The 449,173-nt window shown below is 38.9% G+C and overlaps 26 protein-coding genes, 1 long non-coding RNA gene and 1 other non-coding gene across 35 annotated transcripts; 12 read left to right on the top strand and 16 right to left on the bottom strand.

Moving 5' to 3' along the window:
• The first annotated feature begins 340 nt into the window (after positions 1-340).
• Positions 341-1,537, top strand: LOC134746534 (elongation factor 1-beta'). The gene is made up of 3 exons (XM_063680946.1): positions 341-500; positions 700-940; positions 1,131-1,537. The coding sequence occupies exons 1-3, from the start codon at positions 421-423 to the stop codon at positions 1,473-1,475; spliced, it is 666 nt and encodes a 221-aa protein (XP_063537016.1). The 5' UTR covers positions 341-420; the 3' UTR covers positions 1,476-1,537.
• Positions 1,538-1,609: 72 nt separating this feature from the next.
• Positions 1,610-9,980, bottom strand: LOC134746532 (erlin-2-like). Its single transcript, XM_063680945.1, has 6 exons — positions 9,522-9,980; positions 8,902-8,982; positions 3,684-3,792; positions 3,333-3,484; positions 2,847-2,999; positions 1,610-2,216 (listed from the first exon to the last, which is right to left on the bottom strand). The coding sequence occupies exons 1-6, from the start codon at positions 9,627-9,629 to the stop codon at positions 1,842-1,844; spliced, it is 978 nt and encodes a 325-aa protein (XP_063537015.1). The 5' UTR covers positions 9,630-9,980; the 3' UTR covers positions 1,610-1,841.
• A 648-nt stretch (positions 9,981-10,628) lies between these two features.
• On the bottom strand, positions 10,629-15,716 carry LOC134746362 (SET domain-containing protein SmydA-8-like). The gene is made up of 8 exons (XM_063680731.1): positions 15,594-15,716; positions 14,826-15,016; positions 14,140-14,363; positions 13,144-13,434; positions 12,570-12,807; positions 11,807-12,037; positions 11,515-11,603; positions 10,629-10,924 (listed from the first exon to the last, which is right to left on the bottom strand). The coding sequence occupies exons 1-8, from the start codon at positions 15,635-15,637 to the stop codon at positions 10,697-10,699; spliced, it is 1,536 nt and encodes a 511-aa protein (XP_063536801.1). The 5' UTR covers positions 15,638-15,716; the 3' UTR covers positions 10,629-10,696.
• A 1,075-nt stretch (positions 15,717-16,791) lies between these two features.
• Positions 16,792-20,404, bottom strand: LOC134746361 (uncharacterized). Its single transcript, XR_010128230.1, has 2 exons — positions 20,306-20,404; positions 16,792-17,664 (listed from the first exon to the last, which is right to left on the bottom strand). It is a non-coding gene; the product is annotated as an uncharacterized LOC134746361 (long non-coding RNA).
• Positions 20,405-21,432: 1,028 nt separating this feature from the next.
• On the bottom strand, positions 21,433-36,953 carry LOC134746891 (protein lin-54 homolog; the record flags this gene model as incomplete). The annotated part of the gene is made up of 21 exons (XM_063681463.1): positions 36,473-36,953; positions 36,046-36,193; positions 35,744-35,826; positions 34,117-34,242; positions 32,795-32,999; positions 32,358-32,473; positions 32,167-32,233; positions 31,901-32,019; positions 31,568-31,676; positions 31,310-31,392; positions 31,121-31,195; positions 30,572-30,695; positions 30,179-30,274; positions 28,109-28,176; positions 26,919-27,197; positions 26,682-26,801; positions 25,862-25,949; positions 24,913-25,120; positions 23,691-23,802; positions 23,200-23,321; positions 21,433-22,048 (listed from the first exon to the last, which is right to left on the bottom strand). Coding segments are annotated over exons 1-21 (3,012 nt in total), but the record flags the coding sequence as incomplete, so codon positions are not given.
• A 382-nt stretch (positions 36,954-37,335) lies between these two features.
• On the top strand, positions 37,336-44,539 carry LOC134746458 (COP9 signalosome complex subunit 4). The gene is made up of 9 exons (XM_063680846.1): positions 37,336-37,536; positions 37,609-37,688; positions 37,977-38,128; positions 38,718-38,821; positions 40,062-40,247; positions 40,460-40,578; positions 42,816-42,970; positions 43,761-43,977; positions 44,398-44,539. Exons 1-9 carry the CDS (start codon positions 37,454-37,456, stop codon positions 44,529-44,531), a joined length of 1,230 nt encoding a protein of 409 aa, XP_063536916.1. The 5' UTR covers positions 37,336-37,453; the 3' UTR covers positions 44,532-44,539.
• Positions 44,540-46,940: 2,401 nt separating this feature from the next.
• On the bottom strand, positions 46,941-58,862 carry LOC134746456 (voltage-dependent anion-selective channel-like). Of its 2 annotated transcripts, XM_063680844.1 has the most exons (7): positions 58,703-58,862; positions 55,809-55,955; positions 52,939-53,103; positions 52,067-52,230; positions 50,503-50,730; positions 48,743-48,951; positions 46,941-47,337 (listed from the first exon to the last, which is right to left on the bottom strand). In XM_063680844.1, exons 1-7 carry the CDS (start codon positions 58,811-58,813, stop codon positions 47,246-47,248), a joined length of 1,116 nt encoding a protein of 371 aa, XP_063536914.1. In that variant the 5' UTR covers positions 58,814-58,862; the 3' UTR covers positions 46,941-47,245. The 2 variants fall into 2 exon arrangements, with proteins under 2 accessions (XP_063536914.1, XP_063536915.1); XM_063680845.1 differs by lacking the exons at positions 55,809-55,955; positions 58,703-58,862 and adding an exon at positions 53,753-53,913.
• A 1,660-nt stretch (positions 58,863-60,522) lies between these two features.
• Positions 60,523-67,391, top strand: LOC134746482 (SET domain-containing protein SmydA-8). Its single transcript, XM_063680885.1, has 8 exons — positions 60,523-60,730; positions 61,204-61,411; positions 63,731-63,929; positions 64,233-64,357; positions 65,308-65,534; positions 66,139-66,299; positions 66,805-66,997; positions 67,159-67,391. The coding sequence occupies exons 1-8, from the start codon at positions 60,598-60,600 to the stop codon at positions 67,389-67,391; spliced, it is 1,479 nt and encodes a 492-aa protein (XP_063536955.1). The 5' UTR covers positions 60,523-60,597.
• A 504-nt stretch (positions 67,392-67,895) lies between these two features.
• Positions 67,896-70,596, bottom strand: LOC134746455 (uncharacterized). Its single transcript, XM_063680843.1, has 4 exons — positions 70,353-70,596; positions 68,907-70,019; positions 68,498-68,605; positions 67,896-68,078 (listed from the first exon to the last, which is right to left on the bottom strand). The coding sequence occupies exons 1-4, from the start codon at positions 70,488-70,490 to the stop codon at positions 67,938-67,940; spliced, it is 1,500 nt and encodes a 499-aa protein (XP_063536913.1). The 5' UTR covers positions 70,491-70,596; the 3' UTR covers positions 67,896-67,937.
• Positions 70,597-73,370: 2,774 nt separating this feature from the next.
• Positions 73,371-74,529, bottom strand: LOC134746360 (uncharacterized). Its single transcript, XM_063680730.1, has one exon. It carries the CDS (start codon positions 74,459-74,461, stop codon positions 73,775-73,777), a length of 687 nt encoding a protein of 228 aa, XP_063536800.1. The 5' UTR covers positions 74,462-74,529; the 3' UTR covers positions 73,371-73,774.
• Positions 74,530-77,977: 3,448 nt separating this feature from the next.
• Positions 77,978-81,126, top strand: LOC134746454 (sedoheptulokinase-like). The gene is made up of 2 exons (XM_063680842.1): positions 77,978-78,402; positions 80,008-81,126. Exons 1-2 carry the CDS (start codon positions 78,113-78,115, stop codon positions 81,113-81,115), a joined length of 1,398 nt encoding a protein of 465 aa, XP_063536912.1. The 5' UTR covers positions 77,978-78,112; the 3' UTR covers positions 81,116-81,126.
• Positions 81,127-83,634: 2,508 nt separating this feature from the next.
• LOC134746495 (ubiA prenyltransferase domain-containing protein 1 homolog) lies at positions 83,635-84,924 on the top strand. The gene is made up of 2 exons (XM_063680902.1): positions 83,635-84,461; positions 84,835-84,924. Exons 1-2 carry the CDS (start codon positions 84,036-84,038, stop codon positions 84,877-84,879), a joined length of 471 nt encoding a protein of 156 aa, XP_063536972.1. The 5' UTR covers positions 83,635-84,035; the 3' UTR covers positions 84,880-84,924.
• Positions 84,925-85,053: 129 nt separating this feature from the next.
• Positions 85,054-168,760, bottom strand: LOC134746518 (serine/threonine-protein kinase mTOR-like). The gene is made up of 14 exons (XM_063680932.1): positions 168,380-168,760; positions 166,905-167,702; positions 164,194-166,781; positions 163,821-163,993; positions 163,356-163,507; positions 161,861-161,994; positions 159,889-161,775; positions 159,379-159,594; positions 156,996-157,181; positions 156,364-156,543; positions 150,087-150,224; positions 149,582-149,758; positions 146,194-148,878; positions 85,054-85,069 (listed from the first exon to the last, which is right to left on the bottom strand). Exons 1-13 carry the CDS (start codon positions 168,597-168,599, stop codon positions 148,405-148,407), a joined length of 7,323 nt encoding a protein of 2,440 aa, XP_063537002.1. The 5' UTR covers positions 168,600-168,760; the 3' UTR covers positions 85,054-85,069; positions 146,194-148,404.
• Positions 88,482-124,018, bottom strand: LOC134746520 (ubiquitin conjugation factor E4 B). Its single transcript, XM_063680934.1, has 19 exons — positions 123,835-124,018; positions 123,102-123,692; positions 116,150-116,291; positions 115,330-115,895; positions 114,426-114,650; positions 110,828-111,074; positions 107,368-107,541; positions 105,243-105,363; positions 98,155-98,286; positions 97,411-97,620; positions 96,403-96,745; positions 95,964-96,059; positions 94,964-95,082; positions 94,405-94,543; positions 93,447-93,560; positions 91,319-91,439; positions 90,954-91,060; positions 90,284-90,377; positions 88,482-89,872 (listed from the first exon to the last, which is right to left on the bottom strand). The coding sequence occupies exons 1-19, from the start codon at positions 123,856-123,858 to the stop codon at positions 89,802-89,804; spliced, it is 3,636 nt and encodes a 1,211-aa protein (XP_063537004.1). The 5' UTR covers positions 123,859-124,018; the 3' UTR covers positions 88,482-89,801.
• On the top strand, positions 124,741-142,386 carry LOC134746459 (serine/threonine-protein kinase mTor-like). Its single transcript, XM_063680847.1, has 13 exons — positions 124,741-125,185; positions 125,805-126,572; positions 126,861-129,436; positions 129,521-129,687; positions 130,354-130,639; positions 130,721-132,462; positions 132,758-132,917; positions 135,683-135,898; positions 136,607-136,792; positions 137,179-137,364; positions 137,718-137,855; positions 138,759-138,935; positions 139,681-142,386. Exons 1-13 carry the CDS (start codon positions 124,963-124,965, stop codon positions 140,113-140,115), a joined length of 7,260 nt encoding a protein of 2,419 aa, XP_063536917.1. The 5' UTR covers positions 124,741-124,962; the 3' UTR covers positions 140,116-142,386.
• On the bottom strand, positions 142,419-144,947 carry LOC134746515 (cytidine deaminase-like). The gene is made up of 2 exons (XM_063680928.1): positions 144,835-144,947; positions 142,419-143,184 (listed from the first exon to the last, which is right to left on the bottom strand). The coding sequence occupies exons 1-2, from the start codon at positions 144,869-144,871 to the stop codon at positions 142,763-142,765; spliced, it is 459 nt and encodes a 152-aa protein (XP_063536998.1). The 5' UTR covers positions 144,872-144,947; the 3' UTR covers positions 142,419-142,762.
• Positions 168,761-169,124: 364 nt separating the features above from the next.
• On the top strand, positions 169,125-178,239 carry LOC134746451 (probable actin-related protein 2/3 complex subunit 2). Its single transcript, XM_063680838.1, has 8 exons — positions 169,125-169,359; positions 169,862-169,955; positions 170,325-170,424; positions 172,237-172,423; positions 173,145-173,280; positions 174,027-174,111; positions 174,669-174,870; positions 176,328-178,239. Exons 1-8 carry the CDS (start codon positions 169,286-169,288, stop codon positions 176,353-176,355), a joined length of 906 nt encoding a protein of 301 aa, XP_063536908.1. The 5' UTR covers positions 169,125-169,285; the 3' UTR covers positions 176,356-178,239.
• LOC134746452 (transmembrane inner ear expressed protein) lies at positions 177,709-185,006 on the bottom strand. Of its 2 annotated transcripts, none has more exons than XM_063680840.1 (4): positions 184,134-185,006; positions 182,888-183,057; positions 182,196-182,285; positions 177,709-181,991 (listed from the first exon to the last, which is right to left on the bottom strand). In XM_063680840.1, the coding sequence occupies exons 1-4, from the start codon at positions 184,255-184,257 to the stop codon at positions 181,917-181,919; spliced, it is 459 nt and encodes a 152-aa protein (XP_063536910.1). In that variant the 5' UTR covers positions 184,258-185,006; the 3' UTR covers positions 177,709-181,916. The 2 variants fall into 2 exon arrangements, with proteins under 2 accessions (XP_063536910.1, XP_063536909.1); XM_063680839.1 differs by having other exon boundaries at positions 182,905-183,057.
• Trnat-agu (transfer RNA threonine (anticodon AGU)) lies at positions 181,174-181,246 on the top strand. The gene has a single exon. It is a non-coding gene; the product is annotated as a tRNA-Thr (tRNA).
• A 24-nt stretch (positions 185,007-185,030) lies between the features above and the next one.
• Positions 185,031-191,087, top strand: LOC134746453 (UPF0047 protein YjbQ). Its single transcript, XM_063680841.1, has 4 exons — positions 185,031-185,358; positions 185,598-185,734; positions 186,452-186,580; positions 187,567-191,087. Exons 1-4 carry the CDS (start codon positions 185,202-185,204, stop codon positions 187,639-187,641), a joined length of 498 nt encoding a protein of 165 aa, XP_063536911.1. The 5' UTR covers positions 185,031-185,201; the 3' UTR covers positions 187,642-191,087.
• On the bottom strand, positions 190,870-228,827 carry LOC134746890 (uncharacterized). Its single transcript, XM_063681462.1, has 29 exons — positions 228,703-228,827; positions 228,553-228,634; positions 228,241-228,328; positions 227,618-227,720; positions 226,792-226,873; positions 226,094-226,190; positions 225,072-225,282; positions 224,412-224,493; positions 224,197-224,287; positions 223,720-223,825; positions 223,510-223,606; positions 222,535-222,631; positions 221,818-222,059; positions 221,418-221,553; positions 220,610-220,923; positions 219,532-219,966; positions 215,773-215,811; positions 214,639-214,741; positions 207,339-207,403; positions 199,413-199,632; positions 198,803-199,027; positions 198,157-198,358; positions 197,577-197,744; positions 197,095-197,246; positions 196,533-196,693; positions 195,751-195,907; positions 192,889-192,948; positions 192,041-192,212; positions 190,870-191,611 (listed from the first exon to the last, which is right to left on the bottom strand). The coding sequence occupies exons 1-29, from the start codon at positions 228,722-228,724 to the stop codon at positions 191,562-191,564; spliced, it is 4,059 nt and encodes a 1,352-aa protein (XP_063537532.1). The 5' UTR covers positions 228,725-228,827; the 3' UTR covers positions 190,870-191,561.
• Positions 228,828-229,335: 508 nt separating this feature from the next.
• LOC134746460 (DNA-directed RNA polymerase, mitochondrial) lies at positions 229,336-254,123 on the top strand. Its single transcript, XM_063680848.1, has 26 exons — positions 229,336-229,589; positions 229,725-229,835; positions 230,010-230,412; positions 231,037-231,216; positions 232,534-232,674; positions 233,154-233,328; positions 235,676-235,786; positions 236,384-236,545; positions 236,833-237,162; positions 237,349-237,489; positions 237,824-237,942; positions 238,694-238,865; positions 239,391-239,509; positions 240,373-240,588; positions 240,857-241,006; positions 241,179-241,364; positions 244,387-244,596; positions 244,984-245,138; positions 245,540-245,691; positions 247,549-247,708; positions 248,132-248,261; positions 248,676-248,801; positions 249,880-250,051; positions 251,295-251,386; positions 251,877-252,455; positions 252,991-254,123. The coding sequence occupies exons 1-25, from the start codon at positions 229,448-229,450 to the stop codon at positions 251,998-252,000; spliced, it is 4,179 nt and encodes a 1,392-aa protein (XP_063536918.1). The 5' UTR covers positions 229,336-229,447; the 3' UTR covers positions 252,001-252,455; positions 252,991-254,123.
• Positions 254,124-255,144: 1,021 nt separating this feature from the next.
• Positions 255,145-267,999, bottom strand: LOC134746468 (katanin-interacting protein-like). The gene is made up of 15 exons (XM_063680866.1): positions 267,760-267,999; positions 265,210-265,302; positions 264,530-264,630; positions 263,994-264,155; positions 263,217-263,536; positions 262,718-262,897; positions 261,894-262,031; positions 261,273-261,531; positions 260,683-260,913; positions 259,868-260,042; positions 258,939-259,126; positions 257,527-257,671; positions 257,049-257,142; positions 256,815-256,930; positions 255,145-256,359 (listed from the first exon to the last, which is right to left on the bottom strand). Exons 1-15 carry the CDS (start codon positions 267,843-267,845, stop codon positions 256,269-256,271), a joined length of 2,379 nt encoding a protein of 792 aa, XP_063536936.1. The 5' UTR covers positions 267,846-267,999; the 3' UTR covers positions 255,145-256,268.
• A 6,758-nt stretch (positions 268,000-274,757) lies between these two features.
• LOC134746470 (arginine--tRNA ligase, cytoplasmic) lies at positions 274,758-277,050 on the top strand. The gene has a single exon (XM_063680868.1). It carries the CDS (start codon positions 274,857-274,859, stop codon positions 276,909-276,911), a length of 2,055 nt encoding a protein of 684 aa, XP_063536938.1. The 5' UTR covers positions 274,758-274,856; the 3' UTR covers positions 276,912-277,050.
• Positions 277,051-278,234: 1,184 nt separating this feature from the next.
• Positions 278,235-316,378, bottom strand: LOC134746501 (monocyte to macrophage differentiation factor). Of its 2 annotated transcripts, XR_010128238.1 has the most exons (5): positions 316,024-316,378; positions 299,164-299,354; positions 293,478-293,730; positions 278,833-285,013; positions 278,235-278,628 (listed from the first exon to the last, which is right to left on the bottom strand). XR_010128238.1 is itself a non-coding variant. In XM_063680910.1 (4 exons), exons 1-4 carry the CDS (start codon positions 316,186-316,188, stop codon positions 284,828-284,830), a joined length of 795 nt encoding a protein of 264 aa, XP_063536980.1. In that variant the 5' UTR covers positions 316,189-316,378; the 3' UTR covers positions 278,638-284,827. The 2 variants fall into 2 exon arrangements, 1 of the variants encoding a protein (XP_063536980.1); XM_063680910.1 differs by lacking the exon at positions 278,235-278,628 and having other exon boundaries at positions 278,638-285,013.
• Positions 316,379-318,036: 1,658 nt separating this feature from the next.
• Positions 318,037-319,329, bottom strand: LOC134746359 (BLOC-1-related complex subunit 6). The gene has a single exon (XM_063680729.1). The coding sequence runs from the start codon at positions 319,218-319,220 to the stop codon at positions 318,498-318,500; it is 723 nt and encodes a 240-aa protein (XP_063536799.1). The 5' UTR covers positions 319,221-319,329; the 3' UTR covers positions 318,037-318,497.
• Positions 319,330-322,824: 3,495 nt separating this feature from the next.
• LOC134746462 (ATPase family AAA domain-containing protein 2-like) lies at positions 322,825-350,349 on the top strand. Of its 4 annotated transcripts, XM_063680856.1 has the most exons (28): positions 322,825-323,078; positions 323,222-323,415; positions 323,737-323,818; positions 324,110-324,191; positions 324,349-324,476; positions 325,331-325,521; positions 325,895-325,987; positions 326,542-326,699; positions 327,392-327,468; positions 328,489-328,614; positions 330,921-331,001; positions 331,593-331,680; positions 332,202-332,295; positions 332,411-332,689; positions 332,939-333,075; positions 333,477-333,688; positions 333,789-333,895; positions 334,016-334,188; positions 335,199-335,370; positions 335,779-335,967; positions 337,032-337,188; positions 337,913-338,079; positions 339,137-339,285; positions 341,473-341,660; positions 342,620-342,762; positions 343,771-343,955; positions 344,430-344,503; positions 344,979-350,349. In XM_063680856.1, exons 2-28 carry the CDS (start codon positions 323,323-323,325, stop codon positions 345,191-345,193), a joined length of 3,840 nt encoding a protein of 1,279 aa, XP_063536926.1. In that variant the 5' UTR covers positions 322,825-323,078; positions 323,222-323,322; the 3' UTR covers positions 345,194-350,349. The 4 variants fall into 4 exon arrangements, with proteins under 4 accessions (XP_063536926.1, XP_063536930.1, XP_063536928.1 ...); XM_063680860.1 differs by lacking the exon at positions 323,222-323,415 and having other exon boundaries at positions 322,826-323,078; XM_063680858.1 differs by lacking the exons at positions 322,825-323,078; positions 328,489-328,614 and having other exon boundaries at positions 323,085-323,415.
• A 479-nt stretch (positions 350,350-350,828) lies between these two features.
• On the bottom strand, positions 350,829-385,918 carry LOC134746479 (protein jim lovell). 2 transcript variants are annotated; one of them, XM_063680881.1, is made up of 4 exons: positions 384,541-385,918; positions 366,186-366,236; positions 355,781-355,906; positions 350,829-354,480 (listed from the first exon to the last, which is right to left on the bottom strand). In XM_063680881.1, exons 1-4 carry the CDS (start codon positions 385,250-385,252, stop codon positions 353,825-353,827), a joined length of 1,545 nt encoding a protein of 514 aa, XP_063536951.1. In that variant the 5' UTR covers positions 385,253-385,918; the 3' UTR covers positions 350,829-353,824. The 2 variants fall into 2 exon arrangements, with proteins under 2 accessions (XP_063536951.1, XP_063536952.1); XM_063680882.1 differs by lacking the exon at positions 366,186-366,236 and having other exon boundaries at positions 384,541-385,915.
• Positions 385,919-449,173: the final 63,255 nt, after the last annotated feature.

Here is a 449,173-nt window from a genome sequence, read left to right as displayed (position 1 = left end):
TTCCGATTAGTTAGATTGAAATGACAGCTCAGTCAGAAAACTGTCAAGGGGTAAGGGTGAGTTGGTTTCAGACATTAATTAGACGGAATACTTTTTTATTTATATTTTTAATAAATTAAATATTAGCAAATGAAAAAGAAACGAAGAATTGTAATAACTTGATTTTACATTATTTTTTATCTAGTTGGTTAAAATAAAACATAAATAAAATTGACTTAAACAGCTTTTAACAATAATTTAAAGCGATTATCGATTCCGTCTATTAAGCATATGTAATCGATTCAAAAATTACGGTAAAAAATGATTAGATACAACTCTAATCGAACTAATGCGTCTCTTTCTAAAAATGTTTCTCTTTCTTTCTCTTTGCCGGGCCGTGTGGTTGTGGTAGCTCGAACAAATCAGCCTAATCTATAAAAAATGGCTTTCGGAGACGTTAAAACCGCCCAGGGTCTCAATGACCTGAACAAATATTTAGCTGAGAGGAGTTACGTATCCGGGTATGTGTTTACAATATTAAGCTATCTTCCTAACCTATAAAAGTCTACCACGTCAACTCCTGCCCCTTGATTATTTCCATATTACTATCAAATGATCAGCTGTTATGTACCATCCACGTATCACATTGTACAACTGCCGAAAAAATGCTTCCAAAAGAATATTGTCGCCAAGTATTGATTGAGTGTTCACATTCCATAGGTGGGTGCCTTCTCAAGCTGATGTTCAGGTGTTCGAGCAGGTCGGCAAGGCGCCGGCCGGCAGCGTGCCGCACGCGCTGCGCTGGTACAACCACATCGCGTCGTACACACCCGCCGAGCGCAAGGCCTGGGCGGCCGCCGCCAGCCCGCTGACCGCCGGCGGCAAGCCCACCGCCGCGCCCGCCAAGGTCGAGGATGATGATGATGACGTCGATCTGTTCGGATCTGGTGATGAGGAGGAGGTAACTAAATTTATCCAATTGGATACTATAGATAGATAATTACTTTAAGAGAAAGTGAGTCTTCTATGAATCCATTTTGAATTTTGATGCAAAAAAATATAAATTATCATTTTTATGTTTTATTGTATTTAGTATTTATGTTTATAAATATATTCAAAATAATATTTTACTATTATAATGTTTGTTTTAGGATGCGGAAGCTGCCCGCATCAGGGAAGAGCGTCTTAAGGCGTATTCAGAGAAGAAATCCAAGAAACCAGCCCTCATCGCCAAGTCATCTATCCTCCTTGATGTCAAACCCTGGGATGACGAGACGGACATGAAGGAATTAGAGAAGCAAGTCCGCACTATAGAGATGGACGGTCTCCTGTGGGGTGCCTCCAAACTTGTCCCAGTTGGCTATGGTATCCACAAGCTACAGATCATGTGTGTCATTGAAGATGACAAAGTCTCCGTTGACCTTCTCACTGAGAAAATCCAAGAATTTGAAGATTTCGTCCAGTCCGTTGACATTGCTGCCTTCAACAAGATCTAAATGTCTAAGCCAGTAAATTATTTCTAAGTTATGTTTTGAATTAAAATCACATTTTTCTAACATTTATAGTTTTATTTTAAACAGATGTTAAGTAACTACATACAAAAGCTATGTACTTAAGTTGGAACCATGTAATTAGTCAGTCAAAAAACAATATGTAAAGCCTGTTACACATCTACATCTTATTCCTATAAAACACAGAAATGGGCCTATGTAAAAGTATTCCTAATGATACAAAATTATCACATGATCTCCGAAAACATGTGGTGCTGGAAATTCCTTAGGACCTTTTTAATTCCTTGTCAAAACATTTGCTCCCTGTATGACTTACTGTCTGACTAGTTGTTTTGACAGAGTGACTATTACTCATTGCACTTGAACACTTTGTGGGGTTGGAATTGGAACATTGTCACCAACATTAGCCTGTAAGAACATGCTGGGAATATCATTGCCAAAGTATATTTTATTGTTAATAGCAAGTGCTTCATATCTCTTCAATTCCAAGTACTCTTTGGTCAGTAATTGTTTATTGGCCTCCGCCTGTTTCTTGAGATTGTAGAATTCGGCCTCCGCTTTGGTCTGCTGCTTGGCTTTGTGGATGCTGTCCTCAATGAGTTCTATCTTCTGTAGAGATTCCTTTTCCATGATTTTCTGTTCATACTGGATCTTGGCTACCTGTGCCTCTTTCTCAGCCTCGATCACCGCCTTGCGCCGCGCCGTCTCTGCTTCTTTTTCTACAACCTATAACAAGAGAAAGAAGAAGAATATTGGTTTAGAAGTGTTATAAAATGTTTACTTGCTTAATTTGATGTGTGTACGTTTGAAGTTTCAATCTATCTCTGTTAAGTCGCGCGCAGGCCAATTAGTGACAATAATGCAAATAACACTTCTCGCGCTTTTTTTTAGACAATTTGTCATCGTTTTGTACCCTATTCATTGCGGCGTAAACACTTGGCTTTGCAATAATGTAACTTGTTCAGCAGCAATGTAATGCAATATGTGGAATATTGTTGAAGTGAATGAAGCGACAGTTTATATGAATGATAGTCAGAATATTAGGTTAACCTGATAACCTCATTGTTTTAAAAAAAATGTTTTTTTTCTTCGTGTTGTTTTTTTCCATTGGAGTGGAAATGAATCAAGTCACTACGATGTTTGCAGGTAAGTTCCTAATTGCACAACTCGGCATTTGGGATAAAAACGGAATATTCTCTGCCTCTTAGCATTCGTGCACACTCCGTAACAAATGATGGTGAACTAGTGGCAGTGTATGCTCATTGAACTAACAACTGCGACATGGCCACCGGCGGCTTGCCCTCTCGTGACGTATAACGTGCTGGTTCAAATCTTGTAAACCAATGACAATAATACCTTCTGATGTTGGGCTGCAATGAGGAGCTTCGACTTCTCGGCCTCCATGAGCTCGTAGTTCTTGCGGATGGCCTCAGGGATCTTTGGTTTGGTGACGCGCACTGCCTGCACGCGTAGCCCTGGGGCCATTTCGTTCAGGTCTTTTTGGAGAGCCTGCATAAAAAAGCACAGTTTAAGCCCAAATAGTTTCTTTCGTCCTTAAAGTAGACCCCAGATGCGTTGGGACGACGACATCAAGAGGACTGCGCGGAAGAATTGGCTCCACGTCGCACAGAACCGTGACGAATGGCGCAAAATGAAGGAGGCCTACACCCAAAGGTTAGAAAAGGGCTAAAGATAAAGAGAGATTCTTATAATCTTCTATGATCGAGCAACATTACCTACTTAGGTTTACCGCTTCCAATATTTCAAAATGTCCAAATCCCACAGGAATTTTTTTTATAATCAAAATCATGATGCTGATGATGCCCTATTTGATGTACTCACCGTCCTGAGGTTCTCGTCGATCTGGTCAAAAAGGTCGATGTAGACCTCGTGCAGGCTGTGTGCGCTGCAGAACTGGTTCAGTTCGTGGTGCACCTTGTTGAAGATGAGCGTTTTGTCGTAGTCGGCGGTGAAGTTGCGCACTACGTCCAGAACTGTGACAATAAAACAAAATTCATTCAACCCATCCAGTTTGGTCTCATTAAAAAGGTTTTGTTTTGATGAGCGAGGAAGTATTATTGGACATATGAAGGTACAGTCAGCAATGACAATGTGCATGAGAACAAAAATGGATAATAAATTGCCAATAAACATTTTCATTCCATAAATACTTATGAGAATACGTTCCTATACCTGTGTTTGGTTCTAGCATGTTGACAACCTCAATCCTTTCGAAGTAGATCATCACACCCCCACTGGTTCCACAGGGTACATTTTTCACCTCATCAGTCTGCAGCGTAGTCTGAAACAAACATTTTCTCTGCTTTTAAACTTAGGAATTTACAATGAGCACTTACACTAATGGTTGTCTGGTGGATAGTGCTAAAATGTACTAAATATAAGTATTTTTGTATCCTGCAACAAAAATTAAAAAAAGAATAGGGATGCTCAATAGTTTTACCAATGAAAAGAAAATGACAAACTCTTAAGAGCCAACAGGAGTGGTCATTTCTCCATACAAACGTACTCGACTGTTTCCTCCCTGGTTTTTGAAGCTAGAGGAATGATTTTTTCAACACAGATTAATATTGTCAATATCTGTGTCGGTGTGTTTTGCTTTTTTTGATATTTTTGTTTTTTAAGGCGCTAGAGCCCTTCAAACATGGCCAAAAATGGCCTCACTGACTATGCCGCAATGAGAGGCGTGGTATTCAAAACTGGTATCAATTAGCCAAAAAATCAAAACAGTCCGACACAGACAATTTCATAATCATTTAGATTTCCAAATTTGGTTACGATTGCTTAAGTTTTGGAGGAGGAAACAGTCGAGTACGAAACCTCGATTTTTGAGATTTTTACGCAGGATTTTTCGCCTAAGCTGCAGTTGTCCTTATCGCACTAATTTTAGGGGCGGGGTCAAGTTTCTAAATACGTACACGGACAGAAAAGTGATGGGCAATAGTCGACATTGAAAGTCGATAATCTAGTGATGTGATAAGTTATCGATAAACCATAACAAAGTCGCGATTTGCCTCTTAGTAGGCGAAGTAAGTAAACTGAGTATGCACTTTGGCCTCAGGGGATATCGTTTAACACTATTTATTATTCCTTGGTTCATACAAAGCTGAGCTGACGCACTAGCTACGAGATTAAGTCCTGACTACCCCCCAAAAAGGGAGGGGAAAAGTCGGCTTCTGCGGTCCAGTTTGCCTCTATTTCTACCTATCTCTTGATATGAGATCAAATTTGGTATAAATTTTGTGTAAATTAGGGACGAATAATTTATTTTAGAAATAATAGTTTCACATTTTCATACACAAATCTGAATATATACGAACGAAAAATTAAAACTATATATAATTTTTGGTCACAGATTTGCTCTTTAGAAGCAAATTGTGGTGATTTGCACTAAAAATTAATTACACAATTTAGTTTATTCATTCTTTATTTAGAAAAGTATCAGTTCTAAGTACGTATTATTATATTGCTTTATATTTTACAATTTTCACTATTATTCAAAAATTTATTTTAAACAAAGTATTAATTTTATTAAAACTTTTGTGACGTGATCTCATGAAAGCCACGAGGCGAAATACTTTTTACGCCAATTATTTTCTTTTTTTTTTAATTTACAACAAAGACGAAAGTTCGAAAAAAATGTGGTTACTTAATAATTGCCTAACTTGTTGAAAAAATTACTTTACATAATATCAATTTATAACCGTAGTATATTCCATGATATGTTTTAAATACACCATATTATTTCCTAATTTTTAAAAGAATATTTAATACCTTTAAAATAATATCTGTCTGTCTGTCTGTCAATCTGCCTGTCCGTCTGTCACCAGGCTGTATCTCGTGAACCGTGATAGCTAAAAAGTTGCAATATTTATTTACGGATGATGTATTTCTGTTGCCGCTATAACAACAAATACTAAAAACAGAATAAAATATTTTTTTAAGTGGGGCTCCCAAACAACAAACGGGATTTTTTGCCGTTTTTTGCGTAATGGTACGGAACCGACTCGCACTTGGCCGTTTTTTGTTAATAGCTTTGAACTTTTTTTATGTGGGAATAAACGCTTCGAATACATTTTTCTAGACATCATTCTGAATCCAATGAGGTATCATACGTATTTTTAGGAGTTAGTATCTCTATTAGTGGCAGCCGTACAAGCCCAATTTCAAAGAAAAACCGCAAATCGATGTACAGGTTAGCCGTTTGGCACACGCATACTAAGAGGTCAAAACAAAATTTTTGACCCGCAGTTTCTAAAAAAAATCCCTTAGGAGGGGTATGCTGAAACTTTTTTTTTGTATGAAAAAAAAAAATATTTTTTTCCAAAAACCTATCGTGTGTGGTATCATACGAAAGGGCTTTTTGAGGCGATTCTAAAATTATACCACATTATTACATTTTAGCCATTTTTTTGTAAATTAAAACAAATAGAATTTTCAAAACACACCAAGTTTGGGGTCAAGTTAAAGGGTTAAGTAGAACTGTGTCATTTTGTATTGAAAAAAAACACTAAATAAATTTTTTATTGCTTTTTTGGGGTTACATATGAGGATATCACGTATCATTTGTACAAAAAAAATCAGCCATATCGTATCTGGAGGAGCCCAAACTTGGTATGTTTTGAAAATTCTTTTTCTTTCAATTTAAGAAAAAACCGGCCAAGTGCGAATCGGAATCGGGCGCCGAGGGTTCCGTACATTACACAATTTAAACAATGTATTTTTATGTGAAACGTGAGTGAAAGGTAAATAGCGGTTTACGATTTATAACGTATTAAAAAAAAACTACTAACTAGATCTCGTTCAAACCAGTTCTCGGTAAAAGTTGGCAAGGTAATGTACATCATATATTTTTTCAGTTTTATCATTCTCTTATTTTAGAAGTTAGAGGGGGGGGTTACACATTTTACCACTTTGGAAGTGTCTCTCGGTCTCGCGCAAACTATTCAGTTTAGAAAAAAAATATATGAGAAACCTCAATATCATTTTTGAAGACCTATCCATAGATACCACACACGTATGGGTTTGATGAAAAAAAAAATTTTTTGGGTTTCAGTTCTAAGTATGGGGAACCCCTAAAATTTTTTTTTTTCCTATTTTTGAGTGAAAATCTTAATGCGGTTCACAGAATACATCTACTTACCAAGTTTCAACAGTTCTTATAGTTTCGGAAAGAAGTGGCTGTGACATACGGACGGACGACAGACAGACAGACATGACGAATCCATAAGGGTTCCGTTTTTTGCCATTTGGCTACGGAACCCTAAAAATGGCTAAAATGCAATGATGTGGTATATTTTCAGAATCGCTTCAAAAAGCCCTTTCGTATGATAGATGAGAAGTATACGATAGGTTTAAAAAAAAGTTTTTTTTTATACAAAAAAAGGTTTCAGCACTCCCCTCCTAAGGGATTTTTTTTTAGGAACTGCGGGTCAAATTTTTTGTTTTGACTAGTATATACGTGTACCAAACGGCTAACCTGTACATCGATTTGCGGTTTTTTTATGCGAACAGCTTACACTATTTTTTCACCACCTTGAACCTTTTGTAGACTAGACTATTGTCCCAAAATATTGGGCGACGACCGGTCGTCTGGCCTAGGAGGTAGTGACCCTGCCTGTGAAGCCGATGGTCCTGGGTTCGATGATATGATATGATGAGCACAGATATTTGTTCCTGAGTCATGGGTGTTTTCTATTTGTATTTAAGTATTTATATATTATGTATATCGTTGTCTGAGTACCCATAACACAAGCCTCCTTGGGCTTACCGTGGGACTTAGTCAATCTGTGTAAGAATGTCCTATAATATTGATTTAATATTTATTATTATTTATTTATTTATTGGGTTTCATATTTATTCCGATCAGAATTAGGAGCTCTTCAATTTATACCTATTTTTATCAAAATCTGACACATAAATAAAAAAACGGACCATCAATAAAACTGTATAATTACATCAAAGTAAGAAATATCACATGTCACATGTTTCTTTATTATGATAATTTTATCTAACCTGAGGCTTTCTTTTTTTCTATTCAACGGAGCCGGAGAGCGGCAAATTTGTTATTCAAGACGCTTGCTCGAAAAGATCTTATTTCATGCAGGTGTACTGAAGGGAAAAGGCCTATATTGTTCCCGCGGGAGTTATAGCTTTCTTTTTTAATTAGGTATGTCACTAATTCATACGAACCAAGTAAGTTATAAGTAAAATACTTTGTTTAAAATCAAGGTATAAGGGAGTTTTACTTTTAAAATACTCACGACTATAATTTAATATTTTTGTTTATCCTATTTAAAAATATTTAATTGGATTAATTTAACAGCCGTTATCTTGTATGTTTTTATACAACAATGTTTTCTTGTATGTCCATGTTATGTTATGTTTTTTTACTATTCTGTAACTCGAAATGTTAATTAGATTGCAGGTTGTAGAAGGATATTGAATTTAGTTACTAAAAACGCGAGCGGCGTGAGGCCGGCGAGGAGCGCAAATAACGTGCGCGTCGGTGTGCGTGCACCACACACACTGGGATAGTCCCTCGGTACGCGGTACCGCCCCCGTCAGCGCGACGACGATATTCTCTTTCAAATCTCAAAATTGAGTTTGGTCTCGGCTCCTGTTGGCTCTTAATATAAAGCGTAGTTGAGTCACCTTTGAAAGAAATAAAATTTAAACTGGTTGGTATGAGCTTCAAACCAACAAATAGATGTATCTAGTTCATGAACTTTGTTGAATGACAGGCTTAAAAAAACCGGCCAAGTGCGAGTCGGACTCGCGCACGAAGGTTTCCGTACCATTACGAAAAACGGCAAAAAAAATCACATTTGTTGTATGGGAGCCCCACTTAAATAATTATTTTATTCTGTTTTTAGTGTTTGTTGTTATAGCGGCAACATAAATACATCATCTGTGAAAATTTCAACTGTCTAGCTACCACGGTTTATGACATACAGCCTGGTGACAGACAGTGGATTCTTAGTAATAGGGTCCCGTTTTTACACTTTTGGTACGGAACCCTAAACAGCTGCCTTTGAATTATCAAGTAGTTATATTCCGTTTTCTCGTAGGGTATTGTATCTTTGTATTTTTATTTGTTTTGTAGTTCGCAGTGCCTTGGTAGTAATACTGTAATGCTGTGTAACTAATTTGAATAATAATAAATAATTAGAATTATAGTTTTGTAACTCATTACATGTTGGAATTTATTTTAAGTGCAACTAAATTCAAATTTTGTTTATGAATTCATATGTTGTTTGTCTTCAATTAAACTAATTGACAATATTATTTAAGTACACAAGTTGCAATGATAAGATAACATGATCAACATTTTATTGTTTACCTCTGTCTACATATTATTTACACAACTACATAAATAAATGAATACAGTTACCTGTATGGCTTTGTATGATGTGAGAAGGGGGATCATCATGTGGAACCCCGGCTGACTCGTCACTGGCAACAGAGCGCCCCCCTGGAAAATACATTGTTTTGTCCTAATTTAGGAACTTACAATAAATTAAAAAATATCATGAAGGTTAGTATTATATTTTATTTGAGTGATATTAATTTAGGGCCTGCCACCATCAGACTCTTGTCTGATTACTGTTATGAGATAGAATAGATAAATTACTAATAACATTTTTTTTGTATCATTTCTGCGAGTCAATCGCTCCTCGCTAGAAATACAGGTGGCTGGTTGCTCTTTGTCAGATAGAAGCAATAACGGACTACCAAAAGAAAGAATTAAGTAATACCCGGTTTTCTTATTTTACAATACAAGGTCAATATCAGCTGACTGAGTTAAACAAACTGTTATTAGATTAATAAATCTATTAAAATAATTTGAAAGTACAGTTCTTACTGACCGCTAGCTTAAACTGATTAACATTGTAAAGGCGGAATTCCACAAGTGGGCGGCACAAGCATTTTTGTATTGAATTTGCTTGTGCCGCACACTGGTCGAATCCCGCCTTTAGGTTTCAGCTTCAGCAAAATGGTATAGGTACTTACCCGGTAGTAGACTCCAACGTGGCCCTCCTCGACCTTGTGCAGCGAGAAATGCACAGTGACTCCGACCGCCAGGATCACGAGCGCCAACACCGACGTCTGATCAGCCATCCTCTCACCAAAATCTACTCCACTACTATAGTGTCAAAGCTCAGTGTCAAAGCTTCTCACGACCTACTATTCTGATGCTTAATTATATTATTGGCGGATAATATAACATTATATGGAGCGACTGACGAGGAAAACCCGAGCGCTTAATTACAATAGGTAATTAATTAACTAAATAGCTAGCGCACGTTCGAATGTGTATATATTCGGCGGAACTAAATTGAGTTTTTTATTTTATGAGACTCGCAGGTTACAAAGGGTACTGATTAAATCATATTACTGAGGACGCCAATTATTTTATTTTTATACGCCGGGAAAAGCAGGCGAAAATTTGACAGTTCCTTCACTTCCTTCATTTGAGAAGACACAGATAAAGGAAAGGAAACTAAGATTGCGTTTAGTTATACTTAAAGTAAGTTTACATAAAGTAGGTTTACTTTACCCCCTTTTGCATTAAATTCTTTTAGGTAATTCCCCTAAATTTCATTTTCCATTCTTGTAAGAGCTGAATTCTGATTGAGCGAGCAACTTGCTCAAAGATACATAGAAGCTAATATTTGGGGTTTTCATGAATTCTTCAATATATTTTGAATCACAGTGCACCGAATCCTTTTCGAATTCTGACTTGGTTCTGACGATCTATAATATCTATACGATATACGATGTTGATGATAGATCTTTCAATGTCTTTTTAGCAACACGAGGATAACAAATAAAACAATATTTTGAAAAGGTCTTAAAAAAGTATAAATGTATTTGTATAAATTTGCACTATAATGAATATAATGATACTACTAAAGTATAATATTAACTACAGGAAATGTATAGTTTCTTCAAAAATTCTGGAATAAGTTTGACTAATAGTTCTTGCACTCGGTGGATGGTAGGTGGAGCAAGAACACTTCTATACCATTATTTACACGAATTGTATAACCTGCGCAAGTTATTAACATGCGTAAGTTATTTGGCTATGTGCGCCGTAGCAACCCTTGTACAACCGAATGACTCTTTTCCGGTTACATCGTTAGGGCGTTGATGGAAACAGAAACTTCTACAGAACATTCTTTACTTCACTGAACAGTCGGACATGTCTGTATTGCTTGTCCGTTCTGCGCCGCAGCGACGTAAGTCTTGCCATCAGCATGGATGCCGTCCAATACGGTGCCCATGGTAGTCTTCAGAGCCCTGTATTCTTCTAACGCCTTCGCACACAGCTCACCCTCCGGCGAGTTGCCTGGCTCTATGAATAGCATTTGTAGTGATCTCTTTAGGTGTTTTTCCGCGCTGACTAGTTCATCCTGAAAATTAAAACACAGTTAAATTCTGAGTGCTTTCTAGAAACCTACTTCTTTCAGACTTATAACCTTGGCAGAGGTACCTAGGTACCTATCTAACTTTCTGCCGATGTGGTATCGAGACGGGATGGGAGATGAGCAGTTAAAAAAATTAATAAATACTATTCTACAGCCAAGTATTTAAGTCAATTAATAAGTTTTTATAAACTGTAATATATTACATCTATTATAATAGTTTATAATTTATATACAGGCTGGCTAAAAAAAAGGTGCATTCCCGTTGCCAGGTAGGTTTTGGGATTATACTAAGCAACTTTTACTATGGAACCAACCACGTATTCGCGAAAAAAATTTTTACCCTCCCATAGAAAATGGACCAGGCAAAATGTATGAAACAACCAAATTTCGTGGTTGGTCCCATAGTAAAAGTTGCTCAGTATAACCCCAAAACCTCCCTGGCAACGGGAATGCACTTATTTCTTAGCCACCCTGTATAGTAGTGACTACTTAAAAAAAAAACAAATCAAAATATTTCATATAAATAATTTGATTTGTTCCCAAAGTTGTTAATAAGATTTTGATTAGTTAGGTACCAAATATGCGGATCCTGTTATTTCACGAGAGTCGAACTCCTTTTTCGCCAGTTGCACCATCGCGGAGTGAATCTCGTATAGGGCGATAGCTGAAAAGTATTAAAATAACATTAGTATTTACATATAAGACACATTTAGGTGTAAAAGTAGTGTAGAAAGAAATACTGAAAAACCTCAACATTTGTGTAACTTTGTATAGTAACATGTAGTTGACATCATGATAATCCCACGAAGCTTCAAATGGGTAAAACGGGCGACAATACCATGAGCCCAATACTTTCATAGAACTAACCTTTGGCCCTGCAGATCCCCGGACTAAGAACTTCCAGGACAGCTAATATCTCCTTGCACAACTGTAACTGCCTCCTTAGTAACCGTTTGGTAGGTCTCGGTTCGCGCGTGATGACGTCACGGAGCACCCCGGCTAGCCTCTGCTTCGCGTCCAGGAGGAGGTAGTGGTTTGGGGCCAGGACTAGGGAAACGTTTTTAATATATTCTTCTAAGTCTTTCTCGTCCTTTTTGTCTGTAAAATAAAACATCAAATTTATGAAGCTATTATTTACATAGTAACACCGGCGGCACCTATGTCGATAGTTCAGAAAGTTTAATTAAATAAATAAACATTTCATCCTCATCTTACTCGTATCCCTCACCAAGCGGCTCGGAATCTGGTAAATTGCCTCGGATATAATGGGTTGTCCAATAATTTCGATCTACGATCGACTATTTTTCTGAATCATATTATATTGCCATTGTAAACCTTATCGGAATGTATGAAGGTTTGGTTTGACAACTGTACTTCTTCTAGTTTCTGATATTTTAAGGATACTTATATACTAATAACATCTAGTTTATTCGAGCAACATTCAACCTTATTTGCCATGACCGAAGTTTCAAATTTCTTGTCACACCCGTTACACTCCAAGTGTCTCCCGAACTGGACACGTAGCCGCGACATTTGGGACAAACCCATAGCTGAGCTCATGAAGGTGCCGAGCTCGGTGGCATCGCTTTTGATGTATTCCCCGTTTAGAAAGTGATTTAAGGATACTCACTAATAACATCTAGTTTGTCTGAGCAACATTGAACCTTGTGCGCCATAGCCGAAGATTCATATTTCTTGTCACACCCGTTACAACTCCAAGTGTCCCCTGAACTGGACACGTATCCGCGACACTCGGGACATATAGCTGAGCTCATGAAGGTGCCGAGCTCGGTGGCGTCGCCGCAGCGCGCGCAGGAGCATTTGAAGTATTTCCCGTTTAGTAAGTGCTCTTGGCGCAAGGCTGTGCCCTGGATGACAAAGACACGATTATTACAAGGAAACTTTTTTCAAATTAAATCGGGCGAGATTCCCGATCTGTGCTGCCCGACCAGAGGACTCTGCTGAGTACAAAATGAATAGAGTACTAAGAAATAGTGATGATGTCTCTCCTGAGTGACTTGGAACCTCGGTTCTCTTAAGAAGTGCAATGTAGCATTCTTACGGTAACTATAATAGGTAAGTGTCACTAGCGTGTATAGTGTTGACAATTTCTAACTCAGACCTTTCACAGTGGTTAGCATAACAAATTGTCATTAGACGTGTAAGAGCTAAATAACAACAAAATGTTTCCAGCAGCGGCTCACCTTCATAGGATCTGTGTAGTTGTAAAATATCGGCTCCCCCTTCTTGATATCGACGCTCGCATGGCACACCAACAAATTATTATAATTTATAGACATATGCGTATTCCCCACGCAATCATGCGCCAACAGAGCTGTCTTGAGATAGACTCCCCGCAGTGGGTCGCAGCCGAGCGGCTGCGCGGGCGCGGGCGGGCCGCGCACGTCGAAGCTGTTGATGTCGATGGCGGCGCAGACTTGCTGCGTGAGCTCGGGGTCGTCGTCGGCTGCCACCAGGCCGAGGGATTCGATGAACTGTAAGGATATTCAAAAGTTACAGTGTAGTTATTTATGGATCCATATCCCTATTCGTTATTGTTGTATCTACGGTTGCGTTTGTGGCCCACAAATGGTCTCGCCGGAAGACCAGCGCTGACTTCAAGATTAGCATTATGCTGAAACGGGACCATTTCGTGGTAAACTAGGTATATACTTTTTTGTTTTAAATATACTTTTTCTTTGTAATACGTTTGTATGAAATGTAGTTTACCATGAATAAATGAATTCTATTATATTCTATTCGTTTATTCTCGTTTCATTTCCATACATGAAACGAGAATAAATTAACGCGTTAAGCGATCGACATCTTTTTTTAGGCGGCGATTAGTTAACTAAATCATTAAAAGGCTCATTCTCCAAATTTCTCCCTGCGTCTAAATTCCGTCACATTTAAATGTGTGAAAAGTTTGACGGAGTTGAGGTTGACCGCAGTTCATATCATTTGAGATTAGAACGACCCAATAAGTGTGTGGATTGATGGGGTCATTACTTGGGTCATTCATTATTTCAAGAAAAATCTGGGTATGGCGATTCAGGACTACGAGGAAGAGCGACATCTAGCGTAAAATTTGGTAACACCTATGTAATGAAACTTGAGATATTTACGGCACGTATTTACGTTCTTTTTAAATAACTTAAAATCCGTAGAACAGGACCAACTGCAATCTGTTCATATCTGACCTTGACAGTATGCTGATTGTAGTTATAAACGTCGGTCCCCCGACGCAGGTCGATATGTGTCTCAAGTCTCGCAAATTCCTCCCAAGCCTGAGGGTTGTTCCGCCGCTGCAGTAGAGCCCTTATTACCGCCAGGGCTCCAACGTAAGGGACGACGCTCATTGCGTTGAGGCCGCGGGACTCGCGCTGCGATTTAAACAAATCGCATTCGGGCTTGTTGTGAAATTCTGAAAACGAAAAGTTGGTTGAATTTAGAGATATCTACACTGAACGCGTTACAGAAGCCCGAGGACTAAATAATTTTCTCTACTACCCCATAAATAATATCCAGTACATATTTGAAAATAATATTCAGACATATTCGCACCTCAAATCCACATCTATTCAAAAGATGTACTTATAATAATGTACTTATCTTTCCCAATAAGCGATGTTGATGAGAGAGAGTTTTTTCACAGTCCACCGCTTCGAAGCTCCATCAAATCATAGTTTAGTAAAAGTTGACTATGGGGAAACAGTTGTAGACAAAAGTGTAAAACTAACTAGTGAGATGTTCAGGGCACTCAGGGCAGACCGGCGCGACGTCGCAGCCCTTGCACGGGACGAAGCGGCTTACCAGCGGCAGGTGGCAGGCGAAGCAACGATGTTATCACTAAATACCCAGTACATTAAGAGCGTAATAAACTCACTAGCGAGATGTTCAGGACACTCGGGGCAGACCGGCGCGACGCCGCAACCCTTGCACGGGACGAAGCGGCTGACCAGCGGCAGATGGCAGGCGAAGCAGACGAGCGGCGAGTCGCTGTGCGGCGCCAGGAGGAACGGCTCCTCGGAGAGCACTGTGTCGCCGGCGCGTAGGTCTATCGCTGCCACCGCGTACCTACGCTTATGCAGTTACAAAGAACTCTGGAATACTCTAGTCTCTAGACTGTAGAGATTGATTCGAAGTCTGATATTAATAACGCACAACTTTATCCCCCGTGTACGACGACTTAAGTAAGAACTGCGTTGAAAATGCAGTTTGTAAAACTCATGATGTTAAAGTCGTATACATAACTGCACCTTTACCCATTGCAAAACGTAAAAATATATGTAATACCTAATTACCCACATATACACATCGAGAACGAAGAAAGAGGTTGACCCATTTGTATATGTTTAATTCCAAAACATTTGACTTCGCGAACCTTCTGGAATAAGTGCACCGCAACGTCCGCAACCAGCGAACATATGCGTAAAATTAGGTATTTTTGTAGTTTCTACCATCTTGTAATTCCTAAAAAGTAACAACAACAAGGTATCTGAGTAATATCAATTTGATAATATTAATTTCTGTTATTTTTAATTAAACGGATTAATTTAAATACATATTCAGCTTAGGTCCCGGTTGCAAAGCCCGAACATTAAATTGTATATAGATTCCGTAACTTAAACTAAGTGTGGAACAAGTGACCCACCTGCCAAGTTTCTCACATTGGCGCACTTCGAACCGCGGACTCATGCTGGCAGTCGCAATAAGCGATAAACAACGGCGCAGCACACGGAACTGCGGCCCGAAACTAACACACGCCGTATTTATAGGAAACCCTAACGGGGCTAAATATAGCGGCATGACAATATCCCATACCTGTGATGTTCATCCCAACGCCAAACTGGGTTGACAACTTACCAGTATAAGCTGAACCTCCAACTACGCAGTTTTTAAGAATCGGTGGGTCAAGTTAGACTAGAAATTCAACAAGTGCAAACGCTTCTTTATATGACTAAATCGTCAGGTCATAACCAAAACTCACTAATTACTAAAAATAATTAAACAAAAATCAACATTATTTTAGTACCATAATTGTTCACTATGGCTATGAACTTGTGGTGGTAAGTAGTTAGTTTTGGTTGTCACCTGACGAAATGCAGATGATGTATTCGTGTAATTGTCATGTTTACTTAAATACAGAAGACATCGCCTTAGGGAAGAGCAGTTTGAGCATTCGCTTATACTGGTTTGATTTAGCCGGACTAGTGATTTTTTAAACACGCCGTAATTGCAATGTCTTAATGTTCATTTTAAATTGTAACCGTGCGTATCTTCGGCGGTGAAAGGTTTAATAATTGGGCGTAATCGTAGGTCAGGCTTACACTAAGTCGCGTGGCGGAGGTGTACTCGTATAAATAGTATGTACTAGTAGTAGTTTTGTAAATGAATAACAAAAAGTTTACACCAAGTACAAACATTAAAATCTAAATCCGTGGTACAAACATCTTGGAGAACGCTAAAAATTTCTAAGTGTCGAAGGTGAAGTAAAGTTTGGGTGAATTTGTCATTTTAGCTCTGGGATAAATAAATGAACGTCACAGCATTATTTGTTCTGTAATGAGGTCGTAAACTTATTTTTAGAAGGTTGAATGCACCCAAATTGCATGCAGGTAAACTGCCGCTAGCTGGCCGCTAGTTATACGATATTTTTACATTTTCATTTTATTCGTATCTTTACAATCATGTCATAGCTGATGGTGCCAGCTTTGGCAATCGAACAGCGGGTCTAACTCTGACCATGCGACATGAAATGCAGTCTCGCACGAGACCAAATACTCACATTTTTCTCTCGCTTGGCTTGGTGGGCGGGTGTGCATGTCGGCTGTATCAGTAAAAAGACGAGGTATATAAACATTGCATTTATTATATTATATCTATAAACATTTATTACCTTAGTCTAAAGGTACAAAATAGTTCTTATCGCTAGTAGGTATTTACAAAAGGCCTATACAAAACATTCATTTAAATTCCATAATATCCAAGATGAGGTTTATAGTCATTAAAATGCAAAATAAAAATCTGATATTTGCCTATAGCTTTATTCTACTAATATTTACAAAGTTACAAGTAATTCCATTGCATCTATACTACAAAATTCCATAGCAGTCTTCAAGTGACAATCAATAATAAAACCCAATCGCTAAGCAATCGGCAGAAGTTTTAAACTTGTGTAGATATTTTGATTCAAAATTATGCGATTTAATCCAGTCGTACTTTATTCATGATTGATTCGTTTATTGGCTGATCACAATCTCACAACAGCCGCGTTTAAACGCTTTGTTGGTTATCAGTTAAAAAGTTAAGCAAAGTACAATACGTTGCATTTAGGTACATTACACCCCTACAGGAAAGGGTTTTTCGACAAGACCATAGTCATGTTCATTTTATTCAGTAATGATTAGTCGGGACAAATGTGCCCACGGCAAAGAAAAGGGTACTAACCCCAGTACGTCCAAACTATTGGTTTTTGTAACCGGTATTTTCAATTCAATTCTGCTAGTTTAGAACTGCAACTAGTGGCCAACGGCCTGGGCCTAGCTCGCCTAAATTAGTAGCCTAAACTAGTATAGTTATGTTTAATGCACTCACACCACGATCCTTACAGTTTGACTCGCGTCCACTCCACTCACACTTATCCTAATAACAAACAGTATCACGTTTTAAAATGGCCGCTAGCTCCGACTACGCCTCGCCAGCCTCGAATATCACGCTCGACTCTGAAACAAAATTGCTATTTCAAATACGTATTATATTAATTTGCCGGTGCTTAAGGAGTTAAAACGAGACTTGAGCTTGTATTCCAAGTTAAAAAAACGGTTAAGTGTGAGTCGGACTCGCCCACCGAGAATTCCTTACTTTTTAGTATTTGTTGTTATAGCGGCAACAGAAATACATCATCTGTGAAAATTTCAACTGTGTAGCTGTTCGCCTGGTGATAGACGGACAGAGGAGTCTTAGTAATAGGGTCCCGTTTTTCCCTTTGGGTACGGAACCCTAAATAATAGAAAACAGACAAGTGCGAGTCGGACTCGCCCACCGAGGGTTCCGTACAAATTTAATTTTTATTATTTGTTGTTATAGCGGCAACAGAAAACAGAATTACATCATCTGTGAAAATTTCAGCTGTCTAGCTATCACGGTTTATGAGATACAGCCTGGTAACAGACAGACAGACGGACAGAGGAGTCTTAGTAATATGGTCCCCTTTGGGTACGGAACTTTCGCCGTCGGCAAGCGTTCATTCAGTGTGAACTACGAAGTCTGAAGCACGCTGTATGATGGTAACGCGCATATGCCACCTATGGCGCTGCAGATATCCATAAGCTACGGTAACTGGTTGCCACCAGGTTTTTCATATGCTTGTTAGGCACCGACGTTGTATAAAAAAAACCGGACAAGTGCGAGTCGGACTCGCCCACAGAGGGCTCCGTACAAATTTAACTTTTTTTTACATATTTGTAGTTTTTAGATATTTTCCCGTACTTGTAAGACGATATTACTTGCCAAATTTCATAGTTCAACGGGACAACTAGGTCAACGGGAAGTACCCTATAAATTTTGATTCCCTTGAGAGTGTCGAAATACCTATAAGTTTTTTGCGGCATAAACGGCCGTATCTTTTTTTGACGTTAACTTGAAGTTTAATTCTTTACAGCTTCAAGGTGCTATAGACCTGAGTATATACCTCCAAGCTTTCCCGAGATAAAGGGTCTTGACAGACAGACGGACGGACGGACGGACAAGAAAGTGATCCTATAAGGGTTTCGTTTTTTCCTTTTGAGGTACGGAACCCTAAAAACGGGCCCAGCAATGGATTAAATCACAGAGTGAGACATTACTACACGCCGTTCAGTTTGGACTATCTAAATGCTAAAAGTGTCTTGACGTTTAATTACGCACGGAGTAAGTACCACTATAACTCTACGCTTAATTTAACTATACGGCATTTTGATTGCGACGCAATTACTAAACTGTGCCGGTTACAAGCGAAACAAACTAAAAGGGACCTTAAGGATATAAACATAGAGTATGTTTGTAATTCTTTTAAAATACATACTAGAGAGAAACAAATAGAGAAATGAATGAACTTAGTATTATTTTATCGAAGTCGTGTTTAATCTACATGTTCGTGAAACTTATATGCTTATGTACTTAGTCAGGTAAAGGGGCCCACTGACTATCAGTCCGCCGGACGATACCGGTCTGTCAGTTAGAACAAAAATTTGATAGTTCCGAACAACTGCCAGGCCGATATCGTCCGGCGGACTGAATTAGTGGGCCCCTTAAGTTCTGTCACAAAGATTTTTACTGATTAAAAGGTTATAGGTACGGTTACTTTATTAATTATATATATGGGTTGAAAGCTTATTTAATGCTGGATTACTTACAATATAATTTTACGTAATTTGCTGTGTTAGTTTTGCATAATTCTATGTAATATTTACTTGCTTTAGATTTAGACATATGTATTTGTATGCGACGCCAGATATGGTGACGGCCGCGCGACGCGGCGTGACACAGCTTTCAAATCATCAAACTTTTTTTAATTAAAAGATTTGTATTCCATTTTATCCTTAGAGGATATAACCAAACGGAGTAGCCATTGACAGGCGTTCCCCTCTGTCGAAAATAGTCGGCCAATGCTCATACACAATGTATGGGCTTATCTGACATGTCTATTTTGACGTTACGTATACATTTAACGTTCCCCTCCGCAAAAATTGGCAGACATTTTTGTACAGCAAATTACAGACGTGGCGTCTCCGTTGGCTATATCCTCCAAGATTTTATCAGTCAAAACCTTTGTGACAGAACTTATGACCTGACTAAGTAGGTACAGTCGCCATCAGATATACAGACTATTGTCGAGGCGTTAGAGTGCGTGTTCAAATATTGTGACCACCTTGGCCGCTCCGATATATCTGATGGCGACTGTACAACCCTTATTTAGTCGCGTTAAAATAAATATATTTTGTTCATAATTTTTTAACTTATTCCAGTGAAAGCGCCACTTACATTTTTAAGATCACAGTGTACAGTGCACTTTTTAAAAAGTGCAGTCTAAAGATGACATCCAAAGACACAAATTAACGAGGACAATTCTGACAGAACTACATAGAACAGAATTTATGTTCAACAAATGTTACGGTCACGCTACTGCAGAGTGTTCGATGAGCTGGCATGATTCCACGGGAATACTTCTTGGTGCTCATAAACGCCATTGCAATTTTTAGAGTGATGTAAAAATGATATTTTATTGCAAGTATTTTATTGTTGGATTGAAAAACTGGATTGTGACTTAAAATGTTAGCTATTAATAACGATGTTCGTTATGTATGGTGTTCTGCCGGATCGTACCTCGTCCAGCATGGGCGCGGAGTGGTGCGCCGCGTTGATGATGTCCTGCAGGCAGCGGCTGAACTCGTCGATGACGTGTCCGGACGGGTCGGTGATGACTGACGGATCGTACCTCGTCCAGCATGGCCGCGGAGTGGTGCGCCGCGTTGATGATGTCCTGCAGGCAGCGGCTGAACTCGTCGATGACGTGTCCGGACGGGTCGGTGATGACTGACGGATCGTACCTCGTCCAGCATAGGCGCGGAGTGGTGCGCCGCGTTGATGATGTCCTGCAGGCAGCGGCTGAACTCGTCGATGACGTGTCGGACGGGTCGGTGATGACTGACGGATCGTACCTCGTCCAGCATGGGCGCGGAGTGGTGCGCCGCGTTGATGATGTCCTGCAGGCAGCGGCTGAACTCGTCGATGACGTGTCGGACGGGTCGGTGATGACTGACGGATCGTACCTCGTCCAGCATGGGCGCGGAGTGGTGCGCCGCGTTGATGATGTCCTGCAGGCAGCGGCTGAACTCGTCGATGACGTGTCCGGACGGGTCGGTGATGACTGACGGATCGTACCTCGTCCAGCATAGGCGCGGAGTGGTGCGCCGCGTTGATGATGTCCTGCAGGCAGCGGCTGAACTCGTCGATGACGTGTCGGACGGGTCGGTGATGACTGACGGATCGTACCTCGTCCAGCATGGGCGCGGAGTGGTGCGCCGCGTTGATGATGTCTTGCAGGCAGCGGCTGAACTCGTCGATGACGTGTCCGGACGGGTCGGTGATGACTGACGGATCGTACCTCGTCCAGCATAGGCGCGGAGTGGTGCGCCGCGTTGATGATGTCCTGCAGGCAGCGGCTGAACTCGTCGATGACATGTCGGACGGGTCGGTGATGACTGACGGATCGTACCTCGTCCAGCATAGGCGCGGAGTGGTGCGCCGCGTTGATGATGTCCTGCAGGCAGCGGCTGAACTCGTCGATGACGTGTCGGACGGGTCGGTGATGACTGACGGATCGTACCTCGTCCAGCATGGGCGCGGAGTGGTGCGCCGCGTTGATGATGTCCTGCAGGCAGCGGCTGAACTCGTCGATGACGTGTCCGGACGGGTCGGTGATGACTGACGGATCGTACCTCGTCCAGCATAGGCGCGGAGTGGTGCGCCGCGTTGATGATGTCCTGCAGGCAGCGGCTGAACTCGTCGATGACGTGTCGGACGGGTCGGTGATGACTGACGGATCGTACCTCGTCCAGCATGGGCGCGGAGTGGTGCGCCGCGTTGATGATGTCCTGCAGGCAGCGGCTGAACTCGTCGATGACGTGTCGGACGGGTCGGTGATGACTGACGGATCGTACCTCGTCCAGCATGGGCGCGGAGTGGTGCGCCGCGTTGATGATGTCCTGCAGGCAGCGGCTGAACTCGTCGATGACGTGTCGGACGGGTCGGTGATGACTGACGGATCGTACCTCGTCCAGCATGGGCGCGGAGTGGTGCGCCGCGTTGATGATGTCCTGCAGGCAGCGGCTGAACTCGTCGATGACGTGTCGGACGGGTCGGTGATGACTGACGGATCGTACCTCGTCCAGCATGGGCGCGGAGTGGTGCGCCGCGTTGATGATGTCCTGCAGGCAGCGGCTGAACTCGTCGATGACGTCACGCACGGGGTCGGGGTCGACGACCGCGATGTCCGTGTTGTTGGGCTCGGCCGCGGCCGCGATCAGGCACTGCGTCACCGCCTCGATCACCTCCGTCGTCATAAAACTGGAAATATTATGGATTTCATTATATTGTCACAAAACTGTTTTGAAGAGACTGTCGATTCGAGGGCGAGCAAAGCCCGCATTTACAACAGTAAGAAAAAATATATTTAGGTATGCAAAGTTAGTCGAGCTGGGTGTATCGGGGATGGGGTGTGAGGAGGTTACCCAAGCTGCCCAGGACCGGAGTCAGTGGAAGAATATGATTCGAGCCCTACACCAGTGGCGTGCCTAGGGTTTTGGAGTAGAGCAAGCCGACAGATATGTAAAAATGTCGTAATAACTGACCAATCTTCACTCTTCGGACTCAAATGCATCTGGTAGTGTGTCGAAGCGAGCTAATCATAGCGCACTAAGGGCATACTATTACTAGATAGAATTTTATAATATAAGCAATGTCTGAGAAATACACAAGTCGGGTGTTGGTTTTGGCGTCGAAATGATATCCCGTTTTTCCACGAAGTTTAATGACTTTACCTTGCCTTCGTTGAGTAATACGTGGACGCATCTCATACCGGCACAAGGAACAACATAACCCATTGTTAACGAATTAGACACTTATACACACGCCACAACAAACGAACAAATCCACATTCATTAATTTACTTAAACAAATTGAACTCTCGTTACTTTCGACTCAACTAAATAATAATATGCTTGAAGTTTGAAGTAAACGCGCTCTCGTGCGAACTTAAATGCAGCTAACTTCACACCAAAATCCTGGCTTAAATAGCCTTATTAAATTGCTATACATACCAACAAATAGTTACATCGTTCTATGGCAGTTTGTAGGCTTAGAGCGCCTAGAGCGGGATGAAAAAGCAAGCCCGGTTGCAAGCCGACGAGAGCGAGCAGGATAGCTACGACTTCGACTACGACTTCTTGAAGTGGCGCCACGGCAAAAATTGCAACACGCGCCGCGGTCTGAGCGATGTGGCTTGAATTTAATGATACGGGGTCATGTGGCGCGCGGTTTAAAAATAATCTATATTTTGATTTTATCACTACGTAATTTCGGTAAGGCATCTAAGGAAGGCAAGCCCGGCTTTTGGGCTTGTAAGTTGTATGGAAGTACCGCCACCCCAGCAGAGGGTAACTAACAGGATGGAAAGAAGAAGAGAAAGTAAGTCGCAGCATATAAAGTGTAATAGGTACTTGATGTGCGGCAGCGCCTGCGGGCGGAACACGGCGTCGCGGCGGTCGCGGCGGCGCGCCAGCGACTCCTCCACGTTGCGGCAGCCCACGCACTTGCACATGGCCGTGCATGCGATCTTCGCCTGACAGGGAAACGTTACATTCGTATACTTTAAGGGACGCATCTTACCCTCAACTGAATCTAAAATTTACGTCCCATTATATATTGCTTGGGTAATATAATAAGGGTATTCCGCTTGGTGCCCATAGAACCAAATGAAGTACATAGAAATACTTATCTAATTTCTATGTACTTCATTTCGTTTTTGGATCAGGCTCCATACAAAGTTGCCCATGGTCCTTTACATCCGACGTTTCGAGGACGTCGTTGTCCCCGTGGTCTCGGAGAAAAAAAGTTAAAACTTAATCGATCGTTGGGTATACCGTTATAGTTCTTAATCCTGTCCGAATCTTCAAATCTAAAACTGTAGATTATAAAATGAATAATATACCTCATAACACTCGCAGTAGTTCTTGAGGCAGCCGCTGCGCTTGCAGTTGCAGCCCTTGTTGTGGCGCCGCACGATCTCCGGACCGCCGCTCTTCGCTTTGCCTATCTTTGGCCTGAGAATATAACGCTATATTAGTACACATGACATAAGGTACATGAGATAATTGCGCATGTCAACTGAGTGACGACTTATATCGATATCCGAATAAATGGACATGAAGAAATGTGTAATTGTGTAACTCCGGCCGGATAATGAGTAACTGTGGTGTTGCAAAATAGATAATAAGTATTTAGGTACAATTTACAATTTTTTTACAATTTATTTATGCTTGGAATCTCCTTGTAAGTATTGTAAATACTTGTGACAGAAGACCCCGCTACTAACTATTAAGGGTTTATAAATAGTAACCGAACATATCATATTAATTAGTACTTATGAACTTTAGCTAAAGTAAAGTTTAACATATAATTTATAAGACCGAAGGTACCTAACGTACAAAATTCCCACTGTCTAACCAAAACGATTTTTGACATGGGAAAGGACCAAACCATGTCCCTAACGTATGACTTTTCTCGCCTTATAGAGTATGGGCACATTTATACGATGTGAAAACTGACATGCGAGTTTCATCACATCAAAGAGAATCATCATCATCATATCAGCCCTTTATCGCCCACTGCTGAGCATAGGCCTCTCTTCCAGTACGCCACTTGTCCCGGTCCTGAGCTAATCTCATCCAGAAGTGACCCGCAACCTTCCGGATGTCGTCCACCCAACGAGCCGATGGACGCCAGGGGCTTCAAAGAGAATATATAGGATAAAGGGGTACTGTCGTAGTTAATTTTGTAGTCACGGTATCGACACACGATTAAAACTAAAAAAAAAAATGTATATGAAAAAATTAAAAATGAAAAAATATTTATTGAAAAATTTGATTTGATTTTGACCCATGTTCTTTCACTGATATGTGTTAAAATTGTTAAATAACATACGAAACCGTCAACGCCATCTAGCCGAAAATAGGCCAAAGGTTGGTATTAGTGGTATCGCCATCTGTGCGAGAATCAAATTTTCTTGATTTCCGATTTCCGAGGCACGTTTTTTCCTTAGACTGTATTCATCTTATACGGAGTTACATAGGTCTTTGATCACATTGTGACATAGCGGTATTTAATCGGCATATGGTCGTTTTACGCTAACTATAGTCTGCTTTCACAGTTACCTGAAGGCGTTAGGGTTCCTGTCGAGACAGCCGCGGATGGCCTTCTGGCGCAGCTCTTCGTTCTCGAGGTTGTTATGGCAGTTGTTGCAGTTGCAGCGGTGGCAGAACTCGCCGTTGGCGAAGCAGTCGCAGTACAGCTTGAGGCACTGAGATTTGGTGCAGTTGCAGGCTTTGCGCGGTCGTAGGCCTAGCTCTGATGACATTATGTCTGCAAGGAAAAAGATAATTTAGAAAAATGTCAATAGGTTGTGTTAATAATCAGTGTATTTTTCAAATTACGTCAGGTGACAACCAAAACACTAATTACTAAAAAAAATCTAACAAAAATCAACCTTATTTAGGTGTTAATATGGTTCACTATAGCTATTAACTTGTGGTAACAAATAGTGAGTTTTGGTTGTCACTTGACGATATAATGGTGCTAAAACCTGTAAAATGTTCGCTTCCGAGTGCGCCTCAGGTCCAGAGGCAATTGATGCTCGTTTTTAACGGATTTAAATAAACGGATTTAACTTTATTTAATGTTCCTCAATTTCTCAAAGTGACCTTATTTGGAAAATTATTTTTTTGTTTGAATGGATATTCTTCCTAAATGGTTCAGTTGCCGTCAAGTGAAATCCTAATGCTGGAAGAAGAAAACCTTCGAATATTATACGCACACCTACAATGATTTCGATACTTTGAATGTACCCACAGGTTTAAATATTAGCGCAGGTTTAAATCACTACATAGTACATGTAAAACAAAGTCGCTTCCTGCTGTCTGTCTGCCCCTAATAGTCCCTATTTATGCTTAGATCTTTAAAACTACGCAACGGATTTTGATGCGTTTTTTTTAAATAGATAAGAGTTATTCAAGAGGAAGGTTTATATTATATGTATAATAGATCAGCATTGCACCCGTGCAAAGGCGGGACGGGTCGCTAGTAGGTTTATAAAATGAAGTTTACCGCTCTCCGAGACAGGTTGCGGCGTGGGCGGTGCCTGGTACGAGTTGAAGTTCTGCATGTCGAAGTTGTGAAAACTGTTCCTTTCGTCCTGAAACAATAAAATTCATTTTCTCAAACATGCTATGTAATATTGATATTACGTTCTTTATATTAGGCTGGGAAGTATCACGTTTCAAGCGCAGCTAGGCGAGAGGTCTGTAATGAAATTTCATACAAAGTTGCAGGCCTAGGCTGGGAAGTGTTTTTTTTTTAATTTCTATTTCACATATAATTGTGGCACAGCATCATGGCATTCAGCCATTTAAAAAAAACTAAGCAATATTTGCTTTTTGGTTCGTTTATGACATTCTGCCAATACGCCTATTAAAAAAACATATTTTTTTTAACCTGACAGGCTCTATGGCACTAGGGCCATTAGAGCGGTAGGACTGTGGGGGGTGGTAGCCTGGGGAAAATCCAGGACCCTATATTAATCGTTTGAGAAAAGCACTATACATACATCGGCGTGAAAACGGGTTGTCGGCCTCATCGGCCTCACTACGTTCGGCCGTATGTTCTATTCGGCCGGCAACCCCTTCCTTCCCGGCCTCTGTAGTAATGTACTATATTAACAATAACAATGAAATCTAAATTTTATAATAGTTCCTAGAACTTCTATTTCGTTGATGGGACATGCTGAGATAAAGGAGTTCAAACAATTTTTTCAAAAAGGGATGTTTCGCGATTAGAAGCTGCGAAAGGGACGTTTAGCAAATGCGCCTTGATTTTACAAAGGGAAATTGAATGCTAATCGTAATATTTAGATTTATCTTTCACATACCCTGACGGTGAAGTCATCTGGTAGTATCTCCTGTTGTTTAAGATAATTGGGAATGACGATGAGCGGTTCCAAGGACTCTGGGGTCGGCTCGGGGCTGTTGGACCGGGATTCTCCTTCACTCTGGAAAATTGGGGAATGTCTATATTTTTAGTAGTGGTTTGAATTTCATTCCTTGGCGGATTTTATAACCGGGCGCGGAAAGATAGAAATTGTAAAAAAAAACAAGAGTCAACTCACTTGTTGTCTCTCAAACTCGACCTCGACTCCAGTGTTCCTTGGCGAGTGTAGGTCGTGGTCGTGGTGGGCGGCGCGCAGCAGGTCTTGTAGCGCCGCCTTGCTGTCCTCCGCGTCCTCGTCCTGTGGGGCGGGGGCGTGGGCGGGGGCGGGGGCGGGGGCGGGGGCGGGGGTGGGGGGAGTAGGCGGAGGCGCGGGAGCGAGGGCGGGGGCGGGGGCGGGGGCGGGGGACAGCGGCGCCAGCAGGCTCTGCATGGGCCGAGGGGTGGTGCTCGACTGTTGCTGGGGAAAACGTTCCTTATTTTATTTCTTGTATGTTTTAAACACAAAAAGTACCATTTTTTTTAATAACTATGTTACTCAAATGTACACAACGAAATCGAATTTTACATCGAACATTAAAACGATACTGCACAACCGCTTCGCCATACAAACGTAATCCCCACGGCACAGATTATATAATAGTTCTTACGAACAGATACTTATTTCTCAAAGAAAACGCAAATATCTACCTACTAAAACATACAATGGAGTGACCTTCAACGCGCCACTCCCCGCACAGCGACACAACGCTAGGGTTGTCTTCGCTTAGAAATTATTTTACAAATAAGTACCGACTTAAAAAGCGGAGTAAAATAAAATGAAATCAATATCTTAAATTATGTATTTTAATCATTCATTTACAATTGTTTTACGTTTATGTAATGCTATATGAATATTTTTCCTTCTCTAAGTGATCTCTGTTAATTAAACTTGAAGAAGCGAAGGCAAGGATTCTAAACCTAATGAATATTTTTTTATTGTTTTGGTGTATTGGTTTAAGTTGTACTATTTTTTCGTGTTGAAGAAATTTCTTTGGTATCAGCATTGGCATATAAGTGCGCAGTGAGCTTTTCTACCGCCGGCGGGACAAGATTCGTAGGCATAAATCTGGACATTGACATTGTGCAATATATTTTTAAACATTTTTTTGTATATTACCACTAATACCATAGTACGCAATATAAATGTAGCAAAATATTTTCAATACTAATGAAAATATCCAAATAGAAAAATGGAGATTACGTTAATATGAAAAGACGGTTAACCACTTTCGTCTTAATTTTTCTCATTCACATAATTACTGATTGCATATAACTTTTGTTTGACACATGTGTGCAGGGAAGGGACACAGAGATAAAGTAATGACTTACGGCAGCGGCCAGCGCCGGCGCCGAGCCCACGGGCGCGATGCGCACCAGCTTCTGCGGCCGCGCCGACACTGACGAACATAACATACTATATTACAACCACACATTATAAAACAAAGTCGCTTTCCGCTATCTGTATGTATGTCTGTCCCTATGTATGCTTAGATCTTTAAAACTACGCAACGGATTTTGATGCGGTTTTTTTTAATAGATAAAGTGATTCAAGAGGAAAAGGTTTACATGTATAATTTGTAAAGGTTTTGTGTAAATTAGTTGAACCCGTGCGAAGCCGGGGCGGGTCGCTAGTGTAGAATATAAAATATAGAAAAGCATTTTCAAAGATTGAAACGTATGTGTTGTTGTTGTAGTACAAACATCAACACTCCTAACTGTACATTGGTGGACGTTATTAGTTATTACAAGCGGCATAACGTCCACCGATGTACAGTTAACAGTGTGGGCGATGGTACCTACCTACTGACCAGAGGTCGGCGGGGGTGAGCTATTTGCCTTATAATATGACGTACGGCATGTCAAATTATAATGTAAATAATTAGCCCACCCCCGCCGACCTCTGCTACTGACATAATAAAAATTAAGACCATTTTAAATAAAGAATTGTTGAAATAAAACTATGAAAACGGATTATATCGCGTATATTGAATTTATAATACATCCCGACGTTTCGAACTCTTTACAGCGTTCGTGGTCAACGGGTGACTGAGGAAAAATTACAAAATGCAAAAATACCCACATACTAAAATAATGAACAATCATAGACTACAAACTTTAAGGCTGGTTGTACATGCAAAATCGGTTCATAAGGCTAGTTATACACTATAATTATTTTTCAAGTAAAGATATATATATATACGCGATAAAAATAAACTATGCCGGCTCCAACCCTACACCACGGACCCGAGAAGATTTAATTCCCTCCTAAATTGTAGGAGGGTATCCCAATATGGGACCGGCAACAAACTCGGCGGGACACATCTTTTCAAAACATCAGAATGTCCAGCATCATCCAACACTACGGTCTCACAGTCTATGTCTCGCTTGCTCCTTTATCAGGTGGACTACAGGATCCCAAGCTGGTGGTAGAGAAAAGCCATCTTCCCTATTAAAGTTTGGATATTTCTTAATCTCAATGGCCTCGCGCAGCATTCTGGGTATGTAACGCTTCTCCTTGGCAAGAACCAGAGGCTCTAAGCCTCTAAGGCTCTAAGGCTCTAAGCCTCTGGTTCTTGCCAAGGAGAAGCGTTACATACCCAGAATGCTGCGCGAGGCCATTGAGATTAAGAAATATCCAAACTTTAATAGGGAAGATGGCTTTTCTCTACCACCAGCTTGGGATCCTGTAGTCCACCTGATAAAGGAGCAAGCGAGACATAGACTGTGAGACCGTAGTGTTGGATGATGCTGGACATTCTGATGTTTTGAAAAGATGTGTCCCGCCGAGTTTGTTGCCGGTCCCATATTGGGATACCCTCCTACAATTTAGGAGGGAATTAAATCTTCTCGGGTCCGTGGTGTAGGGTTGGAGCCGGCATAGTTTATTTTTATCGCGTATATATATATATCTTTACTTGAAAAATAATTATAGTGTATAACTAGCCTTATGAACCGATTTTGCATGTACAACCAGCCTTAAAGTTTGTAGTCTATGATTGTTCATTATTTTAGTATGTGGGTATTTTTGCATTTTGTAATTTTTCCTCAGTCACCCGTTGACCACGAACGCTGTAAAGAGTTCGAAACGTCGGGATGTATTATAAATTCAATATACGCGATATAATCCGTTTTCATAGTTTTATTTCATGAGTAACTATCGCGGTAACCGAAGACAATATTAAAGAATTGTTTTCAAAAAGGAGTTTTTTTCATTTCATAAATTATTTTGAACGTTTAATTCTCTTAAGGGGCCCACTGATTATCGGTCCACCGGACGATATCGGCCTGTCAGTTAGAACAAAATTTTTACAGTTCCGAACTACTGACACGCCGATATCGTCCGGCGGACTGATAGTCGGTGGGCCCCTTTAAGTATTCCATAGAGAAAAAAGCCCTTACATTTATTAATATTAATGGAGGAAGTGGACCCGGAGATGACCAGCGGGGGAGGTTGTCCACTTTGCACCTTTTCGGCGGCCATTTGAAGCACATTTCCTACACACAATTACATTATTATATCACTAAAATACATCTTTAACCCGTTGCACAATTTCATATAAAATTTACTCACTTGAACACTTTCGAAAACGACATATAATATAAGCTTCATAGTTGTACGATAGCACGCCGATAGGGTGAGAATTAGTCGAAACATTACATCTATAGCAATCGAACTTGGGACTTTAGAATTATTTAGAATTCCGTACGTAATCAACTAGTAACCCTAGGGACCGTAGCCAACAGGTCACCGTCGGTGGCAATCTGGCCCCGGTGTAACAGGTAAAGCCTTACCTTTGGCGTCGGTGAGCATGACGGCCTTGGGCATGGGCGTGGGCGTGGGCTTGAGCCGCACTGCTCCCGTGCCCGTCCCCGTGCCCGGGTGCGCGCCGCTCGTCACCAGCCGGATGTACTGGATCTACACCACACACACCAGACATTATCACTTGAAGGAAACTATTTGGAATTTTTAGGCCCAGTTGCAACAGCCGCATTTGACAGACTGATCAACATCACTCAGCAGAGAACTATGAAAATCCTCGTACAATAAAATTAAGCGAACTCTTTTATGGTGACAGACAGTTTGGTGCAACCGACCCTTAGTGAAGGGATCTTGATCGGTTATTAACTTGATATAATATGAAAATACTAAGACACAAGACGTCCTCTCACACATTACCACACACTTAGAACAGTACTATTCTTTTAATGGTCATTACAGAGGCTAGGCTGCTTTAACAGACTCCGAAATAAATCACCGCATTTGATACCCGGTTTCCTACAATTTACACATTAATAAAAAAAAATTGGTACTCGTAGAAAACGATGTTTGTTTCCACTTACGCCTTTCCCTGGAACATTTATCTGATGCAGTTGCGTTCTCTGGCCTTGTACAGTTATGTTCCCATCCTTATTGACCTAAAAACAGAACACGCCATTACAATTGTTTGTTTGATAATCACACTTTATGAGTATAAAGTTGGTATAAAGCTGTTTAAAACAAAAAATAAAAACAAACTTATTAATATTGACCTGTGGAGTTTTAGGCGGAGCAGTAGTTTTGAGAATAACATTTTGTGTGGGAGTCGCAGTGATGACCACTTTCTTTGTACCCCCTACAAAAAAAGGAAATGTTATTAAGTACAATTCGTATAATAAATAATATAAATATTATTACCATCTAAACCATGTATGACCAATTCGTAAACCTTATATTATTCGTCACAATAAGTTTTATGAATGGTCAATGAACAATGTCGATTATGATATAAACGAACGTACCTATATTACCTGTTTGTGACGTCGGTATAAGTTTGGCGGTGTTGGGCGATTTGATCTCGACGATGTGTTGCTTTTTCGTTATCCGCACCGTCTGTTTTGTCGGTGATGCGACGAAAACCTATAAAAAAAAAATCGTGACATTTACAAAATTTATTCATTTTGATTTCACTTCCAAATATTAATTAATTATTATTATTTCGGCTACTTTTTGACGTTTTTTTCCTGAGACACCCCCTTACTTTGTTCTGTTCTGTTCAAATTGGTGCAAAGTTTGCTTAGATGGACTTTATTCCTAAGGGCCAGATTGTTATGTCCTTCAGTACAGTGATTTAGTTGTTGTACCTTGTTGGGCATGGAGATGGGCACGGTCTTCTGCGTCATGGTGACGAAGCGAGCCTGCGGCGCCGCCGACACCAGCTTCGTGATCACCGCCGGCTGGTTCGAGGGGTCGCCACTCTGCCCTGTAATGTAAAACGTAACACACAAACTTATAATACATGCTCCGATATAAATCGCGACGCTGTGCGGCGTAAGCGCCATCGACAATAAGGTCCCTTTTCATAAAAAATGCCTCAATTTACCAATTCAATAACATAATAGATACAAACCTTGTATGATGAATTTCGTTAACATTGGCTTTGCTCCAGATATATTTTTGGTAGTAATTAGTTGGGCCTGCAAAAAAAATCGTAAAGTTATGTGAATAACTTTTTTTTTTGTTATTAAAATTGTTATTAAAACTTTTCTCAACTTAAAAAAAAATGTTTAATACGAGAATCACTATTTTATGAAATATTACGTGATCATTTGGGTTGGCTCGTATGTACTGTATGTTGGAAACTCCACTCGGGGCTGCCACCAACTTGATCTTCTGGTTGGTGCCGGGGACCATCACCAACTGCTTGCCTATTTGAGCTGAAAATTATATTTCAAAATTTAACAATTCCACTTCAAGTGCACTGTGTAATTGACAGAAATTATCAAATAACAAAAACGCAAAAGACTTCACACGAAATAACCAAACGAAGAATCGAAAAGCTCTCGATTGGACAAGCAACAGTTTACAATAAATATGTTACTTACACAAGAAAATACTTCAAAAAAAAACTATGGAATTGAAAATGACAAAAGTAGAGGCAAATTAGCTAAGCGCTTCTTGCTTGAATAATAATAATAGATATAGACATAATCTATAATGAAATATTACACACCTACCCAACAAAATAAGCAACTAACCCAAAACACTCTTCCCTTGCGTAGTTCCCGTGACGCTGGCGATCGAGACCTTCTTGACGAGCTGCGGGGACCTCGCTGAGGCCAGAGTCAGTGGCTTGAGCCCCAGCGTCTTCGGCACGGGCTTCGGCGCGATGGCCACCTGCCGCGGCATGGCGTGCACCACTACGGGCTCCTTCTTCGCTGCGATGCGCTGCGGTAGACCAGCCTGAAACCAAGCCATTTGGAATGTAATACACTGGGTTTGTTACTACATTATGTACAGATTGGAGTGAACTAATTTATTTTAAGCACAATCTAATGCTTAAGTTAAATGATCAATAAAACCAGTACTAATATGAAAAGTTAAAACTGCGTTATGAAATGATTTTTTCAACTAGAATTCCCTTTCACCTAGAGTTGTGCCGTTCCCGGTAACATTACCCATTTTGTATGGAAAATGTTACCGAAGAAGAAGAGAAATTTCCCCATACAAAATGGGGAATGTTACCGGGATTGGCACAACTCTACTTTCACCTAAAGTTCTTGAAATGAAGACATTTGGTTAGTAGCATTAATATTTCCCAAATAAAAGGTCAGCTAAAAATTGTGCTGATTTTAGTCTACGCGCGCACTGCGGTGCAGCGAGTTGCGGTGCGTTTTTAAAAACGCAGAGAAAAAAAAAATCGTGCGTGTCCAGTACGCGCACAGCGGTGACATATCCACACGTTTTGCCATTCTAGTCCCAACTCAAGTTAAGAACGGACGTTGAAAACGGACTACTACGCTTGGCGAAGACATGACCGCGCAGCACCGTGTCGCGAGAACAAATGCGTCACTGGATGGCTGCCGGCCGGTGTCCGCACGGATTTTTTTCCGCAGTGCGCGGATGTATTCAATAGTCCATAGGATGCAAAAAATTCGTGCGGCGCCGCACCGCAACCAATCTGCAGCAAACCATAGATTTTAATCCGCATACAGATTATTTTCCGCAATGCGCGCACTTCAAGGAGGTTGCATACTTCACAGATTTTGCGGGAAAAAAAACGCACGGTAGAAATCCGCAGTGCGCGCGTAGCCTTACTTTATTTGGCAATTATTGCCATCATCACATTAATAAAGTGTTGGTGCAGCATTTTTTTTTTCTTTCATACCTCTGTCACCTTTTACAGTTTATCTACCTTTTCCTTGGTTTTCCTTACACTGCAATAAGACACTAAACACAGAGACAGACATAAGACAACTAGATATAAAAATTACCTAATTAAGTAAGACAATAGAAATAATGCAGACATTAATTAATATATTCCACAAAATTGGTCCTGTGAGATGTGAGCCTCAATTACCTTGACTGAAATAATTTTTGGCTGCTGCACATGCTGCGGTTTAATTTCAACTGGTGCAGTGGAAGTAAATACTTGCTGATCAAACTGCATATCCAGTAATGTATTAGCTTGCGACATAGGCTGTTCCTGCAAATACATACTCATTTATAGAACTGAGCCAATTACTCCTTAGTAATATTATAAATACAAAAGCAACTCTGTCTGTCAATCTGTTACTACTTCACATTTAAATTGCTGAATCAATTTAGATGAAAACTGGTAAAGAAAGAATTTGAGTACCAAGGATAGTATTTATAATGAAACCATCATCATACACAGACAAAGTTGCGGGCACAAGCTTGTACTTGTATGTATTACATGAACTTTTGTAAGTCTCCTGTTTTTGCACAGAGATCCTGTGGCAGCATTTGCTTAACTATTACCTTTTTAGGGTTCCATACCCAAAGGGTAAAAACGGGACCCTATTACTAAGACTTCACTGTCCGTCTGTCTGTCACCAGGCTGTATCTCATAAACCGTGATAGCTAGACAGTTGAAATTTTCACAGATGATGTATTTCTGTTGCCCCTATAACAACAAATACTAAAAATATATTAAAATAAATATTTAAGTGGGGCTCCCATACAACAAACGTGATTTTTTTGCCGTTTTTTGCGTAATGGTACGGAACCCTTCGTGCGCGAGTCTGACTCGCACTTGGCCGGTTTTTGTAAATGTGCTAGCTTCTATTATTAATAATGTTTGCTTAAATGGTTCAATGCTGTACAATTAATAGGCCAAGGACAAGTTGTTATAGTTTAGTTATTAAGGCAACAAAAGGGATGATGGAAGACAAAAAACGAGATGGGAAGACGAGTTCAGGCAGGTGGCTGGAGCCTTCTGGAGAAGACAGGCTCTGGACAGGGACTCATGGAGGAATATGGGAGAGGCCTATGCCAAGGGCAACCAGACAAAACGTCTGCGGAGAAAGGCTAGCAGTAAGTAAGTATTAAGTATTGTATTTTTATAATAATAATAATTTCGCCTATATACGTCCCACTGCTGGGCACAGGGCTCCTCTCATGCGCGAGAGGGCTTGGGCTATAGTCCCCACGCTAGCCCAATGCGGATTGGGGACTTCATATACACCTTTGAATTTCTTCACGGGTGTATGCAGGTTTCCTCACAATGTTTTCCTTCACCGAAAAGCTAGTGGTAATATCAAATGATATTTCGTACATAAGTTCCGAAAAACTAATTGGTACGAGCCAGGATTTGAACCCGCGACCTCCGGATTTAAAGTCGGGAGCTCATATCCACTCGGCCACCACCACTTCTACCATTACCATTTAAAATTTTAATGTAAGTTTTAATTTGGTATTACATGACAGTAATTTCAACAAATTTGCTTAACACTGCCAAATTTCGCACCCAACTTACTACCGAAAGTGTATAAAAAAAAACTTTCCAATATTTGACTTCATACAGATTTCTAATTATTTTTTCTATAACAAGCATGTACTATGTATGTAATATTGATATTGGTAGTAGTAGGCTTCTTGACCTTGAAGGCTATCGTGGCCTTGGCAGGCCTTTTAAATTAATAAAATTAGTGTGCAATCTGAATAATATTATTGTTAATACATACACTGGAGACTACAGTTGTGTTGGCACCCGTGTGATCATCATGGTGCTGAAAATCCTGAAGATTGAACTGGTCATCGGAATAACCTGAAATATCACATATAAATATTATGTGACAGAATTTGTTACCAGGTTTTATTTATTACAATTAAAGTACAATTTTTGGAACAATACCAAATGTATATAGTTATTTAAAAATAATAAACTTTCTTACTGACAGTAAAAACAAATAATAATTTAGTTAGTACACATTTATTCAAAATAATAACTGCAGCATGCTACAAGAGATGTATTAGTTAACTTTACCAATAATTTGTTCACTCTCAGCATCCATAAGCATTGGTTGCTCCTCAATGGATTCAAACTCCATTGACATGTTGGCTTCATGCGAGTGTGCATCAAGCGAGATGTCGGCTTGGCTGACCACAACATCTCCGGGAGGCTCAAAGTCCACCTTAAATTATATTAATCATTAACTTTATAAATTTTTACATGTACATATTAATAACAATACAAAGAAAACATTGTAAGCTTGAAATGTAGATGTCAAAACAAATGTATTTCTGTAGCTGAGGTCTAAATGTGCCTAACTATAACCCTTAGTTACTCACAAACTCTCTTGTTTAATTCACATTCATTAAAGCAAACACCACCAGAATCCGTCCATACCGGCAGCACCTCAACAATAATGAGGAAAAGTGGTAAACACAACCAAAACAACTTCAGTACTCACTCCCATAGCGCTGTCCAAATTCAGTGAGTCATCCAAATTATGATCCATCTTGAAGCAAATATATTTCTCACTTTACACTGCAACTTTAACTACACTTTCCGGGTCAACACCACGCAAAATATATCAAAAACCCTCTTACAATTTTGAGTTCAAACGAGGCCGCCATTTTAAATTGTCAAATATTCTGAAATCCCTCGCAAAGTCGCCACGGTTGAAAACAAATTGTCACAAACCTAAACAATTATTTACGGCTCTATAATGGAAAATAATGTATTGTTTTCACACACGCACTTGAATGCTATTATAAACTTGTATTTGATAATGATTTTCCACGTCTAATCAATACACGAAAGAAATTATCAACATAAAACTGCACAAATCCCGATGGCGCTTCTTTCAATTTTATACGGATGTCAAACTTATGAGTAGCCAACATAAGAAATGTAACAATGGACGCGTTGGGTGCGTTCGTAATAAACCAAATAAAATAAAATTATATAAATAGAAATACAAATGCTGTTGAAATAAAACAAACCGATACTTCATTCCATAGCTGTAATGTAATTAGAGAATATTATTCTACACTGATTATTCTACAAATATAATATCCAAAATTTAATCAGCGTAGCCTAGTTCAAGCATGCCAACATAATGGAAGCATACGCATGCTTTCAAAAAAAAAATTTCATAGGGATGAGCAGAGTTATGATGTGTTCCGGTTTTTAGTTTGATTATAAACCATCGATTATAATTTGTATCCTATTTCAAATCGATTTACAGATTTTTGGACACCGCTCGTTTCATCTGACCATCATCTGACAGAGCGATAAAAAAAAAAAAAAAAAAAAGAGAAGTCAAAACGAAACTCACTGCAATAGTGTAATATTTTATTTTTATTGTACTTGAAGAATACAATTGTAGAATGTCGGCAAATTAAAGGACATTTATCCCTTTAATTATATAGAAATAAGTGTTTCCAAGATGCCCCTAAACTTACAATCAGTCCGGCAGTATTTAAATGAACTGAGAAATTCTGGTGGTTTACACAAAGATCAAGCAGAAAAGTAAGTTGAGGCTAGATTTTTTTATTTTTATTAAAATTAAACATCAGTTTATATCGTTTGTTTTTCTTAAAGGTATCGCAATGTTCTTATGGAGATACTCAAAAATCCTGAGGGTGATTTAGCAGACTCACTCAAAGCATTTGTGGAAGCAAGTAAGTGTACATTATTTTAGTGTAAGTAATTCAGTAGGGTAAGTAGCTGTGTAAAGCAAGGGTCTCCAGACCAACCTGCCAGCTCTTCTAATCCAGCCTATGAAAGGAAGCGGGAAAGCCAAAAGTGATACTATCTGGGCCACAAACAGGGAGCTAGAGAGCCGAAGGCTTGGCAGTGACCTTTGGGTTAAATGTTTGAAGACCTTTAATTTTTTATTAGTTTATCAATGTACTGACTAACCTCTTTTAGAGTGGGTATATTTACCTTACAATAAAAATGTTTTTCAGTTGTGAATGAAAATGTGAGCCTGGTGATCTCCCGACAGCTGCTCACGGATGTCAGTACACATTTGGCCCTGTTGCCAGACCCTGTGTCACAGGACGTCTCACACTATGCATTAGATGTCATACAACCAAGGGTCATTTCATTTGAAGAACAGGTAATAAAATAAAATAGCTTTATCTTGAAGTATTCAGAGGTCCTTGTACAACTTTGTAGGTTATCAAACTTAATTATTTCAAATTACATCTTTAATGTCTGTATGCTAATTATTGACAGCCATCAGGATGTATCTTTTTCCTGAAATTACTGCCCTTTACATTTAATGCAAGTTTTTAAAAATTCTGTTTTTTTGCAAGTTTAACAAAAATTAATAATAGATATTTGTTGATGAGATATGGATGTGTTCTATGTGTTAAGTTAAGGTATTTATTTGTTGTATATTGTCATCTAGAACCCACAAGTCCCACACACAAGCCTTTTTAGTTTACTATGTGAATGTGACTGTCTTGATTTGTGTAATATTGTCTGATTGTACTAATTAATTTATTATTATTTTGAAACCTTTAATACAGCCTAACTAAAGTATTCAGGTCACTTTACAGTCTTTACACATGTACCTCAAATTTGAAAAATAAATTAATAAGTATTACCTATAGGACATTCTAACACAAATTGACTAAGCCCTACAGAAACTTCAATTATACTTTAAACAAAATCTCTCACAACCTTTTATCATTTGTGTGCAGGTCGCAAGCATCAGACAACACTTGGCTGACATTTATGAACGCAACCAAAACTGGAAGGAAGCTGCTAATGTATTAGTTGGAATTCCTTTAGAAACTGGACAAAAGTATGCTCATCAATTATTATTATGGACATTTTCACTTAAAAGTGAAGTAATATAAAGGGAGAAACTATAAGGGGGTTTGCAGAAAAAATGGTACCATTTACTTTTTTTCGAAAGTCTATCAACTTTTGGGTAATTTCTACTCAGAATCACGAGGACTATCAATTTAAAAATAAAAAAAATTTGTCCCCTAAAAACTGACAGTTTTGAAACGCATTTTCACATACATTTTGTATGGACCGTTACAAAACTGACACCCAAAATTTGTATGAAAAACTGGGGACACTTTTTTTCTTTGTCTCATTCAATAGTACTCGTGATTCTGAGTGTAACTAACCTAAAAGTTTTCGAAAAAAAGTAAATGGCACCATTTTTTCTGAATACCCCCTTATAGTTTCTTCCTTTATATCACTGCAACCATATCAGATTTATTGTGAAAAAAAACCGGCCAAGTGCGAGTCGGACTCGCGTTCCAAGGGTTTCGTACATTACACAATTTAAACAATGTATCTTTTATGTGAAATGTCTCGTAGGGGTCGGATCAAAAACTAAGTAATTAAGTCCGACTCACGCTTGACTGCACATTTCTAATAGGTTTTCCGGTGATCTATAGGTAAAGTTCTATTTTGTGTATTTTTTTCAAAATTTTTGACCCAGTAGTTTCGGAGATAAAGGGGGGTGGGGGGGAATGGTCATTTTTTGCCTATTTTCTTGAATAACTTCTAAACTATTTACTTTAAAATTATAAAGAAATATATATTTGAGATTCTCACAAAGAGCTCTTTCATTTGATATGTAACACGATATAGTTTGACAAACTTTATTTTTTAATTTTCTCATTTACCCCCCAAAAGTGGCCCCCGTGTTTAAAATTAATATGTTTACGTTACATGTCCATCTTTGGGTCACAAACTTACATATGTGTACCAAATTTCAACTTAATTGGTCCAGTAGTTTCGGAGAAAATAGGCTGTGACAGACGCACGAGTGATCCTATAAGGGTTCCGTTTTTTCCTTTTGAGATACGGAACCCTAAAAATCATAAAAATGGGTCAATTTTTAAGATACACAACAAACATACAGAAAGAAATGCCAAGAGTATGAAAATATATCTTACAGTTTGAATTCAGTTTACAAAATTTAGCTAAACAAGTTAGACCAAAGAAATGTAGCCACTTCCCCGAATGCAGAAGACACTCGCTCGATCCCAGCCCTTGGACACCTTTTCTTAATTTTATTTCAGGCAGTACTCAGTAGATTACAAACTAGAGACCTACCTGAAAATCGCGCGCCTTTACCTGGAGGTGGATGACCCCGTGCAAGCGGAGGCCTACGTCAACAGGGCTTCGCTGCTGCAGGCGGAGACAACCAATGAACAGCTGCAGATTTATTACAAAGTGTGCTACGCACGAGTCTTGGATTACAGGAGGTTAGTAAATACTTTATTTTTAAATGCAGACCCCAGGAAATTTTACGACTAAACAAATTAATAGGTTTTGTTTCCTGTAGATAATTGCTACACAGTGATCATGAAATTAAGTTTACGGAAATACACGATCAAACAAATTTTTGTGCTTTCTAGCATATATCATTCTTTCTGTAAGTAATTCGTAAAAATTACTTCAATGCTTCGTTCCACAGAAAATTCATAGAAGCGGCGCAGAGATACAACGAGCTCTCGTACCGCAATATCATCCACGAGGACGAGCGCATGACGTGCCTCCGCAACGCTCTCATCTGCACCGTGTTGGCCTCCGCAGGTAACCATTTCTATGAAAATGTTGTCACATTCTATGAAAATGTTGCCCTCTTCGTATACTATGTGATTCCCAAACATTAGTGTCAATAATGTTTTCTGACAAACACTGGTTTTGCAATCTGCTTTGTTACAACATTTGTAGTACAAACAGCAACACACAAGACCGGGTATTCATTAGGCAACATTTGTTAATAAACTGTTTATGAATTGGATCATCATGTTTCGCAACAAGTTTACCGTAAGCACTGTTTCTGAAACTTGGCAGTCCACACTGAATGTTTCGTCTTGTTCTCCACCTAAAGTGGGGAACACAGCAACATGTTTATGCAACAATGTTTCATCATCCTAGTTTATAAACAGACTTAAAATTTATAAAACACCAAATAGGTGGTGTCCTAGCCAAGTTCGTGAATATGTGTATTTTGTCAGGTGAGTATCCACCTCAGCTAAAAACTGCCATAATAAGGCCGATTTACAAACAAGGTAGCCACCTCGATTATACTAACTACCGGCCTATAGCCATTCTGTCCATAATCAATAAAATTGTCGAGAAAGTTTTAGTTGAACAGATCAGTACTTTTTTAGAAACAAACGGCATTATTGCAGATGCACAGCATGGGTTTAGGCCAGGCCGAAGTACAATAACGGCATTGTCCCGATTTGCAGACACTGTTAATGGATATCTTAATGAGAGAATGCATGTTGGTATGTTATTTATTGACTTCAAAAAGGCATTCGACACTTTGGACCATAATCTCTTATTACAGTCGATGTCGGAATGCGGAATTCAAGGTCCAGTAAATACTTTCTTTAAAAATTACCTAAGTGACAGAATGCTGCAGACTTGTAAATGGAGTGTCCGGTGAGCTTGCGCGCGTGACGTCTGGTGTGCCGACTGGGTCAGCTTATGGTCCGGTTGGATACATCATGCACGTCAACAGCCTAAGTAATGTCATACAGTACTGCCAAACATACATGTATGCTGATGATACATGTCTGATATACGCACACAAGGATCTACGTGAAGTCCAAAGAAAAATGCAAATCGATTTTGATAATATTCTAATGTGGTCACATGACAACGGAATTATCTTAAACATAAACAAAACGAAAATAATGCACGTATGCTCACCGTACATCCAAAAAAAAGGTTTACAAATATCAATTATTGGTCATACCTACAGTTGCCTCCATAATGAACAAACTGCATGTACTTGTACGCAACTAGAATCCGTAAATGAGTATAAATATCTTGGGCTAACTGTGGATATCAACTTTAGCTGGAAAAACCATATTTACTACCTATGTAATAAACTTAGAATACTGATAGGGAAGTTTTACCACCTTCAAAACGTAGTCAGCAAAAAAACACTGTTTGTTGTTTACCATGCGCTAGTCGAATCATTAATAACCTACGGTCTAAGTGTGTATGGGAGGACTTTTCCTACCTATCTTAGCAAGATTAAATCGTTACAAATAAGATTTTAAAAAATGCTTGTATGTAAAAAAGAAAAGAATGAGTGTAAAGGCGACTACGATCAGCTATATGGGAAGTGTGGGGTCCTCCCTGTTCAAGAAAAGTTTAGGTATCTTATGGCCGTGGACCAATATGGGTGCAACGACCATAAAATACCAAGACAGCTAAACAATAGGTCATTAAGAGAGGACAGAAGACCACAATATCTCGAACCACAAAGTTGTAATTACTATGGGGAAAGAACACTACATTATATAACTCCTAGAATCTATAACAACATACGATTTCTGTCTGTAAATGAAAATATTACCAAAGCAGCGTTTAAAAGAAAATTAAAAATCGAGATGTTGGAAACATACTTACCTAAAAATGTATAAGATCAGTGTACAAACCTAACATGTGCGTATTAAAATATATTAACAACAAACGTACATAAAATGTAAAATTATTCTAACATAAATAAATGCATGCTTTCTTTTCCTTCTCTTCTACTAACAATAGAATAAGTCACAAATGTAAACATTTAATTAAGTAAGAATTGAGCGCGGCGCGCCAACAAACTGGTTACTCCAGTTTGGCGCATTTATAGTATATGTGTAACTGTGTAACTGTATTATATGAATAAATTCATAAAAAAAAAAAAAAAAAAAACATGTTTACAGAGATTGGTACATCGGTGGACCTTTTTGTAATAAGGTTTACCGATGGACAGTGAACAGTGTGGGCGATGGTACAATGTGTAAAGCTGGATTGTTTTCCAGGTCAGCAAAGATCCAGAATGTTAGCCACCCTATTCAAGGATGAGCGCTGCCAGCAACTACCCGCGTATTCCATCCTGGAGAAGATGTACCTGGACCGCATCATCCGCCGCTCCGAGCTGCAAGAATTTGAAGCTCTAATGCAGACGCATCAAAAGGTTGATTGTTTTATCTATTTAGAACCTTAAGTTAAAGCAACATAGTGTTGAAAGCAGTCTGAATACATTCGGCTCAAGCGTTTAGGTTTAGATTAAAATGTATAGACTCGAATGATATGCCGCTTTGGACGACAGCAGCAGATGTAGATGTAGTGTAGGGACGCCCGGCCGGAAGCAGGCGGTCGATCACGTGTCGCGTTCATTCAGCCCAGTTCTCTGAAGTTGAAGCTGCAGGTTACTGTCCCGGCGGCATTCCCTCACTGTTCTCCTCAAATCTCATTGTTTACGACAGCAGCAACGATCGTTCATTCCTGGACGCCGGAGTCCCCGGCGCTGCTCGCTGGCGTCGAGACCGCCGCTTAACCTTTTGGACGCCAATGACCGATATATCGGCACCGCAGTCCAACGCCAAAGACCGATTAATCCGTCACAGATCACAGAGCAACATAGACCTACGTGCATGTGCATAAAGTTCAATTTCAGTGTTGACATTTCGGTGACGTGGCGTCCGAGTGACAGCTTTTGTGTTTGACACGACGTCAAAAAGGTTAAATCCGCACACTAAGAGCGTTTTCACATTGCCCGATCCGAAATCGGGTGAAAGTAAAATGTGAGACATAACTATGTGTTTTTCTGTATTTATCGGTTCATTTAATAAATAGTTATTACTAAAAAACGATAGATAACGCAAAAAGGCGGACTTGATGCCATAATATGGCACTCTCCTGCAGCTGTTTTTCTCATAGGTGCCTTCCGATATCATGTGTCGTGTGTGTGTGTGTGTGTATAGGCGACGACGCCGGACGGGTCGTCGATCCTGGACCGCGCCGTGTTCGAGCACAACCTGCTGTCGGCCAGCAAGCTGTACAACAACATCACGTTCGAGGAGCTGGGCGCGCTGCTGGAGACGCCGCCGCCGCGCGCCGAGCGCATCGCCGCGCACATGATCTCCGAGCAGCGCATGAACGGACACATCGACCAGATCAGTGCGAGAGTGCACTTTGAAAGTTAGTTTTGCAAGCAATCTGGGGCAAGCGACGGGTTATTCCCACCAAGTTGTTACCACTGGTTAACTACTGGGAAAAAAAAATCCTAACTAGTAAGAATAACCTGTCGCGACTAGAGATGACACGAATATTCGGCAACTATTCGGTATTCGGCATATTCGGCCACTTTGCCGAATATTCGGTATTCGGCCGAATGTTGCGTACTATTCGGCCGATCACCGAGTATATGTTGCACTTAGCTAAAAAGAAAAATTACACAATAAAAATAACCAAAAATTATAATCATATTTAAAATGTATTCTTGGAAAGTTGGTAAAATACGGAGACTCTTTTTTGAGCTTTTGTTGATTACAAAATATTTTATTTCTATCGTGAGTCTGATTTGATTGACTCTAACTAAATAATTCGTACTTCACACAGCCCGCGAGATCCTCCCGCAGTGGGACAAGCAAATCCAGAGCCTGTGCTACCAGGTGAACAGCCTCATCGAGAAGATCGGCGCCGCCGAGCCCGAGTGGATGGCCAAGATCGTCGAGGAGGAGATGATACAGTAATCGTGAAGGCAGGAATTTTATTCACAGGAAAATTGATGTAAGAAAGGTTGTGTACCCCTGCAGCAACTTGTCTAGCCTAGACGAACCAGTGATGTAATCCTTGCTTAAATATAAAATACACATACGTAATAGAGTTGAACCAAGAGAAGTCTGCACCGATTTAATAGCACACGCAGTGCAAGTGTTATTTTAAACGTCAAACTTCTATGAAATTATGACGTATAAATGTCGCACTGCGTGTGCTATCAAAATCGTTGCAGACTTCTCTTGGTCTAACTCTAGTTTTCTTTTTAACCATCTAACAAAAAAATACCTTTATTCAATTTGACATCCTTCCTCTCCTTTTCCTAAATTATATCCCTGTCAGAACCACTTAAAACGATCTGAACTAGTCTGGCTAATGAAAGTTGAACCTAAAAAAACGCGGCTATTTCAAAATAATCTGTACCAGGCGGCTCTTTGATTACAAGGATTGCATAATTTTTATACTTTTTATGATTTATAGAATATGAAAATTATTTAAAATGCCGCGTTTTATCAGGTTCAACTTTCATTAGCCAGACTCTAAAGATCGATACAGACGGACTGCAACCAGACAGCAATTTGTATGGGAACTGCAACGTCATATTAGCTATGTGCAAGACTAGCGCCATGCTAGCGCCCATAGGGCTGTTGTCAGTATTATTACGTTATTGGAATAGCAATTTATTATACCATGCATTTTAAATTATGGCGCTTGCACACGGAGCATGTAACAAGCGCATATTCTGCTTGCGCGATTTTTATGCTCCAGGAGTCTTGCACCAAGTTTGTGCAGAAGTACAACCTGGCAAAAAAGAGTAGAATTGAAAAAGCGGCAACATTGTAGTGTCGTCCCTTTTTTCTTAGATTGATTTGAAAGGGAGGACATTACAGTGTTGTCACTTTTTAATTTCTACTCTTTTTTGCGAGATGTATTCTCATCGTGTGAATAAACAACGCTATAAAGAAGCATGCGGTTCCACCGGCATAGGTATGTGCCAACGCACAATAACAACTTCATTGGAAGTAGTCCACGCCAGTTACACGCGAGTAACTAACTAGTGTGCTGTTCGCCCATGTATCCCGCGCTCCCGCGCTTAATATCAACAAGCTACAAACTTACTTTATTGTAATCAGATAATCGAGAGATGGGAATACCGCACCCGCTGTATAAAGTTAGCAACACCAAATTTCTATCCACTGCCACAGAATAAATAATGTTTGACAACGGTTCAGGGTCTAATCATGCTATCCCTTTCTAATATATGGCACTATCCCTCTCGGCTATTTAGGGTTGTTAAAATTCTAGTCATTATCTTATCTGTGGTCGTGAACGCAAAGGGACGTCAAGTTGTGCCAACCCTAATAATTGCTCGGAGCGATGCTGAGCCGGGTTTGCCGTTTGCCCAAAGCGAGGAATTTCGCACCCCTGCCACAGCTTGGTTGGTAACTACAGCTATGGTATAAAGCTGCAGTTATTTAAACAAAACAATGATAATCAGTAAATTACATTGTAAATATTTAAACCTTTTCTATTACGATATATCGACTACATACCCTCATAGAACGGTTGTTTCCGATATGTCGCAACCAAATGCTGGAATGATATCCCTCCACCTATAAGGCGGCACTAGTAAGCAAACTTTCAAACAAAACTTTAAAAAGTTATTACTTGCAAAACAAAAATCGGGGATACCATACGGCTATTTGGTTGCGGATTTCAGAATATAATAGGTACTTCGGAGGATTTCTAGGAGACATTACACCGAACCTACACACTTAGATATTTTCTCTTTTTGGTCACTTTTATTTCCCGTTACGTACTATTTCATTTTTATATTATTTAGAAAATTATATCTCTCAACATCTGCATTATATATATATATATATATATATATATTACCACTTCATACACACTTTTACATCACACTCATCACGTGATCTGGGTTCCGGCAGAATATCAGTGCCTTGCTCGAAAGAGTGAAAGCATATAGCTGAGTCGGCACCCTTTTGCTGTTGCTGCAATGCAGACAGTGCAAGTCTTTCCGCTATTCCTGTTGGTGTTATGTCTCTTAATATTTATAAGATTTTGTATTTTGTTTTAATTAATTGTGTATTTTTCTGTTTGTCGATATTTCTAAATTGTGTGTATTTGCAGCAAACAAACAAATAAACGCTTTATCTATCTATCTATCAATAGAATTTCAAACTTGGCAGTCCGATTTTGAGACTGTTCAAATGAATCATCAAAGCTGGATTAATTTGTATATTATATTTGGATTTTTTGGGAAAACCTTGTAAATTGGTGCGGCCTGGAAAAGGGTTGGGCCTGCATGCATACAATTTTAAAAGGACGAGCGGCGCACGAAGCACCAAAAAAACAACGGATGGTGATTCCAACAGACTATTCATTTAATTCACAATCAATAGGGCAGCACCATAGGTGCTTATTTACATAACAGACTTACGGATCACGTAATTTGCACAATAAAATTATTTAGCAATACTATTAGGGATGCAATAATGTCGCGTGCTTACATAATACCTAAGAAGGAACGGTCTTCCGAACGGCGGAATCTTCGCGTTCAACGCTTACACAGACAGACAACACTCGAGAATACTATGATTGAAATTGATCTTTCTATACTCTTTCTATTATTATATAACAGTTGATGTGTGTTATCTACAAGTGTTTAGGGCTCGAGCTCGAGGGCGACGCCGACCTTGTGGCCGCCGGCGTTGAAGTTCTGGCCGTCGATGGCGGCCGAGAGGGTCAGGGTCACGCCTGCAACAAATACAAACACAAACACATCACTAATTGTTTAACAGTGACCGCCAAAGATGTCGTGTTACGCGACTACAGCACAATTTCAACACCCACGATAGGCGTAGCATTCAAAGGGTTAACTCTTCCACAGCGTAGCGACGATACAAAGTTTTTCAGACTGTTTATAAGTCCCCGATAAAAGCCATGTCGTTGTCATAGATTTTCAAATTTCGTCCGATAACATATAACGAAATCGACATTTCAAAATGACAATAAGACTATAGGAAATGAATTTAAGTATGTGTTATAGTAGCCATATCTAATACCAAAGATATATATAACTCCGTATAAGATAAATAAAGTCTAAGAAAAAAACGTGCCTCCGAAAGTCAAGAGAATATTATCAAAAGTCTAATGGAGTTCTTAACTTTTAATCCTGTGTTGGCAGTAAATTTATTGTAACTACAAAATTTACTTTGACAATACGCCTCTATACTAAATTCTCTTTGCTAATACATGTTGGTTCGGGTTCGGTTCTACTACACAATTGTTATATTATCTATACGAGCAGACGTAACGTAAATAAGTTCTATATTTGTGCCAATTTTTAAATTGTTTAGCTGTCTGAACGAAAACAGGTGTGACGTTAACGTCGGCATTCCATAATAAGAACTTCCGTATGCGTAATACACAAAGACAATACCCATACTTCCAACAGTACTTTATAAATTAATATTCTAAATAAATAATGAAACTACTAATCCCATAATACCTATTCTTCTATAGTTTAAAATAAATAAAAGTTCAACGCCTCCTTCGGCGTTCGGGCTTACTAAATCATCTCCCACAGCCGCTGTTACACGACTATCTGCACTTATATTTACTCGATAAACAATAGATAAGCGAAACGACACGTGACAATAGTACGATCTCTCGATAGTGCGTAAGGGAGGTATGGAAGGGTTAGAACTGTCTAATGTTAGACATTATGATGGATGGTTCTGGCAAAGTAATGTCTCGTTTATTTTATGGCAATAGGTATTTATTGTTCTAGATAAAACAGAGCCGCCAAACTGATATTTTATTGGACTGTGTCATAACCAGGGCATATGTACTCGCAATAAACAACAGACATACAAAGAAAGGGCGTGTCTTGCCAGGTTAGGAATGAAAATGTGAAATAATAATCAGAATAATCTTGTACACATCATCCCAGCCCAAAATTAAGAGAAATAATAAGTAACTACCGAACATTACAGCTAATTGTGTCAGTAATAGATTCAATGACAAGTGATTAGTGACTCCGGCACACTCACTACTATCACGCGATACTCGCATATTAAAGAACTAAATAAAATAAAAAAATCTCGATAATAGTGAAAGTGTAATATGGGTCAGTGGCACATGCACGTGTGATACTGACCAGGGCGCAACTTCTGCTGGTATCCAAGTCCGATGAGCGACTTGTTGTTGATCTTGGCGTGCAGCGAGGCGTCGGCGTCGAGCGCGAACTTGGCGCCCACGCCGAACAGCGTGTCGGCCGAGCCCGCCGACCACTTCATGCTGACGCCGCAGTCCAGCTTGTCCGACACCTTCTGGTAGATGGACCCGCCGAAGTCCTTGCCGTTGTCGCTGCATACACAATACCATATAATAGCGATTTTAAAATAGCAGCAGTTTATTAAAGGTTTCTTTTGTAGAAACAGCAACACTAACTGTCCATCAGTGGACCTTATGCCTTTTGTAATAAGATTTACGAACTGTCAGTTAACAGTGTGGGCGATGATACTTTAGTCCCACTTTAGTTCAATCTATAATAATGAATGAACGAAAAATATACAGTAAAACTTACATCAAGTCTAAAGGAGTTAACTATTATAATTTATGTGCTTATGTGAATTGCTAATCTTCATCTAATGGTTATTTAACTAGGGTTCAAGAAATTACAAATCACCATGAGGTAATATATATCCAGGCCGATAAAATTTTTCTCCATTCAAACTCTATTTTATTGTGATATTTTAACATAATATAAATAAAAAGTAGATATTTTTTTATTTATATTATGTTAAAATATCTATTCTTAAGATATACTATGTATTCTTAAGATTGATCCGTAAAGTATTATTAATATTTTCCGGTAATATACTAGTAGGAGTCGTAAGACGCTTTCTTTAAATACTTGTCATCGCACTCGCATCACAATTGATCTAGATTACGTAATCACAAGAGGCATATTTACATAGAGAGCAGTCCACGTCACGATTTCCAAGTACTATTTTACAAGCATACTCAGAGAACAATAGTCAGTTATATTATCCGAAATCATCTGGCGCTCGCTGGTTTAACTAGTACGAGTTATATGGAGCATCGTCTTTTTCTAGCTTATGTAATGTTGAAAAATCGATGTTCATTGACCCTGGCTCTACAGAAGTCCTGTATTGTAACATTATATAAGAGGTCTAGTTTAAGAAACTGACTTAAGATTTTACATCAGAAGATGTAATTTCGTCTATATTCTAGCTAATAAGTGCCTGTCAGGCTGATTTAATATTTTCACTTGTGTGTCTTCCTTTACCATTGTTTGACCTAAAAAAAAACTAGCTTGTGTTGTGTTGTGTATTGACAATCAACATAGCCTGATCAATAACTTGATGTAATAAGTTTCATATTGAGATATTTAACTTTTCCTCTATGATGTGTATGTATGTATGTATGAATGTAAACATAAACACATAAACATAAATTGTACATAAGACAGATTACAAACACAATAAAAACAAAATATATACAATGTACAAAGGCGAACTTATCCCTATAAGGAATCTCCTCCAGTCAACCTTTGAGCAATTGAGAGTGAAACAATAAACAAATCAAGATAGACATGTGATCTGATTTTGTATTATATTTTTCTTGAAATGAAATATTCTGTTAGGTTAAGTTTCTCGGCGCATTGGTATTTGCTGCAATGCTTTTTAACCATAATTGTATTAAATAAAAAATAAATTAAAAAAATCACTGAAAACAAAAACTGTGTGAATAACTGATTATCTTGTAATTATACAATCCACAGTGATTTTTTGTTGGACGCCACATTTACTGGCATTATCTTTTATTAATGCACAACAACGTGTAAGTGGTCATTTAAAACATCTAGAAAAATTGTATAGCTATAATACTTACACATTGGTGTGTAGGTTGAAGTCTCCAGTCTGGTAACCAAAGGCGAAGTTGTTCTTGGCGAACTTTGCCTTCTGCGAGTCGAACTGCGTGTGCGCGCCGGCGAGCCAGCCCTGGTACTTGAGGACGGCGGCCACGTCCACGATGGGTCCAGCCAGGTCCAGGTCTACGTTGGTGTTGATGGCCACAGTTTCGTTCGCGAACGACGACTTTAGCTTACCGGTCTTGCTCCTGCAATTGTTACTTGTTTAATGACTTGCTCGGCAAATTGAATAGAAAGCGTACATAAAGCCTCATTTAGACGGTTCAAGAACCTGCATGCGATTTTTGTTACATTACGGTATTTGGATGATCAAATGAATTCATTTTTTTATGAAATAAAACTATGAAAACGGATTATATCGCGTATATTGAATTTATAATACATCCCGACGTTTCGAACTCTTTACAGCGTTCGTGGTCAACGGGTGACTGAGGAAAAATTACAAAATGCAAAAATACCCACATACTAAAATAATGAACAATCATAGACTACAAACTTTAAGGCTGGTTGTACATGCAAAATCGGTTCATAAGGCTAGTTATACACTATAATTATTTTTCAAGTAAAGATATATATATATACGCGATAAAAATAAACTATGCCGGCTCCAACCCTACACCAAGGACCCGAGAAGATTTAATTCCCTCCTAAATTGTAGGAGGGTATCCCAATATGGGACCGGCAACAAACTCGGCGGGACACATCTTTTCAAAACATCAGAATGTCCAGCATCATCCAACACTACGGTCTCACAGTCTATGTCTCGCTTTTGTCATTTTTTTATATCAATTTTTTTTAGAATGGGGTTTCGTGACCCCCGTACTGAGATCTATAGTAATAATGTGGTACTCCAGTATTACCTACACCACTACATTATTTTTAAGTATAGCTTGCACATCATTCTGGCCCCGTCTGACAGAATAAATTTATTGTACTCTGTAGTTAGCAATGTATCGAAAATTGCATGCAAGTTCTATCAATAATTATGACAAAATATGGTGGTTTCTATTACAAATTAAAATACTTCATAACTAGAAATGTTTAAACATCTGAAAAATGTACATATTATATGCAGGAAGTAAAGGAAACAGGAGTCTTAATTTTTTCCTACAAAAATTTGTTTGCAGTTTAGCTTGTACCAAAATGTAGACATTGAATACTCGTGCGTTCTTAAATATCAGCAACAGGAAACACCAATTGGTACTTAAATAGATCTATGTCTGGCCCATATAGTTCTCCTTGATTGTCTAATAACCATGACTAACTGATTCTGACTTATTGTAAAAGGCTTTTACAATAAACTACCTCCTTCCTTCCTTTCTTTCTTTGTTTTATAGCTTTAAGCCGTAAAATAGATATAGATTATATGAGAATAAAAGAGATAGAAGTGCCAAATATTGATTGCGAAGTGTTCACAATGCTGCCAATTATAACTTTCTAAGCCTGTTCTTTGATTTCAGGCTCTTTTCACTAAAAGTTGGCAGTGAAACAACTTTCCCAAGTGTGAGCAGTTTTATGGCTTACCCGGTCTGTGGGGCAAAGGTTCCCTCCAGAGTAACCTTGAGACCAGCGGCGATCTTGTCCTGAATTGTGATGTCAGTGGCGAGTGTGTTGTCGGTGTTCCACTTCTCTGTGAATGTCAGGCCATAGTCCTTCACGGCGAATTTGGACGAAAGGCTGCCAAACACCTGTGGAAATAATTGATGAATGTAATCAAGTATGATTGTATGATGTACTATGACTTGAGGTGTTTAAATGCTCTTTAATTTGGATATAGTACTTTATTTATTAATATTTATAAGAAAACAATATGATAATTTATATAAATACCTAAAATACATCATTAAAATTTTCAAAGAAAATCATCAATGAAAATAACTGATTATTGTGAATGCATATTATCTGGCAGTCATTAACTTTAAAATACATATTATCTTAATTAAATAAGTAAAAAAATAATAGCCAATATCTTAAAATAGCTATTATGTGAATGAAATGTGTATTTGTGTTCTTACACTGTTTGGCTTTTTGAAATCTGCATGAAATGATAACAATAAATAATTTAAAAAATGTGATCCCTTGCGTATTCTTATAATGACTTTCCACTGTAAAATAAATGAAGCCTTTTAAACAATCCAATCATTATTTCACTAATGAGAAAAAAAATACATGATCTAAAAATTTGTTTTTTTTTTCTCTATGAAAGCAACCTAAGGATTATTCAAATCAGATTTCAATGTTCAATACAACAAAAAAGTGTAGCAAATTGAATCATGAATGTACAATTCATTCACAAGAGCAGGCTCATAACTGATATAACAATAACTTACAAAAGAACATGAATGATATGATGTAGTCAATAGATATGTACAGGTAGTAACAGCTGCATAAATTACCTTTCCACTCTCCTGGTTGGAGGTAATGCCACTGGTGAACTCAACACCAGACTCACTCTTAGTCTTCAGGTCAAGTTTGAACACTCCGAAGTGGTAACCCTTGCCGAAGACATCATTGGCCTTCTTGCCAAGATCGGCATAGTAGGGAGGAGGGCTGGAACCCATCTGTAAAGATTCATACTTGAGCAACCTACTCATATATGGACCCTAAATCTTGTTGTAATAAAAGTAGGCAATACATAATATATGTCACATGACCTGATTATTAGCTGTTAATATCTAGTTCAAGGGGTAAGTCGCAAAAATTAAACTATCAGTGCCAGCTTTGTCAGGGTCGACTCGTCTTCGCGAACTATTTACAATCCGCATTCAGTACTATTACATAACACTCAGGTAATAAGGGATTTGAGCTTCAATATTCCAGAAGTGTCCAACCGTGACATTTTTCTTCGAGACACACCTACTGGCCTTAAACTTGACCTAAATAGGAGCTCAAATTCGTATCAAAGGTGGAAATCCCATGCGTCGTCAACCTCCACTGACGTTTCCGACCTCCTCACCCAATCAATTACATTTTAATGACATACATTTTCTAAGATCTTTAATGATTTGAAACAAACTTAAAGTAGTTATTGGTTATAAAAATAGGGAGATACGCAAATAATATGGATTTTGCAAAGGGTGACGTCGATACTTCTCATTGAAACCGGCTGAAGCGAAGCATTTTAACCTCAATTTAAATTCTATCTTTACACCATAGGTAGTCTTTCCCTTTATATACAAAGCAATTATGAAATAAAGCTATATTACTCACTGTGGTTTGTAAGGTATAATTTGAAATAGAGAACGTGGAATAAGGCAAATAAATTGCCGATAAGTGGAACTGGAACCTCCTTCACCGCACCACAAGACAAATTCTAGTTTCTGAAGTAGTCGACAGATAGCGCGACAGTGCGAATAGTGCGATGTGCGATGGCGTTTTTCACACCGGAAATAGTGTAAAGACCGAGGTATTTTTAATTATAATATTTTATCATATTGTGAAAAACTATATGTCTAAATAACAGCAATACTTTATTTATATTAGATATAGTAAAGAGTCAACGATCGTAGTGGTTGAAATGCAATTTCATTGTAACATAATAAGTTCTAAAACGACATTGCTACAGTTTGACGTCAATGTCACAAGTAGTAATCAACACAACTGCTAATAAAGCAATAAAATAATTATTAGTTATTTTAACCAGAATTCCATAGAAAAACATTAAAACAATAAGTTATACCTATAGTTATTAGCTTATAAAATCGAGTAACTATTAATAACGCATATATCTGAAAATTTTGCGCACATTTTCAAACTATGTAAGATCTAGCTAGTATAGTTGGTCAAGCAAATCTTGTCAGAAGAAAAAGGCGGCAAATTTAAAAAATGTAGGCGCGAAGGGATATCGTCCCATAGAAAATTTGAATTTCGCGCGTTTTTATACTGACAATATTTGCTTGACCAACTATATGAACATAACCAGCCACCATGGTAATGCCACAGAAAACCGCCTGAAAAGGGGGTGGTCTGTGGTGTGTACTCCATTCTCTTCGACGTAACGTAGTTTTTTTTATGATATAGGTAGGAGGTAAAAAAGCAGACAAATCTCCTGATGGTAAGCGATTACCGTCGCCCATAGACACCCGCACACACCCGCAACACCAGAGGGGTTGTAAGTGCTTGGTAAGTGCGTTGCCGGCCTTTAAGATGGGAGTACGCTCTCTACGCTTGTTACATTTGTTTAGGTACACTGCTAACTTGTGGCATCAAATTAATCATCAATCGGTTCATGTGGCGCAGCGAATGAAAAATTAAATAAGTTGTTTCACTTCAGTGTACATTTGTAGTTGTTTTTGTACATTTATAGAGGATTTGTATATTTAGAGATGTTCTCACTCATTGCTCATATACGATTTGTTTTATTTATTTCTTATTTTGTATATTGTAATTTTGATATATCCCATAAGTACTGTAATATATTGTATCACATACTGTGCAATAGTATCATAGCGTGTACTGCATAACATATTATTATATTCAGTTTCTATTTGCGAGTTCCTATAATTGGCTCTGTATTGTTATTTAAAAAGTTAAACTAATATTTCATAGTCATAGCTGTTGGAATTCCTTGTATAAATAAATAAATAATACTGCGGCAGTTATTAGGTACAGGTACCTAGTACCTACTATAACTACCAGACCCTGCAGACCCATCGTATTCATTGTCTCCTAGCACTTTCATTTAAGCAACATTACTTCTCAAAGTGTCATGATAAGGCCACATCTACTGTTGCACGAAAAATGTAGAAGGAACTTCTATTGTCACTATTATATGGTTATAACTGGCACGATTGACACGAAGCGATAAAATATAGATTCGACTGTCTTATATTATATGCAACTGTGCTGATCATCAGTCAGTCCCTTAATTGTTCCTTATCAAGCAATGGCAATAAACTTACAGGCTGCACTTCATCAAGTATATCCAAGCCAAACCTGTATATTGCCACCCATAATTCCACAGTTAAACTAATAAGATCGCATTTGTGGGGTGCTGTTTCATTTTAATCATTTTGTGAACGAGGATCCTTATTTGTTTTTCTTTCTATATGTAGATTACTATTTAATACCAGAAAGGATATGGTGCTTAATTTCTGATTGTAACTTTCATCACCCGAAACCAACTCCATGTAGTTTTCGGGAGTAGGTATCAAAATTGTGGGCATTTATTTCACCTATTATATATTTTCTTATTTTATTATTTATTTTCTTAACAATTTTAACTTTCCGTTTAATGTGTGAATGACAAGTTTGCGTAAACTCAAACCTTAGAATCTGAAAAGCTCCAGAAGGCAATCCCAAAGCCGCCGCCATGGCTACCACTGCCGCCATCGTTATCGTCATCGTATCCGTCGGGACAATCCACCTCCCGGCCCTTGTCGAAGCAGATCACTTGCTCGCCCATCGATCCATCCTAGATTCATTTAATCAGAAATTCGTCTGTATCAAATAAAGAATAAAGTATTGCCGCATTGGCATTACAATAAAGAAAGGAACGAATTTTTCGTTAATATACCTAGGTAGAAGTGTATTAAGATACAGTTACAAAAGTATCCTACGTATTTTACGGTCCTATTCCACAGATTAATAAATAGTGCCTATACCAACTGTGGGTACCAAGTTTTGTTACGTGAGTTACGTCACTGTGACAGTCCTAAATTGTTCAGCACTTTCTAGGTTGCAGATTTGCACATGAAGTAGGGTAAGTATAGGTAGTTAGTTGACTCATAATCCGATAACATACCTAAACCTACTCAAAAAAACTGTCCATATGATACACCTAAAGTGTAATAATTTTCATACGAGATCAGCGTTTGCCGAGCTCTACTTTCTTTTATTTAGAGACGATAATCCACCAAAAAATGAAATAAATAATCAGCAAGACACACTCGGGATTCGGGAAGAGTTGATATTTTATTTTTATCCGCGGCAATGGCATCTTGATATATTAACTAATATGTATGTATGTTGTCATGTCGTGTCCGCGACAGTGCGTTAAAGGTGGTTAACGGTGAAAAAGATAAAAGTAGTTTTGGCACGCAACACATACAGGTCATGCGTCGTCCTTTGGTCGACGGGAATGTTGAATTTACTGGATAATCGTCGAATTTTCTAGCAATTAAATTCCTGGATTTTTTAAATTTAACTGTACTTACTTACCTAAAACTTTCAACGCAACGAAATAGAAGTTAAAGAAGATGAATGGGCAGTAAGTTAATGCAGAGTAGAGCGTATTCGAGATAGGGATTTAATAACTAGGTGACTTCTTAAATAGATATCCTTTTAACTAAGCTAAGCTGGGGAGCCGGCGATGCTAAAAGTGTAGTTACTCGAGCGTCGTAGAGACCTATTGGAATCGAAAGATTAGATGATAAGAAGAAAAAAAGGTTATATGTATAGTTTTCTTTACCAGCGAGCAGGAAAGCGTCTACAGATTTTTTTAAATTTCGGGGGGTTGGTGGAGGGTTAAAAAAATCGTTGAGTAGATTGTGGATTTGGTCATTTTTGTCCTAGTTAATGCTATAATTATTTTATAACTGAATATGACACTTATTTGTACGCATTTCTGACGACCACACAAGTTCGACGCCCGATTTTTCAATGCGTACAAATAATTGACAGATTTAGTAATAGCACAATTATAGCATTAATTTGAACTAAATGGTGAAATCCTCAATCTGCTTAACTATTTGTTGAACCAACCATCAGCTGCTCAACATAGACGGCTAAAATTTGGTAAAGGTAGACTCCACGGGGTAGCAAGATAATCATCATCTTCCTTGCGTTATCTCGGCATTTTGCCACGGCTCATGGGAGCCTGGGGTCCGCTTGACAACTAATCCTAAGAATTGACGTAGGCACTAGTTTTAACGAAAGCGATTGCTATCTGACCTTCCAACCCAGAGGGGGAAACTAGGCCTTGTTAGGATTAGTCCGGTTTCCTCACGATGTTTTCCTTCACCGAAAAGCGACTGGTATAAATATCAAATGATATTTCATACATAAGTTCCGAAAAACTCATTGGTACGAGCCGGGGGTTTGAACCCGCGACCTCCGGATTGAAAGTCGCACGCTCTTACCGCTAGGCCACCAGCGCTTCTTTCTTCGCGGGGTAGCAAGATAATATAATTAAAAAATACGGAATATTACCACTGCCGTGCCAGTACATTTTAACTTTAGCCCTCTATGTATGGAAAAACAGACATTTATTTAAAGAGACTCGTAGTGCCAGAAAACAATATCAATTTGTTATCCCTCCCTCAAAAATAAAAATGTTATCAAACAGTCCTCAATATACAGCTATAAGGATATATAATAAGTTACCAAATAACATAGTCACAAGAAAAATTTCAATTGTTCTACAAAAGCATTAAGTCACTATTACAACAAAAGTGCTATTACTCCCTAAACAAATTCTATACTGACATTTTTGAATAAATAATAAAATTGTGCAAATTAAAATAATGAATATAAAAATGAAAATTTGAAATAAGTAATGTAATCAGAATCAGAAACGCATGTTAAAATAATGACAAAATTTGCATGTTTCACTATTAGGTAAACCATAGAGTAACTTATACTAGAGCGGTACTGTAATAGTAAATTTTGTAACCCCAGTAAATCCACTGCCATCTGTCGACACACTTTCAAACTAAAAATGAAGATTTATAAAAATACGATAAAATGTATTTAAATATGGATAAATGTTTTTTTTTATTTGCATTAATTATTTTTATGATTTTGACCCATGTTCTTTCACTGATATGCGTTAAAATTGTTAAATAACAAAAGAAACCGTCAACGCCATCTATACGACAGTAGGCCAAAGCTGTAGCGCCCTCTGAACAAGAATCAAATTTTCTTGATTTTCGAGGCACGTTTTTTCCTTAGACTGTATCCATATATTACGGAGTTGTATCTATCTTTGGGTAGGTATACCTATGTTAAGTATAGGATTAAGTAGTATGTAAGTACCTATGTTGCTATGCCCTGACGGGTGCATGTTGTAACCTAAACTACAAAAAAGACCTATTGTAACACATGTATGCAATAAACGATATGATATCACTCATAATCTGACGCGCTCGAGTAACTACTAAAATCCCCTTTTGGGCTCCCCAACCACTACTTATTCCATATTATGCTTATTAAAGTACTTACTTCCCGTACACATGGTTCTCTTTCATAAGATACCGCAGAAACTTTCGGCCACCTCCATTCAAATACACTATCACTGTTTAGAAAACTATATAAACTCTCAAAAATAGACATATTAATTAAAGATAAAACATTAAATAAATATGTTGGTTATAATTTTTTTGTGACAATTAGGTATACATAGATTTTGAAATTTTTGTTATAATGAATCTATTTGGCTCTGATGGTAATAAATTCACATTTCACATCTCTCTCAAAATGACCCATCATGAAGACCATTTTACTAGGTATTTATCATCTTTTGAAGTAAAACTAAACGTTTAATCATGTATATAACGTTTGATGTCTTGTCCTGAAAGCGAAGTAGGGAGACAAGACGATATTCATGTAACATGTCATGTTTCACAATGTCTCCCATAAATAATTCGTATTAGCTACGAAAACCCGGGATCTTAAACACAATAAGCGATGGGCGACCTAGTTCCAACAGTTTCGAGTCTCGTTTATAATTCAAACCAGTTAAATGCCAATTCTGCAAAGTCTAGAAGCAGTAGGTAGTCTAGCTTATTAAAACGAAACTTTGTAGGGGAATTACAAATGTAGGTGAGCATTTATATGTTATTTGAATGAAATGACCTCACATTTTTATTTTTGCTCGGCGCAGCGTAACGAATTTGGCGAATTAGACATCCACTATAAGTATTCATTGTATTTTATGGGTTCTATGACAAAGCATAGGTACCTAACTATGGGGTCTATTGAAAACATAGGTTGATAGACTCATAGTTTTGAATTACTTAGTTGGTGAATCGGAATAGAAACGCAACTGGTCATACGCGGAAATGCCGGGAGTTCCTCAATAGTAGATTATGTCCAGGGCCGGATTTAGAGGTCTGGAGGCCTCGGGGCAACAAAGGAGTGGAGGCCCCGGGCCCCAAATTATTTTTCCTAAGTCTCTATTGTGGGGGCCCCTCTTTTGTGGAGGCCCCGGGGCTGTAGCCCCGATTGCCCTCTCCTAAATCCGGCCCTGATTGTGTCATAAGGGAGCAAAATGACATATTTACGGCGCCGGCGTGGGCGTACATTGAATCCTGAGGGTAGGTAGCTAAGGATCCAAGTGTTAACGTCCAAGGTGGAAATAATTTTACTAACATATGACTCATACTGCTTTCCACATCACCATCACCATTTTAATATATCATTATTTAAGCTTAAAAAATAGTATGCACTTAATCGATTATAAAGAAATTGTAATTGATTATGTGCAATAGGTACTATTTTCATATTTCACTGTGTTAATATTTTATACTGGCAATAAAACGTCCTAGAACAGAAGTGCCACTTTGATCCCTCCTAGCAGGGAAGAAAAAGCCCTCTTCCGAATAGGTGATATGTGAAAAAATAATTCAAGCTCCTCTGGTTAAAGGAGCCAGGGACGGGACGGGACGACACAGACGAACTCTGCATCCTAGCTGTAATTTGTATGGCTAGTTGAGTTTCATATAAATTTGCAGCTAGGACGCAGATCCCTTGTGTTTAGGGGTCAGACTTGGAACTGTGTACTAGCAAGCAGATAATATATAGTATCTATCTGCTGATTTTATTATGCGCTGCTGCTCTATTAGTTGCATCTCTGTCCACAAGATAGTTTTCTATTCCTAGAGTACCGTATCAAAAACAATAGCATAATAATGAACATAAACATAAATAAACGCAATCCAGACCAGAGCGGCCGACATCTCGGATCTCGAACGCTCTGGATTCGACGTCTTATTATTAGCCGCCGATCGTGACATGTGTATTTCTCATCGGACAGAGATTTCAGTCAGTTCTCTCATCGCTTGCGGTGTTGTCGTGAAATATTATTGGTATTACGGTACCTATTACATAGCAAAGTTATGGCTCAGGACGTGAGCTCGTACGATATCGCTCGGAATGAGAAATTTGGACGATATCTGATCGCAAATAAAGATATGGAGGCCGGGGAGTTAATTTTCACGGATAAGCCTTTCGCTTTTGGGCCGAAACCAGGTAATTTAAATTTTAAGCAGAAACAAACAGGTCGGGGTATTAAAGAAAGGTTTATCTTAAAAACTAAAAATATGCACCTCTAGCTGCCTCGCGGCTAACTGAGATAGTATTCCTGTGATAGCTAAGTATTATGCATATTACAATTTTTTTTAAAACAGTTGTAATAAAATGACTGGCTAGACTAACGAAATGTATTGTTTTATTCGTTAAACATAACGAGAAAAAAGTTTAATTTTGAGCGTAGCGATTGAATTCGACCGCCGGTTACGATTTTCGTATAAAACCCCCAACCCGCATTGATGGGCTAGCGCGGGAACTATAGCCAATCCCTCTTGCGCATGAGAGGAGGTCTGTGCCCAGCAGTGGGACGCACATAGGCCGAAATATTATTATTATGTCTAATGTTTCGTAAGGTACAATGTAACAGTGTCTAGAAATGCTGATTGTGATTATTTTTAATGCTTGTCTAACAGACAGCCCACCGCTGTGCCTGGGTTGTTACTGCCCTGTGCAGGGCACGCTTTGTTCTCGCTGTGGATGGCCGATCTGTGGCGCGGAATGCGAAGCCGCACCGGCTCACGCGGCGGAATGCTCAGTATTCGCGGCTGCTAAAGTGCGCTTCCAACCACCAGATGACTGGACCACCTGTTCACCACAGCTGGATTGCATCACACCCTTAAGGTAGGTTGTTTCACAAAAGTTAGCACAGACTATGCTCAGTTGTTGTGTAAACTTCATGCTCGAATGACATTCACATCGTACGTACGCTCGTCTAACAAAAATTGATAATTAAATTTAAAATGCCGTATTGTGCAGTATTAAGCTGCAGAAATCACAGCGGTTTAAAAAAACTTTCACGTGGAGGTATTTCCTATCACCGGTGGTTATTTATTTAAATATAATCCGATAAATACGAAAAATCTGTTTACTTTGCATTATTTACGAATGTTCATTAAGTAAATCTATATTTTATCAGTTAGAACTTAGAGTTCACAATCCTTTGTCACTATTCTTTACGTTTATCTGGAATATTCGCTATCCTAAATGTCAAATAACTTCGCTACTCAGATGCTGCGCAATGTCGATATTTATATCGATAAAGTTAAAGTTACGATATTTCAAGTTTGATGTTTGGTTCGGTAATAAATTATTATTTTAGACACGTTTCTAATTATTATTTGGGATAATATGGCAGCTCTGGTCATCAAGCACTAAGTTAAGTCAGGGTCATTTCATGGCAACCTTTCCAACCTTCGTATTCCTTTACATACGTTTTTGTTTTTTACACCCATCATATTTTCATCGTTAATATAATTAGACTAGGTACTTAATGCACTTATGCGTACAATGCATGCAATGTGCCATGAATAAACGTTTTATATTTTCTATTTCTTTATTATTAATTATTGTAGGTTACCACAAGATGCCGATATTAAAAATAAATGGATCAATGCTACTGGGCAAGAAAATTAGTTTCCGCAAAAATATAGCACCATTTGCTAGGAGCATTTCTTAGAGAAAGATTTCTGGGGATAAAATTGCCATACATCTCATCTAGCGTCCACACGCCTAAAACTTAGTTACTAATTTAGTAATTATTAGTGACATTCGGGCTCACTAAATTAATAAAAAGTGTTCCGTACCACGCAAACTAGCGTCAAATATTGGAATTTTGCCGCCCCTTCCTGATTTGATAGGTCACAATCTTACAATCAAATCAAGTGGGATCGATGAGCCAGTTTCATGTATGCTTTCACACCATACAATTAATTTGACAATTTAATCAGGTTGTCCCGTCTAGATTGGCCTTAAATGCTGCTACAAGTAAATATATTGTTAAAGACGAATACTTACCTATGTACGTAATTGCAGATTTGTGATTACAAAATAACAGCAATACCGAGTTAATAGACCTTTAAAGAACTATGATTTTATCTGTTTGACTTTAAGATATATTTAATATTCACATTAACAACCTAGTTGGTCAATTAATAAGAAACAAATTTCTAGTTAGATATTTGTTGTACTTTACTACATATTATTTTTCATACAATCACGATTATCACTACCTATATTATAATCATAAATAAAGTATCATCTAAATGTGTTAAAACATACGGTAATGAAATATCAATACCTAACTGAACACACAAATATCGATAAAACACTCCGATTACACTGTCCCCTCCCTATATCGTCGAATGGAAAGAAGTTCCAACGGTTAGCTACTCGCAGGCGTGTAGAGATCTCGAAAACACCAGTGTAACGTGACCGTGAGATCCGTAACAAACCATGCGTAATTAGACCTTACTTATACTGGTTTTTTAGCCCTTTTCTCGCCTGTAAAATAAGTAAGTGATTTTAAAATTATATAAAATAACGCCATCTGGTGTTGAGTAGTTGTATTAGGTGAACGTTGAGCGAGCTTTTGTGAGATGAATGAGATAATGAAAGAGTCGTATGCCATATAGCTTTGACATTATATTTTAAACCGTCACTCATGTAGCCTACAGTTGATATTCGTTCGAGAAATGTCCACCGGTAATAACCTTTTGGTATGGAAAGTTGCTGCGAATCAGAGCAATTTTGTAAGTGTGTGACGTATTTTAACGTGGCTATGAATGTGTGAGTTTAGCGACACTGGTTTTCATACTAAATAGGAGTCATTTCACATCCACTTGTTTATTAATTCGTGTGTGGCAGAATGCTCAGTAGGTATATTAGCGGCTGCGACTAGACTGCTAATTCACCACAGCTGGACTGCATCACTGCTGATCACTATATAGGTAATTAAGACATCTCCTTAACGTTATCCAACATCCCCGAGTTATGATCAATAAATTTTAAGAATACCAAAGAATTTAAGTCATCGCACTCCTCCTCTCCTCATTAGAACTGTGAAGCGCGCGTTACAACTCCTGGCAACCCTCTAGGCCAGACTTGTGTCTATTTTCAATCGATTTGAAGCTCTATTTCTTATAATTTTATTCTCTGTTTCAGAATGCTGCTAGCAAAAGAAAGGGACCCCGAGCGTTGGAAACGTGAGCTGGAGCCAATGGAAACACACACAGCGGCGCGACAGGAGCGGCCAGCGTGGGCCGCCGACGAGGTCAACGTGGTGACCTTCCTCACCGACCACTGCCGGCTCGGCGCGCGTTTCGACAAGGAGCTGGTGCAGCGCGTCTGCGGCATCCTCGAGGTAAACAAATAGAAAGTGTAGTGTAAGTGAGGCATCTATTAATCAACCTTGTGTAATGAATCTTTTGTCAACAGGTGCTAATAAGAAAAAAAATGTGAACCCTATAGGTGCGTCCAGATCTGGCAAGGTGTGCTAGTAGTTACCTACTGTAACTACGATTAACAGCGCAATTAGCGCAAGCAGTTCACGAGCTGTTATCGCTGGCGGCGTATTAGCTGAAAAAAAAAATGCAATTATACAGTGTATATTAGTGATGCTGAGTTGCTGGAGCGTTTTTACTAAATTTCTTTTCATGATTGTCAGGTGAACGCAGTGGAGATTCCATCTCGCGGTGGATTCAGCATCCGTGCCGTGTACCCACAGCTCGCCATCGCGGCACACAGCTGTGTGCCCAACATAGTGCACACTATACTCCAGAATGATTATGAGTGAGTACCTCACTTCAGCTCACCTCACCTACAACTCATGAACTCATCTACCTCAGAAAAAAATATGGACAAAACAATTAGTTTCTTCACGGATTTTCATGACTTACTACCATTTGCTAATGAGCGCGAGTGTCTCGAGTAAATGACGAGTGGTGCTAGACCGCGGACCAGGAACCAGATTTCCATGACCAATCACCTCCCGGGCGAAAACTCGTATAGTGGTATTAGTGGTCAACGGCTATGTATGATGAACCCTCGTGAACGTCAGCTGCCGCTCCTTTGGTGGGTTGAGGAATGGCAGCAAATAGTCTATAAAAATTTTTTGTCATCGCCTCCCGTTTGATACTTTGTCAGATGATAGTTTAGATGCTATTGAGAATAAACAAAATCGCCAGCCGATTGTAACGCTGTGGAAAGACCGTCAGCTGGTCACATGAACATGTAAGAAAGAAAATTCTTTTCAGTCATCGGCGTCATCGCCTCCCGTTTGATACTTTGTCAGATGATAGTTTAGATGCTATTGTTAATAAAACAAATCGTCAGCCGGTTGTATCGCTTACGCGTGTCGGTGGCTGCCATTCCTCAACCCACCAACGGAGCGGCAGCTGACGTTCACGAGGCTTCATCTAACATAGCCGTTAACCGCTATACGAGTTTTCGCCCGGGAGGCGATGACTGACGAAATTTGCGCCTGGCTTGCGGTCTATGCGGTTCATTTGAAATGTGCGAGTTGGTTGGCGGTAGGCGCTTGCGATGAGCGCATCAAGTAAATAAGTATAATGAAGTAGGCCTGTTGTGGTGGGACAATCTAACAAAATGAGTGGTACAAATGAGGTGACACACTAACGTAATAATAGTCGTACCGTGACTTGTCATGATGGGCAAATTGAATAATTTTATTAAGTAGATAGGTACCTATTATTCGCGTTACTTATATATCTCTGCCGCAGGGTCCAGGTGCGAGCCGCAGTGGGCATCCCATCGGGCGCTGCACTACACCTATGCTACACGCACGTGTTGTCCCCGACGCCCACGCGCCGCGACTACCTGCTGGAGTCCAAATTCTTCGCCTGCGACTGTCCCCGCTGCGCTGACCCTACGGAGCTTGGCTCGCATCTCAGCACTCTCAAGTGCAGCAAGTGTGATAATGGCGTCATACTGTGCAATAACCCCTTAGGTATGTTTGCTTCATCGTCAGTTGTCAGGCATTCGTTAATCTCTCCCTCATCTAAAGCGAGGTTTAGACTAGCAAGAACTTGCATGCAATTTACGTTACATTGTCGACTACTGAGGTAATATGCATTCAAAGGTTTGATCAGATACCGCAATGTAATGAGAAATGCATGCAAGTTCTTGCTAGTCTAAACCTAGCTTTAGCATTTATCCCGGTTGCGACTACTTGCTGGAATCCTGCGCTGAGCCTATATACGGAGCTCGGCTCGCACCTCAGCACGCTAATTGCAGCAAACGCGACAATGGGGCACCATACTTGACAATTCTGTGCAATTAGGTCTGCTTACCACGACTTCGTCATCATTATTTTATTAAAATCTCACTCTCATATTACCTGTATCCTGTTCTCTGCTATGTCAGGCATGTGAGGAAGCTAACCTGATCAGCAGGTTTTCATAATAAATTCCCCTGGACAAAATTTGTATCTCTTTGTGCAGAATACGTAATGAAGGACTGTTATAAAGCAGTGTTTCTGGTTTCTGTTCATCACCCATGGCAAACGTTCGGAAGGAAGAGAGTGCCTTCAAAGTCCTTTATTTCGTTTTTAGATAATGAATCACCTTGGCAGTGTACCGGCAAGAACTGCGGCTTCCAGACCTCGAGCGCGGCGATGAAGAAGATGCTGGCCGTGGTGCAGGCCGAGGTCGACCAGCTGGACGCGTTGGAGGGCACGCAGGCTATCGAGATGCGAGAGGCTACGCTTAAGAAGGTAGGTTAAAGTACGTAAGATGGTCAGAAGTGAGACTCTTTTAGCAAAGAATTTGAAAGATATCGACGTCAATACAAGACATTGATTAATGTCGCTAAGCTTCATTGAATATGTTGTCACGATGAGTAATAATCACAAGAATACCTCTAAACTTGTTTTGTATGCTTTTATAATCCTACCGCCCTACCGGCAAATTGTAACTTTTATGGTTTTTCGATTGCAATAATGTTTACGCTCACTAGCTTAGATTAAGTATCATAGCTAAGAGCATAGTAATGTTTTCTTTTCTCAAGTAAGTGAATTATTGTTATTCTTTTGAAAAATTAAGATCTTTAAACCGAAGAAGATAAGGAGAAAAGCTTGGGTTTCCCTGTTACCAATCTATTACATTCCGAAGATGTACCGGCGTTATAGGGTGCTCCATTTCCAAAAACCGCGAGAAATAGACAACAATCTGAGTTTACGACTCAGACTTTACGTCATTCGTTATCCCTTTAATTTTCAGTACAAGTCAGTATTCCACCCACGACACGGCGTCCTGTTATCCCTGAAGCACGCTCTGGCCACGCTGTACGGGCGCGTGGAGGGCTACGCCATCGACGAGCTGCCGGACCTGCTGCTCGAGCGCAAGGCGGAGCTGTGCCGGCTCGTGCTCGACACGTTGCAGATAGTAGCGCCCGGGGAGACCAGGATGCGCGGTGAGTGTGACATGTGGCGGTGTTCCGTCACGTTCTGTCGCTGAAGCACGGTCTACGCCATCGACCAGCAGCCAGACTTGCTGCTCGAGCGTATTAGTATTTTTTTATCTATAATTTACACTTACCTAAACAACACTGTCTAAACAAACACTTCTTCGCAGGTATGATGCTATACGAGCTCCACGCCCCAGTGATGTTCCTCGCGCGTAGCGAGTTCAGCGCCGGCCTCATCCACCAGGAAAAGCTCAAGGAGCGGCTGCAGGAGCCCATCCGGCTACTCGCAGAGGCGTCCAAGATCCTCAGAAGGGAGGACCCGCAGAGCCCCGAGGGCATCACGGGCGAGATCGCGAGGCAATCCATGGAACAACTCCAAGCTAGCATTGAGGCGTTGTAACTAATACTGAACGGATCCGGTGACTCATTGTTGAGGCCTCTTAGAACCGTAGCATAGCCGAGAAGATGACTGAGATAAACCATCCGAAAATTTTATCCAGGGTAACTTTTAAAGAAAAAAATACTTAAAGTACTTCTATTCACCATTCTTTGTTCATTTATGAATCAAATCTTGAAGTTATGCAAAACCTGGATAAACTTTTTGGTTTACCTACAATAATTTAATTTCGAAATTTCTTTTTGTGTGTTATACTGTAGTAAATTTTAAATTATTCTAAAAAGACAAATATTTACTTTATGATCTCCTGGAAAACATTTAGCAAAGGTATTTTGAATGTTATACAAATTTTACTAGAAGTTCAAAAGTTTTGCTAACTTACAAATATTTCTCTCGAAATATTAACAAAATATATGCTGTTACAAAAGACTATTAGATTAGAGTTGAATATTGTATAGTGTATGTCATTGTATTATGTTGGGTATGAATTAAATGTTTAAAAATATTATTAGTATTTTTTTATTTTACATTAAGTGACCAACAATAACATTAAAATGTAATCTTCTTGGGTTGCTTTTTCGCTGATTCAGTAGAATTCATAACTTTTACCTGTTGGCCTATGTCTTCTATGTTGTCTGCACTCTCCAGAGTGCCTAGTTTCAGGGATGTATCTTCCCTTTGGCCTTGCGTCTGTAATTAATAAGGAGAATATTGTTATACAGACACAAATACGATTAGTATAAAACTCTCTTATATATATAAGATCCTAGGCTAAATGTATCAAATTTGATAAAACTGGATTTGGCCAAGATAAATTAGTAATTTAGTAGTAATGTTATGATAGAGACATAAAATGTTATATACATCAAACATTTGCAAATTCAAGAAGGTAATTTAAGGCTCATGACTAAATTTTAGCTTTTAAAAAGTAAAAAATAATATTGCTAGTTAATGTCATTAGTTTAATTCAAATTCAGTAGTCTTGGAACTAAACATTCCTGAATACTGTCTCTTTTTGTAAACACCAGGAATCACACATAATATCTAAGCCCACAGTGTCCACACATACCTACTATATTAACAGAGATTAAGCAAAAGTGTATACTTACTGTAGGACAATCCTTCCTCAAGTGAGTGACGTCTCCACACAGTTTGCAGGATCCACCATTTGGGTATAAACCTTTGGGGTTGTCTGGGCACTGCCTGGCTAAGTGACCCTGAAATACAAGCAAATGTTGATGAATTGTGCCTAATATTATGTGCATACCAATAAGATAGGTTTTGGCTGATAAGATTATAAGCTACTTGAACTGCAGAATAACTACATACACAAAATATTTGATTTCAATAAAAAAGATTCGATTTTTCTTTACGAAAATAATTATTTCAATGAGCAGTGAGAGTGAGTTTCAGTTCTGTTCATAATAGGGTAAATTTAGTTCAAAATATTAATTTAATTTTAGGTTATGAAAATCTTATAATAATGAAACATAAAACTAGGTTGTTGAATAGACTCACCTGTTCCCTACAAATGAAACAAGTAGCAAATCTAAACTCATTGTCCCTCTGAACCTTGCACTCAAACTGCCTGTGCTCTGTTGACCCACATTTAAAGCAAATTCCTTCAGCCGCATCTACTCCTGGTATTTTTGACTTTAGTTCAGGGCAGTCTGAGAGATTGTGTCCTCCTTTCCTGCAGTTGTAACATACGTCTCTCTTCAACCTTGCTAGAGCCTTCTCAGCTCTCCTTCTTTCCAATTTCATGGTCCGCTGTACCTCGCTCTTTGGAATACCTTTCTGAATCATACTTTTCCTCAGTTCTGTAAGACGTTCAGCATCTTTTTTCATTATTGGAAAACCATCAAACCTAACCAGCTCAACTTCTTTAGTGTTTATTATCAGTTGAAAACTCTTGTCATTGATTTCCTTTCGTCTGACAGGTTTGCCATTAACCAGTTTAGTCTTCTTTTTCATGTTATTGTCAGTTTCATTAGGCTTTGGATTGCCCTTATTTGGAGAGGATTTATGCTCAGAAGTGTCAGGAGCCTGCATTTGTAGGACATTCCCATTGCTATTACCCTTTTGCTTCTTTTTATTTTTTTTCTTCTGTTTCTTTTCAGTTTGTGATGCTGCCGTTTCAGGAGGTGTAACATCACTCTGATTTGCCTCTGTTGGTGAGGTCTCTGTTAATTTATTTTTCTTCTTCTTTTTACTCTTTTCTTGCAGTATGGTAGCTTCAGCAGACCCATTTACTTCATTAATATGAGAAGATCCTGGTTTCTCGGAAGTGTTTTTATTTTTGTTCTTCATCTTTTTACTTTTTTCTTGTGGTATGGTAGCTTCAGCAGACCCATTTACTCCATTAATATGAGAAGGTTCTGGTTTTTCTGTGGTCATTTTATTCTTGTTCTTCTTCTTCTTTTTAGTCTTTTCTTGAGCTGTAACCTCAACAGACCCATTGTCTTGACCCTTAATGTTTTTTTCTTGCTGGTTATTTTCTGCAGGCTTCTTTAGAGGTAAAAGCCGTTTTTTGGGAACTTCTTCAGGAAAATCACACCAAGTGGCTTTTCGCTTGGACACTTTCTGTTCCTTCAGGAAGTTTTCATAATTTGTGATACGTTGATTTTCTGCCTGAAAATATTCACAAACATTATATATTTGGTCAAGTTAAAGAAGTTGTTTTATATGATAATACACAGCAATTATTATAGGTTTCCCCTGTGGAGGTATCCAAAGTAATAAAAATCCTTAATTTACTGATTGAACCCTTATCCGTATAAAGGGGTACTCCTTGTCTTTTGACCTGTGTGATACTGGTAAATTCATTTCTTATATTATATGCACAGTATGCACCACATACTATATATAAATTATTGTCCACAGAAATGACAAATTTTGTTTTAAAATCTGTGATAATAACGCAATGATAGAAAATTAAATTAAATTTTATTACGACATGAATACCTCTTGTCTTTTGCTTGCTTCCTCTTTTTCTTTTTTGGACTGCATGAGTTGTTCTTTCATTACTTCCCATGGTGTACTGTCTTCAGGGGCCCTTTCGTTTGAGGCTTTAGAACCTTTAGCTCGAGCAAATCGAGTCATACTGATAAACGAGTAAATTTATTTCTAATTATATTCTATATTTCTTTTTTTATAGAATTCCACGTGCGTAAGTAAACCTCGCGTAAACTATTTCGATAAGAAACCGAAGAAACGTCATCGTCACTTACAATGACAGTAGCGATGTTACGATTCGACTTCAAAAGTCGGTTCAAACCGATTTAGGCCTGAAGTCGACTAAATCGACGTGAGTATTCTGTTAATCGACTTAAGATACGTTTACCTCACCCGCTCTAAACGTAACCTTTTCGATTTGTTGCTGCGTCACTTTCGTTAGCTTAGTTTGACATATTGAGGAATAATATGTACGCGAATCGACTTCAAACCACGAAAACTGTTGCCATGCACATTGCCGCCATTATTGAGTCGTCGAAACTTCGTATCTACTAGTAAAGTAAAATGAAACTTATTATTTGAGTAGTAAGGTTCAATTTCGAATGAGCTCGAGAGATCGATTTGGCGGTAAACTTGGATCGGTTTGGCAGTTTTGGGCCGCGTCGATTTGCGAACTGTACAAATTCGCGGCAATGACTCACGGAATCGCACGAGACTGCACGCTCTTTCCTGCTTGCTAGGATACTGCTTTCCCGTTTTAGCTTTAGCAATGAATGAAATTGTGATCTACGGCGCAGCGGAAAGTAAAAAAATATTACAAAAGTTTTTACGTCATAGTTTTCGCTGTCGTGTGTCTAGATCCTGTCCTAGCTAAGGATTCTAAGGGTCAAACATATAAAACGTAAAATTGACAAATCGATTTCCTCGACTCAAAACCAAGTGACTACGGAGCGGTTTGTACTGATACTTAAAAACAATAGACGTTTAATCGACTTGGCCAAATCGGTTTGCAAACCGATTTGGGTTTAAATCGGAGTCGACTTATTCGGTTTGAATTTTTTTCGATTTGACACATCACTAAATGACAGTAGTAACATTTAAAGCAATATTTTACCATCCAATTTAGCTTCCAAGTTGCAAGAAGTCTAACTTTGTGGTGAATGATTCAAATACCTGTCTTATCACTTTTATTTTATAAACAACTGACTTGATGTTATATTTTTATGTACATAATCAATTTAATAAAATAGATTAAATTAATAGTTTTACAAATTCATTAGAAAAATGCACTTAAAGTACGTTCAGAAACCAAACGATAATAATATTTTTTTATTACCAAATATTCTGGAAATCTGAGATATAATAACTTCATTAACTTATTTATGCATCTAATTTATTATCCTAAAAAAAATTCTATTTTTAGACCGTTTGCAAACTTTGAAGCATTAAAGTTTAAGTTCAAACTTCCGTGTTAAGTTCTTTGTTTAACTCTCAGAATGCACCTTTCGACCTTTCAGTTTTCAAAACAAAATGTTTAATTCAAAAAGGGGACGAAAGGACAAATTAAAAACAATTTGTGGATTTTAGTATTTGTTCAACGATAAAATCGCATAAATTGTATTTTTTGGTGAGTAGAAAATAACAATTAGCTATACTTATTTATTTATTTCAATTGCTTACATGTGAAATGTTTTAAGATGGTTTGAACTTGACATTGGACGTTTTCTTGTAACTACCTTTTTGAATTGAAGTTGTATATCATTACGTGTTGGAGTAGGAGGTGGTAGGAGTAGAGTTGAGTAGACCCACAATGGCTACAAAGTTAGACAAACCTTCATCTAAGTAAGTTATCCACATAGAGAAAGAACTAAGGATAGAGTGCTAACTCCATACATCAGTTTTCTTACCAAAACGCGGGTTATTTGATTCGTGGTCGACATCTAGAGTCAAGTAGTGGATTTATTAATACTGCTACTTGACAATAGATGTCGCGACAAATGAAAAGTCTAATGCTCAACAATGGGGTTGGCCGGTCGAAGTGTTTAGTAGATGGCGCCAGCATAGCTTGCCGTGTCAATCCATAGAATTGTGTAAAATTTTTGTTTTTTTAATGCCCTGGATGCCAGCCCTTTAAGCCAAATCTCATAGAAAAAGGGGTAAGCTATGATGGCACCATCTTTGCAAACCTTTGACAGTTGCCAACCCCATTTTCAGCTAATATTATAACCGGAACTCTATTTTCAACTCCTGCTTGTAATATTACTTGTGAATTGTTTAAGCAGTACCTTTTACGTCAGTTGCGACACTCTTGACATGGTGTCATGTTAGCGGTACTTGATGCTAGATGTTGACTATGAAATAACCTGCGTGTTGGTAAGAAAACAACTGATGTATGGAGTTAGCACTATCCTTACTTATTTCTCTATGGTTATCCCAGTGCTCTAAAATTAAGTTTTTTTTTTATAAATACATTTGTTGCAAGAAAATGGATATCTACAGTATTTATTCTTGTTCTTGCAAGCCTATTGACTTGATCTTGATTGCCCGTGTTAACCTTGATACCTATAGAAGTGTCCTACGTGGGCGATCTAGTTGCGAACGCGAACGCCGTGGGCCGGTCGCGCCGCGCCGCGACGCATAGCTTCGCGTTCGCGAGTTGTTCGCTTATGTAATTATACACACTGTCTTTTTATTGCCCCTTCCACACTACCATCCCTTTTGGGAATGTTATTATTATGTGTGAATGCACAGGCAGCTTAAAGCTGATACGTGAACATGGACTTGACCTGGAGATGAGGTTCTCTGCAAACACTTGTTTGTTTCTGTCCCATTATGTCCAAAACATTCTGCTATTAACAATAAAATTATAGAAATGAAATATATTGTGAAGCAATATTATTTTTAATGACTTCCTAATTGCTTTCAATTTGGCATAAGAACATGTCAGGTGTTTATAAGAAGATTTAACATGAGGCATTAGGGCAATTAAGTCATTTGTATCCAGAAATAGAAATAACATGACATAACAACATTCTAAATATAAAAAATATTTTTATTGGGTAAATAAAGTTGGGTATGACTCCAGAATCATACCTTACAAGCTTAAATAAAAATCATTATAGTAAATATTCAGCACACACTCCTAAATCAGCAGTGTCAACTGGACAGAGTAGCATGGCGGTCTTTGGTGTCATGAGGCCAAGATCCACTTGGGGCATTGCACCACAGCAGTAAGTAAATATCCAACAGCATAAGTAGGTAGTAGTAGGAGTGTACAGACTATGTGCCGTCATTGTGAATAATAATGAGTAAAAATCATGAGTTTAAATCAGTGTTGTATGTGCTCAAAGTTATCCACACAATATATACATGCAGTCACAACTTTACCCACATAGTTGCTTTTACGCTAGTGTACAGTACCAAAGAGATTACTACTCCGCTTTAGTTTTCTTGCTAAGCCTGGCATCTAGTAACTTGACCCATTCTTCATATTGCTTGTTGTCTTCTTCATCCAACTCATCAACAAACTTGTCAATGTCTTCTTCTGTCACTTGTGCTTCTTCATCATTTAACGATGGAGCCCCTCTCTTTGCTTTATTTTTCTTCTTTGTTTTTATATTTTCTATTTTGGGTATTATGTCTCCTTCATTTTTAACCTCATTTACTGAAATATTCTTGTTTTTCTTTTTCTTTGAATCTTGTGGTTTATGACTTTCCATTTCAGGGACTTCATCTAATTCCAGTTTAACATCTTTTAATACCTTATTTTTCTTTGGGATATGTACTTCATCTGCATTTAAGTTATTATCAGTGTCATTTTGAACTTCTTCATGTAGTACTTTATTATTCAAACCTCTCTTTTTCTTTTTTTTCTTTTTGATTTCACCATCTGCTGGGGTGTTGCTTTCATCTATTTCTTCACTTTTTATTTGCGCAGGTGTATCTTCTACTACACTACCATTTAAGTCTAGTTTTCGTTTCTTTTTCGATTTTTTCACTGAATGTGTACTGTTATTGTTTTCTGAAGGAAAATCACCTTTTTCTGACTGTAGTTTTCCTTTGTCGGATATTGTAAGGTGAGTCTCGTGTGTTTTATTAATTTTTTTACCCATTTTCATAACAGTTTTAGGTTATTGTAGTAATAAAATGCGTGAGACTTGCACGACCAAATAAACGTCAAAAGTCAAAATAAATGTCAATGTCGCACTGGTCGCTCAGGATTCCACAGATTACAACAAAAGTCAAAATTGTACATATAATCCAAAGAATATATAATCGGTCAAACCACAAACCAAATTGTCAGTAAATAAGAACAAAATAAAACTATATTCATCCTTTTCTTTTGGGTGCTAGTAAGACAAAGATAGTATGATTCTCTCTATCTATGTTTGAAATGAGACAGTTCTTTGACGAACTATACTTAGTGACATTGTCTGAAACATTTTTATAATAAGATTGGTATAGTCTGACAAGAAATTGTAGAAATTAAAAAGTGGCAATACCATATACTGTAGTGTTGGAGGTGTTGTCCCTTTCAAATCAATCTAAAGGGCCCTCCACACTCGTGCGCGAATTGCGGCGCGCAGCCGCGAACGTGAGTGTGTAGTCTAGTTCGCTAAACAGCGAAATCGACTCCACACTCGCGTTCGCGGCTTCGCGCCGCATAGTCTGGAGCGCGCCTTAGAATAAAAAATCAGCCAAGTGCGAGTCGGACTCGCGTTCCAAGGGTTCCGTATACAATTTTACACAATTTTTAACAATGTATCTTTTTATGTGAACCCCGTAGGGTCGGATCAAAAACTAAGTAATTAAGTCCGACTCACGTTTGACTACACATTTCTAATAGGTTTTCCTGTCATCTATAGGTAAAGAACTATTTTGTGTATTTTTTCAAAATTTTAGACCCAGTAGTTTCGGAGATAAAGGAAAGGGAATGGTAATTTTTTTGCAATTTTCTTAAATAACTTCTAAACTAATTATTTTAAAATTACAAAAAAACTATATTTGAGATTCTCAAATTGAACTTTTTTATTTGATATGTAACGCGATATAGTTTGAGAAACTTAATTTTTTAATTTTCCCATTTACCCCCCAAAACTGGCCCCCATGTTGAAAATTCATTTGTTTACGTTACATGTCCGACTTTGGGTTACAAACTAACATATGTGTACCAAATTTCCCCTTAATTGGTCCAGTAGTTTTAGAGAAAATGGGCTGTGACAGACGGACAGACAGACAGACGCACGAGTGATCCTATAAGGGTTCCGTTTTTTCGTTTTGAGGTACGGAACCCTAAAAACTGACAGACTATAACATGGTTTCTATTTCATAAAATCGAAAAATAATTATTTATTTTTTGATTTCGTGCAACAAGGCTCACTTCTGCCGCGTACTCACCAATGACCACAGACTCCAATGACCAAGCCAATGAACGCCAACGAAAGGGCTTCCGCGGCCGTCGTTGGTTTGTTTTGTTTTTTGAATAGTTTAGCGAATGCCGCGTACTACATCACAATACATTTCCGGAGAACTTAAATTAGCCGCTGGCAGTCGCGGCTCTGCTAGGCCAATCATTTAGATTTTTTCCAACAATCAATTCCCAGCAAGCTGGAAATAATTAATGATTGATTGACTGATTGATTGATTGATTGATTAAAACGATTTCCAGCTTGCTGGATATTTATTCCTCAAAACGCTTTTTTTTGGATCCGATTTGATTGACCTATGTAGGTATATTATAGTTAGTCTGCAGACCAGTTTGCTAATCCGCCACAAAAAATATAACAAAATTCTAAATTAGATAATTTTTTTTTAAGATAAGATAAATTGTATGAAGAGTTATTATACCGCGCTAACAATTTTTGATTTCTCTCCTTTTTCTTGTGACAGGTTTTTTTATCCTACTGGACAGTAATGGGATCGATTAGCATCAAGAAAGATATTTTCGCTGACTGAACATTTTTTCCAAAATCTGTAAATGTCAAATAGTCGTTAGTTACAATAAATACACACTCAATTTTTTTTACATGGGATAAATTCAATATCAAATTGAATACCCGTCTGCGAACTACCAACTTGATATCAGTTCCCGTTTTTGAGAAATGTTTTTTTTTTATCTTACTTAAACAGTAATTCGCACGTAAGTTATTCAAGAAAATAGGCAAAAAATGGCCATTCCCCCCTTTATCTCCGAAACTACTGGGTTTAAAATTTTGAAAAAAATACACAAAATAGTTTTTTGTCCAATACATTATTGTAGGCATAAAATAAAACAACCAATTTTTTTTGACAAACGAGACACCAAACACTATTTTGACGTTGTGCTTTTCACGTATTACGTTCAAAATGCTTAGCGGCACCTATTTTCTTTACTTTCTCTACTTTTCATTTCGAATACGAGTAAAGTAAAATGTGTTTTTTTTTAAACATGACTAAGTATAATTTTTATATCATTTATTGAGGGCACTTTCAATTAACCATTTAGGTAAAATATCGTTATTTATGGAATGGGGAGTTAAATATCAGAATGGAAATTGTATAACAAATCCATTTAATACTAAATTTCATTTGCTTATCGTAAGAAAATCGTACTTGGAAAGTAAAATGCTCTTGTGTAGAAACGTGTCACTTCCTGCATACCTTTTAGAACAACAATTGACCCTCTTTCAGAACTTACAAAAAAAATTGTTTACTTTATGCCTTACGCCTATTGTATTGGACAAAAACGAGGAATGCATTGTTTTCTACCGTATTTATAACACTATTATTTATACACGGTACGTTTTCGGGACTTTAGTAATTGGTACATAAGTTATTAAATAATTTATTTATTCACATTGTAATAGTAGATTGTTAACCAAGGGACGAAAGGCACTCATTTCTGCCGAGGTATTTTGGCGCTCGAATGCAGTGAGAGCGCCAATAGTCCGAGGCAGAAATGATGCCTTTCACCCGAGTTAAACACTCTACTTTTCATTTCGAATACGAGGAAAGTAAAATGCATGTATTTTTTTTAAAACATGACTAAGTATACATTTTTATAGTATTTCTTGAGGGTACTTTCAATTAACAATTCAGACAAAAGTATCGTTATTTATGGAATGGAGAGTCAAATATCAAAATGAAAAATTTATTACAAATCCATTTAAACTCAAATTTCAATTGCGTATCGTAAAAAAATTAAAAAAGTCGTACTTCGAACGTAAAATGCTCTAGTGCAGACACGTATCATTTTCTGCGCACCTTTTAGAACAACAATGACCCTCTTTAAGAGCATGAGAAATGAAAACACATTTACGTTACATTAGCATAAGTCTATCCAATGCAGAAAATTTTTTGATAGTAATTAAATAAATAAATAAATTACAATCTAACGAAATCTTCCTTTGTTTCATGTGGTTTCAATTTACCTATATCTGGCAGCTGGATTATTATTTATAGGGTGTTGTCAGTTAATCGCTGAAGTGTAAGATAACCAAACTGCCACTTGTGATAAACGTTGTTTACGTAACAAGCGCGAGGCCGCTATCTCGCCTAGCTATAAATGCTATAATGCCTAGAATGAAATAAGTAGCGCTCTCCGGTACGGCGACGGCGGCGCGCGCACCTCCCGCCGCGCGTCGCTCACGACAGTCACGACCGGCTGGCCTGACCTGACTGCCGCAATCTAGCAATAGCAGTCAAATTCACTTGTCGTCGTTGTTTGATCTTTACCTCGCGGTCTAATTAAGTGTAATATTAAAACAAAACTATTATTCGAAACTGTGCCCATGGCCGACAAGGAGTATATTCTCGGAATGGACATAGGGACCACTTCAGTTAAAGTGTGTGTTTACGATCCCGATACGAAAGAAATAATTGCTAAACAAAACAAGGATACTGCAGCCAACATTCCCAGTGACCAGGGCATCGAGGGGAACAAGCAGGATGTACCAAAAATAGTTTCAGATGTGCACTACTGCGTGTCCCGACTGCCGAAGGATGTTCTGCGGCATGTTAAGAAAATCGGTGTTTGTGGCCAGATGCATGGAGTGGTGCTGTGGAAGAACACTGAGAACAAGTAAGTTATACCTTAAACTATTCTAAAATTAACCCAACTCAGAAAATACAAAAGTAAAATTATATCTTCAAACCACATACCTACACACTTTATAGTTTTCAACACTTCTCGCATTCTAGAGGCGATGCGAGTAAGTAAATAAAAAAACTAGAACAATGCTGACAGTTATTAATTAGACAATTTTCTACTACAATTATTAATAGAACTCTCTATGTTACTCAATGTTGTGTTTGTATTATACTTCTACTTACTTATTTAATTATACAGTAGGTCGATCGACTTTAGTTACTATGAAAGTTATTTTAAGACGGCTCTAATCTACTAAAATCGACTATGAACTTAAAACCTCGTTAATATGCATTCCACGTCGCAGATACACGATTAATTTTCTGAATGATAATTAGTTACATGTCGTATTACACGCAAAGGAAAAAAAACCGGCCAAGTGCGAGTCGGACTCGCGTTCCAAGGGTTCCGTACATTACACAATTTTTAACAATGTATTTTTTTATGTGAAACGTGATTTTTTTTTAACCCGTAGGGTCGGATCAAAAACTAAGTAATTAAGTCCGACTCACGCTTGACTACACATTTCTAATAGGTTTTCCTGTCATCTATAGGTAAAGATAGTAAAGGTAGTAGTTTCGGAGATAAAGGGAAGGGAATGGTAATTTTTTAGCTATTTTCTTAAACAACTTCTAAACTATTTATTTTAAAATTACAAAAAAAAACATTTGAGATTCTCAAAATGAGCTCGTTTATTTGATATGTAACACGATATAGTTTGAAAAACTTTATTTTTTAATTTTCCCATTTACCCCTCAAAACTTTCATTTGTTTACCAAACAAATGAAAAAAATGAAATGAATGAATGACGAATGTTAGTGTTTGTTTTGTTGTGTAGGTATGTGTACCAAATTTCAACTTAATTGGTCCATGAAATAAAACTATGAAAACGGATTAAATCGCGTATATTGAATTTATAATACATCCCGACGTTTCGAACCCTTTACAGCGTTCGTGGTCAACGGGTGACTGAGGAAAAATTACAAAGTGCAATAATACCCACATACTAAAATAATGAACAATCATAGACTATAAACTTTAAGGCTAAGTACATGCAAAATCGGTTCATAAGGCTAGTTATACACTACAATTATTTTCAAGTAAAGATACACACATATATATACGCGATAAAAACTACGCCGGCTCCAACCCTACACCACGGACCCGAGAAGATTTAATTCCCTCCTAAATTGTAGGAGGGTATCCCAATATGGGACCGGCAACAAAAAATTAATTAATTAATTGGTCCAGTAGTTTTGGAGAAAATGGGCTGTGACATACGGGCAGACATGACAGACAGACGCACGAGTGATCCTATAACGGTTCCGTTTTTTGCTTTTGAGGTACGGAACCCTAAAAAAGAAAAATTTGCTAGCTCAAGGAAACATTCTGTTCGGGCTGTCGGAAGTACGGTCGGGGTAGATCGTTTTGCGCGTATCCCTTTCCCTTTTGGTAACCTACACCACGCAAGCGACTTAATCTCAAATGACCGTAATAAAAGCTAGCCTTGAGAATAAATGAGTTTTCGTTTCATTTCAGGGCTTGGGACAAAGTGGAAAAGGACGGAAACGTGATTAGATTTGAAGCCGTTAGGGAGAACATGTCGGCGTTGTACACGTGGCAGGACACGAGATGTAAGCCGGAGTTTTTAGACACCCTGCCCAAGCCTGATTCCCACCTAAAGTGTTATTCAGGATACGCGTGCGCCACGTTCTTGTGGATGCTTAAACATAAACCTGAAATATTGAAGAACTTCAACTGCTCAGGCACCGTGGAGGACTTTGTAGTGTCAATGCTTTGCGACTTGGACGTCCCCGTTATGTCCAACCAAAACGCTGCCAGCTGGGGTTACTTCAATACTGAAAAGAACGAATGGAATGTTGACATATTACAGTCGATCGGCTTTCCGGTCAACCTCCTTCCGAAAGTTGTGAAAAGCGGAGAATTCGTCGGTAAATTGAATTCTTCCTGGAACGGCATCCCTGAAGGCACACCAGTAAGCGCGGCACTAGGAGACTTGCAATGTTCGATATTGGCGACTCTAGAAAATAACCAGGACGCTGTCTTAAATATTTCAACGTCAGCTCAGCTTGCTATTATCGCCAATAGCATAACCGACCTCGGTTGCAGCACCGTTGAGCATTTACCTTACTTCGGGAACACATATTTGGTCGTAGCCGCCTCACTGAATGGAGGAAACGTTCTCGCAACATTTGTAAAAATGCTGCAGCAATGGATGCTGGAATTCGGTTTCCCTATTCCCCAGTCGAAGCTTTGGGAGAAGCTGATTACGATCAGTTCGGCCGCCCCGCCGCCGACGTCGGAAATGAAAATAATCCCTCATTTATTAGGCGAGAGACATGCGCCGACAGCCAAAGTCTCGGTGGCCGACATTGACCTGTCCAACATTCATCTGGCTTCGGTATTTCGGTCGCTGTGTGACAGTTTGATTCAGAACTTGCACTCCATGATGCCTAAAGAAATATTGCGTAACGCGAATATTAAAAGAATAGTTGGGAACGGGTCGGGATTGTCGCGGAACGTAGTTTTGCAGCGAGCCGTGGAGCATTACTACAGCCTGCCGCTGGAGTTTACGTCGGGGGGAGATGCGGCCAAAGGTGCAGCTGTGGCTGTGGCGGGGAAATAAACTATTATAGTGACAGTACTTGCCTACACTGCTGTCACTAAATCCTCCGTAAAACCCCATTGTGATGTAAGCGCTAATAAGCGCAGAACATTAAAGCTCTGTAACCTTTGTGGTAAAAAAGGTACCTAGTTTTTAGTACCTATACCGTCATACCACGACCGTCATGGTCACAGATATAAATATGAATACAATTTTTTACAATCGGAAAACAATGTATTTTAGTTTTAAGCTGTGGCCAAGCATATTATTAGACCAAGCACGGTTGTTATATTTTATTAGTAGTTGTAGGTGTATAATATATACCGCTAGAAAGTAGACAATAATTAGGTAATTTAATTTCCTGTTTATATCAATTCAAGTTGAATGTGATGTATGTTGTATTAGTGTTAGGCTAATGTGTATTTCTATAGTCTGTCAAGCCATTTCCGTCAATAGAGAAAAGCGAATTAAAGAAAATAAAAAAAAATTGGCGCGAAGGGTTATCGTCCCATAGAAAATTTGAATTTCGCGCCTTTTTTTAGTGACAAAATGGTTTGACCGACTATATCTTAATGATATTGAGCCATTATGTGCCTATCTTTACACGTGCAGGCTAACGACATATTTTATAAATGTCTACATGGTCTACATTATTTTATTGGCACCGGAGTATGATGATGATTAGGGTTAGTTTAGCTTGTTCGCGTTGTATCTTGTAAATGTGTTGTAATGTAACAAACTGCTATTTTCAATTCTAATGAAAATGACCAAAATCTTTCTCTATCTATATGGATACGTTAAGCTAGCAGTTCATCTCTATTCTTTCTTATTATATTTATGTACAGTCAGCATAGTTATTAGCTTGGCACCCCTGCATACATAGGTAATTATACATATAAAGGGGTGCTTTTGCTGACCGTACCTACCTACATTTAATAGGATATGTTGTGACAAATGTAATGTAAGTATTTGATGGGTATTTGTATCATGTTTAAAGTTGTGTTTAAAAAAAGTTGTATAAGACTATGGTAAACCTGTAGGATGCAATACAATCACGCGGTAGAAAATTTACATCAGCTGGGCTGATATTGGCGTATCGTAAATTTTGTAGATATCATATCATATTTGCACTGAGTATAGAGGTATACTTGCACAAGTTGTACGTCGAAAACAAGACAATTCCATACATAAGATACATTCTTCGCTTTATTACATACAAGGCGATAATGTGCAAAAGTGTAACCATATTTTTGCTGTCAAAGGCACTTTGAAAGACTTATCCCGAGATAATGTTAGTTCTTATCTTTAGAAAAGTATTAGGTACCTACCTACTCATTAAAACGTACCAAAGTTATAAATTGGCTTTTATTCTAATCCATTTACGTACAATGCCATAATATTTAGGTAGACAGTAATAAATGTCTGTTTAAACTGAATACAAGGTGACTAAGTGAATTTGTATAACGCCAATAGCATAATAGAGGTCAAGCCGTGACTAAATACACACTATGGTGACTATTTACTTCTTGGCTTGTGAAGATATTTTTTTTACATTGAAAATTATAACAATATGTACATGTTTGTTTTACGTTTGCTTTGACTAAAAGGTGTATTAAAAATTTGAAGATACAAGATACTTGGAAAGAACCATTTTATTTTAAACTGAACTGTCGCCTGGTGACTATGGACTATATTATTTATTTTAAACGAAGTACAAGAACAGACAAATGATGGACTCTATGGATGGAGTTTAGTGATATCTCAGAATAATGACTAGTGATATATTATAGTTATATTACTGGATTGTTTAGTGAAATAATTGTAGGTAGGAGGCGGAGGTCCGGCGGGGATCATGTTTGAAAGGGTCGTCTCTTTCAGATCAATCTAAAGGGCTCTCCACACTCGTGCGCGAATCACGGCGCGAAGCCGCGAACGCGAGTGTGGAGTCTAGTTAGCTAATCAGCGAAATCGACTCCACACTCGCGTTTTCGGCTTCGCGCCGCGTAGTCTGGAATGAGCTTAAGACACCATCGCACCGCACCAAGTTCATTGTGCGATGCACCCATAAGTAAGAGCGACAAAAAGAGATATCGCTTTCTCGCTCTTACTTATGGATGCGTCCATAGATATAGTATAGTAGTTATAGACAAGAAACCGAGCGACCGGGTAAGAGAAAGACATATTCATGAATTGACAGGTTAATGTATGGCAGCATAATCCTTTTTCTCTTTCACTCTGATAAATTTCGGTATTTCGCCATCGCCTCCTACCTATGTTGCCATAACCCGACCATGAAAAAAAAACCGGGCGGCGATAAGGACAAAGCATGGCACTATTTTCTCTTTCCTCTTATAGGAATCGCAATAAGACTATCTTTCTCTATCAAAGAGTGTCAGGCCCTTGGATGCGTCGGACAATGACCTTGGTGCGGTGCGATGGTGTGTTACGCCCTTAAGACGTTTTTCTTAACGGCTACACTACAGTGTTGCCACTTTTTAATTTCTACTCTTTTTTGCCAGACTGTACATCACAGATTATTAACTAGTTACTTCGCTGTACATGCGCCTCGTGCAATGTGATCGTCTAGTAATGTGTGAACCAAAGCTGTAGAACGCATTAGTTGATATTTAAGCTTTGAACGCTCCCAGCAGGGAAATGTCACTGTCGTTCATAGACATCTGTCGTTGGCATGTTGGTCAACTCAACTGCCATCTGTCTCTCTGTCTGTCAAATGGTTTAGTCGTGTACTGTTTTGAAAGGGGTACCGTAACGTAAAGTTTTGTATTAATTTACATTATTTGCATTAGCACAAAAAATTTAAATACAAACCTTACTGTCCCACTTAATGATCACAGTCTTCTCACAGCACTGACGATGTATAACCAGGTCACATACTTGTCGCGTTAAATTTCATGCCACAGTGAATAACTCGAACATTACAATGGAGAGCGACAAGAAAGTTGAGGACATGGATATTCCGACTGCGGAAGGGAATCTCTTGGAGCAGCCCGTGGAGGCGCGGGTAGCGGCGCGAAATCCGCTCATGAAAGTGCACACTTATGTGGTGGCGCTGCGGCCGTGGTCGCTGAGTGCAAGCTTACTGCCTACACTGTTAGGTGCTGCCCTGGCCTGGCGTCTGCCCGGCGAGCAAGCCTTCAGCTGGCCCGCGCTGCTGCTCACGCTCTGCACAGTGCTCCCGGTGCATGGCGCAGGGAACGTCGTCAACACATACTTCGATTTTGTTAAAGGAATCGACAATCGCAAGTCAGATGACCGAACGCTCGTTGACCACCTCCTAAGCATTGATGAGGTTGTCTCCCTTGGTGCTATATTGTACCTGGCTGGCTGTGCCTGCTTTGTCCCCCTGGTAATGGTGTCTCCAGCTCGCATGGAGCATTTAGCTCTTGTGTATTTTGGTGGCTTATCATCCTCCTTCTTGTATACAGGAGGCATTGGTCTGAAGTATATAGCATTAGGTGATATTTTAGTTCTAGTCATATTTGGGCCTGTATCAGTGGTGTTTGCTTTCCTGGCACAGACAGGGAGGGTTGATTGGCCTATAATTTACTATGCAGTCCCTCTTGCTCTCAACACTGAGGCTATTCTGCATAGCAACAACACAAGAGATTTGGAAACTGATAACAAAGCTGAAATTGTCACATTAGCCATATTGATTGGAAAGACAACATCTTATTTACTGTATGCATTTCTACTATTTATCCCTTACATAATGTTTGTAGTGGCATCGGTGCGGTGCTCTCTGTGGTTCTTGCTACCCATGCTGACTCTGCCCAGAGCATTTAAAATAGAAAGGATGTTCCGACACCCAGACACAATGAGATATGTACCTCGTCAGACAGCTAGGCTTAATTTCTACTTCGGTATGCTCTATATGATTTCATGTTTGTTTGCTTGTAGATTACCTTTCCTCTTGCCTCGATAGTCTGAGGTAAGAAAAATTCCCAATTTACATATCTTTCTCTTGTACTTACTGAGCTTATGAAGTTGGCACACTTATGTGCATTGAATGCCTTTACTAAGATTATAAAGTACCCTTGTAAATGAAGATGTGCTGGAAATTTACTCGTTGAATAAACAACTTTGCTGAGAAATTCAGTAAAGCTGCATAATATATTGTACAACTAGGGAACAAACCAACTTAATTTTATTAAATATATTGATTTGTGTTTGTAAGTAACTTACATAGTAATGTAAATTATAAACTGAAATGAAACATGTCACATACAAAAGAAGAAGTGACCAAGCCCTCCGGTCCTGGGCCTCAAGGACCGGGACAATGTTTCTACATTTTGTAGTTGGCCTATATTGTCATTGAACATTATTCCATTATAAATAAAGTGAATATTAGAATTTATTTGTTTATATTTTTATTTATATAAGCTTTTAATTGTAGATCTGACTATGTTATGTTGCATTATATTCTGGTAGGATGTACTAGAAATACTTGAAATCAGTGATGTGTATAAATATGATATTCAGTAGTGAGTTTATTTGAACAAGTAATAACTTTAACCCTTAATTTGACACAAAACAAGGAAGGTTGTGTTCAAACCTCACTCGAAAATGCAAAAAATGGGTCAAAGGTAACGTTTAGTATTTTGAATGTTATTGAATTAAGGGTTGAAAGATGAATAAAAACTACCTCATCATATTCATGAGTGTGTGCATCTCACAATTTTGATTACTGTTAAGGGTGCTCGAAGAGACTTCATGCCAAATCATATCAGGCATCTTTAGTCAAAATGTAAGAGATGCCTTTAAGCCTTAACTCTGTTAAAGCAATTGCCTATTATTGTAATGCACAATGTGGTCAATGTGACAATAACTAATTTATTTTTAGTATATAAGATATCGTCGGCCTAAATCGCATACCTCGTAACTCCATTTTTTTTGAAAATCATGTTTTGACACTTTTAGATAGTACTATTCTGAACGCATCTAACGGCAAAACTCTTAAATACCAAAAATAAACCGTTTACGTTTAAAAAGCAAAATAGAAAACCTTGCAACTCCCGACCGCCATTTTTGTAAAAGAAATACCTCGTATCTCCCCCCGCCGCCACTCCCATCAGTACAGTTTGCGATGGCGTTGTGACTGCTCGTCAGTTTTGCGTAAATATTTAGGAGGAAAACGGGTGCTGAATAACAGGTATGTGTATAAGGTTCTACGATTTTACTGATTGTTTATTCTTGATAGATATTTATCATATTTAAACACATTAGACTATTGAAAATGTCCTTTGGTTGCGTGCCATGGACATACGAGGTTTGCTTCGCCTGGATCTTTACTCATGAAGATTAGTTACGTGGTTTTCTGCCGGTAACTAGATTCAAGAGCTTGCCTCTGGAGGCACCTTGTGGACACAAAAAAATCGCTTTTCAAGCCACGAAATCGGCTCATCGTGATGAGAACCGCTCGTCATAAACCAGAAGCTTTGCCGCATAAAATGTGTGTGGATCAATGTGGCTCTAGAATCCTCATTTCGGGATCTGACTGAGATGCGTGCGAAGCGTAGGCTATAGAAGGATTTGATTTCAGAGAGAATCCCCAACCGGGAGGATACAACAGCCCCATCAGTTGTGGTCAGCTTCGTCAGGTGGCTTCTTCCAAGGGACTGGACAAAAACTTTTGACCCCCGATTGCTTGCTCAATGAAGCGTGTATTGGAGCACCGGAAGTCACGTCGTACTAGTTTGCCGATCTTCTTGTTTAGAGCCCGTCGCTGTGAAGACTTCTTCCACCTTCCCTCCCTTCCTTCTTCTTCTGCAACTTGGCAGGTGGGTCTTTCCCATCGTTTCATTATGAGCCTGAGGGTTTCCTCTGAAAGCTTCGACCTCCCGGCTTTACGCTGTACTTCGCAAGATCTCATACCTTCTTTCCTGAGCATTCCAACCACATTTTTGAGGGTCTGGTTTATGTCAACGGCATTTGTGCTTTCCACGGCAGCGAATCGGTTCTCCAGGTTCGACTGAAATGCTTTAGATCCTACCATGGTTTGGAGCAGCCTAGGTCGGATGTCGGAGCCTGGACTTATCAAACGGACACGTTCGAGCTTATGGTTGTATTCAGAGAGCCTCTAACAAGTCGGTGATCACTACCGGTGTTGAACCTGTTGATCACTGAGACGTCTCTGAATATATAATAATATGCTTTTTGTGATCTCATTTTTTGTCATAGTCTCTGGGCTCCATCACGTCCACTTCCATGTTCCTTTGGGGCTATTTCTTGAATAAATAAATAAATATTATAGGACAATCTTACACAGATTGACAAAGTCCCACGGTAAGCCCAAGGAGGCTTGTGTTATGGGTACTCAGACAACGATATATATAATATATAAATACTTAAATACATAGAAAACACCCATGACTTAGGAACAAATTTAGTATCTATTCTGTGCTCATCACACAAATAAATGCCCTAGAATGGTTGAAGAACGAATTCATCAAGAAAAGCCCCTCTCTCGAGGAAGTTGACAAGCATTTGGCCCCTATGATTCTGGCTACCCAAACCATGGGATCCTACTACCGACTCGCTGCAATTCTGTACTCCCACTTTAACGTGGGAAGCCAGAGGAGGCTTTCTGTTTTTAAGTTTAATAAATATTTTTTAATTTGCAAGTTATTTTTTTTAATCCACAATTACCTTGTTGAGATCAAAAGATTATCCTCTATTTTTACGGATTTTAATAGCAAAACTCTTAACTCCCGATTAGCTTTCTAGAAATTTTGAAGAAAAACTAGTAACTCCAAATTTTCCAGGTTCAGGTGATTTAAAAAAAATAGGTTTTAACAATCTGATGGCTAAATTTAATTTAACATTATCTAAAAAAAATACTAAGTAAGTCTTCATGCAAAATTTTTGGTAATGAAGTTTTTTGTGCCTCCTGTAAAATTTGGTCAAATTGAGTTACGAGGTTTGCGATTTAGGCCGACGATATTTAATAGTTTTTCGTGAAATATAATGTATAAATGAAATATACTTCAAGTTTTTTTATTCTAGTTTTTCTGTTACCATGAGAGTATCATTAATGTGCTGATAACTGTAGTATTTTTTAAACAGCTTGGGTACAGTGACAGTTGTCATGGATATGGCATCTGTCACCATACCCAAGCTGTTTGAAAAATACTATAAATTAGAGGGTATTGAAAATAGGGATGTCTACTGATTTGAATTGAAGTTGAACAGTGATAGCAAATAGTTTATTTGCACAAGTATGAGATTGCTTTGGTTTTCTTCCAAGCATCTAATGACTTTTATCTTGACGTTCTTGACACACCAATCTGTTATTTAAGTCAAAGATGTAGATGCGTTTAATAAAAGCCTTGCTGACTTCAAAACATGAAAAGAAAGAAAACGCAACATAATACATTTATCATTTTTATTGATATATCAACATAAAGAGACCTTTATCATAAAATCTTTATAATAAAATAAAGATAAATACAAATCAAATTATAATACAGGTGAGACCATTATGTTCAGAAAATGGGTTTCACTTAGGTATGTTTGACCAGAATTAAATGATAAATTAATTTAGTGGCAGTGAGCAGGAATTTTTTGCTAATTTGAACTATTATCAATATTATAACTATTGCCTATTATTATGCAGATCAATGCGAAATATCTACGTAACTGTAACATTCTTAAATGAAAACCATTTCGAGTGATGATAATGATAACTAAGGGATAAAGGAACAAAATTACACCATTGTAATATTAATTGAGATATAAATTCATGCTAACAAAGACTAAACATAATATCACTATATGCAAATAGTAATAAAATTTTGCACAAAATAAGTCATGAACATTCCATACATTATTACATAAATACATATTTCATCACACTTGCCCGTAAAAGGTGCATTTTCATTCAGGCGCGCAGGGAGTTAAGGGAGTAATACATTGAATTACTTCCAAGAGATTAATGTTCTTTTAACGATGTCACCCTATCATGCGAATCAAAAATAAGTTTATAAGTGAAAACACTTTCCTGTTTCTATTCATTAATTTGTGGTTGGAAAATTGTATATCTGTGCGCCGAATGGCTCTATACTCTTGTCAAAAATTAACAAAAAAGGCGGACCAATATTTATGATTTCCTAGCAAGTGTGATGAAAAACGTTGCGTAACACGGGCGCTATTCAAATTACAAACTCGAGTCGTAAGAACCCTCCAGCCTGCATCGTCTAGTTTCTATTTGACTCTCGTTAACAATTTTGGCCATATTGCCCTTATTGCACTATGAAAGTAAGTCATTATTTACACTAATTTAGGGTTTTTAATCGAGCTAATTGATGTTAATAGGCTTGCGTGAGGGTTTTTTTAAAACTTACAGAACGTGACGCCTACCATTCATATTGCTACTCAACGAGGCCTTACATTACTCGAAATATTGGGGTCAGAATATAAGTAAGTAGGTATCTGAGAATTTAGGCCTTTGATAAATGTGATGTCAAATAAAGCTACATGCGAGCGGATACCTAACTGCGATCAGATGTTTGAACAGCTTGTCAACTAACTAAACGATGGGGGTTTAGTCGGAACAGCATGACACAGGATACACCATACTTAGAATAATCTCACATTCATGCCACGGACAATAGTCCTCCTGGAAATATCCAGTCAATAGTCTTTATATATGCGATAGGGTAGATATATACATCAGACTTTGTTTGTTGGCTTAAGGATCTTGCGATGTCGAACCTTTCTTTACGCGCTGCCATTGGATGATTCTCTCTTTTAGATCGGCCGCTGAAATAGAAAGCAACATATGGTCAGCATGAATTTTAATATAAAAAGTCTATTAACATTTATATAAAGCCTGACCAGGAATATATGATCACGCGCCATGTTGCGGAATTTAACTGGAACTATTTTTTTCATACTATACTGAACTGTCACCCTATACATGCACAGCAATAACAGCGCCCTCTTGACAATGATCATATATTACTGGTCAGGCTTTAGTAGTTTAGCAGTGAGATGGTAACTGCAGAGTTCGTTACCTACACAAATATAGTATTCCAATGAGACAAAGATCCAGACAAAAAAGAACTACAAGAATCCATCGAATTGGAAACTAATTTGACGGTTCTGATAATACGGTAAGATCTAAATCTGTGTTCAAGAGCAGAAACAAGCATGAAGGAAACGAATTGGCACCTGGACGCAGCTGGTCTTCGGTGAGCGGTTGCCGGTTGAAGGGGTCAGTGGAGCTGTTGAGCAGGTGCCGCAGGATCACCGATCGGTCCATTACCTATTCATAAAACAAAATCCAATTAGAAAAATCTTATTTAGGTATCGTTCCCATTCAACGTCAAAGTGCGACGTCAACATTTTTCGATACTTTTTAATTTCGTCAGCTTGTCAGCGAGTTTTTTCTTTGGAGAGTGTTTTCTCTTAGAAAATGTACAGTCAAGTGTAAAAATATGGGTGCACACATCATACTCAAAAATATGTCCCGTAGCTCTTATTAAACTTAGAATAAATCTTAAAAGCGGAAAAATTACTGCCTCGGATGAGACTTGAACTCACGGCCTCTGGATCATAGCTCTTATGTCAGCGAATTAAGAACTATGGGACATATTTTTGAGTAAGTTATATGCACCTATATTTTTACACTTGACTGTACTCGCAGCCAAAGGCTAGAGAAATGTATACCTTTTATTCAAACGAGATTTAGAAGAAATAAGAATTTAGCAAGAAATGGCTACTCGACACTCTTTGCTATAGAACATTTTTTATAATAATGGGTATTTTTAAACGTGTATATTGGTATTAACAGGAATTGTGTTCAACGGTAATATTTTGTAAAATGGGATAATTAACGTACCTTCCCGGAAGGCAAAAGCACGGGGTCAGTCATGAGGGTATCCATGAGTGGATCTCTGAACTCTTCTGGCGCGTCTGCGAACTCGTCGTTCTTTTGTTGATTCGACACTGAAATAATACATAATTATGTCCATTATAATGTACATGTATATAATAATGTATATCTAGGATATATATCCTGGGCCATTGAATTCAATTGGGACCCCAAATCCGTTTTTAATCTAGTAGTAACAGTTGACGAGAAAAGACTGGATAAATGTATGAATATTAAGCGTTAATCTAACATAATTCGACTAAGTTCCACAATAAGCTCCATTAAACACAGAAAGGTAGATGAACATAGAAAGTAGCATTAGTGTTACTCACCTACGATCTGGTAGGCGTTGTCAGCGAGTGCTAGGAAGCGCTCGATCTCAGAGCGCGTCTTGATGTTGTACTTGCCGAGCCGCACGGCCGCCTCCTCGAACAGCTCCTTGCGGAACGATCGCTGGGGATAAATAGATTACGTCACATCTCATTCTTAGTCTACATATACATCTTATATCCAATTCCACCAATCCAATCTAAAACTCTAATCTCCAATTCTTCCAATCCAATCTAAAACTTAATTTTATACGATTAAGTCCCGTCGTTGTGAATAATAATGATATTCTATATTATATGTATCGTGGTCCGATATCAATCAGGGACAGTTTTTAGATACCAAAAATCAGGTGAAAATGTAAAAAAACGGTGTAAGAAATTATGTAATTTATTATTAAATAATTCTGATTCATTTTTTAATTTATAATAAGGAGGTATCTCAATTCTATGTCAAAGGTGTGTTTTTATTTTAATTTGAATTGCTAAAGTGGGCACACCGAGCACGCAATTTTGCGGCTGGGTGTATGTCATAGTTGGTCAAATCAAACTGACAGTAAACAAGAAGGGTGCTAGTGTAAGACAAAGATAGCATGATTATCTCGGTGTATGTTTGAAATAAGTAAAGTATATATAGTGGCAGTAATACCTCGTCAGCGGCGAGCGCGGCGAGGAAGGGGGGGGAGTCGAGGTGCAGGTAGATGTCCACGAGCTGGTATATATAGTGGCAGTAATACCTCGTCAGCGGCGAGCGCGGCGAGGAAGGGGGGGGGAGTCGAGGTGCAGGTAGATGTCCACGAGCTGGTATATATAGTGGCAGTAATACCTCGTCAGCGGCGAGCGCGGCGAGGAAGGGGGGGGAGTCGAGGTGCAGGTAGATGTCCACGAGCTGGTATATATAGTGGCAGTAATACCTCGTCAGCGGCGAGCGCGGCGAGGAAGGGGGGGGAGTCGAGGTGCAGGTAGATGTCCACGAGCTGGTATATATAGTGGCAGTAATACCTCGTCAGCGGCGAGGAAGGGGGGGGAGTCGAGGTGCAGGTAGATGTCCACGAGCTGGTATATATAGTGGCAGTAATACCTCGTCAGCGGCGAGCGCGGCGAGGAAGGGGGGGGAGTCGAGGTGCAGGTAGATGTCCACGAGCTGGTATATATAGTGGAAGTACCTCGTCAGCGGCGAGCGCGGCGAGGAAGGGGGGGGAGTCGAGGTGCAGGTAGATGTCCACGAGCTGGTATATATAGTGGCAGTAATACCTCGTCAGCGGCGAGCGCGGCGAGGAAGGGGGGGGAGTCGAGGTGCAGGTAGATGTCCACGAGCTGGTATATATAGTGGCAGTAATACCTCGTCAGCGGCGAGCGCGGCGAGGAAGGGGGGGGAGTCGAGGTGCAGGTAGATGTCCACGAGCTGGTATATATAGTGGCAGTAATACCTCGTCAGCGGCGAGCGCGGCGAGGAAGGGGGGGGAGTCGAGGTGCAGGTAGATGTCCACGAGCTGGTATATATAGTGGCAGTAATACCTCGTCAGCGGCGAGCGCGGCGAGGAAGGGGGGGGAGTCGAGGTGCAGGTAGATGTCCACGAGCTGGTATATATAGTGGCAGTAATACCTCGTCAGCGGCGAGCGCGGCGAGGAAGGGGGGGGAGTCGAGGTGCAGGTAGATGTCCACGAGCTGGTATATATAGTGGCAGTAATACCTCGTCAGCGGCGAGCGCGGCGAGGAAGGGGGGGGAGTCGAGGTGCAGGTAGATGTCCACGAGCTGGTATATATAGTGGCAGTAATACCTCGTCAGCGGCGAGCGCGGCGAGGAAGGGGGGGGAGTCGAGGTGCAGGTAGATGTCCACGAGCTGGTATATATAGTGGCAGTAATACCTCGTCAGCGGCGAGCGCGGCGAGGAAGGGGGGGGAGTCGAGGTGCAGGTAGATGTCCACGAGCTGGTATATATAGTGGCAGTAATACCTCGTCAGCGGCGAGCGCGGCGAGGAAGGGGGGGGAGTCGAGGTGCAGGTAGATGTCCACGAGCTGGTATATATAGTGGCAGTAATACCTCGTCAGCGGCGAGCGCGGCGAGGAAGGGGGGGGAGTCGAGGTGCAGGTAGATGTCCACGAGCTGGTATATATAGTGGCAGTAATACCTCGTCAGCGGCGAGCGCGGCGAGGAAGGGGGGGGAGTCGAGGTGCAGGTAGATGTCCACGAGCTGCGACAGCAGCCGCCGCGGCTCCCACCCGTACTTCTCGGGCCGGCGGACCTACACATTACATAACTGTCATGTATCATCTAATAGAAATACACTCGAAACCGTTCTAGACCGCGGGCCAGGAACAGTTTTCCATGACCAATCGCCTCCCGGGCGAAAACTCGTATACTGGTTAACGGCTATGTATGATAAACCCTCGTGACGTCAGCTGCCGCTCCGTTGGTGGGTTGAGGAATGGCAGCAAATAGTCTATAATTATTTTTTTTGTCAGATGAAATTATTGTTAATAAAACAAATCGTCAGCCGGTTGTATCGCGGTGGAAAGACCGTGTCACGCGTTTCGGTTGCTGCCATTCCTGAACCCACCAACGGAGCGGCAGCTGACGTTCACGAGGGTTAACCGCTATACGAGTTTTCACCCGGGAAGCGATGACTGATAAAATTTGCGCCTAGTTCGCGGTCTATTAATTTAGCCGCATTAGTTAATATGCAGTGAACGGGCTCCCGATAGCACCCGTGTGCTTCGCTTACAAAATTGAAAATGCCCGGCGGCAAAATAATCATGTCAATACACGTCTATGACCGTTTCACACAGAAGTCTGATTTTTTTATACCACGTCGGTGGCAAACAAGCATACGGCCCGCCTGATGGTAAGCGGTCACCGTGCCTATGGACGCCTACATCACCAGGAATATTACATGCGCGTAATGTTAGAAATAATAAATGTGCGGCATTTGTCGTTTACCATAAGAACGAAATTTGCCTGTGACACAAATAACCTGTCAGATCAGAGCGTCCTTATGGCAAGCGACAATGGTACCTTTAGTTTGAAAACGCCACATGTGTTCTTTGAGGCTGTTTTTTAAAGGTATAAGATAAGAAGTTATAATGTACCTTGAGGTTCTTGCACTTGGGTCCGCAGAGCTGCTGCAGGTTGAAGTTGAGCATGGAGGCGAGCCGCTCGGCCAGCTCGGCGCGCAGGAACGGCTCCTTGATCTCCACCGTCAGGTACTCCAGCATGTCCACTGTTTCTCTGCACATTTCAACATATTTAAAAGGTGTGTTACAAGTTGGCATCGCAATGAAAACAAGTAGAAAAATATTTTCCTATTTGTTCCCGACGGGGACGACCGGGAATCAAGTTACTTTCGTTAAAACTGATAAACGAGACTAGATTTCAGTTATCTGCCGAGGGTCCGTTTCAAAGGGTCGGTGATGAACTTTTTAGTTTGGTAATTTTATAATGTATGTTAGGGTGGTGTTCCACTTGTCTAATATTCGATCAAATGTGCATTGCGGCTCACTCTCTCATTAAGCAAAATGTGAGACGCAAATACAAAATTTGATCAAATATTGGACCATCCTGAAATGGGTTAATGGTGATTTTGGTGAGTAAACACTTCAGGACACAGCAACGGGTCGCGTAATATAGAACACAGTTGTGCCGTTATACCTGGCGAGCGTGAGGTAGGAGCGGCACTGGCGCTCGTCCTGCGCGAGCGCACGAGCGCGCGCGTCCGCCGCCGCGCCGAGAGCAGCGCTCTCCTGCGCCTCGTGAATGCGTTTCAGGTACTAAACAACAATTCAAATATACTTATTTTTTATTCCGTTTTCTCAAAAAAAAATCACATGCTCAAAAATTAAAAAAAAAAAAAACAACAAATCAGCATGCATAAATGAATCCTCATGTCATCCAGAAAAAAAACTATAAGACGATTTTTGTCTAAGTCCATCATTCGGACTTTTTTGTTGATTTTTGAGCAAATTTTTATAAGAATTTCCGAGAGATAGTAAAAACAGCCGATTTTTATGATATTTTTTTATACTTACAATATTATTTAAGTAAAGGTTACAAGTAATTTTGAAACATTGTCAAGTAATGCAGAAGAATTATAAAAAAAGATTCAATATAATTGATCTAAAGTTATAGTTTTCCCCTAATTTTCAGTTTCCTATTGACTGCTGTTTTATTGCACAGAGCTGTATGTATGGGAATTCCCAATCGAATATAGGACAACTTTTCTTATTTTTCTGAGTTGATCAACTCATCCGACATAAACAATGTACACATGATTCGATTATCGGGTACAGGATTCCTTTACCAAATCCCAATTTAAAACTTAAATGGGACCAACAAACTATGACATATATGTATATACCCTTCCAACAAAAAATTTCATTTCCAAATCGATTTAACCATCTTAGAGAAATCAAGGCACATTTAAAATGTATACCAGATCTCAATTTTTTTTGACGACGAATTTAGAAGCTTTCTTTTTAAAATTGGTTAAAAAATACCAATCCCAGTAACAACCTTACTGCAATAGAACTCAAAACCATACTCAAAAATGTAAAAACCATTGCAACGATTTGTAAAAACTATTGAATATGACGTCCTTACTTACAAAAGTATATATTCCCTCTAGTTTCTAGTAGTATTAAACAGTCGTTACCGTAAGACACTCGTCGAGAAGAAAAGTGGTGTCGTTCATCAGCATGTTGATGAACTTGACGAACTGCCGACCTGACCGGGACTCCTTCACTATGGCCTGAAATATACAACGACATTTAGATTTTTTTTCAAGTCCAAAACAACTATTGCAAGGAATTGATTCACCCGGGATTTTTGAGAATAGAACGCGTTGAGAAAAACTGGTATTTTTGGAACCATTTTTTAGACTAGGGGGGCTCATTTAGGCAGCGCACGAACTTGCATGCATGTTTAGTTACATTGCGGACTAATCGGACTATTGAGGTTACATCCAATTCAGTCAACTGATCAAATCCCGCAATGTAATGAAACTCGCATGCGAGTTCCACACCGTCTAAATGAGCCCTAAAGCATTATATTATAGTTTCCAGTCTCAGATATAAATAGAAAAGCTGACTTACTTGTTTGTGAATCGGCCGCTCCCACATTCCCTTCAATATAATGCTAATATGGAATCTGATAGTAAATTTATCATAAAACTCCGTGCTCTGTCCCGTCGTCTCAATATCCGTGTAGAATTTCATCAGGGCGCTGGGCAGGGCCGTCTGCGACATCGGGTGGTCCATGAACTTCTCGTACACGTTCTTCAGCTTCAATGGCACGGAGAGGTTGATCACGAAGAGTACTTCGACGATCTTTGCGACTAAATATGGGTTCTTGATGAGATGGGAGTTGCAGATGGCGCTTAGGAGCCAGGTGATGATGGGGTCCTCGATGTGGTCAGCCACTACTTGGGGTACATATCTGAAAGGCGGGTTATTACAGTTAGGTAAGCTTTACAATTTGGTGCCGTGATCAGGATATATCGATTAATATTTGTTTATTCTATAAATATAATTCGTTGTCTGTAAAACGGGTGAAAGGTGAATTAATATTAGGTCTGTACAATTTGGTGCCGTGATGAGGAATTATTCCATAGATAGAAATCAGTACATAAAAATGAAAAAATATAGGTATGTATATCCAATCTATGGAATAATTCGCATTTATTTGTGTGATGAGCACAGATATTTGTTCCCGAGTCATGGGTGTTTTCTATGTATTTAAGTATTTATTTATTATATATATCGTTGTCTGAGTACCCATAACACAAGCCTCCTTGGGCTTACCGTGGGACTTGGTCAATCTGTGTAAGAATGTCCTATAATATTTATTTATTTATTTATTTATTTTTATTCCAGTACGGTGTATGGTGGCAAATTAGTTCCGTCAATTCTTTACATTTTAGTGCCGTCACCAGAATATATTGGATAGACAATATTTGTAATTTGATGAACATGTCTATTTGACGAGTAAAACGAAGTAACTCGGACGGTTCAACTAATAGGAAAGTAATTACACATTTAAAAGCAAAGCAAGTTCAGACGCTTTTGGCCATAGTTATCGCAGATAAAAAGTGTTAGACTCACTGCACGGCGAACAGCATGAACTCGGCGACGTCCTCGACGTACCACTCGGGCAGCGCCTGGAAGGCCTGCGCGGCGCCACCGCCGCCGCCGCCGCCGCTCCGGGCCGCGTCCAGCCGCGCCGTCAGCAGCGCGCACACGCTGGAGTAGAACTGCACGCTGCGGCGCATCAGCTCGCCGTCCAGCAGCGCCGTCTCCGCGCATTGCTTTGATCTGTTCGATAGACAAATCGATTCTAATTTTTACACACAAAACTAAACTCTGTAGGCTCCATCATTCGTCGGCCTAATGATTTGACGTTTATTAAAATCGTGCAAAAAATAATAGTATCGACGGTACAAGAATGGCCTGGATATAAACTGCCATAAATGATAAATATTCATCATCATCATCAGACCAATGTGGATGTATCCTGCTGGATGCCTGCCCTAAAAATCTCTAAAAACGAATCGCAAAACCTACGAGACGAGAGCCCTCTGCTGCGCCTTTTACTTCGCAATTGCCACTCAAAAACCTTTCTGCACCAGTGGCCATCAGTTCCATGCATTGTCTACTGCAATCGATCAACTGTAATCAATAACCGATGGGGCCGACCGGCGCACACGTGGCAGGCTGGCGACGCCGAGCTGCGGGCGGCAGCAGCCGGACCGAGTTGGAGACGCGGAGCGCGAGGCACAGGACAACAGCGGGTGGCGACGTCTGACGGAGGCCCTCTGTACCGACGACAACAACAAACAATAACCGCACCTGTGTAGTCTCTTGATCTGCCGCCTCCACCGCCGCAGCAGCTCGCGGTTGCGCAGCGCGGAGAAGCTGTTCCGCCACTGCGGCTCGGCGGCCATCAGCTCCTCGATCACCTTCTGTAGATCGCGGAATGCTCTGTGGAAAAAGAAAGTAGTACATAAAAACTGGATTTCAATAGTTTTCAAGTCGCTCGATACAATAACATTTTTTGTTTGAACGAAATTCCTTATCGGACGGTTGGCGGATTTGATTTTGATTTAATTTAACCGTCAGACCATACTATTGAGAAATATGTAATGAGACTAATGAGAATGAAAATGAGGATGAGGATGACGGATACGGACACGGACATGTCCAACCTCTGTATGTATTTCTTAGTTTTATTTGCAAGAAGTTAATTTATTTGTCAAATTTCCCGCTAGATGTCGTTGTACCATGTGTTGAAAATCCTAGTTCGCGGTGTTAAGATTTTTCCGAGAAACATGACGTCTGGCCGGTACTAAATATTGTCAAGCTTTTAAACCAGTGGAATAAAATACATTATTGTAAAACCACAAGTGCTTCATTTTTGGGCCCTTTTTACATGGTCCTTCGAACCGGATGAGTTCGGCTAGTGGATTCGGTAAACTTCGGGCCAACGGACGCCAGCTACGGTAGTGGATTGCTGCCAGCGGTGTTAAGGCGAGAAGAGCCTATGTTCCGGAGCAACGTGTAACGTAAGCATTGCATCGTGACGTCAGCGGTGAGAAGCAGCAGTATGAAGTAAGCGGATTATATGTGTGACCGTAGTGAAGTGTCAAGACAACCGTGAGTACATTAAAATTATTACGTAGTGCAACTGTCAAAGACTTAGTGAAATTTCAACAAATTTGAACTTTTCATCAAGTTTCGACTTAGAAAATTCGTAGCAAGTTTGGACTTAGAATAGTTTCGAAGAAAGTGGAACGACGGGGAATCCACGCCCAATTTTGCCTAGATTTTGCTAAGTTCCAAACACTTAGAAAGTTTCATCATGGAGGCTCTTATAAAAGTGCAACAGGACTTGTATTTGAGAATTGATAAGGCTCAAACTAACTTTAAAAAATCGCCTAAGGAACGACTTAACTCTGCAGATTATCTTAGCACAAGATTAGAAACCTTAGAATCTTTGTGGAATCAGTTTGTGACAACTCATACTCAAATCATTCAAGATTCTACTACACATGAGTTCAACGAGTATGTAACTGAAGACATATATTCGAATGCGGAAGAGTTATTCATGGATTACAAGTCAGATCTTAAAGTTGCCTTAAACAAACTTAACGTTTCAGTTCCTGGAAAGAGCACTCAGTCTACCACTATTGAGAATAGGTCAGATGTTGGTCAAGGCAAGTCGGTGATGGTAAAGTTACCAAAGATTACGATTCCTACGTTTTCAGGGAATTATTCTGAATGGACTAGCTTCAGAGATCTATTCACGTCGCTCATCCACAAGAATAGAGATTTAGACGACGTCCAAAAATTGCACTACCTGAAAGGTTATTTAGTCGGTGAAGCTGAACAGCTTCTGCGTCACGTACAGATCACACAAGATAATTACAGCGCATGTTGGGAGAAATTGGAAAAGCGCTATAATAATAAGAAGTATCTTTCCAACTGCATTCTCAAACGTTTCATGAGTCAGAAGAATATTACGACCGAGTCCGCGAATGCACTCAAAGAATTGCTGGACACTACGAATGAGTGTTTAAATGGATTGAACAACTTAGGCATCGACACAAATACATGGGATATAATTGTGATTCATATCATTTGTCTTAAATTAGACAACGAGTCTAGGAAACAGTGGGAACTTAAGATTAGCGAGTCTTCTGATGATTTGCCCACACTAAGCCAACTTCAAGAATTTTTAGAAACCCGATTTAGGGCATTAGAATTTTTGGATGGGAAATCATCGAAGACAAGTTTTGTTCCTAAGAAACCCAATGCACAATGTAGTAGCAACTTAAAAGTGCATCATGTAACTGAGGTTTCTTGTGGCTATTGTTCAGAAAATCACAAATTATGTAATTGTAAAGGTTTTGCAAAAATCGATGTTGATGCTCGACGTGATTTCATCCAGTCCGGTAATTATTGCTTCAATTGCTTAGGTTCAGGTCACAACGTATATTTCTGTCGCCAATCTACTAGATGCCGAATTTGCAAGCGCAAACATCATTCTTTACTACACCCAAAAACTAGCACTCAAGCAACCGATTCACAAGTCAAACCTACTCAATCGGTTGAAGGTGATATTGTTGCACATGCAACAACAGCTCCATCATCATCGTGTGATGGGCCCAATAATGTAACAACGTGTTTTTCGACCAGTCGTGGACAAGTTTTCTTGCCAACGGCTTTGGTTCAAGCTCAGTCGAAAACAGGTTCTGGTATAACCCTCAGATGTTTAATCGACCAATGCTCTGAAGCCTCTTTTATTACGGAGTCTGCAGCACAACTGCTGGGACTGAACAAGGTTTCTTACAAGAGCACAGTCACGGGACTAGGCGGTGAAGAGAGTTCACCTGTGAACTCTAAGTCGGTGGTAAATGTTACAATTTTATCACTCCTAGAACCTGACTTAGAAGTGAACGTGCATGCTCATGTTTTGGGCAAGGTAACATCGAATCGTCCGAGAAAACGTATTGTCATTGATTCGTGGTCAGAACTGTCTGAATTAGATTTAGCAGATTCCACATTCAACATTCCCGGCAAAATCGACTTGCTCCTAGGGGGAGAGGTGTACGGTCAAATACTTTTAAACGAAATGATCAAAGCTCCACAGGGAGCACTCATCGCTCAGCGAACGTCTTTAGGCTGGATCGTTTCAGGGCCAACTCACTTAGGTGAGTCGGAAATTCGTAAAAGTGTTAGCGTTAACCACATTCATTTAGATGAAAATGAGCTGCTCAAGAAATTTTGGGAGCTCGAGGCTGACCACAATACGACAGATCCCAAGCAACATTATACTGAAGACGAGAAGAAATGTGAAGAATTTTTTGCAGCTACCACTGAACGTGATAGCACCGGTAGATACATCGTGAAACTACCATTTCGTGATCAAGATCCCACTTGCAAACATGGCAACTTTGTGCCTATTGCGACTAAGCGTCTCAACCAATTAGAGAAGAGGTTCGCAAAAGATGCTGAAATGAAGAAACGCTACTCAGATGTCATCAATGAATATCTTGAGCTAGAACACATGGAAGAAGTTCCTCCAGAACAGGAGAACAACCCAGATGCAGTTTACTTGCCACATCATGCTGTCATCCGAGATGACAGATCCACGTCAAAGCTTCGGGTTGTGTATGACGCGTCTTGTCCTGGCTCTAATGGCGTTTCCTTAAATCAAGACCTGTTGGTAGGTCCAACTCTGCAACCTGTTTTACGACATACTATTCTTCGTTGGCGTTGCCATCCCATATGCCTGGTAGCAGACATTGTAAAAATGTACAGGCAGGTGAAAGTTCATCAAGACGATGTAGATTTTCAACGCATTCTATGGCGTGAAAACTCGGGAGAGAAGATAAAGCACTTGAGACTGCTCCGAGTCACCTTTGGTACGGCCTCAGCACCTCATCTTGCAGTGCGTGCGCTTCAGCAAGTAGCCCACGATGAAGGAGCAAATTATCCAAACGCTGCTGATAGGGTCCTCAACCATTTTTATGTGGATGATTTGTTAACAGGCTGTGAAACTGTAGAAGAAGGTAAAGTAGTATACAAAGAGATGAATGAACTTTTGAAAAAAGGTGGATTCGAATTACAGAAATGGAGCAGTAACAATGAAGAATTAATAAGTTACATGAAAGAAACTGATGTCAAAGAGGAAGGAAGTCTCCAGCTGAAGATAGACGCTGTTATGAAAATTCTAGGACTCGTCTGGAATCGCCGAAATGACGAATTTGAATATTCGGTACAACTTCCTCCACTCAAAGTTCCTATAACAAAGAGAAGTGTCATATCTGACATATCAAAGCTGTTTGATCCACTCGGTTGGTTGGCCCCAGTGATCATAGTAGCCAAGATTTTCATCCAGAAATTGTGGCTTTCCGGAATCGATTGGGATGATGAAGTTCCGCCACAATTACTGAAGAATTGGTTAAACTACAGAGAAAGTCTAAATCAACTTACCGAATTCAAGCTGCCCAGATGGAACCACGCAAGTTCCAATGTGACTGCTGAACTTCACGGATTCTGCGACGCTTCTAATGAAGCGTTTGCTGCTGTTGTATACTTACGGACTATAGATGAAGAAGAAAATGTGCACGTGTCACTGATCACGTCCAAAACGAAAGTGGCACCAATTAAACAAATCTCAATTCCACGCCTGGAATTGTGTGGGGCTGTGTTACTCACCAAATTGCTGGTTGAAGTAGCCGACGTTATGAGTATCAGCAGAGCGAACATTCATGCTTGGACTGACTCCACAGTGGTCATTTCTTGGCTAAATAGTCGTCCAAATCGATGGAAAACTTTCGTCGCCAACCGTGTATCTGAAATAATAACGTCAGTAGAGCCACACCAATGGTCCCATGTCTCGTCGAAAGATAATCCTGCAGACTGCGCGTCTAGAGGCACACAGCACCTGAATAAAGAAGAGCTCTGGATAGAAGGTCCGTCATGGCTGAAAAATAAAGAAATCAGCTATAAAAAACCAAACATAAAGGATACTAACTTAGAAGAAAGAAGCACTAAAGCATGCTTCGTGAATACTTACGATGATAATGATGTCACAGCAGAAGCTGAAGAAACACTTATTTCAAGGTTTTCTAAATTGTGGAAACTGCTACGCGTTCTAGCTTTCTGTAAACGGTTTTTGAAATGTGCTAGAAAAGAAAAAGTGAGTTTGTGGTTAACTAGCAGCGAAATCCAAGAGACCTTGAAAATGTGTATAAAAATTGTTCAGGCAAATCATTTCAAAGAGGAGTTGAAGAACCTGAAAGAAAATAAAACGATTAATAAGAAGAGTCAACTTACCTCACTAAACCCGATTGTAGATGGAGATGGTATCCTGAAAGTTGGTGGAAGATTAGAGCACGCTGGAATTAGTGAACAGATGAAGCATCCAGTGATACTTCCACATAAGTCGCACTTAACAACTTTAATCTTAGACAATGCACACGAAAAGACTCTGCATGGTAACTCGCAACTGATGCTCCATTACTTGAGATCTAAATATTTTGTAATCGGAGCAACCAATTCCGTTAAGTTGTTCGTTCGCAAATGTGTGACATGTGCTCGCTATGCCGCTGCATTACGACATCCACTGATGGGACAGTTGCCGTCAGTTCGAGGAACTGTCAATCGCCCTTTTTTCCAGAGTGGTGTGGACTATGCTGGTCCAATAAACATGCGCACCTCAAAGGGAAGAGGTCACCGCTCTTACAAAGGCTACATCTGCCTTTTCATTTGTATGGCTACACGAGCAATACATCTTGAAGCAGTCAGTGACTTGACAGCTCAAGGATTTATTGCGGCCTTTAAGCGCTTTACAGCACGTCGTGGTCATTGCGCTGATTTGTGGAGCGACAATGGAACGAACTTCGTAGGAGCTGCTCGTGAGCTAAAGCAGTTATACGCCGAAGAACGATCAAGCGTGGCTGTGGAAATTGCCGATCAGCTTGCTACAAACTCCACTAATTGGCATTGGATTCCTCCCCATTCTCCAAACTTTGGAGGCCTCTGGGAGGCGGGAGTCAAATCCACGAAACATCACCTTAGACGAGTGATTGGAAATTCCACCTTGACATTTGAGGAAATGGCAACGGTTTTAGCTCAAATTGAAGCTTGCCTGAACTCAAGGCCTATGTCAAGAATTAATAGTAGCAACAGTGATGATCCTATACCACTCACTCCTGGACATTTTTTAGTTGGAGAGCCCCTAGTACTTTTGCCGGACTTTAACTATGAAAGTACCAATGTAAGTAGTTTAAGAAGATGGCAGCTAACACAGAAAATGGTTCAAGATTTCTGGCGCCGATGGTCGCGTGAATATCTGACACAGTTTTACCACCGTTATAAGTGGGCCCATCAAACACCCGAGCCAGTGGTAGGTAGTGTGGTGTTAGTAAAGGAAGATAATTTGCCTCCAGCAAGATGGTTATATGGTGTAGTCACTGATAAACACCCAGGTCTGGATGGAATCACTCGAGTAGTTAGTTTACGTTGCAAAGGAAATATTATCAAACGACCTGTTGGCAAACTATGTTTTCTGCCAATAGAAACTTAGATCGTTAAATTTGTTTTGTTTTCTGTTTCTTACCAAATATAAGTTGAGGTTTTTAATTTGGTATCATTAGTTCAATTTAAATGCAATGTTATTGCAGTATGCTGAGTTTGTTTGTTCACGTTTTGAATATCACATGTTACAATTTCCCTTACACCGTGCCATGATATGAATTGTATTTTGTCACAGTTAGTTGTCTTATGGTGGGCGGAAATAAGGACACTTGTGTTATTATTGTCCTTGGTGGGCGGAATGTCCAACCTCTGTATGTATTTCTTAGTTTTATTTGCAAGAAGTTAATTTATTTGTCAAATTTCCCGCTAGATGTCGTTGTACCATGTGTTGAAAATCCTAGTTCGCGGTGTTAAGATTTTTCCGAGAAACATGACGTCTGGCCGGTACTAAATATTGTCAAGCTTTTAAACCAGTGGAATAAAATACATTATTGTAAAACCACAAGTGCTTCATTTTTGGGCCCTTTTTACAGACAAGAACATTAAAAAAAGTACCTACGAAGTTTGTACAATAAGCAATTCACGAACTACCCTTATCTATACCCTACGTTATTTCTTCTGGGCGTACTCGGGTACGAATCTCTGAAAGCAAGGCGATATCTAGCTGTGGTTAAGTTTGCATTAGGTATCATACACAACAAAATAGAGTGCACGGGTCTGGTCGAAGATGTGGTTAGGCTATACGCTCCCAACGCGCGGTCCCGCCTGCGCTCAACGCCTCTCCTGGCCCTCTTTTACTCTAAAGCTTAAGTAGAGTGAATAAGAAAGATGCTCGCAATTTGCGACCTTTGGTGTTCGCGGTAGGCCCTCAGAAGTGATATGTGATATGTTACCGGATGCGGCGCTGGTGCGTGTGCAGCGCGGGGATGAGCGCCACGTGGTGCATGTGCAGCGTCAGGAACCAGCACACCGTCTGGAACTTGGCCTCCGGCCACTTGTGCGCCGGGTTTTTGTCTGCAAGTCATTAACCTTATGTTACTTAATCTTTAATCTCATTGCACTTTAACTTCTAGCAGCTCGCCATACAAGAATAATTTGCAGTCAAAGTTGAATCAATGGTATTAGAAAATAAATTTGAATTTGTATTGTTTTAAAAACGAATGAATTAAAGCAAAAGCAACTCTGTTCCATTTAATAACTATTTAAATTTTACTGTAGGAAATCAGTACTAGTATTAGGATGGTGAGACGCTAGAAGTAAAATTCATCTGAATTGGATCAACAACACTCAATATACGAGTGGGGGCGAGGTATATATGTACGCGGACGACGTTGCTGCTATTGTGACCGCTCCTAACATTGACCAACTGGAGGTAAAGTTAAACACGGTCGCCGGGCAATTATCGGATTGGTTTGAACAAAACGGTCTCATTTTAAACTTAACCAAAACCCAATTCATCCAGTTCGATCTGTCCGGACGCAGGCGCCGCCCGCTGCATGTGGGACTCGCCAGCGGCGTCATCGGTCAAGTCAATAGTACCTCTTTCTTGGGCTTTCATATTGACCAAAGCCTGACGTGGAAGAGCCACATCGAAACCTGTGCGGAAAACTAGGGAGTGCTTGTTTCGCCTTAGGTAGGCTGATGACTGTTCTCCCACGACAGGCAGTCCGCAGTTGCTACTATGCCAGCATACAGTCTATTGTACAATATGGGCTTGAGCTTTGGGGACGCGCAGCTGATTGGCAGCGTGTTTTCCGGCTCCAAAAACGCGCCGTAAGATCCTTGGCTCGAGTACCATGGCATGAGTCGGCAAAGCCACACTTCACCGCCTTAGGTATCGTCACATTGCCGGGTCTCTTAATACTGCAGACAGCAGTGTACACACGGGAGAATCTAGATAAATATCCCAGACGGGGTGAAAAAAGCGACCGTGTAACTCGCTACGGTCACAAATTAGCGGCAGTGCCACGTAGCTTAGCCAAAACGGCTAAATCTATACAAGTCATGGGCCACACCCATAACCAGCATCCATAACTGATGCGCCTAGTCTGGTGAGTTTCAAGGCAAAACTCAAAAATTGGCTTATTGAGCAGCCGTTTTATAGTGTCGAAGAATATCTGACCTCAAAATATGTATAAATAAGTTAATTATGTAACAAAACTAAATGACGTTAATAATAATAATTAAGTAATAATGCTGTAATAATGATATAATAATAATAATTGATTTCATCCATTTATATTTCCGAAATGTACATATGTAAATCTTGACATGTAATTTATATTACCAATAAAGTATGAGTATGAGTATATTGTCTTACAAATATCTGGAACATAGACACATGAAAATCCAACTCTAGTTGTTATTAACTTCACTATGCTCGCCTGCTCGGTCAAAGAATTTATAAAGAACACATTTTATTGCAAATACCACATACTGTGTTATGTGTTTCAATAGAAATAAGTACAGCCAATCAATAAGGCTGAAGTGAATTTATGACCCAATCAAGAAGCACTTTTAGTTCATCGAGGCAGTTAAGAAACTTTCTGTACCCCTCACGCAGTACAGTTGCGTTTTGTCTCTTAAGCTAGGTTTAGACAAAGCTAGTGCTGGCTTGTTATTGCCGGTGGTCTATTCCCGCCAGTGCTGACAGCCAGCTGTTTATACGAGGCCAATAACGAGCCAGCGCTGGCTTCGTCTAAACCTAGCTTTACGTTAGCCGGGTGATTCAACTATTTCTTGTTGTTATTGTGTCCCGTCAGCCAGGGGACAATATTAGCACAGTTTGTTATGGTTATTTTAATTATCATAAATGCATGTTTGGTTACTTTAATTATCATAAAATCGGGGTTTTAAGAGTGACTCAGGAGAACGTAACAATGGCAACGAGTGACAAGAAAAAGTTGATTCACCCAGCCCATGAGTCATCTGAAGGCGTAACCCGGATAGATAGCGTTCCAGTTTAATACGGACTGAGAATAAGTAGTTCTACAGAACAACCAAGAAGAACCCGCTTACTTAGTTCATCGAGCCAGTCCTGCGCCTCTTGCGCCGTGAAGTAGAGTCGCGTCTCGTCTCGCACGTTGGCCCACGAGTCGGGCTGGAAGGCGTACAGGGGGTACACGCGCTCCAGCTTAATGCGGACTGAGAGCAGCTGTAGTACTGAGCACACGTTCAGCATGAAACCATCACCTGAAAAGGAGATTTTTGATAAGATAGTTCAAACAGCTGTTCTCATAGTTTTCTGGCAGAATCACTGGCAGACAACTATTATGTGAAGAGGTCACAATTCATTGTAGCAACTACAGTTTTATACTAAGTCAGAACTCTACTTGAAATAACAACCATTTTGTAAGATAGTATGTTAATGTTATACATATATATATATATATATATACCATGCAATGTATAATGTAATAGCTAAATAAATGACAACGGAATTTTACGTGTTTTTCCCAAAAACCTATACGTTGATGACGTTTAAATGTACGATTACTTTTAGATATAGTATATATATTTAGATATAATAATACAGTATTAAGTTTCGTCAAAACATATATGTAATTCGCACAAGCATCGACACAAATATATTCTACATTAATACTAAAACAAACCATAATATCTGAAACAAACTTCGTCTAAAACGTATAAACTAACGCCCATCCCCACTCTGCACCAAGCCCGGCCCGAAAGTTCCCATTATGCTGGCAGCATTCCCACGCTGTATGGCGGTAAAAACTTGTTGGACCAGCCAAGACCCAGAGCGGGAATCATTACCCTTCTCCGTAAACGCCTGCCCAACTACCTAAAAAGCTCCAGAGCCTCGGATCATTACCCCAGGGCCCAGCAGTCTCCATAGCGACCGGTACGACACAGTACAGTAAGTTGGTTACCTAAGATGAATAAAAATTAAATCTTCTGCGAGTTCACCCATTATATTAGTGTTTGGAAAATGATTTGTCATGTTGAAAGTCATGATGGACAGGATGGAGAGTTATGAATGAAACATTAGTGATTCAATCGTTAACAAATGATCGCATTCGCAGATTCATTACGTTACGAAATCAATTACTTACGAAAAGAGAATAAAACACTATTCATGATATACGCTTTATCTAAATAATATGGATCATTTATTCTGATAACTTAGATAATAAAATTGGGCCACCATTGAATACTGTGAAATATATTAAGCTATGTCCCAGAAAATTAACATTTGATGAAATAGAATATTATAACGAAAACTTTTGTGCGAAACCGTGGAGCATGTTATTTCGAGTAACCCGTCTGCGGCACAAATGTTAAATTATCTTATTTGGGGCAAGTTTATTTACACTTATTGCCTGTATTGCTGTATACATAGTTACATACGTGACGGCGCATTTATAACAAAGGAATGGATGAATCACGTAGTTCGACAAAGCGTTATGTTCAGGAGATCGCAAATTAAAGAGGGTGTCAAGGCGATCGGAGCTATAAAGCGCAAGGTAAAAAGCTTGCACGAATTTCATCGACGCGCCAAACTTTATGGCATGCCTCCTTGTACACTGCGCAAAATGAAACCAAGGGTCACTATTGAATCGACATGGTGCCACATTGATAGAAGGTAAGGAGTTGCTTCTGTCGTGTTTCATGGTAGTCCATTATAAGGACTGAACATGCCCGAAATAGCAGTAAAGCAAATAATAATATGGCCAAATAAATGTCGAGTAACGTATACTTGTATTTCATCAAGCAGATTCTCATAAAAACGTTAAAGCCAGCATGCAACTGAACCAATACTTCCACGAAATTTTAATTTGTATTATGACACAATGATAATTATATGTATATCTTTCAATCTCCTTAAGTTACGGATTGTCATCGAGATAAGGTTGAAACGCGCTTAGTTTTCAAAAACGTATGTAAATGGAAATGGAAACGTAGCATTAGACGCGTCTGTTAGCTATAAAACAATTGACGAACTTCCTCAAAGAACAAGTACCTAAACGTAAATATTTTCACAAAATCTAATGAGTCAATCTGGACGTTGGGAAGTAAATATATTGGAGCGGTTCCAATACAAAATTGTCTAATAGCAACGGAGGTGAGCGACATTTCGGAGGAACATGCGCGCTATTTTCGCCAGTCATTAAACAGTCTTGTTTTTATTATCCAAACAAGCTCAGGGAGTACTACTACCGTCGTATATTTAGTTCCTTAATGCACGGGTAAAGCATATGCGCACATAGACGTATAAGGGAACTCCACTCCACCTCGTAGTTCATATCTTTTATTCGAACTGACCCGTGTGGGTATTTTTATATTGGACGTCCTTGCTCTTGGCCTCAAAGGTCAGTTTTGTTGAATATAAAATTATGAAACGTGCAGTAGAATATGTGTTCAGGAAATAATAGTTTATTCTGAATTTTCCGCATTATCAACGTGTTGTACGCTATATATTTTATTACAGATACTGCATGAACACGATTAATCGGCAATAAAAATTCGTAGGATATGTAGACATTACCTACATATAAGCGTTTTAATTTAGTAATTCCTCTGCTAGCTATGAAAATGGACAGATAGCGATAACGAATTTTCAGTACCTATTTACGTCACGTCATAGTTGCGTGGACAAAAGAAAACTTTTCCTTCGCAATCACACACCTAACCTAATTAATGAACGATAAACGCTCAGACGTCATTTCATTAGCACCTGCTCCCGAAAAACGTTACTCAAAAGTCAATGTCGTTCGAGTACATAGACGTTCTCTTCTGCTCCACTGCCAAGAGTGAAAACACCACTTGCGTATGATTGAAAATAAATGTTTTGAGATGAAAAACACAAACGTCTCCCTCCTATTATAATTACTGCTGCTTACATATTAAAGTCGATTTCAGAATGGATACATTTGTTACAAATGTTCATCTCGAATAATTTCAACGTTAGTATTTTTGAACAGTGAATAATGACACTTCGTAGTAACTGCCGTAAGCTGTGGAGTCAATGCCAGGTGGATAAACTCTTCTGTAAATTGCCTTTTTACGATTTTTACACATCACATGTTTCCGAGAACATGCCAATTTGTTCCTGAATAATGATACTGTTTTTTATTCAAAGTGGTAACTGAAATAGAAACGTACCTAGATAGAAACGCACATGCCAAAGTCAGTGATTCAAAATTCAATCTCCGAAAAGCCATTTATGAAATCATGACAACATGCAAATTGGAGTGAATTCATTGTCAACTTTCAAGTTACAATTTTATTTAAAAAAAAACTGAGAAGAGTTTACGAAGGGCGAGGGCCAATGCGAGAAATATTATTTATATCAATGAATTCAATGATACACAAAGATGACAAAGAGAAAGTAGAGTTACATTGCTAGCCAGTGGCGCACAATACAAACGAAGAGCCTTCTGTCTGTAAGTGAACCTTATACCATTGCAATAAGGTTCAAAGCTGGTTGTATTCTAATTGGTATTAAATCACTCACCGGCCAGCGATCTCTCGTCGGTCTGCAACTGCGCTCTGCGCTCATTCCTCTGCAGTAGCGCGGCGAAGTAGTTAAGGAAAGACTCCCTCGCATCAGGGCACAGCAGGATGTTATGGCAGATGTTGTGAAGCGTATTCCTGCTAGCTTCCACTTCGAGTTGCAACGCGAAGGCCAAGCTGCGGTCGCCTGACCCCGTTGCGAAGAGACGTTCTGCAAGACGGGGGTTTTCTTCCGCGAATAACGATATCTGAAATAAATGACGTGGGTTAACATGGTAGACACATGCTATCATTTGTAGGATGATTTTTAAAACAATATTAAATATCATGAGATTTCACGATAGCATATAAATATCGTAGCGATAACACTCTTGACGTAGGTAAACATGCACCCGATCCAACAAAAGTCTGCACTAGTATGTTTTTTTTTATATAGTGTAGGTAGGTACAGTCGCCATCAGATATATCGGAGCGGCCAAGGTGGGGACAAATATCTGAAACACGCCTCTATTGTCAAGGCGCTAGAGTGCGTGTTCAGATATTTTTGAGCACCTCGGCCGCTCCGATATCTCCGATGGCGACCGTATATACAATAGTCATAACATCGGAACTGGAAATTCATCCGGATATATTTTGTAGAGACAGCAAATTCAGGAATTTTCGAGGATAAACAAGATAGATACACCTAAGTGGCGAAGCTCTATAGAAACCAAATCCCACTGTCTTGCCTATTTTAGGTCAATTAAGCTACACAGCACCTACACCCTTCAAAGAAATAATAAGCCGAATTACCTTCGGCTTGCTTTATGCATGTATTTACATATGCCTAGATCCAGTCCAAACCACTTAACACTGCCGTCGCTGTGCCCCGCCGCCGTGGTTCTGTGAGCTGTAGATCTCGCTAACGCCCATGACTCCGTCATTTTTAAAGATTCCAAAAACGGAATGGACAACAATAAATCTAAAAGGTAATTTTAAACCCTCTGAAAATTTGACGAAGATCGGTTCAGTAATGCTACCGGTAGAGAAGAACAAACGGACAGTCGTAAATATAATTGCATTTTTCCCCAAGCTGAAATGGAAACCTTCGATCTCGCTTGCTCAATTAAGCGTCCATCTTCATCGCTCTAATCATATAAATTTACTGAACGTCGGGGAACATCCCGGTGACTAAGTGATAATATTTCTACGAAGATATAAAAAAATATCAAAATATAGGTTGGTTTAGTATGCCCCTGACATTGGGCCCGCTTGGTCGTGGCCCAGAAAGTTGTATGCTACCCGTAACCTAGTTTTGAAAGGCGCATATTGATTGACGACTGGATTTGTTTGTAAGCGGACGGCTGACCCCGAGATTAGTTCTTTCTCATGCTCTATTTTTTTAGTATTAGGCGCTAACTTTCCGTAGGTAGTGAATTTTTTTCCTGTATTATGCTTTTTTGTTAAATTACGGATTCTTCATTCATCTTCTTCTTTTCATTTGGAGTTACATAATACGGGTGGAATAATTACTCGTGGAAAGGAAGAAATCTAGTTACTGCACACCAAAGTAGGGACAAAAACTGTGTCTGTCTGTCGGACGATCACATCTCATCACCGGGGCGAATGTTTTAAAGATATTGGTAACTCTAATGTCACTATGGATTGTAATTATAACTAGATTTAAACGACATACTGTTCTAGACCTTGAGACGGATGGATAAATTTCAAGTTTAAATATATATTTCCTACTCAGGATCCATATATTATAAACATGAACCTTAATATTGATGCCTGACCTGAAGCACCTGCAAATGTCAATGAGATTATCACTTCACTAAACAGAGAAGACCGCAAACCACCGAGTAACTGTACCGGAACGAGCTAGACCTTGGAATCCGCGGCTGCTATTGAAAGCGATCGCAACCAGACTAACTGAAGACCAAGGCTAGGGCCTTGGAAAAACGCAATTGTACTCACAGAGAAGAAGGGCCCGAGGAAGCTGACTCGCGCGATCTCGCGGCCGGGCGCGGTGGTGACGGCGGCGGGGCACAGCGACGGCAGGCGCGCCACCAGCTCGCACACGGGCCGCTGCGCGTGCCGCGGCCCCGCGCGCAGCTCGCACAGCGAGCGGGTGTACTCACTGAGAAGAAGGGCCCGAGGAAGCTGACTCGCGCGATCTCGCGGCCGGGCGCGGTGGTGACGGCGGCGGGGCACAGCGACGGCAGGCGCGCCACCAGCTCGCACACGGGCCGCTGCGCGTGCCGCGGCCCCGCGCGCAGCTCGCACAGCGAGCGGGTGTACTCACTGAGAAGAAGGGCCCGAGGAAGCTGACTCGCGCGATCTCGCGGCCGGGCGCGGTGGTGACGGCGGCGGGGCACAGCGACGGCAGGCACGCCACCAGCTCGCACACGGGCCGCTGCGCGTGCCGCGGCCCCGCGCGCAGCTCGCACAGCGAGCGGGTGTACTCACTGAGAAGAAGGGCCCGAGGAAGCTGACTCGCGCGATCTCGCGGCCGGGCGCGGTGGTGACGGCGGCGGGGCACAGCGACGGCAGGCGCGCCACCAGCTCGCACACGGGCCGCTGCGCGTGCCGCGGCCCCGCGCGCAGCTCGCACAGCGAGCGGGTGTACTCACTGAGAAGAAGGGCCCGAGGAAGCTGACTCGCGCGATCTCGCGGCCGGGCGCGGTGGTGACGGCGGCGGGGCACAGCGACGGCAGGCGCGCCACCAGCTCGCACACGGGCCGCTGCGCGTGCCGCGGCCCCGCGCGCAGCTCGCACAGCGAGCGGGTGTACTCACTGAGAAGAAGGGCCCGAGGAAGCTGACTCGCGCGATCTCGCGGCCGGGCGCGGTGGTGACGGCGGCGGGGCACAGCGACGGCAGGCGCGCCACCAGCTCGCACACGGGCCGCTGCGCGTGCCGCGGCCCCGCGCGCAGCTCGCACAGCGAGCGGGTGTACTCACTGAGAAGAAGGGCCCGAGGAAGCTGACTCGCGCGATCTCGCGGCCGGGCGCGGTGGTGACGGCGGCGGGGCACAGCGACGGCAGGCGCGCCACCAGCTCGCACACGGGCCGCTGCGCGTGCCGCGGCCCCGCGCGCAGCTCGCACAGCGAGCGGGTGTACTCACTGAGAAGAAGGGCCCGAGGAAGCTGACTCGCGCGATCTCGCGGCCGGGCGCGGTGGTGACGGCGGCGGGGCACAGCGACGGCAGGCGCGCCACCAGCTCGCACACGGGCCGCTGCGCGTGCCGCGGCCCCGCGCGCAGCTCGCACAGCGAGCGGGTGTACTCACTGAGAAGAAGGGCCCGAGGAAGCTGACTCGCGCGATCTCGCGGCCGGGCGCGGTGGTGACGGCGGCGGGGCACAGCGACGGCAGGCGCGCCACCAGCTCGCACACGGGCCGCTGCGCGTGCCGCGGCCCCGCGCGCAGCTCGCACAGCGAGCGGGTGTACTCACTGAGAAGAAGGGCCCGAGGAAGCTGACTCGCGCGATCTCGCGGCCGGGCGCGGTGGTGACGGCGGCGGGGCACAGCGACGGCAGGCGCGCCACCAGCTCGCACACGGGCCGCTGCGCGTGCCGCGGCCCCGCGCGCAGCTCGCACAGCGAGCGGGTGTACTCACTGAGAAGAAGGGCCCGAGGAAGCTGACTCGCGCGATCTCGCGGCCGGGCGCGGTGGTGACGGCGGCGGGGCACAGCGACGGCAGGCGCGCCACCAGCTCGCACACGGGCCGCTGCGCGTGCCGCGGCCCCGCGCGCAGCTCGCACAGCGAGCGCAGCGCACGCAGGGCGGGCGACACGCAGCCGCGCATCTCGGAGCGGATGCCCATCAGGAGGGGCACGAAAACCTGCGGAAAGCTTCGTTGTTCATCCGTCCCTTAAAGTTACTTGCAGCTGTACTTGAACATAATACATATATAAATTCAAACCTGTTTTTGGTCGTTGCGCTTGTAAAGTCAGTAGAATTCGATTTTATATAAAACTAAAATAGTAACATTATTTCAACATCTCAATATCAATGAATTTAAAAAAAACAACGGATGCGTGACATGCGTGAAAAAAGTTTTCATTAACCGCCGTACGTATTTGACGTACAATTTATCTTTTAATTAGTTTTAAGTATAAAATTAATTTTTTTTGTTGTAATTAAACAAACTTTAGCAAAAGTTTCGTGTAAAATGAGCGATAAAGATATTTTGGAGCTATACAGCGACTGCAGCTTCAGCGCTGTGCAACGATGCCCCATGTCGGCTGAAATATGAGGTTTGTGAATATATCATAGAAAGTTTATGGGTATATAGATAAAGTAGTGTATGTAACTGTACACAATTAGGCATTAAACACTCGTGTGATCCGTTTAAGAAACTCTTGCCTTTCATTATGTAGCAGTCACATAAACTAAGCTTTCGCTGTAAGTGAGAATAATTATGTGGTACTAAGTGGATATCCTATATTAGTCTTTAATATTCATCATAATAATATTTTAATATAATAATAGTTACCTATCATTAAACGAATTTGACTTACGTCTTCAAAAACTTCTTTGTCCAAATAGGTAGCGACCAATAATTCTGGCACAAGTCCGGTAGGCGCGTTGCCGATAAGTAAATATGGCAACAACGGCGACTTCCGGCACTTTTCCAGGTCCATTTTGTCTCGCAGCACTAGCACTATATGACTCACAAGCAAAGTTCTCAAGTTCTGTAACAAATCACTCAAAGGCGGCTCCGAACTCTTCTTTGGATGCTCTCTTTCATATATGTTTATATTGTTGTAGAATCTCAATATGTAACTAACGGCTAACCCCTGCGTGGGGATCGTTTTAGGGATGGGTAAAGAGGGCGCCGGGCAACCCGACTTGTCCGGATCATTGTCTGAAGACAACGGGCCACCTCCAGTTAAAGTGTCGTCGCCACAATCTTCGTTCAGTCTTTTGGTTGTTTCGGAAACGGCGATGAGTTTTTGGTTTAGGGGGTCAGCGCCGTTGGATATCTGGAGGATGACGTCCATGAGAGCCTCTGACGCCATATCTTCTAAACTAAGCTTAGGGTTGTCGAGCAGCGACGCCGCGACTGAAGGTACGTAAATACCGCCTGCAAGAAAACATTGCATTCAAAACCCCCTTTTGCCCAAATCACCTAAAAAAAAAGGAGAAGCGAGATATCTAATTGATAATTATACATTTCATTTTTTATGCCGTTAGATACCTTAATAATACAGGGGGAGCAATCCAAAATCACGACGACGCCGACGTATTGGTTTATTCCAACCTCACACTAAGATACTGACCCATCTGCAATGGCAAAGACGGGAAACCATTGCACATGTGTTTTCCTGTCCTACTTACCAGCACTGTCTTCTGACCAGGACACCTGCAGGATCTTGCCCACGATAGTCCGCAGCTGCTCCTCCGTCAGTTCTGTGCAACTAACAGTCCGGGAGCGGGAAATCTTTCGTGCCGGTGACGCGGTCGAGTCATTATCTTCCACCTGATAGCAATGTTATTAAGGACATGCACAGTTGTTAAGGAAAGATCAACAAAAACTTATCCTAGAACTAAAACTGGCTAACAGTTTTGAATGAATCACGGTTAGTTTCACTAGACTTATATTGACCGGGATATGGATCGCGATTACCTTTTGTCACAGATTAATAAATAGTTACTTTTGTATGGTTGTTGAGCTCCCGATAATTTCAAAAACAATACAAAAGGTAATCACGGTCAATATAAGTCTACTGAAACTGGCTACCTATACAAAAACAATACGGTTCCTCTGCTTTTTGCTCGACTTGATTTGCACGTGACGCGAATTAAATTCCTTTCTTTATGGAACCAGAATTTAGATATGTCGCTCGTTGTTCTCTGCTCAGTTACGTTAATAAGTCCATCAATTGCGAATTTGCGATTGAGTCGTCAGGAAGAAAAAAGTCTAAAAGTCTATCTGTTAAATGAGGCCACTAATTCTATACCAAAAGATCTTTTTATTTTATTATTCGTACCTATAGCGATAAACAGAACCGCCATACTAGTAAATAATTCAGTACGATCGCGATCTGGTAACCGTTGAGCGATAGTGCCTTTTGCGATTAAGGCGCAAGTAGGTAAATAAATCAGTTTCATCTGAGTTATATGGTTTTAATATCATTGTTCGGTATGCTTTTACTTAATGTCCAGTCAAAAAAATTAGGGTTCCTTAGTATCCTTAGTAATATAGCAATATGTTACTGTGATGTATATGCACGATCTATTTTGCGTCTGATGCGTCTCCTAAGTACTCCAACGAGCCTACGCAATACCTGAGTGTACCTAAGTGATGTTGACCTAATAAAAGCCAGCGCATTGAGTCCTACGACTCCTACAAACCGCCCACCCGCTCCCTTGACCGCCATTTTGCTAAGGCAACGTTCTACTAACTTTGATGCGGATTATTGTGTTTCGCTTTCGAATAAATTGTATAGTATTCTTTATCCATATCAATAAAATGGAGGTAATTCAAGTGATAGAGAGATGTCATAAATATAACACCGAAACTGAAGGACACTTAGGCTGACACTAAGGCTTTTAATTATATTCGACCCTGAAGCATTGTTGGTCTGCAACAATGAATGCTCCCCAAATCCTAAGATAGTAGGTAACAGAAAATCAATTCTGAACCTAACTTTGTTTATTAACCTCATTGGGGCATTTTCTATGAAACGCACAACGTCGCGCGGCATTGTATTTATATCGGAGCATCGTTAATAATGGCTTAAGCGCCATCGACAATAAGGTCCCTTTTTATAGAACGGTACAGACTGACTGCAACTTGAATGGGAACAGAGGGCCTACCGCGAACCACGTTTGAGGTGTTGCCTCTCTGTCGCACTTGTAAATTCGTACGTAAGTGTGACAGGGAGGCAACACGTCGCACGTGGTTCGCGGTAGGCCTTCTGCACGACGACGTTGCAGTTGCCGTGCAGTCTGCTTGCAGATCCAATGCAAATTGCAGTCGGGTTGCAGTCCGTCTGTATCGGCCCTAATACTTTTTAAGTGCTACACGCGTACAAAACAATGATGAGGAAACTCACACAAACATATACGTGAACATTGAATGTGAGGATCGCCGTCGGCCTGTGGTTTCCTACTCCAGCCGGGCCTGCACATGATTGGCGCGAGAGTATCTCGCCGCGACATACACTACCCGTCCCCCTTTAATTCATATAGTTAGTAAAAGAAGGGTAGTCTATCTCGCGGCGAGATACTGTCGCGTCAATCATGTGCTCGGCCTACAGTGCCAGAGATACGAGATACCTATACACGGCACTTTGTATCGATCGATATCTATACTGTTAATTACAGCGACTCGACGACCGTGACTCTTTCTCTGTACATTAGTTATTAGTTACGAGGCTATATAGCTTAAAACAATTTTCCTTGTTACTAGGTTATTACAATGTATCACTGGAAAGGTACTCTGAAAAGGTATCTATCTATATTTCCTACAGCAGTTCTATTTAAAATGATTAATCTTCGCTGTACCTAGTAACTGTACTACCAGAAGATTCTAAAAGGACCACGCCAAAACCATGGGTATCCATTAATATTAGGGGTCATCCATTAATTACATCACACAAAAATTCGATTTTTCAGAACGCTTGTTGTTTGTTTTTAAAGGTTGACAAAGTGCATGTGACATTCTGAAGTAGCAAACGTTCACATGAATAATAAAATAAAATCACTTCAATCAATGCATTATGCTTATTGTGTATACAAATGCGTCACCAATGTTTCTGCCATATCCCGTAAATGTTTCGCAATTCATATTTTATCGGAACACTTTCCGAGATCTTATTGTAGTTCGGGTAATCTAGAAAGCGAACAATGAATAAATGATGTAATAGGTGTGCGCCTACGAAACGCGGACATTATATTGTGACGTCACGGCCCTCGAGCGAGTGTCACGTAACAGAAGCTCTGCGGTTAGGTTTGGTCAGTGCGCAGTGCATGGCTATGGCTGGCATTGCGTGCTAGTGTGAATGTGATCTCCGATTATAAGTAGTTGTTAAGAGTCTCGGGGTCATGTTATAAGTTTGGTCCTAGCTCAAAGTCAAGATCAACTGCTTTTGTCAACTGTTATTGTAACTTTGTTGATACAAAGTCAGTGGCGAAGCGTTGATCAAACCAGAGCTAATTTGACTTTCTTTTTCCTTTGAGACATCTAAGAAATAGGCGCTCAATTGTATAATATTAGGCAAGTCGATATTTATTTATTATTTTATTTATTTAATAAAATACAGAGTATTCTTACAATAATCATAGCCCCGCAAAACTCAATAAAGAGTTTGACTGTGGGGTCATCAGTCTCTAGTTGCATATGTACTTAACTTAATTTTATAGTAGTGCAATTACTACAAAAAGATAGCTAGCTAGCGCGGATACCTACTGCATAGCTATACCTATACCTATAGCTAAACTCAAACCCTCTCGTGAGAATAGGCCTGTGCAGCACAGGCCTGTGCTGTGCCCACAGCAGTATGACGTAAAAAGTCGAATAATCACGTCACGTCAGCCACGTTTCAAATATTCACGCACGTTTCGTGTCTAATATTTGCGGACTCGCTGATTCCCCAAATTCAGGGAACTTTCAAAATAAACGACGGGAGTTCGGAGGTAATAACAAAAAAATACCTCATTTCCTTGGCGGTAAAGCCACCTAGGTTTCAGCGTGTAACTGATGCATCATTCCGTTTAGCTCCGGTCAAGATTAGGTCTACGATCTCCCCTGGTTAAGGCGAATAAAAAGAGGTCATTGGGGTCACGAGTGTAGGTACTTATATTAAATTTTGCGGTAGGGGCCATAACTCGACTAACGACCCCTGATAAGAGTGTCAGGACAAACCTATCGTTGACAAGATGCTAGTGATTTTAATAAAAGCCTAAAAATACTCATAGCCCAGGGGCTGGAAAACTTTTAATACCTTTAATGCCAAACGCATTAGAAATCATCAGTTTCAGGCATCTTCAGACATTTCCAAAGAAGCCGGACGCGATCTCCAAAGCGTGAACCGGAAAACTGATCATTTTAAGCCATATGGAAAGGAGGTGCGGTGTGTTCAGAGTTACGTTACGAGATGGTTTGACATTAAGAAATTGGCTGGCGGTAGCGCGCACCGCGCGTTAAGTTGATAACATGGGGTCTTCAGTCGCAAAAATGTAAAATTGATAGATTTAGTCGGTGAAATTGTACACCTTTTGTTACCCAATTGAAATAACAAGTAATAGTTTCTATTAGCACGTCTTCTTATCTTGCCTTTTATCAGATAATTTTTTTGAAAACAGACTCACTAAATTAGTAATGATTTTTTTTCTGATGGACGTTTAGGTAAATGCGCGTAAAGCACTGATTTTGTCGCTCTTATTTGTAAATTTCGTAAAATTTGGACTGCTAAAAATGGTAAATTTGTATTACACATATTCTGTACTTGACCTTTATCAGGTTACATTTTTGTTATATGACTTAGATTTCGAGGAAATGAAAGTTAAACGAATTCAATTTTCTCCGAAAATTACTTCAAAACAAATGACAATTTCTCTGAAAATCGACTTAATTTCAACGTAATTTTGATACTTAAACAATCTACAACATTTGCTGAAACTATACTTATACATTAATTTGTATAATTTACCACCATAATTTTTTGATGAATTTTTAAAAACTGCCCCTTCTCTTCATATATTACCGGTGACGCACGCTCGCGATCTCATTATTAAAAGGCAAGATGAGAAGACGTGCTAATAGGAACCAATACTTGTTATTTAGATATTACGTAACAAAACGTGTATAATTTCAACGACTAAATCTATCAATTTTACATTATTGCTCCAAAATCGACTACGGCCTCTTAACAAGGAATAAGAACAAACGCTGAACCAGGTCTGTGTAAAGTTATCTTTGTAGCTACGATTGACTGTTCAAGTGTACACTTCTGATTTAACCGTGTTATCTTGAGCGTGTCATGACACGGTATAAAAACGTTTTTGAAAAGCATTAAACATGGAAAACAATGTTCATAATTAAAGCAATTAAATGTAAATGCGATGTAGGAATTTACATTTTAGCATTGTAATACTTTAACTGACACCCATTATCAAAACGTGCGTAGCCTAGCGTCTTATATAATGTAGTAATTAACAGTGTCAAGTTATGAACTTGATTAATTGCCATTATTTAAAAGCCTTACACTAGCAGAGATGCTAAGACAAGACAGAATGTCCAACATCATCAAACACAAAAAAGATGTGTCCCGCCGAGTTTGTTGCCGGTCCCATATTGGGTTACCCTCCTACAATTAAGGAGGGAATTAAATCTTCTCGGGTCCGAGGTGTAGGGTTGGAGCCGGCGTAACTTTATCGCGTATATCTTTACTTGAAAATATGTAGTTGTATTGTATACCTAACTAGCCTTATGAACCGATTTTGCATGTAACTACAACCAGCGTTAAAGTTTATAGTTTACGGTTCATTCTTTTTTGTATGTGGGTATTTTTGCCCTTTGTAGTTTTTCCTAAGTCACCCGTTGACCACGAACGGTGTAAAGGGTTCGAAACGTCGGGATGTAGTAAAAATTCATTATACGCGATATAATCCGTTTTCATAGTTTTATTTAATGGACATCTTCAAAGGGTAGCTTAGGGTAGTAGAGTTATAGGGGTTAAGAACAAGGGGGTGTGTGCAACACCCTGAACTTCTTCAAAGAGTTTAAAGTATCAAAGATAGATATAACTCCGTAATAGGTGGATACAGTCTAAGGAAAAAACGTGCCTCGAATATCAAGAAAATTTTATTCTCGTTCAGAGGGCGCTACTAGTTTTGGCCTACAGTCGTATAGATGGCGTTGACGGTTTCGTTTGTTATTTAACAATTTTAACACATATCAGTGAAAGAACATGGGTCAAAATCATAAAAATAATTAATGCAAATAAAAAAAATCATTTATCTATATTTAAATACATTCTATCGTATTTTTATAAATCTTCATTTTTAGTTTTAAAGTGTATCGACAGATGACAGTGAATTTACTGGGGTTACAAAATTTACTATGACAGTACCGCTCTAGTATAAGTTACTCTATGAAAGTATTGACAAAGCACAAGTAGCATTCTTGGACTTTCAAGTAACCAAAGTGGTAATTATCAGGCAAGCAAAGCGTGTTGTTTGCCACCAATAGGTATAAAAAAGTTTGTACACCAAAATTAAAAAAAACAGCTTATTTTGAAACTTAACAAGATGCATGCTCAAAAGCGAGGCATTTTGGAGATTTGGCTTAAAGTATGCACACATGTAAGCACACATGCATGGTTCAAATGGAAAAATTGATTTCCCGTTGTCTTAATGAATCTGTTAATTTTACAGGATATGGACTCTTGGAGACCCTATACATCTCTAAGGATAATTTGATAAACTATATAATCTTATAGTTCTGACATGTAGAAACATTTACACCTGTGTGTTTCTTTTAATGTAATTCGGCATTAAGAGACCTTATACATCTCTAAGTAATTGTAATATGTTAGTTTGAATTGGTAGTTGCAGTTATAATTGCAGTTATAGTTGTATATTATAATTATAAAAATTATAATTGTTGATGCATTTTTTTTTTGCTTGTATATAAATTCAATGTTGACATGTAAAAGTGTGTTGTGGCCTATTTGTTGAATAAATGTTGAAGTTTGAAGTTCCATCTACACAAGTCAATACTTTTATTACTAAACCAAATTATAGAAACAACTTGCATTGTACAAAATTATTTAAAAAAATCCTAATTCGAATATTTAACAGTGAGGTTAAATAAAGGTGCCTTATTTTGTTAAAAGCAATTATTTCAAATAATTTCAACCATACAAAGACAACTATTTATTTTGTAAAGCCTTTATTTATGATGGAAGATTGAGTGACATGTTCATTCAGCCTTGGATACCTTAAGAATGACATTATATGTATAATAAAAATATTAGACAGGCAAGTCATGTTCATTTTACCGTACACTTGTTAATCTCATACATGTTTACTAATTTTACATGTTTTATACACTTGTTTAAGACTAGTAAGATTTGTATAACAATCTTATTTGAATGAATCTTATTAACATTGTTATCTTATTTTGAAAAGGTGTAAAACACAGCTGTACTGTAACTGTAGCTTTAACAAATCTTATTTGTTTTTGTGTAAAGTGAATCTAATGCCTGCTTTGTTTAATTGTTCTGAATTCCATGCAAGTCATGTTGTAGAGATATAAAACAAAAACAAATGGAACACATACCTCCATGGGCTCCTGTTGTTGCTCAGACTGGGAATTCCTTTCTGACACATCATCCACTTCCATAGAGAGGGAACGTCTGGAGCAACTGGGTGAGGCATTGCTAGGCCGCGCCCGCACTGGTGACGGCTCAACAAACTGTGCCGGAGATATCGACCGAGAGGTGCTGACTTCCCTTGGCGTGCCTTGCTCCACTCCAGTAGGTCGCGGAGAGCTTCCCACCCGCACTGAACCACAACTAACCAGTGTATCATCACCCATAGAATCAAAACTATACTGCCTCGTCTGAGACAGATCTGTCATTTTTGTGTCTGGCATCTCATCTAGTAAATTATTGTCTGTCTTTTCTGTAACAATTAAACCATCAGCGGGTATCTCTGTCTGATCACTCTTCTTAACTTCATCTGAATAGAATGGCTGTTTGTTGGCGTTGGCGATGTCCTCCGGTGTGCTGGGCTCCGTGGAGGGCGCAGGCGGGCTGGCGTGCAGCGCGGGCAGGGGCGCGGATGCACCAGGAGTGGAGGGCGGGCTCGCGGGCGCAGCACTGCCTGGCCCGCTCAGCGTCGCCAGCCGGGCCAGTCTCCGTCTCCGTATCTGCAACAAACACGAGGCTGCAGCACGTGCGACCAAACAAACTCGCGCGACCACCGAACGCCAACGCTTTGTTTTGTTACGAAATTACACTTCCCATACGCACTATGCTGGAGCTCATCTACGGATCAAAATTTGGACTCACCTCCTCCTGACTTAGTTCACTCATTGTGGCGGACGTTTATCTTGACTGTGAACTAAAACTATTGTATGCACTGTTTCTCTGAATTTCTTAAAATGTTAAACAGGAACGAATACGGAGCAAGCTACACAACGTCAAGCAGTCAGTCACCTCTCAGCTGACGGTGCTGCCAGGTACTGACCGAAAGTTTACCCTATACTACTGATTACGTGAAGGCCAAAAAACAACGTACTTTAGATGAGATAATTCCATTTTTACGAAATTATATTTGTTACTTCACTTCAGTTTTACATAAATGCGTCAACGTAGAGAAGGGAAATGAAATTATTGTTGTCTGGAAGAAACCAAAGATTTTACAGTTTAAGATAATGAAAAAAAATCTATATTTATCTGATTAATACAATATACAATTCCTGAGGTGTGGTTCTGATATTGGGGTGCATATTAAGGGTAAAAGAAGAAATTCAATATTCATTTTCTGCAGTCTTGAACTTTTGAAATTGTCAGATTTACCCTGATTTTCTGGACTATCTTAAGTATGGTATCACTCAAATCCAATTCGTTGTTTGTGGTTGGTGGATGGATGACAAGTAGAAAGTATTGAAAATACACGCGTCATTCTTGCTTTGTTTGATTGCACTTCTACAAATATTTCAATAGATGGCACTGTAAACAAATACCGATTTCTAGAATTACTTTTTCCATATTTTTATTTGTGCAGATTGATTATTGTCATTAAATCATTTCTTCGTTCTATCTTAATATTATAATCTCTTAAACGTTTTTCTTTTTTCGTTATTGACAGGGTTGCATAAGTGTCAGTCAACGCAAGTGTTATCTTTATCTGTGCCAACTTGCCAAGTGTCAATAGTGTCATAATATCATTATGTTTATGTCAGGGAGGCCGCATGTTTTGCTGTATATTTTTGTTTACATTTAAACAAATTTACCTTATAAGGAAAGGAGTACTAGTATTATAGATATACGTTTTAGTAGTGTTTTATATTGCCATATAAATAATGGCTAAGCGATAGAGCTTTGGTAAACCTATCTTCTAATTAGTCCATTTGTTAATATGTGAATACTCAGTGTTTGGATGTAATTAGGAGGATAGCCCGTTAATTAAAAGAAATGACGGGATTCAGTGTGTCTGAACTCGTGGCGGGGCTGAAGTCCCGGCACTCGGAGACGAGACATAAAGCTATTCGCGAGCTGTTACACTTCGCGAAGACAGACTTGCGGGAGCTGTCCCCGGAGACGTTGGGGCAGGTGCTGGACGACTTCAACCAGCAGATTCATACGCTCACGTCCAGCTACGATAACAATGAGAAGAAAGCTGGAATACTCACCATTGGTATGTGTAGTTGTATAGGTTATATTTTAATTGGATCAATCAAAGAGCCCTATTTGTACAAACTAAAAGTGTTTTGTGTTCATTTAAGTCCGTACGGTAAAAAATGCACCGAATTTTGTACAATTTTTCGATCTGGCATACTATGTAATAGCTTTTTAACTGAAGTTTAGTAGGTCAATATATAATGAGAGGTCAATATGTATTAATGTATGCATGTATAATATAAATTCAAGCTAAATTAAAGCTAAAACCTTTAATAACTAACTGTATTGGATAGTTCTTTAGTTCCTCCTCCAAACATTTAAAATTAAATATAATAATGAAATAAAACTATGAAAACGGATTATATCGCGTATATTGAATTTATAATACATCCCGACGTTTCGAACTCTTTACAGCGTTCGTGGTCAACGGGTGACAGCCACGGGCAGGGTTAAATATAATAAATTTAACACCAAATTTAAGGCCGTGACGCCCGCCAGTCGTGACCGCTACTCACTTATGCTTATGGTAGTGCTTGAAAATCGAGACCTAGGCTCTCCGAAACATGTCGCGCGAGTGGCTAAAAATATGTGAGTAAACCATAAAATTAGCTTAAAATTAATAATGTTGTTTGCAGTATGTTTAATTGGAGGGGATACGGAAACAACAAAAACCAGGACCATTCGCTACACCCAATATTTAAGAAATGTCTTCCCTTCCACCGACATTGGCATTGTTGAGCTTGCAGCCAAAGCAATGGGGCGATTAGCTGCCACATTGGGTGTAAAGAGAGGAGAGTATGTTGAGCAGGAGATGAAGAGATGCTATGAATGGCTTTCAGAAGAAAGGAATGAGGGGAAAAGGCTATCTGCAGTCCTTATTCTAAAGGAACTGGCTATTGCTATGCCATCATGGTTCTACCAGCAAATTACTAAATTCTACAACCATATCATGATAGCCTTTAGAGATCCAAAAGATCAGATACGCGAAGCAGCAGCCAAAGCACTGAGAGCAGCTTTGGTGGTCACCGCTCAAAGGGAACTGCCAGAGCAGATAAATAAAGTTCAATGGTATTCTGAATGTTATGAAGAAGCTATGACATCTTTTACTGACCAGCCAATAAGAGAGAAAGGTCTAAACAGGGATGACCATGTGCATGGTGCATTATTAATTCTGAATGAACTCCTGAGATGTTCCAACTCTGCCTGGGAAAAGCAGTACACAGCCCTGATGCAGAAACTGGATGCCGAGCAGGACACATCTGATGAGATAATGTCTCTGAGCACTAAGATACAGACTTCATGGAATCCGCAACATTTTTCAGAGGAGAAACATCAAACTGTTATCTATGAGTCCAATATTTGTAAACAACTTATTACTGAAAAATATGAAAAGATTTGCTCAGGTAACTATTTATGTAATTTTATTCGTGTTATTTTGTCATCACCTGATTAATTTTTTTTACCTTTCTAAAGTGCCTTGCTTGCCTTCATTGAATATTTTATTAGGACATTATACATCACCAAAACTGCCAAAAGTTAAGTGATTACCACTTTTTCAAAATGATCATGATTTAAAATTCTTAGGCAGGGGGTGATGCAGATGTTACAAATTCCTGTTACTCAACTTCATAGATTTACCATTTGTTATATTTATTTTATCAGTATTTAATGTTGTTCTTTTTCTCTTACAGATGTTATGGCACAGCAAATATCTAGAGCTCACAATGTCCATCAAATGCTGTTGCTAATGATACCTCGATTGGCTGCATTTACCAGAGAAGTGTTTTCCAAAAGACATCTTAAATCCACCATCAACCACCTCATTACGTTTTTAAGAGGAAGAGAAAAAGAAAGGGCTATGGCGTTTACTACTTTAGGCCTCATTTGTGTAGCAGTTGAGACAGATATCCAGACATACTTAGGTAGGATTATTGAGATTATTAAACTAACTTTACCGCTGAAAGAGACTCCTAAGAAGCGAGTAGGGTCTGACACACCCTTGTTTAACTGTGTGACTCTATTAGGCTTTGCTATGAAGGAAAATGTGGCCAATGAAGTAAGAGAGCTGTTAGATCCCATGTGTGCCACAGGATTGAGTGCTCAGCTGACAACTTGCTTTAAAGAGCTAAGTCAAAATGTACCCTCATTAAAGAAAGATATTACTGAAAAACTTTTGAACATGCTGTCTTTAATTTTGAGAAAAAAACCTTACGCTCCAAATAGTTCAGAGCAGCAGATCGTACATTTATTATCTTCAGCATTGCTGGTTGAGCCCCATGACGCTAACAAACTAGTCTTAGCGTTACGCACCTTAGGCGCATTTGATTTCGAATGGCACAATACATTGATGAGTTTCATAAGAAGATGCACGGATCATTATCTACTAAGTGAGCAACACGACATCAGGATGGAAGCTGTAAAGACGGCCGCGAAACTTCTTATCAAAGCCATCGAGCGATGTTCAGTCACAAACTCGAGAACTCTCCATATGCTTATTGATGAGTCTTTAGGAAAACTTCTGGCTCTAGGTCGCTCAGATTTTGACCATGAAGTCCGATACAGGGTACTGGAAATATTCACAAATCCCGCGTTTGATACATATTTGGCTGTAGAAGAACACCTAAGTTGTCTCTTTGTGGCTATCAATGACTCCAATGTCGAGGTGAGCGAACTCGCGCTGTGCGTGGTTGGGAGACTCAGCAACATTAATCCGAGCTACACAACGCCCACGCTCCGTCAACTGTTTGTTCAGATATTGATGGAACTACAGTATTCAGAATCAGCAAGAAACAAGGAACAGTCATTGAGAATGGTCAACAATATAATTTCGCATGCACCACGAATTACGAGACAGTTCGTTGACACCATATTGAAAGTGCTCGTACCTAAACTTAGAGAAAAAGAGAGCAATCCTACAATGATTTCGTCTATTCTTAAAGCCATCGGAGATTTAGCGGAAGTGTACGGCGGTGGGCACGCCTTACACCAGTGGCTGCCAGAACTCATCTCCATTCAGCTTGAATTGCTATCAGATCCCAATCAACCAGAGAAGAGGAGTATCGCTCTGTGGTCATTTGGCCAAGTCATCAGTGCTACCGGCCACGTGGTCACACCTTACATGGAATACCCTCAACTGATGGACATGCTCTTAAGCTTTTTGAAATCGGAACAGCAGAGCAGGGACAGGCGCGAAACTATTCGAGTCCTAGGTCTTCTGGGCGCCTTAGATCCATATAAGCATAAGGTTCATCAGGGTTTGATAGATTTTCAAACAGTTTCGACTTTGATACCCGCCATCGATGAGTCAGTGACTGCTGATAACTTTGACTTGAACACAAATGAGATGTTGGTAAATATGTCGCCGATAGTGCTAGATGAGTTCTATCCAGCCGTTGTGTTGACATCCCTAATGCGAATCCTGAGAGACCCTTTACTGGCCCAGCACCACACAAGCGCTGTACACTCAGTAACCTTCATATTCCAGTCGCTTGGCATTAAATGTGTTCCATACATATCCCGCGTCACGCCGAGCCTCTTATACGTCATACGCACAACAGAGAGCGCTAACTTCCGTGAATTCCTCTTTACCCAGTTGGCGCAACTGATAACGGTCGTTAAAATACACATTCGGAACTACTTGGAAGAAATTTTCAATATTATCAGGGAGTATTGGACTCCAGACACTCCTCTGCAACCGACGCTGATAATGCTCGTCGAACACATAACAGTCGCCATCGGAACAGAGTTCAAAGTCTACTTGCGGAAAATATTGCCAAATATTCTGCGTATCCTCAGATACGACAGGAGCAAAGACAAGTTCCTGACTGAAAAACTGCTTTTAACTATTCAAAAGTTCGAGAATAATCTGGATGATGTGCTTTTGTCGATAGTACCAGCAATTACTGCTTTGTTTGATGGCAGGAACATTCCGCAATCTGTTTCGAAGCTAGCAATGGAGACAATTGAGCATCTATCCATGTACTTGTACTTCAAGCCTTATTCTGCGACAATAATTCAAGCATTAGCTCGCGTTTTGGACACCAACCCGCCGTTGAGACAAACGGCTATGAACACACTGTGCGCTCTCATCATTCAGCTCGGGCGGGAGTATGTCGACTACATACCTTCGATGGAAAGGCTCATGATGAAGCACAGAATTCAATGTCCACAGTACATCGTGTTGATTACGCGATTGCAAGAGGTTTCTACTCTGGCCTGCGATGATGATTACATGGATGAGACTCGTATGCGCCTTAGGAAGAAAGATGTAAGATTAACCTTTTTTTTTTCGAAAATTGTTTTAATGCACAAACGTTTTTACTGTTTAACATGACGTAGCTACATTCTGCAGGTGGTAGCTACGAACGAGATGCAGACGATGCAGAAGCTGTCAGTTAACCTGTACGAGCTGCGGAAGAGTTGGGCAGTCAGCAGCCTCATCACTAAGGAGGACTGGTTGGAGTGGCTGCGGGATCTGAGCGTCACCTTCCTTAACGAGTCCAACAGCCCCGCCATCAGGTAAGAGCAACTATACAGTACTAGCTTTTGCCCGCGACTTTGTCTGCGTGAAATTAGTAATTTGGGTACCTTAATTTTTAAACAAATCTGTTATTAAATTCATCCTTTATTTCACCCCCAAATTGTTTCACTCCATAAATTTCCACCCCATTTTTTACACCCTAAGGGGTGATTTAAGGGATAAAAAATATTCTTTATCCTTCCCACAGCTCAAACTATCCCAATACCAAGTTTCATCTAAATCCGTTCAGCGGTTATTGATTCCCCATACAAATTTCCACCCCCTTGAGGGGTGAGTTCTGGGATAAAAAGTACGTATCCTATGTCCTTCCCCAGGAATATATGTATACTAACTATCTGTATACCAAATTTCAAATAAATCGGTTCAGCGGTTTAAGCGTGAAGAAGTAACAGACAGACAGACACACTTTCGCATTTATAATATTAGTATGGATTTGGGCTCACTAATCTTGTTCCGTCGTAATTATGTGCTTTTTCCTCCCACTCGTTTTAAAGTGTTACAGGGGTTTGGATAACTGAACCTGCTTATAATATTTCTTACTAAAGAGCACTTCATAATTATTTCAATCTACTTCTTAAAGGGAATCATCTTTCGTAATTATATAATTTTATGTCCATAATGTCTACTAATGTATGTCATTTCAGGGCATGCTCCATCCTCGCCCAAAACTACCCTCAACTCGCGTACGACCTGTTCAACGCGGCGTTCGTGTCGTGCTGGACGGAGCTGGGCGAGCAGTCCCGGCGCTCGCTGTCCAACGCGTTGGAGAGCGCGCTGGCCGTGCCGGACGCGCCGGATGTGGCGCTCGCTGTGCTCACGTTGGCGGAGTTTATGGAGCATTGCAAGAAGGGAGAACTGCCGATATCGATTAGATTGTTAGGAGATACGGCGATCAATTGCAAAGCTTACGCGAAAGCGTTATATTACAAGGTAAGTTAGATAGCCTGTAGAAATAATGTGAATAGAAATGATACAGAAATTTTAGTGACAATACCAAACATAACATTGCAGGAAGAAGAGTATCGCAACAATCCGTCTACTCAAGTGGTTGAAGCCCTCATACACATCAACAACAAGTTACAACAGAAAGAAGCGGCCAACGGTTTGCTAGAAAAAGTTATCATGCAAAAGAAGGATGGCGACTGCTCTCTAAACGTACATGTCCGCTGGTACGAGAAGCTTCACAACTGGGACCAGGCTTTGGATCTCTATAATAAGAAGTTAGAAGTCGAACCACAGGATGACGAGTCGAAACTAGGCCTTATGAGGTGTTTGGAAGCGATGGGAGAGTGGCGCAAACTGTACAACATCACATCCGATCAATGGGACACCTTATCTGATGAAGTCCGAAAGAAATCAGCTAAAATCGCAGCGGCAGCTTCCTGGGGCCTTCAAGAATGGGATGTCATGAAGAAAAATGTTGATTGTATACCGGAGGACACTCAAGAAGGCGCTTTCTACAGAGCTATATTAGCCATCCATGAGAGCCAATGGCCCGAGTCTAGGCATTACATCGACTTGGCCAGGAGTCTGCTTGATACGGAGCTAACGGCAGTAGTTACCGAAAGTTATCAGAGAGCTTATGGAGCGCTAGTCAACGCGCAGCTGCTGACAGAACTCGAAGAAGTCGTCACCTACAAACTGGTAGAAGAACGGAGAAGCACTATCCGTAAAACATGGTGGTCGCGCCTGCAAGGCGGTCAGAGACTGGTTGAAGACTGGAGGAAATTGCTGCAGATAAGGAGTCTTGTCCTAAGTCCACGCGAAGATTTCCAAACTTGGCTGAAGTTTGCATCTCTTTGCCGGAAAACAGGGGCCCTAAGTCAGGCTCATAAAATTGTTTTATCTATAATTGGAAGCGACCCCATTAACAACCCAGATGTTCTATTGCACATGCAGGATCCTAGGATAGTTCTCGCTTACAGTAAGAATCTCTGGGAAGCCGGCAATAAGAGATACGCCTACGATATTCTACAGAGGTTTTTGGATAATTCTGAACCCGATAATGAAGAGCAATGTCGTCTGCTCGCGCGCTGCCATCTCAAACTTGGGTCTTGGTGCGAATCCCTTCAAGAGATCAACGAGCTATCCATCCCAGAGATTCTCAGGAACTATTCCGCTGCTACTATTCTAGCCCCCGAATGGTATAAAGGCTGCCACGCCTGGGCATGTATGAACTTTGAGACTGTCTTGTTTTACAAACAACAGGATAATATCTCCGAAAGCAGCGTAGCTGGAGGTTCCAGTGAGAAGAAAGTATCTAGAGCAGACTTCATAAACACACACACGATACCTGCTATCGAAGGGTTCTTCAAGTCCATCAGCATATCCAACGGGAGCTCTCTTCAAGACACTCTAAGACTGCTAACCCTATGGTTCGATCACGGGCACAACCCTACAGTTTACGACGCTTTATTCGAAGGCATACGGCAGATCGACATAAACATATGGCTGCAAGTTATACCACAGTTGATCGCCAGGATAGACTCGCCAAGAAGTTTGGTGGCAAAGCTAGTCCATATACTGCTGATAGATATAAGTAAACTGCATCCTCAAGCTTTGGTGTATCCGTTGACAGTAGCGACAAAGTCTTCGTTCGTGACGCGTAAGAACGCGGCACATTACATCCTGAAGACGATGTGCGTGCACTCGCAGAACCTGGTAAATGAAGCCGCAATCATATCCGAGGAGCTGATCAAGGTGGCCATATTGTGGCACGATCAAGTGTTTATTGCGTTGGATGAAGCGTCAAGGTGGGTGTCTTTTATCCATTTTATTAGTTCACTATGATTTGGTATAAAGGAAAGCGGGCCTCTTAGGCTGGATTCAGATTCACGTCAAAAAAAAGTTAAAACTGCACAGCTGTTGTGTATAAAACACCTCTCGTTGCTCCGCGGATAAATTTGTACCAGTCTCCAAGCCACTTATTATTTCTGTAAACTGAGCCTTATTTTACATATTTCACATCATATTTCATATTTTTTTGTCATATTTCACATTTAAAAAAGCGCTGTTTTTTGAAGGACATAAGCCTATTTTTGTCTGCAGGCTATATTTCAGCGAGAAGGACTACAAAGGCATGGCGCGCACACTAGAGCGTATGCACGCCATGCTAGCACGACCCCCGCAATCCCTGAAGGAGGTTTCGTTCCTACAGATGTACGGGCGCGACCTGGACGCGGCGCAGCGGTGGGGCGAGATGTACAAGGTACTGTGTTGTAGGCTGTATACTCGGGGCTATGCCAAGCTAGCGTGGCCGTGGTCACTGAAGGAGGTGGCGCTCCTGCAGATGTACGGACGCGGGCTGTACAGTCAGAAGTTATTTTCGGCATGGTGTTCAAAATGACAGTACATACCTCTTTCGTGCCCTCGTACCTACTTCTGCTGCTGATTGTACTGTAAATTTTCTGTAAAAATGTTAACTGTTTATAACATATTTCCTTTTCCTGTCGATGTCATTGTCCTGATAGACGGGCGAATGAGGCTTAGTAGACTTGGTCTCTTGAATAGATAGGTAGCGCCTGTCGTAAATTAACACCCTCGTTTCCAATATTTCACTTACCCCCCTCGTTGTACAATGTACTATGGTTTGTAATACTATGAGCAATAAATATGTTTGAGTTTTGAGTTTGATTTATGTTGCTTCAGTATTGGAGTAATGACACGGTTTTGATTTGCACTATTGACAATGTAATTATTGGAATGACAGAAAGAATGACGCTTATAATGAAGTTATTAAACAAGACTTGTCATTTGTTACTAATCATGTAAGCAGTTGCGCAGCCAAATAACACTAGACTAGACCCTACTCATAGTGTTGTGTTCCTGCCGGTGAGTAAGGTTGCCAGAGCTCAACGAGGGTGTGGGTGAGGGTCGGCAATGCGCATGTAACACCTCTGGAGTTGCAGGCGTCCATAGGCTACGGTGACCGCTTACCATCAGGCGGGCCGTATGCTTGTTTGCCACCGACGTAGTATAAAAAAAGTATTGTAAAGCTCTGTTTTCCTAGGCCGTCATATAGCGGGCCTTTCCATACAAAATAATACGGCTAAATATGGATGTAGGTAGTGGTTATTTTGTATGGAGACGGCCGCTATATGACGGCACCGCTATTCTAGGAAACCAGAGCGCTATACAGTAGGAATAGTAGGTATTAGCAGCAAAGTAAATGTAAAGGCAAAGGCATAGTTACTTCATTTATTAGGAAATTACATATTATTATTAGATGAGATAATTTTCTGTGTTAAGAGGTATTGAAAATTAAGATTTTTTATTATGACATTACCAACAAATACACAAAAAGCGCCTACAAAAAATGAGTAATTACATGAAGTATTGTTTTTTTTAAATAAGGAAACCTTAAGACTGAAAAGCAATGCATGATGCCAAGTACTTATGTAACTAAAATTGCTTTTCAGTCTTAAGGTTTCCTTATTTAAAAAAAACAATACTTCATGTAATTACTCATTTTTTGTCGGTGTTGCCTGTAAATTTACTAATCCACAAGCTATTATTAGTATTTGATCCATATACCCTATATACTTGGAGTTGACTTCGGACAACATTCCAAACTGTCTCAAACGCTTTGTCATCCTCTCAAGATGTACTCTTAAAATGTTTATAGCTTTTGCTTGAGCAACTTGTTCTTGTGCAGGTTCGGTGCTAGAGTTAATACCAGGATGGTTTGGGCGAAGGAGCCTCACACCTTTTGTCATCAAATGACTTTCAACACCTACAAAACTCTTTTTCTGCCATCATGTCTGTTAAATTGCTCCTCTCTAAAATATCTTTGTCAGAAATCCCACCACCATAACCTTGGGAGACAAAAGCTACAAACCCATTAGGTGTACATCCAATCAAATATTTTAATGTGTTACCATATTTGTCTTCTGACCAGGTTTGTGCTTGGCACAGTGGGTCTTTAGATGTTTTAATTTCTATCTCAAGGCTATGTAATATGCACTGCACATTGGGATATCTTACTTTAAACTCATGTGGCAGTTGTGCTTCTATTTGATCCGGTGCAGGTAGATAGATTAGGTTTTGGAAGAAGTTTGCAAGACATTCTATCCCTTTTACAAACATGTTGGTTATTTCACATGAAGGTATCTCAAACTGGTCACTGATTTCTCTCAAGGATCCATTTTGCTTTATCTTAGAAAGTCTTATTATGAGAGTGAATTCTGATAGTTTATTGCGGTTTTGCTCACATATATGTGTAAGCACCCACCAGAATTTCTTTGGAATGCCTAAATATTCTTTTGGATTCTTACAAATCAGGTTCACAAAGTATTGCCGTTGCTGTAAACTGTTCTCAGTGAGACTATTTGCAGATTCCAACTGTGTTGTTGCATCACATAAAGATGGTATTTCAGATGTATCAGTTTCCGTTGATTGTGATGTCATTAGCATATAGCTATTGTAGTTTGTACTTTTATCTGCAGTTGTGTATTGAACAGTTTGAACACCCACAGAATAAGATTCAACTTTTGGAGTTGTGGAATAACATTTCCTCTTGGATGCTGATGCAACATTTTCCTTGCTTACAAGTAGTTTCTCGAACTCTGAAGGCTCCTCAGTGTCCTGCAAAATAATTGTGATAAAAAGAATATGAAACTGCGCAGCTGCGTTTTAATCTGTTTATTGCATTATTCTGAATGCAATATCTATCAAACAATTCAAATTTGAACCATTCAGTGGATAGGTCTAGATTTATTTATTTAAGGTGGGTGTATTTAAGTATATCTGGAGCAGTCTGTTTGTAATGCTCAAGCACGTAGTATTATATTATTTTTGGCTCAAGCTATTTTAAAATAATAAAAACATCGATACACAATAAATAGCGCATCGCTGAAGTACTTCTACTAGTAGTACTATCCATTACTGATAGTACTATTATCTTTTTATACCACGTCGATGGCAAACGGTGTTACATGCGCGTTGCCGACCCTAATCGCCGATCTTTTCTTGCAGGAATCCAACGACGACCGCCACCTCAATGAGGCATGGGACCTGTACTACCATGTGTTCCGCCGCATCACAGCGCAGTTCCGCTCCCTCGCCTCGCTCGAGTTGCAATACGTCAGTCGGAAACTGCACTCGTGTCGGGACTTCGAGCTGGCTGTACCCGGCTCGTACGTGCCCAATGAGAAGATTATCAGGATCTCGCATATACATAGTCATTTGCAAGTAAGTTATGTGTGATATTGGCTTAAATTGTTTGTATTTAATTGCCGGTACTAAAACAAAAGAATTCGTGTTTCAGGATTTTTAACGTACTATGGGTAGAGGTACCACTTTCAGACTGTAGTTGATACACTAGCGCCGTCTAGCAAAAACAGATATAACTCCGTAATAGATGGATACAGTCTGAGGAAAAAACGTGCCTCAAAAATCAAGAAAATTTTATTCTCGATCAAGCGCCACTACCTTTGGCCTACTCTCGTATAGATGGGGTTGACGGTTTCTTTTGTTATTTAACAATTTTAACGCATATCAGTGAAAGAACATGTGTCAAAATAATATAAAAATAATTAATGCAAATATTGCAATTTTTTTTTTATCCATATATAAATACACTTTTTGTTATTTTTATTTTTAGGGTTAATGTGAATTACTGTGAAATAGGGTGAATTACTGTGGCTACAAAATTTACTATGACAGTACCGCTCTATCCTATTATATCTTCTTTGCGTCTAGTTATTAAGGCATGGTAATCTGGATAAATCTGGGAAAAGAGCGTATTCCCATCTTAAAGGCCGGCAACGCACTTACAACCCCTCTGGTGTTGCGGGTGTCCATGGGCGGCGGTAATCGCTTACCATCAGGTGATCCGTATGCTCGTTTGCCTCCTATTTAATAAAAAAAAAATAAAAAAAATTGAACCTTGTTACCCAGGTAATAAAGTCGAAGCAGCGCCCCCGCCGCCTCACCATCGAAGGATCCGACGGCAAGCAATACATGTTCCTACTGAAGGGCCACGAGGACTTACGGCAAGACGAGCGCGTCATGCAACTGTTCGGGCTCGTCAATGCTTTACTACAAGCAGATACCAACACGTATCGACACGACCTCGCCATACAGGTACCATTTCGTCGCTATACTTACTCAACCTCATATCTGCAACAATCATTTGATGGAAATGTCGCTTTTCTTTCATTCGGAATACGGATGTTTTTGTAATTAAATGAGTGTTGCAGATACGAGGTTGAGTAAGTATAGCGGTGATTTGCAACAAAGTAATGTCACCTCGGTTTAAAGATAAACCCTGTCACCGTGTGACATAGCTGTTTTCTAAGCCGTACTTTATGTGTATCCTGATTTGTAAGGGACATCAACTATACCAAGGTCAATTTAAATGACTGGAAATCAAGAGTTGTTTTAGCTGCGATTAGCTTGCACTGTGGTCGAAATAGGAACGTAGACGATTTGGGACAAATTTCATCAGTATTTTAATGTTTTTTGTGCAGAGATACGCCGTGGTACCGTTGTCACCCAACTCCGGGCTGATCGGTTGGGTACCACAATGCGATACCCTGTACAACCTCATCATCGACTACAGGGATAAGAAAAACGTCAAGATGGGCCTGAACACCGAGCAGCAGATTATGCTTAGGATGGCGTCGGACTTCCCCAAGCTCATGTTGATGCAAAAGGTGATTTGTTATAGCACCTACCATAAACCCGCATAAGTCCCGTCGTTGTGAATAATAACGAGTAAAAATCCTATAACGAGTAAAAGGCCTTAGCCAAAGATTACAATGAATCGTTTGTCGACAAAACACCAATCTATTCCGAATTGGATTACAGCTTCAGCTGACAGGACATTTTTATGATGGGATTGATAGTTTTCATAAGTCCGTTTTATGAAAACGAAGGAATTTACAATTTTGTAGTTCAGGATTAGATTTTGTCTTTGAACCCTTGTTTCTCTTTATTCTAAACCTACTTTACCGTATAAAGCTGTAATTATTTTCTACGAAAAATCCTAACTTGAAACTTGTTCCAGGTGGAAGTGTTTGAGCACACTCTCTCCCAAACGCCAGGCAACGACCTGGCGCGCCTGCCGTGGCTGAAGAGCCCCTCCGCCGAGGCGTGGTTCGAGCGCCGCACCAGCTACACGCGCTCGCTCGCCGTCATGAGCATGGTTAGCATATATTACCATCCTCAACAAACTTCACTAATCATTCGTAAGCCTTCCGACTTCTATGTCTCAGCCAGGGACCGGCCGGTATCCCTTATCGGGGTTTTATAAGGGTATTGCATAAGGCTTAACTCACCATACACTTTGCCAGACGAAACCCTTTGTTTTGGTTTTAAAAACCCTTATATAAAGCTACCACATTTGAGTAATCGGTAGCCCAAATACCCTTACAAAACCCTTATCATCCGCTCATCAACACCTTGCATATTGCTTATAAGGGTTAGCCTTATAAAGGGCTTCCCTTTTAGCATATAAGCGTGCTAATTTAAGTCATCTACCTTGTTCATAAAGCACACATTACTTCGAATTCGAGCGATCGTCGGCGGCGACGGCGGCGTTCTTTGACTAGGCACGTATTTTCTTTCCTTTTCATACACTACCGTAGATATATACTAATCCTGTCTCTTTCACGCAAAGGGAAACCTTTATAAAAAGCGCTTAAAGATAAGGGTAACCCTTATTAAGAGCTAGCCTTATTTTTGGTTAGCTTTTCGGTAAGGGTTAGTCAAAGGTAAGGGTATGAATGGGCTTGCAGTTCAAAAGGGAAAGTCTTTCAATGTGTTAGCCGTGTTTAAGTGGCGCCCATTGAAAGGGTTTTATCGCGGAAAGGGTTGTCCGGTCCCTGGTCTCAGCCCTGAGAAACTTTTTAAAGCAAAATCGCACGACGCTGACAGCATTGACCGCTGAATTGAGCTGATCGATGGCTTGAAGGAGATAAGGGATTTGCGACTGCAGCCGACAATACCTAAAGCTGCAATGCAAATAGTTAAACTCCGTTTGAAGAATACGAAAGGTTTGCGATTTTAGCCAATGATTTGTTTGTTACTATTATTATTTTGTTCTCAGGTGGGCTACATCCTCGGGCTCGGAGATCGACATCCGTCCAACATCATGCTGCACCGAGTCACAGGCAAAGTTTTGCACATAGACTTTGGCGACTGCTTCGAGGTCACGCAGACGAGAGACAAGTTCCCGGAGAAGATCCCCTTTCGGCTCACGAGGATGCTTATCAATGCGATGGAGGTAAGGAAGTACTCATATGGACATTGATGGAGTAAACTAATTTATTCAATGCCCAGATAAAAATCTACAACGCAGGTTTCGTCCAAAATGCACAAAGAGCATAACTATTTTGCAATTTTTTTGTGTAATTTACGTGCAGAAAGACAATAAAATTGACTGACAGGTTGACCCCTTCTGAGATTTGCGAATTTTAGGTAAATATCTCCGTCGCGCTGACGGGAACGTCTCCTAAAATTAGTGCGATAAAGACAACTGCAGCTTAGGCGAAAAATCCTGCGTAAACATCGTAAATATCTCAGAAATCGAGGTTTCGTTCTCGACATTTTCCTCCTCCAAAACTTAACCAATCGTAACGAAATTTTGGGAACGGAATGAGAAAGAAATTATCTGTGTCTGACCGTATTGATTTTTGCGTTTATTGTTGTCGATTTTGTATGCTAGGCGTCTGTTTACGCTATTTGAAGTAACCTAGTTCTTATACAAACAAGAATAAATAAAAAAAAAAGTACAGATATATGTATATATACTGGTAATATTGAACTCATATAAAAAAAATACTTAGGGCTTTGGCCAGAGAGGAAAATGTCGAGAACGTTTCTATGGAAAAATGACCACTAATGTATCCTCTTGAATATAACGCGTAAACGTGCGCGTCAGTTGACGTCTGTGGCAGTCAAAGGGTTAAAATTCATTTATTAAATTTAATAGAAATCGTGTTTGTAATACAAACATTTGGTTTTCCCAGGTAACCGGCATCGAAGGCACCTACCGCTTCACCTGCGAGGCCGTGATGCACGTGCTGCACAAGCACCGCGACAGCGTGATGGCCGTGCTCGAGGCCTTCGTCTACGACCCGCTGCTCAACTGGCGCCTCGTCGACAACGACCGACACTCCCTCACCGAGTCTACCTTCTCATCCGACATAGACTCCTCTCTTTCACTCCCGAGCAGATCTAGAAACCATCTACACTACGAATCTGTTGAAATACCGCCAGAAGCTAACCTCAACAAGCGTGCGCTATCTATACTGAACAGGATCAGAGACAAATTGACAGGTCGGGACTTCCCACAGATAGAGGCGGTGGTGAGCGTTCCGAAACAGGTAGATCTACTCATTAAATTAGCCACGAATAATGAGAATCTATGCCAGTGTTATTTGGGCTGGTGTCCATTCTGGTAGTTTTTAAAATTTGTTAATAACAGTTGTCTTGTGTCAAGTGTAATTGTTATAGGAGTGAACAAGCCAGTTTGTAGCATAAAATGCAATATGGCGGCTTGTGGATAACTACCGATAATTCTTCACCGAATGCTCCTTCTAATCCGATATAGACTTTTCTCTTTCCCTCCCGAGCGGATCTAGAAATCATCTCCACTTATGAATCCGTAGAAATATTACCAGAAACTAACCTAAACAATCGCGCGCTATAATCTATACTCAATAATGAGAATCTATGCCAGTTCTATTTTGATCTGGTGTCCCTCTACTGGTAGTTTTTGAAATTTGTAAATAATGGTTATCTTGAAAGCATGCTATTTTGTATAAATATAGTAAAGCATCGATGAGGTAACAAAAAAATCTGGTAACCAAATTTTCACATTATGGAAGTTATTTAATAGAGAAGGATTCACTGTAAGTAACTGGTTGTTTGTTTAGATCACTAAATATGAGATGAACAGCATTTGTCAGATTTAAATATTAAGATTACTAATTCAATGTTCTTTTCTGTATTGTAAATTGCTTTAATTTCGTCATAAATATTATACCTGTTTTATTATATATGAGACACCTGTTACTGCCGTGTTAAGTAAGACTGATAACATATTATTTTATTTAAATTAGTAATTATCAAAATCCATAATTGATTAATTGCATATACAATGGTACGAATAGTTTTATTGAATTTACTATCGTTATAATTGGCGAAACAGGTAATTCTTCAAGAGATATGTTATGTTAATAAGCCAGCTATAGCTTTCCTATACAACTTCTTCTTTGCCATGGTCGTTATTTGGGGTCGGCCCAGCTTTCCTATACAACTAAAGTATTGTATTGAAATATGCTGATTCCACGTGGGGGGCTAACAAGGATTCATTATTAATATTATTATTTATTTATTTATTATCATTATGACGACCGGTCTGGCCTAGTGGGTAGTGACCCTGCCTGTGAAGCCGATGGTCCTGTGTTCGAATCCCGGTAAGGGCATTTATTTGTGTGATGAGCACAGATATTTGTTCCTGAGTCATGGGTGTTTTCTATGTATTTAAGTATTTATATATTATACATATATATCGTTGTCTGAGTACCCATAACATAAGCCTCCTTGGGCTTACCGTGGGACTTAGTCAATCTGTGTAAGAATGTCCTATAATAATTATTTATTTTATTATACTATCGAGGCACATCTATCGACACCCCATACCTTAAAATGTTTTTCTATTTGAAAAACATTACACACTTTTACTTTTACACCAGTCCAGTAAATATGATTACGGAAATAGGACCGTGCCGGTATTGTTATGATTGCAGTATTTTATGATCACTTTTCCTTCCATTGTATACTGGTAATGGCTTATTGTGAGACTTGATGTATCGATCTTTTATTTCAACTACAGTGTTATGTTTTCGTTGAGTCATCGCTGGGGATTCCCCCAGGTTAGGGAAAAGCGTTTTTTTAAATTTTAATTTATTACTGGCCACATTGATGAGCTCTGTAGTTTTGTTTAAGTTAAGCAATTATCACACTGATGCGGTATTATAATGCGGTGCCACTGTGATAACCGCCGTATACACGGTGTATCACGACCCACTGAAAACCTAAAAACAGTTTGTTCAGAATCGATAGGAGAATCGATTGCGCTATATTTTAATGGGTGGTATTATTTTTTTTACATGCTTAGTCTACAAGTTTGTAATGCAAATGCAACAATATCAATAACTAGCATTTGATACGTTATTTGTCAATAAGCCTGGCCATTGGTAAACCTTATCTCGTTGCAGTAAGGTATGAAAATGGTCAGTTAACAGTGTTTGCGATGGTAACTAGCAATTGTTTGACGTCACTAAAACGACGAAGTATCTTGTGTAGAATCACCAGTCGAATAGAATTGTTAAGAAAACTTAACAACGAATATTTTTTTAAATATTTATCGGATTAAAGAATAAATACTCAAGATGAGTTAAAAAAAAAACTGTTGGGGTGTCTCAGGTTTTCAGTGGCTCGAGTAACACAGTGTATAGTTGTAATTTTATCAACAATGTGCTAACGCCTTGATGAGATGATAACGGTTGGAATCAAAGAATTATTGGATATTACCTAGTCGAAAAGAAAGGAAATGCATTGTTGTTTATACTTTTATTATTAGATATGTATAAGATTTATTTAATGTACAAAATTGTAATACGAAATATGACAAAGTCTTTTATCTTTGTTTTAATATTTAAAGTTTTTATTGAAGACAATCAGCTGCACAGAGATCTGACCGTAATCCGTATGTACATAGAAGTTTGTTTGCAGGTTTGGCCTGATATCTTTAATTGAATGTACTCAAAGTCCCACTCTTTTAAGCCGCCCATAGACCCATGGACTGTAATAAAGTTGATTGTCTATGGAGGCCTAAATCCGGATGCCCACTGTTGCTCAATTGCACACGGGCAGTTAGCGATCCCGATCCTTTAATAAAAGTTAGCGTTAGCTGCGCATTCATCTTATTTGGACGCTCCTTATAGTCACGTCCGCGCGTAGCGTGTGCGCCGCAGTGGGCCTCCAGCTTTAACTAATCGACGACATCGTCACTCACACCCTACCACTACCACTAACACTAGTCTACGTGATTACATTGTCTTTTTGGAAGTTGACAAACGAAAGCGGTAGTAGTTTTGACAACTTGGTGGATAAAACTTTATCCATGGTCGGCTTGCTAAGATAAACGTCAGTATCACCGTCCGTCGAGACGAACTCGCTGAGCGACTGCCTGCAGAAGCCGCAAGGGGCCGTGAAGTTCTGTTGGTGAGCAACCACAGCCACCATCTTGAAATTCGTGTAGCCATCTGCAACTGCTTTGGGTAGGGCTGCCCGCTCCGCGCATATCGTCGGAGCTAGGGCTGCGTTCTCGACGTTGCATCCCGTGTAGACCTTGGAGTCTTTCTCGGTGAGAATGGCGGCGCCCACGGCGAAGTTGGAGTATGGACAGTAGGCCTTTTTTCGGATTTCTACGGCATCCTTTATTAAACTCTGTACGGTTTCACCTGAAACAGAATATTTTTCATTATGATTCAAGCTCGACAATATAGGTACAAGCGACCATAGACTATGCATATGCAAAAACTCCGAAGGTAGGTATTTTTATTGCAGCGTATTTAGGTTTTATACTAAGTCGTTCTTGACCTTGTGGGCTCGTCAGCACCCTAAACGAAAATTAGTGGTTTTACCTAAAGGTCCTAAAGATACATTTAAAAAACGAATGTAGGATTTTTTAGGTAAAGATGCTGGATTTATCTAAGATATTGGGCTCTGGGTCACTTATCAAAACATTCATTCATAAATCGATTACCATGATTATAAAAATTATTTGGCGGTTTTAAAACAATAAAAAAAATAAGTATAGCTACATCCACCCGGAAAAATAAAAATCTAATTCTCAATATGGAACTAAGTGCGTCAAAACTCATACAGCGTGCAACCAATGTTAAGGGGCCCACTGACTATCAGCCCGCCGCGCCGGACGATATTGGCCTGTCAGTTGTTCGGAACTGTCAAATTTTTGTTCTGAGGCCTATATCGTCCGGCGTATTGATAGTTAGTGGGCCCCTTTACGGTTCCATTTTGCTTAGGACAACAGCAGCAACTCAGTACCCTGTAGGCCTTGTTGAAACGAGGTAAGATCTACCCATATATCAATAGGTATATACGTTACGCAAAGCAGGTAGCCGATAATTGTCCTGCTATTATCTCTATTAGGTTTGTTGCGTCAACGTTTCTCGATTGTTATGCATAATAATTAACTTTCGCAAGGTCACTAATACCGTTCGTAGTTCGTAATCAATAATCCGACTGATAATGGTGTGTTGTCATTATTTCCTGCTGTTACTCGGCCCGTGCTCATTGAAACAACACAGTCGATGGACAGAAGGGTCGCCCGTGGATCGTAAAGATTTTCTGATAAACAATCGTATGTGTTGTAGTTTGGTTATGGTGTTAAATTATACGAAGGGGAACTTTGGGTGTTAATAAACCGTCTACATAAAAAAACAAAGTTTTACAATAGAACATCCTTAGACCGGGCCCGGCCCGGGCCGAGGCGTCCGACATGTCATTTTCTATAATATATGACGGCTGACCGGTGATCGGCGGTGCTTTCCATAGAAAACGAAGCGCCGGAAGTTCCGGCCCGGTCTAACGTGAGTTATTCTTAAGTTTGCAATTTGAAATGAGTAAAATAGAAAACTCGTGGCAAAATTTACGGTTTTTCAGAATAGGTATATCTTAACTTGAAAGTCTTGAGGCTGTACTTATATTGTACGTCCCAAGAGGATATGACAGTGCGGCAAAATATGTGTAACAAAAACAAGTGAAAAACGAAAATTGTAATTTCCTTTGTTAATGATTTACGATTTATACTGTTTAATAATCGAAACGAATTCAATCACAGATTTTGTTATTGATGTTACAAACTGATCGTTTGTTTATTTGCGAAACTAGCAGCTGTTCTGTTTTGCTAACAAATTATTTATAGTGTCATACAGAAATTGGGCCACTAGGGATGAGCGAAAATAGCTCATCTGTGCCAGTTTATAAAATTGTAGCAATTAAATGAAATTATTAAATTGCCATTTACTAACAGTCTTATCGATATGTAAGGGAAATAAACTCGGTTTATGTAAAAAGTGACTACTTACTCAAAGAGTTGAATTCTACGATTTCAAAGTTGTCCATGTGAGCGAGTTTCGGATGCTATAGGAGAGGAGATCGCGTGCGGAGCGCTCGGCGGTCGACGACCAACTGACTGAACCATCTGAACTAATCTAACTTGACGCTATTCTAGTTTTATCAAGCGTTAGCGTAGGTAAGTCACACTGGGTGAGCCATTATAAGGACGCTTTCTGGTCGCGTATATTATGGTTCTAGAGACTCACAAAATATTAAACTGGTTCGCTAACAGTTCGACTCCCCTGATCTTGGTAGGCAATGGGAGTCGACGGGAGATTGAGCGACCGGCGGCTGCCACTGATTAGACCTAATGATCGCTGATCGGCGATTGTGTTATTATATGATCAGATACAAGTAAATAATACAGACTCAACATAGTGGTAGGCCCGTTTCTTAAAAAAGTTGTAAATTCTAGATGAAGTTATAAGTACTAGACTTATATTGACCGGGATATAGACCGTGATTACCTTTTGTTGTTGAAGTTATAAGTACCTATTAGATACAACGTCGTCTAATTTATTTATAAAATAGTTCTAACTAAATTCATTAGATGACGGATGACGGTATGCACGCACACTATTTTCGCATAAGAAGCTCAAAATATACTTACCTAACACAATTTATGAAATAGTGCTGGTTAAAAAACACCACCTACAATAATATGTGAGGAAAAAGAGTTTAATATGTATACATTAAGAGTCTTTATTATTTACATGTCACTGGTTGTGATTCAACGCCTTAAGGATGTTATCCCCAGCGGTCACACATTGCTGTACCACGGCCGAAATAGTGTTTCTATATTATAGACATTATAGTATTTTTCAAACAGGAAGGGTACGCTGACAGATGTCATCTCAATTTTAGGTTATAAATTTTATGGAGATGACACTGACTTAAACCTAACCTGATCCAATAACTCGACTAACTCGTGCAACCAATCAGTATCAGTACTCAGCCGTGATCGGGAGTGCATCGGGTTAATACATTCACTCATTGAGACAGCATTGAAGATTGAAGAAATCTTTGTTCCTTTAATATTATCGAACTTGATAGCACAATTATATTTATTTATAAGTAAGAATCGTCGGTCAGAATAATTAATTGTTCAGCTCTATAGAGTTTAAGCTAATTTGGTTTTTCAATACTTACGCTATGATTGGATGAATGGCTTCTTAATTGAAAACTGTGACTGCAAAAATAATTAAAAATTAGGCACTCTCGTTTACTAGGTTTCTACTTAATGACGTTTCCCTATTAAAATAAAATAGATGAAAATGTTTCATAAAATTTATTAAACATATATCATATTTAATCATATCCCAATTTACATATTAACTATGTAATATCACAACAAATGCATACGATTTATACACACGAATTAACGTCTGACAACACAGTCACTAAAATATGGCACCGTGCGGCGCCATCATCTTCAGCTGACAAGATCACTTAAGCCGCCTTCACATTTGTCTGTCATGCGGCTTTAACTAGATAATGTTCGTTTATATGGATACGTTCATAATGACAAAGAAAGTATTATTATCTAACGATATTTACACGACACGATGCTGCACTTAATTCTAAGATAACGACTAACTTTATGGCTATTAGAAAAATGCATAGACATTTGTAAAAAAAAGGTACTTACTAAATATTGTGTTTTACAGCAGCGATGGAGACAGTGCCTGCCTACCCCAACGCATGTGACGCATTGTCCATACAGATACATACAATCGCCATCAGATATATCAGAGCGGCCAAGGCGCTAAAAATATCTAAACTCGACTCTATTGTCATGGCGTTAGAGTACATGCTCAGACAGATTTGAGAACCTTCATTGTTCTAGTATATCTATCCTAGTGACTCAACAGCGGTCCACATTAAGATGTCATCATCGCCATCTAAAATAATTATAATGATTATTCGTCGATAACCATTTGGCCGCCACTGATTGATTTTATTAAAACAATGTAAAAAACGCGTGATATTGTCGTTCGGTCGATAAGGTACTATTGATTACACAAACATCTTTACAAGCCAATGTTCCAAAAATATTTTTACACGACCCTATTGTCAATGGCTTAGAGGCATGTATAGTATTTTATACAATCGTGATATAATAGAGAGCTTTTCAGTCGAGTACCGTGTTTAAGCAACGAAGCTTGCTGAGTTGCTTAAGTTAAGGTACGAGATTGAAAAGCTTGATTATATCACTATTGTATACAATACTTTTTCTACGAGACAAAAAAATAATACTTTCAACTAGTAGAATCATATAGGTAAACAAACCAAAAGTATACAGCTATACGCGAGCTGCCGCAGCCCGCGATACCTTCATACTCGTACGCGCCCGGCCGCCGGGCCTAGCGCCCCCGGCGGGTTGGTCAACGACACCTCCTCGTAACTCATGAGGCCCTGGTACCTGCTCCTTGCTAAATTCAATTTTAAGACAGTTTTTTTCTCGATTTTGGCCACCGTAGCCTATGGAGACTAACAAGCAACGCTAAGCGGTTTTCGTAGGGTATGAATGTTGCTATATGAAGGGTGTCACATGCGCGTTTCTGACTTATGAAGCAATTGTTTCTACTCCAACATAAAATAAAATGTTTTTGTTGGCCAACCAATCACAAAGCAGATGCGACGCAGCGTGTTTAAGTAGGCTAATTTGCATTGAATCGAGTCTCCTTAAACAAGAAATATTTTATCGAAATGTATGAAGTTATATTTTCAAAATTTTTATACTTGACTAAACCGTATCGATAAAATCCTTATGCTTGAGTCGGAAGTGCCATAGACTATCCAACGTTGAAAAGAGTAAGGTTGTAGTGTTGCATGTGAAGTTGTAATACACAGATTATACTCGACGAGTAGAAAAAATATATTTTGGAACAGTGGCTTGTATAGATGTTTGTAAACTCGACTGTACATTTTGTATCTATGGAATTATGTCAGTGGCCGAATGACTTGAGTCACGTATTCTTTTTTTTACATTCTGTTATTAACGTTAATTGTTCAAGGGACCGACATTTGTGAGATTATATGAGAATTAAAACGCTTCGGCTTAAATAGTTCAACCTTAACCTCGGCATGAAATGGCAACCATTGGTATAGAGGCACATCTATTTCGTATAAGCTGTTAAAGTTACATCATTAATAAATGACGTCAAGATCGAAATAAACGAACATAATATAACAATATGATATAGTTGGCCAAACATCTGTGAATACAAAGCAGAGCTGAGTGAATCATGTTACCCCTTTCTTTGCCCAGTTAAGGGAGGAATATTCAGTCGCTCCGCTAGTAACGCAAAGGGTTACATCGAATCCCAATCTCACTTTAAATGCTTAAAAAGTATAAATAGTAAAAAAGCGAGAGGGATTTAACTCGAAATTGTTTTTAACACTTTCCCACTTAATATCTAGCTCGCTCAGCGGGTTCTCGGCCGCGAACGTGATAGGAAAACGGAAGCGGGTCGATTCTATAACTTCTTAAAGCTTAGCTAATAAAAGAGATTAATAATTTCCAGGCACAATGGGCATTACCAAAACGGACACCATCCAATATAACACTGACACAGATTCTCATTGCTCGTCGCCTGCTGAATCAGCAGCTCGACCTGCTTCTGCACCGAGACCGTTTCATCGATGTGCGGGAAGTCGCGGCCGGTGAGCTTGTCACGGACGCGGTTGACTATGCCGAGCGCTCGTTTGTTCAGGTTAGTCTCGGCCGGGGGGTCTAGCGCCTCGCTCAGGTTCAGGTTCAGGTTCAGGTTCAGGTTCAGGTTCAGGGCGGCCGGGACGCGGCTGCGGCTGCGGCTGCGGCCGAGCAGCGGCGAGCCGGACTCCTGCGAGTCGTCGGCGCGCGAGCGGCGCCCGGCGTCGATGAGCCGCCAGTTCAGCAGCGGGTCGTACACGAAGGCCTCCAGCACGGCCATCACGCTGTCCTTGTGCCGGTGCAGCACCTCCATCACGGACTCGCAGGTGCGCCGGTAGGTGCCTTCGATGCCCGTTACCTAAAGACGATAGCGCTATTGTAAAACTTTCCCAATATGTCCGAAAGCGGTCGATCAGAGTATAATACGATGCGATTGATTATAGATGGATTACGGCTGAACAAATAAGGCCATTGTGTCGTCATGTATTTGTATTATGGGCTGAGCTTGAAATAAACGATATTTTATTTTATTTATTTAAATAACAGGGATACAGTTACATTTTTGCTAATGAAAATTGGAAAATATCACCGAGTAACAAAGATGATCGTAGAAAACTCTAGAAAGGGTTCAAACACAAAAACTTTTGTTTCACTTACACAATTTGAGCCAGTTTTTAATTGTGTCGTTTTCAAGCAAAAGGTACCACATTGTCGCTTGCCATAAGGACGCTCTGACAGGTTTTTCGTATAAAGATACAAGCAATTTTAGTCCTTATGTTAAGCGACAATGTGGTACCTTTTGATTAAACACGTCACAATTTATTTTAATTTACAAAACCACACACAACGTTTACCATATTGACACGTCGACATATTGTCAAATAACTTTGTTAATCCCGTAATCCAACGAGATGCAATTCTGTAGTTTAGTTACTCTTTCAGTCACACTGTATACGTTTTGCTTGTATGTATGTCAACAGTACATAGCTTAGCCTTAGCAGTCCTTAGCTTTATGATCAAATTGCCCTGTCTAAGGCAGTCTAATGGTCCAATTCCCTTACCTCCATGGCGTTGATGAGCATCCTCGTGAGCCGGAAGGGGATCTTCTCAGGAAACTTGTCGCGAGTGACGGCCACCTCGAAGCAGTCGCCGAAGTCTATGTGCAGGAACTTGCCCGTGACGCGGTCCAGCATGATGTTGGACGGGTGCCGGTCGCCCAGCCCGAGGATGTAGCCCACCTGAGAACAAAATAATATTGGTAACATATAAATCATTGGCTAAAGTCGCAAACCTCTCGTCGGAATTAAGCGGTTTGCAGCTTTTGATATTGTCTGCTGCAGTAGCAAATCCCTTATCTCCTTTAAATCATGGATCGGCTCAAGGTCAATTCAAGCGTCAAGCTATTTGCTCTAAGCGGTTTCTCGTGGCTGAGACATAGAATTATTCGGAATTTGGTACAAATAGAGCCACCACTGACCATTGTTGAATTTGAACTTTATGTCTTTTCAATAAGGCTTACGTATGATCAGTAAACTTTGCCAACGATGGTATGATAATTATACTAACCATGCTCATGACGGCGAGCGAGCGCGTGTAGTTGGTGCGACGCTCGAACCACACTTCAGACGAGGGGCTCTTCAGCCACAGCAGCTTGGCGAGGTCATCGCCCGCCGTGTGCTCTAGTGCGTGCTCGAACACTTCCACCTGTGGGACACAATTACATTTAAACGCTTGAAGAACACATCTGCTCCGAGCATTACCTAGTCGGCTCATAAGTTCTGTCACTGGCCTTTAAAATTTAAATTTGGAACTCCTAAAACAAAAACCGTTCTGCATTTGAATTTCGAATCTTTATTAAATATTTGAGTAGTATAATTTTGCAATTTTCTGTTTTCTTCAACATGGAGTGGACGCTTAAAGATAGCCGTACCGCAATAATTGCACTATATCGTTGTGGTCACTCGCCGACTAAAATTTTTAAGCTACTTGAAAATTTAAAATTCTCTCTAAGATTTGTGTATCGTACCATAGAAAGATACAGTGAGGTCTCTAGTTTAAATGACAAGAAAAGAAGCGGTCGTCCGCGTACAGCTAGGACTCCAGCGGTTGTACAAGCAATTAGGGCACGCATTGCCAGAAATCCCGCTAGGAAACAAAAAGTTATGGCCCTCCAGATGGGTTTGAGCAAAAACACGGTGAAAAGAGTGCTTAATCAAGACCTGAGACTTCGTGCTTATAAACGAAAAACTGGCCATCTTCTCAATGGTCGGCTTAAAGCTTTAAGGCTTAAAAGATCTAAAGCTTTATTGAAGAAGTACGCTAAAAATAAGCACCGTTGTATACTGTTTTCGGACGAGAAAATTTTTGACATAGAAGAAAACTGTAATAAACAAAATGATAGAGTGTACGCTCGCAATAGTAAAGAAGCGTCTAATAGCATTCCCCGTATTCAAAGAGGTCATCACCCTTCATCTGTGATGGTTTGGCTGGGAGTTTCTTATGCGGGCGTCACTAGTATGCATTTTTGTGAGAAAGGAGTAAAAACTAGTGCCAAAGTGTACCAAGACACGGTGTTGACTAATATTGTGAAACCACTATCCCATACGATGTTTCTAAACCAGCATTGGGTTTTCCAGCAGGACTCTGCTCCAGCCCATAAGGCAAAGTCTACACAAGCCTGGCTCGCCTCCAATAAAATCGACTTTATACGGCATGAAGATTGGCCCTCCTCTAGCCCAGATCTTAATCCTTTAGACTATAAAATATGGCAGTATTTAGAGGAAAAGGTATGCTCAAAACCTCATGCAAATCTAGACTCGCTGAAAAAATCTCTTGCTACGGCAGTGGCCAATATCGACATGAAAGTGGTGCGTGAATCCATTGACGACTGGCCACGAAGACTTCAAGCCTGTGTAGATAATTATGGCGGTCATTTTGAATAAATGTTATACATTTAGATTCTCTAGTTTATAAGCTTTCAAACGCTGTACAAATTATACGGAATAAACTTAAACTTTTGATTTTATTTGATACTATGTATATGACAGAACTTATGAGCCGACTAGGTAATTAACGCACAGTCTACAGAATGAAAATGAGAACGTGTAATGCATTAGGAAGGGACAAAATTATATGTGCCCCGTGCCCTTCCGCTGTCAAACATCGGTTCTGTTAGATAGTGTGAACTCTTATTCTGAGGTGTGGTATGGCAAAAAGAGATAACTTACACTTAAAAAGAGACAACTTACACAAGAAAAGAGACAACTTACACTTAAAAAGAGACATTTAATATTTAAAATTCTTATCTACACAGTTTTTTCATAAAATTTAACGACGCGATTTTTTTGCAGTCACAGAACAGATTAGGGCGTACCTATATATGCATAGAAATACTGCATACTTATGTAAATATGTACCTATTTGTATTAATGGACCCTGAAAGTCCTGAAACTTAAAGTACCAAAAAGTACAGGTATTTGATGGAGAGAAGAGAAAATAATGTCACAAAAATCATGTCACTTCCCTTAGAAACCCATACGATTTAACAATTTTAACAGTTAATATTGCCGTCTGTGACATGGGCCCCTGAAAGGCTTTGATAAGAATTTAGAAGGCTATAAGAAAATAATGGCCAGAGTGAATAATATAAATAGGAAAGAAATAGAGTCCACAATTTCAAACACATACAGTCTGGCAAAAAAGAGTAGAAATTAAAAAGTGGCAACACTGTAGTGTCGTCCCTTTCAAATCAATTTAAGAAAAACGGGACGACACTATAGTGTTGCCACTTTTTAATTTCTACTCTTTTTTGCCAGATTTTAATTGACTAACATAAGTATAATTTGAATAAAAACAAATAAATAATAGGTAGTAAATATTTAATGTTTATCAAACACGTAGTACTCGTATATATGGATACACAAATATTCAAACTAATAAACAATTACATAAACCACTGTAAATGACGCAGAAACAGCAAACCACAACCCTGAGTTTTTCCTTGAATGAAGCTGCAGAAGACAGAAGCTCCCAAGAACGCACTGCATCGCCGGCGAATTACGTGCATTTATCTTAGCTGTCAACGTAACGAATCCTGACATTTACAGTTTCGCCACCTCGGTTACTGCAACATGCAAGCTGCTCGCTTGTTTGTTTGTATAGGTATAAATAGGTATCAGATTCCTAGCGTCATTATACTCGCAATAATGTAGACAACTAGACATGAGTCAAAAATCGGTGGTAAAAAAATAATTACCAAATTTCTTACCTGAAATTTCGATTCTTAGCAAGATTGAATTTAAACTGTTGTGAGACATACTAATATTAAATCATTTTACGGTTTAGACTCACTTGTTTTAGTCACTCGCGCGACATGTTTCGGAGAGCCTAGGTCTCCTTTCTCAAGCACTAATAGTGCGAGCAGCGTTCACGACGACCGTGTGTTGCGTACCCATGCATGCATGTCGCGCGAGTGACTAAAACAAGTGTCTAAACCGTAAAATGATTTCATCTTAGCAAGATTTTAAGCATTTTGTTACATTGTAGGTTTATTAAAGAAAAGAATCAGTAGATTTTTCTAAATTTTCTGTGGTTAGTCTATTTCTTTTTACGTCAAAAATATATTGACACTGATTAAAAACCGGACAAGTGCGAGTCGGACTCGCCCACCTAGGGGTTCCGTATTTTTGGTATTTCTTATTGTAGCGGCAACGGAAATACATCATCTGTGGAAATTTCAACTGTCTAGCTTTCACAGTTCATGAGATACAGCCTGGTGACAGACAGACAGACAGCGGAGTCTTAGTTATAGGGTCCCGTTTTTACCCTTTGGGTACGGAACCCTAAAAATGAGAACGTTTAATTCCTTAGGGAGGGACGCAATGATACGTGTAATTTTCGTGATACGTGTATCTTTGGAGTCACGTCTACATTACTGCGAATAATGTCGTCAATAATTCGATCTCTGGTCATAAAAAATCACCTTATTCATGGGCATGAGTTTCTCGTAGTCCGGCGCCATCGATAGCATGATTCTGTGCTCCATATTGTAGATGACTTTCTTCCTCTCTTCCTCTGTGGTCTGAAACCGACCCCCCATAGACAACCACTATCAGTTAACTTACATTCACCTCACCAGCTCGGAATATGTACCTATTATCGTTTGAAATCCACGTGTAAAACGCTTTTTCTCTAGCGTGAACAAACACATAAAGTCTGGCTAGCCTATTCAGACTAGTCTAGACGACCATTTAAAATCACGACTCTCAAAACAATGATAATAACAGGGTGTATTTCAACATTTTTGCGAGACGAGTGTGAGGTCAAACTGAGCAGCTTTTATTGTGGGACCAACCCCGAAATCGTGACAAATAATTTGTCTACCCCATAGAAAACATCGACGACATCCGATCAGCCAAAATATATGAAACAGACAATTTTTTTCGCGATTTCGGTTTTGGTTCCATAGTAAAAGTTGCTCAGTATGACCTTTAAATCCTCCCAAAATATGACTTAAAAACATCCTGGATATTGGGCAGATTTTAAATGATAAATATTCAAACCCGTTTTGGAATCGGTATATAGGAAATTATCTTCGTTGCGGCGTTGAGCTGAAGAATTGTGGATTTCGCTAGGCAGCAAAGTTATGTTGTAATAGTAGCTCTAAATTACAATTTTTAAAATTTAGAATCCTGTTTCGGGTCCGGTGTTCCGGTTTTGTATGCACTTGACGGAAAATAACAACTGCAGCTTTGCATATGCATATCAAACACTGTTTTGGCTTGAAATGCCTTTCACTCGGTATCATATTGAATAGAAATTAAAATGAGTACAACACTTTTTGCGAACATTTGTATGGAGTAGATACACATGGCCATTTCTCTGAAAGTTTGAGAGAGGCATACAGTATCAACATCGATTCATTATAATCACCTAATATCAAGTTTTTAACATGTTACTAAAAAAAGAATGTGCATTTGATAAGCTAAATCAAAGATATGTAGGCAGGATTTTTTTTCACATAGGGACAGTACGCTGTATTATTACGCTATTTCTATTTTATTTGATTCTTGCTTGAAATAGAAAGGGTAGCAAAAATAAAAATATAGATTTTGGCATAACAACTGATGGGTTATCATCACTACATAGTATAAAACAAAGTCGCTTTCTGCTGTCTGTATGTATGTCTGTCCCCATGTATGCTTAGATCTTTAAAACTACGCAACGGATTTTGATGCTTTTTTTTAAATAGATAGTGATTCAAGAGGAAGGTTTATATGTATAATTTGTAAAGGATTTGTGTAAATTTGTTGAACTACCCGTGCGAAGCCGGGGCGGGTAGCTAGTTTTTATACAAATATATGTGGAGGATATAATACGAATATAATCAGGTATGTACAGGCAGGCATGTAGGAAATACGAATTTGAAGATGTTCAAGACGGAGATATATACGAGCACCAGACTGAATTTTTCACAAGTTATATTAAATTAATTATACCTATATATATTTTAATTCCATATAACCTTTAAACCATTTTGTGGTGGTTTTAAACTTGAGAAACAAAATACAAATAAAAATATAGGTACCTGAATAAAAAAGTATGATGAAACTGTTAATAAATAAATCATGTACTTAACGCAAAAAGAACTAATGGACAAGCATACAATATTCATACTTATACAATATATATATATATACGATTTTTCTCAATAAAATAAATTATAACTCATCAGGTTCAGGCCCAAAATTACTCAGGATCATTTTCCTATGAAAAAACAATGTGTACCTAAGGTGCAAGCCATTTCATTCTAGTACCTTTACTGATTGCAGTGCGCCTACGGAGAGTCCAGGACGAGGTAATAATGGATTTGCGTATTTCCATAGCCATTACCTTACACATCACCGTGAAGATAAAACAGGCAGCCCATGGCATTCGAAATTGCTTTGAAGTAGCTGAATTCCTGGCACAACTCAATGGACTCATGGAATCTTCCTGCTCCTGCTCACATCCCGTCAAAAAAGGGCCGCTAGACATTTTAGACGAATTGAGTAAGTGCCATCGTAGATGCATGGTAGACTTCGAGTTGCGAAAAGTAGCGCTTATAAAATTTATAAGTATAACCTACCTTTTGGTCTTCCTTTTATTTAGTTTGTAAAGGAAGAATTCACTTCTGTGATCATCAGAGACAACCTGTATGTTAACATCCGTTCAACTCCTTGCTCAGTGTTGAAGTATTATTTTGTCTTAGATATACCAATGTGAGTAAATATTATTTAATACACCAATCATTATACATTTTACATACATGTAAAACTACAAAGCAATTTTAAAGGAAAATAGAACCAGGTAACAACAGGCGATCTTATCGCTAATAAGAGATCTCTTCCAGACAACCTTTGGGTAGCAGGAAATTCAAAACTCATACAAAAGTCAACAGATAGTGCAAGGAGCTAAATATGGAGACTATAAAACACAAATACACATACTACTTATACCATAAGTATTAAAACAAAACCTAATACACAAATAAATATACAATATATTGTACACATATAAAATGGCAACATAAGGCAGAGATAGAAAGTATAGTTTTCTCAACGAATTTTCCCAAAATCACTAAAGCACCCGCTCATTAGCCCACCACAAATTATAATATTCATTACCTTCTGCATGAGCATCAGTTTCTCCAGGTCCGAGGCCATACGCTGCATGATCCGGTGCTCGATGTTAAGCAAGCATTTCCTTTTCTCGCGATAGTCGCGGATGAGGGAGTGTAGAGTATCGCAGTATGAGGCCGGAGTTATAGTCGACAGACAGGTCACATATATCTACACAACATTACCTTCTGCATGAGCATGAGTTTCTCCAGATCCGAGGCCATACGCTGCATGATCCTGTGCTCGATGTTGAGAAGGCACTTTCTCTTCTCGCGGTAGTCGCGGATGAGAGAGTGTAGAGTGTCGCAGTGAGGCACCCAGCCTATGAGGCCGGAGTTAGTCGACAGTGGGATCACGGCGTATCTCTGTTGAAAAAATGAAACGGTCAATTCATGTGATCTATCGACCAAATCTGTGGTCCTAGTGAAAAAGGGTACAAGTTTCGCGAAACTTAGATCTAAAAGGGCATAAGTGTTAGGTGCAACTTACGCCCTTTTACAACTGCGCTGTCCGAGACCTGTACCCTTTTTCACTAGGGCCACAGAAATATAATTGCGTCCACCACGAAATGCTGATTGGAAAGTTTAGCTATTTTTACTATGGAAAAACAAACTATATAATGATAACCATAAATTCACATACATCGACCTAAAAAAACGGCAATGTCCCAAACATGCTAGATTCCATTTGACGAGTATAGATTTATTGAATCCCACAATGCAACATGACAGTACAAGAAACCAATACTCTCTGACATTCAATAATCAATTGTTCCATCCCTGTCGTAAATATTTCACAGCGTGGTGCAAGTATGTACCTGTATGTTGAGGTCGCGCCGGAAGGTGTGCGGGTCGGCCTGCAGCAAGGTGTTGACGAGCCCGAACAGCTGCATGACGCGCTCGTCTTGCCGCAGGTCCTCGTGGCCCTTCAGTAGGAACATGTAGTCTTTGCCGTTAGAACCGCGCACGCAGAGGCGGCGCGGACGCTGCTTTGAGGTTATGACCTGAGGAAACACATTAGTTAAGTTTAAGTATTTAAGAAGCGTAAAAAGCACCCCTTAAAACTGGTGATATGGGATTGGTGTGCAAAGCCCCGGCCACGTCAGCTGTACCCACCTGCAGGCTGCTCTGTATGTGCGCGATGCGGATGAGCGGCAGGTCGGGCACGTACGAGCCCGGCACGGCCAGCTCCAGGTCGCGGCAGTTGAGCAGGTGCGGGCTGTACTGAAGCCCCGGCCACGTCAGCTGTACCCACCTGCAGGCTGCTCTGTATGTGCGCGATGCGGATGAGCGGCAGGTCGGGCACGTACGAGCCCGGCACGGCCAGCTCCAGGTCGCGGCAGTTGAGCAGGTGCGGGCTGTACTGAAGCCCCGGCCACGTCAGCTGTACCCACCTGCAGGCTGCTCTGTATGTGCGCGATGCGGATGAGCGGCAGGTCGGGCACGTACGAGCCCGGCACGGCCAGCTCCAGGTCGCGGCAGTTGAGCAGGTGCGGGCTGTACTGAAGCCCCGGCCACGTCAGCTGTACCCACCTGCAGGCTGCTCTGTATGTGCGCGATGCGGATGAGCGGCAGGTCGGGCACGTACGAGCCCGGCACGGCCAGCTCCAGGCCGCGGCAGTTGAGCAGGTGCGGGCTGTACTGAAGCCCCGGCCACGTCAGCTGTACCCACCTGCAGGCTGCTCTGTATGTGCGCGATGCGGATGAGCGGCAGGTCGGGCACGTACGAGCCCGGCACGGCCAGCTCCAGGTCGCGGCAGTTGAGCAGGTGCGGGCTGTACTGAAGCCCCGGCCACGTCAGCTGTACCCACCTGCAGGCTGCTCTGTATGTGCGCGATGCGGATGAGCGGCAGGTCGGGCACGTACGAGCCCGGCACGGCCAGCTCCAGGTCGCGGCAGTTGAGCAGGTGCGGGCTGTACTGAAGCCCCGGCCACGTCAGCTGTACCCACCTGCAGGCTGCTCTGTATGTGCGCGATGCGGATGAGCGGCAGGTCGGGCACGTACGAGCCCGGCACGGCCAGCTCCAGGTCGCGGCAGTTGAGCAGGTGCGGGCTGTACTGAAGCCCCGGCCACGTCAGCTGTACCCACCTGCAGGCTGCTCTGTATGTGCGCGATGCGGATGAGCGGCAGGTCGGGCACGTACGAGCCCGGCACGGCCAGCTCCAGGTCGCGGCAGTTGAGCAGGTGCGGGCTGTACTGAAGCCCCGGCCACGTCAGCTGTACCCACCTGCAGGCTGCTCTGTATGTGCGCGATGCGGATGAGCGGCAGGTCGGGCACGTACGAGCCCGGCACGGCCAGCTCCAGGTCGCGGCAGTTGAGCAGGTGCGGGCTGTACTGAAGCCCCGGCCACGTCAGCTGTACCCACCTGCAGGCTGCTCTGTATGTGCGCGATGCGGATGAGCGGCAGGTCGGGCACGTACGAGCCCGGCACGGCCAGCTCCAGGTCGCGGCAGTTGAGCAGGTGCGGGCTGTACTGAAGCCCCGGCCACGTCAGCTGTACCCACCTGCAGGCTGCTCTGTATGTGCGCGATGCGGATGAGCGGCAGGTCGGGCACGTACGAGCCCGGCACGGCCAGCTCCAGGTCGCGGCAGTTGAGCAGGTGCGGGCTGTACTGAAGCCCCGGCCACGTCAGCTGTACCCACCTGCAGGCTGCTCTGTATGTGCGCGATGCGGATGAGCGGCAGGTCGGGCACGTACGAGCCCGGCACGGCCAGCTCCAGGTCGCGGCAGTTGAGCAGGTGCGGGCTGTACTGAAGCCCCGGCCACGTCAGCTGTACCCACCTGCAGGCTGCTCTGTATGTGCGCGATGCGGATGAGCGGCAGGTCGGGCACGTACGAGCCCGGCACGGCCAGCTCCAGGTCGCGGCAGTTGAGCAGGTGCGGGCTGTACTGAAGCCCCGGCCACGTCAGCTGTACCCACCTGCAGGCTGCTCTGTATGTGCGCGATGCGGATGAGCGGCAGGTCGGGCACGTACGAGCCCGGCACGGCCAGCTCCAGGTCGCGGCAGTTGAGCAGGTGCGGGCTGTACTGAAGCCCCGGCCACGTCAGCTGTACCCACCTGCAGGCTGCTCTGTATGTGCGCGATGCGGATGAGCGGCAGGTCGGGCACGTACGAGCCCGGCACGGCCAGCTCCAGGTCGCGGCAGTTGAGCAGGTGCGGGCTGTACTGAAGCCCCGGCCACGTCAGCTGTACCCACCTGCAGGCTGCTCTGTATGTGCGCGATGCGGATGAGCGGCAGGTCGGGCACGTACGAGCCCGGCACGGCCAGCTCCAGGTCGCGGCAGTTGAGCAGGCGCGGGCTGACGTACTGCAGCTCCAGCGACGTCAGCTGCGGCAGCTGCCGGCTGATGCGCCGGAACACGTGGTAGTACAGGTCCCACGCTTGGTTTAAGTCGCGGACCGCGTTTGTTTCCTGCACAGATAACAGTATTAACTCCCTGAGTCCCACGGCTACGATATCGAGTCAGCAATGATAATCAAAATATAATTTTCAATTTAAAATACCAAGGTCGTTTTATGACTGGCATATTTTGATCCCTGATGGGACAAAAGGGATTAAGATCTAGGACTATTTCTTAAAATTTGTTAGTGAAACTTTTTTTTTATTCAAACCGTAGGTCTGTCTTTAATTAATTTAATGAGTGTTTAATTAGTTTAAGATTCTTCATGTAGAAAAAAGGAAAAATTGATAAATGAAACGACATACCTTGAACCTATTGCACCATTCCTGCGCCTCGTTCAAATCTCTTCCATAAGCCTGGGTGAAGGACACCTCCTTAGTGGTCTGCGGCCCTCTCTCCAACATAGCGTGCAAAGGTTCCATAGTCTTAAACATGGCTTTAACGTCGTGCTCGCTAAAGTACAATCTAGAAGCCTCTTCCAATGCTTCATGCCATTGCTCGTGCCACAGAATAGCCACCCTAATCAACTCTTCAGATATCATAGCTGCCTGGTTCACCAAGTTACTGGAATGAGTACACATTGATTTTAATATCTGGTTGGCGGCGTTCTTCCGAGCTATGAAGGAAGATTTAGATGCCACCGTCAAAGGATAGACTAACGCTTGCGGATGCGATTTTCCAATATCGATTAGCAAAGAATGAATCAGCTTGCCGACTAAAGCGCGAGGGGTATCGATTCTGGCGATCAACTGGGGTATCACTTGCAGCCACACGTTTATTTCGATGGTTCGAATACCATCGACGAGGGCCTCATGGACGGCCGGGTGATGACCGTAGTCAAACCATAGAGTTAGCAATCTGAGCGTGTCCTGTAGAGAGCTTCCGTGAGAAAGATTGATAGATTTAAAGAAACCATCCACGGCTGGTACTGTGTACTGTTCGACGAATTCTGGGTCTTTCTTGTCGACGCTTTGAGCGTTTTCAGGGTTAGGATCTTGGTGTTTGTGGAAGAGAACGCTTTCGAAATTCATGTAAGCCCAGGCGTGCCAAGCTTTGTACCAGTCGGGAGACAACTGTGTCGCTGAGGAGTAATTCCCAAGGATTTCTGGAATGGATGTCTCATTGATGCCTAGTAAAGATTCACACCAGGCTCCTAGTTTCAAATGGCAACGGGCTAGAAGCCGACTGTTGTCGGGGTCTCCGGATTCAGCAGATTCCACATAGCGTTGTAACTGGTTGTAGGCTAGTTGCTTGTCACCGGCTACCCAGAGATGCTTAGCGTAAGCGAGCGTGAGGCGGGGTTCGTGAGTAGGGAGCGGCATTTCTGTGTTTTTACTTGGATCTGTTCCTAATAACATGACTAGAGTCCTATGCGCTTGTCTAGGAGCACCACTCTTACGGCATAGTGAGGCGAATTTCAGCCAAGTAGCCATGTCTTCATGGGGAGTCAATACCAAGCCACGCACTTGCAGGATCTTCCTCCAGTCTTCGACTAGCCTCTGTCCGCCCTGCAATCTCGTCCACCACGCTTGGCGAATCGTGTCTCTTCTCTCATTTATCAGCTTGTAAGTAATAACTTCTTCTAATTCAGCTAGGAGTTGCGCGTTGACCAGCGCTCCATAGGCTCTCTGGTAGCTTTCCCCTGCAACGGCCGTCAATTCTGAATCAAGTAAAGTTCTGGCTTGATCTATGAACTGTTTAGAAATATCAAATTCGCCGTCATGTATGGCGAGCACTGCTCTGTAGAAAGCTCCATCTTGAGTATTTTCCGGAAGGAAACTGACATATTTCGCCATCGAGTCCCACTCGTTAAGTCCCCAGGCGGCAGCGGCGGCCAGTCTCGCAGCTTTGAATTTCTCATCATTGCTCATTTGAGGCCACCTCTTAGAGACAGTGTTGAATAGTTTGACCCATTCTCCTAGAGCCTCGAAGCAGCGGAGTTCACCGAGGTACGCCTCCATATCGTTTGCGTCGTGGGAGAGCTTCTCTCCGTAGAGGTTTAAGGCCTTCTCCCAGTTGTGCAGCTTCTCGTACCAGCGCACCTGCACCTGCAGCCGCGTGTCGCCGTCCTCGCGCTTCGCCATCACTCGCTCGAGGAGGCCCTCCGCCGCCTCTTTCTGTTGTAGTTTATTGTTGATATGGATCAGCGCTTCTACCACAAGAGATGTTGCGCCGCTGCGGAATTCTTCTTCCTGAGAGAAAAGTAAATTGAGAATGGTTATCGATGTTTTTGTCAAGCAGAAAATTAAGTGAAGACTTAATTAATTGTTTGCTTACCTTATAGTGCAAGGCTTTTGCGTAGGCGCGGCAATGCATGGCCCTCTCCCCCAGCAAGTGCGTGGATATGGGTAATGCACCTGCGTCGCAGTGCTCCATAAATTCAGCCAGATTCAATACGGTGTGCGCCAATTCTGTTTACAAAATTATGGCTATTACTTATAGTATATCTAGAGTAGTACTTAATTATCGATATACAATCACCCTGTCCACTCCAACAAACCCATTCAAAAAGTCCATCTGAAAGTGTACCATGAAGTGTGTGAGTGTGTGTGTGTGTGAACACTACGACCTTAAAGATTTCCATAAGATGCTAGAACGCAATAGTAACAACCGTCTGAGAGGTCATCAGTATAAGCTGGTGTCTCACAGGTCCTACAATAATCCTCATAGACACTTCTTTAGCAACAGAGTGGTCAACGCTTGGAACAAACTCCCAGGGGATGTAGTAGCGGCCCAAAGTGTCAATGAGTTTAAGAATAAATTAGATAAGCACAAAGCAAATTCTACTCAACACTGAGAACTTGCTTTATGACTCTGGATACAGGCATTATCAGTTGTTTAAACTGCCTGCCTGCATTACAAATAATAATAATAATAAGCCCCCAGGGCAGCTTGTGGCGAGCTGAATGGGAAGTGACGTCCCTTGGGTCCCATACCCCCGAGAGTCGGTCAGGCCCCTCCCTCCGGCTTGCCTTCATTGGCCGGCTGGAGTGAACACTGAGCAGGGGCCGCAGGACTCTCACCTCTGGCTTGCCTTTACCGGCCGTCCAGAGTGGGGTGTCAGAGCTATATGCTCGCAGGGTGGAAGTAAAATATGCATAAGACGCGAGTTGGCACAGTGGCTGTGAGTGTTTACAGCCACTGGGTAGAAAGCGGTGCACACCTCTCCACACCCTGAGCCACTCACGCGATGTTGTCCCCTTGTCGCTCCGTGCGAGCGGCCGTTTTCGGGGACCCATATTGTGAGTTGGCGAGTCACCACCTGTCCATTTTTTTCGTGTTTTTAAACATAGATTGGGGCAGGTGCCATAGTATTTCCATAGACCCGGTAACCAGTACACTAACATCTCAACACAATAGTCTAGTTTATTTTGTTTCTTATCATTGCAATAGTCCTGCACTAACCGGGGCTTGTCCTTGGGTGCACTACTATAGTGCATACAGGGATAATCGTCGGTTGGTGTCACATCACCTTTTAGAGTAAATTGTCTTTTTACAAGGGGCCTCTGCGTGTTGGCTTCGGCCCCACGCACGCCTTCCAAATGTCCGGGACCCCATGGTCCCGAGATTATGTAAAGGACGAACATAATAATAATATGAAAAACGGTATGGTACATACGGTGGTACTATAAAAAAATTATTTTTACAAGTTATCTCGTAATTTGCAAGCTTATGAGAAACTGACCCCATGTTGTCAGCGCGTGTTCGTAAACCAAAAAATAGCGCAGTACGTATTTCTGGCCGCCTGAAAGGATTTAGTTGAACAAATGACCTGGCGCGTCGGGCGCCGTGAGCGCCTGCTCCAGCGCGCGCTGCAGCTCGGCGCGCGCCGGGGCCTCCAGCTCCGTCCAGCACGACACGAAGGCCGCGTTGAACAGGTCGCGCAGCAGCTGCGAGTAGTTGTGCGCTAGCGCCAGGCACGCCCTGTGCATGGAGGAAGACGACTTGTTCAAATCTTTACAGCGATACATTTTGATGAGGAAAATACAAAATATCGTCCACTTGTAAATTAGACATAATGATCACTTTATGAACAGCAATATATTTGCTGGCATGCGTAAAACAACAGCGCGTCTTTTGAAATCATACCATTTCTTTATTCCAACTTTGACCACCATGATTTTTGACCTTTGAGCACCTCATTATAGGGAGTTAATTTAGCAGGGCTATTAAACCCGCAAAAATTGCCTTATTTTTATCACGGTTCACGCCAGCTACAGGTCGGGTTCACTATTACCTGAGCGCGGGGCTGTGGGACTCGGTGAGCAGGCCGATGCTGAACCGCCGGAGCCACTCCAGCCAGTCGTCTTTGGACACGCGGCTGCTCACGGTCCACGCCAGCTTCAAGTTGTGAGCATTCACGAATAGCTTTCGGATAGATGACGATGTGTCGCACACCACGATACGCGCCTGCAAGAAAAAATTGTTTTGCAATACACATTATTTGAGCTAAAAATTTAAAGTAAATTCAAAATTGGTTAATTCACGACTAGCCAACGGATGTTTAGATGTTTATAATATTGTACGAAATTATGTAAGAAAAGTACTATAAACAATCAGCAAAAACCTAAACCATGGCACAGGGAATGAAATAACCAACAGTTATTTACCTCTTGATTATTATTCCTTGGCTTCCTTCTCGTACTCTGCAAGAACTCGTCAACGGACAATGACGAATTAGACTGAAGCTTCGACATCAGGAGCTCATAGTTCTGATGCTGTATTCTATGCTTAGTCACTATCTTCTGCACCAGTGGTATAAAATCCAAGTACTTTCGGCCTAGTTGCACTATTAGAGCGCAAAGCGTGTCCATAGCAGTAGGCCGTAGCGGAGCGCAGATATCCATGCTTCTCACTAACGGATGGATAATCCTAGACACCAACTCATTATAGTTCAAAGAATCTGAGAGATAATCCACTGTCTCCATGGCCACTTTTGCGACTGAAATAGGACAATCAGTAGCATCGAAAAGTTTCACAATAGATGGAATGACTAGATGCATGTAATCGTCTAAGTTGTCTTCGAACTTCTGCAATGCAAACAACAGTTTCTCAGTAACCATTCTATCCTTGCTTGTGTCGTGAGCCAAAACACGTAGGATTTGAGGCATCAACTGAGGCAGGTAGACTTTGAATTCAGATCCCAACGCTACAGCTATGTGTTCCACCAGCAATATAAGTGTTGGTTGCAATGGACTGTTAGGAGTCCAGAATTCCTTAATCAAGTCAAAGATTTTGTCCAGATAATTGCGAATGTGTTGCTTGACGATAGCGATAAGTCTCGCTAGTTGAGTGAACAGAAATTCCCGGAAATTCGTATCCGCCGCTCGAGCGACGTAGAGCAAACTTGGCATGACGCGGGATATGTATGGAACGCACTTTATGCCCAGTGATTCGAAGATGAAAGTCACCGCTTGAACAACACTTGTATGGTGCTGTTGAAGTGTTGGATCTCTAAGGATTCTCATTAAGGTGGATATTACAATAGCAGGATAATACTCATCAAGTACAGGCGAGGACATGTTCACGAGCATCTCGCTTGTAGTCATGTCAAAATTATTCTCGTCAGCCTTGCTATCGGCTACTGGAACTAGACTAGAGTCTGGCTGTCCATTGAGTAAGCCCCGCGTCAGTTTATGCTTGTATGGGTCTAAAGCGCCCAGTAGTCCAAGGACGCGAATAGTTTCTCTCCTGTCTTTTGGTTGCTGCTCCGTTTTCAAAAAGTTTAAAAGGACATCCATGAGATTTGGATATTCCGTGTATGGAACTACGACATATCCAGTAGCACTGATCAGTTGGCCAAAAGCCCAAAGGGCGACGCTTCTCTTGTCAGTCGCGCTAGCATCAGATAGCAGTTCCAGGAGGATAGCTAATAGCTCTGGCAAGCATTTCTTAAGTCCGCTATTGTCTCCATTGACATCAGCCAAATCTCCAACAGCCTTCAGTACGCTGATTACGACTCCGGGATTTGCTTCAGATTCCTTTAATTTGGGCACAAGAACATTGAGGATTGTTTCCATATAGGGCCTTACGAGCCTTGGAGCATGCCTGATCAGGTTGTCTAACATTCTAGCTGCCTGCTCTTTGTTCCTGCTCATACCCGAGTGTTCCAGCTCAGTGAGGAACTGTATCAAAGTCTTTCTCAGTCCAGGCATCACGTAAGCGGGGTTGACCGTGCTCAGCCGGCCTACGGAGCAGATAGCTAGCTCTCGTATCTCCAGTTGTTCATCATTCATAGCAATGAATAAGAAATTCAGATTTTCTATTTGAGCCAAGTGAGAGTCGAAAATTTCATTCAGTGATTCCAGGACCCAATAACGCACTTCATAATCTGGATCTGTCACTGATACTACTAGCAACTTCCCTACAACTTCGGCAGTAAGTATGGTGAGTGTGCGTGATGGTGTTTTCAAATTTCTCACTGTTGCATCGGCAAGCAGTTTTGCGGCAGTTTTGACAGCTTCCAATCTGACTTCTTGCTGATCACTTTGAAGGAAATGATCAGCACAGCGCCTCACAAAAGTCAACAAACTATGTTGTCCCTCAAATTGAAATGTGCCGAGTGTTCTCAAAGCTAGAACAATGCTAGCGGTGTCCTGAGGTTCTGTGCCCATACTCATGGTGCTCATCTGCTGTTCTAGGCTTCTTGGTATGCCTGGATGCAAGAAGGGCTTATTTCTTAGTACCAGTGACAACATATTTAGCAAACCTTCCGATATTTCTCCCCTGAGGACTGGAAGATTTTCACTAAGTTCTTTCAAACAGATGGTCAATGATGGACTGAGTCCAGTAGTAAACATGGCGTCCAGTAACTCTCTGATGTCATTTACTACTAAATCTTTTACAGCACTGCCCAGTAAAGCAATGCATGCAAAGATTGAGGGGTCTATGTACATCCTTCTCTTACTCTGTGAGTCTCTCACAGGAAGAGCTTGTTTGATCACATCCATAATCCTGGGAATGTAGGCTTTGATTTCGCTACCAATAGCAGCAGCCACAAGGCCAATGGTAGTGAAGGCCATGTTTCTGTCTCTCTCGCGACTGCGGAGAGTCGACAGAGATGCCAGCAAGTAGTTCATAGTAGTACTAAAGTACTTCTTTAAGAAATATTCCTTGTTGAATGCAGCCAATCGAGGAATTATTATAAGCAAAATCTGAGGTACTCCCTGAGTTTTAAGCATGCGCTGCGCCATTACATCTGTAACAAAATTAGAAATAAACTTCAAGATCACCAAAACAACATCTATTTTTATTTTATTTTTTTAGAAGATTTTATGACCAATATTTGACATGAGCATGAAAATGGAAAAAAAAATCTTACCATGGCATATTCTTTCAAATTTTTCAGTTAACAGGGCTCTGCATACAGCAGATTCATATATAGAAACTGGGTATGTAACATTTTCAGTCTTAAATCCATCACACAAATACCCTCTCTTCACAGATGGACTGTGCAGCTTTGCACTCAAAAAAATTATGTCATCAGACTTGATGTTATCCTTCCGTGTATCCAAACTCTGCATAAGTGCTGTGTATTTCTTTTCCCACGCAGCATTAGAACATCTCAGGAGTTCATTCAGGATCAGTAGGCCTCCATGAACTCTATCTTCTTTGGTGATACCTTTTTCTTTGGTTGGAATCTCTTCAAAAGAGAGCATAGCTTCTTCATAGCACTGCATGTACCATTGTGGCTTGGCTGTAGATTGCTTAGCAGATTCTCTCTGAGTTGTAACCACTAAACCTGCTCTCAAAGCTTTGGCCGCAGCCTCCCGAATTTGTGGTTTAGGGTCTTTTAAAGCTACAAGAATGTGGTCAAAGAATCCTGAGACTTGTTGGTAGAAGTAAGTAGGCATTGCAATGGCCATTTCTTTCAGGAGTAGGACTGCAGAGTGCCTCCTGCCTTCATTTCTTTCCTCTGAGAGCCATTCAAATGCTCTTTTTACCTCAAAGTCAACATACTCAGCTCTTTTTACTCCTGAGACAGTAGCCAGTCTTCCCACAGTCTTGGCTGCTAGTTCCATCACTCCCACATCTGAAGATGGGAGCAGGTTGCGGAGATAGTTAGCAAACCTGGTAATCCTTGTCTTAGTAGTGTCACAGTCTCCTCCAATTAGACACACTAAAAGACAAAACAATAATAGTTAATTTTAAAATTTATCATCCAAATTTTATCCAAGCAAATATTTTTCAACCAGTTACAAATTGACTCCAAAATATGGATTAACCCAGTGCTCTTTAAACACTGGCAGTCTTGCGGGCAGATCAGGCCCACATAATTAAAAAAAAAACAGACAAGTGCGAGTCAGACTCACCCACTGAGGGTTCCGTACAAATTTACAGTTTTCAGATTTTTTCCTGTATTTGAAGTGTATGACGATATTACTTGCCAAATTTAAAAGTTCTAGGTCAACGGGAAGTACCCTTTTAATTTTGATTCCCTTGGGAGTGTTAAAATTTACGTTTTTTGGGACATAAACGGCCGTATCTTTTTTTTTACATTATCTTAGAAGTTTGACTTTTTCACAGCTTTAAGGGACTGTAGCCTTGAGTATATGGTTTTAATTTCAAGGTGTCAAAAACTTTGTCCATGTTTTCACTAGTTAAAGAACTGTAACTAATGGTAAGTTCCAGGGCAGTTAATCTTCCCAATGTTTTAAAAAAATAGATTTAATTATTATCATGATAATATTTGTAAGTGACTTTGAATACTTTAAATCCAATGAGCACTTATGTAAAATGTTAATGGGAGATAACGTATTCAAAGATAATCGTAGAATAACAAACGTAACTACGAACCGATAGCGAGCACCCCTCCCTTCTTCTCATGGACGTCGCTGCTGGATACCATCTCAAAGATCTGGTGGTTGAACTCGTCCAGGAAATGCGTGAGCTCCTCCTGGGGCACCTCGCGAAGCTCCGTCTTCGCATAGTGGTACAGCTCACGAGCTGTCTTGATTTGTAGATCCACAATCCGGGACTTGAGCCCAGCCACGAACGGGCCTACTTGGTTAGACATATTTTTTGTGTAGAATACCGACGTAACTACACACACATCGTCGTTAATCCATGATATGGATTTATAAGAAAGTCACAAAACCGAGTTTACTGTTTTTGAGAAGCATAAAATAAAAATAAACTCCTGGAAAATTCTGCAAATATTTCGGCACTCGGCAGTAACATTTGACAGACGAGTTAAACCCAAGTGTACATTATTGCAAACAACTAACTTAACCAATCGCTTTTAATATTTTAGGTTTAAATAAAAAAGTATTAGTTACGCAATAAAATTATGCTATTTACTATCATATAGAAACTAAAAATATTGAAATAAATAATATTTTGATAGTGTGTGCTTTCCTTATAGTTTTTTTTTACGTCTAGTTAAGGATGCAGATGTATCGGTTGTTACCGTTAAAAGTAAACGATTTCTTTTATCCGATTGTCGAGTTCACTTCAACGATTATCGATAGTTGATGATGTCAGTTCAGACTTCAGTTCATAGACTAGTAGAGCAATAAACACGGGCATCTATGGTTACATGGCCGATATTTCATTTCATTCATTTATAGCTTCCTTTTCTGTCTTATAAATGATTATCTATATACGGGTGGTCGTCGATCAAGATTTCCGTATAAATTGTTAAATGAAGGTGCTATAAGCGTTTATTTTATGAAAAAACTGTAGGTTATAAATTGTTAAATAATGATCTTACTCGAGATCAATAATAGAATTATAGAAGAAACGCTAACAGTAAAATACAAAAATGCACTGGCGCGGTGAGTACGCTTAGAAAGTTGCTGTTTTTGCAATCGTAGTGTGTTTTTTGTGCAGTGTTATTGCGTGTGCGTACCATTCGTATGTTAGGTATTGTGATTCAGGTCAACTTTCTAACCGGGAGGTGACCGCTGAGTATAACCCCTTTTCGGGAGCAAGTTGAACTTGTCAAGTGTCAAATTCTTGGGGTGGGCCCACGTTGGCCGCCTCTCCTTAATAGTGTTGGTGATGATAGCAGTAAGTTTTGGTGGAAACAGTGAGAAGCTGTAGTACCGGCTCCGCCACCGCCTATCGTTACGTGGATGAGTCATTCTGTCGTTACCTACTCGCGCGGCGCGCGGATATGATCATCAAGTGTTTTGGATGCCACTGAACCCGTAGTAAACAATACATTGCGCGCGATGTGTGCAGCCTACATGACACACCTCAATTATACATTGATATCTGTCCCACAGGATGTGCCTACCAATTGTGTTATTTTAATTGAATGTTATCTTTTTCCAGCTTAAAGCCAGAATCCATAGATGTGACAGTTGCAGATTTTGATGGAGTCCTCTTTCATATATCCAATGTTAATGGAGACAAAACCAAAGTTAGGGTAAGATAAAAAAAATATAGTTATGAGTAATAATATAGTTAATATGATAATTTCTTCTTTTATATCACTCTACAGATAATAATGCAAAGCTAATTAAGTTACTATAAATAAGTTCTTATTTATTGAATCTTCACATAGTTTATGATTAAATAGGATTACCAAAATAACTATAATATTTAATATTACTCATTGGAATTTTATCAAAATTTTACTATTGAAGTTTTTAATAATTGTTATTTAACACAATATTAATTAGTTTTGGTCTGCAATACATTTTGATAACAAATGTATGAGGAAGTTTGCCCATAACTCAGTACTACATAATTAGCAATAATAAAATAGACTGACATGTGTACCTAATGTTTGCAGGTTAGTATATCACTGAAGTTCTACAAACAATTAGAGGAGCATGGCGCAGATGAACTTCTCAAAAGAGTTTATGGAACACTCCTCACTGAGCCGGAGTCAGGTATGAGATTGAACTTGCAAAAACAGTCTATGCATCCATTTGACTAGCAAGCATGTATGAAATATGTAATGTGCAAATTTCAGCATTATAATGAGGCATTTAGACATATTTTAGCTTGTGTAGTATGATTTTGGTACAAAGTGACGGTTGAATGCATAATGCATGCCTTTTACACTTGCGGCACAGAAACATTATCACAGTTCTAATTACAGTTTCCTTCATGCTTCAAGGAAGACTTAGTTTCAACATTATGACCACTCATTACCATATAAGTCCATATATATTTAATTTTTTCCTTATACAGTTTGGTAGGAAAATGCAAATAATTATGTAGATGTAGAAATAAAAGTAATATAATTAAAACAAATGCCTGGAAACATTACATCCTGTTTATGATTGGTGAATAATGCTCATGTAAAATTGTTAAAAAGCAAATTTATATTTATTGAGTGAATGCTCTGATGATAAGATATATGTTGTTATTGCTTATACACATTACATTGATAAGATTAACAATCAGCAAGTTTTGGCTTCACCTTATCACTTTCAAAACTTTTTGTTGTAATTTGCTTACATTAAATCATCGCATTATACAAAACTTGTTGTCGACACAAGGTATTCATGACTTTACCTACAACCTAAAAGCAATTACTCTAAGAAGATATACCACACAACTACCACCCCAATACCACAGCTAATATAAATAATGAACTGCTCAGAGAATTCTTTGTTTACTTCATGTAACTTTAGATGTATGTATTGCCTAAATTTCAATCAGTATTAATATAAATTGAACTATTTCTCTTTATCCTCACTACTTTAGTTAGACCCAACCCATTGTGCATTAGAAGCCACTCCATCCAGTGCGATTTTATACTTGGTTCAAGATAATCACGATATTCAACTATTTATTACACCATTTTGTACGCCTAATAAGGATAAAATAAGATGCCTGCAATGCTATGTTTATAGTTACTTTTTGCAGTCACAAGTGAGGTCAACTGTGGGCAGCCTTTAAAATATTTATCAAGTATCTTAAAGACTCCCATAAGTGGATACTTGGATAGATGTGCCTTGCCTTTATTAGTCATATCACTCAACTTGAATGGATACTCCATTTGATGTTGATTGGAAAACAGTAATTCTGCATCTTAAATTGCATGTTTGTGTAATGTGATTACTGTATTTCAATTTCAAACCTTTAATTACAAAATGTTAATATGAATATTTATAGCCAGGGACTAATGAGGATAGAACAGTTACACAGGAGGAAAAATAATTATTATCCTATTCAAATTTAGAGTCGTTTTCCGTTAGACCATTAATTTATCGTATTAAAAATATCTTTGTTGCTTTCAAAATATTTTGGTTTAATTTGTTTTTTTGATTATCATTTATTTCTATGCCTATTCAGGCAGGATGTGCTGATCAAAAATTGTTTTATTACATCTTTATTGTACCGCATTCAAGAAATGAATGAATATTTTCTTTTAATATATACAAGTATTTTGCCTAATTAATATCTAGAGTTAATACAAAAAACACATATAAAATCCTAGGTAACTTATCAATTTGAAAGTAACTATTTTTTGTATTCATAAATATTAGACCAAATCAGTCTGAATAACGGTCATGAGGCAGAGCCCGGAAATTCAACCTGATTATAAAAAAGTAATAGTAAGAATAATAATTTGGCAAGTTTATTTGGCAATATGTCTCACCTTGCCAATGATAATTAGAGATTATTGTATGTTATAAACTTTTTTTTTCTATTCCTTAAATTAAAACTATGTTATCCTTTTATTTGTCCAGGTTACAATGTGTCCGTCCTACTGGACCTGGAGGCGATCCCCGACGACTGGGAAGAGACGGTCCGGAAGGTTGGGCTGCTGAAGCGCAACTGCTTCGCGTCCGTGTTCGAGCGCTACTTCCGCCTCCAAGAAGACGGGGATGTCGCACAGAAGCGCGCCGTCATCAACTACCGACAGGATGAGACGCTGTGAGTATGGAGTTCAAGGAATAATGCTTTGAAGGCCAAAGAAGACGTCGTACTTTACCAAAAAAAGACTTGACCGGACTGTCTGGAGGCTAACTTTAGTACAGTTTACCTTTTTTTAGCATAAGTTATTTGAGGTCAGCTTGAGGTACTTAAACTAATTTATATTTTATTTTTTAATTTTTTATTTATATTGATATGCTGAAGATATTACATTATTTAATGGATTATGTGTAATATAATAAAACGTAACAATCCACACGCCAACCTGTCGTCAGAAAAAAGATGGACACACCATACACCATCTATTGACAACTAAGAAAAGACCAATAAAACTTAAAGTATGAGGCTTCATTTTACAATTGTGGAATGAATCCAATAATAAATAAATACTAATGTGTGGGTGTGGACATCATGAACTTTAACTAAACATGAGTCATATTAACCAGTCATCAACTTCCGCAAAGTCAAACTGTGAAGAATTATTATTGACATTTTAGTATTGGTCATAGTAATTACATAATCTAATGAATAAATTAAATACGAATTTACACAGGTATACTTCTACTTTAAATTTTATCATTGTATGCCATGTTGTAGCGAATATGTATTGTTGGTAGACATTGATTTGTAGGGTTGTTTTAATGTTGACTGTAGGTTTTAGTTACCCAGCACCCCAGAGGAGCCTGATTCTTTAAATAAAAACGTAAATTTGATGACACAGATACGTGGAAGCGCAAGAGGACCGCGTGACGGTGGTGTTCTCGACGGTGTTCCGTCACGAGGACGACATGGTGATCGGCAAGGTGTTCATGCAAGAGCTGAAGGAGGGCCGGCGGGCCAGCCACACGGCGCCGCAGGTATGCAGGTTTTACATTCAGACAGACAGAAGAAAGAAAGTTTATTTATTTATTATTATTCGGAGATCCAACAGCTGTTAATATTGCTAATAGGTTTTACACAAAAAAGCCAATTTCAGGTTCTCACCAGTAAAATGAATGAACACAAGTACAGTCCGACCAGACTTAGTTTGCAGGCCTTGTGCTATGTCATGTATGGCGGTCCAATGGGATATGTCTATTGTCATAAACAAGTCCTGAAAATAAAACTTGCTGGGACAATAGTTTTATTAAATATGTGTTAGTTAGGAGGATAGAGCATGCTTTTTCCCTAAGCAAACATATTCAACAATTTCCTTCTTGGATAATGATTTTATCAACACTACGTTCTCTTGTGTTGTTAATGTAATTGTGTATAACATCATTTTTATAATAACTAATAGATGCAGTCTGAAACCGCAAATAATGCTAATATTTGACGGTTTTTGTCGATTTTTCAAGAAATATCATTAATCGTCGAATTTTAAAAGAGCAAATTGATGACCATACAGTTTCAAACTGTTTAATTAGCACCAGTTGCCAACTTCAAGCTTTGTCTGGTTTAGAAACAAGCCCATCTTAATATTATCATTTGCAGTAGAATAAGCTTTACAAACGGTCGCGGTTTACTTTAATGTCTATTTGTAGTATTTATTTGAGTGATATTGTGATTGTATGTATGACACTTGATTTATGCGTTGTGTCTTCATAGCATTTTTCTTTTTCAGGTTTTATTTTCACATAAGGAACCACCGCTAGAACTCATGGATACTGAAGCGAAAGTAGGAGAAAATATCAGTTATGTTACATTCGGTAAGTCACCAAGTTTGCTTAAAGCTTTCAGGGAATTGTCATTTTTGTGTATCTCTCTACTTTTAATCTTACCATCAGGGGAGCCGTATGCTTGTTTGCCACCGACGTAGTATGGAAAAAAATCTAACACGAATGACAGAAAATAATGTCACATGCAACCATTTTATGGTCTTACAGCGGTTCAGTTCCTAAAGTTACTATAAAAATATCCAAATAACTGTAGGTGTCTATAATATTTGAAGAGTTCCCTTGATTTCTCTAGGAGGGGACCAACTTTGACGCCCCCTTAAAACCGAAAAAAGAATTTACTGAACAGGTCCAGCCGTCGAAAAATCGGTAGGTTGTGGTCCCGGTACTAGTTCTTTCCCGGTTCTCGATATACCAATACAGCCCCACATACTCGACAAGTGGCATGGGAAGTAGGCAGAGACGTAGTGTCGCCACGTCATCGTCATCGGCCACCATACTTCCCGTACCACTCGTAGAGTGTGTGGCCGGGGTACTAGAAAATAAAGAAATGAGTGGTAGTGTCTGACTGAGTGTGATTCGTTTCCCAGTGCTGTTCCCGCGGCACACTTGCTTGGAGGCGCGCGACAACACGATCGACCTGCTGCACATGTTCCGCGACTACCTGCACTACCACATCAAGTGCAGCAAGGTGTACGTGCACTCGCGCATGCGCGCCAAGGCCGGCGACCTGCTCAAGGTGCTCAACCGTGCGCGTCCGCAGCAGCAGCGCCAGGAGAGGAAGACCATCACGTGAGTTATATTGACATTATTTTCAACGGATTGCTCGCGTAAGTCGAAAAATCGATCGACGAGGAGCAACGTCTGTAGCGAGTGCCCGTCGTGTGTATAGTAATTACATTTTAAGTTGTAGTCTCACGGAACCTTAGTAGTTAAAATTACGTGAGTCATATACATGGACCGGATGATCTCAACTCCTGCTCGTGAACTAGCACTTTCCTCTTTGGCGGAATTCTCGGAAATTTTTTAGGGTTCGGTACCCAAAGGGTAAAAACGGGACCATATTACTAAGACTTCGCTGTCCGTCTGTCCGTCCTGTCTGTCACCAGGCTGTATCTCATGAACCGTGATAGCTAGACAGCTGAAAATTTCACAGATGATGTATTTCTGATGCCGCTTTAACAACAAATACTAAAAACAGAATAATATAAATATTTAAATGGGGCTCCTGTTTTTTCCGTAATGGTACGGAGTGCGCGAGTCCGACTCGCACTTGGCCGGTTTTTTTTTTTTTTAGTTGGTTTAGGCTAGTACTGGTTGTAACAAGCGTTAACTGACCTTCAGATCTGAGATTCGTCCGATTCTCTTACACAATTCTATTTTATTGAAGAGTGATTGGTAAACTTATGTGGTTTGTCCCTGCCTCGGCAGTAATTTACTATCTGGGGGCACTGCCAAGACGAGCAAAGCGAAGCGCTAGGGCACTAACCACCTTTTCTCGAAGCGCTTCGTTGTTCTTTTGAACCCTCATAACTTGGGTTTGGATTATACCAGATAAACAAATTTCTCGGGATATGATGTCATTAGTGGACTTATTTAGTATAAAAAATTTCAATTACATAGCTCTTATACTTTTGATTTTATTCATATCTTTATTAATTTTAATCAAAAACCCCGATTTCGTCACTCACTCACTGATGATCATCAAAACCTTTAGGGTACTTCCTAAAATCTTAGGAAGCTGAAATTTGGTATGCGAAATAGTCTTAGTACACAAACAACAGAAAAATTCAAAAACTTGAAATTTTTAGCCCCTAAGGGGGTGGAATTTCGTATGGCGAATTAATAACCGCTAAATAGATTTAGGTAGTTGAAATTTGGTATGTAGATAGTGTTTGTTATAGGGAAGAATACAGAATAGTTTTCAACCCCAAAATCACTCCGCAAGGGGGTGGAAAAGAGCGTTAGGGGAAAAAAGGGGGTTGAAGTTTGTATGGGGAATCAGTTAAAGCAGATTGTGTAAAAGATGCCTCCAGACACGTGACAGTGCGAGCCTTATGGTTTCGGCTTGGCAGCATTGCAGTAAGTAGTCCCACCAAAAACATTTTCATGTATGTTTTTGGTGGGACTACTTACTGCAATGTTATATCCATTAAACAACCGATCATTTTTTTCAATTGTGTTTTACGCTATATCATAATCAAATAATCATGTTCCACAAATTGAATAATCGTAACGTTTTATGCCAGGGGGAGAACATTCGTTCGGCGGGACTGAGTGCCGGCGGAGGGAGCACGGAACCACCACTAGCCTTATTTATTACGAGAGCGGCTCTACACGTCCGCGCTCCACGCCCCGCCCCACGCTCCACGCCCCACGCGCCACGCTCCACGCCGCACCCGCACCCGGCGGGACTCCGGCAATGTGCGTATTTCCTTTACTCAGTATGTGTTTCCGATACCTGTGTATTGTAGTGTTCGCGTGCCCCGACATGTTGCAACATTTGCTAGCTATATTTTCAATTTGAATTACCCCATTATAAACAGTACAGGAATGCCAAATATTTTAAAATGCTCAATGCTCAATATTGTACCGGTCGCCGAACTTTACAAAACAAAATGATGAAATGTGCACATTGTTTGTTATAAATATTTATTGTCAACTCTTCATGCCTGGCGTAAAGTCAATAAAGAATGTTGCTGTAGTACTTGTTGATAACAAAATTATGCTTTATTATATGAGAGTTCTATTTATGGGGCCCCCCGGCCGGGCCCGCAATCCTTCTCGTAGCTTGACGTAATTTTGTTGTATTTGTAACCCGATTACCAATCCTCGAGTAGAGTATAATGTAATATAAACCTAGCCTATTATTGTTTCGGATGACAGACTTGAAAGTATATCTCCGGACAGGTAACATGCACAAACTCGTACGAATTACTCACTATTAATTTTGTAATTACACCGTCTAGTTTGATAACGCTATCTATGCAATATACGAACAATAATTATTTAAATAAAGTTACTCTCTTACGTTGTTAGGTAGGCCCGATTCAATTATAATCTAAGTGAAAGTGTATAGTATTTCTCAATAGAATCTTCCAATGACCGAGGCAGAGGCTGGGTGGGTGTACAGGCCTTATTGACGTCCGCTCGCGCCGGCTCGATAGATCGCTAGGTTAGATGCGATACTCTGTATCCCGTTTATATGCAATTCCAACTCAGAAAACTTCAATTCCATATTGCATTAAAGAACAAGATACATTTATTATCTAAAATGATTTATATATAAAAATAATGTATTAAAATTTATAAGAATTCTTCGAATTTAGTGTCATAGTTCATGAGAAATAGAAAATGGCACGTAATGTGTAGACCACTTCCGCACCAAGTATTTGCTCAAATCGAACACCAAGGAGCTCTATAGGAATAGTGAACATTTCACACCACTATATTTAGCCCTAATTTCTGACGCGAATTCATTTTGAAAGGCAATGTTGTTGGGATCTAGTGAAGTGGCACTCTTACTTGCAAATCTGAATTTTCTACTTGTCTTCTTTACACTCATAAGAGTCATATTGCAATAATTTATATGTATAATAGCGAAGATATTCAGATTTGCATTAAAATTTATTTTAAAGGAGTGCAAAGAGTAGGCGAGATTAACTACGTAATTTTAGGTGAGATTGTGGCAAAATATCGATTGAGTCATGGACTGAGAGTTATTTAGACTACGAGTATCATTAATGGTTCGTTTGGATGAAATAATGTAAATCGCTAAGTCATAATTAAATTGCATGAGTTGATAACGCGACAAAATATTAACTGTTGACAGATTATAAAAGATGTGGCAAGTAGTCGAGTATGAATGGAATGTAATACATAAAGCGTGTAGACACAATTTAACTAAAAAAATTAGCTAACTTGAATTTTATGTAATTTTTTTGCAAGATGTATTATTTATGTAATATAAAATGTAAGTTAAATGTTGCTTTAAAGTTATAGCTTACAATTTGATGATTGTTTTTTCTGTCAGTTGAAGCGCCAGATTATGTAAACTGCAGATTATGGAAGTTATTTGTGAATATGTAATTATTCTTGTGATTTAAAATCCGTTTATACTGTATTTTTATTTTCTAGATTAAAGAAAACATCTTACTGCAATTATTTGTTGTTTTCATTTCTACCGTTTCCAGGTGCACTGTCACACAATTTATATGGTTGTGATATAGCTGGTTAACGTACGGCAAAGATAGATATAACTCCGTAATAGATGGATACAGTCTAAGGAAAAAACGTGCCTCGAAAATTAAGAAAATTTTATTCTCGATCAGATGGCGCCATTATCTTTGGCCTACTCTCGTATAGATGGCGTTGACGGTTTCGTTTGTTATTTAACAATTTTAAAGCATATCAGTGAAAGAACATGGGTGACAATAATACAAAAATTTATTATAATGCAAATATTGCAAATAAAAAAAATCATTTATACATACATAAAAATACATTTTTTGATATTTTTATTTTTAGTTTCAATCGTGTGTCGATAGATGGCAGTGAATTTACTGTGGCTACAAAATTTACTATGACAGTACCGCTTTATCCTATTATATCCTCTTTGACGTACGGTATATCTATTCCAAACGATTAACTTATTTATTATATTATAAATAATATCTACTACATGTCTTTATAAAATCGTAATACATGTGGTTAATACAGAGATTTAGGTTCTAACTTAACGTGTCTTCAGTGTCCGATAAGATGAGAAAATGTCCATTAAATTAAAAATTCCAAAACTAGGCAGGGGGCGGATTTTCCCGGCATAAGGCACTACCAGAAATTATTCTAGTAAACTAAATAAGTTAAATTAGCCTAATGGCTCCTGTGAGTCCTGTGTTCTTAACTTTCGGGAATAGAATAGTAAATTTTGGTTTTTTAGGGTTCCGTACCTCAAAAGGAAAAAACGGAACCCTTATAGGATCACTCGTGCGTCTGTCTGTCTGTCCGTCTGTGACAGCCTATTTTCTTCGAAACTACTGGACCAATTAAGTTTAAATTTGGTATACATATGTAAGTTTATTACCCAAAGACGGACATGTAACGTAAACAAACGAATTTTAAACATGGGGGCCACTTTTGGGGGGTAGGGAGCGGATTTTCCCGGCATAAGGCACTACCAGAAATTATTCTAGTAAACTAAATAAGTTAAATTAGCCTAATGGCTCCTGTGTTCTTAACTTTCGGGAATAGAATAGTAAATTTTGGTTTTTTAGGGTTCCGTACCTCAAAAGGAAAAAACGGAACCCTTATAGGATCACTCGTGCGTCTGTCTGTCTGTCCGTCTGTCACAGCCTATTTTCTTCGAAACTACTGGACCAATTAAGTTTAAATTTGGTATACATATGTAAGTTTATTACCCAAAGACGGACATGTAACGTAAACAAACGAATTTTAAACATGGGGGCCACTTTTGGGGGGTAAATGAGAAAATTAAAAAATAAAGTTTTTCAAACTATATCGTGTTATATATCAAATGAAAGAGCTCATTGTGAGAATCTCAAAATTTTTTTATAATTTTAGGATATACATTTAGAAGTTATTCAAGAAAATAGGCAAAAAAATGACCATCCCCCCCCCCTTTATCTCCGAAACTACTGGATCTAAAATTTTGAAAAAAATACACAAAATAGATCTTTACCTATAGATTACAGGAAAACCTATTAGAAATTGCAGTCAAGCGTGAGTCGGACTTAATTACTTAGTTTTTGATCCGACCCCTACGGGTTTTTGAATGACACTACTCACGTTTCACATAAAAAACACATTGTTTAAATTGTGTAATATACGGAACCCTTGGAACGCGAGTCCGACTCACACTTGGCCGGGTTTTAGTATTTACAAGTGAATATCCCGTTAAGTTTAGAATACAGAATAATTGTTATTTTTTCTAATTTCTTACATCCTTGATCAGTACAAGAGGTATATAGTAAAACAATGGAAATATAAAAATAGGTATGTATGTTTTCATTTCTCACGCTCTGAAAGAGGGTCATTGTTGTTCTAAAAGGTGTGCAGAAAATGATACGTGTCTGCACTAGAGCATTTTACGTTCGAAGTACGATTTTTTTACTTTTTTTACGATAAGCAATTGAAATTTGAATTTAAATTGATTTTTTATACAATTTCCATTATGATATTTGACTCTCCGTTCCATAAATAACGATACTTTTGCCTAAATTGTTAATTGAAAGTACCCTCAAGAAATACTATAAAAATGTATACTTAGTCATGTTTAAAAAACACATTCATTTTACTTTTCTCGTATTCGAAATGAAAAGTAGAGTGTTTAACTCGGGTGAAAGGCATCATTTCAGCCTCGGACTATTGGCGCTCTCACTGCGTTCGAGCGCCAAAATACCTCGGCAGCAATGAGTGCCTTTCATCCCTTGGTTAACAATCTACTATTGTTTTTCTTCAAGAGTAGCAACATTACATTTTACAACGACTACAACTAGTATTGTATATTTTATACATTATACAACTATGCATTCTGTGTTTGTAAACAGACTTGTCAGTATGCTACAATGAATGTTTACTAATACGGCAACATTACATAATACTATTATGTAGATATAGTCCTCCTTGGACCCATTTCTCGAACCGCATTCGACTAATATTATTAGTCCACGAACTGTCAAATCGTTTGGGTTACCATGGCAACACACTAATAATATTAGACTAATACCGTTCTAGAAATGGGCCCCTTGTCGTATCCGACAATGATATTCATCACACTTGTATGAGATTATGTGTATGCCAAATGACATGTTTTTCAAAAACTGTATGTATGTAATGTAACTAGGTATGTAAATTAATTTTGTATCAAGCAGAAACATCTGCGAACGATGCTATTAAGCTTAGAAATCAATTGGGGCATTTTCTATGAAAAGGGACCTTATTGTCGATGGCGCTTACGCCGCACAGCGTCGCGCGGCATTGTATTTATATCGGAGCATCGTTTATAATGGCGTAAGCGCCATCGACAATAAGGTCCCTTTTTATAGGAAATACCACAATTAAGTGGCATTGGGTACGGTCTTGGTGGCTCAGATGGTAGAGCACTGTACTAGTGATCCAGTGGTCGTGGGTTCAATTCCCACCCAAGACAGTGAATTTTTCCACTTTTAATCTATTTCTAAGCTTACTAGGTATGTAGTTCGAAATATAAGATAAGGTGTGTCCACATCTGGCAAACATGCCTGTTTGCCATGGTACGATAAGGGGGATAACCAAGATTACAAGCGGTAATAGAAAACGCCAATAGAAACTTAAGTAATTTATGGAAAAAGTCCCGTGATTTTGCGTAGCATCTGTCATCCCTAATCCCGATACATTATTTTGCGTAGCATCTATCATCCCGATACATTATTTGTTTTCGTTTGGCGTTTGTCGAAGTGCGATTTTCATCTTGGCTGGGTCCTACGGCTTCTAGTATGGCCCTATATACAAGTCCGACAAGAAAGTGTAAAAATTAAAGAGTGGCAATACTGTAGTGTCGTCGCTTTCAAAGCAATCTAAGAAAACGGGACGACACTACAATATTGCCACTTTTTAATTTCTACACTGAGAATACACCCAACCATGAGTGTTATGTTGTAATATTTAACGAAATAAATGCTTTTTGTTTTTTTACAACATATGTACAACTTGCAATATTATGCAAGTTGTACAGTATAAGTCGATTTAAAAGTCCATCTTGTTTGGCGCGGGCGGCGGGGGCGTCCTGCCGCTGCCGGTGCCGGCCAGCTTGGCGAGGTGGCTGACCTTGGAGGCGAACTTCACGAAGCTGAGCCCCGCCACCTGCGGCTCGGGCTTCTGCGGCTGCCCCTCGGGGAACGCCGCGTCCAGCGAACCTGTGCGTACAAGGGTAGTAAACGGTGGTTGCACTAGTGCTGTAAGTACTGAAAACTTATTCAACATTGCCTACCATACCAAAAATTGCCTGGCTTGAAAAAACAGTTTAGCCAGTTTGGGCGAAATACAAATAATGTATATCTAGGTACAGTCAAGGTATTAAATATAGACTTCAACCTTAATAATGAACGAATGAGACTTACTTTGCTGCGGCGAAACGACCGAGCTCTGCTGTGACCCGTTGTTATCCATAGGTTTAGATTTCTCCGTCTTCTCGTGAAGCAACTCCAACGCTGACAATCAGACAATGCAAGGTAACTTCATTTATTCTAACTTATCTAGATTCGAGAGCCAATAAAGATAGTGGTGATGAGATAACATTAGCCGTCTGCTTTCTCAGTCAGAATAATTGCAATGTTTGTCCAGATAATTTTCCGTGTGACGTGGGACACGTAGGTATTGGATGTTTTCACTGATGAGAAATGACTGAAATGAGGTAGCCACCGCGGCGCACAAAAGAAACAATGCCTTTTGTTTAACATTTTAGGGTTTGGGCGAAAAAATCATTTGAGATAATTCGTGCTATAGATACCCTAGTACCTATAGCACTAATTAAATGTAGGTAAACTAATAAAAGTTAGTGTAGTTAGTTGTCCAACATCGGCAACATCAAAGTATACTAAGTACCAATACAGCGGAAGGGTTTGCATTGTAAGTACTCATAGGTCATCGGTAAGCACAAACTTGATTAAGAATAGGTTAAGTTAAATTATATTCAGTTTAAGTTTCAGACGACCCAGCGACATGAATAGTAAACATTTCATTGATAAAATAAGTATCTGCATGCCCGCCAAAATCCGTTCAGCCTCGTAAAGTTCACAGAGCTACTACTTACTAGTAGGAGAAAAATACCGTCAGTGAGCGACATGGCGTCCATCTTGTTGTCGTGTATAGTCTCTAGCTGGTGCCGGAACTTGGCGGTTATTTTCCGCCGCTGGTAGTCCGCCTCTATCTGCTGCTTCGTGCGGGGAATCCGGAACCGGAAGCAACAACACACCATCACGACTGACGAATGAGTCAAATGATACAATCGGGGCCGGATCTATTAGGGTAGAGCGAGTGGAGCGGCCGCTCTAGGCGCCGGATGGCAAGGGGGGCGCCAAAATGGCAAATGAGAAAAAAAAAGAGTTTTAAAAGACGCGAGTGTGACGCGGGCCCAAAATACGGTTCGTTTTGCTTTTGGGTAAAAAGCTTCAACGAAGGGCGCCAAAACCCAATTTCGCTCTACCCTGATCAAGGACTCGGGCCGGCACTGGATACAATAATATTATTACTATATTGTTAACAGCCAAACCGTGGACCAATAAAACAAGAAGGCTGTCATTGTCTGATACAAAATCGCGTTTCCTAAAATCACCCAACTATAGTTCAAAAGCTCCCAACTACGGTTGACTGAAATATCTTCATTTAGGTGGAGTTCTATGGCTATTTATTTGTATAAATATAAGAAAAATAAAAAAAACCAGGGCAAAACCAATATTCAGCGCCATCTATTGAACGGAAGTTGAGTTCATTAACAAGGGGTCTTTTATTTTTATGTAAATGAGGCCTGTTGCGTTAGTGACGCCATCTGACAATAACCTGAATATTGGAGGAACAAGATTTTGGAGTAGACATTGTCAGTCTTTTTTTTATTCGTCCATGACTAATCAATTAATCATCCTATACTTATTTAGGTGCCAATTAGCTGAATATAAGTAAATATTAAGTATTGGCCGAAGAGGCACTACTTGAAAAAAAATTTGAGATCCCCTGCACCTACTAGTCGCAGGTGAGGTGATAAGTACAATTACACAATTTAAGCTCGTATCTCACTATGCATTATAAAAAGATAAAGTTTGCTTAGAGTTTTTAGTTATGGGTAACATTCAATCTAAATATAGAAGAAATGAATGTCTGGTTACCTACCATGATTTATAATTAAAATTAATCAAATATCTACAATAGTTTTGCTGACATTTAACATAAGGTACTTGAAAAGCAATTAGTAGGTAAGTAATTTAACTATATACGACAGATCTCTTTCAAATAATCCGCACATGAATGTGTCAAAAATTTAATTAATTAAACCATATACGTACTCATAACTGTTACCACGCCTAAACAAATGAACATGATGTGCCAAAGCTTTAGTTCCCCCATAACTTTCTGCTCCAGCCATTGCGGTTCCTCCATACCCGCGAAGATCTTCTCTCCAATCTCCATTGTGGTTATAATATACTTTATCAACAAATATATACAATAAAAACGTTTGTGAATACGACGCGTCCGCTAAACGGTTCACTCGGAATAAAAACTAATTGTCTCTATTCCTAGGAGTGGTTTGCCACACCTTGTATTACGCTATCAACCCCCGGCACTCCCGTAAATTAGTTTTGACTTAACACATAGATTCCGTGTGACGTTTGTTCAAATAACTGGTTCATTAATGCTCGTCGGTGCCCCTTGTGCATTTGTTTTTATTAAACATAAAAACGCGGTAATGTCTTTGAGTTAGGGCGTGATTCCCGTTGAACTATTTCAAATTTCCCGCTAACTATAAAGGTGAATTAGGAATTAGTGTTGCTAGAGCTGAAGTGTATAACATCGTTACAAAATTAAAGATAACCTGCAAAATTGTGATTTAAATAATTACTCGTTTCTACGAATATACATTAAATATAAAAGATTAAAGTTTTAAATAAATGTATTATCATAAAAAATTAAGCCTATTTTGATATAAACGTATGAACATTTATTTTGCTTTTTTATGATAGTTAATCAGATGTAATTAAACAGTTCATATAATCAAATTAATTTATATTAACAATACACAAAAGTTGAATTAGAAAATAGTAGCCAAGATTGATAAAACGTGAAATGCCCTAATTGGAATTTATGAATGAAATTCGTATTGGACTGCTGATATTTTTTTTACTGGCAACTATTCGATTTTGTTTCTCTTTCGTTTAACGACTGTTTCACCTTCCCGCAGAAAATAGGGTGTCGAATCTGTCCTATAACCTCCGCTATATTTATTACTATTTAAAGATCGAAGATGAATCTTTTATGATAATTGTGGTTCAATTCGTGTAAAGGTTTTATTAAGTGATGTTGTGTAATATCGGTTGCGTTCTTGCGGTCATTCTGTAGCGTTTGAAAAATTAAACATGGCCTCGAACCGAGGACTTCAGATCGGGTCCGCGTGGTTTCAACGGAAGCTGAACTTGAGGCCGCAGCACCGAGGCGTGCACCTCGTCACCGAGGAGATCCTCAAGCAGGTGCCCGAGTTGTCGCTATTCGCCATCGGACTCTGCCACATCCAGAGTGAGTACCAGTATACGCTAAGACGTCGCTCCTACTTCTACATTGCTGCACCCCCTCCCATTTGTCAATTTGCCCTACATTTTAATCTCGCGCAATTTTTGGTTTACAATAAAAGTAATGAAATTTGCATCAATGTCGATAACGCAGTGGTCAGATGACTATAGTAGTAGGACAGTGCGTGAAATGTCAAAATGCGTAACGTATGTAAACCGGCTGAGGAAAGGGCACGTTGTTTTCAGTAATGCACACTTCGGCGAGTCTCGCGTTAAATGAAAGCTGGGACCCAGACGTACGAGACGACATGGAGATGATGCTCAACAAAATCGTACCCGAGGGACTGCCGTACCGCCACTCCTGCGAGGGCCCTGACGATATGGTAATAATGCACACACTTATCATAAACATTTTGTTTTGATCTTCCCTTCTATGCTGACAATTCAAACTTAGAACATTCTCAGAGTGTCAGCTGTTAGTTTATGCCTTTTTAATTGACACTTGTTTGCTAATTTGTAAGTCTTGAAGGTGACCCATAGCATTTAAGCATGTGCATTGCTGTAATCTCTTATCAGCTGTCAAACATAATTAGTTAGACCAATAAAAGTCTGCAGCGATTTTGATAGCATACCCAGTGCAAGTGTTATTTTATACGTCATAATTTCATAGAAGTTTGACGTTTAAAATAACACTTGCACTGGGTGTGCTATTGAAATCGTTGCAGACTTTTCTTGATCTGACTATAAGCAAATCCTCTGGCTTCAATTATATTGTTGATATGCCATGATATTATCAAGTTTCTATCATTTCTATCATATTGTTCTATGAAAGCTATTTTACCAGCGATTTAACCATACCCATTTGCAACCGAGAAATTCACTAAACTTAATGAATTCTAGTGACATCTGTTAAAATTGATATTTAACTGTAATCAACCCTCACGATCATATCAAACCAGGTGTAAATGGCTACCTGGCCACCTATCTGCCCCACGAAGAGAGTGTATATAATAATTATTAACATTAAAGCGTAAAATAGTGCAGATTATCTAATTTTATTCAGACTTTAGTAACTAAAAAAAAAATGTGTTGTTCCACAGCCGGCTCATGTGAAAGCGTGCTTCTTGGGTTCCTCTCTCACAATTCCCATCACGGACGGGAAACTAAACCTGGGCACATGGCAGGGTGTATGGCTGTGCGAGCATCGGAATCACGCGGGCAGTCGAAAGGTAACAATCTTTTACATTTACTACCTACTTACTATGTTTTTATTTCTCATAGTATAAGGAAACAGACCTTTAATTAATTAAATTTAAGTGATTTTTAATAAAAAGACACTTTAAGATCGCTTTACCTTCTTTCTAATGCTATGAGCATTAGAAACGAACTACAGTAAGAATAGAAACCTTGCACCAATTCTTAGGCTTTTAATCAAATATAATTAGATAAATCAATCTCAAACAAAACATTGTTGTGCAGCACTGTATTGGTTATTTTGAGGCAATTTAAGACATTTTGTGTCTAAAATTCCTTTTGTGTCTAAAGTTGTAAAGTTGACTTGAAGGTATGGGAAATTATCATTTGTAAAAAAAAGTTTGTGTCAGAATGTGTAAATTATGGGCACAGAATTACGGTTCTTAGCTCCTACAAAATTTCTGTTTTTAATTAGTCTTAGTTGCTGTTTTCCTACTGTTTAAATTATGGATTGCATTTGATACTTTTGGCGATCCCTGAGACAACTTTGGTTTTTTGGAAAACTGCTAGGTCAGAAATTTACCAGTTAATCAGTAATAGTAATAAACATAAGGGTTACCATGATGTAATTTGTAATGGTTGCACCTCTTAAGAATTAGACAAAATAATGAAGTGTGTATTTGTTAATCTAAATTGTTTGGTACAAAGGTGATGATTATAGAATAGAATAGTTTTTTTTGTAAACACAATGACAATAGACAGGTACATAAAAAGAACATAGTGAAAATAAAGTGTCACGAAATGGCCTCATCTCAGCATGTTGCTGGTGACTTCCAGCGCTGATCTTCCAATGAGACCATCAAGTGAGAAATAATCACGGAAAGTACCAGACAAAAAAAAAGAAACATGGCACAAGCAGAGCGCCCAAACCGCATTCCATATCAATATGCAAGTGAGGTCCGATGTAGTCTTAACATTTGTTTTGTCTGTATGGGTTTTACTACATTCTCTGTGTGTATAGGTGGTGGTGACGCTGTCGGGCTGCCCTCGGGACTCGCCGCTGTCGGCCGCGTCGCCGGCGTCTTGCTCCAGTTAGGAGCGGGGGGGGGGCGCGACCCCCCACACGCACTCGCACTCGCACGAGCGCGTCTCGTCCAAGACCAGGAGGTAAACGGCGACCAGTCGTAGACGAAGAGATACGCGACAATATGTACATAAGATTAATATTTGTCCCCCCGGGCTCGCCGCGGCCGCCGGAGGCCCGCGCGTGTAATATAGCTTTTATAGGAATTGAATGATCTCGGCGGGGCCCTCGGCGGCCGGCCGCAGCGCCCGCCGGCGACGGTTTTAACTAATTGTTGTTTTGTTGTTGCGACTTGCCGATGTGTACATAGATGGCGTGGCCCGCGCAGTAGGTTCGATTGTTGAGATGGTTGATGTGGCACCCACTTTTACCGTTAATCTTACTGAGATAAGGGCGGGGACGGTTTGTATCGATTGACTTTTCACTCCTGCACTCGTTCAATATTTTCCAAGTTCACCGGGAGACACACTATATTTTTTAACATGACCGCACGTTAGGCATTTTTATGAAGTCGGACACTAATTTTACTATACCAATTTTGTATGTAACGTACCGGGCCGACGTCGCGTCGTCGGTCCCGTAATGTAAGAGCTGCGGTAGGTTATCTAGTTAAGTGTGCGTCTACGATAGCTCCCTTCTCTCTCCGTGTTAGGATAGTCTACACTAGTATGTGAAACGAGTCCATAGCTTTAAATGTGTCACACCCGTTGTATCAACGGGTCCTTCGGGGCGACAATGAGCTAACCTTCAGTACTCCTAGGTGTAGTTGTATATCATTATCTTAAGATCATGTAAGTGCCTCGGATTTATGGGGTGGTCATCTAATCGTTTGAGTCGACGTTACAACGTGACATCCACTGGCTTGCTCTACACTTGTCTTTGATTGTGAACGATTATATTTTTACTTACAATATGTACGTAATAGATTAAAGTTTTATTTGGCGACGTGTATAAAAGACGCATGTGTATAGTTGTATGTCTTCCTATGTAAGTTCCATCGCGGTAGAGCTCGGTAAGTGGTTGGGATCACGCCTCTGTTCCTGATTCGGTGTTAGGGTATTCGGTATCACCTTATCCGGCCAGGTCTATGTTACTTAAATAAGGTAATTTATACTATAAGAGGTCTGAGAATCCATTTTAGGCCTCTCACTAGAGCAGGGGTTCCCAACTTTATCTGCGTCGTACCCGTCCTGACGACGAGATTTTTTTTTCGTGCCCGCTTTAGATTTTGTGGTGGCCAAAAAACCAAGAAAGACGACGAGGTTTCTTGATTGTCAAAACTTTCTGCATCCCCCGTGCCATCGCGATACGCCCCTACTATTGGGAACTCCTGGACTGTTTAGAGCAAAGCGGTCGTACGACTAGATAGTGTAGTGAGGATCGATTGCTTTCGAAACGTTCCGGGAACGATCTCAGTTCTGTACATTCCGTTTCGCATTCCGCTTTACATGTCCCATCGGCGCTTGTGTGGCACAATTTTACACATGACACTTAGTTAGGAGTTAATAAATTATAAATAGTAGGTTACGGTGTAAGGCACTGAGCGGCGCCGCTTAGACGTTTTGATACCGCGTGTACAAAGTTAGATGTCTCAGACATGACCGTTCGTCTCACGGACCTTAGACTTACCTCACTTAGGCAGCTTGTACGTACGTTCATACTCGGCCTTTTAGACTCACCTTTATATTATCGACAATACCGATTCTTTTTAAACTTGTTTATCTTATTGAGTAGTTTTTTTTTAAATCGTTATAAACAAAGCTTTGAGCTTGTCTTATTAGTTGTAAAGGGTATCTTTATTAGGGTGGGTCGAAAAATTAATATATTTATTAACGATTTCTAATAGTGCGGGATTGGTGACCCTGACAAAAACAAACACAAGAATAATTTTTTTTTTTTTTTTTGACTACGTCTTCTACCCGCGCATTGCGTTTGAATGTTTCCAAAATCGCAAAAAACGCAGTTTCAAAAAAAAAGAGGTGTCAAAATCAGTTTCAAAAAGTATTCCCATATCCACATATCTTTTAACATCTAAAGTGATAGCAATCCAAAATAGTAATACTGTGAGCCAATAAGGATTTTAACGCTATTTGACCGATTTATATGGTAATTTCATAAACACGAATTCTATGTGTTTTTGAATAAATATACGTTTTATAACATGTACGTTGAATTTTATAGAATAATACACCTTTTCTGTTGAAGAATTCTTAAAAAATTGTTCTCAGATATTAGTGAAATTCTGAAATTTTCGAGGTTTCAGTCGTTGCGCGGGTAGACACAAAAGACATACAAAACTTTTATTTTCTGAACTTTGAACCTTAAAGTGTGGGTCAACTTTTTATCACTATTAGAAAAAAAAAACCCACCCTAATCATTATGTACTTCACTTGTGCTATTTGACGATTTCATATTTTCGCATTTTCTACGGTTTATCATAACTCATATTCTTTGTAATACCTAAGTTTTTCTCTTTTGATAGATTCGGGGAGTGGGCTAAGGGAAGGTTATTAAGTGCTTTTTTAATACATAATTAATTAAGGGATGTAAATATTTTTTGCATTAATATAATGTACATGAGCATTAAATTAATCCGTGTACATACTGATCACGTGTAAAAACGTTTCAAGTGCTATTCGTGTATGAGTGTTAGATAAGCCACTGCCATTGAACATTTGCCTCTTGTAAAATACTCGATTTATTTTTGTCACGAAACTATAACGTTTAGTTTCCGCTTTGTTATAGTATCAAAAATAGTAAAGATAATAAATATCCTAAGTAGAAGTTTTCCAATGAAGAATAGCGACTGGATCGCGTAGTTGTAACTCGTTTGTTTTATCGTTAAGTGTTTCATTCTCGGGACACCGTTGTTTTTGTTGTTCATTATCTAGCTTATAGATTGTCCCAGTTTAGGCTGTTCAGTGACAACGAATGTGCTAGTGTTACCTTTTAAGTGGTCGCAAAATTTAGATTCCATCATGTTCCTTTTGAGGACCTACAAATGTTTTACAACCGTGTGCAATTAATTGTGCAGTCCCTTTCATAAATGCCATTTATTTGTCCTCCTGTGTATGATGCAATGAGTGTTTCACAATTTCAAATATATTATTAAGCGTAACAAATTCACTATAAGGGCACGAATTTTATCTAATTATTTAATCAGTATCATTAATTTGATAATTAATATATTTATTGCACATAGGAAACGAGGTTGTAATCATGATTAATAAAATAACCAAGAAGGGAGACAAATAATTTGTGTGTATATTATTTAAGATCAATTATTATATCAATATTGTATGATTGTACAGTGATCAGTCACTACTTGCTGGTTTCGTGCTCACTCAGTGACGTCAGAATACTGTCGCAATCAAATGTAATTGTATCATATTACTTGTACAATATAAATATATAGATCCACAATTATGAAAGAGATTAAATATTTGCAAAAGTTAAAACATGAGTTTTATTTTAATTGCTAAGTTAAGTTCAGTCGTATTGCGGCACGTTTACATTAGGCCTACATTTCCTTATAGTAGGCAAATATCTAATCACTAACTGCCGGCTTACCTACTGTCAGCCTAATGTAAACATCTCCTTAAGGTGCTTTCCGTTTTATAAATGCTTCTTTCTAATACAGGCAGAAGTTTATTGTCATCTCTATTTGTTAGAAAGAGATATCCACTTGTATTAGAGGTTACATGCATATAAAAGCGGACTTTTGAGGCGCATTTTATAAAGCTCCAAGTCCAAGTAACAATTTACAAGTCTAACGTGGCAACACTGACCAAAATGCCGCTCGTCACAAAGCCGTTTTACACCCGTCAACTTGTAGCTTTTAAAACTAAGTTCTGGCCGGTAAAAGAGCACCTTTGCATTGGGTTAGTTGTTGTTAAGGCTACACTACACTAGATATTTGGCATCTTCGGTGCTCACGGCGCCATCTCTGCGCTGGTGATGTTATGGGGTCCGGGGCCTGCGTCTGTGGATGATACAATATTAAAGAAATAAAGTCATTTATTGTCGCAGTAAATAAAAAAAAAAACAGTAATAGGTACAAGCTTAAATTACAGCAGTATTTATTAGCCCAACTGTCATAGGTAAATGTAATATTATAGGCTTGTAAATGCTTCACAAAGATAAATGGAAGTACAAACATTTTTGACTTATGTTTATAGTAAATTATGGTCTATGATCCTTTACAAGGAATTTCTACCATCATCCACATTAAAAATCCGGAGCGAGCAAGAATATTTTATTGCGAGGAATGTTCCTACAAATAGTGCGTAAAAACACACGTGCAGTTACAGAATGTTACTAGTGCAGTAACTTATTGATTTACAAATTACCCAGTAGCAGACAGTTCAGTCCGCGGTTCCCCTCACTAACGCAAAGTTAGAGAGATACATACCTTCAAGTTTAGCTTTAGTCTGCACTGTGTCCATACTGTCCTTCAGCTTGTCCAGCGCGTCACCGAGCCCCGTCTTGATCTGCCCGAACTCCTGGGTGACCAGGGATAACCTTCCCAGCAGGTAATTCAGGTTATCGTTTACTTCTGTCATCCGCGTCGTTATTGTGCTGACCTGAGTCAAAATCATAAACTGAAATAGACTATATATAATAGTGTGACTACTTACAAAAAAATTAATTTGTTCCCAAAGTTCTGAGTCAAAATCATCAAGAAATCATGAGTAAAAAACCGGACAAATGCGAGTCGGACTCGCCCACCGAGGGTTCCGTACTTTTTAGTATTTGTTGTTATAGCGGCAACAGAAATACATCATCTGTGAATCTGTGAAAATTTCAACTGTAGCTATCATGGTTCATGAGATACAGCCTGGTGACAGACAGAATAATAGGGTCCCGTTTTTACCCTTTGGATGATGATTCAAATCAGTACATACTGATACCGACAGAAAGATAAGTTACAATACTTCCGCTATGGAAAGATCTGTAAAAATTCTTAACATGGCCCAAAATTACGTTAACAAAATTTTTTTAGGGATATTTTTTTTACACATTTTACGAAATGGTCATTAAATATTAAAACTACAATTATTTAACTATCGTATTTTTGTACCATCCTGTATAGGGTGACGGGTGACCCATTAAGAATCTTTCGCTTCCATGGCTTAACTCGCAATCATTGTTGCCAGTCCATATTGAGCTGTTATGAATGTGTATTTTACAGAAACAATTAGATAAATGGACGTTTTAATGGTCGTTATTTCTAGAGCTATAAAGTCTATAATTGATTACCTTGCCTTTCATGCCGTCCAATGTCGTGGCGGTAGTATTTACATACTGGTCGGTCTGCTCCTGTAGGAATAAGTATTTATAATAGTATTAAAGGTTAACGCACAGATGTCAAGATATCAAAATCTACTTTTTACAACGCCCGCACAACTCTCAAAGGTTTAAGTCACGACCACGACCATAAGGCCCGAGATACACTTGTCAGTTTTACTTACGCTATTACGGACAAAGCTATTTGTTAGAATGATTTAAAGATATTCATTTGTCATTCATTAGTATAGCTGTGTCCCTACTTACGTAAGTTAAACTTACAAATGTATCTTGGGTCTATGAGTCCTAAGTGTGATTAAATCCTACTTAATATCGTCTGAGCCCCATCCCATCCCCTTTAGCTACCCAAATTTTTTTCTAACTGGCTTTATTGAAGGCCGTAATATTTTCGGATTTTCGTGTAAAAGTAGTTGAAGCTGTAAGGTGTTGCTTTTTGATACCGCTTATAATAGTTAAATATCTGTGAGACCGAACCGAGCTTTGCTCGGAAAACATTAAAAACTCAAAAATGCGCGTTTTCCCAGGATAGAACCCTAGCTAGATCGATTTTTCGCCCCCGAAAACCCCCATATAGCACATTTCATAGAAATCGATAGAGCAGTTTCTGAGATCCCCGAAATATATAAATATATACAAGAATAGCAATTCTTCTATAAAAGTCGTTTAAAGGTTAAATAGTTATAATACTCAGGCACAGAATAACTAATAGTACTACCGTACAGAAAATTCACTCCTTTACAATAGCCAGATTTAGGTACAAAATTATACCTACATTCGCCGCCTGCAAGCAAAATTGAAACTTATAACCGCGCACGAACCGTGAATCTTCTTTGCGCGCCGCAGTTTTATCACCGAGCTGCGAGTGTCGGCACGGGGTTGTCACTTGACAAGTTTTTGTACCTCTATACCTACTGATTCATTATTTTTAAGATAAATATGTAGGAATTACAAACGTAAACATAAAATTTTTAGCCGGAGATAGTATGTCTGATTCTCACGGAAGTAGGTATGCCACAGAAGTACTTATTCCTTTGAAAATATGTCGGTCAATGTAGTCCGGAATTTAAAAAAAATGTTTTTTCTGCTTCCTTGTTCTTCCGTTTATTCAGACATCCGTAAATCAGAACATTATTTCTTATACATATTAGATCGCAATTTAGGTTTCGAAGCCATTGCGTATTTTCAATTTTGCGCGAGCGGCAGCCCACTGCCATACACCTGCCCGGGCGGTGCGCCGGCCAAATATACCTAAACTGCGCAGTGACACCCCCCTGACTCAGGGCTTTTACAAATTTGTCGCATCAACTGACCAAAAGCTACTGGACGTCGGCGCGCGGCGAAAATTTGGTCTGCGAGTGAGTACGAGCAAGACCGAGTAGATACTTGAAATGCCCCTTCAGTGGAGATACGACGCTGGAAACATTAACAGTGGGATTAGTACCTATCCCCACTGTGAACCAATTCAAGTACTTAATAGGCTCAATGCTCGAGACTGATGCCAAGATAGATGCGGATGTATCACATAGGATAAACGTCGCCTGGCAGAAATAACGGTCGCTTACGGGAGTGCTTTGCGATCCGCGAGTGGATAAAGATCAAGAGGAAAGTGTTTAAGACGGCAGTTCGTTCTGCGCTACTGTATGGCTCTGAGTTTTGGACAACAAAAAAGGTACACGAACAGAAGATCCATGGTGGGCGGGAGTTGTAACCCCGCTTGATAAAATTCGCCATGAATTTATCCGAGGGAGCTTTAGTCGCGCCAATTGCCGAGAAAATCACCGGAAACCGCTTAAGATGGTACGGACATGTTGAAAGACGCAACAAAGAGCACGTCGAACAAATCGCGCTAAATCTACCGGAACATAATAGTGGCAAAGGCCGCAAACCATCGACCTGGTGGTCTAAAATAAAAGGAGACCTCAAGCAAGCCCATATGTCAGAATCGACCACGGATGTAGAATTAATAAGCTTCATGGAATCGACAACCCAAGATAGAAAGTCTTGACGCAAATATGTCAGAGGCCCGACCCCAAATAATGGGAAAAGGGATGGAAGAAGGAGGAGCCGTATAGAGATAGAGGTAGTTTGTCGCGAACAGAAAATACCTACCTAATTGCCGGTTGGTCGCGCCAACGCGCGTAACTGCTGCTTGGTCGCAAGCACGACGTCGCTCGTCCGTCGCAACACGTCGCCGACGCCAAGACGACGGTTGAATAAGCCAGACAGCGGATTGATAAGTGTGCAAGAACCCTAAACTAGCGGGTTTACGCCTCATAAAGTATTTTCCATTGCTAAAGCCCCATGAATAAAATATGTGGCAACTGTTTGTTCTGCGCGTAATGACGAGTGTTAGTTACGTTGTTAACAATACATTATGGACTTAGCTTTGATGGTAGTAAACGCAATGTTAGGGTTCTTGTGACATGTTAGCCGCGTTCTTAGGTGATCACATTTTGTGTCGACGCATGTAATTACTAAGGTTTTATGTGAGCTGAGAGGGGTATTTACATACACGTAGCCGACCTAGCTAAACTGGGTTGGTCATTGTAAAGGTAGTTTACATTTTACAATTAAATCTATGATCCTTTTTAATGTCTTCAGCCCGCCACCATACTAAATAGGCTACCCAAACTTACTGGCCAGCGGCGAATATTTCTCTTAATTCTTTCAATGTTACCTACACCTACTTTTACACGCCTTAGGTACTTTGTCCATTATTTCAAAAATTGTGATGTCGTTAGCAGACGACTCTGTTTGAATTCCTGAAGATGTTGTAACGATGTATGCCTAAACGAAGGGGTGAAATATACTTACAGTTAGTTTATCCAACGACCGCTGGTTGGCGGTCATCTGCTGGTACATGACGCCGATCTGCCGCCAAACTTGCGACATTTCTGATTCAATCTTAGCGCTGGTGTTGCTCAGGGCTGCGGCGTGGTTTTCAATCATCCTCAACTCTATGCTGTCGAATCTGTAAATTCGATTAGAGATTATGTTTGGAACAGAACCGTCATAATTTATATTTTTTAGAGTTCCGCAACCTCGAAACGCAAGGGATTGTTTGAACTCAGGCCGCTGCGATTGAGCTTCACCTTCCGGTTAATAAAGGTGAACCCACACCGCAATCAACATTAGTAGAGTACCTAACACTGTGCAACAGGGTAACATTAGGTGACTTACCTACCTTAGTTACTTACTGTTGCACAGTGTCGCTCCATACACAAAAATCATCTGTGCTGTAGATGCACCTTAAAATTTTAACAGAGAAAGAGGAAGGGCAACAAATATATAAACTCAGGGTCAAATTGGATCTAAAAGAGTCCTTAGGTACAAGACAAAATGTGTTTCACGGAACATCGAAGTAAATGTCGGAAAGTGGAGCTGGCACGGTCTCTCTACCGAGGATAGTGCGGATGCAATTAGAATTGGCCATATTTAAAGGTCCGCTTAGATCTGGTTAATGCGCCATAAATGTGCGCCGATTCGTAGCGCCAGTGCAGTGCGTAAGCGATTCGCAAAAGTCGCGCTAGCGGGACATTCGCCAGTTCTGGACACACTATATAATATGAAAGAGAGATAACATATTTGCATTATACCTGTCGCTAACAGATTTGTTGAAGCGTGAGCCCTGCGCGCGGACCAGCTCGCCTACTTCGACTAATATTTGGTGGACGCCGTACTCAATACGTTTCTTTGTGGCCAGTACGTTGTCCGCTGTCGATTGCATCACGTGCTCGTCCTTCGCTAACGCTTGGACCTAGACAACAAGTAAGGTAAGTATAAAATAAAACTAAAAAATCCATACAAAACCATTTTAAGCCTGGTACCTAGATTCACTACACCTGCATGGAAAGGTTAGTTGTACCACTTGTACCTAATTAATACAGTCAGTTAATTACCTACTCGCTTCAATGCTACCTACTGATGTGCCGACTGCCGACTGAGTTTCCAAAATTGCGAAATTTTTAACATGACTAAATGTGGGGATTAGGGAATTAACTTTTCCATTTCCACAATAGAACTTATTTCTTGCATTTTATCCAGATAAAATTATTTATCAAGGTTACAATAACGAAGCTATACTACAACGCCATGCTTCGCAACGAAACCTACAACAATGTTTGTTTTATCCTAATAAAAGGATTTAACTGTAGATACCTCAGCATGGAGAGCGATGTAGTTTCTTGAAATATCCGTAAGCGCTCGCTCGCTCAACGTGTTCCCTTGCGTCAAGCTCAGCTGGATATCCTCGTTGGTCTTCGTGAGGCGGTCGCTCAACTCCCGAAGCTTGGTAACGACTTTAGATACGCCTGTGGAAAGAGGTTTTCATTATTAATATGCGATTGGATAATTTGGAACGTGTTCTGGTTGATCCGGTTCGAAGGACCAACCTAGACGTAGGTATTTCACACGACAACATTGAATGCATTTTATTCCATTTTATCATAGACGAACTGTTTCCCAGCTGCAACGTGTGCATAACTGACTACACACTTTCCGTCAAGTTGCAGCTGGGGTGCAACCTGCATTCGTGTTGGCCCTTTAAAAGAAGCTAGGGTTCTAGCTAATTTGGTGCTCATTACTTGCGCTATGAAATGCTGAAAGGCCCGTGACTTTACAAAAGGGTGGCGGCGACTCACCCTGCTCGTTGTTCTCCGTGAGACTAGCGCCGGCCGCAGCGACGGCGTCCAGCGTCAGATTCGTCGACCACCGCAGGTCAGCTAGCCGAGGCAGGTCCTTCCACATGCTCTCAGCGTCGCCGAGGAGTTGTTGAATCTTCTTCACTTCCTTCTCTTGGCGTTCCATCACTGTTTAAAGAAATATTTTACTGACATAGAAATAACGCTTTCCGCGAAATAGACATATTTGTGCAAGAGAGTATAGTTATTTTTTGCTGCTGGGGATAATTTGTGATCCCGAGCAAGCGAGAGATTCTAGATTAGATCAGCAGAGTCAAAGACATGAGGGTAAACACAGAGACATTGCTATATTTTATTTCGGGATGTTTACGACATAGCTATGTTGTTTACACATCATAATCGTTGGGGATTACTTTACTTCTCTGCACTTATATCAAAAATTACTTAACTATTAATTAGTCGAAGTTTGGAGTAAGACGGAGCCATCGCAGACTTTTCATGTTCCAAGTGTCGACCTCGTACAGTGACATAATACTTAGTTCTTTTAATTAGGCAAAGTGAGCGGTTAGTAGGTACTTACCTTCGGTCATCTTGCTATGCCAAGCCTCGTCGGCGAGTGAGACCTCACTGAGGGGCACGAAGTCAGTTTGCACGCGCGTCCCATTGTACTCGCTGAGCTTTAACTCGTACTTGGTCAGGAGTTTTTCGGCGTCCGACATGTGCTTGTTGAACGGGTGGCCGTCGTCGAGTGCTGCGTCGAGGCACATGGAGCGGAGGTTGTCCTGTGGATTAGGAAAGTTATAGGATTAATGTCTTAGGTTGCAGTTTGGACAATAGGAGTTTAGGTGATAATTTTGCTTATTAAGAGATGTAGATGTAGATATTACTGAAATGGAGTTGGCTTGATGAAATCAGATCTTGTTTGGTTTTTCCTTTGTCCTACAGAAAACGTATTATCGCGCAAGACAACATGGGGGCGCGACGGATATTATTTGAGGTGAGTCGAATTTTATTATACTGAGAACGAAATGAACAAGCCAATGGAAAACAAAATATCTTAAATTAAGTTATATTACTTATATGGACGATATAGCGGCAATCTCTAACTAAGACTAACGGTATGCGTCCGTGGACTCCGTGGAGTGGACGCCTGAAGGTATTAGGCGACGTGACTAAGTCTGGTCACACTATACAGAGTATTATATGCATGAATTATTTTTACTAACCTTGCTAAAAGCATGTTTCAAATTCTCAATCTCCTTCTTAACCGCATCAATCTTCAAGTCCGTGGCATCAAGGCGGCGTCCGACCGGGTCCTCATCAGTGGTCAGATTATTGTCCAGGTCCGCGGGTTTCTTCCCCACGCTCGCAGTTAGAGACTGCAGGCTCTTCTGGATGCCGTCCAGCGCTTCTTCTGTTACCTTCTGTGTTGTTTTTTCGCGTTGCTCTTTCTGGAAAGACTGTTATCTTTAGCTAAAGGCCGCTTATACTAATTACTTAAATAGCATGTTATCTAAATAGCAAGGCTATTTAAGTGTGTTACACGTAAGTTAGTTAATTTTTCAAACGAATCCATTACTATGGATTAGCTTAGATACTTCTAAGCTAAATTTAACCGTCTAAAGCGGCTTATATGTTAAACAACCACTTGTATTTATATAACCTCGTATCATCATTATTTGAGTCACTAACTATACGTTTTTGACGATTACGAGTTACTAGATGAAGATATGATTTGAAATCTTTTCGACAAACGCAGCGGAGTCGACCTCCAACAGGGTGAACCGACGGCAAATGGCAGGAGAGTCTCGTCTAGAAGATGTTGAATAAACCAACCTGCAACAGTATCGTCTCCACATTAGACAGCCTCTCATCCAACCGTGATATCATTCCTTTAAGCGGCTCCAAGGCGCGGTGCTTCTTGTCCAGCACACCTAGCATCTTCTTGAGCTGTTCTCCCAGCGCTTTCTCGCGGTACTCGTGTCTCTCGAGCTTGTCTTCTGACGTGCGGAACATGTGAACTAGCGACAGCATGGCGTCGCGGATATCTTCGTGTCTGTTGAGGATACAAGGGTACATAAAACTTACTTATTCAAAATAAAAGTCGTACATTTTTACAGAACCCAAGAAAGTGTGTTTAATACGGCCTGAACTAACTACCCTACGATTATGCGGTCGTATCAAACATCAAGCTGTATATGGCAATTTTAATTTTTAGAAAGTTGGGTACGAAAAAATATTCTTCGTTAGAACCGTTTTAGAAAAAAAATCTATCAATAAGTAGGTAAATACTTAATAATCGTAATTCATAGATTCCATAACTTTATTTGTAAATATTAAGATCACCTAAAAAGTCTTGTCACGCATGAAACAAACCAGCATACGATAATATGTCCTACATTTTAAACCCATTGTTATTTTCTCGTTTACATATTTATTGCTTTATCACTAGCATAATATTTAGATTAGGCCGTCACCGCCAGGTCAACACTCTCGTTTCGCCCCTCTTTCGCGAGGGGAAATGAAGCCAATCCTGCCGCGACCGCGACCTCAACCGGGCATTCAACGCATTTATTATGGTCCACGACTCACGACACGACACGATGAGAATAAGAGCGTTAGCACATTGTCCGATCCGATATCGGATGTAGAATCCTACATCCACAATGTTGGGCCGCGGGCCGCGGGGTGTACTGTGGCGCGCCGTCCCTACGCCGTCCCCATACATATATACGCACATAAACAAAAATTATCGGTGCGACAGCTGACGGGGGGTCCGACATGGTTGAAATTATCGGAAGTGCGTCTCCGATATCGGATGTCGGATGGCACCTACTTATGAGAAAAACAGCTGCTAGACTTGCTAGAGAGAGCCCTATATAGCCTATCTATAACATTAAGTCTGCCTTTTTTGCATTAAGTATTTTTTTATCAATAAAGATTTCTTAAATGAATAGATAAATACAGAAAAACACATATTTTAATACACATTTTACTTCTGTCCGATATCGGATCAGACAATGTGAAAGAGCTCTTAACATATATGCTAGCGTCTTACGGCCTCCCAGTGATGTTAGATGCCAACATGAAATTTATGGTAGGTACAAATTTGCAAAAAAATACGGTGCGCAATGGAAGGTCGAGAAAAAAATATGGTACCCCATACAAACGTCCAAAAATTTTATGCGTTAAATTATGATACGTGTACACCCCCTTAAATTTAACATGGTACGGGCCGCTACGAGGGCTTGAAAAATGATACATGTACCATAATTATGGTACGTAATTACGTATAACACCACTGCGGCCTCTGGTAGCTCTTAAGTGTTCCAGAAATTTTGTGCTTCCGTTTAGTCTGCTAATTGCAGAATTATATACATGTTGAGTTCGCAACGCATGTTACTCGTCTTAAATATGTTAAGTTAATATGCATAAATACTTGTATCTATTACTCGTATCTTATTTCGGTTAAAATAGTATAGACCCCACATTCATTCCACATTCCACTCTACACCATGGGCTGAAGCAAAAATAAAACCTTCTATATATTTGTAAGGAAAGTGCCTAAAATGTTTTAGTAGTTACCACTTTATCAGTGTGATTAATATTGTATGCCAAATGGAGATTTTTGTAGCCAAGGAAAATAAAAATAAATCTTTTTCTGTGCTTCTAGCTCTAATAGTAATGAAATGAAAGAACAGTTACAAGTTAGGCTCTGATCACTTTGGTCAACTAGCATGTTTCAGTGGTAAGGTGGATGAACTACCCTTAGAGATTTTGTACAGACCGGTCACAGAAAAGAGGTTGGTAACTTTTGGTAGTAACATTAAATCTCTACTTGAATTTCTAGAACCATGTAAAGAAGACCCTAATTTGTATTATTCTAAATTATTTAATTGTATAGAAACTGAATTTAATACATGTTTTAAAGTTAAAAAAGTTAAGCGCAAGGATAGAGTAAGTTTTGATGAGTGGGCTACTCCTGGAATCCACAAATCTAGAAATAGACTGTATGAACTATATGCATTAAGAGTATCAAATAGTGACCCCAATTTCAATGAATATGTTAAATCATATAGTAAATTATTTAAAAATATATGTATGATGGCTAAATCCAAATATTTTGCACGTAAAGTAAAAAACTCAAACGACAAGGTCAAAACCGTGTGGAGAATTATCAGTAGTGAGACTGGTAAAACGAAATCGCGTGATCCAAATTTTGCCCTACTAGTAGGTGATAAATTAGTAAAATCAGATATAGATGTCGCAAATGAATTTGAACGTTTTTTCACAAATATCCCTATTGAAACGACTAGACCGCTTAACTCGTCCTCCTCTATGGCCGAAAATATGCTAAAAGCAAATGTGCCGGAATGCCCAACGATTTTCTGGTTTAAATACGTCACACCGCAAACAGTCGTAAAAGCGTTTAGGACATTAAATCTAAAAAAGACCGAAGATATTTGGGGCCTATCGGTAAAAGTTTTAGTATCGATAGTGGATGCTATTGCACCGCACTTGGCCATGATTTTTAATAAATGTGTTGATATAGGAGTTTTTCCCGATCTTATGAAGCACAGTCGAGTCGTTCCATTATTTAAATCCGGATCAAAAAAAGAGCCTACAAATTTTAGACCCGTTTCTATTCTACCGGCAATAAGTAAAATCTTTGAACGAATAATGCTGGATCAGTTATTATCACATTTTAACGTTAATAAACTACTTTATAAAGAACAGTTTGGATTTACACGGGGAAGGTCAACGATGGATGCAGGCACGACCTTAATCAAACACATATTTGAAGCTTGGGAACAACAACTAGATGCAATAGGCGTGTTCTGCGATCTGTCGAAGGCCTTTGACTGTGTCGATCATGACACTCTTATTCGCAAGCTAAACCACTACGGCGTGAAGTATAAGGCTCTTGATCTCATCTGGTCCTATCTTATAAATAGAATTCAGAAAGTGGACATAAATAAAACCAAATCGTCGGGGTCTATTACTTCAATGGGTGTCCCCCAAGGATCTATTCTTGGCCCATTCTTGTTTCTCGTCTATATAAACGATTTGCCTTATATAGTTAATGAAAAGCATAAGTTGGTTCTTTTTGCTGATGATACATCTATTATATTTAAAGTAAAAAGGAAACAGAGTGATTTAAATGAAATAAATGATGTATTGTCCTCTGTAGTTCATTGGTTTACTACTAATAATTTACTTCTCAATGCCAAGAAAACTAAATGTGTAAAATTCTCTTTACCTAATGTACAGCATGCGAGTGACGCTCAGGTTGTTTTAAAAGACGAAATTTTAGATTTTGATCATAAAGCTGTTTTTCTAGGCCTAACTTTAGATTCAAAATTACAGTGGGGTACGCACATTTCTACACTGGCCGGTAGACTAAGTTCAGCAGCATACGCAGTTAAAAGAATCCGTCAACTTGCAGATGTTGAGACAGCACGGCTGGTGTATTTTGGATATTTCCACAGCGTCATGTCTTACGGCATTTTATTGTGGGGCAAAGCCGCTGACATTAATTCAATTTTTGTTTTACAGAAGCGTGCTGTTCGTAACATATATAATTTAGGAACGCGAATGTCTCTTAAAGATAAATTTAAAGAAATCAATATTCTCACTGTTGCTTGTCAATATATTTACGAAAATATAATGTATGTAAGAAAAAATATCGACATGTATAAATTGAATAGTGACATACACAATTTTAACACTAGAAATAAAAATAAATTGGCGATTCCGAAATTCCGTTTAAATAGAGTAAATAATATGTCATTTATGGGGAACAGTGTGCGCTTTTATAATAAGTTACCATCTAATTTAACGAAATTGTCAATGAATAAATTCAAGTCAATTGTAAAACGACAGCTTTTACAAAAAGCTTATTATACGGTTAAGGAATTCGTAGAAGATAAGGATGCATTTATGTTAAAATAGAATAATTATGTATATATAGTTATAAGTTGACATGTGAAAGAGCTAGCTTAAGCCTATTTACAGAATAAACATTTTGAATTTTGAATTTTGAATTTTTGAACAGACAGATGGACATGGCAAACCTATAAAGTCAGACCAAGATAAACACTTGCACGTCTGCGCTATAAAAGTCGCTGCAGAGTTATATTGGTCTTACTATATCTAATGGAGACTACAGGACTACGGAGCTTTTGCAACATTTTAAGGACATTAAGGGTCGGGTGCACCAAACTGTTTGTCATCGTTAAAGTTCGGTAAATTTTATTGTATGGAAAGTTTCATAGTAAACCGCCGCGGCGCGCCGGGTTGCGTTGATCAGTCTGTCAAGTGCGAATGGTGCAACTGGCATTAAGTATTTCCCATTTGCTGCGCCGCGCCCTCAGTTTGTTTGTATAAACCAATAACCGGATGTTCCTCAGCCAGCTTTCAAAGCAAGCAGAAACTGAATATCGAGCATTATCGTATTATTAGAGTTCCAGCTACTGGTGCGGGTACTTATTACTCGCGAATTTGCTGAAATAAGCGGCAAATGGGTCAGCTACTGAAATAGTTACTGGCGCTTCTTGGTGACAAACGTTTCCTACGAGACTACCGTGTCGCCTTGTCGGAAACTTTAACATATTTTATACCTAACTAAATTATTTCTATATGTATAGTTAGGATCTTGTACGACATATGTATTTTAGGGGCCCTAACCTAAGAAAACTTACACCTAAGATTGATTTGCTATAAATAAATATGAATTTGTTATTTTATCCACAAATTTATTTCGTAATCGTAGCTTTGTTAATTGTAGCTTTTTATCCTATATATTGTTACCTAGCGCTATACTATACTGTAGATCTAATAATCTGTGGACGATGTGGTTGGTCTCACACTATAGTATTCTTTGTACCCTATTTCTGTGCCTAAACCCTGTGTGTTACTGTTTTTTGTCCCAAATAAATTGAATTTTTTTTTTTAAATATTAATAACTGTCTTGAAAATATTTTTTTCATTAGTTTGTATTAAGACACAATTTATTACGATTTTCGGCAGGTAATTCGGCAGTTCGGCACTCCTATCCAGGATTGTTAGAACTGCCGGGTTATTGGATTTGTATAGTAAATAAAAGCTTTTTAGCTATAAAAAAATAATTATATTTCCCTACCCTTGTGTTCTTCGCTGACAGGTTTTTTTTAATCTATCTAGTTTAATGACGGTTGTCATAATAAATAAAATACTTAGTATAAATATTTTTTAAGAGAGGTATTACTTAAGTAACTTTTGCTTAGTGGCACAGGATCTATTAGCAATATTCTATGAAAGCTCTCGAAAGAAATAGAGACGGAATACCCATATTAAGGCACTCTTGTGCTATTTGTAGCATAAATCAGCACTTAAACGGTTGGCTGTTATGGTCTTATATGATCCACCAATACTGTACCAGAGATTTACGAGCTCCAATATCGCCAGACATCAGCCCTTGGAGATAAAAATGCTATTTCGAGATTTATGTATATGAAGAGTTAACGTCCGGCCATGGGATCATTAATAAACACTTATATTTAAGGCTAATAGGGCTTGGTAGTTGGTTTAATGATAGCTTATGACATGACTATAAATAATGAACATAATAATATTACTTTGTTAACTAAATTCCTCTAGATCAGGTCTCAAAATTTTCAAATGGTTCATTGTAGCCGCGATAGCTAAAGACGCCGGTTCGAATCCGGCCTTCACCACTGGAGGGCTTCGTCACTTTTTCTTTAATATATGACATCTATTACAGTTTTTTGGTTCATTGTAATTTTGCCTTTATTCCAATTCCCACCAACGGAAATGCGGGGGATGTGGGTAATGAAAATTAAAAAAATATTTTACCGGTGTTCCACCGATATTATTTCAGTGCTGAATAACTTCGATCGTACCCTTGATGATGTAGTTGTTGATAGTTAGGTACTTACGACGTCAAAGATATATAATTACACTTTTGCGCCTTACTTCTTTGTGATAATTGATAATTATAAGGCGAAATATGGAAACACATCGTTGACGTCGACTGATCAAGACCATGTCACAAGCTTTCAATGTACAATGTCGAATGCGCTCAAGCTTTAGGGAGTCAGATATCGCGTCATGTCGTGGGTATCTAATCAAATAATGTTTATGGCGGATATGTGCCGCTAATTGTCGTTGGTTATCTGATCTTGCTTAATTAAATAACTTGATAAATTACCATGACTCTAATTACTAGTCACTAAACTGAATACTCGTACTCGTACCTCGTTATGTACAGTCCACATCAGACATATCGGAGCAGCCGAGGTGTTCAAAAATATCTGAACATGCACATTACCGTCTACATAATAGAAGGTTTGTTCGGATATTTGTGAACACCCAGGCCGCTTCAATTATCTGATGGGTAGGTATAATGCGTAAACGTAGTTAAGATTCATGAAATAAAACAATTTTTACGGATTACCTCGTCTCTGTTCATAAGTTTTGAGACGAATGTAAACTCAAAATAGTTTGATTACTGAAATGTTAAATATTATACGATTCATTCATATTTTTATTTAACAACTACACTTTAATTAATTAGAATAAATTGAGTTTATTCTAAATGGCCTCTGTTTTTAATTATAGTCATATGTCATGAGAAAAACGTGATATACTTATATGCAGGGACCTATTTCTAAAATTTCTTTGACCCAAATGGGTCATTGAGTTTGATACAAATGTATGTGCTGACTGCTGACATTTTCAGCATGTCAATTTTCGTTGCTACATCTGCTCTGTTGCTAGGCCTGTTAGTGCTAGCTTATATGTACATACAGTTACATAGTTTTTGCCGTTATCCCTCGATGGACAATTAAGGGAGCACGGAGCATCGCAATTGCGTTTTGTTTCCCCTGATGGAATTTAGCCAAAGGTCAAACTTAAAGGTCTACGCACCGCCGGCGGTAGCCTTGGAAATAATTTCATTCACAACAATTGTATATGTATTTCTACTTTTATAGGGATAAATTCGACTTTGTACCTCAATTGGCGCAATTGCAACAATTAATTTCTGTAAAATTGGATCTCTATCCTGTTTTGTGTAATTTGTGTACCTATTGTATGAAATAATAGTTATTTGTTTTGCATCTAACTACTTTTTACTATTTACTTACGACCAGCATCAAAACTGCACACTTTATGAACACCCTGATGTGGTGTAGGTACAGCGATTTCTACACAATTACACAATAGAGGGCCAATCCGGCTCGAAGGACCAACTAACATTTATCAGGGACAATCCGGCTCAAAGGACCAATTAATACGTTTTCTCGATCTACGCATACTAAATTTATTAAAATTTCATGATGATCTAAATTGGATTACAATCAAATTGAAAATGTAATTGAGTATTAAATTAAATCAGACCTGATCTGATTATTGAAATAAACATTTAGGCCTGACTCGTCACCATAACATTATTGCACCCACGTGACCCGCGTCCCTTTTTGATCTATAAACTAAAACCGCACGGTGTGATCTAGAGTTTATGGACTCTGTTTTATGTTCTTTACTTTATAAGCCGTTAATCCAATAACGATCGTTACAAGATTAAGTTTAGCTGGCCGAAAGCTAGTACGCATATGATGGTTGCACTTTTGTCGTCTAATGTGTCATGACTTTCGCACTTGCATACCAGTTAGAACGAGGGCCACGATAAAGCGCGACCATCTTAGGCCTACATATCGTACTATCTAAGTACGTTACTTCACTATAAGTAAATTAACTCACGTGACATTCCTGGCTTGCGCGTGCGGACTCCACAGCAGCAGCGCGGCCGCCACCCACAACAGCCTCTGGGGACAGAATCTTAATTAGCATCTTGCATACAGAAAAGTCCGTATAGTCAAGGTATAGTCGCCTGCATAGTCTAAGGGAAAACTATAAGAGTCGATTTTGACGAGCCCTTTAGGCCTGCTCGCAGATTTTTTTTAAATTCTAATTTATGACATTTACTTAAGAGAACAAAATACGCGATCGTACCAGATAGAGATTTAATTGAAAAGGTAGCCTAGCCTATTTTCTAATTATCAATTAATTTACGAGAACTTTAAAGCATGACCATATAAACAAGTTTGGAAAACATGAACTTATCGTTTTTCCTTATCTTGTATCATTTATGTAGAGCCATAAATATGAGCGTGTCACATATTTCTGCACCCTTAGTTGTACAGGATATTATCGCGTTGCCGTGACTGTACACTGTACTGTACGTATTGGCTACACATTGCTACACAAAAAAATGTACAATAGTACCTACTTATATTTATTTATGAACAATGATTGGATCTTAAGATCATAAGTCCTTGTATAGGTAGGTATATTACAGGTTATTTCGTAAATTATACTTACATCAGTTACATTACATCTACAATAAATCTTAAAACAACGTAATATCGTATTAGATACTTTATCTTAATATAAACTTCAAGCTCTATTAATAATGTCTAATTGCAATTCAAATATTTTACAATTCCTGTTTACAATCGCTAATATATTTACAAATTGACACAAGTTATGTACTGACCGTTCCTTAAGCTAACTACGTACATATTTATCAATCGGGCACAAAGAACTGGCCTTAGATAAAGCGTGCTATGTAAACACTGAAGTAAACAATTGAAGCTTAATTTAATCGTAATTAACATTATGGCTATAAGTAAATCGCATTGCGGATCTAAGTGATAGTAGGACTAAACGCGAAGCGAAGTAAGAAAAGTAATTTCAGCGTTTTTGAAACTTCATCCTCCGAAGTGTTTAAAAGAGAGTTGAAAATTTGTATCGCGAACGAAATTATTTTTGAGTGATGTACTTACATATTACATGTATATGTGATGGCGATGGGCTAGAATAGAAACACAATATTAGAGCACCAGAAAAGTGATTTTAGCATTTTTTTTAATTCTTCCCTAGCGGTTGAAAGTCTGTATCGGATACAAATGTATATTTCAGTAAGCGATATGAAACTTCATAGAAAACAAGAAAAGTTATTTCAGCGTTTTTTAAGTTATCCCCAAAGGGGGTTAAATAGGGGTTGAAAGTTTTTAACGGAAGAAATTTGAGTAAGAAACTTGAAACGTATAAATATTAGAAAAGAAGAAAATAAGATTAAGAGTTTTTAAAACATCAGCCTGGGGGCTGAAAATTAGAGATGGGTTGAAGAATATAAGTTTTTTTTAAAGTGAGGGACTTGAAAGGTCGTAGAAAGGTAAGTTATGTCAGCATTTAAAAAAAAACCGGCCAAGTGCGAGTCGGACTCGCGCACCGAGGGTTCCGTATTTTTTAGTATTTGTTGTTATAGCGGCAACTGAAATACATCATCTGTGGAAATTTCAACTGTCTAGCTATCACGGCTCATGAGATACAGCCTGGTGACAGACAGACAGCGGAGTCTTAGTAATAGGGTTCCGTTTTTACCCTTTGGGTACAGAACCCTAAAAAGTATCGTTTAGCTTAGTAGCAACTCTATATGACTCTTGTTTATGGGAATATATATTTTATTTTACAGGATTTACGCCTAATGAGACTAATGACTGGTGCTCAGCTCAACGAACTCAAAAAGACTACTTGCTCAAACCAAACTATACTTATATGCTCAAACCAGGACAGGACGTCTGTCATACATAGTTCTATAGAAGGTATTAAACTTGACACAGTTATTGTATCTCCAAAATATTGACTAAATGCGCCCTTAAAGCATAAGGTTAAAAGTATCAATTGAATGGAATATTGAATTGAGCGTGGGGTCGTCGCGATAATGTGACCCTCTTCTTATCTAGCCGTCCACACTCGGCGAGACGCTATTTCGTATTTACACACCATTTAACCATTTATCTGCTGTTTAGATTTCATGCTCAATATCTGTTTGCTTTGTTTTATGGACGATTAGGTGATTACAACGAATAAAAAATTTAAAATACTAAACTCATGGACAAATTTAGAGCAACGCAAAAAAAGTTTTTACTAATTTTGAAATTATTTACTTTAGGTGCTGTAATCTATAATCCAGTAATTATAGAGTAGATTAGATTAATTTATTTCTTATTGGGAGTTACGTGATATTTAACAATGTCACAATGTATCTAAATAACATGAACTCACAAAAAGATCGTCAAATTGTAAAAAATAATTCAGAAAATAATAAAAAAAAAAAAAACGCTACTACGAATTTCGTATAGGTACCTGTAGTTTTTTTCGAATCAAAGTCGGTTAAATTGTAGTCTAAGAAGTATGTCACCAAGACCATAAAAATGCACCATCATTTCTCTCCCTATGTCGTAATCCCGTATAGGAAGTGCAAGCACGTACTGCTCGCCCTTAGAGTTGGTCAGACGCCTAGTTTTTCTAAGATAGATAGGGGTTCATATAGCGTTAGCCGCGATAGCTAAAGACGCCGGTTCGAATCCGGCCCCACCACTGGAGGGCTTCGTCACTTTTTCTTTAGTACCTATATACCTATGTGACATCTATTCATTTTAGTTTATACCGTAAAAAATAATTAGTCAACACTAGATTGTCATACATACAACATTTAAGAGATAGAGTTTGACGGTGGCGTTGAGTCCTTACGCGACTATGTAGGCCAACAACACGCGAACGCGAAGCTAAGCGATGCGGCGCTGGGTGAATCAAACCTTTGATACCTATAGAAGTGTCCTAATGGGCGATCTCGTTGCGAACGCGAACGCCGTGAGCCCGCCGCGCCGCTTCGCGTTCGGAGTTGTTCGCTTACATAAAGGGGCCCACTGATTACCAGTTCGCCGGACGATCAGGGACCGGCCCGCTATCCCTTATCGGGGTTTTATAAGGGTATTGCATAAGGCTTAACTCACCATACCCTTTGCCTGACGAAACCCTTTGTTTTGCTTTTAAAAACCCTTATATAAAGCTACCACATTTGAGTAATCGGTAGCCCAAATACCCTTACAAAACCCTTATCATCCGCTCACCAACACCTTGCATATTGCTTATAAGGGTTAGCCTTATAAAGGGCTTCACTTTTAGCATATAAGCGTGCTAATATAAGTCGTCTACCTTGTTCATAAAGAACACATTACTTCGAATCCGAGCGATCATCGGCGGCGACGGCGGCGTTCTTTGACTAGGCACGTATTTTCTTTCCTTTTCATACACTACCGTAGATATATACTAATCCTGTCTCTTTCACGCAAAGGGAAACCTTTATAAAAAGCGCTTAAGAGGCCGGTGTCGATTTTAGTCGCAAAAATGTAAAATTGATAGATTTAGTCGGTAAAATTGTACACCTTTTGTTACCTAATTGAAATAACAAGTACTGTTTTCTATTAGCGCATCTTCTTATCTTACCTTTTATCAGATCAATTTGTTAAAAACAGACTCACTAAATTAGTAATGTTTGCTTTTCTGATGGACGTTTAGGTAAACGCGCGTAAAGCACTGATTTTGTCGCTCTTATTTGTAAATTTCGTAAAGTTTGGACGGCTAAACATGGTAATTTTGTATTACACATATCCTGTACTTGACGTTTATCAGACTACATTTTTATTATTATGACTTTGAAGTAGTGTAAATGAAAGTTAGACGAAATCAATTTTCTCCAGAAATTACTTCAAAACAAGTGACAATTTCTCTGAAAATCGACTTAATTTCAACGTAATTTTGATACTTAAACAATCTACAACATTTGTTAAAACAATTCTTATACATCAATTTGTATAATTTATCACCATAAATTTTTGATAAATTTTTAAAAACTGCCCCTTCTTTTCATATATTACCGGTGACGCACGCTTGCGACCTCATTATTAAAAGGCAAGATGAGAAGACGTGCTAATAGAAACCAATACTTGTTATTTAGATATTACGCAACAAAACGTGTATAATTTCAACGACTAAATCTATCAATTTAAAATTTTTGCTCCAAAATCGACTACGGCCTCTTAAAGATAAGGGTAACCCTTATTAAGGGCTAGCCTTATTTTTGGTTAGCTTTTCGGTAAGGGTTAGTCAAAGGTAGGGGTATGAATGGGCTTGCAGTTCAAAAGGGAAAGTCTTTCAATGTGTTAGCCGTGTTTAAGTGTCGCCCATTGAAAGGGTTTTATCGCGGAAAGGGTTGTCCGGTCCCTGCGGACGATATCGGCCTGTCAGTTGTTCGTCACTGTCAAATTTTTGTTCGAACTGACAGGCTGATCGTCGTCGTGATATCGGACTGATAATCAAGTGGGCCCCTTATGACGCTGCGTTAGACTAGACGTTTCATGAATTTGAGAATCTTGACTTATTATTAGTTTATGAAAGATGAATAGGTAATTGTTTTTTCCCCTCACTAGCTCGGAAAGCCGTCTTTTATCCTTTAAAACAAGCGGGGGAAAACGCATTTTATCCACTAGTGGGGAAAGTAATTTGACAGATAACAAAACGTAAAACGCTCATAATAATGGTTCGTTCGATATTAACTATCATTAATAAATAAATGGTTTGAGAATTTAATAAAAAATACCAAATTTAGCTTTATTTAATGATTTTAAGTCATAAACCTTAAATTCCATAAGAAACATTTGTTTTTTTAAATGATGTTGAATGTAATTCTGATAGCACAAGTTGAGTCGATGCAATTTCAAAACGCATAGTCAGAAATGTCAACATTGTCAACAATTTTTTTCTCGCCGACTCCGATACGTAAAAATACACAACTTCCAGAGTTTTCTGTTATAATATCGTATTGCCGTAAAAAAATTAGTGATTCCAGTGATGAAGATGATCTAACGCCTAAGCTGTGGATGTTGCACTTTCCTCGCTATAGTGAGGGGAAAAGTTTTGTGTTACTCACGGGTGCAAATGTATTTTACTTCTCGTGTGTTGAATGAAACCACTCGCTACGCTCAGGATTCTATTTTAGAACCACTAGCTTCGCTCGTGGTTCAACTATAGAATCCTTTCGCTTGCTCGTGTTTCAATTCCACACTCGCGGGTAAAATACAACTTTGCACCCTTGTATAACAAATACATACTCTACGGCAACTGCACTGCAGATACTTTTAGTTGCGTAGTTTCATCCGCTTGATTGTACGACTATACACGTTGTATGACCATTAAACTAAACGTTATCAACTAATTAATTATCATTTCACAACCCCGACAATGACCCGGTGACCTTTCCGTTAAGTTCATAATTTAATAAATGTAGGTATTTAATATAAAAGACGAGACCATGCGGGCTGCATCGTAAACAACTAATCTCTTTAAAGTCTTGACCACCAACTAAGACTCAAGAATTATAGAGCTCATCTTGCACTGGCTTTAAATACTCTTCTTAGTAATGCAATAGCGTCGGAAAACTAATAAAATAAACATGCATTAAGTACCTCTTCATTGATAATCGTTAGGTGATGTAACTTCGTTCGAGTGTACTCAATTGGCGTTGTCATAACCAAATTTAAGCCCTATTTGTGGGTCAGAGAAACTGTTCAATTAGTGTACTTAACTATGTTATTTTATTTTGGTCGTATCTATAAACTGAATGTAGAGTCACAGACAAAATAGAGCTTCTATGGTAAAGCTTAAGCTTGTACCTGAGAGAGGCTATTGTAATGTACTTTTCATTTGTCATGCTCTGAAAGAGGGTCATTGTTGTTCTAAAAGGTGTGCAGAAAATGATACATACGTCTCTGCACTAGAGTATTTTTCGTTCCAAGTAAGATTTTTTCAATTTTTATACAATAAGCAATTGAAATTTGGGTTTAAATGAATTTGATATAAAATTTCCATTCTGATATTTAACTCCCCATTCCATAAATAACGATACTTTTGCCTAAATTGTTAATTGAAAGTACCCTCATGAAATACTAAAAACAACCTCGGCAGAAATGAGTGCCTTTCATCCCTTGGTTAACAATCTACTATTTCTGTTTTAATCCAGACGCCACGCGTCACCGAAGTGTCAAAACTGAAATTAAACTTTATACATATGCATATAGGTCTATGTTGCTCTGTGGTCTATGACCGCACGATTAATCGGTCTTTGGCGTTGAACCTACGGTGCGTATATATCGTTCATTGGCGTCCAAAAGGTTAACCCCCGATGCAAAAAGGCTGAAAAGTTTAACATCTGTGGCATCAATGCTTCCAAACAGATGAACCGATTTGATTGCGATTTTCGGTACAGGATTTGTGATGTACTGACGATGATAGCTTTTTTAACTGTTTGTTATACATATATTATATTATAACGCTGTTTATTAGACTAGCTAGAGTTATTGTATAATTATTTGGATATGTGATATCCATACGCTTCTTTTATCTTATTGCTGATTTTTATGAAAAACGTGGCAGTATAGATTAGATGCTGATGTAACAGCTAAAGACCGCAACATTTAAAAAAGCCTTACTGTTCTTAGTTCTTCCGTCGAAGCTAGGAAGGCTAGGTTTACACGGCGTTAATTTTCAAAATCGTTAGACGGCTTTCCCGCATAGACGGCGTGTGAACGACTTTGAACGTTGCCATACAAATTATGCTGTCACTACGGTATTCGATAAAATCCCGTATACGGTATTAACGCCGTGTGAACCTAGCCTAAGAGGAAGGAGGATGATGATAATTCGTTTCACCAAGACTTGTGAGTAAAGTAGTTAATAGAATGTAGGTAGGTATAAAGGATGACTGTATTTAGTCTAATTTTAAACTTAACCGCCATGACGGCATCGCCTGAACAAAGCGAAAGGACTAGGACGAAATAAATCCTTGGCCAAGATCCAGACAAGTCTATTGTTATTTCAAATATAGACCTTATTAGCTAAAACATTAGACACATTTAACGTTCCTAGATATTTTATTAATGAATTCCATAAGATCGAGTGCTTGGGCCGCTAATAGATATTTATTTGTGCATTAATACAATAACATAGTTGCAGGCAACATGTTGTCTAACATATAGGATATTTTATCGTATCGGACGTAACTAAACTATTAGTACAGTCAGCTGCAGAGAGGTGACCCCCCCCCCCTCAATCAGTCTATGGGGGTCACCTCTCAGCTGACTGTAACTATTCTGACCCTGCGCAACCCTGGGCGCAGCAGGCAGCCCTTATCCGGCGGCTGTGTGTTGTGAGTTGTAGGCTCTGTTGAACGACCAACCTTTGTGCGCAGATTGAACCACCTGAATTCATGCATAAAGCATGAAAGCACCTATGCGTGTCTTTTTTGTTCTTAGTTTATTTATTTATTTATACATACCTATTTATTTATCTTTGTCTATGCGTTCTAAATGTGTGTCAGTCACAAAAGCTTGCCTAAGTTACGGCCCTTCCATTACGTGACTTTTAGCCTCGAGCAAGAACTTTACTGTAGGATATTTACCGCTAGTGTGTGGCATTGTTGTTACCTAAAAAGATAAAGCCAGCCCTATATCCCGTAGCCTCGGTATGCTTATTATATTCTACGTAGTACCTATAGGTCGATTCAGGAAAGATGGCGCGGGTTTTATATGAAAATGTTGACAGTTCAGTTTTTATGAATCTTCCTATACCTATCGCAAACTACTGGACTTGCAAGAGCGGTGCCAGTAGGAATTTAATCTTATTAATATGCCTTTTTGGCCGCTGTATATCTGTCTATCTATGGCATCAATCAGCGGCCTGTATTTTACAGTTGATATTTTCAGTTCTATTGACGCATCTGCAGCAAATCTTTAAAATTACTTAAGTTTAAAATTAATAGGAGCTTTCAACATAAGTACAAGACATTTTGCGTAGTAGGTATCTACGATCACCAGCAATTGACAGGTTTTAACTCAACTTAATGTTCTACGAAAAAGTTGTAAGTATATATATGGTCTCTATACTAAGGTTTAGAAAATTTAATACTACCTACGAAAAATAAACAAGCGTAGTCACTATAGTCATACTCGTACATACCTAGATGTGAACCCGCCTTTACGGTGTCGTATAGGGTCCGGTAACTCACTATGTTATCTTTCATATGATTAATGAATCCAATTGAAGTGTCAGAATGATGTTGCACCTGCTTTCGATTTCTATAGAAAATTAACGTGAGCAGGATAATATCATACAAAACCCAACTTACTTCGAACGAGTGCATCTCAAAATAGTTAAGAGGCTTAGGTATGGTTAAAGTTGTGTTCAATCCTTATCTGGCGGAGTATTTACATCCAATTTCATGGGATCTTACAAGCCGCGGGGGTCGGCCGTCTTACAAGAGTCAAGTAAACTAGCGAATAATAAAAATTATAAATTGCTGGTCCTGTAAGTTTATCTACTTAATTTCAAGGGAGCAATTGGAGTGATCAGTATGAGGTTGTATTACCTATGCAGGCTATGCGTAAGGTCGGGTTCAGAAATATGTAGACTCAATAGAAAAATGCCACAACAAGGTATTTTATATAAGGTGTGCTACATATTTCTACTTTCATCTAGCCTGAGAAAAAAGTGCAAGGTGCTCCATATATTGCACTGCATCCCCCTGTGCCCGCTATAGGTACCTATCGTCCCTGGTGATCTTGGTGGTTAATCAACAATACCTATAAGTACCAACCGAATAACCTACGTTACGTTTTAGTTCATTTCTAAATTACCTTCAATTTGTTCTTTTCGCCAGTTTGGAAAATATCCTGATATTAGTTAGGGTTCTAACACTTCTAACTGAAAACTAACTAATAGCCTAACTGAATGAATTAATGAAATACAGACTTGTGAAGTTGTGAAGCCCACTCTCACTTTTTAACCAACCATTACAGCAGCAATAACGTTAGTTACCTCAATTTGCGTGCAGCAGCCAACTGTTTATTGAGCTAACTTTATGAGGTGCGAAGAGCATTCGCTAACTCCGGTAACTGCACCCGCGGGGCAATCAACTTTCTTATTTGTATTGTACATTCTGCTGAGTAGAAACAGAGTGTACAATACAAACTACAGTCAGGTAGCAGGTGCTCCTGCTCCCTGTATTTGAGCCCTGACCTGACAATGTGATATAATAATCTAAACTTTTTGATAAACAGCAATCAAAATATTCCTAAAATTCTTATTAATACTTTCCTGAGACATTGTTACCTATACTATAATGAATACAAATTTACTTACGTTTTTCAGCGCACCGTGATCGGTGGCGACCTAGCTTAAGCGTTCCGAAACATATGTCACACGTAAGTGTGTGTCAGGTAAGTAAAACCGTATCTATAGGTACAATCCCTAAAATGTGTGCACGGGGATTAGGTAAGTAGGTACTTAGATCTCCGACCATGCACCAGAAGACGATGGCTCTCGTCTTGCTTATGCACGGAAAACGGTTGGTTGAGGGACTTGAGGGTAGCACGCGCTACCCTTCCTTGGGGAGAGGAAGTTTATGTCCTGCATACTGCGGACTTATGGATTGACGCCGATTTTTTTATGTTAACATTATTGCCCTAAGCTTCTAATCTTTGCAGCATTTAGATGCTTAAACCACCTTAAACTAAGTAGGTAACATTTGATGGTAACCGCGCACGTTACGAATCTATTTAAATATTCCCGCTCATTTCGATTGTAATTAAGATTGGTTGTATTGTGGATAACGATATTTCATAAGTGGCCCAAGAACAAAACATGGACTACCTACCTAAGGTCATTCTTACTTGACAAAATAAATATTTTTACCGATTCAATAACTTGTTTTCAGTATGTATATTATAGTTTGTCAAAGGACTGTTTCATTTCAAACATAGATAGAGAGAATCATACTATCTTTGTTTACACTAGTACTAGCACCCAAAAGAAAAGGATGAGTATAGTTCTTTTTGTACTTATTTACTCCCAATTTGGTTTGACAAACTATATATCTAGATATCCTATGCTCGAAAGTACAGTCGTAAGTTTAACATAATACCTAATTATAATAAGAATAATTCACAAACCTTAGTAGAGTAATGTAACTAATAATGATTTAACAGTAATGTAAGCAGCTTTTGAATAACTAATTATCTTACAGAAGATTACTTTTCTTTGACACTGAACCCTTTATCACAACGAGACATGGTCATGAATAAAACTTATTAGTAAGATATCACATAGCTAGACAACCATTTAAAACAACTACTAAACAAGAGAAGTAATATAATAAGTTTAACTTACCATAGTTAAAATCATTATCCGTTAGTCGAATTTGAAATCGGAACGTATTGTAACGAACGCCGGTTCTAAATTTGAATTTGAAAGTGCGTGAGCTGTGTGCGTGCGCGCGCGGCCGGTCGCGAACTGAGCTTACTGAGCGCACAACGTAGAGATACTCGTGAACGATGAACTTTAGGAGCGCCGGCGCCGCTGCACTCATGCTCTTTACTTTATTATACCTTGAAGTATTCCTGCTTGGAGGAGAGTCGAGCGAATAAAGAACCAGTGTGATACGATCCACTCACGGCTATAATATATAATATTCTATTGCTTAATAAATTCTAACTGGTTTTTCTACGGCTGTTATGCGGGGCATCACAATTCCATTTCACGATCTAAAAAAAAAGAAAAAGAAAAGAGCGTATTCCCATCTCAAAGGCCGGCAACGAACTTACAACCTCTCTGGTCTTGCAGGTGTCCATGGGCGGCTGTAATCGCTTACCATCAGGCGATTTGTCTGCTCGTTTGCCTCCTATATCATAAAACAAATAAATAAAAATCGAAGGATAAAAATGTCTTGCCTTTATATCTCAACATCGGTAGATAGATATGTTGTCTGCACACACTTGCTCTAAGAAAGAATATACCTAATAGTTTTCTTGCTATCCAAATTGGAAATCGTTTAAAATCTGCGTCACTATCACTTGAATAACGCAAGATCGATGGAGATGGAAAAAATCGGCCTTTAAATTTAATAGCTACCCCCTGATGGGCCTGAGCATTTGACTTATTAACATCCAGTAAGCAACTGGAATATCAACACTCGACATATCCGATCAGCATTCCATTAGACAGGTATTTTCGGACACTATCGGTCAAGCGGACATGAGATCCGATTAACTGTTTACCTTAGAGATCTGATAAAAGGCGTTGTTTGTTAAACCAATAAAGAGATTACAGCTTTCCGCTATCTGTATTTCCCTTATTGTGGTTATTGAATGTATCAACATATTTTATACAAGTTTTGAACTATGTGTGAAGGAATCAAGGTGGAGAGGTCAAGCCTACGAAGCTAGTTTTTAGGGTTCCGTAGTACCCAACACTGTCCGTCTGACCGTGATAGCTAAACAGTTGAAATTTTCACAGATGATGTATTTCTGTTGCTGCTATAACAACAAATACTAAAACGTACGGAACCCTCGGTGGGCGAGTCCGACTCGCACTTGTCCGGTTTTTTGTTTATAGCTTTGTCAGCAATACTTTAATTCCACTTTTATCGAATACACATCAGTATGCTGTAAATGTCCATACTCGTTAGGTACTGACAATTCTTCAACCTTATTACAGGGATATACGGTACACCGATGATCAGCTAAATGTTGCTGTTTTTACTACACAGCATGTAACTTTTCACAACGACGTACTATGACATTCATATAGTTACTTTATTAGGTATCGAGTATTATGAAGTATCTATGACAAAGACAAAGGATTAGAATGACCAACCATACCTAATACTAATAAAACAAAATAAGTTACCACTGATCTTCTGTTAAATACGTGACTGCTTTAAGTAATCATTAATAGGCAGGTACTTACACTATATTTCATGTTTCTTGTCTTTTATGTTTAAACTAAATTTCATTCAACTTCCTTCTTTTCGTTCAACTTTTTTTAAACTCATGATTTTGTTATGAGCAACACGCTTCTGAAATAGACAAAAACATCTCTACTATCGATAAAGGAACACTTAGCACGCATTCGCAGAATAAATATGTTGACATATCAATAAAGATAAAATTGGGGGTCACGAGCGATCAAAGAGAGAATAAAAACAAAGCTATGCTATTGATTCTTTACTGCTTTTCTATGTACAATACGCTTATGTCGACTCACGCACCCGGCTGTCCTGAACGTCTTCCAACATTCATTACAAGTATAGGGTCTTTCATCAGTATGGGTTCTTTTATGCACCGTCAAAATCTCTGAAGTATTAAATCTTTTGCCACAAGTGCCACATTCGTGGTTCCTTTGATTCGCGTGATGTACAAAGTGTCTCCTATACTGAGCGAGGATGTGAAAAGTTTTCCCGCAAACTTCGCAAGTTTTCTTCGGTGTGGGATCGTGGACGGCCTTGTGTATGACGAGTCCGCTTTTGAACTTGAACTTCTTGTCGCAGACATCGCAGGAGTAGAATTTTCCGGTAGAGTGCATGTCTAGATGGCTGCGCAGGTTCCTTGTATGTTTCCCGCAGATTTCACAGACTTTCCAATAGTCGTACCTTCAATAAGTAAGAAATAAAATCATGACATTTTAAATTCGGTTGCACTAAACCGTATATAATCATAATTACGGTCGCTATAAATGCTGCACCTATGCAATTAAAACTGCACGAGGCCATGCGCTTGGCGAAGAATAGAAGCCTATGGAGGAACCTGATCTTCAACAGAAGGACATGATGTCACGATCCTCAGCATTGAGGGACCGACTGAAGAAGAAGAAGATAAATGCTATAACAATCGTATTGGTATTAGATGGGCAGTTTCGGGGCAGTTAAATTACGCTAATCGGTCCGTCGATTGTGGTTTATGCAACCGAACCTTAGTCCACAGTAAACTCTATGAGACTTATTTTATGAGTAAGTAGGTACAAGAAAACTTCGACGCTTTCAGTCACAAGAGAAAAAGATTTGTCACTTGGATATTAATAAGAACAATTTTCAAATCTAAATGAAATATTTTTACCGAGAATGAAACGTTTAGGTACGCAACTAAACATACGCATTTTGATATTCAAAGTATCACGGCTCAAGAACAATAACCTATAAGCACAAAGGATGCACATTTTCCCTCACTGTCTGTAAAGACAAACTCACGAAAGGAAACTACAACATAGCCAAAATAATTGTTAACTAACTTACGTACCTCATTTTGCGCATCTTCTTTTTCTTCCTAACTATAATCTTCTTCGCCTCCGATTTAACCAGTTTCTTTTCCTGTTTTATATCCGCGTCGCTTTGGAAACCATCAAATTGCGTATCTACGTCTCCTGTGTTCTGGTCATGTTTATCTAAGTCATTGTTATCACGGTCATCTATGGCTACTTCGATTTTGATAGATTTGGTGGCGCGGAAGTGTTTGTCAACGTCTTGGCATTTGCGTCGGAATTTGTATGCGTGCTCTAGGTCGGTGAGACAGTGAAGACATATTTGCCATGGAAGTTTATCGGATTTGTCCATCTGTAAACGAATACGTCGTTACCTAATGCCAATGTAATTATTGAAATAAATGGATACATAAAGAGGGGTACGCCGATCTGCATGCCCCATGATAGTATTAACTGTATTATGGATTTATTTAGTAAAGTGTCTGGGAGCCTTTACTACGAAGGCCGGGAAACAAAATGGCATCCGAGTAAGCCGACCGACGCGAGGCCGTTGATGTATATCGTATAATACATTTCTCAAAAAATGCACGGAATAACGCCGATGATGTGGTAACCTAAATATTCAATGCACGATGTGCGCTTTAACACATTCACTGCCACCGACGTATATATGTAACGCGTTCGCCGCTATACAAGATTGCTCCTAGGCCAAGCCCCATGCTAGTGAATGCGTTAAGCCAGGGCCGGTGTTGTATGAAAAATGAACTGCTGTTACATCTTGTGAAAAAGTGTGCGAGCAAGATAACGTGCGCCTTAGGTTCATAACATAATAATTATATGAGGTACCTCGATGCCTCCGATGAGCCGCAGCTTGGAGGCCAGGTCTATGCCCTCCTCATCCGTCCTGTGAAGGTCTATGCATGCGCCCGATCCGAAGCAAGAGCGGCATTGCTTCTCCGTTACTTCTATATTTGGATTCAACCTGCAGAACAGAAATTGTTGTTGTACTACAATAAGTAGATGTTATATCTGATGTTGTAGATGTTATATATTGGTTAAGTAGATGAAGAAGGTGATGGTCATACGTTTTATTATATCGAAGGCTAATCGCAGTGAAGTCAGCTGCATTGATTTATCCAATAGTAATACCGATTTAATGTAATACCTAATCCTCAGTTAGTGTTGGATTGGATTCACCAGGAACCAAAAAAACAATACGTAAAATGTACGAAATAGTATCACCAACCTTTGTTTCAAATCCAACAGCTTGATATCGTCCTCGAAATCATCATCATGCTCCACATGGTCCACGTGGTCCACATGGTCCACGTCGTCCACATTATCCACATGGTCCACGTGGTCATAATTGTCGTCATCTGTCTGCTGCTTGATTTTGGGCTTAGTCTTGAGCAATTCGTACTGAGACATTGCGTCAAAGTATACCCATTGCTCGTTGAGGATACCCTTGTTGGCGAACTTGCGTTTCCACTAGAAACGAAGTGTGAGTTTAGATATTTTACTGCGGCGAGAAAGTGTGTATTAGTTCTATGGTAGCGATCGACTATTTTCTTATACCCAATAAACGTACATGAAATGTAGATCCCGTGATTCCCGTGTGAATAAAAGAGATGCATATATCATTGATAGCGGACTATTAAGAAAAATGCCGACCAATTTTTGTGCAGTCATTTCTTAGACCAAATTGTTCATGTTGAGTGGGATATTCAACCTTAACAACGTGGTTACAGGTACCATTTTAAAATGAATTCCAATTTGTTTTATATTTTAATCCTGTCCTAAAAATATGTGGATTATGTAGTACCAGGAACTCGAAACCGCAACCATAGCTTTACCCAAAGCAATGATAGAAGATTTGCTAACCCAGCATGGTTACATAACAAAATATGATTAAATCGATCGAAATATGATTTTAATCTAACATAACAGAGAACATATTACCTACCTTAAATGTTTTCAAAAGATGCGTCCACATCTCTTCCAAGTCCAACAAACTGTGGTCTATAGGGAGACCGATAGTACGGAGTTTTTTCTCCACTTGCCTAAAAATCAAGGTTCGTGTTAATTATGATTAACAATTTTATGTAGTTAGAAAAACCGTATGGAAGCTGGACAGTCCTTAGAAAGTATGAGATTGAAGACCTAGTGGCTGAACCTAACATCATGGGAGAGACTAAAGCTCACAGACTCCGTTGGTTGGGCCATCTTGAGAAAATGGATGAAGATCGAAACGTGAAAAGAGCATACCTGGGCCGCCCAGCAGGAAGACGTCCTATCGGACGCCCCAGGTATCGCTGGTGCGACAGGGTGGAGGCGGATCTGCGCGAACTTCGAGTCACCAATTAGCCTCATGCATGAAGTTTATATTTGAACGAAATATGTTTCATTCGGATGTTTGTTACCGTTATATCATGTTACAAATGCATTTCCGTTTTTAAATTACCATTTAATTACTTAAAATTATAAATAAAAAGTACAAAAATTTGCCCGCGAAAAGCTAGTGAGCGAAACGTTCGAAACGCCACATGACGTCACGCGTTCGACGGATTAGTGTCATTAGTAGCAAACGTCAGTTGGGCCGCCCAACGTGTGACGTCATCACGCTCTGTCTAATTCGCGCCAAAAATTATGAGCGTTTCAACCGCTCAAAAATTTTCAACATTTTAAATATTTTTTTATAAAATAATGTTAGGGTTTACAAAAGTATTTTTATCATTTCCCGTGTTCCAACGATATAAATTATGAATCCAAAAATAAAAATAAATTCATGCATGGAGCTAATTGGCGAGAGGTCGCACAGGACCGAGAAAAGTGGCGCTGTCTTGTGTCGGAGGACAAGTCTCATTTAGGGTTGCTGAGCAAACGGAGTAAGTAGGTAAGTATGTAGTCATAATTCCAATGATTAAAAAAATGTTGATACCTCCATGCAGAACTTTGATCCCGGTATTTGGTATACCTAAATAAATAATCCAATTCTGTTCTTGTGCTAATGAGGTTCAAGACCCATTCTTCTTGCCCTGATAACAAAAATAGAGTTACGTAAATCACGGGAGCATACATAGATGGATTAAGTAAAGTCTGTAAAAGTATGTGTTTGTTTATTTGGTACGCTAAAAGGCGAAATACTTACATCCCACCAGGGGGTTAAGGCTCAGCCGCTCCTCGCCCAAATACAACTCGAATAATGTGTAGTAGATCCAACTCTTGTTGTTAGTAGCCTTTGCCTTCTGGTATTCCTGAACATTAAAATACAATTTGTAATAGGTTCGATCAAATCCATCTGCGGGATAAAGTTATACGCGTCGATGCAAACGACAGTACGCGGTGCCTGACTTCACTACATAGTATAAAACAAAGTCGCTTTCCGCTGTCTGTCTGTCCCTATGTATGCTTAGATCTTAGAAAACTACGCAACGGATTTTGATGCGGTTTTCACCTATCAATAAAGTAATTCTTGAGGAAGGTTTTAGTGTATAATTTGTAAAGGTTTTGTGTAACCCGTGCGAAGCCGGGGCGGGTCGCTGGTGATTGATAAAGCAAAGCCTAAAATAATCAAAGGACCAAGACTAATCCAAATAAAACCAATTTTATAAAAGAATATGCTTACCCCAAATGTGGCCGCCCATTTCCGACATATCTCTCTACCGTTCAAAGTGTCAGGAAAGCCATATTCTTGCTTCATTATGTTCAGAAGGTCACTGCGGCAAAACAAAAAATAATAACACTAAATTTAACGCAGAACGAATCTTATTAGTATTACGCTAATAATTAAGTTCAATATTGCATAGTAAATAAACTTTAAGAAAGAATGATGTGACTCACTTCCAAGCCCATTTCCTTTCTCTGAACAGCCAGTCGTTTTGTAATCGTATTTGAATAAACGTCTCAGTAATGTCTTTCGACCCTGCAATTTAATTAAACATTTAACTTCACTATTAAGATTTTATAAAATCAAATGATTTCTTTCGCCCTTTTTGTGCTCGGTGACATCATAATGGTGTCAGTATAAAATTCTAAGATATCGGATATGTATAAATGCCTGGCTCCCGAACAGTTAAAAAATCTAAAGAATATTATAAATATAGATGAATAGTGAGTTAGCGAGTCAGAGTAAAAATCCTTACCATAACTGTCATTGGAGTTTTAAATTTGGTATGGATACTAAATGACGCCATTTAGGGTCACTTAATTATTCTATTATTTTTTCTTATATTATTACACCTTTTTATCAAAGCAAGGAATAAGTTCAGTAAAAGCTCATTTTTAAGCCACACTACAATGGATAACAAGCATAATATAATATATGTGTCGTTTTAAAGAAAAAGGTACCACATTGTCGCTTGTCATAAGGACGCTCTGGCAGGTTTTTCTTATAAAGATACAAGCAATTTTCGTCCTTATGGTAAGCGACCTTATGGTATGGTACCTTTTGATTGAAAACGTCACATATTTACTGTTGCCCCCATAAACGCAAATACTCACACTGAAACTCATCAGTCTCATTCTCGTGAGCGCTCTTGTTCTTGACATATTTGTTGCTGGACTTGCGACACCGACTGAAGAACTCCAAGGGCGTCTCGGTCTCCAACCGCACCAGGTAGTCGGGGTCGAAGCGCTGGTAGTAGCTCAGCATGGGGTCGTATAGCGGCCAGCCGAGGCTTACGTCTTTTTTCAGTTTTTGGCGATATTTCCTCTAGAGATCATAGATTTATCGATTGTAATAGAGTTTTGAGTCGAAAACACATTATAGGTATGATTATAGTCTGGCTAACGATTTACGTCAAAGGCGCGCAATGCAAAAATTGTACGCGTATCTTTTACCTTTAAGTATACATATGTATTCTTTAACTTCCACCATATCCTTCATAGAGTTAGACCAAGAAAAGTCTACAGAGATTTTGACAGCACATGCAGTGCCAGTGTTGTTTATACGTCATCATTCCATAGAAGTTTGACGTTTAAAATAACGCCTGCACTGCGTGTGCTGTCAAAATCTCTGCAGACTTATCTTGGTTTGACTCTATGCCTTCTCTATGCACCTTAGAGAGGTACCTAGCGACAGTAGCGACATCTACCGTAAGAGTAAATTTATTTCTAAGCATTGTAGTATTCGCTAGACTTATACTTATTGTGGTATTGTTTGCAGACTTATCTGCTTAAATAATACAAAATTAATTTAAACAAATAAATAAATGGCCAAACGATACAATAAATAAAAACCGGCCAAGTGCGAGTCGGACTCGCCCACCGAGGGTTCCGTACTTTTAGTATTTGTTGTTATAGCGGCAACAGAAATACATCATTTGTGAAAATTTCAACTGTCTAGCTATCACGGTTCATGAGATACAGCCTGCTGACAAACAGATGGACAGATGGAGATGGAGTCTTAGTAATAGGGTCCCGTTTTCACCCTTTGGGTACGGAACCCTAAAAACGAATATGAGGGTACAATGTACAATAGGCAGCATATTGGTACAACCCCATTGGCCCCTATTGAGACATACATTGAATGTGGTGATGATGTGCTGCCAAAGCCCCTTCATGTCTTGGACGCAGCAGTCAGCAGGTAGATCCTGGCTTCTCATTGCCATCTCCACAGTCCTGATAACAATTATAAGAATATACTAGCGACCCGCCCCGGCTTGGCACGGGTAGTTCAACTAATTTACACAAAACCTTTACAAATTATACATATAAACCTTCCTCTTGAATCACTCTATATCTATTTTTTAAAAAAACGCATCTAAATCTGTTGCGTAGTTTTAAAGATCTAAGCATACATAGAGACAGACAGACAGCGGAAAGCGACTTTGTTTTATACTATGTAGTGACTGTCCTTGTAAGGCCCATTATTAAAAAAAATCCTATATTTAATTTGATCCTTGTCATATAGTAAATTGGAATAAATTTTGTTTGTTTGAGAATGTAATGATTTTGAAGTATTTTATTTGGTAATTGATAGGTTCTAATTAGATTGTAATGCACATTGGGCCTTATGAGAGATTGAGAAATATGATTCTTACCCAAATAAAAAACTTTATTTACAAAAAAAAATATTGAAAAATAAACTTAAATTTGTAATGTATAATTAATCCAACAGTTATTTAATGTTTTTTGGGAAAAATACTAAATTTTGGTCATATGTTACTTAGCCCATATGTTAAAATGACTTCTTTTGAAAATAAAACATGATGTTAGTTACCTCCAATAGAGCTGGTAATCCACTTTCATCTCTTTTGCCTCTGATATACATATTACTAGCTTCAATCGCCACTCATCATCCCCTAGAAAAAAGTCACTTTAGTTATTACACCCAATTTCTGAATAATAAGCAGAGCCCGGAATTTTCGCGGCAAAACAAAAGACTGTCGCAATCTTGCTAGAGTTAGAAACATTTTTTGATCGATATTGATAGTTGTGTAAGAAGAAATAGACAGTCAACCAAATAAAAACAATACCTATTTCAAAAAAAAAAATTGGTATGTTTGTATAGAATTATATAGAAACAGATACAATTAGTATACATAATGTAATAGTATACATAAATGGCTTTTTAGTGATAAACAAAACTGTTTACTCCCAGAGAAGGTTGAGAAATTAATGATGATCTACTATCAATATCACAAGCCAAATATAACGTCATGTGCTGCTATGTGTACTGACGTAGATTTCAAAGAAGAAATTGCATCTGTTTCTATACAATGTAATTTTATAAAAACCTCATGTAAATTTTCTAATTCATTATTTTTTTATTTGGTAGACTTCTTTTTTCTTCCATTACCCAACTATCTATATCTAAAAAAAATGTTTCTAACTCTAGCAAGATTGCGACAGTCTTTTGTTTTGCTGCGAAAATTCCGGGCTCTGATAATAAGTATACATATTACGATAAAAAGCATGTTCTAGAGTCGAAACTTGATGTTACAAATATTTGAAAAAGAAATTGTAGGTATTTAGACCAAATATTGTTACAAGCTCTACAGTGGCTGCTTAGTAGTTTTATTAATGACTATCTATGCTATACTTACATGATTCATATTTATCCAAAATAGTGGTTTTACCATAATGTTTTTCAAACATCTTATAGTACTTCCAACTCTTATTTTTTGTTTTCTTAGCAATTTTGTAGCACTGTAACAAAGCAATTTTTTAGTAATTAGACTTTACAGAGACTATAATATTATCATAGAGTAACTTATACTAGAGCGGTACTGTCATAGTAAATTTTGTAACCCCAGAAAATTCACTGCCATCTGTCAACACACTTTAAAACTAAAAATAAATATTTATAAAAATACGATAAAATGTATTTAAATATGGATAAATGATTTTTTTTATTTGCATTAATTATTTTTATGATTTTGACCCATGTTCTTTCACTGATATGCGTTAAAACTGTTAAATAACAAACAAAACCGTCAACGCCATCTATACGACAGTAGGCCAAAGCTAGTAGCGCCCTCTGAACGAGAATCAAATTTTCTTGATTTTTGAGGCACGTTTCTCCTTAGACTGTATCCAACTATATCGGAGATATATCTATCTTTGATATTATTAATACATTCACTGCCAGTGACCAAATAAGCGGGTTCTCTATTTATTGGTACTTCTCTGAAATTTGAATGCGTGATTAAGTGTAAAAACTACTTACATCATACGTGTAAGACCACTTCTTCCGCACATGATTCAGGGTCATAGTTTCTGGGTATCCATTTTCCAATAAGATTGTGCGAAATTCCCTGCAAATTATACAGTTATGAAATTATAATAGTTTTTAATCATATTGAATGATTTTCTATTTGGTTTCTTGCCTCTTAGTAATGTGGCTAGTGCAAAGTATCTTTACATTCTAATTTTCATAAAATAATCAGTAGATCAGAATTGGTACATTAATGAGAAACAAAAGTTTTTTAAGTAAATTGTTCCCGTTATGCCCTCAATCATAAAACTTTTAAATACGTACGCCCACGGCTGCTTTTTCTTTTTAAATAACCAGTCATTCTGAAACCGAAGTTCAAGCATTTTTTTGGTAAGTTCAGTCGTCCCTGTAAGTTAAATAACAATTAATACAAGAAAATATACAATTAGCATATCACGACACTTTGCTACGTACATAGATAAGCCTTTTCCTCCATAGTAGTTTATATCAATTACTACTGCCACGTACAAGCAAATTGCAATAAATTACGCTGACATGATAAGTTAAGTAATAAAGTTATGTTTTTAATTCATATTTAGCAAGAAAAGCAATAAAATTTAGGGCAATCAGACCAAAATTCATCTATTGACAGTATTGACAATTTTGACATTTCTGTCTGACATAAAACAAAAACAGAAAAAAGTTTACGAACTATTTGACAGTATTTTAAAAGCGCCTAATGATGAAATATGTTTAACTAAATATTTGTCAAAATATTCATTTCAGCAAATATGCCAGTAAACGCGAATAATTTTTCATATCACAAGATGATCATTATCAAATTTTCATGCATTTTCATTTGATACTATAGTTTGTCAAAGCACTGTCTCATTTCAAACATAGACAGAGAGAATCATACTATCTTTGTCTTACACTAGTACTAGCACCCAAAAGAAAAGGATGAGTAGTTTTTTTTGTTCTTATTCACTGACAAAATTTGCTTGACCAACTATAGCAGTATTTACTGTAGCTGGAACCTTAATCGGTCAAAGTTGCCTAGTAGTAGTATTATTATCACTTGTAACCCATCCCATGGAATGTCAGTGTCAATTAAATCTAGTGTCAATAGTGCGTAATTATCTCGTTGATTTCACGTGGTTTTCTTGGTTTCGGCATGTTTTATATAATTTACTTTTGATACTAATTAAATGAAAACATCATGCATCGACTGATATCAGCCAGAAATTTGTACCAAACAAGCCTTCATAATATTTCCTTACCTTCAAATACAGCTCTCAATAGAAGTCCTGATATAAAATGTGCCTTTTGTCGGAAAATTCTTCTAGGTCAACACAATATAGGTAAGTTTGTAGGATTCCTCAGCGTATTTAGAACGCCTAGTGATTGGTTTTATATTTAGAACTAAAGTCACATGTCTTTGAAATCGACAACTTAACCTAAGTATCGATATTGCGTAACTTTCGGCTTGTTTCCAGAAAACTTACTCGTCGCCAGGCACCAGTCTACGAGATTCGCTAATGCCTTGAAAGCGGTCAAGAAGAAAGGGAAACATAAAATTTATAAGAAATATGGAGAGCTATTGGAGGGTATGATCTTACTGATTGTTTACATGTGGCTTGATGTAAACAAGCAAATTACTCAATTATATTTTATTTTATAAACGTGCACAGAGACACATTTTGAGCACTCATTATATTTCAGTATTGTTTATATGACATAAATTGGAATCCCATGTATTTATTGTATGTTATTTTTTATAGTTGGCAATCAAGCAATGACTGAAACCAAAGTGTCTATAAGTAAATTGCGTGCCGTCCATCTCTCCAAACTGGCTGACAGCCCGGTATCACTGGGCCAGCTGCACCAGCTAACCACAAAACCATCCAAGAAGCCCACCATTGCTGAAGTAGACCCAGAGCTGCTTCAGAGTGTCAAAGAAAAAATATTAAAGAAATCTGCACCAATATCAACACATATAAACATATCTTCAGGTCCAAAAGAGATAAGTCTAGAGGATGACAAATGTGCCCTAGTTTACACTCATCACAAAATTTCTAGTTTGGAAGACAGATTAAAAACTAAACAGTACATAGACTCTGTTAAAGAGAGTTATTATAACTTTAGAAAAGCTACTATTTATGACCAGAGGTTGCAGGATTTGAGGTAAATATAATCTCTTATTTATTTCTGTACTAGCTTTTGCCCGCGACTTCGTCTGCGTGGTTAGTAATTTGGGTAGCTTATTTTTTGTCCAATCTGCTTTTTATCGTTTTCCCATACAAACTTCAACCCCCCTTTTCGCCCCCTTAAAGGATGATTTCTGGGATAAAAACTACCCTATGTCCTTCCACGGGACTCAAACTATCTCTATACCAAATTTCAACTAAATCGGTTCAGCGGTTTAAGTGTGAAGAGGTAACAGACAGACAGACAGACAGACACACTTTTGCGTTTATAATATTAGTATGGATTCTCATTATTGATTTTTACCAGGTTTTAATTTAATTGAAAATTAATTTGAGAAATAAATTTTTGTGGCCTAAAATGTGCCTTCAAAAAAGTTAATTTAAGAATTTCGTACAACATAAATAGCCTTCTTCTAACTTTAACAAAAGAAACAAGACCGAAGTGATCCCATAAGTGTTCCGAGAACAAAGTTTTCTACGGAGCACTAAAAATGAAACCCATTTCTTTCCTACTGGAGCTTTACTACATTTAAAAGAATGTAGGTACCCTTATATTTTATATTTAGATAATTGGCCAATAAATTGTGATATTCTTATTCAGGTATGCCATCACCGAAGGTCTCACACAGGAGTTTGACATGCTCACCCCAGATTCCAAGTTGGAGGAGATGCCCCTCCAGCCACTGCCAAAGAGCCCACATTCTGTGTTTAGGGAACTGTTTATTGATAACCAAATGGATTCCTATGACCAGGAGATGCTCAATTCCTTTTCAAGTTTACAGTAAGTGAATTTGCTTAGTTAATATGTGTCGTTCTCAAGTAAAAGGCACCATATTGTCGCTTACCATAAGAGTGAAATTTGCTTGCATCTCTATACGAATAACCTGTCAGAGCGTCCTTGGGGTAAGCGACAATGTGGTACCTTTTACTTGAGAACGACACATATATTTGTTAGTATGTTTCATCCACAAATACAGCTTATTTCTGACGTTAACATCATTGACTAAGTCCTCTTATTTAAATGATATTTTTTTCCAGTTGTTAGATAGCTGTTGGAGACAATTAACAAATCGCAATTATAGTAGGGCCTTGTTAATTTTGACAGACAGAAATTGCCCTTGATGGATTCTGGCAAAACAGATTAAAAAATCTTACCCCAATCATCTGAATTAGCAAGGCTTTACTGTATCATCAAAATGTACAGGCACAGAATAACTAATAGTACTACAGTCTACAGTACAGAAAATTCACTCCTTCACAAAAGTCAGATTTAGGTATAAAATTATACCTATATTCGCCGCCTGCAAGCAAAATTGAAACTTATAACCGCGCACGAACCGCGAATCTTCTTTGCGCGCCGCAGTTTTATGACCGAGCTGTGAGTGTCGGCACGGGGTTGTCACTTGACAAGTTTTTGTACCTATACCTACTGATTTATTATTTCTAAGATAAATATGTAAGAATTATAAGCATTTATTCTGTAAACATAAAAAATTTATCCGGAGATAGTATGTCTGATTGTCATGGAAGTAGGTATGCCACTGCCGTATTCCTTTGAAAATATGTCAGTCAGTTCCTAATATTGTTTCTGGGCAACCAATATTCAATAAATTAAGGATGTTTTACACGGATTAGATCGAGATTTAGGTTTCGAAGCCATTGTGTATTTTCAATTTTGCTCGAGCGCCAAGTGACACGACTATCGTGCGAGCCGAGCGGCAGCCCACTGCCATACGCCTGCCCGGGAGGCGCGCCGGTCAAATGTACCTAAACCGCGTAGTAAGTGACATCCCCCTGGTACAGGCAATTTTTTAAAAATGTGTCCTAATAATGTAGGAACAGTAATATTGGAAAAAAATATTTATAAACAATTCATGTTTTGTTCTATGTAAAACTGACTATTGTATAAGTTATATACAATAGAAACCTACACATCAATAAACTTAATTTTGTTATGAAAACTGGACTTATTGTGTATAATTAAGATTTAAAATTCCTGTGATGTTTCGACAACGGCATTGTCCCCATGGTCTCGTAGAAGACCCGTTTTCATAAATGTGTTAGAATCGCGAGTTTAAATCAATGTTATAATTTATAGAAGCCAGGGCTTAGCCCACCCCGCCATAGAAGATATCTATGACGACGCAGCGTTACACAACGAGATGCACGAGCCGCACGACCTCGAGTTCGGGCAGAGAGAGGCAGCCCTTGAAGTCAAGAGGCTTAATGTCAAAAAGGCGTAAGTTGAGTGCTTTACCATTATCATACTTTGGCTAAGAGACTTGGGCTCAAATGTCTAATATACCTACTTAGTTTTATTACAGTATTGTGAGATTGATGGAAACCATTATGACTTTTGGCAAAATACTATACAATAAATTAAGTCTGTGTTGGTATAATTAGATAAAATTGCAAAAGAAAATGGAAGAGAATTGAAGTATGTATATAAAAAAAAATTGATTATGGTTTCGTAATAAATAATAGTTTAGTTAATATATTTGCATGCCTTTGTTGACAAATCATGTGAAACTTATTGCAGTTACCTGGTGAAAGTCTGGAAAAGTTATAGACTTATAGAGAGAGTTATAGGTAGAGAATAATTATAACAAATGTTCCAATCAAGGGGAAGGAACTTTACAAACACCCATTTTTGTAAAAACTAAATGTTTGTTTTCATTTAACATGTGTAATGTAAGTTTTTTCATAATATTCTTACAGTAAACAAGCAATAAAACAAAAGAAAAAGGCCAAGTTAGAGAAGCGTAGAGCTAAGCAAGAAATCAATATGAAGACTGACATGAAACAGTTAGAGCTGCAAGGCAAGCAGGAGGCTCTTGAGCGTTTGCTTGCTGCTCATTTACATCTGTTGTGCTCACTCAACATGGTGCAGGAGGTAAGAAAATTTACTAGAAATATATAATTTCAACTCTGACCGGGGCATTCCAAATAAGTGTTGAGTGTGTGATGCTATTTTTTTAACATTTCTGATAAAGCTAAGAAGCTGATAACTTAGCCTTCAATTAGCCTCATGCATGAAGTTTATATTTGAACGAAATATGTTTTATTCGGATGTTTGTTACCGTTATATCATGTTACAAATGCATTTCCGTTTTTAAATTACCATTTAATTACTTAAAATTATAAATAAAAAGTACAAAAATTTGCCCGCGAAAAGCTAGTGAGCGAAACGCTCGAAACGCCACGTGACGTCACGCGTTCGACAGATTAGTGTCATTAGTAGCAAACTTCAGTTGGGCCGCCCAACGTGTGACGTCATCACGCTCTGTCGAATTCGCGCCAAAAATTATGAGCGTTTCAACCGCTCAAAAATATTCAACATTTTAAATATTTTTTAATAAAATAATGTTAAGGCTTACAAAAGTATTTTTATCATTTCCGGTGTTCCAACGATATAAATTATTAATCAAAAAATAAAAATAAATTCATGCATGGAGCTAATTCAACAGTATATATAATACAGATTTCTGTAGGTTAATAAGGTAGCTGCCATGTACACGTCACATCCCCGAGGAAGTAAACCTTTTGTGAAATGCCCCTACCGTAAGCAGCATTAACATGTTCCGTCATACTCAAAATAAATATGTATGAGGAAACATAAACATACAAAACGGCCTGCAGGTGTTACGTTACCGAATAAACTTTTAAATAAATAGAATGTAAACTGCAACAGGGTGCAACATCAGTCTTATTTGTATCTAATTATAATAGTCAAGAGTAGATGTTAAGTTTTTGGATAGCAGTGAATTTTGCTAGACATTGTATGATTATATGTGACATAATTAACCACAAGATCATAACATCAGGCGGGCCGTATGCTTGTTTGCCACCGACGTAGTATAAAAAAAAGATAAAAGTTAATTAACCTTTAGTGTTTAGTTTAGACCAAGTAGTAGTGCCAAATGTACAGATCAGATTAGATTAGATATATTTATTTCTTAAACTTTTGTTTAAGAAATAAATATAGGCACAGTATTTTACAAAAAGGGATAAAACAAAGGCTTTCACTAAAAGATCGTCAACTTAAGATTAGAACAGAAATCAAATAATAGAATATAAAATAAATAAATAAAACAAATGTCACAAAAAAAGAGATGTCAATGTATACATAGCTAGGGCCAACATAGGTTTTGTCGAATGTCAAGAACAAGAAAAAAAAACAACAGAAAACAAAAATATTTACAAAAAAAATACTAAGATATAAAGTAATTTCATCAGAGTTTATATCAAAATAAAAATATATTAAATGTCAGCGATCTTAATAGCTAGAATATTAATGGCAATTTTCATATCAAATTAAATTAAATGTCACAATAATAAAACAGGTATAAAATCAATATAAAATTATAACATAATAAATTATTTCTGGCTATATTCTTTAACTGAATATAGCGACATTTCTATTAAAAGTTCTTTCAGTTCGTGTGCAAACGTGTATATGTTATTACTTATTAAATGTTAGCTAACTGATAAGATTTCTGATCTACTTTTATTTAGCACAAGAATCTGTTAACGCCAATGTATAAGAGATAAGATAGACAGCATAGCAAAACAGATTTCGTGATTTTTCTTTTTTACCCCATTTACGAAGAAACAAGGTTATCTTGTGTTTTTACACTGGCGGCCTGTGGGCTAATTTTAAGCAGAAGTCCTTTGACTCTCTGAGGGTCCAGTATAACAAAATTTTCAGGGCCCTGGTGAGGCTCCCGCGATACTGTAGTGCCTCTGGCATGTTTGCGGACGCGCACGTAGATGATTTTTATGCCATTATGCGGAAAAATATAGCATCAGTGGTACACCGTATACGTGGGAGCTCCAACGGGATCCTGGAAATGATAGCCAACAGGTTAGATTCGGTTGTTTTGGGACGGTATATCGAATTGCATGTTCACAAACATGCAGTTCGATAAATCGGCCACAATAATTTGTAATTTATTAGTGTGTAGTTTCATGTGTGTAATTTAGTGTAGGTACTGTTCTGTAACATAACATAGCCTGTAAGTTAATACTAACAACTATGGACTGTAACTGTCTGAATTTTTTTTTTTTTTTTTTTTTTATGTTTACTAAACAAGCTAGCTAGCTAGTTAACGTCTCAAACGTCTAAAGAGATTTTGACTTATTATGTACTTCTAGTGACATAGGGTGTATTTCTGCAATTAGTAGGTATTTGTATTGGTTTTCAGCTTAGATATGTTATGTTTAACAAATTTACTTTCCAGGCCCGCAAAGTTCTACAGTATTATCGGCAGCGGGGAGCTAAGGTGCCGGACCATCCAAAAATCACTGACATCAAAGTGTACAACACACTTCTACACGGATACGCGTTCATGGTAAATTTCTTATGATATTGCTACAGTTTCGAAATTAATTTTGATTGTATAAGATGTTTAAAGTCTTGATGTTTTGTTGTAACTGATTTGTCAAATGTCGACTTTTGATAACCAGAGTTACCGCGCAATGTACGGAGCCCTACAGCGCCATCCACATTATCTGTAAATTCGAAGCACGAATTTGGCTTAGATTGTATACATCTAATACAATCAATGCAGCTTTGTTTTGACTAAACTTGTTTGAAAAAAAATGTCTTTGTCATATGGCAAAGTACGAATAATATGGTAGTATTTAATTACTATTATACATATTTAAAAAAAAACCGGCCTAGTGCGATTCGGACTCGCACTATGCCGGTGGCCCACCGAAGGTTCCGTACTTTTTAGTATTTGTTGTTATAGCGGCAACAGAAATACATCATCTGTGAAAATTTCAACTGTCTAGCTGTCACGGTTCATGAGATACAGCCTGGTGACAGACGGACAGACAGACAGACAGTGGAGTCTTAGTAATAGGGTCCCGTTTTTACCCTTTGGGTACGGAACCCTAAAAATGATCAATGAACATGAAATATTAATATGATGAGTATATTTTAGGGACTCCTGGACCAAACGAAGGAGTTGTTAACATCAATGGCGACGGACGGCATCGCGCCGAACGCGCAGACTTACGCCGCCACCTTTGAATGCGTCGAGAGAAGCAACGTCAAAGATAAAGAGCCCGTATTGCAGCACTACTATGAGCAGATGCAGGAAAAGGTAAGCGTCCAGTCTGCGGCCTCATTGGCATCTGTTTTTGTAAGATAGTTAAGGTGCTAATAAGTGGGTTTTGTTTAACAGTTTCTTCATTTCATACTAATTTGAAACATTAACAATATAGAATGAGAGACTTCAAGTTTTTACTTCTGTAAACTGATGCTTTTTGTAAGATAAGCGGTATTATAAATATTTATCTATATATCTAAAGTATTTAATATTCAATAAAATAATCACGATCTTTCAAATAAAGCGGTACAAATACAAATACATCAATTCTTTTCTTTCAGGGAATAACCCTAAACGACTTACTAGACAAAACACAATTCGTCCACGACCAACGCGAGCTAATATTCCGCGCCGTCCGCCGCTTGCATCCCTCCTTCACCCCCCACTACACCCCCCCTGTCCTCGACTACGACTGCTCCCTCACGGAAAAACTCAAGTTAAACGAGATACACAACCGCTATGGGTTGTTGACCTCGCCAGCTGAGGGGTTGATGACCTTGGAGGAGGTAAAGGAGAGAGGGAGACGGCAGCTGGAGACTGAGATTAAGGGGGATATTGAGGTGCAGAATATTGATGTTAAGGATGACGCGTCACCGACTGTTAAGTTATATGTAAGTATTTGAAGTTTGTCCAATTTTGAAATTTCGTTAAGATCACACATATTGTAAGCGAATAAGACTTAGTTCCAGTTGTAAAATGAAAATTGAGTTTTATGAATGAATCGTGGTTTTATGGTGGAAATATTTCATGAATGTTCTAGTGTAGTCATTACAGCAGTGTTTTTTTTATACCTTTAGCGAGAGAAACTCCAGGCAACCGAAGCAGAATGGAGATCGGTCGTGCGCGAGTCGTTCGAGCGCAACCTCGGTACGCTGCGCTCGCAGAGCCTCGCCTCGCATTCGGCCATCGCTCTGTACCCTTACCTGAGGGTGCTAGAGGTGCGTACACTACACATGTAGCCAATATAAACCAATAGATACCCTCTATGTATCGTAGACTGTAGAGGGTAGCCCTCAAGACTTAAAAGCTAAATTCCAATGTAAACCACAAGCTTACCAAACCTCCAACGCTCAAGCAAGAGTGCGCATTTAACGCACTGAAATGTAGGGTACAAAATCCGTTTTGTCTTGTGGAATAACTGTATTTAACTTTTATAGTTAAAGCGTTTCGGTCACTGTCCCTAATAAGTGAATTTTAATAGATTAAACATCCTGTTAAAAGCTGATTTTATTTAATTATTATCTTTACGCACTTAGAATTTTATTCCAACAGACGGAGCAATTCGTGGATCTCATAATGGGTGAGATCAACAAATTGGTGGACGGCAGTGAGACCTACAGCCCCACGCTGAAGCTGCTGCAGCGTGACCTGGGCACGCAGGTGTACCACAAGTAAGTTTTCACATCACCAATTCGAAAAAGGGGTTTTTCTTCCCTGCTACGAGGGATCAAAGTGGCACTTTTCTTCCCTGCTGGGAGGGATCAAAGTAACACTTTTCTGTTCTAGGACACTATTTTATAAACTTTTTGCACATTCTTTTTTTAGCTTAAAAAATATTTTTAAACATCATAATTACCTCATAGGTGATGTGAAAAGCAGTATGTGTCACATGGTAGCAAAATTATTTCCATCTTGGACGTAACTCACTTGAATCCCTCACTACGCTCAGGATTCTACTTTAGAATCCCTCGTTACTCTCGGGATTCTATTATAGAATCCTTTTCTTCGTTTAGGATTCAATGTACGTCCTCGCCGTAAATATGTCATTTTGCTCCCTTGTAACACAATCTACTATTAACTCCAATCCAAAGTTGGGCATTCGTTTTTAGATCCGGCACTTGGCAAAAATCTGTTAATCGTTTCTTCTTGAGCGATAATTGCTAAATTGATTAAGGAAGACTAATAATTGGTGGATTGAGCAATGGCAGTCACTTCTTAGAATTATGAACATCGAAAATTAAACTTTGTCATAACTGTTTTTTTTTTGAAAATGCAATTTAGTTATTTTCTTTTTGGTGAATTAAAAACTAAATATTTTCGAGCCCGACTAGGCTAGTGTCTCCATTACGGCCCGCGAGCCTGATGCAATACGGTCCAATAACCGCTTCACGTTGTTGCATAATGAATCAAATTCTTTCACAGATACCAAGTAGAACAGTACCGTAAGAACGGTGTGCTGTCGAAAATCTCCAAAATTTACGAGCAATACTGCGAATGGTACATGGATCGCAGCGCGCTGGGCACCGACTTACCGATGAACAGTCGGCAGGCGTGGCAAATGCTGGTGCATAGAAACAGAGAAGGAGCTAGTTTGGTGAGTTATGTTCTGTATGTGCAGGGCGTAAGGTGCAATTTACGATAACTTGCCTACATGGACCGCAGCGTGTTAAGTACTGATGTACCACTCAATAGTAAACAGGCGTGGCTAATGCTGGTGCATAGGAACATTAGGAACAGAGAAGGAACTAGTTTGGTAAGTTATGCGTCTCGAAACTGCACTGTATTGATGTTTTGAAAGAACTCTTTGTATAGGTAAATTCATAAACGCGGTAAGGCGCGAGATTTGTACTAAACTGTCAAATTTTTTATTGAACGGCCTATGCATGCAGTGACTTAGCCGATAGACACCCTGGAAAGCTTAAAATTGGTTAGTTTAATGTAGTGCGCATTAAATTCTGGTCAGTTTTAAACGATTATCGACATTTTGCAGATGGCTCAAGGTGCATATTCCTATAATTTTCTCACGTTACCACGAGTTATTTTGTAAACGATAAACGATTGTCAACCCTAAAGCGCATGCAATAAGGTGCACTTTCAAATTTGTTTGTGTTTCGTATAGGACATGGAGGAGACGCCGTGGCCGATGGAGATGCGGCAGAACATCGGCAAGTTCCTCTACAACATCATCATCAACGACGTCAAGATCGACGTCAACATGTTCAAACCCAAAGCCAAGCAGTAAGTTACTTGACTTAAAGATAACCTCAGATATTCTTCTCAGATAGTAATATTGTTTGTATAAGCGTATGTATCTATAGGGTCTTATTCTTTGGAACCACAGTAAATTCACTGCCATCTATTGACACACTGTAAAACTAAAAATGAAGATGTATAAAAATACGATAAAATGTATTTAAATATGGATAAATGTTTTTTTTTACTTGCATTATTTATTTTTATATGATTTTGACCCATGTTCTTTCACAGATATGCGTTAAAATTGTTAAATAACAAACGAAACCGTCAACGCCCTCTATACGAGAGTAGGCCAAAGGTACTGGCGCCATCTGATCGAGAATCAAATTTTCGTGATATTCGAGGCACGTTTTTTTCCTTAGACTGTATCCATCTATTACGCAGTTATATCTATCTTTGGCCTACAGCCTATATATTGCTTGAGAGATTACAGTGTATGAGATGTCATTACATTTGTCTCAGTTGTGAGAGTTCCGGATTTTTAACCTGTATTCGGTTTGGTGTTTTTAAGTATGTTTACATTGTTTACCGATTACTCCAAGACCTAGATCCGATTTTAAGAATTATTTTGTTAATTTCTCTAATTTAACTTGTCCGTGTACAGTTCTTAAAGCCATGATGCCAGTTGACGCGCAAAAATTTTTTTCTGTTTGAACCACTCGTCCGCCTACATAACGATTTCGTCATGTCATTATTGAGCTCACTCGCAGTATTTACGAGAAGTTGCGTTGGCAACTCGCGGGCGACCAGAGCTGTAAGTCACGCTAATCTAATTGCGACGCGGATTAAAACGTACGTAAACGGTTGCGTACTTACTGTCATTTAAACCCCGCTTATTTTCTCAGGAAAAAACTCCCAGCCGTTTACAAAGTCCACCGTCCCTGGGGCCGCCTCGTGCGCCTGGAGCTGAAGCCGCACCCGGCGCTGGCGCGGCTCTGGCTGGGCGCCGCGCGCGCCGAGCTGCGCATGCGCGCCGACCTGGTGCCGCCATCCTCGCCGCCCAAACCGTGGCCGCATCTACATTCTGGGGCGTATCTACTGACTAAAACACCGCTTATTAGGTAAGTAGTCTACATGAAGCGGTCTCTCTCGCTCTCGCTCTCTCTCTCTCGCTTGCTTGCCTCTGGATGCCGCCGCCCAAACCATGGCCACATCTACATTCTGGGACGTATCTACTGACCGAGACGGTCCATATAAAGACCATCCGGTAATAAAGCTGTGTTTTTACATTGCAATTACTAAAATTGCTTATAATGGCTTTGCGACACCTTGTCGCTGCCAAGTCGGTGTTAGAAAAAAGGCCATATATGAAGTCGTGCATTGTTACAGAATGCCATTCTACATCATGAACCAATGGAAACGACTAGAAGATTCGCCCCCGTCCGCGCTGTACCCGGCTTTAGACAGCCTCAATCAGCTCGGAGAAGTGCCGTGGGTCGTCAACAAGCCCGTGCTGGACTTACAACTTCAAATATTTAGGTAAGATAATCCACAAATCCCGCGCACCTAAGCAAAGATTATGTAATTTCAGTCTGTTGGTCGTATCGAGTAAAATTACAGCAAAGCAGCATCTTACTTAAAGTAACGCAGCACCATCCTATCTATATTCAAGGCATCCCATATCCCATATAAATGATGTTAATATTTGTAGATCTGGCGGCAACAAGAAGTTGGACATCCCTCCCCCCGCGTCGGCGCTGAACCCGCGCGAGTTCGCGGACGCGCGGGACGCGGCGGGCGCCTTCAAGCGTCGCGTGGCGCTCAACCGCGCTCGCGCCGAGATGCACTCGCTGTGGTGCGATGCGCTCTACAAGCTTGCACTCGCTAATCATTACAGGTAACTTGACTATTTGTAGGTAACAGGAAGCTAGAGTCTAGCTGCTGGACATAAGAACTTGGATCCCAGACAGGGAGATGCACTCGCTGTGGTGCGATGCGCTCTACAAGCTTGCACTCGCTAATCATTACAGGTAACTTGACTATTTGTAGGTAACAGGAAGCTAGAGTCTAGCTGCTGGACATAAGAACTTGGATCCCAGACAGGGAGATGCACTCGCTGTGGTGCGATGCGCTCTACAAGCTTGCACTCGCTAATCATTACAGGTAACTTGACTATTTGTAGGTAACAGGAAGCTAGAGTCTAGCTGCTGGACATAAGAACTTGGATCCCAGACAGGGAGATGCACTCGCTGTGGTGCGATGCGCTCTACAAGCTTGCACTCGCTAATCATTACAGGTAACTTGACTATTTGTAGGTAACAGGAAGCTAGAGTCTAGCTGCTGGACATAAGAACTTGGATCCCAGACAGGGAGATGCACTCGCTGTGGTGCGATGCGCTCTACAAGCTTGCACTCGCTAATCATTACAGGTAACTTGACTATTTGTAGGTAACAGGAAGCTAGAGTCTAGCTGCTGGACATAAGAACTTGGATCCCAGACAGGGAGATGCACTCGCTGTGGTGCGATGCGCTCTACAAGCTTGCACTCGCTAATCATTACAGGTAACTTGACTATTTGTAGGTAACAGGAAGCTAGAGTCTAGCTGCTGGACATAAGAACTTGGATCCCAGACAGGGAGATGCACTCGCTGTGGTGCGATGCGCTCTACAAGCTTGCACTCGCTAATCATTACAGGTAACTTGACTATTTGTAGGTAACAGGAAGCTAGAGTCTAGCTGCTGGACATAAGAACTTGGATCCCAGACAGGGAGATGCACTCGCTGTGGTGCGATGCGCTCTACAAGCTTGCACTCGCTAATCATTACAGGTAACTTGACTATTTGTAGGTAACAGGAAGCTAGAGTCTAGCTGCTGGACATAAGAACTTGGATCCCAGACAGGGAGATGCACTCGCTGTGGTGCGATGCGCTCTACAAGCTTGCACTCGCTAATCATTACAGGTAACTTGACTATTTGTAGGTAACAGGAAGCTAGAGTCTAGCTGCTGGACATAAGAACTTGGATCCCAGACAGGGAGATGCACTCGCTGTGGTGCGATGCGCTCTACAAGCTTGCACTCGCTAATCATTACAGGTAACTTGACTATTTGTAGGTAACAGGAAGCTAGAGTCTAGCTGCTGGACATAAGAACTTGGATCCCAGACAGGGAGATGCACTCGCTGTGGTGCGATGCGCTCTACAAGCTTGCACTCGCTAATCATTACAGGTAACTTGACTATTTGTAGGTAACAGGAAGCTAGAGTCTAGCTGCTGGACATAAGAACTTGGATCCCAGACAGGGAGATGCACTCGCTGTGGTGCGATGCGCTCTACAAGCTTGCACTCGCTAATCATTACAGGTAACTTGACTATTTGTAGGTAACAGGAAGCTAGAGTCTAGCTGCTGGACATAAGAACTTGGATCCCAGACAGGGAGATGCACTCGCTGTGGTGCGATGCGCTCTACAAGCTTGCACTCGCTAATCATTACAGGTAACTTGACTATTTGTAGGTAACAGGAAGCTAGAGTCTAGCTGCTGGACATAAGAACTTGGATCCCAGACAGGGAGATGCACTCGCTGTGGTGCGATGCGCTCTACAAGCTTGCACTCGCTAATCATTACAGGTAACTTGACTATTTGTAGGTAACAGGAAGCTAGAGTCTAGCTGCTGGACATAAGAACTTGGATCCCAGACAGGGAGATGCACTCGCTGTGGTGCGATGCGCTCTACAAGCTTGCACTCGCTAATCATTACAGGTAACTTGACTATTTGTAGGTAACAGGAAGCTAGAGTCTAGCTGCTGGACATAAGAACTTGGATCCCAGACAGGGAGATGCACTCGCTGTGGTGCGATGCGCTCTACAAGCTTGCACTCGCTAATCATTACAGGTAACTTGACTATTTGTAGGTAACAGGAAGCTAGAGTCTAGCTGCTGGACATAAGAACTTGGATCCCAGACAGGGAGATGCACTCGCTGTGGTGCGATGCGCTCTACAAGCTTGCACTCGCTAATCATTACAGGTAACTTGACTATTTGTAGGTAACAGGAAGCTAGAGTCTAGCTGCTGGACATAAGAACTTGGATCCCAGACAGGGAGATGCACTCGCTGTGGTGCGATGCGCTCTACAAGCTTGCACTCGCTAATCATTACAGGTAACTTGACTATTTGTAGGTAACAGGAAGCTAGAGTCTAGCTGCTGGACATAAGAACTTGGATCCCAGACAGGGAGATGCACTCGCTGTGGTGCGATGCGCTCTACAAGCTTGCACTCGCTAATCATTACAGGTAACTTGACTATTTGTAGGTAACAGGAAGCTAGAGTCTAGCTGCTGGACATAAGAACTTGGATCCCAGACAGGGAGATGCACTCGCTGTGGTGCGATGCGCTCTACAAGCTTGCACTCGCTAATCATTACAGGTAACTTGACTATTTGTAGGTAACAGGAAGCTAGAGTCTAGCTGCTGGACATAAGAACTTGGATCCCAGACAGCGAAAGGTAAGGACGCGGCGGGCGCCTTCAAGCGCCGCGTGGCGCTCAGCTGCGCGAGGTCTGAGATGCACTCGCTGTGATGCGATGTACAAGGTCCCGTTCGCTAACCATTACAGGTATAAAACTAACAGTTAGTTTTTTATGTACCTATAGAGTTAGCAAACTCTTCAGCAGTCGCGATATAACAAGGCGTGTTCGACTTTTATTTTAAGCAAAAAGTGTAGATGTTAAACATCACACAGCCGGCGAGAAACTAAACACACTCGGTTCGCGTTTATCACAGTAGATACTAATCAAAACCTACACCGATGATTAAAACCTATATTTGTTCTCTCAATTAACCAAGTTGTTGGTTCTTTGTTAGAACGTAACTGCATTTTAAAAACAAGTGAACAATTTTAACAACGCGCTCATTTTCCCAGGGACGAGATCTTCTGGCTGCCCCACAACATGGATTTCCGCGGGCGCGTGTACGCCTGCCCGCCACACTTGTCCCAGCTCGGGGCCGACGCGTACCGAGCTCTGCTAAAGTTTGCAAGAAAAGAGCCGCTGGGACCCGATGGATTGAGATGGCTTAAACTACATGCTGTTAACCTGACCGGGACGATGAAGAAAAGCACCGTGGATGAGAGGTTTGTTCGAATTAATCTTTAGCAATGTATTAACTCGAAGTTGACGCATACCGAACTCGAAGTTTCCACGAAAAGAGCCTCTGGGACTTGATGGGCTGAGGTGGCTTAAACTACATGTTTTCGGTCTGATCGGGACTATGATGAAAAGGACTGGATGAGTGGCTAGTTTTTCTGGTGGCTTAAGAAATCGTAGGAGGACTCGCTTGACTTGTGCGCAAGTGTACAGCGCGACAGTCGCGACACACACCCTCCCGTTTTGTTACTTACGACTAATTCGCATCCAGTGAGGTATGCTCGCGAGGTACTTTGAAGTTTGAAATATTTCGTGCGCGTACATTATGAGACCAGTATTTTTTACAATACTATTGTTTTTTCTGCTTCCATCAGGTTGGAATACGCGGAAAGCATCTTAGACAAGATACTGGACTCGGCCGATCATCCTCTTGACGGCGAGGGCTGGTGGCAGGCCTCCGAAGAACCCTGGCAGACACTGGCATGTTGTATGGAAATCGCCAACGCGATCCGATCTCCAAACCCTGAAGGTTAGTCCATGTTGTAATGCTTATTTTATGTAAAATTGTGCTTGCTTTTGTTTTCATTATCATCTTTATAGCGTCGTCCAGGCTTTTTGCCGCGCCGTGGGCGCCCGGGGTCCGCATGGCAACTAATTCTAAAAAATCTAGTTTTTACGAGAGCGACTTCCATTTGACCTTACAGGAGATCCCTATAGCCTAAAGGGGCCCACTGACTATCAGTCCGCCGGACGATATCGGCCTGTCAGTTGTTCGGAACTGTCAAATTTTTGTTCACTGATAGATCGATATCGTCCGGCGAACTGATAGTTCCTGGACCCCTTCAAACTCGTGAAATTTTGACAGTGACAATGACACAAATTGACGTTATAATTGGAAAGCTACAGTTGAATGTTTCTCGTATTGTACAGAGTACCCGTGCGGGTTCCCGGTGCACCAGGACGGGTCGTGCAACGGGCTGCAGCACTACGCGGCGCTCGGCGGCGACGCGGCCGGCGCCGCCGCCGTCAACCTGGCGCCGAGAGACCGCCCGCAAGACGTCTATGCCTCGGTGTGCGCACTGGTGAGTACATCACTAGAGACCGCCCGCAAGACGTCTATGCCTCGGTGTGCGCACTGGTGAGTACATCACTAGAGACCGCCCGCAAGACGTCTATGCCTCGGTGTGCGCACTGGTGAGTACATCACTAGAGACCGCCCGCAAGACGTCTATGCCTCGGTGTGCGCACTGGTGAGTACATCACTAGAGACCGCCCGCAAGACGTCTATGCCTCGGTGTGCGCACTGGTGAGTACATCACTAGAGACCGCCCGCAAGACGTCTATGCCTCGGTGTGCGCACTGGTGAGTACATCACTAGAGACCGCCCGCAAGACGTCTATGCCTCGGTGTGCGCACTGGTGAGTACATCACTAGAGACCGCCCGCAAGACGTCTATGCCTCGGTGTGCGCACTGGTGAGTACATCACTAGAGACCGCCCGCAAGACGTCTATGCCTCGGTGTGCGCACTGGTGAGTACATCACTAGAGACCGCCCGCAAGACGTCTATGCCTCGGTGTGCGCACTGGTGAGTACATCACTAGAGACCGCCCGCAAGACGTCTATGCCTCGGTGTGCGCACTGGTGAGTACATCACTAGAGACCGCCCGCAAGACGTCTATGCCTCGGTGTGCGCACTGGTGAGTACATCACTAGAGACCGCCCGCAAGACGTCTATGCCTCGGTGTGCGCACTGGTGAGTACATCACTAGAGACCGCCCGCAAGACGTCTATGCCTCGGTGTGCGCACTGGTGAGTACATCACTAGAGACCGCCCGCAAGACGTCTATGCCTCGGTGTGCGCACTGGTGAGTACATCACTAGAGACCGCCCGCAAGACGTCTATGCCTCGGTGTGCGCACTGGTGAGTACATCACTAGAGACCGCCCGCAAGACGTCTATGCCTCGGTGTGCGCACTGGTGAGTACATCACTAGAGACCGCCCGCAAGACGTCTATGCCTCGGTGTGCGCACTGGTGAGTACATCACTAGAGACCGCCCGCAAGACGTCTATGCCTCGGTGTGCGCACTGGTGAGTACATCACTAGAGACCGCCCGCAAGACGTCTATGCCTCGGTGTGCGCACTGGTGAGTACATCACTAGAGACCGCCCGCAAGACGTCTATGCCTCGGTGTGCGCACTGGTGAGTACATCACTAGAGACCGCCCGCAAGACGTCTATGCCTCGGTGTGCGCACTGGTGAGTACATCACTAGAGACCGCCCGCAAGACGTCTATGCCTCGGTGTGCGCACTGGTGAGTACATCACTAGAGACCGCCCGCAAGACGTCTATGCCTCGGTGTGCGCACTGGTGAGTACATCACTAGAGACCGCCCGCAAGACGTCTATGCCTCGGTGTGCGCACTGGTGAGTACATCACTAGAGACCGCCCGCAAGACGTCTATGCCTCGGTGTGCGCACTGGTGAGTACATCACTAGAGACCGCCCGCAAGACGTCTATGCCTCGGTGTGCGCACTGGTGAGTACATCACTAGAGACCGCCCGCAAGACGTCTATGCCTCGGTGTGCGCACTGGTGAGTACATCACTAGAGACCGCCCGCAAGACGTCTATGCCTCGGTGTGCGCACTGGTGAGTACATCACTAGAGACCGCCCGCAAGACGTCTATGCCTCGGTGTGCGCACTGGTGAGTACACTACGAACTGCAAACCATACCAGTTCTACTGCAGGCTAAATTACTCAAAATACATTTTTAATTTTAACGTAAACACAACCCAAAAGTATCTAGAGATTTTTCCAGAAAGTTCATAGTTAGATCATACTCAATCACTAAAACTAAAGCCAGTAAAGCCTCTCCGTCCAAACGTTTCCTTTCTAATTTGAACCTAAATCCCACGTACTAAAGTCCACATTCCCCAGGTGGAGGAGATGAGGACGCGCGACGCGGCGGCGGGCGTGCCGGCGGCCATCATCTTGGAGAATTTTGTGCGAAGAAAAGTTATCAAGCAGACTGTTATGACCACTGTGTATGGAGTTACGAGGTTCGGGGCGAGGTTACAAATCGCTAAACAGCTCAAAGGTAAATATGCCTTTTTTAGGGTTCCGTACCCAAAGGGTAAAAAAGAGACCCTATTACTAAGACTCCGCTGTCTGTCTGTCACCAGGCTGTATCTCATGAACCGTGATAGCTAGACGGTTGAAATTTTCACAGATGATGTATTTCTGTTGCCGCTATAACAACAAATACTAAAAATAGAATAATATAAATATTTAAATGGGGCTCCCATACAACAAACGTGATTTTTTTGCTATTTTTTTCCGTAATGGTACGGAACCCTTCGTGCGCGAGTCCGACTCGCACTTGGCCGGTTTTTTTTGTTTTTTGTGTGTGTAAAATTGGATTTGCCCGACCGCGTTCACAGTCACAATTGATAACTCTTAGCTTAATACGAGCAAAACTTTTAATAAAACGGATTCTGATCGTAAACCTCTCCTTTATCAGATATTGACGAGTTTCCTAAGGAGCACGTGTGGTCGTGCAGTCAGTACCTGACCACGAAGACCTTCGACAGCCTCCGCGAGATGTTCACCTCCACCAAACTCATCCAAGATTGGTTTACCGACTGCGCCAAGTAAGCGATATTTGCTCCTGAATCAAATCCTGACCTGATTCTAAATCGATCCTTCTGTTTTCGAAAAATTCGGGTACATACATAAAAAAACAAAGGATCCTCGAAATTTTGAAGTTGGTTATTAAAATATCAGTAACCAGCCAATTTTGTTTGCGTGGGAATTTCGTCACATATGTGCCTGGACGCACAGCTCACTATTCATAATGTCGCTTTTGTCCAAACTTTTTTGTCTCTTAGCGCTAAAAGTATTGAAAGATAAAATCTTTTATACGTTGACGCTTGCAACATTACACCTCACCTTCGATGCACAATAGATTTATAGGATTTATAAAACATTTACTTATATGGAAAGTGGTTCCAAGTGCAGTAGAAAAAGCAGTGCTTTATAACTTATGTTGTCATTTATATTCGCAGGCTGATCTCAGGCATATGTGGAGAGAGCGTAGAGTGGGTGACGCCGCTAGGACTCCCAGTGGTGCAGCCTTACTACCGCCGCGGCACCACCGCTGCTAACAGCCGGACGCCGCTTGACCACCAACAGTAAGTTTATTTTTTCTACAGCGATCGTGCACGTCCGAGGGCCTGCTAAATTGTGACTTAAATCAAAAACTTAATTTTGACATAGATACTTTACGTTAATATTGCTGCTACGCTGCTGCTTTCTACTTTTCACGTACGCTCCCAATGAACAGTGGTCTCCTGTGCTCGCGACACGTGTATAAAAAACATGTATGTACAGGTTGATTCACGAAAGCTGACATGAATGGAATGAACGAAAGTTTCGTTGCATGAGTAACACCCAGGGACCGGCCCGCTATCCCTTATCGGGGTTTTTTAAGGGTATTGCATAAGGCTTAACTCACCATACCCTTTGCCAGACGAAACCCTTTGTTTTGCTTTTAAAAACCCTTATATAAAGCTACCACATTTGAGTAATCGGTAGCCCAAATACCCTTACAAAACCCTTATCATCCGCTCACCAACACCTTGCATATTGCTTATAAGGGTTAGCCTTATAAAGGGTTTCCCTTTTAGCATATAAGCGTGCTAATTTAAGTCGTCTACCTTGTTCATAAAGCACACATTACTTCGAATTCGAGCGATCATCGGCGGCGACGGCGGCGTTCTTTGACTAGGCACGTATTTTCTTTCCTTTTCATACACTACCGTAGATATATACTAATTCTGTCTCTTAACGCAAAGGGAAACCTTTATAAAAAGCGCTTAAAGATAAGGGTAACCCTTATTAAGAGCTAGCCTTATTTTTGGTTAGCTTTTCGGTAAGGGTTAGTCAAAGGTAAGGGTATGAATGGGCTTGCAGTTCAAAAGGGAAAGTCTTTCAAGGTGTTAGCCGTGTTTAAGTGTCGCCCATTGAAAGGGTTTTATCGCGGAAAGGGTTGTCCGGTCCCTGGTAACACCTGTATCGGTATCGGTATACAGTCAGAGGCTCTGACTCAGAGCTACCATTTTATTGCTTAATGTGATAAACACAGGTACTTTCATTCACTTATTCATTCCATTCTTGTCTGCTCTTGTGAATCGACTCTATTCTTGTGTGATTAAATTTATGTTTGATTTTTGAAACCCAACATTGGATCGTTTTCAAATTTTATTTCAGACGTCCATGCACCATGAAGCAGCGGAACGCATTCCCGCCCAACTTCATCCACTCCCTGGACTCGTCGCACATGATGCTGACCTCCCTGCACTGCCAGGCTGCCGCCGTCACCTTCGTGTCCGTGCACGACTGCTACTGGACGCACCCCGGAGCCGTCCCGCTCATGAACAAGGTAATACGTGTTCTACACAAAAATCGTCAGGTGACAACACTAATTACTACTACAAGTTCATAGCCATAGTAAACCGTAATAGTACGATTTTAAGGTTGATTTTTATTTAATAATTTTTAGTAATTAGTGAGTTTTGGTTGTCCTGACGAAATACACTCTCTGAACTCGTTTCACGTGATGCTGATTTCCCAGTGCAGTGCTCTTAGAATTTGCTTAAACCTTTGACACTGTTTTGATTGGAGCACGACTAAAACTCTGGAAGCTATAGGAGTTTGAGGAACGACTCATGTTAGTTTTTCTACTCGTCTTAACCAATAGACAGGAAGTGTTGAAAAAAGGGGCCTATAAAGATGTAGGTTACGTTTTTATCTTTGGCGTACCGCAAGGCAGCATCCTCGGAACTACAACATTCATCATTTAAACTCGTCGTTCTCCAACTGTCCTTCTCCACTTCCACGATCATTTTTCGCAAGTAGTCATCAGAAAAATAAAACAAGCTGTTAGTCAAAATAATCCTATACAAAACCGGTCTATTTCGTGTCGTTCCACGCATAATAGGGCCCTGTCGGCCCGGGCGAATATGATTGCTCACAAATTTGTGCGCTGTACCAGGGAGGTGAAAGTGACACTCTTTAGAGCTTACTGCACCTCACTGTACTCGTGCACTTTGTGGCTTTCATATACGAAACGGGCCTACGAAGCCCTCCGCGTCCAGTATAATAACGCGTTCCGGGTGTTGATGGGGCTGCCGAGCTTCTGTAGCGCATCAGGGATGTTCGCTGAATCTAGGGTCGATTGTTTCTATGCCACTATCCGTAAGAGGGCCGCATCCCTGGTGCGCCGGGTGCGCGCCAGCTCCAACATCATCATGAAGATGATAGGGGACAGGCTGGACTCCCCCTATTTACTATGCTGCAGTCGGCTACATGTGCCGTACTCAGCTGACAACAAAAATAGTTTATAGATATAGATGTATCCCTAGGTTTAAGAAATACTAATACATATTTTAGAATTAAGTTTTACTAACTACATTATGAGTGTAAGTTACTTGCAATAAATGAATTATATATATAATTGATCGTTAAATTCGTATTTACATATGGTAAGAAAAAAAGTTGATAGAAATAACTGTACAAAAAAGGGCGTGTTTTCCTGGCATATTAATCCTTTTATTAAAAAGGAAAGTTATATGAAGAAAACTCAAATACAGCTCAATCGATTATGTATTTTGTTTTGCTCACAGATTTGCCGAGAGCAGTTCGTAGCTCTGCATTCGCAGCCGATTCTTGAAGACTTATCGGACTTTCTGGTCAAGCGATACAGCTACGATGAAAGGTACATGCTATTTTATACTGTATTAAAAGGCAATTAGTGTTATATTTTCCTTTGTGTTATATAATTCTTTGGAAAAACGGGTCAAAACATAGAAAAAGGTTCAATCGCGTTTAAGAAGCGGAACAGTCGCAAAATTGAACTGACCATTTTACCACGCAAAAAAATCACGTTTGTTGTATGGGAGTCCTACTTAAATATTGATTTTATTCTGTTTTTAGTATTTGTGGTTATAGCGGCAACAGAAATACATCATCTAATCAAATTTCAACTGTCTAGCTATCACGGTTCGTGAGATACGGGTTGGTGACAGACGGACAGACAGACGACAGCGGAGTCTTAGTAATAGGGTCCCGTTTTTACCCTTTGGATAAGGAACCCTAAAAATGTAGGCGCGAATTGTTGTACTCCCAAAGAAAATTTGAATTTCGCGCCTTTTTCTACTGACAAGTTTGGTGTGTTTCAGTACACTTACTTTTATTTATTGTTCCAGCGAGCTTGAAGGCACGTTGGGAGCGCCGAACAAGAAACGCGTCAACAGTTTGCTGAAGAAAGTCCCCAGCAAGGGCGACTTCAAGTTGGATAGTGTACTCGATTCCATCTACTTCTTCAGCTAGTCGATCGCATATGAACTTTATGACTGGTACTGTAGACTCTCTTTTGTTCGGGGTCGGTATAAAACCTATACTATAGATGTATGACAATTGTGTGTCTTGAATAGAAAAGTGATACGCGAAGTGTCATTCAATCTTGGAATCTAACGATCATTATTAATTGCAATGGAAACGAAAGAGGAAGAACCATCAGCGTTGACCACTTTTAGTAAAAACAACATTAATTTGAGAAAATGTTGCCTACAACTATGAATTGATATTATGAATTTTACCAAAACTTTGTACTTTTGATAGACACACAATTGGGCTTGATAGACTGATATGAGATAATGTTAACGATTGATAGTTAGTGTATTGACTTTTTGTAATTTCCAATGTTATTGTTAATATATTTCAACAATGAAATATAACTTCCAAAATGCCTTCGCTATAATTATGAAGTAGTTGATTCTCGTAGAGTACAATAGTTATTTGTGCAACAAGTGAGGAAAGTTGGTTTTTCTTGCGAGTGTTTATTTTGAGTCCCGAGAAAGCGAAAGATTCTATAATTGAATCACGAGCGAAGCGAGTGATTCTAAGGTAGAATCTTGAGCGTAGCGAGGGACTCAAAAACACGAGATGTAAAATAACTTTGCTCTCGTGTTGCACACATAATTTTTCACCTCAGTAGTGAGAACATATTAAAGGTTAAAATGAAAGGTCGAATTACACAGAATAAACAGAAAAAAAGTATTATAATATGTACGATACGATACGATACGATACGGGACGGGACCGGACCGGACCGGACCGGACCGGACGGGACCGGACCGGACCGGACCGTACCGTACCGGACTGTACCGTACCATACCATAAAAAAAATAGAAATAAAAGTATGAAGTTCATGGCCATCACTAAATTAAAAAGCTACATTGTTTCACTCCCTGGAGTGAGGAAAGTCGCACTTTCCTCACTCCAGGGAGTGACGAAAGTAGGCTTGTTCGAGCTGCTGAGCTGAAAATGGTTTAGTCGCGTATTTGTAATTTGATTGTTCCTAAAGTCTAATTCCTTGATGGAGAAAGATGGTGCAAATGGGGCAAATCGGCCCATGTAATGAATTTAAAAAGATTACATAAAAACCGCATAATCCTTATTGTACGTCAATATGGCAGGCAGTATTTCTAATCTTTAAGCAGTTTGTTTCTTTTAAAAGACGAGTGTTCCGTTTTAGCTACGGAACCTTGAAAAGGCAAAATCTTTACATAAACCCATTGATCTATTATTACAAACGTATGGAACCGACACACAGAACCAGTATTTTGTGCCATGAGTTGATGTTGTTTTGACAACAAACCATAGAAGCGGAGCATCAGTCTCGCGACCTAACGCGTAAGCGCCATGTATTTTTGCGATGTATGTACAGGTTGCGATTGCGACAAATTTCATTGTTTGGTATGGCTCTATAGTAATAATATCTCAATGCGTGAACCAAATATCAGTAAATTATTTATGTAGATACTAAACAGACTAAATAAATTTGCGCCACTTTTCTCTCCAATTGTAAGTTTTACAACTATTTAGGGTTGGTTAGTAACTAAATTGCGTTTATATGTTTATATGCCATAACTAGAAAGTCCTACACGAAACCAAAATAATAGTCGTAGTCTGGTTAGTGAGTTCAGATATTTGTTTAGTTTAACTAGATGAAAATGGTTATCAGGTAAAGTTGTTGACAGTAACCCCAAATTTGGATTTGCCTCTTACAAATCTTGGAACCTTTTACAACCGTTTGCATGTATGTCACAGTGTCATAAAACTTATACTGTAAGAAAAATTGGCTCCTAACATGTTTCACACATTTTATCCTCTGTTATGGCGTCACCCTCTTTACCGTTAGGGCAGCGTCATGGGATCGCTTACGGCATTCTATCCGAGACGTCATGTGCTTTGGGTCGGTTATTTTCACAACACTCATATTCAACGGGGTCCACAACATACAGGTATTTGATAACTACATCAGTATTAAATTTTGATATTATGTTATTGTATCTTATGTTCTGACTCGCAACCATTTTTCAGTAGTGCAATGCAACAAAACAGTCTGTGATTTGTTAGATGTCTAACAATAAATTAAGTTGAATAATGAATGATATTTGTTGTTTCATTATACTAGCGAGCCGCCCCGGCTTCGCACGGGTAGTTTAACCTATTTACACAACCTTAACAAATTATATATACACAAAGGTTTAGCTTTCTCAACAATCACTCTATTCATAGGTGAAAACCGCATGGAAATCAGTTCAGTAGTTTTTGAGTTTATCGCGAACATACAGACATACATAGTTACATACAGCCAGATGCAGCGGGGGCGCGTTACTTGTATAAAAATTTGGACAACAAAATGTACGAAATCATTCACAAACTTCATTCGAAAATTATTTGTGCTATAGGCCCTTAACATGGCTTCTATCGACCAGCGATAATCAAGTGGCAATGGCATAGAGCAGTGGTTCCCAAAGTTGCTGGGCTCCGACCCACCTAACAAAAACTGCCATTTATGGGACCCAACTCTTGGCCGTCTTAAAAGGGGTATAAAATATTATTAGCAACGCTCAGATTTCCGAGTAGTTTCAGGGCCCACTTAATATTCGCTCGCGACCTATAGTTTGGGATATGCTGGCATAGAGAAATAAGTAAGCATAGAGTGCTCACTCTATACATCAGTTTTGTTACCAAAACGACTATTAGTTTCGTAGTCGTCAAGTAGCGGAAATATCAGTACTGCTACTCGACAATAGATGTCGCGACGAACAGAAAGTAATGCTCAGGAATTTTCAGCTAATATTATAACCAGAACTCTATTTTCAACTCCTTCGGTTGTAATATTAGTTGTAAATTGTTGAGCAATACACTCTTCGTCAGTCGCGACACACGTGACATCTAGTGTCGAGTAGCAGTACCGATAATTCCGCTAGATGTCGACTATGAAACAATAGTCGTTTTGGTAACAAAACTGATGTATGGAGTAAGCACATGCTTACTTATTTCTCTATGGCAATGGTCATTTCTATCGATATTGCCAGCGAGCTGGAGACACCGTAAAAATATTTTTTTTTTTAATATTTGCGCAAACTAACCGTATAAAAAGGTATAAAATAAACACAATGGTTTAAAAATCTTTGATTTATTATTGGTACAAAAAATCTACACAGCGACGCATGTTACAACGAATTTATCTACGATACTGTACACTTACTATTTGACTAAACATTGAACATAAATACCTTTGAAATATTCACTTTATTTGACAGAGATAACTTGTATTTCCTGGCTTAACCTAAGTCTACACTAATTTGTTGTGTAGGTACATAAAGAAACACTTAATATTTGGCTGGTGCAGTCTACTTATTTAAATTTGAACTATATTGATTTATAATTATTAATTTAAGTTTTGATTAACGACAATTACCTTAGTAAATTAGGTGATCTATTTAAAATTATATCTGCGCTACCTTATGCTTTACTGAGAACTCCACACAAACTCAATTCACATTATCATTTTAAACATGCATTACAATAAAGTCTAATCCTTTAGACAGCGACAATATATTCGTCGGTATAGGTACATTAAACAAAAACACATATATACAATTGGAGTTCTAAATCGAATGTTTTGATAGAAATGTTATACCGGGCTAGAGTTAGACCAAGATTTTTTTATGATGGCTACGATTTTGATAGCACACGCAATGCAAGTATTATTTTAAACGTCAAACTTCTATGAAATTGAGACGTATAAATAACATTTGCACTGGGTGTGCTATCAAAATCGTTGCAGACTTATCTCGGTTACATGTTCAAAACCAAACGTCAAATGGGGCAACAGCCAAGAGACCTATACTCTAGAAATACACATTAGTAAACCTTAATCGAACATTCTTTCTGGTAGATTTTTCAAGGTAAGTATAAAAGGTTAATTTTAACCGAATGCCCCTGCAGCAAGTAATGTGATTGTAAGTATAATGAGGAGATCCACAAGGCAAGAGTAACAAGTTCGTCGACGTAGCTGAGAAGTGCAGCATTGAGGAAGTGGGCGGGGCATATGCTAGTAGGACGTATGGTCGCTGGGTCAGTCTTGAGTGGCGACAGCGAAGCGGACGCACAAAAAAGGCCCCCAAGAAGGTGAACCGTCATATGAGGGCATCACACGACTGACACGACCAGCTTGGTCGCCCTTGATCCCTCATGTCCAGCAGCCAGCAGTGTATCTTTGGAGTGTGATGATGTTGGTGTCAGTGCCTATGATGGCTGACGCCGGTGTAGGGGCGCGCCGCGGGGTCCACGGCCGTGCGCGAGCCCGAGGTGGTGCTTCGTGGAGGGGGGCTGCAACAAACACTCATTCATGTTATTTTTGGTCTGACATGAGATTATGTCACAAGGGTCATCATCATCATCATCATATATCCAGCTTTATCATGCGAACGGCTAAGGAGTGGAATTCACTTCCTGTAAATCTATTCCCAGTCCACTTTAACTTGGATCTTTTTAAATCGAGAGTCCATCCTAGACTGCATCGGCACTTAATTACCATCAGGTGAGATTGCGGTCAAATACTTGCCTTTTTGTAATAAAGAAAAAGAGAAAGACTTGTTGGTGGAGCAATTTCCATGTTTGGCGGTCCTCTGTCTTCTCTTTGACAGCCTGATACGACACGACGTTGAGTTTTTCCCTTATTCGCTTTAACTTTTCCTTATAATTATGATCACAAGGGCGCCAATGTTATTTTACTGTGAGGCGCTAAGATGGAAGTGAGACTTGAGACTTAAAAGGCAAAATACCTTGGTGTGGAATCGTCATCGTTGTTCTGCAGGCAGATCCACTGCGGTGCGATTGTGTCGCCAGTCTTCGCGCAGTCCAGCGTGCCATTAAACAGAAGTAAATCGTCGATCAGCACCTGCAACATTAATTGAACCTTTACGTGCTCAATAATCGCATTTAACTGCAGAGCAAAAACTAGATTCCAATGTATTAGAAAACGTAATTGCCCTCCACCATAATAACAAATATCTTACCCCAAATTCCTTGACACCTCTCGAGGGAGTTTTTCCATAGTTCCATATCTTGATGCCATAAATTGATACTGGCGCGTTGAACACGAAAAATACCCTGTAAACAGTTCACGTGTTAACATAACTGGTTAAATTCTCTTGGGTGGACCCTTTTCTCTCAACCGGCTGGGTTTGTCTGGTGTTGCAGGTGTCCATGGGCGACGGTAATCGCTTGCCATCAGAAGAGTCTGACAAATTCTACCAAGCGGTTAGGGCCAGGACAGATCCGACTGTTGAAGACAGAGCACAGGGCAGCGAATATCTTCAGGAATGAGGAATTAAAAAGTACTAAGAAGACGAACAAGAACTAAGAAGTCAAAAGAAACGCTGTTCCCAAATATTTCTAAGACCATTTTCACTTTGGATAACTGTAACGAGAAGTCTAGTAGCCAAAATAGTTAATCAGCAGGCTGTAGTTTTACAAAGTGAATACACTAAATACCTGTTGAGTGTGTGTGGCAAGATGGGCGCGAGCCAGGAATGCGCCGCGTCACAAGAGACGACTCCATCCACAAGTTTATCGGGTGTCCGTACGTCCAGAGCGCGTGAGTCCAAAACGTTCACGCTCGCTGGGTGCGCGCACACGTCTGACAAAAATGTATAAGCGGGTAGTTTTTAATGGTCGGGCTCATATCAGGGGACCTAGCCAAGACGTCAATCGTACATTGACAAACGCCAAACAAAAAGAAGAAATGTATCGGGATGACTGATGCTACGAAAAGTCACGTGAGCAAGAGCAAGCGCAAGTTTCGAATGGCGTTTTCTATCAACGATTGTCATGTTGGCTAGGCCCCCAGGAAAACTTTTTTAACTGCACCAGTCCAATCCCAAAAGTTCACCTGATTGGAATCACCTGCTCTACTATGAACGCGCTGGTTACGCCGAAAGTGTCATTTCTTTCGTTGTATTAAGTATAACCCTGTCACCTGTGTTTCGGATAGTTTTGGCCCTTTTACTGTTGATAAGGTACCAAAGACACCCAGTTCATTCTTATTTACGGACATAATTGTTATGAGAAATTGAATTCACTTGTAGAGACAAAGCCAGGCTCACTTGTGAATCCTTTACTTTCTGAATGGAATATTCTATGTAGGTAAAAACATTATAAATTTTTCCCCTCACTAGCTCGGAAAGTTGTCTTTTATCCTTCAATACAAGCGGGGAAAAACGCGTTTTATCCACTAGTGGGGAAAGTAATTTGACCTTGGATGTAGCGTGTTTAAGTAGCTTGACAGATAACAAAACGTAAATCGTTTATGGTAATAATTCGTTCGATATTAATTATCATTAAATAAATGGTTTGAGAATCTAATGAAAAATACCAAATTTAGCTTTATTTAATGATTTTAAGTCATAAACCTTAAAATTCCATAAGAAACGTTTGTTTTTTTTATAATGATGTTAAATATAATTCTGAACGCACAAGTTGAGTCGATGCAATTTCAAAACGCATCGTTGACATTTCATACGTCAAAAATGTCAACATTGTCAACAATTTTTTTACTAAAAATCTTTTCTCACCAACTCGCGTAAAAATACACAACTTCCAGAGTTTTCTGTTATAATATCGTAGAGAAATGAGTGATTCCAGTGATGAAGATGATCTAACGCCTGTGGATGTTGCATTTTCCTCGCTATAGTGAGGTGAAAAGTTTTGTGTTATACACGGGCGCAAATGTATTTTACTTCTCGTGTGTTGAAACACTCGCTACGCTCAGGATTCTATTTTAGAACCACTCGCTTCGCTCGTGGTTCACCTATAGAATCCTTTCGCTTGCTCGTGTTTCAATTCTACACTCGCGGGTAAAATACAACTTTGCACCCTTGTATAACAAATAACTATAGTACACTCACTGGTCTCAGTAACAGGTATGAGGTTCCCCATAGGATCGTACAGCTCGACCGCAGTGAGCCCCACGTAGTACGCATCGCCCCAGGTCGAGAATATGCTGATTTGCAGAACAAAGCCGGTAGGTGCGCTTAACTCTCCCCCGCCGTTGTAGGAGAGCTCTGTGTAGTCTAGTTCCTTTGGGTTTTCTAACCTGATAGGGGAGAACAACATAAACGTGACTTTAAGATTGAACATTAATTGGAGATTCTTCAAAATGTTGGTGGGAATAATATCTTGCCGTTTCTCATAATTAATCCTATAATAACGCAAATCACAGTCTGCATATACAGCGTGTTTTTTTCAAGGGTGCATACCTGAGCTTAAATCAAGTAACTTTCTTAAAGACACCGGTATTCTAACTAACTCCATTTCGGAGATAATCAATAATTTATTTTTTTCTGATTAGTACGAGCGTGTACACTTGCCTTAGGGCTTGATTACATATTGTGTTTAGTATGAGTTCATACATTTGCTACTAATCTCGGACGATCGATGTTCGAAATGACATTGATATGTCACAGTATTAAATTGTTTGGTTGAGTGAAATGTAATGCCCATGTTACAACAACGCTATATGCAACATTTAATTACTTTTTATAAAAAATAACTAAAAAAATTAAAAAAAAACATTTTTTTTTTGAAAATTAACTATGCCATTTAGTTTTCTTAAACGTACATAACCATACCCCGAAGCCCGAAGTTAACGGAATTCAATAAAAACACGGTGTATTCAAGAAAGTTCATACTTAAATCTCTGGATGGCCGCCTCCTTAACCTTTCATATGCCAGAACGTGAATCGGCTGTAAATATGCATGAAATTCTAAAAGTGACACCGCGTCATCTGCTGACCATGCCGAATGGTTTAAAAATCTAAACAGGTAAGATCATTACCGATCTTCATCTTGTAAGTCCAACTGCTGCACATAATCGTAGCAGGTATCTCCAGGGGCCCGTCGGAGTAATAGCGGGCGGCTCTGAAGAGGGTTGCCGTCTAGGGAGACGCGGCAGTGCTTGGCGCCGATGTACGACAGGTCCACGTTGGCGTTGTAGTTCCAGATGCGAATACCTAAATAAGATCTTAAATATATTTGCGGTTCATTACTACGCATACCTATTTAGCTATACAATTTCTTGGCTTTGAGCTTGAAGGCGGAATTCGTGTATGGGCCCAAAAGTCATGCCACTAAGGAGAGTCAACGCTAGATTTCAAACGCAGTCAAAAATTAAGTTTGGACGGGTCGAGGCGGTCTTCGGAGGTGTGGGCAGTGCCGGATTAAGCCAGCGCGAGGTCTGTAGCAAATTCTATTATGGGACCCATGAATTGTTTCAATTTTGTCGGACGAAGTGAAACATGGGTTTTTACAGCCATCAATGCAAGGTGCCCGGGGCCCGTGGCATTTGATACTTTTGCCATGTGGCTAATCCGACACTGAGTGTGTATACTTTACTACCTACCTATGCAGAAAATGCGTCCATATAACTTTAAACAATCAACTTATATGTAATTTCACTAGTCTCTGGCAACTCCATGGCGATATAGAAGAACATGCTCAAAGTTCGTACACCACATATCTTCAAAGTTCGCGGAAATTTTGCGTCCGTTGAACAGGCTCTTGCAGTCAAGAAGCTTGGAAAAGGATGGGTCGAGGCGGTCTTCGGAGAGGCTGACTTATACTAGTATATAGAAAATGTGTCCATAAACTTACATGTGATTTCACTAGTCTCCGGCAATTCCATTACAATATGACAAAACATGCTCCCCGACACAAAGTTCGTGCACCACATATCCTCAAAGTCCGTGGAAATGCTGCGTCCGTTGAACAGGCTCTTGCAGTCCAGCAACTTGGATGGGTCGAGGCGGTCTTCGGAGATGTGGGAAGTGTAGGCGTAGGCGCGGTGCACGCGGATGGCGGAGCTGTAGCAGAGGATCTCGATTCCTGGGTATAAAGGTATCTTAATATTTTTATTAGCTTACCAGTGATTTGACCCTAGTTTTACTTTACTTTAAAAGTAAGTAATAAGAGAACTATAAAAATTGGTTCAGAACGTCAAGTTTATTAGGAAATACAGACAATGGAAACTATAGCTTGACAAATTAAGCTATAGTTTTAGCAGTTTTACCTAACTGCGGTGGAACGACAACAATATCACTTTGTCCCTTTAACGTTACTTGAGACCTACGTTTGGCCTACGTTGATGAAGTACTGAATATAAGAATTGACAACGCAACGTAGCTTTCCACGTATAATACGCATTTTATAATGGAAGAGTCGTGCCACCATAACGAACAGCATACCTGTCAGCCCTATCAGATTCCTCTGTCCCCACGTCGACATGAGCGTTATCTTAATCTTCTTGGCCACGTATTTAGCCTCCTTCTGCTCTTCCCAGGATTCATTCAGCATCGGACTGAGTCCGTCCCTCCCGTCGGCTGTAGGAGGCCTCATGTCGGCTGGGATGTCGCTCGGTTCGTTATCTCGCATGAGCGATTGGAAGTTCCTGTCGTTTACCATTATGGCTTCGAAGATTGATGGGTCTTTGGTGAAGAGGATCGTCTGTAAGAGGAATTTTCTGTCTGAAACGGCACGAATTCTCGTGTTGACGTCTCATTCTTTAAATTTAGTAACATCACATAGCTGGTGCAGTTTTTAGTCCGAAATGCAGATCTAGTTACCTGACATCGAAATCACAGAATGAATAAATCAGAGGGGGTACTTAGAGTTAGACTTAAGACGTAGGTAAAGTTCAATGACCAAAACCAAGACCGCTCTAGACTAGCTGATGCTATCGTAAAATTTTACTGTCATTTACGCCGAGTTTTTTGTTACACTAAATTCGATTCTGATTTCCTCGCCATATATTGTCCATATTGATGGCACAGGCAATGGCCTACCCACAGAATACCCTTCATACTTACGTCACCGAACGTAGGAAGGAGGCCCTTGACCTCGCCGCTCGCCCGAGCAACTTCTCCATGGAATATGACGCGGTCATCCAACTTGATCTGCACCAAGCGGATCCCACGTGAAGAGTATATGCGGGACTTATTATAGTTCTGAAAAATACCGTCACATAAAGTAAATCTCCGTCAAATAAGTCTAATACTTATTTACTAGACCCAGATGTAGGAACTGAAATTATTACTCAATTTGTGTCTTTACGTACACCTAAGAGTAAGAGTATTCATTTAGAAATAGGGGATCCGTCGAGTCTTCACGTCGGTCGTCAATCCCACAGAGTCTGAAAATAAAAGTCTTCAATCAGTGCGTCCTACCTGTGATGACATACGGAGCCGAAACGTGAACACTCACGATAGGACTGGTCCATAAATTCAAAGTCGCTCAGCGAGCTATGGAAAGGGCTATGCTCGGAGTCTCTCTGAGGGATCGTATTCGTAATGAAGTCATCCGCTAGAGAACTAAAGTCGTCGACATAGTCCACCGGATTAGCAAGCTGAAGTGGCAGTGGGCCGGTCATATTAGACGTAGAACCGATAACCGTTGGGGTAGACAAGTTCTCGAGTGGAGACCGCGTATCGGCAAATGTAGCGTAGGACGCCCTCAAACTAGATGGAGCGATGACCTTCGCAAGGTGGCTGGCAAGACCTGGATCAGAGTTGCCGCAAATCGTGCTCAATGGCGTGCAATAGGAGAGGCCTATGTCCAGCAGTGGACGAGAGGAATGTTAAACTAGAAAGATACCACTACTAAAATTAGAAACTATTTCTAAATTGTTACGTACCCAAATTCTGAGCAAAGCGATAGTAGCGCAGTTAGCCAAGAGTAAACTTAGCACTACGGGTGCACTCCTTGGTATCGGAGTCGTCCAACAATGTCGGTCGTCTCTTGTTCGTACCACTCCATCCACTATTGCATCGGGGCGGCCGTGCTTCGTGTCGCCGGCTTCTGAGTCCGTCCATACCTATATACAGTAAGTAATTTATTTAAGTACCTACTTATCACAATTTATTTGGAACGAGGGTAATTCCCACAATGCCTACAGCGAGCCTCAGATGGAGATCTTCCGCAAGGTACATAATGGTCCAGTAGTAAAGCTAAAGAAGTTTGTAGAGGAGTTTATCAAGTAGTTTATTTTATTACTGTGGTGAAGTTTGGGCGCTCAAGAGAAGGTGGAAACCTTAAGCATTCACGTATGTTTTTAATTTTGTCTGCTTACCTATATCTTCCAGCTTTGCACTAGAAACACATTAGTCAAGTGGTCAAACCTAACCGAAACGTACCTTTTCAATTGGCACTAGTTGTCCGTCAGAATTAAACAGCTCTATGCCGTTCAATCCAACCAAGTAGTTGTCCCCCCAGTTAGAGTATACCTTCAGTTCTAGCAACCTCCCTTCAGGCAATTCGGGTATCACAAACTCGCTTTTTAACCACTCTTTTGTACTTTTCGTGTCGGTGTTTCTTGAAGACGGCACAGAACTTAGTGATGCAGGTTTCTTTGGCGGATTGGTGGTGTAACTCTCATATTTTTTTAATGAGCCAGTGTGAATGCTCGATGACGTATCATTAGATTTTGTTCGACCTGTTTTGATGTCTTGCTGTCCTGTGAAGTTAACCAAATTAAGGAATAAACCTTATACTGCGGGATACATTTTTCGCAACATTTAGTTGGCATCGTCTAAGTACTCATCATCAATAGACCTTTTAGTGACAAATCGTGCTCAATCTCAACAGGTTAGAGTCTGCGCGGAAAGAGAAGAGTCGTGGATTGTAAGGGAGCCCATACATTTCACGACTCTTCTCTTTCCGCGCAGACTCTAGAAGACGAAGCAACGAAATAGCCGTGGTCTTGTTTCGTCTCCAGTACGTTTGTGTTGCTGTTTAAATACCCCAGCTTATTACATAATACGGACTATGACATAATTACATATATTCTTTCGTCCCAAGTATGACGTCGCTGAAGTCGTGGTTCTCGCGGCGATGGCGGGGTGGGGGTGTCACGTAGTGAAAGGAAAGTCGTTAAAATTTCGGTCCAGTAGGTTCAAGAGGGTTATACTCACTCGTCCCAAGTATGACATCTTTAAAGTCGTGGTCCTCGCGGCGATGGCGGGGTGTCACGTAGTGCGGCAGTAGATCTGAGAGGAAGTCGTTGGATGAACCGTTGGTGTCGTCCCAGTCTAGAAGACTATTGCGATACTTTCGACGACCGTTCTGGGAGTAGCCTGAATAGACAAAATGGATGTATTTGTCAAAAATTTCTGTACTTTCAACAGGCAATTAATACTCAAGTTTCTAATAACAAACCCAGCAATTAGGTTGTGTTGTTTTACTACAGAGTTCCTATGGCCATCTCCTATGTCCATCATCAGATCAGATCGATGGTAATATTGCATAAATTGCATTGTCACCCAACATGAGACATTGACACCCAAAGAGGTGTTGTTTTTTTTAATACGACGTCGGTGGCAAAAACAAGCATACAGCCCGCCTGATGGTAAGCAGTCTCCGTAGCCTATGGACGCCTAAAACTCCAGTTTTGTTGTTCTAAAAATATAAAGTGGGGGATCCTAAAACCTTCAAATTAGTCTAAGCTTACCTTTACTGTATCGAGCTGTGCCCGCGGAATGGGCGAGCGGCTGCATTTGAGGTTTGTTTAGCAAATCCATTGTAGTGTCCAAAGATGTTCTTCTTGTTAACCTGTCATCGAGATGAAATGTGTTGAAGTTTTCTCTTGTTTACCAAATGTTACGTTTTAGGAACACGCTTAGGTACACTACACGCCTAGTTAGAAATGGCGTGTGGGAAAAGTAAGTACCTATCGATATTGAACCGTATGCACCTATCGATATTGAACTATGGGACCAATAGTAAAAGTTGTCAAAACCTCCCTGGCAACGGGAATGCACTCATTTTTTTGCCTTCCTGTATACATATAAACCTACTTAACCTACTTTTAATTAGGCGGCTTAGGGTCGGTTGCACCAACTGTTTGTCATCGTAAAGAGTTCGCTAAATTTTATAGTATGGAAAGTTTCATAGTAAACTGCCGCGGCGCACCGGGTGACGTTGATCAGTCTGTCAAGTGCGGATGGTGCAACTGGCACTTAGTCTGGCGATTTTCACCATGTGTTTTCATAGCATTCCAAGCAATCGTAAAAACATAGGACGCATCTAATGCGGAGAAATGAGTATATACTATATACATAGCTAACCAAGATGTAAACATCGAAACGCACTATCCGATTGATTATGTGCACTGATTTTTTTAATCCTTACCTGTAAGTCTGAGGTTTGCCATAGTTAAGCTGGGACTTGTCGTGGGTGGGAGGGGATTCGTTGCTGTTTCTAATATGAGTCTCTTTCATCTCCCTGCAATACGAGTTTGTTAAATGGTTAATGTTAGGGAAAATTAACCTACGCCTGCGAAAACGGCAAGGCTATTGGTGATTCTATATATTAAATTAAATTAAATTAAAAAGCTTTTATTTCGGATTACATATTACATCCATAGAATATGTAATTCTTAATAATAATATATACTTATATACTTACTTACTTACTTCACTGGCTCAGTGACCCAAAAAGGATCTTGGCCTCTGACTCACTAGTATATAGGTATACATTTATTTATTTGCTGACATGTCCCATCATTACTTCATTATCATCATCATGTCACCGATAGACGTCCACTGCTGGACATAGGCCTCCCCCAAGGCTCGCCACTCCGACCGATCCTGTGCCGCTCGCATCCACCGAATTCCCGAATTCATTACTTAGTTTAATTAAATTATAAGCATGTAATTAGTTCGTAAGTTTTCTAACACTTGGTATATAGTTTCTAACATAGGTATTATTGTTAAAGAAATAAATAAATGAAATTAAATTAATCAATTAAGTATCAATATTGATCGAACGAAAGCGAAGGTCTTCCCTTTCGACTTGGGTTTTTTTAGGGTTCCGTACCTCAAAAGGAAAAAACGGAACCCTTATAGGATCACTCGTGCGTCTGTCTGTCCGTCCGTCACAGCCTATTTTCTCCGAAACTACTGGACCAATTAAGCTGAAATTTGGTATACATATGTAAGTTTGTGACCCAAAGACGGACATGTAACGTAAACAAATGAATTTTAAACATGGGGGTCACTTTTGGGGGTTAAATGAGAAAATTAAAAAATAAAGTTTTTAAAACTATATCGTGTTATATATCGAATGAAAGAACTCATTGTGAGAATCTCAAATATATTTTTTTATAATTTTAGGATTAAAGATTTAGAAGTTATTCAAGAAAATAGGCAAAAAATGACCATTCCCCCCTTTATCTCCGAAACTACTGGGTCTAAAATTTTGAAAAATTTACACGAAATAGATCTTTACCTATAGATTACAGGAAAACCTATTAAAAATTGCAGTCAAGCGTGAGTCGGACTTAATTACTTAGTTTTTGATCCGACCCCTACGGGTTTTTTAAAGACATTTCACTCACGGTACACATAAAAAATACATTGTTTAAATTGTGTAATGTACGGAACCCTTGGAACGCGAGTCCGACCTGCACTTGGCCGGTTTTTTTGTATGTCCGGCTGTCCAGTTGTTCTAAACTACAGATCGCATTTCTCAACAGATTTTCGTGAAATTTCGTGAGTTGTCGATTTTTTGTCGCTTTAGTTTGTCGAAAAGGTTACAAAATTTGCAGAGCCATTTGGGTTCGTGAGATCACAGAACCACTAGTTTATCATCATTATTTGCATAATAATTTAATTTAGGATTAAATAAATCACAGCTTACAACGATAACCAAAGTCCAAGTATAATTGGTCACTGTCACAATATTAAATTAATCATTCGACCCTTGATTTCGTTGTTGATGTTATTGATAAGATGAGATAGGATTTGCCTATCATGAATAAATCTATATCCATAATTCCATACTTATATTATAAATGCGAGTCTGTCTGTCTTCACGCTTAAACCGCTGAACCGATTTAGTTGAAATTTGGCATAGTTTAAGGAAGGACATGGATAGTTTTTTAGGGTTCCGTACCCAAAGGGTAAAAACGGGACCCTATTAGTAAAACTCCGCTGTCTGTCTGTCTGTCTGTCCGTCTGTCACCAGGCTGTATCTCATGAACCGTGATACACTACACAGTGACTAGACAGTTGAAATTTTTACAGATGATGTATTTATGTTGCCGCTATAACAACAAATACTAAAAATAGAATAAAATAAATATTTAAGTGGGGCTCTCATACAACAAACGTGATTTTCCTGCCGCTTTTTGCGTAATGGTACGGAACCCTTCGTGCGCGAGTCCGACTCGCACTTGGCCGGTTTTGTTGGAAATCGTCCCTAAAGAAAGTGAAAAGGGGGGTCAAAGTGAGAAATTTAATGAATTGCCTGATAGTTGATGTGAAGCAATTAAGCTTATGCTCAAATTGAATGATTGCTATTACACTTTCTCCAGGCGCTAAACTTACTCTAGCTGCTGTTACTGATTCCACGCAGACGAAGTCGCGGGCAAAAGATAGTTACCTAATAAAAGCTCGCAAGCTGAATGGTAAATATAGAAGTTCTAAAAACGACTTTCTTTATTTTTCATACCTACTATTAATACCAGGAGTTCTGTAAAGTACTATTAGCTGCGACTGTTAAATATGTTATTAGAAAACTGTGTACACTAGCCGTTTAGCCCCAACGTCACCTTGAAACGCGGAAGTGGACCATTGTACTAAAATGACTTTATTGAACGCAAAACCAATACAAACACGGGGTCATTAATCATGTCTAAGACATAATAAATACCTAAAAATAATCACAATACACACTTACTTGGTAATGTCTTCCAGCCAGAATGGTGCTTCTCCGTCCTTGTCTGAATATCCAAACGCTTCCATCCTTTTGTGCTCCTGAGCCATTCTTCAGCCATCAGAAAAAATAAAAGATAGCTCTCCGTATTCAAGTACTTAACGAAGACGCAGTAAACGCATTACTATGCTCTAAACTTCACGTTGTAAACAACGCAACAATAAGTTAACAAAATAAATTTTGTTACATAAGTAAAATTGTTGTAAGGGTTTTATGCCTGTTATTAATAATTTATTATCATTATTTTTTTTTTTTTTTTTTTCTTCTTGTTATGGCTTTTGTTAGGTTAGCCAATGTCAGGTTGTGGAGGAATTAAAAGTTAGGGAAACTAGGAATTAGGAAATACGGATAAGACGAAAATTTGGAAAGGAAAGGATTGGATTTAGTGTAATATATATAATTATATTCTATACTATATTTTTATATCATTCTTTTCTAAAAATACTGATATAATTTTATAAATATCATAGGAGTTACTAAATAACAAGCAAATTATGGATGTAGGAAATGGGATGCGTAATGATTCAAGGCTGGAAAGGAAATCAGACCGATCATAAAGAGGGCATGCAAAGAAAATATGGTTCAGATCCCCATAGTCTCCACAAGAACAATGAGGATCCGGCTTTTTATTTATTACGTGTAAATGCTCCGGGGAACAAACATGCCCCAGGCGCATTCTACACAAAATAGAAGTTACAGTTTTCGAAAAAGATATTTTGCTAAACCATGGTTTCCTTGGAATTGACGGCTGAATACGCCTATAATGTTCACCTTTTGAGGTTTCCTTATTCCAAATCCCATTCCAATCCTCATACAAATAAACTTTTGACAAATTTATTAAGTCAAGACAATAATTCTGGTATGGCACAATGTCTCCCACGTGAATAGCCTCATTCGCCAATTGGTCAGCTCTTTCATTCCCAGGAATGCCCACGTGGCTTGGTACCCAAGCCAGCACGACAGCACAACTCTTCTGTGAACATTTATACAAAAGATTCCTAATATTAAAGATAACTGGAGACTGTTTATGAGACTTAAATGGGAACCTCGTTATGGCTTCTAAAGCACTGCGAGAGTCTGAAAAAACTATGGTTTTGGGTATCTTCAACATAAGTATATATTCTATAGCTTTAAGTAAACCATAACATTCACCAGTGTAGACGGAAGTTTCAGGTGGCAGTTTGATAAGTTGTAATCCTTTGTATTGTGAATGGAAAATACCAACACCAACGCAACTCCTATCGCCATGTTTGGAGGCATCTGTGTATAAACAGTGCCAATTAGCCCATTCAATATTAAGAAGGTTAATAAATTCCAATTTTGGATTAATATCGTTTTTAGATAACCCTATGTTAAATTTAATATCTGGCTCTGTAATGAGACTGTTGTAGTCGTGTTGATATAAAGGAAGAATCGCACTTCTGTAAGTGGGTGCTTCTAAACTTTGATATTTTTTATAACTTTTAACAAGACAAGGGGAATCCTTATGAGCCCAATAATTACAGGATCCGACCAGTTCAGCCAATTGCTTTACTTTTGAAATCAGTGGATGAGAATCTAGTTGCAGGGTACGGAAAAAGAATTTATCACAGAGAAACTGTCTTCTAAACGCAAGGGGTGGATCACAGCATTCTACTTGTAAGCAACTTATTGGACTCGATTTCATTGCACCTGTAACCAATCTTAAAGCCTTGGACTGAATAGAATCAATTTTTTTGATCGCTTTAACATTTCCAGGGTGTAAGAGGAAAGTACCATAATCTAAAACACTTCTAATCAAAGCGTTGTATAGCAATCTCATAGTAAAAGGGTGAGCCCCCCACCAGACTCCTGTCAGACATCTTAAAATGTTCAGATTCCGTTCACATCTTAATTCAATATTTTCAAAATGAGGAAGTCCAGTAAGTTTACGGTCCAATATAACTCCCAAAAATTTTACATTATCTTTAATTACTAATGGACTACCATTATAATTTATGTTAACAGGTGGAATATTTTGCTTTCGTGAAAAAACTACAACCGAACTTTTAGACGGCGAAAGATCTAATCCATTATTATTCAACCAATTATTTAAGGCACTCAAAGATGATGATAATACATTACTAATGTTTTCTAAAGATCGCCCAGAAACATATAAGAGCAAATCATCGGCATATTGAAGAACATTTACCTGCCCTTTAACAGAAAGTTCCAAATCATAAGTATAAATGTTATATAGTAAAGGACTCAAGACAGATCCTTGTGGCAGGCCCTTCCAAACTGTTCTTTGAATGACTTCATTTCCAGACTGGTCTAGTGGATACTTTATGTACCTTTCATGCAACATATTTATTATAAAATTAATCAAAAAGTTAGGAACATCTAGTTGAATTAATTTATTTTTTAAGATTGAAATGTTGACGTTGTCGTACGCAGCATTTATATCTAGAAAAGCAGCAACTAAGAAGTCATTTCTAGAGAAACTTATTCGGATATCTGTGGTAAAAATGCTTAAACTGTCAAGAGTACATTTACCTTTCCTAAAACCAAATTGATTACAAGATAACAGTTTATTATGTTCTATAAACCATTCCAATCGGATTTTTACTAAGTGTTCGGCAATTTTAGACAGTACAGTTGATAAAGCTATCGGTCTATACGATGTGGGATCTGAATTGGGTTTATTCGGCTTCTGTATTAAAATTAATGTTTGAGTCCTCCATTCTTTAGGAACAGAGCCTGTTATCATAACATTGTTAATCAATGAAAGGAAGTAACAAAGACTGTTATCGTCAAGTTTTGACAAGAAAGAGTAAGGAATCCCGTCTTCACCGGGTGCAGAGTCTTTAGTTGACGAAAGTACTCCTTTTAGTTCAAAAAGTGAAAAGGGGGAATTTAAAACATCTTCAGCATTATTATTAGATAACATGAGTGGTCTGAGAATCATAGGATGCTCTGGGACGTAAGGTGGACCCAAACGATCCATGACTTGTTCTGCTAAAAGTGGAGGTATTTTACTCTGTGTGTCTTTAAATGCCGATCTAAACCGTCTAATGTTTTGCCAAACTATAGATGGTGAAACATTAGGACTTAATGATTTACAAAACCTATGCCACCCTTCAAACTTTTTTTTTCTAAGTAATTCTTTAGTGGATTTAGCAACTTCTAAGTAGTTATCAAAGTTATTATCAGTCATTTCTTGACAATACCTTTTCTCTGCCTCCTTTCTTTGTTTAACTGCAAGAGTGCAATCTGAATCCCACCAAGGTGGAGATGGAATGAATTCTGGACTACTACTTTTCAAAGGAAAGGTTTCATTTGCAGCGTCAAGCAAAGCTGTGGCAAATGCTTGTGAACTGTCTAATATATTCAAATGACTTATTTCTGGCAAATTATTGATTTTTTGTTCTACAGCCTCTCTGTACTGATGCCATCTATCATCAATCAGCTTGTGTTTTATACGGGGCATTCTGACATGCCTTTGAGGTTTCTTAAACAAAGGAAAGGCAATGAGAATAGGAAAATGGTCGCTACCATAAGTGGAAACTGCAGTTGACCAAGATAGAGATGAAGCAAGATCTGGAGTACAAATGGACAGGTCTATTGCACTTGGATTTCGAGCAAGTCTAGTTGGAGATCCAGTATTTAATATGCATAAATTACGTGAGCTAATTAGTTCCAACAACTTTTCTCCATAATATAAAGTTTGAGCAGAGCCCCAGAACTCATGGTGAGCATTAAAATCCCCTAAGCATACAAATGGTTTAGGCAGGACCTTAAAAAGTCGTTCAATTTCTTTAAAAATATTATTATTAGGTTTATTATAATATAATGATACAAAACAAATACTATTTACAACCACTGCTATAACAGATAATTCGTCACTATGTACAGGTAGAGTGATAAAATCATATGTTAATGAGTTTTTGACAAGTATGGCCACTCCACCATACCCATCAGGTCTGTCTTCTCTCAGACAGACATATCCTGGTATTTTAAACACTGAATCCCTTCTCAACCATGTCTCTTGAAGACAGATTAAAAAGGGATCATGTTTATTAATAATATGTATTAAATCTTGTTTTCTATTGATTAGACTGCGAACGTTCCACTGAACCACTAAGGCTCTCTGATCCATTATTGTTGTTATTTAGTTGGTATAAAGCATTAATAACTGCTGCAACGTTGGACGGTGATACTGCGTTAGATTGGGACATTAAATTCATAAGAGCTTTTACTATAGCATCAATACTAGGTGTTTCTTCTTGGTTACTATTAAAAACAGGTTTTTCCCTATGAATAACTGGTTGTCTTACTATTTCTGAATGAGCATTCCTATCATACCCTTTGCCTAACTTTACAGGAGCCCTAGGTTTAAGGAAAACAGTTTTTTTATAAGATTGGTTTTTCAACACTGGTATTATATCCTGATTACTTTGTGAATCATGCTGTGTTTGTGAGGAAGATGACAATGGTGTTGCAAGCAAGGCCTCCGCATATGAGACCCTAGACACAGGCGGGTGAATTTTGGAAGCTTCCATGTAAGAGATGCAACTTTTGCTCATAGTTTCTTTAATAGCTCTTTGTCGGTTAAATTCTAAACATTTTTTGCTAGTGGCTTGATGTGAACCTTTACACAAGCAACACTGATAGTCATCCTCCTCTACATCACAAGATTCACCAGAGTGACCTTGTCCACACTTGAAACACCTTGGCGTTGAGCGGCACTGATTTTTTACATGTCCATAACGGCAACATAGGAAACACTGAACCGTTGGATATATATATAGTTCTACTGGCAAGGCCATGTAGCACATGTACACCCGGGTTGGTAATACTTGCCCATCAAAAGTTAGTATAACAGTACCAGTATTCACAAATTGATTAGTGTTATTGACAACAATTTTCCTTTTAATTCTTCTTATTTTTATAATTGGCCCACAGCCAATTGGCAAGTTAATAGAAGTCTGTACTTCATCATCAGTCAAGTCAAGTGGTACACCTTTAATCACTCCCATGCGTGTGACATTGAATGTTGGGATGAAAGCATTGTATTTGTTTTTTCCTAAGCTGTCATTACTTAAAAAATTGTTAGCATCAGTGAATGTAGCAAATGCAATGCTGACTCTATTTCTGCCTATTCTCTTTAGACTGCCGTTCACAACACCTTGGATGTTATTTTGTCGCATAAAACGACCAAACGTTATGGGATGGAGAGTTGTGCCATCACTGCTGGCTTCTCTTTGAACATGTACAACAAAAGGTGCAATGTCAGACTGTTGGTAGCGGTCACGACCAACGGGCACATAAGTAGGTGGGGTCGAGATATTATGAGTAATTGTATTTTCATAATTCGAGTTTACAATGGGATTTGGTTTTTCTGTTAGCTGTGGTTGAATGGAATTCTCTTTTAATTTTGCTTCAGCAACGCAAACACAATCGGTATTTTTATTCTTGCTTAACCCAGATTTGCGTTTTCTTTTATTACAGTTGGTACACATTCGTGAAAGAATTTTTCTTTTTAAAGTTACGTCCGCAGAATTTGATACTGACGCATCAGTATCCATCGAAGATTCTATCGCAGAAATGAGAATATCCATTGATGTTTTTGACCCTGAGGGAATCGTTCCCCCAGGGTCAGGGGGCTGACCATCCCCCATAAAAATTTACATATAACTAGCACTTACCGATCAATATATACACCTAACTACTAAATAATATTAAAAACTAAAACTAAATCTACAAATATATACACTAAATACAGACTCCAACCCTTTTGAAATACAATCTCAAAAGTTTAATTACAAAAACCGCGTCCGCCGCGCCCGAAGTTTCCCGCCCTTTTTTTTTTATCATTATTCACACTTGCCACTTTTGAAACATTATTTTGCCGCTGTTTGTTTGACCTTGGTTGCTATAGTTACAATATTTTTTAAAGATGTGATAATTTTCTGGGCTTTGAAATTGTGTAACATTTCTGCCAATAAGGTAGGCACGTCTTTTTCTACAATGTTTGCATTTATTTTACATAAAAAGGTTTCTTAAATTTATTAGCGGTAAGCCTGTATAGTCGCTTACAGATTACAACGAGACCTTAGAATGGACAAAGAAATTGGACAGGTGGAATAAATAGTACCCTAAGGCCTCATACACACGAGCGCTTTTTCAACGCACGAAAAAAAAAACTATACTCATTCTTTTCTTATGGGTGCTAGTACTAGCGTAAGACAAAGGTAGTATGATTATCTCTGTCTATGTTGAAATGAGACAGTCCTTTGACAAACTATACATGTGTATTTATTCGCACGCTTTTTATCAGGCGTTGTTAGATTTTCGACTTTAAACGTTGGTCGCTAAATCGAATTTAGCGTGCGGACGGGTTCAAGCTCTTATTCAACGCGCTCGTGCGTATGAGGCCTCACCTCACTCACCTTTACTATAGTTGGTCAAGCAAATCTTGTCAGTAGAAAAAGGCGCGAAATTCAAATTTTCTATGGGACGGTAACCCTTCGCGTCTACATTTTTAAACAAAAAAACATGAAAAAACTATACTCATCCTTTTCTTTTGGGTGCTAGTACTAGTGTAAGACAAAGATAATATGATTCTCTCTGTCTATGTTTTAAATGAGACAGTCCTTTGACAAACTACAGTTGGTCAAGCAAATCTTGTCAGTAAAAAAGGCGCGAAATTCAAATTTTCTATGGGACGATTTGCTTCGCGCCTACATTTTTAAATTTGCCGCCTTTTTCTACTGACAAGATTTGCTTGACCAACTATATATAAGAACAACCGTTTTGGGGCCATACATTTTTTTATCAATTTCTAAACGAGTCACTTCTGTCAGCTGTCCGCTACACGTTCATTTGCGTGGTCAGCTGGTCGCATAATGTATTCCTTTCCCTTTCTATCTAATGATTAATCCGTTTGCAAAACAAGAAAGCAAATAAGTTAGCTGTCATGTTATAAACGTCAACGTGCGGCTAATAAAATAACCTATAAATAGCGTAGCAAGGGTTGCGAATATTGATGCTTACAATTTTAATTTAAAAATCCTGGATATTACATTCAAAGTGCATTTAAAATGTCCACGGCAGATCAATCCGTAAAACAGCTTGAGGAGCGAACTCGTAAAGCTGAAAAGGAGATGAAAGAAATAGAGGATGAGATCGAAAAACTCACTAAAGGTGATCTCAGTTACATAGGAGATCCCGGGCTTGACAAACTTCTGTCTGAAAATGAGAAGCTCAAGCATCGTCTTGCTATTTTGGAGAACGCTGTCAAAGCCGAGAGCTCTGCGGCTGGTAAGTCGACCACAAAAGAGCCTAGGAAGCGGCCCACTCTAATCACTGATATCGACTCAATAGAAGGCACCATCTGCATACTAGATGAGCTGAAAAATGTTTTCGAAATAGCTATTACTTCTGCTTACCCTGATTTGGCAGACCCACCAGTAGTAATTACCCTGTCCGGTAATAATCCGAAGTTCGGAGACTACCAATGTAATTCGGCCATGCCAATATCCCAGCTGCTAAAGGCTAAGAATATAAAAAGTAACCCAAGGGAAGTAGCTAACAATATATTGAATAAAACTCCAACATCACCAATTATAGAACGCATTGAAGTAGCTGGGGCTGGTTTCCTCAACATTTACTTGAACAAGAAAGTTGCGGAGCATGTGTTGACTTGTATTCTCCGAAATGGAGTAAAGCCACCACCAGTGAAGAGGCAGAGGATCGTTATTGATTTCTCGTCACCAAATATTGCTAAGGAAATGCATGTGGGCCATCTGAGATCTACTATTATTGGAGAAAGTATTGCCAGGATACTTGAGTTCTTGAACCATGATGTCCTCCGCATTAACCACCTCGGAGATTGGGGCACGCAGTTTGGTATGTTGATTGCTCATCTACAAGACAAATTCCCTAATTTTAAAAATGAATCTCCACCAATTTCTGATTTGCAAGCATTTTACAAAGAATCTAAGAAGCGGTTTGATGAAGATGAAGTTTTTAAAAAACGTGCTTACACTTGTGTTGTTCAGCTGCAGTCTGGCCATCCAGATTACATTGCTGCCTGGAAGTTGATCTGTGAAGTATCTCGCCGTGAGTTCCAGAAAATCTATGACCGCCTAGATGTTACAATTATTGACCGGGGAGAATCATTCTACCAATCTAGGATGCTTGTTGTAATAGAAGAGTTAAAGCAGAAAAATCTTTTAGAAGAAGACGAGGGAAGGTTAATCATGTGGGGAAGTGAAAACCGTGAAGGCATACCTTTAACAATTGTTAAATCTGATGGTGGTTTCACTTACGATACCTCCGACATGGCTACTATAAAACAAAGGGTAGAGGAGGAAAAAGGAGATAGGTTTATTTATGTCACTGACATGGGCCAGTATGGTCATTTTGCACTCATAGAGAATTGTGCTCGGCGAGCCGGTATTTTAAAGGAAGACCAAAAATTGGAACATGTAGGTAGTGGTGTTGTATTGGGAGAGGATAAAAAGAAATTCAAAACCAGGTCAGGTGACACCATCAAACTTATTGATCTCCTCGATGAGGGCTTGAAAAGGGCTCTGGATAAGCTCATTGAGAAAGGACGAGATAAAGTACTGACCCCTGAGGAACTGAAGCAGGCACAAGAGGCAGTGGCATATGGCTGCATTAAGTATGCTGACCTATCTCATAATAGGATCAATGACTACATATTTTCATTTGACAAAATGTTGGATGACAAAGGTAATACTGCAGTCTATCTATTGTATGCTCTCACCCGCATTAGATCCATAGCCCGCACTGCCCAGGTCTCAACTGAGGATCTGTTGGCTCAGGTGGAGAAGTCTGGTTTCAAATTATCTCATGAGGCCGAGTTGAAACTTGGTAAAGTGCTTCTTAGATTCCCAGAAGTAATCCTCAAAGTATCCAATGACTTATTCTTACATACTCTTTGTGAATACTTGTATGAGATCTCATCCGCATTCACCGAATTCTATGACAAATGTTATTGTGTGGAGAAAGACAAAGATGGAAAGATTGTTAAGATAATTTATGAAAGACTAATGCTTTGCGAAGTCACTGCCAGAATTATGGAAAAGTGTTTGAGTCTCTTAGGTATCAGAACAGTATCTAAAATGTAAAGAGGCCTAGTGCTCTTTACACTAGGTATTTATTGAGTGAATTTTCAGTAATTTTTAGGCATATCACAATATTTTCATTACATATTTATGTACCATATTTACAACGCATTTTCAACTAAAAATAAAACACTAAAACCATTGTAAACTTTTATTGAGTTCCCAAAAAACCGCTACAAAACTATACCTGGGTTTTATCAAAGGTAACATTCATGGAATAACTTGCTACATCTAAGTTAGAAAATTATACGGAATCACGGGGAGAGATTTCTAATATTGAAATATTCAACGTACTATGGAATATACACCTTCTTACACTATAACAATTAGATCATACATCAAACACATTAAGGAGACCATTTCTTCTAACATATTAAAATGGCTATATTTGTAAAAACTATTTGAATATTATTGGGAAATAATTAGATAGTTGAATCTAAAAACACCTCACATGAAATTCACTGTTTTTTAAGAGTATCTCTCCCGAAAGGGCTAAGGAATGCAAGATATGGGGCTTGTTTCAGCCCCTATTTCACATGCGACAGCAATCACAAAAAATGTTGTACACATATACTCACTATATGGCGATAGGGTCAATAGCTAATTTCAAAAGTTAGCAATAATGTCCGCGATTCGCTGCTGTCACTTTTGTGAAATAAGAGCTATTCTAGATACATACATTAATGTTACATAGTAAATATTATAAATAAAAAGACCAAACTGATCTGGAGTTACCTACAGGGTTAACCAAATAAATAAAATGTCGTAGGTAACAATCCCATTACATATCTTGGGAAGACTTAACATTTTTTTCTTCATAACAAAGTGCCAAAAACCTAGTACAATAAGAAAGGATTTGCCAATGGTACTAAAGAATAATGATCAATTAATTATTTAAATCTAATCTATTGTGTATATTATGTGTTAATAAATAACCACAACATTTTATTTCAAGTGTAAAGGTCCGTTTTCCCATTGTGAGATGCATTAACTAAAATAAATTATATTTCATAGCTAATTATGAAGAATATACAGTCATGATCTAAACGCCACTATTATTATATTATCATGATTGTTACAATAATACCTCAAATCATAAACCTCTTGTTCTATGAATACTGACCCTAAGGTGAACTATATACCTATAGGTTAAATTAGCCCCCTATTTACAACGGAAGAATATAAAACCGACATTCTTAAACAATATTTTGCACTCTGTTTAGGTAACTAGTGATCTGAGAATAGTTTTCAGCTGCAATGCAAGAAGGAATAACAACCTTATATATAGGGCATACGACTTAAATTTGTTTGTAGTGCAGTGTACTGTTCTAATCACGAATCACGATCGATGTAACTAGGGAATTCATATTATTTTACCCACTACCACTACAGAATTACGAAGAATTTCTAATATAATGAAAAATTGCTACTTAATAATTAAATTCACGACTAAATTTAGGACATTTGACTCCGTAAAACCGATACCAATATGTGGTACAATAATCAACTTTTTTTTTAAATCCAATTTTGTGCTTCTAATAGTTATTCGTATTATAATACCAAATTACCCTGTTACAACCTTGATTGAATAGCCGGCAATATATATTTTTAAATTTAGCAAACTTATATAAAATATAAATAGCATTAACATTCCAATTAGTACCTATTAGACATGTCGACTGATTATTAACAATATGTTAACAATGCACTCGGTACCTATCTATTATAAAAGAAACCATGTGTTATAAAGAATAAAGTTTAATATAACTAGTAAATTTGGTGAGATACCGATATTACCCGATAAACAAACGTGCATGGTATCTGTTATAGTTTTAAATAAAGTTCGTATTCGAACGGCAAACGATGCTGAAGAACTAAAAAGTCGACATGTGCAGAACATTGCATTCAGTCAGTGTGTGAACACAACAATCCATAACAATTTCGAATTCCAACGACCCTAATAACCTACATTTTCTGTAGGCATTGGCAGAAATAAATACATTAACTCTCAATAGTTTTATTAATTTTATCATCCTGTTGTGCCCCTGTGTGCGTTCCATGATATGGCGCCCGGGGCAGTCACCAAATTTGCGGCCCCTGACGACTGACAAAAGTTTCCCTGCTGCTGCCTTTTGCCCATTTTGGCGCCCCCGCCTTGGATGGCGCCCGGGGCATTTGCCCCATCTGCCCTCCCCTAGTTACGCACTGCGGGCAGGGACAGCATCCCCCTTACATTTCATCGAACTATTAAAGAACTATCGAAAAGGACTAAATGTCCGGAACACCATGCATAGATACATTATAGCCGTCGGTTATACAGAATTCTGGGACATTTCGCCCAAAACAAACAATAGCGTACGTAAATTGAAATCAATATGATTATAGTATTATTTACATCTCTATCGCACTTTGGTAGACATTCGAGTAAATATTTCCTAACACTTCTAATGCTGATCGCACTAAACTTATAATTTAACTTTAGGTATAAATTACTCTGCCGGATTTATCAAAATTGCCATTTTCATGCATTACATTACCAATTACTCTAACGTAAAGTAACATGAAAATAAAATAAAAATATGCCTGTATTACAAAATAAATTTCATACAAGTAAATCACAGTTTAAATCCATTTGCGATTTATTGCAGCTAATAATATGACTAGATATTACTGTTGACATTATATCTTGATGTACACTCAGCCAAATGAAACATTTTGTTTTACACCTCTCCACGATCGCATGTTTGCAGGTAGCGGGATCTTTCCTTAATATTATGGCATTCATTCATTTATTTTATTTATTTCTTTAACAATAATGCATTGTGTTAGAAAACTTACGAAAGTGACGTACCACACTACGCAAACTCAAACGAAATGAATTGCCGCTATTAAATCGTTAGAAATTTTGCGTCGATTTTTTAATTTATTATCAGTAGCAAGTAAGAACCGTCACTCCAGTAAATTAATGACATCAAAACATATAGGTACCGTCAACCGGGGTGAATAGGGATGGTTGGGGTGAATAGGGACAAAACTTAAAATGTGATTTACTTGTTAATTTCTTAAACAATACCCACACCAATTGTATTATTCGATTGAAAATAATCGTAGGTTTTGCATGATACAATTTGTGTAGGTATTTTTTAAGAAATAGGTAAATCACTAAGTTTTGTCCCTACTCACCCCTGTTGACGGTACGTATTGAAATATAATGTGACATGATTTCATCGTATCCCATGTTTCCATTTAGTTGAGTAAACATCGCTGTAATTGAGTGTTTAGGTTTGTTAAGGGAACACATGTTAATATGAGATCGCTCTATTTTAATTGTATGTTAGTGACGGACTGTTTATTAATTGCATTATTTACTGTTTAACTAAATCAAAAGGTTTTACTTGCACAGGAAAACGCGTGACTGTCGTTAATTATAGTAAAACAATAAAAAAAAAACAAACGAAAACATTATTTCCTTACTTGGTAGTATGCTGCGCAATTAAACTATTTTGTAACTAATATAGTTAGGTACTTTAGTGCAGGGGTCGGCAACCTTTTAGCAGCCAAGGGCCACATAGCAGTTAATGAAATTGACGCGGGCCGCACTTTGCTAATATTTATGACTTTATCAGGTATTGCCGTTTGTCAAAATTAAATACAAAATAGCCACAGGGAGGCTCACGGGCCGCAAGGAGAGGTTCGCGGGCCGCCTGTTGCCGACCCCTGCTTTATGGGATACAAACACAAATTGCCTAGTATCTATTACGTAAATTCTTTAGCAGCAAGTTTTTCTACCCCTGACTTGTGAGTTGCGTATGCTCGCTTCTACTCCACAACATAAATGGACAAGCTATTAGGTCAAAGATTAAATATTATCCATTGTTTGGAAGAAAAAGATTTCCACTTGTCTCAGTAGAGAAGCCCATTGTGTTAGAGGGCATACTTATGTTAATCAACATACCAACACTGTCTGTAACATACCTACGTACTGTGAAAAAGTTTTGTGTTATACAAGGGTGCAAAGTTGTATTTTACCCGCGAGTGTTTTAACACACGAGAAGTAAAATACATTTGCACCCGTGTGCAACACAAAACTTTTCCCCTCACTATAGCGAGGAAAGTGCAACATCCACAGGCGTTAGATCATCTTCATCAACTGGAATCACTCATTTTTTTACGATATTATAACAAAAAACTGGAAATTCTGTACTTTTACGTGAGAAGTTTTTAAGTAAATTTTTTGTTGACAATGTTGACATTTCTGACGTATGAAATGTCAATGATGCGTTTTGAAATTGCATCGACTTAACTTGTGCGTTCAGAATTATATTTAACATAATTATTAATAAACAAACGTTTATTATGGAATTTTAAGGTTTATGACTTAAAATTATTAAATAAAGCTAAATGGTATTTTTTATTAGATTCTCAAACCATTTATTTAATGATAATTAATATCGAACGAACCATTATTATGAGCGTTTTACGTTTTGTTATCTGTCAAGCTACTTAAACACGCTCCATCCAAGGTCAAATTACTTTCCCCACTAGTGGATAAAATGCGTTTTTCCCGCTTGTTTTAAATGATAAAAGACGGCTTTCCGAGCTAGTGAGGGGAAAAGTAGTTTTTCTAATCTATCGCATAAAATTCCCAAATTTCAGTACATAATTACCCAATTTAACATTAAAAAGTTTTACGCAGCTAGGAAGAAATTACACAAAACATTTTGGAATACGTTAATCTTTCAATACAACACCAAATAACAGATCGCGGTTTTCCAGATTGTAGCAGCCCTGGAAGCGTTCAGATTCCAAATACACTAAATAATTATATGAAAACTGTTCTATGTAAATTTTCATGCTTGTTTTGATTGATTTTAGGATGCCATTTCGCGCGAAGACCAACCATTCTTATCAACATCTTATTAACAAAGAGTTTGGTATTCTCTTGCACGCGAATCTTACTGAAGGGGTTATTATATGCTGTTCTAAAACAATTAAAACTAATATCCGAACGCTCCCTAGTTTTTAAACCATAGGCAAGTCGTTATTTTAAACGTTAAGACATTTGGGAACTATAAACACCTCATAATCATTTAAAATATTGAGCAATCCTTAAAAATACAAGCAATAAAATAATTAAAATAACATAACATTTGAACTCCTTAAGATTAGGTTTAGGTACATATTTAACATATTTGATACATACACAGACATCCAGCTAGACCTACCCTACACATGTATAAGGAACCTAAGGGATTCACAATGAGGTATAAAAAGACTGAAAAATTGGATCGTAGGTATAAGGTGTATAAACGTTTCTAAAAAACCCCAATACATCTATAAAAAGGGATTGGTCTCGAGATTCAGAGATTCTACGAATACTACAACAATAGTACATGTTTAACAATATTTAACAAAATATACAGACGATTCGATCGCTTTTAGTTATTTGGCCTAATGTGCCGTCGGTTGACGGTGATAATACTATGAGTCATACGCCTACAGCTGATTTGGTCTGTGTCGGCGGCCGATCGGAATGTCCGCCAGATCATTTAAATTCATTGTCTCGTTCCGTCCCTTCGGGCATCTGAAGCAACCTAACGAATCTAATAACCTACCTATATATTGGTTTAATGTGACTAATACCATCAAAACATTACTCGGGAACTTTACGATCGGGCGGATATATTACGATCGGCCGCCTACATCTGCAATCTGCATTGATGTGCCGACGGAATCTTTCCAAAAGTGCAAATTTCCCATATGGTAAAATTTCGGATACTTCTCATATTTTTGTATGGGAATCGAAATTTGCCATTTCCAAAATGGTTTCGTTTTTTTTCTGAAATTTTCGTAAACTTTTTGGAATTTTCCGCAACTTGCACGTGTATCACCACATCTATGTGTTAGTGTCATACCAGTTTGGCCTCGGCAAGAACGACGATCAGGGTGCCTAGCCAACGTGCCAATCGTTTACGCTCCGTAGCGAACGAAACGCAACTGTCTCTTTCGCACTAATATGGAAGCGAGAGTGTTAGAGAGAGACGGCTACGGAGGCTAGGCACCTTGGTAAAGATCGCAGGCGACTAGTCCTGGTGGAGATCGTTGAGGGGACTTTTGGCGTTTCTCGGTCAAAATTACAAAAACTGCCTAAAAATATAATGCTTGTAAAAATACTTTTTATCAAAATAAGGTATCAAACTGGAAAGTACTGTGTAACAACGAAAGTTTAATTTATATATGGATGCGGTATATGGACTAGTATTATTAAGATCTTCAATTACGTATAGTTGCTACGAATTTAGGGGTCAAATAATAATAGGAACGAGCTGACAGACGAGTACCATCGTACATATTGTTAACTGACAATTCGTGAACAAAAACAAAAAACCGGACAAGTGCGAGTTGAACTCGCCCACCGAGGGTTCCGTACTTTTTAGTATTTGTTGTTATAGCGGCAACAGAAATACATCATCTGTCTAACAATCACGGCTCATGAGATACAGCCTGGTGACAGACAGACGGACAGCGGAGTCTTAGTAATAGGGTACCGTTTTTACCCTTTGGGTACGGAACCCTAACAAGTCACACGAATCTATATAGCCGCAGGCCGCACCCATACAATCCAAGTTACGCTCTCATTGCGAGTAGATATTTTACATACAAAAGTTGTGTTCTATTTTCTCTGGTTTACAATTTTTCTAAACATAAACTGGTACCAGACATAGATTAGACATATGTTACTTTAACGCTCATGCCAAGTTTCATCTTATTACATCATGTCTTTTTAAATTGTGAGCGTTACTACGATTGTATGGGAGCGGCTTTTTTGGAGACGAGTTCGTGTGACTCATAAGGACCACCAATGAATGCTCTTAGTACAAGAGGTATTGTGAAGGCAGGAAGGCGTACAACTCATAGCGAACATTGGCATAGCTACACCTAATAGAGAGGATAATCCACAGTCATAAATATGTATACGCATGTTTCCTTATTTCAATGGAGTAAGGTCCACAATTGCATACATATTTACGAGTTGCTACAGTCAGTGCTCTAAAGCCGCAGATAGCTGCACAATGATCTCAATGGCGGCATTATACGCCAATCAACGAGGCTTGTCCCGACAATAATTTGCCTTTTACGCCAATCAGCGACGCCGATTGTGTCCGCGAATAGAGCAATATAAATTGCAAATAAATTTATGAAGATTGAATGGAAGTTTCTACGTACACAACCTGAAAAGCTCGTGCAAAGTTATACAATATTTTTTTTTTATAATTATCGTTATAATATAAATTAATTAATTATATGATCTGGGATAGAGCAAAATATTTTCAACACGGATATTTCTTGTCAGCTGGTGGGCTCAATAATTTAGGCAGACACCTCTCGTATGTGTTTTAAATTTGTACTAATACCTATGGCAAAATTAATTGCGCAACCTTTTACCGTGTGTGGTCTGCCTATCAGCTAAAATCTTCAATAATGCGGATAATTCATACTCTTTAAAGCAGGCAAGTGATATAAAATTTTGTAGTAACCCGTACGAATACATCGCACGATTGGCAAAAACACCGCTAAGTCGAACCATGCGTTATCCACCTTGAACAGTTACCATCAAACAGATAGTGACGGCCAAAGTAACAAAATATATCGAAACACATGGTGTGTTACTACATAAATAAGGATGTTTGGCCACTTTAGCCGTAACCGTTCACTTTGCACCGACATAATATATTCATAGAAAACTGATGTTAATAATGACATTAACCTTTGTCATTGCAAATGCCATGCAGAGTTAGCTTGGTCGGACTATCTCTTTGACGTTGGATGTACCTCGTCGATTGGCGCTTTAATCCACGGCGTTCAAAAATAGCCTAAAGGGAACCGTTCCGAGATTCAATAGGTTAATAGGGCAGTCTTCATTGTTTAAGTTCTGGGAAGAGGTGGCGAAGTATCGCCAAGTAATGTACCGTGGCTGCCAGGGCGACGAAGATGTGCCAGATGGCGTGGGCGAACGGGATACGGCCGTCGGACTTGAAGAAGAAAACGCCGATGAGGTACAGCATGCCGCCGAGCTTCAGGTCCGACATCGCTGGGAAGTGGTGCTGGAATGGGAAAATTGTATATGAGTGTTTATAGTAGGCGGCTGTGGTTGATTGTATTTTCAACGTCTCTTAAGCTATAAGCTCCTTTCGTTAAAGCTAGAGAAGCAAGAGAATATAATATAAACTATTGGTTATTTTTCTTCATATACTTAAATGACAGTTAGATAGCTCCATTTGCTTCCGCACTCAAATTTTATTTCAAAATTGGTATTAAAAGCATAAGGTAGTAAATCGGCCAACCCAACTGTCATTTCAATATCTGAAATATAAAAATACAGCTTAACTGGTAGTAAGTAACCTTGATTGCCTAGCTAAAATATATACCTATATATACATGGTTCACAAATATACATGGTCGGTGCACAGTTTAGCTTATACGGACTCTACAGCTTAATAGCTTGTAAGTAACCTTGCCTAACTAAACTATACATGTTTTTCATGTAAGTATGTAAGAAAAGACTGTCAAGTCAACCTAAATTAATTTATTTTTGATTCAGACGGTTTATACATTCAACTCTAATCCGATCACGTTCTAATTCTAATGTCAAATCCGGTACCTACATCAAACCTAATCGTAATCCAAATAGGTCATGATGGACGATCACTTATCACGCAACGAATTAATACAATTATTATATTACCATTACAAAATTTTCCACAAGTCAAGGCTTTTAGCACAATAATCTTTAACTAAGGGCCGCGTGGCTGAAATGAAGGAATATTTCAGCTACTTGTATTATGATATGAGTGACATGATAACGGCAAAGGCGATGTGAGTTAGAAGAGAGTATGTCAGTTCGGCTCTGAATAGAAAAAACAGATAAGTCCTATACCAGATACCTGACCTAGTCATGAATTTTTTTATGGACATTGGATAATCAAATAGGATTATAGTTAGACCTAGACAGGTCTGCAACAATTTTGATAGCACACGCTGTGCAAGTGTCATTTTAAACGTCAAACTTCTATGAAATTATGACGTATAAGTAAAGTTGACGCTCTTTAATGCATATTGTCAAACTTTTTACACGTGCAGCCTGTGGGTAAGCTTTACACAGAGATCCTATAACACCTTAAGGGTGCAGTACAACAACATCCTCAGGATGCTGCTGAGGCTGCCGAAGCACTGCAGTGCATCAGCCATGTTTGCCGAGGCGCGGGCGGATGACTTTTTCGCTATTAGGCGGAAAAGAATTGCCTCGATGCTAAGGCGGGTGCGCGGCAGCAGCAACAGTATGCTGAGGGTGTCAGCGGAGCGCCTGGACTGCCCGCTAACCAAGTACTGGGTGGAGGTTGTCATTGGCAGGGCCAGGTAGTGAATAAAAATATCTACTACTTGCCCCTGTCAGTGGAACATTTTTTTTTATTTTTTTTTATTATTTGTTGTTTTGTGCTTTTATCTTTATTTATAATTAACATGTAACACTAACATAGCCTTTTAATTTTGTACTACAACTAACATTTTTTATGGACACAATGTCTGAAATAAACAATTTTTAATTTTATTTTAATTTTAAATAACACTTGCACTGCGTATGATATCAAAATCGTTGCACTTTTCTCGGTCTAACTCTAGTAGGTTACTCGTACTTGCTCGTACAAATAATAATCTACGGAAACAAGTTGCTTAATATCAATATAACAATGTACACGTGAAGCATGTACTTCGAAACAACATTGTGGGCATTATAACACCTGCCCTATAGGGCACCCTACAAGTATTTTGCACCTTCAACGGTGGCACTTCTAAAATAACAGATGCCTATGACTGGTACTGTTCAATGGAACTTGTATTTTATTCGGTAGTTAATTTTCATTCACGCGAAGCAGAAAATGTGAAGGCCGATTGATAATCAGTAGAAGTTAGTGTTTACATGCTTGTATCCCAAAATAAATATGCAAGTGTTTTATTTTAAAAACAACGGAACGTAAACCAACTGAAACTAACCGAAAGATACGTTGAAGATAAGTAAACAAACAAAGATAGCGAAAGGTAGATATCAAACATCTTTACTAAAAAAGTCCTAGTTTCAAGTCCATTTTTCAATCTCTTCGCCAGACTAAAACTACTGAGTACTGAATCAATTTTGACTTTGAAGCAGTTTTTTTACTAGCATTTTCGTTGACAGGTCTCAGAGTAGGTAAGTACCTACAATTTTATTTATACTGTAAATATTTTATCATTTCTCATGCTCGTAAAGTTCGACTTTAAGTCGTGCGTAGACGACATAAAGTTGCTTATTATGTTCTAGAGCATAAAGTAAAATCATCTATTACGACCCTTATTGACTTAGCAATAAAGTCCAAAATCTGCCATACAAACTGCCAGCCCTGCCGGGGCGCCCCTGACCGGCGCGCTCCCGACCGGAGTGCCCCGCGCCCCCGACACAACCGAGTACAATTTTCTTTAGTCTTGAATAAATACGGTAAAATAATCTAAAATATTGGACATTTTTGTATGTCTATTTTACTCACATTCGAAATGAAAAGCAGTGTATAACTCAGGCATAAATGTCCATTTTTATCCTCGACTATATGGTCCTCGCTGCGCTTGGACCAATAAATTGCCTCGGATGATAATGGATCGCTTTATGCCCTTGTTGTACATGTACATACAGTCTACTATTATTTAAAAAAAGACCTTATTAACATTTGTCATTATCCTGCGGCCCCACACTAGGCATTCACAAATTACTTTAGGTTAGGGGTTATGTTATAGATTATAATTTAAGTTCAAAAAGTTTCTTATGTAAATTTATGCGATGTTGATACAGTACTGTGTACGTCCTATCGTACACGCATAACTATAGAACAGAACTCAATCTGAGTCGTTACTCGTTGTAAAAATTCCCATCTGACATGTTTGACTTCGAGTCTTTTTATACCCTAAAAAAAACATTCTACATTTGGCATTGAAAATGCACTGTGATAGTTATATGCACACCATCTTTTAATTCCATACACCGTTTTATACCGATGCCAAATCGTGAGAGCAAGATTTATTTGTACACCATATCGTTGCATCAGACATGCACGTGACGTATTTAAATATTTATACAACTTGGTTGTTTCTATTTTTAGTACAGTCGCCATCAGACATATCGGAGCGGCTAATGTGCTTACAATTATCTGAACGCGACTAGGTATGAGTGCGTGTTCAGATATTTTTAAATATACAGCGAGATTACAAATTCTGAAGACATTCGAATTCGAAGTGTTATGAAATAAGTTTAAAAGTGGAAAACGTCGTGGAAGTCTGATGGACTATCTGTAAACATATTCGCTAAATCGAGGTTAGCTAGTTAGACTATAGACTCAGGCAAAGCAAAGGTAAAACTACACTAGGTAATTATTTTTGCTACGGCATCACTACATAGTATAAAACAAAGTCGCTTTCCGCTGTCTATCTGTCCCTATGTATGCTTAGATCTTTAAAACTACGCAACGGATTTTGACGCGGTTTTAAAGTAATTCTTGAGGAAGGTTTTAGTGCATAATTTGTAAAGGTTTTGTGTAACCCGTGCGAAGCCGGGGCGGGTCGCTAGTGTTATTCAAAACATGAATATCAGACGTAGAAATATAAATGTAAAACGGGATGGAAATAAATTGTTATATCTATTGTAAGCCTCCAGAATTTTCTTATTGGAAGTCCTAGGTTCAAGTTCTGGTTAGCACAGAGGTACATATTTAAGGAGGCCTCGTCGGCTCGGCATTTGTCGGCGGTGGAAACTATAGCCCTCTTCAGTGGAGGCCTGTGCAAGAAGTAAGACGTATTATGTACTCGTAAAGTAATTGTATGATTGATTGTAACTAAATGTATTTCTATTATACGTAGAAATTAACTGCTTGCCAAACACTGGTAAAATATTTTGAAACGTTAAATTGCCGGCGCCCGACTAATCGACAAAGTGATTAATTATTAATTAAAACACACCGCCTCCGCGGAATCGTTTAGTTCAGACTCAAAAAGTAGGCCGTTCTTTTAGCGGATTATAAGCTCGGAAATTAACTTATAAAGTGAGTCCGTCGACGTCGCTACCAACCAACAAAGTTTAGCAATTTAAATGTATTTTAGAATAGAATGTTCAAATTTAAACGGCATTTAGCATAAGATAAGAGTTTTGGTCGATCGATGTGAAATTCTGGCACCGTGGGGTTAACTGTGCAACACATTGAGGCATCGCAGTCTCAATGCTACTTGCTAGTTATCTTTGATAATACATAACACGTATTTCAATAACTAAACGCCACACATGGAATAAGTAGCTAAATTCTTTGGCTAGTTTGACTTTGTTGCGTATAGCAAATATACGTTTCGATTCGCAAGCGACTCTCTCGAAATGCTTACTTTTTATTATTCTCCAGTTTATAACTCTGAAGCTATTACCTACCCGCATTGCGTATAAACGTATATGAGCCAGCAGTTTACTTCTTAAACACGTAGAAACCTATTAATCATAACATCATAACGTCCGCTGCTAATACTAGTTTGATAAAGTCGTTATTTCTTTACGCAACGCACGTCACACACTAATGGCGGCTCTACACGGCATCAGCAACGATAAGCAACCAAGTTTAAGTATACATTATGAGTCTGTATATAATCTATACACATCTTAAAAATACCTAAGTTTTCACAACTATAGTCGGAAAAAATCGAATGTGAACTGTGAACCAACCATAATCTAATATTTACTTCCAAGTTCGATGAATTCGTTAGGTACTCGTATACCTAGCTATTTTCTACTTTATGGAATTGCAACTAATAACGGCTCTATACGGCAACGGTTTGCATGGCGATGCGCAGAAAAAGTGCGTAGTCTGTACGGCTAAAATTTACCACAAAGCCCAAACTAACTGAATTCAGATGAACTAGACTAACATAAATAATCTACTAGTGTGCTACAAATTGATCTACCTACCACTAGTTTTTATTTTAGAAAAATGTATAAACTTTACATTTTTTCAAGATTTAATTCTAAATAACACTCCCAAAATGGATGTCTGGAGGGAGTTTTTTATACCCGCTTTTTAACAAAAAAAAAATACCCACACGCACAGGCTAGAGCCTGCTGTCGTGTAGAGCTGCTTTAAGAAAAATACGAGTGTGTAGCGTAAGACACGCGATGGGCGACTGTGAGCGTGGAAAACGGTTGTGTCGATGGCAAAGTACCTTGGTAGGTTTAAGTTACATAATGAAACTAAATACGGTAGTAAATATAACATTATGGGTTTAAGTGGCCTTGTACAGATTTTTATCTTGCTGTGTCGTAGGTGTCTACATCATCTATATCGTCAGGTGACAACCAAAAGTCACTAATTACTAAAAAATAATTAAGCAACCTTATTTTGTTACTTATATGGTTCACTATGGCTATGAACTTGTGGTGGTAATTAGTGAGTTTTGGTTGTCACCTGATGATATGTATGTATATATGACGAACTAGTGACATAAAAATCATGCATCAGTCGAAGGTTTGGTTTCGGCCGAAACTAGAGCAAGACCAAACCAAAAAAAAAACGGTAAAAAATCCGGTTTGGGTCGGACACTATAAAAAAGCTAACGAAGTTAAACCCTTTTTGAAATTACCAGACAACTGACCATCAGAATCTACTTCCACGTGTCCACATGAAACGAAAGAATGATAATGGAATTCTTATTTATAAGTATTATACTGATATTCTCATTCGTTACATTCCAATTTATCCGATATATTATTCGAATGGCTATACAGTGATTAGTAATGTTAAGAGCCCATCAACGCAACGTCCTCACTAGCGCCAATGCTAAATAATTGTGATTATTTAAATTTAACTATAGATATTTAATAAATGGGACCGCTAAAAAAATTAAAAAATCGTACTTTGAAAGTAAAATGCTCTAGTGCAGAAACGTATCACTTTCTGCACACTGTTTAGAACAACATTAACAACAATGAACCTGAAGATGAGAACTGAAAATGAAAATGAAAAAATATTTATTTAAGATAAGTAGGTACAATAAACTTATTAAGTAACCTATATTTAAAGACTTATTCACTAATTTACTTTTTATTTTTATAAAAACAAAATATTTTCATAAATGGGAGAAAAAACCAAGATAAATCCAAAAAGAGCATTGTTTTTCAAGGCTGTTCCATCGGTTTGCCGCTGTCACTGTCACATTTCGCAAGAAAGAACGAGAAAGATCATGCGCGCCAAGCGTCAATTTTGATCGAATTTTGTCGATTGTTATTTATTTTAAAAACGTTACCTTACAATATCGAAATTCGAAAGCTATGAAATTACAATTTAAGTTAAGATTGTTTTTTCTTCTTTTTTTTTGTTTATAGTATCACATAATAAATAACCGAGTAAAGTTGGATTAAAAGTCCGAGTTAGAGGTTACTTTGGGAATTAATTGTATCGAGCGAAGTGTCATAATTCGTGTATCGGAAGCTATGATATTAAAGATAATATAGTCAAGAACTACATATATTTTTTCCACGTCTACGGATATCAACGCCTCTTAGAAAAACATGATCATATAAGGAGATTTTTCACCTTCTGGCTCAGGGAACCGCCTTAATTACGTACCTACTAAACTTGTGGAGTATATTAGTTGCAGAAACTTAATAGGTGGTGTTACGGTAAGTAAATATATTATTCCTCGGATGAACGGCACCGTTACGTAATTGTTCTAAAATGAATGAGGACATAACAATACATATTAATGTTATCTACATATATTTAGTAAATAAATATTGTTTTTTGTTTTCCTTTTATAATATGTTATCCAGTGACATGCCATACGATAAATAAGTAAATAAATATTATTTACTCGTTTGAGGAAAATCGAAAATAGCTCGCAAACAGAACTCGTCGAGATCCTTAGATGTCCTTTGACTTTTCAACCCGCACATTTATCAACGTCACGTTTCCCCGAATGTGCCTTATTTATTCAGCAAACACTCTCAAGTATTTATTTCATTTGCTTGCTAGCTGAAGAAAATAGCGAGTGTTTATTTCAAAAAATAAACACTCGCTATTTTATTCCGCTAGCCGATACAGTTAAAGTTAATGTTAAAAGGTACGCTCGTCTGTCCAGTCAGGTAGTACAGTCAGTGCCCAACATACCCAAGTACATACCTTTCCTATACCGTCTCGTGTGATGCGGAAGGGTCCTGGATTTTCCCCAGGCTACCATCCCCCCACACAGTCCTACTGCTCTAATTGCCCTAGGTGTAATAGAGCCCAAGTCAAGTAAAAAAAAAAAAACCTTTTCTATACAGCTAGTTTAGCAACTTGGGTAAGTACTTATAACACATTCAGTGACAGCGCGAACTACGCGCTACGAGCGTAGCTGATAACACGGGAAAACCCATGTGTAGCGAAAAGCGCCCACGAACAGAGAGATAGTTAAGTTAGGACACTTAGTACACACAATAGTACATTAAACTTATAAGATACTGCTAACACGTTACTAATCATTAAAACTACGTGACTCATGTAGAGAGATCAAACGATTGTTAAGAGTCATTATTTATATGTTTTTGTTATGTCACCTACGACCTCTGCCGCCTATGTAAATATGTAACTACTTATATGTTCATGCTTAATACGATCAATTGAAATAGGGTTTTCAGCCTCCAATAACGGGAAACCTAATCTAGAATTTGCTTCGTATAGCTTCAAAGAAATCTGGACATGTCTGTACCCTCGTAGGAGTCGCTATACGCGATACTTTACATGTTGTCGCCAGAAACAGCACCGCATTGACTGAAAAAAAAACCGGGGTCTTGAGCATCTTTTTCACTAACTACAAGGCAAGAAAGACATGCAAGGAGACGTACATTAGACGTGACGATGATCGCAGCGGGCCCGAGCCCCATGACCAGGTACAAAAGCAATTCCAGCCAGGGCTCGGAACCGGTATTTTTTAAAAACCCCGAAATAGCCCAATATTTTGGATTTTTTTATGCTCATTACGTAGGACTGAATCATGTATTTAGAAAACAATTTCGCATTATTAAAACGTCCCATTAAAAATGATATTATAAACAAAAGAACGAAAAAGATCGTAATAATACCGGTATTTTTGTATGGAGCAAATACCGGTTTCCGACCCCTGAATTTCCAGCATCTTGTAGCGCTCGTGGAAGATCTGCTGGTACGTGATGCCGAAGACGGCTAGCAGCCAGATGGCCCAGCGCAGCTCTCGGGTGAACTTGTCACTGATAATTAACAGTGACAGAGACAGCACTATTGCATCAATACTTACATTAGACGTGCCAATGATCGCAGCGGGCCCGAGTCCCATGACTAGGTACAACAACAGCTCCAGCATCTTGTAGCGCTCGTGGAAGATCTGCTGGTACGTGATGCCGAGGACGGCTAGCAGCCAGATGGCCCAGCGCAGCTCTCGGGTGAACTTGTCACTGATAATTAACAGTGACAGAGACAGCACTATTGCATCAATACTTACATTAGACGTGACAATGATCGCAGCGGGCCCGAGTCCCATGACTAGGTACAACAACAGCTCCAGCATCTTGTAGCGCTCGTGGAAGATCTGCTGGTACGTGATGCCGAGGACGGCTAGCAGCCAGATGGCCCAGCGCAGCTCTCGGAGCATCCAGCAGGAGAGCGTGCCGACGGTCAGCCAGGGGAAGTAGGAGCTGGCAATGAAGATGTAGATCATGGCGCGGTCGCAGCGGTGCAGCCAGTGCTTCATTTTGCTAGAAAAAAATGGATGTGTCAGTGAATTTTGTGATAAATATTGGTTAGCCGAATTTAAACTGTCGTGACAAACATATTTTTACGGTTTAACTCACGTAAATTTTGTCAGTCGCGACGCGAGACATGTTTCGGAGAGCCAAGATATGTCTCCATTTTCAAGCACTAACCGTGCATGAGTAACAGTCATGATAGCTTCACGCCGACACATGTCGCGCGAGTGACTAAAAGTCGTTAGTGTCGTCAGTCAAACTGTAAAACTTGCTTAAAGTCGGTTATTAGGTTTTGTTTATATTGGTAGGAAACTAAAAGCATAGGTACAGCCTGATAAGCCTCTATTCTTTATGAGCGCTTTGCGCAAAGATTCTGAATGGTGGAAATCGAAATGAGATCATTTATTAGAGATTGTAATGTGAAAGAGTTATTCAATTGTAAATAGTGTTATCAAATAAGCATGGTTGCTAAACTGCTTGAAATGTAAGGGAATGCTGAATATAAGATGTCGACCGTTATTTAGACCGCGTTTTCCCAATACTGAGCCACCAGCGCAATGCATGCGAGTCGAACAAACATTTTTGCCTTTGCACAAACCAATAAATACCTACTGCGTTCACTTGAGCATTTATCTTGTCTACCCGTGGTATCAATTGAATGGGTATTCAAAACAGACAGGGCAGGCAACAGACTTGTTAAAGTCCAAGAAATCGGCTCGCATGCACTCGCTTAACCAACGACACACGGCGGCGGCGGGCTATACTTAGCTAACTCGACGTAATTCTCACGGCCTTGCCTCTGACGCACCTACGAAGCCTTAAGAAAGCTTGGATTACGTTTAAACCCGTTTGCTCCTAATGTCATGTTAAGATTGTTAAGTTAAACTAGGTTAAGTTAGGTTAGGGATAAAAAGCCATATACATGAGAATAATGGTTTTGGCGGTAAGCGCTTGTTATAGCTTAACCTAGTTTTTAAAGCGACGATTTCAGGGTACTAACCGGGGTAGTAAACATAAAAATGCCTCGGATAGCACTTATTCGCAAAGTTGGTAAGGCCTCACAGTCAGAACTCAACTTATTTCTTAGTGGTTTGAAGTCAGGTTTCGAGTCTTCATTGTTTTATTCGATGCTCCGGGCACTTATTCACCACGCTGCCAATTGACACCTGACCCTGTTAATTTTCTGTAATTTCCGGGTTCACTGTTAACAGTTCACAGTACCTATGTCTTGTTAATTCGTATTCACCAGCAATGTACGTCGAATTCTCAATGTCAAGTGACCACGTCTATGTCGTCTAAATGTATCTTCTATCTCTTTGATAATTCATGAGTTAGAGAGCACAAAGCCTTTTGAGCCTTTTCAATTATTTACCGCTCTTTTGAAGGCTTTGAACAAACAAGTCCAAATTGTCGTTCATTTCACCAAGATATGTGCCAAAAAAGTACCTACAGGAGGTGAGAAAGCGCTAGGCAAAGTGCCAATCTGAGTAATGAGGGCAACCAATTAACTTATGCCAATTACAATTACATTAGAGGAATGTCGTGCCGGTCCATTGTTAAACCATCACAGTAATTGGAACTGAGGCGCCGCTCAGATGTTTACCTATTTACTACCTACCAGTCTTGGCCAAACGTTAATTCATACGAACGTTAATGCAATTAACCATTAACCAGTGCAAATTGAACCGTAAACTGTACTGTTTAATGGTTAATTGCATTAACGTTTCGGTCAACACTGCTACCTACCATGTAGGTACATATTATAAGTAGTATAACTAGTATAAGGTGTATTGTGGTAATAATATTGTCTTCGGTTACCGTGATAGTTACTCATGAAATAAAACTGAAAACGGATTAAACTTTCTTAGATCACCTAAATTCCATCCATAGCAAAATAAAATTCACTATGGAGTTGGAAAAAGACTGTTCTTTCCCCTTCTTAGATGTATTGGTAAAAAGAAATCCTGATAACACCCTAGGTCGCACTGTGTATAGGAAACCTACTCATACTGATAGGTACTTAAATGGCAAATCGCATCACCATTTCAGTCAACTTGCTACAGTAGGCAAATCTTTGTTTCAGAGAGTCCAGAGGATATATGATGACGAGCATCTGGCCGCGGAGCTCCAGCATGCCAGGCGCGCGCTCCAGGCGAACGAGCTCAGGATACCGCGGGTCAACCAGAGGTCCCACATTAAGATCCCCACAGTCGAGCGCAGGCCTGCCATTCTGCCTTTTGTCAGGGGGGTCACGGACAGGATCAGCCACATCTTGAAGCGTGCTTCTATAAAAACATATTTCAAGCCAATGAAGAAGATGTCACAATTCCTGAGGCCTGTAAAATGCAATACCCCTCTACAGATTGCAGGAGTGTACAGGCTGGACTGTGAGTGTGGCCTATCATATGTCGGGCAGACGAAACGGAGCATTTCCACACGGGTGAAGGAACACATAGCTGATGTCAAGCACCGTCGACCTAGGTCTGCAGTCTGTGAGCATGTCATGGATAAAGCCAATTACTCAATCAAGTTTGATAAGCCTCTGGTTCTTGCCAAGGAGAAGCGATACATACCCAGAATGCTGCGCGAGGCCATTGAGATTAAGAAATATCCAAACTTTAATAGGGAAGATGGCTGGCTTTTCTCTACCACCAGCTTGGGATCCTGTAGTCCATCTGATAAAGGAGCAAGCGAGACATAGACTGTGAGACCTTAGTGTTGGATGGTGTTGGCCATTCCGAGTATAATATGTTTTGAAAAGATGTGTCCCGCCGAGTTTGTTGCCGGTCCCATATTGGGATACCCTACTACAATTTAGGAGGGAATTAAATCTTCTCGGGTCCGAGGTGTAGGGTTGGAGCCGGCGTAGTTTTTATCGCGTTTATATATATCTTTACTTAAAATTAATTATAGTGTATAACTAGCCTTATGAACCGATTTTGCATGTACAACCAGCCTTAAAGTTTATAGTCTATGATGGTTCATTATTTTTAGTATGTGGGTATTTTTGCATTTTGTGGTTTTCCTCAGTCACCCGTTGACCACGAACGCTGTAAAGAGTTCGAAACGTCGGGATGTATTATAAATTCAATATACGCGATATAATCCGTTTTCATAGTTTTATTTCATGTATTGTGGTAACTTCGAAAATGGGATAATTTTGAAAATAACAAACAGTGAGTAAGATGCCTCGGCAAGCGTTGCAGTAGCATAAGTGTTGCCAGAGTATGAAGTGCTTCTGGTTTTGTAGATACATATTATAATATAAATTATAATTATATTATATATATTACCCCATTTTCGAAGTTATCCCATAAGGTGCATCCTTAGATATTTTTGACAAATTGTAGAAAATATATCTGATATGTTGGGTGGGGTGACGTTTTAATGCGCTAAAAAAGAGGTTCAAACTGTCATCGGTCATCCTTATAACCACTTATAACTTTGCAATGGGTCTTATGGCTTGTGTACCTGGTCCTGTATGTTAACTTTAGTACTTAATATAAAATACTTTTAACACGAGGAGATAAGATATTTTAGGATATAATTAAATACATACTTTAGGGTAATAAAATAACGAAACGATAGGGTAATAAAATAAATAGAAATCAATTTGTCATGTGACCTAATCTGTTGGTACCTACTGATTTGGAAGCACAGATTATACGAGTATATTAACATACAACGATTTATAAAAAGGTATTAGGTAACTTGGATTAACCTTTAAACAATATTCAGAATTCTAGACGAGATATCGTTCAAGATTCTGTTTTTGGGTCAAATGTGAAACATGCCGAATATGAAGCACGATTGTGTATTATTGTTTCAGGGTATTATAATAACCAACATTCCGGGCACATATAGGGATTATCTTCAAGAATTCAAGAGAATCTAGGGCATGCGGGTTTTAAGTAGAGAGCGAGACTAAAGAGAGGCAAGATATGCGTAAATACTAATATTAGTTTATATTGTTATTAGTGTTATTACCCTACAAAGACGTAGATAGGCTGGCTTAAGATTTCTTGTTATAAAAGGGAGCATTATTAAACAACCGTTATCTTTTATCTATTAGACTTTAGCACACAACCAGTAGGTATAAGTATAGTCTCAGAATGTGTTAGAATTTTTCTGTTACAATGCTTAGTATTTCTTTACATTTTCTAAGGAAATAACGCAAGGCGGCTTGGGATTGGAAGTATCATACGGCGAAGCTCGATATAAAAATGATGGAAAACCCTGATCTAGGCCAACGTTTTCTTTATTGTATTGTGGCTTTACCAGCATTTGAGTTCGTGCAAAGCGTGAATAAGCTTTGTATAGCACAAAATGGATTTACCAGCTCTGCCGCCCTACTTACCGCTTCTTTTTACGACGCTTCCTCCTAGCAGCGTGAGTGTAACATTATAGTATACAGTTGGAAAAATGTTCCTAACAAAAGAGTTCATAGTGATATCATGATATGTGTTTTATTTAATCCTAGCCTAGATTACAATAGGAGACAACGTACTTAGTACTTACCGGGACTCGTGTTGTTAACAATCTCGCGCGATTTTGTTGGACATTGATTTTAGCGTTCTCGTTTTTCCCACTTTGTCCATTATACCTGGAGTTTATAATTTTATACCCACGCAATTAAGTCCTGCTTTATAATCAATAATTTAGTATACCTATGCCTGGCTAGGGTTATGCCTAGCTGCATTACCAGATCACCGCTAGGTATACACTATACAGGACAAGTAAAAACTCTCTTTCGTCTTTTATTTCTTTGATACTGTAGAATTGTAGATTGTAGCTACCGACACGAGTATATAGGAACGTTATTTGCTAGTGAATCCGCAGCTTTATAAGAGCTTGAGATATTTCACTGTGTCAGTTCCACTATTTTATTGTTAGAGTGCTGTAATGTTCCTAAAAGTGTAGTTAAAAGAGAGCGCAGTGTAGAAGTTTAATGTTAGCCGTTAATGTTTTATGATGATTACATTAATGCACTATCCCGGCCATCAGTGGAGATATATTACCCCCACCTGTTTGTACTTTTTAAGTAAATAGATTGAAATAGTGCTGAACAGACAAATCGTTTAAGAATTGGAAGATTCAGATTTCTTTCTTATCAAAGAACTATTCACACATTTTATGCATCAGAAATGACTCTTATTTGGTGCAGTTTTGACACATTTGAAGGCAGTTTAAGGTTGCTAAACTTTAATTCTAACTTAGCGCTTACTCGTATCATGGTGAGGCGGCCAGCAGGCATTGAATACACATACGTATCAGATCTGCAGCAGCACACCGAGTGGAAGGCAGTTGACACAGTGAACAGTAGACATAACGCCAGCATACATCACGGCCTGCGGCGCGTGAGGAGACCGCGCGCGCCGAGCGACGAGTGAATGGCTGCTGCTGGTACGCTGCGTATCACAGGTCAGCGTGTGAGACACTTACGTATCAGATCTGCAGCAGCACACCGAGTGGAAGGTAGTCGACACCGCGAATAGAAGACACAGCGCGAGTCCATATACTACGGCTGCGATAGCTTGGGGCGCGTTGAGCGAGCGCGTGAGAAGCTCGCGCGCGCCCAGTGACGCTGGCGCCACGCATATCGCGTGCGTGCATACGTTCGCTACGTTCTCTACCTGAGGACAAAGTACAATAGCTATAAGTATAATAAAAATATTGATGTATAAGGTCAACCGAGATAAATGGGTAAGGCAAAAAGTTAGGCTAAAAAAAACCGGACACAAGTGCGAGTCGGACTCGCCCACCGAGGGTTCCGTGCTTATGCGTGCGTGCAGTTATGATTATTAAAAAAAAAAAAGAATGTTTCCTTTAAGTAAAATAAGTTAACTTAAGGTTTTAAGGACCATAAATTTTTTGCACTCTGTATACTACAATTCTGGGCAACGAGTTATTTGCCAGCTCTGGAAGTTTGTTCAATTTTATGATCAAAACAACAACAAAAAAGTAGACTGGCTGGAGTATCAAAACTATAGAAAGCCTACACTCCATTACATACACATGTCGTGTCGTAAGTTAACTCTTGAATATGTGAATGTTTTGGAATTTTGCCAAATCGAGAGCCTATTGTTACGCTAGACTGTCAAGAGATGTTTGATGTTCAGTTAAAGGTTTTTGTGCCACGCAAATCGTTACCAAAGATATATATAACTCCGTATAAGATATATGCCTCGGAAATCGAGAAAAAGTCATTCTCGAATAGATGGCGCCACACCTTTGGCCTATACTCGGCTTGACGGCGTCGACGACACCGTTTGATATTTAACAATTTTAACACATATACATAAATATATAATATATATATTTAACAGGGACCTAAAGAGCCTGGCCGAGGATCGAGAAAACTGGCGCATACTCCACCGCCAAGAGCCATGCTCTTAAATTATGATGATGAACACATATCAGTAAAAGAACATGGGGCAGTCATATACGCGTTCGGTAAAAAAATAAAATTAATTTTTTTGATATTTTTATACATTTTCATTTTTAGATTTAATCATGCGTCGATAGATGGCAGTAAATTTACTGTGAAAATAACCCTTTATTCTTACTATATTTTTTCTTTGTTGTTACATATTCGACTTTGAGCCGACTTTTAGCCTAATACAGTCGAGTACTACTTATATATTCTAAATCAAATTAGGGAGTTAAAAATAAGCTATTTAGTCCTGTAGGGATTGGAGGGGTTAAAAAAAAGAATTCTCAAAATATTTATTCTGATTTATCAATTTTATCATCTAAATTTTATTTATGGCACTTATAGACCCTAAATTTTATTCAGACATTTAATAATGGCACTTTATGGGCATTAATCAGGGAAAAACACACGTATGAATTTGTAACCAGATAATAATGGGGTATAATGTGAAATCAGATGTAGATGTAATGTGATATTTGACAGGACAAAGGGATTCAATTATGCAAAGCCTATCAAGGTTGACTTAACGCACCTATGAAGAAATACCTATTTATAAAGAAATACAAGATGTTCTACACTCGACGTAGACAAGATAAATATTGATTAAGTATGTAGAACCAAGTCGAACTTAGATAAATTGCACATACATTCTGCTACTGATTGCATATTTTAATTTTCTTATACATTCTAATTAAATTAACGAGACCCAATATGCCAATATAGTTTGACTTAAGACATCTGACCTGCTAGCATGAGTTGCGTTCTCGCGCGCGACTCCATACATCTAGCGCGACTTCAAGTATGGACACGCGCGCGAGAACGCAACTTATGCTAGACCGCCTGAAGAGAATTAAGTTATCCAAAGAATTTTATGAACAAAGTATTATAGGATAATGTATATTTTTCGTGCCTATATTTCTAAAATTGTATAAAATGGGAAATCGGCAACAGATATGCCGCTCGAAGCGCCGTAATTCGTAAGCACTTTTCGGAACTTATCAGATGTAAATCAGTAAATGTTATGCGGCTCCCAGAAAAAACGAAATGGATGTTCCGAAAAGTGCTTACGAATTACGAATGAATAGTAATGTCTAATGTGACAAACTTTTGAACATATAAAACATGACTATGTGTTCTACTTTCAGAATATGAATGGGCAGAATAAGACCCCCCTAGTAATAATAATAATGTCACAAACTAAGGAATGTTCATAACCATAAACAAAATGTAAAACATTAAGATTTATGAATGGTGAATTCTTACTACTGAAAAACGCCGTAATACTTACACACGCCGAAAATTACGTAAGTAAGCTTTAAAAAATGATACCTAATTGTTATTGATATATGCTTAGATATATACTTAGAAATATATATACATACATATGTATGTATATACTTCTAAGTGTAACGTAGGTAGTATAACGTATCTATCTAGTATTCACAGTGTGCAGTGTTCCTCGCCGTGATGTGAAAAATGTTGTTTCACGCGATCACGCGGCAGCAACATTTTTTAAACCCTCGTGCCTTAATTAACACCTCTTTAGCGTCTTTCATCTTGTCATCTTCCGCTTGCTCGGATCTCAAAGGGGTTAACCAACTTTGCCCTCTTCTAAAACAAATAACTATTAAGCACCTTGGCCGCTGGTCTACTTTCAAGTTCATAATTCTAGGACCTTCGGTGCGCCAATTAGAGTAACTCGTAAGCTCGTAACTAAGCACACTTTTTATGAGGTCTATCGACCCCATACAGCAGAGGACGCGACAGTCAGTAGTAGTAAGTATATTTTGTCACATTATCCAATTACATAGGGTGAACACAAATATTTATGCCCTTGACTATACAATAGAAAAGGACCGATCGAAGCTTCCACTCATTGTCCTTTGTGCGAATATCAAACGTAAAATGTCACGTGTCATGTCGCGTTTGAACGGATCTGTTTCTATTGACAACACGTATCGCGGGATGACCCGTATCTACTGTATGGCATATAGGTCAATCATACAAATAGATAAACTGTATATGTATAAGGTAACTTAGTATGGCTTGCTAATGAAAGCGAACATTATATCAAAGGTAACAGTGTTATATGACTTATATCAGTCATACACGTAGGGATGCCAGATAGGAAATAAGTATCTAGGTGATATACAAAGATACCTACCGAAAAATATATGTTAATACACTTTACATAGGACCCCTCGTCCCTTGGTTGTTACATAATATCATCGAACACCGTGGTTCCGAAAAGATCTCTACAGTCATCTGCAATAATATGTTAGTTATGTTACATTATACTACGAAGGCCGCAAAAATATCTGACACGATCTTATTTGTAGAGCCATAATTTAAGAGCGTGTCAGATATTTTTGCGGCCTTCGAAGAGTAACATATTATTGCATTGCAGGTGACTTTGTGCTCAGTTCTTATCCATAAAGTTTTTTGCGACAACGAGATCCTAGGTACATTCTTTGGCGACCCCAGCTCCTCCACGAAACCTAGCAAGGTTTTCGGGTTGAGGTGAGGTGATTCGAGCAATCTGTCTCGCCTTCTGCCTCTTCTAGTCGGGCATCTCTTAACTTTATCGACGAACGCGTAATATTCTGCATTCTTTTGAGAATAAACTGAATTGCTAAATGGTAAGGTTTATATTTCCCCGAGTATAAATCATGCGAAATGTCGGAAGGATCCAAGACGAAACGAACCTAGCAACCCTTGTTACCGTGTATCATGTATGACGCCTTCGCTCTTCGCTAGGCTATATTTGTCGCGAGGCGGAGGCACATAATATAATTATTGTTCTCGTATGGTATAATATGGTTGCGGTTTCATTCCGTAAATATCAGAGGTCAATGCTTAGTGAGTATTCACGGTACTTCATACATATAGGCTACCAGTATGTCCTCTTTTTGGCAAACCAGCCTTATAATACTTATAATCCTTTGTATTGAAGGATACGCCCCAGTGGTTATTATTTTAGGCTGTTATTTTATTCATCGTGCGGCAAAGTGATGGCGAAAAGGCCGAATTCTTAATTTGAAATGAGAGGATAGGATCATAATAAGAATACCAGTGTGCCGTGCTCTATTTTGTAGTCGTCATACGCACATTTTACAGTGTCGCTTTTAGTGTTTAAGAATACATAGTTTAAGAGGCCGGTGTCGATTTTAGTCGCAAAAATGTAAAATTGATAGATTTAGTCGGTGAAATTGTACACCTTTTGTTACCTAATTGAAATAACAAGTACTGGTTTCTATTAGCACGTCTTCTTATCTTACCTTTTATCAGATAATTTTTTTGAAAACAGACACTAAATTAGTAATGTTTGCTTTTCTGATGGACGTTTGGTAAACGCGCGTATAGCCCTGATTTTGTCGCTCTTATTTGTAAATTTCGTAAAGTTTGGACGGCGAAACATGGTAATTTTGTATTACACATATCCTGTACTCGATATTTATCAGACTACATTTTTATTATTATGACTTTGAAGTAGTGTAAATGAAAGTTAGACGAAATCAATTTTCTTCAGAAAATACTTCAAAACAAGTGACAATTGCTCTAAAAATCGACTTAATTTCAACGTAATTTTGATACTTAAACAATCTACAACATTTGCTGAAACTATTCTTATACATCAATTTGTATAATTTACCACCATACATTTTTGATGAATTTTTAAAAACTGCCCCTTCTTTTCATATAATACCGGTGACGCACGCTCGCGACCTCATTATTAAAAGGCAAGATGAGAAGACGTGCTAATAGAAACCAATACTTGTTATTTAGATATTACGTAACAAAACGTGTATAATTTCAACGACTAAATCTATCAATTTTAAATTTTTGCTCCAAAATCGACTACGGCCTCTTAAATCATAAATGGTTATTTCTTATGGATGCTAAATCTATAAGATACATCTACGCGATTAAATTAAATACACTTGCATTGATGGCTTGCCGAGGTTGTCTGTGTGGTTGGCATGTAAAAGCGGCGACTAGTTATTCTACTTCGTTGTGTAAAAGCACCCTAAAAGCAACATGGTTTTAAAAAGTAGGGCGATTATTATCAAACTCAATTGGTTAGTCCTCTTAGTATTTCATTATTTATTTACACCGTTTACACTTTTTATCAGACAAACCACAAAGACCCACTATATTTTAATTCCATAACCCAACATGATTTGCAAGCCGCCTATCCTATATATATCCTATATATCCTAAAAGGGGTGCAAATTCAAACTTTGTTCCCCAGCAAATTATAAGAAAATGGCAACAAAAAAAGTGCTGGAAGCCCTTTTTATTTATCCAACAATTTCGTATGGTTAAATCAAATCAAACATCATTCGGCAATCGATCGATTTCTGTGGTTGACCTCTTAGAAGACAGATGTAAACTGTAGATATGTTAATTTTTAACAAGCAGAAACGTCTGCGATCGATGCTATTAAGCTTAGAATAAATTTAAAAGTGGAAAAATTACTGCCTTGGGTGAGACCCATATACCCCTGGACCCATATAGTGGGAAGATTTGCTGACTATGGATGAGGTCTTGGTGGCTCAGTTGGCAGAGCGCTGGAGTATCGATCCAGAGGCCGTGTAGATATGTTATTTATAAAAATTTAGCGCATTATGATTTGTATTAAAACAGATATGAAACGTGGTAGAACGTGTGGATTATATTAAACTGGACTAGAATTTATTAGTACACACTACGCTGTACCTACTCAATTAGTATGGATGGACGATACCTGATAGGTTGAATACATTATTACATTACTTACAGCACACACACACGATCGGTGGGGTCCCTTGAGGGATAGCCTTTCCATTATGGTTTATAGACTGGGTGATTAGGTAACTGGATAGAGAACTAGACTAATATGATAAGTAACCCATAGGGGCTCGGTAAATTAGTTATATATTCGTCCGTGTCCAATTGTTACGCATTTGTGAACTTTGTTTCGTTGAGATAAGGGCTAGAATTTCGTAATATTTTTAGGCTTAAGAAACAACAGACTGGCGAGCACGTATACGTCCGACATAAAGATTTCGTTCCAAAAAAGAAAGCACCTACGTTCGAAAGAGATAAATGTTTTATAACGCCCATAAAGTAGATCATGCTCCCATTGCAGAAGATGTAGTTATACCAAAACCTACATATGTAGTTCTTATCTAAGGTAGTTTGTAAAATAGATACGTAGAGCTGAAAGTTTATACAAATTCAGACTCCTGAAAATAATTCCGTCATGGGTTGGTCCAAAATACAAACAAACATATTTTTTAATATAACAACCATCAGGTTCAAGGGTCAATCAGTATTTCAATAACAAACCAAAAAGAAAGTTAACGGAAAATCTATGTACCTATATACATGCTTAGATTCGATTCACGTATTCTCTTGGGCAGAATACACATCTAGGGCAGAAAAATAAATAAGTTTTGTTTTAGGTATCTCACAGCTCTACATCGCGCCAAAACTTGTTATCGGAGGTTTTTCTTTTATTATCCGTCTGCAGTGGCGTGGCCAGGAAGCGAAGTTTTCTTCCGGCACTAGGCCGTAAATACATTTATTCATGATTCCCTACTAGCGACCAGCCACGGATTTCAGACATGAAACGTATCAAACAATGTATTAGCATAGTAAGTTTTTTGTTACTAAATTTCTAGCAACACTAATTTCTAAACTAAGAATCAATAGTTGCGTATGGAAAAAGTCTCGGTAGGTTATGTTCATTAAATGAATAAATAGTAATCGTTTGACATTAACCCTTTCGCCTCAATGCTATCGTAATTTGTTACGAAAGTAGACCGCCAATAGCACGGAAAGGGTTAAGTGGGTCACACACTACGATTAGGTAGGTAGTTTCCTTTAGGTTAACATACAGCGTGTTCAAAAATGTGGATTTAATTGAATTGTAATGTTGGGCATTACTTTTGTAAATGTATACTACAATTTAAATAATACGTGCCCACGAGGAACCCGAGAGATTTTAACAAAATAGTCCTAATCATATTTGAAGACTAAAATGTCCCATAAACTTTTTTTTAGGCGAAATTGACCTCAATATAATCACCTCAGATAACATTTTTTCCTTATTTTGGCCTCAGAAATGTGTGGTTAAAATCAAATCTCTCGGGTTGCTCGTGGGCACCTTGTATAAATCCCCTGTATAATCCCGTTATACCTACCTACCTACCTCCCCAATCTCCCCATCATGATCATAGAGCGTATAGGTACAGTCAACCAATTTGATTCCTAGGCCACTATAGAACCATTTCACAATAAATCAGTTTGTTTATCTTCTATGGCAGTGCTGTCATGTAAATAATTGTTATAGCGACAAGGTTCTATAGTGACCTAGGAATCAAATTAGTTGACTGTACAATAGGTAGGTAATCGTCTATTCTGATTTCTGTTATTTGATTTGAATACATGATTATTTATAGATTAGTTATGTTTTCGTAATATTAAGTATTATACAGATATCATTACATGTAATCACGGATGGTATAATGACCCTTATAGACGGAGAGCTGGTGGAAATTTGGAGTAGGTCCTTGAGGCAAGCTGAAAATTTGCCTGATGCTTCTCCTATCTTACCCTACCTCAGCACTACAAGTCTGGCTGCAGGGTAGCGGGTCTAAACCAACCTATAAATTTTTAAAGAATTTTTTTTTTGGTGCCCATAAAAGGTTCTTGAGGCAATCTGTAATTTCTACAAGTGAAAATTGAATATCTAAATAGTCATAAAAAAATTATGCCAGACGATTTGGCCGGGTCTTTAACCTTGCCAGACGCGTGCAAAATATTTTTTCAAAAAATTCAAAAAAGGTTCTTGAGGCAATCTGTAATTTTTACAGGTTAAAGTTAAGTATCTAAATAGTCATAAAAAAAATAAGCCAGACGATTTGGTCGGGGCCTTCTACCTGCCAGACGATCTAGAAAGTTACGTATGGCACTTACTCGCACGCAAAATTAAGTTTGTTATCCTGTATAAATGTATGCTAATACAAAGTTAATTTTGTAGTGCAGAAAATTAAAGATAGAAAAGTACAAATTTGGATGTACGATGTGATTGTGAGTATATATTTATGATAATTATGGGTATGAATAGGGTGTGGGCATAGTACATATGAAATTAGCGACAATATGTCCAGCTGTATCTCTATTGTAGATACATGGGTAGTTCATTAGTTATGACGAAGGCCTAGGCCGGGAAATATTTTTATTTTATTTTAATGTAAACATGGCGTGCATGGCTGTGTTCATGATTTTTTTTTCATCTTTCATATATTATATAATATAATTAAATAATAAATAATTTATTAAATAATTAATTCATTATTTTAGGGGTTTAATATAATTTTAGTCTAATTTAATTTTAATTTTAATCTTAACTGTAATATAATAATTTTATGTAATGTTATAATGTAATGTATTATGATCCTAAGTTGATTGAAATAAATGAATAAATGAAATAAAATTAATTACATCACACGTTTAGGGGGGGAGGGGGTCAAGAAAATGTGACATGTTGTGAGGGAGTCACAAACTTTGTGACGTCACTATAAGTTATTTAAATTATTTTATTCGCTGTACAGTTAAATAACAAGTTTTTGGAACGATAATCGTTTTTAATCGTTTAATTTTCTTGACATGCAATGAAATATCGTCCTCATGTGCGTCAAAACAGCCTTCAAAGTATCACGTTTCGGGCGGAGCAACTCGAGAGAACTGTAAAGCGAGGTTTAGACTAGCAAGAACTTGCATGCAATTTACGTTACATTACCGACTACTAAGGTAAACTGCATTCAAAATGTTTATCAGATACCGCAATGTAATGAAAATTGCATGCAAGTTATTGCTAGTCTAAACCTCGCTTAAAGGAATTTCATACGAAATTGAGTATTTTTTTTTATTTTAATGTAAACATGGCATCTGTGTTCATGCGAACGGGCTAAACAGCTGAAATTTGTTTTAGTCGGAGCGCAAAAATAATCAAATTTTCTTTCCCGCGTAAGCAACCCTTAATTTATATTTAAAATAAACGCAAAAAAAAAACAAAATCTTTATAGGGCTGTATCTGCTAAAGCATGCGTCGTAGCGCAAAAATAATAAAATTTTCGTTCCCCTCTAGGTAACCCTTAATTTATATTTGGAAAAAAAAAACCAAAATGACAAAAAAATCTTTATAGGGCTGTATCTACTAAACCATGCGTCGTAGCGCAAAAATAATAAAATTTTCGTTCCCCTTTATAAAACCCCAAAGTAATATAATAAAGAACACAATGAAAATCAAAAAAGAAAAAAAAAAGAAAAAAAAAATATAGGGCTGTATCTCCTAAACCATGCGTCGTAGCGAAAAATAATAAAATTTTCGTTTCCCTCTAGGTAACCCTTAATTTATATTTAAAAAAAAAACAAAAAAACAATCTTCATAGGGCTGTATCTTCTAAACCATGCGTCGCCAAAAATAATAAAATTTTCGTTCCCCTCTAGATATGATCCCTAATTTATATTTGAAAAAAAAAAAAAACAAAAGAAATATCTTTATAGGGCTGTATCTCCTAAGCCGTGCGTCGTAGCGTAAAATAAATCAAATTTTCGTTCCCCTTTAAAAAACCCCAAAGAAATATAATAAAGAACACAATGTAAATCAAAAAAGAAAAAAAAAGAAAAATAAATTTATAGGGCTGTATCTCCTAAACCATGCGTCGTAGCGAAAAATAATAAAATTTTCGTTTCCCTCTAGGTAACCCTTAATTTATATTTAAAAAAAAAAAAAAAAAAAATCTTCATAGGGCTGTATCTCCTAAACCATGCGTCGCCAAAAATAATAAAATTTTCGTTCCCCTCTAGATATGATCCTTAATTTATATTTGAAAAAAAAAGAAATATCTTTATAGGGCTGTATCTCCTAAGCCGTGCGTCGTAGCGTAAAATAAATAAAATTTTCGTTCCCCTTTAAAAAACCCATGTGATAAATAAAAAACACAATAATAATAAAAAACAACAAAAAAACGTTATAGGGCTGTATCTGCTAAACCGTGCGTCGTAGCGCAAAAATAATCAAAATTTTCCTCCCCTTTAGGAAAGCTTTAGGAGTTAATATAAAAAATTACCAAAAAGAAAAAAAACAACTTTATAGGGCTGTATCTCCAAAACCGTGCGTCGTAGCACAAAAACAATCAAATTTTCGTTCCCTTTCAAGGAACCCATAAGTGATATAAAAAACACAATGATAAAATAAAAAATAAAAAAACGTTATAGGGCTGTAACTGCTAAACCGTGCGTCGTAGCGCAAAAATTATGAAATTTAAAAACAACGAAAAATAAATATATATATATGGCTCTAGCTTCTAAACCGTGCGTAGTAGCGCAAAAATAATAATAATAAAATTCTCGCCCCCTTTTACCCCACACACTGAATAACCTATGAGTACATGAAACAATCACCATCATCATCATATTTGTATTATTATTTGTATTATTCAAGCATTAATAATAAAATAACAAATTCACACATTATAATAATTACAACACATTACTATTCTGTATTTAAATTGTACATGTATTTATTAAAATTACAATACATTCTTATAAATTCGGTCATATTACATTTACTATATCCCTACTAATACTCAGTGTACATAATTATCATAAATATACAAATATTCATAATCACAATCACATCGTACATCCTAATTTGTACCTTTTACCTTTAATTTACTGCACTACAAAAATAACTTTGTATTAGCATACATTTATACAGGATAACAAACTTAATTTTGCGTGCGAGTAAGTGCCATACGTAACTTTCTAGATCGTCTGGCAGGTAGAAGGCCCCGACCAAATCGTCTGGCTTATTTTTTTATGACTATTTAGATACTTAACTTTAACCTGTAAAAATTACAGATTGCCTCAAGAACCTTTTTTGAATTAAAAAAAAAAATATTTTGCACGCGTTTGGCAAGGTTAAAGACCCGGCCAAATCGTCTGGCATAATTTTTTTATGACTATTTAGATATTCAATTTTCACTTGTAGAAATTACAGATTGCCTCAAGAACCTTTTTTGGGCACCAAAAAAAAATTCTTTAAAAATTTATAGGTTGGTTTAGACCCGCTACCCTGCAGCCAGACTTGTAGTGCTGAGGTAGGGTAAGATAGGAGAAGCATCAAGTAAATTTTCAGCTTGCCTCAAGGACCTACTCCAAATTTCCACCAGCTCTCGGACCATTATCAGATTGTATAATCTGATCTGTGATTCCACAATGTGGTTGGCAACTAACAAAGGCCTCCGCCACTGGAGGGCTTGGTCACTTTTTAAACATATTTATAACGGGTCACTTACGTATTTTAAGTCGAACGCGTCGTATTTCGACTTAAAAATTAAAATACGTGAGTGACCCGTTATTAATATGTTTAATATGTCTGTGTCTCACGGAAGTTTTGTTATTAAAATTGGTCACTTTTTCTTTAGTATATGACATCTATTTCAGTTTATAATCGACAAAAATTACACAATAAAAGGCGCACCTATGTTATCTACTCAAGTTTAGAATTATTTTATTTCACCATCCAAAATTTAGCTAGCCTAAATGCATGGGGCATTTAGCTATTTTCCATATTATACATATACATATTATAACACCTTAAAGTTTTGCAATGCTTGTTCAAAAACTTTTTGATTTCTGTGCTGTTCATGAACAAAGTTTAGCTTAATCTATCTTAAGAGATACTATCATTAATGTATAATTACAAGTACATGGTATTCAACTTGAGCAAAAGTGTGACTGATAGCAATGTTTATGGATCCTTATCAACAAACATGTGTGCCACAATAACATAAATAGGCTTTATTATTCCAGTTTTATGGTACATTGTGTAATACTTATTGATTAATTGTTTACAGTGTAACAGTAACAGAGATAGTTAGCAAATTTCACTATAATAATTTAATAATGGTTATATATATAAATCAGATAACCTAGGGAAAGCAACGTGGTCAATTATAAACCGTCACATAGTGAAGCGTCAGCCGGGTCATTTCACTGACATAATGATTCTTGACGATCAAAAAATTACTGATGCAAAAGAAATGGCAAATAAACTAAATCATCAATTCACTACTGTAACAGACAACGTACACAGTAACACAAGCAAATACCAATATAAATTACAAAACTTAGACTCAACGATATACTTATATCCGACAAGCCCAGCTGAGGTTGCAACAGTAATTATGACACTAAAAAACTCTAAAGCAGCTGGTTATGATGAACTACCCACGTCAATTATAAAAGAAAATACTACAGTGTTTGCTTTTGTACTAAGCCATTTGATAAACTTGTCAATGGGTGAAGGCATCTTTCCTGATAAACTTAAACTCACGATTATTAAACCACTACTGAAAAAGGGTGCCACAACCGATCCATTAAATTATAGACCCATAGCGCTACTACCAATATTATCCAAAATTTTCGAAAAATTTTTACATAAAAGAATGACAGAATTTTTGGAAAAACATAATCTTATATCCAAAGATCAATTTGGTTTCCGTAAAAATAAATCTACAACATTAGCTGTATTGGATCTTATGAAAAATATTTTGAATTGTAGGAATAATAGAATACCTGTCACTGGCATTTTTATGGACATGTCAAAGGCTTTTGACAAAGTAAATCATAACATATTATTAACAAAACTATACCACTATGGTATTAGAGGGAATTGCTATGAATGGGTACGAACTTACTTAAACCAGCGTGTGCAATGTACAGAAATACCGAAATATGACGATACCACAAAAACGTTAATAAAATATCGATCCGATTGTCTTAAAGTCACAACTGGCGTCCCTCAAGGCAGTATCCTTGGACCATTGCTCTTTCTAGTTTATATTAACGACTTGCCGTCTCTTACCAATCACAAGATTACGCTTTTTGCTGACGACTGTTCTATAGTAGTACAAGAGAAAGATACTCAAAATTATGAAAATGAAATCAACCAAGTCTTTAAGGATGTAAACCTGTGGCTAATAAATAATAATATGAAAGTTAACCTCGTTAAGACGAAATCTATGGAATTTTATGCACCACAAGGGAAGCCAAGGAATGTAAATATAAACTATGATGGTCATGCGATTGAATGTGTGTCATCAATTCGTTTCTTGGGTGTTATTTTAGATTGCTATACTAACTGGAAAGACCATACAGAAATGCTAATTGATAAATTAAACAGGTTTATATTTGCTCTGCGAAGGCTATCTCAACTTTCTTCACAAAAAACTGCACTCTTAGCATTCAATGGACATATAATGTCCAATTTGCGATATGGTCTATTACTTTGGGGTAACTGTAGTAATATGCAAAAAGTATTTCTGCTACAAAAGAAATGTATACGGGCTATATGTGGTGTGCATCAAACAGAACCCTGTCGACCTCTCTTCCATAAATTAAAAGTGATGACGCTACCCTCATTGTACATTTATGAGATAAGTTTATATGTCAAACATAATATAGGTCTATTTAGAAATAAGGCATCTACCACAATATATCCGTCTCGAAACGTCACCGTTCTGTGCTATCCTTTCCACTCGAAGACAGCATTCTTTGCAAACAATGTGTTATGTATGTCTATAAAAATATTTAATAATTTACCCGTAGAAATAAGAAACTCTGACATGCCTGAATTTAAATACAAATTATACAAATTTTGCTTGGATAAATGTTATTACGGAATCGACGAATATTTGACATGCTTACGCTTATGAATATGAATATTGCATATAAGGTCACCTTACATCAAAACCAACATAATACCCAAGATTACAGCACACAAACACCCTTGTTTGCATGGGTCAGGTTCGAGCTGCGACTGTGAGCCCCTGGACTTAGTAGAACAGCATAAATACCTTGGACTTATAATAGATAATAAATTTAATTGGAGTCCGCACATTGACCATGTATGTAAGAGACTAAGAGCTGTACTCAGTAACCTGACAATACTTAAAAACAAAATGCCATATAATACACTCCGTCTAATATACATGGCCATGGCTGACTCGGTGATAAACTATGGAATATCTAGCTATGGCAGAATCCACAAAAGTCACCTACAGCGAATATATAGTTTACAGTTAAGAATCTTAAAATCCATTGTACCACTAAAAATCAAATATAAACATAAACATAATTATGATAACTTATTCCAACATTGTAGAATAATGAATGTGTATGATAAAGTGAAACTAGCGATAGTATTAGAATATAGACATAAATTGGAAAGTCTGAATAGGTATGACAGGCCAACTAACCTTAGAGTACTGTTAAATAAAAAATATTTCAATATACCAAGTAGCAACAACTATTATGGGCAAAGAGTCTGGTCGAGTTATTTGCCACACATCTTAAATAGTCTTCCTAGAGATATAATAGATAATTTAGAAGAGGGTAAGCCCCATAAAATTAAAATCATGATAAAAAAGCACTGCCTGAATATTTAAGTTAACCTCATAATTGTTATATATAGCATATTATACCATAGACCATACTTAGCATACAATCTATTAGAATGTAGATTAGGCTAAGTCTGTAAATAGTCTTTGTAATCTTTCTTGAAATAAACAGTTTAAATTTTTTTTTTTTTGAATAATAAACAATTAAAAATGGAAATAATGAAAGATGATGAATAATGATTATAATATATTGTATATCTTAGATAGAAATTAATAATTAGTATATGTGTTCTAACTGATGTAAAGTTAACTGATACTATATGATTGGTTTGCAATAATGCATGGTTTATTGTTCTGTATACTTAGTTATAGTACCTAGTTAATAAGGAATGTTTGCATGCTTCTTTAAGTAAAATGTACGCACTTAAAATTACCCACTGTCCAACTATGTTTACCACTACATTTTTGCAAATAAATATATCTTATATCTTAATTTGGTGAAGCGCTGGTGGCCTAGCGGTAAGAGCGTGCGACTTTCAATCCAGAGGTCACGGGTTCAAACCCCGGCTCGTACCAATGAGTTTTTTCGGAACAACACGACACGACCGGACCGATTTCAGTACGAAATATCATTTGATATTTATACTGTCGCTTTTCGGTGAAGGAGTACATCGTGAGGAAACCGGACTAATCCCTAGGAGGCCTAGTTTCCCCTCTGGGTTGGAGGGTCCGATGGCAGTCGCTTCTACCACTCTACCGCTCTTGAATATTCAAGCAATAAATTATTGGATCCTAATCTGGGTAATGGTTACTTGCAAAGTTTCATGTTAATAGGACTATAGATGATGAAGATGGTTAAAATGAATTGGAATATTTCATTACATTATTAGTTTGTCTACATACAAGTGCGAAACATAGGAAATTCGCAACGAGTGGCGAATTTTAAAACACGACCGAAGGGAGTGTTTTAAATCGACAAGAGTTGCGACTTACCTATTCGCACGTGTATCATACAACGTTTTACAGTACACATGGCCCTTTAAATTTTGTAATGTGCTCATTATAGTACACGTTGTGGTAATGGAGCACCAAATGTACTGTAAAACTACGGCTTGACAACAAATTGAAGAGGTGTCATGTCAAGTAAGTTTAATGGCCTGTTAACATTATCATACGGTATTGTTAAATCAAAGTTTAATTAACCTATTACTAATTAGATTATCCACTATCACTGAATACAATATCCACTTTGAATAAAATACTCAATGAAGCCTAACTAAATACATGAATAATGTTAACTACCTTACACTAATATTTCCGCTCTTGAATATTTCAGGCAAAAAGAAAAACCGGCCAAGTGCGAGTCGGACTCGCGTTCCAAGGGTTCCGTACAGTACACAATTTAACCAATGTCACAGATTATATAATACTATTGTATTTTTTATGTGAAATGTGAGTGAAATGTCTTTAAAAAACCCGTAGGGGTCTAAACCAAAACTAAGTAATTAAGTCCGACTCACGCTTGACTGCACATTTCTAATAGGTTTTCCTGTGATCTATAGGTAAAGAACTATTTTGTGTATTTTTTTCAAAATTTTAGACCCAGTAGTTTCGGAGATAAAGGGAGGGGGGAATGGTAATTTTTTGTCTATTTTCTTGAATAACTTCTAAACTGTTTATCCTAAAATTATAAAAAAAATATATTTGAATTTCTCATAATGAGCTCTTTCATTTGATATGTAACACAATATAGTTTGAAAAACTTTATTTTTTAATTTTCTCATTTACCCCCCAAAGTGGCCCCCATGTTTAAAATTCATTTGTTTACGTTACATGTCCGTCTTTGGGTCACAAACTTACATATGAATACCAAGTTTCAACTTAATTGGTTCAGTAGTTTCGGAGAAAATAGGCTGTGACAGACGGACAGACAGACGCACAAGTGATCCTATAAGGGTTCCGTTTTTCCTTTTGAGGTACGGAACCCTAAAAATCATGCATTTAAGGGTTAACTAGCTATATTATACTTTTTAGAATATCTTCCTTAACAGGGTAATTAAATAGCCTCTTCATCTGTGAGTAGCAATATTTAAGTCTACAACAAAACAAACCATCAAAACCAAAGAATAACATAGGGAACATACCTATGTTGCATGGTCAGCTGGTCTGATGTACCAAATTAATTTAATGCAGAGTAAAAGGTAAATATAGCTAACACCTGATGTTTCTTATCACATGCCACCCTTTACACATGATCCAACAACATAGGACGTGCGCGTAATCAAGATCAGGCTTAATTATAGATCAACACAAGCTGTCTAAGAGGAGCTCTCTAAAAATAGTTTCGCAATACTTCGGAACGCGGAAGATTAAATCTGGCCAAATAATAGCATATTTAACTGAAATACTCACCAGCGTGGGAACGTAGGCTCTATCCGGCGATGCTCGTTCGTTCATCCATTTTACTTTCTTCATTTTCTCCCATGGAATATCCCAATGAAAATAAATCTTACTTTCATTGAACTTAGCTTTAAATTTCATTATTATCACAGAAAATAAACTCAGAACGTCGCCCATTTTAAGATTCACCGCGGCGAATTAAATCTAAATGGTTATGTGACCAAAAACATCACGGGTTACTTTGAAGAAACGTCCAAAATCATGTTGTTTATTCGATTTACATTTTTTGTTTGTTCAATACCTACGATCTCCTAATATTTTTATTACGCGCGACCACCGCGGGTCGATTCAGCTTGACGTCTGAGTGTCTGAGAATCGTGTCAATCGTGAGAAAATGAATGATTTAATTGAACTGCATAAACATGACATAAAATAGAGTGAATGAATGATTCAAGCAAGCGAACCCAAATGGCGCTCTCCTCGCCGATAGGCGAAGGGTTACATGGGGTGGGGTTTTCAGTTTTAAGCTCTCTCCACGCTCGTGCGCGAAGCGGCGAACGCGAGTGTGGAGAGGACGTCGCGGACCTGCGAAATCGACTCCACACTCGGCTTCGCGCGCCGCGATTCGCGCACGTGTGTGGAGGGGACTTAAATGGTATTGGTATTTGTCTATAAAAATTATACATTAGTCATTATTCTGAGCAATATACAATCTGGCAAAAAAGAGTAGAAATTAAAAAGTGGCAACATTGTAGTGTCGTCCCGTTTTTCTTAGATTGATTTGAAAGGGACGACACTACAGTGTTGCCACTTTTTAATTACTACTCTTTTTTGCCAGACTTTAGTTTGTCAAAGAACTGTCTCATTTCAAACGTAGACAGAGAATCATTCTATCATTGTCTTATACTACTATTAAAACACAAGTTATTCACATTACTCCTTTTACAGTACATATGGTGCTACTTTTTCGCACTAGTGCGGGAATGAGCACTTTTCGTGCATATGTCGAAAGTTTAAAGGGCCATATGTACTGTAAAACGTTGTACGATACACTTGCGAAAAGGTAATTCGCAATTCGTGTCTATTTAAAACACTCCCTGTGGTCGTGTTTAAAAATTTATCGCCACTCGTTTCGAATTTCCTCTTTTCCGCACTTGTATCGTAAATAACTATTCCAGTTTTCACCTATGGTGCTACTCTACCGCACTAATGCGATAATTAGCACATTACATATGTACTGTAGAACGTTGTACGATATAGGTGCGAATAGATAATTTCCTATTTTTCGCACTTGTATTGTAATGTACATACTATAACCGTTAGGATATCCTAAGAAATAAATACACGGACATACGTACTACGTACAATCACTGGTGATAGAATCTTCTTCCAAAAATTAGCCTCTAGCTTTCATTATATCTTACGTTAAAGAGAAGGGAATCATTTATTGATTCTATATTTGTAAAAATTTGGTATGTAAAAGTGCCCCTGTGGCCTATTTGCTGAATAAATGTCTTATATTTGATGCAGTTTATACAAGGTGTAACAAAAATAGTGAGGATCCATTTAAGGGCATATTCTGTGTCGTGTTCTGATTAAGAAATAATAGAAGGAAGGAAGGAATATTTTTTTGAAGCGAAAACGTTTTGGCCTTTGTATGGAGAGTTGGCCAACTTGGGCGACCTACCCCATATTAAAAAAAACTTTTCGCATCAAAAAAATTTTTCTTCTATTTTTCCTAATCATTAATCATAATACAAACTAGTTTTGTTACACCTTGTATATTTTTATAGAAATTGTCTAAGAAAAGCTAGATAAGAGCCCTAAGGATCTTGAGGATATAAATCACTTATAAATATTCACTCTTCATTATGTTGTATAAAATGCATTGTATGGATATAATTTAATATCAATAAAATTCTAAAAGTTAAAAATAGAATAAATATTAAATTTTTTGTTAACAAATAATCGGTTAAATAAGCATTAACTTAATAATACAACATTAGGCATAAATAATGATATTTATTCTTCTGTTTGAGGATTATGACCACATACCATACCACATCAAACTTATAAGCCAACTAACATTTGTGAAATTTTCAATCAAAAGGTACCACATTGTCGGTTGTCGATAAGGCTGATTTCTAATAAAAGCTATATCGAAACAGCGCCTTACTGACAAGCGACAATTACCCTTTCAGTTGAAAATGGCACATTTATGGAATTATATTTAACTTAAACATGAAGTTGTCACGATTGCTATTTATATGGCAATTTTTTGGCATGCGCATATGAAAGGTTAATTTAAAACAATTCTCCATACCTATTTAAGGTTTTTTAAGGCTATTTGTAGAATAAGGTCAGGACGAGGCTTATGCGGATTACGTTTGTGTTTTGACGAAGCATGTGGCGGATTACCTTTTTGTATGATTTCATTACTAAATAAATAAGTTATACTTAATTGCTTGCTTTAAATAAATAATAACCTAAAACATGCTTTCAAATAAGTGTAGTAGTCTTTTTATTTCAGCTATTCTAGCAGCCTGTGCCTGTACGGGGATCATAGCCTGCGACACCTCCTCCCCTTTCGCCAGGATAGTGTACATGCTTTTGATATTATTGTCCATTGCATCACAAGTCTTCCCGACTGCATCTTTGTACACTTCCATATTCTCGGCAGTTAACGATGAGTTGGAATGCAGTATACTTGACAGGTTCTCTATTAAATTATCCACGGACTGAGCAATCCTTTGAGCTTCATATTCTAAATCATTCAGCACTGTGATATCAATCTGACCAATCTGTGGAGCTAGTATTTGTCTGTAGAGCTTTCCTGATGGTGTGCTGGATCTAGATGCACTGGAACTCCCAAACACTGGAGTCTCACCTCGCTTAGTTATAGGACTAGACAGCTTTATCTTAAATTCTAAATCATCTGCTACATAATGTGTCATGTCTCCTTCATACCTAACATGACCATCCATGTTTAGAGGATTTCTTTCCTGTTTACGGTTCTCTGATGGTAAATTGTACGGCCGGGACGGACCGGGCGAATTTCCTGGCTGTTCGGTAGCACCCTGGTCCGAGTGAAACGATATTTCGCTGTAGGAAGCAGTCATCCGAGCAGAAATCTCATCATCCATATCATCTTGTTTATTTGGCGGGTCCTCCACGTCAGGGGAACTGGGTTTATTTGTTCCTTCAGCCATTATCTTCTTAGTTACTAATTTATTGTAATAATATTATGGAAAATGTTTTGCTTTAATGAGAATTATGAGAATACAATCAATACAAATCGTAAATTAAATCATAACATTTAGTCAAATAGTCATTGACGTTTCATTTTTCATTATGACTGATTGTTGATGTTGATGAATGAATGAATGATAATGTAAAAAAAAAAAAGAGTTTAGCTGTGAAAACCATGGCTCAAATAGCGTTGAATTTATGATTATTTAAAGTTCATGAGTTTGGTATTTGTATAAAATATTGCAGAAAATGATCTAAAAACTGAATAACAAATACGTAATAGACGTATTTATTTTTTATGATATTTATTTAATCGTATGGCGTATATACATAAACATTCTTTATAAAATTGGATAATAGTCTGAATAAGATAATTATAAGTCCACATTCAGGGTCCCGAGCCACGAGATTACGTCAGGTGTTAATTTAAACAGATCTTCCGGGGGGCCTGCAAATGAGTGCAGGGGGCAGCGCTGTATAATGTGCTCAACGGGCTGTAACGCATGCTGGGTGGCGAGACTTAAGATGCTGGGGTGGGGGGTGGCAGAAGGGCTGGTGGCAAGGTAGAGACTGTTGCGCTTGTATTTTTGCCGCTTCTCTTTTTAGCGCTTGCAGTCTACGCAGATGCGGCGGAGCAATATGGCTGAGCACCGGGAGCCAATGAAGTGGCGTTGATTTAATAGTGCCTGACACGCATCGCATTGCTTCATTCAGCTTGGTGTCCACTTTCTGAACATGTGCGCTCTCTAGCCATACTGGAGCACAATATTCGGCCGCTGAGAAGACCAGTGCTGTAGCCGACGTACGTAGGCAATCAGCGGATGCGCCCCAAGTAGTGCCGCAGAGTTTGTGGAGGATGTTGTTCCGCGAGGCAACCTTTAGAGCCACTTTATGGAGATGTTCTTTGTAGGTCAACGTTCTATCCAGTGTCACTCCAAGGTACTTCGGATACGGGTTGTGCTTCAACAGATTTTCATTGAGAAATACAGCCGGTTGGTAGTTGGCAAACCGGTTGTTAAGGTGAAAACATGCCACTTCCGTCTTGCTTGCACTGGGTATTAAGCGCCATGCACTGAAGTACTTACTGAGTTTCACTAAATCTGACGACAACACTTCCTCACCTGACCTGAAATCTTTACTCTGGTAAACAAGTGCTATATCATCCGCGTAAATGAATTTAGTGGACTCAGTAGATGGCAAGTCGTGAATATAAAGATTGAAAAGACTTGGAGCGAGGACAGAGCCCTGAGGTAGGCCGTTGTTCAGTCTTCTCTTGCGGCTTTTGGCATCACCAAGGTAGACCTTAAATTCTCTATCGCTAAGCATACTCATGATTATGTCTGCCATTTCTCTGCTTGGGATAGCCTTGAGAATCTTACAAATCAAGCCTTGCTTCCAGACAGTATCATATGCCGCAGTCAGATCCACAAAGACTGCAGTAGACTTTAGCTGTTTCTGAAAACCCGCTTCAATATGTGTAGTCAGTGCCAAAACTTGGTCCGTGCAGCTCCTTCCTCTTCTAAAACCCGCTTGCTCTGGTGGGATAATAGCGTCTATGTGCGGTGTGATTCTAGAGAGAATGAGGCGTTCCAGTAGCTTACAGGTGCAACTGAGAAGGGATATGGGTCTAAAGTTTTCGGGTTTGTCGTCCGTTTTGCCAGGCTTCAGGATTGCGATGACTTTGGCCAGCTTGAATTCCCTTGGAAGGCAGTTGTTCCGTACAATGTAGTCGAAGAGGGCAGTAAGCCAGCTTACGCTTGCTGGACCCATGGCTCGAATAAATTCGTTATACATGTTATCCGGTCCTGCTGCTTTACTATATTTTAGGAGCTTTATGCCTTCCACGACTTCACCTATGCTAAAGGGTCTTGAAAGGTACTGGCCCGTTGGGGCATTTCTCCTAGCAGTCCTCAGCTCTTGTTTTATTTGTTTTGTGAACATCTTATCCCGCTTAGCTCTGGTTACTTCTACCATCCGATTTGCTATAGCGTCAGGCTTTACGTTTTGACCAGATCTTTGTGTGTGTTGTTTTCCTGAGAGACGGTGCATCACCTTCCAAGCCTTTCGACTTGATCTTTTAAAATCCAAACTGTTGACTGTGGATTCCCACTTCTCCTTCCTAAAATGATCCAAAGATTGGAGTAATGTGGCTCCAGTCCCATGGTCCTCTGTCTCCAAATACTCTTGATATAATTTCTCGCTGTCGGCGTTCCAGCCTGGCACATATTCTTTTCTATAGCCTCTTGGGATATTTTTCTTGGCTGCTTTGATGACTAGCTCAACAAATATTCTGTAGTTTGCCGGGACAGGGTCCAAGTTTGCAGCTGCAAGCCCCGCATCCAGCGTCTCTCTAAAGCCATGCCAATCCGCACGGTTAAAATTCCATCTAGGGGCTGGTATTGAGTTAGTCAGTGGTATCTTGAGACCTACCTCTGAGACGACCGCTCTATGCTGACTATTCGGGAAATTGCCTAGGACCAAGCGTGTTGTAGGCAGGGGCTGATCAAGGTGGTCTTTTGAGATAAAGGTCAAATCGGGGTTGTAGTCTTTGCCCCATCTTGCAGAGTGGAAGGTGCCCCTATCCTTAGCATCAAACAGCAGGTGTAGGTCACAAAGGTCCGCCCAATGTGCAAGTGCCTCTCCGTTATCGTCTACGCTATGATACCGCCAAGTTGTATGGTGGCTGTTAAAATCTCCAGTGTACATGGAAGGGTGTGGGAAATCGGGTAAGACCCTTATTGACCACTTCACTTTTGGTGGTTTGTACACATTAGTCACTGTGAGATTTTTGACTCGGATTGTGATGGTGAAAATTTGGTAAAAATTACTGGTATCTATCAGCTGAACATCATCTAGGCTTGCTCTTGCATAGGTAGCTATTCCATACTTTGGGTGGTGTCCAGCTTTAACCAATGTGTACCCCAGTAAATGGGCTCTTCGTTCCAGATCTGAGTCATCTTTCGTTTGAGTTTCCTGAATGTTGACCACGTTGATGTGTTTCTCGTGCAAAAGCCTTTGCAAGTAGTCGCTTTTGGCTGAACTTATGCCTTCAATATTAATTTGCATGATGCGGACTGAAGGTCCGACATCTCTAGTCGAAAGGCCCTGGGAAGGGCCTTTGGGAACAGCACTTCTTGCCATGTGAATTTCGCTTCCAGAACAATTATTTTAGTAGAAAGTTTATTTCGCCTCGTAGTTTGTCACTCTTTAGCACCACCCAGGGGACACGTGCAGGGCTGTGGTAGGTAAATCCTGCGGACGCGAGTAACAGTTGCCCCCCATTTTTATGATATGATAAGCTATTAGAAACTATAGTTGGTCAAACCAAATTGTCAGTACAAAAAAAAAACAATACTCATCCTTTTCTTTTGTGTGCTAGTACTAGTGTAAGACAAAGATAGTATGATTCTCTCTGTCTATGTTTGAAATGAGACAATTGAGAATTGAGACAATGCTTTGAAAAACTATAGCTTCGCGCGTTGTATTATCGGATACAGAAAGTATTTAAGTAGATTTAATTATTAATTGCCATGCATTAATTACAAGGCTTTATTCAGAGACCAACCACAAATGAAATACATATTTTAATGATATTTTTATAATTATTTCGTCACATTACATGAATAAAATTTCTTTGCGGGAATTTTTGACAGTTGTCAAAATGTCAATAAAAACATGAAACTCACAGGCGGTGTAGTAGCGAGTGTGTCTGTGAATTTCGGAAATCCTTTCTTAAATCTTGCGTTAATTTTAACATGACTGAGTTATAAAAGCTTCGTATTTCATTATCATTTCAAAGTAAAAGGCGAGATTGATCGGTGAGTGTGTCATCGCATTTTGCTGCGGCCGTGCTCGTTTCGACAGATCGGCCGTTTAACATGGCGTTGGTCGACAGCGACATGTGCGGATGAATTGCTTTATTCTTTGTCGTGTTCATTTCTTTTACCGAGTGTTGATACAGTGTTTTTAGTAGACAATCGTTTATGTAACCGTGTTTGTGAGTTACATAACGAATTTATGGGTTTTGGGTGTAAGCTGACGGGAGAGAAATAAGTAACTGCGATGGTGAAAACCCGCCGCAGTAATGGAGAAAACGGGGAGGTGGAGGAAGGGAACGAGGGACTGAACGACGTCGGCAGTGTCTCTGACGAGAAGGTGAATTGTTCTCAATGATAAGTTACTTGGAACTTCACTGTGTACGCCTCTACCTCGCCTGACCCTGATCCCTGTTCGCAGTTAGCACCCCAAAATGCACTCACGCATGAGCTTACAAGCGCTATCTTATTGGATAACCCATGGTGTTGTTTTAGTTGGTGATTTACACTATCTTCCTTTGTTCAATATAAGCATGATTTTGAGTTGCATCCATCCTTTGTTACTTTACTTTGCAATTATATTCAGTGGTAACTTTGTTTTGAGTTGGAATGACAGTAGTTCATATTTATAAATGATAACAGACTTATCTAATGTTTGTAGGCTTCCAATTGGTCACAAAGGGAGCTGAGGAGTGGCCAGTATAAAGTTACAAGGAAAATACAACACTGGCCTACCAAGAAATGTAAGTTGATAGAAATTTAATTTTATTGTAGTGTTGCTTTTAATCGTTACTTGAGTACAAGTTGTTTGTTTATAGGCTGTATGTTTAAACAGAGTGGCTCTCTGTAGTCTTAGAACAAATCTTACATAATGGAGACTTAATAATAATAGCAATGTATAATATTGTAATTATGTGGCAACTACTATTTCAACATTAAATCCATATCACATGATTTGAAATCTAATAAATATAGCTGTTATTCAATGTGTGACATTGCTTAAAGAGTGATTTTAAATCTAGTGGTACTTACAGATAGCAGAAGACGTCGCACTATAAAAATGCCTCGTATTGTGTTCCCGGAGAGTGATACAGAGCCAGAAAAGTATTCTAGACGGTAAGTTCTTTCAGCAATCTCAAATTAATATATGAACTGAATTAAACAATTATTAGACTAACTACTATATTACTTTGGTGCGGTATTAATATGCCTGCTTTTGTAGAGCTTACAACATCAGAACTTGTAACCTTTTGCCCTATCTCTTTGTTCGTAGTTCGCGCCAAGTTCGAGTGTTCTTCGCAGACGACAATGATTCCACCAATCGGAGCCTCCGCATTCACAACAGCAGGGGCCCGAGGAAGAATTACATGGAGGACAGCGAAGACAAACCGATACAACAAAGTGAGACTTGATTCCTTACCATTTTTTTAGTGTCCAACAAAAACATGTTTTTTATGGCGAAGCCGAAACTTCAATGCGATATAATGTAAGCAAAAAAGCAACCAAAATTCCAAAAAATACGTCTCAATGGTTTTTTGGATGGCAAAATTAGTGAACTTTCCAACAAATTAACAAGTTCTAATGGGGTTGGCAACTGTCAAAGGTTTGCAGAGATGGCGCCATCATAGCTTGCCCCTTTTTCTATGAGATTTGGCTTAAAGGGCTGGCATCCAGGGCATTAAAAAATCCAAAATTTGACACAATTCTAGGGATTGACAGGGCAAGCTATGCTGGCGCCATCTGCTAATTATTTCGACCGGCTAACCCCATTGTAGACGATGGTACTAGGTCGGACTAAGATAACTCAAATTTCTATGAAAATATGACGTTAATTGTGGTGACAGTTTGAACAATAAATGTTTCTGATTTCTGATTTCTGACAGACTCAGTTATCTTAGGGCCTCTACAAACCTCGCCGATAATTGCATGCGATTAGCGATACATTAATCGATACCTAACCGGCAATTATCTAAAATCGTATGCCATTTGTTGCCAGGTCTGTAGAGACCTTTAGGCGGATTCTATAGCCAGGACTACACTATATACTAAGGGGACCCTTATAGAGGACAAACGTCCCGCGACACGTGTCGGCGACATTTCAAAGCTGTACGAGTTTGCGAAACTTCGCCTGACATATCAGGCGCGATGTTGCCAGACATGTCGAGTGAAGTTCGGCAACATCGCGCCATTTCACGGTACGTCGTGGGACATTTGAGTGTATCCCGGGCTTATTACTTATTGTCTCTTTTACGTAGATGTCAGAAGAAGCTGCCGTAAGCGCAAGCTACTGCACCACAACTTTAACGAGAGCTGGATCACCAACGAGCTGAAAGTTAAGGGGTACCCGGACTTATACGGGTTCCCTGGGTCTAGTTCCTCGGATGAATTCACATCAGGAGACGAAGCGACAAGGGTCTCTAGTAAGAAAATGGTGGCAGTTGGACAGGTATGTAATAGTTTATATTATTTTCTTTAAAGCTAACTTTTCTTGTTACTACCTATCTTTATCTGAATCGTTGGGTATATCGACTCTAGGCTTTCCTAGGGTAATTAACACGTTGGCTGCCCACCATACTACACCTACATTGCTCCCACGCCCAATAGAAATTTAAGTGAGCTTTTGATTCCACCGGTGATGCACATAGCAGCTAACGTGTTAATCCGATCCGAGTGTGGTAATCTAGGCATTAATTCGATCCGAGCGTGTTTGCGTAGCTCCAATAGTTACGTTACGCGTGATCCTGAGTAAGAACCCACAAAATTACCAAAAATATTCACAATGGAATAATTGTAAATTTCAAATGGTTTTCTACTTACAGTCCCACAGCATCCCGCCGCCAACAAATACAGATGAAGATACGCAGCTTTCGCGCCAGAGAAGGACGTCAGCTAGGTTCAACAAAAAGGCTAATGTAACGCCAATTTGTAACTTTAACCCCCTTATTCTTAGAGGATATAACCAAACGGGGAGACGCCTTGTCTATAATTTTCTGTAAAAACAGTCTGGCGATTTTTGCAGGGGAGGGGCACGTCAAATGTATACGTAACGTAAAACTAGCCATGTCAGATAAACGTCAGTCCATCCATACATTGTGTATGACCATTGGCCGCCTATTTTCGACAGAGGGGAACGCCTGTTAATGGCTACTCCATTTGGTTATTTCCTCTAAGCCCTTATTCATAAAAACTTTACGGGCCTGATTTAGTTAAATTCTGTTTTATCCCTTTCTTACAAATACATAAGTCGAAATGACGGATAAAGACATACGATTCATATCTAATTCAGGCCAGTTACGCGTTTAGTTTATGAATAGCGCCATAAGACGTTAAAGTTATACCACCTTAGCCCTTCAAGTGGCATACATACTTTTAGGGTTCTTAGAGATATAACTTTCTGTAAATTAATAATTTCAATCATACCGCTGCAAAGTGTTCGATTACTATAAATTAATACTTTTTTAATCAGGATGCAACAGAGTCAGACTCGGAAGGGGATAACAACCAGACAGTGATTGAGAAGAAGCCATCTGCCGAGGAAAACGAGAATGCCAATATGGATACAAGTGAAATTAAGAAAGAGGAGGCGCCCGAGCAGCCGGCTGAAAATGGACAGGATAGTGAAAGGTTAGACTAAAAATCAAGGCAAGCAACTGCAACCCACCGCTAATATCGAAATTAAGTCATCTGCCTCTGTCGCTCTTGCATGTTCGAGAAATAGAGAGGAAAATAGACGAACGAACGAAATAAATGGTTTACGGTAGCAGCTCAGTTTGTCTGTACACGTGCCTAGCATAGCGGCCGTGTGCCTCGGCCAACCCGGACCGAGCTGCTTCGCGCGGCAATTTCTTCGCGAGGCAGTTATGGTCTTATAGTAAAAGGAAAGTGAGGTATCACCAAAATATCGTTATGATGGTTTTTGGACAGCTGTGAAATTATAAGCGCAGTTTGTTCATTTTACCTGATAGTTCGAAATCTTAACTTAAATCTAGCAGGGTGTCTTGAAATTGATTTAAATTTTATTAGGGTTCCATACCCAAAGGGTAAAACGGGACCCTATTACTAAGACTCCGCTGTCTGTCTGTCCGTCTGTCACCAGGCTGTATCTCATGAACCGTGATAGGTAGACAGTTGAAATTTTCACAGATGATGTATTTTTGTTGCTTCTATAACAACAAATACTAAAGTGGGGCTCACGTTTCTTGTATGGGAACAAGAAACGTGATTTTTCTTGCCGTTTTTTGCGTAATGGTACGGAACCCTTCGTGCGCGAGCCCGACTCGCACTTGGCCGGTTTTTTATGATTATTTCTATTGTAGCAATCAAGGCCCTGCTCGGTCTACTAGAGGACGCGGTCGTCGCAGGCAAAAGAAAGAGGATAGCCAACAAGACACAGGTATATAACCTTTTCTATTTAAAACTTAATGGTCTATGATTTTGGATATGACAGGTTGTCACTTTTGAAACTTCATTGTACAGATTTTTTGGAAATTGTTTTAGTGTTGTTTTTATATGTTTTTCGTTTTGTGTTTGTCCCAGTTTAAATAATGTTTGATACAAATTTCATTGTGTATTGTCCTAAATGTTTAAATGTTATTTAGCGTTTTACAAAGCACCTAAATTAGAATTTGTTTTACATATGTTCTATCTTACATTCCCTAATCATCTGTTTTGTAAATGAAATTTTAAAATTTCAAATGTGCTTTTGCAAGACATATGGTAATGACAAAATGGTCTAATAATCTTCAGGTGTGTTGAACATACTAAACTATAACATATTTTTTAACATTAAGTGTGCGAATTGGTTATATGTAGATTAGGATAACATAGATTTCTTAAAAGGGATCTTGAAATTGACTATATTTTAATGAAATGGGAGCTTTGTAACTATAACATAAGTCGTAATTTGTAGTGGAGGGTTGTGGAGTGTGGGTGAGCATTTGTCAGAACATTTCCAAAACCGTGATTTTGGTGGCCTTAAAAATATGTGTAGTTTTTCCCCGTATTAAAGGTGATTTTTATGACCTTGACTGTAAATTCATCACACTTTCGTTTCGCAGGCAAACAGTACTCGCTACGATTCCGCGATTCGCGAAGTATATGTGTCGTTCCACGAGTAAAGGTACCTTATGGCGGTCAGCGCTTACATCACGTTATCACGTAGCACCGCATTAGTATTGGAGCGTTGTTAAATAATAGCATAGCCCCGACCGCAATAATGGGATCGTGGTCAAACGCCTGCCTATACAACATAAAAAAAATAAAAATAAGATACCTCTACCCGTGGAACGTCACACGTGGAGATGTTTATGTATGTTAGTTAGTATTAATTCTGCTCAGCGATCTTTTTTTTTTTAAACCCCACCACATTAAAGTCACGTGAAATGTTGTTACAAATGCCTGGGTGTCTGTATAGTGACGGAGTCGTCATCGGAGTCCAGTTCGGAGCTGACGCTGCGGCGTGCGCCGCGGCGCTCCACTCGCTCGCGACAGCCCAAGCCGGCCTTCGTGCAGATCGCGCAGCGGGAGACTCGCGGCCGAGGTCAGTCCCACATTAGTGTTGTATAGTGACGTCATTGGAGTCCAGCTTGGAGCTGCTCTTCACTCGCTCGTGGCAGCCCAAGCCGGCCTTCGTGCAGATCGCGCAGCGGGAGACTCGCGGTCGTGGTCAGTCTAACATTAGTGCTGTATAGTGACATCATTGGAGTCCAGCTTGGAGTTGCTCTTCACTCGCTCGCGGCAGCCCAAGCCGGCCTTCGTGCAGATCGCGCAGCGGGAGACTCGCGGTCGTGGTCAGTCTAACATTAGTGCTGTATAGTGACATCATTGGAGTCCAGCTTGGAGCTGCTCTTCACTCGCTCGGCAGCCCAAGCCGGCCTTCGTGCAGATCGCGCAGCGGGAGACTCGCGGTCGTGGTCAGTCTAACATTAGTGCTGTATAGTGACATCATTGGAGTCCAGCTTGGAGTTGCTCTTCACTCGCTCGCGGGCAGCCCAAGCCGGCCTTCGTGCAGATCGCGCAGCGGGAGACTCGCGGTCGTGGTCAGTCTAACATTAGTGCTGTAAAGTGACATCCAGCTCGGAGCTGCGCTTCACCCGCTCGCGGCAGCCCAAGCCGACCTTCGTCCAGTTATTCTTTAATCGAAGCCCAGCCACAAGTCTTGACTGAACTGTCATCATAGGGAACATCATTCGGCAAGATTTGACAAACAACTGAATACGACTGACCAACAATACAGTAACACACTACAGTAAGTAGCATGTGTGATCTAAAAGCGTTTTCACACCGCTCACGATCCAAAATCGTAATAAGTTGTAACACGTATGTAAACGATCGGGCGCTATGGAAGAATGCTCTTATTTTTCTGTGTATAGTATATCTACACTTGGTCTTGCATTTAATCCTATAAGAAGTATTTAAGTTTGTGATGTCGCTTACTCAAAAAATGTTACGAAAACTGAAAAGAATGAACGATAAAAAAAGTGTTTGCACTTAACCCTAATCAGCAACCAAAGGAGGAAGGCTTATTTGTTACGTATGTGTGTTTAGATTAGATTGTGTGTTGTTTGACCCTAACGTCATAATACGTATATAGCCACAAGCATGCCAGGTGAAGGCTTAAACAAATTGCATGTATATCATATAACATGTATATGCAAAATGGACCTTCATTTTGCGACCTAATTCAACATATATTTTTATATCTATACATATGTTAGTGCGCTTCGCTACACGTCGACGAATCGGTGCAGTGTTTTCCAAACTTTTTTTATGTCGCAAGTCGCAACCCTCTTTGCAGAATAGAACATTGTTGAAGAGGCTAGAAAGTGACCCATAGATGGACGAGTTAACCTTTTGGACGCCAATGACGTATATATCGGCACCGCAGCAGGTCCAACGCCAAAGACGGATTAATCGGTCAAAGACCACAGAGCAACATAGACATGTGCATGTGCATAAAGTTCAATTTCAGTACTGACACGGTGACGTGGCATCCGAATGACAGCTTTTGTGTTTGACACGGCGCCGAAAAGGTTAATGTTGAGAGCCGACCCGCTACGGGAGGCCCTCGAAGATACGTCCATCTATTACTCTGTCGGCCGAGTCATATATTGCAGTGCTTTTCACGAATGCTACTTGAGTGGAAAGTAAAAGCGTAGTACAACTATAGTAGATTGTGCTACAAGGGAGCAAAATGACATATTTACGGCGAGGGCGTACATTGAATCCTAAACGAAGCGAAGAATTCTATAATAGAATCCCGAGAGTAACGAGGGATTCTAAAGTAGAATCCTGAGCGTAGTGAGGGATTCAAGTGTTCTACGTCCAAGATGAAAATAATTTTGCTACCATGTGACACATACTGCTTTTCACATCACCTATGAGGTAATTATGATGTTTAAGAATATTATTTAAGCTAAAAAAATAATGTGCAAAAACATGTAAAAATTGTGTCCTAGAACAGAAAAGTGTTATTTTAATCCCTCCTAGCAGGGAAGAACAACCCCTTTTTCGAATTGGTGATGTGAAAAAACATTGTTGGACTGTTGGTTCAGGTGTATAACTAAGCGCTACTTTGTAGTCAAGATTTGGATCATCTATTGTCACATTTCCGAACAGTGGCGTGAATAACATTTTTCACGACTCTCTGTCCTCCGCTATTATATTTGAGACCTGTATTGTTATTTTTCTTTACTTAGGCTGGGGTCCCCATGGGGTCGCGGCCCATAGATTGAAATACACTGAATTAGTTGAAGCAGGACGCACTAGTACATCTTATTGTTAGATATAAAATATATGTAAAATGCAGTCGCAGAACCTAGGTCCTTACGGTACGTTTTGTTTCAGCAAAAACGTTTACGATACGGAAGAAGCCTTACTGCCTCCGAGAGAGGAAACCCAAAATCCTTCGTAGGAAAACTATCAGATGTAAGCCGTCCCTTTTTTTAAACGTATGATTATGAATGCGCTAAAAGGGTGGCATGTTAAATAGTTTTGGCCATATACACGAATAGCTAAGGATGATTTGAGGTTGTGCAAACAAATACAAAATATAAAGGGGTTAAAAGTCTCACTTCAAACAGTCTGATATGGAAAGTTAAATCCGTTGGCTCTATACGTCGTTAGCATTTAGATTGTCAAGTTGTCACATACTGCGCAGATACAGAATTCTGTTGTTAATACTTAATATTATGTGTGTGGGTTAATAATAAAGGCTATTTACATTACATATGTGTGTCAATGTTAGTTCATTTATTCCTATGAAGAGCGATATCAATTTAATTGTACTGATTGGTTATGTAACTCGAACTTTAATTATATGGATAGATTATATTCTTTAAATTGAAACTTTTGGGGCTACAACTTTTTAAAAATACGTTATGATATTTTTGACGTCACTGCAATCTTGAAGAAAGAATTATATGAATTTATTATTCTGGAAGTTGTAGGTTAACCATAGAGATTTAAATTCCTCGTGGTTGGGTTAGGGGCTCAGTTAATGTAAATGTTATTTCTCAGCTCAATCCCCGTCGAGTAGTAGCAGCACATGCAGCTCAGACACGGACGAGGACCTTAACGTCACCATGAAGAAGAAGACCAAGGGAAGGTATGACCATATGAAGACCCATTTTAGTATTATGCTTTGACTCCTATGTTAAAGGAAACCCAAATTGTCTCACTAAGAGGAGGCATCGACTAGAATTTGCCGTCTATGCCTTTTTGTGTTCCTCAAATTTATACTATTCACAACATGCAAGCCACATATCATCTTTCCGACTCATGGCGCCCTTAAGCCACAATCCCATTATATTTTGGTTGGTACTTTATTGCTTTATTGCCCCTATAATGTACGATTTTCACCAACCGGCTGGAGTTGGGCCGCGCTGGAGCGGCATTTCACAATGTGCCTATACACCTATACATGATGTATGACAATGCGATGGAGTCCGTCCGGAGCCGTCCGCATCCGCGAGGAACCGACCGGCTTGCGGCTGTACAAATGTGAAATGCGCTCCGACCCCGCCCGGTCGGTGGGAATCGTACATTAGACAAAATAGATGATTTTGGCTTCGCCATAGTACGTATAGATACATCCCTAAAACTTGCTTTTAAATGTTTCTTTTTTAGGCAAAAATCCAAATCAACAGACGACAAGAAAGATGATAGAGCTCTAAGAGACATACAGCCTGTGGAAGTCGATGGAAGCGTCAGATTCTCATCCGTAAGATATAAACACTTTATTTGTTTAAAAACTTTGTCAAATGTAATAAGGCCCGTGATATTTTTAAGTTTCCTGTACGGAGCATAATAATTTAATTACATTACTTTATCAACAGGTCGGAGGTTTAGAAGAGCACATAAAATGTCTCCGCGAAATGGTCCTCTTCCCCCTCATGTACCCAGATTTGTTCAGCAAGTTCAACACCCGACCAGCCAAAGGGGTCCTATTTCATGGTCCACCGGGCACGGGCAAAACGTTATTGGCTAGAGCGCTGGCGAACGAGTGCAGTTTGGTAGGGGGAAGAAAGGTGGCCTTCTTTATGAGAAAGGGCGCGGATTGTTTGAAGAAGTGGGTGGGGGAGAGTGAGAGGCATTTGAAGCTACTATTCCAACAGGTATGCTATAGAAAACTCTTCTTTTGTTGTTATCCTCTGCACCTTTTACTCGGGCGCTTCTTATTTTACGGTCCATCAGGCACTGACAAGGCACAGTGAACTTCCTCTATTTCCCGTGACATTTCCAAATATTTCCGAGAACTTTTCTAATTTCACGGAAATTTTGCGCAAATTGCACATCTGTCACTTCAGAAAATTAAAAACAGTTTGTCTTGATAAATAAATTATCACTATCGTGTTTCTCGGCAGGCTAGCAAAATGAAGCCGTCCATAATATTCTTCGACGAGATAGACGCACTCGCGCCCGTACGTAGCGTCCGACAGGACCAAGTTCACGCCAGCGTCGTTGGGACCCTGCTTGCTGAGATGGACGGATTGTGTGACAGGTATGACTACTTATATTGCTTATAATTAAATAGTTATTAGGTGGGTCCACACAGAACGATCCGCTTCGCGAGGAAATTGCCCCGCCGAACAGCTTGGGCTGTGGAGACGTGCCTCGGCCGCATTGCCGGGCGAGGCACGTCTCCACCGACCGAGCTGCTTCGCGCGGCAATTTCCTCGATTTCCTAAATTTCTTTGATCGTACTGTAATAAAAAAGAGCGCTTTACGACGCCGTGTGTTTTGTGGTAACTGAATTACCAAACTTCAACTTTTGACAATCAAAGTTACCACATAATGTAAGGCGCAGTACAGCGCAATTTATATTAGGTGTCAAGTTCGAAGATCGTGGTACGGTTCGCCATTCTTTCCTCATTCAACGTTTTGTATATTCTTTTGTTACAGAGGCGAAGTAATAATAATCGGAGCAACAAACCGCCTCGACGCGGTAGACCCGGCGCTCCGCCGCGCGGGCCGCTTCGATCGCGAACTACACTTCCCGCCACCTCACGCCGCCGCCAGAAGGGAGATATTGGACATTTATACTAGTCATTGGAGGCCTAAGCCTTCGGATGAAACGCTGGATCATCTGGCGCAGGTCGCTAGCGGTTATGGAGGTAATACTTATATTTGATGAAGAAGATGTCAGTAAAAAAATATCCTGCAGCGATTCGCCATATGGTAAATTTAAAATTAATTTCTATTTGTTTGTTACAGGTTCAGATTTGAAGGCGTTATGTTCAGAAGCAGTATTAAAAGCATTACGAAGAGTGTATCCACAAGTGTACGAAAGTGAACATGCGTTACTAATAGATACTAAAAATGTAAGTGATAAACAAGAGTGATGGACAAGTTTTTTAAACTTTATTAAATCCTAGCTTTCCAGTTATTGCTATTTAAAGACTCGCTTGAAACTGCTAACTTGAATAATATTTGTTCTACAGGTGGAAGTAATTGGAGAAGACTTGCTGCAAGCCATGCAGTCCCTGGTGGCGGCGGGCGCGCGCACCAGCCCGCAGCCGGCCAAGCGGCTGCCGGCGCACGCCGCGCCGCTGCTGCAGGCCCAGATACAGGCGGCCGGCGACCTCATGAACAACGTCTTTGTACATGACAAAAAGTAAGACAATACGCTAGATGACAAATTTTCATTAATGATATCAATCGATCAGGTTTATTTTTAGAATCAAATGTCTATATGGGACCAATTGCATTAAAGCAATACAAGTCAGAAATTATAGTCAACGTCCGACAGTCGTACTTCACTCCTAACCAAACGATAAGTGAACGTGACGTAAAGGTCAATGAGAGCCCATCTTGAATATTGCGTTTATGTATATAGTTGTTATACAATTTTTTTCTGGATAAAATGTAAGAAATCGAATGGTACCCTTACTTTTTTCCTTTTTGGAAGTTAAAAAATTACTTAAATTTTGAAACTTTCAAGTCCTGTATTTTTATGTATGTGTTTTGTGAATTGTAATTGCATGTCACTAACCTTATTTCATTCTAAGTTTTGTTGTATTTACTAACACTATATGGATCAAAATGATTCGAATTAAATAAATAATTGAATTGAATTGAAAAATTTTGTCTATTACTAGACTATGTTACTAGATTTTGTTATAAAATTCAACATGTGTCATCATCCCTATACCTAATGTTTTCCGTTATATTGCTTTACTACCATCATCCAATAAGTCCATCTTGTGAGAGGCATATATGTGGTCAGCCTTCAAGATCTATGCGGTTCCATACTTCGAGCAATGTGCCTCGCTTCTTGCCACTAAGTTTAACATTTGTACGGGAAAACTTAGTATTAAAATGCTCTATTTGTTGTAAACATTTCGAAATTATTATAAAAAATTAAAAGGAGAACCCTAATTACAATTATTTTCTACAACTTCCTCTTCCGACGCATTCCTCGAATTTGTCTTCCGTTGTCCCGTACAAACTCGAATTTTCTGAAGATTTGCGCTTATTTTGCAGGTATAGGAGTTTATTTTTTCTGTGCTTGAAAAATAATCATTGTCTTAAAACACTGAAAATGTATACACAAAATAAAATGTGTTTGTACGAGACAGCCCATGGAATGCCTCTTTTATTTATAGTTTTCTCAACCCTTAACAGGATCGGCGACGTACTCCTATCTCCAAGCGTGCTACTAATCAGCGGGGAATGCGCGGAGACGCACATAGCGCCCGCATTGCTCGCGCAGTTGGAGCATTGTACGGTGAAGGAGCTCAGTATGAGCACTCTGCACTCCGTACACGCGTTTACGCAAGAACAGGCGCTAATCACTGTAAGTACTTGGCACAGACACAATTTTTTTAAGAAAGCGACTGCCATCTGATCTCCAACCCTGAGGGGACATTAGGTCTTATTAGTCCGGTTTTTTCACGATGTATTCCTTCACCGAATATTGATAAATATCAATTTTTTCTTACATATGTTCAGAAAGACTCACTGGTACAGTCAGCATTCAATAGATCGGTATATATTGGAATATTTGGAATACATTTTTATTAATTCTATAGTAACCATATTTAAGGCCACTTTGGAAGTAACCATCTATTTGATACCGACTGTGCGAGCCAAGGTTCAGTCTGAAGGTCTCTGTATTATTTCATAATTGCTGTAAAACAAATTTAAAATCTATCTATAGAAAGTAACCCTATTCTTCAAACCTGACTTCATTGTGGTATTTCAGCTATTCTCCGAGTGCCGGCGTGCCGACCGCGGCTGCGTGCTCTTCCTCCGCGACTGCGCCGGAGTGTGGGCCATGTTGGGGGCTACGGGCGCGGCGCTCTTCGCGCAACTATGGAGGACGAGGGCCGCTGGGGACGGCACGTTACTGCTAGCTACTTCTAATGTTCCGCATAAGGATCTGCCTCTAGAGGTAAAGTGAACCAGGAGCTTTTTGTGCGCTACTGCGCCGGAGTTTGGGCGATGAATGGTGCTACGGGAGCCGCGCTCTTGGAGGACGAGGGTCGGCTGGCGACGGCACAATACTAATAAAAGGGACTGCCTCAAGAGATACAGTAATCTTCCTGCTATGCCTTATGCTGCTTCTTTTTATTTTTTTATTTACGGTTTGGTTTCAATATAAGTCTAGTGTAACAATTTGAATACATAATAAACACTTGCCTAACCCTTCTTAGATAAATTTTGTAGTATAGTGTCCTTTGTACCGTAAACAGTATCTTCGTCGTCGTCTACACAGTTTTATTAAAATTTAATTTCTAACAAGCAGAAACGAAGGGTCCCCTAGCCTAGACCCATATGGTGGAGATTCGCTGGCTATGGATGAGATCTTGGTGGCTCAGTTGGCAGAGCGCTGGAGTATCGATCCAGAGGCCGTGAGTTCAAGTCTCACCCAAGGCATTAATTTTTCCACTTTTAAATTTATTCTAAGCTTAATTATAATTTTATTTTATTTTTTTATTGGGAAACAAACAGCTTACAATCTTACACAATATGAATTAATATTACAAAAACGCAAGCCAAAACAGTTTCCACTAGTTAATTAAAGCAGAAAAGCTTAAAGGGAACTTAATGAAAGACAAAATGCAGAGAAGTATTATACAGTACAAAGCAATCAGGCAAACCAAAAGCTATTTAACTTGAATTTTAGCTGAAACATATGTTTGTTAAGTCGAGAGAAAAAATAAAAATAAAAGGTACAATACAATACTTATGCTAGGTAACTAGTTGTTAAGTGCTAATTTAGGTTTTTTTTTTCATTAAGGTAACAAATTTACCCAGCTTCATATTGAACACATCAAAATTGGAATATTTAGAATTATACATTGAGCATGCTCTAACTAGATATGAGTTTTTGAAATACTTTGTACGACAGAGTGGAATGGCAAATAACGTTTTTGATCTAGTTCGGGAATTAGGACATCTATATGAAATATTGCTAATAAGATAATGATAACAAAATATGTAATTTGTCCACAGCTTCAAGATCTTTTCCCCGTATACAAAGACTGCGTGTACTCCGTACGGGAACCGAGCGCGTCCGAAGTGATAGCGTTCCTGAAGCCGATCATCACCGAAGCTCCATTAGAACCCCCCGTTATTGAGAACCATGAGCCGCCGCCTCCGCTGCCACGAGGTAATGTATTTGAGAGGTGACACTTCATCCGCACTAAAAGTTGGAGGTTTATAACCATTCCTCTTAAGGGTCCCCGCAAGCTCGGTTCTCCATACAAACGTAGTTCCGCTCTCATTTTAAAACGACTAGCTAGATTGCTCTGAAACTTTGTACTTATAATAGGATAAGGTATATCTATGTCTGTAATTAGTTTATTGAGCTTCAGATACCATAGTTAAAAAATATAGCGAATTTAAGTTTTTCCTACAAAACTTGTTTTTGCTCTATTTCGTTTATTTTATAAACTGGAGCTATATAAACGAATTATAGTTTTTTTTTAGTTTAGTTTTAATTTAGTTTAGATTATAGTTAATTTTAGGGTAATTTATTATTATGTTACCTACTCGTATTGTTGTGACTTAGTTTTAGTTTAGTTTACTTTTTAGTTAATTTAAATGTAATTTATTAATGTAATGATTGAATTAATTATTGATAAGTTAATTATTAATAACCTAATAATCTGTTCTAACACATGTATCATATTAGAATTAACCTAAGATAATTGGGATTACAGACCTAGATATACCTCGTGTCATTGTATGTGCAAAGTTTCATCACTCCAACACGTAGTTTTAAAATGAGAGCGGAACTACGTTTGTATGGGAAGGTGCAATTCGGTAGAGCTTGCCGGGGACTCTTAAGACGACTCCGGCGCTTTTCGGGCTAACTGAACAATATGTTGCAGCGCCCCCGCCGCCGCCGCCCCGCGAGTCCGCAGAGCAGGTCGCCCGGCGCAAGCGCAAGGAAGACTACAAGCTGCGCGAGCTGAGGATATTCCTCCGGGACATTTGTAGGAAGCTTGCTTCCAACCGACGCTTCTACAAGTTCACTAAACCCGTCGATCTGGAGGAGGTATAGATCACTAGTCATCCGACTGGTTCATGTTTCATCACACTGACAATTTATTATCAATCTGGCAATGACGGTGCCCCGTACTGATCCAATAATCAATAATAGGTATGAGGGGTCATCCATTAATTACGTCACCCGAATTTCTAGGTTTTTTGACCCCTCCCCCTCCTTGTCACACTTGGTCACATTTGGCAAACCCCTTCCCCCCCTGGTGTGACGTCACTTTTTTGGCAATTTTGTTTTCAACGAAATCAGCAAATCAAATTAGGTATTATTAGTATTTTAACCAAATATTTTTCATAAAATAAAATATTACTAATTTTATAACACAAAACCGACTAGAAAAGAAAATTAAACCGAATAAAAACGATTACCTTTCCAAAAATTCGTTATTTAACTGTACAGCAAATAAAATAGAAATATTTTCGGTTACTGTGGAAGTTAAAGTGACGTCACAAAGTTTGTGACTCCCCCCTCCCCCTTGTCACAACACGTCACATTTTCTTGACCCCTCCCCTCCCACTAAACGTGTGATGTAATTAATGGATGACCCCTAATTTTTACTCAGCGACACCTAAATGTACAAGAAATTATCATGGTCAGGGTCGCGTTTTATGAAGCTGCAAGTTATAAGTTCGCTGATTGTTTCTCTTTCTAACCAACAATGAGACATTCTTCTTCGAAACCATTAATTTACATTAAACATACATTGGGTTCAAATCGGTAGCTGTTAAGGTCATCTACTATAATTAGCCTTCGTTTGACCCTGTATATTAGAACTAAAGTCTAACCCCACCACAGTGAGCTTCAGGTAAAATTAAAATGTGGTATTTTCTATAAAAGGTCTATCGTCAAAAAATTGGGACATTTGCTATGAAAAGGGAACTTATTGTCGATGGCGATTAAGCCATTATAAACGATGCTCCGATATAAATACAATGCCGCGCAACGCTGTGCGGCATAAGCGCCATCGACAATAAGTTCCCTTTTCATAGCAAATGTCCCAATTTTTTGACGATAATAAGCGTTGGTGAACAAATATCTATTTTATCAACAGGTAACAGACTACCTGGAGATCGTCACGCAGCCTATGGACCTGGAGACCATGATGACAAAAGTGGACATGCACAAGTATAACTGCGCAAAGGAGTTCCTCGAGGACATAGATTTGATATGCGCTAATGCACTGGAGTATAATCCGGACAGGTTAGTACGTAGTATGGAGGCGGTTTAGTTTACATATAATAGGGAATATTACGCGAAACTCCGTAGGGGGCGCCAGGGCCACCACCTGAGGGTCTATCGTGAAACAAGAAAATTTCTTGATCTAACATCTCTGTCACTCTTGCATATTCGAGCGATAAAGAGGCAGATAGCGAATGTTCGGATTTGCATTTTCCGGTAGGTCCTCTGTAAGCAAACCGCCTTGGTGCATCAATGTCATATTTTATTATATCTGAAAACTTGTCAAAAACCTGTTAAAGGTACAGTATGTATAAGTTACTCTATGGTTTACTAAAAAGGCTAGTGCTGCACTCTGGTGGCAGAACATTGCAGTAATATCCCCTATTGATTGATTGTTCATATATGTGACGTTTTCAATCAAAGGGTACCACATTGTCGCTTACCATAAGGACGAAAATTGCTTGTATCTTTATACGAAAAACCTGTCAGAGAGTCCTTATGGCAAGCGACAATGCGGTACCTTTTGCTTGAAAACGACACATATAGTGAATATACCAGATAGTTATATCACAGTCTATATAACAATACAGTCATTCGACGAATACACAGGGCAATCGTGCGGGGTGCGTGGATTGTGGGTCGCGCGCACCCGAGCTGCATACATCGCCATTGTTAGTAGCTCGGTACTACTTACAGGGTTAGCGTGTCTTATTAATTGTCACATATTTTGGGCAGTTGTGTAAAAGTATGTGACAGCCCTACTGTGTTCTTGTGCGTTGTCGGCATTTACGCAAACATGAAAAGCGTCCACTGTTACTTTTTACACTGTGGTTATATCGGCCAAGGTCGTATAAGTCTTTTTCATGATCTTCAAAAGCAGTTTCACCTTTAGTTGCTTTTCTACTGGAAATGCATACTAAAATAGGTGTGCTATAATATTTGAAGAGTTCCCTCTCTTTCTCACGATCTTAACCCGATGACAATGACACTAATTGTGAAGTACATCCTTCCAAAGATAAAAAAAAAACATCCCGACGAATTGAGAACCTCTACAGCTGGAATAGCCACTCATACCCTCAGAAAGGGGGTATCGAATAAGACCCTTATGTATAGGTATATTTGAAGTTGAAATGATTTTAAGGTTCTGAGAATTATTTATCATACTTTAATTTTAAGATACTGTAAAATATGTTTTTTCCCTTTATTTCATACTGTGTTCACGTATCTCTTCTCTCTCCCATTGCCTTGCCGTCGCCAAAGGGCTAGAGGGATGTATAGGTATGATAAAATACAGCTTGATAAAGTAGTGATTTAATATTAATATGTAAAAGTTTATGAGATATTTATGTATGTACATCCTCTAACCTTTTGTAACATGGAGGGCTGCCATCTTGAACTTATGCTCTGCCACCCATACCAGTGGAAGTAACTAAGTGAAGGGTTCAAAATGATCCGAACTTAACTTTGTTGAAATTATAAGGATAAGAGAGTGTTCAGATTGTTTTGAATGCATGGCCCGCTTGAATAGTACTGCTGCTTTGTTAGTACATAGTACAGTCGAAGGCAAAAATATCGATCCAGACAAATGGCTCAAAAATATGTGAACACGACTTTATTGTCTAAGGTGTAAGAGCGTACACATAATTTTTTAACTGGGAATGCATATATATTTATGCCCTTGGATGTACCTCAAGTTAAGTAATACTATTTTTTATACATATTTTTGAAATGAATTATACGTATGGATGGCGGCCCTAATAACATGTTACCTCATAAAATGTATAAGTTGAACATAGATTCTTAATATAAATTTATATCGTTTTTTGGCATAATTTAGTTAGTTAGTTAGTTTCATATAGTTTGCAGTATAGTGCGCTGGCGCGGTACCACGCCAGAATAAATATTTAACCTGAAATCTGTATTCACTTATTCTGGTTTGCTTTAGCTAATGCTCGCATGCACTCTGTAAATAACAGTTTTAATCATAAGAAAACTTAACGGTCATACAAATAACGTTCACGGATGATATGTTAAAGAAAAAGTGACAAAGCCCTCCAATGGGGAAGTGGTGGGGGATTTAGTAAAGATAATTTTAATTTGTTCCCAGTTGTGTATAGCTTACACAAGTCACAATTCAGAAACCAAAAAAAATATTCCTCCCATTCAATATTGAACCTTATCCCCCTATAACTAAGCTTAATTCAACAGAACGTCATCAGACAAGCAGATCCGTCACGAGGCCTGCTCCCTGCGCGACCACGCGCACGCGTTGATCGATGTCGAGATGGACAGTGACTTTGAGCTTGAGTGCCAAGACATCGCTAGGAGAAGGAAGGATGAGGGCACGGCGGCGGATAATGATCTTCCGGACTTTATATATACAGCTTCTAATCTGCGTAAGTATTGGTACAGTCGCCATCAGATATATCGGAGCCGCCGAAGTGCTCACAAACATCTGAACACGCCTCTATTGTCAAGGCGTTAGAGTGCGTGTTCAGATATTTTTGAGCACCTCGGCCGCTCCGATATATCTGATGGCGACTGTACATAAGTTATCTATTTTTTTTATACCACGTCGGTGGCAATCAAGCATACGGCCCGCCTGATGGTAAGCAGTTACCGTAGCCTATTGACGCCTGCAACACCGGAGATATTACACGCGCGTTGCCGACCCTTTAAAAACCTGTACACTCCTTTTTTGAAGAACCCCATACTGTAGCCCCTCGGGAAAAACTCGGCAGGAAAACTTAACGAAAACTTTTTCCTTTGTTCCTCTATTCGACCTAAAGTCAAATATCATAGTATATATCGTTGATTGACGTTGAGATGGACAGCGACTTTGAGCTGCAGTGTCAGGACATCATGCACGCGTTGATGTCTTTTGTACTACTGAGATACTTACCTAATTTTCTTTAATTATTTAGGTTTTATAGTAGAAAAAGTATTATTTTAGATGACTCGTAGAAAAAGCATTGTATACAATAGTGATATAATCAAGCTTTTCAATCTTGTACCTTCATTAGGCCACTCAGCAAGCTTCGTGGTCTAACACTGTACTCCACCGAAAAGCTCTCTATTATATCACGATTGTATAAAATACTATTCTGCAACTTCGACGTTGCCGTTTTCTTTCTAATAAAGAGAAATAGAGCTGGCACGAATGGAATGAATGAGTGAATGAAAATATCTATGTGTGTATCACATTAACCAATAAAATTGTGGCTTTGACTGTATGCCAATACAGGTGTCATTCATAAAATGAAAGTCGTTTATTCGATTCGTGCCAGTTTTCGTGAATCAACCTGCGTCCGCATCCGCACACACCATGTGTTAATAGAACTTTGTCAATTTCCAGATGTTTCAGCGAATCTCGACGGCACTGCTGAGGGTAAATCTCCGCACACGCCCGGCCCGGAGCGGGATAGTGTCAAGCGTAAGCGACGTCGCATAAATGCGTGGTCGAAAGGACTTGTTGTGAAACGACAGAGGACGCAGAAGGTAAACATTATTCATTTAGTCCCTGATATAACCACCACGTGATGACCGCCTCCTGTGACTTTTTTTAATTTGTTCATGATATTGGGAATTCTCCATTGAATAGTTTTTTTTTACTCGTTTTAGTGGTTAGTGTCCCATAACCAACCAAAGGAGTGGCAACTGCCATTCGCGAGGCTTCATCTCTCTGTCAAATAATACGAGTTCATATCTGCAGAATTGTAAATTTAGAGTTTTTAATGTAATGTTTTTAGGGTTCCGTATCCAAAGGGTAAAAACGGGACCCTATTACTAAGACTCCACTGTCCGTCTGTCTGTCTGTCACCAGGCTGTATCCCATGAACTGTGATAGATAGACAGTTTAAATTTTCACAGACGATGTATTTCAGTTGCCGCTATAACAACAAATTCTAAAAACAATAGATAATAGTAGTTCCGTACCCTTCGTGCGCGAGTCCGACTTGCACTTGACCGGTTTTATTTTAACCAGTGCGTAATTGCCATACGATAATCTCTTTTAGTGCCACTTCACCATCCCACTAACTCGGGGTTAACCGGTTAGACCATTAACCCAGTGACAAATTCTACTGGTAACCATAGTAACTCCAGGTTAAACCGGTTAACCCCGAGTTAGTAAATGGTGCAAGTGGCCCTTAATCTCACGACTCACGACGTATTGCTCAGCACGAAATTTATAAAAGTTGTAAAAACCTGTTGCGGATTTAGAGGTAAAACAGTAGAGCTGTGCTGTGAAAATTGTTATGGAATGTATCAGTGGTTCTTAACCTTGCCTATACTGTTATACCTGTCATGTTATAGGGCAGGGGTCGGCAAACTTTTGAGAATAAGTGCCAACTGCAGTAGAAGTCTCCAGTTTTAGGAAGCTCAAAGAGCCGCAAATTTTGTTTTCAGTGGGGTCATGGGGTGTTATGGGTGATTTAAAGAGCCGCAATTGTGCCTTCAAAGAGCCGCCTGTGTTAATTTAATAAGTAGCTATTTATTAATTTCCAGACCTTCAAAGAATCCGTAATGATAACCGACGAGGAGTCTAAAGAGAACAAGCCGATCACGTCAACGCCGATGACGAACGGCGCGTCGTCGTCCGGGTCGGACGACGACGCGCCGCTGCGGCGGCCGCGCGACGACTCCGTGTTCAATTTCTCCGCGCAGGGCGTCCACAACCACGTGCTGGAGAGGTGAGTACTACTCATACCCTGGAACCTTAGAGTTAGTGCAGGCTTTTTTTTGGCATGCTCTAGACATGGGGAAAAGCGTTACATTTGGATTTCAGTGACTGATGATCCCGTTCCGAAAAAGTCACAGTGAAAAGTCATCGTGACTTTGTCACGCCTGTTACCCGATGTTCGCCACTTTCGAGCCCGATTAGAGCCGAGTTGCAGTCACAGCGTCAGTAGTGTCAGTACTGTCAGTAGCGTTACGCTCCGCGTTTGTCATGATTTGAGTAACAGACTGCGCTAGGAACAGTAGGAACGTATGTGATTTTGTAACGTTGTTCTTTTGTGAAAAGTCACAGTGACACCTTTTGACGGCGAGTCACGGTGACTTTGACGTTATTTATCCCCCATGTCTATCCCCCGTGCTCTAAAAACTACATAACGTACTAAATGCATTTTGATTTTCTTTTAATAAAATTTAATTTAATTTTTTAGTTCGGCAAAGTCAACGGAGAAAGTGACGGCAAAATCATCACCAAAGAAAAGAAATTCCGGGCACGAGACAACCAGTGAGCACTTCTACTATAATTTGGCTGTTAACATCCTGTAGTTACAATCTGTACAACCTTTATTCCTTTTTACAAGCTTTTATTTAACTTGCAATGTTTGTGTGTAAGTATGTATTATGTGTTCGGGGCAAATCTTGCAAGCTAGACCCATATCCCATTATTCGATTGAGCTGAAACTTCATATACATATGCAAGTTGGGTGACAATGCAATATTATGGTACCATCGAGCTGAACTGACGATGGACTGTGATGAAACAACGCAATCAAATTTTATTTAGGTTTATTAAAATTGTCTCGATGATTATTTTACTGTTGAAAGAAAAGTACAGTCAGCAATAAAAGCTTGTATTAAAAATGAAAGTTCTTGTCAAAAAAAAAATTATTGCATTTTTTGCTAGTCATTTGTCTACTATTTCAACGTCAAGCAGTGTTGAACTTTGACTAGTACAAAATTAAGATTTAAATTAATTTCAGACGCGGACAAAGTACTGATAAACAAGACTGAATTAGATAACCTCCTATATAAGAACGCGAAGCCGCTCCGCCTGATCGGGCTGTCAGCCCTGCTCGACCTGCACGCGCAACTATCCGCGGTGGTGCGCCGCTACACGGAGCGCGCGGACCGCGCCAAGCTGCCGCACGACCTGCACGCGGTGGTGGCGCGCTACGTGCACATATCGAGGAAGTGAGCTGCCGTGAGGTCCTGTTGCTGGTTGTGTGAGTCACTTTATTTGGTGATAAATTTGAAAATGCAGTGGCGGGGCGTGCATTGACGCCGTTCGCATTTGTAATTTGGACACCGCGCCGCATGCCCCGTTTTACAATCGGCTGCAAAGAAAAGGTACCCCTTAGCTTAAAATTTCAAAGTCGCTAAACTAATGGTATTGCTGGCTGTACATTGTCGCATTAACCTTTTCGACGATCGTCACGTCACGGAAGTGTCAAAACTAAAATTGAACTTTATGCACGTAGGTCTATGTTGCTCTGTGATCTATGACCGATCAATCGGTTTTTGGCGTTGAACCTACGGTGCGAATATATCGTTCATTGGCGTCTAAAAGGTTTAGGGCCTCAGTGGTGAGCGTTGAGCGGAGCGTCCAACGGGGCGGGCAGCGTCAGAGTCCTCTATGCAGCGTACACTCAGACCGCTCGCATACATTCGCATACATCGCAAATGACATGTCATTTGTTTAAAATGGACGCCGCGCGCCGCGTTTGAGAGTTCAATCAGTTTACACGATAACGACTTCAACGATTCAAGTGTGATATGATTCGTATAGTTACCGAAGTTAACAAAATTGAAGTGATGCAAAATGCTTGCGTGATAAAAGCTTGGTAATTGTTAGTGTAAATACGCCAACAATTACAACGCGTACTAGTGTCACTCGTTGCCATGATTACGGTTTTTTGTCCCTTGGACGACCACTCTTGAAATCCTGTTTGTATGATATTTTAATGTATCAATCATGCATTTTTGTGGTAGTTTATGGCATTTCTATAACAAGCTATCCACTAAGCATGTTAGTAAAACGTCATACAACATCTCATCGAACAAACTGTGCCAGTAGTAAAAGTTGATTCACCTCACATTTATAAATATTAGCCAGTTAATTTCAATGTACGCGGTGGTCATACGTACACATACATACAAAAGAACACCCTAATAACCAAAAACGAACCTTTTTAACGTTGCTATAAGGTTCACATTATTAATTGTTCAATTTAAAACTACCAAAAATAAATATTTGTATGTAAAACAATTGCATTACATTGCAGCCTACTTTCACTGCCATTTGAATTTAATATTGTTAAGACGCAAGCTTTCAAATATTACTAAAATAGCTCTTATAGAAAAGACACTGGGTTGAATTTAGAAATTGACAATTTGAGGCGGTTAACACCTTTTATTTAAACGGCTTTTAACATAAAGAAGAGACGCTTTATACATATTTTCGTACACTGACCCACATGTTGCTATCTCTATTGCACGCGCATAATTATATCGCTGTCCCGCCCTTGATGCCGGTTGTCACTGTCACTGTGTGAGCTTGACAGCTATATAGTTATGCGCGTGCAATAGAGATAGCAACAGACGGGTCAATGTACGAAAATCTGTGGGAAGCGTCTTCTTTCATAATCGCAACAGGACCGAGCGCCATCTTTTTAGAAAAACGAACTTTAAATGTATGTACGTAAGAGTTTATATCGAATGTCATTGAGGTTGTAATTTATTGGATTCTTAAGATTGTCGGAGAATATAAAAATGTTTGCTGTAAGCATTTGTCAAGTCTCATTCACGTATTATGTCACGACATTCCGTGAATATGACTGTACGAATGTTATTATGCTAGAGCAGGTCCATATGTTGTCCCTTTCATACTGTAAAATTAGAAAAGGACAGCCTGTGATAAACTTAGCATGTTAACACTTCTAATTGAATTGATTGCAAAAGGACGTCAACGGGGGCTGTCCCGTACAAATGAATTTTATTTCGTCTACTAACTTTTGAACGTTCCAAGTCGATGATTATTTATTGAGCATTTTTCACATCAATTTTATTTCATATTTCATATATTTATTGGTAAAGCTAATTACACGTCCAGAGTACATAAAATAAAATTACAAAAGTAAACGTTTAAACTTAAAAAACAAATCAAATCAAATACATATATTTTAAAGCGAAAAAACGGAAATAATTCTAAATTTGGTCACATAATTTTAAATCCATATAATAATAAATCAATTAAAAATAAAGTTTCACAATGAAGGTAATGTCCCATGAAAACAGCGAAATCTTTTACATCTTGTGTGGATCGATGGCATTCATCCATTGCGACGGAAAAAAAACTCCTATACCTGCAAATCTTCAGAAAATCGCGTTTACGGGACAGTGGTACACAATTTCGTGGAACGCTCCAAAATAAAAGTTAGTTCTACATATCAATCAATTCGATCGGACTTGTGCAGTATATATCTTAAATTATAAACACTGCCTAAAGCACTATTTAAGTATAATTGTAAGTGTTATTTACGAATTTTAAGGCATCCGACTAACCATTCCTAACTAGCCAAATTGTGTGTATACACGGTGGAACATTATAAAGTATTACACCTAATTTATAGGTTAAAATGTTAGGCTCACAATTTTGTTACGTTTAGTTCCTACTAAAATAAAAAAGGAAAGCTGAATGAATATTGGTGAGCTAAAAGAGTGGTTTAAACAAATTGTAGTTTATTCTACCACAATACACCTTTTAATTATTTCAATTAGCATTGAAAAATTCAAACTAAATGTAATAAAAATACAAATGAATTGTAAATTGTGAGCAAATTATTTTAAGTCTTGGAAGTGTAAATGTTTAAAAAAAGTATAAGTTCATCAGTTCATAGTTAATGTAGCTAAAGTATCATGATTTTAGTGCAATTATTACATGTAAAATAGCTGCTTTAGCTACATTATACTTTGATTTAGGATAGGTTGCGTCCAGGTAGTAGCCCCGTGGTCTGTGATATGTAGTGGAGTTGTAAGGTAAAGTAATCCTACGTTAACTGTAAATTTGTCCACGCATCGCAAACCGCTTATTTATTGTCATTCGTTATTTGTGTCCCCTTTCCAAATGTTACCCAGTATGTAAGGTTAGGTGTAGGTTTCATTGGTCACAGTGAATCAATGTAGTCAGTAAAAGAGATAGTGACTGCGAAAGTGGTCAGATATCGGTACACGTCCTTATGTCTATGGTGCTGGCGGCTCCCCAGGTAGGCAACGAACCAGTTAAGGGCTGTTTCCGAAACGTTCATGTGTTTGAGCAGAGCAACTATCTATTATTTCATGGTTTTTTAATATTTTACCGCGACTTTAATTTGCTAGCATTTTTTTCATTGCACAATTGTGTAAAATACGCAATTCATATAAATTAAGTTTCATATCCTGTAATCTGTACAGTTTTATTTGCAGTTTGATGTCTGTTTTTAGTATTTGTATGTGTGTCGAAACCATATCGAACAATTTGGCTTTTTAGGCAAAACATTAACTCGATTATGTTTAAATTTAACGACCAAATAAGCGGAGTAAGAGAATTAGTTACGGTTTAAGTTTGGAATGTTTTAAATTATTTGGACTAACAAAATTTGTTTAACGATTAACAATTAAATCTAATAGTTTGTGATTTAATTATTTATGGAAATGTTTACGCTGTAATCTGCTAAGGATAATCACAATTCTTATACGTTTTCTTTCATGTAGCAATCTAATTAATTTACTGTTAATACAGCCGATTGTCGGTTTTGAAGATTCAGTTTTGCCCTATTAATACTGAATAATTTTACTTTTTGGAATGGGCCTCGTTTAAGAAATTTGTGTCCAAAATATTTGGAATTTATTAGAACATATCCTAGCCTAGCGAAGTCATCACGCGTTAATACTTATCGCTAGTTTAAAATTTGAGTAAAAGACTTAGTACAATAACACGATTTGTGTATTAATGGAAAATGTAATAGGCTTATTTCTTTGATGATTTTCCATCGAAAGCAACTTTAAATTGTTAGTTAATTTTCTATAGTAACTGCTTTCTTCTTTCTAGTATTAGGCCTCAATGGTCCGTGAAATGAATAAAAGTGCGTTGAACTTTAAATTGTTACGAATAGAGTATGAATGTGTAGTATGATAATTTAAATTAATTTTATTTATTGACTTTCTGTCCTTACATATTTTTATTATTCCAAGTCTAAGAAATTGTACTACAAAATACGCAATATAAAGAAATTGTATATTAATAGTTGGTTCATATTCTTTTGTATAGCCTACGTGTTTGAAGACTGCTCTTGAACTTAATTTGTTTTTATTTTCTTGGAATTATATTAAACCAAATTATATATGGTACTTAATCTACTAATTATTTTGGTGGTTTTATACATTATTTTTCTAAGCTTGTTTATGATTTGGCACAACAGTATTTTATCCTTCTGCCTTGTTTATAAAACCACCGTACTTTTTTCTCATTAGCCTGGATTTAAATTTTTAAATCATACCAAAACAATCCTAGTTAACGAACAGGGAATGCTCCCGGGGCTGAGATTGTATGGAGAGTCCCGGAAATACCCGGTTTCCGGATTGAGTTTGTTTATAAAATCAACGACAAACTGCTCACCATAGTTTATCTAGCGAGCGCAGTCCGGCATTTTGAAAATTGCCACTTTCTTAAACGCTAAGTACCCCAAATTTGGGCACTAGTAAATAAATACTGTTGTGCCAATCAATATAAGTTATCTCTTAATTATCTATAACACAGTGTGATATTGAAGGAATAAACGCAACATTATGTAGCGAAATACAAAAAATAGTTACCTCATTCCGGTTAGGAATAAAATACATTATAATAGAATGATACGAATACAGGAACTGGCCATAGATTAACTGTTTAACTTTTCTGAATCTCATATGAAGCTGTAATTTTTTTTACAATTATGGCCTGGATGCGAGTCCTTTAAGCCAATGAAACTGTCAATGTAGAGGTGTTTTTTTTCTTTCACTGACATTTTTCGTCTTGTCTGATTGAGATATGATTAATTGATTAAAAAAGGTTCAAGTTTGTAATGGCATTTGATTATCGTTCAATTATTTTTAAGAGTAATGACAGCTTCATATGAAAAAGTATGGCGTCGCTTTCTTTTGATTCTTCCTACATGTGGGCGCCATATTTACTGCATACAGTTTGTTTTTAAGCTTGCATTTGCTCAAGAGCGGGTGCATTGTTGGCACTGTATCCACCGCTAGTGTTAATTTTGTATGTTAAAATTATATTAATGATAATGAGAATAAAAGGGTACGATTTCATGTGATATAGAAGTTTGTTGTTTTATTTATGTCTTATCATAATGTTGGATACATTTTACAATCAGGCTCGGTATTGTAAAAACTTTATGGAGACCATATGACATCCCTATTTTTTTTTCATTATAATGGACATAATTGGACGTAGTTTAGCAAAGAGGACCCTCAAAAAAATTTAGGTATCGAAAATAGTGACTATAGAACTTTATATAAATATTTTTGTGAGTTGAATTCTATTGCTATAAAATTACGTCCTATTGAACCAATAATTTAAGACTAAGGACTACCTAATATAAAACCGAGCATGATCTCTGGATCAACTGTTAACAGCATAATATAGGATATGGACCATACCTTTGTATTTTTATGACCACTTTATGATCAAGATAATCTAAACGAGGGCACCTCATATCTTATCTATAAGTACTATATGTGTAAAGTCCATATTTTGATTCTTAGGAGGGTATCTGCCGTGTTGAAAATAAACAATGAAGCGGGATTTAATATTTTTATTTTTTACAATTTATTTACGTCGGTGATCGTAAACGAATTTTACTACAACGCTCCATCCTTCCAATTCAAATTACACGATAGAATGATACTAGAACATAAATATTTTTTTCGTATTATTTAAGATCAAATAGATAATCTTTTTTACACCCTAATGTAACGATATCATTTATTTTAATTTGTCATTATATTAAGCAAAAATACAACAAATTAAATTACTCAAGTAATATTATAATCTTTATCGGAGAGAACAATTATCTAAAAGCTAAATCATTGCAATTACAATTTATAAATACTCGTAACAAAAATGAAGGAACTAAATATTTGAATCTACTAAATTAACACAATCACATGTTTATCAACTAAACATAAGTATTTACGTCATTATATATTAATTCTTTACTTCCTTACATTTGGCTCCTGGGTGAATACTCCTGTACACTCAGCGTCAAATACTCTGTAGCAGTCAAAGTGGCCAAATAGTTCGGTACACCATACTAAATATATGGTGTACCGAACTATTTGACTACTTTGGTTACTTACTTACTTACTGCTGTGGCGCGACGACCCGAAGTGGATCTTGGCCTCCGACACCAAAGACCGCCATGCTACTCTGTCCAGTCGACGGCGCCGAGTTCGCTGAGGTCTTTCTGCACTTCGTCTCTCCAGCGGTACCTAGGGCGTCCAGACGGTCTTCGGCCACTTGGTACTCCAGATTACGCCCTCCAGACTGCGCGATCTTCAGACTGACTTGACTTCACTACTTTGGTTGCTACAAAGTATTTAACGCTGAGTGTACATCGTTTACAATCGAAACTGTGCCTTAAAATATACAATTTTAATCAAGTGCTAGAAGACTGAGGTTAACATAGTTAGAAGGAACTCGTAACCAAATTGTAAGGTAAGTCAGGACTCCGGTACAACGAAATCCAGTTAGCGTAGCGGAGCTCGGCACTCGTCAAAACAATTACTCAACCACAGTACGTATCATTAACAAATAACAAAACTTAATTAAAACGCCTCCATTAAAAACTTTAACAAAATCACTCTTAATACTGCTGAATTTGTACGAATTAGGTAAATAATGTCCGACAACACAATGTACAACCGTAAGTAACACAAATTAAATAAAGTATCAGCTTGACAAATGTTTGTCACAGATTTTCAAGTAAATATTCGTCATGCAAACGTTAAATTTGATGAGGAAATTAATTATAAAATCTACACATCCGTAAAGCTGTATTAAAATTGTGCTGTGAATTTTTTTTAAATTATGAATGGTGTTGAATTTGATTATTTGGCACAATAATGTAACTTCACATGATCCCGAGTCTTTGCTAAACATTAATCCATGACAGCGACTTATTTCATTAACCTTACTTTACATTTACAAATTATTACATGTGATCAAGCGCTCGGAGACAAAATCGGTAACATTAGTAAGCTAAAAAGGAAAATTAAAGCAATAGATTTCTGATCTGTAAAACTATAGTACATATTCAAATATATAATGTAATTCGTTTATAATTATATAAAATCCCTGTAACGATAATATTGTTATATGACGTGACACTAGTAGTGTACCTACGGTATGCCTGAGAGCTGCGGAGTAACTGTGATTATGTCATTTACAGTCGTTATATAAAATAGAGTCGTAAATAGTGTTCAGTCTTGTCGGTAGAGGGCGCCCGGACTCCAAGCTCCCTCGCTGCTTCAACGGAGAACTATTCCAATATCTACACAACGCAATATACGGTATGTGGGGTGCTCGAACAACCATTCTCAACGGAACAATAATTAGGTACAGAAATAAACCGTATATACACAAGTCTATCTAATCACGTGGTAAATCTATTTACGAAATCATCGGTATACAATTATCTAAAGCCAGGTAGGACCGAGTCTTGTTTAATTCTAACTTCATTATATTCACTAAAATCTTGAAAAGCTCCTTTTGATTTGAACATTGAGTGCAGATACCATTATTTGTCTAACCTGGCGCGCGCGGTTCCACTGCACTGATACCCGGGGCCTTGTCAACACAAAACGTATGTCTACGTGACAATTTGGAGATCCGTGTCGTTAAATAAAGGGCCCATACCTACACCGTCGGTGGCGGGCGAGGCGCAGCGGAACCCAGCCGGCGCGAAACGATCACTGTAGTCACTTCACTAATACTACAACAATTACAAATACACTACTATTTACCATTTTAGACACCGAATGTCTCCTCATTAGTAGCTAATTTAAATTTATATCCCATTAATTTATCAATTAATATTTACATTTAAAAATTGTTTATCATCGAATATAACTATTATTACGAAATATTTTACAAACTTTGGTGAATTGCAGAAGAACTCGCACAAACATAATATCTACAGGACACGTCTAGGGCAAGAATGGAACGGTTCTTTAAAATAATAATAATATAGGTAACGTATAGAATTCACCGTAAGTAACAGTGCGAAAACGCAGGAGCAAACAACGCAAATGGAATGAGAACGGAATGTAACAAACGGAGAGCTCCGCGGCCGCGGTCACTAACGATAACAATCACAACACCTTTCATACTTATTGCACTCCTTCGGAATAATAAATTATCGCCTATCACTTATACGCGATCTCATATACATTTACAATATTAACACATCTTTAAATATAAATTTAACTAATTTAAATGTGGACGTCGCTCGCCGCGAGCTCCGGAATGTTTCCAGAATACTAGAAGACCTCGCCGCGGCGGTCGAGACCGAAATCCTCAGTGCCGACCAATAAGAACTGACTGTTTTAAAAGCTTAATAAAATGTTTAATGTCTATAAGTAGTTCGGAATAATAGCTGCAACAAAACAGATCACAACTTTTAAAACAGTCGTATTTCAGAAACGGCAGTAAGTTTCAGTTTCGCGCGGGGAGGCGAGATCGGAACACGTCAGACGTAAAATTAAGGTACTGCTACGGTGAACTAAAGAGGGGTGCCTAGTCCTGCCCGTTGTGGTGCAAGAGTGCGCGGTTGTCGGGCGGGTGCGGTGCGTGCGGCGCGTGCGGCGCGCGGTACGACTCGCCCTCCTCGTTCTCAGAGTTCTCTTTGGAGCGGTCGCTCTTGCAGTCCTCTTCTTTAGCTACGGCGGCGAGCGAGTCTAAAGCCATGGGCATCGACTGGTATAGCTCGCGCGCCTTGTCTCCCGGTGGCAGCAGATGTAGCATGTTCAGCGGCATCGGGAACCCCGGAGGAAACTCTGGATAAAACCCTTGCGTGAACGGATTGAACATGGGACTTGAAGCGATATCAGGTTCTGAGCTGGCCGGCCGCTGTCCGCCGCCTCCTCCATGCTCGTCTTTGTCGTGATGTTTTCCTGGTGGATGGTTGTTGTTGTTGTTGCCGGAGTGCATCCCGAGCGCGTCGAGCGGCCCTCCGATGCAATCCTTACGTAATTGTTCAAGCTTTAGACTCTTCCCATATTTCCCGCGAACATACATCAGTAATGAATTGTATGGAATGCCGAAGATCCTCGACGCTTGACTGGTCGTCATCTTCTTATTCCACACGTGTTGCAACGCCTCTGTCAGTTCCGCGTTGGTCCACGATCGAGGTGGCCCCCCGCGCGGCGCGCTGTGCTGGCCTTTCGGTCGCCCTGAAAGAATAAATAGTTTTATCGACACGAAAAACAAAACGTTCCGGTAATTAGGGGTGATTTGTGAACGGTGCAGCGGGGGCACGACACATGACGTGCGCGGTGCAGGCTACTATCTAATAACCGTATTTTGGCGGAGCAATAACTCCGCGACACACGGCCAATGAGCGGGTTGCCACACGGCGGGTTGTCATTAATTTGTCGCCGCACGCGATTATTAGGTACAACCAAGTCGGTTTTGTCAAAAAGAAAAGCGGACATGCATATGCGCGATGTCGCCCGCGTAACTTTATGCTTTTATAATTCCCGCGGAGCACGTTAACTCGATTCCGATCAGATAATCGAGTCGGATTACAACCGGAATGATAAATTTATTATGGAAATTAGTTTTTCTTTTAATAGAGGTTTGAGGTCACGCGATGTAAAATTAAAGAAGTTTAGAGCCATCGCACACGGGGACTCACTGCAGTGAGTTTCGAAAAGTCGCTGAATGTTTACCTACTGCCGCGCGACTTTCGCTCGACAGTAGCGCTAACAGAGTAACAAAGGTGTTAGTGCGACTGCGACAATACAAAACGACAGCCATTTCAAATACTTCATTACTCAGATGAAATTCCTGCAGGTTTCGATGCCGGTTGTCACAAACATCAATTTTTACTACAAATTCAGGAAATTACATTAAGCGTTTGAAATATGTAATACTCGAAAAATTACCAAAATAGTCGCATTTCTTAGATCTGCTCGTCAAAATATACCTATGGCAGTTTATTTAACCCATTGTGTTTGCGAGACGAACGGGATGCTGCCTCGTGATATCGATATCAAAACGCGCGTCCCGCATCGCTACAAAAAGCCCGTGTGCGATGCCTCTTAGTTCTGCGTTGTCGCATGCATGTAGCGATTAAATGGGCGGCGATCGATCGCTATTGTGGGACGTGCGAGACGAGAGCATTCATACGGTGGCCGCTGATACGATATCAGATCGTCTTAATAAACAGCCAGGAGACAATGCCCGTTTAGCGGCCGTGTGCGGCGAACTTTGTGCATTATGCTTGCATGCATTGTTTGTTGTTTGCTGCAGGCGGCCGTGCGCCGAGTAATCTCGAGATGTTGACGTACTTAGATTTGTTTAATGTTTCGTGATTTGATTTATTTCCTAGACTACAATTTTATTCATAAAGTTAAGATTTAAGGTACAGGTTGTTAATAATCAATTTGCCTACATTTTGTGTGTAAGTAAGCTTTTGTAAGCCGATTTCTAAATGTTTCACGTCAAAGTTGTACAGAATTGCAGACTTACATTTCTTTTTAACGTTGGTAAAGAGTTGTGCGTCGAGCGGCGGCGCGCGGTGTTCCACGTCCATCAGGGGGTACATTTTGTCCATGCCGGGGGGGAAGAGGCCCAGCGGAGAGTCGATGCCGAACACTGGAACAAGAGAGCACACGGTTAATTATACATATAGGTAGGTAGGTTGTCAATAGGCAACATGGTTTTAGAATTTCAACTGTCGTTAGTCATAAAAACACTGCTTTAAGGTTGCGGAGTTGCACGATTTTCGGCCGCCAGCCAGTGTGTTTAAAAATAGAAATTAGTTAGTTTGTGGCTTTCCACCACAGAAGGGTCCATATGCTTCAAGTGTAATAAGGTCTTTTTTATCTGAAATTACAACAGAAATTCTGATAGAAAGGTCCTTATTCCAGATTAAGCACAAGGACCCTATCTGATGGAAAGCCATATTTGTGCCATGTCATGTTTTACTTTAATGTCTATCTTTATAAACTAGGTAGGTACCTAGCTACCCAAAATCATGTGGTGTTTGATTGGTTACACATGTACCAGTCAAGAATCAGCTTATCAAGATACCTACTTGGTGTATTTATCAACTGTCCATAAAGTACCTAACATAACAATAATAACAAGTATACTCGTAATAGGCGGGGCTACGAAATATATCAATCAATCAATCAATCAAATCAAACTTTTATTGGTAAAATAGAAGTATTTTATATGTCAACACATTATTATTATCTATTATCTTCATCAAATGTCATAATCTCATATCGCCAATTCGCCATGGCTTCGTCATTTGATTTGGCACTAACACGATGAAGTAGGTATTTTGTATTAGGGTATTTGACTACTAGTCAAATCAGTTTCTTTTTAGGGTTCCGTACCCAAAGGGTAAAAACGGGACCCTATTACTAAGACTCCGCTGTTCGTCTGTCTGTCTATCACCAGGCTGTATCTCATGAACCGTGATAGCTAGACAGTTGAAATTTTCACAGATGATGTATTTCCGTTGCCGCTACAACAACAAATACTAAAAAGTTGGCCGGTTTTTTTTTTCGAACTGTCAAAACGATTTTGCTACTATGGAATTTATATGAAACTGTCTGTCTGTCACCAGGCTGTATCTCATGAACCGTGATAGCTAGACAGTTGAAATTTTCACAGATGATGTATTTCCGTTGCCGCTACAACAACAAATACTAAAAAGTTGGCCGGTTTTTTTTTCGAACTGTCAAAACGATTTTGCTACTGGAATTTATATGAAACACTAGCATGTGACGTCACAATCAAATTATCTACTCTTTATAGTTTTATACGGGCTTTAAAATAGAAATTGTGTCTAAAAATAACTGCTGTCTACGTTTCTCTATTAATCTTCTGGTGCTTTATTTCAATTTATTTTAAATACAGTCAAATACCCTATTATTGCTATCAGTGCAACGGTGTCGGATAGTTTGTAAGTTAAATAATAGATTACTTAAATTAAGCATGTTATGAACTTTCTTATGTTGTTGTTATAAGATATTTTATTATTGTATAAAATCTACTGCGGATGGTGTACCGAGACAAACCTTACTGGTTTAACGGTACTTTTATAATTAAGTTGTATATTATGTGTATTTACCTGAATAAATAAATAAAATAAAAATAAATTTCCCAAGCGGTACTGCTAGGGTTGCCACGTTGCCAGACGTAGGTACTATTATATATATGTATATATATAGTATTGCACTATATATTTGGCCTCTGTGTACTGTGTGAAATATGAAACACATATAGTACGCTAAAATACTTTATTTGGTTTGACTCTAAGTATGTATATGAGACAGTTTATGGTAACAAATTATTATGTAAAGGCTTAGGCCAAGCGCGAACTACGATTTTTTGTTGTGCGATAATTTTGTCGCAGAAATGCAACGTATGTGTTTATACGTCATATATCTACGACAAAAAAATATGTATTACAGCGCGATTTTAAAATCGTGTCGCCAAAATTAAAATCGTAGTGCGCGCTTGGCCTTACCCTCTTATTCATAAAGCTTAGCAACCTCCTAAACCTCTCGAGGTATTTTGTCTCTTTCTAACAAACAGAAATGCCAAAATGACGGAGAGGGACAATTAACAACTAGATTTGGCAATAACGCCATTAAAGAGTAATGATATTAAACAACATACTTACATAATAAGGAAGTTTATTAACTTGTTAAATAGGCTTAGTTTTAACTAATTAAAGATAAAGATTGCAGGTGCCACCAGCACTCGGTTTATGATCAAAAACCGGCCAAGTGCGAGTCGGACTCGCGTTCCAAGGGTTCCGTACATTACACAATTTAAACAATGTATTTTGTATGTGAAACGTGAGTGAAATGTCTTTAAAAAACCCTTAGGGGTCGGATCAAAAACTAAGTAATTAAGTCCGACTCACGCTTGATTGCAGTTTCTAATAGGTTTTCCTGTAATCTATAGGTAAAGATCTATTTTGTGTATTTTTTTCAAAATTTTAGACCCAGTAGTTTCGGAGCTAAAGAGGGGGGGGGATGGGGGAATGGTAATTTTTTGCCTATTTCCTTGAATAACTTCTAAATTGTTTATCCTAAAATTATAAAAAAAATATATTTGAGATTCTCACAATGAGCTCTTTCATTTGATATAGTTTGAAAAACTTTATTTTTTAATTTTCTCATTTACCCCCCAAAATTGGCCCCCATGTTTAAAATTCATTTGTTTACGTTACATGTCCGTCTTTGGGTCACAAACTTACATATGTACACCAAATTTCAACTTAATTGGTCTAGTAGTTTCGGAGAAAATAAGCTGTGACAGACGGACAGACAGACAGACAGACGCACGAGTGATCCTATAAGGGTTCCGTTTTTTCCTTTTGAGGTACGGAACCCTAAAAACAAAAAAAAAAGTTTGTAACAAGTTTCTCACAGTTACAGCGTTCAAATCTAACTAGAGAAGCAAGAACCTATGGTTATCTAATATCAATACATTGCATAATTAGTAATATAGGTAATTATGATTACTTATGGGTTTACTTCCATAGATATGATAAAATAAATGGAAACTGCGGCTGTACGTAATTACAGCTCTAGAAGTTATCTGAGCCCAAGTAGTGAAAGGTGTTGCGTGAGTAACTCCGCTACTCACCGACAGATGGCGTTGACAGTCGCGTTCGCTTTTTAAACGCAGCCCGCAATAAAAATATGCATTCGAATATCAATATTATCTTAATGATAATACAGTTGAGAAAGAAATATGTTGAACAGACATAATTATATTGAGTGTGCGTTTTATTCGCAATTAATTAAATTCTGAATCATCAAAGCTGTGTCATGTCAGCATTTTCACAAGTGTTTGTCGATGAATGAAGTATAATATTTTAGCTTGAATTTTAAATTATTAACCGCAACTAACAATTTATACTTCTGGAGAAAAAGTATCGTAAGCTTCGATAATTATTATGAAATACGACGAATATGATACGAATATAATTCACACGTCTTGTTTTTCTATAACAAATGCCATTTTAGTTTAATGGCAATAATAATACTATTGGGTAATTAGACTAAAATGATTATAAGTAATCAAATTTGACTTATTAACCCGTTTCTGGCGACATATTAACCTCAGACATATTAACACAGACTACATAATTACATAAATATGCTCGAAAATAACTCATTTAATAGAGGCATTTGTTACGAAATTGCACCGACTTTAATTGTTAGCAATTGCAGATAGATTATGTGTACAAATATTTGAAACATGGTACAAAATGACACGAAAGTGCAAAACAGGTCTCGATCATACAAAATGGCCCCAAAATACGTTAACAACGATTTATTATTGTTGATAATTTTATCAAATTTTTGCGTTTGTGTATCAAAGCCAAAAAAATTATTTTGATGATAAGTACGTATTGTTTTAGTAACACAATTGTAATTTAAATTTTAATGATTTTTTTTAAATAAGACGTGTAAGAGAAATATAAAAGAAAAATGTCTAGGTACGTATTTTTCAGCCAACCTGTATTTCTTAAAATTCTATTTTAAGCAGTGCTAGTTACTAACGCAGCAACTGAAACCGATCTAAAATCGTTCACTAGTAACTGATATTAGATAAAAGCTCCAAAAGGAAGGTGAATGAATTCATGAGCTTCATAAAGCTGCATACATAATACCTACCGGTGGGTATAAGAGGACTGCGCGGCGCGGGCTTCCGAGCGAATTGAAATTACTCCTTGTTTCTTTTGCGAAGATCCAACTGGAATATACTTATGGGAATTGCAATTTCTATTCATGTATAAAATAGTTCTTTGTCTATAATTGACTGTGACTGTGTCTGACAAAAAATATCTATAGTGATTAATCATATGACACGTACTTGGTTAGCAGAGCGCAATTAGATCCTAGGCTAATCCATCAATTTATAGCCAGTATTTGTCCTTTTTCAAAAATTGGGTTAGTTTTGATTTCATGAATTCTTAACCGGTAAGAAATAATGATATGTCTGCAGTTCCTCAATCGACCAACGGAGCCGCAGCTGATGTTCACATGGCTTAAGGACACATCCCTTAATCGATTTACGAGTTACGGCCTGAGAAGAACTGAAAGCTATTAATTACTGAGTCGCTAAAATATAACTTGAATGCCCGCTTCGAATCTTTTTGAAATAATACAGATTGATCCAGAGAATCTGGCGCCGAATATGTCTATGAAAATATTGACAGCTCAAGAGAAATCTTGTGCCAGATCTTTCGAATAGTCACCCTTACTGAGAAGTCAGGAAACAAAGGACCTAAATAACAATAAAGCTATGAACAATTATCAGACCAGAAGAAATTAGGTTTCAAAATGAGACTAAACGTTTTAGTTCAGAACTGTAGGATAGGTAGGTAAGTTAAGACTATAGCAATTTTTAGAATAAAATTGTAAGTTTATTAACGCTCCTGAGTCTCCCGATATGCATGTTTCAGAAAACTAAAGTAATAACTAGCTATTAGTTATTAAGTTTCTGATAAGTATTACCTATACCATTAATTAGTTCTCAATGTAAAACCTAAAACTAAATAACTTTTACCAAAACGCCCGTATCCAGACAACACATCTCTGCGAAGACATTACTCGAACGGCTAGATAGTCTGCAGATGTAAATAAGCCGAGGTGTCCTGCCCAGCGCGCTGAATCGATATCGCCGGCTAGGTTTATTACCAGCTATCTTTGTGAGTAACAGGTACGAGTGTGTCTGCGCTCATTCGACTAACGCGGATATCTGTACGGGATGTATCGAAGCTTCAGTTCGAAAGGGATTTATTAAAAACGTAACAAGCTTGATGTAGGTAATCGCAAAATTGTCATCGGTATACGTGGCAAGGGCAAGACTGTCAAGGCGTAATGAACTAATGAATATTTCTTAATTCAAAATGGATACGGATTTTAAGTTCACTATTTCGGAGCAGATCATACCTACGTTACATGTGTTTTATACGGGATTTAAATACGCTTCGGTTCGAAAGGGGTTTATTAAAAAAGTAACGAGATTTTATGTAGGTGGTATGACGTAATTACAATATTGTTATTGTACTTATATCAAAGGGACCGAAGGATTATGGTCGCTATATTCGATTCGAGTTAATTATTTCGGATCAGATCAGATCTATGTTAATAGATGTGTAGCAAAATATGGACGATTTCAGAATCCGTCAACACGCGTTCAACTGTTTAACATGTAACACACTATAACAACATCTTTATTTACTTATTAACACATGATAGTAAAAATGGTGGACTAAATGCCTTAAGGCATTCACTACCAGTCAACCAATGGGCTAACCCAGAAAAATTAAGTAGCTGCAGGGTATTTTAAACTAAATTAAATTATAACCAAGACATTAAGACGAATATGAAGCTATATTGATATACCTTTACTAATAGACATACATATGTACATATATGTGACGTTTTCATCCAAAAGGTATCACATTGTCGCTTGTCGATAAGGTTGATTTCTAATTGAAGCTATATGGAAATAGCGCCTTACTGACAAGCGACCCTAACCTTTTGGTTGAAAATGGCACATATGTTTAAGTTACCTATTGTAACGTATTTGTATTGTATTGTGTGTTATTAAGAAGACAATCTTTAGTGAACTACGTACCCAATACACCTTACCAGGGTCCATGTATCTAACATATACCTCGTATGCAAATTTATTTATTTTTATTTTATTTATTTAAGGATCAACGGATAATACATCTACACAAATACATTAGAACAAGGAGAATTAACATTACAGATGTTTAGCCACTTATAGGTGACCACAGCTCACACATGTATATATTATTTCAAAGAGAGTATATAAACAACTAATATAACTTATTGAAAATAAATTAACTTAAAAATTAGATTTACTTATACAAGTACAAATAAAGACGATACAAATAAAGACCTATACGTCTAGTTATCTGTTTATCAATATAACATAAGTTATAGATTGGTATAAGTACATATAAGTTTTAAAATGGTAGATGTTACGGTACCTATTAATATTTCATAAAAACCTAGGTACATTTAAAAAGGTTTAGTAGGGTTTTAATACATGCCAGAAATATAGCAGTTTCATTTTCGAGACAACTATCTTTTAAATAACACTTAATGCGTATTTCATAAACGAATTGGAATTCATTGCTCGATAAATAGTCGTTGAATTGATCAACATTATTATGCTCATTATTTATTACTGTCGTATTCATAAAACGTGTATCAAATGGCTACTTATCTTAGTTTAGGTAAATAGATTCAGTCACTTTCTTACAAATATAAATGTTATATTTACTGATCGCGTAAAATAATCTGAAATTCATTTAAACTTGTAAATACGTTACATAGGTACCAGGGTATCTTTATCAAAATATCAAAAGGTATTGTTGTGCAGCCAGTATCAATAGTAGCGGATGAAAAAACGCGCCAAAAATATATGCACCCCTCGAATACTTTTCCAAAGAGATATTTCTACAGTTTTAAAAATATCTGTCGCAATTCTAATTCATGCACATTAATAATAATAATAATAATAAAATACTTTATTGTGCACTACAAAGAAAAATACATGTTACAAACAATGACAGGACATAAGTGAGTAGGTAACAACAGGCGGACTTATCGCTAAAAAGCGATCTCTTCCAGACAACCTTCAGATAGCGATTCAGTGGCTAGAAATAAGTTAATGGGCAGTGCAAAATAACAAAGGTGTAAAGTTTACAAATCAAATACCTACGTATAAATAACAAACAATGAAAAATAATCTACATAAACTACATATATTATTTAAGCAACAATAATACACTACATAAACCTACACAAAATACATAAATACATAATGAGAATTCAAGCAAGAGAAGAATAACGACCAGGTAGCGTGGACAAAAAGAAAAATATATATGTGTAAGTGAAAGGACCAAGACTAAGAAAGAGATTTTAAATAGTGTTCTTTTAGAAGTTTTTTAAAAATGGGTAGGGATTGAGCACGTCTTATATCAATGGGCAAAGCATTCCACAATCTTACAGACTGGAAAGTGAAGGATTTGTTGTAGAACTTACTAGATGACCGAGGGGCAGCAAGAAGGCGATTCTGAGAACACCTAACAGACAAAAGAAAACTAAACCGTTTTTTAAGGTATTCAGGAGTATTTGGAATAAATAAAGTGCGATAGAGTAGAGACAGGATATGTGTATTACGTCGGAAACGAATCGGTAACCACCTGAGCTGTGACCGGAAGCTGGAGACATGATCAAATTTTCGTAGCCCGAAAATGAAGCGAATGCACACATTTTGAAGCCGTTCAATCTTGTTCAATTGCTCTTCGGTAAGATCGAGATAAGAGATGTCGGCATAGTCTAAAATGGGAAGAAGAAGGGATTGGGCCAGCGCGGTTTTAGTGGAAAGTGGTAAAAAGTTGCGGAGACGCCTAAGAGATCCCACAGCGGCAAAAATTTTACGACCGACTTCATTAAGTTGCGGACCCCAGGAAAGAGTACGATCCATAATCACGCCCAGATTCTTTACTTGGGCCGAGTACGGGATCTGGACCCCATCGAATAAAATAGGAGGCAGACTCTCAAAATTCACCTTAGCTATGTTCTTGGGGCTACCAATAATAATAGCTTGGGTCTTCGTAGGATTAACTCTAATTCCATAGCAAGAACTCCAGTGCAAAATGCGCTCTAAATCAGAGTTGGTGGTAAGAATCAGAGAAGGTAGATCCGCAATTGGGCACTGAGAGTAAATTTGGAGGTCGTCGGCATACAAATGATAAGAAGAAAGGAGGTTAAGAGAAATATAATTGATGAAGATGGAAAAGAGAAGGGGAGACAACACGCCACCCTGCGGGACGCCAGCTAGCGTGTTGCACCACGATGAACGAACGTCGTCTATTTTAATACGTTGCCGACGACCTTCCAAGTAACTGCGAAACCACCTAATCGCATCAGGAGATATATTGAGAGTACCTAGCACCCCTAACAGTATATCGAAGTCTACAGTATTAAATGCGTTAGTGAAATCGAGCAATGTCAGTATTGTTAGCTTTCCGTTATCCATTCCTAAACGGATGTCGTCTGTAATTTTAACTAGAGCGGTGACCGTGCTGCAACCAGATCGGAAACCAGACTGAAATGGATTAAGGAGAGAGTTTCTATTTAAAAACGAAGTAAGTTGATAGTGCACTAGACGCTCTAAGACTTTGGAAAGAAATGGTAAGATAGAAATAGGCCTAAAGTCAGGGAAGGAAGACGGATTTGATTTTTTAGGAATCGGAATTACATCAGCATCTTTCCAAATTTTAGGAAAAGAAGAAGAAGAGATGGAAGAGTTAAAGATGCTAGTTATGATAGGGACAAGAAGGTCGAGAAGCGGAATGATCATGTGACGGCCCACACAGTCGACACCAACGGCATTCGAAGAAATGTACCGGATATTCTTCTCGACATCGCTGTTAGTGACTGGCGTAAAAGAAAAGGGGGAAAAGCTTGGAGTTGGAGAAGAAGAAAGACGAGTAAGAGTTTCAGCCTTAACTGGACCGCTGAAAAGAGCAGGAGAAGAAAAGTGCAAATTTAGGAGGTTGATATCTAAATCATTAGGGATTGAAGTACTGCTTGATTTACCAACTCCATAGGACTTGAGAAATTTCCAAATTTTAGCTGGCTCACCCTTTTCCACTGACTCATGAATATGGTGCCGCTGTGCGTCACGGCACACCGTGCTGCAGCGATTACGTAAAGCGTGGTATTTAGCTTTGACATTATAGAGATTATAGAGAGTGATATCTCTTTTTGTTAAGTTTATTGTTTATTGTTACATACAAAATTTGTACAGCGTTACAGCAAAACGAATGCACTATACAAATTAATGAAAAAGATAAAAAAAAGTATTTACAAGAAATGACAGACAACAAAACAATACATTACACAAGTTATTAGAGAACGGTAGATACTTTGGACGCGGAATCTGAACCGCTACTTTTGATGCTAAAAAAGTGTAAATTTCCTTGATTTTGTACCTACATAAATACAGAGAACCGGACGTCGATCAAAACCGCAATGTGCGAAAATGTGTAGGTACATTACATTACTGAATGGAGCCGTCTGGTTTATTCCCTTCCTCATATATCTCACAGCCACATTTGACTCACAAGAATAGCAAAGTTACGAGCGAGTCTAGAAATGGGAAACTAGAGCCATCATCACTCGGCCATGAAACGGATCCCGTTCAATCTTATGGAGCTGGACTATTACTTGGTTAATTGTAATTCTCACTATAAGCATTGGAAAGCCTAGAAATTTTACGATACGTGGTTACATACGTTCCAACGCCAACTCTAAAAAGACTTAAGAACTGTTTTGTGAAAGCGTTATAAGCCATTTTGAGCCTGTTTTTGGCGTCTAGGTTTATAGAGGCAGGAATACCAAACAGTTAATTTGTGTCACTGGTTACAGTACTCGTTAGCTCGAGTCATTTGCATAATTACCGACAATCAATAAGCCTACATTCATATTAGATGGAAATTGCTTAAAAATAACTGTGTAGATCTGTATCGGGTCAGGGAGATGTAATTTTAGCTGTGTTTTATTTCACACGATTTTGGCCAAAGAAAAGAGTATCTAATACTTCAGATTATTATCACTCTTAACGTAGATTCGTGTGTATATTTATATATGAAAACAAGGTAAACTAAACGATTATGATGGGCTCTTAATGCGACTGAGATTGTAACTATGGGTAGGTCGGTTTGTTATCGTGATAAGGCGGCGTATTATGGGTACTACGGGTACTACTGTGTTTCTGCGTTATTTAGTTTTTCGACAGGTACCTATTGCAAGGGTTTTCTTATAGATAATTAATCTAAACTTACTGTAAAGTTGTTCTGCAAGCTCCGACCGTCGCCAGGGTGCCAACGGTTGGTCTGAACAGAAATATTCACTCTCTTACTCATGTCTTTTACGTATTTCATTTGTTTCGCAATAAAAGTCGTGCACGGCTTCCGAATTGAGATATAAGAAAATTCAGTTCAAAAGGCACTTATCAAACGTTTCCAAGTTACAACACGGTTATGTAATGCAAATAAAAGACTGCGACATGAAGATATCAAGCGCTGTGACCAATCGATTTCATTATATCACACGATTTCCAGAACGGGGAACCTTGTGGTCAATTAGCCGCTCGGCGCTTTCTACTCCCCCCAACAAACTGTTCGACCATAAACAATTATTTTCGAAACACTAAACAGTCTGCAATACGGTTAAATTCGACACGATTTTTTCCGCAAATTAGGTATTTAAGAATTTTTCGCAAGTGTCCCCTTCATACTCGTAAAAGCCTGAGTATTTCTACACACTATAGATGTCTACTCAAACACTAAAGTCGTTTTAAAGCTCCAGCTGTTCGCCCCAGTGAAACCGACGTAAACAAAATCGCACTTGGAAGTTATCAGACAACAAAGTTAGCGATCGATCGTGCCCCATATGCACCACGCGTAGAAATCGAAAGCGGCAACTTGGTCCGCAACCCTTGCGTACAACTTGTCAGAGCACCCCGGTCATTGAGGAAAGAGGGAGCTCCGTCTCGCTTACGCGTCACGCACATGTGTTGTTGTGTCTCGCTCGACACATGCGTAAAGGGTCGTGTCGGGTTAGGCACGTGTCACGTAAGTACGGGCCCATTCACTACCGGCGCACACACGGGGGCGCGTCTGTGTGGGAGTCGCCAAGTGTTGTCTATGGTCAGGCTCGTGCTCGCCGTTTATTTTGCAACTAGATTTACAACTATAACTGTAAATTAACTTTATCGAGCGGACCCGAATCTAGGTCGTATGGAATCAGCATTAATTATCGCTTTAATCTAAGACCGATGTCGGCTGTACGTACAATAGATCACATGATAGATAGCGGCCGGCAAGGACACGGGAACGATATCTAGACGCCATAACTGCTACCTCTCGCCAACTAGGTTAATCCATTGTTTCAGTCGAGGCACACGCACGCCGATGTGGGGAACGATTAAGTGGAAAGAAGTCTAGGCCGATGATGCTGCGACTATCCTTGCATTGTTCGAGACATCGCGTGTCCAATATAAGTCCTCATTACATAAATAATATAGGGTGTAACGAATACTGATAAACAGGGTTTCAATATTTATAAGGCTAACTTTGATTACAGCTATTAAGCCTTGTCCTAACTGAAGCGACTAACGCGACAATATTGAATACAATAAAATACAGTAGGTACTTGGCGGGTATGGTCGCGTAGTTAGTTATATTTGAAAATATAGGTAATTGTCTCATGGGAATGGGAAGCATATAGGCCAATGACAAGTAGACCGTGCGTAATTTTAATTTAGCTATTCTGGACCATCAGTATCCATACTGCCGCATGGCGCGAGGATCACTTTTGAACTTAATTTTTGCAAGGGATTTTTTGCTTCACTTCTAACACATCGGCCACACGGAAGTAGAAATGGCAATAAAGAAGCTTTCGGCGGTCAGTTAGGACAACCAACGGTAAATAATTGATAAGTGAATGCCTCACTGAATTGGGTCGGGATGCCAGTTTCCTCATGACACACGCATCTGAGCCGTGCAAAACAGTTTCATATAAAAACCATTCCCGTGACTAACGATGACGTGTGACTCATAATAGCCGGTTTAATTGTAATTTCATAATGACACTACACCGTTTCCGAATTAGCGTTCACGTTTGATTGTACATAATAACAAGAACACATTAGCTGAATCACACACGGTGGGAGAGTTCAAATAAATTACAGCTAGTAACGTGTTAATTTCGTAAGCTCGCACCAATTTGGGCATTAGCTATTGAAATGTATTTTCGTTAACTTCCCATGTTACATTACATCGTGTGAAGTTTTTGGCTGGAGCGCTTTCTATTGTTCGGGTTCGCGCCGAAATGAGAGGTCGATCTCATTGTCTATGCCCAAATAGTGAAGCGCTTTAATCACTCGATTCAACTCCGTTTTCGATGCTCGATTTATTGCCCACATGACGCTTCAAACTTCATTGTTATTTTAGAAATCGGAACGGCCTAATTAATTTCGTTATTAAATTTATTATCTGGTAATAACGTGTCTACAGCGAGTCGTAGTTGTTTTGTTTGCTCGTCACGTCTCGTTTTATGGTACCTTAATAAAGAACGGGGGTATGTGCTCTGCGGTCTGTTGCTCGTATCGGTAATAATTTGCTTCCGTTGCGTATGTAATGTAATCTATCATGTGAAAGAGCCTAAACGATTGTGGTTATTCGCAAGAATCGATTTAAAGCGGATAAAGCTGCGAATACAAATAAAAAATCGATTAGATCGTTACACTTACTGTGGACTTTCTCTGTGCATAGACCGTAAAAAGTACAAAAATTAGTGTTTGACAAAAACTAGGCTTCGTCAATATTAAAAGGAAATACTAATGTTTAATTATACTTATTTTATTCTGCAAGCAATTAACTGAAGATTACTTCTAACTTGAATCACTGTGAAGCTCAATTTAATTCATGCAAGTAAACAAAACAGAAAGTGACGTGAATGTTCTATCTCGTATTCCAATTATAAGTCGATACAATCGAGTATGCAATCGAATAACAAAACAGTAAATTGTCTACGGGCGTCTATTTATCACGGCGCGTATCGTATTGATATAGAAAAAGGTTAGATTGATTCCGGCCAAATTGCTGTTTACGTGTGTGGTAGGCCGCAATGATTTGTGCACCGCCATTGTGTTACATTACTCATGTGCCTGACTCATGGTCGCCCCGCTAGTTAATAACATAGATACATTTGTAATTTGTAATGAAATTACCGAGAAATAAGGTACGCATTTCCTAGTAGTTTTTGGTTAATAACATTTATTGTAATGATGTTGGCTCCATAGCGTATGAGTGAACAAGTTGTCAAAGCCATAAGTTACGAAACAAGATTTATACTTTATAATATATATAAAAAAACGGACAAGTGCGAGTCGGACTTGCCCACCGAGCGTTCCGTACAAATTTAACTTTTTTTATTTTGTACAAATTATAAGTAAATTATAGTTTTTAGATTTTTCCCTGATGTATAGGTACTTGTAGTGTAAGATGATATTGACTGCTAAATTTCATAGTTCAAGGTCAACGGAAAGTAAAGTACCCTATAAATTTTGATTCCCTAGAGAGTGTCGAAATATACGTTTTTACGGCAGAACTGCCATATCTTTTTTTTACGTTAATATAGAAGTTTGATTTTTTCACAACTTTAAGGCACTGCAGTTTTAATTTCAACTCGATACCTTCACGCGCGTGTTCCCGAGATAAAGGCCGGTCTTGACAGACAGACAGACAGACAGACAGACAGACAGACAGACAAACAGACGGACGGACGGACAACAAAGTGATCCTATAAGGGTTCCGTTTTTTCCTTTTGAGGTACGGAACCCTAAAAACAATAATATAAAGTCGCAAGCCATGTTCTCCATTCAAAAGGCCGGTTGCCAGTTACGGTTGTGATTGACAGCTGCATATCGCGATACCAACATACAAAATGTAGCATTTAACTAACATATGTAAGTATCTAATCTATGTCGCTTTATACAAAACAACAAACAAACATAAGAAATTGTGGTTTCCCGCGGTTCGTACGAAACTTTATAATCACAGATCAGTAATCCGATTTCGTTTCCTTGCCGACCTTTGCGGCTGTAAAAAAATCAAGTCTCGGACGCTCGTCCCTTTGTATCGTTTTTCGTTACATTAAGTAGGTTGCGAAGTTCAGTAGCGGGTAAAGTTTTTTACGAAGGTATTTTGATTCGGCAAAATAACATTTATCTGCGGTAAAGGATCCCTTTCAAGGGTCAATAAATCTGAATGATGAGTGGCGGCGGTAAATTTGGAGCTCGGTTTTAACGGTTCCGGTCGTTTTTGCCGCGGTGCATCGTGACGACACAGACGTGTCCGTTGATTTCATGTGTCGAGCGCACTTTTTGGTCGCCGGACTGTATTTTAATTGCTTTCTAAACTCCACTCAATTCCCATGCCCGCCGTGAAATCGACTAGCACACGTAGATGCATGACATGTAGTTTTTTCGTGGGGTTTTTTGTGTTTATCGAGAGAGAGATCTGGCGTATGCGCCGGCCATTGTGTCGGTGAGAGGCCGCGTTGCCGAACATACTCGTGATCTTATTTCGATTCTCATTCACAGAACGCTCATTCAAAATTTGAATTTTACGGCTAAAATCAATTATGGTCGTGTGACGAAAATATATCAGCTCAGTAGCAAAGTGTTCCCGTACATTTAATAACGCGCAGCACAGCGGGTAGATATGAATGATATGATCACGCATGCGCATCAATCTCTTGGATGGTTCGTCGGCACCTCTTTATCGTTAACAAAAAATTGAGTTCTTTCTCAGGCGGACAATGGCGTCTGGCCATATCACTTGTTATTAAATTCGTATAAGATTAAACCTAATATATGATTCGAGTTCCGGTTGCGTGTAACAGTTTTTTGGATCTGTTTAAAACAGTACGGTAATTCGTGATTTGGAGCAAGTTTAAAGTTGGTCGTTGAGTTTTCTTAACTTGTCTACCCTGTTTTTAACTCTGTCTACCTACAGTTATGTTATATCTGTTGATTGATTCCATAAAATTTGCTGTTTCTGGATTTTCAGATTGAATGATGTTTGTACCACTCTAAAAAGCACACGAACAAATATTAGTAGAGGCTTTTTTTAACTTATTACTACGTAAATTGCGAAATCCAGTATTGAATAAAGCAGAGGTTTAACCACGCGTATTCCTGCACAAAAGCGCATTTTTATAGGAAACCAAACACTTCTGAGTAAACATGGAGTAAACGTACAGACATGATTAAAAACTTAATGATTCCTACGCGTAACGTCACATATGCCGACGTGAGGGTCGCACTCGCACCAAGATATCAGCTAACTTTCACACGGCAGTATCAGATCAGGTAGTATTAGAGCGTTTTCACATTGCCCGATCCGATGTCGGATGGAAGTAAAATGTAAGACATGTGTTTTTCTGTATTTATTTATTCATTTAATAAATCATTATTACTAAAAACTATAGATAACGCAAAAAAGTCGAACTCGATGCCATATGGCACTCCTGCAGCTGTTTTTCTCATAAGCGCCTTCCGACATCCGATATCGGAAGGGCGCTTCCGATAATTCAAGCCATGTCGGAGCCCCCCGTCAGCTGTCGGACCGATAATATTTGTTCGTGTGCTCATGTGTATGCATAATGTTTGTTGTAGTGTGCGTGACCGCTAAAGCCGGCGCCCGCGCCCCCGCGGACTGATACGTGGATGTAGGATCCTACATCCGATCGGACAATGTAAAAACGCTCTTATACGACCTGAAATTGAGCACCCACAATTACAACAATATACAGTGTGTAAATCCAATACGGGCAACAAATTAAACCAGATATAATACTATATCTAGTTTAATTTAAATTAAAAAGTTTTTTTAAAGGTAAGTACATTTAATTATAACCATGTAATTAATTTTTGAAAAGTTACCGAGCAGTAATCTACTGCAAACATTACGATTACGAGACATAACATGACGTGACATTACGAGATACGAGCTTTTTATAGTAACTGCCAACAACCGTTGATTTGAACCTTAAAAAGCTCGTATCTTGGATAAAATATTCTTAAAGGTTGTCTGAAAGAGATCGCTTTGTAGCGTTAAGACCGCCTGTTGTTTACCTCTACTTGAGTTGCTGTTTTCATTGTATTGTTTCCTGTATTGAGGTGTGCAAAAATACTATATACATAAGTATATTGTTTTGTATGCAGGTATAAACAACTGTGGCTTCTTATTTTTACGACTGTTAAAATATTAATTTTAAATACTCGAATATGGTTACTTACGAACGAACTTAAGCATTAAACACTCACTGAACAATCTCACAATATGTCAATATTGTTAGACAGCATTAGGGTAACCAGATGTCCATAATTTTTCGGGACATCCTGAATTTTTGTCTAAGCATAATTAAACAAAAACAACTATCAATGAGCAATTATGAATGAATGAATATTGTATATTTTAGATTTTTACAATCTATCTTCTTGTTAGTATACCTATATGTATTTAAAAACAATGTTTAGTAAACAGTTAAATTAAAATTATAAATTACCATAATAATAAAAAATATGCCTTAGTTTTTAAGGCGGAACATAGTTAGCTAAGGGTTACAAGCCAACGTAAGACTTAAGGCCTCAAAGACCCACATGTCAACGTTTGATTCCCAGATAGCATTCACAAAACACACTGACTGCATAGTGCGTCGTTTCTCAACACTGACAAATACCCTCTGGTAATTGGAGGAACGCGCTCGCCGACGCGCTCAGTCCGCGCCGTATATCAACCTCTTTACGATCCGCTCGGCGTATCAATAATCGCTTATTGAAAGCTATTTAATGGTATACAGGCCTTAATTTCTGTATAACATATGTGATACGCGTAGGTTTGAGATTTTAGTTAGATTACCTCAGTCTACGTTGAGTAGGTGTCTATTTCCTAGCATTAGCAAGTAAAAGTTTTTTAATTAATAAAATGTGCTCGTATGTTGGAACAGAACTAATAAATCTTAACGCAATAGCGCCTTTGGTGAAGTGACTGATAGACGCTGATGTGGCCAAATCCTAAGGTACTATTAAATAAAATCACTACCTAATTTGAGGCAGTAAGCGCTTTGGAGTGACGGCGAAAAAAATAAACCATAACTAAACCTGCGAAAGTGACATTTTCCTCCTAACGCCCTTTGTAGTGAACAATTTATAAATAGTTTTTAACAAAGTTACGCCAAAATTCAAATACGGAATGCAAGCACATAGAAAGCGCATCACATAGTTCCTTAAATTACCTATTGCTAGTTTTTAAGACCCATAGTTGACGGTTAATAAAACTGTTTGGGGCCGGCGCGTGCGCTGAGGCAGAGAACATTTGTCAGCTCACTAACGGCGCCATTCACACCTATTGAGCCCGAATGTTATCTTTAAATCTACTATGTTAAGTATTAATTACGAGTATGTGGGCGAAGAAGGTTGACCCCACAATACATGTCTTACATTTCTTTAAACTGGAAGATTTTATACTTTTTTTTAATGTAAATGATAAAGGCGGGGATTTTAGGATGACCAAACGTTATTCGTATTTGTTGCACTAATTATGTGATTTAGGTATTACAAACTGGAAATTTTACCGTTTATCGTAATCTTCCGGTAATTGATCGCTCTTTAAGTTATTGATAATCCACCATTTTTATTATAATTTTACGAGTTAAATGCTGTATTATTTGGTTATCATTGGAGTATAATGTAATTATATTATAATTATGCTTTTAATAATTTCAATTCCTTCAGTGGGATTAATATGACAATAACAATCTACATACTGCGTGTGTTATGTATTCGTCATACATTGGCATAGATTATTTTTTCCTTATTATTATGACAAGTTGAACTGACTTTGTAAAATACAATTAACACCTCAATGACGTATCTCGTTATGAATTGCAAAACTTTGCTTGTCTGCGTCTACATTTAATATAGTGACTAACTTCTGCTTTCGCATAAATTACCATTAAATATGCGCAATTGCATGGGTCTACAACTTCCTAAAGAATGGTACAATTATTAACCGATATAGGCAAACAAAATGGGGCATTTTCTATGAAAAGGGACCTTATTGTCGATGGCGCTTACGCCGCACAGCGTCGCGCGGCATTGTATTTATATCGGAGCATCGTTAATAATGGCGTAAGCGCCATCGACAATAAGGTCCCTTTTTATAGAAAATACCACAAATAAACTTTCTTATCTGTGTAAGTAGGTCCATTTCCATTAGCTTTTTGAAAACCAAGAGAATGAAAATTTTTATCTGATTTTTATATCGTGGAGTTTGCGGACGATATGCCTAATACCCTACTTCAATAGGGTATTTGACAATTTTTAATTAATGGTGTCAGTCGATCAGGTTTGTTTTGAGGATCAAATGTCTGTATGGGACCCATTGTAATAGCAATACAAAAGTCACAAATGATGATCAAAGTCTGGCACCCGCACTTTACGGACGAAACGCTTCTAACAAAATGGCAAAACATCACGATGTCACCGTGTAACGTCGCTATTGCTTAGAATAGAAACCGTTTCAATGTATGGAAAACAAGGAAAATGCGATTTTGTCGGTGAAATATTGCGTTTATGTATATTGTTGCTACACCTACAATTTTTTTTAATCAAGTGTGACGAATAGAACTGTACCATTATTTATTTCCTATTTGGAAATTTAAAAAAAAGTTGAAACAGGTCTTGTAATTTTTTATTACTCCCATATATATTATATTATTTAAGTTTTCAATTTATTGGTATAAATTGCTCATTTTCTATCTATTTAACTAGATTTAGTTATAAAACTCAACATGTGTCAACAACCCTATTGTATGTAGTCTAGGTATTCGGGGGACATAATTCTGTTATAGTTCCAAAAAGTACCACCAGGCGGTATTTCCTGCCGTAAAACACTAAAATTCTTCGTAACGAGAATTAATGATACATTCACGTTAGTAACAAAGGAGCAGAATCGAAACGAGGTCGGCCCTAGATTATTACTATAAGTCTATAACCAATCGGTAGATGTCACTACACAAAACAAATTTATTGCTCCTTTTCACGTCACTCTAATGTGACCACAGACAATAGGAAATGTAAACTAGTACTAAATACCATAGACAAGCCGAGGTGTAAAGCTAATAGTAAAATTTGATTTATTATTATTAGATATTTAAGGGAGTCTAATATCACTAATTAGCTAAATAACGTGTGTGTTATGGGGTGTAAAATAGATAACTTCCTTGCAGGAAATATGAAACGTTTTAATATTATAGCACGGTAATATTTAAAATTGCCTATCGATAATGTGCAACAACGATAAAGTGTGATATAAAATATTATAGCTACTACTTTGGTACTTATGACTATGATTTGATTTAATGAATTTTAATGGATTTCAAGCAATCGTCATTAAAAAACTGAATCAGTATATTATTAAAAAAATTAAGTAATAAATAAAAATTAAGAAAGGACTGCATCGTATTATATTCTAAAAAAACCTGTTTTTCCTATTTAAATGTGTATAAACACGGCCACTTTTATTTTATTTCGCAGTAACATGCGATAGTGCTATCTGCTATCTCATTTACTTCGATACGAATAGACAGTATGCGCGTTTTAGGTATTGACAGCATCTTTATACTTCGGCCACACTATGCTCCTCGCGCTTCGTATTGCCGGTCCTTTGACTCGCGCCTAAAAACCGTCAAAATAGGGAACGGTGGGCATAACGAGGAGCATGACAAGTAGCGCGGCCACACTACGTCTCTGCTTACTTCCCATGTCACTGATCGAGTATGTGGCCGGGGTATAAAATAAATAAATAAATAAAATTCTTTATTTAAGACCATCGGGGATCATTGGGTTAGTAATTACCTTAAATTTAATTAATCTTATCTAAGTGTTAGAACTATATACATAACTATCCTTAATAATGAGCGTATAGATAATTTCTGAGCCTACCTTACCCATTCTGTTGGGAAATAATTTGCATGGTAGTTTATATTCTTTTTGCGTAGGACCTTAATTAGAAAAACAAGGTAAACAAATTATTTGGTAAGCGGCAACATGCGAATCAACACTAAAAGGACCAGAATTAAACCACTGACGTTAAAGGAAGGTGTGTCCTAGCCCTAAGTTAGCTCCTAGTCATTAGTTAATTTGCATGTTAATTTGTTTTGTAATAGCACTAACATTATTTTTATTAGCTATGTAAGTTACTAACACATATGGGTGTATTAGGCCTGAAATAAATGACAATTTAATTTAATTTAATTTAATTTAAATGAAATTATAGATTCGAATAAGAAAAATTCATGTAGGAATTATAATTTTACAGTAAATGCTCGTGTGGCCATAATTTCGTTTAGCGCAGGACATTTTTTGCATCCGTTCAATTTAATCGTTAATGATTGAAAAACAAATAATAATTGCTATAATAAATAGAATAAGATTGAAGCGGTAAAATCGATTATAACGGCAAATAAACACCTGCAACCAACTTTTTTACCTATTGTGTGTTTATGAATTAGACAACCTACACAATGCCCAAATGCGTGCAACCGATTTCTCATATTGGTACAAAATCAGGTAACAACATGTAGTGAATTATGATTGGGTTACTACCAGTTTGAACAGCCGAACTGTTATTTTAGTAGTATAACCAGATGCAAAAGAGCGCAATAAATGGTGATGGTCGCAGAATCGAGCCCGGGGAATATTAATACGCGTAGCGGGTGCATTTGCGCCGAGACTGTTAAACCTACATATTTCATGTGAGCAAGTGTTTAATTATGTAAACTACTCAATTACCTGTAGCCAGTAATAGGATTATGCTTGCACCCATGTAATCAGCAAGTGTCTAGGTTGTAAATTTTATTTTTACAAGGGCAGTATATTTACCGAGTCAGCGAGATTTCGTCAAGTTATTTGGTAGAATGATGGCGCAGAATTGAATATTTATTGCTTTATGATGAGGAAGCGATGAATAGGTCGGCGCGGCGACCACCCATTCTTGTTTTCTAACTATAAGGGCGCGTTTGAGACAAGTTGCTATAATTTTTTTTTTTGTGTTTGCACATATTTGATTTTAGCTATTATTTACTCGGTACTCTTTGTACATGCAAGTAGGTATCTCCTTAACACTAAACACTTAATTACCTACTCCTTTGCTGGATTAAAAAAAAAACTTGTTATATTTAGGTAAGATTAAACTAAAGTATCTTCGCTAAGTTTGTAACGGAAGGCGCATGCGAAACTAACCCTGTTTGAATAGAAATTGTATTATAGATGGTCTCTCATATCTTCTATTGAACTCGTTTTGTCTAGTGTTCCAGTCCTTAACGAACTCTTCAATTATCTTCTAATACGCCGATATGCATATCGCTTAATCAATACAAATGCGTGCATTTTGTTTGTCAAAGCCAGCTCACGATGTGGCAACACCGCTCTCACCTTTCACGACCGAGTCACCTGCTAGATAAATCACCTGCAGCGGATAGAAATGTTCACATAAATTATTGTGGCACTATATAACGCATATCATTACCGATACGCCCACCAGGTTTCTAGTGTACGGCGGGCTTTATGCGAATTCAGTTTATGTTTGAATGTTGGCACACGACGTTCTGTCCGAGTTTTGAAACACATAGACAATCTGCAACATATAACTGGAATTTTAAAGTATTATGTTTACTAAACAGCTAAACGTTAAATGTAGGGTACATTAGGTCGTAATCGTAAATCATGTTTATGTACCTGTTATATATTATGAAAGTGATTTGAGAGTAGCTAGATATTAAATGTGTTTTAGTATCTTTATGCAAATATTGTAAGTATCTAAAACCTTTATCTATTTGAAGTACTACTGCTTACCATCAGGCGGGCCGTGTGCTTGATCGCCACCGACGTGGTATAAAAAAAAAGTACTTAGTGATCACAATTACATGTCCAACTAAGCTTTAACTTATTCCCACATACTAATCAGAAAACATAAATTACTGGCAATCAGCAAACCGTGAATGCATCCATAAAAACGTAAACAAATAGGATTCCAATTATGAAATTACCCATCATATAGGTACACGTGTCGTGACGTCACAGTGGGGCCAACACAATGGCTGATTAAAATGGCAATTAACGCTTGTCTGTCCCACTGATCTGTATTATCTATGCTTTGAGCGAGGCGGGGAAGTGATACGGACTGAGCAGTACCTACTACATGTTGGCTATTTATAGCTATTAACTTTTATTGACAGTGGCATTTAAAGAATGTCAAATGTTTTCAGTGTTGATAGGTACTTTATTTAATATGCTACTTTGATAATGAGTTTGTTGTATGGATATTATAAAAAATAATTTATGTTTGTTTATATGTTAATTTTACTTTGGAAATCACTGGCAAATACAGAATATAAAGCCGTGGAATGGGGTTCTAACACTTCTCAAATATGTTGATCGAATTTCGTGCTTTCTTAGTGGTTGGTCAATTTGGCCATGTTTACTTCATTTGAATCATTTGTGATGTGAACTAATATTGTATTTAATTTACTTGCTTGTTATTGCAAGAAAGCAAAACATAAACGTACTAGACTAGGGCATAAGGTCTCATAGATTTTTTTTCTACTAACTGAACTTCGAAAAAGCGTAACTAAGGCCAATGAAAATTATTTGCCAAAATAGCTCACAAAGACATTTCTTTGCGAGTAAGTGCTTCTTGTATAAAAGAACGTGACTTTTAAATTGTTTATTTTCAAGAATCTGCAAGACTCTAGCCACAGCAAAGTTTAAGAAAACTCGAGCCTGACAAAGACGCACGAAAACGTCAAATGAGACGCATGGGGCTCAAGTGTCCTCTGTCACTCTTTAGGAGTTTTCCCTTTTAACTAACTGAAGCATAGACATCATCTCAGTTAATGTGTAAGGAGTGAGTACAAATGTAGGGAAACTTTTTTCTTATTTATATATTATTTTATTTTAATACAAACTGTCTAATGAAAGTTGATACTGAGATAAGTATTTAGAAACTTTTAAATGGCAACAATATACACGTCAAATGTGTCAAACGTCACTTAATTAACGCGTCAGTTGAGGACAACTTTTTTAGTTATTTTTCAACACAAATAGTGCGCGTCAGACAAATTTTACGATTGATTAATTTGATGAAAAACAAGATGAGGGATTTATTTTGGTTAGTTATTTTTAAGTAAGTAAGTGGGATTGCAGTATATTAGAAGTTTATTTATTAAAAAAAGTAGGGGCGTACTTACTGCTGAATATACTAGATTTGTCACATGTCTACTCTTATGGACGCTGTATAAACCATCATTTTATTGATGTTACAGGCCAATGATGATGATGATGATGATGTAGTTTACCATGAATAAATGAATTCTATTCTATTCAATGATGATGATCATGTTACTTGTAAATTTATTTTTGTAACGTCACGATTATACCACGATTATTTTATATAATGTCACTATCTTTTATATTACATATGCAGGTACCAAAAGTATTTACGTAAACAAATACCTACAAGCAGTTAATTGTTCTAAATTAATTTTCATTCCGTTTATATTTTAATTACATACTTATCCCATAATCGAGGAGTTGGTGAGTGGGTCAGACCGATTGAATGCTAATGCATTGTTGTCGTCCGCGCACGCGATGGCAACCCTGATCAATAATCTTGTTAATGTACATCTTCATCACTCATTATTGGGGTGAGAGAGATACAAGAATTCAGACATAAGTATGTCCTACACAGGATCACAGGCAAGTTGATTGCCTGTGATCCCATAATAAATAATAAACGGCTTGATATTAATATGTGCCAATTGAACTGGTAAAGAATTAGGGTCTAAAATTCTGTCAGCTGAACATCTTTAAACCCTGTGTTGGCAGAGTATGTTAAATGCACATATTTGTACACACTCGTATTTGTAATAAAAAAATACCAAGAAGAGTTCCATACGTAACGTCATTGGGAAACCACATTGTCATCAAAAGTGTTGCATCTGTTTGACCACAAACCAAGGTCCCTCGAACTTCACGTACCCCTTATTAAATTTCCTAAATGACTGCGAACCTTTTTTTATACTCGTCGGTGGCAAACAAGCATAGGGTACGCCAAGCAACTCCAGAGGTGTTACTTACATGCGCGTTGCCGAGCCACTATGGAATCTATATGGAACACAAAACAATTCGTTTTGTGCCTGCAATACGATACGGCACTTGGGCACGAAAGTTTTTAAAGGAAACTTAACTTTATTATTTTTAATTAAGATTGAATCTCCAATAATTATAAATTTTGATATGTGGCCATATTGCAGGCTGGCGGCGAAGTGACGTCACTGCCAAGTTACCTACTTTTTTTAGTTCTTTTCGATTGATTATAGAATAGAAACAGAAATTGTGTCAAAAAATGCGGTCTACGTTTTTCTAATAATTTTCTTGTGCTTTATTACATAGGTACATGTTGTTAAATAATTTATTTATTTTAAATACAGTCAGCATCCCTACTGTTCATACAGCCGTTCTTCAAACAGTGTTTACAGAAAGGCTCTCGTTTCCCATAATCCTAGGTGTTAACGCTCGGGAGTGGGTCAGGCCGATTGAATGCTAATGCGATGCGCGGGCGCCGTCATCCTCGCGGTGCGCACACGATGCGCAATAGGGGGACAGTCCTTATTTGTATGATTTGTATATTACTTAAGGTTTGTTTGTATTTTAATAAATAATAAATTTCAACTTGCGTTGTGATTTATAATTCTTGCCCTTTCCTTTTAACAATGTGAAAAAAATTACACAGTATTGAATATATAAAAAAATATTTCTTCAATAATGTTGTCTTTTAATACCTAGTAGGTATTACCTACAATACTTTTGTTTGGCAATATTTCTCGTATTTGTTATTTTCGTACTGCCAAAGTATATTTAAATACCTAGTATATTTTAACTACGTTTAGGTATTAGTATCAATGTAAAATGTAAATAAATTACAATATAATAATTTAAAAAAATCATAGTATTTTTCTTGTTGAATACTAGCAGGATTTCATAGACAATAGGTATAAAAAGAAATTCCAAGTAATTAATATGTAGGTGACGTATTGTTTTCCTATTCATCCTCGCGTGTGCGCGCTTCGTGCCAATGTCGCCGCCTGCAGTTCTACTTTTTTTACTCCTCCCTGAAGGTCATGTACCCAATGGTCTGAGACCTCGCGTGTCGAGACATAAGGTTTATGTGAACAATAGACAACATAGATTCATCAATTAATTCAAATAGCTGTCCTTCGGCCCAGTAAAGAGAATAAAAAAAACAGCGATTTCATTGTTGCTAACTATGGCGAGGTTAATGATTTCAAATACCATTAGCGTTACAAATAACTTGGCATCGTAAACGCCACACACGAAGTTCTAAGGTAATTAAAATTATTTAATACATTCCACAACTGCTAATAGTTTTAAATCGGAGTCGTTAATCTTACTTTATCCGCCATTTCGAAGTAATCGTTGCAGTAGCGTGAAAATAAAACAATCAGAGATAATACGAGAGCGGTTCAAATTTAGAATTGCTTGACAAGTCCAAGTGAGCACAATCAGGAAGGCCTGTGATTGCGGCGCTCCAACCCCTCATTACATTTACGTACCACCATTAACCATAATCAAGCTCTCATCACACACGGAGATGGAGGAAACAATAAAATATACTCTTATATTAAATTTAACCACTGATTCTGACATTATGACGTCCTACTAAAGCTTGGAAGCTTGATAAAAAAATGTACGAGGAAAATATCGTTTCGACAGATTTAATCAACGAATAGAAGATATATAGATGTATACGTTTAAGGAAAACCACACCGGTGATTAAAGTAAAATTTGAATGAATTCGAAATTTGATTTCAAACTTGACAAGTGCGGAAACGTTCACAAATCTCCCCCTCGAGTCCCAACACACCGAGTGCGTGCAACCCTTCATTACTACCCACGGCATTATGGCGCAATCAAGCACTCGGCACATACGCGAAACTGAGGAAACAATAAAACAAAATTGACGTATAAAACCACTCCTTGAACTAATTCCAACCGAGGTTTTAAACCTGTCGTATAAAATACATTATTGACGTGATTTGTGGACGGTCCTGCTATGCCTTTGTTATTATGATTGTCCATTATTTAGATGCCAATATATATATATTTATTATAATATGGGACATCTTACACAGATCGTCCTAGCCCCAAACTAAGCAAAGCGTGCTAGGTGATGATATACATACTTATATACCTATACATAGAAAACATCAAAACACCCATGACTCTGGAACAAATATTTGTGTTCATCACACAAATAAATGCCCTTACCGGAATTCACAGGCAGGGTCACTACCCACTAGGCCAGACCGGTTGTCATTATTGCGTGATTAATTGATTATTGATAAAAACTACTGAACGGATTTTCATGCGGTTTTCACATATCAATAGAGTGATTCTTGAGGAAAGTTTAGGTGTATAATTTGTTAAGGTTTTGTGTAACCCGTGCGAAGCCGGGGCGGGTCGCTAGTAGATATTTAAACCACAGTAAAATAAAATATGCATACCTATCTTTTTTCACACGTTCTGCCAAATACATTAAAATAAATTGAAAAGGTAATATATTTACTGCGTTTGTGTGGCATTGTAATTAAAATGCAATCCCTTCGAGCGTCATCAATAAAATTCGCCGTAAATATCACGAGAAACACGGCGTTTTCCGCTGTAAACGCGTTTAGAAATCGAAAAGGGATCATAAAGCAAGATGACTGCTCGAATTGCTTCCTCTTTCATACGAGCAAAGAGACCACGAGCCATAATTATTGAAGTGTAAAATTTACACTGACACACATTTACGAGGACCATACACGGCGGATAGAATGCAGGCACCGCCATTTAAAACGATATTTTACGGCCGGGCCAATGTTTGCGATATGCTAAGTTAATGGACTTTATAAAGTTATAACCTTTCACGCGATTGACGAGATAATGCATCCGACGCATGAATAGGTGATCTTAATTTTATCTCAGATGTGAGGTTCCGGTCAATATAATCAGTAGGTAGCTTAAAGCGATAATGTGATCTTGCGATTCCACCGATAGCGGTACACCGTAATTACATTAGCTCACGGCATAATTAAGTGAATCATTACATATTTTCACATAAAACGGCATTGATATAGGACTAAGGCTTTAGATGTGTCACTTTCTCCCCATTAAAATTTAATTGCTTATAAAGCTTGCGCATAAACCATATTTTATTCTAAATACGGCATTACAATGTCACAACAATGATTAAATTCGTGACTCGTGAGCTGAACGGAATATGTTTTAAGTGAGATATTTTCGTGAGTGTGTTGGGATCACGAAGCATGCCATTATCGAGTGTGAGGAAACCTGTGCGGTGGGGTGGAGCGTGATAAATCTCAACTCGTGAACCGCTGGGGTTAAACAGTAGGTTATTTAAAGCGAATTTTATGGGTCGCGAAGGGGCTATGATGGAGGGCCGAATTATGTTAAGCCTGACAGGTTTCGGAAACAATAAACTAATTTAAGAATATGTTGTTATAATGCCACGTACTTCATGTTTTTAGAAGATTAGTTCATTCAACACGTATTGTAGATGTTTCTAACTATGATGTCTATTTAAAAACAATTTTAAGTAGGTAATTATCCATGTGCCATCTGCCATACCATAATTAGGTGCGATTTAACCCTTTCATTAGTAACCAAGGCTCGGAACCGGTTTTTTCTTCATACAAAAAATACCGGTATTATTACGTTCTTTGGTTTATTACTTCATTTTTGATGGGACAATCTAATAATACGAAGTTGTTACCTAAATATATGATTCAGTCCTACGTAAAGAGCATACAATAATTAAAAATATTTGTTACTAATATGACACGGTCCTTTTCTTGTAAGAGTCTTATTAGAAAAACGCTAGACTAAATCCTATAACCTACCTACCATTAACATATTATTATATTTAATTACACTATCCTACCTAGGTGCAACATCTAATTACTTTTTACTACTAAGATTATCTACAGGTGGAAAACAGAATTGTGTATTTTGACACTAAAAAACGACAAATACCAAATTTGTTTACGTATAAAATAAAAGGCTAACCAATGTAGCGTTAACTTTAAGATCTTGATGGCGAGGTCAGTCAGTTTTTATTTACCGATTTACCTATCAGGTGCGTAATTATTGTTCATCCAGAACAGCCTTGCTTTTAATATTGGCCTTAACTTTTTGTACCATAACCTTAATAAACACTTGTAACTTTTTAATATACGTTTTTAATTATACTATAAAACAGGACTGTCCGAGACACTGCATATTGATTTGGACACCCTTTTATTTTGATGCATCTCTGCCGTGGCAATCGTGGCATTTTAACAAGATTGATATGAGAAGTATGGATTTGAAAATTAACACTGACAACAACTCTACTCTATTTCAAAATTCGTCTTAACGTGTTATTATTTTCGGAATGTTTGTTGCGTGCCATGACCATCTAGATTAGTATAGGTAGTACTTACTGTGAGGCGGCGTGAGGGATAGGGCTGAGACGGCTTGCGGCGGCACTGGCGGGTAGAGGTCCTGGTGCGGCGGGAACATGCGGGGCGGCGGCGGAGCCTCCTCGGCCTCTTCAGCCTCCTGCTTGGGAGGCGAGCGCGGGCGCGCCAGCCTCACCGCCTTCAAGCCTCCATCACCCGGCGATCTACGCATCGACAAGTTCTCGGGCGTGTCAGATTCTCCAGAACGACGCCTCGGACGAGCCTGCTTCCTCCTAGGTTGAGGACTCGCCGGGCTTGCGGGCGGCGAGGCCGCCGGCGGCTCGGCCGCCACCGGACTTCGCGGCGTGCATGACCGCGCGCTCTCCTCTCGCTCGTGATCCGCCAGCCCCCGCACTTGCAGCGACTCCCCGGCTCGTATCACAGTCCCTAGCTGCTCCTGTGCCACAGACACCTCGCCACGGTACATAAAGTCCACAACCGCTTGCACCTCCCATCCTTGGAAATCTTTTAACACGATGACCGGATGCTTGCAAGGGTTCTCGCTGAAAATCCGCCGGAATAACGGGCTGCACGCTCCGAGCAGCACCTTGTGGGCGCGGACGCGACGTTCGGCACATACTAGCGTCACATCCACTAAGGTCTCTGCGTGCAGGAGAGCCTCGAACGAGCGAAGGAGGTGCGCTTGGTGGTTATTCCAGCGTAAGCTGTAATGTTCCTCCGGTTTTTCTTCCATGCTGCTTTCGGACGCGCGTGCGCGTTTTTATAACCCTTTCGTGTTTCAATTCCGGCGCATAGCTCACTGAAGTCAAAGTTAGTCACTCGGTCCAGTTCGTAACACTGCACACACGAGACAAGCGCGGACGTGCGGCGCGTACGGAGCGCGAGCGCGGAATGAAGAATCAGACGGGCGCGCGGAGCGGCGGTGTCGCGCGAATGCCGAGGCTCGCTGCGTGCGCCGGCGGGCAGTGGCCGCCCGTGGGGCCCGCCCCCGGCCCCGCCTACCCCCCACCACCCTCCGCCCGCACACACGTGTCACATTACCCGAATACCGTCACATGTGACGCCCACACTCTGTATGTCAGCCTAGTACCTACATTCCGTAATGTTGACACACCTCCTTATGTACTGGATTCTTATCTCCTTATCAGTTGCGTAGCGTAACTAGCGTAACATATGGATACATTTCTTGTACCGTATGGAGCGTGATAAGAAGCGTTTCTTATTCTTTATATTTGGGGATGGCCGCGTGGCGTGTCATGGCCAGCTATGTTTGTAGCGGTGACCTACAAACGGCGATGGGGGAGCGGGAGGCAGACGAATTCGTTACTTTACTGCGTCCATAGGTGAGTAGAGCTTTGTGAATTTATCTGTCTGCGAGATAAAACAGACGAAGGTTTCATTTGGACCGCTTTGACACGTTACTTACAAACATTACTAAGGGCGAATTCGAATCGAAGGTAAGTTTAATATATCGAAACAAAGCAGGTAAAAATCATTTTATATTTTATTCAACGTTACTCTTAATTATATTGTGGACCGGAAATGTCAACTGCAAAAAGGCGTTATCGGCGAAAAGCGATCCCTTCTAAATAACCTTCGTTGAGTTTCCACCGAGACTCGAAGTTCAATAAATAAGTTGCTAGGTACCTACTTCCTACACTGTTACTACGTAACTACTACGTTACTATGTAACTGTACTAATACCATTAACTATAAAAATTGATAATGAGCAAATTGAAGAAATATCACATACAAAGTTCCTAGGCATTGATATAGACGAATATTTAAATTGGAAATAACAAATAGACGTAGTTTCCACTAAAATCAATAAATTTATTTATGCCATAAAAAAACTGAAGCGTATCACTTCTGACAAAACCGCGCTACTTGTCATATTATTAGTTATCATAGCTATGTTGCTTCTGCACTGCGCTATGGAATAGTATTATGGGGAAATAGCACAAATGTAAAACAAGCTTTCATAGCACAAAAAAAATGCGTGAGGGCTATAGCGGGAGTCAGGTGGTCAGAGTCATGCAGGCCGTTGTTTAAAAAGTATGGAATCTTGACAGTTCCGAGCTTATACATCTTAGAAATGTGTAAATTCGTTAAATGCAATTTGGAATTATTTGATCAGAAATGTAACATTGGAAAGCGCACAGTCACACATAAAGCTTTGATTGTCCCAAAAAGTAGATTAGAAGTGAATAAGGAAAATTGCTACCACATGGCTGTCCGCATTTACAATGCACTTCCTATGTCATGGATAGAGTTACCAAGCAACAAATTTTTCTCTAAGTTAAAAACCTTTCTATTAACTGAATGTTTTTACAATCTCGATGATTTTTTTCAGAACAGAACAAAATCGATCGCTTGACATGTAAATTATAATGTATATTGACTTGAATTGTAATGTAAACTATACTAATATTGAATTGACTGTCTTTGGAATGTAATTTATCTGGCTATTATATATATATTACTATTGTATTTTAGGAATAAGTCTATTGTATACTCTAAACCGGTTGATTGTGACACTTACTATTATAAGATACGATTGTAACATCTGTATACTGACATGCACAATCTGACAATAAATGATTACTTACTTACTTACTTACTAAGTTTATCACGAAATAAATGATTTATGATTTACACACCTACTCTCTGGAATTTCAAGATAGGTAGTTTTAGAAACTTAGATTTATGTAACTTCGTTCCTATTAAGTAGCTATTTATTGGATAGGATTTTTTTGTATGCTATTAAGATCTACTTATAGAACCTTTTTTATACCTACTTAGGTACTAAATTACATACAGGGTGCTAAAATACCAGTGATCCGTTAAGAGACTAGGTAATAAATACCTCTACAAGTAGGTATGAAGTAACTGTAAAAATATAAATAATATAAGACCGAAATAATAATTAAAACTTAATATCATTTGAATAATTAAGTTACATATAAAACATCTAATAAAGGTACCTACCAACAATTTTATTTTATTTTTGGTGTACCTTATTAACACTACTCCCCACAGTCATGCAGGCTCGTCATTCAGTGTCACTGACACAGGTCACAAGTGTCATTGACCTCTGAATACTATAGTAGATAGCGATAGCGCATCCACTGATCCACACTGATAGTTATAATATTGACTTAATTACTTAATTAAAAAATAGTTATCTAAACTGTTTATTTTAATAAAAAAATCACATTATTAGGTTGTGGTTCCGCATAATAAAGTATAGAAGCAAATATCACATCTCAATATCTATGTAGATATCTATACTTAATTAAATTCAATTTATTCGTTTTGACAAAGTTTTTGCTCGTGTTACAGAACCCACTGTATGTATACAGAATTGACTAAATAATGTACTTATGTCAGTTTTAATAGGTATTGAATAAAAATCTAAGTATTAAAAAAAGTTCTTAACAACAGGAGTTATAGATAAGTTTTAAGAACAGGGTATTTTATACTGATTTAAACTTTCACGATTTTTACTCATTATTATTTATCTCCACGGGACTTAATCGCGTAAAATAGTTTTAAAATGTACCTCCGACGTTTCGAGGACTACTACTATTTTACGCGATTAAGTCCCGTGGAGATAAATAATAAAGGGTATTTTATGTTTAATTATACGAGCGGGTCTACCGCGATTTAATTTCATTGACTTTACTTAAATTCCGACGTTTCAAGAAATTCCGAAGGGTATTTTATCCTAGTAATCCTGTCAAAATAATTCATATAATAATTCAAGTCGCGTAGGAGTTATTTTCATACGTATCTATTAAAAAGTAGGACCAGACAGACTAACAAAAGACTGCGATAAAAACAGACAAATCCTTGGCATTAAGGACCTCACATTATCATTGTTCGTCAAAAATCCAAACATACCTGAATGTGTAAAAACCCCCACGCGAAATTAATGCCCAGAGTAAATACAAATCTATATTTAGAAAATGTCGTAACTGACTGCCTTTTACTGTAAAAACTGTCTTTTCGTATCTAAACAGTAGCAATAAACACATTCTGGAAGCTAACTTCAAAAAGGGACTAAGTGTCTTGGTAAAATTCAGAGATTTAATGTGTTTTAGAATAAACGGGATCTGTAAGGGATACCTGTTTGACCGTTATGTTAGTTTAACAATTGGGTCGGTTTTTTACAAGCGCAATAATATGAATTGTTTAATTGTGTGTTAGTTTATGTTAATAGTTATGACTGAGTCACTGGGACAATGTGACGTTTAGTGTTTTTATGTCAAGATTGTGTTACACGACATACCTACAGAATACAAATGTAGGGGGGGGGGGGCGTTTTGTTTTTGAATCATATCTTTATTTAAAGTATAATCGGTTTTAGTTATTAATACTCATCATTGGTTCATTGACTCACATTAACACAGCCTTTTAATTGAATAGAAACCATATTAATATATACAGGGTGGCAGAAAAATAAGTGCATTCCCGTTGCCAGGGAGGTTTTGGGACTATACTGAGCAACTTTTACTATGGGACCACAACCACGAAATCGCAAAAAAAATTACCCTCCCATAGAAAATGGACCTGTAGAAAATGGACCTGTATGAAACAGCCAAATTTTTTTTGCGATTATGGGGTTGTTCCCATAGTAAAAGTTGCTCAGTATAAACCCAAAACTCCCTGGTAACGGGAATGCATTTTTTTTTTAGCCACCATGTATATATTCTGAATGTATATATGCGGTATGTATTCTGAAAAATATACAGGCATACCAAAAACCATTTTGTCCATATACCTATAGTATGGGTAAATTGACACACCAAGTAAGGACATAATGGCATACTAATATTTTAAGGACACACATTCACATAAAAAATGGTATTTTTTAAAATACCAAGCCCAACAAGACCGAGTAACCAGCATTCACCGGACTTAGAATGGAATTAAAAGTCATTGTAATATTTGTAATTAATATATGGACATTAATCGTCATCCTCTGAAGTGCTATAGCGGTACGCCAAAAAACAACGTTTTTCAACGTCCATTTGCAACGTTTTTTGGCGTAAAAAGCATGAAACTCGGTACGATACTACGATTGATCTTTAGGCCATTTGAATCAATTTGACCCGTAGCACCAAAAAATAAAGGAGTTATTCAATTCAATTTATTTATTTACTGAAGATAACAGTGATCTTATTTTTGTTAGTACATTCTTAAAAATATGTTTTAGCTAAATTTGATTTTACGTTTAAAATTATTTTATTAAGTACAGGACAACACACATGATCAGCAATCATTTTTAGGATGCTGTTTGGGCTGTCCCTTGTTCTGCTCAGCAGAGACGCTGCTTTTTTGCGCAAAATTGCTGCAAATCCATCGGTGTTGACTCCGCGAACATGGTGGATGCGCTGCAGAATTTGGGCAGGCCAATCAGCATCCTAAAGGCATTGTTGTACTGCACCCTAATAGCATTGTATGACTTTTGGGTATATCGGACCCACAGGCTGCCAGTGTAAAAAGACGAGCAGTATATCTTGAATAACGTAATTTTTACTGCATTTGAACACTTAGCAAATGACGTCCTTTTTGCATTGAAAAAAAAAATATATTTTTGTTCCGAAACGTATCGTAAGTAGTATTAAATGAAAGAGATTTTTGAGCCGATTCTAAAAATATATCACAAAATTACATTTCAGTCATTTTTTTTATTAGAATAAAAAAAAAAATCACAACATACCAAGTTTGGGCTTCTCCAGATACATCCAATTATACCTAATATCCTCATATCTTACCCTAAGAAAGCAATTTTGAAAATATTTACATTTAGTATTTTTTTTAATTTTTCATTGGTCTTCAGTTTTAGTAAAAACCGGCCAAGTGCGAGTCGGACTCGCGCACCGAGGGTTCCGTACTTTTTAGTCTTTATTGTTATAGCGGCAACAGAAATACCTATACATCATCTGTGAAAATTTCAACTGTCTAGCTATCACGGTTCATGAAATACAGCCTGGTGACAGACGGACAGACGGACAGCGGAGTGTTAGTAATAGGGTCCCGTTTTTACCCTTTGGGTACGGAACCCTAAAAATAATGACAAATTACTACAGACATAGGTACACATAATTCTCATGAAAACTGAAGAAACCCATGTATAAAATAAACTTTTGTGGGCACCAAAAACGTTCACACGGAATAGCTATTTATGCAACAAGTGCGGAAAGTGCATGATTTCCGATGAGTGGAATTTTATTCACGAGCGAGCAAAGCGAGCGAGTGTATAAAGGAATACGAGTCGGAAATCATCTTTACGCACGTGTATCATACAATGTTTAACTATGCATTGTGCGAGTAAATAAATAAATAAAACATATAATGGCAAATAAGTTTAATTATAAAAAAAATTGAAAACAAAAAGCGCTAGTGCGGAAAAGTGCTCTTTTCCGCACTAGTGCGAGAAAGTAGCACCATATGTACTGTAAAAAAATTGAAAACAAAAAGCACTAGCACAGAATAACTAATAGTACTACCGTACAGAAAATTCACTCCTTTACAAAAGTCAGATTTAGGTATAAAATTATACCTACACTCGCCGCCTGCAAGCAAAATTGAAACATATAACCGCGCACGAACCATGAATCTTCTTTGCGCGCCGCAGTTTTATGACCGAGCTGCGAGTGTCGGCACGGGGTTGTCACTTGACATGTTTTTGTACCTATACCTATTGATTTATTATTTTTAAGATAAATATGTAGGAATTACAAACGTTGATTCTGTAAACATGGTTTTTTTATCCGGAGATAGTATGTCTGATTGTCACGGAAGTAGTTATGCCACAGAAGTACTTATTCCTTTGAAAATATGTCGGTCAATATAGTCCGGAATTTAAAAAAATGTTATTTCGGCTTCCTTGTTCTTCCGTTTATTCAGACATCCGTAAACAGAACAATATCTATAGATTTAGGTTTCGAAGGCATTATGTATTTTCAATTTTGCGCGGTTCGAGCGGCAGCCCATTGCCATACTCCTGCCCGGGAGGCGCGCCGGGGGGTGTCACTTCGCGGTTTAGGTACATTTGCCTAAACCGCGAAGTGACACCCCCCCTACTTACATTTCAATTGCATAATACTCATAATATTTAGACACACCTCGGTTAACATGAGTGAGTGTCATAAGAAAGTAAATCCATTAATCCTGCGGGAGTAATATCAGCGATTACTCCCTTTACATAGGTGTAAATTACGCAAGCGTGACATAAACCTCTTTTTTAAGAAAGTATGTAAACTTTTTTAATATTGAACGATTTCATTATAAATAATTACGATTAACGGGTCTACCGTCCAATTAAATCTACATTCCAACTAATTACATAGTAATTAACGTAATTATATTACACACACGGAGTCGTTAGAGTTAATCCGTAGTTATCAGAAACATACATTACTCCCGAGGGCACTAATTAGTATATTAATGACCACATGCCGATTTCCTAACGATTAAGTGGTGACATATTTGTAGGAACTTGTTTTTACCTGATATCGTCACACTGTGGAGTGAACTGTCCCCTGCGGTATTTACAAACCAATACGGCCTTTAAACCTTCAAGAAGAGAGCGTATTCTACTACTCTCATCTTATAGCTCCTCTACACGATGGCCCAGCGCTGGACCAGGGGCCCAATTCTCAAACGGTATTAGACTAATAATATTAGTCCACGAACTGTTGAGTCGTATGGGTTACCATGGCAACACACTAATAATATTAGACTAATACCGTTTGAGAAATGGGCCCCAGCGAGATGGCCATGCGATATAATTATGGCTCCTCTACATCATGGCCTAGCGGTGGACCAGCGAGATGGCCATGCGATGGGTGAGAGCACGCACTATGGAATGGGTCACGTGTGCGCGCATAAGTATCAGACATGTCTTGTGATTTATTTCCAACGAGCCAACTTTGACCTAGTAATGGTTTGCTTGGCCTTGTAAAGTTGCAAATACGTATAAAATCTAGTTTACGTGTGATTTTTTTATGGCATTTCCATTTGTAAAAACGAAACAAATCAATATTAAAACTGCAATTTTGCGTGAGCCCCCCCACCCCTATTAATGTAATTCCAGTGGTGTTACGACCAGGGGCCCGTTTCTCAAAAGCTTGGACATCCGCTTGTATTACAAGTCACAAGCTTTTAAGAAACGGGCCCCTGGGGCCCATTTCTCGAACGATATTAGTCTAATATTATTAGTGTGTTGTCACGATTTGACAGTTTGAAGACTAATGTTAGACGACGGATGTAGATTTATATTAGACTAATATCGTTCGAGAAATGGTCTCCTGTGCGTTACCGACCTTTATTAACTATGTAGACAAAATTTCAACGACAAATTTTAATGAAGGCTCCTATAGAAAAGGTCGTGTTAGCATAGTATAGCGGTGGCCAGGAGGGATCCAGCATCCAGCTAGGCTGGTTTCCCAGTTAAGAAACTCACACTAGAATAGTCCGGGTCCAGGCTGAGCCGTCCGACACTTCTGTAGAAAGCATCACGTGATCACCGATCATCCGTCATAGAAAACGACCGAGTGTCGGAAGCCTCGCCCCGGACCTGGACCATCAGCGTAAGTTATCCTTTAGGCTGCTCCATCCATAGGTATAATAAATAAATAAATAAAGCCTTTATTACTGACTTATTTTACAATAAAACATATTTATATATATTTCACTTATTCTAATTTGTGTTTCTGACATCCGGGACGTTTTCATTGTCAGTCTGCCCTTTGGCAAAGGCCTTCCCTAGAATTTGCCATAACTCCCTGTTCATGGCTTTCCTTCTCCATAATGGTCCAGCTATTCTTCTAATTTCGTCCTCCCATCTTTTCCTTTGTCTTCCTTTTCTCCTTTTCCCATCACGGGGGTACCAGACAGTGATATCTTTGGACCATTTGTCTTTCCGGCTACGAATCGTGTGCCCAATCCATTTCTATTTTAATTTCTTTACTGTATATGTGACTATAATATTGTCTTCAGTTACCGCGATTTTTACTCATGAATATGTATATGTGACATCAACTACTCCTGTTGATTTCCTGATATGTGTTAGTTTAACTTTGTCTTTCAGTTTGATGTTCAGCATACTTCTCTCCATTCTATTTTGGCACACTTTCAGAGCTTTCCTTTGTTTCTCCGTTAGGGCCCACGTTTGGCATCCGTACGTAAGGCATGGCAATATACACGTATTAAAAACCTTTTTTTTATCTTCCATAGTAAATTTTGGGTTCTTCATTACTTCTTTAAGCGACCAGTACCTTTTCCACGAGTTACTTATTCTGGTATCTATTTCCTTTTGGATTTGATCTTCTGGTGAAATTATTTGTCCTAAGTATGTGTATTGATCTACATATTCTATTGTGTTGTTGTTAAGTTGTATTGGTTTTTGTAATCCATTAGTCATTAATTTGGTTTTTCCAGAGTTCATTGTGAGGCCCACTTGTTCACTTGCCTCTGCTAACTGCTGAACCATAACTTGTAGGATTTCTGGTGTCCATCCATATCCATAGGTATCTCAAACATTCTAGATGATCTATTAAACATATTAATAACGGGTCACTCACGGGTTAATCACGGGTCAGTCACCTTCAACGCAAACTCCTGATGACTCTACTCGGTACGGAGTGAAACATGTCAAGCGTTTTTCGACTTAAAATACGTGAGTGACCCGTTATTAATATGTTTAGTATGTCTGTGTCTCATGGAAGTTTTGTTATTAAAATTCTAGATGATCTTCGAGTTTAAGATGTGTACGTATGTACCTATAGGTATTACAAAAACAAAATGCCACTAAAGCTATGACAGAAACAGCAATGACATAACAATATACATAACACCTAAGTTCTCTCGTTACTTTTTATGGCCTGAATAACCGTAACGGTAACGAAGAAAGTTGTTTTTAATATAACGCATCGTTTATGACTTCCACTCGGTTAATAAGGGTTAGAAGGGTAACGTTGCGAGGAGAACTTTGGAGTTTAAGATCTAACACACCTCATAAAAAGAAAACAATCGTCAAAACAGTCGTAGAATTGATCATGTCACAATTAAAGATAGGATTTTATATATTTACACTGCATTATGGGGTCGGGCTCGATAGACTATTTAATTTAGTTTTGTACAAGAGGCAATTCAGGAATTAAAAAGAAACTGAGCCGAGCCGACCGAGGCGAAGTCTTAAGGTAAACTAGGGGTGCCCCTGCAACAAAAATTTCAAAATTACATTTTCACTGCAATATGTGGCCGGCAACTATTGGTGTCCCTCTATTACTCACATGTTAGAGAAAGACACCAATAGCCACAGCCGGCCACATATTGCAGTGAAAATATGGCCCGTCTACAGGACAGGCCCCATTAGTAAGATAGAAGTTAGACCAAGAAAAGTCTGCGGAGATTTTGACAGCACACGCAGTGCCAGTGTTATTTATATTTATACGTCATAATTTCATAGAAGTTTGACGTTTAATGCCAGCACCACACTGCGCTGTATTTGGCAAATATTCGTGTTGCATCCCTTTTGTTTTGTATGTCAAAGGAAAGAGATGCAACACGAATATTTGCCAAATAAAGCGAAGTGTGGTGCCAGCATAAAATAATACCTGCACTGCGTGTGCTATCAAAATCTCTGCAGACTGTTCTTGGTTTGACTTCTACACCCCTTTGTATTATGAAGAAAAAAAAATGGTAAAGTAAAGTTGTACAGACATGAGTCGTTTTCGTAGCAGGGCAGGCATGCGTGTTCATACATCATGCCGAATTACCTTTACGTGTGTACCATTAGTGCGCGATAGCATCTGACCTCACTTAATAAAACGTAACACGATCGAGCTAGGGGGTTGTGCATAAGGTGAAGTTGGGGAGGTTTGGAAAGCGAATTGATTGATAAAATAAAAACCCGCTTGGAATACGGCTACCGATGTTCCGAGTTCATGATCTTGAGTGCAAATATATTAGGCTGATATTTATCTATCGCCCCTTTGGTGTATCGGCGATTTTTGTGTCTCAGATAGGGTTTTTAATAACACAAGTACTAGGTAGGTAGGTACTAGATAGAATTTTGTGTTTAATGATGCAGGTTTATAATTTATTTATTTCAAACCCCTAATTCTGAAAAATCCACAAATGTGTCAGCATGTCTTGATCTCAACTCACCTAAGAGCTTATACCTCCTAACCTGAATAACCGCTTCATGAATTTGTCAGCTTTTTGTTCTTCCGACTTCTTCATTAAGAACAGAAAAACACATCCTCCTTTGCATCGCGTAGTCGAGTCTAAATCAGTGTTGAATAAATTTATGTATGTAGCACGCTAGCTAGTAGCTACCGTGTATGAATACCAAGAAAGTTTCCAATATACAGCTTTAAAACAACACACAACTCGTTTTCCGTCCGACACCTAGATTAGTTGGCTCCAGTTTTACAACTCCGTTATTGCTCGCTTGTTCTTATAAATGAGTGCACGGACATTTTTATATGGCTTTCAAGATGTTTTATTAGGAAAATTGGCTTTAGAAGGAGTTTAGACGAGATTGTGATGAATAAGTGGGTAGTGGGTACTAGAATAGGTAGTGGTAGTAACTACAGCTGAATATATTTATTTTTATTTATTTATTTTAAACTTTATTGCACAATATAACAAATAAAGTACAAATGGCGGACTTAATGCCTAAAGGCATTCTCTACCAGTCAACCACCAGGCTAAACAGAAACAGTGATAGGTGCAGGCATTGAACAAAAAAAAAGCAGAATAGGTAACTTAAAACAAAAAATATAGCGATAAATAATACACACTACCGAAAATAAACTTACATATACCTATACATACTATACATACTATAATTAAATAAACTTACATATATTTTATCAGGAGTAGTTTTTACCACGATGGTAGTAAAGAAGCTGAAGGTAAGGGGACAAAATCCCCGGGACTCTATAGGGCCCTGTAGACCTATAGGTATAGGTAGCCTAAGTAAAAGGCGCTATTGCCACTTTACGGTGTCACTTGCTTCGCCAAAATACTAATGCCCTTGTATACATTTCTATTTAATAGGTACCCACACTACTTAATCAATCCGCCTGCCGAACGAGTAAAGTAAGATATAAATAAACTTCTTAAGGCCTGTGTTTATTTATAAGTCAACCTTACGCGGCTTCATATCCATTGAACAGTAAGACTAGGCGGTAACCATGTTTAGAATCGTTTCAACCGGACCTTGTAACATCTAAATCAAGCAGCACCTATCATAGACAAAACCCCATTAAATCATTGTACGTGTATAGCACGCTTTACGTTTGCCTATGGCCGTTAACGACGTGTATGGCCGCCGCGGGTTGTCTATGCTTGGCACAGACAATGCAGATCGGCAACGCGGTAATGAATCAGATGTGTATCGGCGACGTGTGAGAACATACGGCCAAAATACAAGCCGTAAATAGTCGCTCGCGTGCGCCCAGATTTGATTTTGGAACGTGATAGAGCTGGCCGGTTGGGTTGCGTTCGAAATTGGAACGGAACTGGCAGGTTTTGCTGCCTGTTCCTATTTTTTTACATATTTGCATAAAACGCCATGTATTATTTGTAAAATATATTATTTGTAATATTTGTAAAATAAGTAAGTACGTACATATCTTTAACATTCATGCCTATTTAAGGGCTCATTTTTTAACCTTCGTCTAAATATTACAGAATTACAGATGTGTGAATTTTAACTCTATATTTTTGTGTGTGTAAAATAGTATAAGTTTCATCTGACTTGAACTAACAAGTCTACGTTGAAATACTAGAAATACAAAAAAAAATTAAGACACCATCAGTCAATAAAAGTTATATAGTCTGTCAAACAACTTTTTGTCAGTAGAAAAAGACGCGAAATGCCAATTATCTATGGGATGATAAGTGATAACCCTTTACGCCTACATTTTTAAATTTGTCGAGTTTTCCGGAAATGGCTTGACAAATTACACTAAATTTTAATTAAAACATTATACGTCTACTTCCTAACTCTATGGCCAATCGTGCCCACACGACCCGCCCCGGGCGCAGAAAATAAAAGTTAAAAGCATAGAGTTGATAAGCGCCGAATTTTCAATGTTTTCCCGCAATTCGGCCCGTCATGTTGGTACACTGTACGGGCCGGGGTGTTTTATTCGTTGGTAAGTACTTATACGTAAAGTGAAGTACACATCGTCGAAATTTTAATGTTACCCGCGAATTTGTGAGTCCGTTCAACGGACGGACTCCGTTGAACTTACCTATCGGTATGAGCCGGGTTTGGCACGTATATGTAAAGCTCACGTGTTGTAAAATCGAAGTGTAAAAGTTGAGCAGCCTATTATTTAGGTTATTTATGCTACTGCTAGCAATCAGAAAATTAGGAGAATCGTATTTTTATAACTACACTTATTCTATTCTTTAAAATGTGTACTCGAGGTGTTTTCATGTAAATGCATGCAGTTGGTTTAATTATTAGTATTTTTTTTCTAATAAATACATGTGTTTTATAAGCCTGGCCGATATTTTATTTTGTTTTAGGTCAGAATCAAACTTAAAATTGACTTAAATCTGGTAGAACTTATTGTTCTAGCGAATCTAACGTGTTCTTACATAATTTTTAAGAAAAAAAAACCGACTTCAATGGGGGATGCCGCTGAAAGTTCACTTATTGTTGATGGTGCACTCTTAGATTCCAGACAATGAAATGAAAAAGACAGCATCTTTTGCCTAATAATGTAGAAAAGGAGGTAAAACCATCCACTTTTCTAGTAGCATTTCATTTCTGTAAGGGTCGCAGTTCTAACCTAACCTAACCTAACCTACTTTTCTGATAGCAGTTCTGTTCTGTGACCAACCTAAGCCACTTTTCTATTAGCATTTCCGGGTCCGGATCAGAGTCCAGGTCCGTGTCCGGTTGTCCGGGTCCAAGTTTGGGTCAGAGTTCGGTCCGGGTCCGGGTCCGAGTTGGGGTCCATGTTCAGACCCGGGTCCGGGTCCGAGTCCGGGTCCAAGTTTAGGTCTGGGTCCATAAGGAAGAGAACAAATCGCCAAACATGAACTATGTGTCATTGAAGAGTTCCATTCTGATCATTATCAGCAGTTTCCATTTCATCAAATGTCACTTTTTTAAATGTAAATGCTGGATTTGTTGATAAAAAAACAAAAATCACAATATGTATGCCTTTCACATTTGAGGAGTTCCCTCGCTTCCTCGTGGGTCTCATCATCAGAACTCGAGCTTGACAAAAATATGTCTTAAAAACTTAAGTTGCTTAACAAACATAAAGAAGAGGACAAATCGCCAAACGTGAACTATGCGTCATTAAAGAGTTCCGTTCTGATCATCATCAGCAGTTCCACTTCATCAAATGTCACTTTTTAAAATGGAAGTGCTGGATTTGTTTATAAAAATACAAAAATCACTATATGTATGCCTTTCACATTTGAGGAGTTCCCTCGATTCCTCATGGATCCCATCATCAGAACTCGAGCTTGACAAAAATGTTTCTTGAAAACCTAACTTGCTTAACAAACATAACGAAGAGGACAAATCGCCAAACGTGAACTATGCGTCATTGAAGAGTTCCGTTCTGATCATCATCAGCAGTTCCACTTCATCAAATGTCACTTTTTTAAATGTAAGTGCTTGATTTGTTGATCAAAATACTAAAATCACTATATGTATGCCTTTAACATTTGAGGAGTTCCCTCGATTCCTCATGGATCCCATCGTCAGAACTCGAGCTTGACAAAAATGTTTCTTGAAAACCTAACTTGCTTAACAAACATAACGAAGAGGACATATCGCCAAACGTGAACTATGCGTCATTGAAGAGTTCCGTTCTGATCATCATCAGCAGTTCCACTTCATCAAATGTCACTTTTTTAAATGTAAGTGCTTGATTTGTTGATGAAAATACTAAAATCACTATATGTATGCCTTTAACATTTGAGGAGTTCCCTCGATTCCTCATGGATCCCATCATCAGAACTGCTTTTTGACAAAAACGGGACCAATCTGTATGTATATACTTACAAACAAAAAAAGAATTTTCAAAATCGGTCCAGAAATGACGGAGTTATGGAGTAACAAACATTAAAAAAAAAAAAAAAAAAAAAAAACATACAACCGAATTGAGAACCTCCTCCTTTGAAATCTTGAAGTCGGTTAAAAAAGAAGCCATACAACTCTCTACTCGTTTTTTTTTCTCTATAATTAAGAGCTTGCCACCGAGATGAACACATCTACTCGTACTATATTTAGTAAGTAGTGGAAATGGCCAAAATAATTAATGCACACTACCTACTTAATTTGTCAACAGAATAAGAGCTTGAACAAATAATATTTCGTTCACGTAACTTCTGCTGCACTTATACTTAGCGGTGTAGAGTATATGCGATGTAAAGTTGGCTGATGCGCGGCTCGTTTAGAGCCCATTCACACGATAGCGGAAGTTTGTACACGTGTGCTTTTTATTTTCTTTCCTGCTCGTTATTTTGCCGCGAATTTACATCGGAGTTTTAGGGTTTGGGGATGGTACAAAGTTTTAAAGTGGTTTAGTTTGTTGTAGGTAATCCAAAATAAAAGACGGATGTCTATGGTATTTTTGATAGCTTAGTATAAGGTAGAGTTTTACTGTTTACGGGTTTTAAATGTTTTAATGTAATTTTAATTTTATTTATTTATTTTACAATTTATGTATTCAACTAATATATTTTTTAGCACTGTAAAGTATAAACTAACAGAATATGGGCCGACAGGCCTGAAATTAAGATTTTCAATTTTAATTTACTGTTTTGAGCTAAAATAAAATACCCGATTACTTCTATGTGATCAGTAAGCCACATCTTTTTGTTGCTACAACAGGGCTTACTTCCAATTTTAGAACCAAGACAACTAGATTACAGTACCTACATAAGCAACAAACATGCAACCCACTATAAACTTGTTGGGATACATATAAAATATTGAACAAAAAACACCTTAGAATCATTCTCTTTTACAATTGCTAAATAACCGTAATTTAAACTACACTTATTCTACCTACACAACAATGGCCACATATCCCGCCCTTGAGACCAAATCCTAAAAACAATACATCCTACCTGGGTTTTACCATTTCACACATATTTCTACGAAATTGTTTAAATCTATGAACAATGGGGTATTTATTACACACATAGCGGTATTGTGGACCCACGTTTGGGACATGTTAGAAAAAAAGTTTGTCTTTGATTTTGTGCCAAGTTATTGTTGCAGCTATCTGTGGCGCTTTCATCCATAGTCAGTCGGATATTTTGTATAGCTCTACGCTTCGTTCCATAAGTAAGCTACCTACTGTAACTGATAAATTTGCCAGTTAAATTGATATCCATGGAAGAAAAACGCCGTATCTGTTTAAAAGTTTGTTAGTAATTTAGTTCTTATTCCTCTAAGACGATGAAATGACGTCACTTTATCATGACGGTCGTAGTTTTTCCGGTATTTCCAGGATGATGTCCTAGTGACAACTAGAGGTGTGAACATGAGTCGCTGGATTAGTAATGTCAGCTGTCGTATTCCAAATTCCCTTTATGCGCGTAGTTTAAGTTTGAACTCGCGGATAAACACACTTCGTTATCAATGGAGTGTGTTTATAAGGATATTAGGACAAGGGCTGGCAGCAATATCTACCGCAAGTAATCCTAAGTTCACCTTTATTGTCCAACTTCACCCAATTTTTTTTTTTTACTAAAAATAACAAAATGAGTTCTGCAAAAATAGCTTTAATAATAAAGCGCAGTTTGTAGTGGTCCATCGCCTCGCCAGCTATATATGCCTATCCAATACCGATACATGCTCAATGCTCAATAACGACATACGATACTAGTCGATTAGGCAAATCACGTTAGCGCCCACCATTCCCGTGTTGGAGGTAATTAAAGAACACGGGTTTATATTGGACGCCGCCCCGATCATTAACTGTTGTGTTACGTGCCATACGTTACAAGCCAATTAATATAAACGGCTACGTACAAGAATATTTGAAATTATCAAAGCCCATTAATATAGTCCCCTACCGGTATGTTTGAAAAAGTAGCGGTTTATTAGGTCGAGAGATAGGGTCTGGTTCAGTAAAGTTGATATGCTGCAATCGACTGAATTAAGACCTACATTTTTTAATGGTCTGTTAGAAATGTAGTAAATTTTAGTTCGCCTTTTTTTTATAAATCATATTTATACCAAGCTCTTTACATCCTGACACACTTATTGAAAACCAAAAACCAAAATACAATATACAAATTTATGGTAACTATTCGAAATACATATACCGAGTGGAAAAAAGTTATGGGCCCTGAAGGGAAAGTACAAACCTTAAGTTAGCTCATTTTACTTAAAGGAAACATACTGTTATTTTATTTTCAAAACTGCATTCAAAGACTTTATTTTTATTTGCTTGTCTTGCCCGGGAATCGAACCGACTAAAAAATAAACACTATTTTATTCTACTAGTCGATACAGTTAATGTTAATGACAAAATTAGTTCAAGACAAATTCGGTCTTACACCCGTCTACCGTAAAAATACCCATAAAATCAAATATTTAGTACTAAAGAATATTTTTTGACAAACGAAATTAAAAAAAACAATGCAGTTTACTTTCTCTTCCTTTAAGTAAAATGAGCTAACTTAAGGTTTAATATTAAGCCACTTTCCCCCCAGGGCCCATTAATTTTTTCAACCTGTATATTATCGGTGTTAAAATTTATTACTAATTAGATCGGGTAGTTGAGTATATAATTTGTATGTAAGTATTAATAAATCGTGTATAAATCATATTTAAAACGTTAGATTTTATTTTTAAGTACTGTAAATGTGAAAAAGTAGATTTATTAAAATAAAATGTAGGTGAAGTCACATAAAAATCCTGTTAACTTACACTTCTTTCTGAACATAACTGTAGCTTTACCAAATACTAAAATAACATATTGACGAATAACAGCACGCTGCGCTGTCTCGTTCGACTCCCAAACTTGTATAACTCACTACATCTCGTACTTTATTACGGGCTAAATCATTAGTAGGTGTTAACTGCCGAATTGGGCGATTAATTTGTGGCCATTACGTCAGCGGTGTAAACACCCATCCAAGTGTAGTTTAACCCGCTGCTTATAATTGTTGGGGAAGATTAATTGGTTAGGCCTCCGTTTAACACGTGCCGTCGTATGACGGTGAATAAAGGTGACTGTCCATTTTCAACCGCAGCTGCGTTACTGCTCCGACACTACTGCAGCGGCCTGAACGCGTCGGTGTTATTGTCAATTTCCATAGTAAAATGAATGACGATATCGACTGCACGTAATATGGTGATTTTAACGTTTTCCCGACCGCAGCTGCACTACTGCTCCGACACGTCGGTGTTATTGTCAATTTCCATAGTAAAATGAATGACAAGACCGACTGCACGTAGCATGGCCATTTTTGCGTATTTGGTGTATTATTGCAACTGCGGCTACAGACCGCACGTCAAATCTGTCACCTGCACTGAATTGTCTTTGATCACAGATATTAGTAGTTTTAAGCAAAGAGGATATAACCACTACGTTCTAAGGAGTTATTACACCCACGGATAAACAACCCCGATGGTACCGTCGCCATATATCGCAGATATATCGGGGCGGCCAAGGAGCTCACAAATATCTGAACACGCCTTTATTGTCAAGGCGCTAGAGTGCATGTTCAGATATATTTAGCACCTCGGTCGCTCCGACATATCTGATGGCGACTGTAGTACTACTGTAAACTTTTTTGCTAATCTATATTGAGCCATACGAGTATCACAGAGCCAGTTAGGAAACTAGAATGATAGGTCCGAAAAAGAGAGTGTCAAATTCGGAAGTTAACTATAGTCTGGCAAACCCTTCGAGCAACACCGGCTTCCGACACGTCGGAAGGGAGGAGCCCAAGCGATGTCTTACCGTACAAATCGTTCTGCCATTTTTTGCGGGGGAAAACGTGCACACAGTCGCACTTCTCACTCACTACTTGCAAAATCCAATCTCTAATTAGGATTGTTCATTTTTTTTTTTAATGTTCTATTTCGAAAACCATTTCGAGATATTAGGTTTTTAAACAGTTTCCGACATTTGCTGCGATATAATAATCGAGGATTGAAGATATTTCAACAAATATACTGATGACCTTAGTTTGACCTTCTCGCGAGGCTGAATATAATAATGTCATCGTATAGTAAAAGTTATCGAACCATAGTAAATAAATCCGTCACTCACGTAATTGTCAAAGATGTCATTGTCATCAATTGTCATAATATAAAAATTCAGTTAAACCGCTAGTTTCTTACGATTTGATTTATAATTTTTAATACATAAATAGTAGATTTTGATTGCTTAATATATCAAAAACCATGTTTCCACTTGTGGGAATGATTTACAAAAATTATAGTCCGCGAAGACCTACGTGAAAGACAGTGTTGTCATGAAAATGTGGAATGGAATACTTCAAGTGTTACACACAATATTGCTGTGAGGATCACGTCGATGTAAGTATAAAATTAATATTATTTTACTACGAATATTTAAAAGTCCATTTTGGTGGTCGGGTCACTATTACCTATTTATTTTCTGTGATGATGTGGCCAGAATATCTAAAGACAAACCGTTTAACACAGCTTGTCCGCTACTAGCTCCGTTTTACTGATTTGAAGTTAAATTCAACAAACAGACATACATATATGTAACTTATAACCATCTTGCAAGCAATAAATCATATACATACAAAAATACATAGTTATATTCAAAATACAACATGAAACTGAAAAGATAATTTCTAATTTCCAGGTACCTACAAGTTGCAGTTCAAGGCTCAAGCTGCTGATATCACGGTCATGGCGGACAAAACTAAAGTTAATAAAGAGTTGTGAAAAATAAAACATGTCTTATTTTTTACTTTTTTATTAATTTACGAACAACCTGTTTCCCAAAAAAGTGTATACATTATATGTTCAACATGTTCTGCACGTAAGGTTGACATTGAGGGCTTTGTTTAGTAGCATTCAGTTGAAGTTGATTTAGGTTCTACTCTTGTTGATCCAGAAAATAATTGTATAGTTTATTATTAAATCTATGCCCACGCCCAGGCACTATTCTTGCTATAACTTTACATTCTCCGCCTTCTCTAGAAATTTGTACATTATATACATCCAATAAAACTAAGGTATATAACTTAAGGCAGATTTGTGGAATCAGCTTTCACAAATTTAGCGTATTTTGAGATTATTGATTTAGGGATTCAAATAATACGACGATATTATTTATAGATTCATTAAATAAACTGTTCTTTTATTTTTTCGTAGTTTTGCGAGGATAGCTATAAGCTCGACAGGGCACGAGCGATAGAGAGGCAAATAGAATACCGAATATCCGGCAAAGTGGCCAAATACCGAATAGTTGCCGAATATTCCTGGCAACTGTAATTGTATTGTAATATATCATATTATATAATGTCGTTTATGGTGACAATTTCTCATTTTGTCATTGCAAAGCCATTCCTGAGCTAAATAAAAGAAGCAATCATTTATTTTTATTACAAGGGGCAAAGATGTTATTTAATACCTCATGGTAACATATTGATATCCAAACATACGAAACGATACAAAATTGAACCACGAGAGAAGCGAATGGTTTAAAATTTAGAATATTGACAGTTGCGGAGGTCTCAAGGCATGAGGGTTAAACAAACTGTGTTACAGTGCAACACGTAATTCTTCACACCAACACGAGGAAACCATTTATTATTCAAATTAATTTATTAAAAGTTCTTTCTATCGGCCAAGGCGAGGGAAATATCTTTCTTCATAAAGGATTTCTTGTCTCGCCCGTCAAGTTTTATATGGATGGTGCGGTCATATCATAGAGTGCCGTCGCCCATTCACACCTGCAACTGGACAATATGAAGTGTAAATTATAAATTATTTTATTCATCATACTTCACTGTTTGGTACCTAAGGAAAGTAAAATTGGCTTAATATGGTACTTAGAAAGATAAATCTGTAATATTTTGCTAACACCGAACGACTGCCTGCCCACCATTGGATAATTTTATTCTTACGTGTCGCATCGTCATCTCCAGAACCCACGAATCACTTTGCAGAAATCAATAAAAGGCCTGCTAAAAGAGCCTACCTGGCATGGTTTTGAGGGGACGTTTATTACAGACTTCTAAATCCAGCCGCACTTTTCTGACGGCCGAGTACCTATACGTGATGCAGGTGGATCAAGTGCGCACTCCCCCCGTATATATCACGAACTCCATGAGTCCCGTTTCCGTCGGATTGCTGTGTGCGGTGGTCACGCATTTAGGCAAGAGGATGGGGAAGAAAATTTCACATTGTGAACTTACCTTAATGTTAAGAATAATTTTTCCTCTGCATTAATTTTATTTGAGTAATTTGATTGTATTTCGTCAATTATTAAGTCTCATTCAATGTTGAATTATCTGAATAAAGGATCACCATTAAATATCAGATTTTTTATTAATATTGCGTAGCTGCCTTCGTCGGACTCTGACTATTGTAGAAAGGCAAACTGGTCTTCTTTTTCATGTAGCATGTAGCATTATCGTCACTCGCTTCTTCACGTAAAAATACAAAAGTAAATTAGTATTTTATTTGTACGTCTGACATTATATGACTTGACATTGACAAGCCATCAACGAACGCTGTCGCGACTGCACGCCGCAACAGCCGCAGTCGTGCTGCTACAGTAATGCGGCACCGCGTAACGTCGCAACTGCAGTGCAGCGGCAGTTACAAACGGACAGTCACCTTAACAATGCGGAATATAGCGATGATTTAGCTAAGTACTGCAATAAAATTAAGGTGTATTTGGTTAACTTCTAAAGCGGGGTAATTTTGAAAATGGCAAATAAGTAGGTATTTATTAAACCAGAAGCTATTCATACTTTATCAACTTTAGCAACGCTTACTAAGGCACCTTGCTTACTGTTGCTGCACTAGAAAACTGCTTCTGGTTTTGTAGATGTTACCCCAAATTTTTCTATACTTACTCGATAGTCCTGTCAACTCCTGTCTTAAACGATGCAATGCTCAATTCAAATAGTATATAGTTCCTTTGCTTTAAGTTCTACTACTTCGTGAGTTGGAACTTGGAACTATTTTGACAAAGAGAAAATGCGTGCATTATACTTGTCAGTGCCATAGTAGCCAACTAGTGAAAAAGGACTAGGTATTATCATTATTGACTTGTGTCATTTGAGTCCATTTACATCAGTACTTAAACTCGTGAAGTTGTTGGTTTGTATGAGCAATTATAACTATGCTATAACGTCACTAGACTATAACGCTCGATAGCCTATTTTCAGTGGTGGATAGTGGATAGCCCGCTTGTCAAGTGTGTAGGTAGGTATATTACCAGGAATAAAGATTGACAGTGGAACCTATTGGGGCACTGTCGAGCACTGGGCCATTTACGTTACTATTATGTTTCTAGTTTGAGTAGGAAACTTCGTCTCACTGTCATGTCGCGGCTCAATAAAACACGCGCCTTAAGTCCAACACACGAATTCGGAAGTCCAGATAAGCATTAATGGATTGGCTGACATAAATGTGACGTCACTCCACATATTTCAAACGTCGCATGCCGGGTTCGTCCAGTTGAAGGAGACCTGCGATTAGAAGGGTGGTATTTAATCGCCGTGCCGAAGACGAATTGAGGAATGAAAACCAGCATAATAACCCCTATAGTTGTTAAAGATCTCAGCGTCTACTTTATACTGGTAGGGCTCGACGTTCCAACGTGGAATCGAAGGTAAAGTATAGCAGCCCCATATTCACAAAGAATCTTTTGCTAGTATAATTGGTGCTTTAGATGCTTAGAAACCATGTGTAATCAGAGTTTGGACTTAAACTGGTCTTTCAACAGCGCTGTCCTTAAAGTTCCTTAAGTTGTATGAATTTTCGGCGATTTTAGTAATCTTGTTCTTGGAAAGACCAGGGCAAACTGGATCAGCAATGTTATCAGATAGCTCAAGGGTTACATTTAGCGGGTATGCGTGGACCGGCTCACGCGTTAGCGCGATAGGATCAGACATTAGCATTTTCGGCGGGTTTCGGCTGTCTATGCGCCAAGTCATGTGTTGCTGATAGGCCACACGCGATCGTAGGCGGTGCACACGCGATTTGGTCGTGATGTGTGGTCAAGATGGCCTGATGAGCTAGATTTTCTTGAGGTACTTTTAGCCGGTTTTACAAACAAAAACAAGTATATTGGGTATAGATTAGGTAGAAGTAATCCCAAGGGCTTTGTTGGTGAGGTAACGTGTGATTTATCAATCACGTGAAATCAATTAAATAATCGTTAATCACCATTATATACCTACAGCTAGATTTTCTTGTTGATCTAACAAGGATTCTTCAAAGCTCATTACATAGTTTTAACGTTTAATAAAACTCCCGTGAGAGTCGAACGGACACCCAATGATACAATCGAATTTTAATGTGTTCACTGCATAGGTTTAGATTTTTTATTAAAATAGAATATTCAAGAGAAAAGAACTCGAATGATGTTATAGTTAAAGATGACTTTATTGGCTACACTTTTAGTAATAAGTTCAGTTGACCATTGTCTTTGAAAAAAAAAGCGGTAATATCTTCATATCATATCCGACGGACGCGACAAAAAGAGGGTAATGTTTTTTAAGTGCATGCAATAAAATATTTTGCTTAGTATCTTCTAGTGAAAGATGAAAGGTGCCGACTAGACGTCACGAAAAATATGTGATGCGTTTACAGCCTTCTTGTAATAGTTAAAATTTGAGACTCAAAGAAAAAAGGGATAAGGCTCTTGGCGTTACTATAGTACTTAAGATCTTTTATATCTAGAGCACTAAAATAAAACGCTAAAGGAGATAGATGCGATGAGAAAAATAGACACGTTTCGAAGCCAGATGAAGTTCTATTGTTTAGAAGAATGTAGAGCTATATACATATCATCATTAAATATTATTGTATTTTTAATAGAAGTGCATTGGTATCAGTATAATATACCGTCACGTGGGAGTTATTGGGAGTATAATTACTATAGCTTTAATATAGTTGGTCAAGCATATATTGTCAGTAGAAAAAGGCGCGAAATTCAATTTTTCTATGGGACGATAAACGTTCGCGCCTACAATTTTTAAATTTGCCGCCTTTTTCTACTAAAAAGATTTGCTTGACCAACTATAGATGAAAAACTAGAATGGTATGAAACACTTGCTCGTACTATTACAATGGTTCAAAATATTCTGGCTTAAAGCTTATGATTTCCCTTTTTCCTTGAAACAATCGATACCCAAATGTAGAAATATTTTCATTTATCTGACGTGATGAAAGTTAATATAAAACTAACTAAAAGGAAAAATACACCGTCCTGCGCTTCAAAGTTACTCGAACAAACTTTAAGTGACCGACCTGCTGGCTGCCATCTGCCATACGCAGTATCTAAAGATCTTATCAAGAAAGTTTTAAAGCTATCTATGAAAAATGTACACGAAATGTAGGTGCAGTAAGTTACAGAAATAGTTGACCTCCATACATTAAAACTTGTTTGCAGGGGATCAGTTATCTTTGCAGCTTACTGTACACTTAAACCTTTATATTGCTGAATTAGCGGATTAACTGCAGGTAATAAAACATGGTCTTTAATAATATCGTACCATAATTTGTAATATTAAACTATACTTACCATCAGTCAACACGGTCGGTAAGGTAGATAAAAATAGATTTAAAGCAGCCCAGAACAATAAAACATAAATAAGTACCTACCACATCTACATTTCGCCTAATCGTTTGCAATCATCCATACACGTAAAGCGCATTGTTTTGCACCTACCTGTATTTCTTTTGTTTCTTTTTTTATTGCACGACGTGTAAAACAAGTGTTCACACCTTTTTAGTTTTTACGGCGGGAAAGTTTTATTTTACAGTGTCCTGTCCGGTAAGGTTAGGTCTTTCTCTTTCTTCATTGTTTTCGAAGTATTCATATAATCCGTGATATTTTATTTTCATTTGGTTATTCAAGGACTGTTCTTATCTTTATGACGTGATAACTAAATTTCTCATACAATAGTTTTAGTATGGAATTTATTTTTTATCCGATTTCTAAAGAATAGAAAGGTTTATTAGGGTATGTTTGTATTGTGATGGGTCGGCCGATATGGTGATAATATGTATATCTTTGGAAAGTTCTGCAGCGCCTTAAACGCTTAAAAGATGTATAATACACAGTATGTAAAATTATGTGTCCATTTAGAAACCTGTAAGGTCAGTGGGGCTCAGCATTGCTCTGAGCAGTTATTAGGGTTGGCACAACTTGGCGTCCCTTTGCGTGCACGACCACAGATAAGATAATGACTTGAATGTTGACAACCCTATGTAGGAAGGGATAGTACCTTACATTACAAAGGAACAGCATGATTCGTCTGAATCGCTGTTAAACTTCGGGTTTGTAGGAAGTGTCCTTTCTGTACGGTAGTACTATAGATTGGCCAGGGACTGTCTCACTTCAAACGTAGATCATACTGTCGTTGTCTTACGCTAGTACTAGTACCCAAAAGAAAGGGATGAGTATATATTTGTTTGTTCTTATTTGCTGACAAATTGGGTTTGCCAGACTATATTACTTATTCTGTGGTAAGGTGTTATGTTAGGTATACTTCCTTTATGATTAAACCCATACTGCAGTACTCTTTCAGAAACCTGAGTATTTTGTTCTATCTATAGTGAGATAGAGTATGTCTAAGCTAACTTTGCATCGACTTGAATAAAGTGTATATAATAAATGTCATATTTTCAGAAACATTCTTTGTATGTTTACACTTTGTCATTGCAAATGCTATGCAGAGCAAGGTTTTGGTTCGACTCCAACGTCATAATTCCGTGCAAAGTTAACAAAACTTTTAGTTTAGGACTTAGTAGTAGTTCGTCGTTCGGTATATTCGTCGATTATCGATCACACAACGAACTAATGAGTGTTACGGAACATTCGGGGTTGATTCATTAGAGCGATACATCGGACGCAGACGGGGCAAAGACTAGATTATTTTGTAGAATGTAGGGTAGTCTAGTTCGGCATATTCGTAGATATATTATCACTCGACGAACTAATGAGTGTTACGGAATATTCGGGGTTGATTCATTAGAGCGTAGCGGACGCAGACGGGGCACAGACTAGATTGATATGTAGAGTGTATGAATGGCTACATTTCGGTATTTTCATCGATATAGATTACGTAAGGAACTAATAAGTGTTACAGAACGTCCGTCTATCTAAAAAGGTCTAGTCTAATAACCGATTATTTTGCTCAATTCAATGTCAATGTCTACATTTCTACTAGGTAGGTACTTTACTAATATTAGGACAATGTGTCCTGTCTATAGTACATATTCTGCAGTCTGTAGGCAGGTATCGTAATACATCGCAGCACGCGAGCACACACGCGGCAATCACGACAAATGCAAATGAATACGCTTTCATATCCACCGTCTACAGGGTGGTACGTAGAAGTATATCAAGGTGATTGAATCTCAGCATGTATGATGACTCATATTTCAGGTATACAGGATAATTCAGTAGACGTGAGTTGGATCAACAGTTCAACACTGCGCATTTCGTAAATTACAAGCAACTGTGTCGTATCAGTATTAGTGAGTTCATACATTTTATGGCAGTTATAAGCCCTTTCCATAATGGGTCATCTACTTAGCATATTAGTAGAATATAGACAATATAGTATAACATTTTTTTTAACAAACATTCGCCTTTCGCTTTTGTCGCCTGGCTGGCGGGACAGTACAACCCTTTATAAGGCATAAGGGTTCAGAAATTATGCAAAATTGAACCCTATCGCTTTAAAATAAACTTCAGTTCAGTTAAAAATCATTTGGGAAACATATTCCCTTATGCCTTACAAAGGGATAACACAAAAAAAAGGTGAACCACGGATTTGGGTTAAAGCGTTTTAAGAAATTCTCAGAAAAATTGATTAGTAGACGCAGTTTTAATTAGAAGTTTAAGTACTACAGCTGTATACAGTTCTTGGCCAATGGCTGTCGCCACCATCATCAGTGGCTTATCGTGCGTTAAGTCGCACGTGACGAGTCGTCGGTTCAGGGTTCTGCCGAGCTTAGCCGAAGGTTGAGGGTTCAGGGTTGTTTACAACATACAACTATTTATGCTGAACCTTGACTTATACGCATTTTCATTGGTCAATAGAGCCCGAATGTAACCACCTCGTGCCTCGTGCAAAAACGATATGATCATGTCGACATGACATTAATAGGTTAAGTCGCATGTGTCGAGTTGCTGGTTCAGTTAATTCTGCCTAGATTAGCCGAAGGTTGAGGTGGCAGTTCAGGGCTGCTATTTACGTAACACCTACTTTAAAATGCAAAAAAATTGTTCACAAAACGAATGCAAAGGCCCTACCGCGAAAAATGAAAATCGAAATTTCTTTAGTTTTTTTTTGTTTTTTGTTTTTTTTTATCTTTCTCTATCGCTCGAATATGCAAGAGCGATAGAGAAGCTCTGAAATTTCGATTTTAGTTTTTCGTGGTACTCTCAGGTGAAAGCTCCAGGTGACGGACATCTTAATTGATCGAACTGAACAAGACTAGTTTCCTGTTTTAAATATTTCAATGAGTCTCGAAAGGTGTTTTATAGTATCTAACACAGACGAACTCGGGCGTATTATGGTCAGGAAAGAGTCAATCAGTATGACAGAATCCCACATGGAGTATGGCTAGTATTGATCAGGTACCTCATGTACCTACATACTCATACCTATGGATACTTTATGTACCTAAAATAGTCAATGTAATAATCTTAGCACCTAAATGTTACCTTGACTAGAAACTAAAAATACCACCTACAGTCTCATTCTCACCTAAACGCCCAACCATAATTAAGGAGAGAAAAAAGTTGCGGCTTTGAATACACCCTGTAGCGCCGCAAATTCGGGCGAGCCGTGCCAGGCCGTGGCACCCTGTATAATTGCCCGTCGACGTATGCCGTGTATGACGGTTTATAATCTCTGTATATCAAGCTATTATGCGGAATAGTTCACTCATTTGGGTTTACTGCGGTATGAGCACTGAGCAGGTATTTAAGTTTTTGGAGTCTTTGAGCTTTAGCAAATGTTGAAATAGCTGTGAATAGACAAATAATGGTGAAGTAGGTACATGGTACCGTAAAAAGCCGCACTTGACGAAAACCAGTATTAACTAAAAAAAAACCTAGTTAAAACTAGTATTCACCAAACCGTTTCGGACAACTAGTTAACTTAGTAAAAACGCGTTTTCACCAAGGCGATGCGGAAAACTAGTTATAACTAGGGAAAAAAAGTTTTCAGTAAAAACGGTTTCTTACGGTAACATACATAACATTTAAGAATACTAAAACTATTGTTATTGATAAAAAGCATACAAATTACAATGCAATACAATAATCTGTAATGCACACCTCACACAGTTTACAATACATGTACGGAAACATAAACAAAGACTATTGAATAGAGGGTAACAACAGGCGGTCTTATCGCTTAAGAGCGATCTCTTCCAGACAACCTTTAGGTAGTTATTACTATTGTTATTAGATTTGAATCTATGGCATTTCTGTGATACAATACAATCTTAGATGAAGCAGGATTCGAAGAGCGTCAGCGTCACACTATTTTTTGTAAGTCCCAGCCTAGTGCAATGACGTCCCTATAATAATTGCTCCGTAAGTACTCCAAAAATGTAACTTCATTTCCTTTTATTAGTCATACTCGCAGCTGACAAAAAAGGCCCATTCAACACTTAACTCATTCATGACAAATAACTTCCCCGCACCGCAATGGAAATATCAACACAATTGTGACAGTCCCAACGGGCACTAAAGAAGATTTTACACTTAAACAGTGCCGACACACAGGTCAGAACGCCTACCGTGGGACTGCGTAAACCAAACGCAACTGTGACAAATCGATTCTCAATCGATTTTTCAAAATAACGGTAATACGATTTACATCTTGGTTACGTAGCAATAAGCGTGATCGATGAAATGTTTGTGCATTGAAGCTTCAACTGTCATTTCATAAGGCACGACGACGGCATACAATTATAACGCGTCCACTAATCGATGATCTGTGAGAATAATCTCTCGTTTCTGCGTTTCGTTCGCTCCTGGGTGTATATTTCCTTGCATACTTAGCTCTAGCGAGTCTATCGAAACTGGAGATCTCAGATCTGATTTGTAACAGTACCGCATAGTCTAAGAGCGCTCTTAAAACTGGTTCACATGAGCATTCGAGTTGTCTGCACTAAGAATGCCACCTTATTTTGTTGCGGTTACATTTCGCGGGGCAGGGGTCTGCTCTAGTTGGCGACGTGTCATTGTCGCCGTTCGCACGATCCGCTGTCCGGCCAGACGTGACGAGTTACGCGTGGACGCCGTTTTTATTTCTGCCAATGACGGGTGTCGAGGCGTGGTGCGGGCAGTGTGAATCCGCCAACTAACTAATTCATGTCACTCTCTCTTATTACCGCGGCAAAGGGTTTATTTTTGGGCTTGTTGAGTGCTGTTTTAATTTGTTGTCGCATAACCGGTCGTTGTGGGAGTGATATGTTTTTTTCGCGTTTACACGCCCACTCGTTAGTTTTGTGGCGAAATCTTCAACTCGATTCAGAGATTGCGTTGCGATTTCGCCATACGTTTTTATTATATTGTCCGTCTGTGTAGCTGTCAATCTAGACGAATTATTTAGTTATGTAAGGACACGCTCTACCTCACCTATTTAGGTGCTCACCCATTAGCTGAAGATTAGGCAAAGAGTATCGATTTAGGACACTAAGTATTATTCCTGCCTTGATTAACTTCTTGTTTGTATCATAATTATGGCACACTTAGCCAAAACAAAGCAATTTTTTTCGAAACGTCCGTAAGAACTAACAAAACGGAACGAAATCTTTGTCTACACAATCTCTATCACAAGTTTCAAGTTCATTATTACAGATCAAGTATCGTGCTCGTTTAAGCGACGTAATTGTGGTTAAAATTTGTAACGTAATCCCGCGACTTATCAGATATTTGTCGATATCTAAAAATATCTTATCTGTGTACTGTTGTCTATGGCTCATACGCCATTTTTTTAAAGTTAGGTGATATTTGACGTGCATTGTCCGCCATTATGACTGGCACATCAGGCACGCGCCGAAAACGCAGTTCAATGGACACTTATCGGACAATCATGAAATAGATTTTTTGTAGTAGCGTTGTTTACTTCGATTTAATGGCCGTTTGGAGGTTTTGGTGGTTTAATTATGACTTCTGGTTTCTTATTCATAGATATTGAACTATGACATCTTGCTTTTAAGCTTTTTACGAAAATAAAAGTGCTAATTACTAAGAAGTTTTGTTTGCTAATTATTAAGATGTTTCTGGTGCGTTTGATCTTGATGTTGTTTTGTTACCTCATTTTCTGTTTGTAACTATGTCTAAATAATTTAAGATACTTTACGTGTAATAGCTTCCCTTCTATATACTGCATTATCGCTATGGTTAATAGGTACATGGAATATCAAAGTAAAATATACCGTTACCATTAGATTAGCTGTAAGTAGAACTGTGCTTGTATGTAAGTAGTTTATTATTAGGATTGTTGTTATGATATTTTGAGTACAATTTTCCCTGCGCCTTCCTAGGAATACGGGCGTGAGATTCGTGTACGAACGATATCTTGGGATCCATCAGTCTGTCATTGCCCACAATTACAATCACGCACACAAGCATACACGTCAAGAACAGTTCCCAGCCATTTTTACCAACGTAATGGGGAAGTTATCGACATACACATCTCTGTATCTCGTCATATCTCGATAGGATTCACACGTAGCACACGCTCCGAGCGCGGCGCGCTTTGTCGATTGTATCGAATAGTATCGATACATCGATAGCTTTGTCGACTCAAGACTTTTTGGGAGTTTTTTGTGGCCAGATGCGATCGGTGTTTGTAATGTCTTAATTATTGTTAAGGGTCTTATGGGATTTGTGGCATTGTACCGTTGCTTTCTAATAAGACATGATCTTAATGGATTTTAATTATAAGACAAGTAACTACGAAATCCAACAGGTTCAGTAGACAGGTTTAACGTTTCAAATAATAGGCAATTTTTCCTATCTTGTCTTCGAATGTTTAACCATGCCAACATTTACACAGCCCAACTATTAATGACTGAGATATTTTTTTGTATTTGGAGACCTCTCTAAGACATTTTTTTCGGTAAAACAACACTATTTCAGTAATACAAGTTATTATTTTAATAAAAATATACTTAGTTACATTAAATTATTTTAAATTTTCTATCAGCTAAACCGAAAAATATCAATACTGAACAAATATCTAAAGCGATGTGAAAATATGGTGTAAATCAAGCTTATGAAAAGATCATATGTTATTATGTTAGTACTACTTACTTACTACTAATAAAGAGTTTTACATAGCGTCCGGACTAACAGACCTGTGCGTAATAGCCAACATGGTAATTGTTTACGCTCCGTAGCGAATGAAACGCAACTGTCTTTGTCGCAATAATAACAGTGATAGAGAGAGATTACCGTATAGTTCGCTAAGGAGCGAACGATTGGCATCTTGGCTACGCACCCAGATGCGCCAGAGTCGATAGCGAGGTAATAATTTGTGTAAAGACGATAGATATCGCGACTGACAGACTGTGACGTCCGATGCTATCGCGCTTTTCTAACACCCGTCATTTGTCTATGATTGTCTATGGGTGGAGCAGAGAAATAAATCTTTATGAGTTAGCTTTACGACTATTATATATGAGTTCCTATATTAGGTATTGATAATGATACACACTTTTTATAATTACCTAGGTGTTCAGAAGAATTTAATTAACTTTAGAATCATAATTAGGCGGCACCCATTTCCATAAATAACAAAAATATGCCTGACATGTTAAGTCCTAAGTTACTTGGTATTAGTAACTCAAATAAGCATTTGTACCGGCGAAATAGATCTGATTAGTAATAAAATAAAATTATGCAATTATCTAATTAGAAACTAACATCGAACTGGCAAAAAACAACTCGACAAAGTTAAAAAACAAAACCGCGTTCCAATTTCAAAAAGCAACAGTTACGCTGGATTACGCAAGGGCTATCGCTGGCCACTCGGTCAACGACCCCGGAACATTAAAAAGTTCCGGACAATGGCAAAAGTAGGTAAATTTGAAAACAGAATGTCAATAGCCGCCGGCCGGCCGAACCTGCCCCACGCGCCCTTGACTTGGGATAAAGGGGGAGATGACCGCCCCCCACTGCCCTCTGCCCGTTTTATAGCCGTTTTTATCGAGACAACTTTAAAAGTTCAAGTTAGTTTTTAATTGTCTGGGAAGTGTGCAAGTGACTATTGTTTATGGTTATGCGAATTAAAAACTAAACAGCCGTAGACAACGAGGCGGCAATGTACGGCATAATATTAAAACTTTTATAATGGTTTTCTCTGTATGCTGCCTAATCTACTAATTTGAATATCATAAATTTGGGTTCTAATTACTGAAGCTTCATATACTAACCTAACCTAGAAAAATGTAACACAGCGAACGTAAATGCTAACTTAGCGCTTAGACTCAACTCTAAATTAGTAGTTTTAGCTGCTCAGTTAAGAGGAAGGGGGACGGCCGTTTCTCCATATAAACGTAGCCCCCATTTTCTTCTCTGGATATAGACATTATGGAAAATATTTTTACATAGTTTGATGTATATTAAGCCCCTACGTTTGATTTTTTTAGATTTTTTGATTTGCTGTGTTTCATATACAACAAATTGTGTCTCAAAATATTTTCAATAATGTTAATATCCAGAGAGGAAAATGAGGACTACGCTTGTATAAAAAGCGATTTCGCGCGGTCCTCCACTCCATCGTCTTAACGTTTCGGCTGTGCGTTTAATTATAACTATATAAATTATTAAGGTAAGCATGAATGTCTTGAAGCTACTAAAGGATAGGTATAGTTTGTCAAAGGACTGTCTCATTTCAAACATAAACAGAGAGAATCATACTATCTTTGTCTTACACTACTACTAGCCTTAGACTAGTACCCAAAATAAAAGAATGAGTATATTTTTGTTCTTATGTACTGACAATTTGGTTTGACTAAATATAACTACATACTTAAAATCAATAAATACCACAGATAATCAAAGCATCATAAACAACCTAATAAATCATTCACTCAGCACAGATAACAAAAAGTATCAGCTGATCATAAAACTGTCCCCTCCGGCCGCTGGCCTTGAGCCCGCGACCCCACTATTGAAATTAAAAAGAATTTCCCCGAGGTTACTGGCACTCTGCACTTTTAAAAATAGAATTACGAGTTTCGTAAAAATGGCTTCCCTTTTTTCTAAGCGTCGGAGCGGGGGCGGGAAAAATGTTTTGGTCGTGCTTTAAAGAAAACAGCTGGCCGTTGTTTCGTGTTATTTGGTTTAGTTTTTTTTTAATTGTCAATAATCCTAAAGTAGGTAAAGCTTAAATTTGCCTATGAACCGCTTGACCGTCAGGCATGTGTATAAAACTCGTGATGTCAGCACACATCAGGTAAAATTATAACGATTATAAGAAAATTTGCTATGAAATTTCCATTTGTGCCTTGAGTCTTTGGTCCGGCGGGAGCTTTCATCCTTGTTAGTGCCCGCGTACTTGTCAAAGTACAAATTCAATTCTAGTGTTGAGCTCTAAAGGACCCTCCACACTCATGCGCGAATCGCGGCGCGAAGCCGCGAGTGTGGAGGGACTTTAATAGAAATAAAAGAAAGTTCCAAATTCAAAAACACAATAAATGCCCTGGGTCTTACGGAGATAAATCATACCTAGGTACATTGTGTATTCTATACGTCTGGCTACTCCGCGATCCACGAGTCATAACAGCTTAATCTTGAACTTTTCCTATGGGAAAAATCTATTATTTTTTCACTTTTGCGATTTTGGGACTATTGTTTCCATAGTGATTTTTATAAAAGAGAAGTTAAAGAAGAGCATGACGGAACGTTGAATAAGTTCCCTCTTTATGAGGGTTTTCTGTTGAAAATAGTAGAATTTTATTTTCTTTGACAGCTTTATAGGTACTGCAAGTATACCTTGACACCATTTTATGAACATAGTATAAACTACATTTCAGCGTGCCTTATCACCAAGTAGCTACCTAAAATGTAATTACGAGCACAATGAAAGGATCCATTAGGATTTCAACACCATCGTTACGTGGGTCAGTTGCGTCACTTTTAAAACTTCAAATAATGTCAAAAACTAACTAAACTGAGCCATGTTATTACTTTTGACAGTTATAATAAGGTCTGTTGTTGCTTGATTTGTTTTCTCGATAAGTTGGTAAGCCTTTAGAAGTTTATCAATTGACTTTTGTCGGAGATGTCGTAAAAAGTGGACCCGACACTCTCACGGTGTCATTCAATGAGTAAAGGCCAGGAAATCAGCTAGAATGACTCTGCGTAGACAGTTATAAGAAGTTTTAGATTTTTTTATAAAAAAGTATTAATGTAGGTAAGAACATTTATTGCAAGTTAAGGCATTATATCAAGATACTTATGAGCAGTAAAGTGAATTTTTTGACATTAGGTAAGTATCTTATTATGTTCTAAGATGAAACTTATAAGCCAAGAAGGGTTTTCGTTTACTTATTTGATTTGCAAATTTGAAATGTCTTACAGTATATTTTAGTACTTTTTAATGGAGGGATTATTTTAATAATGTAGTGTATTGGCACTTGATTGCACATTTGGAGCGTATTCAGATTTGCAAAATATAATACCAATTTGATTTCGTATTTCAATCGTTCTCGCGTTAGTTTCGCACTAAATTATTACATAAATCTAAATACCTACACCTATTATATACCCTTTGTACCACACTTGTTGATTGTGTCGTGCACCCATTGACTATAACGAGCACTGGGGGCCTAGCCAAGGTGACGGAAATCGATCGTTGATGGAAAATGCCCAGGTATTGACCTGACCGTTACAGGTTAGGCCTCCGCTAGCTGGCGCGGGTGCACGGAGCGGGCGCACGCACGCGGATGCCATTTTAGCTAATATCCGTCGCAAGCGTCCGCGCCAGTTATGCGAGCGGTCGGTTGTGTGCCATTGAGTCTGAGCGGGTGCTACGGCGCGTGCCATTGTCAGACACAATAGCATACAATGGCCGACCGCTCGCACAAAAGGAACAATGGCTTTTGTTTAACAGATAACCGTCTTAGGCGTAAAAATCATTTGAGAAGATGCAGACTATAGCGTTGCTTTAACCCGCTCTAGCGGACGCCCTTGCAGTTCTAATTAGAATAGTTTCGGTTGTGCCTTTACCCCAGTCGCTTACTCTATAGCTCGCTTATACAACAGGGGACATTGTCCACTGCTTCCATTCACGCGATACTTTCTTAAAGAAATCACGTCGCCGACCGGAAGACGATTCGATGCGCAGAGACCAGAACATTCCACCAACAACGCACGACAACTACAACTTAAAACCAACCTTATTAGTTACTAATAAAGATTAATATACTTTGTGCAATTTTTTTCAATGATTTAACCCGATGTTTGTTCAATTTTGAAGGTTGTGATAGTTGTTTTAAGGTTGTGAATAGCTTGTGTGTGGAGTAGGGGTGTGTGGTAAACGCGTAGTCATTGCGAGCAGATGCGTTCCGCCCTGGTAGGTGTGATTTCCAATGTCTTATGTTTAGTTGGAACGAACCCGTGTTAAATGGCTGTTAGATTAGTGTTAAATTTTCTATCTAGTCGCCGATGAAATTAAAAAAAATCCGGGAAAAAACACATATATTCCAGCAAAAAAAATCCCAAAAGGCACCAAAATGATACCCTAAAAATACCTATAGGATAAGTTACTGTGAGTATGACACAGACATTCAGACATTACACTTGCGATAACGTTTTGATAGGTTTTATAAAAGCTTACAGCCAATTGTTCTATAAAAGCTTTATTATACACACCTTTTCTTTATGTAGTCCGTTGATTTAAATCAAAACTAAACTATTGAGCCTAATTGACAGTATTTGAGATTCATATTAGCTTGGTGTCAACCGCCCATTAAAGTTTGTGTTCATCTATTTATTATAAGTAAGTATGTATTAAACAACAAAAATCTTGTAAATTCTGGAAAGTGTCCAATGGTACAGGATAATTCACAAGAGCTGGCCAAATGGAACGAATGAGTGAATGAAAATGTCTATATGTGTATGACATTAACCAATAAAATGGCGGCTCTGACTGTATATCGATTCGTGTTACTCATACAATGAAAGTTTCGTTCATTCCATTCGTGCCAGCTTTCGTTAACGACCTGTACAACATTTACCCCCACATAGATAAATACCTACTTAATTAGATAATAATGTAACGATTGTGCGCGTTTTTTAACAGTCGTTCTAATTGATCGAGCATCGAGTGCGTTAATCGAGTAATTAGACAAGGTGTCAACACTTTCATAGTCGACCGCCCGTGAGAGCTGTGTTTGTGCCACTCATTTTGACGGTACGTTAACCATGACAACATAACACATTCTGCGTTTAAGTCAGCTAGCATGGAGACTGTATAAAGGAGCCAAATCTCTATGTATGAAAAGTGTCCATCAAAAAACAGTAATTAGGCGGCGCCACCATACACCGAAATACTACAAAAAACAACCTACGTAATTTGGTCGGGTTATTTGTTGCCTTATATGGTTCATGTTATACTCATGTCCCAGAGCCTAACTAGCGCCACCGGAGAGATTAGGAACTATTATTTAAAGCTTAACGCGGTCACTTTTACAACAATTCTGCCATAAGAGATTGCGATCCTTTCTATACCATCCATATCAGCTAGCTTTTGGATTTGTGTCCATTAATTTGAGCGTTCATTTCGCTTAGACTTGTCCGCACAAGTCGTATGTTGTCTGCTATATGGCCACATCTCAAAATTTCACGTTTTTGGAGATTAGATTTTAATTAAAAATAATAAATCCTTTGAAAATTTTAGTGCCCAAGTGGCAGCAAAACAGTATAGCAGGCAGCATACGAAGTATTAGTGCGAGGGTGACGCCCGCGCGATTAACAGCTAACTGATATGATTCCAATACCATTCTAATATCAGTTTGATGTCAGTGCATGTTCGAATTGGCCTGTTAGTGGTTTGTAGCATTAGTACGACTAATCACTACGCACCGACGCCGTCGTGTGTCATGTAGTCATGTGACATGCGCGACGTAGCGCTACACATGTCGTAGCATGCGTCTACGCAGCTACGAGCTCATACGTTAACCTACGTTACGTTTCATTCACGTCAAGTGCATCAACTGATGGTTGACGTAGGACTCATTCGTCGACTCGTGACTCGTAAGATTGTTGTATCGGCTAGTTTTATGGCGTTGTAGTTACCACACAAGGCTAATCCATCTACATCGAAGAGCAATAAATCCATTATAATTGTGTGTAAAATTCGATCATGATTGGTTAAAGTAATTTATGTAGTTAAGTTTCAAAGCCAACCATAATGAATGAATTTTTCATATAGCTAACGATGTAGGTTTCAGAATAACTTTTACAACTGTAGCAAATCTCGGTGTATTCTACAGTAGTTAGTAAAACGAAAAACCGCACACATTTACAAACGTCTGCAACAAAATCAAGGACCGTTTATTCCGTCAGCACATAAAATCTCAAATTATACAACAGACGAAGCATTCGCTGTAAGCTTTTCAATTAGCGACGGCCTTTATTAAAAACGCAGCAGAAACCTTTTAAAATCCCCCCGATGTCGCTACACATCGACCAATCAAGACTTCATTTACGACTGCAATCAATATTCATATCCCATGCGAAATCTCACAGTCGCATCCCCGCAATGCGAAACAAAAAAACTTGATAGATGATCCGCACATCTCCCGCGCAAAACGAAATTAAAAAGAACAAGCCATATCACTTAGCGCACACAAGCGCGGTTTTTATTAAAAATTTCTACATATCTCGCGTCTTCGGCGCCTTATCTTAACCCCCCTACCCCCACCGAAAAGAGATAGACAATAAAAAATACGAAGAAAGAAAAGGACGGACACGCGTGGAATACGAAAATTATAATTGCCAACTGTACGTAAATTAACACCGTTGGATTTGGTGTTTTTATCTCCCTCTTTCGCTTTGGCGGGACGAGTTTCTCCGGTTGTTTGTGTGTGTGTGGGATGATTTACATGCATGCTCACAAACACAATAAGAACGGAAATCGAAGGAGCGATGCGAGTCGATCGAGTTTCCTGCAGTATTGCAGCTGCATAATGGCTTCCACTGAAGACAATCCGTCCTGCATTATTGAATGTACCCATAACTCTGTTAATATTACGAATGCTTTCAAGTTTCTTATGTTATCTAAGATCCCTTGGATTATTTCAAGGAAGCATTTATCTTTCAAAGATAGAAGTCTGGGAGATATTCATTGCTAATTTAATATAATTTCTATATTTTAAAAAATATTTCATGTTTTTCATTTAAACTATGCAATTTTGTAATCTAGGCACCTACAGAAACTGGAGTTAGGAGACTTGTCTTTGTAACCAAAACCAGTAAAACAACCAATAAAATGAAATCTGTAAATAGTCTTGGTTATACCATAGGTACTTATGTTATGTTTAAGTTTAATCAAAGATAGATCGAGAGAACTCCGTAATAGATGGATACAGTCTAAGGAAAAAACGTGCCTCGAAAATCACGAAAATTTGATTCTCGATCAGATGGCGCCACTAGTTTTGGCCTACTCTCGTATAGATGGCGTTAACAGTTTTGTTTGTTATTTATAATTTTAACGCAGTGAAAGAACATGGGTCAAAATCATATAAAAATAATTAATGCAAATAAAAAAATCATTTATCCATATTTATATACATTTTAACGTATTGTTATAAATCTTCATTTTTAGTTTCAAAGTATGTCGATAAATGGCAGTGAATTTACAGTGGTTACAAAATTTACTATGACAGTACCGCTCTATCTTATTATATCCTCTTTGGTTTAATAAAACCTATATATATAATTTAATATCTGTTTTAGGTATACAAGCCGTTAGGTACATTATTAGGGGTAGAAAAGATGAGACCTGACAATTTATTGTCTTACAAAATTTGAAAAAACAAAATGAAATGTGTCACTGTTATTTTCATACATTTATAATTTAATTAAACTAAACTTTTAAGAATCAAAACGACTTGGTAATGCATTTAAAAACCCTCAAGTTACCAAATCAAGCTCGAATAAATTACATGGATGTTACAGATCATTAAGACCCCAAACCCAAACCACATTAAAACAAAGATTTTTAAAGCGAAATGTAGAGCCACATTATCTTTTTCCGGAAAACAAATAGAGCTAGAATAGCGGGAGCCCGCGGGACGCTCTATCCTGGACCGATTAACGTTGCTTGACGACTGCAGGGGGCCTAGCCACGGTGACAATCGTAGAAAGCAAACGCCAATTAAAATTTAAATAATGTATAGAAACAGTCACGTGACTTCGTAGCATCTATCATCCCTATACATTTTTATTTTTTGACGTTTGTCGATGTACGATTGTCACCCTGACTTATAAATCAAGACAAGACAATCGCTTATGAAAACCAGTAAATAATTTTATTGCTATCTTGAGACCTGTAACAACTGTCTAATTGTAGAGTATTATTTTAGGGTCAAGTGATCAAATTGTAGAGATGTTAATGTTATTGACTTTATGTTCAAAAAACATAAATACCTCCCTAATATTTAGAGACTAGAGTATTGCATTTGGTTCTTTTTATTAATGCTCCTGGTTTCAATAAGTTCCGTTTCGTTCGCCTAAATTCGCAAGCAATTGAAATATTTCAGTACTGCCACTACCATCGCTTTAATGACTCAGGAAAACAAATATAAACGTGACTTCCACACCCGTATCAGCTATGCATAATGTCAGAGCGCGAAGACCGTCTATGAGGGAAGACCGTCTACAGACTCTATTGTCACTTTCAAGTCTTGCGTTCTTGCACCACACTTACAGAAGGTCGGTAGGGCTAAAGGAGTGAAGCTCTTCCTTTCTGACTCTTCCCAGCGTTAGGAGCATTCCATGAAATTGTCTACCGTTGTCCCGTACGAATCCGAATTTTCTGAAGATTTGCAGGTATAAGTTTCCTTTTCTATGACAAATGATCAAAAATATGCACAGATAAGTAATCGCTTGCTTTAAATGCCGAAAAAAAGTCACAACACAGGAAATAAAATGCGTCTGTACGGGACAGCCCGTGGAATGCTCCAATACATTTTATATGTCGGTCTTTCCCCATATTGATCTTAGTTAAATATCATATTTATTCTGGCTTTCCTTCGATTCTCTAAGCGATTAGAAGAACAGTCCAGCTTGCATTGATAATGGCATGCAACCACGTTTTGCCTTATGTTACGTCAAAGTCCTTAAAACAACAGCAAAAAGGTTTATTTTTGAGAGATAAATTGTAGAGATAAGTTTGCCATTTGAATTTTCACTTAGTATCATAATGGATGCGATTTCATATGTTCACTGGTCCTGAGATATGACTGTTACTTATATATCTAAAGGTTATGTTAGATGGTAAGTTTGCTTTTCAATTCACAGCCGAGTAGCTGTAATAAATTGGAATATATTATTAACTGCTAAGCTATGGACGTAGTGCTAAGTCCTTATGTAGTGAAAGTGAACCGTAGAGGCAAAAAAACAATGTGTAATGATTAGCACTGAATGGGTTATGCTAAGCATGTTATGCTTATGTACAGTCAAGTGTAAAAGTATGGGTGCATATATCTTACTCAAAAATATGTCCCAAAGTTCTTAATTCGCTGACATAAGAGCTATGGGACATATTTTTGAGTATGATGTGTGCACCCATATTTTTACACTTGACTGTACGCTTTGCGTGAAAAAAATTACTTTAACTTTTCTGGGTAAAATTTTCAAGCACTTTAATATCTGTCAACTGTTAAAAGCATTAAAAAATAGTTTCCAAAAGCCGCTAGGCGGACACCATTTTTGCGCGCTCAACCAATGAATTGTTAAAAATAATGGAAAAAACCTTGAAACCTTGAAATAACTATTATGGGTTGAAAAAAGTGGACCGCAATCCAGGTGTTATTTGCAAGAAAACTGATTTATGCTATATCTGCTGTAATATTAAGTACACAGCCGGCCGCCGGCGTTCAGTAGATATAACAATGTCAATAACATAATTATATCTTTCGGCCCTCATCTGAAATAGGTACCCGTATTAAGGTATGTGATCGGCCTCTAAAATCCAGTACACAATGTGCCAAAAGTATACATAACTGGCTTTTATTCATTCAAGACTTTTAAAAGACAGACTTACGGAACAAACAAATCCCATACTAGAACTTCCTACGCATCGCGACTGTCGAATTTTTCACATTACAGGAACTATTAAAGTCAATTTATAATCTAGATAAGACTGAAAAGATGGAGCAAGTTCAGGCAAGTCCAGCTAAGTACTAGCTTAGCGAGATCCTACATGTTTAACGATATCTAAGATAAAACCAAATATAACGGGGAGTAAAATTACCATTTTCAAAAAAAGGATCGTAATACACGAAACAGTATGCCATCTTATTATGGTCTTCAGCTTGCAGTTCCACAATATCCTAGAGGAAATTGCTCGAGTTACTATAAGAATACTATATTTGAAGAAATTCCGTTATATCCCAAGAATCCTGTCATCCGATCGTCGGCTGAGAATACGTTTGTGCCATATCCATTGTTGAGCAAAATAGTTTTTTAATGATTCCTAAAATAACAAAAAAAATCTATAATTGACACGAATCGGTTTTTGAAAAAACATATCTGCATTTTACAATAGGATAATTATACTCTGTTGACAGAAAACGGATATGGCAATAATAAAAATGCTTTTATTTCATGATTACCACTATATTAAAAATATTTTTATGGTACTATAAATAGTAAAAATATTTATGTGTCCAAATGATAAATAAGTTCATAACTTTCCGAAAAAAATTTTTTTGCTTCTTTTTGCTCTCTTGCAAACCCAGTGTAAGTTGCGTATGGTGGGTACAAACGTATTCTCACCCGACGCGATATTGACCTGATGAAAATGCGACCAAATTTTAAGCGATATGTGATTAAAATTAAAATTTGAAGCGGTGGTGTGGTGTGTGACTCTTTAATAAAAAGAGAACTTTCAAACCAGCCCAGCAGTTTTTTAATAACTGCGAAACTTACTTTAAAAAAAGCCCGACGAATTGAGAAAATTCTTCTTGTCGGTTAAAAAATGCGCGTATATAGGACACTCATCACAGCTTTTCTTAAGCAAAGCAGTGCCTAATTTCAATATCCGAACGTCCGTAGCGTTCGGAAACTCGCCCCGGGGAATAAATTACTCCGTCTATTCAATATTTCATCAGGGCGAAAGGCCGACTGAATATTCAAAACTAGAGGAGACACGTAAAGGCACGCGCAAGCCATTTTTCGCGCCTATCATCTCGGTAACAAAACGCACTCGTAATTACCCCCTCCCATCACCACCCCCGCCCCTCGCCTTAACCCCTCGCCCGCCGGGGGCCGCCCAGTGACAATTATTGATCAAAAATTCTCTCTCTTCTTTCGCAAAAGAAAACTTGGACGGGTTACGTGTCAACTGAATGTTCTTGGTACTTGTAATTAGGCTTTTTTATTTTTTTTAGATTTATTAAGTCTTGGTTTAGTTGTAGTTTTGGGGATGATTTATTGTCATGTGTAGAGGGCGGAGTACCGGTGGCAAATTTCACACTAAATGTATGGAGTCGCCTAAGTATTCTTATGATTAAATAAATAACGAATAAATGATTAATTTTGCATAATAATTTTTAGGAACTTATAGAAATTATCTTACGAGCAAACAAATATAATGTAATATGCTGTTAATATCTATAATACATAATAATATGTTTTCTTATCAAAACATTATCATTAGGTACTAAATACTAGACTAAGAAGTTATACCTGCCAAACGATATATTATTTTCAAGACCATTCAATTACAATTGAGGACTGGAATTATGTGTTCGAGGTCCTCCTCACAATCTACACTTAAGTGCGTATCCATGTTATAAAATGACTGGACTATGGCCACATGTTCCTGGTTTTTCGGAGTGAATCGGTTTCTTAATTTATTGAAGATCCATTTATGAGTGGAAAACGATCGCTCTACATCTACCGATGTCATGGTTCAATTCCAGCCATATACTACTACAGCTAGTTAATTAATTGACAATGGCGGGAAAGAAATCTGAATTAGAAACGCAACTGGTCATATGTGGCTGCGCGGCAGTCTGATTTTCAGGCTGAATTGCTAAGGAGCTTGTACTATTTTATGATAATTAGCCGTTTATGACCATATAATGCATTTCTACCATATTTTCCTGACAAGCCCTTTCATACTATTATATTGTATTATATTGTACAGTAATATATATATTTTTTTACCTGTGAAAGCTTTCACGTAGCACATGCTTCAAGAAATTTAAACAAATTTTTCTTCCTTTTATAATTTTTGATATTCTTAGGCATAGTATAATTATAACATGTAATAGGTATTGTGCTTATCATCATCGGGACTTTAGTATCACGTATCACCATAGCGAGCACGGACTTCTAGTCAAAGGGTGTATATCGAAGGTTCCTTAATTTCACACCGGAAGCAAAAAAGCGGTTGTGTCGCTAGTGATTTTTAGTCTACGATTATTACTTTTTATGTACATACTAATATGTAAATTTAAGTATCTATGACTCTTAAATAAAATAAAAATGTATATAGTTGCCTGAAAATAAGTGATATTTAATTTGAACATAAGAAACAACAATATTTAACGTGACTTTAATCGTTTTCCGACTCAATGTTTATAAAAAGTCCTTTCACCAAGCATCAACCGCCCTCAGTCGCAGTACACGCGGCCGCCTCGGCATATTAATTGCACGCGGCGCTACCGGGCGGGGGGGTAAGACATGGGGAGACCGCGAGGTCAACCGTCGCGCGCCATTGTTTTGTGCGTGCGCGGCTATGTCACTCAGATGCCTAAAGAGTTTAACTAGTCTTTTTACTCTTTTTGGTTCTGTGCTTTCTATTGTCTACAGGGACTTAGGTTCTTTCGCTTACTTCCCGTAAACTCCACGCGATAGGAAGACGGACACTGTCATTATTATGCTGTTTCGCACTCAAGTGCGGCGATCATACCGTCACATCGGAAAAACACGAAGCGCTGACAACAACTTTTTTTTACTTACGAGATATTTAATTCCTAAAAAGTTGGGCATGGGGAGACCGCGAGGTCAATCGTCGCGCGCTATTGTTTTGTGCGTGCGCTGCTATGTCACTCAGATGCCTATAGAGTTTAATAGGTACCTATTTTTATTTCTTTCTTCTAGCGATACAGACTTACGTGCGTTCGCCTGCTGTTGACTCACTTGATGGTCACAATAGAAGCTCTAGACAACAACATGATATTGCACACGGAATACTACAATAAACAAAAACAATAATATAACATTTAAAACATTCGCGTTTTGAACACATATTAAATCACATTTACAATCGAGAATTTATTTTGTTACCTTTATTTACCGACGTGTCGACACAGGTTTCACTGGTCGTGGTCGCGGCTAACTGGCGTCCCAGCAAAATGTCAAAACAGAGATTTGTGTGACTACCCGACGAAAAGTGTATACAAACAATAATACCTTGACCTTTATCGCACCGGATCCGAGATCCGCACGGCTCGTTTAACTATACACATCGATAACACACTATTCTACCTAACTAAGATCTTTACCCTCTTTATTTGCAATGTATATTTTGTATTTGTTTATTTTGTATGTAAGCTAATGTAAAAAAAAATATATATTTAAAAATGGTACAACTGTGAATACACTGACAGGGAAAAAACTCTTCCACCAGAACTCTCACTACTTTTAATCTTCTTCTTCTTCTTGTCCTAAGCCTTATCCCATTATCTGGGGTCGGTTCTCCTTGTCTGCCTTTTCCACTGTTCCCGGTTTTGGGCTACGGTGTTGTCTATTCCTATCTCTTTTAGGTCCTTCTGGACCGTCGTCAAACTTTATAAAACAGAAATAACTCTCACTACTTTTAATGTTTAGTTTTAGTTTAAATATTGTTAAACATATTTTGAACTTTATCACCTTTGCATGAAAGGCGGAATACCTCCTAACACAAAAAAAAGGAGGATTCGACACCTAGGAAAAAAACTAGTTAAAAAATTTACGCATTTTGAGTCTGAATCTTTTATTTTTATTTGAACTACAGAAGGGAAAAAACCTAATTTTTTATAATATATTAAATAATGTATCATCCCGAATTTTGGTGTTAAAAACCTATATAAACACAAAAAATACATAAATGCCCTCCTTACCAGGACTCGAACCCGGGACCGCTTGCTTCGGAGGAAGGGTCACTACCGCGTAGGCTATGAGACCGTCAACCGCAACTTTTTACTCCCAAAGTCACATCTTACGGAAAGGTTTTGGACAGTTGATAGACAAGGCCGAATAGAAAAACCACTGCTCTCACGATAATGAATGAATTAAACATGTTTCAGAATATACAAACAAGTCACTGTACAGTGTGAGATGCACAGACAGACACAAACGAAATCAACAAAGCACATGTAAATTTATAAAACTCGAAAACTCCTCGAAAATTCCCAAAAATTCGTTAATTAGCGAATCTCATGTTGAACAAGAGAGCTTATGTCCATAGGGAGAATAAAGTTTTAGTATCTTTTGTATCTGAGGTGTTTTGAAGCGAGTGGGCACACTGGGAACGGAACGCAACACGCTATTGCACTTAGCGATATGCAGATCACGCGCGTGCGCCTGTTGTAGAGTGGGTTTATTACAAAAATAAGCGTCCATTAACGCACCTATTAAAATAGGTAACTGTTCGGGGCTCTAAGTACTCGTATTGCTCACGTTATTTTATGTAAGTAGGTACATATTCTGTCATTGCAAAAGTAGCAAAAGATATCGTTAATATTTGTTTTCTCAAACATGCTATGTAATATTGATATTACGTTCTTTATATTAGGCTGGGAAGTATCACGACTCCGGCGCGGCTAGACGAGGGGCCTGTAATGAAATTTCATACAAAGTTGCAGGCCTAGGCCGGGAAGTGCCTCTTTTTTAATTTCCATTTCACATATATTTGTGACACAGCATCATGGCATTCAGCCAAAAAAAAAACTATAACCAATATTTGCTTATGGTTCGGAATGACATTCTGCCAATACCCCTTTAAAAAAAACAATAAACGATAATTAATATATTTTGCAGTTTTACAAAAATATATAAATAAAACATTATTAACAAATTCCAATAATATTGAATTGCAAATTTACCTACAAATACAGATTTAAAATATAGTTGGTCAAACCAGTTTGTCAGTAAAAAAGAACAAAAAAACTATACTCATCCTTTTCTTTTGGGTGCTAGTACCAGTGTAAGACAAAGATAGTATGATTATCTCTGTCTATGTTTGAAATGAGACAGTCCTTTGATAAACTATATTTCATTTAAATATTAGCGGTAAAAATGTCTACTCAAACACGCGTTGGTGTTTTTTTAATCGTTTTGGAGGTAAAGTTGAACATTTTTCATTGTGTATCTTTAATTCTATTTTATTGGATTTATTGTGCGTTGTTTATTGTATAATATGAGTTCCGACGAAAATATTAAATGAATACCTGTTAATTATACTCCATGTTTAAGGCAACGATGTATGTGAAGCATAATATCAACATAAAAAACGATGTAATCTTAGTTATGTGGCTACTAACACTACAGTCAGAAGGATGCAAGGCGAAAAATCAAAGATACATAAATATACCTTTGAACATTTGTGTAATAAATTGATTAACTACATGTGTAAAATATACGACACGTGTGATAAAGATAGGTACAGGTAGTAGTTATATTTTGTGCCTAGTTTACTTTTAGTTTCTTTAGAATTAAAACTTTCGATTTCGTGGAGATTTCTTTATTTATTTCATTGCATGTTTGAGAAAAGCACTATACATACATCGGCGTGAAAAGGGGTTGTCGGCCTCATAACTATCCGGCCTCACTACGTTCGGCCGTATATATGCATTCGGCCGGCAACCCCTTACTTCCCGGCCTCTGTAGTAATGTACTATTACTTCAATATATTATCAGGTTGATATTGCTTTTTGTGTACCTATACTAAAATAATTTTGAACATAATTTATATTTGAATAAAATATCCTCTATTTTAATTAGGTATTAAATTTAAATTTGAGCTGAATTTCACGATTTCAATACCAAATAATTTTCCGATTTAGCTAACTTTTCTCTGAAGCGCCTAACTACTTAATTATCACTGCCATCAGGCAAACATAATAATTCGGCAAAGTACAAACTACCTAAACAATTTTAATATTACACTACAAGCCAAAAACATCCCAGCATCTCCATCATTCCCTGTTTCGGCATCGTAAGAAGAGGGTGGTTAATGAATAAAAAAATCCCTTTTTTTTCTCCATTGCTCAGTGATTAGTTACCCTCATAATGAGTAGTGTGCATGTGTGTGTGTGAGGGGAGTGTGGCGACCAAAAATTTCATATGACAGTTGATAAGGGTTTTTAAGTATCGATCGAGTTTTAGGGGGTACTTAAACTTGATCGAGATTGCAAACGTTTTTAATAGATGAGGGAATTCGGGTTTCTTTTGAAGTGAGCTATACAAACGGACAGAATGGAAAGATGGATATTGATAACGGTTAGTAGCTTGTTTGTGTCTTGTTTTATTACACATAATATTGTAGTAGAATATTATTACGTAATATTGGAAGGGATTAGTTGGACAGAAAAAATATCAAATAGGGTTCTAGATAGGATTAAAGAGAAAATAAATACAATAAAGACAATAGAAAATAGAAGAGGAGTACTAATTGGACATCTAGTACGACATGTCCTGTTCCAAGAATACCATAGAAGGAAAAAAGGGGGAAAGAGAAGAAGAGGAAGACCGAGAAAAAAATATTTCAACCAAATAAAAGAAAATGTTCAGGTAGTGTCATACCAGAAGGTTAACCGAGGACCGGACGAGTTGGAGATTGCTCCACCAACAAAGATCACAGCTCTTAAATATAAAGAAGAAGAAGAAGAAAGTCAGAAACGTACTTATAAGAGTATCATAAACTTTTATTAAAGCGATATTTACAGAATTGGTGCCATGACCAGGATGACTGTAGGTGATTTTTAAAGATTTCTGTACCCCTAGTGTAAATTTCATTCGATAGCGTGACGTGACGTACGCGTTTGCGTTAAGTGTAAAATTGTATGGGATTTTTGAGTTTCCAAAACGTCCCGCTTGGCGCGCTGTTCAAAATCCCATACAAAAGTAGACATATCGCAAACGCGAACGCTCGTCACGCTATCGAATGGAATTTTCACTAGGGGTTCTGTTCAGAAAGAAGTTTAAACTTACAGTTGTCGGCACCTATCTAATTGTTGACGCATTAAATAAAAATAAAATAAAAGTTTATTAACAGATCTGGCGTACAATTAAATACCTACATATATTCTTTTGCCAAACCACAGAGTGAACCACAGAAGTCTTCTTAATTAAATAGCGGTAAAGATATTAAAAAAACTGGATGCTGTTGCTTGAAGTGCCACTCACCTTTGTACGTAACTTCACATATGTAATGGTCAAATAACTGTCGAAAGTGATTCTTACAAAACTCCCTTCTAAAGATCCCTTATAGGGAGAAGTTTGCTTTTGTACTTTGTATATATTTTGTTTTTATTGTGTCTTAACCTATCTTTTGTAGAATAAAGTGTTGACGTACATACTCTCACTATAAAAAGCCAAAACTGCAAACATTTCTACTTTATCGAAGATATTCGAAATACCTACAATTGCAAACGCAGCAATTTAAAAAAAAACTATAAAACCTTAACTTGGACTTGTAATTACAAATGATTTATTATCATTTACCTACCAATAACCCCCAAGTGCGTGTTTCGATAAAAACGAACGCCTCCTCAATCTTATTATTTTAAGTACCTAATACCTTATCTCCTTAAAGGTCTGCCAAATAAATAAACGCAGGTTTTCCTTACCGCAAACGGCGTGTAAAGGTAAAGTATCACGTCACACACCCCAGATGACTTGTTGACTAGAAATAGATGAATCACATAGAATTACTCGAGCCCATTGCGCAATGGCACTCCATGCTAGAAAACGGTGCATTAGTTTAGTATTATGGTGCTGAAGAATCATAGAGATTAATATAACGATTATTACATGACCGCTTACATAGCTTAGGTATGAAGCTAAGAGGTATTATGGTGTAACAAGGATAATATTAAATAAGAGGTCTCTAACGCAAAATTTTAGTTTTAATATTGCATTTTACCCATTTTAATCAAAGGCTAATGCTCGAATTTACCTAGGCTCTCCGAAACGTGTCGCGCAAGTGACTAAAAACACGTGAGTGAAACCGCTAAGTTAGTTAAAGGCTAATTAATGCCATGAAAAACAAAAAAAACACGAAAAATAGAATATTAGCAACAGCAAGTTCTTCTGTCGCAAGTTTTGCGAGGCGCGCCATATCTCTTTACGCTCCCTCTTAATTACTCTGTGATGTAAAAATGAAAGTTGTTTGATATTGTTACGTTATACGTACCTAGTAAGTATAACTGTTTCTTAGAATCACCATCAGATCACCTATGTGTGTCTGCCGTGAGCCTTCATGATTCGTGACGCGCAGTCTACAGAGGGCAGTCTACGCGTTACACACATATATAATACAGACCAATGTACCGCCTCAAGGAATGGGGACTTTCTTACTTTCGCCCCCCATTCGTGTCATATGCGTCCAAAATAACCTGACATGTCATATCTGTTTACCAAAACCCGAGGCTCTCTAAATTTTGCATATTGGCGCGGGGGATGGGAGGCCAACGTGTATCGGTTCTTTTTAAGAAGGGATGTAAGAGTGACTCAAGTTAAATTAAGAATGTGGAGTTTGTTCCGTTTTTTTATTTTTTCACTCACTTTGTTTGTTGACGGAGTTTTCCGACATTGTAGACTTTGCGCCGTCAGGTTCGCATCAGTAATGTTAACGTATTATTTTCTTAGCGAGTCGAAATGTCTAATGTTGAAGTAAATTGGAAGAAATCAGGATGGATCTTCTAATTTAAGAATGTTCTGAGACATTATTGTAAGAGCATCAGTGAATAACTACCGTTGGTTATATCGAGTACACCAACCTCATTTATTAAAGGATAAAACTTGGTTAGTTGCGGAAAAAGTTCATGTAAATAATATGTACTACTTACAAACCAATTGTCATATGATATTCAATTGTTAGGTCTCAATAAACGTTTAATTCGCATTAAAAATTGTATTCTGAAATGTCAGCTTAATTACGGTTTATGATTTCAAGCTATGCATGTTGTTAATGAAGTTATTCGCTTGGCTAATAAACTACTTACCTTCTGGACAATTGAGTTTTTTTTATTTAGTTATTTTGTATATTGTAAAAGTTACATAAAAATATACAATACATCACAATACAATTAGGTACTCTTTACTGCACACCCCAATAGAAGAAAATAATAAAGAAAGGAAACAGCAACACAAGTATGTAAATAGAAGTAAACAGGCGGTTTTATCGCTAAAACGTAAATATAATATAATATATTTTGTCACCAGGCTGTATCTCATGAACCGTGATAGCTAGACAATTGAAATTTTCACAGATGATGTATTTCTTTTGCCGCTATAACAAATACTAAAAACAAAATAAAATAAATATTTAAGTGCGGCTCCCATACAACAAACGTGATTTTTTGCCGTTTTTTGCGTAATGGTACGGAACCCTTCCTACGCGAGTCCAACTCGCACTTGGCCGTTTTTTTTTATATTTGTAAATAAGTCCCAAAAATTCCTCGCTTATCTTGCCGTATAGGTATGTCACCAGATTATTTTTCCTTGGGCCTGCGTGTATTTTTAGGATTATAACCTCTTTGAAGTCGTGATTACGCTCCGAGATGCGTTTTGTTTGTCTTGCCGTAAGGGTATTGCGGATTACCTACTTAATAAGCTGAAAAGGTGCCTACTTCCGTGTTTTTACCTGTAATCTGAGTACGTGTACAAAAAGGGAGGACCAAAAACACGTATTATTATTTTTTACTGTGGAATATAGTTAACAATTTTATTAAACGTTTGCGTTTGTGTATCTATGCTAAAACATAATATTTTGAAGATAATACGTTTTGTTGTAGTGAAATGATTGCAGTTTTAATTATTTTGTAAAAGACGTGCAAGAAAGAAAAATATTCGTAAGTATTCTTCGTCAACATATTATACAATGGCCACACTTGTTTCCTTCAACACGTTTTAAAATAAAAAAAACCGTACTAATAAAACGTGTACCTAAAAATCCTACAGCGCTGTCTTATGTGCAATGAACCCTCTCAGTACCTAACCACTAACTAGGTACCTACATAGAATACTAGGTACCTACATAGTTCAAGAGCGCGTAGAATTTCTTCGCAAACTTGTCTTTGTACATTTCCATTGGAGATAAAAATCTTCATACCGACTAGTGAACTATCTAAATAAAAATTTCCAACCACATTTTCCCTTTGGATATCTCGCTCGGCGTCGCAGCATGAAATGGGAAATGTAAAAAGTGTAGCAAAAGGCACAAACAGTGGAGCAAAAAGGGCATGTGTCCGCTCGCTCCGTCTGTGGTGTAGAATTTGTACAAATAACTCGGTGCGCCGGAAACCAGTACAGGAGACTACTACGAGATTGGGTGACTAAAAAGTGACTTGAGAAAGTAATAAATACATTGTTGCGCAAAACCAGTGTTATACATTAGGTACAAGTAAACACACGGACAAAGGCGAACTAAACTCTTTCAACTAACCTCATGAAATAACCTTACATGATATATTAACTATTGGTTCTGTGAACTGTAGACTTCGTGAAACTCCATAGTTTCACCATTTTGAAAAATATCCATATTACTGAAACGACAGAAAATTCCATATAACTCTCAAACCTGTTCACAAAATTTTACGAGGATTGGTTTAGAAATGCGTGTGCCAGAGAGGAGAACAGCTAGACAGACGGACATACAATACGAAAGCATTTTTGCCCAAGCTAAAATGGAGACCTTCGCTCCCACTAGGTCCCTGGGTGGCTAATACCGCTGGATAGGTTCACTAAGCTGCATTGTCTAGGGCCGTGGGCCTAAATAAAAGATGGACTTCTTTACGATATTCACGATCGAGTCACCGATTTCGAGACTGAACGCCGCAGTGAGCGCGACAGGAAACGAGATGAGCTTAAGGCTCGGCCGCCAACCTCGATTTCCTACAACTATGTAGGTGGTGCGCTGACGTGCCCAATATGCGCTCGAGTATTTAGCAAGAAGATAGGGTACGTGAGCCACCTAAGGGCGCACCAGAGAGCAGACCAGCTACACGCTAATAACGCGAATTAAAAACTGCCTGCTCCAGGGTCGCTGTGGCCGAAATCGGTCAGGAGAGAGCATTTATAAGACCTCAGTGAAGAAATTGTGAGTGTTATTTCCGACTGACGTGATAGACTGCTGCTATTTAATAACGCTTCTGCCCGCCCAGATACTTAAAACTACAAATTGTTCATTTGTCCAATCGTTATAATTATGGAAAGTTTAGTAGTAAGGGCTGCGCATTACCCCCAAAATGCACGTGGAAAACTTTTATAGCGCTAGATTTTTAGAATTTCGCGGCTATCTCAAGACATTTCAAGTATTTGCATCAAGATTCTAGTGCTTTATCGCGTGACTTAGACTCCATTCATCGACTTTGGCTTTAGCCTGACATATTGATGAGCTTCTAACTCCATTTAGAATCATAAAGATTTTTTTAAAACGCTATGAGATCATTGAACCGAGTGTGACAAACTGTCATTCAAATAGTAAAAACCGGACAAATGCGAGTCGGACTCGCCCACCGAGGGCTCCGTAGAAATTTAACTTTTTTAAAAACAAATTTATACTTTACTAACTAGATTTTTCCATATACTTGTAGTGGAAGACTATATGACTTGCCAAATTTTGATTCCCTTAAGCAGTGTTGGCCGAAACGTTAATGCAATTAATCATTAACCAGTACAAATTGAACCGTAAACTGTACCCGTCCTTTACGGTTTACGGTTCAATTTGTACTGGTTAATGGTTAATTGCAATTAACGTTAGGCCAACACTGCCCTTGACTTTCAAAATATACGTTTTTTGCGGCATAAACTGCCGTATCTTTTTTTACGTTAACTTAGAAGTTTGATTTTTTCACAGGTTCAAGGGACTATAGACCTGAGTATATGGTTTTAATTTCAACTCGAGACCTCCACGCGTTCCCGAGATAAAGGGCCTTGACAGACAGACGGACGGACGGACAACAAAGTCCCTTTTGAGGTACGAAACCCTAAAAACTTAAAATTGCTGTTTAAATAACAGTGTTGAGAATTTTTATGTTCGCGGCTTCATCGTCAAACGTACTTTTTTTAATATCACCGTGAAATCGTCAATTTTCTAGAATAGAAAATACATTTTCAAATGTAACTTTCCGTTCTTTAGCAATGAGTATTGTATTTTTAGCAGCAGATGCATCTAAAGTTTGATGTAGGTATTGATCGAACAGTAATTAATTTGCTACAGACTTGCAAAATGAAGAGTTTCTTATTTCGTGTACCTATCTAAAGTGATTGTTTTGATTTTTTTAGTGCTGAATTCGCATTCAAAGCGATATAGCTATTTAAAACAATTTATGATTTGATTTTCAACCCTATTTCATTATTAGAGATAGTTAGTGCCTAATCTGCTTCTGCTGCACACTCGATCCTACAATTTTTCAAAATTATTATTTGGTTGGGATCGAACAGGTAGAAGTTTGTGTTTGAAACTCTTGTATCTAATAAGAATGAGAAATGTTGCTTTTATAAAATCCAATCTTAGTGTTTGGGCCCGAATCGACCGTGGCACAGTTTCCATGAAGAACAAGCCCTAGTCGTCCTGTCAACTCCTTTTCGGATAAAACTTTTATTGAACAATATACGATTAAGAAATTCAAATCTGCAACGTAAGCTTCGTCTGGTAGGTACAATCATAAACCAGCAATAGGCGTCGTCGTCATTACACACAAACCATAAATAATCCACAACAGGCTTCTTCATTTTCCCTTATGCTAGTTATTCTAATACAAAGTCATTTAAAAAACCGAACCAGTCGGATTCGCCCACCGAGGGTTCCGTACTTTTTAGTATTTGTTGTGATAGCGGCAACAGAAATACATCATCTGTGAAAATTTCAACTGTCCAACTATCACGGTTCATGAGATACAGCTTGGTGACCGGACCGGAGACCGGGAGCGCCGACCACTACCCTTTTTTTGGGTTGCTTGAGCCCTGGCAGTGAGTGGGTGGATATCGGAATTTAGAGCGAGAAGAAAACTTTACTCATATTCAAAGTAGCATATACTAAAAGCTAAAACTGATTAAAACTACAGTTTGTTACAAGAACCCGTGTGACTGGCCTAGAACAACGGAGCGTGTAGCATCCGATTCGTCACCGCGCTGCGACTTTTTGTCGTAGGCTTTACATAGAGCGTTTACATAGCGACCGATACTTGATCGAGTGAAGAAATAACGGTATGGGTAATTAGACGGTAAAATTTTGGTGGCTTGGCTAATTTTGTTGCAAAAGATAATTAAGAACCTATAATGGGGTTTTTGCTTGATTAAAGCAAGGAAATTTTATGATTTTAGCGGTCCAGCGTTGTATGTACCTACATAAGTAGATATGTGGTTATGATTAGGTTTGGGAAGACGCATCGCCTGATAAATTATCACTACATAGTTTAAAACAAAATTGCTTTCCGCTGTCTGTCCGTCTGTCTCTATGTATGCTTAGATCTTTAAAACAGGCTTCGCGCGGGTAGTTCAACTAATTTACACAAAACCTTTACAAATTATACATATAAACCTTTCTCTTGAATCACTCTATCTATTATAAAACCGCATCAAAATCCGTTGCGTAGTTTTAAAGATCTAAGCATACATAGGACCAGACGGACGGACAGACAGCGGAAAACGACTTTGTTTTATACAATGTATAGTCGAGTGAGCTTGGTCCGACTCTAATAGGGTTGCTCGTTTAATTTTCAACATCATCAGTGAGGCGAACAAGCCTGAAACATTGGCTCCGATGCGAGAGAGATACACTACCTACAGGGTATGTGTATAATATTTTTCCAGTTTTTTATTCTCGTCATCTTACTTGCTGTAAAATATTAAAGTTAGACCGAAGTAAGTCTGCAACGATTTTGATACACGCAGTGCAAGTGTTATTTTATACGTCAAAATTTCATAGACACAAAACCTGCGCAGTGACTAGAATACTGACTGGACACTGTAAGTTGAACAAACACATGTTTCAAATTGGGAAGAAACAAGATGCGACATGCAGGTTCTGCCAGGAGTCAGAGGAGACTGCAATGCACATTCTCTGTTCCTGAGTATCACTAATGTCAAAAAAAGTACCCACTTAGGGCGGCACATACTGCAACAAAGGTACAGAACATTACGGCCCAAAGAATCTGGAATTTTCTGGACTCAACGGGCATTAGTAATGAACTTTAAATGGCCGTCACAATAGATCACTGATTAAGTGACACTCAAAGGCCCTTATCAACCCAATAATAATAATACCTCGGTCTGAGTCAATAACTAGCATTGATAGCATCAATTATTCCAACTACCGCAACCAAAGACAATCGAGAACACATCTGTCTTTACCACAGCAGGTGCGTGGAGCGGAGCGTGGTTCCTGCAATCAGGTCGGAAGGCAGGAAATTTGCGGCCACAAGGGAATCACCTTACTGCTGTAACTAAATGGTAGTGCTGGTAACAGGCACTTGAATCTTGAGTCTCAATTTGCAGAACTCTACTTGTTTGTTAAAAGCTCAGCGCTTAACCTTTTGAACGCTTTATGCAGATGTAGGTAAATTTTCTATGGGACGATAACCGTACGCGCCTAATTTTTTAAATTTGCCGCCTTTTCTACTGACAAGATTTGCTTGATCAACTATACATAATGTTGACAGCGTCCGCAATAACACCTATAATTGTCCTTGGCGCTGTGGGCACGACTATAACTACCTACGACGGCTACGACGACTTTAGGTGTTTTTGGCGTTCAAAAGGTTAAACACCTCCGAGTCTTAAGTCTCGAGTATAGACCTTTATTGAGTCATTTTTAAGCGCAAATCAAAATGACTCGAGCCATCGAAATGTTATAGGTTTAATGTAATAGCAATGAAAACAGGCGTTATTGTATGATTTGTATATCTTACATATCAATTTTACATGAAGACAATTACAGACATGTATTATTAAGAATTTTTAAATTTTCAGTAAATATATCTTTAACGACGAATAACGAGCAATTCTTGTACCAATATATCTATCTATCTATCTATATATATATTTCGGGGTTCTCGGAAACGGCCTAAAGATTTTGACGAAATTTGCTATATGGGAGTTTTCGGGGGCGAAAAATCGATCTAGCTAGGTGTTATGTCTGGGAAAACGCGCATTCTTGAGTTTTTATATGTTTTCCGAGAAAGCTCGGTCTCCCAGATGTTAAATTGAGTTATATGAAAAAGGATCAACTAATGGTGAAACTTACATGCCCATCTAACTGATGTCATTCAGTTATCGTGCATTTCGCTCGTACTCGTCCGTACATGTATTGGTGCGGGTGAGGCGCACGATAACTAAATAACATCAACAACATTCTGATGTCAGTGTACTTTCGAATTGGTCTGATAGGTAGGGTTCACTCGTCACATCAATCATATCTTTCCGAGACTTTGGAAACATGATTCTTGTACCTCTTGGTTTGCATTTCCACAGTGTAGGCAGAAATATCCGTAAATAGTAGGTATAATACTGACGCTTTGTTAAATAGTTATAAATAACTTTTGCTCTCCAAACCTCATCATTTATGGTTTTGCGCACCAATCAAGCAATAAGAAATGAAGTAAATCAAGGTGGGCAAAAACGGGGGTGATTTTCATACACGTAGCAATGATTGGTGTCGATGTCGATGGTGATGGCAGAGACTAGTTAATAATAAAGATTGCTCATCTCTATAGAAAGTACGTATAATAAATTGCTTTATAAATATACGCCATTTATTTAACACTCTTAAAGAGGTCACCAGTACTTTATTAGGAGGAGTAATTCGTAAACTTATGAAGAGTTATATTTTGTGCATGTTTCTATATTAATAGTGTAAGTACCTACATATAAATAGATCACGATTTTCTGAATAAATGCCAGTATTTACTCAACTTATTGGGTTCCAGATGTTTTTTTATGAATGCTTTATTTGCGTCGCACCATGCAAAAATATACTTAAATACTCTTTAATGCCTTCCTGATTTGCTGCCAAACTTGGCAGTAACAGTGGACTAAGAAAATAATACTACGTTTTTTTTTGTATTCCAATACTACGAGCCATTGTCAAATTATGTACCTATTCCTGAAACATCTCGCGCGAGGCGCACCATGTATCTGCAGGCGTATTACGAAGGTTTTTACTTTTTATATGTCTCTGGCTATGGTGATATAAGTCCGGCTACGTGTGAAACTTTGTATAGAATTATACCACCGACCGCAGCCGCGGACATGGTAGTGTTTTTACTCGGATAATTCGATTGGGTTGTGTGAATTCAAGGTATCATTCACATTGTGTAGCAAATACAGTTTCATTTCATTCTAGTAGATGAGTATATTTACTACTGTGATCCTACGATCACAGGAAGGAACGGATATCTGTATTTTTTACAAAAAAGTCTGCCGATTTTTGCGGGGGAGGGGAACGTCAAATGTATACGTAACGTAAAAATAGCCATATCAGATAAACGTCAGTCCATACATTGTGTATCCCATTGGTCGATTATTTTCGACAGAGGGGAACGCCTGTTAATGGCTACTCGGTTTGGTTATATCCTCTAAGACTGTGATTCCAAGGATATGTCTCATGTGCAAGTGCAGTTAGAGTTAAGGATGACTCACGTTAGACCAGGCCGGGCCCGGGCTGGAGCTTACGGCGCTTCACGACGTGATCACCGATCAGGCGTCATAGAAAATGACGTGTCGGACGCATCGGCCCGGGCCCGGCCCGGGCTAACGTGAGTCATCCTTTAGTTGCAACCACATGTAACGGTCTGATAAACGGCAATCACCAGTGAACTATAAAAAAATTCATCTAATACAATTTTGCGAACTTTCTTTAACCATTGGTATCAAGAAAAACGGCCGACCCACCTGGGTTTTACCCACCTTTAGTTTCCTCGCATCGCGAACAATGATATTGGACCTGTTATCAATAGCAGCTCATTACGCCGAGGACAATTAGTTAGTTTCCAGTTCCAGTTCGCAGTTTCAAGTTTTACTAATAAATCGCGTGGAGAAACGCTTGGGAAGAAACAGTGTTCTGAACGTGTTATATGCCTTGTTAAAGTTGGCAGTGAGTGAGAAGAGTGGACGATTTATGCCAGTATTTACCATAAGTTACAGAATGCAATGACTAAACGGCTAGCAGTGTTATAATCAGTCAAATCAGTTCGGTCCTTTATTTGAATCCCCGCCCTTTTTAATGAGTTTTTGTGGATATTAAGTAATTTAAAGCTAATAACAATACAATATTTTGTTTAGTGTTCTTTCGTATTTGATATCAAAACCAATACACCACACATACACCATCATATTTTAAAAATCAAAATAAAAAATTCACGCTTCGGGCAAGATTAGAACTTGAAGTTTCGGTAGCCGGTAGCTCAGTTGGTTAAGCGATTAGACCGATGTTCTAAAAGGTCGCAAGTTCAAGTCTTGCCCGAAGCGATGAATTGTTCCTTTAATTTTTTTTGTAGTATCGTTTGCACGTAGTATCGCATGTTTCACGTTTTAGACGAAAAACGCCAATTACCCAAGGAAAGACCTAAGCAGTAAGCCCACCTAAATACGTGTATATGTAGGTACAACACAGCCAGTTAACTCTATACTGCCGTGAATGTGAAAGAGTTTTTAAGAGCCACCATAACATAAGAGCTCATGAGAGGAAAAACCCTCGATTGCTGAGGTCGCCGTCATAGAAATCGATGTGGAGGACTATATAACGAGGACCTTTATCACCCAGCTATTAATAGAAGGTGAGTAAGTAACTAAGTACATACTGGAGCGCTAACAATGATATCGTCCCGGTTATCAATAGCGCCTCATTACACCGACGAGCACAATTAGTTTAAGTTCCTACTCCGCAGTTTCAAGTTTTACTCGTGCTAACAAATCACCGCGCCAACTTTTAGACACATTTATGTACTGCTTTACTGTATATTTTAGTATCATGTTTAAAGTTGTAGTACTTAGTTGTAATAAAACACTATTGTAGCAAAATTGCACATAACAAGCAAAACATTTAATGAATGTGTGCGTAAAGACAACTTAGAAATCACTAAATATTAAATTTATGAAAATTAAATAAGTACATTTTCCAAATTAAAGGCGGTCTTAAGCTTAGAATAAATTTAAAAGTGGAAAAATTACTGCCTTGGGTGAGACTTGAACTCACGGCCTCTGGATCCAGATCGCAGACGTTTCTGCTTGTTAAAAATTAATTTAAAGGCGGTCTTATCCCTAAAAATAGATCTCTTCCTGCAAATCTTTGGGTAGCAGAATACCACAGATTAATTACCTATTTTAATAAAGTATACACTTATACTTACACTTTTACTTACACTTTAATTGCTTATTTAGCGAACTAAGGACTTACAACATTAACAGTTTCGTATAATCCAATAAATTTTTGCTGTCACTTTATATATTCTAAACAGCCGATATAAAACGAAACCTATGGTTGATACACGTTAAGGCATGCAGATCAAGCGTTCGAAGGAAATTCACTTAGAGCGCGACGTGCGACGAATAATTTAACCAATAACAATCCAACGGCTAATTTTAGCGGCCACTGGCGGAGGTGACAAGCGTGAGAGCCTTTTTGTCGCTTGGTTCCGTGCCTATATCCTACATCACGTATTTTAAGTCGAAAACGCTCGACATGTTTCACTCCGTACCGAGGAGCCGACTTAAAATACGTGAGTGACCCATTATTAATGTGTGTCTCACGGAAGTTTTGTCATTAAAATATATCCTACATCACTTAGATCATACACAACATCTCATCTCTTAGATAGTTGGCAGTCAAACTTCCTGCCTGGCACATCTAAGCTAAACTGTGGATTTGGAACTGAACTGAACTGTGAACTGTGGATGTCCGTGGTATTTCGAGACCAATAAGACCTTAAAACCTTCAAGAGATGAGCGTACTCCCATCTTAAAGGCTGGCAACGCACTAGTAATCCCTCGGGTGTTGCAGGTGTTCATGGGAACGGTATAAGCTTTCCATCTGACGATTCGTCTGCTCGTTTGCCTCCTATATCATAAAAAACCTACGGACGTTGGTACTCATATGGAGTAGCACATAAGTACCGTACCTATCGACTAAGACCTGCCAGCTACTGTAGGTACAATGTCGATATTTGTCTATAAAGTGATATGGAAGAAATAATTGTTATAATGCAAAAATAAAATGATTTGATATCAAGGGTACTCTTTAGTAGCTGTCTTTCTCCAAAGGGCCACCATACCAGTGACTAATTGTAATACAAGGTGCAGGATACGGTGACTGCTTACAGTCAGGCGGGCTGTATGCTTGTTTGCACCGACGTGGTATTAAAAAAAAGTTTATTATAGTTGATTCAATTGGATAATGAGCCTTTAACATCATTTTAAGTTGTAATTTTCCCGAAATTATTTTAAGTTAAGGAAATCGTAACTCTCCGTTCTGAAAGGGTTATGAAGTTTCTTACATATTTATTTGTGCCTGCCGACCGGCCCCGGCCGGAACATTTAACGCCTTTGCCTTCGTTCAGTAAAGCAATTTGATGAGCCTGCCGAGCTGCAGGTACCGGCTACCTCAGGGACTGTAGGCTATATGCTGCTCAGGATAACAGTGATTGCTAGTATGCCTACAGTACTATGATAACATTTTTACACGGTTATTAGAGCAATTGCCGACGGACCCCCGGAACATCTAACGCCTTTGCCTCCGTTCAGTAAAGCAATTTGCAGAGCGTGCTGGAGCAGGTGCCGCGGCCACGTCAGGGACTCTAGTCTATCTATATGCTACTCAGGATTACAGTGTCTACTCGTATACCTACAGTACCATCAGCCGTAAAAGTGCATGGCGACTTCACTGTCAATGAATTCATTCATAATTTCAATCGGCACTATCTCAAGCCAAATAGAATTAGGCTTTAATTTAAATCTGTATCACACTTTATATTTCTGAATTCTAGTGAACCGTAAAGCAAACAGTTGAATACCTAATCGGCATACATACGTATATCTCGGCCGCTATAAATCGTAATCAAATCACGGCCGCCAACAGGTGCGGGCTCATTACTGCTTTCAATATTTTCTTGGAACTGACGCAGGTAGCCGGCACTGCCGTTGGAATTGGCAGGTTGGAAAATATACGCTTTTATTTGTTTCATTTAGAATTCATCTAGCATAGAGTAAGTAATATTCGTATGATACGAGTATATTTGGATAAATCTACTTGTAAATACTATGTCTATGGGATGAATCAATTATTTCTTGCTGTTATCCTGTCCCGTCACCCAGGCGACAATAAAATCACATTTCAAATTGTATAATATCAAATTAATGGAATTAAATTTTATCTACTCGTACAAAACATACATACAGCAGCATACATAGCATACATAGCATATATATGTGCAGGCGTACATAGGCTACGGAGACTGCTTAAAAAAAGCCGGCGGGCCGTATGCTTGTTTGCCACCGACGTAGTATTTAAAAAAATAATAATTACAAACGAACTAAAATCGTAAAAATAGGTAGATGCTTAATAAGTAGTTACTTGTTTTAGAAGGGGGCAAAGTTGTTGTTTAACCGCTCGTGCTAACATTGATAGGTACTCGAGCAAGCGAAAGATTCCAAAATTGAACCATAAGCTTAGCGAGTGGTTCACAAAGTGGAGTCTTGAACGTTGCGAGGATTTCAAGGCAGAGCGTTAAACAAATTTTGCCACCGAGTGAAAACAAATATCAAAAATCAAAACTAAACTAAAATATCAAAACAAATCAAATCCAAATGAACATTATTAGATATATATCTTATGGAAATAACTCAAAATTTGCATAAGATTGCCACACGTGGATAAAATGCAACATTCTCATCAGTTTTTGAACAATCAAGAGAGCTTTTAGACTACCCGTCTTTTACTAACTGTATGAATTAAAGAGGGACGGGTAGTCTATGTCGCGGCGAGATACTCTCGCGCCAATCATGTGCTAGCCCGGCTGGTGTGGCGAAAAGTTTATTTTGTGTGTGTTGCATTGCTTATTTAACTAAAGTGTAAACAAATAATCTAAAAGAATTCCAAGGCTTGCACTTGCATGTCAACATCGTTCTAGCCCACTTTCAACCTGTACAAGTTAATTTACCTTATCGCGCCATCTATAATTTTAGGACGTGTGAACAACCCCAAATCAGCCAATCTAAAAGAAACTGGACGACATGTTCATATTCCAGCCCTATTAAGTTATGGCTTCCGTGACTGCGCTTGTGGGGAAGTAAAGTGAGGTTAAGTTGCTTTCAAATTTCGTGTGACAGTTATGTTAGGGCGATAAAAATATTGTGTGACCTAGTTTTACCAAGGGAAAAGGTTCAACCCTTATCCGCATAAAAGGCCTTTTTAATCAAATACATACAAGTAAAGTAATACGTACGGTCGGTGGAATAGAGGCTTATTTAATGCGTCGGCAGCTTCGGTGGTACTCACGTATCACGTATGACGGAAGAGAGAGTGACGAAGCGCATCGCGTACTCTGAACTAGAGGAAGGTAAGTGGAAACTTGGCGGACAACTCCTCAGATACAAAGATGTTCAGAAACGCCACATGAAAAGATGCAACATCGAGCCCTCTCAGTGGGAAGGTTTGGCAGCACAGCGTCCCGAGTGGCGCAGGCTGGTGGCAGGGTGGTGGTGGTGGTGGCGGCGGTGGAAGTACGCGACTTCAAAGAGCAAAGTTGACCTCGACGTTAGACGCGAAGTAATACCCTTGTGATAAAGTCATTACTTATTTGCACACAATCTGTTAACTGTTCTTCATAGGGTCACGAACACTAATGCTTTTAAAATCTGTGTAGTGTAACCTATGAACCAGGTAGGTTTTTAAAATAAAGTCTACGGCACGTTGATATTGACATTCTAGGCTCATTGCTGTTGGCATCGGATTAGCCAATGAAACAAACAACTTGGCGGTAGTTTACCGTTACCGCAAGTTCTTCAGAAAAAAATCACAAAGGGCTGGATTCCATAGGTAGGTATATCAGTAAAGCATGCTTGCACACATAATTATGATTGCGATCTTTCTCTTTCGTTTTCAATTTCATTCAGATATACAAAAAAAAATCTTACCTAGCTTCCCAGCCGGGCTAGCACATGATTGGCGCGAGAGTATCTCGCGGCGAGATAGACTACCCGTCCCTCTTTAATTCATACAGTATTACAGTTAGTAAATACTTAGTAGTCTATCTCACGGCGAGATACTGTCGCGCCAATCATGTGCTCGGCCTACAGGTCAGTAAAATTTTAATTTGGTTGTAAGTATTTAGAATGAAAATTTAAAAACATAATTATCTGTATTAAAACATTTTTTTTTGTTTTTAAATATTAAATTAAACTTGTACTCGCGTATCATAACCCACATAGCAAGAACACATGCTAACCCGAAACAGGATGGTGCGTGCCGACTTTAAAGATGGTATCGTTTACTTTCATTATTAATTACAAGCAAGGGTTCGGCATAACTGGTGTAATTTATCGTCAAGCCACAGTTTAGATATTAGTAAGCAGTTTTTCAACTGCACACGTCACACATCCAGAGATCGAATACCGGTATATTTTTCATATAAACAAACCGGTATTCGAATTCGGTCATCTCGGTTGTTTATGTACCTATACCTATTTTTGCATTTGATTTAGTTAACTGATAATGATAACACTGTCTTAACCTAAATACTATTCTATCAAATAAATATTGCGAATGCTATGTGATATTTAGATTTTTAGTTATACAGGTGAAAAGTATTTCGAACATCAAAACAAACTTATTTAATTCGAACAAACATTACATGCCACTATGTTTGCAAATTACAATGCAATATAATAATAACATCGAACTGGGCTATAAAATCGAAGCACGCAAATTGCGGGCATCTTTTTCTGTCCCTCTTATTACGCCTTCATTGGAGTAAAAGAGAATGATGCCC

The sequence above is a fragment of the Cydia strobilella genome, chromosome 13 (genome assembly GCF_947568885.1).
Source record: "Cydia strobilella chromosome 13, ilCydStro3.1, whole genome shotgun sequence".
NCBI classification, from domain to species: domain Eukaryota; kingdom Metazoa; phylum Arthropoda; class Insecta; order Lepidoptera; family Tortricidae; genus Cydia; species Cydia strobilella.
This window is presented reverse-complemented; position numbering and strand designations above follow the sequence as displayed.

Excerpts from the sequence above, each read along its gene's own strand:
- LOC134746462 (XM_063680856.1), top strand. The coding sequence starts at position 323,323 with ATGGTGAAAACCCGCCGCAGTAATGGAGAAAACGGGGAGGTGGAGGAA. Across the intron at positions 324,192-324,348 it reads CCAGAAAAGTATTCTAGACG|TTCGCGCCAAGTTCGAGTGT; the intron begins GTAAGTTCTTTC and ends CTTTGTTCGTAG. Across the intron at positions 335,371-335,778 it reads AAGAACAGGCGCTAATCACT|CTATTCTCCGAGTGCCGGCG; the intron begins GTAAGTACTTGG and ends GTGGTATTTCAG.
- LOC134746456 (XM_063680844.1), bottom strand. The coding sequence starts at position 58,813 with ATGTCTATTTTTGAGAGTTTATATAGTTTTCTAAACAGTGATAGTGTA. Across the intron at positions 55,956-58,702 it reads GAGAACCATGTGTACGGGAA|GATGGATCGATGGGCGAGCA; the intron begins GTAAGTACTTTA and ends AAATGAATCTAG. Across the intron at positions 48,952-50,502 it reads TTCAACCTACACACCAATGT|CGACAACGGCAAGGACTTCG; the intron begins GTAAGTATTATA and ends TTGTGTATGCAG.
- LOC134746453 (XM_063680841.1), top strand. The coding sequence starts at position 185,202 with ATGGCCTCGAACCGAGGACTTCAGATCGGGTCCGCGTGGTTTCAACGG. Across the intron at positions 185,359-185,597 it reads CGGACTCTGCCACATCCAGA|TAATGCACACTTCGGCGAGT; the intron begins GTGAGTACCAGT and ends CGTTGTTTTCAG. Across the intron at positions 186,581-187,566 it reads ATCACGCGGGCAGTCGAAAG|GTGGTGGTGACGCTGTCGGG; the intron begins GTAACAATCTTT and ends CTGTGTGTATAG.
- LOC134746518 (XM_063680932.1), bottom strand. The coding sequence starts at position 168,599 with ATGTCTAACCAAGTAGGCCCGTTCGTGGCTGGGCTCAAGTCCCGGATT. Across the intron at positions 157,182-159,378 it reads ACATACAGAGCAGCCTGCAG|GTCATAACCTCAAAGCAGCG; the intron begins GTGGGTACAGCT and ends GTGTTTCCTCAG. Across the intron at positions 148,879-149,581 it reads TGCTCATCAACGCCATGGAG|GTAACGGGCATCGAAGGCAC; the intron begins GTAAGGGAATTG and ends TATCGTCTTTAG.
- LOC134746451 (XM_063680838.1), top strand. The coding sequence starts at position 169,286 with ATGATCTTACTCGAGATCAATAATAGAATTATAGAAGAAACGCTAACA. Across the intron at positions 169,360-169,861 it reads TACAAAAATGCACTGGCGCG|CTTAAAGCCAGAATCCATAG; the intron begins GTGAGTACGCTT and ends ATCTTTTTCCAG. Across the intron at positions 174,112-174,668 it reads TATCAGTTATGTTACATTCG|TGCTGTTCCCGCGGCACACT; the intron begins GTAAGTCACCAA and ends TTCGTTTCCCAG.
- LOC134746458 (XM_063680846.1), top strand. The coding sequence starts at position 37,454 with ATGCCCCTAAACTTACAATCAGTCCGGCAGTATTTAAATGAACTGAGA. Across the intron at positions 40,248-40,459 it reads CGAGTCTTGGATTACAGGAG|AAAATTCATAGAAGCGGCGC; the intron begins GTTAGTAAATAC and ends TTCGTTCCACAG. Across the intron at positions 40,579-42,815 it reads CACCGTGTTGGCCTCCGCAG|GTCAGCAAAGATCCAGAATG; the intron begins GTAACCATTTCT and ends ATTGTTTTCCAG.
- LOC134746359 (XM_063680729.1), bottom strand. The coding sequence starts at position 319,220 with ATGGCTGAAGGAACAAATAAACCCAGTTCCCCTGACGTGGAGGACCCG.
- LOC134746460 (XM_063680848.1), top strand. The coding sequence starts at position 229,448 with ATGCATCGACTGATATCAGCCAGAAATTTGTACCAAACAAGCCTTCAT. Across the intron at positions 229,836-230,009 it reads ATATGGAGAGCTATTGGAGG|TTGGCAATCAAGCAATGACT; the intron begins GTATGATCTTAC and ends TATTTTTTATAG. Across the intron at positions 247,709-248,131 it reads AATCGCTAAACAGCTCAAAG|ATATTGACGAGTTTCCTAAG; the intron begins GTAAATATGCCT and ends CTCCTTTATCAG.
- LOC134746470 (XM_063680868.1), top strand. The coding sequence starts at position 274,857 with ATGTCCACGGCAGATCAATCCGTAAAACAGCTTGAGGAGCGAACTCGT.
- LOC134746520 (XM_063680934.1), bottom strand. The coding sequence starts at position 123,858 with ATGAGTGAACTAAGTCAGGAGGAG. Across the intron at positions 96,060-96,402 it reads AGCGGCCGATTCACAAACAA|GCCATAGTGAAGGAGTCCCG; the intron begins GTAAGTCAGCTT and ends TGTATATTTCAG. Across the intron at positions 89,873-90,283 it reads CGAAGACCAGCTGCGTCCAG|CGGCCGATCTAAAAGAGAGA; the intron begins GTGCCAATTCGT and ends TTTCTATTTCAG.
- LOC134746482 (XM_063680885.1), top strand. The coding sequence starts at position 60,598 with ATGGCTCAGGACGTGAGCTCGTACGATATCGCTCGGAATGAGAAATTT. Across the intron at positions 64,358-65,307 it reads ATACTCCAGAATGATTATGA|GGTCCAGGTGCGAGCCGCAG; the intron begins GTGAGTACCTCA and ends TCTCTGCCGCAG. Across the intron at positions 66,300-66,804 it reads GAGAGGCTACGCTTAAGAAG|TACAAGTCAGTATTCCACCC; the intron begins GTAGGTTAAAGT and ends TTTAATTTTCAG.
- LOC134746479 (XM_063680881.1), bottom strand. The coding sequence starts at position 385,252 with ATGGAAGAAAAACCGGAGGAACATTACAGCTTACGCTGGAATAACCAC. Across the intron at positions 366,237-384,540 it reads ATCCCTCACGCCGCCTCACA|ACCAACCGTTGGCACCCTGG; the intron begins GTAAGTACTACC and ends ATTTCTGTTCAG. Across the intron at positions 355,907-366,185 it reads GCTTGCAGAACAACTTTACA|TGTTCGGCATCGACTCTCCG; the intron begins GTAAGTTTAGAT and ends CTCTTGTTCCAG.
- LOC134746532 (XM_063680945.1), bottom strand. The coding sequence starts at position 9,629 with ATGGCTGATCAGACGTCGGTGTTGGCGCTCGTGATCCTGGCGGTCGGA. Across the intron at positions 8,983-9,521 it reads ACGTTGGAGTCTACTACCGG|GGGGGCGCTCTGTTGCCAGT; the intron begins GTAAGTACCTAT and ends TGTATTTTCCAG. Across the intron at positions 3,485-3,683 it reads CATGCTAGAACCAAACACAG|TTCTGGACGTAGTGCGCAAC; the intron begins GTATAGGAACGT and ends TTATTGTCACAG.
- LOC134746501 (XM_063680910.1), bottom strand. The coding sequence starts at position 316,188 with ATGGGCGACGTTCTGAGTTTATTTTCTGTGATAATAATGAAATTTAAA. Across the intron at positions 293,731-299,163 it reads TGCTGCTGCAGATCTGATAC|CAAAATGAAGCACTGGCTGC; the intron begins GTAAGTGTCTCA and ends ATTTTTTTCTAG. Across the intron at positions 285,014-293,477 it reads CGATCATTGTCACGTCTAAT|CACCACTTCCCAGCGATGTC; the intron begins GTAAGTATTGAT and ends TTCCCATTCCAG.
- LOC134746890 (XM_063681462.1), bottom strand. The coding sequence starts at position 228,724 with ATGGAGGAAAAGGCTTATCTAT. Across the intron at positions 222,060-222,534 it reads ATCTTTTGAAAACATTTAAG|TGGAAACGCAAGTTCGCCAA; the intron begins GTAGGTAATATG and ends CTTCGTTTCTAG. Across the intron at positions 215,812-219,531 it reads AAAGCAGTAAAGAATCAATA|TTTACTTGACTCTTGTAAGA; the intron begins GCATAGCTTTGT and ends ATTATTCGCTAG.
- LOC134746454 (XM_063680842.1), top strand. The coding sequence starts at position 78,113 with ATGGCCGACAAGGAGTATATTCTCGGAATGGACATAGGGACCACTTCA. Across the intron at positions 78,403-80,007 it reads TGGAAGAACACTGAGAACAA|GGCTTGGGACAAAGTGGAAA; the intron begins GTAAGTTATACC and ends GTTTCATTTCAG.
- LOC134746495 (XM_063680902.1), top strand. The coding sequence starts at position 84,036 with ATGGAGAGCGACAAGAAAGTTGAGGACATGGATATTCCGACTGCGGAA. Across the intron at positions 84,462-84,834 it reads GTGCCTGCTTTGTCCCCCTG|TGGCATCGGTGCGGTGCTCT; the intron begins GTAATGGTGTCT and ends TAATGTTTGTAG.
- LOC134746459 (XM_063680847.1), top strand. The coding sequence starts at position 124,963 with ATGACGGGATTCAGTGTGTCTGAACTCGTGGCGGGGCTGAAGTCCCGG. Across the intron at positions 137,365-137,717 it reads AGCTCATGTTGATGCAAAAG|GTGGAAGTGTTTGAGCACAC; the intron begins GTGATTTGTTAT and ends AACTTGTTCCAG. Across the intron at positions 138,936-139,680 it reads TGCTTATCAATGCGATGGAG|GTAACCGGCATCGAAGGCAC; the intron begins GTAAGGAAGTAC and ends TGGTTTTCCCAG.
- LOC134746468 (XM_063680866.1), bottom strand. The coding sequence starts at position 267,845 with ATGGCTCAGGAGCACAAAAGGATGGAAGCGTTTGGATATTCAGACAAG. Across the intron at positions 265,303-267,759 it reads TGGCTGGAAGACATTACCAA|GGAGATGAAAGAGACTCATA; the intron begins GTAAGTGTGTAT and ends CTCGTATTGCAG. Across the intron at positions 259,127-259,867 it reads GACTTACAAGATGAAGATCG|GTTAGAAAACCCAAAGGAAC; the intron begins GTAATGATCTTA and ends CTCCCCTATCAG.
- LOC134746362 (XM_063680731.1), bottom strand. The coding sequence starts at position 15,637 with ATGAGTCCGCGGTTCGAAGTGCGCCAATGTGAGAAACTTGGCAG. Across the intron at positions 13,435-14,139 it reads ACAATCAGCATACTGTCAAG|TTCATCGAATCCCTCGGCCT; the intron begins GTCAGATATGAA and ends ATATCCTTACAG. Across the intron at positions 11,604-11,806 it reads GGGGATCTGCAGGGCCAAAG|CTATCGCCCTATACGAGATT; the intron begins GTTAGTTCTATG and ends AATACTTTTCAG.
- LOC134746515 (XM_063680928.1), bottom strand. The coding sequence starts at position 144,871 with ATGGACAACTTTGAAATCGTAGAATTCAACTCTTTGA. Across the intron at positions 143,185-144,834 it reads CGTAGAATTCAACTCTTTGA|GTGAAACCGTACAGAGTTTA; the intron begins GTAAGTAGTCAC and ends ATTCTGTTTCAG.
- LOC134746360 (XM_063680730.1), bottom strand. The coding sequence starts at position 74,461 with ATGAAAATGGGTAAAAAAATTAATAAAACACACGAGACTCACCTTACA.
- LOC134746452 (XM_063680839.1), bottom strand. The coding sequence starts at position 184,257 with ATGGAGATTGGAGAGAAGATCTTCGCGGGTATGGAGGAACCGCAATGG. Across the intron at positions 182,286-182,904 it reads CGCCATGTCGCTCACTGACG|CGTTGGAGTTGCTTCACGAG; the intron begins GTATTTTTCTCC and ends TCTGATTGTCAG. Across the intron at positions 181,992-182,195 it reads GGTCGTTTCGCCGCAGCAAA|GTTCGCTGGACGCGGCGTTC; the intron begins GTAAGTCTCATT and ends TTGTACGCACAG.
- LOC134746455 (XM_063680843.1), bottom strand. The coding sequence starts at position 70,490 with ATGACTCGATTTGCTCGAGCTAAAGGTTCTAAAGCCTCAAACGAAAGG. Across the intron at positions 70,020-70,352 it reads AAGCAAGCAAAAGACAAGAG|GCAGAAAATCAACGTATCAC; the intron begins GTATTCATGTCG and ends GAATATTTTCAG. Across the intron at positions 68,079-68,497 it reads TGAGGAAGGATTGTCCTACA|ACGCAAGGCCAAAGGGAAGA; the intron begins GTAAGTATACAC and ends TATTAATTACAG.
- LOC134746534 (XM_063680946.1), top strand. The coding sequence starts at position 421 with ATGGCTTTCGGAGACGTTAAAACCGCCCAGGGTCTCAATGACCTGAAC. Across the intron at positions 501-699 it reads GAGAGGAGTTACGTATCCGG|GTGGGTGCCTTCTCAAGCTG; the intron begins GTATGTGTTTAC and ends CACATTCCATAG. Across the intron at positions 941-1,130 it reads GATCTGGTGATGAGGAGGAG|GATGCGGAAGCTGCCCGCAT; the intron begins GTAACTAAATTT and ends TGTTTGTTTTAG.